Source organism: Furipterus horrens, unplaced genomic scaffold, assembly GCF_987537825.1.
Source record: "Furipterus horrens unplaced genomic scaffold, mFurHor1.1.pri manual_scaffold_1, whole genome shotgun sequence".
Classification (NCBI taxonomy): domain Eukaryota; kingdom Metazoa; phylum Chordata; class Mammalia; order Chiroptera; family Furipteridae; genus Furipterus; species Furipterus horrens.
Genome location: NW_028327171.1, coordinates 97,475,152 through 97,970,881, shown reverse-complemented (window position 1 = coordinate 97,970,881; position 495,730 = coordinate 97,475,152). Strand labels below are relative to the sequence as shown.

At 40.0% G+C, this 495,730-nt stretch overlaps 6 protein-coding genes, 2 non-coding genes and 3 pseudogenes across 11 annotated transcripts; 7 read left to right on the top strand and 4 right to left on the bottom strand.

Annotated features, from left to right (window-relative positions):
• Window positions 1–27,791: 27,791 nt before the first annotated feature.
• Window positions 27,792–40,058, bottom strand: TIGIT (T cell immunoreceptor with Ig and ITIM domains). The gene is made up of 4 exons (XM_090264378.1): window positions 39,957–40,058; window positions 38,672–39,001; window positions 35,757–35,857; window positions 27,792–28,341 (listed from the first exon to the last, which is right to left on the bottom strand). The coding sequence occupies exons 1-4, from the start codon at window positions 40,018–40,020 to the stop codon at window positions 28,105–28,107; spliced, it is 732 nt and encodes a 243-aa protein (XP_090120504.1). The 5' UTR covers window positions 40,021–40,058; the 3' UTR covers window positions 27,792–28,104.
• Window positions 40,059–117,627: 77,569 nt separating this feature from the next.
• Window positions 117,628–121,274, top strand: LOC150021569 (putative inactive 1-aminocyclopropane-1-carboxylate synthase-like protein 2 pseudogene; annotated as a pseudogene).
• A 35,535-nt stretch (window positions 121,275–156,809) lies between these two features.
• DRD3 (dopamine receptor D3) lies at window positions 156,810–195,256 on the top strand. Of its 3 annotated transcripts, none has more exons than XM_090264268.1 (7): window positions 156,810–157,101; window positions 168,314–168,426; window positions 176,742–176,884; window positions 184,233–184,429; window positions 192,441–192,576; window positions 192,676–192,723; window positions 193,869–195,256. In XM_090264268.1, the coding sequence occupies exons 1-7, from the start codon at window positions 156,832–156,834 to the stop codon at window positions 194,063–194,065; spliced, it is 1,104 nt and encodes a 367-aa protein (XP_090120394.1). In that variant the 5' UTR covers window positions 156,810–156,831; the 3' UTR covers window positions 194,066–195,256. The 3 variants fall into 3 exon arrangements, with proteins under 3 accessions (XP_090120394.1, XP_090120266.1, XP_090120315.1); XM_090264140.1 differs by adding an exon at window positions 185,526–185,603 and having other exon boundaries at window positions 192,378–192,723; XM_090264189.1 differs by having other exon boundaries at window positions 192,441–192,723.
• An 18,301-nt stretch (window positions 195,257–213,557) lies between these two features.
• QTRT2 (queuine tRNA-ribosyltransferase accessory subunit 2) lies at window positions 213,558–236,168 on the bottom strand. Its single transcript, XM_090264088.1, has 9 exons — window positions 236,073–236,168; window positions 231,849–232,069; window positions 231,057–231,112; window positions 229,382–229,458; window positions 227,466–227,678; window positions 221,044–221,243; window positions 218,834–218,985; window positions 216,659–216,776; window positions 213,558–214,445 (listed from the first exon to the last, which is right to left on the bottom strand). Exons 2-9 carry the CDS (start codon window positions 232,046–232,048, stop codon window positions 214,214–214,216), a joined length of 1,248 nt encoding a protein of 415 aa, XP_090120214.1. The 5' UTR covers window positions 232,049–232,069; window positions 236,073–236,168; the 3' UTR covers window positions 213,558–214,213.
• A 235-nt stretch (window positions 236,169–236,403) lies between these two features.
• On the top strand, window positions 236,404–328,192 carry CCDC191 (coiled-coil domain containing 191). Its single transcript, XM_090276825.1, has 17 exons — window positions 236,404–236,565; window positions 238,666–238,704; window positions 245,493–245,634; window positions 252,465–252,602; window positions 263,510–263,688; window positions 265,396–265,619; window positions 268,626–268,779; window positions 282,458–282,648; window positions 290,340–290,583; window positions 296,944–297,398; window positions 298,165–298,277; window positions 300,153–300,235; window positions 300,973–301,074; window positions 321,110–321,253; window positions 325,264–325,416; window positions 326,145–326,290; window positions 327,045–328,192. The coding sequence occupies exons 1-17, from the start codon at window positions 236,476–236,478 to the stop codon at window positions 327,187–327,189; spliced, it is 2,742 nt and encodes a 913-aa protein (XP_090132951.1). The 5' UTR covers window positions 236,404–236,475; the 3' UTR covers window positions 327,190–328,192.
• Window positions 328,193–333,195: 5,003 nt separating this feature from the next.
• ZDHHC23 (zDHHC palmitoyltransferase 23) lies at window positions 333,196–341,510 on the bottom strand. Of its 2 annotated transcripts, XM_090276802.1 has the most exons (4): window positions 340,953–341,509; window positions 337,551–338,258; window positions 335,728–335,895; window positions 333,196–333,676 (listed from the first exon to the last, which is right to left on the bottom strand). In XM_090276802.1, the coding sequence occupies exons 1-4, from the start codon at window positions 341,111–341,113 to the stop codon at window positions 333,409–333,411; spliced, it is 1,305 nt and encodes a 434-aa protein (XP_090132928.1). In that variant the 5' UTR covers window positions 341,114–341,509; the 3' UTR covers window positions 333,196–333,408. The 2 variants fall into 2 exon arrangements, with proteins under 2 accessions (XP_090132928.1, XP_090132936.1); XM_090276810.1 differs by lacking the exon at window positions 335,728–335,895 and having other exon boundaries at window positions 340,953–341,510.
• LOC150021565 (small nucleolar RNA SNORA27) lies at window positions 339,202–339,291 on the top strand. Its single transcript, XR_016513680.1, has one exon. It is a non-coding gene; the product is annotated as a small nucleolar RNA SNORA27 (small nucleolar RNA).
• Window positions 341,511–343,431: 1,921 nt separating the features above from the next.
• GRAMD1C (GRAM domain containing 1C) lies at window positions 343,432–450,539 on the bottom strand. Its single transcript, XM_090276789.1, has 17 exons — window positions 450,392–450,539; window positions 430,191–430,275; window positions 413,466–413,569; window positions 412,645–412,740; window positions 407,544–407,624; window positions 382,013–382,131; window positions 378,990–379,122; window positions 375,836–375,998; window positions 366,085–366,222; window positions 360,342–360,460; window positions 358,822–358,964; window positions 357,943–358,046; window positions 356,435–356,608; window positions 355,368–355,425; window positions 353,553–353,663; window positions 353,222–353,327; window positions 343,432–344,353 (listed from the first exon to the last, which is right to left on the bottom strand). The coding sequence occupies exons 4-17, from the start codon at window positions 412,708–412,710 to the stop codon at window positions 344,273–344,275; spliced, it is 1,596 nt and encodes a 531-aa protein (XP_090132915.1). The 5' UTR covers window positions 412,711–412,740; window positions 413,466–413,569; window positions 430,191–430,275; window positions 450,392–450,539; the 3' UTR covers window positions 343,432–344,272.
• On the top strand, window positions 374,424–374,855 carry LOC150021563 (PHD finger-like domain-containing protein 5A pseudogene; annotated as a pseudogene).
• On the top strand, window positions 422,485–423,931 carry LOC150021562 (DNA-directed RNA polymerase II subunit RPB3 pseudogene; annotated as a pseudogene).
• Window positions 450,540–452,648: 2,109 nt separating the features above from the next.
• LOC150021560 (U5 spliceosomal RNA) lies at window positions 452,649–452,764 on the top strand. The gene has a single exon (XR_016513552.1). It is a non-coding gene; the product is annotated as a U5 spliceosomal RNA (small nuclear RNA).
• The last annotated feature ends 42,966 nt before the right edge of the window (window positions 452,765–495,730 follow it).

Sequence of the window (495,730 nt, the reverse complement as noted above, 5' to 3'; positions counted from 1 at the left end):
TCTTTGACTTTTAGCAAGCTTAGGTTGCTCCACTGAATATTTTTTTTCAACTGATCCATTTAGAATTTTGTTCTTTTTCATGGGAGGGACTTCAACTTTCAGAAACAGATTTCTTGGTTCTCTAAAAGTTCATTGATTCTAGGATTTCTATTGACTTTACTTTTTTCTTTGATGAAACACTAGTGGTTTAAAGGTCTTGACAATTGGGTTCTTTCCCTTTGTGGTCAGCCTGGAGGAGGAGTTCACAGAGCTCTGCCATAGCTCCTCACCCTTCACAGCTACAGAGAGCAGAGATATCCGAAGCCTGTTACAGAGCAGGATGCCTTGATGCCAAAATTACTTTCTTCCTTTCAAATATTACCTTCCAGCTATTTCCACCACAGTTGAGAGGGCAAAGTAAGATGATCGTTCTTTAGCTGATATATTAACCTTTGCTTTTTGGAAAGGTTTTAAAGAAAGGAACAAAAATGTCCCAGATGCCAACATCCATCATTCAAAGACCACCGACCCACTGCATCATCCTAGGTGCCACTCTCTTTTCCTAGTTGGGATTCTCTCCTTGGTCCTGAGCAGGTAGTATCATAGAGACTTTTCCATTTATAAACAGTGTCCTGAAGGGATTCCCACTCAACTGTAGAGTTCTTAAACCTAACAAAAACGCCAAAGGTGATTCCATTGCTGGGCATATGTTTAACACACTTAAGGGGAAAATTTAAACTAAACAAAGCAGAAACACCAAACTAGAATTTTAAAGAGAAGAAAATAGAATATTTTAGTTTCAAAATTACTTTGCATTTAAACTAATTTTCCTTTCAGCAACTTGTTTTCAAAAACTATACAGCAAAGGAAAAGTCTTCCAAAGGAAGCAATTCTGTAATGACTGAATTGGTTTTACCCACATATTTTAGACTTCTAGTTAACTCAGATCTTTTCCAGAGGTTCTTGGTGATGTTTAGTGGAGTTAGTGCAGCTGGAGTATATGTGAGTTTGATTTGGTCCTGTGGTCCTTAATTCAGTAAAGATTTTGCTAGAAGTTTTAATGTAGACTTGGATGGTGAATTGACTGTTGAATATCACCCATCATGATTTCTAACGGGAGTCCTGCTAAGAACTGTGTGTCCAAAATTGGCCTCTTTTAAAAGTTAGTAAAAACAGCTTCAGAAATAAGAAGTCCATTTTTCTCTTGCTGATTTGGCTTTGTAAAATAGCCATGTTGTAAGACTCTCATATTTCCACTTAATACCAACAGAGGGAGCATTAGTTAATTAACCATGTCATGGAACTGTTTTGATATTTTGAAAGCAAGTCATTCAACCCACAAAATAAAACAGAAGAAAATTGACATTAAAAGAAAAAAATTGTTTTAATCTAGAGGAAAATGACATGATAGCACTCAGCATACATTATAAACAAAGGCAAAAAGGCACTTTAAAGTATTTTCAATTATTTGACAGTAGCTTTTAAAATAGTGTCCTTATTTAAACCTTCGCAAAGTAGACAGAATTCATAATACCTCCAGTAGACTTGATCCCAGATGCCCTTATGGACCACAGTTAGTTATCTGCTTCTCAAATTCAAAAGAGACCCATCTGCCTTAATGCTGATTTGCCATGTAAAAAGCTAAGGGTTAAAACCCTTTTGTTATGGAACATGTAAGGAGAAAAGTTACAGCTGGGCTTGAAAACCTAATATTCATTCCTTTCCTTCAAAGGATGTATCTCTTTTTAAAAAATGTCAGAGGATCCCTAAAGAATTTTTGGTGAGTGATGTTATTATGACAACATGGGCCATCCAGGTTTGCATATCTGTAGACTTTTCTGCATGTCTTCATGTGTGTGTGTTCATCCCAAACATCTCACAGCCTAACGTAGTTGGCAGATTGTTCTCTGGACAGAGGAAGAAGCTAGACTGGAGTAGAAGATTTAACGTGAAGGAGCAATGTACTTGCTACGGGGCCTTTGCCGTAAGTTCTGGCCCCTGAAAGGGCTGCTTTTAAAACTGACCTACACTTTTGAAAATAAACCAGTCATAACTATTTCAAAAGGATAGAGATGCTTTTATGTTGTCAGTATTTACTTTTGAATAATCACAGACATCTTGGAAATAGGGAAAAATTTGCTTCAAGAATGATTCCTTTTTATTTCTTGACTTCAAATCCAACAATCGCCTTGCATTTCATACTTCATACTAGGATGCTGGAAGTGCTAAGGAAATTTTTGTCAGTACCCAGGGGAAAATGAATAGGGAAAATGGAAGCAAATGTTCCAGATTTAACAGCTCTTAGGATGAATATGGGATGAGTACAAGAACTGGTATGGATAATAACATTTTTCAAGCAACTTATTATTTTAAACTGGGTCAGCTGAACAAAAGTATGGAAAAATGTCAGAGGAATATGTATCTCAAGGCATTTAGATGCAGTTTATGAAGAATAAAATTTCCTAGTACTAAAAACTTTGTAGCATCTCAGGATAGTGGACAATTCCCCCCTATTAAAGGCAAATATTTGTACCCCTCCCAACCCCAAATGTGTAAAATATAGCCCTAAAAAAGGAAGGAATTGGAACACATGGATCTGAATTTGAAATAACACCCCCCCCAAAAAAAAAATCTGAAATAATTGTGTTTCAAAATGTTTTTTACTATGTACTTTGAGTTGTAAACTTGAGCTCCTAATAAGAGTTTTATAGACTTTCTCCTCCCCGAATTTCTAGTACTCTAAAGCTATGTGCTCCATGAGAAACTGGTGGGTAATTCCCTGCTTGTGTTCCAGCTGCAGTCCATTTCTTTCCTTGGGCATCTGGGAGGTCAAAACAGCTCCTGGCCTTAGAAAAAACGAATTGGATTTGCTTTGTTTACATAGGGGTTTTGGTTTATATCATCCCAATATTCTACCAGGACCAAGAAAACCCTTTCCCAACCTGTAAACAGTTAGAATCTGTGCATTCTTATGTGAACAGAGAAAAGGTTTCCCCTGGGTGTGTTTGTTTCACTCAAGTCCTAATGGCTTGACCTATGTGTACTTCCATCAGTAAAGCAAACCAATAGCGTGTGCCCAGCCCATGCCCTACATCAGTGTTTTCCCTCAGCACAGAAGTTCAAAAGAAGGTGTGCCCCTTATAAATCCCTCACATCCCCAAGGGAACATAATAAAGGTTCATGTTGCTTCCTAGTTGTGGCTCCCATAATGCTCTCAACACCTGTTGCCCTTAGCAGAGTGGGCAATGAAGTGGTTCTAGCCAGCATTCACACTGGATGTGCCCATTCTGGAGCCTTCCTCTGTTGTTACAGATGTTATTTAATCAGTTGGGGCTGGGAGCGAAGGATATGTGATTCTACAGCAAAGGTATTAAATAACCCATCTGTCTCTGCGATAGCCAGTGTGCTACTGTAGCAAAAAGAAACAAAGCAAAGGTGCCATGTAAGAAGAGCAGACACAACCTTAGATGCCCTTGGGATTTAGGATGATGGGAGAGTGCACTTTGTGTTGTGACCTGAGTCTGAAAAGAAATCTTCTGAAAGAATTCTTTAATTTAGGGTTGAGTTGAAGTCCAGGGTAATGGAAGCCCTGGGGAAGAGAACAAAAGGATTGCAAAATGCATCCAGCACCCAATAATGCAAAACCAGAAAACATCCAATCACACTAGGAAGCTTGGCAAGAGGTATTTAGAGAAATCTCTAGGCTTTTCCATGGGTAGGGTTGACAGAGTTCCTTTTGAGTGGTTTCTGGCTGTGAGAAACCTCTTTACTCACTAGAAAAGAATGTTATTTAAATGGCTAATTTTGTCCCCTTGAAAAAAGAAATAAAAAGAAAAATAGGACACTAAAGACAGAACCATGTGTCTTCGTGACAAACAAAAGGAAGGGTGCACTAGAATTTCAATAGAGTCCCTAATTCCATAGAAAAAACAGGGCAGCCCAATGCTTCTCCATCCACAATGAAGAGTGTCTGAGCTGACCAGGCCACCGGGCTGTTGAGGCTAGACACAACTTCCCCACCAGGATGGTGACAGCTCTTTCTGCTTTCAAGAAAAAAAAGGCTTTTCTCTTAGGTGCCCAGGAAACAAGGTTGCATGGGGCAAACTTTCAGAAGCAATCTCTGCGCCAATGCTCAGGTTGCATATGGAGACAGAAAAAAGACACAGAAGTGCCCTTGCTCTGGACAAAGACTATTTTCATGTTCCCAAGGGTTCTCTGTGTAGAGTTGCCACTTCTGAACCGCCTTCAGCCTCCACGAGAGGAAAAGCTCTGGTGACTCCGTGTTCCTGCAAACACAGGCCATGGAAATCAGTAACCTAAAGGCTACTCTGAAACTAGGTGTTGAGATGATTAGCCTGACCAAAATACCCCAAAGATTTTCCTAAGTCTCTGAATATTTTTTTCCGCTTGGACGCTAAATCCACAGTGGTCAGTGGTGTACATGAACAGATCCCAGAAAATGTCAAGGAACGCTAGGGTTTGTTGATTGTCTTTAGGGTGAAGACGTAGAGGAAGAGGGCTGTGAGGCACTGGTTCTTTCTCAGAACTATGCATTTCACTGAAGGAGTGGTAATGATGTCCTGGGTTGAAATAAGAGACATCGTCTTTCCACACCACTGACTAAAACACCTGGATTCCAGTGTCTCTTCAGGCCCTACCTATTGCACCATATATTGAATACTTTCAGACTAAAATCTAATCTCAAGTGACCTCAGCTAAGGTATTTTTACAAGAAGCCACTTATAGTAAAGAATGATTGCCTTAAATCAGAAAGCCCAGAGAAGAGGACAGAAAATAGAGAAATCGGAAGAGTGTGGAGACATGGTCATTTCTTGCCTCCTAATGGTTGCATTTTCACAAAAAGGAACCCAATGACTATGGAAACAGTGAGTTTGGGGGAGAGGCGCCAAACTTGTCCAGAATTGGCTACTCTCAGGAAGTGGCTACTATTTCCTATCCTATTTCAGTGACATAGCTCTGAGCTAGATGTAAAATAGACATCAGGTTAGCTAAATAGTGAATTCCATGAAACAGGATCACAGATGCCTGGGATTCCATTTTTTAATCATTTCCTTAATGAAGAACAATCTCAACAAAACTTTCTTTCCTATTCAGTGTATGTCTCTAAACTTTTTTCTCAGCTTTAGCGAGCATCGGATTTATCTGGTGGTTCTTTGTGAAATGCAAACTCACAACTTTCAAGTCTTCAATGAAGGAGCCTACTCTGAGATCATAGGGAAAATCTAGCCACATTAATGGGCGTCCTGTGTTTTGAGATACCTAATTAGGGTGTAAAAAATCCCTAATAGCCCTCTTTCAAATTCAGAGGTTTCCTTGGTTCAAAATGCCTCAATGAGATTCTGATACACCCAAGACAGAAAAAAAACTAACCTCTTAGTAGACATTTGTTTCTACTACTGTTGCAACAGAAGTTTGTTATTGCCGAGCCAAGTCATTGAAATTTTTATGTAGATTCTAGTAATGAAAGGGACCTAACCCAGCTGCTGTCCAAAATGCCCATAAATAGCATACACTGTGCATGCACCCCACCCCCACCCCAGTACGGGTGCTCTCAGTGCAAAAGTGTTCCAAATTCATATATCCTGGCGACAAGACAGATTCTGGAACTTCCACTCTGTTGCCTTAGTTGGGTGTATCAGTGCCATCCACTCTCTACGGTGAGGCTTTAGGGCATTCTGCAGGAGCCTGCCTGTCAGTAATTTCTATGTACCCCTTTCATGAGAAACTTGAATACGCTTGTGTGGAGTCAAGTGCACTTAACTGACTCTGCACTTCTATTGGATTTATTGACTTGTGTATGAACATGTGTGTTTGTGTGTACACTTGTAGTCTGGGAGTGTGTATGTGTCTCAAAGGAAGCACACACAGGAGTAGGTCCTGGTGCATAGATACAGTTGCTTCTTCCCACCATAGTGCTCCAGACTTGTGGCTCTCTTCCCAGGAAGCAGTCACCTGCCCACTCTGTTGCTTTTTGTAGCATTTCTGAGTTGAGAGAAACAAAGGCAGCTTGTTGGAGCCACAGCAAACCCACAGTGACAGGCTGTTTTCCTCCAGAAGAAGGTAGAACAGAAGCATTCAACTGGTGAGTCAACAAGAGGGAGCAGCAGTCTGGGGCACCTCCCCAGGTCTCCTGGGAGGAAGGCCACGCAGGCGAGACCCATATAAACGGCCTAAGCCATTCCGTGGCTTAGAGGCCTCCATTTCTTTCTGCTATGCAACCCAGTGTGTGCACACAATCACCTACCCACTTGTATGTTTTACTCCTAAACTAAAGCTTCCTGATCCTGTCCGCATCTGCAGGACACCATAAACTGTGTCTCCTGAAACCAATGTGGCCTTTGCCGAAGTCTTTCCAGGAGTGGGTTGTTTACCATGCCTAGCAAACCAATAGACTCTCGGGGGGAATATTTTTTGGTAATCTCTTAAGAATTGATGGCTCTTTGCCTATCTCAAATGTTGAATTTTATACTATTCTGAATAAATGGGCCTGGCTCTCGTAGCTGACTTGGAAGGGTGGCCTGGAAACATTCATACTTCTCACTCCCATGTCCTTCTTTTACTAGGTGGTTTATTATTTTTTCACCTGTAGATTATTTCTGCTAATTTACAGAATTCAGAGAACGTTTTCTTTCCTCTTCTATTTTGGTGACTTTCCCCTCCCCTGTTAATTAAGTAAGGCTACTTCCAGTTGCAATCTTTCCCTTGTCATTATTTTTTTTAATGTATATTGTCTTTTTGTATCCAAAAGAAATCTGTGACTGTAACCATAGGTATTTCTTTTTACTGGAAAAAAAATGAGGGTTTTTGTTTTTTGTTTTGTTTTTTTTTTAATTAACAGTACTAGTGACTTTGTGGAAAAATATGAGTTACTATTAAGGTATGCTTACTTAAGTACAGTACACTACATTGCAGTATTTCTGAAAGCTAGAACATACACATTATATATAACAACTCTATATTGAAATATATATTACATTATATTCGTTTTAACTTTTGAATCTGCCTATGATCATGAGTTGATTGAAATATTATTTCTTTGCATTTATCACCCATCACCAACCTGCTGCAGTTAATCTGGTGCATTTAATAATAATCATTACTGCTCTAGTTTGCTTTTTATATTATCAGCTTCAGTATTGTCTTTACATGATTTTAGAACTTTTTTTAAGCTCAGACTTAGCAAATGTAGGAAAGTGAAAACTTTTTGTGAAAAAAACAAACACTTTTTTTTGGTGTGGCTAATACAAAGAGGTTCATACTCAAAGTGGTGTTGTTTAGTTGACCCTCTCAATATCTAAAGAACAAAAGAAGTGCACATGAATGTATCTGTGATTTTTCCCCTCTAGGACTGTCACTGTCTATTTGTTTTTAAAAATATGGCCAAAAACCTGCTTAATCTCCATATGACCTGACCGACAACTCTAGGCTGCATTTCAAAGGATTGCTCATCTGAAAAGCATCAAGCAGTGAAATGCCTTGTTAGTCCAACTCTATTTTCAAACATTGATTTTTAAGATTGGTTTTTTACTACTTTCTGTTTTCAGTATACTTAGACTTATTTTAACTAGTCTGTAATGCTTCCCTGGAGGCGCCTTGGCAATATAATATTCATTTCCCTAGGGGAGTTTAAAAAAAATAAAACCAGAATTTGGGGAACTTTTCATGACAGGAGCTAAGAGAAATAGAACTCAGGAAATATATATATATATATATATATATATATATATATATATATATATAATTTTTAGTCTGCAGAATAAATAAAATAAATAGTGGCTCATGGGAACCGCCCTCAGTATCTCCATTTGTCTGAGAAGGTGAGGATTTGGTCCCTTCTCCTTTAACCAGGCCATCATGGAAACTTCAGAAATCAGGCATCCTGTCTTCCTAGCAAGAAATATTGTCAAATACTATTTTCAGACAAAGAGCTCTTTCAGCTTCCTTCAGCTATTCAACCCAGTGTCTGGAAAACTCCACAGTTGGATCAACTTTACATCCATCCTGGGTGCCTGAAACCAATCTCATTCTCTCAGTTCTATTCAGGACAAAATGAAAACAGCTGTTCATACTACTCGGCATGGAAGCCCTTCCCACACTGGACATTAGGCTTCTCAGCGTGAATAACACCAGTTTATTCCTTTCATCTTTCCTGATGTATTCTTATTTTCAAATCCCAACCCATTTTGCTGTGCCCCTCCAACAAATTCTTCCCCACCCTTTTATCCAGGCTTTCTTCAATGCCCTCTGCTTATGACACCTGGTACTCAGGAAGGAACTACCTGCCCTAGAGTAACCTGAAAGAGCTAACATGGGGTCTAATAGAAAAATTATCTATTTTTCCAAATTTTTCAACTAAATCTTTTGCTACTAGACAAAAATATATGTAAATTGAGAGTTAAGGAAGATGTTCCTTTAACAATGATCACGTAATAACCAAATTGTATCAACTTCATTATTTTCCTCACGCTTTCTCTTTATTTCTTGTTTCTCTTTAAAACTACTTAAAATTACCTCTTCTTATCACCATGCCAAGAACTCTATTATGACTCCTGAGTGCCCATTCCCCTTCCTTTCCCCTACCCCACTATAATGTCCTTTAAGCTTTAGGTATTAAAGTGCATTGACATGGATTCATCAATTTGAGACTCGTAGGCAGAGTAAAGTGTGTCTTCAATGCCTCTTCAGATTCTGCAAGTTATCAATGTTCTTTTAAGAGTAGGAGAACCTGAGTCACAGTTCTAAATGTCAACTTTACTAGCTGAGGTCATTAATTCCTTTCACCTTCACATTTGGCCAAAGATAAAAGAGAAAAATAATTTCTGGGTTTTTTTTTTCTTTAAATACCACAGTGTTCAAGTTCCTGATATGAGTAGACATTTCTGAGGGAGGAAAAAAAAATTATGTTAACTATTTCAACACCTGCTTTTATTTAGCCAAATGACATATTACAAAGATACTAGATTTACAGAAATCTACCAAAAGGGGTAACATTTCTAAATAATTTGGACAACTGCTCAAGCCTCAGTGAGCTCTTCTAAGATAAGTAAAACATGTTGTAGGAGACAATTAGGAAGAACTTTTGTCATTTGTTATCTTTTGGAAAAAAATAATTATTAATTGGTTTAGAACTTTAAACAGTGATGTACTAAGAAATTAAAAGATTCAAAAATTTTCTAAAGCATCTACTTTGCCACCAGCTATTTTAAACATAAACTTAATATATGTTTAAATAAAATAATAGGGCTGACTAGATACTTGCAGGACTGTATAATATATTCCCCAATTCCTAAATACTCTCCATATAATTTGGTCATGTGCTAGATCTCATTTCATCAGAGCATTGCCCAAAAGATTGTTATTGTTCCGGATCTATTCCTTCACAGGGTGTTGATAATGTGATCTCACCAACAGCTCTGTAACTCACTCTTTCCTGACAGCCAGTCCAGCACTTCCTATGACACTATTTTGCCTCTCAGCTCTTAAGAAGACATTGAGGGTATTACCTGACTGAGTGCACAGGGATATGCTTTCATTCCTTGTTTTACCCATTGACGAAAAGAAGCAAAATTTAGTATCATAAATGTATTGTTAATTTGACTTGAGCCTTGACCCAACATTTTTCTTTATCAAACCAGTGTATAATGTCAATGCGCAACACAGCAATGCAACAAAGACAAGGTTCGGAGGCATTCCTGAGTCACGCACCTAGTAGGAAACCAACATTTCTTAAAGCCAGAATTGATGCAGCTTAGGCCTGTGGCATGTTCTCCCAATCAATCCTACCTCCCTCTCTTCTTTTGTCCATTCTGACCCCCTGTATCTTTTCTTAAAGTACTCTGCATCTGAAGTGCTCTTCTTCTCAGGCATCGGCCTCTGAACAAATGAAAGACTGTCTTTTAAATCCTAAATACTATCATTTAAAGTATAATGTGGAGTAGGAGAGGATCTGGTTCTGATACGTCCCATTCGGTCCAGTTAAACAGAAAGATTTCTCCAGGATGCCTCCTTGGCATTATTCCTTCTAGTCCCCCGAGAAGAATCCTAACACTGACACCAGGATCTCTCACCATGATCTACATTAGTTTAGATTAATGTCTAAATCCTGTTTAATGTTCTACACACTCCAGGGTGTGGATTTCTTACTGCTTATGAGCCTCCTGCTTTTCCAAGATGACACCTTTCAGGAACACCAATAGCCCTCATAGTAACTAAATGCAGCAAAAGAATGGCCAGAAGCATTATAATATAGATTTGGGAGGACAGGAAGGAATTTCTTTCTTTTTTTCCTTGTAAAAAGCTTGCTTCCTCCCCCAAACCTCACCACAATGCATTTCAGTCTGCCTCTCATTTTACAGATCTATAGTTTTAGTATTTACAAATATAGCTTAGGAAATGTTCTGAGATTGAAGCTGGTAGCACACCAGTTTATTTTCTGCACTGGACTTTAGGACAAGTGTGACAGATGCAATTCCCTCAAAGAAAGTGAAACTAATATAGTAAAGCCAAGGGATAATACTTGTACACATTAAAACAGGCATTTGCTATCTATAAACCTTGATTTAAGCATAATTATTACTTCTTAGAAACCTGAAACTGGAGGAATGTGTATTTTAGTAAAGTTTGTCTGTTAATTTATTTGTTTCCCTTTATCTCTTCAAGATAGTGAAGATTCTGATTCTTTAACTTGATGGCCATAGCAGCAGTCAAGTCACTGACGTTGCTCCCTATAACACTCCTTCCCCTCTTGCAATGAGAAAGCTTTCCATCCTACCACTGAGGGGTCTTTTCTCCATGAAAATCTTATCTTCCTTTTCTAGGAGCACATGAGAGCACTCTGAGGGTAGAATGCTTAAAATAGCAGCTATTCCTTGAGAAAGAAACCCCATTTACCTAAACTAATAGGTCTTGGGCCAAAGAACAGGAGTTTCTTGCCAAGAAGGTCATGTGTTTCACACTACAAATCTTATCATCTCAAATTTTAGAAATACAGCTGGGAATAAGTTAAGTTAATGAGAATTTTTTTTTAATATCTAGTGCAGAATACCCAGAAAAGGAAAAGAAAAAGAAAAACTGCTGCTCGAATCCATTGATCTCTACATTTCTGTGTTCATGAGGTCTTCAACAGAAAAACATCCACTCCTCCACTGCTTCTCACCTCCCCCACCTGGTGCTGGAGGTGCGCATGGTTGAGGGGGGCTGGCACTGCACAGACAGCACTTCGCCATCCACACACCACCATGCAAGAAGGAGAGGCCAAAGTAGAAAAAACAATTAGAGGAAAATCACAGTGTTTCATTTGAAAGCATACTGCTTTCAACTCAACTCAATTTACAGACAGCCTGGCAACCTTTGTATAACATGTATTTTGTGCTGTCGTTTGCTTCCTTAACTCAGTCTTAAAATGATTGCCATTTCAACTACATGAACAGAGGAAAAGCAAGAGGGAAATAGGACAATGTGGTGGGACTAAATCTGATACAGTTCTGGTGACCAGAGGTAAAGCTAACACCATCCCCTCTTCGCCATTCTTGCCCATCTCTCACTGTTACAGTCCCGAGAATTAGTAAGATTACCTCACTTTGTGAATGAAAACTTCTCTTAATACTATCAAAGCCCTGTAGAGAAATTGTGGCAACCTTGACTGCTCCTAGATCTAGCCTGCTGTGAGGACACATGCAGAGAGATAGCGGAAAATGAAATAATGCTTCAAATTTGATACAAGATTTTGACATAACCTGAAGTGCTTTGTGCATATTCACTGCCAGGGCATTCTTTGAAAAATAAGGCGTGACTCGCTCCTGCCCTCCTTGGGACAAACTCTGATTTGGAACCATCTGCATGTCCATCTGTAGGAGGAAATGGTCTAGGACATGGTCAGCAGTGAAACTCCTTCCTTAGTCCCACCAATTTGAATCTCAGTTTTCCTAAGGGGTCTATTAAGATATAAATTAAGGGTCACTTTCATATATCTTAAAATTAAATTTTTTTTTTGCACTATTGTTAAAAGAATTGTGGTTTTCAGAGTACATGAAAGCAGAGGCTCAGTCATCTTCATCATGGCAAACAAAGGCAAAACACTGATAGAATCGAGGAAATCTAACTTTATGTTTTAAAGTAATTGAGTGTACTGAACACACTATGCCAAACACCTCTGTTTGTATAATCTGTTCTGAACTATGTCATGATTCTCCTGAGACTTCCGGCATGTATGTGTGTGTATGAGTAGACGAGCAGATTTATATTTGGAGAGTGGAGACCCAGACAAACTTATTTTTGAGGATTACCAAATGCAAAGTCTTTCTCCAGAATCACTCTATACTGCCATATCCGGAACTAATTCCAGATTAATATTAAGTGAGAAGGAAGCTTCCTAAGATAGCCTCCTATGAATGTTTTTCCTAGCAGAATAATACGGTAAGAGGTACAATGCAGACTCTTAATAATTCACTTTTATATTAGGTAACTAAAGTTTTTGTGTGAGTGTGTCATTGAGCTATTTGTACAGTTTTCAGCTTATCATCCTGAGAGGGGCCTTGAGAATTTGTGTGTGTGTGTGTGTGTGTGTGTGTGTGTGTGTGTTTATTTAGATCTATATTTATGTGTATTCAAAAAAAAAAAGTGACTAGGAGAAGAATGAGGCAAGGGAGATGGTGGTCAGCACACAGGAGTGAGTGTTCCTAGCGCCCTGTTCTGTTAGGTAAGGTGGCTGGTGCCGTCCAAAGCCCTTGGGGAACAGCTGATTGCACTATTCAGAAATAAGCCCAGCACTGTTAAATTTAGGACCACATTTTGAAAAACAGGAAAGCTTTATCTTTTCCTGTATCCATTCCCTAGCACCAGAGCCATTTGACATGATGAAAACCACTACTGACCTTTGCATTAAATAGTTATTTTCCTCTTCTAACTACTACTCTTGGTTTCAAGTCGACTAGCTCCCTTTGTTTTCTGCCAGTTGGCTTAACAGTTCACAGAATAATACATCGGTGCATGCGACTTGTTTCTCTCCCTTGAGCTGAAACAAACAGAGGCTACAAAAGAGATGACTCACAGAAGTGTAAGGTAGAGACTGAATTTCCCACTTTTGTGGCACTGGTAACCTTTAGTAAGAGCTATTTAGGGTTGAGCTTGGGTCTGTAATAGGGCTTTTTTTAATAATTTTTTTATGTTTTTGCACTAAATATGACTGCACTGCATTGCACTACTGAAATGTATTTACTTGTGCTGGGAGAGAGTGCGTGAGGTATGACAAAGAAAGAAACAAGTTATGAAACTAGAAGTATCGCAAAAGCAGAAGGTTATTTCCATCTTGGTCTTAGCAGGGTTGGTGAAAATCTGTGGAATCTGCCACTTCTTGAGGAGGCCTAGAAACTGCCATGCTGATAGGATCTGTTTTCTTATTATAAGGAAGCTAGGTTACTGTAGTAAATGTAAGGTGTTTAAGGAGAAGTTTGGCCAATGTTGTCTCCAGCTGAGCTTTCAGTGAGAGTTGCAACGGTAAGGAAGCCAGCCGAGGCGACGTGCAAACCTTCGCTTTGGCCTGCACTACCAGATCCCTTGCTGATGTACATTCCAGTGTGGCAGAGGGCAGTGGTAACATCCCACTTTCAAAAAAACAGAACAAAAACATAACGGTGTCCATATTGGAGATACCCTTTCAGCCTGAGCGTGCTTTTCCATCTGCAGGTGAAACCTAGGCCAAGCTAACCAAAGAGGAAGGCTGTGCATGTGGCAAAAATCCTTTAAGATGGCAGTAAGGGAACAGTGCAATAACACGGACAACCAGTGAGGTGAAAAGTTTATTTTAAAACATGCTAGGCCAGCTTTGGAATTGGAGGAAGGGTTGGAGGATTGAACAGAACCTAGCTCTTCCTAGCTGCTCTGTTGTAGACTATCCTTTATTAAGTAGAAGACCTCCACGTGCCTAAAAGTTTAATTTTGAAGTTGTTGGGTTTTTTCAATTTTTTAATTGGATTTATTTTTATTGCCTATTTAATCTTAGAAGTAATTAGAGTTTATGGCTCTGTAGTGTCTGTTAATAAAAGAATCTTACATCACAAGGAAAGCAATAGATTGTATAGGGGATAATAACACAAGGGGGAAGATGCTGAAGACTCTTCCAGAATCCAAGGTGACAGCTTGAAGATTCTGGCTCAGTAAGAAAGGATCAGAAACTATTTAAATGGCTAATTTTGGATTTCTCTGAACACTATCACATGTAGGGGTATCAATCTGAAAACTCTGTGGAGGCCTCTTTACTAAGTTTGCAACATTGATACCTGTCTCTTTCTCCCTCCTCAAGATCCATTCAAGTCTTACTATTCCAAGGTAAAAAAAGTTTTAAGGAAGCTGTCAGTCTTGCTAGTCAGAAAAACTCCATTTAGAGCTTTCAGAACTAACATAGCCAATCCCTTAAACATTCAAAGCGTTAGCTCCATTTTAAATACAAAACTCTAAATTCAGAGCTCTTAACAGGTACTTAGAGATGTGCATTGGGTAGGCACCAAAAGGATATTGACTGCACCAAACCAAAGTTATAGAAAGAAATAATTGACCTTTTAAAACATATTCACATTAATTGCCCTAGGATACTTCTCTGGAGACTTTGGGAAAACAACTTCTTCCTTGAAACTTGCATACCCACTGCAGTTTTTTCACCAAAGATTTGAATCTCTAAATCCTGACCTCTTCTCTCCTAGACAAAAGTAATACAGCGAGCTCAAGAGATGCACCTTGGTGGTCATGGGATGACGCTTTGGTTTTCATTCTGTTCATAGTGATATTTACAGGAAAGCTGTTATTAGAGGAGCTACTGAACTGTCTTTAAGACTTAGGGTTTGGTCAGAGGTTTAAAGAAAAGGAAAATAATAAACAATAGCACTTGACACTGTAATCTAATCTTTAATAGAGTCATGACCTGGACACCGATGGAGAGAAAGGAACTTCCCTGGAAGAGAGTGAGCTAAATCATTCTCAAGCCAAACAAGGGTCCCTACTGAAACGCGGGGCCACGTGGACACGGAGCACATCAGTGCTCTTCATGGCCAAAGCCAAGGGCAGCGGCCAGTGGGGGAGTCAGATAACTGGCCAATGAATTCAAGTATTGAAAAAGCCGCAGTCTGGGTTTCATTGTGTTGCGAGAGTGGTTAAAATGTCCATGTCCATGACGAGGAAAATGCTGAGGCTGAGCTGTTGTGATAGTGCCTTTCTTGTTGTAGTGAGTACTCTTATTACTATAATAATTTGTTCAGTTATGCTTTTCTGGATCATTGCCCCCAATCTTCTGAGGAGGTCTGAAGGGAGAGTGTTCTCTTAGGATGAAGGGAGAGGATATTGCTCCTGGAATGCTGTGATTTGATGATATTTGCACTAGATTCTAAACTCTACTTTAAACTGGAGCAATTGAATGAGAGAAAAACCAAGGACGGTTTGAAGTTAAAAGAAACCAAAAGCAGTATTTTCTGACTGATGCCATTTTCTTTTCTTCTTCCATTTTTTTTTCCTGCAAGAAAAACTTCATACTTGTTGGTTATCAAGCTCAACTCTTACCCATTCTTTTCCTTCACATTCTTTTCCCCACATTAAAACATCAGCATGGGGGGAAGAGTTAATGTAAAGGGCCTTTGTTGTTACAACTTTGCATCTCTCTTCTACCCTATCAAGGGCCTAGGACATGGGGGTAGGGATCCTTCAGAGCCACTTAGCCCTGGAAGGTCAATAAGCATAAATGTAATATTGTGAGCTGAGCTGACAAATACTTGCTCAGAGGATATTGGGGCCTGTAGCTAATCCTAAAGAATGCTCAGAACAGGAAAACGGTTGTTGAAGAAAACAAAGGGAGGTGGAGGTGGTGCCCAAAGTTTGCCTATTACAACTTTCTCTTCTCTTTCCCACCTCACAGCCATGTCCTTTCTATCAGAATTATATTTCATCTCATATATTTTATATTAACAAAAGAACTATTTGGTTCCTTGGTTTCTCTCTTTATCAGTGGTCTGGGAACTCCTCCAAAATTAAAAACAGATATCATCAGCAGCTCCGCTGTGGTCAAACAGTTTCTCAGATGCTGTCCATCTGGTCTTGACCAGTCAACTAAGATAACTTGGAAGCTTTGGCTGGCTCAACCACCTATCCACTTTATTTCGGTTTTATTTCCATTTCCGTTTGAATTTTGAGTGATCCTATGGAAAGGTGGAAATCATGGGAAAGGCTTGGAGGCTGCAGTTTTAGGGCATAGCTTATCAGGAGTTTGTATGATCCAAAATATATCTTTCTACACCTATTTTCAGTTTAATCTGTTGCCCTGATTATAATTTCTATATATTTATGGTTATTTTTATTAGACTAGATTCCACTTGCTATGTCTATTTGAGTACTTTTTTTCTATTTTCCCCGTATGAATACAGTACCAATCTGTTCGTGAAATATCTTTTTATTATATTATTAATATGTAATTCTACTGTAGACCAAAAATATAAAAACAAATTTGTTCATTTTAAAGATGTAAAGAACTAGTGAGTTAAAGATTCAGAGTTGAAGGAAAAGACAGAAAAGCAGTGGTTAACTATGTTGAGTTAGAAATCTAAGAGTAGCCTTACCTATTTTTTAACCAGTGCTTGCTGATCATACCATAGTTGAGATGATATAGTCTTGGCTCCTTCATTCTTGTGTTCTGTAATTCTTGTTTGTTTGTTTTTCTTTTATGTGATTGAGGTTGCACATCATGCTATTTTTGGAAATGCCTGATTTTATTATATTGTACTTTGATCAGTCATTTTCTTTAGAAGGATGGGGGGAAAAGTTTTATTTCTTTTAACTTAAAATTTGTTTAATGCACTGGAAATAAAATTGGACACATTTCACTGTTAAAAAAATCAGGAACAAAACAAAAACTACAAAGAAAAAACCAGCAACCCAATAAACAACAGGAAAAAAAGCTATGAAAAAAATCAGTTTGTACTGAATGCACATACAACATACATCACACACAAAGGAGAAATACCATCACATAAGATAAATATATCCTTTAAGCTACAATCCTGAAAATATAAAAGAAACCTGGGTTCAATGGGGCTAGGGAAAATAGAGCATTCCTTTAAAATCTAAAATCTTGTCATTGTTCCACTTAATAATGCGCAATTAGGTTAAACGTGGGTGAGGCAACTATGGAGGAAGTCACCCCAACCTTCCTCATACCACAAGCAAGTACTCCATGCTTGAGCTGCATTTTCAGGAAAAAAAAAGACAAGCTATGGTTGAGAAAGTGGCTTGTAGAGAGGTACGTGTACTGTACACGTGGCCAGAGCTTGGTCCTCTGCCCATATTCACATGATTCTTTGCTCCAGTGACGATTTTCAGCGGATGGGCCGGCCACGTGGGAGACTGTACATGACTCATACAAACAACATCAGCTCTTGCTAAACAACCTCTTGACTCCAACCTGATCTGGCTCCTTCAGTAGTCCCACGTACCATCAGCACCAGTTCACCCATACACATGCACAGGAAATGGAAAGGCAGAAATAGTTTTCCTAGCCACCTGGCTGTATCATTTCTCAGTGTTTGCTGGGTTTTTCTGGTTTTGTTTTGTTTTAGAGTAGGGGTGGGAGTGGAAGTAACTTTACAATCTTAATACAGTAATTGTTTTGCATCTTCCAAGTTTTATGCAAAAACAAACATTTAAATCAATAAATAATTGTGCCCTAGACTGAAAGTTAATGTTTAGGAAAGGAAAAAAATTGTTGGAATTTTTTCTACATTTTTTTGTGAAGAATCTTTTTTGGAAAGGAAGGATACATATTTTTGTTGTGTAATATTTTCTATTTTTGAATGCATTTTATTGGTACAAGACTGTTTTTTTGGTGAAGACATTATTTAAAAAAGAAAAAAAAGAAAAAAACTAATCGATAAGTTTGCCCTTAAGGATATGCTGCAGTTTTGTGGTAAAAAAAAAAATAAATGACTGATTCAAGATGTGTGTTAAAAGTTGGGATTATATTGTTGTTTTTTGTAATTGTTACAAGAAGAAGTTTGTACCCACTGCTGTTTATTTTGTTTCAGATGAGTAAGTAAAGGGATTGTTCTTGTTTTATTCTTTTTTTAGAGAAAAAAATGCTATTTATGAAATGTCAAAAACACTGGACTGTGAGTTTAAGTGTGGAAGCATTTTACCACCCTGTGTCTTCGACCAATTATGGGAACCCCTTTTCTCTTCCCCCCACCTTAGCCTTGCCAAATGAGAAAAAATATAACAGCAGCCAGATGATCGAAGCCACTGAAGCCCTGCTTTAATTTTTATGGTTTGAGTAAGTCAGAAAACCAAAGTTAAATTTGTTTCTGAAATCCCAGTGTCTATAGCCCTTTTTGTATGACACAGCCAGTAGACTCTGCCTCTCCATCTTGGACCAGTGCCTTCTTAAGGACTGGGACCAACTCCAGTGCAAAGAGAGGCAAAAAAGTGGTGAGCCTGGGAGTTGATGTCTTAACGAAGTAAATGTGAGTGAGACTTCAACCTCTGCGTGGGCAACCGCTCTTCCGCATCCCCTCGCGCGGCTGCCAAGAGTACTCGGCTTATGGTGCCTCAGGAGAGAGTTCTCCTAGCTCCTAAGAGCTTCTGTTGCCATCGCCCTCCCGGACGGTTTTGCTTTCTCAGCAGTCCCCGTCTAAGCGGACGGGGCAGGGGTGGAGGGGTGCAGTTGAGAGAAAGGGCAGTGCCTGCAGTGAAGGCGCGCCCTGCCCGGAAAGCGGTGCCAGCGCCACCTGCCTCCTCTTTGATTTTGTCGATTGTCCATCGATCTGCTCACTGTGATGAGGGAGAGGCAGAGTGCCCTGAGGCTGTTCAATAGCTTTTCCATAGTTTTTCAACATTGAAAAAATAATTTCTAAAAACTGTGATTTAAAAAAGATCATTTGGCTGGAGGGAAGGGAAAAGGGAAACACCAAAAGCTGTAACATGATTAACTGGAGATATTTAACTGGGGGCGCTTTCCTAGACCAAGACAAACGAATTCCGTTCTGGACTCTAAAGCAGCCAAATCTTGAGACTGTCAATGATAGAAAGCTGAAGAGAGGCCTCCATTTCCTCCTTTCTTCTTTCTTCTCTTTGTCTCAAAATTCACTTGTTTTCCTTTTCCAACTTCCTTTGGCCCTTGGACTCCCATTTCACATGTGCGCGCATGCACACACACACACACCACACCAACTTGCAAAATGCCATTTTTCTGGGACCGAATAAAATCATGTGCCTTCGTTTTTTCCTTTTATAGTTAGATGAACCTCTTCCTTTTTACAGTGTGTAAAAAAATAGGGAGGTTGATTGGTGAAGGACTTGGGCATCATTTGGGAAGTAATTTTTGTTTAGCACATTCCCCCTTACCATTGAACACAAACATTTCAGCCCTTTCACAACGCTCTGGACATTTAGAACAGCAAGTAACTACATACATGACAGCCTAAACCCATTTGATCTTAGAGCAATTCCTGAAAATTCTATTTCATAGACTTCTTTGATTTTTATCAAAAATGAGGTGAGCAATGGCAAGCAGCTTTGTTCTCCTGATTTGGTGCTTTTGTGTGTGGTGTGGGGTGGGTGTGGGGGCAGGGTTGTATTTGACCAAGGGTGCATTCATATAGATCTTTGGTGCTGAAGGGCCTCAAGTTCCTTTCAGAGACCGCATTCAACACACTTTAAGAACGTACACACAAATGAGTGGTATCACATGCAATACTTTAATGGAGCAATGGGAGAGGCTCTTTGAAATGGGGTTCTGCATCTTTTTGTAACATTTTTATTTCTCTGGTGCCTTATTCCTAATCAATGCTGACACTCACATACCCACAGGGAACTGACAGGGAAGTCAGCCTCGGGAGAGGGGACACATGGGCGGTGCTTGAACATGCGGGCACGTGGGCAGGTTGGTGTCAGTTGGTGGGGAGGGGACTAGATGGCATCCCTAAGCTGGAGCCAAGCAGGAACTGCACAATTCCATACAAAGTTGACAATTCTGACCTGTAAACACACCGCAAACTCATTCTTCCTCATCCAAGCTTTCCTTCCTTCTTCCTCTTCTATCTCCACCTTCTCCTAAAGGTGCTGCTGCTGCTGCTGCTGCTGCTGCTGCTAAGGTGCCCGGAGTCCAGAATGCCCAGTAATCACTCAGGCACAAGCCTGGCACTGCCACATCAGCCCCTGGCACGACCAAACCCAGGTTTCTCTTGCTTGGGGCTGAGAACAGTCAGATTTTTCTCATCAAAAATGTTTTCCAAGGAATCAGTGGATTACAGCTATTCTGCATTGAAAATGCACTTTAAAAAATAAATAGAAGCTCCATACTGTTTAAAATGGGCAGAAGGAGCAGGGGAAAGATAAACACGTGCTAGTGTCTGAACCCAGTTCAGTTTATCTCCAGTTGAAACAATATACACTATATTATGTATAAGTGTATACACACTTCCTATATATATCCATATATAGTGTATATATTATACATGTATAGGTGTGTATATGTGCATATATACACACGTGCACACAGCAAAATCAGATGCTCATTACAAACCCAGATGCTCATACAAAACCAGATGCTACACAAACAGCAGCAGAGGAAACAAGGTTGGACTCTTGCAACAGATCACAAAAAATAAAAACAGCTACTTACAAGTGACTTCAGTCATTTCTGTATGTTCACAAGGAATGGATTGTAACAGATTAAAAAAGGAACAGTGTTGGTGAAAGAGGAAAAATGGGCGAAACCATCTTGATTCAAGGGGAATGCAGTAATGTTCTGTACCATTTCATCTGTTATTTCTTTTAGTCATATTGGTTTGATTTCAGTTTTTGGCTATTAAATAAATTATTCAACTCAAGTGACCCACAGCAAACTGAATAAAACAACTACAGTGAAAGCCCTTTTCAATGGAAGATGTCAGAAATCTCAAAACCCTTGGCCTGGCTCAGAACTACCATGTGCAAATCAATACTCTCTTAATGTTTGAAAACTGAAAAAAAAAAAAACAAAAAAACAAAAAAAAAAAAAAACTTTTTTGAAGCACCTTAATGTGGCCATCCATTCGAGGAGTGGGTGCCACTTTTTTTCTTTGAGCACCTTATTGACATGTTTTGCTATCTGCTGTCTTTCTGTTACCTGTTGGCTGAATGGCTAGCTGTTAACATCCACATGTGCACAGACCAAACATCTGGCATGTGTGTTTTCAATGAAGTTTACTGTGGTGACTGCTGAAAGGTGAACCCGTTTCCTGATTTTCCTTCCACAGTGTTGTGATAAGATTCGAAGAAACCCTATTTCCTGCACAGAAATGTTTCTTATCACAGTGTATCTTCGTATGAAAAGGAAAATGGTCCCTTTTTTGCAATTGCTACTGTACACACACACACACACACACACACACAAACATACCGTTCATCCAAGTGGTATTTTCACAGTCTGTGTGGGTGTTGCTGTTTATGCAGTTTCTATTTCCCAGGGAATTTTGAAGGGAGGGCAACTTTTGTAACCAGGTTGTTTTTATCAGACCGGAGACCTGGGAATTGGGGAAGAGTTTGGAAGAGGGAGAGGCAAGGAAATAGAGAGCTTTAAATTGAGAGTAATTTCCCAAGAGGAATCTGGGCTCAATGACTTCAGAGACTAGCCTCCGATCTTTGCAGGTGGGCATGGAACACTGCCTGTATCAATCTGTGTACCGTATAAACCCATGTAAACACAAACACGCATTCATCCATCAGTATACACGTGGTTGGGAATGAGCAGGTCAATAGTTTTGAGAGAGAGTTTGTTCCTTTTTTTTTCCCTCATTACACTCTCAAATTGTTGTCAGTTATCAAACAAACAAAAAATTGTTTTGAAAAACCTTGCATACGCCTTTTCTATCAAGTGCTTTAAAATATAGACTAAATACACACATCCTGCCAGTTTTTTCTTACAGTGACAGTATCCTTACCTGCCATTTAATATTAGCCTCGTATTTTTCTCACGTATATTTACCTGTGACTTGTATTTGTTATTTAAACAGGAAAAAAAACATTCAAAAAAAGAAAAATTAACTGTAGCGCTTCATTATACTATTATATTATTATTATTGTGACATTTTGGAATACTGTGAAGTTTTATCTCTTGCATATACTTTATACGGAAGTATTACGCCTTAAAAATACGAAAATAAATTTTACAAGGTTTCTGTTTTGTGTGGAAGAGTAATTGATGTTGCTAAGAATGATGTTTGTTTTTTGGGGTTTTTGTTGTTTTTTTTAAATGTTACCAGCACTTTTTTTGTAAGTTTCACTTTCCGAGGTATTGTACAAGTTCACACTGTTTGTGAAGTTTGAATATGAAGGAATAATTAAAAAAAAAACTCTTCTCTTGGTTTCTTACTGTGTCTTCTTTATATTGTGACAGTTTTTCCACATTCTTTTATATATTGTGATCTAGGTCTAATCAAAGATTACCCAAAATGAGAACTATCCCCATAAAAATTTTCAATATATTAGTCCTCTTAGTACAAGAGGTACGAATTCCAAGATTGCTAATATTGATGTCACTGGGGAAATATAATGCAGATTTGGGCATTTTTCTTCCCCTGTCCAAGTCTCACAATTGATCCCAGGGATGATTCACCTGTTTTTCCTTCCTCATGTGCAAATCAGTATCTCCCTGCCTCTTGTGGAAATAACAAATCCCATATAACACTATGCCCATCTACCCTGTATCCTTGTATCCAAGGAAAGTTCATGGCTCAAAATACTTTGGAGACCCCTAAGTGACTCTTCTTTGCTACAAAGTCCCTCTCTCATATGCCACTCTACCCATAGGACTCTAACCTCATCATTCTAGCAGAAATTGCTAGTGTGATGGAGAAGGCAACATCTCATTGGTCCCTGGTGAGGTAAACCCAACTGAATTAGCTTGGCCAAGTCTTCAGTAAAGCATCTGTATTCCACTCGCACTGCAGAGTGCGAAGGAAATGGAGCACATTATTTTAGCCCTGGTAAACCTGAGAACCTAAAAACTAGAAATGATTCATGTAAAATCAAAAGCTACATTATACCATTCAAGCTCTCAGTGTCATGGGAGTTTATAAACTAGCAAAGATATATGAGCAGAGTAAGTCAAAGAAGGATCCAAGAAATGAGCAGTCTGGTCTGAGGCCTCCCAAAGACATGCGGGCTTTCAGTTGGAGAGTCTTCAGGAGAATTCTGGGCTGAAAGGTGACCTCTGAATTTAAATGTTGACTTCTTGCAGCTCAATCACCGAACCCCTAAGTTCACCTGATATTCAATGAAATAGAAAACAAAGAGAAAGAAAGCATTTTCATGGTGCATAATTTGTCCTTATTGGATTTCTGTGAACCCTAGCAGCATCTTGATGATGCCAGCCAGCTTCACCCAGAGTCTTTGATCTATCTGTGCATAATCCCCAAACTCTGGAGGCCTCTTCTCTGCCTGCTGAAACATTGTGGTGTGGTTTATATAGGGGGTGTAGTAATCATAAAGGGCATGTAGGTTATTCATATGACACTTAACAGTTAAAGTTCTGTCATTTACTTGATCCATCCTCACAATTACCCTGTGTAACATTGTGAAGTCATCATCATTACAGTGGTTTATAGAAACAGTGACTCAAAAATATGCTTTTCCCAATATAAAACAATAAGCTATTGCTTGAAGTCAAGTTTTCTGAAACCCAGTGATACGCATACCACACCAGTTTCTCAAATTTGAATAATGTATATACCCTTATAAAAGAAAAAAAAAACTTCTCACAGACTGCACCCCCCCCAACATAGGAGTCTGATGGTTTTTATTACATTTAGAAACAAATTATGTAATAATTAATATAGAGTATAATTATTTTATTATAATATTCCTTTTTATATCATTTTTTATTGTTATTCTATTACGGTTGTTCCAATTTACCCTCCTTTGCCCTCCTCCACCAATCCCACTCCCCACTCCCACAGTCAATCCCCACCCTGTTGTCATGTCCATGGGTCATTCAAACACATTCTTTGACTAGCCCCTTCCCCTTCATGTTTTATTAACCTATTAATTTTATAGTTTTATTTTTATTTAAATTTATTTAAAATTCACTTTTATTTATTTTTACTTTAGTTTTACAATTCTATAAGAGCTGTGAGGTTTAGTTGGTTGTATGTTCGAGCATATGTAAGAAAGGTTATACAATATAATCTCATTATTTTAGTATAAAATACAAATAACTTGCATACCCTAAGGATATATCTGCAATTCTTAATATTCCTTAAATCCTAGTTTTTAAGAGTTTGATAATTCCAGATATCTTAGTTGATCATAACAAGATCAACTCAGGGACAGCATTGGCAGTGCCAGGCACACATGCATATGGGACATAACACAATATTAACATGAATTCAGCATTTTACAGTTTACAGAGTCAACCACATCATCTTCCTGTATCTTCCCAAGAACACTACATAGAATATTATTATTATTACCATTGTATAAATGAGGAAAGGGACGTTAAGGGGCTTATTCCAATGTTATGAAGCTACATAGCAGTGCTCAACACTTGGACCAAGTATCTTGATTCCCAGTCCATGACATACCGTAGCTACTTCTCTGTTTATCTCTATAAAATCATCTAGGCCTCCAGCCCCAGAGAGGGTATTCCTTACAACCTACATGAAGTCAGAATGACCAGCTGTGCTGCGAGTCTATTTCTACATAACACCCAGGAGTTGCAGACTTCTTGACAGCCCAGCCCTGACCCTATGTCCATGAACTGGACCACTTATCTACTTCAGATAGCTTTTGTAAAGAGTCTGAAATAAATAAATTCCCATCCTGCTTTTGTCCTCATGCTCTGTCTCAATCAAAGCAAGGGTACAGAACACTAGAAGAGAATCTCCATGTTTCTTCCTAGTAATAGTTCCTTCAAATGCATAACATCTATAGAGCAATCCCATAGCCTATAAACACACCTCTCTGTGTTTTCTCCATATGCAAGGCAATTACTAGAACTGCGATGTCTAATATACTAGCTACCAGTCACATGTCACTATTTGCTTTTGAATTTAAGATCATTTAAACTAAATGAAATTTAAAATTCAGTTTCTTAGTCACATTAGCCACCGTTCAAGTCCCCAATAGCTACGTGTAGCTCATGGCTGCCATATTGACAGCAAAAACAGAATTTTCATCACAGAAACTTCTGTTGGCTAGTACTGTCCTCAATTCTATCTTAGACAAATTCATTTTCTGAAACATCAAAGTATGTAGCTCTGACCTGCACAAAGGTCAGGCTCTTGCACACATAAGGCTTCCCTGGGCATCCTGACAGGTATGATATGAAGTGGAGGTGCAGACTTACTTTCCTAGTTACAGCGTTGAAGCAGGAAGGGAAAGAACCAAAAGACAGAACAAAATTCACACCCACAGCTGACAGCACAGCAGTGCTGCTGACTGCCTCCTCTGTGTGGCTGGCTACACAGGACACGCCCATTCCTGTGTAGCACACAGCCTCAGGCCTGTCCAGCTCAACAACCACGTAACCTGGAGGAACCTGACTGCGCCATGACATTGGAATTCCAGCAGCTCACAGGGTGAGAAGGGACAAGTCATGAAATGAAATTACATGATAAGGTCCTGTCCACTCAGGAAGATCATCTACCTCAAAGCGCCATGACCTAATTTTCTCATATTTGTTCAGTATGATTCTTTGGATTACAGATCAGACACTATATGCCCAGGCTTAGAGTGATAAGGGGTAGGACATCAATACATGTATTTATTTCTCCATGAACTCATCCCCTTTTATTCTCCTCTCCTCCTGTGAAGGAATTCAAGAGGGGATCCAAGAGAGCCTAGGGTCTCTTTCTGTTTGTACTTAGTGATCCCCTACCTCAGTCTCCCCTCTGATTCTTTCTTATGTATTTCTAGAAAGACATAATAAAAAGAAAAAGTCTAATCAAGACCTATTTGAATGAGAGAGTAACAGAAACTACCAGTCAAAGATATATACCCCCCCCCCAGGTAACCAGCTTGGCTCAGGTTTAGAATCTAGAGTTACATGGCCCAATAAAAATACAATGGGAAACACATATGCAGTTTTAGATTTTCCAGTAGTCACATTAAGAGAGTAAAATTAAATAGGGGAAATTAATTTTAATAATATATTTTATTTAGCCCAGCATATACGAAATATCATTTTGACTCATAATCAATATTTTAAGTTACTAATGTGATAGTTTGCATTCTTATTATTCATATTAAGTCTTCAAAATTTGGTGTGTATTTTACACTAAGAGCACAGCACATATCAATTCAGACCAACCACATCTCACGTGTTCGTGGCTACATGCAGAGAGGCCGTGGGACTGGGCTGTGCATGACCCCTCACTCTGGCTTTTCCAGCATTGTCTCCTCTGGTTCTCTGAGGAAATTTCGTTCATTGAATTCCACTTTAAAATGTATTTTCTCTTGAATTCAATCTCATTTTCGTAACCTGACCAACTTGCAATATCCATGAGTCCTTTTGTATTTTTATCAACTCCAAATGGTATTTGTAAATGTTTCCCAGTTACCACAATCATCTTAAATAGCACCCAGCTCTCAGCCTATCTCAGCCCAAAATATATCTCCATCAAATCAAAACACCACTCCCTTCTCATCATTACATCTTAGTTCATTTTCTGTCAGTGAATTGCGTTCTACTCGCAACCAACCTGCACAGGAAAACTGCTGTGCACTGCACGGCAAATAGCAGCAGTTCCCACACATCTCTCTTTCTGCCCAAAACCTTGCACCCTGGACAGATTTCAGCTAATTGCTCCAACTACAGACCTGTTTGATTGAAAAGTGAGAAATATAAAAATAAAAAGTCAAGGAGGATAGAAGTTGAACTGTCTTCTTGCCCAACCAGCCTAATTCTTGGGGAGCAGGGCGATGCTTTATTTTAACAGTTGGCAAAGGACAGCTTTCCTTCACATTCTCTCTGTTCCTGGGCCTGTGAAAGAATATTGCCCACCTGTAAACCAGCCTCCCTCCTTCTTTCTCTAAGAGAGACAGCAGGAGGGTAAAAGCCTAAAACACGGCCAAAACAGAAATGAGCAGCTCAGATGTCACCCCAGCCCAGCACAAAGACGTAAGGGCCAAAGTTAGGGTTTAGAGAAGACATTTTGGGAGTGTACATTTTTTTAAACTCTCTGTCAGCCTCCTTCTATGTTCTTTCCCTAGGAATAGTCCTTATTTTAAAAATCTAGGTTTTCTTTTTAGTGGAAAGAAGATTATTTCTTCCAAGCTCAGTGGTGGATTTTGATAGAGAAGAGCTATGATGCCGGCCGGCAGTGAGCATCCACCGTTCCGTGGCTTCCCCAGCACATGGCTGAAAGAGCCTCCAGTCCTCCCTATCAGTCCATCACTACACTCTGAGTATATACAACAAGAGGAGGTTCAAATTGCCTGCCCAGGGTCTTCCTTGTGGGGCTTTCAGCTCCTTGGACCAAACTCCTGCCCTCACCAGAACAGCCTCGCTGTTCCCTGTGTCCTCCTAGACCATTCGCTTCATCAAAGATAAGCCTATCCTGGCCACCGCACACGGGCCTGGCATGTCTTCCCCAAGGCCCATGCCTCCTATCCGTATCCCCTTACCGCCCACGCGTGTCAGTCTTATCTCCCTCTCTGCCTGTAAGTTCTTAAAAGGCTGGGATCCATGACCACAGTTTAGTCATCCTTGAATATTCCCCACAGAAGCTGGTCCCAGGCCTTAGTCACAAAATGCCTCGTATGTGTGAGTGTTGATGAAAATGACAATGACGCTGAAACCTGAACCCCTGTGCAGTGATATTAGGAAGAATGCACTCTTGAAGCCGCAGTATGGGCTCCGACTGCCAGCTTCAAAACCGGGTCTATGCTTTCTTTAACACGGCATTCATAATCAAGATTCAAGCTGCCCACCCTGGTCTGCCACAGCAGAGTGGAAGTGAAGGGGAGGGGAAATGCAGACAAAGAAGATGACATTCGTTCACCTGGCTGAACATACACACACATGCACACAGCAGTGAGGAGAGCGCAGACCCTCATGCATCCATGTGTAAGAACATAAAGGTGTGTCTCTAGGAGCTAACCAGTCTCTGCTGGGAAGCTGATGTCCCCGAGGCTTCTGTAACTCAGGACATTGAAGTAGTCGTGTGGCTCAACATAGTCATCTCCACTTTGCTCTCTGCAGAGGCCAGCAGGTGCAGCTTCTGCCTGCACACAGCATCCAGGGGCTGGCAGGATGGTGGGACCCCATTCCTCATGTTCAGGTGGCACTCTCCTGAGGCCACTTTCTGCAGAACGAATTTGAAGAGATTTCCTCTAAAAACAAACACAAACTACAAAGTGAGTATGTAGGGATGGTATTCAAGTTACTCCTCAGTATGATGCATAATTACAATGATCTGTCTTTTCCTTTCTCACACACACACACACACACACACACTCAGGCAAAGTTGTGTTCTTACCGACACTGAGTTTTGACCCTGAATATCTCACCTTTGTCACAGCTGGACTTCAGCACTAAACGTTCCACTGAGACAGCACTTGCTCCACACGTAGGGCGCCTGCACGCATTCCTTCCCAGCGCTGAGCCCGTGAAGCACTTGCACCCCACTTCTCTCTTTCTCTAGACCACCCGACACCACTGACCTCTTCCTGTAAAGTGTTTTCCTTACCAGGCTCCCACAGCATCACTCTCTCCTGTTTCTCCTCCTCCTCCTGGGAACCCCACCTTCTGTTCAGCCAGCCCCGCTCTTTGTTCCGCTTGCACATCAGCTCCTCAAATAAAGGGTTTTCCCATGGTTCTGCCCTCTGCTTTCCCACATTCAACACTCTCCCTGAGTCACTTCATCTAAATGAGCATCTACAACCACCCTCTTCCCTCTGATGATTCCCAAATCTCTACCCAAAGAAGCCCAGGCTTCTGCTCTGAGCTCCAGAGCCCGTCGTCCAGCTGCTAACTTGGCATGGCCACCTGGCGACCCCCCACTGCAAGCTCGGGCTCAGCCTGTCTCCGGGGAACCCAACAGACTCCCTCACCCACACACTGCTCCTACCCCTCTCTCTCTTCACACTGTTCATGGCACCATCTGACCAGAAACCTGGAGGCTAATGTTAAACTCCAAGTGGAGATAAAAATTCCATCCTGTTTTACTTCTCAGAAAATCTGAAATATACTCCCTTTCCTATCCCTACTTCGGTCTTATCGCTCACCTGTTTTTCCACACTCACCTGCCTCAAGAGCCTCTGTTATCTGCAGTCTACCCTCCACATGGCCCCAGCAGTGCGATCTTTCAGAAATGAAAGTTGGATCAAGCCATGCTTCTGCCTAAAACCTCCTGATGTCTCCCATTGTCCACAGGAGCCACAGGAGGATTTCAGGGGATTTATAAAACCACTTAAGTTGTGTGAAAAAAAAAAAAAAATAATGCATGAGATGCATCCTTCTAAGGAGGAAGTCCATCCTTTCCCAGCCCTCCCACAGGTGACTATGTGTGATGCCCCCCAAAAACACCATGTGTGACTTGGTCACACTCACTTCTCAGCTTCATGTCCTGTAGTGCTTCCCCAACCAACACCCCAACTTCCAATGTAGGGCCTGGTGCCAGAGAGCTGCCCTTTCTTGAGAGCCCGCCGTGAGCATGGACTGGGCTATCTTCCCCTGAACCTCACCAGCACCCCTACTGAAGGCGTTCAGTTAATTAATAGGCACAGACAGTTGGATCATCTGCCCAAGGACAAATCCAATTCTGACTTGTGTTTGTCTGACTCCAAGCTATGCTCTTTCTCCTCAACCACGTTGCCTCTCATCTTGCAGCTTCTACAATGCTAGGCACTGTTTCCTGACTCCCCAGGTTTGTGTATGTTGCACCCATTGTCCATTCTCTATTGTTGCCTGAAAAAGTTGTCTACTCAGTTCTCCAGCCTCAGCTCCATAGTACATTGTCCAAGAAGCCTTCTCTGGCACTTGCTGGGTGGCTCAGCTGGCTGAAACATCATCCCACACATCAAAAGTCTGCGGGTTCAATTCCCAGTCGGGGCACTTACAGGAGACAACCAATTGATGTTTCTCTCTCACATCAATGTTTCTCTCTCTCTCTCTCTCTCTCTCTCTCTCTCTCTCTCTCTCTCTCTCTCTCTCTCTCTCTCTCTCTCTTCCTTTCCTCACTCCCTTTCTAAAATCAGTAAAAAACATATCCTCAGGTGAGGTTTTAAGAAAAAAAAGAAGAAACCTTCCTTCTCTGATCTTGCAGGAGAGCTACATTCTCCTCCCCATGTACTAGCATGTGGTCCTAGATGTTCTCTGTTGTTAACACTGAATGCTGCCTGGAACTTTGTTTATGCTCCGTCTTCTCAGGGCCTCAAACTGTGAGCTCCCCAAGGAAGGGGGCTGTGCTGTGTTCCTCTATGTTAACCTCAGAGCCCATAACAGATGCTCAATATATGTCTCTGGACTGAACTGCACACACATATACACACATACACATTCTTCTACAGCCCCATACCTAAAAGAACTAGATTTTCCAAATCAAAGTAGAGACTCACAGTCAGACAACTACAACCACGCCTGTAAGACAACAGGCTGCAGCAGCGAAATCTGTTCGGGCAAGTCAGGGCTGTGAAGCCAGCCACCACATGCAGAGAAGGGCAGCACAGGTCAGGGTTGTGCCAGGGCAAGGAAATCAAAGTGACACCCAGTACAAAGATGACACCCTCTCAGTCCTCCTGGAGATGGCTCTAAAGCAAGTCATGCACCCGCACCAAAGACCTGAAGGACAGAATCACAAAGAGCCACACACAACCTTGGAAAATAACAAAAACCAAAGCTCATTCTGCCCCCATGCCCCCTACACTGCTTTCAGGATGGGCTACACCAGCACCATCACTGGCAGCTAACATCTAGCTCCGCAGGGCACAAATACACTCAGGGCCTGAGCAGGAGGGTGGATGGGACCACATGAATACTCACTGGAAACAAGTAAAAAAACTTTGAGTGACACACAGCTGTAGGCCCTGAGGAGCTGGGCTGTGGAGAAGCCATATTCTCAGAAGCACACACAAGAGTCAGGTAGGCTCTCCCCTCCTACTGATTCATTCATTCCTCTTCAGTAGGAGTGGCTGCACCTTATTTACAACAACTATGAAGAAAAAGGGTAGTTATCAGAGGTCATGCTGATGCTGTGCTTGAAAGAAGTGCTACATCCCTTGATGCAACCCTATCCATGGTTAAAGCGAGTATACACACCTAATTGTCAAAGCACTGATGTGACCCTTCAAGCATGTGTGTTCTTATTCCCATTCTTAGACCAGCCACAGCCACGCTTGCCTCTGAACCTAAGGACTCTTCTGAATTCCAAAAGTCCTCTGCGAATTGGAAATATGCCTGAGGTGGGTCTCTCAGCTGTTTCGTTTGCATTCCATCCTGCATGGGGCACTCAGCAATTGTAATCAGTATAAAGGACAAGTCTGGAATTGAAGCACCGATGACTTGAAGGAGCAAAGGCAGCTGCTGAGATTGCAGCTGGGCCCTGCAGGGACAAGCATGGCCCTCTCGGAGAATGAGAGGAGAAAGAACAGCAGGCCTGGCAGTCCCGGTCCTGCAGCTGGACATACCCACCTCTCCTTCACCTCACAGAAGGTCCCCTGGGGGCACTTTTGCCAAAGCTGCTCGGAAAAATAATATTCATTCATTTAGTCTAGTAGACCCATGCAATATAAATACTTACTGAGCACCAAGTATTATAAGGTGCTATAATAAATAAAATTTATGATAATTATAAAAATATAGGGTAATGGTTATTAATACATACCAGGAAAAATGCCAAGTAGCTTACTTGAGTTATTTGACTTAAGTTTTACCACACCTCCACGGGAACAGCACCATAATTACTTCCAATTTACAGATGCGGAAGCTGAGGGTTGGCAAGGTTCGGTGACACAGCTGGAGCCAGGATCCAAACCCAGGACTCTCTGATTCCCAAGGCCACATTCCCAAATACTGCTGCCTCTTAGGGTCTGTCCGGATTGCAGTTGGTACCCTGCTTAGATCCTACCTACCTGACCAGTGTCCCCATTCCCCAAACCTGAGTGGCTCACAGAGGCCCTTCTGCAGGACTTGCCCTTGGGTCCTCCCTGGTAAGCAGCCAGCAGTCATGACTGACTGGAGTGGACTTTTAAAAGGTCAGCTCCCTGCCTCAAGGTGCAACATACTCTGCATACAAGTCTTGCTTCAATCAAGTCTCCAGCTGAGACCACTTCATGCAGAGCTTTCTTCCCTTAGCCGGGTTCTGCTTCCTTCAATACCCTTCATCTGAGAGCTTGCTCAAATAAACTACGGTCACCAGAATCCACATGTCAGTTTCTATCTCCTGAACCTGATCTAAAACAGCTGCCCCTAGGACCTCCGGTCAAGATGGCAGTGTGGGCAGATGTGGTTCACATATTCGTACAACCAAGTTACAACTAAAATATAGAACAGTAATCACTCAGAACCATGAGAAATCAACTGTGGAATAAAGACACCACATCCATCCAGACTGTTAGAAGGGGCACTGACATGGAATGGGCTGGTCCCTCACCCACATGTGATGGATAAAAATTCGGGAGGGATATCTTGGGGGCGAGGGGTCCCAGCCCCACACCAGACCACCAAACCCAGGATTCCAGTGCCAGGAAGAGAAGTCCCACAACTTCTGGATGCAAAAACCAGCAGGGATTGAGTCAGTGGAAGAAATTGCTGGAGCCCCAAGCAGTTTCTCTTAAAGAACCCACACATGGACTCACCTACTCAGACTCACTCCCTCTGAGCCCCAACACTGGGATAGCAGCTTGAAAGGCACCAGTGGTATACAGGGAGAAACTGAAGTGTCTGGCATCAAGGTGAGCAGAGGTCACTGTCCCTTTTATAAACCCTCCCCCACAGAGCCAGCAAGCTGGTGCCATATCTGAGACTCCATCATCCTGGCTAACACTGTTTGACCCACCTTGGAGATCCCAAGAGACTCTGCCCCACCCAACTTACGGGACCACGAAAACTACTTTTCCATATGAATGGCTGGTCTTGACTCATGCTTTATAACTTCCTAAACCCTATCAAACAAGCAACAGCTGGTCTTAGTGAGCCCCGGGCCTGGCCATAGCAGTAGCCAACATAGTTGGCTTGGGTTTACCTGAGAATCTCCAAGCCCAGCACAACTAATAGCCTTCTCAGATGGCTTTATAGCTCAGGCAGGGTGGCCCCAAGGAAAATACAGGTGGATGCTGACCTTGGCCAGCACCACCAGGGAAACCTGAGAGCCTGCGCATCCAATGGACAGCTACAGACCATGTTGGAGAACCACCACCCTTCCCCTGCACAGCTGATCCTCCAAGGATGTTGGAGGTTGGTGGTCAGTGGTCACAGCCGATCCTTGCAGCTGACTGGCCTGGGTAAATCCCTCCCATTGATCTGACAACAGCAACCAAGGCTCAACTACAAGATGGGGTGGTATTCAGCCCACCTGAAGGGTTCACCTTGAGTATATAGCTTGGGTAATAGGGAAGGCTGTGCCACTGCACCCTATAGGGCACCTACTACATTAGGCCACACTACTGAGACATGGAGTCAAAGCACCTCTACCTTATACATAGAAACGAACACAGGGAGGTTAGCCAAAATAAGGAGACAAAGAAACAGGGCCCAAATGAAAGAACAGGTCAAAACTCCAGAAAAGGAGCTAAACAAAATGGAGATGAACGATCTATCAGATGCAGAGTTCAAAACACTGGTTATAAGGATGCTTAAGGAACTTAGTGAGGACTTCAACAGCATAAAAAAGATCCAGTCAGAAACAAAGTTTACACTAATTGAAATAAAGGGTAACAACCATAGAGTGGAGGAAGCTGAGAATCAAATCAATGATATAAAACACAAGGAGGCAAAAACAATCAATCAGGACAAGAAGAAGAAAAAAGAATCCAAAAGAGAGAGGATAGTATAAGCAACCTCTGGGACAACTTCAAGATGTCCAGCATTTGCATCATAGGGGTGCCTGAAGGAGAAGAAAAAGAGTAAGAAATTGAAAATCTATCTGAAAAAAATAATGAAAAAAACTTCGCTAATAAATAGACATGAAAGTCCAGGAAGCAGAGAAAGTCCCAAACAGGAGGGATGCAAAGAGGCCCACTCCAAGACACATCATAATCGAAATGCCAAAGGTTAAAGATAAAGAGAGAATCTTAAAAGCAGCAAGAGAAAAGGAGTTAGTTACCGAGAGAGGAGTTCCCATAAGACTATCAGCTGATTTATCAAAGGAAACTTTGCAGGCTAAAAGAGATTGGCAAGAAATATTCAAAGTCCTGAAAAGAAGGGTTCTACAGCCAATATTGCTCTGTTCAGCAGTTATCATTTAGAATGGAAGGAGAGATGAAGAGCTTCCCAGATAAGAAAAAACTAAAGGAGTTTATCATCACCAAACCATTACTATATGAAATGTTAAAAAGACTTATTTAAGAAAAGGAAGAAGATCAAAACTATGAACAATAAAATGGCAATAAATACAAATATATCAACAATGAAATCTAAAAAACAAACAAAGCAAACAAGAAGAACAGACACAGAATTATGAATACAGAGAGCATTTTGATGGTTGCTGGATGGGAGGAGGTTGTGGAGGAATGGGTGAAAAGGTGAGGGGATTAAAAAGTACAAATAGGTAGTTACAGAATAGCCATGGGGATGTAAAGTACAGTCTAAGAAATGGAGTAGCCAACAAAGTTATACACATGACCAGTGGACATGAACAATGGTGGGGGTATTGCCTGAGGGAGTGGGGGGTGCTCTATGAAGCGGGGGCAAGGGGTAAAAATTCAGAACAACTGTAATAGCATAATCAATAAAATATAAGTTAAAAAATAAAATAAAACATCCTTCACTGGGAATAGCCTTCGATGGAATGTGGAAGGAGGCTCCCCAGCTAGGAGGAAGTACAGACCTCACCACAGCTGGGGAATGGGATGGGACACAGATGAAGGGGATTGGGAGCTGGTGTCATGGCTCTGACCTTTGAGAAGTATGGGGGAAGCAGTGACTGTTAGAACAGTGGGATTGGTGGCTTTTGCTGAATTCTCCTGGTACACTATGCAGAAAAAAATCCATCGGCAACTGAAAGCAAAGCGTGAGAGACACAGGTCCTTTTCAGCAGCATTTAAAGAAGCATCCTCTCCATCACAGAACCTAACTGGAAGAGAGAACCTCCAAGAAGGCTGGACTTCAAGCCTGGGCAAGTCTCCTCTACCAGGGCCTTGATTGGCAATCAGGGTCTCTCGTGACCTTTTATTTCTCATCCTGCAGAATCGCTGGATGGCCCAGCGCTACTGAAGGGTTGTTAAAATTAAATGAGCTAATGTACAAAAAAGCCTAGCACAGAATAAAGTCCCAAGATGCATCAAAGTCAGAGTAGGTAAATCAGTCTCCCAGGGGACTGGCCTAAGGGAGAGGCAGGAACTGGGAAATGCAGGTGACAGCAAGATGGGGAGGAGACAGATCCAACCTTTCAGGAGCTCCCAGATAAGGGAAGGGACAGAAGAAGAACATGAACAACTTCACCAAAAGACAGAACGAGGACTATGATAAGGCACAAAGAGCAGAGGGGGAGGTCACCTCTAGGTCTCTCTCTGGACAAAAAGAGAACCTGAAGGGGCCAGGGCGGCAGCGTGGGGTGCCTGTGCCTGGGACATGGAGCCAGAATCATTACCTTTCTGGTCAGTGTGACCACCACTGTGACTGCTGTGCAGATGACCACCAGCAATATGACTCCAAGCAATAGGATCTGGAAGCCAGCACGGTGCTCAGCCCCTAGTGGGAGGACAGAATAAAGGAAATGGGCTGAGGCTGGAAGCAAAGTGCGACCACTCCCCAGGGAAGCCTGAGTGTCAGGGCCCAGAGCCGGTGATTGGCCCAGCCTTCCTCCAACCACAGGACTGTACCATTTGGCCCAGCTCTTGGGACTGTGGATCATCTGCCTGGCCCATCATGAGCGGCTAATGCTCAAGCAGCTGTCTGTCTACCTCACGCATTTGACACCAGCACAGACCATTTTTAACGCTCCCTCCCTTGATTCCACAAAAATCACTTTTAGGAATAATCATGAAATGAAGCAAATGATAACGTCCAGAAAAATGAAAAAGGAATATTTTTATTAAACTTCACATTTATAATCATACTAGTTGAGAAATAACTAAAAATTTTTAAATTGAATCAATATTAAAGTACAAAAAAGAAAAAAAGCACATAACCTTTCACCTTAAGCCTCTAACACTTATCCAGCTCAGCTGTGAGACCCGAAGGGAGGGATGTTCTAGAACTGTACCCTTTGTTGTTTTCCTTTCATTCGGATAACACATAGCACATGCTTAATAAATGTCTGTGATATGAATTGAAGCATGAATAAGTGAATTTCTATTGTTACAAAATGTCCCTGGAGGGAGGAAGAGGCAAGAGGGAGTTTTGAAGAGAGGACTGATTATTGATCCAAGGAGAGTGTGAGAGAAAGAAGACAATTGCCCCATGTGTGCTGGGCTTTAGGTGGATGGGTTTCCCAGCTTCTTCATCCCATCTCCACCTCCTTCCCAGAGGCTTGGGCAGAACCCAGGTGTCCAGGGAGAAAAGAGAAGGGTGTCACAGAGGCTGCGCTCTCTTCCCTCCAATGATGGGCTTAGATTGCCGGGAAGGTGGCTCAGCAATGCCATCCCTAGGACGAGGGCAGTGCCTGCAGTCCCCACACAGTACCAGGAGGGGTAGGAGAGGGAGCCCTAGTTCCCAGAATGCCTTTCCTCCACCCTGAAGATTCAGTTCCCTGCTTTGGCCTCAGGTGAGGAAAGAGGGCAGATGGGGAGTAAAGCGGTCATGGAGAGCACTTGCAGAGAGCTGTCCATGGAAAAAGATGCAGGCTCTTGTCTGCATGCTTCATGGGCTTATGTCGGAGCCAGCGGAGAAGGAGCATTTGAAAAGAAATTTTAAGGAAACGGTTTCACAGAATTCCCTAACTCATAAAAGTTATCTGCAACACAATAAGCAAATAGAAGTTCTGAGGGTGCAGGTTAGGGGAACCAGAACACCTGTGTTAAAAGCAGCTCTAATGCTCTGAGCAACTCCAAACCTCAGTTTCCATCTCCATCATCAAGAGAGGCATTGCACTCATAGCTAAGACTTACTTAGTGCTTACCATGCATGTTCCAGGTGCTGTTCTCCAGGCATTCTCTTGCAGTAAGTAATTCAATCTGATGTTAGCACCTCATAAGGTCTTACAACTAGTCTCATGTCAGAGATGAGAAAGCCAGTGCACAGAGGAGCTAAGTAATCTTGTCTGAGGTCAGCAGCAGCACCAGGATTTGGACGTGGGCTGTCTGGCATCAGTCTGAGCTCATAACCAACCTGCTATATTGTCTCTCAGATATGATAATAATCCTTTCCCACCTTCCAGACAACCGTTTCAAGTGTCCGGGCATATCATGAATGTGAGATTATTTTGGAAACTGTGAAGTACGCACAAATGTAAATTATCGTAAATTAAAGATAGAACTACCGTATGACATAGCAATTCCACTTCTGGATATTTAGCAAAAGAAATCCAAAAAGATACATACACCCCTGTGTTCACTGCAGCATATTTACAATAGCTGAGATATGGCAGCAGCCTAAGTGCCCATTGATAGACAGGTGCATGAAGAAGACATGATACATATGCACAGTGGAATACTGGTCAGACATAAAAAAGAAGGAAATCTTACCCTTTGTGACAGTGTGGATGGACCTGGAGGCCTTATGCTAAGTGAAATAAGTCAGACAGAAAAAGACAAATACCATATCATTTCACTTACATGTGGAATCTAAAAAACAAATAAATGAGCAAATAAAACAGAAATAAAAGTCATAGAAACAGAGAATAAACTGATGGTTGCCAGATGGGAGAAGAGTTAGGGGGATGGGTGAAAAGGTGAATTGCCAGATATAAAAACAATCACAGAGATGTAAAGTACAGTATAGGGAATAGAGTCAATAATACTGTAACATCATAACTATGTATGGTGGCTGACGGGCACTCGACATATCAGGGTGATCACTTTGTAAGGTATATAAATGTCTAATCACTGTGTTGTTCACCTGAAACTAACAATATTGCATGTCAACTGTAATTGAGAAAGATTTTTTAACTTTTAAAAAATGTAAACTATTATACATTTACGCCTACCACATAGGTTTGTTTTTAACCAGCTCAGTTCTAATTCTTTATAAATTTGGGGGTTAATTCTAATTTGTATGATCCATACTAAATAAATGAAAACATTTTCCAGATGACCTTATTAACTGATCTTTCTAGTAAATACACATAAAATATCCTTCCTATATCCAAAAGGGTGGCACTCAACCCTGGCTGCACATTCAAATCACTTGGGATACTCTGAGAACCTATCCCATCCTGGCTCTGCCCCTAGAGACTCTGAGGGAAATTGGGCTGGGACAGGGCACTGGCATCAGAATCATTCAAAAGCTCCCAGGTTAGTGAATGTGAGCCCAGGCTGGGAGGCTCTGCTCCACTGTGTTCAGCAGGAATGCCTTTTCTATCCTCAGGGATGAGGTTCATCAGACGCTCTGCTCCGGACAGCATACCTGAGCTTTGCAGGACCTCCAGAAAGAGTCTCCCTTTGTAAATGCCATCAGGGAAGGTGAAATAGATGCAGAAGTACTCCCCTGTGTCATTCGTGGTCAGCGACATGAGGGTGAGGTCCAGGTTGGGGCCAGGCGCCACTCGCTCCCTGAAGGCTGGGTAGATGTACCACCCCATCTTAGCATGGTGGATGGCCAGAACTCGGTCCTGCTGCTCCCAGCTCACCTGAGTCACCATGGCAGTAGTGGAGGAGAAGTGACACTGGAAAGTGACAGAGCCACCTTCTTCTGCAGAAATGTTCCCCATGGTTACTATTCCGCTTGCCACAGCTCCTAGGGTAGGGAAAAAAGCATGCATGAGTCCTGGGTCAACAGATGGCCTTGAACCTTCCCATGGAAATTCCAAGGGGCTTTGCATCCAGAATTGGTTTTTGGAATGTTAGTCTCTGCAGTCTCTGCTGTCACATACCCCCTCCCCTGTCCCCACCACCCCCTTGGCTATTTCAGGATACTCTGCTGTCATTTAGCTTCATGACCAAGCTCATTGGTTACTTTCATAGGCTTCCTTTGTCTCCCACCCAGAATGAAACGCTTCTGTTCTACTGTATCTCCCAGCAGCTCAGTTCTGTGCTGGACACATTCTCCTTTGAATAAAATCTGGGTGTTTGGCCAATTGCCATTTGAAGGACCTGGAAAGCTCTCCAGGAAAGCCATGAGATCCAAAGGGAAGGAATATTGGAGAGAAACTTTTTTTCCAAGGCAAGACCAACCTTTCAGCATTTAAACTCGTTAGATGGTTCAAAAAGCAACACAAAAATTAATGGGTTCTGCCGTTTTTAATTATGTGCGTCCCTTTTAATACAGAAAGAAGTAGATTGAACATAGAGTCAGTCCACAATGGGAGAATCTCCAGAATCTTTGAAGAAAACATTTTGTTCCACAGAAAACATACAGTATTTTTCTAGAAGTTTCCTCAAGGACAGAAGAAAGGAAGATGGAGCAGTAGCAAAATTCTATAAGTGAATTGATCATTCCTCCTCTTAGTCCCTTTCTCTCCCCCTGCCTCCTTTCTTGGGTTGGCCAGTCAGGCTCGCCCAACCTCAAGTCCCTCATCTGCCACCCAATACAGACCTGTGCCTTCTTCTCAGAGCAGGAAAGGGGGATGCAGGGCTCTGAAAACTGTAATTTTTCTTTCCGTAGGCAGATGTAGCATTCACTCCCAGCCTCCCCTTTCCTCCTCCCTACTCTTCCTCTTCCTTAGGTTCTAGACCACATTCCCAGCCCTTACCTGAAGCCAGGAGGGAAGCCTGCCTCAGCCCCTGGGCCCAGATCAGCAGGAGACACCACTGCATGCTTCTGCCCAAAGGGCCTCCAGGAAGCAGATGTGGCATCTTCTGCCACGGAAATGGGCCCCCTGCAGATGGCAAGGTGAAACTGAGCCTATGAGGAGAGAGGGTCTCGGAAAAAGTGAGTTCAGCAAAACCAAAGACCAATAAAGTTCACAACAAGTACACAAACTGCATAGGACAAGCCACAAGAAAGATCATGAAGGAAACACATTAAAAAATAAGCAAAGATGTGGTTAGAGGTACATTACACTGGTCTTCGGATTACTATTAGTCAATCTGCTGTTTTAAATTCTCTTACTGCACTTTTAAAAAAAATTCAGCCTTTATTTAAAAAGTTCAGGATATCTGTGTCATGCCCAAGAGTTATAGAACCTGTTACCAAAGGGGTTCACGGGCTTTCCCTGACTTCATCCTACTAAAAAAATGTGCAAAGATAAGAGAAACTTAAGTTTGTTCACTTTTAGGCTAGGAACTGCACTTGAAATCTAATAAGCCAGTAACCAAGAGGCATTTACTATGGAATACCAGACACCGGCAGGACAAAAGTCTTAAACAAACATAGCCCTTTCCCTTGAACGAGGACCTCTCCTTGAATCTGCTACCTTCTGTCTTGTTTATATGGATTGAGACTTTGTTGAATTCTGGCTTAATCTTTCTAACCCAATACTATCAGGGGCAACCAGAAGAATGAGATTTTCTGTTCATGGCAACCCCATGAAAACCAGGAATGCAGAGAAAGGTGAGCCCCAGTTGCCTGACCCTGGAAGGAGGTTGATTGACTCTGGCTGCCTTCATAATTTGCAAGTCCCTGGGTGCCTACCAAGCACCAGACTCAGCAGCTGGCTCTGGAAATAGTAGGGTAAATAATCACAGTCTTGCCCTCAGACAGTTCACAGTCAAAGCAGGCTTTCTGGGGAGGGAAGGCGGAGGGTCCACATTCACCTGCCTTCAGGACTCTCTGCCGCTCTTTCGTGCATGCTCCATGGTGTGTATCTGGAACCTACACAGCCCCACCAGCGGAAGCATCTGAAGCCAGGTGCTCTGTCTCCTCCCTTTCCACCAAGTACCCTGAGTACCCCACACCCTACAGGAGCCTGTCATCCTTCTCCATTGATGCTTCATCTCAGACCAGCTTCTTCCCCTCCCTGGGTTCTGCCTATCCCCAACCCTGCACCAAGGCCCATTCATGCCCCACATTCCACTGCCAGCCCCTCAGACAATACCTGCCCACCAGCTTTTCACTGCCTCTCTCAATTCAACCTGGCCATCAAGGCTCACATCAAAATACAACACCCTTTTCAACAACCACCATCACTTTAGCTAAAGGAGCAGTAATACCTAACATGTGCTGAACTTGTGTGGTGGTTCCAAAACTGGTTGCCAAGCCAAAGGAGCCAGATGTGGGAAAGCCAGGAGCAGTGACTGGGGATAGAATGCACAGAGAGGTGGATGCTGGGGTTTAGGCTCTAATCAATGTACAGCCTGTGCTTCTGTAGCAGGGGTGGTTGGAAAACATACAGGCAGGACCTGTCTTATACAACGAGAAATCCAAAGAAATTTAGACTCAGTAAAAAAAAAAAAAAAAAAAAAAAAAAAAAAAAGTCAAAGAATTGTTCTGTTTGTTTCTAAGTGATCAGTCCAAAGAGGAACACTGTCAAGTCCATCTTGGTGAATGGTGTTCTCCAGAGACATTTGAGGGTGGTGATTAACAGACTACTGAGTAAGAAATACCAGGGTTCAATTCACCCTGGTTTGGTGGCCTTAAGAAAGTTGCTCAACCTCCTGAAGACTCAGTTTCCTCATCTGCAATAAAAACAATAGCCTCGTCCCCCTTTCATATGGTCATTGCGAAGATTTAGTGAACTAAGATTTGGTAAAGTGTTTAGAACATAGAAAGAGTTCAATTCACCAATGGTAGTAGTATTGATAATAATATTAATTAGGGAAGTAAAAGGAAAATCAGAGGAGGCTATCTCTCTCTAGCTAGGTGAAATATTTTGCCAGGAGTGAAACCCTGGTCTCTGTACTCCAAGTCTAGGAACACAACCTCCTCATACTGCATATACATCTGATATAAGAAAATGAGGATAAACTGTTCCTGCAGAAGAGTGGCCACTGTACCAGCCAGACCCTGAAGAGGCCTCAGAGGAAGGTGAATGACAGAAGAGTCTCCCCAGGGAACCTTCTGGAAGGCCCTGTTTGGAGCCTCCTCCCAAATGGGACTCCATCTGGAAACCTTGCTGGTGTGACCAGCCGCTCAGCAACTGCTGCAGGCACAGCTGAGCAGCGCAGCCCGGAGGAGCAGGTCTGGACCGGGCTCCCAGGGCCACCTGGCCTTTGGGGCCAGTTGGCAGCCTCTGCAGCACAGAATGAACCTCTGTGGTCAGTCAGATACTGACTCACATTTCCATTTTAAAGTTTTACAAGGAGCCACCATAGCTTTTTCTGCCCTCACTTCTGTGGTTGTGGGCTGGACGGGTCTGGTTAGTCTTGTTGCAGCTAGATGGGTGTTAAGTACTAAGGTACTTTCTTTGCATGTAAAGGGGGAAGTAGTACTGGCCTAGGATGCAAAACCTCCCCAGATCCCTCAATTCCTTTCTCATTCCAGCCCTCCCCTCACCGTGCAAGCCCGCTGTGAGCCCACAGCCACTCTACCACCGCATATAGCTGGACACCCATGGCAGGGCAGGGATCACAGAGCTGAGAGTGGTCACACTTTCTACAAGCCCCACGCCATGTACACGGGAAACACCACCTAGAGTTCTCTCCTGGCACAAACTGATCTCTCAGCGGTGTCTTTGAGCTTCAACCTCTCCAAAGTCTTCCATCTGGCTCCAGTGGAGTGGGGCAGGGAGCTTCAGGGATATCACAACTTTCTTCTCCCTCTTTTCCAGACCTCCCATCAAGTGCAACATCCTGCAGTGGCAGTGGAGGCGGTGAGCCTCTCGGCCGAGTGCTCTCACTCTCAGTCCCACAGACCAGCGCCTCTTGGTAGCAGGCGGCCTTGGGGCCAATTGGGCTGAGGCCCTGATGCCTGCAGGTCCGCAGAGGGCTGTGGGAGTGGGAAAGAAAGGAGAACATAGAAAAGCCTGCCCTCTGTCCCTTCACCCCAACCTACTACTTGTCATAGCAAAGTCATCTTCCAGGGGAGCCATCTGAGCAACTGGGTGCTTGTTCGAAAGTCCATTGTGGAGAGAGCTGCCTCAGAAAATCAGACTCAGCCTGAAAGGGAAGTCTATCCCCTGAAGCATTTTAGTAAGTCTATGAGCCACGGGCTTTGCTGGCTGAAACTGGCTCATGGTAAATGTAAGTGGGTAGAATTTGGCAGTGGGGTTGCTGGCTGTTGCTAGTTCAAGCTCCCTCAGGTAAAGTGACTCTGAGGACATCCCTGACAAAGGCTGCCAGAGACTTTAGTGAATGCTGGGGAGTTTCCTTTGCCTTCCCAGCTGTGAAAATGGGAGAGAGACCCCCCACAAAAGACTGGAATGCAGAGTCATAAGAAAAATCTTTGGGAAGAAGCAGCTGATCTCTCCTCAACCTAGATCTCTGTTGCACCTCTTACCCACCAACATCACCCCCTCATGCTCCTCCACTATCCTAGACAGGATTACTCTGTCAGTCCACCCCTCACCCCACCTGCCTTGGGAAAGGTGTCCTCTATCCTGAAAACCTACTTCCTGCTTCCTACTCCCTGGAGCCCCCAGCATCCAGAACAGCTAGGACTGGGATGAACGTACAAATGAACACATCGAAGAACCACTCAACCATCAAGTGCTCTCCCTCCACCAATGGCAAGAATGCCAGGCTTAGGTGGCTTCACAGGAAGACTATAATGAATCTTTCAAGGCAGTTAATACCAATGTCAGTTAAAATATACACACAAAGGACATAAAGTAAAACTTCTAAATTAGTTTTATGAAGTGAATTTCAAAATGATATAGAATTATTAGGATTATACACAATCTTAATCTTACAAGTGTTGAGGGGGAAAAATTCTAAATAAAATATAGTCACACAGACCCCAATAGCATATTAAGCAAAATACATAATAAGGAGATAGAATGTATTCCAGGAGATTCAATACTAGGAAATCTATTAATATTAAATACTAGATCTACATAGAAAAATCATATGGTTATTTCGTTTAATGCTGAAAAGAAAATTCAATCCCCACAACTGATTAAATAAAAAAATACTCCGTGAAATAAAAATTGATAAATTCTTTCTTAACATAATTACATACACACACACACACGTGCACACACACACCAGCCCCAAAGCCAACATCTCTTTTGATGGGAAACACTAGCGGTGTCCCCATGAGAGTAAAAAATAAGACAGAGATACTCACTATTGCCACAACTAGTTAACTTTCAGAAATATTAGTCAATTTAATTAGGTAAGAGCAGCAGTTAGAGGCATGAGAATTAAAAGTAAGTATATTAAACTATTTCTAGTTATTGATGCTTATATGAATGGAAAACTCAAGAGAGTCAATGGGGGGGTACAAAAATTTTAAACTTTGCAGGATATAAAATTAATATAAGTAAACAAATAGTCTTCCTACGTACAATCATTAACCAGTTAGAAGATATTTTGGAAGAGAAACCCATTTACAATGGCAGCAAAGAAGATAAAATACTTAGGAATAAATTAGACAAAAATATGCAAAAGCCATATGAGAAAACTTTACTCAAATAAATTAGCTATCCAAATATACTTTTTTTTTTTTAGTATGAAATGGAAATTTCATTTTAATCAGTCTGTGTTTTGAGAAAATTTGATATGAGAAAACCTGAATTTGGCCTCATTATGTGAGTTGAGAAGACAAAATTCTTAAGTAACATTTTAAGCATTTACTACATGGCTGACACAATTCTAAATTATTTACACTAACTCCCTTAAACATCATAATAGCATCACAATTGCCATGATTATGCCCATTTTAGAGATGAGAGAACTGAGACGGGATGATGTGAAGCATCGTGGGCAGGGTCACACAGTGGCAGATCCACAATCCAAAATAAGTTTAGCTCTTTGTCACCCCACCAGGCTCCACCTTTGAGGCTTAAGGACGGTTGTCCCAGCTGGGAACTTAGTGAGGAAGGCTGCGGTCGCTGCTGTCCAGGTCGTTACTCGAGCCCTGCTTTCCCGGGCGCTACGCAGTCTGGTCAACATCTCTGAGCTCAGCGTGTCTCACTGTGCATCCTGAATGGGTCCTTTCTGTGCAAAGATTTAAAACTCAATCAGGCACCAAGGGAAGCAGCCCTTCTTTCAGAACTGAAGATGGTGGGCTTCTGGCTTTGAAGGTCTTTGCTAAACTGCACAGAAAGCACTGTTCGCGTTGAGTCACCAGAGAAATTTCTCAGTAGCCGCTGGACTGGGAATTGTGGGGTTTCTCTGGAGACACCTGTTTGCTTTCAAGGTGTGGACCTGAAATCCGAACAGTAGCGCCTGACTGCTGGCTCCCACTTCTTTCTCATACCCGCATTTCCCCGCTACCCTAATTTCCTCATCTATTCAGTGCCCATCTCCTTTGCCCTTTCGCACTGGCTCTATTTCTATGCATCACTTAAGTCAGTGGCTTTTCAACTTGGCTGCACTTCATAATTATTTATTTATTTATTTATTTATTATTTTAATATGCTTTACTGATTATGCTGTTACAGTTATTCCCATTTCTTTTCCCTTTGTTCCCCTCCACCCAGAGACATCCCTCCCTCCAGTTGTCCCCCTCCTTAGTTCATAACCATTGGTTGTGCATATAGTTCTTCTCAACATCTTCCTATCTACTCCACTCCCTCCTACTATGCTTCTTGATTCCTATACCATCTCTCTCCCTTCCCCCCTTATCCCTCACCGCTGACCTTCCCCCATTATGTTCCCCATACCTATAATTCTTTTCCCACTCTCGTTGCCTGCTTAGTTTGCCTTTGTTTTGGTTCCCTAGCTTCTGTTGTTGGTTGTTGTGATACAGTTTTCATTTTAATGTTCATAGTTTTGATCCTCTTTCTCCTAAACAAGTCCCTTTAACATTTAATATAACAGTGGTTTGGATCTGATGAATTCCTTAAGTTTTACTTTGTCCTGGAAGCACTTTCTCTGCCCTTCTATTCTGAATGATAGCTTCACTGGACAGAGTAATTGTGGTTGTAGGTTTTTGCTTTTCATTACTCTGAATATTTCTTGCCAGTCCCTTCTTGCCTGAAGACTTTCTTTTGAGATATCAGCTGACAGTTTTATTGGGACCCTTTTGTATGTAATTCTCTTCTCTCTTGCTGCTTTTAAGATTCTCTCTTTATCCTTAATTTTTGACATTTTGGTTATAATGTGTCTTGGTGTGGTTCTCCCTGGGTCCAGCTGTTTTGGAACTCTCTGTGCTTCCTGGACCTGTAAGTTCATTTCCTTCACCAAGTTAGGGAAGTTCTGCTTCATTATTTTTTCACATAGTTTTTCCATTTCTAGTTTTTGTCACCTTCTGACAACCATATGTTTCAGATGTTGGCTCGCTTATAGCTGTCTGATAAGTTTCTGAGCCTCTCCTCATTTTCCTCACTCTTTGTTTCCTCTTTCTGCACTGGTTGACTCTTTGTTCCTTCCCTATGTTCCGATTTGTTGATTTGATCCCTGGTTTTCTTGCCCTCACTACTAGTTTTGTATGTGTTTTTATTCATTTCAGGAGGACTAGCCTTCATTCCTTCCCTGTCTTGTTTAAGATCTGCTGTTAGGTCTGTAAGCACTTTTATAAGCAAAGCTCTGAACTGTGCCTCAGAAAGATTTTCTACCTGCTGCTTTGTTAGATTAGAAATTTGCTGTCTAGTCAGCTGTGTCACTGGGATCTCTATCATGATCTGTGCCATTCTGAACAGTTTTGTGTTTACCTTTGCTTCCTGGGCAGGACTGTCACATCTCCTACGCTATAGGGGGTGGAGCCCTGTGCACTCATCACAACCGGGCATTTTCTGCAGGGGCGGGGGTCCAAGATGGGTTCCTGCCATTCAATCTCCGCTGAGAGACCGGGAGCCTCATCCTCCGTCCCCACCCACACCGGGCCTCACAGTCCAAGGCAATGAGGGTTTGCCTTCCCCAGCTTTGGAATTGCAAGCTGACGGGTCTGGTCTGCAGCCGGGGGTGCTCCCAAGGCTCTTCTCGCCTCCCCTTAAATATGGGTGTCTATGCTTACCACTGTCCTGCCGCCGTCACTGCTGCTGCCTCAGACAGCACAGTTTGACCTCTCCTCCCCAGCTTCGCCCCTCCTACCTATCCAGATGAGCACCACTTCTTTATAACTTCATATGTTGGACTTCCGTTTATTTTCTGGAACTTCTGGTTATTGCTGGTTTTGCAGTAGTTGTATTCCTTCTTAGTTGTGGAAGGAGACAGGGCGTGTCAGTCTAGGCCTCCATCTTGGCCAGAAGTCTCCTGTGTTTGTTTGCTTCCATGTCCCAGGCAGAGCTGTCATTCCTACTATGTTTAAGGGGCGGAGCCTTAGGTATTCATCAGTAACGGGTGACCTGTTTCACCAGGTTGTGGCGCTGTATGCGAGGGAGGGGTCTGAGGAGGAACAGTACCACTTTCCCATCACTCGCCCCTTTTCCAGGCACTTCTCCCACTTCCACACTGGACTGGCACCCCTCTAACTGCTGCTCTGGCCGTCGTTCCCAGAGTGGGTGGGTCGGTGGATGTTCTAGGTCTGTGGGGGCCCCTTAAATAAGTGGACTCTGCTGAGAGACCAGAAGTTTCTGCCTCCGTCTCAACCCCCATTGGTTTGCACAGTCAAAAGCAATAAGACTTGATTTTCTCCAGAGCTGGGACAGTGAGCTGCTCTGGTGAGAAACTGGGAACGCTCCCCAGGTATCCCTCCTTACTTTTTAAAATGTGTAACTGCACTTTCCGCCAGCCTGCTGCTGTTGCCACTGCTGTCACCACCACACTATGTCCCCTCCGCCCGGTTCCACCCCTCCTACACGTCTGGATGAGTATTTTTTCTATGTTCTTGTTTGCTGGACTTCCATGCACTTTGATTTTCTGGAACTTCTGATTGTTTCTAGTTTTGAGGTAGTTGTATTCCTTCTTAGTTGTGGAGGGAGACGTAGCATGTCTGTCTACGCTTCCATCTTTGCTGGAAGTTCTATCCAAATATACTTCTAAATAAAACCATTCAAATACTAAAAAAAACCCTAGGTAACTTCCTTTAAAACCTGGAAATAGAGAAAACCTTTTTAACTATGACTCAAAATCTTGAATTGTAACTACAATTTTGTGAAGAGTTTGCATAAAAATTTTAAATATATTTTATTGATTATGCTATTACAGTTGTCCCAATTTTCCCCCTTTGCTTCCTTCTGCCCAGTACCCCATTTCCCTCCAGCAATACCTCCTTCCTTAGTTCATGTCCATGGGTTATGCAAATAAGTCCTCCATTTTCTATATTATTCTTAACATCCCTTATTCTGTACCTACTACTTATGCTTCTCAATCCCTGCACCTTTCCTCCCATTTTTCCCTTTCCCCCTCTCAACTGATAACCCTCCAAATGATCTCCATATTTATTATTCTGTTCCTGTTCTGCTTGTTTGCTTGGTTTGTTATTTGGATTCAATTATTGATAGCTGTGAATTTATTCCCACTTTAATGGTTATCGTTTTGATCTTCTTTTTCTTATATAATTCCCTTTAGCATTTTATATAATAATGGCTCAGTGGTGATGTACTCCTTTAGCTTTACCTTGACTGGGAAGCACTTTATCTGCCCTTCTATTCTAAATGATAGCTTTGCTGGAATCTTAGTTTTAGGTCCTGCTTTTCATGACTGTGAATACTCTTGCCAGTCCCTTCTTGCCTGCAAAGTTTTTTTTAAGAAATCAACTGACAGTCTTATGGGAACTCCTTTGGGCATAACTCTCTTCTTCTCTCTTGCTGCTTTTAAGATTCTCTCTTTACCTTTAACCTTTGGCATTTTACTTTAAAAACAAAAAAGCATTTGCATTTAAAACAATTATAAAGGTCAAAAGACAATGGCAAGCTAGAAAATAATATTTTGAACTTATTTCACAACCAAATGATTCATCTCCTTAAGATAAAGAGATTCTAAAAATCAAGAAGAAAAAGATCATGAGTCCTGAAGAGGTCAAAATACATAAACTAATAATTCATAGAAAAAGAAATACAAATGTTCCTTAAACACATGGAAAGCTCCTCAATCCCAGTCATAAAAGAAAGATATGCAATAAAGCTACACTGTGAAGACATTTCTCACCCACCAAATTAGCAAAAATCAAAAATTTTACACTATATTCTATGGGTGAGGCTATAGAGAAACAGGTACTATCATATATTGCTGTTAGGAACACAAAGTGATACAACTTTTTTATGGATGATAACTTGTCAATATCTATTCAGAGTTCAGCTGTGTTGATGCAGGAGTCCCACTTCCAGGAATCTATTCTAAGGACATAACTGCTTAAATGTGAAATCACGTGTGCACAAAGTTATTCATTAAAACATTATACATAGTAGCAAAAAAAAAAAAAAATGAGACAACTCAAATGTCCATCAGTAGGGGCCTGGTTGAATAAACTATGACACCCAGTCCCCTCCTGAATAAACTATGTTACCTCCACATCATAGAGAACTAGGCAACTGAAGGACAAGAGCATCTACATGTACTGACATGGAGTGATCTCCAGAGACTTTGTTAAATAAAAAAGCAAGGTGCAAAATCTATGCTATAGTATGCTGCCTTTGTGGAAAGGGATGAAAGGGAGTAAATATATGAGTACAGATTTGCTTATATTTATAAGAAACAGTGTAAGAATTATTCAGAAACTAATTTTTTTAATTGATTACCATTAGGTGGTGGGAAAGGGGTTGGGAGGAGGGGATTGAGATGGGAGAGAAATTTATTTGGGTATAGCTTTTAACTTCTGAAGCATATAACTGTTTTACAAATTCAAAGCATACGTATTGTATTTTTAAAAAAGCAACGCCAACCTTAAAATCAAAAGCAAAAAGAAACAAATTAATCCGATTGCTTGTAAAATGAATAACAATCTCACAGAGAAAAAAAATCATTTCAACTGATTTTAAAACTTAGCTTCTTTATTTTCTTGGTGGGATATATTTTAGGATAAAAAATATATTTTATTCATTCAATTGTATGGTTATTTTGAAATACCAATACAACAAATAAGTAATAGCATTAAAGTTGTTTAACACCAAGCTTTTCAGACTAAAAGAAAATAGAAGTATAAATTCAAATAATTAAGTAAAACCCTGTAATTTTAAATTTGAATTTGAACTATCATTACAAAGTCTTGATTTAATAGAATATGCATATTGTCTAGCTAAGCCCATTGAAAGAGCTGAAAAGCAACAATATTCCAGTAGCAAAGAGTATTTCAGGTGCCAGATTATGGTTTGTAAAACCATCTGCATTTCAGGAAGAGAGCTTCTGAGAGAAATGCCTGACTCCAGGTTTTGAGCAACAAATATACAAAGCAAGTGTGGGGCAGCTCATTCTTACAGGAAATAAAGAATCTTTCGAAGATTAATGGGATCATGTCAAAAAGACCAGACCAATTTGCAGGGACCACAGCTGGGCCAGAGTTAGGTCAATTAAAGTGTGAAAAAGAAAAATGGCTATAAGAATATATTAAAGGCTGTAAATCTATAAACAACATTCCCAAAACAGAAAACTCCCCACCCACCCCCAAAAATGAAGCCTCATTTGTTACTATTGGAGGTGGTTACTACACCAACTCCTTGTCCTGAAAATTGGTAATTAAAGTTCAAAGCATTTATTTTGTCTTTCCATTTGGAACTGTATTTAAGGGTAATTAAATAGCCCCAGTTGATGAGGGAAATTGCTTCTTTGCAGAACAATTCCAGCTAATAAATATAGAATAAATTTGGTAAACCCTAATGAAATAGTTGATTTAATTAAGAATCATCAATGGAAACTAAATCCATTATGTAAAACACGACAGCAAAGTTGCTGTCCCAAGGAATCAAGTGATCTCAACTTTATCCCAGGGACTAAATCCAGACATCCCTTAAATTTGAATAGCCACGCATACCATGCCATCTGATGGGACCCGATATGAGGTGTACAGTATTGGCCATGAAATATTCTTGCCTAAAGTGTTTACCCCAAATCTAATCAAGCCTTTAGGGCTAACTTTGAGCTTATAGGAAACCCAGCACATCACACAGTACATAAGTTAAGTTACTCCACTACAAAGCAGAGAAACAGGCAAAACGTGGGCAATGGCTTCAACAAGACAATGTGGGGGGAAAAGGAAGGGAGGAAGACTATTTCAGATTAACATAAATTTAGGAAATATAACAGCTAAATGCAATTCATGATCGTTGATTGGCCTTTGGTTTAAACAAAGACACTTGGGGACAATTATAAGAAATTAACTATGAGTTGAGCGTTAATTGTAGTAATAAAGCATTGTTAGTTTTGTTGCTTGTGTGTTACGACTTGAATTATGTTCCTCTCCTCCCCAAATTTGTATGTTGAAGTCCTAATTCTTAGTAGTACCCCAGAATCTTAACTGTAATTGGAAATAAGATCTTTGAAGGGGTCATTAAGTTAAAATAAGGTCTTTACAGTGGGCCCTAATCCAGAATGATTGTTGTCCTTATAAAAAGAGGGAATTTGGACCCAGAGATACTGACATATGAGCAGAGGGACAACCAAGTGAAGAGACAGTGAGGAGGTGGCCATCTGCAAGCTGAGGAGAGAGGCTTCAGGAGAAATCCACCTTGCTGGCACCTTGACCTTGGACTTCCAGGTCGTGAGAAAATTAATTCTGTGGTTTAAGCCACCAAGTCTGTGGTATTTTGTTATGGCAGCCCTAGCAAGCTAATACAGTGTGATAATGATAATTTATGTAGAAAATTTTTTTTAGAGATTTCTACTAAAGTTTTTAAGTGTAAAATGTCATAATGTCTAACTTTTAAATCCTTATAAAATAATAAAGAAAAGGTGGTAACATGATTGATAAATTAAAGTGATGGGAAAGTGGGTATTAATGATCTTCTACCTCTCTGTGAATTCAATAAAAAATCAAAGTTAAAAGAAAGGAGATGTTCAAATGCAGCTGGAAGAAGGAGGGCACCGAGCAGGATGCACAGGCAGGATAGGGGGCAGGAGGACCAAGAACTCAACGGGGAGACCCCTGCCTGTTGCAGGATTGATAGACGATGATTAGAATGAAAGTGCACGTTGCATCAGAGGGATTGCCACTAGCAAGACTGTGGGAAGGGAATGATTAAAAATGAATTTACCCTGGCAGGGTAGCTCAGTTGGTTGGAGTGGTACCTGGATGAGCAGGTTTTGATCCCCAATAGGGCACATGCGCAACGGATCGATGTTTCTCTCTCTCCCTCCCTCCCTCCGTGCCTTCCTCCCCCTCTATCAAATAAATAAGTAAATAAATATAAATAAAAATTAATTTGGTTTGGCTGTAAAACATTACTGATTTCAGTCACTTACATGAACCACTAAACATTTAAGTATAAATACTGTTTAGCATAATAATAATTATAAATACAACTGAAAAATACAGTTGGAAATATATAATTAATTTAAAATGTCATAATAATTAAAGCAGCTTTTCAGTATTTAGCCAGATTCCTCATATTGGAAAGGCAGTTCCTAGTCTGAGCTAAGGCTGCTTGATTTTCTGTCATAATAAATCTACTAGCTAACACATTTCTCCATGTCAATCAGTCAACAAATATTGAGCACTTACTTTGCAACATTGCTCTGCGAGGCATTATGGTTGATATGAAGAAGAAGAAGTTTACTTAAGGAGTTTACAATCTAATTAGGAAGTTTCATACCCAAACAAAAATATTGTAAAATATAAGATAAGCTATAATTGCAAATGACTGCTACAGATGAGCAAAGGTAGAGTTATAGGACAGTCATTTGTATCAGGTAAAAGGTGAAAGAGGTTGCTGTGTGGATGAAGCAAGGATGTCTAATCTCAGAGCAAGGAGACTATACCTGAATGATATAAGGTCTAACGTGGAAGCAGTAACAACCTTCAGCATGCAGCCAATGGGTTGTCAACAGCAATACTCCTTTTACCTTCAAACTCTTTTTTAAGTCACTGGTTTTCAAAGTGTGGACCTGGCCTAGCAGCGTCTCATTGCTTAAACACTTGGAAGAAATACATATTTCCAGGCCTAATCCTAGACCTACTGAATCTGACTCTGGAGACAGGGGCAGGGGCAGAAGTCTACATTGTAAGGAGCCCCCCCAGCTGATTGAACAGTCGCTGAAGTCCATCTGCAAGGACTCACCTCCCAGATCTTCGAGGAGGATCACTGCAGTGGCCCACCTCCCTTCTTGGGTGTTAATTAAAATATCCCAGCCTGAAACAGCAATGAAGCCCCCTCTCTACCTTTTACCTTCACCTCTAACCTCCAATTTCACCTCTGTCCCCAGCCATACACACACACTGCTCCTGAATCAGCCTGTCTAAATTTCTTTTTGTTAAATTGTTGTTCTATTACAGTTGTCCCAATTTTTCCCCCATTGCTCTCCCCTGCCCCTCTTACTGCCCACCTCTCCACTCCCACGGTCAATCCCCACCCTGTAGCCCACGTCCATGGGTGCATTATACCTGTTTCTTCCTCTTTTCTTTTACTCTAAAAAAATGGAATCCACACTTTTTCCCTTTTGTTTCATACACCATCACTTAAAAAGAATTTAAGCAGTGACCTCTGAAATGTGTATATTTACATAAAGTATGCACACATATGACTATAGTTATATTTTATACGTTATGAAGCAAAAACTGAGGATAGAAAAATTAGAGAGTAGGTAAAAATATTTAAATAACAAATGTGACTCCCATTGTGCAAATTACCTTGGAGACATCAGCTTTGAAGAAATCGAGACATTGCAGGGAGCACGCTTCCACTACACATTCCTAGACCCAGAGATATGTGGGCCTACTGACCAGGAAGGAGTACAGGTTAGATTTTTGCAGTTGTGTGATAGTAAATAGTTAATAACAGATCTCAGAGGGGGGGAAAAAGTGCCAGGTTTGTAGCCTTTGTCAATGCCAGTGGCATTTCAAGGCTACCAACATGACCTCTGGGGAGTGCACAATCATCTGAAGTAAGCCAGCCCAAGCTAGCTTCAGCACCAGGTGTTTGTACCCAAAGCTTCTTGGTTAGGTCTATTTTTTAGTTAATTTCCTTTCTTCTTGGGAACTGGTTTCCTAATTGAGCATTTTCTAATTAACTTGCTCCCTTTTAATTTCTCAAAGCCCCTGCTAGGATTGGCATAGTTCTTTAGTCCTTCTGGCTTCGTGGGTGCCTCCAGGTCGGATTCAGGAGCCAGATGGGCACCTGGAATTTGTCCACTTGGGAATGAGAGTAGAGGAGAGAGAGAAACAGGGAGAGCCATGCCCTGGAAATCCCTACCACCTGGCTCTATGTCAAAGGTATAGGTTCATGCAAAGGCACCAGCCTATACCAAGGGGCACTTGGATTTAGTTCTCTCCAAAAACCTGTGCTCCTTACCTCCAATAGCTTCCACCTCCCTGCTGCCCTCCCCACATGCAAGCTCCGAACCTGACAGGAGCGAGTAGGTAGGACCTCTTGAACTTTTACAGCCAGACGGAAGTAAAAAGTGTTTATTAAAGTATCACTAATGTGAATGGAGCATTTACTAGATGCCAGGCACAGTTCCAACTACTTTATATGGTAGATACTGTTAGAATTCCCATTTTGCAGATAAGGAAACAGGTTTGGAGAGGTTAGATAATCTGCTCAAGGTCACATAGCTAAGAAGTAAAATTTGACTTTGAACCCAACCTGGCTGACCCCAGAGCCCTTACTAAGAGTGACTCGCGGTCTCCTGCTAACCTCTACTCTCCGCAGCTTTCTGGGTGGTTGGCGCAGAAGCAGGCTTAGCATGGGTAGAAAACTTGGGGCAGTGTGCCCCTGTCCTCAAGATGCTTTCTGGAAGTTCCCAGGCTCCTTAGGAGAGCAAGACTAATTTAAGTGAAGTAATTAGAAAATCTTAGCAGACAGCCTGTAATTAGCTCTAGTGTAATATCCCCCATGGCTAAGAAAAGAGCTTCCTGGTGGAGGCCCTGAGACCTAACCCCTGCCTCCAGAGCTATAATCACTCTTCTCAAAAATCAGAATCTAGGTCAGATAGGGCTCTCAGCCTGCAATCTGTTACTGTAATTTTCTCTCCCAGTAATCCCGCCTGACTGAATGACAGATCCATGAAATAGGTATATAAAGCTGCATTGTATGCACAGTTTTTTCCAGTTTTCTCAGGCTAATGAGAAAATATTTGTAAACCTCTTTTTTAAAGTTCCCGGTGCTCAAGGGCCACAAAAGTCTGAGCTCTGGCTCTCCACCCCAGCCTCTCTCTCTGGTAGTATCAGTTCTTCAAAGCTGCCCACAGGAGTCCACCCTGGACAGACAAGGTGGATAGAAACTATCCCTAGAGAAAGAGGGACTTAAGAAGTCCAAGCTTGTTTCTTTTCCCATTGCTGTGGAACAAATTACCCCAAAACTCAGTGGCTTAAAACAGTAGCCACTTACTACTTTAACAATGTATGCAGGTGACAAATTCTTGGCCAGATATTAGTTTGCTAAGGCTGCCATAACAGAGGACCAGAGACTGAGTGATTTAAATACCAGAAATCTATTGTTTCACAGTTCTAGAAGCTAGGAGTCTAAGACCAAGGTGTTGGCAGGGAGGGTTGATTTCTTCTGAGGCCTGTTAAAGAAACCAGATTAGGCCCAAGATGAAGGTGCCCATGTTAAGACCCACACCTTAGCTTAACTAAATTTCTACACTCAGCTCTCCCAGAAAAGGAAGCCCTGGATCAACCAGTCAGGGCTTGCCTGCTTAGCACAAGCTACCTGACCTGGCTCCAAATCTTCCCTTTCCTCCAAATAAGCCAAGTAACTCTGCTTTACCCAATCAGGAAATGCCCGGTGTAACTTCCTTGTCCTCCTTATCTTGGTCTTTAAATTCCTTCTTGGGTTTTACAACTCTTTGGAGCCTCTTCAGGGGAAAGGCTAGGGGAGTAAACCCCGACAGAAAATCCAGAGCCGGAGTCCCTAAGGCGGTTTGACGTTGTAGTCAACACCGGCAACTCCTGCGGCGCACCTGAAGCCAAGCTGTATTGACTCCGTCTTTCCCTTGGATCCTTCAGCTGCGAAGAGAGGGGGGGTCTGCTGCATGGGCAACAGCAGACCCTCCATATCACCCTGCCCAGGCTCTGTAGCTTCAGCTTCACTGGAGAGGACACTCCAGCGTCATCACAAGATGTCGATTCAACACGGGAGGAGACAGATACCGTGTCACTCCTGAGTCGGACTGCACAGCCATTCTCGGAGATGCAGATAGACTCTTAAGAAGCTACACCATCGTCTCTCGAGACGGACGGCTGCCGACAGGAGCCTCTTTCTATCTGCTAGATTGGATGCTGTCTGATTCATGAATTGTTAGTTAAACAAAAACCTGTTAGATCAGTAAATTGCCAGTGGAAAACTTTCTTTTAACCAGCCTCCTCCCTTGGCTTATGTATATTCTCCCTGTGTCTTCACTGGGTCTTCCCTCCGTGTGTGTCTGAGTCCTAATCTCCTCTTTCTAGGACACCAGTCACATTGCACTATGGTCACCATACAACCTTGTTTTACTTTAATCACCTCTTGAAAGGCTTTGTCTCCAAATGCAGTCACATACTGTGGTTCTGGAGTATGGAAGAGTGAGCAGTGAGTTCTTTTTTTTTTTTTAACTTTTATTTTTATTTTATTTTATTTTTCAAGTATATTCTATTATGTTGTTACAGTAGTCTCAATTCTCTTCCCCTTTGCTCCCTTCCATCCAGTACCCCCCATCCTCCAGCAAGCCCATCCCCCTCAGTTTATGTCCATGGGTCATGCTTATAAGTTCTTTGGCTTCACCCTTCCCTATATTATTTTTAACTTCCCCCTGTCTATTTTGTACCAACCGATCATGCTTCTTAATCCCTGCACCATTTGCCCATTTCTCCCCCTTCCCTCTCCCAGCTGATAACCCTCCATATGATCCCTATACCTACGATTCTGTTCCTTTTCTGGTTTGCTTAGTTGGATTTTGTTTTTATTTTTTTAGATACAGTTGTTGATAGTTGTGTTTGTTGTCATTTTAGTGTTCATAGTCTTGATCTTCTTTTTCTTAAATAAGTCCCTTTAACATTTCATACAACAATGGCTTGGTGATAAAGAACTCTTTTAGCTTTACCTTGTCTGGGAAGCACTTTATCTGCCCTCCCATTCTAAATGATAGATTTGCTGGATAGAGTAATCTTGGTTGTAGGTCCTTGCTTTTCATCACCTTGAATACTTCTTGCCAGTCCCTTCTTGCCTGCAAAGTTTCTTTTGAGAAATCAGCTGATAGTCTTAAAGGCACCCCTTTGTAGGTAACTCTCTGCTTTCCTTTTGCTGCTTTTAAGAGTGTCTCTCATCTTTCACTTTTGGCATTTTAATTATGATGTGTCTTGGTGTGGTCCTCCTTGGGTCTAGCTTCTTTGGGACTCTCGGTGCTTCCTGGACTTGTATGTCTCTTTCCTTCACCAAATTTGGGAAGTTTTCCTTCATTATTTTTTCACATAAGTTTTCAATCCCTTGCTCTTTCTCCTCTCCTTCTGGCACCCCTGTGATTCAGATGTTGGCACATTTAAAGTTGTCCCAGAGATTCTCGAGCCTCTCCTCATTTTTTTCAATTCTTGTTTCCTCATTCTGTACTGGTTGACTGTTTTTTTCTTCTCTGTGTTCCAAATCATTGATTTGAACCTTGGTTTTCTTCCCTTCACCATTAGTTTTGTATGGATTTTCCTTCATTTCATTTAGCATAGCCTTCACTTCTTCCCTTATGCATTTGCCATCCTCAAACATATCTGTCAAGCCTGTGAGCATCTTTATCACCAGTGTTTTGAATTCTGCATCTGTTAGGTTGGCTATCTCCTCATCTCTTAGTTCTCCCACTGGAACCTTGATCCATTTACCCTTTTGGACCACACTTCTCTGTCTCCTCATCTTGACAGGCTTCTGTGTTTGTTTGCCTCTGTGTCTTAGGTAGAGCTGTCACTCCTATTACGTTATAAGGGCGGAGCCTTAGGCATTTGTCAGTACAGGGCAACCCATTTCACCACGTTGTGGCATTGTATATGGGGGAGGGGTCTGAGAGGGAACAATGCCACTTGCTCAGCACTTGCCCCTTTTCCAGGCATTTCTTCCACTTTCATATGGGACTGGCGCCTCTCTAGCTATTGCCCTGGTCGTTGTTCCCAGAGTGGGTAGGTCTGCGGACGTTCTAGGACCATGGGACAAGCAGACTCTGCTAAGAAAACGGCAGTTTCTTCCTCAGACCCAACCCCCACTGGTCTGCAAAGTCAGAAGCAATGAGGTTTGATTTTCCCTGGCTCTGGGATCACAAGCTGCGCGGTCTGGTCAGGAGCTGGGAACACTCCCCAGGTGTCCATCCCCATTTTTTAAAATGTGTGTGTCCCTCCCCAGCTTTCTGCTGGCCTGCCACTGCTGCTGCAGCCACCTCACTGCATCCTCTCTGCCTTGGTTTAGCTCCTTCTACCTGTCTGGATGAGTATTTCTTCTTTATATCTTCTTTTATTGGACTTCAATGCAGCTTGATTTTCTGGAACTTCTGGTTGTGTCTAGTTTTTAGGGAGTTGTATTTCCTCTTAGTTGTGGAGGGAGACCCGGCATGTCTGTCTAGGCCTCCATCTTGGCCGGAAATCTAGCAGTGAGTTCTTTATTCCCTGTGCATACCCTGTTGCACTCAGTGGCTCCAAGTTGGCAAATGGGCTGATCTGGAGGGTCCAACAGCTTCAGTCACGTGTACTCAGCTTGGGTAGGAATGGCTCTAAAGCCGAGCTCCTCAGTACCTATTCACAGGAAAGCCGTTCTGTGGTCTCTCCATCCTGGCTGTCCTGGGGTAATTAGGTATTTTACACGGTGGCTGGTACCCCAAGAGAACTGCACAAGACCCTTTAAGATCTAGCCTCAGAAGTCACCAAGCACCGGCTGTCTCATCCTCTATTTGTCAAAGCAGTCACAAATCTGCCCTAAGTTGAGATGAGGTCACTTGGAACCCCAACTGTCAATAGAAGAAGTCTCAAAGAAATTTTTTAAAAATTCCCACTGTTGTTTACGGTTTAGCCATATAATCCACAAAAGTTCATCTTGTCCCAAATGAAAAGAGCTTGGTAAGCACTGTAGTTAATCTCAGCCCTCTGCATTCCTCTCTTTCTTTTTCTTTTTTTTAAGTAATTTATTTATTTGCTTGTTTATATTTTTAGAGAGAGGGGAAAGGAGAAAGAGAGGGAGAGAAACATCACTGTGTGGTTGCCTCTCATTTGTGCCCCCAACTGGGGACCTGATGTGCAACCTAGTCATGTGCCCTGACTGGGAATCAAACCAGCGACACTTGGCTCACAGGCTGACACTCAATCCACTGAGCCACAGCAGCCAGGGCTTCCTCTCTGTTTCTTGAGGACTGATGGAAGTGGCTCAGGTTTATAGGAACCAAATGGGCCCTTGCAGGCCTTGTTCTGACCTCATTAATATTTCAAACCATTTTCTAGTGGGCTAAACACTAGGCTCCATGGACTCCTCTTCTCTAACTTGGCTGCTCTGTCCTGACTTCCCATAGTCTCCATCCCACCCCGTCTCTTCATTAGAACCCCCTCTGCCTTCCTTTTTGGGCTCAGATCTCTCACCTCTGCACCTCAGAGCTACTGTTTCTTGGCTTGCATTCCACTTGCTCTCCTTCCATCTCTTTATTGTAGAAAATGGAATTTAGGTATGTCTGACTGAGATGGGCCAGGCCTGCCAGAAACGTATTTGCTGGAGAGACTGGGAAGTCCAGGAGGGGAGCCTCCCTAAGAGAAGGAAGCACAAGGCACTGATAGACTGACTAAGCAACAAGCCTCAGTTCTCTGAATCTCTCCTCCTCTCAGACCCTGAACAACATGTATCACTTGGATATATCCTAGTTTCCATCCCTTAGACACAATCCAAAGCCTGGGTCCTGGTTAGAAACAGGCCTTTAAATAAAAACTGAAACTGGGTGTATCACTAAGAAAGAAGCTGTTCTTCCCCTTGTCCATGGAGGAGAGGTGCCAAAGTATCTTGTGAGATGCCTGTTTTCACTGGCATGGAGTCCACATGAACCAAAGGAGCGGGGGAAGTCCAAGAAATCACTAGTAGAGCGCTCCAGGGGCAGGAAGCCTACGCCAATAGTTAGGGACACCAGAGAGTGACATGAATTTGTTTCTGCAGAGGCCTGGGAAACTCGAGAAGAGAAAATTCATCACTTTGCTCCTCTTTGTTTTGCTCCCTTTTTCCATCCCAGGTAAGCAGTGCTTCTTCTGGCCCAGTGGTTTTCGTTGCCTGTTACCAGCAGGCTCCTTCCATGAAGCAAGCCAAGGAGCTAAGGCACAGTTCCTCCCAATTCTAGGCCTTGTAACCTCATGTATCAGGAGTTGTCTGAACTCTGTCTTCCTCTGCAAGTTTTGAGTTATACCACCTGCTCATTAACCTCAAAGGGCTGTTTTAAGAACCAATTTTGTAAATGACTTAAAACGGATAGCATCACTATGTAAATATAAGTATCCTCATTATCCTATGTCTTTGAATATCTCCTGTGTGACTTCAAAGGGCATGGAATGATTTATAACAGCAATTTCTAGACTTTACCTTTGCCTGTGTACATAGCTCTTTCCCCTCCACACTGTAGACCTTTTGAATGTAGGGGCAGTGTCTCATGTATCTTCTTATTCCCTGAGGCACCAACTGCAGAGCTTAGCAAACCACTGAGACTTAACAAATCATTAATAACCAACTTAATTTTAAAATCTGCTCACCCTGTTCTTCCTCGTCATGAAGCATCTCTTTAATTCATAACCAACCACCTTATTTCTTCTCTTGATTAAGGCATAACATTAATGATCGATTAATTAAATTATACCATCACCTCTGTGGGACTTAGGGGCTGCAATTGTGTCTTTTCCCAGTGACTGCCTTTTCTATCAGGGGTTATGAGTATGAATCACACCTTCCCTGCTTCCTGCACAAAGGCGTTTCTGCTAGGCCTGGGAGCTGAACTCCTGAGCTGTTTGTCTGATGTCTGCAGATCTGTAAATCTGAAGGCTGCTGGCCACCTCTACAGAGAGGCCTCACGATCCAAGCACATTAAGATTGTCTGGGTCTCCAGAGAAAGGCACACTGTCAAGACTATCTCTGGTCGTCCCAGGTGTTGATAGCAACAGGGTTTAGGAAGTGAGCACAGGCTGAGTGCTACCATTTTTTTTTCATAGGCAAAAGTTCTCTTCTTCCTTCAACTAGACTAAAACTAAAACTAATGTCCTTTCCAGCTCTCATCTTAGGTGTCTGCTGTGGCATCAGTGACTCACTCTTTCCCTCTCCGGGCACATATCAAAGGGGTGTTTGGGGAGGAGGTGTAGGGGTGCTCCCATATGAATGGTCTTTTAAAAAACCCTTACCTCTGTTCAAAGGGCTTGAGTTAAAACAGCAGCTCCCTGAGAGTTTAATGCCACTTAATTAAATGTACTACATAGATACTGGGTGCTCAGGTCTTTAAAAAAAATCCTGGACTCTTTCTTAGATGTGTAGTACCATGGAAAGAAAATGACGAAAAAGCCCTGCTTAAGCTTGAATGGAATAACCCTGCTCCAGTTATGACCATGCATCCCAGACTCATTTGCATAGGTGAGTCATTATGGGTGAGTCCCTGTATCCCAGACTCATTTGCATAGGACAAGGAGTCCCAGGTTGACCGTGACATGCTAATTAGGTACTAATCTACTTTCACCCTGACAGATCCCTTCTGGCTGTGCAACTGATGATGTGGGGGAAATTCTCTATTTGGGTGACCCACAAGCATTTCCAATTCACATGTTCAAAGCTGAACTCAACATTTCCACCACCAAACCTGCTCATTCCCTTGTGCTTTCTATTTCTGTTGGTCACACCCCATCTACACAGTCATTCCCCTTAGAAACCTAGAAGTCATTCTTTTTTTTTCCCCTTTACTCCCCTCCACCAAGTACCCCCACTCCCCCAGCAATCCCACCACCACCTCCAAGTTCATGTCCATGTGTCTGTCATGCATACAAGCTCTCCGGCTTCACCCTTTCCCATATTATTCTTTTCCTTTCTGAATGATTAATTAATTAATTTTTATAACAATAAAAAATAACAACCCCTCCCTCAGACTTAAAACCCTTTATAATCTTATAAAGGACAATGGGCGAAGGTCTCATGCTCCTCTAGCTGCTTCAGGCTGGGCATGGTCATTGTCCTACCTACCCTTGGGTCCAGAAATCCCTAGTAAGAGTGGGAGTGTGGAGGGGAGGGTTGCCTTCCCACATAGGGAAGGATCGTGCAGACTCCAGGTCAGTTGGCTGTCCCCAGACAACGGCATGCTTGGTTTAACAGGCTGGCATCCTTGTTGTATTCCAGCCATTTAGTTCAGCCACACGTTGAGTCTCAGGAGGCAGCAATGCAGACAGGAATAAGTGAGGCCTATACAGACAAACAATCACTCAAAAACAGAAAACACATGTTAATTTATGCAACATAACCCACAAACCAGTCTCTAAATCTGTAAGACTGTCTTATTAGAAACACATCCAGTTGCAAGGTATTTGACATTCTTCTTGCCTGTAAATTAAGCATCTTTGATGATGCCACAGACCTAGTTTAACTTTCAAATGAAAACAAACTTTACACAAAAAGAAACTTTAAAGACACTTAGCTGCACTACTTTATAGTCTACCACTGAGCATTGTGACTTTCCTTGAATCACAATTTTTCTCCTTAAGATTATCCTCCTTGTCATTAAAGGGACTGCATTAAGTCCATTTTTAATTTATCCTGTTCGTTTGCATAAACACTATAAGAGCAGCAAATGATCACTTATGATCTTTAAGTCTGCTTTGCTGGAACTTACACAAGGAACATTTAGGGTGACTTTCCGTCTGCCCTTTAGGGCACAGAAGTTGAGCCACATACCTGCCATTCAGCCTTGCCTGTAAACACCTGTCTTTTCCAAGTCCTTCGGGTTTTCAATTGTGCCTTAAAGTCCCTTCTAGCGATCTTTCAGGAAAGCAACCTTCATTCCTTCCCTGGAAAGATTTCTGTGGGCGGCACAACCACCCAAGGTACCAGGCCTTTTATCTCGTGGGCTTTTATTACCTTCAAAAGACAATCCCAGTTCCTCAGGGCTTTTTGGTAACAACGAGAGCCCAAGCATGTCTCCTTTAGGCATGATACCAGTCAAAGTCTTGGTCAACAAAACCTCTATTAACAACTGGTTTTATTAGTTTCATGCAAAGAACCTTATGTTGTTACTTACTTCTTCAGAATGCCGAATTCTGGAGGGATCACATAGGGAGAAAAATATACAGTGTGAAAAAAAAAAAATCCTTGTCCTTCTAATATTCACTAAAATTGCATTTCCATTCTTTATATTTTCTTTTTTCCCCCCACTAAAAATTTTTGTTTGTTTGTTTTTCCATTACAGTTGTCCCACTTTTTTCCCTATTGCTTCCCCATACCCTGCCCACCCCTTCTCCCACAGTCAGTCCCCACCCAGTTTTCCATGTTCATGGGTCAATTATACATATTCTTTGACTAGACCCTTCCTTTTCTTACCCACTTCTCTCCTGCCCCCCTCCCCCCTTGTCACTGTTAGTCTACTCTTTGTTTACATACCTCTGGTTCAATTTTGCTAGTTTGTTTCTGTTGTTCTTTAGTCTCCTGTAATAGGTGATAGCATAAGGTATCTTTCTTTCGTTGGCTGGCTTATTTCGCTAAGCATGATTCTCTCTAGTTCCATCCATGTTGTTGCAAATGGTAGAAGTTTCTTCTTTCTTTCTGCTACATAGTACTCCATTGTGTAAATGTACCACAGTTTTTTGATCCACTCATCTACAGATGGGCACTTAGGTTGTTTCCAGCACTTGGCTATTGTAAATCATGCTGCTATGAACATAGGGATGCATAGGTTCTTTTGAATTGGTGTTTCAGGATTCTTCAGGTATAATCCTAGCAGTGGAATTGCTGGTTCAAAAGGCAGTTCCATTTTTAATTTTTTGAGGTAATTCCACTGTTTTCCATAGTGACTGCACAGTCTGCATTCCCACAAACAGTGCACCAGGGGTCCCTTTTCTCTGCATCCTCGTTAGCACATGTTGTTTGTTGATTTGTTGATTATGGCCATTCTGACTGGTGTGAGGTGGTATGTCATTGTGGTTTTTGTTTGCATCTCCCTTATGGTTAATGAGGTTGAGCATTCTTTCATATGTCTATGGACCCTCTGTATGTCCTCTTTGGAGAAGTGTTTGTTCCGGTCCTTTGCCCATTTTTTAATTGGGTTGTCTATCTTTTGGTGTTGAGTCGTGTAAGTTCTTTATATATTTTGGAGATCAATCCGTTGTCTGAAGTTTCATTGGCAAATGTATTTTCCCATATGGTTGGTTCCCTTTTCATCTTGCTGATGTTTTCTTCTGCTGAGTAGAAACTCTTTAGTTTGATGTAGTCCCATTTGTTTATTCTTTTCTTTATTTCCCTTGCCTTGGGAGGTATATCAGTGAAAATGTTGCTATGTGGGATATCTGAAATTTTCCAGCCTATGTTTTCTTCTATGAGTTTTATGGTGCCACAGCTTACATTTAAGTCTTTGATCCATCTTGAGTTTATTCTGGTGTTTGGTGTTAAGTTGGTGGTCTAGTTTCATTTTTTTGAATATCTCTGTCCAGTTCTCCCAACACCATTTGTTGAAGAGGCTCTTTCCACTCCATTTTATGTTCCTTCCTCCTTTGTCAAATATTAGTTGACCATATAGACCTGGGTTTATTTCTGGGCTTTCTATTCTGTCCCATTGATATATATGGCTGTTCTTATGCCAGTACCAGACTGTCTTGATTACTGTGGCCTTGTAGTTTATTTTGATATCAAGTACTGTGATTCCTCCTACTGTGTTCTTCTTCCTCAAGATTGCCCTTCACTTTCAGTCTGTGTAGATCATTTGTTCTATGGTGGGTCTCTTGTAGACAGAATATATGTGGGTCATGCTTTCTAATCCATTCAGCTACCCTATGTCTTTCGATTGGTGCATTTAATCCATTTTACATTTAATGTTATCAATATGTCCTTATTGATTGTCATTTTCCTCCTTTGTACTTGTGTTCCCCTCTGTCTCTCTCTGTTTCTTCATCTTTTTAAAGCAGACCCTTCAGCATCTCTTGCAATGCTGGTTTGGTGGAGATGTATTCTTTTAGCCTTCTTTTGTCTTGGAAACTCCTTATTTCACCTTGCATTTTGAATGAGAACCTTGCTGGGTAGAGTATTCTTGGTTGTAGGCCTTTGTTTTTCATTGCTTGGAATATTTTTTGCCGTTTCCTTCTGGCTTGTAGTGTTTCTGCTGAGAAATCTGATGATAGCCTTATTGAAGCTCCCTTGTATGTTATTAGCTGTTTCTCTCTTGCTGCTTTTTGGATTCTCTCTTTGTCTTTCAATATTGCCATTTTAATTATGATGTGTCTTGAAGTGGGCCTGTTTGGGTTCATCTTCATTGGGATCATCTGTGCTTCCTAGAATTATGTGACTCTCTCTCATCAAGTTAGGGAAGTTTTCTGCCATTAGTTTTTCAAACAGGCTTTCTATCCCTTGCTCCTCTTTTTCTCCTTCTGGAATTCCAATGATATGGATATTATTACATTTCATGTTGTCCTGCAGCTCTCTTAAAATCTCTTCATTCTTTTTCAGGTTTTTTTTTCATGTTGTTGCACTGTCAGGGGATTTTTTTCTACATTGGACAATTCGATCTTCTGCTTCCTCTAGCCTGCTTTTAATTCCTTCTACTGTGTTCTTCAATTCAGAAATTGTATTCTTAATTTCCTCCTGGCTCTTATTGATAGCTTCTATGTCCTTTTCCATGCTGGTGTAATTCTCAGTAAGTTCCGTGTAATTTCCCTGGAGTTCCCTGTAGTTTCCCTGAAGTTCTTTGTAGTTTTCCTTGAGTTCAGTCATCTCATTAAGCTTCCCTATAATCCATCTTTTGAATTTCATGTCTGATAGTTTGCTTCCCTCTATTTCATTTAGCACTCTTTCTGGGGATTCTTTCTTTCCTTTCGATGGGGGGTTGTTTCTCTGTCTCCCCATTTTTGTGACTCTTATTGTTTGTTGCTGCTTCTTAGATTGATCTGCACTTCCTGGATCTGCCCCTGGTGGCATCAGATTGTGTACCAGTCTGGGCCTAGGCAGCCTGTTGGAGACTACCCAGAAGTCATTCTTGATACCTAATTTTTCTTCACCACCACACCCAACAGCCATTGACTAAATCTTTAAATTTTGGGAGTCTTTCCCCACCTCCACATCTCCAATGTCCCTGTCCAAATGGATCTTTCATCATTCCTTACCTGGAATACTGCAATTGCCCATGCCCACCCCTACCCCGGGATGAGCCCTTGGAATGATCCACCTAAAACTCAAATCTGACACTGTTGTTATTTCCTTAAGTCGTGTCTGTAGTTCCCCTAAACCTACAAAAGAGTCCAAATATTTTGACAATGGTGCTTCATCTGTCACTCAAGATCCTGCACCTGTTCAGGCCCTGCCCCCACCTTCAGTCTTGTCTCTCTTCATTCACTCTGTTCTTTACACCTCTGTCACCACAAACCGATGCTTGCTTTTTCTTTGGTATTTGGCTGGAGTATGCCAGGCATTATCAAAAAAGTTTTCTGTCCTATTTAGGCTACTCTTTTCCTGGTCTCTCACTAGAAAGAGAAGAATTGCAGGAGAGGGGGTTTTCTTGGTCTTTGCCTGTTGGGGTTTCCAGGTTTGAAGGCATCTTCATCACCCTGCAATTTGGGACATAAAGGGGGCAAAAGAAACACCCAGGTGTTGTTCCCCAAGTCCCGAGGCTTGAAGCAGTCTACCTTTTTCCTTCCACCTTTCAGAGTCTTCCTGTGTTTGTTGTGTTATGTCTGAACATTTTTAGTTGTAAGACTGAGGACTAGTGAGAAATGCAGCTATTCTGTCTTGGCCAGAACCAAAGTCCATTAAGCTATAATAAATAAATCAACCTGACTGGTGTGGCTCAGTGGATTGAGCATCGGCCTGCGAACCAAGTGTCACTGATTCAATTCCCAGTCAGGGCACATAACTAGGTTGCATGTCAGGTCCCCAGTTTGGGGCACAAGTGAGAGGTAACCACACAGTGATGTTTCTCTCCCTCTCTTTCTCCTTTCCCCTCTCTCTAAAAATAAAATAAATAAACAAACAAACAAATAAATACATTATTTAAAAAAATCAAAAGGGGCCGCTTGAGAAATAGATAGGGGCCAGTCTAGCTGGGTACTTTGAAGGATGTATATTCCCCTTTATGAAGAATATTGAAGAAAGGGTTCCCTGGGGAAGCCCTGTGCTGGAGTTTTGAGATATGCTCTGAATATCAGAATGATGAAGAGTTAGTCTCACCCTGGCCAGTGTAGCTCAGTGGGTTAGAGCGTCATGGGTTTCATTCCTGGTCAGGGCACATACTCAGGTTGCAGGATCTATCTCTGGTTGGGGGCGCATATGAGGTGACTGGTCGATGTTTCTCACATAGATGTTTCTCTCTCTCTCTCTCTCTCTCTCTCTCTCTCTCTCTCTCTCTCTCTCTCTCTCTCTCTCTCTCTCTCCCCCCCTCAATGGAAAAAAAAAGAAGAAAAGTGTTCTCAGGTGAGCATTTTAAAAAGAGAGTTTTTCTCTATCAAATCCTAAAGAGGAACTTATTAGGAAAAAAACCCATAAAATTGAGCAATGTTTTATGAAGAGTCTGAGGAGAGAGAGTGGGCTGGAATAAGTCTGACTGTCTTAATAAGGCTAACCAGAGACCAGCACCACAGTAATCAGTCCTACCTCTACCAAATGTCAAAAAACCTATAAGGCATCCCCATATGAACTTCATTAACTCTCCTCATGGAAGAGAGGCCAAAAAAAATCTATAAAAGGACAGTTTAAGTTCTCATATAGCAACAGCCAGACATGTCCCCGCACTAATAGAAGGGTCTTCAAGTTGGCAGCTTTGGGAAACATTATGAAGTTTCTTTTAATTGGGCAAGGAAACAAGAAGAAGTTATAGGGCAAGGACTGGGACAGGCTGGAATGGAAAGGCATGGTTTAGGAGACGCCCTACTTAGACTTTAGTATGGATTATATTCAGTATCCCTCCTTCTTTCTCTTAGCCCACGTCCTATGGCTAGGAATGGCTTGTTAAGAAGGATATAAATGGGACAAACTAATGAGTTCTTAAAGATAGGCATGATCACCCATATCCAGATACAGTATTCCCTCACTTATCGTGGGTATTATATTCTAGATACCCCCCACCACCACTGCGATAGGTGAAAATCTGCGAAGTAGGAACCTTACATTTATTTTAGTATTTATATATTTTTAAGGCTTTATAAACCCTTCCCACACACTTATAAATCATTCCCAGTCCCTTATTAACCTTTCCCACTCCCTTATTAACCTTTTCCACACTTCTATAAACACTGCTTATGTCTTAAACATATTCTACACTCTTAAACCTACATAACTTTAACAACATACATATACAGTACCGCAAAATCCCACGATATAGTGAAAAATCTGCAATAAATAATTAAATACAATATTTTCTAAAATCTCATGATACAGTGAGGCCATGATACAGAGAGGGACTGCTGTACTTAAAGACTGCCAAGACTGGTCCAGACTCATTGACAGATACTTTGACAGTTTAGAAGTGGAGAATCTTGAGATGTATTGAATTAGAATGGAAGACGGTAGTCCTTCTGATATTTTCCCTTTAAATCTCAAATTGGAGTTATAAATGTAATTATGGTCCTATGAATTAACAAATTCTGCTCTGACAGCATTTCCTCTTTCCTATTTCCTTCCTACCCTGATATTTATTAATTTTTCACTCTTAGACTTATATGACCCATATCTTATAGTCTCACTGTAGACTGAGATAGCCTAAAAGTGGTAAGGGAGAAATCTGCAGATCTGGATCATCTAATTTAGTTCCTTATTTTCCAGGCAAAGAAACTGAAGTGTGAAGTGGATTTCCCAAAGCAGTTTAAAAAGTCAGTCCTCTCTCAAGCCTAGGCCTCCTCATTTTGAGCTACCAAACCCTCCTTGACCAAGAAACAAGGAAACTTGCTGTTTTCTATTCGTGAATATTTTTAGTGGGATATTACAGTGAGGCTTTGACATATAACAACCTCTGAAGCATCTGCTGATGGCCCGGTAATGAAAAAACAAGCCAAGAAGTAAACATTTATTTATTTATATATGAATAATTGAGGAGTCAGGCAATCTGTCAGCAAATGGTAGACAAGTAGAACACACAAAAAGCACATAGGAAACCTCCAGTCAGAAAGAATCATTACTGACAAGAACAGAAACTCGTTCTCCCCACAGAAACCACCATGGGAGGGACTTTGGAGTCCACTGGGCATCCGAGAGACAGATGCTGAGCTCTCCGCAGCAGCTCCAGGGCCAGAAGGCAACTCCCACACATAGAAAAGGAGGAGAAACTGGTCCTAAAGCTGTGGCAGAAGAAATGATTTGCTGTTGTGTTCAAAGTGAACGGCTCTCAGGAGGCAGAAACAACTGTCCCACACAATGGGAAATGAGCTCCCAAAACAGATAACCAATGGGGCTGCTGTACTAGGGATTTTGTTTGCTGTTGGTTGGGCTTTCCATTTTTCAAAGCAGCGGGTGGTGGTGAAGGACCTCTACAAAGGCGGGTCACTCTCATCTCTGTGCCCCACTTCACTTAGTTGGTCAAAAGGGTGTAAAACACCTTTTGCGGAGTTATAAGAAGAATCAAATTAGACATTGCTCATGGACCACATGCAAGGCACAGTGTTCCTTACTCGGGGAAATATAAAGATGAATCCAACAGGAGCTTGTGATCTGGAGAGAGAGTCAGGCTGCGCACACCATTAGCCCTATCACCAGGCAGCGGGTGAAAAGTGTTGCTGTGAGATAAAGGATGCAGGACTAGAGAAATATAAAGGAGAGTTTCTTCCTGATATGGACAATGAAAGAGAATCGATGGTTTTAGAGGAAATGACATTCTAGTTGGGCCTTGGACATTTAGAGAAGGAATAGAACATCCCAGGCAGGGGCAAGACACTGGCAAAGATGTGAAATCCAGCAGGCACACTGAGTCTGGAAAGAGTAAAGACTTCAAGAGATTTGCTGCACAAGGGAAGGAAGGAAACTGAATTTAAATGTTTCTAGGATCTGGCTGATGACCAGAGTGCCTGGGGAGATTTAGCTATTTCTTGGTTTCCTTTTGCTTCAAATACACTCTTAAGCTCCCATTGGGTTCCTCTCCCCTAAGAACATGGGATGGGTGGGGGAAGAGGTGGAGGTAATCAAAAGACCACCAACACAAACCTGCTTAAACTCACTTCTAAAGACATTTCAGGACCTTTCCTTTCTATTGGACTTGTTGGGTTTTTTTTTTTTTTTTTTTTTTTTTTCTTTTCTTACTGAAGGTAGAAAATGTGCCAGCATTGAAATATATCACCCGTGTCAATCTCTTTAAAAGTCACAATTTTGATTTTCATTTTCTTGCCTGCATGTCATGGGACCCTGTTACTAAAAGCCTGGGACTCATCAGCTCTTTCTGCTTCTCTTCCACCACCTCCTTACCGAAGTACTTAAAGGGCCAACTTTGCAGGCTTGCTGTGATGGGAGGAATGGGACTCACTACACCCATGATACCTGTGGGATGTGACTGAGGGCAGGAGTAGCTGCCCCACTGGGCAGTTGGGTATAGGGGTTGGCAGTCGCAAGAGGGGACTATCTGAGCAGAGCCAGGTGCCACCGAGTTCTCTGCCATTTTCCAAACCTGCTTCCAACTCAACCCTCCCCTCCTGTCAGCATCCCAGGGAAAAGGACCACAATAGGACCCTGGATGGGCTCACACTGGAAATTCCTCTTACTCCTCCTCCTCTGTGTTTTACAGATTCCTGGTAGATGGATCATATGCTGTGAGGGAGATCTATCTTTGTGGTTGCATAGGATAAACTTGGAGAAGACTATAGGTCTATCAGCACAGATGAACCAATGAAGGACCTGCTGCTGAGTGGGAAAGAAGTCCAATCACACCCTGCCATGCGTGGGGACCTCCCCAGTGGAAATGATCTGTGCCAGGCCTTCTCAGTGACAGAATGGGATTCTTCACTGCTGTATAGCTGAACTCAGGGCCAGAATCTAAGGCATAGTGATGGAAATATTCTGTTTCTACTAATTGGCAACAGAACAGCTCTGGAGAATAAAATGTACACATTTAGAATAGTTGAAACACGGAGCTCACCAGTTAACCATATTGAAACAACTCCTAAAAAATGTGGAGACCATAGAGAAAAAGAGGTGATAGAAAAGCTGTAGTTCCAAGAAGCTAAATCTCCTGTGTGAGCCTGTGGCTTGTAGGCAGAATGATCTTCACCTCCCTCGGGGCTGCTGGAACAAGATCCCCGCAGAGCTGTGGAAACAGCCTGGATCACACTGTGGAGCTCTCATGTAAGGTGTTACTTGAAATTGAACATACTAGCTTTTGGGAAGTTAAACATAAAAAAAGTAATATGTGAATGTAAGTATTATATAATGTTTATGAATAACTATGTGTTTTCATATATAGACGTATGTAAATACAAATGTAGGAAATGTACAAAACATTCAAGAAATTATAAATACCTTTTATCACCTCTCGTAAACAACTTAGTTACTTCCAGAGGTGGCATAAGGTTAATTGAATCAAGAAGAAATACACAAGAAGTTTCCATTACATCTGTAGGCTCTTCTTTATTAAGCTGCATAGTAAGTATATATGGGTGGTCATATTATTATCTATTTGCTTGAACTGAAATGTTTTAGAACACTTAAATATAGTTCTTTTAAAATAATTCGAGATATAGTTCCCATACATGAAATTCAGCCATTTAAAGTGTACAATTAAATTGCTTTTAGTATATTCACAGAGTTGTACAACAATCACTATAACCTAATTTTATTGCAGATCCCTCACCCGCAAAACAAACCTCATACCTACTAGCAGCCAATCACCATCCTTTCCTCCCAACCCCCACCCTGCTTTTTATCTCTGTAAATTTACCTGTTCCAGACAATTCATGTAGATGGAGTCATGCAATATGTGTTCTTTTGTGTCTGGCTTCTTTCACAGAGCATAATGTTTTTAAGGTTCATCCATATCATAGCATGAATCAGTGTGTTACTCCTTGTGGCTGAATACCATTCCACTGTATGGATGTACCATAGTTTGCTTACCCTTTTATCAGTTGTTGGACATTTGGGTTGTTTCTACTTTTTTCTATTATGAAACACACTATTATAAACACTCATGTACAGATTTTTTGTGTGGACATAATGTCACATTTCTTTTGGGCATCTACTTAGGAGTAAAATTTCTGAGTCCCATGGTAACTCCATCTTTAAATTTTGGAGGAACTACCAGATTGCTTTCCACAGCGGCTGCGCCATTTTACAATCCCACCAGCGATGAGGTTTCTAATTTTTCCACATTCTCATCAATACTTGTTATTGTCTTTTCAATTTTAAGTCACCTCAGTGGGTGTGAAGTGGTATCTCATTGTGGATTTGATTTTCACTTCCCTAATGGCTAACAGCATTAAGCACCTCTTTGTGTGCCATTGGCCACTTGTGTATCCTTTATGTAGAAATATCTATTCAAATCCTTTGCCCATTTTAATTGGACTTTCTGTCTTTTGATTATTAAGGTGTAAGATTTATTTGTTTACATATTCTGGATACAAATCCTTTTCAAATATAATTTGCAAATATTTTCTCCTATTCTATGGGTTGTCTTTTCACTTTAACAGTGGTGCCCTTTGAAGCACAAAGTTTTTAATTTTAATGAAGCCAAATTTATCTATTTCTTCTTCTGTTGCTCATGCTTTACTGCCATGTCTAAGAATCAATTACCTAACCCAAGATCACAGAAATTTACTCCTGTATTTTCATCTAAGAGTTTTATAGATTTAGCTCTTACATTTGGGTCTATGATCCATTTTGAGTTAATTTTTGTGTCTAGTAGAAAGTACGAATCCACCTTTCTTTTGTATGAGGATTCAGTTGTCCCAGCACCATTTGTTGAAAATACCATTTTTGAAGATATTCTTTCCCAGCATAATCACCCTTTTTAATGAGGGAAGCTTTCTTTCTTTTCTGGAACTTTTTTTTTTTTTAAGGATGCAGTCATACTAGACTAGGGCCCATCTTAATGACCTCATTTTAACTTGATCATCTGCAAAGACAATATTTCCAAATACAGTCATATTATGGGTTAGGACTCCAACAGCTTCAACTCATAACAGTAAACATGTACATCTCGTAGAAATGTTGTTATGTTGTGTCCTGAAGTGATGTACTATTGGAGACATAAGGTAAGGTCAATACTGTGTGAATATGGCTCAAGTCTCCATTAAAAGAAGTAGATACTACACTAATCAATCATCCTTAAAGTTAAAAGATGAAAACAGAAAATGAGGAAGACAAGCCTGAAATGGGTTCCTTTCTCTGAACTTTGACTTGGGCCTAGACTCTGGGGAATTGATGCATGTTTAAGGTATTTCTGGGTGGTAGAGGAAACCTGGTCTCTTCCTTAAGGGGAAAGAATGATCTCTGAACAGAAAGCCAGTCCTGTGGAGTTCCCTGGAAGAAAGACTGGGAACTGAGGACTCTAAGAACACCCTTGGCTTATGGCCAGTTGTAAGTTATTCTCTGTGTGGAAGTCTCTCTGCAATCCCCAGCCAACAGCAAAGTCTGTTAAATTCACAGCCTGATCTTCTACTAGAGAAAAAGTCTATGTTCACCCTTGGACTACAGTGCTAAAAGAAGGCAGAATAATGGTGGTAGACACTCTGCCCATGAGTATGTCCAAAGACCAAAAATTACAGTTACAGTCTATACTCACAATGGATTAGTCATCTACAGTAACCCAGGGTGACACAGGATCCCTTATAAGAAGCCCCCTGACCTAACATGCCAACTTCCTATTAAGTTATTCAGGTTAATTTTTTAAAAGATTTTATTTATTTATTTTTAGAGAGAGGGGAAGAGAGGGAGAAAGACTGGTTGCCTCTCTCAAGTCCCCAACTGGGGACCTGGCCATGCAACCCAGGTATGCGCCCTGCCTGGGAATTTAACCAGCGACCCTTTGGTTTGAGGCCAGTGCTTAGTCCACTGAGCCATGCCAGCCAGAGCTATTCAGGTTACATAAAAGCAGTGCTACTGATGGTTCAAATGACTGAAAATGTTAACCATTTCAGAAACTTCTATATATCATTAAAGCCATATATTAAAAGATAAATCCATTAAAGAAAATATTAGACTTTTCCAAGAAGCACAGCTAATTTATTACATAATTGCCCATATTATTATGGTTATGATGCCATTTTACAGTGATCAGCCTTTCTTGAACTCTTGAAAGTGGATACAACTAAGACCAAGGACCACACCGAGAGAACCACTGCTAGAGACAACTTTGTCTAAAATGTGTAACATCCTGATACTGATGGGGCATCTGTCCAACAACTATTCAGACCAGCTTCTGCATAGCTGCCTAAGTCATGGCCAGCTACTACTGCTTCCCACCCTGGGGATGGTCCTACTGTCCTGAAAACATAACTGAGCTCTTTGCTTTGTATCCTGACTGCACTGACTGCCACTGAATCCTTTGGGTGAGGAAACTCTGTCAGATTTTCCCAGGTGTTTTGCATGCTTGGCCTTTCAATTCTCTGACACTGATGTTTATATATATTACAAAAGGGATCAAGCAGGTGAGAGCAACAGAGATCTTTTTGCATTTCCAATTATGAAAATATTAGGAGAATTATTTACATCAAGAAAGTGAAAAGAACATTTTTCTGCCACAACTCTTCATCAACCTTGTATATGGAAGTTCTGACCAGAACATAAGACAGAAAAATAAAGTTTTCACTGAAAGTCAACCCGCCAGCCATTTCGCTGGGAAACCAGCAATATCAGCATCATGGTGTCTCTCCTCTTGATCTGGTCAGATTCTCAGAAGAGAACATTCCAAACAGTTGCCAGGGACAGCAAAGGCAGGTGGAGGTCCCAGCACTCAAGAGTGTTAATGACCATCGATCCTCTTCTTTCCATTACTTTCCAGCATGTTCAAATTTGCTTCTCCTTCTCTATTCCCAAGATCCTCTTTACTTTAATAACCAGCTCCAGTTTGGGAAGGGGAGGGCTGTGGACCAGGGTCCTGCTCAAACTGCGATCACCATGGCCCACAAAATGGTCTGTCTCCCCTCCTCACCATCTCCAGAGGGACTTGGCACTGCCTGTCCCTTAGTTCTGGAAGATTCTTCAGCATAAATTGGGATACTTCCAATTCCCCCAAGATAGCAGTGGACCAGAGCACCCTCAGGCTGCTGAATAATGTTCCATTCTGTGGAGAAGCTATTCATCCATCCTCTCTCCTGGACTCCCTCCAGTGTTTGCTACTGTGAATATTCTCCTACATGTCTCCTGGGACAATTGTGGAAAAACTTCTTTTTGGGAAAGACATTTAGGAGGTGAGGCCAAGTCTTTTTAATATGGTTTTACTAATGACAGAATCATCAGCAGTGCACAAGAGATCCTGAATTTCAATGCCTTCTCCAATACTCAGTAGTTGGACTAGACTGGCTTTTGTACCTGTAAGAATGGAGTTGCTCAGAAGGTCATCAAGATGCAGTGAGCAGGAAAAAAGTTTATTGGGGGAATTAATGAGCTGGGAGGGAGCAGTGCCTCGGGTGGCTCTGACTCCTGACTCCTAGGGCGGGAGGGGGTTGCTTTACAGGGGAAAGAAAATAGGAACTATTGAATTGTGGTTATGTTGCAACTGCAAGCCTGACGGGCCAATCAAGGCCAAACATGGCTCAACTTGATGCACCATGCTATCGTGGGGAAATCCCAGCCCAAAATATTGATATCTTTCAAGCAGCTGCAGGCAGGTGGAGGGAGGGCATGGGAACTAAGCCTGTCATTCTAGCCTTTTTGTTTTAATAAAAGGAGGTGAGGGGTGGGGTGTGCTTTTGGAGGTGACAAGAGTGGTTTTGTGTGGCAGAGACTGGTTGGAAGAGGGATTGTCGAATCTCTCTTCTATAGCGACTTCCTGCTGAGTTAGGGCGATGGCAGGGGGTTGACTGCCAACTTGGGGGTCATCTCTTGCCACGGGTTGATATCTGAAAGATCTTAATATGAGTATATTATGGACAGTAGAGGCTGTCATGGATTGAACCATTTTTTGAATAAAGTTAATTAGCAGTTTGAGGAAGCAAGGGCCAAGGGAAAGGAATAATAAGAGGAGAAACAGTGGGGTTATGAGAGGTATTAGGATTACTTTGAAGGGAGAAGAGAAGTATGAGAGGAGGGTTCCGAGCCAGGATTTTCCGTATGCCTGTTCCCTAGCTTGGGTAATAATGTCAATATGTTTTTTAAGTACTTGTAAATTTTCTTTCATTATGCCTGTATTGTTAATGTAAAAACAGCAAGTTTCATTTAGTATGGCTCAGGTTTTCCTGCTTTGGCTGTGAGGATGTCTAGGGTCCTCCTGTTTTGGAGAACTACATCTGCTAGGCTGTTTAGGGATTCTTTCTGTCTTTTTAGAGCTTGGAGGGTGGCATTTCAAGTTTCTTGAAGGGATAAAGAGAGATTTAGTACTGATTTTTTTTTTTAATTGGGGTATTTTTATGAACTAGAGGAAGATTTTATATATGGAGTGTACTATTCCAGATTGTTTAAGGATAGGGTTGTTGTATATATGTCCACCAAATTGAGACTACTGTCAGTCTCCTTTGTGTCAGGGGCGGGGCAAGAGGGAGGTCTCAAGGAAAGAGCTAAGGTTGAGGATTGTCTTGGAAGTGGCTATTTGCTGGGGGCTTAATATAGAAGTATCTAGTATTAGAGTGACTATCATGCAGGTGCTAGTCCAGTAAGGAGGAATTATTAGGTATGCTTGCATACTACATAGGAAGTGATAGCCTGTCCCTTGAAGGGAAATAGCAGTGCTATGTTTTGCTTTGGTGATGGCAATATAACTGGGCTGAATTTTTTTTTTTTATTGATTGGCATTAAACATTATGGAAGATTTTGTGAAGAAGTGTTTGGCTGTATTGGCTAAATCAAAAATCTATGATCCATGTAGGGGTAGTAGGAAAATCTGAAGTGTTGGTATGATTATGAATTTGGGCTAATAAGTAAGGATGGGTAGGAGCTCTTGGTCAGTCTTAATAGTGTATGAAGGCTAGGTCTAGGGTGTGGTTGCAGGGAAAGGAAGGGTTGAATGCACCCAAGGAGTGAGACTGAATGTGGGTGCCATTGACATGTGTGAAGTGGATGCAGAGAGTGGCAGGACTTATAATATGAGTGATGGTGGCTATTGGCTGGGCCACTCCAGGGAGATCTGCCGAACCTATGTAGTAGGGGGATGGGAGAAAGTGGGCAGTAAAGTTGTGTAAGGTGGTGAGGTTGGGTGGCAAGGCGGTTACCTAAATGTCTGGGTGGTGGGAAGAGTGTGGGCAGATCCAGCAGTTGATTTTGTTGGTTAAGCACGCTCTTCACTGTATTGTGGGAGCTAGAGGATGTTGATAAAAGGTGGCAAAGGTTAGAAGGGCGATAACTATAATTGTGAGGGGATTCAGTATGGTTATGGTGATTCAAGTAGGTCAGCGAGGCATAGAACTAGGATGAGAGTTTAAAAGTAAATTTTGTCAGGGGTGTAGTGGCTGAGAGTGCCCTGCAACCGGGCATCCAAGATGCATTCTAAAAAATGAGAAACAGTGTGGGAGGGGGAGATTTTCATATAATAAAAGTTCTTGTGTGATGAGATGAGTAAAGAGTAGGGTCCGTGGAAGGCTCATTTAGAGGAGTGTTGGGCTTGGGTGATTTTTATCATCAGGTTTCTAGTGAGGGTGCAGGCATAAGTGGGAGGTGTTGCTTGTGTCTCTTCCTGGATGGGGATGAGCTGAGTGATGGTGGGTTTAAGATCCAAGATTAGAGGAGATTTAGGTACTGGAGGAGCAAGTTTTATACTGGAGAAATGTACCCAATAAGGGATATATTTTTAGCTGGGTTAGCATGTCAGTGTGATATATTGTTTAGGATAATAAAGCATGTAGTGGTCTTGTGCTTATGTGAAATTGGTTATGGAGTTTGGTGAGGATATGTTGAGCATGATTATTGGGGAGAATTATTTTGTTATGTAGATGAAATTATTTATTTTGTTGGATTGCTCCAAGCTTAATTAGGATGCATCTTTCTTTCTCTGCAATGCCTCGGTAGGCATTGTAAGAAGGATAGAAGAGGCATGGGCTTGTTTTTTTGCCTCAGTGTTTGCTTTGTGATTTTCCTGAGCTATGAGATCTGTCCTGACTTGATGTCCTTTGCAGTGGATAACCTCTACTTTTGTTGGGAGTTGAGCCACTTGAAAAAGTTTGAGAATGAGATGTTTGTTGATGATGAGATGTTTGTTGATGGGAGAGTGTTTAGAGGTGAGATATCTCCTTTTTTGGAAATTGGTATGTGTAAATGTATGATGTGATAGGTATATTTGGAGTCAGTGTATATATTGACCTGACGATTTTTTGCAAGGGCCAAGGCCCGTGTTAGGGCAATAAGTTATGCCTGTTGGGAAGAGGTACCGGAGGGCAAGTGTCCTGACTTAATAATGGAGGTGAGGGTAGTGATGGCATATTTTGCTACCTTTGGGCTGGTCTTGTAGGAGATTTTATCTATAAAACAGGATTCTGCCTGGGGTAGGGAGGTATCTTGTATGTTGGGGAAGGGGTGTAAAAAGGAGGAGAGATGTTGAGTGCAATTATGGATATGGGTGTGGGAGTAGGGGAGGGGAGGTAATGAGGCAGGGTTGAGGGGGAGAGCTGGTTTATGTGGGGAGGTTTAAGGATTTTGAAGTAGTTGGGCATGTAAGAACTGAATTCGGAATGGGGAGGCTGCAACGATGGCCTGGTGGGTTAGTAGGCCAGAAGTAGCATGAGAGGAGTGTACTGTTACCTGGGCAAAGATAATTAACTTAAGGGTTTCTTGACTGAGAATTGCTGCCACTGCTAAGGTGCAGAGGCAGGCTGGCCACCCTAGGAAGAGGGAATCGAGTGGTTTGGTAAAATAGGCTATAACCTGTTGGTGTGGTCTATATTGCTGTGCTAACAGCCCAAGAGCAAAGCTATCTTTTATGTCAGTGTATAGGAGGAAAGGTTTATTTGGGTTTGGAAGGGGATATGGGAGCCATTTTTTAGGGTTACAGAGACCGGAGTGTGGTGGGAGGTCGTGTCCCAGACATAAGGATTCACCACTGTTAGCCAGGATGGTAAGGGAGTGTCTGGGATAGTATAAAGGGACTGCCCTAACATTAGAAGAAGAATGAGAGGGGTGGGATTGTCTGGTGAGGCCATGGAGTCAAAACAACCAAGATATATAGATGCGTGCAGTTTGGTTAGAATATCGTCTCTGAGAAGTGGGGTTGGGCAGTGGGGCAGTACTAGAAAGAAGTGGGTGAATGCCTGATGCCCAGTGAGACAGGTTAGGGGAGGGGTACTTAGGGGTTGGGTTGCCTTGTTTTCTATTCTTACAACCAATATGGCAGAGGAAGTTAGGAGCCCCAAAAATTTGGGCAGGACAGAATACATAGCTTCTATATCAAGGATAAAGGAGACGAGCTTACCTGCCACCAATATGTTTACCTTGGTTCTGCAGCCGTGATGGTGAGAGGTGGGGCTCCTGAACCCAGGCCCTGTCAGGTGGTGGAAAGTCCAAGGAGGTCTGGGACTGAGAAGCCTATGTCCAGATCCACTGCCAGGGTAGGCAGTCTAGTCCCCCAGTTTGAGGCCGTTGGACAGTCAACCTTCCAGTGACCTGTCTTTTAACAGAGAGGGCAGGGACTGAGAGGAGGTAAGTGGGGGTGTGGACAGAGCTTTGCCCAATGTCTCTCCTGACCACACTGGAAACAAGGGACCCAGAGGCTGCTTAATGGTGGAGGCTTTGCCCTTAGGCTTATTTTGTACCTTGGAGGAGTTTCCCAGAGCATTAGCTGGCTTGTATTTCTGCTTCTGTCGCTCCTTTTAGCTCTCCTCTTGCCAGTTGTTGTATACTCAGAAGGTGACCTGAATAAGTTTGCTTTGGGGGGTCTTGGGGCTCGCCTCTAACTTTTGGAGCTTTTTTTTAAATGTCTGGGGCTGATTGACTAATGAAGTGGGTGTCCCTCAGGCAAAGTGGGGTCTAGATTGGTGTATTTTTGGACGGATTCTGTGAGCCTGTTAAGAAGGCAGCTGTATTTTTACTAGGACTTGGGGTAATTTTGAGAGTTTTGTCATAGTTGATAGCTTTAAAGCCCAATTTGCACATCCCAGCAAGAAGACACATAAGGAAGTGGGACATGTATTTGCATGGTACCATCTCTACTAGCAATCTCGTAGTGGGGATAGAGACTAGAGAGGCGAAGCTGATCAGAGGAGGAGGGGGCCAGGGAAGAGGAAGTAGGGATGGGCCTGCAGGATTGGGTATGGGGAGAAGGTCCCAGGTCTTGGAGGGCTGGGGACTCTGAGGGGTCAGGTGACTGGGGTTCTGAAGGGAGCAAGGGGGCATTCAGCACAGGGATGTAGGGAGGTGGGTGGTCAGTAGGGTCAAAGGTGTCCAAGTGCAAGAGGCAAGGAAACTGGAGGCTCCCAAACCAGTAGAAAATAATTAGCAGTAAAGGGCAAATGTAATTAGAGGCTTTTTTGAGTAAGAGTTAACAATATTAGCGTTAGAAAAGGGGCATTCTGTGGCTTAGCAGCACAAATGCCTCTGAGAACAAAGGACATCTGAAATCAGAGGGGAGGACATTCATTACCAAACCCTGGGAAATGGGGAAATGTAGCCAGATAGCCCAGCAAACAAAACAGGGAAACTCCAAAGAAGAGGTGGAGATAGGCCTATAACCAGATCGCCCTTAATTAATGTAGTTAATTGCATTATATTATAACTCTGGAGTATTCAGCATGGAAAAACGGAGAAGGAGCAAGAGGGAGGAAGGGTGGGAGTGGTTTTACTCGTATTAAGATAAGGCCAGCTTCATCCTTTCAGTAAGCATCTTTGACTTGGTTTTCGGCTGCTCCCAAAGCTGCAGATCTGTGAATAAACAACTGCTTTGGTTACTGCTAAAATCCTGTGTCCCAGTATTTTATTGTGAGTATTTTTTATACAAGGAAGAAGGAGAAGTGGTTAGAGGGGGTGCAGAAGGTCGAGAGGAAGGTGGCTTTTTCTGGACAAGAATTTGGTGGGTAGTGAGCTGTTTGCAGAGAAAGTGTTTGTTCCAAAGAGTCCAGAAAGCCTGAGCATAGGGAAGTTCTAACCTCTTGCCCAACTGCTGGAGAAAGTTATTGAGGTCTGTGAGAACTCCGAAGTCAAGTGTGCTGTTTTCCAGCCACCGACTCTGGGGCCACACGACAGCAGACAGAAAGATAAGTCAACGGGCCTTGACTTCTCCATTCAGATGGAGAGATTTGAGGTTATGGACTAAACACCCAAGAGGGGTATCTTTGGGTGGGAGGGACTGGCCAATTCCCATGGCGATAGTTAGGGTTAATGTGAGTCCAAGGAGGAGGAAGGCGAATCCAAGCCAACATTTCCGGCTCCACAATCTGTTGAGATGAGCATCCCCATTTCAACCAAAGAGTGGAGAAGCTATAGCCGAGAGGAGAGGCGCTGAGCTTTCCCAGGCGTTCCTAGGTGTCGTCAGGCCCCAGAGAGTGGGTCTGGATTGACACGAGGAGTCAGATGATCCTGAGAGTGGTTCTGAATGAGGGCTCAGGTTTAGGACTAGACTGCCAGGAATGGTCTCGGATAGACCAAGAAACAGAACCACCAGAGGAAACAAAGATGTGGACTCACTCATGAATCTGAGGGCCGGTGTTGATTGGGAGTAAATGGCAGTCAGGGAAGGGGTCAGAGGAAAAAGGAGGCGGATGGGGTCAGCAAGCCAGAGGGAAAGCTCCAGCCGCTGACTCATGGAGATCTGCGCCACTTCGGGTCCAAGGATTGGGGGCTGGCTCGGGGCCTGAGTCCGACTCAGGAGTCCTTGTCGAGCCGGTGTCCCAATCCTGGGTTTTGGCACCATAATGTGAGAACACAGTCACTTAAAAGGCCATCAAGATGCAGCGAGCAGGAAAAAAGAAGTTTATTGGGGGAATCAGCGAGCTGGGAGGGAGCCGTGCGGGGCGTGGCTCTGATTCCAGACTACTAGGGAGGGAGGGGATTGCTTTATAGGGTGAAAAAAAAGGAACTATTGAATTGTGGTTATCTTGCAGCCGCAAGCCTGACAGGCTGATCAAGGCCAAATGCAGCTCGGCTTGACGCACCCTGCTATCATGGGGAACTCCCGGCCCAAAGTATCGCTCGCTGTCTTCCAAGCAGCCGCAGGCGGGCAGGGGGAGGGCATGGGAACTGAGGCTGTCAGTACCCAGCCCTGGGGAAAGTTTGAAATAGGTCAGAGGGTAAAATAAAGCAGTAAAGAGGGCTCTTTTCCCACACCCTGCATGACCAAATTCTTTGCATGCATGTTCACAGGCACGTTCACGTGCATCTTTGGAGGCTTTCTCTGACACAACCAGAGTAAACGTCCAAACGCACATGTGAACTTCCTTCCAGAATAACTGAAAGTTCAATTTCCAGATATAAAAAAAGTAAAACTGAGGCTCCTGGGACTGGTGGCCCTGCTGGCTACGGCTGAGCGCCATGCTTTCTGGGATCTGCGCGCACTCTGTGCAGGCAGAAGCCGGCTCACATGGACGTTTGCAGTGCTGAATTTCTGCGGTTCCAGGCAGCAGTATGGGTGTGTCCATGACCTTCACCTGGAAGGTGTGGGAGCAGCTGGACCAGGCCCAGAGCACTCTATCCTGAGAAGTGACACTGGATACCTGCAGACTCCTGGTCTTACTGGGGCTGTGGTTCCCAATCAGAGTTGATCTAACAGCCAAAGAACAGGTAAGAGACTGTTACAGAACCCCTGGGCTATTCCAATTGAAAACAAACCCACGGGCTATTTAGTTAGGGGCCCGATTGCCCGCCGCCAGAATTATAACTCTCAATACCATAGTTTAGTGAAAAGAAAAAGAATTGTTTATTTAACAGTTATATAGATTTAGTTATTTGCGGATTTCTGTTGTTAAGTCTTATATTCTTTAAAACACCCATAAACACATATTCTTGCTTCCCCCCTACCAAACCAGGCTAGCTTTAGAAATGTTAGAGAAACTGTTTCCCTACTTTCCAAACATAGTTCAGCTTTACCAGCAGCTGCCAATCACTCTTCTGATTGGGGAGGTCCTTTCTGTGCTGTGGTGCCCTCCAGCTCTCAATGCAGAACCGCCTGGATTCTCAGCCTCCTTGGAAACTGCCTTCTTCCTGCAAACCGCATGGATCTCCTCTCCTCAAAACCTCATGGCGAGAGCCTCTTAAAGCAGCCTGGAGACCCTTTCTCCAAGCCACATGGAGGGAGTACATGAGAGTCAGAGCCTCTTAAAGCAGCCTGGAGACCCCTTCTGCAAGTCACATGGAGAACTTAGCTTCTTTATACCGCATGGAGAAGGCCCCTTCACCAAGCCACATGGAGGGGGCGAGAGAGCGAGAGAGCGAGAGATCGAGAGCTCGAGAGAGCGAGCTGCTTATATATCCCTGACTGCGTCCTCTGAGGCAGTGGGCGTTGCAAACAGTTCTGACCATTCACAGAACCTTATGTAGGCTCTGTGTGCTTTTTCCATACCCTCCCCTGGTTCAAGACTCCTCCCATCTACCTGAGGCTTTGGATGCATTAAAGCCATTTTGCATAAGAAAGACACTAGCCACCAGCCTCAGGCATGTGGAGGCATTCTAAAAGCTGCTTCCTTCTCCCCATCCCCCAGCCGCAAACTCTGGGGTTTTTTGGAACACCCCTGTTTCTGTAACAAGACCAGGAAGAGAGACCTTTGCTGAAGCCACCCTTTCCAGGTGACATGTAAAACCCAAGACCAGCCAACTTTTTTTTAGGGAGCCTTGCTCCAGGGCAGACTGCCTCAGAGAGCCAGAGGGTCCTCCTGTTTGGGGCAAGTGAGAGATCCGAAAGGGTTGTTGGATGTACAGGAAGGGAACCTGAGGCCAGCTGCAATTTTCCACAGGAGACCAGCCTTAGGAAGATGAGTCTTGAATATTGGCTTGGAGACAGATGATAGCTTGTGCTCAAAGGTTTTGCAGATACAAAATTCTGCAGGAGATACTCTTTATGAATGTGACTCACAGGAACCAAGTCAAGACACCTTGGTTTATGCAAGGAAGACCCTCTATAAATGCAAGACATACAGGAAAATGTTTAACAAGTGCCTCCTTGTTCAATGTCACACTGGAGTGAAGGCTCACAAATGCCCTTCATGAAAAGCTCTTGTTCAGCACATTTGGATTCACACTGGGGAGAAGCCCTATAAATGCATGGAGTGTGGGAAGGTCGTCAACCGTAAGTCACACCTCACGTGCCACCAGCGGATTCACACTGGTGAGAAGCCCTGTGAGTGTAGGGAGTGCACCTACCAGTCTCTTTTGCCCACATAGTATGACCTACACTGTATGAAAGCCCTCTGAGTGTAAAGAACGGGGGAAAGGTTTTTGCTACAGCTATTTCCTCTCTAGATATATAAGAAGGAGACACACTAGGGAGAAGCCCTGTGAGCGCAGTGAATGTGGAAAGGCTTTTGCCTACACCTGTGCTTTGGTCCAGCATAGTAAGATCCACACTAGAGAAAAAATCCTTTGAGAGCAAGCAATGTGGGCAAGCCTTTTGAGACAGATTTTCTTTTCCTTGACACTGGAGGAGTGGTATAGGAGAGAAGCACTGTGCATGCAGTGACTGCTGGAAAGACTCCGGCTGCTGCTCATCCCTTCACCAGGAGCGGGAGTTAATGCTGGGGAGAAAGAGAGGTGGGAAGGCCCTTTGCACATGGGCCTACCTCAGCCAACATCAGAGACTTATACTCGAATATAGTTACAAAGAAAAATATTTTGGTCACAGGAAATATCTTATTTGACTTTGGAGAATTCAGCCAGGTGTGAGACCTCTTGGTTATTGTACACTTAGAAGAAACTTCATCACCTAGATAGGAATATTGTAAAAAATAAACAAAACAAGCACAAGGAAGGAGTGTACTGTAAGAAAAGGGAAAAATGCAAGCACAGCTTCTTTCACACTTTTCTGAAAGCCAAGCCTATGGAAATTTGAATACATTTCTCTATTTGGAGACATCTGAAAGGTAAAAGGACCTTGTCCCTTTGTCATGTATAGCATAGTCACTTCTGTCTAGTGGCAGGAAAGTTGGGCAATTGAGGGCAAATGTGTTGCATAGATTTATTGAAAGCCCACTTTATTCCAAAACATTGTCTCTGATCTTGAGGAACATAAGTCTTTGTGAGAAATATGCAGTCTTAAGTAATCAAATACTTGAAACTTGTAAGAAATTACAATATTAAAAATACTGCTGTATGAAGTTACTTCAAGAGATAAGGATCCTCGTATAAATGGGACATTATACCTATATCATTTAAAAATAAGGCTTTAGTTGTTTTGTTTTTATTCTTTCCTTATGTGGTTTTGAACACCCAGCACTCTTTTCTTTTTTCTTTCTTGACTTGGCTACGCTTGTTTGTTTTTATTCATCTTCTCAGGGGAGCCTTAATTCATTTCTCTGTGGTTTCTCAGCTTCTTAAGCTCTATAGGGGAGCTTATCCAAACCATGTCCATAGCTTTCTAAAGGTTAAATTAGAGCTAAAACAAAATAAGTAAAATTCAGCTACCTTAAACTAATGAAAAAGTCAGAAAAAAATTTAAATTTTAAAAAATAAACACAATGTATTAAATGTAAAACATGTTTTACATTTGACATGTTAATTCAATTCCTAGAAATCTACCTTAGAGAAATGTTCTCACAAATGTGCTGAGATATGTGTACCAAAAATAACCACTTGGATTTTGTTTCCATATATGAACACTGAAAACAACCGAGATGTCCATCAATAATGAAATAAACTACAGTACCTCTGTTCTGTGAAACACTATGAAACAATAAGGTGTCTCTGTGTGTACTGGTGTTAAAGCATCTCCAAAATATAGTGTTAAGTAGAAGAGAAGCTGAATGTAATAAATCTAGATCTGGAACGATGAACATAACACTGCCAACAGTGGCTCTCTGTGGGGAATGAGATGGACCAGGATTGTAGGGAACTTTCAGTTTTTGCTTGATAAACCTCAGTATTGCTTGCAGTTTTAAAAAGTAAAGAGCATGTATTATTTTGGCAATAATAATTTTCAAACATTTTAATAAAAATAGCACCTTGGAATGAAAGTGACTCCTATTGTTTCTTGTAAAGCATGAGTTTTACAGGATTTTTAAAGTCCTGGTGTTAGTATGCGTTAAAAAAGTTAGATCAAGTGTTCAGAGCTATTTGGCCACACTTGGTAAATAATAAGGTAGTTTTTAAAATGAGTCAACATGCATATATGTGCAAAAAAATGAAACTAAAACACCTTCTAACACCATACACAAGAGTAAACTCAAAATGGATTCAAGACTCAAAACCATAAAAATCCTAGAAGAAAACATAGGTAGTAAAATCTCAGACATTTATCGTAGCAATAACTTTTCTGACATATCTCCTCAGGCAAGGGAAACAAAAGAAAAAATAAACAAATGGGACTACATCAAACTAAAAAGTTTTGCACAACAAGGGAAACCATCAACAAAATAAAAAGACAAGCCACTGAATGGGAGAACACACTTGCCAATGGTACATCTTGCAGGAAGTTAATAACCAAAATTTATGAAGAACTTTTAAAATTCAACACCAGAAAACAAACAATCCAATTAAGAAATGAGCAAAGGATCTGAATAGACACTTTTTCAAAAAGAACATACAGATGGTCAATAGACATATGAAAAGATGTTCAACATCACTAATCATCAGAGGAATGCAAATTAAAACCACAGTCAGATATTACTTCACACCTGTCAGAATGGCTTTCATCAAGAAATCAACAAACAACAAGTGCTGGTGAAAAGGGAATCCTAGTGCGCCACTGGTGGGAATGCAGACTGGTGCAGCCACTATGGAAAACAGTATGGAATTTCTTCAAAAAACTAAAAATGGAACTGCCTGATGACCCACTTCAGGGAATACATGTGAAGAAACTCGAAACACTGATTCAAAAGAATATATGCAGCCCTATGTTCATTGTGGCATTATCTACAATAGCCAAGATTTGGAAGCAGCCCAAGTGTCCATCCGCAGATGAGGGGATAAAACAACAATGGTACATTTACTACTACTCAGCCATAAAAGCAAAGGAAATCATTCATTTTGGAATAGCATGGATGGGCCTGGAGAACATTATGCTAAGTGAAATAAGCCAATCAGAGAAAGACAAATACCGTAAGATATCACTTGTATGTGGAATCTAATGAACAAAATTAACTAATGTACAAAATAGAAACAGACTCATAGATACAGAGAACAGACTTGACAGCTGTCAGAGGGGAGAGGGGTTGAGGTGCTGGGTGAAAAAGTGAAGGGATTAAGCTAAAAAAGAAAAAAGCTTATGAACACAGAAAACAGCATGGTGATTAGCAGAGAGAAGGGGTCAGAGAGGTAAAAGAGGGTAAATGAGGGATAAGTGGTGACTGAAGGAAACTTGACTTTGGATGGTGAACATATAATACAATATACAGATGATGTATTACAGAACTGTACACCAGAAACCTACATAATTTTAAGCAATGTCACTCCAATAAATTTAATAAAAATCTAAACACTAAAAGTAAAAATGAGTCAATATAAAGGTAGAATAATACATGTAAAAAATAAGAGTTTTGTATAGGCACTCATCAATGAACAATTTATTTTCTTTAAAATCCTAGTAACTTATAAATGCTCATTTGCAAATGGTTAGGTTTTGTTTCAGGTTTTTATCTTCTTGGAGTTGATCATAAGGAAAGTACTTTGATTGCTATTAAGGTCATTGTATTGAGTGTAAAAATACACACACATACACACATTTGCTGGCCCCAGCTGATTTCTGAATGTTTGCTGTTGAATGAATGTGATTTGCTTATATTGGATTTACTTTCAGACTTAATGTTATATGTTAACATTCTGAATGAAGAGACACATAGTTGCTCTTTTCCAACATAATGTTTATGCCAAGTGATCAGACATGTTTTCCAATTAAGGGAAAAGAAGTTTGATATCCACTGATTATACCTTAGGATTTGCCTGTGTTCTCCTTCACAAAAGTTGTTGACATAATTTCATTGAGAATCATATATCATCAGAGATATTTTCCCCATATTAAAATAAACAAGGAGTGGGATTTCACATGAACAAACCTTGAACCCCCAGGTAAAACCCTGTTTGGGTATTTCAGTTGTAAATTTTTCCCAGTAGAATTGCCCTAGAAGAGCTTGACTTTGTAAGTTTTATTCTTTTTTAGCAAGAGAAGTTGGCAGCTGTGTTGTGATATAAATAAATTCTTCTTATTTGGGGTCAGTTACTGAAAGTGGCTTGTGAGAGAGAACTAAGAAGACCGTAATGGCTTTGGAGAATGTCTTAGCTGGGGCTGCTATAACAAAATACTATCAACTGGTGGCTTACAAACAACATAAATTTATTTCTCCAAGTTCTGAAGGGTGGGAGGTTCAAAGTCAAGGCACTGGTGGATTCAGAGTCTGGTGAGAGCCCACTTCTGGGACAAGAGAGTTCTGTGGGGTCTCTTTTACAAATGAGGATATTAATCCCATTCATGAGGGTTCCATCCTAGGCCTACTCACACCCCAAATACCTCACCTCCAAATACCATCACATTTGGATAAAGGTTCAACATGTGAACTCTAGCAAGACACAGACAGTCTGTAGCAGAGAAGATACCACCTTAAGTTCTCTTTTCTGTGAGAGCCATTGAACAGTCTCCCTGGTCATGTAAGTGTAGACTAAGTGAGCTTTGGAGTAAGTGCCCAATGTTTTTGAATAATTTAAAGAGCATGAGAAACCTCAGAAGAAGATGTTGAGTTTCATGATAATTAGGCATTAAGACATGTGAGCAATCTAGTGGCTAATTGGAAAACAGAGGAAAATGTCCATATTTAAATGCCAAGTCTGTGGGGAAGTTCATTTCAGTTTCAGGTGAAAAGTGTTTTGTTTTGTTTTTTTAAATATGTTTTATTGCTTTTGCTGTTACAGTTGTCCCAATTTCCCTTCCCTCTGCTCCCCTCCACCCAGTGGCCCTCCTTCCTCCAGTTGTCCCTCCCTTTTAGTCCATGTCCATTGGTTGTGCATATAGTTCTTCTCAACCTCTTCCTGTCTATTCCACGCCCTCCTACTATGCTTCTTAATTCCTGTACCATCTCCCTCCCTCTCCCCCTTCCCCCTCCCTGCTGACCTCCCCCCAGTATGTTCCCCATACCTATAGTTCTTTTTCCAATCTCGTTGCCTATTTAGTTTGCCTTTGTTTCAATTCCCTAGCTTCTGCTGTTGGTTCTTGTGATTCAGTTTTCATTTTAATGTTCATAATTTTAACCCTCCTTCTTCTAAACCAGTCCCTTTAACATCTCATATAATAGTGGTTTGGATCTAATGAACTCTTTCAGTTTTATTTTGTCCTGGAAGCACTTTCTCTGCCCTTCTATTCCGAATGACAGTTTCACTGGATAGAGTATTCCTGGCTGTAGGTTTTTGATTCCATTACTTTGAATATTTCTTGCCAGTCCCTTCTTGCCTACAGGGTCTCCCTTGAGAAGTCAGCTGATAGTCTAATTGGAACCCCTTTGTACATAATTCTTTTCTTCTCTCTTGATGCTTTTAAGATTCTTTATCTTTAATTTCTGACAATTTGATTATAATGTGTCTTGGAGTGGTTCTCCCTGGGTCCAGTTTTTCTGGAACTCTCTGTGCTTCCTAGACCTGTAAGTCTATTTCCTTCCCCAAGTTCAGAAAGTTCTGCTTCATTATTTTTTCACATAATTTTTCTATTTCTAGTTCTTCTTCTTCGCCCTCTGGCAATCCTATAATCTGAATGTTCAGTCACTTATACCTGTCCCAGAGGTTTTTGATCCTCTCCTCATTTTCCTCATTTTTTGTTTCCTCTTTCTGCACTGGTTGACTGTTCCTTCCCTATGTTCCGGTTTGTTAATTTGATCTCTGGATTTTATTTCCCCACCACTTGTATGTGTTTTCATTTATTTCAGTATGAGTAGTTTTCATTCCTTCCCTGTCTTGTTCCAATATTTTGTTAATTCTGTAAGTCACCTTATAACTATAGCTCTGAACTGAGCCTCTGAAAGGTTTCCTATTTGTTCATCTGTCAGGTTCCTCATCTGCTGCCTGGTGAGCTGCATCACCGGGATTTCAATCGTTGTCTGCTTCATTTTGACAGATTTGTGTTTTGCTTTGCTTCCTGGGCAGGCTGTGGGGGGCGGAGCCCATGTAGGTGTCACTACCGGGAGACTGGCAGTGATCGGCAACCCTTTTTGCTGTGCTGTGGTGCTTTGTGTGGGGGCGGGGTCCGAGATGGAGTCCTGCCTATTCTCCACTGGGAGACTGGAATCCGTCCCCCTGCCCTCTGGGCCTCTCCGTCCAAGGCAATCAGGGGACTGCCTTGCCCAGTGTTGGGGTCGCGAGCTGGCGGGCCTTGACTGCAGCTGGTATTGCTCCCCCTGCTGCTATCCCCGCTGCTACCACAAACAGCACCGCCCGACATTTCCATTCTGGTTCTGATCTTGCCCCTCCTAACCCTCTGGACAAGCACCACTGGTTTATAACTTCATACATTGGGCTTCCATGTAGTTTTATTTTCTGGAATTTCTGGTTATCTTTTGTTTTGAGGTAGTTGTATTCCTTTCTAGTTGTAGAGGGAGACCAAGTGTGTCTATCTAAGCCTCCATCTTGGCCAGAAGTCAAGAAAAGTGTTTTCTCAAAGTTAATAAAATATAGGACATTTGGAGATGTAATCCTTTATATATTACTTTTGGTTTGTCAAATATTTTTCAGTGGAGGACTTTGAATGTATATCTCCCCTTTAATTTCCATTAATGCAATTAAGAAGTCAACTATGAGCTTATTATTCCTTTGTTAGTCATTTTTCTTTTCTCTGTAGCTTCTTTTAAGATCTGTTTATCTTCGGTATTCTATAATTTCTATATGGTGTATTAAGATGTGGCTCGCTAATTTATCGTGCTTGGTATTCATAAGGATTCCTGTCTTTCGTCAATTCAGGAAATTTTTCATTTACTATAGCTTTGGATATGCATCTGCCCCGTTATCTATCTCTATTATTACTTTCTGTAATTCCAATCAGATATATATTTTACCTTCTCACTTTATCTTCTCTTTCTCTTCACTTACCTCCACTATTTTCAGTCTCTTTATTCCTGCATGCTGTCAGAGTAATTTGTTCATATTTGTCTTCAAGTTTATTCATGCTCTTTACATTTGTGTAACTGAAATTTTTAAATGCCAATAGTTGTATTTTTCATTTTTACAAGTCCTAATTGGTTCTTTTATAAAACAGTTTTTGGTAATTTCTTATATTTTCAGCACTTCTTTTATTTTATATTTTGTAGCCAACATTTCTATTATCTTAAGTTTTTAAAGTTCTGATTCTGCTTCTTAATGTTTCTCTTGATTTCTTCCCATGACATCTTATTTCCTCATGTATTTTGTGATTTTTAATTATAAGCTAATGTTAATTGAAATTATATCTGTAGGAATTCTTTGAAGTCTGAAATCAAGGTGCATGCCTTCAGAGAAAATTTATGTGTGCTCCTTTTAGGCACTTGGAAGCACTTCCCAACTTAGACTATTTTGAATTCTCAACTTGGGATTTTTTAGTTCATATTACTAATGGGAATTCCAGCCTTAGATCCATTGAGAATGACTCATGGTTATAAACTTCTCAGGAGAAATTTATCCTTCCTAGCATCCCAAGGCTAAGGTAGGCTGTTATATTTACAGGGCTTTCCTTGAAGGGCACTTTTCCTCTTATTTTTCTCTTTCCACCAAGGACATCATCTTTTGGGAGCACTGCCTGTAAGCAAGAATCTTTGATCCCATTTTTCACCTTGCTCACACATTGAGATTTGTCTTCTTTCTCCCAAATGTAGTTTTCTCTGAGTTGTGCTTTCTTGTCATTTTTGGCCTCTAGGAATTTTCCTTTCTTGTCATTACGATTATGCATTTCTTAAATATATAATTTTTCCAATTTTACAATCTTTTTTAAGTGCATTGCACTAGGCTGATTTTTTAATATCTAGCATTCCATATTGCCAGAAACAGAAGTTCTGTTTTTCATTTATTTAGCTATATCAGGTTTCCACAGCCTTTAGAATTTACCAAACAGTAAATTTTACCAAAGGGAGAGAGAGACATAGGCTTGCCAACTTTATATTGTATAAAACAGTAAAAACAAAAAACCACCTAACTACCTCCTACTAACACTATCATTCCATAGTAGAATGTTAGAAGACAGATTATGACTTTAATTTACTTTATTTTTTATTTTGCTGAGATTGGTGGCAACTTTGTCATACACCATCAATGGTCCATGGACTGGCATTTGGAAATCACTAAGCTATGTCACATGTCATGAAGATTTGTCTATCTGAAAATATACTCACTGTAAAATCTACTAACCAGAAATTTCAACTATCACCATCAAGTCAACTGTCAACTGGGTGAATGCCATTAAATTACTTGTTTTCAATTGAGCAAAGACCTCCCAATTTATAGAAGAAAGAGAGCATGAACTGTCAAGTCAAAATCTTGAGTCCCACCTCCATTCGGAAAAGCCACTTCTTAGCCTCAGTTTCTTCATCTGTGATAGTATATTACTCATTGGATACTTTAAGAACTGATCAGAGAATTGTTCATTGGGGTTATTAACTTCTCTCCTATCCGCCTCCCTTACAAAACACAAACTGAATTCCCCCAAGGGGTGTAAGCGCCACACCACAAACAATAGGACTTTCTTTTCAATATGGATCTAGAACAGGCAATGTTCCATCGGTTCTTTTTATTGCTATTATGAAGGGAGAAGTTAGGGCTAAGTAAGACTTCTGGGAGAATAAAATGTGCTGGCAAGAGAGCTAAGCCTGCCAAGATTTAAGCCTCACAGAAACTAGGACTTTGTTCATGGCTGCATCCCCAGTACCTGCACAAGGAATAAGAACACAAATCAGAGCCCCAGAACAAAATAAGCCACAAAACCACTACCCAAATTAGCCAACAGGAGCAGAAATCTTGTGCTCCACTTCACAGCCTTCCCCCTGATCTGTCCTCACCCACCTCTGCCTCCCATCCTCCCACCACGCAGTGCTTCCCCAACAGGTTCTGCATAGTCCCAGAGGCAGATGGAGAGAAAACAGGCAAAATTAAAAAATCAATATGTTGAACCACCTTTTCAGAGTCCTTGCAATCTGTGCACAAGCCTGGCATATACAGTGACTGCACAGGGCTCCTGCTGGCTCTGAAGGCCCGCACAAGCATCAGTCAACTGTATACTGAGAGGATGGTCAGTGAAAGCTATGAATAATAATACCAGTTAACATTCATTGAGCGTTTTCATTATGCCAGGCTCTGTACTAATGGCCTTTTATGGAATACCTCATTTAATTCTCAGAACAACCCACCCAGAGAGGTATTATTTTTATCCTCATTTTATAGAAGGTTAGAAAGGTGAAATTGCTCATTGTGGGGTCATATCACTAATACTCTTGTCTGCAAAAGCCATGCTCTTACAGCACTAAGTATAGTACAGATTTTATACCACTTCAAAGTCTTTGGTATGGGTTATATGTAAGCATATCCATATTGTAGTGTGACTTTTCTTTTAAAAAAAAAGTTTAATAATTTCAGAGAAAGAGGGGAAAAGAGAGAGAAACATCAGTCAGTTGCCTCCCATACAAGCCCTGACCAGGAATCAAACCCACAACATAGGTATATGCCCTGACTCAGAATCGAACCCCAACCTCTTGGTGTATGGGATGATGCTCCAACCAACTGAACCATACCAGCCAGGGCATGATGTGACTTTTCTTAAATAAACCTATTCCCTTAGATTTTCTTATACTAGAATATCATGTTGAAAAAATAAATATGGAAAAGGAAAACCAAGTTTAAAAGTGAAATGGAGTTTGAAGTAATCTAGAGTAGAGAGAAAAGAACAGAATTGCTCTCCTTTATGATATTGTCGTTCATTTTCCTCTAAATATCTTTGTCCTGTCCATTTCTGTTCTTTACCACTACCCTCATCCTCTGTCTGACTTCTTATTTCTTACCTTCACTACTGCTGCAAAGGCCCCTTAACTGTCTCCCTGTATCTACTCTGCCCCTCCCCAACCTAGCGATCCTTCAGGAAAGAAAAAAGCATGGATTTTTTAAAAATTGTAGATCAACTTTTAAAAGCTGATCTGATCATGCTCATTCTCCACCTAAAACCCTTCTCAATGGCTTCCCTTTTCCCTTAGGGGAAGGCAAAAGTCCCTAATGGGGTGCTTATGGCCGGCTTGTCTGGCCCCTACCCATCCCCCAGCCAGGCTGCCTCTGGTTACTTCCACTTCAACCACAGGGCTGCTGTTCTCTCGCTTGATACACTCTTCTATTATGTCTCCATCTAAGGAGTCTGACTCATCGTTCAGATTGCTTGCCATTATATCACTACACAGGGCACACCCATGCATGCTGTACAGCAAGAGATGTGGTTGAGAGAGTGAGTAAAGGAGTGGTCCATTCACCAGGTCTGCTGGCATCTGGTTTTCATTCTGTATCCTCCTGAAGGATGAGGCTGGGGTTCTTTCACCCCCTGCCTCTGCCATGGTTGGCTCTGGGCTTGTATCAGATTGGACCTTCAGGTGTGTCTCATGTCTTAGGTTTGTACAACTTCAGGGGGTGGGAATATTCTTGGAGGTTCATCCTAGACCCAGCTCTTCCAGCCCTCAAATAATTTTATAGCCACTTAATATCTTGTAATATTTCTGCTTAAATTCATTAGAGTGATTTCTGTTGTAAGAAGTTGAATCCAAGAATACGAGGCTCAAAGAGTGAGCCATAAACCTCTGGGGCACTGGGGATAGGCTTGTTTAGTCTACCTGGAGGCCTTATTCCAAGCCTGGACCAATTCACATCTGTGAGAATTAGTTCCTGGGCAGCACCTTTAAGACACCATACCACACAGCAAACCCATGTTCAGGCTTTAGGGACACCAGACTAAAGGATCATTCCCAAGAATTAACACCCAGAGGCCAGTCCTTAAATTGCTGCCTCTAATTGCCCCCCCCCCTTTTTTTCCTATCCATGTTTCCTGACTGGCTGCCTCTTTGTCTGTCCCAGGGTCCCTGTATGGACTCTCTCAAAGAACTCCTCATAAGCCCTACTTCTTAGGCCATAAATAAAAATAAAAATAAAAATAAAAGACTGAAGCTACTTCTATCAATCGATTCAAATGTAGCTACCCCTCGTATATGTCCCATGCACTTTGTATAGCATACTTCAATGTAGAGTTTGTCATGTTGTATTAGACTTACCTGTTTACTTTTGCATATATCCCACTAGACTGTATCTACATCAGAGTGAGCCTATTTTGTGAGGTATTGACTCACAGTGTTTCACACTATACGTGGCATGTAGTAGATGCTTAACAAATAGTTCTAGACTTTGTTAATGAAGACATAAATGTCTGATGTAAGTGTGGCACTTCTTGCCGAATCCCACAGTCTTTCCCCAACTCCTCTGACTAAATTCTGAGCCAATCAATAAAACACTGCTACAGGGAGAGAGAGAATTGCCAGAAGTTCACTGCTTGGATAGACTCTTCTCAGTTTGATCAATCATATAAAAACTGCATAATCTCATACTTCCTCTCAGGAATGTCAAAATTCTGTAAAGGTAAGTTATTGTATAACCTCTGCAAAGAACTTTCCTCAAGTTATGATTTTCTTTGGCTTGGAATTGAATATATCTCAATATTATCTATTAAGGTATAATTGTGATGAGATTTCTGAAAGGCAAAATAAAATTCTTTGGCCATATCACAGCTCTCCTTGGCAGCTCCTTGTCTTAAAGATTCTCATTCACAGATCTTCTTTATACCCATGACATGATTCTGCTCATAGCAAGCAGCACACAAATGAATAGAAAAATGGTGTCAAAAAAAAAACAATCTTGAAACCTGTGTGTGTGTGTTTGCTTTTGGCATTTCATTCAAGTGCTAGCTATAAATTAATTATCCCAGTCAAAATTAATTTCTTCCTCTTCTGTTGTCTAATACTACTTCCTTTATTCTGCAATTATAGCATCTAGCATTTTTTCTCTTGTATTGCAGAATCAAGTTCCTCAGTATACTTGTTTAGGAACTGCTGCACCATTTATCTAAGGACTGGAAGAGTACAATCATTATGATGAGTGTCCGAGATGGTTGAGTAGCTTCACTTTCTAGCTACATGGTGGGTTCTCACATACCAGGCTCAAAGCACTTACATTCAATGTTATAAATGATATTCATTGCATTTATATAAGGTGTAAGTCTGCTACACTGCTACTCAATGAGTGTGTCTCTGAATACCTGAATCAGAATCACCCAGGGTGGTGATTAATTAATCCATTAAGAGCCCCAGGCTCCATGGCAGAGGTGCTGAATCAGAGATCCCCCCTGGAAGAGAGGACTCAATAACATAAAATACAATCTGGGACCCCATCTATTTTGTAGTCAATTATTTTTTCAATCTTAGGCCTGCACTTCACAGCTGTTCAATAAATTGTTGTTGCTCTTGCTGCTTTAAAATTATTTTGCCCACTGAATTTTGAGGGCTGCTGATTAGTTATATAACACACCACAATAGGAGATATAAGTATAGATAATAAGATCAAATAATTAAATATTAATAAGAGAGATAAGTCTGAACAAGATATTAGAAAGGGCCAAGGAAAAGATAATCAATTCTACACAGAAGACTCTAGAAAGACATAGAGCCAATTATTGTTGAAGTGGGTCCTTCAGAAAGCACTAAAAATAGCCAGTCAGAGAAGCAAAGCAAAAAACACAATGGATGGGCAAGCGTGAGCTGGTTCAGAGAGGCAAATAATTCTTGTGTGTCAGAGATGAGCAAGTCTGTCCTGATAGCTTAGAGGGCATGGGGCAGAGAGCAGAGATGGGGCATGGGAAACTAACTGGTAGAGGTAAGGCTGGCTGTCATGACAGGGGCCAGACTGTGAGGCCCGTCGGCCCTATGTGCTTGCCCTTGTATACTCAGAGCTGGAAGGAATCTTGAGAGGCAAACTGGCATAACTGCAGCCTAATCCAGTAACAGAATGTGTTGCTCTCAGACACGGAGCTTCCACACACTCACTTGTTTTAAAGTGTGCTGTTGTCCTTCTACAGCCCCAGGTGACCATTTTCAGTTACTTAGAGGCCTTTATGTTACATTAACTAGACAGATCAAAGAGCCAAACACTGGACTTATCTGATGTATGATTTATCTGAAAAAGAATCCTAAATGGGGCAATGGGTTATTTTCAGCAACCACAGCTTTAGACCCCAACAGTAAATTCTGGGAAACTGTGGGCAGAACCTAGCTCCTGGTATCTGATCATTTGTTCAAGCTTCAGAATGAAGAAAGTTGAGGAGACACTGGTGATAGGTTCAGCCTGACCAGATTTGCTAAGGGGATTTCAGAAAAGGCAGGCTCCCCCCACCCTGCCTCTCCGTGGAGTAGGGTGAGGGCAGGCTTGCCGCTGAAACATCAGACTATGTTCCCAGAAATTAAGGCAAGAGTGAGACCTGCAGTGGGAAGGAACAGCTTGCTGGACCACAAGAAAGGTGGGCAGGAACCCAAACCTAAGGGTTATCCTGGACCTTTCCCTATGGTTCCACTGAGAGAGGAAAAGCACCCTGGGCAAGGTCCCACTACCACTCTCACCTCATTGACCTGTTTCTGCCTCCAGTCAGGTCCTGTCCCTCCAGTCTCACATGAAAACAGCAAAGCATAGCCCTTTTCTCACCCTCAGCCTGTCTACCTGTGTCCTTGAGCTTAAGCTTTGCTGTAAGGAGGCCCGTGCTCAACAGTGATGGCCAGTGCTTCCTAAATCCTGACCTTTACACCAAAGGTCTCACTTAATCCTCGCAGTACCTGATGGAGTGCATTCTGTTATTATCTCCATGTTAAAAATGAGGAAATAGTGGCACAGAGAGGTGAAGTCACCCACCCACCAATGGCACCCACTGCAAAGCAGTAGGGCTGGGATGTGCACCCGGACATTCCAGCTCCAGACCTACGTGGTCAGCCTCTACATGGCCCTGCTTCTCAGGCAGAAATGAAGCTTGGTCATAAGAGCAACTCATGTTTATTATGAGAAATTTGAAAAAAATATAGAAAAGACACAAAAAGGAAAAGGAAAATCACCTACCACTCCACCACTTTCACCTTTTGGAGAAGTGTATAAAGGAAAAACAGAGAAGGAAAACTCTGACTCTAAAAAACCTCCGCTGCCTTGCGGCATACCTCTTCAGAGGAAAGGCTAGGGGAGTAAACCCCGACAGAAAATCCGGAGCCGGAGTCCCTAAGGCGGTTTGACGTTGTAGTCAACACTGGCAACTCCTGCGGCGCACCTGAAGCCAAGCTGTATTGACTCCGTCTTTCCCTTGAAACCCTTCAGCTGCGAAGAGAGGGGGGGTCTGCTGCATGGGCAACAGCAGACCCTCCATATCACCCTGCCCAGGCTCTGTAGCTTCATCGCAAGATGTCGATTCAACACAGGAGGAAACAGATACTGTGTCACTCCCGAGTCGGACTGCACAGCCATTCTCGGCGGTGCAGATAGACTCTTAAGCTACACCATTGTCTCTCGAGACGGACGGCTGCCGACGATAAAGGAAAAGCTGAAAATCCCTTCTTATTCCTAACTTTGGCTCTCCAAGGTATCCTTTTCCTTTAATGTTTACACAAATATGCATATATGCACATACTGTGTTATTTTAAGTAATAATGTCTGTTTCCACTTGTGCAATAAGATTACTTTTGTGCATTGCTTTATCACTTAATATGACATCTATTTTAGTGATTACATAGTTTATTTGTTGTCTGCTGGACCATATTTTATTCAAGCAGTGTTATAACATACATCTGTCTATATATCTTCATGTACCCATGCTAATAGTTCTGTAAGATACATTTCAACAACTCATAGAGCATCTGCATTTTTCATTTTGCCAACTGTCAGATTACCCAGTGGATTTTAATTCTTAATGATGGCAAAGGGGTGTTGTTGATAATGAATCTACATTATGCAATGAAAATCACACATAGCTTACTTAAGCATGATTGTATACAACACTAAATAAACGATATAAAAGGGGTTTCTCATATACATTTCAAATTCTTTCTCCCGGAGAAACTGGAAAAATACCTTTGCTTGTTGTGGGTAAGAAAATGTGTCTCTTTCTGGCCCCTCTAGAATTCTCCTCTTTGCTAAGCACTGAGGAGAATTGCATCCACATGAGTCCACATTGGGATCTATCTTTGTTGTACATGTGACTTTGTTTATGGTTTTCTGAAAATGTACATTCATGATACCTTTACTAATTTAAAATAGTTTTTTTCCATTCATAAATTTTATATTTTTATTCTTAAGAACAGTAAAAGAGTCTTAATACACTAGAAGCAAGCAACATTGAGGACAATTTTTTACTCTTTTGGAAACAGATTTTTATATTACATTTTATTGAACAACACTATTCAGAATGTACTTAAAATACCAAATCTTTACAAATAACTCCTCAAATGGCCTCTCCCGCTAACACGCTTGGCAAAATGCTGGCTGTTGACTTTTCTGCTTGGTCTGCCCCTCTGTTCCCAAACTGCTGAACCTGGCGTCTCCCTGTGCTCTGCTCAGCAGGAGGATGGCAACATCAGCAAAGTGGCTGATCTTTGTTCTTGGTTTGTTTTTTGTTTTTGTTTTTTATTTTTAAGAGTAACTTTCAGATTGCACTGGGCTTGGTCAAACCCTTCAGCTTCTCTCCTGAATACTGCCACCCGCTCCCATTCACTGACTTTCCAGCCAGATGCCCATCACCTTAGGGACCCTCTGCTTTTGGCCAAGCCCAAAACGCCTAGTTTTCAGTTCGACACAAACCCCTCTCCTTGACCTACACCTCCTCATATTAATTGCTCTCTTGCCTGAGAGCCCATGTAGCCAAATGCACAGCATGGGGGATTTGAAGTCAGAAACTTGGGGATTCAAATCTGACTCTTGACCCTGTTGTCTGTGTGAACCTAGGCAAGGCATTGAACCCTTCTAGATCTCAATTTCTTCAATTATAAAATGGGGGTAATGAAAAAAATAAACCCACAAGACTGTTGAAAAAACCTGGTATACAATGTCTGGCACACATGGACTAGACATAATAATTTGTAACTATTCCTGATACCATTCCACAGCCAAACTTCTCAAATAAGGCGTTACTGGTAATGTCATATAAAACGGTTTCAGATTTGGGAATTTTATCAAGTTTCTTTCATACACAAGCTTTGGAAGAGGCTCTGACTCCTCAGCTTCATTAGCCTTAGTGCCAGTCCCCCCTGCTGGTGGCATGTGTGGAAGCAGGACACCACACGTGGCTGGAGTAGTGTGACTAACACAGCCCTTTCAGAGAGGGTCCCATCTCCAAGGAGGGGACAGTCAGAATCTGCAATCTTTAAATACTTATTCAAGAATGAGAGCTCTCTCTACCAGCCTCCTCCATGCAAGAACTGGCATCAGGAAGTGACAGGGCTGAGGCCAGGCAGCCAGCCAGATAGCTGGTGGGCAAGCACAGGTTTAGGAAGGACATTCCAGACACATTGTCCCTCGCACTGTGGTTCCCAACCTGAGGCAGTCAGGACATGTGTGGGATCCATGCGGTCATTGCTGTGCCTGTGAGATGAGAGGCTCTGCTGGCATTGTGTGGGCAGGGGCCCCAGGTGCCATGGAGATCTGGCATTGCTCAGGACAGCCCCACCCAGTGAAGAATGGTCCCTCCAAAAATGCCAGTAACACTCCTTCGGAGAATCTTCTGTAGGGCTTAGACCTCAACAAGTCATTATTATTGTTTCCCATGCTGGTGAACTGGGCTGGAGCATGGGGTAAGCTGTCAGCCTCTCGCTGCCCCTTTGATTAGAGGCTGGGTTACAATGACAGATGTCCTGGTCCATGCTTCCTTCCCTGAGCACCAAGTCAGTGCTCACCTGGCTGCCAGCACAGAGGGGACAGAAGGCAAAGACACATTGTCTAGTCAATAAAGCTTTGACTTCAGCCCTGGCTGGTGTGGTTCAGTGGATTGAGCGCCAGCCTGTGAACTGAAAGGTTGCTGGTTCAATTCTCAGTCAGGGCACAGCCTCTCCAGTTAGGGGTGAATAAAAGGCAAGCAAAATGTATATCTCTCACACACTGATGTTTCTCTCCCTCTCTCTGCCTCACTTCCCCTCTCTGTAAAAGTAAATAAATAAAATCTTAAAAACAAAAGAAAACAAAATAAAGCTTTGACTTCAAATCCCTAGGAAGTACGCTTGCTGGTAAACTGCCATTTGGCATCTAGCCTACAGGCTTATGCCCAAAGAAAAACTAACTCAAGGTAAAAATCATTCCACTGAACCTTGGGCCTCCCAGGGGGAATATAACCCACTAGCTCCATGGCCCAATAATGGCACTGATTTTGCCCTAACTTCACACCCATCCCTGGGTCCTAGAGTATGCCAAATATGGACAGCCTCTAATTCTTATCAGAAGAACCAAAAATAATAATAAATGATCAACACTTTCTGAGTGATTGCCGTGCACCAGACTCTGTGCTAACACTTTATTTACACTACCTCACTTAATACCAAGTGGCATAAAATAAAGTTCACAAAAGAAAAAGGCAACTCCATTCATGCTAATCCAGTCCCTCAGCCTCTGTGGGTGAGTCACACTTGGACAGAAGCTGCGCTCTGAGTCTGCTGCACTCCCAGAATCCCTCAGGTATCACGGCTAAGTTCCTGAGTTAGGAGCCCACCCACACAGGGAGGATTTGTCTCTCACATACTTTCTGCCATTAACAGAGATAAATCCAGGTATTGTCATTACAGTAATGGCCTCTGAGACTAAGAGGAGTTAAGTAGAAAGTCAGTGAATGTCAAATATCTTGAAAAATCTATTCACTATGAAGTCACTTTCTAATGTGTTCAGAGGAAACAATAACATCCATTTTCACTCCAGACACTGCTCTCTATGGTAAATAGTATCATGAGGAGGCTCATATCCTCTGAGTCCCCAGAAACTGTTTCTAATTATTGTCAGAGGCACATCAATTACCAATAGAGCCTCCAGGCAACCCTCAACGTGGCTCTGATTAGAAACATGTTTTACTTCCATTTCTTCTGTCAAGCCCCTCAGCCCTCTGCATATTAATTGCTCTGCCTTGGCCCCGGGCCTGCTTTCCTCACCCCCCTCTCTGAACCGTGTGGCCTCTCATGGCTAAGTCAGCAGCTTTGTCTGGTCTCAGTCCTGCACCTCACCCTCTTTGACAAGCAACTCAGCACCTGCCAAAGGGCTCAGTCTCCATTCAGAAATACCAGGGCTCTGGTAACCCAGATAGCTAATAAAACTGCTTCAATTAAATAAATAAATAAATTTTAAAAAGCCCTAACCAGGTGGCTCAGTTAGTTGGAACATTGTCCCATACACCAAAATTTTGAGGGTTCCATCCCTGGTCAGGGCACATACCTAGGTTGTAGGTTTGATTCCAGGTCTGGGCACATAAGGGAGGCAACCAATTGATGTTTCTCTCTCTCTCTCTCTCTCCCTTCCTCTTTTTCTAAAAGCAATGAAAAAATGTCTTCAGAGGAGAATTTTAAAAAGTGCTGAGCCAGTACTATGATAAGCACGCTGCATGCACACCTCATGGAATCTTCCAGAAAGACACTGTGAGGGAGGTACAATTATTAGCTCCACTTTACATTTAGGAAAATTGAAGCACAAGGAGGTTAAATAATTCTCCCAGAATCACATAACTAACAGAGAACCTACAGCCATCCCAATGGAGCCTGTCTTCACTTCCAATTCTTCCCGAGCCCCTGGGCTGAGGGCTAAGTTGGGCTTCCTCCTTACTGTCCCTTCCTCCTTCTATCACTGACTTCTGCATCCCTCCCACTCATTCCTTTAAGATTTTGGTTTAATTGGGCTCTTTCCAAAGCTACTTCTGTTAAAATTCTAGTTCTTTCAACTAGGCTTCACAGAGTTGGGTTCTAGGGGGCACCCCCCTTGACAACTACAAGGGGAAGGGTTGCCCTGGAGGCATAGCTGCCATACAAAGACATGCTCCCCGATGATTTTCCCTCCTCTCTTTTGTTTTGCTCTACCTCAGCTAGCTGTCCCATGTGGGTGCCCCTGACTAGACATCACCAACAATCACGACTGCAACTATGCTATTTCAACACTTCCTTCTCCATGCACTGCCTCCTAACTTTCCAGCTCCAACAATGCATGAGCCACACCAGGACCTATAAACCATTGTCTTGGCATATTTTCATTGTCTCTCACTCCTTCCTTGCCTCCTGCCCGCCTTACCCAACTGAGATTTGTGGGCCATCAGTGTGTTATGCTGTGTGTACACCTTCAGCCGTCTAAGCCCACTCTCCCTTCATGATGCTCTGCTGGCAAAATGCTACATCTGCTTCACACCAGCACTCCCCTCACTACATGCCTGCAGCTGAGCAGTTAAGCAAGACTGAAGAAAACACCCACACAGCCTGGTCTCACTTCCTTGTTATTACAGACCTCACATGGGCCCCCAGTGCTGCCTGGCAGCCTACCATATTTCCTTAGTCCACACGCTCTCCCAGGACTATGTTTCCTGTTCCTTTCTTCAAACCTCCAACACCTTCTCTTCCCCCTCAGGAACCCTCAGCTGACAACTTCGCATCCCACTTGACTGAGAAAATTGGAGCAACTAGAAAAAGAATTTGAACAAGTTCCTACCATCACATCTACCCATCTCTCTGCATTTCTGTTCTTGTACTTTGCCTTCCCTTCTGTTGCTGTGGATGAACTGTCCGTCTTCTATCTGAGGCCAGCTTCTCCATTTTGCATGAGCTCTCATCCCCTCGTGCCTCACCAAGGACATTCATTGCTTTTGCATCAATTTTCCTTCTCTACTGAATCAGTGCACAAACATAATGTTATTTCTCCAATCAAAAAGCACAGATGACTTCTTCTGACTCCACATCTAAATTAAACTCCTGCTCCATTTCTGTTCCCCTTCTGACAAAACTCCGTGAAATGGTTGTCCTTGCTCACTCCAGTTTTTCTCATCTGTCTTTTCTTGAACACATCCCAAGTAGACTTTTTTTCCCTCTGTTCTATGGAAACAGCTCTTGTTAAAGTCACCAGTGACCACCCATCGTTAAATACAGTGGTGAATTCTCACTCTGACTTGAACTGCCAGTACTGCTTGATTCGGGTGCTCACACCTTCCCTGCTTAAAGTGCTTTCTTCCCTTCCCTCCTGGGACACCACTCTCACTAGGTGATCATCTCTGTCTCCTGTGCTATTCCTCCTGATCTCCCTCAAAATTTAGATGTTGAAATCCCATAGGGTTTTAGTCTTCAGATCTTTTCTCCTCTAGCTGCAATCATTCCTTGGCTGCCAGCTCCAGCCTAGCCATCTCCTTTGACAACCCAACTCATGCAGTACCCTGGCCTCCTCGCTGTTTCTGGGATATGCTCCTGCCCCCATGGCTCTGGGCTTGCTTGTCTCTCTTTTTTGATTCTTCCCTCAAAATAGTTTGTTCCTTTCAGTTGCCACTAAACAATCACCTCAGAAATGAACTCTTCACTGCCTACCTGACCTCACACTAAACCACCATCACCTTCACCACACCTCTTCCCTACCCCCAACCCAATTTTTTCCATAACACCTGTCCCTTTCTGGAATACTATAAATACAATTGTTAATTTCTTTATATTAGTCTCCCTTCAGTGGAACCTACATCACATGAGAGCTTGAACTGCTCCTTCCTCAACATCTAGAATAGGGTTGGGATCATAGTGGGCACTCCTTTTAAATGCACTTTGAATGAATGAATTTGTGCTTTGATCCCATGCAGTCTGACTCCAGTGGCCACGAGTCAGATGGTTGAAGAGGGACATCCTTGCTATGGAGGACTCTGAGAACTATTTGGGAGTTTGAAGAATTGGAGGCCCCACCTACCTAGGACAGAGTCAGAAAAACAAAAGTTGTTTATCATAACCTTATTTTTGCCTCCTCTCTAGTGGGCTGAGAAGCCCAAGTTATACGTCTATGTTACTATGAGATGCAAAACACCCATGTACCCTGAAAACCACAATTTGACCTGACATGTAACTGCATGCACAGATCACTATAGGTTTCAGATGAGTGTTTTTTTCTTTTTAATTCACTAATTTCCATTTCAACTGCCATGTTCTCACCCCACCTCCGACCTCTGCCCTGTGGTATTGTCCCCATCGGACCACACCTGTGCCCATTCAGGGGTAAATCTGAGCCCATGCAGATAGAGCCATCTTGCCCTGCTTAGTTGAGAAATTTGTCTGTTACACTATAATCACACCTGCCATCAGAGCAGAGCTGGACAGAATCAGAGCCCTCATTGGTCTATTGAAATAAAAATGAGCTTTTAGCCCTGCTCTCCCTCTCTCTTTTGCATTCACCTAGATATTCGTGCTAGAACTTCCATGAGAAAGAAAAACACTTCTTTCTGCTCCCTGTAGTGATCACCTGGTGCCTTGAAGCAGGAAATTTGATTGCCCTCATCTCGGGCTGACTTTCAGTTTTACCAATCACAAAATGACTCAACCCCTATTTAAAAGCCAGCTGTGACCATTGACTCTGTGACCTCCTGTGGCAGTGAATTCAGTTTAAAAAAAAAAAAAAAAGATAAAATAACTAAGGTTATTGAAGCTGGTACACTTCAGTTACCAACCTTTTCTAAGCTGAAGAAAATAAAGCAAGTTGGCCGGACTCGGGGAGTTGGGGATACACATTCCCTCCTCCGGAAGCATCTTTGCTGCATCCCACACCAGCAGTGACTTCCCAGGGCAGCTGTCTCTCTGCACATCCCCATCAGCAGAGCGTGCTGACACACAGGCTGATGAGTAGCACTGAAACTTATCGAGTGTGTCCTTCCTGCTTCCAGCCTCACGGCCTGTCACCCCTGCTGTCACAGGGCTCTTGCTCATTCACTCACCTTTCAGCTCACCCTAATCTACAAAATGATCAAAGAAAAACTCCACTGACTCACCCCTGCCTAGACTAGCATGGGGACTGGTCAAGGGTGTGCGGTAACTATTACTAGACCCTAATCTATTCTTTTCAACCAGCCCACTGACTCACTCGCTTGCACGCTCTCTCTCTTCTTTGCTCTCATTTTTCAAAGCATAAATAAATGAATTCTGGGTTGGCTGAAGATATCTGCACTGTGACTGCTGTGCAGATGGATCCCGCTGAAACTGGTGCTGGCTCTCTAGGGAGTAGCATGAAATGCTGGTTTTCAAAACCTGAGCAGTGTGTAAATGGCAGCTAAAAAGGAAATGCAGACTGGTGCTGAGTGTTAATTGTCTCTTCTTCTCTTCTTCACATACTTCAGAGACTGTGTGCTGGCAGAAGACAGGAAAGCAGGCCTGCCCCCCCGTGGGGTGGGCTTTCTTTCAAGCTGGACTGAGAGAATAACACCTAGGGTCTAAGTCAAAACATGGAACGGGATTTTGTTTTCTTTTTTCTTTTTCCTTTTTCAAGTTCTCATCTGATGGAAGTCAGAGAGGTGGCACCAAGCTTGTAATGAAAGTAAGATTCTGCTGAGAATGAGTCAATGAGATGTGACACAGAAAGGGGAAGCAGGATGTCTTTGTTTTGAAATGACAGGCGATAAACTATGAGGGTGCCTGGTGAGATTTTAGTCCATAACTAGGTAGCAACCTGTCAAATACAGGCCCCTTAAATGCATCACAAGAATTCTCACTTGAGATGATTTCAATTCCAGCTCTGCCTGTGGGAGTGTGGGAGAGCATGAATGCACGCATAGCAAACATAATTGAATGCCCCCAAAACACCGCCATGCCCTGTTAAGGGTCCAACAGTAATCATATGGGGGCAAGGACTCGAATTCCCTCTATTACCTTCCTTGCTTAGTCAGTGACAAGGTCTTACAACCCCATCCCAGGCTCGGAGCCATTTATTTTCATCCCTAAAGACTGGTGTTAGCTTTCTCCCAAGACAGCAATCAAGTAGAATCTTGACTGTCTTTTCTTTGTATACGTTTTGTCTGAATGAGGTGAGGTTATTTGAATTCATACAGTTTTGAATAAGATGGGGGCAATAGAAAAGCAACTGAGAAAACTGACTATCAGTTGGAAAGGAGAAAAGAAGAATCTGGAACTCTTTCTTTAATCATAAAATCCCTGGGCCCACCTGAGCCCTTGCACCCAGACCCGTGGCTGCCCTGTTTGTCCACACATTCAAGAAAAGGCTGCTCCTCCCTGCTGCTGTTGCCAAGGGCCCACCCCATTGTAGCTTGCCAGCTGGAGGCCAAGATGAGCAATCACAAATGAAAACAAGTCATTGTCAGGATCCATTCTCTCCTTCATGACCAGGAACATGCAGGTGAACTCGTCCCCACTCCTGCACTTCACATGACCAAGAAGAGTGTGTAGCAACACTTTCCAAAGAACTGGTCCCCTTCTGCTGCTGTCCCCAGCTCAGCTGGGTGAGGTGCGCTATACTCCAGCCTCTCCTAGCATCTTCCCTGACCATGGCAGAGAGCGAGCTCCACTAAGGATAAGAAAGCCACCAACTGATCTTGCTGCAAGTACAAAGTAGACTCACTCAAGCTGTGTGTGCGTGAAGGAAGCAAGCAGACAGACAAGAAATGCTCTTTCAAGGAACTGGCAGGAAGGCAGTTGTAGGGTTAGAAGGGGGTTCATCTTGGCTGACCTCACCCCTGAAAGAGCTTCCCAGGCTAGGAAAGGGTCTCAGGTATGAAAAAGCGTTCCAGGCAGCCAGGCCTCTCATTAGAAACACCTCTTGAGCCTGAGTCCAGTCACTTAGCTGACACCTTCTGGTTACAGTCTGATTTCGCAAATTTATTTTTCTCCCCAAAAGGGAGTGGCTGCCACATGCAGGTCATCTAGACAAAATGACCAGAGTCACCACTAGTACACAGGATCAGTGATGGTTGCCATTGGTCTCAAAGTTGCTTAAATGTCACTTGCTGCCTAGTGAATGCAGAAGGGAGCTGTTGTCAGAAACATCATCTCTCTTCAGCCTCATAAGCAGGCAGATATATCAAAATGGCTCACCAGTAGCCTGGTTTCAATATGACCCTGGACAGAGTCACTGCTGCTAGTCCAGTCTTTCGCACTGGTGACCAAAATGGAACCATCATAAACCAGTTCTCTAAATCTATGGGACAGAAATTCAAACTAAGATTATTTAGCAGAAGAATGTAATGGAGGGCAGGGACAGTGTTGATTGAGAAGGGACATAATGTGATGGAAATGTTCTGTATCCTGATCATACAAGGGTTACATGAGCACCTGCTTTTGTCAAAATGAGCAAGCTGTACATTTTGTGTCTATTCAGTTCAATGTATGTATATTATTCTCATGATGGAAAAGCTACTCTATTTCTTCTAGGTCACAAGAGGGCAATTCTGGTAGTCCTCACTTCCAACCTACCTTCTGGTACCAGATGAGAAATGACAGCCCAGAACTTCCATTCCTGGCTCTGTATGCCCCACTGTGCACAATGGTAGCTCACACCCAGGCCTTCGAACCTAAAGTTTGAATCTGAAACCCTGCCTGCCACTCACCAAGCCTGTGACTTTTAGAAAGGCCCTTGCTCTCTCTAGGGTTCTATTTCTGTATCTGTAAGGTAAGGATCCCTGCCTGCCTATAAGATCATTGGAGGAAACAAAAAATAATGTTTTACAAACTGATAAGAGCTATAGGAATACACGTTGAACAGTTTCAAAAAGATTAGCACTGTTCAGGCATATGGCAAAAATGGACAAGCTCCTTGGTATTGTGTTAAAACTCCAATTGGACAAGCTGCTTTGAAAGACTCCATAAATAAGATATAACTAAATAATCATAATAAGTGGTATAAGTTTTACTCCACAACATCAAAGTGTGAAATAATATTATATCTCCTTATTTCTTTAATCATAAAATCTATTCCAAGTTTCCATTGACCTGACAGCAGGAAGTTCACTTTCAATCAGTTTGGGGATGCACTGATCAATTCCAAGCATAGGCATTTCTATTGACACTTTCAGATTAATCATGTACTAATACATGGAAAATATTAAGTTTTTACTCTCTTGGCCACCACTTTCATGATAAGGATGGTAGAGTCAGACTTTATTGCAGTGCTGGCTTCTCTTTACAGGGTAGAAAAATTAAATGTTAACACTTGTTCATACACACACACACAGTATACCACCATAAATGTATATACATGGCATCTAGAGCCCCACCTATAAATCACAATGTAAACTGATGAAGGAAGATAGACTAATGGGTATAGTTCATTTCAAGAAGAATGTGAGGTGAGAAGAAAAACACTCTCCTTAACTCTGGACAATCAAATGCTCTTGGGTTGGATGACAGGAGGTAGATCAAAAGCTGACATAAACAACTCTTTTTTTTTTTAAGTATATCTTATTGATTATGTTGCTACAATAGTTCCAATTTTTTTCCCCTTGGCTCCTCTCCGCCTAGTAACCCCCTTCCCCCAGCAATCCCACCCCCCCTCTTAGTTCATGTCCATGGGTCGTGCATATAAGTTCCTTAGCTTCAGCCTTTCCAATATTAATAATAATTAATTAATTAATTAATTAATTTTTATAACAATAAAAATAACAATTCCCCCCTCTCAGACATAAGACCCTTTATAATCTTATAAAGAACAATGGATGAAGGTGTTGTGCTCCTCTGGCTGCTTCAAGCTGGACATGATCATTGTCCTACCTACCCTTGGGTCCAGAAATTCCTAATAAGAGCGGGGGTGTAGCGGGGAGGGTGGCCTTCCCACATGGGGAAGGATCGTGCAGACTCCAGGTTAGTTGGCTGTCCCGGACAATGGCATGCTTGGTTTAACAGGCTGATATCCTTGTTGTATTAGACGATCACCCAGGTAATAAGGTCATAGGCTTATATCCTCTGGTTCAGTTTTGCTCATTTGTTTGTGTTGTTGATTAATCTCCTGTATTAGGTGATATCATATGGTGTTTTTCTTCCATTGCCTGGCTTATTTCACTAAGCATAATTCTCTCTAGTTCCATCCATGTTGTTGCAAATGGTAGAAGTTCCTTCTTCCTTTCTGCTACATAGTATTCCATTGTGTAAATGTATCATAGTTTTTGATCCACTCATCTACAGATGGGCACTTAGGTTGTTTCCAGCATTTGGCTATTCTAAATAGCAATGCTACGAACATAAGGGTGTGTAGGTTCTCTTGAATTGGTATTTCAGGAATCTTTGGGTATACTCCTAGCAATGGAATTGCTGGTTCAAAAGGCAGTTTCATTTTTAGTTTTCTGAGGAAATTCAATACTGTTTTCCACAGTGGCTGCATCGGTCTGCATTCCCATGAACAGTGCACTAGGGTTCCCTTTTCTCCGCATCCTCGCCAGCACTTGTTGTTTGTTGATTTTTTGATGATGGCCATTCTGACTCATGTGAAGTGGTATCTCATTGTGGTTTTTATTTGTATTTTTCTGATGGCTAGTGATGTTGAGCATCCTTTCATATGCCTTTGGACCCTCTGTATGTCCTCTTTGGAGAAGTGTTTGTTCAGGCCCTTTGCCCATTTTTCATTGGATTGTCTTTCTTCTTGGTGCTGAGTCATGTAAGTTCTTTATATATTTTGGAGATCAATTTCTTGTCTGAGGTATCATTGGCAAACATGTTTTCCCATATGGTTGATTCCCTTTTCATCTTGCTGATATTTTCTTTTGGTGAGCAGAAACTCTTTAGTTTGATGTAGTCCAATTTGTTTATTCTTTCCTTTATTTCCGTTGCCTTAGGAGATGTGTTGGTGAAAATATTGCTACATGAGATATCTGAAATTTTCCTGCCTATGTTTTTCTCTAGGACTTTTATGGTGTCATGGCTTACATTTAAGTCTTTGACCCGTCTTGAGTTTATTCTTGTGTATAGTGTAAGTTTGTGGTCTAGTTTCATTTTTTTGTGTGTCCCTGTCCCATTCTCCCAACACATTTGTTGAAGAGGTTCTTTTCACTCCATTTGATATTCCTTACCCCTTTGTCAAATATTAGTTAACCGTATAGACCTGGGTTTATTTCTGGGCTCTCTATTCTGTTCCATTGATCTATATGTCTGTTCTTGTGCCAGTACCAGACTGTTTTGTTTACCATGACCTTGTAGTATAGTTTGATATCAGGTATTGTGATTCCTCCTACTGTGTACTTCATCCTCAAGATTGCTGTGGCTATTCAGAGACTTATTTGGTTCCATATAAATTTTTGAAGTATTTGTTCTAGGTCTGTGAAATATGTCGTTGGTATTTTAATAGGGATTGCATTGAATCTATAAATTGCTTTGGATAGTATGGACATTTTAATGATGTTGATTCTTTCCATCCATGAACATGGTATATGCTTCCATTTATCTGTAACTTCCTTAATTTCATTCTTCAGTCTTATGTAATTTTCTGAGTACAGGTCTTTTACTACTTTGGTTAAGTTTATTCCTAGATACATTATTTTTCTTGTTGCTATAGTAAATGGGATTTTTTTTCTAGTTTCTGTCTCTGATATTTTGTTGGCGTACAGAAATGCCTTCAATTTCTGAATATTGACTTTGTACCCTGCTATTTTGCCAAATTCAATTATTAGGTCGAATAGTTTTTTTATGGAGTCTATAAGGTTATCTATGTACACTATCATGTCATCTGCAAATCATGATAGTTTTACTACCTCTTTTTCAATTTGGATGCCTTTCATTTCTATTTCTTGTCTTATTGCTGTGGCTAGGACTTTCAAGACTATGTTCAATAAGAGTGAGGAGAGTGGACATCCTTGTCTTGTTCCTGACCTCAGGGGGAATGCTTTCAGTTTTTGCCCATTGAGTATGGTGTTGGCTTCAGGTTTCTCGTATATAGCCTTAATTATGTTGAGGTATGCTCCCTCTATTCCCATTTTGCTGAGAGTTTTCGTCATAAATGGGTGTTGTACTTTATCAAACACTTTTTCTGCATCTATTGATATAATCATGTGGTTATTGTCTTTCATTTTGTTTATGTGGTGTATTACGTTTACTGATTTGAAAATATTAAACCATCCTTGCATCCCTGGGATAAATCCCACTTGATCGTGTACTATGATCTTTCTAATGTGTTGCTGGACCAGTTTGCCAATATTTCCTTGAGGATTTTAGCATCTGTGTTCATCAGCAATATTGGCCTATAGTTTTCTTTCTTTACTGTGTCTTGACCTGGTTTTGGAATTAGAATAATATTGGCTTCATAGAAAGAGTTTGGGAGTCTTCCCTCTTCTTGGATTTTTTGGAATAGTCTGAGAAGGATAGGAGTTAGTTCTTTCCTAAATGTTTTGTAAAATTCACCTGCGAAGCCAGCTGGTCCAGGGCTTTTGTGTCCTGGGAGTTTTTCTATTACTGCTTCAATTTCACTAGCTGTTATTGGTCTGTTCAGGCTTCCTGCTTCTTCTTGATTCAGTTTTTGAAGATTATATGTTTCCAGAAATTTGTCCATTTCATCTAGGTTGTCAAATTTCTTGTGATACAGTTCTTCATAATAATTTCTTACAATTCTTTGTATTTCTGTAGTATTGATGTGACTTCTCCTTTTTCATTTCTGATTTTATTTATTTTGGTCCTCTCCCTTTTTTTCCTGATGAGCCTGATTAAAGGCTTGTCAATTTTGTTTATCTTTTCAAAGAACCAGCTCTTAGTTTTATTGATCTTTTGAATTGTTTGTTTAGTCTCTATGTCACTTAATTCACTCTGATTTTGATTATTTCCTTCCTTCTACTCTCTCTAGGCTTTGTTGTTGTTCCTCTAGTTCTTGTAGCTGTAGGGTTAGATTTTTTTATTAGAGATTCTTCTATCCTTTTTAGGTAGGCCTGTATTGCTATGAACTTTCCTCTCAGGACTGCTTTCGCTGTGTCCCATAGGTTTTGGGTTGTTGTGTGCTCATTATCATTTGTTTCCAGAAACTTTTTGATTTTTCCTTGATATCATTGTTAACCCATTCATTATTTAATAGCATGTTATTCATTCTCCATGAGTTTGAATGTTTTTGAGTTTTTTCCTTGAGGTTGATTTCCAGTTTCAAGCCATTGTGATCTTAGAAGATGCTTGATATAATTTCAATTTTCTTAAACTTGTTGAAGCTTGTTTTGTGTCCTACCATGCGGACTATCTTTGAAAATGTTCCATGTGCACTTGAAAAGAATGTATATTTTGCTTCTTTGGGGTGAAAACTTCTATATATATCAAATAAGCCCATTTGATCTAGAGTGTTGTTCAATGCCTCACTATCCTTGTTGTTTCTTTGCTTCAAAGATCTGTCCATTGTTGACAATAGGGTGTTAAGTTCCCCTACTATGAATGCGTTGCTGTCTATATCCTTTCTGAAGTCTTTCAAAATTTTCCTTACATATTTGGGTCCTCCTATGTTGGATGCATATATGTTTAAATGATTATATCTTCTTGATGGATTTTTCTCTTAAGTATTATGAAATGTCCTTCTTCGTCTCTTTTTATGGCCTTTGTTGTGAAATCTGTTTTGTCTGATATAAGTATTGGTACCCTAGCTTTTTTTTCATGTCCATTTTCTTGAAATATTTTTTTCCATCCCTTTACTTTCAGTCTGTGTAGATCTTTTGTTCTAAGGTGGGTCTCTTGTAGACAGCATATATGTGGGTCATGCTTTCTAATCCATTCAGCTACCCTATGTCTTTCGATTGGTGCATTTAATCCATTTTACATTTAATGTTATCAATATGTCTTTATTGATTGTCATTTTCCTCCTTTGTACTTGTGTTCCCCTCTGTCTCTCTCTGTTTCTTCATCTTTTTAAAGCAGACCCTTCAGCATCTCTTGCAATGCTGGTTTGGTGGAGATGTATTCTTTTAGCCTTCTTTTGTCTTGGAAACTCCTTATTTCACCTTGCATTTTGAATGAGAACCTTGCTGGGTAGAGTATTCTTGGTTGTAGGCCTTTGTTTTTCATTGCTTGGAATATTTTTTGCCGTTCCCTTCTGGCTTGTAGTGTTTCTGCTGAGAAATCTGATGATAGCCTTATTGAAGCTCCCTTGTATGTTGTTAGCTGTTTCTCTCTTGCTGCTTTTAGGATTCTCTCTTTGTCTTTCATTACTGCCATTTTAATTATGATGTGTCTTGAAGTGGGCCTGTTTGGGTTCATCTTCATTGGGACCATCTATGCTTCCTAGAATTATGTGACTCTTTCTCTCATTAAGTTAGGGAAGTTTCTGCCATTAGTTTTTTAAACAGCTTTTCTATCCCTTGCTCCTCTTCTTCTACTTCTGGTATTCCTATGGTATGGGTATTATTATATTTCATGCTGTCCTGCAGCTGTCTTAAAACGTCTTCATTCTTTTTCAGTCGTTTTTCATTTTGTTGCACTGTCTGGGAATTTTTTTCTATGTTGTCCTCCAGCTCACTGATCTAATCTTCTGCTTCCTCTAGCCTGCTTTTAATTCCTTCTACTGTGTTCTTCAATTCAGAAATTGTATTCTTCATTTCCTCCTGGCTCTTATTGATAGCTTCTATGTCCTTTTTCATTCTAGTGTAATTCTCAGTAAGTTCTTTGTAGTTTCCCTGGAATACTTTGTAGTTTTCTTTGAGCTCACTGATTTCATTGAGCTTCTCCATAATCCATGTTTTGAATTCCATGTCTGATAGTTTGCTTACCTCTATTTCGTTTAGCATTCTTTCTGGGGATCTTTCCTTTTTTGTTGATGGGGAGTTGTTTCCCCATCTCCCCATTTTTGTGACTCTTCTTGTTTTTTGCTGCTTCTTAGATTGATCTGCACTTCCTGGATCTCCCCCTGGTGGTGCCAGATTGTGTACCAGTCTGGGCCTAGGCGGCCTGTTGGAGTCTACCAGAGTTCTACTGCCTTTGTCTGTCTCCTTTAGTTACTAATCTATTCAATCTGTGATCAGCCATCAGGCTTAAGCACCAAGGGTGGGGCAGATTAATTCCTGCGGGCATGGCTTTTGCTTCCTCTCAGGCTGACACCACTTGGAGGGGAATGATCTGCCTGCAGTATGGGGAGTGAGTCAGCACTAGGACCCGGTCATCTGCTCCCTCAGTTCTCTCCTTAAAGCCACCGCCCCAAACTCTCCTCAAGCATCTCTAGTACTCCCTGCCCTCCCTCCACTTAGCCCAGGGTAAGTGAGTGCCAAAATATTTTTGTACATGATTCATTTAAGAGCTCTTTTTCTCCAGCTGTTTCTTTCAGGTCAGCAAGAAACCCTGTAGCTTTTCACTTTTCACAACTGGATACTATTTTACTTTCCGTTCTGTTGCTGTAGGCTGGGAAGCCCACCTGGGGGTTTAGTCCCTGCCCTTCCCAGGGGGAACCCCTGGCTGCTGAGCTGTTTCTCAGTGTCTTCAGCTGCCATCCGTGAGAGCCCAGCCAACCCTTTTACATCTTCACACTTTCTACTGGTCACGCTGTGATGAAGCGGCCTTTTCTGTCTCTCCATGGTTATGAGACTTCTCTCCAGCTAGTGTTCAGTTGGTTATTCCAGATGGTTTCCCCACAGTTATGTTAGAATGTATTATTCATGTACCCCTTTTTTATGAAAGTTACCTGGAGAATATACTTTTACCAAAAAGAAAGAAACCTAAGAGCAGAACAACTTACAACTCAGGAAAGAAACAACTCTTAAAGTAACTTTAGTTGAGAGCTGACTTCTATTGTTGAAATGGATGCCAATGTGGCAGAAGAAAGAAAACCCTTGGATTGTCCTAGGGAGAGAACAAAGACCTATGGGTGGAAGGAACAGAAAACACAGGAACCTAAAAGCAAAGAAAATATTTCCAACAAAAGTTGTCCAAAATGGAATAGGATTTTTCCATGGGTGATAGAAATTCCTCATCACTGGAGAGTTTCAAGGAGATTGTGATAAGATAAAATGGATACTGGGATGGAGGTCTTCTATATTCAATCTATTATCATTCTGACACTAGAGAAGTGATTAGAATTTGCCAGAATAACTTGGAATTATCAGGCATGTTTAAATTGCCCTGAGAGAGAGAAGCAACAACAGAAGAGATTCACAGTGGGACACCAGGGAGAGGGATTGGGACTCTGCTGGCTGGACCAGAGGTCCCATTAGGAGGGTGTCTGGCCATCCAAAACACTGTTTCTTGAGAGGCTGTGGCCTCCTTGGGTCCACAGTGACCTGCTCTCAGTATCCAAAGTGTCCAATCTGATGATCTGAGAAACAACAGGAGGCTCTAGACAGCATAAAAGGTCCATCCCTGATTTAAGATTTGAGACAGTGATATAAAGTTACAGCCAGAAGTAGGTATGCTGATAAAAACAAACAAACAAACAAAACCAAGCAATGGTTCTTAACTGTTTCAGGATTCCTTTGAGAACTTAAGAAAATTATAGTCCCTCTCTGCACAAAAAAATGTACATTTGCACAAACACACACCATCAGGCTTAAAATTTCAAGGGCTTCTTTAAATTCCTTATCATTTATTCAAGAACTAGAGGCTCATAATACTAGGCACCATCAACAGTTGTTGTTGTTGATGATGATGATGATGATGATGATGATGATGGTGATGATAAATTAACTTACTTGTATAAGTCAATTTCCCAAAGCCTGAAAAACTCTGGTAAATAAAAATTATGGTTTCAATCCAACAAGTTCTAAAGTAGGAAGAAATCATAACCCATTTATTCCTTTCCCTGATACACTTCCACCCAATGGTAGACCAAACAGAAGCCAGAGAAGTAGGTAAAGATATCTCTGAAGACAGCAGTATTGTGCTCCTAGTGGAGGCCAGAATATAGGCTGAACCTGAATCATCACAAAGTTGATACACAAGTATATTTTCAATGTATTATTTGCAGCCACAAAGAGGTTGACTATTCCCACTCCCCAGCTTAGCAATTCTTTTAGGCTGTCCCAGGCTGCTGTGCCCAAACAAGTCTAGAGAGAGTACTGGCTCCATTATCTTCTTTTGAAATACCTTTGATTGGCATCTAAACTAATTTGAGGTTCTTACCAAAAGAGCAGTAAATATGGCATGTTAGTTATAATTTGCCATATAACAAATTACCCAAAACTTAGCAGCTTAAAACAGTTAACATGTATTATCGCACAGTTCTTGTGGATCAAGAATCTGGGCACAGGAAAGCAAGCTTAGTGAGAGGAGAAGGACCATGGAGCGATATCTGAGCTCTAATAGCCAAGGGGGATTTCATCGGGCATAAGGATTTTTTTTTTAAGTATATTTTATTGATTATGTTGTTACAGTAGTTCCAATTTTCTTTCTTCTTTGCTCCCCTCTGCCCAGTACTCCACTTCCCTCCAGCAATCCCACCACCCTTAGTTCATGTCCATGGGTTGTGCATATAAGTTCCTTGCCTTCATCCTTTCCTATATTATTCTTAACTTCCCCCTGTTTATTTTGTACCAACCGATTACGCTTCTTAATCTCTGCATGATTTCCCCATTTCTCCCCCTTCCCCCTCCCAGCTGATAACCCTTCAAATGATCCCCATACCTATGATTCTGTTCCTATTCTGGTTTGCTTATTTGGATTTTGTTTTTATTTTTTAGATTCACTTGTTGATAGTTGTGAGTTCGTTGTCATTTTAGTGTTCATAGTTTTGATCTTCTTTTTCTTAAGTAATTCCCTTTGACAGTTCATATAATAATGGCTTGGTGATGATGAACTCCTTTAGTTTTACCTTGTCTGGGAAGCACTTCATCTGCCTTTCCATTCCAAATGATAGCCTTGCTGGACAGAGTAATCCTGGTTGCAGGTTGCCTTTCATCACATTGAATATTGCTTCCCAGTCCCTTCCTGCCTGCAAAATGTCCTCTGAGAAATCAGCTGATAGTCCTATAGGCACTCCCCTGTAGGCAACTCTCCACCTCTCTCTTGCTGCCCCCAGGACTCTCTCTTTACCTTTCACCTTTGGCATCTCAATCATGATGAGTCCTGGTGTGGTACCTTCTGGGTCCAGCTCACCCGAGGCCCTCTGTGGTTCCCGGACCTGTATGTTCATCTCCTTCGTAAAATTTGGGAAGTTTTCCTCCTTTTTTTCAATTCTTGCTTCCTCATTCTGCACTGGTTGACTGTTTTTTTCTTCCTTATGTTCCAAATCATTGATTTGAACCCTGGTTTCCTTCCCTTCACCATTGGTTTTGTGTGGATTTTCCTTCCTTTTACTTAGCATAGCCTTCACTTCTTGTTTGCTGTACTCAAGTATAACTGTCAAGCCTGTTAGCATCTTTATCACCAGTGTTTTGAATTCTGCATCTGTTAGGTTGGCTATCTCCTTGTCGCTTAGTTCTCCCACTAGTATCTTGATCCGTTCCCCCTTTTGGGCCATATTTCTCTGTCTCCTAGTTCTGACAGGCTCCTGTGTTTGTTTGCCTCCGCGTCCCAGGTAGAACTGTCGCTCCTGTTACATTATAAGGGGTGGAGCCTTAGGTATTTGTCAGTACAGGGTGACCTGTTTCACCACGTTATGGCACTGTATGTGGGGGAGGGGTCTGAGAGGGAACAATGTCACCTGCCCAGCACTCGCCCCTTTTCCAGGCACCTCTCTCAATTTGTGTAGGACTGGTACCTCTCTAGCTGTTGCCTTGGCCATCGTTCCCAGCGTGGGTGGGTCTGTGGATGTTCTAAGACCATGGGGGCCCTTTAAACAAGTGGACTCTGCCGAGGGACCGGCAGTTTCTGCCTCCATCCCGACCCCCACTGGTCTGCACAGTCAGAAGCAATGAGGCTTGACTTTCCCCGGTGCTGGGACCATGAGCTGTGAGGTCCGGTGAGGAGTTGGGAACACTTCCCAGATGCCCCTCTCAAGTTTTTAAAGCATGTGACTGCACTTTCTGCCGGCCTGCCACTGCTGCCGCTGGTGCCACCACCACACCTCATCCTCTCCACCCCAGCTCCACCCCTCCTACCTGTCTGGATGAGTATTTCTTCTTTATATCTTTGTTTGTTGGACTTCCATGCAGTTTGATTTTCTGGAACTTCTGGTTGTTTCTAGTTTTGAGGTAGTTGTATTCCTTCTTAGTTGTGGAGGGAGATGCAGCATGTCTGTCTACATCTCCCTCTTGGCTGGAAGTCTCAGGCATATGGATTTTAGACCAAAGAAGAGATAAGTAGAAACAGAGATATAGGTTCGGGCCAGTTTGTTGAGGGCAAAACAATGACCTAGACTGTGAGTCACCAGTCAGACACCCTCCACCAGTACTGTGGCCAAAAGAAGGGCCAGGGCCTCAGAACCCAGAGCCTCATCACCCAGGTGATAGAGCAGATATTGCACTTGCTGCAGACCATAGAGGACTACATCATGCAGCTGGAGACCAGGTACACACAGCAGGACCTGGTACAAGAACAGGAGAGGCACATTCAGGCCACCAGGGAGCAAGAAGTCAGCCTCATCCAGTTAATGTGCCAGGTGGTCAGCCTCTTATAGCATGGGCCACAGGTAGCCTGGAACTCCAAATGTCTCTCCTTTCCCTGGACTCTAGGGATGATGTTGGAGGTGGGCAGCAGGCCCAATCATCCAGGCAGCCTGACCAGCTAAGTTACCTCTTGGGTCATTTGGAAGCTGTATTTATCAGCCATCACCTGTCCAACCATGGCATTGACATCTCTGATTTATACCACTCCAGCTTCTGAGACTACATGATTTACCGAAAAGACAAATACTCTGAGGAAAAGAATACATTGGGATTAACTTCGGTCTCAGTGAGAACAAGCTCTGTATTGATCTGATGGCTAAAAGGTTGGGTCAGAGTGACATCGACTATTTTGAGGAAACCCTTCTGCAATATTTTGACTGGAGAGGACTAGTACTCCTGCAGGAAAAAGTGACCCAATTCCTGAGCTACTACTGCAAGGCACCTACCCAGATTGATCCTGAAAATGTGGTTGTTATAAATAGTTGCCTCTCTGTCTTCCCTGCATTGACCATGGTTCTGTGTGATCCAGGTGAGGTTTTTCAGACCCCATCCTCTTCTATGCTTTACTCCCCTCCTGTATGCAAAAGTTGAGCTGATTCATGACTACATGGACAATGAGATCATGGAGGCAAACTCCCATTCAGCTGACTGTGGAAAGTTGGAGAAGGACCTGCTTGAGGCTCAGCTTAAGAGGAGAAAGGTCAAAGGCCTTGTGCTCATCCAACTTCACAATCCTCTGGGAGACATCTACTCCTGGGACTCACTGAAGGAATACCTGGAATTTCCCAAGATATACAACCTACCTGTGATTATTGATGAGGTTTACATGCTGTCTATGTTTCATGAATCTATCACATTTCACAGTGTTCTGAGCATGGAAAGTTTGCCTGACCCCAACAGGACCCATGTGACCTGGGGCACCAGTAAGGTTTCTGGGGCCTCTGATTTCCGTTTTGGTGTTCTGTATACCTACAAGGAGGTGACATCTGCTGTGAGTGCTTTTGGCTTCCTCCACAGCGTCTCTGGCATCACCCAGCACAATCTGTGCCTGCTGCTCTGGGACAGAATGCATTGACAAAGTGTACCTGCCCACTAATTGCTCCCAGCTGCAGGTAGCTCACAGGTACATCACTAATGAGCTGAAGGCATTGAAGGTCCCTTATTTCAATCGTGGTTCTGGCCTTTATGTCTGGATCAATTTGAAAGTTTACTTGGAAGCATGCACATCTGAGGAAGAGCTGCTCCTGTATCCCTGCTTCCTGGACCACAAGCTGATATTGTCCCCTGGCAAATCCTACCCTGGTTGATTCTGCCTCACCTTCTGGGTTAGGCCCCTCATTCTAAGTCGCTTTGCATCGGTTCTCTCAGGCACTAAGTGGAGCAGAAGCAGTATTGAATAGAGAAGCAACTGGTGGATGAACTGAGGGAAGAATTGGAGTACCTCCCTAGCAGCTGCAGTGAATCACATTTCTGACCTTTTGATGTGACAGAGCAAACAGTGGGTTTCTCTGGAATTGGGCTCATCTGACCCAGTCATCACCCTCCTTAAACCGAGCATCTCCCATTTTTGAGGACGTGCTTCTTTTTATTCTTTGCTAGCCATACTGTGGGGCAAAATATTTTTATGGGGATGGGATTGGAAAGCCTAGAGAAACAAAGGGAGCTCTCTGCATCCCTATTTATATGGGTTTATTTTTGTATTAGATAACTAATAAGTTCCATGTTCTCTTAAAAATGAAAAAGAATCTGGGCACAGCTTACCCAGGATTCTGCCTTGCAAGGTCTCTCCCAAGGCTACAGGCAAGGTTCTGGCTAGGACTGTGGGTTCACCTAAAGCTTCACTGAGGGAGGACCCACTTCTAAGCTCTGTACATAGCTGCTGGCAGAAACAAATTCTTCACTGTCTTCTGGACAAGGCCTCACATCCTCACCAGCTGCTACCAGAGGCCTCTTTCAGTTCCTTGCCACATGAGTCTCTCCACCAGTAGCTCACAACTAGCTTCCCTCAAGGCAAACAAGCAAGAGAATCAAAGAGAACAAACAACACAGAAGTCACATTTTTTTGGAACCTAATCTCAGAAGTGGCATCCCATCTCTTTTGCTGTATTCTATTCATTATAAATGAGTTATTAACATCAGCCCACATGCAAGGGAGGGGCTTATATAAGGATGTGAATGCCAGGAGGGGGACCTCCTGGGTAGCCATCTTAGGGATTGCCCACCACACATGGGTTCAAATTCTGGTTCTCTCGCTCATTGTAGGACCTCAGGCAAGAAGCCCAATCTCTCTCAGTCTTGGTTTTCTCCTCTGTGAAGTTAAGAGTCATAATGCCTAATTTGCAGGGTTGTGATGAAGATGAAAGGTAATGAATATTATAATTCTTATACCCAAAACAAAAAGACCACAACTCAATTGAAAAATGGGCAAAGTACTTGAATAGGCATTCTTCCAAAGAAAATATACAATGGGCAATAAGCACATAAAAAGATGCTCAATATTATTAGTAATTAGGGAAATGTAAATTAAAACCAAAATGAGATACCATTTCATACCTACTAATATGGCTATCATTTGAGAAAAAAAAGGAAATAAGTGTTGGTATGGATGTGAAGAAAATGGAACCTTTGCACATTACTGGTAGAAATGTATATGGTGCAGTGGCTGCAGAGTTTTACTGCTCCTCAAAGGGTTAAACAGAATTATCACATGACCCAGCAATTCTACTCAAAAAAAATTAAAAATAGGGACTCAAACAAATATTGTATGCAGTGTTTATAACAGCATTATTCACAATAGCCGAAGGTAGGAATAACCCAAGTGTCAAATAGCAGATGAGCAGATAAATTGTGGTACACATACAGTGTTCTTTATATACATATCTACACACAATAGAACAAATGGAATATTTTTTAGTCATAAAAAGGAATAAGGTTCTGAAACATGCTACAACATGGATGAACCTTGAAAACCTTGTAAGTGAAATGATCCAGACACAAAATGACAAATATTACATGGTTCCATTTATACACAATATCTAGAATAGACAAATTCATAGAGACAAGAAGCACATTAGAGGTTATGAGGGGCTGTGGGAAGGGAGGAATGGGGAGTTATTACTCAAGACATACAGAGTTTCTGTGTGGGATGATGAAAGGGTTTTGGAAACAGAATAATAGTGATGTTTGCACAGATTTATAAATATAATTAATGCCGTTGAATTGTACACCTAAAAATAATTAAAATGGTATATTTTATGTTACACACATTTGACCACAATTTTTTTTTAAATAGTGAATATAGTGTAGTAGCTGCTCAATAAATTGCAGACTTAAGCACTTAGCTATCAGCAGAGATCATACAGGCAATAGCTTTGAATGCCTTGGGACTATGGCTCTGCCAAATCTGCGATGTGACAGTAATACAGAGAGATGTGATTAAGATCACTGGGGAGAAGTAGGAGGAGCCATAAGAGGAGTTTCTGAGGCAATGGAAAGCAGCCTAGGATGACATTGGCTGAGAAGCTGAATGCCTCCAGAGCCAATGGAAATAAAAAGAGGGCTGGTTCTTTGGCTCACAAGCTTTTCTAGCTACTGAGCTGGTTCTCTCTCTCTCAGGGTCTGGCTCTGGTTCGGGCTCAGGCTCTCAGGCTCCTCTTCCTCAAAGATGCTTGGATAATCATGCTGTGGCTGTCTGCATCTCCCAATAGATGGTATTTTATATGGGAAGGAACTCTGGGTACATCCTAGGATCGGGCTGGCCTGGCAGAGGGTGGCATGTTATTCTTTGAGTGTTTCTAGGGGAACAGGCTCTGAGGCAGAAGTCTGCCATTCTTCCAGAATTGTGTAGCTTTTGTATCTTATGTTGTTTTAGTCTGTTAACTAACCCTATAGAAACCAACAGGGGAAAAGATAGGAGAAAATGGGTATTAGAGTTTAGCCTTAATTAATAGTCTTAAGTAATTAAAGCCTTGACTTGATAGGCTTAACTGACTGCTTTTGAATAAAGACTCCTTTCCTTTATCACCAAAGCTTTGCCTCTGGAATTTTGCCTAGAGGGTGGCAGTGGGCAGCGGGACCCCAACTTGCTGTTTGGTAACAGAAGAGTTTATGGAGCAGGGGGCTGGGGGTCAAATATGCTTCCACCAACAGCTGCTTCCTTGCTTGTCTTTTTGGGGTCACTGCATTTTTCACAAATTAGCTCTAATAATCTGAAGAAGAATGAGGGGAGAGATTATTATAGTCCCTATGATAGTTTGGAAGACAGAAATGCACTCATGGTCTCAGGTAAAACTAATACAAAAGCAAAATTTGCCTTTGTTAGATCATCCTCTTTTCACCTTAGTTCCCCTAAGGATTTGAAGTGATTTCACAAAGTGTTCTAAGGTTGCCCAGCTGCCTTCTCTAATGGTTGCTTTCTCAGGGCAACCCAGACCCACGTTTAAGGGCTCAAGCTCAAGCCAAGTGCCCTGTTGCTTGAATCCCAGCCCTGCCATTCTTGAAAGAGTGATCTTGAGCTGGTTACCCAATCTTTCTAATGTTTCCATTTCTTTCTCTGCAAAATGATAATAACAATGCCTAACTAGTAAGGTATTGTATAGTATAAATAAAATAATGTCTGCAAATGACTTAGTAAGGAGTCTGGCACATATCAAAGTCATAGTAAGTGGCAGCTAATATTATTTTAGAGCACTATAACTTCCCTACCAAAGTTTATAAACATCTGTCTGTGCAACTTTAAGTGAGAAAAGGATTATTTACCTAGACTCCAGGTATCTGATGAATAAAGTAGATGATTCACTTCTCCATTCAAATATTTAATGGGCACGTTATGTGAATGGTATTCTATTGTACCTTATTATGCAGTCTTGATTCATTCCATTGAAGATGTGGGGATAGGGAAGCGTGGTGTAAATTAGATAATAGCCATGGCAGAAGTTACTGTAATAATTAGATGAAATTCCTAGATCAATTAATATCTTCCAGGTAGCTTCTAGTGCCCAGATACTTACGTTACAAATGTTTTTGAAAAGTTAATGTGACTGTGCCAACATCTTTAAACAGAGCAAGCACACTGCTTCCTGAGTATGACTGATTATGAAGACCAAATCTAACCCTCCTTAGAAGGAAATAAGACTCATTTTGATACTGTTTATGACGATTATTTGATAGGTAGGCCAGAAGGCAAAGGAACACCTGTTTGAGTTCAAATTCTGTAACACTCCAACAGACAGCTTCTTCTTTAAGAACATAAATAGTGAGAGAAAGATGCAGCATGCCTGTGAGCCCTTCTGGGTTACAGGTGCATGCCATGAACTATCCCATTCTGGTTCAAATTTCTCCTCCAGGACATCTTAAAATTATTTTAAAACAGGTATTGTAGTAGCCAGTTTCATATGCTGATTGTTTTATATAATTGATTGTAATCAAATAACTGCTTTCTTTTAAATATTCTAAAAGCCTATTTATGCCTCCTTACATCAAAATATTCTAAATTAAAGATATTAGACAATATTTACCCTAGTTTTCAATTCCCACTCCCCAGAATGCGAAATGTACTTTTACACACCACACAGAAAACTCTATTTATGCAATGAATTCAATAAATATTTGTTTAGGCAACCTTTAATTACTGAGTGCCTGCTATGTACAAAGAAGAAAATAATAGCATATTCTCCCACTACCCATCATAATAAGAGTGGGGGTGATAACAAAGTACAAATGATCATCAAGCTTCCATTTGAATGATTTTAGTGACAGTTAACTGACTATATATGAGTGATCGAACTCAGTATTGGTAAGCTCTAATTGTTAAAAAGTTATTCATATACTGAGGCCTAGTTCCAAAATAACATCTGGCATAGGTTGCCCTGACAGGCAAAAGTTAGGGACACTGCCAAGGCTATTCCATACCAAATACAGAAAAGATTCCCTTTGGAACAGAGATAAAATCCCCTATAGAGTTTTCTCCTGGCTCCAGCTACTTCTCCACTCCCTGAAGCCTTCAGCATCTCTATGCTAGTAACACAGATTTACAAAACAAACATTCACATTATACTTTTGTCTTCATTTTCAACCCAGAGGTTGAGAAACTAACTACCTCAATCTCTTTAAAAATCCATTCTAACTATTATTTTAGAGCAAGCTAATAATTGTGGAGCATAACTTGACTTCCTAAATGTGGGTAAGCAGAGGAAAACTACTGGATCTTTATAAAGGTTTTGTAATTCAAAAGAAAGAAATTTGGTTCTATTTCAGCATGGCAAAGTGAGATCCAACTAGACTGATTCTCCTACATATAACAGCTATAAACTTGCACAAAATACAAAAAGTAAACTATCAGAAAGTACTGGAAAGTGAACAAAAGCAACTAGATTCTAGATAACTGTTGGAAATTGTAAAAATGAATGAACACATGGTGAGTTTCCCTTTTTTATTATGGTGTTTACCTTGAAGGCAAGCTACAGGCAGTAACTGCTCAGAACAGCTAGAACTTTAATAGAAAACTAGAACCTGTGTGGTTGGAAGAACCAGAGGACAGATTGGAGGAACCACAGCCACCAGAAATTGAGAGGTGAATCCCAGAAAAGTAGCAGCCAGAGTGGCTGAGCCCCACTTTCTGTGTACAAATTCTGCCTAAATCTCTGGTTGACTCCTGCACCACACATCTATGGGGAAAATTCAACTAAAGATAAAAGAAATGAATTAAGATTTCAGTTGCCATCTAAAAGACAAAGTTTGCATTTGAGTGAAATCAGGTCAATTTTCTAATAAAACAACAAAAGCAAAATAAATCATTGCAAGAATATGGCAGAATCCACACCATTCACAAGGTCTAGGATAAAATCCAAAATCATTCACTATGCAAAAAACGAGGAAAAAGTAACATTCTCAGGAGAAAAAGAAATTAATGGAGAACAACTCCAAGATGGCCCAGCTACTAGAACTATAATTAATGAGTTTTAAAAAATGATGCTTTCAATGAATTAAATGATATGAAATCTCAGCAGCAAAAAAAAAAAAAATCCACTGTATTTAAAAAAACAAATGTAAACTCAAGAACTAAAAAATAATACATTTTTAAAAATTACTGTATGGACGTACAGTCAGTAGAAAGTATCCAATCTTCAGAAGTAAGAGAAAAATAATTAGAAGAAAAAATGAACAGTGCTTTCAAAGACCAATGGGAAAATGTCAAAACATCAAGCATGTATAAATAAAGTTGTTAAAGGTGAAAAGTATCGAAAAGGGGCATAAAAATATTGGACAAAACTTTTTCTCAGTTTTTTTTTCCCCTAGAAATTTCATAGTATTAGCTTTTACATTTAGATCTATGATACATTTTGACTTAATTTTTGTTTATGATACAGAAAATAGGTTGAAATTCAGATTTTTTACATGAGGTTATTCAGATTTTTATTCCACTTTGTTAAAACGTTTATTTTTTCCATTGAATTGCCTTTGCACCTTTGTCAAAAATGAGTGTGCATATGTGTAAGGTGTATTTCTGGACTCTCATTCCATTGATCTATTTGTTTATCTTGACACCAATACTACAGCTATATAAGTCTTGAAATCAAGTAGTGACAGACCTCTTTGACTCTGATCTTTATCAAAGTTGTTTTGGCTATTCTAGGTATTTTGCATTTCCATGTGAACTTTAAAATTAGTTTGTTACCTTCTACCCAAAAAGTGTGCAAGGATTTTTGTTGGGATTGCGTTTTTTCTATAGATCAAGTTAGGGTCTTCCTCATAAATCAATATTGAATCTTTTGTCACATGGACAAAGGTATATCTCTTCATTTATTTAGGTGTTCCTTAGTTTTTCTCAGCAATATTTTGTAGTTTTTAGTGTACAGGTCTTTCACTTCTCTTGTCAGATATATTACTAGGGATCTCAGATTCTTAATGCTATTGTAAATGATATTATTCTATAATTTCAATTTATGATGGTTTGTTGCTAGTATGTAGAAATTTAATTGCTTTTTTATATATTGATTTGGTATCCTGCAACCTTGTACTTATTAGTTCTAGAATTTATTTGCATTTATTAATTCTAGTAGATTTTTTTACATTCTTTTGGATTTTATACATAGATGATCATGTCACTTGAAAATCATGACAGTTTTATTTTTTTCCAATTTGGCTGACTTTTATTTTTCTCTCTTTCTGTCTCATATTTAAAAATTCTTACTGTTTCAGTTTTGATAGTTTCTGTTTCATGCCAGCTTCACTAATCTTTTCTTCTGTGATGTCTAACCTGACATTAATTCCATCCAACAAATATTTCATCTCCCATATTGTAGTTTTTATATCTAGAAATTTAATTTGTTCTTTTTTGCATGCCTCCACTTAACTTTTTGAATTTTAAGAATGCAGTTGTAATGATGGTTTTAATGTCTTTATCTGCCAAATTTAATATCTGTGTCAGTTCTGGGTTACTTTTGATTGATTTGTTCCCCTCATTATGAGGAATTAATAACTATTGAAACTAACCCCTGAAAGAAATTTTAGAATTTCTTAATTTAACAACTGATTACCAGGTCAAAAAAAAAAAATCCAAATTATAATATCAAATCACAAGATCCATGAAAAATATCTTCAAAGAGAGGCATATATATTATGAATTGATCATTAAGAACCTGGAGGTACAAAGTATGTTATTGATGAGAGAAAAGAAAAAAATAGCTCTATGAATGAAGAAAATTAACAGCAGCAGCAACAACAAAGAAATACAATTAGAAATTCAGAGAAAACTAAGTGCATATGAGAAAGTTATGTTATAAAAACCAAATTATACTGTATAATTTGAGCATTTGATGGAAATGAAAAAGCAACATGTAATGAAATAATGAAGCAAAATTTCAGATGTTTCAGGAAGATGAAGAGGACTAAGGGACTATTCCCCTCCTGATTTTGTAAACTTTTGTTTATACAGCCTAAATTTGCACAGTTTTAAAGTTTTGTGAGCATTTCCTTTACATTAATCAGACTGCTAAATCTTTTTAAAGTTTTGATTCAGTCACCCAATTCCCCTGAAAGTCTTTGTTCGTTAAGTAGTGTCGGGTCAGATCTCCCTATCCCGTAAGTAGGTAAGTTGGTAGTTTACGTGCCGCAAATGTATTTTATATTTTTAAACTCTTTTATAGTATTATGAATATCAATTCATTTTTTTAACCCTTTTGAATTGTAATTGCACTGACATTGCAGTATACTTGCTATTCCCGCCCCCCCCCATTTTGTATTAACTTCAAGTTGGAAAGTAAGACTCTCTAGATTTTTAACCACAAGGCCAAAACTTTGTCACTTCATGTCTTAATTGGCTCTCTTTGCCAGACTCTGTTACTACATGACTAATAAAGACTGCTGTGGAACTCAGTTAACTTGTGAATAATTGAAATGTGTGTGTATGTGTGTGTGTGTGTGTGTGTGTGTGTGTTTAATCCTCACCTAGGGATTTTTTTTTATTGATTTTAAAAAGAGAGTAAGGGAAAGAAAGAAACATCAATGTGAGAGAGAAGAGGGAGAAACATTGATCAATTGCCTCCATATGCACCAGGGATAAAACCTGCAACCTAGGTATGTGCCCTGACCAGGAATTGAACCAGCTACCTCTTGGTGTATGGGACAATGCTTCAAATAATTTAGCCACCTGGTGAGGGCTGAAATATATTTATAGTGTTACATTTTATTGACTATGTGATTGCAGACATTTAACATGGCCACATTTTGATGGTCACGCTTTTGCTAGAGTGCATCATCATTCTTAGACATGCCTGGTAGGCCAGCACAATGTCAGTTTGCATCTCTTAAGCAGATTAAGGCTGCACATACTTGGTTTACATTTTATGGAGCTTTCTGAAAGTATTTCCCAGTTACCGCAAATAAGACAAAAATGAAACAAAAGTAACTTACATAAAATAACATTCTCCCCTTAGAATTCTGGGTCTTCCTCTAGAAAAGGGTTTTACTGATATTTAGTAGCAGATTCACAAGCTCCCCCAGCTCTCTGGTTCTTCACCCACCCTTCTCATCTTCCCCGTGTTTCCCACAAGGCTGAAAGCACTTGACAAGCCTCTGGCTCAGCCTCAAGTGGTTCCTTTTCAAAGAAAATCACTGATGAGTAGATTAGAGCTGATTGGAGATATCTACCTGGGGGAATTTCCTAAGAATTGAGCACAGACAAGCTCCCCCTGTGTCTTAGGAACGTTGCTCCTCCTTCACTGTAAGTGACTAGAGAAGCAGATTTTGCTCTGAACATTAGTGACAAATGACTTGAAAGCCAGAGGAGACTTTGTTTTACTTGAATGATTTCAAAAGGAAAACATCTTTGCAATATGATCCAAGACTATGCCAGTCTTTTCTATGAACAAAGGCAAGGTAGGAAGCAACTTTTCTGAGTCAAGACAGCATATTTGCTTTCAAAGCAACCGAGAAAAACAAGTAGTTAAGTCCAAGTTCATCACATGGAAAACTGACAACAGGATGCACTGTGGTTTTGTAAGATCAGAAACACTAGCATTTCCGGCACATCTTTAGAGATGGTGGAGAACAGAAAGTACAGTGGATTCAGGATTCAGAGGGGGACTTACCAGGGTGTGCCTTCAAAAACACAACTAGACAGGAAAACCATCAGCTGGATGGAAGCAGAACAAGGAAACTGAGTCTAAAACACTGACTCGGGGGAGGACAAAAAAATCACATTGGCTGTGTCTTTGAGGGATGTCCTTTAGGACATGCTATCTAGATCACTAAGGTGAAGAAGTATAGAAACTGATTGCCACTTTGACCATATTTTATTAATCAAAAATCAGAATACATGATCTGACAGGTAAGAATTTACCATTAGGACAGAATATTTTTAATTATAATTGATCAGGAGACTCTCCAAATGTATGGTGGCAAAGGAATAGGGCAAAGGGACAACCTAACTTGTATCTATTCAGTGAACTCAACCAAAAAGCTAACTGAAACTGTAACAGTGAAAGATTGTAATGGTGGGAAATTCTAACCCAACCTACCATTCATTCTTTGACATTGTTTCTGTAAGTATTGACTCTGACTACTAAGGGACTGTAGATAAACAGCTTGCTTCTCTAAGAACTAACTTCAAAAGATACAGGCTCCGACCTTCAGGCACTTCAGCTCCTGGAGATTTGCTGACCTTTAACCATGGATCCAGGTGACATGAAGCCAGGATGACGTGAAGCCAGGATACCTAAACCACAATGACACACACCAGACCATCACTTGCCTTATTGGAATGGACTGTGCTAGTCTGCACGTAGAGAACTTTGCAACGCCCTCCCTTGTGATCTTTGTTCTGTTCCCCTCTCCCTCCTTACAAAACCTTTTGCCTCCAATGAGATGTGAAGATGGACTCTGAGATGTGAGTCCCCCATCTTCCAGGTGGCCAGCACCTGGAAATAAGCCAGTTTCCTTTACATCAGCATCTGCCTCTTGAATATTGACTTTCACAGCTTCAGGTGGCTGGACCTTCAGTTACAAAGAGTTTACACAAGCCAACTATGTGTACCTGTTCACTTAGACCCAGAAAAACTGAATAAATAAAGTTCAAGATGCTTGTTTTAAGATTTCCTTTCCTCAACTTTGATATTGTATCCCTCTGTGTCTTTAGTGGATAAAGGAAGTCAAGATTTAGATACACATATGCCCTAATAAGGTGAGATGAGAGTGTTTGAGGAAAATTCCAGTTAGGATACAAGGAAGGTGTATTCCTCAGCTCCCTCCTCCCCAGCCCACTAGGCACAAAATGCTCTCCTATACAGTAGGGATGGTCTGTGTCAGCAAAGCTTGTGATATAGAAGCCAAGTGTAGCCCCTACTGACTCAAGAAACCCTCTGAGAGGCAGGCAGAGGGAGTCTCTGGGTTGGAAAAGCAGCTCTTTTTCAGCCAGGTCAGACAGAGGTCTTGGACCCCACACGTAAGCATTAGTTATTTGCTGTCCTCTTAATTCCTCTTCTCATTCCAGTTATTCAAGTGCTGGCCACTGTGAGGAACCTACATGGTACTTCTCAAACTATCTGTTATTGAGGTAGGAGAGTTAGATGTTAGGAGAATTTTGGACAAGTGGGAAAAGGGAAACTGAGCAAATGGTTAGACAAATAGGGCTCAACAAATCCAGCAGGTAAATTGAGAAAGACCTTATCTTCCCTAACTAAGGATACTTGAGAGCAAATAGTTTATACCTGTCCTTGCTAACAAGAGAGTAAATAGCTTCAATGACCCTGGTCGGGGAGATAGATAACAGAGACCCAATGAATGCCATTTGTACCAGCCAAACCCAAGGATGCATGAAGTCAGGGGAACAAATAACAAACCCAATTAGAGCCAGACAAATCAGACAGAAGCAAAGTTCACCAGAAAATGACCCTGGTCCCTCTATGCACTCATTTTGGTACATCAACATATTAAAGAGCACACCTGAAAAGCTGATGAATATTCTGCTGAAACACTCCCCAGAGACCTCCCCAAGGATTCCAGACCCCAAAAGAGAAATTAAAAACCTCAAGACTAAGGATGTCAGCTCGGGCTCTTTCTAGAGCACAGAAGCCACATCTTATCTCAGGCATGAACTTTTTATTCTCTTTCTCCTAAACTCCCACTGTCCTCAGCTTTAATAAATACACTTTTAAAATCACCTGGACTCAATTTGTGAAATCTTTCCTATACAAAGTCAAGAGCCACATGCCACCAGCCAGCCTGAGGCAGACTCAGTCTGGTCCCCATCTGGTGACATTATAAAAGTCCGGGTATTTTTTCCCTTTTAATTTACAATTTACATAGAATTGACTGTCAACAGATAAAAAATTATTTAGTCAAATTACTATAAATGTTTCTGAATGTTCACTGTCAGTTTCTGTATTTATGTTCTCTTAGACAGTAACAAAGTATGCCTACCAGCACCACTTAGGAAACCACACTTGAACTCTATCTAGAGAATGTTCTTTTGACAATGGGACTAGGTGGACATAGAATGTCATTAGATAACCCTGGGTCTTAGGATTGAAAGCTCAACTAATAATGTCATAATAGTCACCTAGTGTCAGATGGGTACTAGACTTATTGGAGTGATCCCTTCAGAAGTTATGTAAATGTCTAATCACTATGTTGTACATCTGAAACTAATCTAATATTGTATGTCAATTGTAATTTTTCAAAAAAAAATTATTAAATAAATAAAATAGTCACCTAAGAGAGGTAAGAGTTGTATGAGCCATTGAAAGACAATCTACTCTCCAGTAGAAAACTGAAGTTGGAGCAGAGATAGACACAGGAAACAGTGAAGAGATAGGGAGATACAAACTTGCAGGAACTTGAAGAAATATACAGAAATTTATAACCTGCTTTGAAAATAAAAGCAAGTACATCAAGACATTGAGAGACTAAATATACAGTCATAAGATGGCCAGAGCAGATCATATATAAAAACAGAACTTTGCCCTACGATATGCAGCAACCTGCGCTGGAATCTAACCCGTTATCTACAAATAACCCAGAAAGTGAGGTAGCTATAAGTCAGACTTTCAGGAACAGAATTGCTGTCTCTAATGACAACCAGGAAGCTAACAAATAACCTATGTAACAATCAGCACCAAATGGCCAGGGTTTTATTAGTAACTGACAGCTTCCTTACTTTTTGGCCCCACTTCCACCTCAGGGCCAATAAAGAAAAAAAAAAAAAAAAAAAGCCAAACAAGTACCCCTAACCATCACATAAGATGCCTCATGTCTGGCTGGCACCCAGTCAGCACCCTGTGCCAACAGCCTCCAACTGGGGCGTTCCTGAAGCCTTCTCTTTTTCCCATCAGAAGGCTGCCTGCTTTTGCGTTCCTGCCTAACTTTGAGCTTTTGCCAAAACACGAGTGACCGTGGCTGACTCCTCTGCTGTTGCAAGCTCTGAATAAATAGCCATTGGTTTTCTCATTTAGTCATTCTTCGTTAATTCCTCAATATGCTTTATTTTTGTTAGGAGAGCTCAGTGCTGTGATAGAGGTTCCATAAGCATTTTGGAGAAACCAGGACATTCTTAATACCTGAGTCCAATTCTGCCACTATTTTAGCAACTCCATTTCCTTCATGCCCATATCAAATCTATTGGTAAGTCCTGTCAACTCTATTTCCAAAATGTAACCCAAATGTATTCCCTCCTCCTCCATCTCCAGTACCAAGGCTGGAGTCCAAAGAATCATTAGTGTGCTTCTGGATTGCCACAGTGGCCTCTTTACTGGCCGCTGCTTCCTCTTTTGCTCCTGCTGTAATCCATTCTCTACAGCAGCCAGAGAGAGCTGCATATCAGACATGGCATTTCTCTTCTTAAGCCTTCAAGTGGCTTCCATCCCACCTAGAATAAAATGCAAACTCCTACACCACCTGGCATATTGCTTCCCCAGCCTCACCCTGTTCTGTTCCTCCCGTCATCCACTACATTCTGATGACACTGGCCTTCTAAAATGTGCCAAACATGTCCCATCTCAGGGAACAGGCACCAGCTGTTCCCTCTGCAGGGAATGCTCTTCCCCTGACTTTTGCATGGCTGGCTGCTTTTTGTTGTTCAAATATGAGCTTAGCCATCACCTCTTTAGAAAAACAAAGAAAGCACCTACTCTACTGTTGACACCCAATCACTGTCACATCACCCAATCCTACCTCTCTGCATAAGGCCCACCACCACCTGAGACTTTCCTTTGTTAGTTGCTTTTATTCTCTATCTCTTTCTATCAGAGCAGAGATTTGTCTGCCATAATTATACACTGTATCCTCAGGCATAAAACAAGCCTGGCATAGAATCAATGCTCAATAAGTATTTGTTGAATGAATGAATGAGTGAATGAATGAATGAATGAACTCTCTGAGACTTCAGACTCTGGTAGGTGAAACTGTTCTCCCTTACCATACCCTAGCGCATACCTAACTCCTATGTACACTGTAAGGCCCAAATCAGTTCCCAGCTTCTCTGGAAAATCTTCCTGTTCCACTGCAATGCTGTGCCTTTACCTCCTTTTCACACACAGCTCTGTCTGAAGGGTGCATTTAGATTTGATCATATCCCACCTTGAAGCTATTCTCTTGAAGCCTGTTTTCTACTTCTGTTAAACTTTTCTCTTTCTTCTTAGCTTGGTACATGTGCATTTTCTACCCACCCAGACACACTTCTCTGTATCTTCCACAAAACAGTGCAGTAAACATAGTGGGAACTCAATAACTAGTTGTTGAATAAATTTTAAGATGTACATCAGGTAAAACTGGGGTAGCATAAGACTTCTACAGGATAGGGTCCACAATGGAATAAGGCCAAAACTGAGACCTCAGAGCACTAGCACAGGGATTCCATGCTGGTGTAAATTCATTGGTTTGCTCTGTACAAAGCTTATTTTAACTCTTCTTTCCTCTCCAGAATCCATTCTGTGCTGCAACAGCAACGCCATGCATGGACTAGGGTAACATTTACTGAGTCCAGGCTTATACACCCAGTGGGCAGCCAGCCAGGAATTACAGCTTGAATGACTTTTTTTCCTATTTGGCAGAGAGTTTCTTCACCACCCCAGAGTTTAAGCACCAATTCACCTGGTTGGGGAAGGCTTCTTGCTATTTTATTGAAATTACACTCTTGAAAGCTCAGTAGTCACTCCTCTAGAGTCTGGTTTGTGATACTGACTCTTTCTAAAGTATGTTTTCGTTTTTGTTTTTTTTTTTTAAGCTAAAATAATATTTTCAGGAATGAATTTTCAAAATAAGATCAGCAATTCCACAGGTTATTCCCAACGTTTTTCCCCATCTGCTGTGACAGCAGGTGTGATTTCACAAGCCCACTCCCATCAATCATCCTCTCCAACCTGTCTCTGGTGCCTGACAAGGTGTTTATGTGCATAACATGGAATCCATCACTGGCTCTTGTGAACAAATAAGACTGCCTTTCACACAAGTCCAAAAGAAAACTTCCATGGAAACCCGGGGGCTGGGTTCAGGTGAGTGATTTGTTTCATTGTCACAATCTCACCTCTTCCCAGAGAATGCAAGCTCAAAGCCTTTCAGGGCCGAAATAGATATGATGAAAGTGTGAAACAACAAAAAGTGGAGAAAACTGTGGCCAAAATGGGTAGTGCATGCTCTATTGAAAATGTACTGTATTTGCATTCATTTTACATTCAAATATGCTAGCTAGACCCAAGATTTCTACCACCAGCTTTCAATTTCTACTCCTCTACTAAGTATTCTAACCTGAGGCCCAAGCACTTATGCTGTTCAAAAGACCTAAGAATTCACAAAATTGTGGAAAATTGGAGCTGGAAATGATCTTAGAATTTTATTCCAACTTTATCTTTTCCAGGTAAGGCAACTAAGGCCCAAAAGATTGATAAACCACTTAAGGGCACAGAGCAAGCATGTAGCGAGGTTAACCAAACTCTAGTCTCCAACTCCAAGTCTAGTGATCTTTCAGCTACTTGCCATCATTTTTCCTGTGTTAGTTAATATAAATATCCCCTTTAAAGGTTTATTGCAGTGCTGTTAATAATAAGAGACCCCTCCAAATTGTCAATAGTTCTGAGATCTAGAAACCTTGGTTTAGAGGGTAACCAATCCTCCTTTACTAACTTTATTTCTCTTACCTAGATTAAGAGTAGTAATTGGCACACTGAAGAAAAAAAAGACTCAAATGATAAGAGAATGGATTAAAATGTTATGTCAACTCAATAAAAGAGAATTTAATTATTAAAGGTGATAACAGTAATGTAAAATATGTACAAGTATTATATATAGACTATAAAATTAAGATTTAAATTATGTAAAAGTGTATGTGCACAAAGACTAGAATGAAATTTGTAAAATAAAACTAATTCAAGTGGCATGATTATTGTTATTCTTTTTTAATCATTTCAATACTGTTAAAATTTTCTTTATAGGATTTTAGATGATTTTCTGTAACACAGGGGTTTGTTCTTTTTGCCACTTACTACCTTTTTCCTTACTAGCAAAACACTGTATTTTGTTCAGGTATCCAAGCTCTTCCTTTGAGACTTGGGAGATTGTCCTGATAAATTTGTCAATAGTGATGATCCCATTTCCTTTGCTAGTGGCTGATTCAGGCATGGACATATGATGTAAATTTGACAAATGAACTATAAAGAGAATTTGCTAAAGGACTACCTGGGAAAATTTCCTCAATTTTAGAAGCAAGTTTCTTTCTCCACCTTTTGTTGTTGCCATGAGAATATGAAGACCTGGAGCTGCTGCAGCCATCTTCTGACCCGGAGGCCAGCCAGCCTGAGGATAAGACCAATATACTGAGATTGGCAGAGCACAAGGATAGAAACGAACCCTAATGAGTTGGTATGAAGTCACTTACCTCTGGACTTCTTATGTGAGATCATCAACTCCTTATCATTTAATTTAGTTGAGAAAGGTATTTTCTGTTGTTTGCAAAAGCCCCAGCCAAAATAACAAACCCAGTTCTCCCCCTTGTATTTTGGAAGGCATACTTGGCTATCTTTATGAAGAGGAGAATACACCTTCATATAGTCTTCTTCTTTCCACTTCCTAAGGCATAGATAGCATGACTACATTGAAATTCTCAAGTGTCTCCTTTCAGGGGTGTGGTCAGGATGGATATAAGCATAATCCATCTGCCTGAGTGACCAATAACGGTTCTACTGAATACCCTGATATGACCACAGCCTGGTGACCATTAGCACTTTTAAATGGCATCTTTGAAACATGAGAGAGTTGGAATCAGTTTAAGAAAGAAATCACCTCTTATGAGAAAATAAGATCAGAAAGAGGGGGAAATGGGCACTGCTAGGAATAAAGATGTCGGCCAAAAAAAATCTGAGTTTTTTAATTCTTACAAGAGTTTTTGTGACACCAGATTCTCTTATTTGGATGCTTGTATTTGTACTTTTTCAAACAAGCTACCTTGTAACAGTCTGTCATTTGTCTATACTCTCTCAGTGACCATATTTCAATCATGGCAGTGCAGTAGTATATCTGGACAACAATGACAAGTTTATAATGAGACTGTAGAGGAAACAAAAGGTACCACTGAATGCAAGATTATTGTCATTAACATACAAAGTTCTACAAATCCTATCTGCTGGGAAGAACTGAACTTCTGAGGATAAAAAAAAAAAAAAAATGTAACCTGTGGAAAATGGACTACAGATACACATAATACATGCTGAGTATCTCAAAAATCAGATATGACTTCCGGCCAAGATGGAGGCTTAGACTGACATGCTCTGTCTCCTTCCACAACTAAGTAGGAATATAACTACCTCAAAAACAAAGATAACCAGAAATTCCAGAAAATAAAACTACATGGAAGCCTAACGTATGAAGTTATAAACCACCGGTGCTCTTCTGGATGGGCAGGAGGGGCGACCGAGCAGAAAAGTAGGGCGGTGCTGTCTGTGCTAGCAGCGGGGCTAGCGGCGGGACTGTGAGAAACACCAGGGGAGCAATCCTGGTTGCAGTCGAGACCTGTCAACTCGCAATTCCAACGCTGGGGAAGGCAGACCCTCGTTGTCCCTGACTATGAAGCCCAGAGGGCATGGGGACAGAGGAAGAGACTCCTGGTCTCTCAGTGGAGAGTAACAACAGGAATCCATCTTGGACCCCCGCCCCCACACAAAGCGCCACAGAGCAGTGAAAAAGGTCGCCAGTTGCCAGGTAGTGACGAGTGCATGGGGTCTACCCCTTACAGCCCTCCCAGGTAGCAAAGGTAAACAGAAAACTGTCAGGATGAAGCAGACCATGATTGAAATCCCGGTGACACAGCCCACCAGGCAGCAGATGAGGGACCTAACTGATGAGCAAATAGAAAATCTTTCTGAGGCTCAGTTCAGAGCTATAGTCATGAGGTGGCTTACAGAATTAAGAAAAAATTTGGAACAAGATGGGGAGGAAATGAAAGCTAGTCATAGTGAAATGAACAAAAACACATACAAGTGGTGAGGAAATGAAAACTAGAGATCAGGTCAACAAATCGGAACATAGGGAAGAAACAAACAGTCAACCAGTGCAGAAAGAGGAAACAAAAAGTAAGGAATATGAGGAGAGGCTCAGAAACCTCTGGGACAGCTCTAAGCGAACGAACATTTGAATTATAGGATTGCCAGAAGGTGAAGAAGAACTAGAAATAGAAAAATTATGTAAAAATATAATGAAGCAGAACTTCCCAAACTTGGGGGTGGAAATAGACTTACAGGTCCAGGAAGCACAGAGAGTTCCAGAAAAACTGGACCTAGGGAGAACCACTCCAAGATACATTATAATCAAATTGTCAAAAATTAAAGATAAAGAGAGAATCTTAAAAGCAGCAAGAGAGAAAAGAAGAAAACATACAAAGGGGTCCCAATTAGACTGTCAGCTGACTTCTCAAGGGAGACCCTGCAGGCAAGAAGGGACTGGCAAAAAATATTCAAAGTAATGGAAATCAAAAACCTACAGCCATGAATACTCTATCCAGCAAAACTGTCATTCAGCATAGGAGGACAGAGAAAGTGCTTCCAGGACAAAGTAAAACTGGAGGAGTTCATTAGATCCAAACCACTGTTATATGAGATGTTAAAGGGACTGGTTTAGAAGAAGGAGGATTAAAATTATGAACATTAAAATGAAAACTGCATCACAACAACTGACAACAGAAGCTAGGGAATTGAAGCAAAGGCAAACTAAATAGGCAACGAGAGTGGAAAAAGAATTATAGGTATGGGGAACATATTGGGGGGAGGTCAGCAGGGAAGGGGGAAAGGGAAGAAGATGGTACAGGAATTAAGAAGCATAGTAGGAGGGAATGGAGTAGACAGGAAGAGGTTGAGAAGAACTATATGCACAACCAATGGACATGGACTGAAAAGGTGGGGGACAACTGGAGGGAGGAGGGTCACTGGGTGGAGGGGAGCAGAGGGAAAAGAAATCGGGACAACTGTAACAGTATAATCAATAAAACATATTTTTAAAAAATCAGATATGAAGGTAAAGAGGCTCCTTTCTGCTCTAAGGTAAGGATCAAACCATTACACAGACACTTACCCAAGAGAGGGCATGACGTGTCATCACTCAAACCCCAACTTATGGCAACAATAATAGTAAACTATTTTTAATCTTAGAGAACGTTTCCTCCTATGAAATCCTAAAGGGCTTTAAAACTATATTTTACAAACATACATATTTTTATATATATTTAAGCATTTGCAAAAAAAAGTGCAGCCTATGCTATGATAGAATGTTGTCATCTATTAAAAAGTTCAAGTATCTCTACTGTCCCTCACCCTTATTCCCCGTAATGTCCTTAGCCCACTAGAGTAAAACAGTTGAAATATGCCTCACCCAGGCTCGAATCTCTAGACCCTTTTTGGGCTCCAAGATCCTTGTTCTCCCAGCCATTTCTACTTCTATTATAACACTTCTCCATCTCCCTCATCCTCCACTCCCACACATATAGTCTCTGGATTTCCAAGGGGGCAATAAAAGCAAATGGAAAACACAAAATGAGGAATCTGGTCAAGATGGCAGCATAAGCAGACATTGCTCACCTCTGCACAACCACATCAAAATTACAACTAAAATAAAGAACAACCATCACTCAGAACTCAAATTGAGTTGAATGAAAGTCTGATAACTCTGGAATTAAAGAAACCACATCCATCAAAGTGGGTAGAAGAGGTGCAGATATCGAGTGGGCGAGTCTCTCACCTGTGTGTGGTGGATAAAATTTGGGAGGGATATCTCAGGAGTGATAAGTCACAGCCTCACACTAGTTCCCTCAGCCCAGGGTTCCAGTGCCAGGGAAATAAGTTCCCACAACTTCTGGCTGCAAAAAACAGTGGGGATTGAGTCGGTGGAAGAAACTGCTGGAGCCCCAAGCAGCTCCTCTTAAAGAGCCCACAGACAGACTCACCTACTCAGACTCACTCCCTTTGAGCTCCAGCACCATGGTAGCAGCTTGCAAGGCACCAGTGGTATACAGGGAGAGAGGCCATTGTCTCTTTTCTGTACCAGTGACCTGATATCTGAGGTTCCATCAACCTGGCTAACACTGTTTGACCCACCTTGGAGATCCTAGAGACTCCGCTCCACCCAACTTATGGGCCCACCCAAGATGCTTTCCCATATGAGTGGCTGGTCTTGGCTCATGCTTCACAACTTCCTAAATCCTATCAAACAAGCAAAAGCAGGCATCAGTGAGCTCCAGGCCCAGCACTAGCAGCAGCCAGCTTAGATTCACAGCTTCACTTCGCTTGGGAATCTCCAAGCCCAGCACAAGTAACAGCCATCTCAGATTGCCTTATAACTCAGGCAGGGTGGCCTCAGGCAAAACACAGGTGGCGGCTGAACTTGGCCTGCACTACCCAAGAAAACCCAGGGCCAACACACCCAGTGGACAGTTATAGACCGTATCAGAGCACCACCACACTGCCCCTGTATAGCTTTCCCTTGCAGCTGACTGGCCTGGGTAAATCCCTCCCATTGATCTGTCAACAGTGACCAAGGCTCAACTACAAGAGGAGGGTGTACTCAGCCCACATAAAGGGTGCACCTTGAGTACCCAGCTTCAGTGATAGGGGACACTGTGCCACTGAACCCTACAGGACACCTACTACATTAGGTCATACTACCAAGATACAGAGTCAAAGCAGCTCTACCCAATATACAGAAACAAACACAGGGAGGCTGACAAATTGAGGAGGCAAAGAAATATGGCCCATATGAAAGAACAGAACAAAACCCCAGAAAAAGAACTAAAAGAAACTGAGATAACCAACCTGTCAGATTCAAAGTTCAAACACTGGTGATCAGGGGCTGGCAAGAAATATTCAAAGTGATGGAAAGTAAGGACCTACAACCAAGATTACTCTATCCAGTAAAGCTATCATTTAGAATGGAAGGGCAGATTAAGTGCTTTCCAGACAAGGTAAAGCTAAAGGAGTTCATCATCACCAAGCCATTATTACATGGAATGTTTAAGGGGCTTATTTAAAAAAAAAAAAAGAAGATCAAAACTATGAACATTAAAATGAAAACAAACTCAAAACAAACAACAACATCATCTAAAAAACAAAAGCAAGCTAAGCAAGCAACCAGAACAAGAACAGAATCATAGATATAGAGATCATCTAGAGAGGGTTATCAGCTGGGAGGAGGAAGGGAAAAGCTGCAGGGATCAAGAAGCATAACTGGTAGATACAAAATAGACAGAAGGATGTTAACAATAGCATGGGCAATGAAGAATCCAAAGAACTTATATGCATGACCTATGGACATAAAATAAGGAGGGGGATTGCTGGAGGGAAGGTGGGTACTGGGCAGAGGGGGGCAAAGGGAAAAAATTGGGACAACTGTAACAGCATAATCAATAAAATATACTTAAAAAACAAAAAAACAAACAATAAATTCTTTGTCTAGTGTCTATAGCTGCATCTGTTTTACAGATCTGTTCTTTATACCAGTGCTTCTCACACTCTAATAAAAAATCTGGGCATCTTGTTAAAATGCAGATTCTGAATTCAGTAAGTATGAGGTAGGGCTCTAGATTCTCCATTTTTAACAGCCAAAGTGAAGCTGATCTGCTAATCCTGGTCCATGGCTCAGAGTTTTAGTAACAAGATTTTATAAAATTTATAAGATAAACAGCACCTGAGAGTCAAACAAAACACACTAAACAATTATATGGCAACTGCTTTAAAATGTGATAGAATTTGAGACGTGCTCTTCTAAACATTAAGTATGAAAAGTTCTAGAAAAATTATATTTATTTTATCTATTATTTACTGCTACACAGTAAAGTTATTGGCTTAAAACAATATATTTATTTTGTTCACAAATCTGAAGTTGGGATAGAGCTTTTAAGAGATAGATAATAGCTTGAGCCCATTCTCTGTAGCATCAACTGGGACAGCTCAGTTGAAGACTGTGAAGCCACCTTCAAAATGACCCACTTTTTTTTATTATTGAATTTTTTATTGGGGTGACATTAGAAAATAAAATTATATAGGTTTCAAGTCTACAATTCTATAACACATCATCTGTACATTCTACTGTGTGTTCACCATCCTAAGTCAAGTTCCTTTCCATCACCATTTACCCTCCTTTACCCTTTCCTACCTCCCCCCACCCTCTTTTCCTCTTGTAATCACCATGTTGTTTATCTGTGGCTGTGGGGTTTTTTTTTGTTGTTGTTGTTTTCTTTTGTTTAATCTCTTCACCTTTTTCACCCAGTCACCAAACCCTCCTCCCCTTAAAATCTGTTCTCTGTAGCTAGGAGTTTGTTTCTGGCTTGTTTCACTTAATATAATACTTTTCAGGTCCACCCATGCTGATTTTCTTCTTTTTACAACCAAGTAGTATTCCACAGTGTAAACTGACCACAAGTTTTTAAACACTCTTCTACTGATGTGCACTTGGGATGCTTCTAAATTTTGACTATTGTAAATAACGCTGCAACAAACATAGGGGTGCATATGTTCTTTTGAAAGAGTATTTCAGGTTTCTTTGGATATATTCCCAGGAATGGAATCACTGAGTAATAAGGTAGTTTCATTTTTAATTTTTTGAGGTATCACCATATTGTTTCCTACAGTGGCTGCACCAGTCTGCATTTGCACCAACAGTACACAAGCGTTCCCTTTTCTCCACAGCCTCGCCAACACTTGTTTGTTGTTTACTAATGATAGACATTCTTTTTTATTTATTTATCTTTCTTCTCACATAAAGACATTTTCTCATTGCTCTTTTAGAGAGAGGAAGGAAGAGAAGGAGGGAGAGAGAGAAACATCAATGTGAGAAGCATCGATTGGTTGCTTCCATACACACCTGGGGGACCAAGGATTATATGCTCCCAACTGGGGAGGAAACCCACAACCCAGGTATGTGCCCTGACCAGGAGTCAAACCCAAAACGCTTTGGTTACAAAACAACACTCCAACCAACCAAGCCACATCAGCCAGGGCAATGATAGACATTCTGATAAGCATGAGGTGATATCTCATTGTGGTTTTAATTTTCATTTCCCTGATGATTAGTGACATCGAGCATCTTTTCATATATCTGTTGGCCATCTCCATGTTCTCTATGGAGAAGTATCTGTTCAGTTACTTTGCCCATTTTTAATCGGATCATTTGGGTTTTTTTTGTTTGTTTGTTTTTGTTTTTTGGTGTTGAGTTGTGTAAGTTCTCTATAAATTTTGGATATTAACTGCTTCTCAGATGTATAATTGGTGAATATATTCTCCCACTCAGTGTGTTGTCTTCATTTTGTTGATGATTTCCTTTGTTGTGAAAAAAAAAAATTAGTTTAATGTAGTCTCATTTGTTTTTGTTTTTGTTTTCTTTTGTTTCCCTTGCCTAAGCAGATATATAGAAAAAATATTGCCATAAAAAAGTCCAAGATTTTACTACCTATGTTTATTCTAGGATTTTTATGGTTTTGAGTCCTGCATTTAAGTCTTTAATACATTTTGAGGTTATTCTTGTGTATGGTGTAAAAAGGAGATCTAGTTTTATTTTTGTATTTATCTGTCCAATTTTTTCATTATTATGTCCTTGCCTCCCTTGTCAAATATTAAATGACCATAACAACATGGGTCTATTTCTGGGCCTCTCTATTCTGTTTCATTATCTACATGTCTATTTCTATGCTAGTACAAGTTGTTTTGATGACTACAGCCTTGTAGTATAGTTTGCTATCAGATAGCACAATTTCTCCAACTTTGTTCTTTCTCTGGGTTTCTTGTGGTTCTATATAAATTTTTGAAATATTCATTCATTTTTGAAATATACCTATGCAAAATACACCATTGGTGTTTTTTTTCTACATCTGACCACTAATCTATCTGGGAAATCTTTTTCAAATAACCAAAATGCGATTTTAGATAAAAACAAAGATATGTGAGAAAACACAAAAAGGCACTTATTGTAAAATTCCATTTATAGGAAACATACAGAATAGGTAAAGGAACAGAGACAGAAAGCTGGTCAGGGTTTCCAGGGGCAGGAAGAGTGGGGAGTGAGTACTTCTGGTGCAGGGTTTTCTCTTGGAGTGATATACTTGCAACTAAACAGTGGTGATGGTTTCACAGCATCATGAATGTACTTCATGCTTAGGAATGGCACAATTTAAAATATAAACAATATCTTTTATTTATAACTTAAATCACACCATAAAGAATTTTTTAAATATAAAACAACAAAAATGAAAGGTCAAACAAAGCAGGAGGTAAAACAAATTCTAATGGGAGTGGATGAGAATGTTGTACGAACAACTCCAGAGCTGGCCCTGAGATATTCATCAGAGCCAGCTCCTCATCTCTGGGAGGAGCCAGGGCAGGTTCTGGGGAGGGTTCTTCAGGCAGAGGCGGTAGGGTAAGGAGATGCCACACAGGCCAACCCCAGCTGCAACTGGAGTGGCTGCTGAGGTGTGACAACCTCTGGAGGTGGCATGACCACTTGGAGTGGACATTCCTCCAGGTTTAGAGCAGCCTCCTGGTCTGTCCCTACCTCTGGCTCCTCAAGATGTACAACAGATGTTGAAGCAGGGGCTGGCTCTGCCTCCTAGGCCGGTGCTGGAGTTGTAAGAGAAGAAAAGATCACCCACCTGCCTTCCTATCCATGTGTCCCCCCCAAAGATAGAACACAGCCAGAGAGTCCCAGAGAAGCCTCAGTCCAGGACCCAACCCAGGACATCCTTCTTGCTGGCAGTCCAGCAGATGGTTGGTTTGAGGCCAGTTTTTGCTCCTGCTAGGATGCCATCCTAGACCTTTTGCACCCCAATCAGGCCAAACCCGGTCTGCACAGACCTCCACCCAGGGGAAATGAGGTTCCCCTCCAGGGCTTGGGATAAACCTTAAGCATAGGATGCCATCTGAGTATTTCTCAACAAAAATACTTCAGATCAGAAGGGATTGTCACAAAATATTCAAAGTGATGAAAAGCAAGGACCTACAATCAAGACTACCCAGAAAGGCTATCCTTTAAAATGGAAAAAAAGAAAAAGAAATAAAGTGCTTCCCAGACAAAAAACAACAACAACAACAACTAAAGTTCACTATCACCCAACCAGTATTACAAGAAATGTTAAAAGAGTCTTCTTTAAGAAAAAGAAAAAACAGGCATATAATTATAAACATAAAATGGCAATAAATACCTATCAATAATCACTTTAAAGGTTAATGGTTTAAATGCTCCAATTAAAAGACATAGGGTAGCTGAATGGATAAGAACACAAAATACAATGTATATGTATGCTGTCTACAAGAGACCCATCTCAAAATAAACACAGAGATTGACAGTAAAGAGATGGAAAAGATGTTTCATGTAAAGAAATGAAAAAAAAACTGGGGTAGCATTACTTATATCAGACAAAAACACTGTAAAAATGACTATAATAAGAGACAAAGAAAGACATTATACAATGATAAAGATAGCAACCCCACAAGAGGACATAACCCTTGTAAACATTTATGCACCCAACATAGGAGCACCTTAATATATAAAACAAATCTTGATAGATATAGATGGAGAGATTGAGAGTAATGCAGTCACAGTAGGGGTTTCTAACACCCCATTGACATCACTGGATAGATCTTCCAGAAAGAAAATCAACAAGGATACAGCAGCCTTAAATGACAAAGTAGACCAGATGGATTTAATTGACACCTTCAGAGCAAAATGACTCACTCTTATGGCTACCAAGTTGATGCTGGCTTTCAGCTGAAAGGTCAGCCAGGTCTTGTACAACCATCTTGGTTCTTCTCCATTTAGGCTTAAGCCTTCTCATAGCATGGTGACTGAGTTCCAAGACTAAGTGTCTCAAGATAACATTGTCATACTCAATTAGCCAAGGTAGTTACAAAGTTTCACCATGTTCAAGAAGAAAAACATATGACTCTACCTCTTGGTGGTAGAGGGGCAAGGTTATAGAAGAGCATGAAGGATAGGAAATATAATTGTGGTCACTTTTGGAAAATACAATCTGCCATACTCATAAAACCAAAGTGTTTTTTTTTTAAATCCAGTGATAAATTAATTAAGATATAAACTTTTCTAATTCTAGCCCAGCCCCATTCCTATTTATATGTACTCATATTTTGGGAAGTAAGAAAATAAATATAGACTATCTTGGAAGAAATTGAGAAAATGGTAGAAGAATATAAGATGGTGAATAGGAAAAAAATGAAGAAAATAGGTGAAAAATAAAAAAGGAAGTATAAAAGGGAAGTAAGATTCAAGCACACAGAAAAGTAGGTATAAATATGAAGACCAATATTACTTATTCACTCCCTTCCCTACTCTCACTCTGCTACCTCACAAGAGTGGAGTGGATACCAATCTGATTGGTTGGGAAGCCTTCTCTGTTACTTGCTGCCATTTTCCAATGGAAAGGAAGCAAGATTGGAGCCCAGTACAGGAAGATAATAAATGAACTTATCTGTTCTTTTCTTACAATCCATTTTTTTTTATTACAGCAGAGTGAATTTAAACATAAAAACCTAGAGCTCTCTCAGACAGCTATCATCTATAGCAAAATCATAGTGTCATTGGAGAGGGATGAGGGTTGATGTTGGGAAGAAGCAACCATATTGCCTGGTCCACTTACTGCATTTTCCAACTTATATTTACACTCTACAATTTGAGGTCTCATTCCAGTGAAAAATACACCGAGGGGCTGTTCTTTAAAGTAGATATAGGTATCCATGCAATTTAAGATCATCCATCTCAATCTACCAACTTACAGTGAGAAATGCTACTTATGGTAAGACATGGAAATAAATGTCCCTCTGTTACACAGGGCCCTCCAAATTGGCTCCTCACACTGCCTCACTTGGTCTCCAAACTGTCCTGCTAAGTGTGAGCTCTGAGTATCATTAGAGAGGTGTGAGAAAATTATGTTGCAGTCCATGTTTGACACTGAAGGCAAGATTCTTGTGATAAAACCAAACTCTCACCAATTTGCTTTTAAAAAGACCACTGAGAATGCCTATGAATCAGCCACCCAATACTTCTTAACTCTACCTTTAAACCTTCCACTTCAGGTTTCAAAGATAAAGCCTTCCCTGGTGAAGCACTGTTGGCTAGTACCTGAGAATGTTTCTGCAATGCAATTGAAATGGGTTCCTGGAAGGAAGATAAGGAAAAGAATCTGTATTTTTCTTGATTTCTTCCCAAACATGTCTGTTCTGTAGGCGTCCTGGAGTTATTCCCAGAAGAAAAATCTCAAAATCTTCAATGCCAATCATAAATGAGAGTTCCATTTTCTTAAAAGAATAAAACTTGTTCAGTGTTGTATTAATAAAATGTGCCAGATTAAAAGAAACAATTGTGATCTTCACTTAAACTGATGTCATCAAAGAATGGACCATGTCACTCACCAACAACCTTTCTTTCCCTACACCAATCCCTATCTATCCATCATGGCAGTCAGAGAGTCTACTAGAGAGATGTCTGCGTCAAAACTGAGTTGACTGCCTAGATGTGCAACTTTGGGCATGTCAGTTAATTTCTCTACCTGTTGCTTCTATATAGAATTAGAAAAAAAGTCTTTATCTCCCTATGAACTTTGTCAAAGAAAGGCCTTACAAAAATACCAAGGAAAATTCTGCCAGCAACATTCATAGCTGCCCTGTGAGGATACACTATGCTATCTCAGTACATAAATTTTAGAAATATGACCTTTCCTGCTACATTCATGCATTATCAGGGCAGCATTATCATTAGATATGCTATCCTCAAGATCTTAAAATGTTAAAGAAATAAACATAAGATACTCAAAAGTGGAACCATGAAGCTGAAAATGAGTAATTAAGACTCTCAGCTCTTTTATATGCCTATGCCCTGTTCTATTCACACACTCTCTGTTTTTACATAATAGACATGCCAATCTTTGGCAGTATATACTCTCTTGGTCCCCTAACCCAAGGGGAGAAGAGCTTGAGGGTTCACATTCAAGCTAGGAATTCCAGTCTTAGGGCATGTTCAATATAGTTATGCCCTAGAAATCATGAGCAACCTTCAATATGGCACATAACCTCTCTAAGCCTCTGTATTAGTTTACTATGGATGACATAACAAAATACCACAGAATGGATGGCTTAAACAACATAAATTAATTTTCTCTCAGTTTTGGAGTCTAGGAAGTTCAAGAACAACATGTCAGCAGATTTGGTTTCTCCTGAGGTCTCTCTCCTTGGTTTGCAGATGGCTCCCTTCTTGCTATGCCCTCACATATGCCTATCTGGTGTCTTTTATTTCTTATAAGGACACCAGTCATATCAAATGAGGGCACACCATAATGGCTTGATTTTAACTTAATCACCTCTTTAAAGACCTTACGTCCAAATGCAGTTACATTCTGAGGTTAAGGCCTCAATATATGAATTGGTTGGGTGAGGTATAATTTAACCCATAATACCCTCACAAAGGCATCATGAGGGTTTATTTAAGGTGCAGACAAGACCATGAATTAGAAAATGCTTTATAAGTTATGTCACCATACAAATATTATACCTTTGATGTTATCATTTTTGCCATTATGATTATCATTCTCTTTGACATATTGTCAGTCTCTTAGGAAATACAAAATTTTCACTTTTAAAGAATTATTGCATAGTGGTTAAGAGAACATGCTCCAGAACTAAGATGTCTATATCCAAAGTTGTCTAGCTGTGTGACCTTTTAAAAAACTACTGTAACCTCTCTAAGCCTCAATTTTCCTATCTATAAATTAGACATCTAAAAAGAGTACCTACCTTTTGGGGGTTATTTAAACTATTAAAAGAGGGAATGCATTAAAATGACGGGCTAATAGTACGTGCACAGTAAGCGACGACTGTTAATAGCAGCAGCATTTAGACGTTGTTGCTGCTGCCGCCTCTTCTTCAGCCAGCAGAGGTCCCTATCACAGTCAAACTTAGACTGGCTTCCCCATGACAGTCTGCACTGCAGCTGCCAGGCACAGCCACTGTCGTCAGAGAAAGCATTGGAAGAATTAGCATGCTGTCCAAAGGAAGAGGAAGAAATCAAAACAAGGAAACAGGAAATAGTTAGGATTCCATGGTAAAATATTATGTGAATAGGTGACTGACCATGAATTGAGATCACCTAAGTTCTAGAGCTGCTTCAGAAAGACTTTCACCGACATTGTCCTTAGTTGCATCTCACTTTAGCCAATTCTAGAGCTGAGTTGATAAAAATTTCTCACATATACCGCAAAGGAGCAGGAAGAATGAATTTTCAAGTATTTTTTTAAAGTTCTCTGAAAGCAAAGAGTGCTGCTAAATGAACATTTAACATCTCTCACAACATTAAGTTTACTTCATCTCTATCATCGATTATATTCCACGCCTCGGTTTTTCTTCTCCTGTAATATATTTCTTAACCTTCTTTTTCTACACAGGCTTACACCTCCAAGTTAAATTATTCTGTCAATTGTGTTTTAAATTGCACTGCTTTCTATTAACCCCTTGTGGTATCAATTTGTTGATCCGTTCCTTCTACTGAACCAATCATCTTCACACCCACCGAAAGCTAGAACGGCAATTAAACGGAGGAAGATGAAGAACTTAAAGCATAGAAGTAAAGATGGTGGGAAAGTGCAATTAAAAAGAGCACTGAGGGGGAAACACACATTTGCTAAAAAGCCTAGCACGGAGCAGATAGACAGGGGCACAGAGGGAAGAGTAGAGAGAGCAGGTAGAAAACGGATCCTTCGTGTGTCTACTACACCTCTTTCAGCACCAAGGACAGAAGCTCCGAGGGGCTGCCTCCTGCCACATTCGATTTAGGGTCGCTCTCAAATCCTCTAGAGAAAACGGATGCATTCGAAAGCTGCTATGACACATGCATTAAGGTCTATTAGGGAAGCTGGGAAAGCAGCACACAAGTGATTTCACCTCAGAGGCAAAAATGGGTGATTTTCTTTCTGTTTATTTCCACAGTTTCTGTGTCGTGAGAAAGGCAAAGTTTGCTTTGCTTGGGCATGTCCGCGGTCAGTAAATGGCTACAGGAGCTGAGGTGCCTAAACTTTACAGTCTCCAGAAATCAAAAGAAATTTTCAGGGTAAGTAATTTTTCTTGTTTCTACTTTAATATGCTGTGTTTTCTTGGAAGATTATTTAATCATTTTGGGGTTCTGTAGTTCTCTAAGAATATGCACTAAAACTCTGTACCTTCTCTTACTTAAAAATCTGAAACCCTGAGTTAACTGTTTTATTTTTTCTCATTTTGGGGGCAATATAAATCTGTTCTCTTTTTTTCCCAAACAATTAGATTTTCGTGGGCCCTAGTAGTGACACCATTAAAAGAAGGAAAATAAGAAACTGTTAATATTCCTGTGGTTTGTATGAAAGCTGATTGTATTCTTTGAAACAGTTTTACTTAATTGTAAGGATCTGTTTTTCTAAATGCCCACAATTCAGCACCCTGGTAATCCAGGACTGAAGGTTTGGAGAGACACTGTTTCCAATGGTCTATTTAAAGCAAGGCTGTTTCTGAGTCAGAATTCAATTATTCCCAACAGAGATATGTAGTACTTGAGATGATGATTGTGTATGTTTTCTTTAATGATGGCATATAACCTTGGGACTATTGTTGTTGTTTAATTGTGGGACTTTCATTACTTACTGTAGCTTATTGGATCAATGGAAGTTGTTGCAATTAGGCATTTGTTCCAGTTCATGTATTTAGTTTAATCAAATACTATTAAAATGCATGCACAAATAATAATGCTGCAATAGCAAAGTGAAACTTGAATTACAAACTTATACTACCTATTTGTTTGTACTTTATAAGTGAAGCCTTTTGCTTACTAATACTGAAAGATCAGTAAGATGTCCATCCTTGGATAAAAGTAAAGAATTGTTGTTTGATGCTACATTGATTGGATCTCTTATAGCCAAAGAGAAGCAGATACAATATAAGAAAGAGTCTTACTCAGACACTTGTTTATTTATAACTGAACATTCTTAAGGGTCTGGATGATTAGCAGTGAGCAGGGCTGTTGAACAAAGAAAATTCTGACAGCACCCAAATGAATATCTGATATTAAAGTATCTATACAGAAGGCTTCTTATTATGAAATATGAATTCAAGCAAATACCAAATAGGCTGTACTCAATATTTAAATTCAGTTTCTAATGTATTAAAGTTTGTCATCAATTAATATTTATTCTTTGATTGACTGATACACTGAGTTCCCAGTTTTAACTCTGATTAGAATGATAGGATGTTCAGTCCTTAGAGGTTGTGATGAAAAGTGAGGATGCTCTGCTTAACTGAGCAGGTTTAATTAGGAAAAAAAGTGTATTACCTTAGCTATGAGATCTCAGTACCCAGCTATGGTTTTTCTCTGTACATTTGCCAATGATGTAAATGTGACCAAATATATAAATATGCTATGTATTTCAATGCACTGTGAATATTCATTAGGAAAATAAACTAGACTCTAATTTCCAAGAATAAAATGCCACACAAATGCTAAAGACTACCTCTAATAATAATGACAATGTAACTCCCACTCTTTCCACGTGCAGGGTGCACCTGCATCAACTTCACTGAGCTAGTTCAGGGGACTCGCACTAGATACTCTTAAAGTGGGAGGTTTTTAAATTAGTCCTCATTTCAGGTTTGTCTCCCTCACTGCAATAGTGAAATATGTAGTTAAGACCATAAACTCTGTCCAGAAACAAAGAGCTCTTGGTCTGAATCAGCTCCATTATTTAACGTCAACTTCACTCTCAGCATAGACACATTAAATAAGTCATGAGTTTGGGATTCAGGGAAACTGCAGATCAAAGCTGGGCTCAACATAGCCCCTTACACATTGTGTAATCTTGAAAAAGATACTGAACCCTCTATCTCTCAGCTTTTTCATCTATCAAAGAAAGATATCAACATCTATTCTCAGGACTGCTATAAATATTAAAATGAGATAATATGTATAAAGTACTAGTGTTTGGCACACAACAGCAGCCAGAAGTGGTAGTGACTACTGTTTTCAGAAGGAGGTCAAAAACTAAAAGTGTTTGAGTTTTTTTGTTTGCTTGTTTGTTTGTGTTTTGTTTTGTTTTTTTAACTCAATGACCTTAAGGAAAAATAAAAATTAATTACAACCTGTAAATCTTAATAAGTATCTTCCTAACAAACTCAGTGGGCCCTGGTATGGAACCAGCTGCTACAGAGGCACCACACAAGTGTTTCAGGCAGGCTGTATGGAGCTCAGAACTTAGATATTAAATATCAGCAAAGCAGGGCGTACAGCATAGCTGATGGGGGCCTGACCGCTGTCTGCCCCTCTGCTTTTTAAAACAGATTATGTTTGCTCTCTAAAAGATACTAAAATAAACTATAAAGATCAAGATTAGTTAACACTTTTTAAGAAATTGAAAGGGTAGTTAAAATTTGTAATTGGTGTTATATATAATGAATCCAAAAAAGTAAAACCAGCAGAAATCCTCTAGTCCTTGTCATCCTCACTTTTTCACCTTCCATCCACCCTTAACTGCTAACACTCTTTCTGAGGTCATCAGCGATCTCGTAATTTCCAAGACCCTTAGACGCTCTGCAGTTGTGCCTCATTTGATGACCCCTTTACCTACTCTCACTTTTCCTTTAACAATAAAGATGCAATATTTCAAGTGCTACATGCCAGACATTATGTTGTAGCCATGATTCTCAATGGGGAGAGAAATTTTGCCCCACAAAGGACAATTGAGAATGTCTGGAGACATTTTTGGTTGTCACAATTTAGGAGATGGGGAGCGCTACTGGCACCTAGCAAGTAAATGTCAGGGATGCTGCTAATCATCCAGTGGATGCACAAAAAAAAGCCCCACAACCAATTGTCAATAGTTACAAGCCTTTGCATATATAATTTTATTTGATTATTATAATAACCCTGTGGAGTGGATATGATTATTCTCATTTTGCTGATGAGGAAACCAGGCTATCATTATAAATTAGTTAGAGAATGATTATCAAGTTAATGAATTCTCTAGGCTCTCTGTTTCTCCTACTTTAGACCAGATGACAATCTGTTAGCATATCCATCAGAGGGAGAAAGAAAGGAGAAAGGCAAGGTGAGCTTTGTGTTATATAAGCAATGCTGGTTTAAAAGAAAAATCTAAGGAGAGAGGAAGTTGAAACAGTTAGCAGAGAGATGGGGAGTAATCTAGCGTCTTACTCATTTTCCACTTTCATCTCCCACACCCGCAGCTCATCAGGAACTGCCGCACAACCAAGGCTCAGCCCCACCTGCTGCTACACAGAATCAAAGACTGGAGACAGTACAATGCAAAATAAACAAAAAATCAGAAATCTATGTAACCGTGGTTCCAGCATCAGGCTCAGAATTGATTTTCAGACTTGAAGGTCTTCGTTCATATAATTAGTCATTGACATTCAGCTGTACTATTTCTAATTAGCTGTCAAACCTTGGAAGAGTAAAATGTCCAGCAAGATAGTAACAAATATCCCAAGGGTTCCTCTTCTTTCTTACCTGACAAATGAGAAGAGGCTAAGACAGTAGCCAACTGTAGACCCCCAAGAAAGAGTGATTTCTGGCCACTGCTTCCCAAGTCACAGAAGGAAAGGCTTTCTGGACCTGAGCCTGCCTCAAAGGTGAAAATATCCTCGAACAGTTGAAAGCATGTAGTTTTCCAAAAGCTCTTGGCAGCAGTACTGCTATCTCCAGGATAGTGGCTGTCCTTCCCCAAATAATGAGGAAATTATAATTATTATCAAAAATTATTATTATGCTTTCAAATATATTGATTGCAAACAGTGTGCCAAAATAAAGAACAATTTTTTAAATTGTCTGAATTCAATCCAAGTCAGTCTCCCCTTACAATCATTTGTTCATTTTAACACTTACACATTGCAGGCTGAAATATTTCAAAATGAGGTACAAAATGACAGCCATGATTAGGCCAATCTCTTAATCAAAGAAGAGCTGTGGATATCAAAAGTGAGAGTAAATTCTGGCCACCAAGCCAGCCTCTACCTCTGCCAGGGCCTGGAACCAGAGTTCCCATGGAGACCCACACACTCCATGTCCAAATATTTTAGTCGTAACCAACAAACCACCAAATAAAATGTTTAATCCTCTGCCTTGATAATCTGAAATACCAGGTTTGAATTTGAATTTAGCATTCCTGGGCCCTTAATAGTTCCATATAAAATGTGAGAGTGCAGGAGAAGTTGCCCCCCATGCCCATCCTGTCCCAGGACACAGATTATAGCAACCAGTCTCTCTCTCTCTCTCTGTCTCTCTCTCTGTCTCTCTCTCTGTCTCTCTCTGTCTCTCTCTCTGTCTCTCTCTCTCTCTCTGTCTCTCTCTCTCTGTCTCTCTCTGTGTCTCTCTCTCTCTCTCTCTCTCTCTCTCTCTCTCTCTCTGTCTCTCTCTCTCTCTCTCCCTCCCCCCTCTCCTTCTCTTTCTCTCTCTCCCTCCCTTCCTCCCACCCTCCCTTCCTCTCTTTCTCTCTCATCAATAAAAACATATCCTTGGATGAGGATTTTTAAAATTTTTAGGTAATAAATTAGAAATAAACTGTGTGACTTACAACATGTCATTCATCTCTCTGGGTCTCAATTTCCCTGTTCGAAAAGTGAGGCTTTAGACTAGGCTGAGGGTGAAAACAGAGGGTGCGTGGGTCATTGGCTCCTAAATGAGGAATTTGGGCAGGGTGCAGGGAGGACTTCATAGAGCTTAAGCATTTCTCTAATTGGTAACCAATCTTTAAAACTTAGGTTTCAAATGAAATTCCACACATGGATTTTCTCTAAATGTAAAAACCACTATATTGCCTCTAGACTCCAACACTCTTGAGATTTTCTCTCCCAACGCTACCATGCCCTATGTAGATACAAGAGAGAGAAAGGGAGATTGAGGAAGTTAATAGAGACAGAGGGAGGCAGAGGAAAAGGCAAATAGGGGAAACAGAGGATGGAAGGGAGGAACTAAAGTCAGGAGTGGGAAACTAAGAGAAACAGACCAATAAAACAAAAAGAGCTAATGCTTATATAGCTTTCTAGGTGTCAGGTGTGGCTTTCAATGTCTTACATATAAAATAGCTCATTTAATCTTCACAAAACCCTATGGGGTGGGTTCCAACATGTCCCTCATTTTACAAAAGAGGAAAATAAAGCTCAGAGAGGTGCAGTGACATGCGCAAGGCCCTAGAGTCAGGAGGTGGTAGAGCTAGGATTCTAATTCTGCAACAGCTCTCCATCTTGCTCCAAGTCCAAGCCTGGTTCTTTCACAGCCCTGTACAACCTCTTGACCTCACACCCTTCCACACTGCCCCAGTCTCACTTAGTTCCAGCCACACTGGCCTCCCTGCTATCCCTTCTATATGTCAGCCCTTTTGTCTTTGTACCTGCTGTTCCTGTGCTTGGATAACACTTCCCCCAGAAATCTGCACAGTTGGCTCCCTCTGATGCTCGGCATTGACTCAGTTGTCATGTCCTCTTCGAGGGCTTGATGGCCCTAATTAAAAAGGGCACTCAGACACCCTACTCACACAATCCTCTCCCTTTCCTCACCCTCATCTCTGATTTACCATTCTCTAAAATATATATCATAATGAACATACTACATCTTTTATTTACCTTGTTCATTTGTCTTCTCCTCCTGAATGGAAGCTTCAAGACAGCAGGAATTTTTTTATCATCCTTTTGTTAATTGCTGTATTTCCAGTGCTTAGACCAGTGCCTGTCATATAGAAAGTACTCAGTAAATATTTGTTGAAGTCAAATATTTGCATTGAAGCAGCCCAGCTCCAAAGACACTGATTTCACCAACATTGTTTTCTGTCTTCTCCTAGAACACCTATTGAGGTCATTCCTCTCCCTCTGGGCTATGGTGCCACTAAGTCAGATGAGTGGCCACATCAACTCAACCTGTGTGGCAGACAACTCCACAGGGGCCAGCCAGACCCGCCCGCATGCCTACTATGCCCTGTCCTACTGTGCACTCATCCTTGCCATTGTCTTTGGCAATGGTCTGGTGTGTGTGGCTGTGCTGAGGGAACGGGCCCTGAAGACCACCACCAACTACCTGGTGGTGAGCCTGGCTGTGGCGGACTTGCTGGTGGCCACCTTAGTGATGCCCTGGGTGGTGTATCTGGAGGTAAGTGAACCCAGGTTTGGGCTGTCCATGTGACTGTGCTGTCTTCATCATCCCTGAGCTCCTGGGCTTCTGGGCGCAAATGCTTTTCGCTGTGATCTGGGGACTGGGGAAGGTAGGAGAGCTCCTGTCCTTCTATATTTCATGAGGAAACTGCAGGTCTTGAGAGCAGTCATTACCCAGCATCACTTGCCCACATCAGAACCAGGGAGCTGGGAATGAGTCTGTTCCCAGGTCTCCAGTATCCAGGTAACCAGACTTGAGTGATGGGACTCATCCTAAAAATGCAGCAAGTTTACTCTCTGTACCCGGCATGTCTCAAAGATGTGAGGGGTTCAGGGAGGCAGACCAATAAGCACCTTCATCAGTGTTTCTGTATGTAGGAGATGAGAATGTGCAGAAGGGATTCAGGACAAGGGTAGGGAGGGCAAAAGAAATTATAGGGAAAAAATTTAATGAATGAGGGGAAAAAAAACAGAGAAAGAATAGTCTGGAAATAGATCAGACTCCTTTCAATGGGTCAGTTACCCTCAGACTTGGTTCTTCCCACCTAGACATCAGCCCTCCACTGACTACCACTGAAGGAACAGACCAACCCTTCCGATTTATTTTTTTGATGCCTCCATTAATAGACCAGAGCCCTCACCAATCAGATAATGCAGCAGATCCTGGAGAATTCTTTTGCAGAGAAACATTTCTTAAATTTGACAGTATTTTCCTTCAAAAGTGAAAAGCATAGTTAGGAGGTAATAAAGAGAAAACATTCATTTGCTAACAGAGATATCAGGGTGCCTACCTATATCTGTTCAAGAAGTAGATATTCTTACTGGGAAAACATGCAATTTACTAAAGAGTATTCTTAAAGATACCTTAACATACTATTAATATTTCTTCTCTGCATGGTGTATCATTCTAAAAAGGTATCCAATGAAGGACAAAATGATGCTATGATTAAGAGAAATTAAAATTCATCAAATTAATATCTTAGTTAATATTAATAGTGAAGATGACAGTTAATTAAGTATGACATGTCACAGGAGTGCAAAAAGCTCGAACATAGACTGCCTAGGCTCGTTCTCACATTAAAGAATGACTGGGAACTAAAATTAGACTTATGATCTCAACAGGGAGACATAAAAGAAAGGAAATTAAAAAGATGAGGAAAATAAGAAAAACAACTAGAATGATTAGGAATGTATTTAACAGCTAAGACAGTGATTTTCAACCTTTTTAACCCCAGGGAACACATAAATTAATTACTAAAATTCTGAGGCACAACAAAAATACATTTTTTGCCAATCTCACAAAAAATAGGTATAATTTCAATTGATTTACCAAAATAATTATAATAGTAATTACGTGCCCTTTCTGCTCCAAAGAGACTTTTAAAAAAGTAAGGTGCCTGTGCCCGTATATAAGGATTTCTGGTACCAAGAATTTAACCAATCAGAGGCAACCTTATTATGTGAAGAGACCAGTAAGATACAACTCTATTACATGACCCATGTATTTATGGATCAAGACAGGGCATTCACACCAGATGACTACTGTTGTGTTGGCTGTTGTCAATTTTTTAAAATTTGACAATCTAAGAGAAAAGAGGTCAGAGCTTCTGACTAAATAATCATTGAATATTATAAAAATCCTTGCAGCACAACGGTTGTAAATCACGGGACTAAGGGACTGCTCAGAGAAAAAAATATGCACTTATTGTTCTGATTTATGATAATCCTGATGGCAAAGGGTCTTGTAGTTATCTGGATTTTCTGTCAACCCAATTAGTCTGAGACAGCCTCTAAGTCAGAGACTATGTCTCTGTTCTTTTTGTCCTGTAGTCCAAACACACTACCTGGCACATAATATGTGTTAAATAAATACTTGATATATATGCTTGATTAAATGAATCTGTTCAGCAATATCAGCATCAGATGGCCAATTCCTGCTTATATCAGTTGCTGCTGTATCTATTGTAAGAATGAACTATTTATTTTTACATTCAATAATAATGAGACTGAAAGAAATTAAAAGCATGTGATTTTCTTTTCAAAAGTAAGGCAAATTTTAGGTGCTATAACCTAGTGTGGATTAGTCAATAATTCATAACACCACCATCCCTCCACCAAAGTGTTTCTGTCCATCCCTATACCTTACAAGGATTCTTAAGTCTTCTGGAAAAATGAACCTCAGAAACAAATGCAGGAAAAGAACTTTCAGTCTAATAAACATTTTAATTGCCTCTGAAATAAAAGCAAGCTTTTCATGTCTGTCACAAAGTCATTCAGGCCCACTCGCCGGCTGTCCATTTGTGATAGCTTCCAGGACTCTGGATGGACCATATTGGAAAATCTCTGTAGATATTGGTATAAATGAACATTGGGACTTTCCATACTAGGTACCGTGCCAACCCTTTCTAGCCACACCTGCCAATAAAGATAATGCCCCCTTCTACCGCTAAGCTTGAAGAACAACTGAGTCTACAGTGGGCAGGCATGAATCTTGCCAAAGGCTTGATGAACCCTCTGCAGTTTGGATCTATGTGTTTTCCCCTATAAAAAGAATTCAGATGGAGCTCTTGCCTCTGTCCAAATATGCCCTCTGTCCAAAAGGTTATTTGATGTATGTGTTCAGTACTCAAGAGCATGGTCAAATAAGTCTACAATCATATCAAGATTTGAGGCAGCAGAGACACCTCTCCACTAAAGAATGGGCTTTAGCACCTTGATTTGGCCCTTCCCGCTTGCTTCAAGGCTATAATCAATGCAACTTAATATCTCTGCATCACTTTTTACAACAGTCCACTCAGGGTCTATCTCAATAAAAGATAGAATATGACTTAAATTAGCCATCATTAACAGAGGACCAGTTAGAGTATTTGAAGTTTCAAGTCCAAAGAACCGCATCTCCTCATTCCACCCCAATATATTTTTTTCTTAGTCTTAAATGCTTGCCTGATTTCTGTGGATCTCAGGAGCAGATGGGGTACCTTAACAAGAGAAGAGGACTTTGAGCCTTTATGGGTCTTTAAAGGGACTGTGAATATATAAATCCATGTGTCTCAGAGAAGGTCAAAACATTACTCTCACTGCCCTGTCCTAATGATGGCACAGTTTGAGTAGCTGGTCTAGTAAGGGCATGATTATACACAAGAGCTCCCTTGGAAATGGAGAAGGATGCAGTGTTGACCACAAAGACTGCTGTAAGCTTGAGGACCCTGGAGATGACAGGACAGAAATAAGAAGAACATCATATGGGGGCCAAATTAGCTGCCCAATTTACAGCTTCCTGTGTTTGATTTGAATACATCCAACTTCTTTGAAAGGAATATTTGCTCCTATTGGCCAGATACCTTCCTTCAAAGGAAAATTGACACCAGTATGTATGAGTTAGAAATGTTTGGGCTATAAATTTGGAAAATCTGACTCACTGGCTTCAACAAACAAGTTACTTTTCTCACATAACTAGAATTCTGGATGAAGACACTAGTTGATGGTTCAACTGCCCCAAGGTGACATCAAGAACCAGACTGTTCCATCCTTTCTGTTCCCCATCTTTGGCAAACTGGCTTACTTCCTCATGCTACTCACAGGGTGGCTACCATAGCCCCAACATCACAACTGTGTTCAAAATAGGATAGGTGGGGCAGCAGGAAAAAAAAAAAAAAAGCCATTTCCATGAAGTGGCTCAAAACTTCTCCCTAAGGGACTTCACTTAAGTCTCATTAGCCGAAGTGAATCATAAAGTCACTTTTCGATGCAAGGGAGGATAGAAAGAAAGAGTGAAAATGGTGGATTTTATCCAAAAAAGATGTGGAGATGAGGAATTTCTCTGAAGTAGACAATAAAATGTCACAGATCACATAACATCATGCTTCTGATGGAATCAGTGGGATGACTCTTATTCTAACGCAGAGTTATTCTATGAGAAAGACTCAGAAATTGGAGTCAAAAGATGTGGGAATTAAGTGACTAAAATGGAGGTGACAGCTGTACTTTTCTTATATGCATTAGGCTCAACTGTCATCAGCTGAGGAAGTGTTTTGATAACTAAAAAGTGTAATCTATAAATATCTCAGTTAAGACACTTTTAGTTGTAGTAAAAGAAAATTGAACTCCAAAATTTGACTTAAACAGTAAACAGAATGAATTGGCTCTCACATCAGGAACTTTAAAAGTCTTGGTAACATGGATGCAGGCACAGCCAGAACAGGGGTCCATCTCATTTCTCTACAACTCTCTCATCTCTGTCTCTTTCCATACATTGGCTTTATCCATAGGCATAGGGTAAGCAATGAGCCTCACATGCACAACATGAGCAACAGAGAAAATCTGTGTCCCCAAACTTATAGTAGATGCATCAGTACGTACTTTGACTGGACTGGCTTATGGCACATGATTTTCTCTGAGCTAATCACTGAATAGAAAAGTTAGTTTAGCAAAAATAGGTTTCTTCCATGGAACACATCAACTGCTCAGGAATCTCATGGGTTCCCAGTAGAATCCAAAGGCTATTGGAAGGAGGGATGAGTCCAGTCAGCAAGTAAGCACCATGGTGGCTTTCATTGTTATCATTATCACCATTAAGGCATGCAGGAACCTGGGCTTGGACAATATATAAAGGTGAACAAGTAGCAACCACTCACTGACCCTCTTCAGTTTTCTCTGTCCTGAGGCCTGGCAGAGAAATGTATGATAAAAACCATGCAGGTGACCTCAGCATAGTTATATACCATAGAACCCTGGCCTGGTTGTCTTTTTAATTCTGTTTGCAGCAGTTTCTCAAAAACTCTTTTCTGTGCTATACCAAATAGCTCTAGTTCATATTCCTTCTCAAGTTTTTAATTTCCTACTTTAGAAGCTACAGTCTGTTTACAACTTTCCTCTCCAGGCACAACCATCCCATTTTGTTCCACTCAGTTCACCTTTTGTGATATTTAATGCACTTATATCAGGACAGAAAGGCAACATAAACAGCTAGGGGAACATTTGAAATACTAAACTCAGAGTACTTGGGTCCCTATGTGGGCAGGAGAAGACTCAAGGGTTAAGCAATGTAGACAAGCAGAGAAGAGCAGGGTGGATTCAAGCAGGAAAACTCACCACAGAGAGAGTGAAAGAGCAGCACCGTTTGGGGAGAGAGGAGTTTTGGGCCTTGTAATGTTGAAAATTAGAAATAAAGGAGAGTCCACATTTTGAATGTGTTTCTCCATGACTTTTTATGCACTCAAAATATGGTCTGTTGGATTTATCCCAGATCTACCAAACCGGAATTTCCAGGAGTGGCCTTGGAAATGTATACTAATTATAACCAGTCGCCCACCCAGCCCCAGCCCTATCTCTACCCTAAGTGATTTGCAGCCAGCCAGCCAGCTATCTGCTACAAACTGACATTTAGGAACCACTAATCTGTAGAAACCCCATTTCACAGATGAAGAAATTGGAATTCAGAAAAGTAAACCCCCTGTCTTACCCCACAGCAAGCCCCTTCTGTGCAAACAAATAAATAAATAAATCTCAAATGTGGCAAACAAAAATGAAATGAAGAGGCTAATTTGAAAAGTAATTCCATCTTTGCTCCTTGGCTATCCCCCCAAAGAAACTAAAAATCCATTCTTTAGAGTAAGAATTCTTAATCTGGGGAGTCCATCAACTTGGATGTAAATAAAATTACTTCCTTATTTTCACAAAGCTGAAATGTAGCACTTCCATCAATTTCAAATGTAATCATCAACCCGCAGCAGAAGAAATCCTAATGTTACCAGTAGATATCCATATATTAATATTTTCCAATTGCCTTACAGTTGTTGCATACACCTTGAAATACCACTTACATTCATCAGTACTTTGAAATTATAGGAATTTTGGACCTGCCACTAAGTCTTGTCATTTACTGTACTGCATTATTAAAGAAGCACATATATTTAAAATACTTTGGTAACTATACTTCAATATAATTGGCACCTTTTGTGATTCATGCACTTCTGAGAAGGGAACTAAGGAGAAAGGCTCCCATGGAACAAAGAATGCTCAAGGAGTCCTGCTTTAGGACAACCATTTCTGAAGATAATGCCCCCTGCCCCGCACCCCTCCACACACACCCCCTCCCCACAGATACGCTGTTTCCCACACTTCCCAGGCATAGGAATCATTGGAGTGACTTATTATTCTGAGTGGGGTCTGAGAATCATTTTGTTTAGCAAAAGCCTCAAGTGATTTGGGAAATGCTGCCTTATAATCAGTAAATTTGGGAAATGCTGCCATAGACTATCTGTTGAAAATTCAATAGCCAATTTCTGTACCTGAAGACACTTTCTTGCTTACTCCCACCTTCTGTATTGCCAAAGGGAGTTAGTAACATTCATTAGCAAGTGCAAGTGACACCACCTGGCTGCTGTATAATTCTAAAGTGAGTTATTCATTAGACTTTAGGGGAAAGGTAGAATCATGTCTCTGAAGAGCCTTAAATCAATCAGATTCTTCTTGTTTCTTTTTTCTGCTTTAATTTCAAAAATCACTTTACCTTTCAAGTTCTCTCAACACTTCCTACTTACCTCGCTGTCAGCACCTATCGCATTGTATTATAGTTATTTTCTTAGCATCTATCTCTTGGGCCCTCAGTTCACCCTCACTCATTCATACACATCTCCTAACATGGACACACTAGGTTCTGAGGCCCTGGGGACAAATTCATTTCAGTACACCTACCCAAGCAAAGTATCAGGCATATAATGGACACTCAATAAATATGGGCTATATGGGTAGATGGATGAACAAAAACAACTCTTTTGTGTTATTAGAATGAAGTTAAATTGTACACTTCCCAGAAGCAGAGTGTTAAGGTCCTGACTTTTGAGAGTCATGGTGAATATCAGGGGTTTGATATGCCAGCTCCTATTACCAGCTATGTATTCTTAGCTAAATTACTCAACCCTTTTCAGTCACCATTTTGTTATAGAAATATTGGAAATAATATGTACCTCATTGGGTTGCTCTGAGTGTTACATGTTCTTGGCCCTTTATCCACCCCTTCCTGTTATTTACTCTGTGTGTTGGACTCCAGCAACAAGAAGTATTTCCATTGCACATCCCGCCAACCAGAGACTCATTTCCATGAGTAAGCTCTGGGAAAGGCTTGCTGATGGCAGCTTAGTGGGAATTACTATAATCAGCCAATCAGATTGTTTTCTTCTTGTCAATTAGTGGAAATCAAGGAGAGAATGGAAATTTTGATGGCAGAATTGGAGAATAAAGGAAAAGATAGCCAGAATAGGGAGGCAGAATTGAGAGCTGAAAGCCAGGGGACAGTTTGAGGGCTTTGGCCCACAGGAGCTGAAGAAACAGGTTACCAAGGAAACCTGCCCAGCATGTACTTTCTCTAGGCCCCAAAGTCAGCAGCCTCCACTGCTTTCTGCAACCCTAAGACAGAGGCAATCAGGAGGGTATCTCTTTTTCTAGAAAGGAGATGATGCATTCTGTCACACAAAAAGTCCTTGATGTGCGCAAGGTGATCTCCTTTCCCCTCATGTTCACGCATTTCCATCCCTTTTCAATAACTGCCCCCTCCTCACCTGACACTTTTTTATAGCAGGGCATGAAGCAACCTTCCCTCCAATGCCTTGCCTGCCCCTCGGAGCTGTGCCACCCCGGGCAAGGTGCTGAACCCCTCAGAAACTTAGTCTCTCTCTGTGATGAAAGCGACAGTGTTACTGGACAGGGGCCTGGCCTTGAGTGGGTCTGCCTAGGGCCAGCTGTAGTGTGTAGGTTACTCTTGACTTCATGTAGGGAAGATTTCACAACCCAAGTCCAGGTGACCATGAGAGTATGTTTATTCAAACTGGGGACAGTGAAACAAGGAAGGGTTTAGCATAGAAGCAGCAACAGGAGAGCCTGGGCTGGGCCACCTTAGCTCACTAGGAAGTCAGAGAAGAGGGGGCTTTGGGGACAGGTTCAGGGGATTAGCCTGGGACAAGGGGCCAGCTGCCCATTGCCTTAGAGTTTAGGAGACATGAACTTGTGGGGAAAGAAGGATTGGGGGAGGCGGGAGAGGGGGAGGGGGGAGGAAGGAGAGAGGGGGAGAAGGAAATGATGCCAGCTGCTCCCCAGAGAGAGATCGTGGTTGCTGGGTCCTTTGTCTTGAGGCTCTTATCTCTGTCTTGCAGGTAGGAACCTTAGGGGAGGTCTCAGGGGAGGGTTTTAGTAGAATATTCATCAGTTTTCCAGCTGTGCCCCTTCAGGGTCATGGTCTCCACTGATTGGTCACTGGCAGGGCAGGGGGTCTTTAGCCGTTGCAATTGGTCCTGGTGTTTTTCTGGGCCTTGGAGCTAAAATACACCTGAGGCCTTGATGTTATCTCCAGGGAGGAAAAGCCAGGGAAGGAAATGTTATCCTGGAGGTGAGATCCTTGTTCACCCAGTTTTGCCCCCTGCCAGGCACCTAGGTGACAACTTGCACCTGGCTGTAAATTGCTGGGCCATTGTGTTAGGCTCTCTGTCTCAGTTTCCCTAATCCACTTGCCAAGAATTTTTCCTAGTTTCTCCCTATCCTGTCTCAACAGTATTCTCTCATAGGAATATAATCATCAATGGAGGCCAGGTATATAAAGTGCTTTGCAGAACAGCAAGACTCGGTAAGCCAGAGAAATACAAGTACCATATGATTTCCCTTATATGTGGAATCTAACGAATAAAATAAACCAACAAACAAAATAGAAACAGACTCATAGATAGAGAACAGACTGTCACAGGGAAGTGGGGTTGTGGGGCTGGGTGAAAAAGGTGAAGGGATTAAGCAAACACACACACACACAAACAACAACAACAACTCATGAACACAGACAACAGCATGGTATTATCAGAGGAAAAGGGGTTTGGGGGTAGAAGAAGGTAAAGGGGGGGATAAATGGTGATAGAAGGAGATATGACTTTGGGTGGTGAACACACAATATAAAATACAGATGATGTATTGTAGAATTGTACACTGAAATATATAATTTCATTAACCAATACCACCCCAATAAATTCAATAAAAAAATAAAAAGAAGAAAAAAGACTCAATAGGCATGCAGTAAATGCTAGGCTAGCTGTGAGTATTAACATCGATTGTCAGAGATCGTTCATTCTTTCAGAAAGACTTGCATGCCAGGCGCTGCTCTAGGAACTGAGGACATAGCAGCAAATAAGCACAAGTCCTTGCTCCTACGGACTGCATTAAGTAACAGTCATTTAATTTCCTATCAGATAAGTGTATATTTTGTCCTGAAAACCTGTAAGAATACATTCAGTAGAAAACAAATTCAGTTATCTGAATCTGAAGTTTTAAAACTCCAGAAATCCTGGAATGGGTCATGTGGGTCAGTGACCCATAACAGAGTAAGTTCTTCAATAAATGTTAGATTGTATTATTAATCATATTAGAATCTCATGATGATCACTAGTTACTTTATTTAAGAATGCCTTGCTTCTTCAATAATCTTATAAGTTTTTCAAGGACAGGGACTGAAGCACATTTTATAAAACCTCTTAAGACACATAGCATATACCCTCTTTCTATGAGCTCGGTATTAGGAGCTTCATGATTACTTGCTTCATGGATGGATGAACGAGTGAGTGAGTGAGTTTCTGTTGTTCTAAATAAACTCTCTGATCTACTTTGCATCTTCAATACACAGACACTCACAATTTGGAGGGAAACATGTTTTTTCCTCAATTTAAGATATAAATTACATAATAGATGTATGTGAAAATGAGAGTAGTATATAAAACTCAACTTTTTGCAAGAAGCTTTCACAACAAACAACCATCTTATGTAATGAGCAAAACCATTTTTTATTCTTCTTGCTCCTTTAAATCATTGTGTTACTATGACTATACAGATCCCTTTTTAGAAGTTTTTCATTCTATGAATTCCTAAAAATTCATATTAGATCTTTATGTTTGAACTTCTCATTGTTGCTTTTAAACAAAATATCTTTGCTCAGAATTTCTCAAATATAGTGATAAAATCAAATGCCACAGCACCATCTTTAAGCACCGTCATTTCAACAATGTCTTTTTTCTTTGAGAAGCTACTTCAGAGGCAACTGTACCTATTTTTCACTCTCCCTTCCTCTTAATTAACCACTGAGGCTGCCCAGCAAGGACACGCAGCTACAGCCAGGGACACCGAGCTTCACAGGGTCTCCTTGAGAGCCATGATCCCAAGAAAGGCGGCCCCACAGGCAGGAAGCTGGCAAGTGAACAAGAACCTTGGGCCCAAGACTGGCATTTGTGGACATTCTGAGGTGGCAGTCCCCCTGACAGATCTCTCTGGTGCCATAGGTTATATAAAAAAAAAAATTTTAATAAAATAGAAATGTGCCAGAATATAAATTAAATTGCCTTATTCCTGACTTTTTTCAAGTGTTACTGGAAGTTCTGGAGCTTGAGACACACACGTAAATGAGTGAGACCAGGACCATCCTCACAGATTCTGTGAGTGATAGGGAGGATCTGGGACCGGTCTTTCCCCTCAACTCTTGGTGACTGGGCCCTGGATGTTGAAGGAAGGCACATTGGCCCAGAGTTACCTTACATAGGTTTTTAGAGATGTTGTTCCAGGATGCCTCCAAGCTTTAAAACCAGAAGCCAGACAGAATTCCATTCTAGACGTAAATTTTATGAAAAATGTGCTCTCTGCTTATTTCCTGGGTACAGGGTGAGCTCGCCACCAGATGGAGGGCTTCAGAGAGGCAGTTTGGGCACAGCACACACATCTGGCAGTCACCCCAGCTCATTTATTACCAGCTGTGCATATCATTTTACCGCTAGGAGCTTCGGTTGCCTCCAGAGTTCGAACTATGTCAGTGATTCTCAAAGTTGGGTGTGATTGGGGGTGGAGGGGGTATTTAATTTAAAATGAAGATTAATTGGCCCCACGTCCAGAAAGTCTAACTCAATAAGTCTAGGGAAGGGTTCCAAAATCTTCATCTTTAATGAGTACCCCTGCGGACCACACTTTGAGAAACACTGAACTCATTGATTTGGAAGATCCCTTCTAGCTCCCATGTTCTAACATTCTGTGACTTTGTCCTTCTCCGTGTGACCAGTCTTGGGCAGCCTGTCACTCCCTTGATGTCCGCCTGCTCTTGGTAATGATGATGTACCAACAGGGAAGGCATAGAGTTGTTTGGGTTGCTGTTCTTTTGCTGGGCGAACATTAATATCTTTGTCTCTGATGTTCAGGTGACGGGTGGAGTCTGGAATTTCAGCCGCCTTTGCTGTGATGTTTTCGTCACCCTGGATGTCATGATGTGCACAGCCAGCATCCTGAACCTCTGTGCTATCAGCATTGATAGGTAGGGCTGGGGTTCCCCTTCTCACCCTGGGAGAAACGCAGCCTAGACCAGGCAGGGAACTGCTCTTGCTGTATCTGAGACACAAGCTTTGCATCTGAGGGTGCTGGGGTCACTGCAAAGTAGAACTCACCCCTGGGACATTTTCTTTCTTCTTTTTCTTTTAAACTATGGCTTGTGGGTAGGAAGAAACTCCTGTGGCAGGAAAGAAATGATTATTCTATAGGCTTTTCTACCTTTCCTTACCCCTGGGTCACAGAAGAGGATTCTGTTTGGGGTTTTTTGATCCCTAATTGGGAGAAGGGGGTTGGGGTACAAGGATGAAAGGTGAGCTGATTTGGGTCAGGAAGAAAATTTCCTGTTACTATTTTGTTTGTTTTTGGTAAAAGGAGGGTGGAAGGGAGCCTTTTGTGTGACTTCTGGACATTTGTTACATAAATACGTTTTTTACAGAAGTAATAGAGAGCGTCTGGTTTGCTATATCATCTCTTCCACCACCTAAACTCTTCACTAGTCCCAGCTCCTTATCACGTGTGCATCTCCCTGCTGTGTCTATTACAGAGCCTTGAACAAAGAATTGTAAATGAATTCAGTGGTCCCTGCCTGAGGGTAGCCAATGCTTATATCACAAATATTGCACCTTCAGAAAGTGTGTGAGAGAGTGGGAGATGATCAGCCTTGGATGAGGGAGGGAAGAGCTGTGTAAAGAGAGCTTCTGGAAGAGACTCCGGGACAGTGCCCTTCCAGCCTCCTGCCTGACCATTTCCTGACCCTGCTCTCTACCCACTCGAGAATGTGCCTGTACACTCCATCCCCATGCATTCAGACCAGTGGCTGGTGGGTGCGGCTGTGCAGGTTGCACCTTACTCAAGGATGAGAAGACCAAATTCAGCTAGGGTTTTCTTTGCTGAGCCTTGAGTCCTCCAGGAGAGGGCGCCTTTTCTAATTTGCACAAGAGCACCATTTTGCTGGCAGCAGTCACGCTTGACACGCCCTTCTACTTTCCCCACTGAAGACAATACCAACAAGAATAAGCCTTGAACTGGCTTCTGTCCCATATAGAATGCATAGCACTCACCTACCTGAAACCTGAAGGGAGGAGCGGCTTATGCCTTAGACCCCAGTGGAGAAGGATGCTCCTTTCTTGGCTTCAACTTCGGTACAAACAAATCCTCACCAAACCTCAAACTGGAGCCTTTTTCTATTCTAGGAATGAGAATCGGCCTTGGAAAAAATGGTCTCCATTATCCTGCACAGCAGTTAGTGGTACATAGCGTTAAATTCTGGTCTTGCGATGCCAAATAATTGGTCAATTCATTTAAAAAGGCAGTCATTCATGCAGACCTTTGGTCTTTACACAATGCTGACAAACCAGTCACACCGGTCTGACAAACCTGACCACATGGATCCAGCATTTTTTGGTTATGAAGCCCTGATCTGTAATAACAGGGGAGTAAGAGATAGGAAAGAAAAGGGAACGATGAAAGGGTTTTTGAAAGTAAGTAATACTATTGTCATTATTAGGTTCTTAGGCATAGCTCTGGATGCCTAAGAGTTGGATTAAAGCTGCCTTTTCTCTTTCACAAAGCGGAGTGGGTGAGCACAAGTGCTCCCCCCCGCCCCCCACTTCCTTGGCGCCCTGCCTCCCCTGTGGGCCAGCCCCTCCCACCACACATGTGGGTCAGAACAAATTTGGGGAGAGGGTTGGGAAAGTGTCAGAGGAGGAGGACACTGAGCGCGGTGAGAATTCAAGTCCCCCTCAAGAAGCCCGTGAATAATGCAACCAAATTCATTCACTGGGGAGTTCTTTAAGTGGCTCTCAAATGGCGCCCATCACACAGGCAAGCCTCTGCATCTTTGCGGGAGCACAATAGGTGCCAGATGAGTCACAGGCACCTTGGAGTTTTAGTTTGCATCTAAATAAGCACTTTATATCTGCAAAGGGCTTTCTAAGCATTTGCAAGAAGCTTTTTTCTTCAACAATTCCAGGAGGGGAGTCCATAGAACTAAAGATTTATTGAGCCCCCTGTCTGAGGAAATAAGAGGTGGTGAAAAGCAGCCCTCACAGAGCTCTGGGTCTCATTAAACATATGAGGGATTTAGACTCAGGTCCTCTCTCCCAGCCCAGCCTCTCACCTCCCCTCAAGAGAATTCATCATCAGTTTCCCCCACACACACCTCCCACTCTGAGACAAGGCTTTATTTTAGGTGGAGGTAGAATTCTGTGAGAATCTTGAGACCTTCAGTAGAGTGACAAACCCGCAAATCCCAGTCACAGAATTGGGCGTCAAAAAAAGTATATAGTTGAACTCATTTGTGCAGAACAGTTACTTGCTTGCACGAGGTCCTGCAGCCTCTTACACAGGTCTGGGACTAGAACCTGAGTTAGTGCCCCAATTGCCCTGCCAGTACCCTGTCCTTTCATTGATGGAGGTGGGGAAGTGGCATCCTGGAAAGGGCCTCTGGCCACGCCAGCAGCCCAGCTCTACAGGCGCTGTTTCCCTGGAGTAAACAAGGCACAGTTCCTATGCCTTTAATGACCCAGCTACCTCTGTGCTCATCCTAACTTGCCTGATGATAAAAGCAACAATAATCAAAACAGATACCATTTATTTAGTGTGTACTATATGCCAGGCACTAAGAGCTTTTCATTATTGCTAACCCTCACAACACCCCAGCCAGGTGGGTGAATTATCCCTATTTTCCAAGTAAAGATGCTGAGGCTAGACTGCGTAGGTAAGCTTGCCCAGATCACACAGCTGGCAGGTGCAGAACTAGGAATTCAGCCAGCCTCTTTCTCCTCTGCTGACTGCCTTGAACAGAGACATTTAGCCACACTGCCTGCCTGCAAATCCTGGCTCTCCTGCTTAACGACAATTCCACCTTGGTCAAGTCTGGCCTTTTTTTTTTTTTCCTTTTTAAAAATCTGTTTAGTGTAATAGCAAAAGGGTTGTTATGAGGATTAAATGAGTTAACATCCTTAAAGCACTTCATACAGTTGCCTGGCACATAGAGAGTGCTATTATTCTATACTTGCTTGATAAATAAATTAAATGTCCTCTAATAATCAGGAATAAGGGTCAGACACCCATAAATTCACTGATATGAACAATCACAGATACCTTGGGCTAGCACAATAATAATGACAATTAATAATACTTTTTAAATATATATTTAATATGTACCAGGCATTGTGTTAAAAAACCAAACAAAAACTTTCACGGGGATACTTGAATCCACTATTCATAAAAGCCCTACGGAGCTGAATCATCATCCCTATTGTACAGATGGGGAAGGTGAGTCTCAGAGATGCCAAATCTCTGGCCCATGGCCACACAGTTAACGGAAGAACTGGGACTTAGACTATAGGTCGTCTGTTTCCGACGCCCGCAGACTTAACCACCTTGCACACTGTCCATGTTTGGGCCACGCCAGAAAGAGTCCAGAGAGTTAGGAGCTCAATTACAAGGGCAGCAGGCCAGGGAACTACAGGGGCTACTCTACTCTACTCGCTGTGTAGGCAGGCAGGCCAGGCCTTGGAACCCCCGCGGTGAGCGCAGCAGAGCACGTGTCCAGACCAGAGGCAGGCGGCCCTGGGCTAGCCTCCGACTGTCATCCAAGCCCAGCCCTGCCCTTGCCTGCGGTCGGTCCTCTGTGATCGATTTGGGAGAAGATCAGAGGCTGAGCAGCCCGCCTGGGTGGGCATTCAGGGTCCTTGCGGTGCTCTAGGAACCACGGGATGAGCTTTGCCTCCCGGCCTCCAACTGAGCCTGGAGAGCCCCCAGGTGAGCAATGAACTTCTCACCCCGGCGGAGCTGGCGAAATTCTTGCTGCATGATGGTGCCCTCCCATGGCTAATTCCGGAACAGCTGCCATGTCTCAGTCCCTGTGGAAAACCCTGAAGGCAAGTTTGAGGGCCTCATTCATTCTAAATGTTTAATCATGTTTAAAAAACAATTAGAAAAAAAAAAATGTAACAATGGTAAACGTAGTCTCATCTCTCACTTCTTACCCAAGTTAACAAGAAGTTTTGACACAGAAATTTTCCCTGATGCAGACTTCTCAAACTTGTCTCATCATAAGATGCACTTGCTTGTTAAAAATACACATGCCTGGGTTTCACTCCAGAAACCTCAATCAAAATATCCAGGGGTGTGGCCTGAGAATATGTACTTTAACAGATTTCCCCCAGGCAAGTAACAGAATCCAGTTAATTGGGGAAGCTCAGCTCTGGACATCCGCAGTGCTCTCAAGGTACAGTCACCCTTCAAGCCACCTTTCCTAAGGAAGCTCGAGTCTCCACAAGGCCTCAGAGACTTGCCAATGCCCTAGAGAGGGAGTGGGGCACCCAGGAGAGATACCAGCCTTGAAGGTAGGAGACCTGGCTCTGCCACGAGTGGCTGTGGGACTGTAGGTTCATCCTGTAACTTCTCTGTGTCTCTGATTCCAGCTTTATAAAATGAAGCCATTGTCCCCTACACTTGCTGGCTTATTAAATTAACAGGAGCCTGCATGGTGTTGCTAAACACTAAAGCATATTTAGGGAAGTACGCAACTCTCAGTGGTGTGCTTGGAGCCAGCTGATGATGGCTAGTAGAAGCTAACCGGCAAAATTTTAAGAATTGTTTGGTCAAGTTATTAAAACTTTGGTGTATTTTGAAATGGGCAAGGGTGGGAGTATTTCGTCGGCAGCCGTCCGTCTCGAGAGACGATGGTGTAGCTTCTTAAGAGTCTATCTGCACCGCCGAGAATGGCTGTGCAGTCCGACTCGGGAGTGACACGGTATCTGTCTCCTCCCGTGTTGAATCGACATCTTGCAATGACGCTGGAGTGTCCTCTCCAGTGAAGCTGAAGCTACAGAGCCTGGGCAGGGTGATATGGAGGGTCTGCTGTTGCCGATGCAGCAGACCCCCCCTCTCTTCGCAGCTGAAGGGTCCAAGGGAAAGACGAAGTCGATACAGCTTGGCTTCAGGTGCGCCGCAGGAGTTGCCGGTGTTGACTACAACGTCAAACCGCCTTAGGGACTCCGGCTCCGGATTTTCTGTCGGGGTTTACTCCCTTAGCCTTTCCCCTGAAGAGGTATGCCGCAAGGCAGCGGAGGTTTTTTGGAGTCAGAGTTTTCCTTCTCTGTGGGAGTATTTATAGCATGGAAATTGACAAATGGTACAAACTAGGGCTTTCTTTGCTTAGAGAGCCAGTTGTTAGTCATTTCAGAGCACACCACTGAATGTATGGAATGGTGAGGCTTTTCCACCAATGTAAATGAAAGGCCTGGCCCAACTGCAAGTGTGGGCAGAAGGAAGTGGGTCCTATCTTCCCTTCCCAGCCCTGACAACTGTTTGGCTATGTCAGCTGCAGGACCCAAGGCGCAGTCTCTTCTCCATGGTGCCTCGGTGATTGGTGCTAAGAGCCAAACCCAGGTAGACATATTTGACTTGAAGCCTCAGCTCAGTGCTCCAACGGAGTCTAAAGTCCTGAACAGAATAAAAGGCCTGGAAGAACACCAGTTGCTACTTGGTCTGCTCCCTTATCACCAAGTTAGGAATTCAAGGGAAGCTTTGCAATGTATGTTCATCAGGAGAAGGGAACTGGGTTGCCGTGGGCCTCCCTTAGGGTTAGTGGTGGGATCTTAATTTAACCTTATTAAATAAGGGCCTCTATGACTCCCTCTTGAGAAAGAAGCCACCTCTGTCACACATCATGGTGCCAAGGTCAGGTCCTGCAGGATCGGCCTCTGTCTCAGCCCTCAGAGGTGACTCTCAAGCTGCTTTCGGGGGAATATGAATGTTAACACATGAACTCTAAGGCTGGATGCACAAGAAGCAGATGATTCAGGCGGGGCTGGTACATAGAGGAGGAGCATCAGGGAGTACGGTCCCAGCCCCTCCAGCCTGGGGTCTGCCCTCCCTTCCTCAGACCTATGCCTTGAGGTGCACAAAGGTGTTAAGGAGGCTCCTGCTTAACCCTTCTGTGTACCTCCTGCCAGAATCTGGCCTCCAGGTTCCCTGTATGCTGAGAAAACAAAGAAAAAATGAACACATGTAGACCCAGTGATACGCATTAGATCCCTTGGGCCTGGCTAAGATTAGACTTGTTCCCTTATAACAGCGGTTCTCAATGACCCTTTTACAGGAGTCGCCTAAGACCATCGGAAAACACATATATAATTACATATTGTTTTTGTGATTAATCACTATGCTTTAGTTATGGATGGGGATTGTCGGGGGTCACCACAACATGAGGAACTGTATTAAAGGGTCACGGCATTAGGAAGGTTGAGAACCACTGCCTTATAGGGAAGGAGGCCTTCAGGATCCATGAAGCAATCAGTCAATTAATATCTTTTTACTACTTGCTTTGTGCAAGGACCTATGGGGGATACCACGGCTATAAGATGATTTGAGCTATCAAGTAACCTAAATCATATGGGGACTAGCTCCAGCCATGAGGCAAGCTCAATAATAAGGCAAGACAACTGCAGGCAGAAGAGCAACATGATTGATTGGCTTAGAAGGTTTATGTGTTTAGAGTTAGAGGTCTCTGTAAGATGAAGAGAACTCAGAAAGTTGCTCAAGAGCTGATCTGGGATTAGGGAAGGGAAGAAGGAGCTCCTTCACAGTCAGCAGGGAAAATTCTCATGCTTTTTGAATCTCTCTGAATTAAGGAAGGGCCCAGTCCTTTTTAAGGACTTACCTGATCAGATCAGGCCCACTGATGATAATCTCCCTTCAGTTTCTTGATTAGTGGTATAATAAGAGGAACAACATTATACCAGATTCACATGTTCAGTCTACATTCAATGGGAGGGGATTCTACAGGGACATCAAAATGGGCAAATTTACAACATATGTTGTCCTTCTATATAAAATGTTCTTCTCCTATCTTTTCTCATGGATGGATCCCTCTTACCCCTTTCATCTCCCTGCCCAGTCTGTGTTGGTTTACCCCTTCTTGACAGCCTCCTTTAGCCTCAAACATGTCACACAGCTTATTTCTTTCATGATATTCTTCATTTTATATTAATATTTTTTTGGTCTATCTACTCCACTCAATTCCAAGTTCCGTAAGGACAGGGACAATATCCCATTTGCACATCTCTATATTTCCAGAATAGATTCTAGCATATAGTAAGGACTCAATAAACATTGAATGAAAGGTTAAGTGAATGAGTGAGAAAATTATATGGAAAGGCCAAGGAAGAGTCAAAAGGCCTGAGTAGTGGGTGTAGATGTCTTGAAGAACGGCAAGAAGTGTAACCAGGTTAAGGAATGTGAGGAGAAAGGCAAATATATTTCAGACAGCTTGAGTTTGAGATGACTATGGAACAAATGTTCAGGAAGTAAGTCCAACAAGCAGTTGGAAATGTGTGTGAGGAGTTGCCATAGAAAACACAACAATGTCCAACAAGAATAAGGAGTTGACCATGTAAAAGCATGTGCTGTAGACTGAAGGTTTGTGTCCCCCCCACCACCAGATTCATACTCTGAAATCTTCACCCCCAAAGTAATAGCAAAGTGATAGCATTAGGAGCTGGGATCTTTGAGAGATAATTAGATCATGAGAGTAGAGACCTCATGAATGACATTACTTTTCTTACAAAAGAGACCTGTTTGAGCTCCCTTGCCCCTTCCACCACACAAGCACATGGTGAGAAGGCAACCATCTATGAACCAGGAAGCAGGTCTTCACCAGACACTTAATCTGCCAGTGCCTTAATCTTGGACTTCCCAGCCTTCTGAACTATGAAATATAAATATTTGTTGTTTAAGCTACCCAGACTATGGTATTTATAATATAGCAGCCCGAACAGACTAAGTCAGCATGAAAACTGAATTTTACTTCATTGGATATTGCTCATCTCTATTTTCAATATCTCTGCCATTTGGAAGAGTTGTCACTGTGAGAGTTAGAATTTATATTAGAATAAAAGCAGGTGTAAACATCTACTTTGGGCATAGTTTTATCATTATCTAAAGAACTATGGGAGAAAGTAAAGGCACACAGAAGCACCCAGAGTCTTCAGGGTTCAGGATGGTGAATACAGTGCTTGTACATGCTGGGCCCTCAGTCAGGCCTGGTAAAGAAGCTCGTATGCTAACTTTTTAATTCTCTCTCCCTTTTTCTGATCACCCCTCCCAGTGAGTTTTTCATCTATCTTATCTTAACCTTTCTACTATTTTCACCTCTTCTCTCTTTTCAATCAAAATTATTTTTCTCTTGCTACATTTATCAACCTGATTATTTCTCTAGAACGTCCTTTAACTTGTCTCCCCTATCTTTTCTTACCATGTCTATTCTCTCTCCCCTTCCTTTTACAGGTATACTGCAGTGGTCATGCCAGTTCACTACCAACATGGCACAGGACAGAGCTCCTGCCGGCGTGTGGCCCTCATGATTACAGCCGTCTGGGTACTGGCCTTTGCTGTGTCTTGCCCTCTCCTCTTTGGCTTTAACACCACAGGTAACAATGATGGCCCCACTTCCAAAACCCATGTGACTAACAGCTCACGTGAGTGGCTACAAGTGGTGCTCAGCCCTGAAATTTCGGACCCCTTGTCAATGCACTTTGTAATCAGATAAAGAATCTATAGGCTGCAAAGCCTTGACCTTAGTTGATTATAAAAAATATAAAGCAAACATCATCAATTATTGGCACAGGGTTAAAGTTCTACCCAAATGAATGAAAAATCTGGCTTATTTCTATTTTGAAAGAAATGTCATTGTATTCATTTGAAGAAATGTACTAGTTAAAAAATTAAATCATATTAATAATTCAGGTGAGGTTTGCTAATGAAAAGATGACAATTCATAATTGACTTACAATGCAAGATAACAAAATAACAAAAGTCTTTGAGTAGAATATACATTTTGAACTTTTGCTCATTAAGAATCATTTCTAGCGTTTGGAAACTAGTATAGATTACTAAATTATTGATGGGTGTATTTCTTATATTTTAATACACAGAAATTCTGGCTGTGCTGGTTGGCACATGGTACATCTTCTATTGGATGGGTGGCTGGATGGATAGATGGATGAACAATGTGTATATTATGAAGTTTGTGATTTTAGACATAAAATGTTAATCCAAATTTATACCTCATATGGATCGATGCCCTCTGTGTCTGTTCTATATTCATCTTTCAGCCTAGAAATTTCATGTGTTGCATGAAAACTATTATCACATACAGAAAAGTTACAGGTATTGGCAATAAATACTGAGTCTTTGCTAACAGAGAACTGATCAACTCTTGTTCTAGTATTAACTTGGATTTCTTATTTTGTCCACTTGAATTGGTTCATTCAATTCCTACTATGTTCCAGGTTCGTTAATTTCTAGTATATATGTACAAGTCACATAGCTAGCTGTGTGTTTAAGTGTATACAGATATTATCTGTAACACATTCCATATAAATACAGGCAAATTCTAACTTAAAAGTGGTCTTCAAAGAGTCAACAACTTAGAAGTCAAAACACATTTAGGAAGACAGGCAGAGGCTCTGGAGTCAGAACAACCTAGATTCAAGCTCCAATTGTACTATTTACCAGCTGTGTCTCCTTGAACAAGTTATTTAACTCTTCTGAGTTAAGTTTCCTTATTGATCAATTTAGGATAACAATACGGTGGAGCATAAATTTGAGCAAATTCAAATATGTAGACTCAGTCTTTATATTCAGTTAAGAAGTTTTCATATTTGTTTTTATATATGACTTACTGCAAATAAGCCCTGCAACTTCATCTCTATACATGTTGCATTTTGAACTCTTTATAATGTATGGCATATTACTGTATGTATCATTCATCTTTGCTTGTTACTGTCCAGGGCTGTAATCAAATCATGTATATCTTTATATGTGACTCAGGGGATTTTTCAAAGCAAATTTCAACTCTATAATTTTTACTTGGCTCATTCATTGACTTTAGAATATAACCCTGTATATGCTATAATTCCACTCTAACTCCTTCATAGACTTTTACAATTAAATGATTAAATTGGGATAACATACACAGACATGTCACTACATATCACCTGTTCAAGGTCAGGCTTGTTTATCTGCCACATTAAAGGTTAAGCAGCCAAGTTATCCAACAAATACTTGCCTGGTGTTCCTAAAATATGATGTTATTATCATCTTTGCATTACTCTTTACCATGAGTTACTTTGTTATTTTCACTGAATGACATTTATATACACAAGTGTGTATGTACACACACACCCCAAAGTAACATTCCCGAACATGACTAGAGAGGCTGACTGGCACTAAAATACCAGTTTTAATGAGTATTAAGAATGCTTTTTGGGTAAGTCTGATAACTAAGCCACTTCTATATTCTTGTTTCTGTACAAAATGCGCTCTAAGTTGGTATTTGTAGTATGGGGCCCTCACTACCACTGCTAGACTGAGGCATTGCTTAACCCGAGGGCAGCAGCAAAAACCACCAACATGTGCAGGACTGGCTGGTTCCTCTTTCTTATTCTTGGAGGCTGGCAGAGGGATCTTACTCACTCTCACACACACACAGAGAAACACACACCCTGGTAAGAGTTAAAAGAGTCTCAAAATCTGACATTAGAGTTCCCAGTTAATGTCAATGTCTAAAATGAAGAAGAATGATGAGCTAATTGCAGTGTTGTTGCCACCGGTGAGATCATTATTGTTCCAGAAACAAAACTCAGAAAAATCTTTCCAAAAGGATTTTCAAATATAGAATTGAGGAGGCAAAGAAAGCCCTGGTTTAGCTTGTACACTCTCACTTCTCTCACAATCTCTCTCTCTCTCACCTTGAAGTGTGTCAAATTGTCAGGTGCATCAGAAAAGCCCAGTACACATGAGCTAATGTCGTTGTTGTTGTTGTTATGTATCAGGAAAGGTTTCTGTGCCTCAAAATTTAACTATGGGCCCACTCCAAGGACAATTTAAACAGTGTAGTTCTGCTGGTGGTCATAGAGGAGACCAGCTGCCTCATCCGAGAAGTCGGTTCAGGGTTTAGTGAGCAGAATTCAAGGCAGGGCGACCCAGAGTCCTTCCCCGCCTCAGTCTGCCCTTCACGGTACAGCGTCATCTTCTTGATAGATGTGGATTCCTCCAGCACCTCTTCCTTCTATAAGGAAATTCCCAAGTTCATTCAAAAGCTCAATATAAATGACTTCTCTCAGACAGTTTTTCTCTCGTTTCTGTGAAAAGCAGAGGAGAAAGGGGCAGGATTCTGCCAATAACACCTGATATTGGAAATAAAGTTTTACTAAGACATGCAACACAATACAAAAGAACCTTCCGACAGAGTTCTTTTTTTAAGAAATGGGCCACCACATGGTATTGTGAATTGTCAGAGAATAGAAGGTAGTACAAAATTGAACTTCAGTTTCTTTCAACTTGGAGTTGCTCTTATTGACTGAGGAGAAGTGAACATGTATTTCTGGGTGCACACCTAAGCCAAGGTCTCAGGTCACAGAGAGTTCAAGGCTGTGGGGCCTGACTGACCAGTGCTGCCCCAGCTCCCAGCAGAGTCCCGGAAGTCTTGCCAAATATCACACCATCCACACAGCCCCTAACAGCCATGGAAGAGCATGGAGTGCTGGTGCTAGAGAAAACCCTAAAGATCCCTGAATGAGCAACTCACTCCTTTCACTTGACAGATAAGAAAAATAACTAATATCTAAGTTTTTGCTAAATCAGATAGCTATTGTGTTATTTAAAAAATAGAGAGAGAGAGAGAATAAGCAATAGCTGGTGACAAGGGTATAAGAAATCTTCAAGGGAGGAAAAACTAAAGCTAAGAAAATCCTATCAGCTGGCTTAATTTTCCTCTGAAACAAAGAAATAGAGGAGTGCTATTTATTTGATTTTAGCAATGGAACACCTCACCTGGCTTTCAGAACACTGGAGCTGGGATGGGGGGTGGCGGTAGGATTTGTTTAGAAGTATAAAGTTAAAAGAATAGTAGGATCATCCTAAAATCAGATTCCTCAGGATCTCCCATCTTTGCAAACAAGCTGAGGACAAAACCTGCAATGAGCTTGAGGTTCATTTCCTCTCAAGTCAGCCTGCTTCTGGCCTTGCTGTTCGCTTCACTGTGGGACTCAAGTTGCCAGACTAGCCCACGAAAGCCTCTTAGACTCCTTAGCAGAGCTATGAAGAGTATTTATCACCCCACACAGTGCATTAAACATAGTAGGTGCTCCACAGAATTATGCTGAACGAGTAAGTGGATGAGTCCTCCTCCTCATCGTTTCCTCCTGAAGCGTTGAGATTAGTTGGGATAAACATCTGTCTCAGAGAATGAAGAGTAACCCCCTGGCCTTCTGCATTATCGTCCAGTCAGTGACTGTTTATGTGTTAAGTAAAATGCTCATTTGTTTGCTTTGCTCATTTATTCGTCATTTCGTGTATTCATTCAATAACTAGTGCGCTGACAGCACAGTGCTGTTTCAATTACATTATTAGACAAGGTGCCTCATCTGCTGCGAGAGCCTCAGCTCCTGTGGGGGCCTCACTGCCCTTGCCTCCTAGGACTCAGCAGAAAGAAGTTTCCAGAATTGCTGGCATGTAGGGCTTCACTGCCCTGCAAACAGGACATACACCCATGTCAGACCTGAGGGGACTAGAGCAGAGCCCCATTGACTGGCCACTTGCCTCCTATGTCACTCTGCCTGCTGACAGCTCTCCCAAGCTTCTGGGAGAGGCTGTGAAACATGGTCTAAGGATAGACAGCAGTTTCCTAAATAGGGGAAGAAGGACAGGATGACAATGCAGGTTCAGTGATTGCATATGAGGGCCTTCACTGATCAGCGATTTCAAAATCACTATGTGCTCTCTCTTCACTCTCTGCTTCTCACACGTATGCTTTCAATATTTTTACTACAAAGATAAATATTTGCACATGATAAAACATAAGATGTAATGGGATACATATACATACTTAAATGTAGCTCTCCCTTCTTTCCTGGACTGCTAATTCCTCCATTCCCATCCCTAGAAGCGAACACTAATATTCCTCAAAGATAATGCTTGAAACAAGTACATACACTTGGGCGTACATGCATGCACACATATGAATGTGTGTGTATCCATTTTAAGTAGTAGTTAATATATAGATTTTAGAGGTCAGCCTCCCAGAACCCAGAGGAGGGTAGAGAAGGGTAGCAGGTGTATCTGGAGGGGCAGATCTGGCACACTAAGGATGGCAACAAGATGAAGAGCAGAGAAGTATTCACGCCACCCCTGTGGCCCACTTCTCACTAGCAAAACGTGCTGAGCTGTCTCTCATTATAGGAGACATTTAAATCATGGTCAGACACTGATGACAGGGGTGCTGACTTCCGGGGAGGAGCTTACCACTGTCAACATGGTTTCTTAAAGGTTCACAAAGACCACCCCCTTGTCTCTCTATTCCTACCTCTAACCCCATTTCCCTCAAGGACCAGAAGATGCCAATTTGGAGGCCAGTGCTCAAAGCTTTTTGAGGCAATTCCTAAAGGATGCTGACACCGGCTTTGGTAGGATATTAATTTGACCTGGATTTTGGGGGCAGCACATAAAGATTCCGGTGGCCGTGCTGCTGTTAAAATGCCTCCCTGAGCACTGAGACACTCTTCTGTTTTAACTCTTAGCTGTGACTCTCTTCCTTCTCCTACAAATATCCTTCCCTGTAATTCTCTCTCCAAATTTCAATTCTAAATGATACCACCCCTTTTAAGTTAAAAAAAAAACTCAAGGGAGGTAAAAGTTAAATAATAAGAGTAAAGAATAAATAATAATAATAGCTGCCATTTATTCTCATTCCCACTCGTCGTCAGCAGCCGTCCGTCTCGAGAGACGATGGTGTAGCTTCTTAAGAGTCTATCTGCACCGCCGAGAATGTTTGTGCAGTCCGACTCGGGAGTGACACGGTATCTGTCTCCTCCCGTGTTGAATCGACATCTTGCGATGACGCTGGAGTGTCCTCTCCAGTGGAGCTGAAGCTACAGAGCCTGGGCAGGGTGATATGGAGGGCCAGCTGTTGCCCATGCAGCAGACCCCCCCTCTCTTCGCAGCTGAAGGATCCAAGGGAAAGACGGAGTCAATACAGCTTGGCTTCAGGTGCGCCGCAGGAGTTGCCGGTGTTGACTACAACGTCAAACCGCCTTAGGGACTCCGGCTCCGGATTTTCTGTCAGGGTTTACTCCCTTAGCCTTTCCCCTGAAGAGGTATGCCACAAGGCAGCGGAGGTTTTTTTGGAATCAGAGTTTTCCTTCTCTGATGTGCCTTGACTGGAAGATCGAACCAGCGACACTTAGCTCGCAGGCCGATGCTCAATCCACTGAGCCAAACCAGCCAGGGTTTCATTCCCACTATATGACACAATATTTATTTTTATCCTCTTTCTATAGATAATGAAGCTGAGGCTTGGCATAGTTAAGTGATTTTCCCAAGACCACAGAATTAATAAATGGCATCCCTGGGTCTCATACCTCGGGCTGCCTGGCCTCTACTACCTCAGAGGACCAAGAAGCAGAATGAGGGGCCCATGTGGCCACTGACTTCTCCCCAGCAGCTCACACCAGATTTTGGGTTGTAGAATACCTGACTCTTTATAAAGGTTGGCCAGGTGCACCAATAGCTGTTGCTGACAGCACTGAACCAAGTACAGGTAGAGGGAGGTAGAAAGTCAAAGTCACAGAAAGAAATTCTGGTTTGAGGCTGCATGGTGTTGGGCCACTTATTAAACCTCTCAGAGCCTCACTCTGCTTATCAAAGAATAGAGTCAGTACTGGAACCTGAGTCACGTAAGTTTGCCGTAATGTTTAGGTAAGATAATGAGTATAAACCCTTTGGCATATCACCTAGAAGTTATTAGTTTGCTTCCCACTTCTCTTACAAGAGGGGCAAGTTCCAGGCCCTCTCCTGGGCCTTGGAGGAATCTCAGCATCTGCTAGTGACACAGACAAAGTTACAAGGTCCTCCCTAGAAGGGTTGATATATAACAGGAACAAGGACCCTCCTCAATTCACATGGACCACAGTGACAATATCCTTACTCACTGTCTTCCTATTACACCCCTGATCATTGCTGGAATTCCTTGAAAAATCAAATGCCTGTCTCATATTCAGCCACCATCTGCCCCATATCCTGGATTCAAAATGGACACCTGGCATTCTCAGCAAAGAAGACTTCTTCCATTCAGTGGACTCAACAATCCTTACAGGCCTCCACTCAGCAGGCCCCTTCCTGGGGGCTGCATCCCTGCTGCGAGTCTCTGACCCGATACTCAGTAACACTGGCCCAAGCCTCCCAGGCTACATTCCCCTGTGGCACTTAGCATAGCATATGGAAGAGATCATCTGTCTGTCTAGACTGTGAGCTCCTTCTAGAGCAGACGTGGTGCCACACGTCTTCACAGCCCCAGTGTAGGGCAGTGTCTGGCATGTAATCACTGGTAGATTTTCTTTCAAGTGAACTGTGAGCAACACAAAGGTGAGTGAGAGCTCTGCCCCTCAGTGAGCTGACAACGCAGGTGTCTGAGGCTGCTTGCCCCGATGCTCACAACTTAAAAGAGTCTGGATGTGGGTGCTGATTACATGAAGGAGGCAAACGTAACGGGCTGAGAGGCACAAAGGAAGAAAGAGTTGCTTCTGGATGACAAACTCAAGTAAGCCTCCATGGATGAGGCAGCCTGTGAACTGGGACATGAGGGTGTACATGGGACCGGGAATCCCTGCTTCTCAAAGCTCCATGTGGATTAGACGACTTAAGGGCCATGTTTTGTGCTCCCCATGGAGGGCTTCTATTGGTAAACTGCTTTGCTTTCTCCTTTTCTCTCACTCACAGGAGACCCCAGTGTCTGCTCCATCTCCAACCCTGATTTTGTCATCTACTCTTCAGTGGTGTCCTTCTATCTGCCCTTTGGAGTGACTGTCCTCGTCTATGCTAGGATCTATGTGGTACTGAGACAGAGGAGACGGAAACGAATTCTCACACGACAGAACAGTCAGTGCATCAGTGTCAGGCCCAGCTTTCCTCAACAAGTAAGCACAAGGGAGGGGCAGAGGCAAGATAGCACCCCAGTCCATGGCTTCCCAGCTTTGTGCCCAGCAGAGCATGTTTTCGCCTAAACTGCCTCATTGGAGACACACATCTGACCCCCATCTTCTAATGTGCTGGTATTGGCTCTGCTTTAGAGGTAGGAAATCCAACCAAGAAGTTCATGGATAGTCTTTTCCTAGAGCACATCTTACTTGCCAACATGATAGGATAGTTTCTATGCTTGTTCTGATTCCCTTCAAGGTCTTTCATTGTCCCAAACAGCCAGAAGTTCAGATGTCATACACAGGGTTTAAAGTTTTAGGGTGACAGTTGTACCATGCACTGCTGGTATGTTCCCAAGACTGACTTTTTGGCCAGATCATTCATTCCAAGAGTCGCTGGAGTCCACCAAAATCTCTTTTCCATACTAGATCTGTCCCTATAACAAGGCATTGATGAGCTGGTAGAATGGGTTGCTGGTGATGCATTTTGGTTTTTTTTTTTCAGGCTCTGAAAAGGAGTATTATTGCCTCAGTACTGATCTCCAGTTTCTTCGGTTTTAAATTCTGCTTATCCCAAGGTCCAGTGTCATAGTAGTTTACCTATGATGTACTTGAAGCATGAATGGATGAATACTAATCACTTGCAGTCTTCTAGGGAAGACTAGCAGGAGTCTTACATGGCCTCTGCCTTCATGGAGCTTGGACTCCAAGCAAGCAGATAAAGCACACCTCTACCCAAAGTTACTGAACAACCCAAAACTGAATGGGATGTTTGCCAAATGTGATGTCAAGAGAATTGAGCACCCAAATATTAACTGTCTTTGAGGTTATGATTAGAGAGAGATCAATATGCTCAGGAAAGGGGGTCAAAGACAATATAAGAACTGAATTTGATCTTGAAGGCATTTGGAGTCTAGATCAATCTGAATGAGGGTCATACTCTCAAAACTGAAGTCCCAAGGCTTGGGTAGAACAAGACAGGAGGTCAGCACTAGAGGATGAAGATACAAACATATTGTATTTAAAGCATTGTCATCTATATGGCTCATCTGTGTAGAGCTTAATCCATAATTATTTCTCCTTCAACCCACCTTAGTCTTCCTGCCTTCGGCTACACCCCATTCGACAATTTTCCCTACGGGCCAGATTTCCATCAGATGCCACAGGGAAAATGGTAAGTAAACCATGCTTTTAATTGTGGGAAGAGAATAAGATACCTTTTCTCAAAGATGCTGCTTTGACTTGATGCCATTTCCATCCCCAAATGGAATCTAGCCCTAATTCCACACTTGTATCTATAATACAGAACAGATCCAAGATCTTGTTTGATTTGAGCTTCAGAATAGGAATCATCAAATGATATTCAGAAAGCATATGATTATTGCATGAGATCCCAATGACTGAAGCCAAAGACTCTTGTATTTGGTGTGAGGATGCCATCCAGAGTCACTTGCATTAGCGGGAACGGGGCATCGATGAAGCATACATGAGCAGAGCCAAGAAAATCAGAGAAGGATGCTGGCCTGTGAACCAAAGGGTCGCAGGTTTGATTCCCAATCAGAGCACATTCCTAGGTTGCAGGCTAGATTCCCCAGTTGGGGGCACTTGAGAGGCAACCACTCATTGATGTTTCTTCTCCCTCTCTTCCTCCTTCCCTTTCCCACTCTCTAAAAATAAATAAGTAAATAAATAATTTTTTAAAAAATAAAAGAAGATCAGAGAGGGGGAGGCTAATGTGAGACTTTCACGTGCCTTATTTGCCATTTAATATGGGGACGAACAAGACAATTTCATGGTCACCCTGACTTGTCCTTCCAGTTCAAGCCAGCCCTGCCTCCCTAAGCAAGCTGAGTGCAAAATGGAGCCTGAAAGTGTTAAATATAAGGCCAGTATTCCTCTCCCTGAACACCATAGCCAATTAAATACTAGGATTAAAGCTTCAAAAACCCAAGAGGAAGGTCTGAGCCTTGTCCAATCTTTGTGTAGTTAATTAATCACTTCTTACACAAGCCAGGTGTAGTAGAGACTCTAGTAAATTATTAATATATTATATATATAATAAATATATAAACCATATATATATATATGTGTGTGTGTGTGTGTGTGTGTGTGTGTGTGTGTGTAGTTTAAATTTCCTATAACAGATTCGAGGCTGGAGGAGTCTCCAAGTCCAAAAGGAGAAAAAGTGGATATTACAGTACCCACTTGGATAGTTAGTTGTGAAATGTGAGATGAAGACATTGAGCACCCAAATATTAAATGCCTTTGAGGTTATTACAAGAGAGAGATCAATATGCTTGGGAAACTTGTTTGCTGACACTGCTAAGGACATATTACAGAACCAAGAGTTTGGCCTTGCCAGGAATGTGGAGAAATGTCTCCTGTCCTGCCACCTGGGAGCAGTGGGCTCTGCCAGCCAGACCCAGAGGAATCCAGAGTTTCCTCATGTCAGCCTTGGAGGTAGTACGGTTCAGAGCTGAAAAATACACTCACCAATATATAATCTTAAAATAATCACTTCCCTTCTATAAGACTGAGTTTCCACATCTGTAAAATAGAGACAGGGTATACTAGGTCAGTGTTCTCAAATCTGAGATTTTACAAGCATTCTTAAGAATTTGTCCCCGGTCCCATAGACTCAGAACTAATGCATTAGAAGTTAAATACTCTCACTTTTAGAAGATCATGAGATATCAGCACAATCATAAACACAATCACACTCATTCAGATAAAACAGAATATGCTTATATTAAGTAGTAGAAAACTCCATCAAATTGAAATCCAAAAATTTTAAAAATGTGTTCTACTAGAATCCCTATGGATACCTCTGTGGAGCACAATTTTTAAATAGTATAAAATCTTAAAAGTCCCTTGCATTGATTCATTCAGCGATGTTTCTGAGTGTGTACAGTGTTCTAGCACTGCGTAGCTGGAAGATTGTGATTCTTTGAACTAAGGAGAGATAGTGGGGGTTCTTGGTTTTTGACACTGACTAACTTATGTAGTAAAAGGAATTTACTGGAAAGATATTAAATAACTCAGACTCACGAGAAAGCTGAAGAACAGTTTTAGAGCCTGGTTAGAAGACTGGACATTTACTGCCATTACTGCTGGATGAATTCTGAAGTCTCCCTGCTTTATGAGCTCCAATTCAAGGTCCTAGTTAGGAATCTCCAATTAGCTGGGCTTGGTTCATGTTCCAGAGTTCTAGCTGCCAGGTGGGGAGTCGGGGGATGACTCTCTGGCTGATGTCTTAAGTTATGGAGTTGAGGGGTTCTGCCTGCTATTCACGATTAACAGTGTCTGACTCTTCAAACAGGGAAAGAAGTTAAGATGTTGATCACACACACATCCCCCCGCCCCCAAATACCAGAAATTTCCACATAACTTCAGTTTTCTACTTATCCCAAAGCCATTTTTCCCAATTTCTTTTGTGTTACAAATGAGACTTAGAGACATTTAATTAACTTGCCCAGGGATTCAACTATTTAGTAGAAAAGCTGAGATTAAAAACCCTGGGTTTTCCTTTATTTCTTAAATTTTTATTATGGAAAATTTCAAAACTAAAAGAAGAGAAAGACAAATATAACAAATCCTTCATTAGCCCTCACCCAGCTTCAATAATTATCAACTCATGGCCAATATTATTTCATCTACACTTCCATCTACTTTCACATATACCCGCTGGATTGTTATGAAGAAATTCCCAAACTTCATAACATTTCAACCAAAAATATTTCTGTAAGACTCCATAAAGAATATGAACCCTTAGACTTCCGGCCAAGATAGAGACCTAGACAGACACACTGCCTCTCCCTCCACAACTAAGAAGGAATACAACTACCTCAAAACTAGAGATCACCAGAAGTTCCAGAAAATCAAGCTGCATGGAAGTCCAACAAACAAAGGTATAAAGAAGAAATACTCATCCAGACAGAAAAAATGCAGTGTCATAGCAGTAGCAGCAGCAGCGGTGACAGCGGCAGGCCCATGGAAAGCACAGTCACACATTTTAAAAAGTAGGGAGGGGCACCTGGGAAATGTTCCCAGCACCAGACAAGACCAAACCAGACCACACAGCTCATGGTTCCAGCACCGGGAAAAACAAAGCCTCATAGCTTCTGACTATGAAAACCAGTGGAGGTTGGGGAGGAGGAAGAAACTGCTGGTCTTTCAGCAGAGTTCACTTGTTTAAAGGGCCCCCACGGCCCTAGAACATCTGCAGACCCACCCATTCTGGGAATGACAGCCAGGGCAACAGGTGGAGAGGTGTTCAACATAAGGTAAGAGGGAGAATTGCCTGGAAAAGGGGCGAGTGCTGAGCAAGTGGCATTGTTCCCTCTCAGATCCCTCTCCCACAAACAGCGCCACAGCATAATGAAACAGGTCATCCTGTATTGACAAACACCTAAGGCTCCACCCCTTAAAACATAACAGGTACGACAGCTCTACCTAAGACACAGAGGCAAACAAACACAGTAGCCTATCAAATTAAGGAGACAGAGAGGTATGGCCCAAAAGAAGGAATGGGTCAATGTTCCAAGTGACAAGGAGATAGCCAACCTAACAGACATAAAGTTCAAAACACTAGTGTTAAATATGCTCACAGACTTGACAGAAATACTTAAGTATGACAAACACAGAAAGGAAGAAGTGAAAACTATGCTAAATGAAATGAAGGAAAACCCACACAAAACCAATGGTGAAGGGAAGGACATCAGGTTTCAAATAAATGATTTGTAACACAAAGAAGAAAAAACAGTCAACCAGTATAAAAGGAAAAAACAAGACTTGAAAAAAATGAGGAGAGGCTTAGGAACATCTTGTGCAATTTTAAACATGCCAACATCCGAATCATAAAGGTGCCAGAAGGAGAAGAGGAAGAGCAAAAAATTGAAGGCTTATGTGAAAACATAATGAAGGAAAACTCCCCAAATTTGGCAAAAGGAATAGACATACAAGTCCAGGAAGCACGGAGAGTTCTGGGCAAACTGGACCTAGAGGGGACCACACCAAGACACAACATGATTAAAAAGCCAAAGGTTAAAGATAAAGGAGAATCCTAAAAGTAGCAAGAGAGAAGCAGAGTTGCCTACAAAGGGGTGCCTATAAGACTATTAGCTGATCTCTCAAAAGACACTTTGCAGGCAAGGTGGGACTGGCAAAAAGTATTCAATGTGATGAAAAGCAAGGACCTACAACCAAAATTGCTCTATTCAGCAAAGCTATCGTTTAGAATGGAAGGGCAAATGAATTGCTACCCAGACAAGGTAAAGCTAAAAAAGTTCATCATCACCAAGCCATTATTATATGAAATGTTAAAGGGACTTATTTAAGAAAAAGAAGATCAAAACTGTGAACACTAAAATGACAACAAACTCACAACTATCAACAATTGAATCTAAAAAATAAAAACAAAATCCAACTAAGCGAACCAGAATAGGAACAGAATCATAGGTATGGGAAACATTTGGGAGGGTTTCAGCTGAAAGGGGGGAGGGGGAGAAATGGGGAAATGGTGCAGGGACTAAGAAACATAATCAGTTGATACAAAATAGACAGTGGTAAGTTAAGAATAATATAGGAAAGGGTGAAGCCAAAAAAACTTATATGCATGATCCATGGCCACGAACTAAGGAGGGTGGGACTGCTGGAGGGAAGGAGGGTACTAGGAAGAGGGGAGCAAAAGGAATAGAAGTTGGGACAACTGTAACAACATAATCAATAAAATTTTTAAAAAGAATAACTCTTATAAAACATAATCACAATACCACATCAAACTAAATAAATTAGTAATATCCCTAATTCCCTCTTATTATTAAATATCCAATGCCCAGCCTTGGAAAGGTGGCTCAGTTGCTTGAGCATCATCCTATACACCAAAGAGTTGAGGGTTCAATTACTTCAATATCTGGGTTGTGGGTTTGATCCCTGGTCAGAGTACATACAAGAGGCAACCAATTGATGTTTCTCTCTCAGATCAATGTTTCTCTTTCTCTCTCTCTTTCTCTTTCACTGTGTGTGTGTGTGTGTGTGTGTGTGTGTGTGTGTGTGTGTGTGTCTCCTTCCCTTCCCCCTCTCTAAAATCAATAAACATATCCTTGGTTGAGGATAAGTATATACATATGGGGAAGGACCAAAGAAACAGAATTTATTTATAAAAAATTGTATTTATTCTTACATGTTTAAACTTGAGTCATCTTCAAAGTAACCTCCATTTGATGTAATACACCTATCAAGGTGTTTTTTTTTTTTTTTCACTGCTCAAAACAGTTTTTGAACTCATCAATTTTGATGCCTTTTAAGTGCTTCTGCTGTTTTTCTGTTTCACCTCTCCCACATCGGCCAAACATTTCCCTTTGAGGACCTTTTTTTATCCAGGGAAACAAACAAACAAAAAGTCACTCAAGGTGAGACTGGGTGAATAGGGAAGGTGAGGCACAGCAGTCATACTGGTTTTTTTTTTTTTTTTTGTCAAAAACTGCTGAACACTCAGCACGGTATGGGCAGGTGCGCTTGTAAATCACCCATCATGAAATGGACAAACACTCTGAAAGAGTCTTCAATGTTTAAATAAACCAATGCCTTTAAAAATTTCCCAACTTTTTAATACAATTTGAACCCACAGTAAAGGAGAAATAGGACACATATACTTTTTATCTATGTTCACTAATTGCTAAAATAGTCTAGCATTTGTGTTTTCTGTCTCTCTCTACACACACAGATGCACACAGCATGTTTCGGGGGTCTGTACTACTTGAATGTAAGTTGCAGACATCAAGGAATTTCACCTCATAGTATTTCAGCTGTTTTTCCTAAGAACAAAGACACTTTCCTATTTAGCTACAAAATAATAGCAGAAAAAATATTTGCCACTGACAGTATTATGTAATGTACAGTCTAAATTTAAAAGGTCCTCACTTGTTCTCAAATATTATTCATATTAGTCAAGGATCACACAGAATTTTCTTGCCATGTTTCTAATCCCTTAGATCTAAAATATAGCTCATCCCCTGCCTTTTTTCCCCCCTTTTTCTTCCAAACATTAACAGTTTTGTAGTCCAGACCAATTGTCTTACAGAACATTTCTCAAACCAGACTTGTCTAATTGTTTTCTCTGGATTATATTATAGTTAAAATGTCTTGGCAGAATATCATGTATTTCCCATTGCATCATCAGGAAGTTCATAATGCCATTTTGTCCCCGTATTGATGAAGCTGTATGTGGTCTCTTAATTTTAAACATAGCTTTTTATCTTTTTAATTAATAAACTATGATGAGTAAAAAAAAAAAAAAAAGAAAAATTGTTTTCTTTTTTCTTTGTTTTTTTACTGAAGCTGAACACAACCTCTCACAACAATGCCAGCTGGTACACGGATACGATGGGTTCCTAGAATGCTTACATAGTGGGAGAAGCCTGTACTAAAAGGGGCCTGCCCTCCAGTAGATAATTCCAGGTTTTTTTGTACCCTCTCTCCCCATATATATTTCCAGTGTGCAAATTTACTCAATTGTCTCATAAATTTTTTAAAGTTTTTTTTTAAATCAAAAAACTTCAAATAAGACCCATATTTTGCAACTGGTGTTATTGTTGTTGGCATCATTGCAATTTAGTTGGTGAAGAAACTGAGCAGTTTGCCTTAAGGGGTTTACCACAGTCCAGATATTTTGTTGCTTACAACCCAGTGGTGTCACTTACCATGCTCCTTTATCTGTCTAAGCCATTCTAACTTGAAAAGGCCAAGCTATAATCCTATGCTGTTTTCCTCAAGGGTTCATTGTGATTCTGGAATGTATCCTCATGTGTGGTAGGTACTTTTTAGTGTAGTCAGAAGCAGATTTCACTTACCCTAACTTCCAAGTTTCTACCACTCTCAGGTACGCCCTCTGCAGGTTTTACACAATGATGGATTCCCCTTCCTTGGTTTCTTTCTTTTTTCCTTTCAGGAACATTCAGAAGATAAACAATATCCCCGGAAATGTCAGGACCCTCTGTTGTCACGCCTGCAGCCCCTCTCCCCTGGCCGGGCACATATGGAACTGAGGCGTTACTATAGCATCTGCCAAGATACTGCTTTCGGACCACCAGGCTTCCAGGAAGGGGAAGGAGAGTTGAAAAGGGAGGGGAGCACTCAGAACTCCCTCAGCCCCACCATGGCCCCCAAACTCAGCTTAGAGGTTCGAAAACTCAGTAACGGCAGGTTGTCGACATCCCTGAAGCTGGGGCCCTTGCAACCTCGGGGAGTGCCACTTCGGGAGAAGAAAGCAACTCAGATGCTGGTCATTGTGCTTGGTGAGTTTGGATAAGGGTAAACTGAGCTGGGTTAGATTGAGTTGGGTTAGACTGAGTTTGGTGCAGCTCGCAGGAGATTAAGGTAACCACATTTGACAGAAATCTCCAATAACTACAATATTTATAAATGTTTATAATACAATTGGAAAATGTTTGTGTATGAATATTAACTGGTGGAAGTCACAAGACCTACACTGAAATTTATGAAATAGGAAACTCAACATGTCACCTAAATGAATTGTGTTTATCCCTTGTATTTGCTGTCTATCACATGGACTTATATAATAGATAAATGATAAGTAAGATAATGCTTAGGCAAAAGTGTCTAACATGTACTAGATAGTTCACAAATGCTTACTTATTCTAAAATATTAAGTAAAAAAACAGCGATGCAAGAAACAAGTCACGTGGTGTGATAACACCTAGATTATTTTATATACAGAGGAGAAACAAAAACCTTGAGAATGAATTCACCAACATGTCAAAAGTGATAGACTTGGAGTGGTGGGTGGTTATTTTTTTTCTTTCCACTTTTCTGTAATTATCAAGTTTTCCATAATGTATAAAACCAGAGCTAGTTTTTGATAGTAGAAAAATATAACATTAAATATTAATTTATTTAAATTAAAAATAGACAAGTCACAGGTACCATATAGAGTTAGTGAAGGCAATTCACCCTCCTCATTATCACTGACAAACCTCACCTTCTTGTATGTTAGGGACTCTATGAGCACCCCTAGAAGTACTCTCCTCAACAGCAGGAACTGTGTCAATTGCACCTTCAGGTCTTCTTTCATATCAGTGCCTAGAATTATGTCTTGATGGCTAGATGTTAAATAAATATTTATTTTAAATTGAGAAGTAAAAAGCACTGGGAAAGAACTACCTAAAGATCAAACTAGAAAATCGATTTAGGAACAAAGACCTAAGATGAATCAAAGACATTTTGATGTTTTCTCATTAAAAAGAAAAAAAAAAGTGGCTAAACACACATACTTCACAAGGTTGGTTTAAAAATTAAATTGGTTTGTAAAACCTCTAACATAGTAGCTGGCATAAAGGAAACAAGCATGAGTCATTTTCATGTTACAACAAAACGAGGAAACAAACCTGTTACCCAGTTTTTCTTTTCCTTTGCCACCTAGGGACCTTCATCGTCTGCTGGCTGCCTTTCTTTTTGACCCACGTTCTCAATACCCACTGCTCAGCATGCCACGTGTCTCCAGTGCTTTACAGAGCCACGACGTGGCTGGGCTACGTGAACAGCGCCCTCAACCCTGTGATCTATACCACCTTCAATGTTGAGTTCCGCAAAGCCTTCCTCAAGATCCTGTCTTGTTGAAGAAGAGGAGAAACACTTCCTGTGTCCACCTTTAGCTGTCATGCCATTGAGCCACTGGCCAGGGCCTGCTCATAAAGAGTGTGCCACGTCCTCTGGTATGTGACAGGCAGAAGGTTGCTGGAGTCAGGATGTCTCTGAGTGGCGGGTGTAACCAACTGCTCCCTCCAAAAAAGAATGTTCTACCTCCCAAGCTCAAGTCTGACTTCATCCTGGCAATCTTTAAATGGTTGGAGGGCCCCTGAGGGATAAGCAGAAAGAAGCTGATGAAATATACACAAAAGCATTGTCAAAGGCATGAATCATTACAGTGAAAGAAAAATGAACAGATCTCATCATTCTCAACTTGCCAGGAGTCCTTGAGCTCTCAGCCAGGAAGCCATCTTGCAGAACAGACAGTCTCTCATCCTTCAAACCTCTAATTAATTGTCAGGCTAACCTTGTACTTTTGTGGGCCTACTCATTTTCCATCATTCTTTTCATTCATTGTATCCTGAAATATAATGGCAAGGCTAATGCTGCTACCTCTTGATAGAATCTGATTGGCTACATTTGGTGAGGGGCATCACTCACCCTGAAGGAGACATTGTCCCACATTGGGACCTAGGCTTCATTTCAAACCTTGCTACTGCTATATTTTAGCTCTAGCTTAGAAGGCCCTTTGATTCCATCCCCTTACTCTCAAAGTCTCAACTCCAGAGGAATTCAAGATGGGATGTTAGGTGGAAACAAAAGGATAATTCCCATTGAAGTATCACTCTTGAACATTGTGGTTCGGAACAGGCCTCAGATATGCTTTTCATAATATTATAAGGTTTTCCTACCCAGTCATCTCCATCTCCTGCTTAATAGAGACCCAGTGCTTTCAGACCCTAAAGTTCATTAAGCATTAAGTGTCTGTAAAGTGCCTATCACCTTCTGTATTATAAATATATGACAATAAGTAAGACATATCCTGCCCTCAAGGAGCCCACCACCTGCTCCTATGTTTGCCCATTTACTTGTTGAAGGATGGTAAGGACTTAACTAGATTGACAAAGGACCTCAGAACTGAGAGCACCAGACAGGGTAGTTGTCCCGGGCCATCACCTGGACAGTCTTTGTAAAGTCTTAGCACAGATTCTAGATGTCACCATCCCAACAACTGAGATTAAAGGTATATAGAAATAATGTATAAATGTCATTCAAAGTTGCATTTAGAAGGAACTTGAATATTCTCATTATTTACCTTTTTACCTCAGGAGCTATTTCTTATAGGTTACAAAATCAGCATACAATTTGTGGATAATTTATGAAATGTCATCATCCCGAACCTCCATGAATTTACTGTTAGCTGTTGGTGCACAGGCATGGCATGCCTGCTGCAATGCTGTTCAACTTTCAAGTGCACAAGGAATTCACAAGGAATCCAAAGCTTCCCTTTCCCCGTTCCTCTAGCCCTGAAGTGTGTATGAAGGAAATAGTTACCCCTGCTGAGTCAGTTACCTGAATGCTTTTAATGCCAGCATTTTAAAAAATGTTATTGTCTATCACAATGTTCATATTGTAACTCAGCAGAAAATTCTGACTGTCCACTAGCTCTTGAACCTTGTGCCATTTAGCTCAATAGGTTTGGGGTGCAAGCACAACTGAGTACTGAGACAATTAAATATCTGAAGAAGTAAAATACATGATTCCTAGGTTTTTCCATGTAAAATCAACAGTAAACAGCTTGCACAGTGGGGTAAAAGATCACAGAATTCCATGTCAAAATCAGAGTTTTAGGATAGAAACATAAAGAGCATTAGTATTAATATGTTTGTGAAGAATGATAGCAAATATTGTGTATCTTCTCTTCACATCAAGTCATTCAACCCTAATGGTAGCTTCAGGAAGATAAACTACATTTGTAGGTGAGGAAACTGAGGTAGAGGGAAGTTCAGAAATTTGCCCCAAATCACACACAGTAAGTGATGGAGCTGGGATTCAAATATATTTCTATCTGATTCCCAAGCCCTTGCAATTAATCACTTCCTCCCACCAAAGAGGTAAAAGAGTGGAAAGAGAAAGATGCAGCAAGATTGCTGGGAGACTCACTTTACTCCACCTACCTCCATCCCTAGGCTTTCCTAAGAACCCAGCCCAAGGTATTCCTTTCCCTCCCCTGACTAGTTCAATTTCTGAAACACTCACATGAGAAATCCATAATCTACTTTTATAGAATCATGGGACAGTACTTAGAGAGTATTTGGTTTTACCCTCCCCTTCCTTTACAGACCAGGAAACTGAGACCTAAGACTGTTGTCCCATGCTGGTTAATGACAGAAAAACACTCAGGTCTGTTGAATCCTAGTTCAGCACTCTTTCCCAAGAGCCCTATAAAAACTATAAGCTTCTAATCATACAGATAGAAGGAGAAAGTCATATTGTCACTTCAACCATAAACTGAGAGGTAATTTTTCCCTAGACAGTGTCTATTAGAAGACAACATCCCCTTCCCAGAATTTCCTTCTCATCCAGGAAGAGCCTCCTGGAGGAAAACATGGTTAAAGAATACATAGTCCTTGCCGCCAGAAGTTAATATTGCCAGGGAAGCAGGCAGAATTCATGTGCATAGTGATGGCCCACTTGTTGTCTATAGTAAAGGAAATTCATGGTGTTTAGAAGTCCCATATTCAACCTTGAGAAGATTTCTCAGACAAACATTGTCAAGGTTAAGACATCATTAAGCATTATCTACTAATGGACACTTGGGCTGCTTCCAGATCTTCGCTATTATACATAATGCTGCTATGAACATAGGGATGTATATATTCTTTTGAATCGGCAGTACATTTACACAATGGAATACTATGCAGCCATAAAAAAGAAGGAAATCTTACCTTTGTGACAGCTTCGATGAACCTGGAGATTATTATGCTAGTGAAATAAGCCAGTCAGTGAAAGACAAATACCATATGATCTCACTTATATGTAGAATCCAGTGAACAAAATAAATGGATGAACAAAATAGAAATAGAGGCATGGATACATGAAAAAGACTGACAGCTATCAGAGGGGAGGGGAGGGGAAAGAGAGGGACTGAATGAAGAAAAGGGAAGTGATTAGCCAAAGACATATATACATAGCCCACAGACACAGTGTGGTGATGGCCAGAGGGAAGAGGAGATGAGGGCAGAGGGGGAGGGGGGAAAGGGGTAAAAATGAGGACATTTGTAATAGTGTAAACAATTAAAGTGAAAAATAGGAAAAAAAGTAGGAGGGGCATTCCAGGCACAAAAAACCTCTGAAGAGCTAAAGCTAAAACAAGCAAGGAACATGCAAGGAATCCCGAATAAATCCATCTGTCTATAGGGAAGGGATCCAAGGGGTAGGACAGGAGAGGAGAGGGCCGCATCTCTGGAGACCTCCTCCAGCTTTGCTCAGGCGCCAGTGGAGCTGATGGTGACCCCCTCACAGAGGACTTCCGGGCCTCGCCTCCGCTCCCCTCCATGTGGGCAACACACAGCATGGAGCAGCCATCACCGACTTGCTCAACTGCTTCTTTCTGAGCTACAGTGAATTTCAGCAAATGTAGAATTCAATTTCAATTCTTTTTCCTTTCTTTCCAGAAGGGGAATGGCTAGTTGAATGAATGGAGAATCACAGATGGTTAAAATTAGGGCAGTTTAGAGAGTTTGGGTCAGAAATCACGGAAGGTCAGGCAAAGAGATTTGTGTCCCTGAATGTGTGCATCAGAACTAAGCAAAAAGGCAAAAAGGGTAAGTAAGGGATTCACCCAGAATTGGCTGTTTCCTGGGGGTGCCAATGCCCAGGCCTACGCTTTGGTCATTTAGTCTCTGATGACATAAGAAAACTGGAAAAGCTTAATTTGAATCAACACACAGAGAGCAGAGAGGGGATGACAGGCAATTAACTTGATTCCTCCTTTCTACCTAATTCCCTCCCCATCAGGAAAGGAGTTTCCATGACTACCTCCTGACACACAGACTCTGTTGAGACTGAGGCTGGTGTCAGCTCAGCTCTATAGCACACACTGGCAGTGGCGGAACCTGGGAGTCTATGCCAAGCACAAGACCTGGAACCTCTTGCTCCACCCACCCTCACCTCAGTTCATGCCCAGACTCCATCATTGTGCAGAGTCTGCTGGGCACTGGGAGGAGAGGAGAGCTGAGCTGGCTGTGGGCTTCTTAGGAAGGATGTGCCCCCGGGAGGAAGCTGAGCTGAAGCACCTTATGGGAAAGACAATGGACAGAAATAAGTCAAGGGCCGGAGGTCTAGTGCATGCACAGACAAGTGACCTTGAACAAGTGTTTTAACCTCTATGAACTTCAACTTCCTCATTAGTAAAGAGAGACCTGAAGGCCTAGCTTTCCTCACTAAAGCATTTAAAATGTAGATTACATCATGTACAAGAAGTGTTGTCAACCATAAAGCCCTAATACATGTAAGAGATTATAATCGATATTATTATTATTATTATTATTATTATTATTATTATTATTATTATTATTTTCCCGCTAAGAAGCTGTTTCTATCATAGCTATCTGGTTCGCAGCCCACCTTTGCTTCTCTTTGCTGATTCTCTAATTGTCTCAAGTTATTCGGCACAGTCTGTTCAGCCTCCCACATGAAATCTGATTATTCTCTTATCTTTTATTCCCTAAATGATATTTGGTTGAATTTGTGGTCAGATTGTTAGGCAACTGGATAGTCCCAACAGGGCACCCTTTCCCTGTTCACAAAGCCAAGTGCCCAAATCAGCCTGATCCCACACCAGACTGATGGCTCATACTTGATTGCTAAAGGCAACTTTGGAGCTTCCGTTCCTCTCCTGCCAGGGAACGAGAAGCAGAACACATTTATTCCTCAACATTTTCCATGTTGGTTTTGCATGATGTCTATGAAGTGAAATAAGTCAGTCAGAAAAAGGCAAATAGCACATGATTTCACTTATATGTGGAATCTAAAGAACAAAATAAACGAATAAATATAATAGAAACAGACTTATAGATACAGAGAACAAACTGATGGTTGCCAGGGGGAGGGGGTTTGGGGGACTGGGTGAAAGAGGTGAAGGAATTAAAAAGTGTAAACTGGTAACAGAATAGTCATGGGGATGTAAAGTACAGCACAGGAAATATAGTCAATAATATTGTAGTAACTGTTATGGTGCCAGGTGGGTACTGGAAATATCAGGGGAACCCTATGTAAAGTATATGATTGTCTAACCACTATAGTGTATACCTGAAACTAATACAAAATAATATTGAACATAAACTGTAATTGAAAAATAAAATTTACCTCTGGCTGGCGTGGCTCAGTGGATTGAGTGCTGGCCTGTGAAGCAAAAGATCGCCAGTTTGATACCCAGTCAGGGCACATGCCTGGGTTGCTGGCCAGGTCCCCAGCTGGGGAGTGTGAGAGGCAACCACACTTTGATGTTTCTCTCCCTCTCTTTCTCCCTCTTTTCCCCTCTCTCTAAAAATAAATAAGTAAAATCTTACAAAAAAGAGAAAGAAAAAAAGAAAATTTAAATTAAAAAATAAAGCTAACACTCAATATAAAAAAGAGAGTTGGAGACATACCAGGAGCTCAACGGTGTCTATTGCTGGCAGGCTGGCTATTCAGCAGTGGCAGTAATCAGATCAGACTTAGCAAGTGGGAGCCTATGTTTTGGGGCCATGCGTAGCCTCCATCCTTGCCACCGTTTCTCAGGCCATGGCAGCTATATTTGTCCATTACCATCAAACTTGTGGAAGGGATTTGATCCTCTGCTTCGTCTAACCGGTGTATTACTTCCAGTGTATTATTTATTTCAGATATTACATTCTTTATTCCTGACTTGTCCTTTTTTTATGGTTTCCAATAAATCAACAAACAACAACTTCTGGAGAGGATGTAGATAAAGAGGAGCCTTTTTGCACTATTGATGGGAATGCAGATTGATACAGTCACTGTGGAAAGCAATATGGAGATACCTCAAAAAAATTAAAATGGAACTGCCTTATTGTAACTGAAAGCAGGTCCAGCTGCCTGACACCATAAAAGCCAATATTCGAGGAGAGGCAGGTGCTGATGTAAAGGAAAGTGGTTTATTTGCAGAAGCTGGCCATCTAGAAGATGCGGGACTCATGTCTCAAAGCCTATCTTCACCTCTCATTGGAGGCAGAGGTATTTTTAAGGAAGGCAAGGGGAACAGAACAGAGGGATCCAAGGAGGGGTTTGCGAAGTTCTCTACATACAGACTAGCATAGTCGATTCTGATAAGGCAAGTGATGGTCCAGTGTGCCTCATCCTGGTTTAGTCATCCTAGATACACATCATCCTGGTATCATGGATGAAGGTCAGCAAATCTCCTGGAGCTGGGATGCCTGAAGGTTGGTGTCTGTATCTTCTGAAGTTAGTTTCTAGAATTCTTATACAAGCATGCCGTTCATCTACAAGCTACATATTAGAGTCAGCACTACAGAAACAATGTCAAAGGAATGGGGGGGGTGGGTTACAATTTCCCACTGTTACATTATGACCCAGTGATTCCACTTTTGGGAACTTATGCGAAAAAAACCCAAAACACTAATTCTAAAGAATACACATATAAGCACCCCTTATGTTCATTGCAGTGTTATTTACAATAAACAAGATTTGGAAGCAGCCGAAATGTCCTTTAGTAGATGAGTGGATAAAACAATGATGATACATGTACACAATGAAATACTACTCAGCCATAAAAAAAAAAAAAAGAAAATTTTACCCTTTGTGACAGTATGGATGGACCTGGAAAACATTATGCTAAGTAAAATAAGCCAGTTAGAGAGACAAATACCATATGTAGAATCCGGTGAACAAACTGAACTAACAAGCAAAATAGAGATAGACTCATAGAGAAGAGAGCAAGCTGACAACCGTTGCGGGGTGGTGTTGGGAGTGGAGGGATGGAGCAAAAAGGAAAAATCACTCATGGACAGAGACAATAGTGTGGTGATTTACGGGGGTGGGGAGGATGGGCTAGGTGGAGGTAGAAGAGGGTATAAGGGGAATAATGGTAATGCAAAAACTACAATAAAAAATAAACTATTTTTTAAAATGTGCAAGGATATTATTCTTTTCTGTCTCCATTATTGTAAGAGCAGAGCTACCTTCTCCTGATGATCAAGGTCAGTTAGCTCCGCTAGGAGGGTGACTCCATTTCTCACCTGATAACTAATCCCTTAATGTGCCTATCATGCCAGCACTGATAGAAGTTGGCTGACATCAACTAGCTAAGACATTTTGTTGCTTAGTTTCTGTAGAGTTTCCCACCCCCCCCCATTCCTTTGACATTGTTTCTGTAAGTGCTGACTCTAATATGTAGCTTGTAGAGTTTACCTCAAAGTATTTCTTTTGACAGGCATACTGCCTGAGACTTCATCCATTAGCAAGAATTCCCCTCATCCTAACTTTCAGAGACACTCCTGAGTGGGGCTGCACCCGTGAAGTACAGTAATAGTCTATTTTTGGCTTGCAACCACATACAGACCTTACCTCAGCAAACTTACCTCATACTCCAAACTCAGCTTCTCCCCTCACCCCATGTGCCTATAATAAGTGTGAGTGTCAGTTCAAGAATGGCGATGACATGGAAGTCTGGGCCACTGACTGTGCAGCTTATCTGTGCTCTCAGGTTCTGCTCATGCCTGATCTCAGATGGACAGCTTTATCCCTTATGATTGTTATTGTGGATCTGACAAAACTGATGATGGGTAATTCTGGCTGCATGGATATTTGGTATCCCATGATCAGGTGCTCCATTTCTACCAAGAACCAGTAGCACACCAAGGACTATTTTTCACAAGGTATATAGTTCTGTGCTGCAGATTGGACACAAATACACAGACCTCCTCCAGCTGGGGATATTATTGCATTAGTTCTGAAGGGAGAATCTAAAAAGCAGACGATAGCATTTACTACACGTGCTCAACTAAAGGTCCCAGGTGTTTTTCCTATGAAAGTTCTACTAAACCAAGTCTCACTGAACTTGAACTTCAAGGGTTGAGTTTTGGAGCCTGTGCTGGATCCCATATTTGTCAGCTATCAGACTTGTTGGTTTTATCCTAGCATTCCAGCCTGGGAAGTCACCTTGAATTTTAATTCTATCTTCTTAATTAGACTTTGTCTGAGATTTAAATTATCTTTAAATGGAAGGAGACATCAAAGAGAACGTTGTCATGTTTCTGATAAAACATGAAGGCTTGAGTCCTATGTCAGACAGTATGTATGTGTAGGATTTGCACAGGTTATCACAGACATCCACTAATATTCTCACAGTTACTATTTTCTGGCCCACAAGTTACTTTCATATCAAGGACACTATGAAAATATCTGTGAACTGTGTTTTGTTTTGTTTTTTAATTCAGTATATACCATTGTACCCAGCCCTGGCTGGTTTGACTCAGTGGATTGAGCATCGGCCTGCAAGCTAAGTGTCGCTGGTTCGATCTTCCAGTCAGGGCACATCAGAGAAGGAAAACTCTGACTCCAAAAAACCTCCGCTGCCTTGCGGCATACCTCTTCAGGGGAAAGGCTAAGGGAGTAAACCCCGACAGAAAATCCGGAGCCGGAGTCCCTAAGGCGGTTTGACGTTGTAGTCAACACCGGCAACTCCTGCGGCGCACCTGAAGCCAAGCTGTATCGACTTCGTCTTTCCCTTGGACCCTTCAGCTGCGAAGAGGGGGGGGGGGGGGTCTGCTGCATGGGCAACAGCAGACCCTCCATATCACCCTGCCCAGGCTCTGTAGCTTCAGCTTCACTGGAGAGGACACTCCAGCATCATCGCAAGATGTCGATTCAACACGGGAGGAGACAGATACTGTGTCACTCCCGAGTCGGACTGCACAGCCATTCTCGGCGGTGCAGATAGACTCTTAAGAAGCTACACCATCGTCTCTCGAGACGGACGGCTGCCGCCGCCGCCGATGACCATTGTACCAGTTAGGATTTCTTTGCCCCAAATAGCAGAAAACCCTGCCTCAAATTGCCTTAAAATTATGAGAAAGTATATTATTATTACTTATAAATAAGTCTTTGGTAGTAGGAGCTTCAGGCTGGCAGATTCAGTGGTTTAGCAATGCCATAATGGATTCAGACTCTTTCCAGCTCACCTCTCTGCTAACCTCAAAATATTCACTTTGCTCTCAAGCTGGCTCCCCACCACTACCTCCATGAGTACTTGGCAATATAGAGCAGTTCCAGAGGTCCTATATGATACAAAAATGCCCAACAGCAGCCAAAAAAACCAGTCTTCTCCTCCTGTTATTTCTCTGCCTGTTACCCCAGCAGACTTTCCCTGTGTTTTCTTAACCAGGATGAAGACACTGTAGCACCCCCAAAGCCATCCTGGCAAGGAGAATGGAACATCAGGATTGGCTTAACCCTAGACTGATCATTTGCGGTGGAATGGAGGCCAGGGCTGACTGATCCCTAGCTGGTATAATCTAACCAGTTTCCCTTTATAAAAAGCCTTCGGCCTTCAGGCACTTCTTCCATTGGCTATAATACCCAATGGATCACTGATAGAGGCTCTGAGAACGCCTCTGCATTGCACATTATTTCAATTTCCTGACATTTAATTCCTCTAGCTCTAGAAACCTGAATCCACTTAGAGAGGTTCCATGTTTTCTTACTTTCTCACCTATGTGGGATTTTAATTCTCACTTCACCTTCCTCTCAAAATTAAAGGTGGTACATATATCCTGATGTCCCTTTCCTCTGGCTCCTGCATCTGACGGCTGCTTTTCATTTTCCTCACGTCCCATACAAAGCCAAGCTGAGTCCATCTTTTATTTCCTTAAGAAATCCATTCACACTAAACAATAAGTCTTAGTGGAATTTACCCAAGATCTGAGCAGAGTGGGAGAGGGAGGAGGGGCAGACCACATATTCGTGGCTGACTCTCTCCTGCATCTTCTCCTCACCGTCTCTCTCTGATTTTGGCCGAAGGCTCCCAAATCTTCTGTCTTTGGTGCCTGACCCTGGGAATTTCCATTCCTTGCCCAAGTGGGTTAATATTAATATACTCCTTCCACTGTCTAAGAGAAATAGTCTTCTCTATCTTATTGCGTGATGGAGAAGACAGAAGCAAAATAAACAACAGGAAAAAGTAAGAACTATTTAATTTAAGGTTGCACCACCTTACTTATTCAAAGAGCAAGTGGTCCCATGTTAGTGCTTCTCTTCACCCCAAGGAAAGCTTTTAGGGTTCTTAAAACAGCCTTTAGCACTTTTGGAAAGCTAGATTTATTGCTGACTTTTAGCTTCCTTTATTCTGTCCTTGAAGGTTCGACAGTCTTTTGTGTTCAAGCTTATCTATAATCCCTTTGCTCTGTCTTTTGTTCATGTCCTTTTAAAACCTGAGCTCTGCAGAAAGCTCCCTGTACAACCCCCTCCTTCTTCAGATGTCTCCTTCTTTATGATGGGATTATTTCCTATTACATTATAATCAGGATTTTATTGTGTAAATCTCCCACCTACCCCAAGTCATATTCCTTCCTAAAGTCTCACATCACAGAATTGCACCTGTGGTAAATACTCTTTTGAAGTGGAGGGTTAATTTGTAATGCAAATAATTACTTCATTATTTATCTCATTTTCAAGTAGAAATTTTCATACATCAAATTTTCATAAAGACAAATTAGAGGTGAATTATTTCACACCTTTTTTTCTTCTCTTTTGCTCATTCTCCTCCCCCGCCCCCACACTTTCCTCCTGTTCTTTTCCCCCGTGGTCATTTTCCTCCTGCAAGAATCAATGTAAAGCCCTTGGGTTTCTCTCCCACAGACTCTGCCTTCATTGAACTGAAATAGTACTTACTTTAAAAAAAAAGATTTTTTAAATTTATTTTTAGAGAAAGGAGAAGGGAGGAAGAAATAAAGAGAGAAACATTGAGGTGGGAGAGAAATATCCATCAGTTGCCCCTTGTAGGGGCCCCGACTGGGGACTGAACCTACAACCCAAGCATGTGCTCCGAACCAGTGACCCTTCACTTTACAGAATAATACTCGAACAACTTAGCCACACTGGTCAGGACTGAAATAGTACTTTCTATTCTTGTATTGGAGCAAGCCTTTGTTGTACCAGGCAAACTCATCTATCGCCTGTGTCCAAAGAAGTCCAGGAGTAGAGCCCAGTGGAGAAAGCACTTCTGTAATCCCCCAAAGCTGGGGATTTCCATTTCCCAACTGTCCTGCTCCTATCAATGTCAGTTGAAGTCCACCTCTTCAACTGACAAACTCTGAGGAGTAAATCTTTATGCCTCCACTTCCTCAGGAGTAAAAGGAGGGCAATGATCTCGTCCTGTCTACTTTACAGAGTTTTTGAAAAAAATTATGTGTAAGAAAATATAAATTAGAAAGCATGGTCTATCTATTAAAAAAAAATCTGGATCTACTACTTGTGCTTAATCAAAGATATGTTACCTGAAATATCAAGGGTGGAATTTTTTAGTGTAAAACGGAGTAGAAATATTGTTAGAGAGGGTTTTGAGCCAGGAACATGGAGCACTGAGTTTTTTAAATCAAGAATCATCCTGTCCCTACACACACGGGATGAAAGGAAAGGCTGAGAAGGTAGGAATGTTTTATGAGATCAAAATGTTATTGTCCCCTTAGATGACTTATTTCAGTTTTGAAAATATTATAAAGACAAAGATGTCTAGAAGACTGAGATAGAAGGAGGATAGTAGAGATATGGGCAGGAATTGCTCAGAATTTGCTAAGGGAGGTAAAGTGAAGGAGATAAAACTGGAATTACAGATTTGTTGGAAACCTTAAAATAAAGACCACTCAAACTGAATTAGTGTGAGCTGATCCGGGCAGCCAGCTAAGAGGCAAACTCAGCTCACTATTTGAGACTATAGTCCTAGTTCTTCAATTATAAATAATAATTTTTTAAAACTCTAACATTTTAATTTTCTTCACGTATAGATATTGACATCTAGTAATTTTCCACATTCTCTCATCTCTTAGGACAGTTTAATTGTCTACTTTTGTAGTTGGGATGTGATTTGATAGATTATATGAGCAAACAAACTTTCTAACTCCATAGAATAGATGTAATTTTGGAGTTTGTTCCAAGAAGGCAGGTGGTCTCCATGGGGTGTTTGTCATTGAATCCCAGGTTTTGAGAGTGCCTGACACTTAGTTAGAAGTGAGTAAATTTTTCTTGACTGGATGAACGAATGAATGAATACTAGGTATTGGAGGGAATTAGGATGGTGAGAATGTGTAAGACTGACCAATATCCCTGGTGCCAAGATGAGGGAAGTCCCTGATTCAGATGTGGTTTTTATGTACTGCTTGGCTGGATGGAATTCCAGAGGTTATCATGGACCCAGGAGGAAAAGAGAGGATCACCTGCTGGGGACCTGGGAGAGGAACACCATTGTGCACTCCTTCCACTCTCCTGATATCCTGATACAAACCAGCAACGCATAAAAAGCAGTGGGGCCCACTATAATTGTGGGAGGGCATAGACCAGAGAGGGGATTATAAATGGCATAATGCTTTGGGAAGAGCTTGGTTTCTAAACTGGGCTTGGGACATCTTTGCCAACCTCCATGACGCCCACAGTCATAATGAGGTCAATGATGGCTCCTAAAACTGTATCTCAAACAGAATGACTTTATGTGCAAGAATCATTATTATCCCAGCAGTTTAGAAGGCTATATATAGCCACTGCCACAATGGTCAAATAATGTCTATTAGAGTTCTCCAGAGAAACAGAGCTCAGAGAAGGGAGAGAGGGAGAAAGATGGGATGGGGTGGGGAGGAGTAAGAGAGAGAGAAAAAAAAGGAGATGTATTATAGGAATTGGTGGAATTGGCTCACAATTATGGAGGCCAAGAAGTACTACAATCTGATCTGCCATCTGCAATTGGAGGCTCAGAGAAGCTGGTCATGTAACTCCGGTTTAAACCCAAAGTCCTGAGAAAACTAAGGAAGATAGTGGTGTAAGTTTCAATTCAAGTCTAAAGCTCAAGAACCAGAAGCAACATGTCAGGGGTGGCGGGGTGGAAGGACACTAAGGAAGAGAGCAGCAAAATTACCCTTCCTCTGCTTTCTTGTTCTACTCAGGCCCTTAACAGATCGTATGAGGCCTTTTGCTTTTCATTTATATGTAAATGTATGAGCCTTTGATCAAAACAAAATTACCATCTCTGGATCACTCCTCCGTCTTCTCATCATTAAAATGCAACTACAGATTTCTGGGACCAAAAGAGGAAAAATACCGATAAAGTCATCCTGACTCACCAGCCCTAGGTATCAAGGTGTAATTATGGGAGTGGCCAGAGGACAGCCAGGAGAGGTGATCATACAACGTGGTTTTGTTTGGCATAAGCCTCCACCTACCTCTGGCCTTTGTTCTTAGAGGAGAGCAGATGCTCTGTAAAAGAAACACACACTTTAGGGAGGTCAGAGAAGGAAATGGGAAAATCCTGGGCTTCCAAGTCACAGTACCCAGTTCAAATCCTGGATCTCCTGTTTCGTATCCTTGAACAAGTCATATAACCTCTCTGAGCCTCAGTTCCTTCTCCTGTAAATGGTAGACTATCAGCTCCAGAATATTGCCATGAGCATTAAAGAAGGTAACATGCTAAAGCACAGAATGTACTGAACAACTTATAATGAAAAGAGGAATGGGACAAGCCATGTGTTAAAGGCACAGGGACAGAGGTGATACTGTAGAAAACAAGACCCACATTCCCCCTTTAATTATTTCAGTGGACACATGTGTTGCAAGCTGGAGCAAGAGTTGGGGCGCAGAGCTGATAGTTTGGTTGGAAGAGGCTTACAGAATGGAAGGCCTGAGCAAGCCAAATGCCCAGAGCACTGGTTGCTGGTGTCTTTATGAACAAGGGAAGCCAGAATAAAAGCCCCTCCTCTTCTAATCCTGAGAGCCTGTGTTACTAGAAAAACCAAACTTTTGTGGAAGATTTGGTTCTTGGACTGGACCTTCGAGAATGGTAGGATTAATACATAACCTTTGGGAAAGTGGGGAAGCCCATAGCAACTGGATAGGGTAAGATTATGACAGGTCTAGAAATTCATCAGCCAGTTGAGCCTTGCTCTGGATGACATTGGAGAGCCACTGAAGATTTTCATCAGGGAGTATCTCAGTGAAGATAATATTTATGACAGCTTAGACTAGTAATAGTAAAACTAAAGGTGGAAGAAAGGAATGGGTGAGGGGACTAGAGGGAATAAGGGCAGGAGAGGCGGTAATCTTCCTTGAATCATGCCTTAACGTCATCCTCTGAGCCAGTCATCGAGTCTGCTGATCTCTTCCTTGAAATATCTTATCCTCATCACTACTATAAATTATTTCATGTATCCAAGGAATAAATTTTCCAGTTGGATTGGCTGGGAGACTGGTGCCATGGACAGAGGCAAGGAAGTTGGAGCACCAGCTTGATAGAAGATAGAAAATAAATTTTTTTCTGACATGTTGAATTTGTGGTAGTAGCTGAACATTCAAATAGAAAAGTTGATCTGACTTTCCCAACATAACTAGAAGCAACTTTGGTACTCAAACAACATGAAATTCGAGTTTAATCAAAATCAGAAAAAAATTGAACATACTCTGTTATTCTTTCCTTTTATCTTTTGATGTGAAATTACTATGTGGAGAACTGAGTATATTTGTATAATTTGTTTTCTTCAGCTGGCATTATGGGGAACAACAAATGGACTTGTGATAAAAATGTTATATAAGATTGTTAAACAAAAATAAGAGTCGGGAATGGAAAATGTGGGTAAATATTTTAGGTTTTTGGATGTGTGGTTGGAAAAACTCATATCTATTATATAATTGGATTTTATGAAAGGACTTATGACCAACATAAATGATACTGGGATGGTTCTAAGCACTATTTTAACAATTTGGAAGATGGTCTCCCCTCAGAGGGATTGCAATCATAATAATTGAAGGAGCCCTGGCCAATGTAGCTCAGTTGTTTGGAGCATCATGCCATGCACCCAAAGGTCATGGGTTCAATTCCCATTAGGGCACACACGCAGGTTGTGGGTTTGATCCCTGGTTTGGGCACATATGACAAGGCAGCCGATCAATGTTTCTCTCTCTCTCCCCCTTCCTTTCTCTCTAAAAAGCAATGAGAAATGTCCTCAGTGAAGATAAAAGAAAATTGGAGGAAAACTTCACTAAACCACGGGGCTTGTAATGTTCAGTCTTGAGGGTTAATTTTGCCTAATTTCTTCTTCAAAGAAGAGTCCTAAAGATGCTTGCCATTTCTCAGTTATTGGAGTACCCCTCACCCCCTCACCTGTTCATTTCTCTCCCCTTTTATCTCCTCCTTCTTGTGCCTTATTGATAGCAACTATAAAGAAGTAGTTATAAAATGTTAATGAAACTTTTATTTGAAACAGAGATGATTACATGGTTCGGGAGGTAAGGGGAAAAGGACTAAATAAAAGAAGGTGACTCTAAGCTGTTAACGAAAGAGATGAACATTAACAGCAACATCTTGATTTTGTTAAGAGGCGAGTTGAAGCCATCTGAAACAGGCAGGGAACAAGGCGATAATAAGAGAAAATGTGTTTCTCAGACAAAGGAGCAGACAGCAGGGGACAGCAGTTCAGGGAAAGAGGCGAACACGAGGGAAAGTGCGGGGAGGACAGGGAGGACTTGCTAATCCCTCAGCATCACACTGGCCTGTTTGAACTCCTTGGCAACTTCAGCTGGGTCTCAAAGTGGATCAGGAAGAATGAGAACAAAAGAGAAGTTCACTCTGAGTTCTGCTTGTCAGATCGGGGGAAACTGCTTTGAGGCCAGCACTAGAAGATGCTAATGGTAGAAAGCAGAACCCAGTAAAAGAAGAAAAAGAAAAAGGGTCAGGTCATTGGGAGCTTGCCTAGCATATAAGGAGATAAAACCACCACTGACAAGACATTCAGCCAAGGTCCTACCACACACTGCTGTGCGAGTCACTTCTAACTAGTGCTCCGCAGGCTGAAATCTGCAGATAATGCCTCAACTGCTCTGAGAATTTTCATTCACTTGACAAACAGTAATTGAGCTCTCACTGTGTCAGCAAGGACTATTGCTATTAATGCTGGAAGGCGCAATGGGAGCCCTTATGCTTTTGTACCAACTGGTTTTGTGAGTCAGAAAGGATCGCTGGAAAGTGAGTACTGGGAAATCACTGCTGACCCTGGAAGGGCAGAGCCTAGCGGAAAACAGGGTAAGATGTAGGACACTCAAAGGGGTAACTGGAAAGACATACGTGTTTAGACACCTTAAGAGGAAAGACACAGCAACAGCTAGCCTTTCTTCCCCACGCCTAATAGTCTCATCCATAAGAGGTGATGCTTACCTTCCCCTTGGGCATTTTAGAATGGTTCTGGGAGTTGTGTGGGGATCTTGCCATGAAGTTGGGAGAACATGAGAATCTCTTAATGTGGGAATCTGTAATTAGCTGCAGGAGCTAGAAACTATAGTGCTTTTTCTGTACATTTTATAAGTCGCTGAGAGTTTTAAAATGCTGAAAATGCTTTCCCTCCGGATTCTAACCCAAAGGCTGCAAACTAGGGACATCTGCATTTTGTTTGGCTAGCAGAACATTTTTTAAAAATTGAGCCAGCCCTTAAAAATTGTGATATTTCATCTTAAAACCCAGAATTTTGGCCTTTTGGAGACTGAGAGCATTGGACCCACAGCAGCAATTAGAGTGGGTAGCAGGTGTCTGATTTAGATGGATACCTGTGCTCTCTCCAGTTTGGCCATCTCTCTACCACTCACATTAAAGTGACCATGTGACTTGTGGTCCCAACTAGGGCACTTTTGAGAGTAAACAGGGTCCTGTTAGTACTTAGCCTGGACCACAGACATAAACCAGGATTGTGGTGGACAGTGAGGATGGATGGTGAAACTAATTCACACTGCTTACACTGGGCTTGCTGTTCTTCTTTGCTTACTGTTACTTGGGTTATGTAGTCATTAAGTCAGAGAATCTAGAGGAATAAGGGAGAGAATTGAAAGTTAAAAAAAAGAAAAAAAAAAAAGAATGCCAATTACACCAAACCTGCAGGTAAGGGCAGAGGTTTGCTGGTAGCTGGCTCAGCATGTACGTTTGACCTTCCTGGCTCCCTGCCCTACACAGCACTGTCAGTTTTAATAAGCTGTAATCCTGTAGCTACGAGCAAGACTAATCAAACTGCAAAGAGCAGCCCGTTCCTAATCAGAAGGCACAGGATAATCATTTAATTCTGTGGTTACTCAGTGAGCTCCAAGCTGCCTCAAGAGAAAAAAACATCCTGGATAAGACAGTTGCTTACACACTCCACCCTTGATCTTTTGATGGTCTTTGTTTGAAGTTTTTATTAAAATTCTTTAATTACACTCGTATTTGGTTTAAAAATGTTTTAGAAGAATCTTTCCCCTATATTCCCAGTGAATAAAATATCCCTCCCCTGTGGCATGGAGGAAACCTCAGACTCCTGTTGATTACCCAAGAGTGTACCTGAACCTATCACAGACCCAAACCTCTTTAACACCTACAGGATGTGAGTAGTCCCCAAACTGAGGGTGAGCAGGATTTGGGGACGTGGAATGGCAACTCATGTTGAGCACTCACAGACCCACAGGTGATGGCGCGGTACTGTGGGCTACACGTGGCAGTGCCAGCTACTCTCCATTAGAGGAGTGGGAGCAAGGACCGAGCCACGGCAAAGCTGCAGCAGCACACTGTACTTCAAGGCCAGAAGGCGCCTCTGTTCAGTCCTTGCTTCTCTTAGTCCCGTCAATCCACGAGCCAGTCACAGTAAGAAGCTATTTAGTGCAATGGTTAACTGTTGAGTTTTAGTCACATGGAGCCAAAGTCTAACCTGGGAGCTAACCAATCCTAGGTAGGTCCTTAGGCAAACTACTCAACCTTCTAAAAATTCTTGGTAAGCCCTCAGGCAGGGTACTCACCGTTCCCGAAACTCAGTAACAGGAATACTACTTCTAACACCTCATAGCCTTGCTCTAAGGGTCAATGAGATATATATGCAAAGCATTTATTTACTGAGGTGCCTGTGACATTCAAAATGCCCCCAAAGCTTGTGGTTATTATTATTTTTATTATGTGCTAAGCACGGCCTTAAGGTCCCTAATTACAAAGTTTAAAGTGACAAGTGCATCTCTGAATCTCCCTGGATTCTGCATTTAGTGTGAGTGCACTTAAGACAATGACAACAGATGGAATAAATGTAGAAAACTAGTTTTCCAATGAAGAACATTTCTGATACTATGGAAATTTAATATTCTGTTTAATAGATTCACTACTATTTACAGGAAACATTATAATATATATTTTTAATTGATATATTTATTGGCTATAGATTTACATTAAGGAAACATTTTTTCAAATATACAAATATGGAAAACACCCAGAAAAATGGATGATAATGGGCATAATTTTCAGTGTATTGAACATAAATAAAACTCACACACTTTATACAAGTTCTGGGATATTTATTAATACTCTTCCAACACTGGACTTGGCATTGAATAGGAATATAAACATATAAACAAGTCCCATACAATATATTTCAAAACAATCAGATCTGTGAGAACAGAGACTCTGTCTTTCATAAGTACCCTTGTCACTCATGGAGAGGAGATGGCATGGGCATGTCCATGAATTCCAAAACATAACTCATGGACATGCCTATACCACTAATAAAAAAACCCATATAGATGGGCATCCAACACATAAAATATAGAAACCACATAATAATTTTTAAAAATGTTCAGTAATGCCCACTAAAATGAACAAACAGCAAAATACAGCACAATAATGTAAAACAAATATAATTCCACACTCCTAAAAACAAAACAACGGCATCTTTTGGGTTCTCTTGTTTTTACAAAAACTATGTGTATACATGTCTATGTACCTATGTTCTTATAGAAAATTTCATGAATATAGAAAAGCACACAAAAAAGTAAAAATCACCTGTCACACCATCAACACAAATGTCATGCCTTTGACGAGAGCAGAAGAAAACTCACTGATTCAGAGATGATCTGGAAGGTCTTTCCAGCCTCAGGATCTGCTAATGTCAATTTACCAACCATTTCAAAATCCACAGGCCAAACCTCTTTTTAGGCTCTCAAATATCTCTACTGTTGCCTCTCTTCTGGCACTGCTGCATTTTTCATCAGGTTAACAGTGATCAATAAACAAGAACAACAAGTAAGGCTATGACTCTAATCTATAATTTTTTTGTTCCCCAAATATTAGAGCTAGATGGAATCTTAGAAGTTCATTTAGTTCTATCCACTATGTCTGTACCCATTCATTCAGAAGGAAACAGGCATGAAAAGGCGAGCAGCACGGAAACCCTATCCTCCAACTGCCAGTCTAAAGCTCTGCCCAAGTGAACACATGGTAAAGGAATCTCCGAAAGTGATGAGGCTACAGTTACTATGTGGTCAGACTATCAATGAACCTGAACAGTGGGTACAGTGGACCTGTACAGATGCAGTTAGGTTTAGGGAGACAAGTCACAAATAGACCATGAGGCCAAATGAAGGAGTGTGAGCTGGGGTGACTGGTCATAGGAGCAATGTGTGAGCCCCACCTTCCAGGGAGATGTGAGTCTGGTTAAGACATGAGGGCCATTTCTGATCGACTGTGCTGCTGGGGCAGCTGGGAAGACAGAACTGTCCGAAAGGCCCCTGAGACTATAAGAATTAAAGAAAACGCTTGAATGAACCCGATTCATTCCCCAGTCAATAGGCATGTGTGCAACAGGTCATGCTACTCATGACCAGTCATCCCCCTTGAAGCACCAACCCAACTCAGGGAACCCTCAGAATCTCATCACTGTCCCTTCAAGACTGTCTCTTCACATCTGAAGCTTTTGTCTTTGACTAAACAAATCTCTATTGACTTTTAGCACAGAAATATTAAAGGTCATGGTTCAATTCTTTCTGATCAGTCCAGGTCATTTAAGACTTTAGAAAAAATCTCTGGCCTCATGAGAATAGAGTTTGGTACAGATGTTCCTTATCTGAGCAAACCTTAGTCTTAAATATAAAAGATGAAAGCGAAGATCATTTCCTGTTCTCTCCTCCCCACCTTATAACAGTGGTACTGGCTCAATGTAAAGTCAGACTTCTGTATGCCAGGTCTCAAGACACTTGCCTGCGGATGAGCTCTTTCAGCTGCTCCAGTCTGTCATTTTTTAGTGCTTCCCGAATAGAGTTGAAAAATCCAAAGTAGTGTTCAAAGTTGTGTATCATAAGCAGAACCCTGGCCAACAGTTCGCTGGTCACCAGCAGATGGTGGATGTATGCACGAGAGTGATTCTTACAGCAGTAACAGGAACACCCTCTCACCAGTGGGCCAAAGTCCTCCTGGTACCTGAGAAAAGAAGTTAGAATGACATCCCAGAAAGTGAGGAACACAAGAACTCCACAACCTAGGCTATCTATTCTGCCAGTGCATAAGCGATACAGTTAATAACATCACTGGCAAATGTACTGCCGGGCACCTGCTCAACATGGCAACGTGGTCCAAGTTAACAGAGCACAATGACGCAGGAGACTCAAGAGTCCTGCTCTGCTGGATGTAACCTTCTAGCCTGAGGCTTACAAAGGAGCAGCAAAGAGAGCCCTGTGGTCCCTCCTTCACGCACCATGGGTCACACCACAAAGGCACAGAATGTTAGGAAATGCTGTCTGACGGATACACATGTCTCCTATTTGTCACCAGAACTAGTCTGACCTTTGGCTTGCAAAGCTTTCTGCAGTTTACAAAGCATTTTTGCATACAGTCTCATTTAATCTTTTCAGCAACCCTTGGAAACAGGCGTTTTCATTGTCATTTAACCGAGGAAGACCACTAAAGGGTTAAAAGGGCTCTGCTGCTACAATGCCTGGTTTTGATTCCTGGCTCAGAACTCAGCTGGGCAAGTCACTCATCTCCCTTTGTCTTTGTTTTCTCACCTATAACACCTGCCTTACAGAATTGTTCTGAGGATTAAATGAGTTAATACAGTAAAAGGCTTGGACACTGCTGAGCACATACTGAGCACTATATATATGATACCTTTTTATCAGCTATTAAAAAGAAGTCAACTGACTTCATCAATGTCACTTAGGCATGAGAGGTACTAGGATCCAATCTCCAAGTCTCTATAACTTTGAGTCTAGTGCTGATAAGAAAACTACAAAAACTACAATTTCCAGCTAAGTCTGTAACACATAGAGAATTTTAGTACTGACCCTAACATTTTAAAAATAGAAATGAGTCTCTTTGGCTATTTTTCAACAAGTTAGACATCATTATTTCAGACCTACAAACAAGAAACCCCTATAGAATATATAAGAACTAGAATTTTCATATTCTTTCATGAATTTTCAAGTCTCTACTATTAGTAGATAGACATTAGTAAGTCTGAATCCCTAGAATGCCCCTTCACATAAGACCAAAAACACCCAAGCTTGCAAATAAACCACTCACTAGTTCACTGATTATTACAGCTTTCAACCAAATATGACCAAAGTTACAAGATATCCTGATTCATTCTTTATAGAGGAAAATATTTAAGATTAATAATCTGTACATAACCAAGATGACTTGGTTAAGAAAACTTTATTGTGTTTTATCTTGAAATCCCTACTTTGCTCTGTCATTATTAAAAGTAATGGCAAGGAGTAAAAAACACCAAACATAGATTTAGTCTAATCTCTATGACAGCTCTTCTAAAAAAATAGTTATCCAGCCTCAGTTTTATGATAAGATAAAGTACACAAACTCATCTGCAGGGAAAAAAAAAAAAGGACACTTCTAGAACTGGATTTGAGAAGGCCTAAATACCCAACTCTAGTATCCCTCTTCTGCTACATTCTGGAACACACTGCCTCCCACTTCACATGATTGCCACTTCATTAGGTCATACTACCTCTCTAAAGCCCTGGCTGGTTTAGCTCAGTGGATTGAGCGTCGGCCTGCGAGCTAAGTGTCGCTGGTTCGATCTTCCAGTCAGGGCACATCAGAGAAGGAAAACTCTGACTCCAAAAACCTCCGCTGCCTTGCGGCATACCTCTTCAGGGGAAAGGCTAAGGGAGTAAACCCCGACAGAAAATCCGGAGCCGGAGTCCCTAAGGCGGTTTGACGTTGTAGTCAACACCGGCAACTCCTGCGGCGCACCTGAAGCCAAGCTGTATTGACTCCGTCTTTCCCTTGGACCCTTCAGCTGCGAAGAGAGGGGGGGTCTGCTGCATGGGCAACAGCAGACCCTCCATATCACCCTGCCCAGGCTCTGTAGCTTCAGCTCCACTGGAGAGGACACTCCAGCGTCATCGCAAGATGTCGATTCAACACGGGAGGAGACAGATACCGTGTCACTCCCGAGTCGGACTGCACAGCCATTCTCGGCGGTGCAGATAGACTCTTAAGAAGCTACACCATCGTCTCTCGAGACGGACGGCTGCCGACGACGACGACGAAATACCCAACTATAAATATTCTATAAAGTCATAAACTGAAAAGGGAAGTTACACAAACTATTAAAACAGACAGAAATGTTAAGTCAGAAATCAAAATCCAAACTTAAAAAAAAAAATCCTTACTTTTTTTCCTTCAGATTCATTTCAAATGATGTCATTTCTTCGGTACAACTAGTAGTTTTAATTTTCTTTGCTTGATCCACATCTTTTATTTCTTCCTGTGTCCCATTTTGTTGTAATACTGAAGGAAAAACCAACAAAAAGTCTTGAATGAAGATCAGATAAAAAGTGGCCATTGGGAGAATTTTTAGTTACTATTTTATGCCCTTTGACCACTCCCCTAATGCCACTCCTGGAATTTATGGAAATGACACAAGAAAATTAGCAAGATGATCATTGACCTATTATCTATGAATCTGTAATACCAAAATTTGGAGGTTCAACAATATCTAAACATGCAATCTTACTGTCAAGAAATGATTTTTAAAAACCAGTTAGTGTGAATACATGTATGTTGAAGTTATGTCTCATCATAATGTACATGCAAATTAACTGGGTTTTATCATAATGTACATGCAAATAAATTGGGCTTCATAACTGCCTATGTTCCAAATATATTAGAAGTGGAATATGGTTTAAATTTATGTACTCTGTACAGACTCCAGTCCTCCAGGGAACTCAGATAATCCAGAATTAAATGGGGACTTGAATTGTTCCCTTGAACTCTTTAAGAAAGAAAGAATATTCCTGGAAATAAAAGAGAAACAGCAGTTCCTATGCAAAGAGCTAGATGCCTCAAACAGGGGCAAGCAGGGAAGTAACAATCTCAGGGTTTGCCAAGGAGAATAGGCAAATGGTCCAAGGAAGGTAATTTTGTCCAAGTCAAAGGAAAAGGAGAGGTGTGACCTGAGCATAGAGCACAGGGCTATAATTTTGCTGTCGTAAGTTTGCATGATGACATGGGAACCCCTAAAGGCCTGGCTTTTGGGAAATCCTTGTCACTAGGGGGAATTGCTGCCTACAATAGGCAACTTATTCCTTTGTAATTTTCACATTGTATTTGGCAAGGGCTATAATTTACTATACAAACGTACACAAATGTGATTAATAATAATACTTTAATAAAAATGTTCAAACTACTTCAATTTTCCTAATTATAAAGAAACAGCTTTCTCTGGCCAAAAAGATAACTCAATATCAGGTTCTTTTTCAGTTTTGCATATTCATGGTAAGAAATGACTAATAATTACATATGTCTTGGTAGAAATAATTAAGCTTATAAATAAAGTCATAAACATTTATGAAATGTTTATATATGGCACATCTATTCACATATATGATATCCTGGTTTGTCTAAAGGACAGTAAAATTGATTTCTTATATGTGAGAATTGACCAACCTGATTTATTTCATTTCCAGAAGTAATTCCATTTAGATTAATGCTTAAGTTGCTTTATAAAAGTGTAACATCTTCTGAATGAAATTTTGATAACTTGTGGGGAATAAAATGAACCTTTAAAGGCAGTCTCTAGCCCTAGCCACATTTGAGGTTGGCGGTGACAGAGGAAGAATTCAAAGGCCAGCAGGAAGGGAGAGGACCACGTACCGCAGAAGGCCGGAGGAAACACTGGGCATGCAACATTCTCCTGAAAAGTTGGGGAGATGCTTCAGGGGACTCCAGCCCAAAGTCTGTATCCCAATTCCTTTACTACTGCCAGTTAAATGACAGAATCTGAAACTGATCTTTCCTGACTTCTGAATAACTAAACAATAAAAGAAAAATGGCAGTGCTTCAAAGGAATACTAGCAGAGGAAAACAGCTTTCACATCTCAGTGTGCAGACATAGACAAAAAAGCAAAAGTAACACTAGAATCAGAGGGGGTGAGACTCCTTGTATTTTAATAGCACAAGGTTTGCAAAAAGCAGACAAGAACTCTTTGTGAAAAAACAAATTAACTTTACCAAGCAGTTCAAAGGTTTTATTTTCTTAGATTCTCATCACTATTCACTCTGAATGGTCTTTTTCAGGTTGTTAATAGAAGAGGTTTTGTTTTGTTTTTTTGCTTCTGCTCACTTCAAAATTACTTCTTAATATTGATGTGCTATGTGTACAGTATTAAGTACCTGGGTTTTGTGGACCAACATGCCAGAGTGTACAGATAAGAAACAAAGATGGAGTTTTATAAAAGGCTGGCTTCAGAATATGTACATATTTCTGGCTTGAATCACAAGCCAAAAATTGATAGGAAATAGAAGAAACTTAAGAATAACACTGAGATTAACTTCAAAAGACCTACGTGTCTCCTCGGGATTGGGCTGGTAATCAAAGCTGAAAGTCAGGGCACATCCCCGCTCTGTCACTTGATAAGGGAAAAAACTCTCAAATAAGTCCACTCCTCTTTCAATGCACTCGAGCACCTCCTCTGGCCGGCTAACACCACAGATGAGCCTGTGAAAATAAAGAACAGTGACAGGAGAATGATGCCAGGAATCAGTCTTTCTAGAGGGCATTAAAATAATAATGAAAACCATCAGTCACAGTTAGCATCGCAGGCAGCAAATAGTCGGACGGGGTGGGAAGAACCTTTGCTTTGGAGGCTAGAATCCCAGCTCTGCTATTAATTACTTGCTGTGTTCTTTGGGAAAATTTCTTAACCTCACTAAATTTTAGTTTTCTCATTTTAAAACTAAGAACATTAACACAAACCCCAGAATTAATGAGATATTTGAAAAAGTACACGGTGTATTTTCTTGACCCAAAGAGAAACTCAATAAAGGTCAGGTTTCTTTCCGTTCTCATCCCTTCTGAACAATCTTCTTAGTCTCAGATTGAACTGAATAGCCTACCTATCCGCCACATAGATTTTTTAAGAGTGCAAAGGTGTGTGCTTTATTTCCCTCTCAAATACTTCTATGTTTTAACTGTAATTTGCCTATAATTTTTTAAATAATTGGCTCCAGAAAGACATTTTTATCCACTGTGTTCTTCATAGGTTCACTTACAAAGCAACTGTAGCTCTCAGAATTTCAACTCTGTCCACAGAATCTAGGAATCTAGTTGGCTTTATTTATGCTTTCTTACATTTTCTCCATTAAGAAACCGTCTGCATGGTGGAATGAGATGGTAATGTTAGAGGTATCAGGCAAGACATTGAGAATATTAATACTCAACCAGGTTTTGCCACTAAAACAAGACTGGAACATGCACTAGATCAGAGATAGTTGGCTACTATTTTTTGTTTGTTTTTCTACCCATAGTTCCTTTTATGAACAGGCAAAGAAAAGCTTATAGACTCTGATTTCTGTAAGAAGTCCAAAAAAGACTATTATAATATTAAACAAACAGGAGCCTTAAATATATGCTGGTTTTTCTGACTACAGTTTCCTTCAAGTAATGTAATGTTTTAGAACTCCACTCCAACTGAAGCTGGCATTCCTACACATTTACAGAAGGAAAAACAATTTCAGCTTTCAAATCCAGCAACAGACATCTGTGAGCACTTAACTCAAAGAAGTCCAGAAAAATGACTAGAAACACTAGCACTAAATTATCTGTACCAGAATAAAATAGGAGGAGCAATGAACACAGAGAACTAGGCTAAAACTGGGGCAAATGCTGCCGTGATGAAAAGGTCTCATTCTGGCTGGTGCTTACACAAGCAAATACGAAGTCATCAAGCTCTACATAAGATTCATACACTTTACTGCAAGTCATACCTGGATTTTTTTAAAAAGTGGTAAAATTACATATATTATGTACCATCCAACAGCTCGAGGGGTATAAAGCAGCACACCACGATCAAACCTCTTACTATATCTGCAGGAAAAGACCATGAATATTCACCCAAGTAGGATAAAAGACTAGTCTTTACAAAAAAAAAAAAAAAATAGGGTAGCCTAATAAGACATCAGCTTCACTCAGAAATGTGGGACTTTTAGCTCTGAATCTTGCAGATCATCTCCTCACCGGCACATAGTAAAACCTGTGATTTATGGAAAAAAACAACCCCACTAATGTTGCTGGTCCCTTAATTTCAAAAATGATACCACTGTCTCAAATCCAAGAACTGCTTAAAGGTCCTTATTAGCAGTGCCCATCTTCATTATGCTAGGCTTCCCAGATCTGTCCTCAACTTTCTTTGAGTAAGGCCAGAGTTCCACATGACTTTATACCTGTCCCCAGGAACCATGTTATTGTATAATGAATACAGAATAGTATTTGTCTTTGGCACAAGAATGAGGGGAAACAGTATGACACTTGCCCTCACTTAGAATGAGCATCAGATAAATTCATATGGCAACTGTCCTCTGGTCTACGTTCTGAAATCAAGCACAGGAGAGCCTTGATGGAAACTCTATCTACGGTTGGCCTCAGCAGACTCAGCCCGGAAAGGACATAATCAAACACCAAAAGACATGCCCATGTAAAGACTGCATAATACCCAACCCCCAGCACTCCTATTCTGCAGCCTATGAGGGTTGGCCAGCATCCTAACTCAACACTAGCCTCGGTTTGTCTTCCGGCAGCTCTGCAGTAACTGATGACAGCAAGTTCAGTCTAGTCTCCAGAGTCGTTGGATTCCCTTGAAAGCCATCCAGAAGGAAGCCGCCTACAGGCCGCTTGGCTGTCTCTCGTGCTGACCTCAGCCTCTCCTCCATCACGTCTCCACCTTCAATCACGCCAATAATGGTACTTTTCTGAAGGACCTAAGGTAAGAAAAGATTAAATGTTTTTAACTGTTTCCAGTAGTGGAGACCTTTGTTTAAATGAACCTTACACATGGCCCTGGATAGGTAGCTCAGTTGTTTAGAGCATCATCCAGATATACCAAAGTTGTGGGTTTGATCCCTGGTCAGGGGCACATACAAGAATCAACAAATGAATACATAAATAAGTGGAACAATATATCGATGCTTCTATTTCTCTCTCTCTCCCTCTCCATGTATATATGGAGAGGAATACACACACACACACACACACACACACATTTCTCTAAAAAAAAAATTACTAAATAAATTTTATTTATTTATTTTAAAGATTTTATTTATTTTTTTTAGAGAGGGTAAGGAAAGGCGAAAGAGAGGGAGAAAAACACCAATGTGCAAGAGAAACATCTATCGGTTGCCTCTGTGCACCCCCAAACAGGGTTTTGGACCACAATCCAGGCATGTGTCCTGTGTCCTGACTGGGAATCAAATCAGCAACCTCTCAGTCTGCACAGGCTGGGGCTCAACCTACTGAGCCACACCAGACAGGGCAATAAATAAATTTTTAAAAAATAAACCTTACACAGAAGCCCAGTGGACAGGTAGGACCTCAGTGGAGCTGCTGTAGTTGAAGCACGCAGGGAAATCATGCTCCCTCTACCCTGGGAACTCTCAGGGCTCCAAAGAACACAATTTGAAAGCCACTTAAATAGGTAAGAAAAGACTGAAGAGAAACTGAGGCAATCAACATATGCAGCCATGCTTTAGCTCAGATTAAATTAAATGCACATTGAGCAGGTACAAGAGAAAAATACAAAAGAAGAGTTTCAATTTATTTAAATGACTATCCAGGCCTGCTTGAGGTCACGGACAAGTCTCTCAGGGACAACTTTAAGAACTCCAAAACTATTTGATTGGAACTGACTATCCATCTGGAAAAAATAAACAAAAACAAAATATTACCTCACACCATCCTCAAAAGAAAACTTAAACATAAAAAATATACAGTTATTCAAGTATTAAAAGAATATATTGAATATTTTTATAATCTTGGCATAAAAAAAGGCCTTCCTAGGCAACCTAAAGCTTTCGGGAAAAGGCCAACATGTTTGAGTACAAAAACATTAAAACTTCTCTAGTGAAATATACTATCAACAAGGGCAAAAGAGAACTTAACTCTTTGAAGGAATAGGTAAATACCTACACCACAGAAAAAGCTCCAAAAATCTTCTAAAGAAATGACAACCCTAGGCAGATATGTGAATATGAACTTCAGAAAAGTAAATGTGAATTCCCTGTATATATATGGAGAGCTTACTGAAACTTCACCAGTAAGGAAATGCAGACTGGAAACAATTAGATACCGAGCGACTTCCGGCCAAGATGGAGGCTTAGATGGACACGCTAGGTCTCCCTCTACAACTACAGTGGAATACAACTACTTTAAAACAAAGGATAACTAGAAATTCCAGAAAATAAAGCTACACGGAAGCCCAACATATGAAGTTATAAACCAGCGGTGCCATTTGGGCAGGTAAGAGTTAAAGAAGGCAAAGCTGTTTGCGGAGCGGCGGGGCGGGGCGGCGAAAAATCCTGGAGACAATCAAGCCCCTGGCGTGCGCGACTCCGGGCGCTGGGGAGCAGCCGCAGCATCGCCTTGAACAGTGAGGCCCAGGGGGGCGGGAGGACGGATCCCGGTCTCCTAGCTGAATAACTGTGTGAATCCATCTTGGACCCCCGCCCCCACAGAAAGCACCACAGAGCTGCGAAATAGGTCGCAGACAGGCGGGCGCCGGCGGTCGCTGATTTGTGACGCGTACGCAGGCACTGCCCCCTGCCCCCGACAGCCGGCCCAGGAAAACAAAACGCATCTGTCAAAATGAGGCAGGCAACTATAGAGATCCCGGTAACACAACTCACCAGGCAGCAGATAGAGAACCTGACAGATGAACAGATAAGAAACCTGTCAGAGGCTCAGTTCTGGGCCATTGTTATCAGGTGGCTTACAGAATTCACAAAAGAGCAGGAAAAAGATATGAAAGAAGCGAAAAACTTTCATAACGAAAGGAACAAAACCACATACAAGACAGATGGTGAGGAATCCAGAGTCCATTTCAACAAACTGGAATATGGAGAAGGAACAAGCAGTCAGCCAATGCAGCGAGAGGAAATGGCAAGCAACAATGAGAGGATCAGAAACCTCTGGGACAGCTATAAAAGGCCCAACATAAGAATCATTGGTTTGCCAGAGAATGAGGAAGATGAACTAGAACTTGAAAAATTGAGTGAAAATATAATAAAGGAGAACTTCCCAGACTTGGGGAAGGGAATAGACTTGCAGATCCAGGAAGCAAGGAGAGTTCCCAAGAGACTAGACCCAGGGAGAACCACTCCAAGACACATTATAATCAAAATGTCAAAAATTAAAGATAAAGAGAGAATCTTAAAAGCAGCAAGAGAGAAGAAAAGAATTATGTACAAAGGGGTCCCAATTAGACTATCAGCTGACTTCTCAAGGGAAACCCTACAGACAAGAAGGGACTGGCAAGAAATATTCAAAGTAATGAAAATCCAAAACCTACAACCACGAATACTCTATCCAGCGAAATTGTCATTCAGAATAGAAGGACAGAGAAAGTGTTTCCAGGACAAAATAAAACTGAAAGAGTTCATTAGATCCAAACCACTGTTATATGAGAAGTTAAAGGGACTGGTTTAAAAAACAGAAGCTAGGGAGATGAAACAAAGGCAAACGAAACAGGCAACGAGAATGGAAAAGGAACTGTGGGTAAGGGAAACATAGTGGGGGGAGGCCAACAGGGAGGGGGAGTGGGGAGAGGGAGGGAGATGATATAGGAATTGGGGATCATGGTAGGAGGGAATGGAATAGACGGAGAGAGGTTGGGAGGAACCGTAAGCACAACTAATGGACATAATCTAAAAGGGGGGGACAACTGGAGGGAGGGGGCCACCGGGTGGAGGGGAGCAGAGGGAAGGGAAAGGGGCACAAATGTAATATTTTAATCAATAAAACACATTAAATCTGAAAAAAAAAAAAAAAAGAAACAATTAGATACCATTTTTGCTCATCGCGCTGACAAAAAAGCTTGAAGACAACATAGTAGAAGTGAAAGTGATAAATGCACTGACATACCCTGATAGCTAGAGATTAAAAATTACTTCGGCCTCATAGGAGGGTGTGTCCCCAACACTTATCACAGTGTCAGTGTTTTTCTTTTTATCCTAAAATTCCATTTCTATATATTTCTCTTATAAATATATTCACAGGGAGTTTCAAGATACTGTTAAACAAAAACAAGCAAATTTCTGAACATATGATCATATTCATGTTCTAAAACTGCATATAGGTATGCATATATAGATAAAATTATGTATATGCGACTGTAAAAATTAGCTTTGCAAGAAAATACACATATCAACAGTGGCTCTGGTAGAACAAAGGAATTGGGAGGGAGCCTGGCAGGCTCTGAAGACGGAATTTGGCTTCCTAGTTTGAGCAGGAGGGACACAATCAGACTATTTCTCCAGAAAGAACACTTTGGGTACTGTGTCGAGAATGAATTAAGGGGGAGTATGGCTAAAGGATGGGGCAGGAAGTAACTGTAATAAACGAGGTAAAAGACAAGGAGGACCTGGACTAAGGCAGTGCCAATGGGATAAAGAGGACAGATGGGATTTGAAACCTTATCAGGAGGTACAATCTATACAACTGATTAGCTGTCCAAGGCAAGGATGAAGACAGCCTAGGATGACTCCTGGCTCCCATTCTGGAAGTCCAGGGAAATGGTGAGAAGAGCAGAAAGGGAATCCTAAAAAACATAATAAGCCACTCACTTCCTGCTGCTCCCAGGCACAGATCCAAGCATCTGGGAATGCAACCCATTTGCCATCTCCGGCCTAGGGAATGCACGAAGAAGAAAAGCAAGCTGGCAACAGGACCTTGGGGAGTTTCACTATCCAAGGGCATTTAGAATAAGATGATCCAGGTGACTAAGAGGGTAGGACTCACAGGAAAAGGAAAAGATGTATGCAGACACACAGAGCAGCCAGCTACACAGCCCTATCTGGGAAAATCCTCCTCATGGGTGTAAGAGGTTGATCATATAGTTTACTGTCTAAAATGAAACACATTAAAGAGTAAAAGGAGCACTATTAATAATTATATCAAAACAACAGCATAAGCATAAGGGGTACAGGGAGCAACCCCAGCATTTCACCAACTCACAGAAATAGTGTGAAATGGTGAGGCTGACAGTAACACGGAAGAGGGACTCGAGGCTCAGCGGGCCTTCCTAATGTTCATGTTCTAGCACATGCTGTCCTCCTTCCTGCTTATCAAACATTACTTATCCTACAAGGATAATTACTGGCTCAAAACAATGGCCAGTGACCAATACTATAAATTCAGACCCACAGCGGTGTCCCCAGGCTGAACTCCTATTGTAGATACTGAGAGTTCTATTCAGAATGACAACTAAGTTTCCTCTAATTATTTCATGCTTATTAACTTCATTAGTCAAATTACATTTTTATTGGTAAACTCAGAATAACAATGTTCCTCATACTGAACGCGTTTGCCTGGTGGGGCGGGGTGACTCCACATATGTCATCACAGACAGCGACTTTCCCCTCTGACCACCACCTCTTGTTCCCCACCTCCTCTGCTTTCTCCTAGTGAATGCATCCGTTTCCGACTTCATTAGCCCTGCTATCAGGAACCCTTGTTTATTGCTACAGCTTCTTCCCCAGCCCATCAGAACCATTCACCAACAGCAATCATTTACTGACGGCTTACTATGTGTCAGGAATTTTGCTACATGATGAAGATAAAAAAATGACACAGAAATTGTGCTTAAGGAGGTCAAAGTATAATAAAGACAAACACATAAATGATTCCAGTATAATATAATTGGGGCTACCATATAGCTACATACAAATGAAAGGGGTGGCAAAGGATGAAAAGAACTTCCTGGAAGGGTCAGGGCAATTTCCTAGAATGAACAATGGAATTAAAAGAGCCAAGCAGGAAGCAAGAGGGGAAATATGACTGAAGACTTAAACAAACAAACAAACAAAATTCCAGAAACAAGTCTGCATACAGACGCAGCAACATTAAATAGGATAGCACCTCAGGCAGCACAAGTAACTTAGAAGGGCCAGAGTGCCAGCCACAGGATAAAGTAGGTCACACTGGGCTGGAGGAATAGGGGGAGGCCAGGCCTCTGCTGGCCATCCATGCCATGTAAAAGCTGAAGTAGAGAACCACTAGAATCCTTTAAGAAAGTGGGCAACAAGTTCATATTTGTGCTTTACAGATAGCAGGGCTGAAGACAGATTGGGTAGAAAGGAGAACAGAGGCAGAAAGAAACATAAAAAGACATGCTGAGGCTATGATGTCTTAAGGTGGTGACAAGGGTGATGAGGGGGAAGACCCCAGATATATTTAGGGAGATGGAATAAAAAAGGAGTCAATATTGGAGATTAAATCAAATATTGAAAGAAGTATTGAAAGACTGAAAATTCTGGGCTGAGGAACTTGGCAGCTGTCAAAAACTGAGACAGAGTATTGAGGGAGAACAAAAGGGAGAAGAGGACTGAAGAGGTAGGAGACAGAGTTTAAGGCGCACGTGAGGGATATTTTAGTGACAGAACCTAGAGAAAGCCCTGTAGTTATATAATTCTGAAGCTCAGCAGAGTGATCTTATTTTTTTAAGTTTCTTTTTTTAGATTTATTTATTTTTAGAGAGAGGGGTTAGGAAGGGAGAAAGAGAGAAACATCAATCGCTTGGCTGCCTCTCGCACACCTCCAACTGGGAACCTGGCCCACTACCCAGGCATGTGCCCAGAGCGGGAATCGAACCAGTGACCTTTTGGTTTGCAGGCCAGCACTCAATCCATTGAACCAGACCAGCCAGAGCAAAATAAGAGTGATCTTGATTTTACCTACAATTTTAGAACTATTCAACAATAAAAAGTAAGGAGCAGCTGCCTAGTGAGAACATATACAATTGGATGTAAAGAGATCCTTAGAATCCTTGAGAGCAATAATACTTAATGGTTCAGGAAAAAAGATAAGAGAGCATAATCGAGACAAAGAAGTGAAGAGCAGAGAAGTGGGAGAAACAGAAAAAGCAGTATCATGGAATGTCAATTAGCAAGACTTTCAAAGAAAAAGGAGTAGTGAGATGTGTACAGCTTTACCTCTGACTCTTCCCGTAGCCTCAGACAATGATCCAGGAATAGAAGCGATCGGTCAACAGACTTTCTGGCTCTTTTAATGGAAGTTGCTTCTGCACAAGATGCTTCTCCATCTGAGAGGCACTGGAACCAGTCTGGCTGAAGGGCCTGCTGAATTGCCATGAACTTGGAAGCAGTCATTTCCACCCGTCCTCCAACACCCCACACAGACACAGACTGCCAGGGATAAGATGATAGGGAGTTAGCAAGAGTAAAATGCAAATTAAAAGAAAATAATTAAATGCTAAAGCAATTCTGAATTTAATTCTTCTTTACAACTAGAGAGATGGTAGCAATTCAATATCATAGACATGGTGAGTAAAAGAGGTTTCCTAGATTATATTCTAAATTTTCTAACAACCTTATAGGTCATAGAGAATCCTTCAATGGCCATACAAGTCAACTTCTGAGCTTGCCCCCAAGAATTCTTTGTTATATTTCTCTAGAACCCCAGTCTTCTAGTCTCCCCTACCCCACAGCCCACTCTACCCATGCTGTTCCTGAATATACTGCAGATTTGATTTTTCTGTCTTTGATCACATTGTTCCTTTTGACTGAAATACCCTTCCCCTATTTCTCTGCCTGATAAAATACTATGCACATTTCAAGACATGAGTTCAAGTAACACTGCTCTAATGTGTTCCCCAAACTTCCCCTGGTGTGATCAATTGCTCACCCTTCTAAGTTCTTTCAGAAATTTGTGCTTATTTCTTTTATAGAAATGATAGCCCTTAGCACACCACTGAATATTTGTCTGACCAGAGTATCCCAATTCATGTTTGTGCCCCAAAAGCACAGTCTAGGGCCTCACACACCATTAATAGTATTTACCAAGTTGACTTAGATGCAGAATTATATGCTAAGACATAAATCCCACAGTACTCAAGAATCTCTGTATGTTCCTTTGGTTACTGCCTCTCCTACAGCATCTCTCTTCTTAGAAGAGATTGACAAGGACATACAGTCTTTATTTTTGGCACAAAAACACTATTTTAATGAATCCTCTCTCTCTTATAAATGAGGTAGGATAACTTAGGTCAAAATATTTTCTTTTGAATATATATTACAAAATAAAAAGAAGTTTAAAGCAGAAGAGTAACTTAAAATAGTGATCTTAGGTGAGATGAATAGATACTGTTGACATCAATAAAGTGGTGCAGGAAAAGGAACTGCATTTGTAAAGCAGTAGCACATACAGAGGCAGGCAAAAGCAGGTTTACAGTCGTTCGCACAGAAACTACATAACACGAGAACAAAGTGTGTTTCATGTACTCACAACTATCAACTTACTTTTGCCCACCCCTGTATGGAAGCCTTGCCAGAATGCTATCCTCAAGGACAATGCAATGGCGCCATGTCTCAGGTGAAAACTTTTAATGAAGTCTTTTTGTTACTGTTTTTCACTAGCTAAAAAACTCTGGCTGTACACCCAGCTTTTTCAAATTCTGTTCTAAAAACAAGCACTATTACACTGAGGTCCTACTATATATAGTTATACACGTGAAAACCCTCATCAGCAACTTTCCCTACTCTTCCTGAGGTTAAAACTGCAAATAAAGCATGGCATCAAAAGACTACTGTTTTCTACCATCACAGCAATTTCTTTTTTTGGAACGTACTTAACCCTTTTACAACGCCAAATTTTTGCAATGACGAAAAAGCTAAAAATACGTTCCTTACCTTAACCCCGTCCTCAGGCAGACTGCCTTTAACTCCTATGAACCACCCCATCCCATTATGCTCACAGAAATAAAGAGAAGGCAAAAAGGCGTCAGGAACACGCCAACATCCCAGGTGGTAGGATCCTAGTATTTGAAGAACACAATAAATTGATTTCCTGGGACAAAGTTGCAGCCTTGGAGGAACTTCTGAGAACACACCTTGTTTGTTACATAACCAACTGGGCAGGGGCTGACTGGATCGTGCAGAGAGCAGTACAAGAGAGATTCTGGCATGCCTGTATAAACATAAAAAAGAAATCCTGAAAGCACTTCCCTCAACAATTACAATAATTACTGCTAGTTAAAGCAACACTAAGCACAGTGAATCGCTCATATCCGATCTTAGAACTATAGGAGGCCTATCAACATGAGTGAAAAGATTACTTTGAAGCTTACTAATCTAAAAGATGAATTAACTGTAAAGGTTCATCTCTAATGACACAGTAAGTGGTTACAAAGGGAAGGTATATCTTAAAAGTATGAGATACATGAAAGTGTTTAATGACATGTTAACCTGACTCAATTTGCTTTGAAGAAGAATTTGGTATAAAGTATGTTCATTCTAGGTACTGTGCAAGGGGAACTAGCTCCTGGAAAGATGAAATGATATAATCAAAAGGTAATCTCATTAATAATAAAGCCATCCCACATCATGAGTCCCTAGCGGCAGAATTAAAGGGAAGCAGTAGGATAGTACACTTCATTGACTCAGGATGACAGTTTCTTAGGTTCTTTAGTCAAAAGATAGTTGTTTAAAAAAGAAATCCAAAAATATGTTTAGCAAACCATATGTACATATATTTCATATGCTACCCTGCATTTTCATCAGGAAAAAAATTAGAATTTCACTGAAAAAAAGACCAAAAATAAAAGATTTTTAAAAAAATCTCTGCAATTCTCTACCTTATTTTCCACAATTTCAATTACTACAATTACCTATAGAAAGCTTATATTAGCTATTTTCACTTAATTATATGCTGGCATACTTTAAAGCTGGTTATTAAAATTGGACTCAGATCAAGAAAAATATTACATAAATTCCTCTACTGAAATAGTCCTGTGACCAAGTCATTATGCAGTTTCTCTCAGAAGCAGACTGAAGAACCAATGGAAACAGGATTTTCATTCACTTAAGTGAGTCTCAGACATTGGAGAAAGTGGTCTACAGAAGAATTTGTTCTCTAGCTGTCACTGCTAAGCTTTTCCTACAAATAAATGGACATGTACATCTGATATTAAAATCATATTTCTGGAACAAAAGATAACATTAACGTAACAGAATATAGCAGTATATAAATTCTTTGTCCTCTGCCTTACATTTTAGGCTTAAACATGACAAGACTACTTAGGATCTTAGGGACATCCCAAGCAGTGTCTCACCTCTGGGCCTTTGCTCTATGCCTAGAGTATCTGCCCACACCTCCTGACCTGGCTAACTCCCACTCTACCTTGACCCAGCTAAGTACTCCTTCATCTTCTCTCCAGAATTCTTTCTTTATTCTGACCTTCTTCCACACGCACCCTACAGCAGGTTATGTGTTTCTTCCTCTGGCTCTCATGATACATGTACATATCCCTAATCCTGTAAATGTAGTGACCACTCTACTAGAATTACATGTTTATCTTTATCTCAGCTAGGCTCTGGGTTCCATGAGGGCAGCAATTGTTTCCTATTCATCTTTGAATTCCCAGTGCCTGGTTCTTAGATGCTCAATAAAGGCTTACTAAACTAACGAATAAGTAAATGTATGAATGAAAGATCAAAGAATAAACAAACATCACATCTGAACTCCAAATTAATACATCACAAGGCACACACAAATAATTAATTTACCTATAAACTTTCCAACTCCTTCCTTATATTCTGTCAAGACTTCATAATGTTCTGCCCTGTAAGTAAAACAGAAAAATACGTAACATATTAATGGATCATCCTATACAACTCTATACAACAATTGAAGCCCTCTGCTCACCCAAACAAGCTACATGACAGTCAATGTAGTTTTGAACAACAAATATACCATTACACAAAAGTCCCAACTCATCAGGCGAGGTTCATTAGCCAGAGTAAATGTTTCTAATTTGCAAGTGGTTCTGTGAGAAGAGAAACGGGCAAAGTTCAACTGCTCCAGAATATCCGGATTTTCCTCTTCCTCTTGCCACTTCAAAATCAGTTTATTTTAACACAACACTCAAGAGTCATTTCAATTAAGAATAATATCAATATGCACATTACACAAAATCATCTAACTCCATTAGTTCTGTTTCCATAAGTAGTATATGTAAGTACATGTGCAAAGACAGAGAAATCTCTGAGGTTGGTGCATAAGGGCAACCTCTAGGCTCCAAGTTTAGCTCTGTCACCCCTGGGAGCAGAGGCAATGAGGGCAGGCTGGGACCTTGGGTTCAAAGGAAAAGTGAAGCAGCTTTAACATGTAGCCCTGGCCCATGGCTTCCAGATTAGGGCCAGATGATGTATAATATTTGATATATTTCTTACGATTTCATTCTAAAAATCTGCAAGTTTTAGATATCTAAGCAAAAAGGTCTTTTGCTTTATTGTACCGTATTAAGGTAATTAAGTGATGCCAAAGCTGAAACTTGAATGGTTGAGTCTAATACTTACAGAGATGACAGTGTAAGCTGAGCCATGGCAGGAACCCCATGGATATTGTGTAGTGTGTGATGGGTCAGGTGCGGGGCAGACCCAGTCTTGGTGTACAGAAGGCAGCCTGGAATGTCCACAGTGTGGTCCTCTGCTTTGCCTAGGTTCTTGATTTTTCCTAGGCGACAGCCATTAACTACCTTGGTAAGACTTAGCTTCATCTTGAGGGATTCTTTCAGGTCCTGATAAGAAAAGAGCAGTAAATTCATAAGTTTTATGACTTTTAAAGGCTAAACATTTTGTAAAGATAGTAACTTATGAAAAAATAAATAATAGCTTATTTATTATTACTTCCAGTCTAGGACTTTTTTTAGCTATCAGGAATAGGAGAATGGGAAAATACTATACACAGAGAGAATAAGGTACCTTCCCCGAAGTCCCAGAGCAATATGATGACATCAGTCACATTTAAATTCAGTCATGGAATTTCTGTCTGACTCAATGAAATCCAAACAAATAGAAGAGTGGAAGAAGACTAATCATGGAAAGAGTGCTATGAAGCCAAGGCTCGCTCTCAGCCTTGCAAACATGTAAAGAAAAGTCATACTGCTTAGGAAATAGTGATTATAATTTGATCCATTTTTTTTCTCTAACTTGAGTATACTAGGCAACATAGCAATTTTGTCTAATATGTAGTTAGAAGAAATGGGTTCCAAAACAGCACTCTGGTGTTTATTAAAATATGTGAAAGAATATACATCAAAAGATAAACGTAGATGTTATATCTGAGAGGTGAGTTTATTTTCCAATTTGTTCTTACCTGGTGTCCAAGCAGAGGTGAAAAACTGTGTTGAGCATACATGTAATTCATAAGCAATTTAGCATTACTTTTATAAATGGTAAAAAAAAATACTTCATAAAAGAAAAAATTAACATATGCTTTGTAATTTCCAGAGATACACAGAGGAAAAAAATCAGAAAACATTATTAATTACTTTGTTGGATGCTGTTAATTAATTATTATTTAGTGAAGCAAATCCTAAGCTCGACTTCTTAAAATACACTACAAAATTTGGTAACCAGGCATGGCAGATAATGTACAAAATGTCACTGGATACACCAGAATTTTATAAATACCAGTATATCTACAGCAGGTAACATATCCTCTGGAATTCTTCCTAATTCAGTTAGGCCCAGTTTTATTGGTAATAAATTATTACAGCTATCTAGAGGCTCCAACCTTAGATCCTGTCCTCTTATGCATTATACTATAACATACTCTGAAGGTCAGCCATCGTTTAAGACGTTACTGAACAAATAAACATTATATACCATTAGTTAAAAAATATTCAGGAATGTTACTATTACTTTTAGGGGAGTTATAAATTCTTATATTGAAGTAAAATAGCCAATACAGTCTTTAGAATTTTAGAAATAAGAATAACCACTTTCTGCATGGGTCAGTAAGAAATTTCATGCTAAAAAATGAATTATTAAAAAATAATATAAGTGTTTGAGGAAAGCCTGGTCAATTTTCTATGACTCTAACCTAATTATTTCAAATTATCACAAAGATAGACATAAAAATAAATATCAGTGAAACTTACAGAATTGGAGACTCTTAAGGGAAAATAGTTGTGTTTTAACAAAGGGTAACATAAAAGCTATTTTTGAAAAGCTGTTATTACACATTAAAATTGTTAAAAGAATAGTTTATACCCCTAAAAATATACAAATATAAATTATTTTTAAAAGATTTTACTTATATATTTTTAGAGAGAGGAAGGGAGGGAGAAAAAGAGGAAGAGAAACAACAATGTGAAAGAGAAACATGGATCAGTTGCCTCTCACATGCATCCCGACCAGGGACCAAACCCACAACCCAGGCGTGTGCCCTGACTGGGAATTGAACTGGCTACCTTTCACTCTGCAGGACAACACCCAACAGACCCACACAGTTCAGGGCAAATATAAATTATTTTTGTGTAATTTACAAATATTATAATAAAAACATACTCTAGAAAATATAAGTCATTAGTTTACACAATCATAATCCTTACTGATTTATCAGGTAATACACATAACCTTCTGTTTCAAGTGATAAAAATATATTTTAAACTAACAGAACTCTGGAGCCATTTGTAGCCAAGTTAAAAACTGCATTTTGCAATCTAAGTAAGTTCCAGGGAATTGAAGTGGTGAAGCAAAAAGATGAGAAATGCACTTTGAAGTTAATGAATAAAAGCCTGTTATTGTGACTGAATACTGGAACCAGCCATACATAGGACAGGTTTTGAAAGATAAATAAGAACTAACAGAAGAAACTATATAAATACCTAGAATTTTTCAGAAAAGGCTGGAGACAAGAACTTGCTGGTTCCTCTCCCTACTCCAAAAATTCTGTCTCATCTGACATATTTAAGTTTTGTAAAGAATTTAAATGTATGTATATGAGTTGTATTTTTAAAATTAGATTCATACACACTCTACAATGTTGTTACATGCACAGAAAAAAGTCAGGACTTCTAAACAATATGGTGCTCCAAGCTGACTCAGAAAGACAAAGAGAAATAATAGATTCTAAAATTCTAGAATACAGTAACTGAAGATAAAACTACATTAAGTATTTTAAAATCCTCACATTTGAGAGAAGACAAGGAATACTGTTAAACTTTAAGTGTGCGCTTTAAAACATTTTAAGTAACCATCAAAAGACTAATGACAGTAAGCCTAATTTCCAAACCCATTGCAGAGGGGCAGGAGAGGAAAAGAAAAGTGCGTTAATACAATAAAGGGCAAAAAGAGGAAGAGACCAAAAACAGAAAATACAATATAAGACTGTATTAGTCCAAATATGTTACTAATCACAATAACATTTAACAAATTAATTTAGCCTATTTAAAGACAATGACAATAGTAGTGAATAGCATTAATTGGACATTTACTATGTATCAAGTACTGTCCTTTACATATTAACTCTACTAATATGCATCATCATATATACCTCATAAGACAGATGCTATTACTATGTGCATTTTACAGATGAGAAAACGGAAACCAAAAAAGTCACCATATGGAAAGAGGCAGTACCAGGACTTAAATCATAGAAATCTGACTTTAGAGGCTGTACTCTCATAGGCTGATAGCCTATTGTAAGTCCCAAATATTGTCCATAAGCATATGCAATATTTACTTAATAACTCTAATGTTAAGATAGTATTTTATAATCATACATTCGATTTTGTTATTATTGTTCTTCTTTTCCTTTATCTCACTTTTCAGCCTCTATCCATCTTCCTAACCTCTACAAACTTTGTTCTCTCATACATAAACATATTTGTATATGGAAACGGTGGGTGTTTAATTCTTTTTAAAAGGAAACATACTGTAAACACTTATTTGTAATTTGCTTTTCTCCTCAGGAACACACAATAGTTATCTTTCCTGAAGAAGAGACACTGAGCTAGTTTACCCTTTTAAAATAACTACTTCATGACATTGCATTGTTTGGATATAACACAATTTAATCAACTATCACCCTACCCATGGATAATGAAAAAATAGAGCAGGTCCTAAGATCGCTGCAAAAAAATCTGAGGGCACGGCTTCCCTGATCTCATCTTTACCCATCTCAAGTCTACTTCAGTTTACGTTTCCCAGCAAAGTTCTAAACATACCACGCTCCAAAGACTTAGGTACTATCTCCCCCATTTCGCGATGGATCCGAGAGTATTAAACAAGTTGCCTGATGTCATACAGCTACAATGTAGCTGGGTCCTGAGCTCCCGCTCTAAATATCGTATCTACCTTGCCGTATGTAACATTGTGTTCCAGAAAAGACTGCCCGCGGAAATATCTATGCTTGGTCAATAAGGATGGATTTATTGTCCTCCATAAGCCATCTCCCGGGGCCCCAGACCTTGTGAAGCGCTTAGCTCAGGGATTTGAGATCATCCCAAACCTCTCTAGTAATCTAGGCAGTCCAGGGGAAAAAACTTCCGGCTGACAACTGGACCCTTAAGCAGAGGCCAGTCGAAAGGAGACCCCCTTCACTCAGAGATGCAGTGACGCTCACACGATCTGGGAGAATCTGGCCTTACGGTGGCCACCAGGAGACCCAGGAGAGAGAAGACATGGTGGCAGTACAATTACAGCTAGTATAACACAACCAAGAAGCGTCTGGGCACGACGCGACTCATCCACCCGTAGTAACCCCCATACCATCAGGGAGAGGGGGGCACTTACCTACAAACCTCCCAACTTTTTTTGGCCTTTCGACCCTTCAAATTCCCTACAGTTGGCTCCCACGTGTCCCGCCCGCAGAACTCTGGGCCTCCTAAACCACCGCCTCCGATGCAGAACCAATCAGGAAGCACTTCGTCATCACCGGGCGCCAGTAAAAGGCAAAAGTAATCTCAAAGCGAACTTTGGTGAAAGCGAGGACTAGGGACCGTTGCCGTTGCCATAAGTAACTGAGCTAACGCATTCCGCCTGCGCAAAGCCTCCTGGGAGTGGTGGTTCATAGGCGCCCTCACAGCTGCGTTCCTCGGGGGCGGAGGAACTACAATTCCCAAGGAGGGCCAGGAGCAGCCTGGGCAGCGGAGCGGCTGTTTCAGCTTCGCCCAAGGTCCGGGCCTGAACCTGCAAAATGCAGCTGGCGCCCCAGGAAGGGTCCTCCTCAAGGAAGAGGGTCGGGCGGAACCGCTGGAAACAATTTTCAAGGAAGCTGAGTCCCAAGGTGATGCGTCCCAATCGGGAGTTCTGGGGGGCGGGGACTGGCTCCGCCTGTGCTTCCTCCCTCTTCCACCAAGAGCATCCTTACCTGGGCCTGCCTTTGCCTTTACCGACCTGGAGCCAGCATTGCCCTGGTGAAGCGGGCCTAGGAACTTTGGGGTGTGGGTACCTTAGGGTTTTGGTGGGCATTATGGAAGAACCGTTTCCATCTAACGCTTTTTACAAACCGGAGAGATCTGGTAGTTCCCATCTGGTTGGAGAGAATTCACAAACTCTTTCGCCTCCTACTTACTGCCACCCCCACAATTTTAGCGAAGTTCCTGCACATTATTTTTATGTTTTATGTTTTGCAAATCATAAGGAACTGAACTGTTGGAAGGAGATGATCTTCTTCTGCCTCATATCCCTATCCCTCTAGTTTTACCCAAAATATTTAAAATGAGTTCAGAAATGCAAGTGGATATTGAATACTTAATTCACTTGAAAATTTCTAAATTCAGCCAACATTAAAAAAAAAATAGACCCTCTTTATATTTGTTCCCTCCTTTGATGCATTAGCATCCAAAGACGTGGAAAACTGATAACCCCATTTTTAAACTTGAGCTATATGTAAATGACATGTGCAAAGTCAGTCACATGGTGTGAGCTTTCCACAGACTACCTTTTTAACAGTCACAAAAATAAATGCTTTAAATATAGGTGAGAGTACCAAAATGGAGCTGGCTTCTCAGCTCTCAGCTCCAGAGAAGTTTCACCAGCTGTTTTCACCCTTAAGTTACACTTTCTTAAAAATATAATCTATAGACATCTGATCTTTCTGAGGGCCCTAGGAATATAGCAGCTAAATAATTAACTGGATATATTCCACTTGGTGAATATATTGTCCCACATACTGGAGGGTGCAGACTGGGATGTTAGAGAGTTGGAAACAGTCTGCTCCTATTGTAATGTACCAGTTCCATAATGGCTTGGATCCAAAATAGGATATGGATATAGACTTGACAATGAAAGATAAAAATTTGGGACAATTTTTTTAGGACTCCAAAGGAAGGATTTTTGCTGCTAGTGCCCATTGTTACTTCCTAGAGGATGAAAGAGTGAAAACACAAGACCTCCTCGAAGTTCAGTTGTGTTTTAATAGAATGAGCTCGTTCTTTGTTGCAGTAACAGAATTTACAGCTGCATTAATTAGTTGTCTGTAAGGTGCTTTGAAAGTGAAGTGTTATGTAAGTGAAGGAGTATTATACCTTTTCTTCCTCCATATTTAGATATTTCCTTGTATATTTAAAAACCCACCTGAATTATTAGCAAAGCAATTATCTATTCATTAAGTGACTATTAGAGGGAATTCTGCAAGCTTTTGAATGTTACAGAGTGAACAAAGGTATACTACTTGTTTGATTAATATGTGACTGACCTGGGTAGAAATTTATGTGATTTCCATAATGGATTGGATCCAAAATAGGTTATGAATATAGACTTGATGATGAAAGGTAAAAAATTGGGACAATTTTTTTAGGACTCCAAAGAAAGGATTTTTGCTTCATTTTCTGCTTTGTAAACCATAGAAGATTGATTATCCCTCACTTCACCCAACCCCCCCCCCCCAATTCTTACTGGACCAAATGATATCCCTGCTCTAGTTAAGATAGGAAAGCCTCTTGCTACAGGCTACTCCTGAAAAGGAGGCTTGAGGAGAAGCACACACCCTTCTCTAAGCAGATTTGCTTCTGTGACACTTGAATAATCTGACTAATTAATCAGTGTTTTTTGGGGTTTTTACAAGGAATATTATACCTAGCATTCCTCCATCTTTGCTCTTAATCCTGGGGATCTTGAGAAAATACTTATGCCAGACCAATTAAATCAGAATACGGTGGGCCTAGGCAGGAGATGAAAACATTCAGAAGATGTCCCAGAGAAGGCTCCACGTTTCTTCCACCTACCATCATTCTGTGTTCTTTTGTTGCTGAACTTTCTAATGAAATGATTTGGGGAAAGAATAAAGGACGCTTTCATGTACTTTAGTCAGAAGGATAGATTAAAATGGCAAAGGTGATAATGATATTGCTGTGTATTAATGTTCTGTATATATTTTTGACAGCCTGCTTTTGACCCTGACAATGTGGAACAGTGGATTAAGGTAAGGATATAGTCGTCGTCGGCAGCCGTCCGTCTCGAGAGACGATGGTGTAGCTTCTCAAGAGTCTATCTGCACCGCCGAGAATGGCTATGCAGTCCGACTCGGGAGTGACACGGTATCTGTAAGGATATAGTACTGCACAATTAAGATACAAAGAGAGTTAAGAGTCAGACATAATCAGATGGAAAAGACATACTAATAGGTCTCCATACTGCACATATTTTGCTGTTTTTGTTCCCATGTGACTGCCTATGTTGCCTTAGTTTTATACTCTTTAGTTGAGAAGAGAAGCCTTAGGAGAGGCCTTCCTCAGTTCATTGGAAAGACTATACTGTAGTTACATTAACCTGTGGTGTGGAACCAATACAACACGTAAAAGCTATGCATGCGTAACAAGTAATAATCTGAATGACTAGAGCTATCCAAAAATGGAGTGGGCATCCTTGTGTTTTCTATCATTGAAATATTCAAGTGGATTCTAAATGATCACTTAATGTTAGGACTAATGAAAAATATGTCTGAACATTCAGTGCAGGGGTGGGGGATTGAGTTAGATAACCTCTAAGATCTCTTCCAGGCCTGAAATGTGTGTTTTTGAGTGCAACGACGATTTAAGTTGAAATACCATTAAACCACTTGAGGTGCATGCTTCTGAGTATCATTTTGGCAACTTGCCATACTCAATTCATTTGTACACCACATGGTTTAAAATCATACAGCATTTTCCTGGGAAAATAGTCCTTTGTCTAGTAGTATTTTGAAGAGTTGTTACTGATTTAAATTAATAGGTATTATGAGCATCAGGCCATATGGAACCCAGGTCAGATATAATTATTAACTATTATTTACCCACCCAGTATTTATTAAGTGCTAAGTGCTAGCCCACTATTTTGGGCACTGGAGATAATACAGTGCACAGGGCAGGTACAGTCCCTACCTTCCCAGAGCTTATAGTTCAGTGGGGGATAAACAACTTAAAGCTGTTGGGGGAATTAAGGATATAGTAGAAGCACATGGCAGGGGCTGCCAATATAGGTGGAGTCATTTTTCTCTTTCACAGAGTTGTTAGCTAGCTTGATTCAGTTATACTTTCATCATTCCTTTTATCATTCTTTGAAAGCTTCTACAATAGCTCTTTTAAATTATACCCTCAACTTTCCGGTCTTGGAAAAAATATAAGTACTCATTTAATCCCTCCATCCATTCTGCTTGCTATGCAATTTTTATCTTTTTTTTTTTAAGTATATTTTATTGATTATGTTGTTAGAGTATCACAATTTTTCCCCTTTGCTCCCCTCCGCCCAGTACGCCACTTCCCTCCAACAATCCCACGCCCCTTAGTTCATGTCCATGGGTTGTGCATATAAGTTCTTTAATGTCATCCTTTCCTATATTATTCATAACTTCCCTATGTCTATTTTGTACCAACCGATTATGCTTCTTAGTCCCTGCACCATTTCCACATTTCTCACCCTTCCCCCTCCCAGCTGATAACCCTCCAAATGATCCCCATACCTATGATTCTGTTCTTTTTCTGGTTTGCTTAGTTGGATTTTGTTTTTATTTTTTAGATTCAGTTGTTGATAGTTGTGAGTTTGATGTCATTTTAACAATCATAATTTTGATCTTTTTCTTAAGTAAGTCCCTTTGACATTTCATATAATCATAGTTTGGTGATGATGAATTCCTTAAGCTTTACCTTGTCTGGGAAGCAATTTATCTTCCCTTCCATTCTAAATGATACCATTGTTGGATAAAGTAATTTTGTTTTAAGTCCTTGCTTTTCATCATCTTGAATATTTGTTGCCAGTCTCTTCTTGCCTGCAAAGTTTCTTTTGAGAAATCAGCTGAGAGTCTTATAGGCACCTCTTTCTTGCTTTTCTCTTGCTGCTTTTAAGATTCTCACTTTATCTTGAACCTTTGGCATTTTAATTATGATGTGTCTTGGTGTGGTCCTTTTTGGGTCTAGCTTGTTTGGGACTCTCTGTGCTTCCTAGATTTGTATGTCTATTTTCTTTGCCAAATTTGGGGAGTTTTCCTTCATTATTTTTTCACATAAGCTTTCAATTTCTTGCTTTCTCTTGTCCTTCTGCCACCCCTATGGTTCAGATGTTTGCACATTTAAAGTTGTCCCAGTTGTTCCTAAGCCTCTTCTCATTTTTTTCAATTCTTGTTTCCTCATTCTGTAATGGTTGACTGTTTTTTTCTTCCTTAATGTTCCAAATCATTGATTTGAACCCTAGTTTCCTTCCCTTCACCACTAGTTTTGTGTGAATTTTCCTTTGTTTCACTTAGCAAAGCTTTCACTTCTTTGCTTATGCGTTTGCTGTACTCAAGCACATCTGTCAAGCCTGTGAGCATCTTTATCACCAGTGTTTTAAACTCTGCATCTGTTAGGTTGGCTATCTCCTTGTTGCTTAGTTCTCCCACTGGAACCTTGATCCATTCCCCCTTTTGGTCCATACTTTTCTGTCTCCTCAATTTGACAGGCTCCTGTGTTTGTTTGCCTCTGTGTCTTAGGCAGAGCTGTCGCACCTGTTATATTGTAAAGGTCAGAGCCTTAAATATTCATCAGTACAGGTTGACAAGTTTCACCCCGTTTTGGCGCTGTATGTGAGGGGGGGGTCTGAGAGGGAACAATGCCACTTGCTCAGCACTCGCCCCTTTTCCAGGCACTTCTCCCACTTTCATATGGGACTGGCACCTCTCTAGCTGTTGCCCTGGCTGCCATTCGACAGTGGGTGAGTCTGCAGATATTCTAGGACCTTGGGGGTTTTTTAAACAAGCAGACTCTGCTGAGAGACTGGCAATTTCTTCCTCTTCCCCAACCCCCACTGGTTTGCAGTTAGAAGCAATGAGGCTTGATTTTCCCCAGCTCTGTAGTCTGGTCAGGAGCTGGGAACACTCCCCAGGTGTCCCTCCCTTCTTTTTAAAACATGTGTCTGTGTTTTCTGCTGACCTGCCACTGCCACCGCTCCTGCCACCACCCCACCACGTCCTCTCTGCCCCGGCTTCGCCCCCTCCTACCTGTCTGGATGAGTGTTTCTTCTTTATGTCTTTGTTTGTTGGACTTCCATGCAGCTCGATTTTCTGGAACTTCTGGTTGTCTCTAGTTTTGAGGTAGTTGTACTCCTTCTTAGTTGTGGAGGGAAATGCAGCGTGTCTGTCTAGGCCTCCATCTTGGCCAGAAGTCTCTTTGTCTTATCTAATGCCTTTGGATATATAGTGTGGACTCCTTGCCATTGTAGTTTTATTATCCTCTTATGTCCACAATTACTATTTTACTCCAGTTTCTATTTCTTACAGAAACTTGTCATAAATGACTTACTGACCAAATCTAATGGTCTCTTATTTCTCATTTGCTATAGCTAGAGGGGCGCCAGTCCCATAAGGAAGTGGGAGAAGTAACTGGAAAAGGGGTGAATGCTGAGCAAGTGACATTGTTCCCTCTCAGACCCCTCCCCCACATACAGTGCCACAACGTGGTGAAATAGGTCGCCCATACCGATGAATACCTAAGGCTCTGTCCTTTACAACGTAACAGTAGTGACAGCTCTACCTAAGACACAGAGGCAAACAAACACAGGAGCCTGTCAAGATGAGACAGAGAAATATGGACCAAAAGAGGGAACAGATCAAGGTTCCAGTGGGAGAACTAAGCAACAAGGAGATAGCCAACCTAACAGCTGCAGAGTTTAAAACACTGGTGATAAAGATGCTCACAGACTTGACAGATGTGCTTGAGTACGGCAAACACATAAGCAAAGAAGTGAAAGCTTTGCTAAGTGAAACAAAGGAAAATTCACACAGAACCAATGGTAAAGGGAAGGAAACCAGGGTTCAAATCAAAGATTTGGAACATACGGAAGAAAAAAACAGTCAACCATTACAGAATGAGGAAACAAGAGTTGAAAAAAATGAGGAGAGACTTAGGAACATCTGGGACAACTTTAAACGTGCCAACATCCGAATCATAGGAGTGCCAGAAGGAGAAGTGGAAGAGCAAGAAATTGAAAGCTTATCTGAAGAAATAATGGAGGAAAACTCCCCAAATTTGGCAAAGGAAATAGACATACAAGCCCAGGATTCAAGAGTCCTAGACAAGCTAGACCCAAAGAGGACCACACCAAGACACATCATAATTAAAATGCCGAAGATTCAAGATAAAGTGAGAATCTTAAAAGCAGCAAGAGAAAAGCAGAGAGTTACCTACAAAGGGGTGCCTATAAGACTGTCAGCTGCTTTCTCAAAAGAAACTTTGCAGGCAAGAGGGTCTGGCAAGAAGTATTCAAAGTGATGAAAAGCAAGGACCTACAACCAAGATTACTCTATCCGGCAAAGCTATCATTTAGAATGGAAGGGAAGATGAAGTGCTTCCCAGACAAGGTAAAGCTAAAAGAATTCATCATCACCAAGCCATTATTATATGAAATGTTAAAGGGACTTACTTAAGAAAAAGGTCAAAACTATGAACACTAAAATGACAACAAACTCACAACTATCAACAACTTAATCTGAAAAAATAAAAACAAAATTCAACAAAGTGAACCAGAATAGAAATAGAATCATAGGCATGGAAGTCATTTGCAGGGTTATCAGCTGGGAGGAGGAAGGGGAAGAAATGTGGAAATGGTGCAGGGATTAAGAAGCGTAATTGCTTGGTACAAAGTAGACAGGGGAAATTAAGAATAATATAGGAAAGGGTGAAGCCAAAGAATTGATATGCACGACCCGTGAACATGAACTAAGGGGGGTAGGATTGCTGGAGGGAAGGGGGGGTGTACTAGGCAGAGGGGAGCAAAGAGGAAAAAAAATTGTGATACTGTAACAATATAATCAATAAAATATACGTAAAAAAAAGAAAGTTGGTTGATTTATATGTACATCATTTACATTTATATGTATATTCATATAACCACATACAATATATGAAATTCATCTTGCTGTCTTAGAATTTAAGAACCTTAAAGGGAAGGACTATGTACCAAGCATTTTGTAACCATCCAATAAATGACATATGCCAACCACTATCATATCCTTTCCTATGTGTTCTACTTTTTACATCTTTTTCAAATCACCATTGACTTTTAACTTGATTCCTCTGCTTCCAATTTAAACTTAATGTATGAAAACCTTGATACTTAAAATGGAAAGCCCATGTTAAGTTTTGCAAGAGTAAAAATAATTTTCAAAATAGGGCAAATGACAGTATAAACTATGGGAAAATGCAGTTTTTTTAAATAAATTTTTTATTTATTCATATTCATTTTCTTAACAAATATTTGGGGGCACTTGTTATATGACTGTTCTAGGTGCTAGGAGTTTCATGCATGTAAAAGGCAAAAATTCCTGTTTACATTCTACTTAGGAGGAGCAACAAATGTCAAATATGTTATAAGGTCATAAGTGCTATAACGTCAAAGCAGAAGGGGAATAAGGAGAGCCATGAGGAGAATGGTTACAATTTCATATAGGGTGGTCAGAGAAGGCCTTACTACAAAGTGAATGTCTGAGTAAGGATTTGGGGTTGGGGGTGAGGGAAAGTTATACAGATATCTGGGGGAGAACAGTCATCAGAGGGGAAGTTCAGTGCAAAGGTCCTGAGGTGGGACTGTGCTTGGCATACTTGATTTGAGGTGGATGGAATAAGGAGGTTAGTGTGCCTGAAGTCGAGGGAGCAATGGGAAGAGTAGCAGAGGAGGAGGTAGGAGAACTCATAAAGGGCCTGGTTGTGCAGGATTTTGAAGCACATTTTAAGGACTTAGACTTACTGAGTTGAATGGCATGGGAAATCATGGAAGGGTTTTGAGTGGAGTTTTGACATGTTATGCCTTTCATTTGAAGGCATCTCTCTGGCTGCTGTGGTGGGAGGCTATTACAGAAAACCTGTCAGGAAATTGTGGTGCCTTGAACTAGTATAATAGCAGTAGAGGTAACGAGAAAGGGCCAGATCCTGGATATGTTTTGAATGTAGAGTCAACAGTTTTGCTGATATATTGTATGTGAGGTAAGAAAGAGGAAGAGAAAAACAGCATATTCAAGAAGGTTTTCGAGGAACTGAAAGATGGAGTTGTCATTACCCAAGTTAGAAAACTGGGAACACAGCAGACAACGAGGAAAGCAGGTTTGTAGAGAAGAGAAGAGAAGAGGGGAAAAGTGGGGGTTTAATTGTAAAATAAGTGCTTTTATACTCTGTAGGTAAGCTAAAATGCTGAGAAAATTTGTCCACCTCTGCCAACCCCTCCCCCAGTCCCCTGAATTTGACCATGTTTTTAGTATTCTTACTGGGAGTTAAAATACTCTGAATACTACAGTCCAAAGATTGTTTATGCAAATTTTATTGAACCTATAGTTTATCGATATGGTGGACTGTTTCTTTTGGAGTAGTAATTTGAGGAAGTATAGCTACTCTGCCTCCGGCTCACATTCATATGCAAATTTTAGTAACATAGAAACTAATATTGTATTTTTTATTTAAAATAAAATATGCAGGTGTCAGAATTCCATATCTAATGCTCAACAAAAGTTATCTAAAGTTTAAATAACATTTTGTTTGAATATAAACATTGTGAATGTCTGTTAAAACTTGGTAAAATACTGTAATTAATTTCATGTTTAATGAATGAAATTATTTGGGATGAATGTTTAAGCCTCAGTTCCTGCAGAAATGGAAAAGTGAAAGTATTTTGGTAGCTAGTAAAATATCAGATTCTTGAGGGTTGGAGAGAAATTTTCTAACTGTGCACAAGGTTGTCATCTTAATGGATTTTTTTTCTGTTATATTAAAGAAAGTGGAGAAAGCTTCAGAATTTGGAGTTTCAAAAGCATTTTCTGCTGGAAATTCAGATTTATCCAGAAGGCTTTGGGGCCAAATTATAGATTTGGAAGCATCTGAGCAAGTAGAGGATCATGATGAAGTCTATGCAGAAGGTGAGAGAATACATTCTTCTCCTGCGAGGTTAACAGTTCTTTGGACTATAACTTTTTAAAGCATAACCTATAATGAATTTTAAATTATAGAAAGAAAGCCTTTCTTTTTCTTGTTCTTAATTTTTGTTTATTTTACTGCCCTAAAGCTAATTTACTCTGGAATTAACTAAGCATTACAAGAAAAGCTGTATTTAAGGCCCATTTTGTCTTCTGAAATAGAACCACAGCCAGAGGCAATTTGGCATAACATAGTTAACTAATGGGTGTTGGAAGGTATTAGTCATGTGGCACAGAGGGCAGCTTGCGAATTTGACCACTAGTTTATAATTCAACTTTGGTCCTTTTGAAGGGAGTCTAAAACTAATCTAACCTCCCTACCTCCCCAAAGCATTTACTCCTCTGGAATTTAGTATTTGAATTACTGATGCCCTGACTAACTCCACTGTTTAGGGTTGAAGAGATTAGAAGGAACTATCAAAAAAGAGTGGGAAGAAGAGGCCATAGAGATAGGAAAAAAGTCAGTACCATGTCCTGGAAGCCAGCTTCCATCTTGATTATTTATGTCTGTAGTTATTCAGTCTATTTCTTCTTTTATTCAACACCCATATATTTAAATACTATTCAGTGTCAGGAACTATTTTAGGTACTAGAGGAACATAATATGAACAAGACAGGCAAAGCCTTTGCTTTTATGGAGTATACATTGTAGTGTAGGAATAAAGAAAAGTCATTCGAGTTTGGACCTGAATAACAAGAAGGAGCCATCTGAGCATGGTGAAGGAAGAGCATCCCAGACTGAGGGAAAGGTGGCATCAGGAGCTAAAGTACACTTCCAGTCAAGATGGAGGCATAGGTAGACACACTTCACCTCGAGCAACCACAAGAAGAATCACAACTAAGCTTGAAACAAAAAACACCAAGAACTTCCAGAAAATCGAACTGTATATAAATCAACAACCAAGGATTTAAAGAAGCCAAATTCAGCCAGATGAGTAGGAGGGATGGAGACAGGGAGTTGGGGCAGAGACGATGCTGTGTGGCAAAGATGACGGTGGCAGAAGTGGAATGGGCAGATCCATAGTCATGTGTGGTGGATAAAAATCAGGAGGGAAACCTTGGGAGCAAGCGATCCCAGCCCCAGGCCAGACATACAACCCAGTGTTGCAGTGCCAGAAAGATAAAGCCTCACAACTTCTGGCTGGAAAAACCAGTGGAAGTTAGTGCAGCAGAAGAAACTGCTGGTTTCTCAGGAGAGTCTATTTAAAGCACCCGCATGGGCTTAAAATGTACACAAAGCTACCCACTCTGGGAATCACCATAAGGGCAACAGCTGGAAGTGTGCCAGTGGGTGAAGTGACTGGAAATGGGGCGAGTGCCCAGCAAGACTCCAGAAGCCAGGCAGCAGCATTGTCCCCTCTCCAACCCCAAAGCGGTGAAGTAGGTTGCCCCACCTTGGCAGATGCCTAAGCTCTATCCCAAACAACTTAACAGGTCCACTAAGACAAGAAGTCAAAGTAGCTCTACCTAAAACACAGAAACAAACACAGGGAGCAGCCAAATTGAGGAGACAAAGAAATATGGCCCAAATGAAAGAGTAGAACAAAACAACAGAAAAAGAACTAAATGAAACAGATAACCAACATATCAGATGCAGAGTTCAAAACACTGGTGATCAGGATGCTCAGAAACTCATTGAGTACAGAAAAAATATAAGGGAAGAAATGAAAGCTACACTAAGTGAAATAAAGAAAATCCACAGGGAACCAACAATGAAGAGAAGAAAGCCAGGATTCAAATCAGTGATTTGGAACATAAGGAAGAAATAAACATTCAACCAGAATAGATTGAAGAAAGAAGAATTCAAAAAACAAGGACAGGTAAAGAAGACTCTGGGACATCTCCAGAAGTGACAACATCCTAATTATAGGGATGCCAGAAGGAGAAGAGGAAGAGCAAGAAATTGAAATTTATTTGAAAAAATAATGAAAGAAAACTTCCCTAATATGGCAAAGGAAATAGACATGCAAGTCCAGGAAGCACAGAGAGTTCTGAATAAGTTGGACCCAAAGAGGACCACACTGAGACCTCATAAGTAAAATGCCAAAAGTTAAAGAGAGAATCTTAAAAGCAGAAAGAAAAAGCAGAGTTAGCAACAAAGGAGTTCCCATAAGACTCAGCTGATTTCTCAAAAGAAACTTTGCAGGCAAGAAGGGACTGGCAAGAAGTATTCAAAGTGATGAGAAGCAAGGACCTACAAATGAAATTACTCTATCCAGCAAAGCTATCATTTAGAATGGAAGGGCAGATAAAGTGCTTCCCAGACAAGGTAAAGCTAAAGAAGTGTACTGTTACCAAGCCATTATTATATGAAATGTTAAAGGGACTTATTTAAGGAAAAGAAGGTCAAAACTATGAACATTAAAATGACGAGAGAACCTGGCTGGTGTGGCTCAGTGGATTGAGTGTTGGCCTGCCAACCAAATGTCGCTGGTTCGATTCCCAGTCAGGGCACATAACTAGGTTGCATGACAGGTCCCCAGTTGAGGGCTCAAGTGAGAGGCAACCACACAGTGATGCTTCTTTCCCCCTCTTTCTCCTTTCCCCTCTCTCTAAAAATAAATAAATAAACAGACAAATAAATAACTAAATTATTATTTTTTAAATGACAAGAAACTCACAGTTATCAACAATTGAATCTAAAAAAGAAATGAAGCGAAAACCCAGAACAGGAACAGAATCATAGGTATGGGGATCATTTGGAGGGTTATCAGCTGGGAGGGGGAAGGGGGAGAATGGGGGAAAGGTACAGGGATCAAGAAGCATAATTGATAGGTGCAACATAGATGGGGATGTTAAACACAGTATGGAAATGGAAAAGCCAAAGAACTTACTTGTATGAGCCATGGACATGAACTAATGGGGGGGGGGGGGAAGCTACTGGAGGGAAGAGGGGTACTGGGTGGAGGGGGACAAAGGGGGAAACTGTAATAGTATAATCAATAAAATATACTTATTTAAAATTTAAAAAAAGAGCTAAACTACAGAGAAGCTTCAAGAGCTGAAGGATAACCAGTGTGGCTGGAGCTTCCCAGTGGAAATGAGCTTGCAGAAATGCACAGAAGACATGTCACACAGGGCCTTATATACCTGGAAGAAGAATTTAGACTTTATTCTGAGTATGATGAGGCATCATTGAAAGGTTCTAAGCAGAGAGGTATAATAGGGTAATTTTTTAATGAGTGAAAAATGGATTATAGGGGAGTAAAAGAGGAAAAACATAGAACAGTGGGAAGTTATTGCAGTGGTTTGGGCAGCAGTAATGGTCCTTGGTCTTGGGTTGTTGGAAGTACTGGAGACGGAGAAAGGAGTTTGATTCAGAAATTGGCATGGTATGTCTTACCCATCCTACTTTCCATTCCACCAATAGAAATACTCAACATACTTTAGCCTTTTAAGGTTTCTGAGAAGTCCTGCGGTTAAAATTTTTTTTACTTCCTACTCCACAAAACTCTTTATCCAGAAATACCTCTTACTATCCTGGGAAACTAGTGACCACATTAGGAAGTAGTGGTATATGGACAGAATGTGGTTTTTGAAGGTTTTTATCGTTTTTTCTTCTCTCATCATCTATCTGTTAATATTCTACAAGAACTAGTGTTCTGAGGAGCATTCTTGAGAAATTCCCCTTTAAGCTAGCCTTCCATACCCTTCCTCTGACCCAACGTGAGGAGTTCCTACGTTTGAACACTCTAAGGGAAGTTCCCAGTTTTGTTCTTTGGTAACACTTCATAGTATAGTAGTCCCCCTTATCCGTGCTTTTGCTTTCCACAATTCCAGTTACCTGCAGTCAACCTCAGTCCAAAAATATTAAATGGTAAATCCCATAAATAAACAATTCATAAATTTTAACTTGCCTGCTTTGTCTTAATGTGAATCATCCCTTTGTCTAGCTTATCCACACAGAACATAACTGCTACCCTCCTGTCAGTCATTTAGAAGCTGTCTGCCATAGTATCACAGTGTTTGTGTTCAAGTAACCTTTATTTCACTTAATAACGGCCCCAAAGTACAAGAGTAGTGATGCTGGCAATTCAGATGCACCAAAGAAGCTCTAAGTGCTTCCTTTAAGTAAAAAGGTGAGTAGAACAATTTTGAAAGAGACTACATTCACAAAACTTTTATCACAGTACAGAGTTATAACTTCTATTTTTACCATTATTTTTAATCTTTTATTGTGCCTAATTATAAACTAAACTTTATTGTAGGTATGTATGTATAGGAAAAAACAGTACTTATAGCATTTGGTACTATCCAATATTCCAGGCATTCACTGGGGCTCTTGGAACATTTCTCCCATAGATAAGGGGGCGGGGGGGCTACTGTCAAGCTCTTGTTTAACAATAAATTGTGTTTAGTATATCTGAATTATTCTATACATAAATTATATACATAAATACCTGAAGTATCATATACAGGGTTACTTAATAAATATCTGTTCCCTTTCTCTGCTTTCCTCTGAAAGCAAATACTGTTTGTTGCTAGTATACTTTTTACATGTACCTTCTACTACCTTGATTCATTTTTCCTGTTTTACATGTCATACTTACCTATCTATATTATGTGCCTTTTAGCATAATTTAATATATAGAAACATTCCATTCTCTCAGAGCTATGTGATAATTACAATAATTATGAAGATAACGCTGACATGAGGGGGGAACCCTCCCCAAAAAACAATTATTTTCTGGAGGGCAGGCTGCTTGTAGTACAGGATTCCCCTGCTAGGTGAGTGTTCTAGGAACGCATCTGTATCGGTGGACCAGCTGGTGTTGCGAGGGGCTGCATTATGCTTCTGTGGATTTTTTTGAAAACTCTTCAATGTATTCACCCATTTCATGATGGGTGATTTATGAGTGCACCTGCCAACACTGAGCTGAGTGTTCAGCAGTTTCTGACCAAAAATGGCATGACTTCCATGCCCCACCCTCCCTGTTCACCTGATCTTGCCCCAAGCTACTTTGTTTGTTTCCCCGGATGAAAGAAGCCCTCAAAGGGAAATGTTTTGCTGATGTGGAAGAAGTGAAACAAAAAGTGGCGAAAGCACTAAAAGACATCAAAATCAACGAGTTAAAAAATTGTTTTGAGCAGTGGAAAAACATCTCAATAGATGTATTGCATCAAATGGAGATTACTTTGAAGGTGACTGAACTTTAAACATGTAAAAATAAATTCACAATTTTTTATAACTAAATTCTGTTTTTTTGGAGGGTATTTCCCCCCTTGTAGACATTTTTCTTCTTTGAAACCCCTATGTCCTACCCGTAAGAACTGTTTGATAATGATGATAATGATGATGAAGGTAATACTAAAGTAAACATTGTCTCACCTATACATTTAAGAAGATTTTTCTGGATATCTCTAGGAAAGAAATCCAAATGGAATTGGCTTCCAGAATATCACACTCAAGTTTTTTCTCCTATTTCAATGACTGCTCCCTCCTAGTTTGCTTTCCTGTTTCTGCCTTATCTCTGCAGCCTCTAAATACTGGAGTTCCTCAGGGTTAGTCCTTGAACCAGTCTCTATCTACCTTCCTCTGGCAACTCCATCCATATCTACAGCTTTAAGTACCATCTGTATGCTGACAACACCCATATTTATTTCTTCAGCTTGGACTTCTCCCCTGAAATATGTATTTGACATCCCTATTTGGGTGTCTCATAAGCATCTCAAACCTAGCAAGTCTAAAACTGAACTCCTGACCTTCCCCCCAACCTGCTGTTCCCTTGGTCTTCCCTGGCTCAGTAAGTGGTATCTCCATTCTTGCAATTGCTAAGGCCGGAAACTTGTAGATTTCTTTCTGTCATGTCCCATATCCAGTCCATCAGCAAATCATGTCAACTTTACCTCAAAACATCATTCTTTAGAATATGAGCATTTGTAATACCTCTACTCCAGGTCCGGGCCATCATCACCCCTCTCCTAGATAATTGCGCTTGTCTCTGAAGTGGTGTGCCCTGCCTCCATGTGTATCCCCCTACAGTCTACTATAACACAGTAGGCAGAGGATCTCTGCTCACAACCCTCCTGTGGCTTCCCATTGCATTCAGAGTAAAAGCCAAAGTACCTAGAATGGTGTCAAGACTAAAGAAAGGGTTTTCAACCTCAGCATTATTGACATTTCGTGCCAGATAATTTTTGTTGGTGCTGCCGTGTGCATTGTAGGATATTTAGCAGCATCCATAGTCGCTACCTGCTAAGTATCACCTTCTCTGGCTGTGACAACCAAAAATGGCTTCAGGAGCACAGATCTGCCCCAATCTAGAACCACTGCTCTAAACCTAACCCCCATATTACCACTGCCACCTCATTTTCTACTCTTTCTCCCAATCCCCTTCACTCACTCCTCTCCAGCCACACTGCCTCCTTACTGTCTCTCCAGCACACTAGGCACTCTCCTGCCTTAGGCATGAGTAATATCCCTTCCATAGCCATATGGCTCACACCCTCACTCCCTTCCCTTTGCTCAAATATCTCTTCAGTGAAGCCTCCTTTAACCACCCTATCTTCCATTTCTTGTATACAATTTCTTTTTCTCCTGCTCTGTTTTTCTGACTTGTTTATGATCTCTATTCCCCAATTAGAATGTAAGCTTCATGATGGTAGGTTTTATTTTTCCTGTTTTGTTCACTGCTTTATTCCTAGCATCAATAACAGTATATCTAGACATGATTGATGCTCATTAATATTTATTGAATGAATGAAAATAGTGAATGAAGAAAGGTCTATGAAGTAATTGAAATATTATAACAATGTTCTTGTTTTATTGATAGCTCAGGAGCTGGTCAATGACTGGTTAAATACCAAACTTAAGCAAGAATTAGCAAGTGATGGGGAAGCTGAAGACACTGTGTCAAGTATCCCTCCTGTGCTAGAAGCCAATGGTCATTTAAAATATGACAAGTTTGATGGTAAGAACTGATCTGATCCTTCTAAGCTTTAACATCCAATGAATATGTCTAAGATGTCTTTTTTAAAATTTTTTATATTTTTTTAGAGAGAGGGGAAAGGAGGGAGAAAGAGAGGAAGAGAAACATCAATGTGAATGAGAGAGAAACATTAATCGGATGCTCTTCATACGCATCCGACCAGGGGCTGAACCCACAACCCAGCTGTGTGCTCTAAGTGGCAATCAAACTGGCAACCTTTTGCTTTACGGGATGACGCCCAACTAACAGAGCCACACTGTCAGGGCTAAGATGTATTTTCAATAGTTTTGAATAATAAACATGTTATTGGCTTTTCTGTGTTTTGCTTAGTTTTATAATTGACTTTAATTTTTCTTGATTCAATTTAACTTACTTATCTATATCCCCAAGAAATTCATGGTGTTCTTTAAATTAAAATATTCTCTGATTCATAATTCTTATGATTACAATAGTAAATAATGCTGTTTAAGAGTTCTTCCTATATATTGTTGGATGACTACTTTGGACATTACATTTATTTATTTTTTTTTTTAATATATTTTATTGATTATGCTGTTACAGTAGTTCCAATTTTTTCCCCTTTACTCCCCTCCACCCAGTATCTCCCTCCCCCAGCATCCCCCCCCAAGTCCATACCCATGGTTCGTAAAAAATAACTATCCCTCCCTCTCAGATATTAAGACCCTTTGTAATCTTGTAAAGGACAATGGGCGAAGGTCTCAAGCTCCTCTAGCTGCTTCAAGCTGGACATGGTCGTCGTCCTACCTACCCTTGGGTCCAGAAATCCCTAATAAGAGTGGGGGTGTGGAGGGGAGGGTGGCCTTCCCACATGGGGAAGGATCATGCAGACTCCAGGTCAGTTGGCTGTCTCCGGACAACGGCGTGCTTGGTTTAGCAGGCTGGCATCCTTGTTGTGTTCTGGGGGCAACAGATTTGGTAAAAAGGGTTAAAAAGCATCATTCAATCCATAACTACTAGGTGGCAAAAGGCAGGGATTAATTTTTCAATGTTCCACATTAGGAGAAAAAAAAAAAAAAAGAAAAGGGCTTCTTTGGAGGAAGGTGTGCTAGGCACATCTCTCCTGTCCAAAACCCTTTTGCCCATTTTATTTAGTTTGGGCTGAGGGAAATAGTTTATGTTTCCCCCCTCTCAGACCTCTGGGCCCTTTCTGTCCAAGCCATTAGGATAGAAAAGAGAATTCAGTTTTAAAGTGAAGCCCACAGACCACCCCATTCTTCACCAACTCAGCCATTTAGTTCAGCCAAACTGTTGAGTCTCCGGAGGCAGCGCTGCAGAGAGGATTAAGTGAGGCTTATGCGTACAGACAATCACTCAGGTAATGCGGTCATAGGCTTATGCCCTTTGAAAACAGAAAACACGTTAATTTATGTAACATAACCAACAAAAAAGTCTCTAAATCTGTAAGACTGTCTTATTGGGAAGACATACAGTTGCAAGGCACTTGACATTCTACTTGCCTGCAACTTGAATCTCTTTGGTGATATCACAGATATGGTTTAATTTTCAAGTGAAACCATTTTTTAAATGAGAAGAAACTTTTAAGACGGTTAGCTGCCCTACTTTACAGTCTGCCACTGATCATTGTGATTTTCCTTGAATACTGATTTTTCTCCCTAAGATTACTCTCCTTGTCTTTAAAGGGACTACATTAAGTCCATTTTTAATTTATCCTGTTCATTTGCATAAGCATAACAAGAGCAGCAAATGATCACTTATGATCTTTAGTTCTGTTTTGCTGGAACTTACCCAAGGAACATTTAGGGTGGCCCTCAGTCTGCTCTTCAGTGCACAGAAGCTGGGCCACATACCTGGCATTCATCCTTGCCTGTACACACCTGTCCTTTCCAAGTCTTTCTGGTTTTCCATTGTGCCTTAAGGTCCCTTCTAGCCATCTTTCAGGAAAACAATCTTCGTTCCTTCCCTGGAGAGATTGCTGTGGACCGCACAACCAACCATGGCAGCAGGCCTTTTATTTCGCGGGCTTTTATTACCTTTGAAAGTCATTCCCAGTTCCTTAGGGCTTTTTGGTAACAACATGAGGCCAAGCATGTCTCCTTTAGGCTTGACATTCCAGTCAAAGGCTCTGGTTCAATTTTGCTCATTTGTTTGTGTTGTTCATTAGTTTCCTGTAATAGGTGACAGCATAACGTATTTTTCTTTCGTTGCCTGGCTTATTTCGCTAAGCATAATTCTCTCTAGTTCCATCCATGTTGTTGCAAATGGTAGAAGTTCCTTCTTTCTTTCTGCTACATAGAACTCCATTGTGTAAATGTACCACAGTTTTTTGATCCACTCATCTACAGATGGGCATTTAGGTTGTTTCCAGCACTTGGCTATTGTAAATAGTGCTGCTATGAACATTGGAGTGCATAGGTTCTTTTGAATTGGTGTTTCAGGATTTTTCGGATATAATCCCAGTAATGGAATTGCTGGTTCAAAAGGCAGTTCCATTTTTAGTTTTTTGAGGAAATTCCAAACTGTTTTCCATAGTGGCTGCACCAGTCTGCATTCCCACCAGCAATGCACCAGGGTTCCCGTTTCTCCGCATCCTCTCCAGCACAAGTTGTTTGTTGATTTGTTGATTATGGCCATTCTGACTGGTGTGAGGTGGTATCTCATTGTGGTTTTTATTTGCATCTCTCTGATGGCTAGTGATGTTGAGCATATTTTCATATGTCTATGGGCCCTCTGTATGTCTTCTTTGGAGAAGTGTTTGTTCAGGTCCTTTGCCCATTTTTTAATTGGGTTGTCTGTCTTCTTGGTGTTGAGTCGTATGAGTTCTTTATACATTTTGGAGATCAATCCCTTGTCTGAGATGTCATTGGCGAATATATTTTCCCATATGGTTGGTTTCCTTTTCATCTTGCTGATGTTTTCTTTAGCTGAGCAGAAACTTTTTAGTTTGATGTAGTCCCATTTGTTTATTCTTTCCTTTATTTCCCTTGCCTTAGGAGATATATCAGTGAAAATGTTGCTACGTGGGATATCTGAAATTTTCCTGCCTATTTTTTCCTCTAGGACTTTTATGGTATCACGGCTTACATTTAAGTCTTTGATCCATTTTGAGTTTATTCTGGTGTATGGTGTAAGTTGGTGGTCTAGTTTCATTTTTTTGCATGTCCCTGTCCAGTTCTCCCAACACCATTTGTTGAAGAGGCTCTTTTCACTCCATTTGATGTTCTTTCCCCCTTTGTCAAATATTAGTTGACCATATGAACCTGGGTTTATTTCTGGGCTCTCTATTCTGTTCCATTGATCTATATGTCTGTTTTTATGCCAGTACCAGACTGTTTTGATTACCGTGGCCTTGTAGTATAGTTTGATATCAGGTATTGTGATTCCTCCTACTGTGTTCTTCTTCCTCAAAATTGCTGTGGCTATTCGGGCTCTTTTTTGGTTCCATATAAATTTTTGAAGTATTTGTTCTAGGTCTGTGAAATATGTTGCTGGTATTTTAATAGGGATTGCATTGAATCTATAAATTGCTTTGGGTAGTATGGACATTTTAATGATGTTGATTCTTCCCATCCATGAGCATGGTATATGCTTCCATTTATTTGTATCTTCTTTAATTTCTTTCTTCAATGTTATGTAGTTTTCTGAGTACAGGTCTTTTACCTCCTTGGTTAAGTTTATTCCTAGGTATTTTATTTTTCTTGTTGCTATGGTAAATTGAATTTTTCTTTCAGTTTCTATCTCTGAGTTTTTATTGTTGGTGTATAAAAATGCCTTTGATTTCTTAATATTGACTTTGTATCCTGCTATTTTGCCGAATTCACTTATTAGGTCGAGTAGTTTTTTTGTGGAGTCTATAGGGTTTTCTATGTACACTATCATGTCATCTGCAAATAATGACAGTTTTACTTCCTCTTTTCCAATTTGGATGCCTTTTATTTCTCTTTCTTGTCTGATTGCGGTGGCTAGAACTTCCAAGACTATGTTGAATAGGAGTGGGGAGAGCGGACATCCTTGTCTTGTTCCTGATCTCAGGGGGAATGCTCTCAGTTTTTGCCCATTGAGTATGATGTTGGCTTCAGGTTTCTCATATATGGCCTTTATTATGTTGAGGTATGCTCCCTCTATTCCCATTTTGCTGAGAGTTTTTATCATAAATGGGTGTTGTACTTTATCAAATGCTTTTTCTGCATCTATTGATATTATCATGTGGTTTTTGTCTTTCATTTTGTTTATGTGGTGTATTACGTTTATTGATTTGCGAATGTTAAACCATCCTTGCATCCCTGGGATGAATCCTACTTGATCGTGGTGTATGATCTTTCTAATGTGTTGCTGGATCCGGTTTGCCAATATTTTGTTGAGGATTTTAGCATCTATGTTCATCAGCGATATTGGCCTGTAGTTTTCTTTCTTTGTTGTGTCTTGACCTGGTTTTGGAATTAGGGTTATACTGGCTTCATAGAATGAGTTTGGCAGTCTTCCCTCTTCTTGTATCTTTTGGAATAGTCTGAGAAGGATAGGAGTTAGTTCTTTCCTAAATGTTTTGTAGAATTCACTTGTGAAGCCATCCGGTCCAGGGCTTTTGTGTGCTGGGAGTTTTTTGATTACTGCTTCAATTTCACTAGCTGTTATTGGTCTATTCAGACTTTCTGCTTCTTCTTGATTCAGTTTGGGAAGACTATAGGTTTCCAGGAATCTGTCCATTTCCTCTAGGTTGTCAAATTTCTTGCCATACAGTTGTTCATAATAATTTCTTATAATCCTTTGTATTTCTGTGGTATCAGTTGTGATTTCTCCTCTTTCATTTCTGATTTTATTTATTTGGGTCCTCTCTCTTTTTTTCTTGATGAGCCTGCTTAAAGGCTTGTCAATTTTGTTTATTTTTTCAAAGAACCAGCTCCTACTTTTGTTGATCTTTTGAATTGTTAGTTTAGACTCTATGTCATTTAATTCTGCTCTGATCTTGATGATTTCCTTCCTTCTACTTGATCTGGGCTTTGCTTGTTGTTCTTCCTCTAGATCTTGTAGCTGTAGGGTTAAATTTTTTATTAGATATTCCTCTAGCTTTTTTAGGTAGGCCTGTATTGCTATGAACTTTCCTCTTAGGACTGCTTTCGCTGTATCCCATAGGTTTTGGGTTGTTGTGTGTTCATTATCATTAGTTTCCAGAAACTTTTTGATTTCTTCCTTGATGTCATTGTTAACCCATTCATTATTTAATAGCATGTTATTCATTCTCCATGAGTTTGAATGTTTTTGAGTTTTTTCCTTGAGGTTGATTTCCAATTTTAAGCCATTGTGATCTGAGAAGATGCTTGATATAATTTCAATTTTCTTGAATTTGTTAAGGCTTGTTTTGTGTCCTACCATGTGGTCTATCTTTGAAAATGTTCCATGTGCACTTGAGAAGTATGTATATTTTGCTTCTTTGGGGTGAAAACTTCTATATATATCGACTAAGTCCATTTGATCTAGAGTGTTGTTCAGTGCCTCCATATCTTTGGTGTTTCTTTGCTTCGAAGATCTGTCCATTGTTGACAATGGGGTGTTAAAGTCCCCTACTATGAGTGTGTTGTTGTCTATATCTTTCTTGGAGTCTTTCAAAAGTTTCCTTACATATTTGGGTGCTCCTAAGTTTGGTGCATATATATTTATAAGGGTTATATCTTCTTGATGGATTTTTCCCTTAAGTATTATGAAATGCCCTTCTTTGTCTCTTTTTATGGACTTTGCTGTGAAATCTGTTTTGTCTGATATAAGTATTGCTACCCCGGCTTTTTTTTCATGTCCATTTGCTTGGAATACATTTTTCCATCCCTTTACTTTCAGTCTGTGTAGATCTTTTGTTTTAAGGTGGGTCTCTTGTAGACAGCATATATGTGGGTCATTCTTTCTAATCCATTCAGCTACCCTATGTCTTTTAATTGGAGCATTTAATCCATTTACATTTAAGGTTATTACTGATAAGTACTTATTCATTGTCATTTTTCCCCTTTGTACTCGTGTTCTTCTCTGTCTCTCTCTGTTTCTTTATCTTCTTAGAGCAGACCTTTTAGCATCTCTTGCATTGCTGGTTTGGTGGAGATGTATTCTTTTAGCCTTCTTTTGTCTTGGAAGCTCCTTATTTCACCCTCCATTTTGAATGAGAGCTTTGCTGGGTATAGTATTCTAGGTTGTAGGCCTTTGTTTTTCATTGCTTGGAATACTTTTTGCCATTCCCTTCTGGCTTGTAGTGTTTCTGCTGAGAAATCTGATGATAGCCTTATTGGAGTACCCTTGTATGTTATTAGTTGTTTTTCTCTTGCTGCTTTTAGGATCCTCTCTTTGTCTTTGAATGTTGCCATTTTAATTATGATGTGTCTTGAGGTGGGCCTGTTGGGGTTCATCTTCATTGGGACCCTCTGTGCTTCCTGGACTTGCGTGACTCTTTCTCTCGTCATGTTAGGAAAGTTTTCTGTCATTAGTTTTTCAAAGAGGTTTTCTATCCCTTGCTCTTCTTCTTCTCCTTCTGGAATTCCTATGATACGGATATTATTACGTTTCATGTTGTCCTGCAGCTGTCTTAGAACCTCTTCAGTCTTGTTCAGTCTTTTTTCATTTTGTTGCATTGTCTGGGAGTTTTTGTGTAGGTTGTCCTCCAGCTCGCTGATCCGATCTTCTGCTTCCTCTAGCCTGCTTTTAATTCCTTCTACTGTGTTCTTCAATTCAGAGATCGTATTTTTCATTTCCTCCTGGCTCTTATTGATAGCTTCTATGTCCTTTTTCATGCTCACGTAATTTTCTGTGAGTTCCTTGTAGTTTTTCTGGAGTTCTTTGAAGTTTCCGCTGAGCTCATTCAGCTTCTCCATAATCCATGTTTTGAATTCCATATCTGATAGTTCGCTCCCCTCTATTTCATTTAGCACTCTTTCTGGGGATTCTACCTTTCCTTTTGATGGGAGGTTGTTTCTCTGTCTCCCCATTTTTTTGACTCCTATTGTTTGTTGGTGCTTCTTGGAATGATCTGCACTTCCTGGATCTGCCTCTGGTGGCGTCAGATCATGTACCAGTCTGGCCCTAGGCAGCCTGTTGGAGACTTCCAGGGATCTACTGCTGTTGTCTGTCTTCTTTGATTGTTAATCTATTCAATCTGTGATTAGCTGTCAGGCTTAAGAACTGTGGGTGTGGCAGCTTAATTCCTGTAGGCAGGGCTTTTGCTTCCCCTCAGGCTGACGCCACTTGGAGGGGAATGGTCTACCCGCAGTACTGGGGATGAGTCAGCACTGGGACCCAGTCAGCTGCTCCTCCAGTTCTCCCCTCAAAGCCACCGTGCCAAATTCTCCCCAAGTGTCTCCAGTCCTCTCTGCCTTCCCTCTGCTTGAGCCCAGGGTAAGTGGTGGCCAAAATATTTTCGTATGTGATCCACTTAAGAGCTCTTTTCCTCCTGCTGTTTCTCTCCGGCTAGCAAGAAAGCCTGTGGCTTTTCGCTTTTCACAGCTGATACTATTTTACTTTCCACTCTGTCGCTGTAGGCTGGGAAGCCCAGCTGGGGGTTTAGACCCTGCCCTTCTCAGGGGGAATCCCCGGCTGCTGAGCTGTTTCTCAGTCCCTTCAGCAGCCACCCGTGTGAGCCCAGCCAGCCCTTCCGCGTCTCCGCACTCCCTACCGGTCACGTTGTGATGTAGCGGCCTTTTCTGTCTCTCCGTGGTTATAAGACTTCTTTCCAGCTAGTGTTCCGTTGGTTATTCCAGATGATTTCTCCAAAATTAAGTTGTAAATCCAGACTGGTCCTGGGAGGAGGTTAGTGTAGCTTCCACTTACTCCTCCGCCATCTTGGATCTCTCTGGACATTACATTTAAACACTCATGTATCATTTTATTTACCAAATGCTTCATAGATCTTTATAAAATAATTATTCCTTGTACACAGAGCTAGGGTCAGACAAGTTAAATAGCTAACTTGTGATGATTCCTCAAATGTAGCCAAAGAGTCTGAGATTTTTTTCCCCTGAGCATAGTGTTAGGCATGATGACAGTGGTGACAGCTCCTCTTGCATTACTCGGACACACTTGGTGAACTCATCTGGCAGCATTCCCCTTGTTAGGACTCTACAAAACCCCCAGCTCAGGAATCACAAGATCACCTAATCTGATCTATTCTTTTCAACCCCTCAGACAGAGATCCTTCTGCAGGATACCTAATGTGGGGTGATATAATCTCTGCCTGAACACCTCCCAGGATAGAGAGCCTGCACTATGGAGGAACCCCTTCTACTGTTGTGAGGCTCTAATCTTCATAGCATTCTCTCTTAGTTAGGAGAATTAGAATTTTGTCCTCAGTAACTTTTACCCTTTAATGCCACAGAAAATAATACTGTGTTCCCTCTCTCAATAACAGTCTATGTTTTTGTGGTAGCTGTAATAATACATGATCCCTCATACACTTCACTGTTCCTAGATTAAATAACACCAGTACTCTCAACAGTTCTTTATTATCTTGTTGAGTCTAGATCTTATCCTGGTTGTTACCGTCTGGATGTTTTCTAGTTTATTTATGTCATTATTAAAGGGAGGCATTTTAGTACTTCATATTTATTCTGAAACATATATGAACTAATGGAACTATTATTTCTTTTCATATGGTGCTAATAGATCTAGTCATGTCTCTTTACATAGGCTGGCTATTACCGCCTAGTATCATACCGGGCCTCACTCATTTTATGCTTCTAGAGTTTTGTTTTGGGGTTTTTTAGTTTAGTTTATTCTTTGTTTGCTTTTTTTAGCAAAACATTGAAAAAAATTATTATGTAGTCATTAAAAAGATGCTTACCAAAAATTTTAATTAACATGTGATTATCTCCTTGGACATAGAAAACATACTTTGTCCTAATTAAAAACTCTTAGCAAACTAGTAATAGAAGGTAAATTCCTCAACTTAACAAAGGGCATTTATATAAGGCATATAGAAAACAAATACCAGGATGATAAATATATTTCATACCTTATCAGGAATTACATTAAATGTAAATGGATTAAACACTCCAATCAAAAGATAAAGATTGGCAGACTGAATTTGAAAACATGACCACCTATATGATGTCTACAAGAGACACAATTTAGTTTCAAAGATATAAAATAGTTGAAAGTAAAAGAATGGAAAAATATATACTATGCAAACAGAAATCAAAAAAGAGCAAGAACAGCTTACTAATATCAGAAGAAGAAAAAATAGGCTAAGATAAAAAAATGCTACTGAAGACAAAAAGGGCATTTATAATGATCAAAGGGTCAGTCCATCAAGAAAACATAAGTACAAACAGGTATACTTAACAAAAGAGCCCCAAAATATGTGAAGCAAAAGCTGACAAAATTGAAAGGAGAAATAGATAGTTCAAAAATAACAACTAGAGACTTCAGTACCCCATATTTATTTAATTAGTTTAAAGATTTTATTTATTTTTAGAGAGAGGGGAAGAGAGGGAGAAAGAAAAGGAGAGAGAAACATCAATTGGTTGCCTTTTGTATGCCCCCAACCAAGGACCTGGCCCGCAATCCAGGCATGTGCCCCGAACTGGTGAACTGGGTTTGCGGGATGATGCCCAACCCACTGACCCTCACCAGTCAGGGCAATATCCCATTTTTAATAATGGATGTAACTACATGGTATACTAAACAGAACATCAACAAGGAAGATGTTCAATATTGTGAGTTGTTAGGAAAATACAAGTTAAAACTACCACTTACACACCTATTAAAATGGTTTAAATTAAAAGACTGACCATACCAAGTATTGGTAAGGATGTGGAGGAACTGGAATATTTCTATATGCTAGTGATAATATAAAATCATATAGCCACTTCGGAAAACAGTTTGGCAGTTTCTTAAAAATTTTCTCTTCCCAAGAGAAGAGAAAGCACATGTTCATACAAAGACTTGTACATAAATGTTCATAACAACTGTATTTGCAATAGCCTAAATCTGGAAATAACCCAAATGTTATTTACACAGAGGAATGAATGAATAAATTGTGGTATACATGTATAGTGGAATACTACTCAGCAGTAAAAAGAGATAAACTATTAATACAACATGGATGAATCTCAAAATAATTATGCTGAGTAAAAGAAGCTAACCCTCCCCCCCCAAAAAAATGTACATAGCACATGATTTAAATGATACAAAATTCTAGAAAATGTAACCTAATCTATAGTGACAGAAGACATGTCTGTGGGTGCTTGGACTAGGGCAGAGAGCTTAGGAAATAGTGGGAAGAAGAAATTACAAATAAGCATGAGGACCTTTTTGAAGCTGACAGACATGTTCATTATCTTGAATGTAGTGATGGTTTACTGATATTTGTATATGTCAAAATTTATTGTAAACTTTTAAATATTTACAGTTTGTTAATTATAATTGCAATTGTCATTTAAAAAAAACAAAACAAAACAGTAGAGCCCTGGCTGGTGTAGCTCAGTTGGTTGGAGCATCATCCCATAGCCCAAAAGGTCACGGGTTTGATCCCCAGTAGGGGCATGTATGAGAAGGCAACCAATTAATGTTTCTCTTTCTCTCTCTCTCTCCCCCCCTTCCTCTCTCTCTAAAAACAATGAAATAAATGCCCTCAGATGAGGATAAAAACAACGCAACAGAGTCCTCAAGGATGTTTAGATTAAATAAATTTGACTGTGAGGAAGTCTTTAGTGATGGGAGTGAGGGCAGTTCTTCAGGAGCAGAGGTTTTTCCCTCTTAGTTGCAGTTAATTGCTGAGGACTATACTCATCCAATTGGCATTATCAGTTACTATTTATTGAACACTCACAGTATTGTATTTTTATTGTACCAGGATTGTTTATATAAATATGGAAATTCTATTAACATTTTTAAATTAAAAAAAATTTTTTCTTTTTCTGTCATTGTTCTGTTTCCCCCAGATTTCTGTGGCTATTTGGAGGAAGAAGAGGAAAGTACCACCGTTCAAAAATTTATAGACCATCTGCTCCATAAAGATGTGGTGGATTCTGGGATGTTGGAAGATCTTGGAATGAATGGAAACCAAGACAAGAAGCAGCAGAAGGATCCTTGTCTTACCATGGAGATAAGACATAAGCAGGTGGGAGGATAAAACAAAATTAAAATGGATAACAGGAAGCAATCTTTGAATAACACATTTAATAAGCTTAAATAAAGACTGAGGCTTTATTATGAAAAGGGTTGCCATCTGTGGTTTCGTTAGAAAGAATAAAATAAAAGACCTTCAGAAGAAAAGTAATGCTCATAAACTGAGGATAGGAAAATATTTAAGAAACCTCTAAAAAAGGAATAATTGAATGTGACCAAGAGTGGTCGGCTGAACTTTATTAGTTTGCGTGTGGTACTTCCTGTTATAAATATGTAGACTGGGTTTTGCTTGAATTTGGTTTTTGAATTGAGACATCAATATATTAATATCATGAATATTCTGGTGAATGTTTTAATGATAATTCTTTTCTAGACAACTGAAAAAATTCACTCATTTTGTGATTATAATTATAATTTGAAAGGGAGGACAAATCTGAATTAAATCTAGTTCAGCTGTTTTGAATTAGAAAGTCATATGGAAACTTCCTTTTCCCCAAAGGGAATAGGTTATAGGAAAAAGATGCATCTCCACACTTTGCAGAGAAACTTCAGGGAATCAGAAGGACCACGTCTTTGCCACACATCAATAGCTAAGACTGAACCAGAATTAATGTCTACTCATGTGTGCTGTCTTTTATAACACTGAACTTACGATTGCTTGAAACCATAAGATGTGCCTAATCAGCACTGGGGATGTTAGAAAAACTGCGTGGAAGTACATCCTGGTTTGGATTTATGACGAGAAGGAGGAAAGACATTTCAATAAGAGAGCCATTGTCTAGAAGTCTTATATCTGGAGAGTAAGTTAGGAGTAAAGTTAATGAAGCAGGAGGGAAAGGATCATACCTTAATTCATAGCTAGTCAAGCCTCTAAAGAATTAATAGATTTTTTAAATGACTGTGCTTATTCAGAAATATCTGTGAAGTTCATTGTTTTGATTTTCAAATATGACCCAGAATCCTCAATTCCTCATGATGTTTCTTGACTTATGATGGGGTTACACCTCAGTATACCCACTGTAAGTTGACAATATCATGAGTCAAAACTGCATTTAATACACTTACTGCCTAGCCTACCTTAAACAAGCTCAGGGCACTTTATTAGCTTACAGGTGGGCAAAATCATCTCACTGCCACTGCCCAGCATCACGAGAGAATGTTATACCACATATCACTAGCCCAGAGAAAGATCAAAATTCAGAACTTGAAGTATGGTTTCTACTGAACACATAGTAAAGTAAAAAAAATTGTAAGTCAAACAATCATAATTTGGGGACCATCTGTACATCACTGTTCTCTCCTTCACAATGTAGCCTCCAAAAAATATTATTTAAAAAAAATTATAACTAGTATGCAGACATGGTATAAATAAATAGCCGTACTATATATTTTGAAAAATTTTATGGGTGGGAAATCATTACTAAATAAGAATCCAGAATTTGGCAGCTGACCCATTAGATTTTCAGCTTTTCCATGGTGCAGATCATTCCCCAACTGTTTGAGAGTCATCTCACCTAACTTCATTTAAAATTTTGTATTGGCCCTGCACAGTAAACAAATGAATTCCCTCCATTCTTCTGATAAACAGTGGGGTTCTGGAGCAGAATGGGTATGTTCTGAACTTCAAAATGTGTTATATGACTTTGCAAATCCCTTTTCTTCTTGAAAGGTTGCATGTTACCCTTGTATTCTCCTTAAGGTAAAAGAAAATCGCTTAAGGCGGGAGAAAGAACTGGAGCGCCAGAGAATTGAAAAGACCCTGAAAAAATCGGCCTTCTTAGAGGCTCAGTATCTGGTGCAAGAAGAGAAGAAAAGGAAGGTTCTGGAGGCCAAGAAAGAGGAGGAGGAGATCCAAAGGGAGATGGTAAAGCTGCGGAGGGAGATAATTGAGAGGAGGCGCACTGTCGAAGAAGCGTGGAAAATGTAAGCCAGCTGTCATGAGCGGTGTAGCATTTTCTTTGTTTAAGCACGGAGTACTCTAAAGTTTTTAAAAATAAACAAACATTAAAATTACAAGACACAACAGAGAAATCACCCACTATTCCACCATCTTAAGAAATTAACTATTTCACTCTTTTATATGTCTTCCTGGTCTTGGTCCCTTTACATACTAAATTGCAACTATAGTCCACTTAATTTGTTATCTGGTTGTTGTAGTTATCACATTAACTGTAGTCCTGAGGTCGGTATATTACTCTGTTGAGTTCCTACACCATAATGTAACGATCTCCCCTCATTATACTGGTAAGTATTACAGCTATTTGATTTTTGCACCAATAGTGCACCGAACATCCTTATGCAAAGAACTTTTTTATTCTTTTGAATTATATTCTTAGGAGTATAATTACCGAGTTAAATGGTATAGGGCTTTTATGACTGTTGAAACATTGCCAAATTGCTTTCCAAATGGATTGGACCTATATTACTATTGCTGGCAGTGGGCTCTTTTACCACAGTTTTCTTGGCATTGAGGAGTATCATCATTTTCAATATATTTTGCACTTTTAATAGGTATTATATTGGTTAGTTTGCATCTCTTAGGTTACCTGAACATTTTTAAGGTTTAACATGTTTCCTTATGCATGTTCATTAATTGTGCCTCGTTCTATTGTGAATGGCATCAGTGTGGTGTCTTCTGATAATCACATGGAGACTCACCATTGCCCAGCTGCCACTGATAAAGAAAAGGAATATATGACATAAGAGGAAAATCAAAATAGTTCTCACAGAATGTAGTACTATTATATATCTTCATGAAGAAAATGAGCTTCCTAAAGGAAATAACTGATGTATTTATTCAAAGAAACAGCATTGAGGCATGAACTGCAAAGGCCTGGGGACAATGTGCCTGAAGTGACTGAAAACTCAAACGGGGAGGCCAGAAAGACCGATTAGATAATCGCTTCCACGCCCATCAGCCCACACAGCTTTTCCCTCTGTGTTCTTGATTGCTCTCATTCTACCCAATTTAAAACAGCTCTGCAGTGGGCTTGCACCTCACTTTCAAGTGCTAGGGTCAGGTCTCCTCCAGCCGCTATTCCACTTAGACAGCAATCACCAGAGTTTCAGTGAGTTCTTGCTAAGGTCAACCATGTTTTTCAGATTGCTCTTAAACCCTGAAAAATCTAGGCTGACCTGAAGTAAATTGTGAAACGAGTAGCATTTGATGATAGCAGGAAGCTCTGTAACATTTGATGGTAGCAGGAAGCTCTCCGTGGGCTCTCAGCAAATGATCACTGACCAGTCATTTCTTTTAAAAGTTAAAATTTTATCCATGGTTATAGTGAGACAGATTATTGTGCTATTCTTCTAGGTAGATGAACTGATTTAAATGTTCCAGAAAGCAATTTGGCAATAAACACAAGAGCCATAAAAATGTTGATATCACTTGACCTGGGAATTTCCAATTCCAGGGAAACTGCCTTAAAAAGTGATCAGAAATCCAGACAAAAATTTCTTCACAAATATAATTAAAGTAATATTTATGATAACAGGCATTAATAAATAGTGGAGAAGTGAATAAACAGTGATTCTACAGTGAAACAGCACTGGTATGTTATCCGTGTTTTTTGTTTATTTTATTTTATTTTATTTATGAGTGTTTTTTGGGGGGGAGGGAATATGGATGGCTTTTATAGCCCTCAGTTTTTTACAATGAGCAGATAATACTTTTCACAGCAGATGCTTTAAAAATATATAAGATCCATGGTATTAGAACTGTATTTCTTTAAATGCCTGCTATCATCATGCCTATAACCATCTAACATAACGTCATTATGGCATTGGTAAGTTTGGAAAAATACAGTAAAATTGTACTGTTGGCAGGGCTTTTTAACTTATTTGTAAGCTATCCTAAATCTACTTTATTGCGTAGTTTCAAACTATCTTTCTCCAAAAGATTAATTAATTACAAAGGGAAAAATAGCAACTTTGTACTGGACATTCCAACTTACCAAGTGATGGTTAACATCACTGGTAATAACACTCTGTTATACGTGTCTCAATTCTCACATCGAGATATGAGAATTAATGGGAGAATGTCTGCAGAGTATTCTGACAGCGCTGTCTCAATTTGAGTTTCCACAAATGTAAAGTGAACTTGAAAAAAGACCGGGTGACTTGCCTGAGTTTTCACAGCTGGTTTGTGCCCAGCACCCATGAATCCTGATTCCTGACTAGGTGTTATGTTTTCTACATCATTAGTAGTATACATACTTTATATACATAGCTATGTAGTTTAATATACTTCAATAAGAAGGCAATCGCTGTGAGCTTCCATGAATGTAAGAAGGATGACCTGGATAAGGAAGAACAGATAGATGAGTGAGAAAGAGGATGACCAGAAAGATGGGCAGTGAAGTTACTAACAGTCTTGTTACTTGCCAAAAGACCTTTTCCTTAATGTTCTGTTCTATTTTTTTTCTCGTTTTAGATCTTTCAGAATTAATATAAATTCCGTTCTTTCCTTGTTAGATAAATCAAATTCTTTTATCTTTCTCCCTAGAAACCTTGTAAAAGGCTTAATATAAAATCTCATCCCTTTCTTACCTGAGGGCCCTTTTCTGTGCCTTCCTTATAAGAAGAGAGAGAATTTATGTCTGTGTTAGAGAATACCTAGTAGTTGTTAACTCTCAAATTTTGATCAAAGTGTTGCTCAATATTAACTCAATAAAAATACTTTACTAAAATATCTATAGAGTTTTCTACTTTTCAGAGTACATCATAACAGTTTTATTTCATTTAATTCAGATTTTATTTTTTCAAAAAGAATAAATTTAAGGCTTAAAAAACATCACCCTACCATGTAGTTTTAAAGCCAGATCTAAATCTGTGTCTTATGGAAAATTCAGTATTCATTCCACTATGTTCTATAATTACTCATTGTTAAGTCTTTTGTTTATGTATGTATTTTTAAATTGTTGTAAATAGAGAAAAGAAAAAGAATGAAGAAAGTTCTTCAAAACATCCAGAAAAAGGCATGTTTCAACGTGTTCGTATTCTTCAGGAGGAAGAAAAATTGGCAAAAGAAAAAAAGAAGAAACTGAAAGAGTTACTAATTCAAACTTTCAAGGAAAATCACCAGGTGGGACTTGTAATGTTTCTTTATTCAGCATTCTGTCACATAAATAACAAAGGGCTCCATCAGAGATGGGAGAAAGTAACACTAAGCCCAACTGAGCAATTTTTTCAAAAAGCTATACGTATTTGATGGAGGCATTTGAGACTGATGGTCACGAAGTCATAGTTATTCAGATATAAAATAGCAAGAATTTGGTCAGAGTTTTGGCTTTAGGAATAAAGAGGGAAGTGTGGTAGAGGAAATGTTAAGAATTTAGAATTAACATTTTGAGAAAGATTGACAAATACTCTTAGATGCTGCGTTCTTCATGGACTGGCAAAGTTAGTCCGCCCTCCTGCAGTAACAGTTCAGATTTCTGAAAGAGTAGGAAGGGAAATTAGTACACAGGTGGCCATCTTGAGAAGGCATAAGAAAAAATGCTGTAATATATTGTCCAACCAGTGAGAGATGAATAAGACATGTGTTCCCAATAAGATTAACTTGTAAATTTTATTTAAGTCCACTGTACAAGAAGAAATAATGTATGTTTTAGATAGAGGTGCTAGGTATGAAGTTTAGACACAAGAGTTTTATGTGGGTGCCCTACTAAAGCAAATTACTCGACTTTAAAAGGACCAGCCAGTGTATTTTAAAATGAGAGATTATCAAAATTAATTACTTCCATTTTGCCATGGATTCTGCTTGATTTGAACCTACAATTTGTTTTTAACTTTTTATTTTGCAATAATTTTAGACATACAGAATGTTGCAAAAATAGTCGTCGGCAGCCGTCCGTCTCGAGAGACGATGGTGTAGCTTCTTAAGAGTCTATCTGCACCGCCAAGAATGGCTGTGCAGTCCGACTCGGGAGTGACACGGTATCTGTCTCCTCCCGTGTTGAATCAACATCTTGCGATGACGCTGGAGTGTCCTCTCCAGTGAAGCTGAAGCTACAGAGCCTGGGCAGGGTGATATGGAGGGTCTGCTGTTGCCCAAGCAGCAGACCCCCCTCTCTTCGCAGCTGAAGGGTCCAAGGGAAAGACGGAGTCAATACAGCTTGGCTTCAGGTGCGCCGCAGGAGTTGCCGGTGTTGACTACAACGTCAAACCGCCTTAGGGACTCCGGCTCCGGATTTTCTGTCGGGGTTTACTCCCTTAGCCTTTCCCCTGAAGAGGTATGCCGCAAGGCAGCGGAGGTTTTTTGGAGTCAGAGTTTTCCTTCTCTGTGCAAAAATAGTACACAGTTCTTAAATACCCTTCACCCAACTTTCCACAATGTTAATATCTTACAGAAGCATAATATAATTATCAAAACTAGGAAATTAACATTGGTATAATGCCATTAAATACTATTAACTAAACTGTAGCTTTTATTGGAATGTTATCAGTTTTTCCATTAAGGTCCTTTTTCTGTTCCAGGACTCGCTCCGTAATTTCACGTTGCATTTAGTTGTTATGTCCCCTTGGTCTCCTCCCAGTAGCTGTCCTTCCTTGTCTTTTATGATCTTGCATTTTTGAACAGTGCTAGTCAGATGTTTTGTAGAGTATCTCTCAGTTTTGGTTTTCTGATGTTTTCTTCTGTTTAGATTGAAATTATGCATTTTTGATAATAATACTACAAGAAGTGAGGCTCTGCCTCCCTCAGCATATCATATTGGGGGTACATAATGTTAATATGTCTTATTACTGTTAATGTTAACCTCATCTGATGGGTTTTCCCACTGTAAAGTTACTATTTTCCCTTTGTAACTCATGTCTTAGAGGAAATATTGTGAAACTATGCAACTATCTGCTTATCCTTAAACTTTAACCTATTAATTTTAGCATCCATTGGTGGATCTTGCTTGTAACAATTATACAGTGTGGTGCTTGATAATAATCTTATATTTTCCTCATTTATTCTCTATTTATTAAATGAAATTCATTTGTAAGGAAAACCTGTCCCTTCTCCCCCATTTATTTATTCATTTATTCAATTATTTATTTGTATCAGTATAGGCTCATGGATATTTATTTTATTCTGTGGATTATAATCTAATATTATCGTTGCTTACTTTGTTACTCAAATTGTTCTAACTTTGGCCGTTAGGAAATGTTTTAGGTTGACTTTTTGTTCTTTCTGAACGCTTTTCTGGGCACTCCCTTTCTTTGGGTCACCGCAAGCTGTTTCAAGCTCACCTTGTATTTCCCCGGCCCTAACCTGGAATCAACCACTTTTACATGGAACCCCGGTTCCTTTTATTGGAGAATAATATTGAGAAACCAAGATCTTGGAACTACATGTGTTCACTGCTACTGGAATGTCATTGTTTCTGGGCCCTCTCAGCAGACAGAACTGGGAAATATATATACTCACCCATACACACACACATTATATTTATTTCTGTGTCTGTCAGTATGCATATTAAAATCCATGAGTTTACACTAATATATCCAATTCCAGTGCAACAACACTGAGGTCATGCTATCCCTCCTCCTTCTTTGTAAGTTATTTCTCTATATGTATATATATTAATCATGAGTTTGTAATGATAACTTCTACCCTAACCCAGCACCACAGGTTTCAGCATAGCCGTCCCTTTGTGCTTGACTATAACTTCTTTCTCAGACATTGAGAAACCTGAAGCTTATTACTTAAAATATAGTTACCTATTTGTTTAATTTTAGTACATTATAGTTTCAGAATTCCTAATCCATATAGCTATGGAAACAAATTTACTAACTAGAGTATAATATTTGTACAGTCATTTTTGTTTTTAGCCTTATTAGCCAAACTATTGTTTTTCAAAGTTACTTAGGTTAGTTCTTTTCTTCTCTTTCCCCTTCAGTGTGATTATTGTCATTGAGCCTCTAATTTACATGTCCCCAATGCAGACAGTGTAACTGAGACACGGGAAAAGCCTACCTACCATACATGTCAGGCTTTTACAGAGACTTGGCAGGGCACAGGATGGCCCTCCAGTAAACAGCATGGGAGTAGCAGGTCCTCTGGGCTCATTCTCTTGGGCCCAGTCTACATTCCTAGCCTGGTTCTAACACAGCCTGAAGCTGCCCTTGGGTAATGAAACTTGGATACTCAGCAGCTTATATATGAGCACAGGATAAAAAGGGGGAAGGTGCCTGGCTGGCTTTGCAGTGAGCGGCTAAATAACAGGAAGCTCTTGTCAGCACCTTCAGAGTGTTCACTGGCACCAACCCAACAGCTGGCTCTACAGAGTATTTGCAAGAAGACTTTAAAGAATGTTGCTAGGAGTTGCTCGAGTTCTGGCTCCTTTCATTTCTGTACTTTTTGTGCTTTGACTCTGAATTGTGTTTGCTCCCCCAAACCATCTCTTAACATCACATTTGGACCACATTATTTAATAGAAGACTTTCTGAGAGAAACAGAGCAGGCTCTCATTAAAGCACAAGTCCAGGGCAGCGCTACTCACGCATCTTTCCCATATATTCATTTCTGGGTCTCTTTGTTTTATCAAAAAAACTTTATTTTTTATAGAAATTTTCTACTTGTAGCCTATCTTATTTTTTCTTTGGTCTTGCAGTGAAATCTCTTGGGGAGATTCAGCAATCTACATGTCATTGCTAATTAACAGAAATGAGGGATTAACTCTTAAATTCTTATACCATTTGGAAAATGGCCTTTGTAATTTTGCACACTGTTCTGAAATACATTTTATATTTCTTAATGAGATAAAAAAAGTTCATGATCTTTCCTGCTTGTGAAAGTTTTAGAGAACAATGAAAGATGGATTGCCATTAACCTAAATCTTTAGCCTGTGGGGGAACCAAAATTGCTTATTTGGTGATTGTTGTTTTTTTTCTGTTAGAGAGTAAAATAATAATGACCCAAAGGAGTCATTGTTACTGTTATGTTTCTGGCATTGTGCCTTCCAAAAGGCCATCCCAAACTAAGCCAAGGGATCATGGGTATATATAGAAAAGAATCCTGGATTTTTTTCTGACAAGATGATGAAAACTGTGTTTAAGTACCTCATTTATATACCATGATTCCTTCCCAAAGATCTTAGTTTTATCAGGACTGCCTACACGATACTGAAGCAAAACCATTTCTGAACTGAAACATAGCAACCACCCTCTCAGCAATGTTGTCTGTTTGGGGAAGTAAATGAAGGAAAAGCCTCTTTGCACATATATTGCAGGAAAGAGAAATGTCAGGCACATAGGTGGAGAATATTGGGATTCATGTAACTCCCTCTAAATTTATTGCCAAGGACCATGTGTGGTGTACAATTTAGGATTTAAAGCATTATTATATGTTACTTAATATAGCCAAATCTCTGGCAAATTTCCAAGTAAAACTTTAAGATTAGTAAGGAGGTTGTTTATTTTCTTATGATATTCTTCTTCCTTGCCCTCAGCCTACAAGTAACCCAGGTCTCTTGTTCTCACAGAAGGAACAGTGAGGACCAAGCTGGTGTTTTGTTTTTCAAACATGAAGCCTTTTTTTGATCCCACAGGTTCCATTTATGTATATATGATTCTTTTTTTCTTTTGAAAAAAATAATTAAATTCTGCTTTTAAAAAACTAAATAAAGGACCTTTGGCCTAAACAAAGTCTATCCTCTAAACTTGTACAGAGTAGAATATCTCTTTCCCCTAAACGCTAGACGTTTCAGGTGAATATTCATAAAGATCTTGAGAACCATGCGGGAGAAGAACAAAATGACATTCCATCATTGTCTATTGTCAGACTCCCAGAGAGGTGAATTGAGCATTTGTCTAATATATTTGAGAGAAGATGTAGTTGTGGCATAGTTTGTGTGTGTGTGTGCAGCTGGGGGTAGGGAGAGTGGGCAGGGAGTGGGGATTTGTAGAGTGGAGAAGAAGATCTAGAAGGGGAAGAAAGGAAAGGAAAGAGAAGGTGATGGGGAGCTGTAGGTCTGCCTTTCCTCTTAAAAAATGAGGTCATGAAAACTGGTCCAGCGTATGATGGGAAAGGAGCCCTGTCTTAATGATTAGTCAGGTTATAGCTGTGTTATGGTCATTCTTCCTTAGAAGATCCCAGAGAGTTTTACTGGTTAAGAATTGACTAAGCAATTGCTCTCTGAAATTCTACTTCTAGAGTGAAGCAGAATTAGCTAATTACAGCAGTATTATTGATTGAAACTTCTTAACAGAATTAAGAAGAATTTTTAAAATGCCCTTATGTTAGCAATATATATTGATGTTTTTGTGGGTGAAATGATGTAATGTCTGATGTCTGGGATTTATTTTTAATACTTAAGAAAAAAAAGTAAGTGGCAGAGAGGTGAAACAAGATTAGCAACTTGTTGATAATTTTTGAAGCTGAGTGAGGGGTTTATTCTTCTGTTCTGCTTTTGGATGTATTTGTTATATTTCTGGAATATTTTTTAAGTTTAAAAGAGAGGAGATAATTTAAATACGGGGTAAAATGAGCATCACATCTTCCAGAATATAACAAAAGTAGCTTTTTGTTTGTAGCCAATAGACATAGGTAGCATTTCACACAGCAGTGGTTGTCAAAGTTTCGGCCTCTAGGCTTTTCTGGAACACAAAGGCATCAAGTCTTGGCACTGAGTCCTGAGAAATGAATGTGTTTTCCCTAATGCGATTAGTTATAGGAACATATATGGTTGGGGCTATGGGACACAATGATTTTTTTGTTTTCTTTTGAAAATTACATAAATCAGGAGTAGGATGGTTCACAAGGTACCACTTTTCAGTGCTGCTCCTTCCCAGGGTATTTATTTTGCCAATATAAATATCCTCTTCTCTCCAACCCCCATACACTTCTCATGGACTGTAGGGGCTTTGGCCCAGCTCTAGTAGTCTCCAAAAGGAAAAAAGAAGGTAGGGGTTGCTTCCTTATGTAGCAATAAGGTGTCTGTTCCTTTTGGCGTGGGAGCAACAAGGAGGCAGTTAGTGCCCTGGAGAGAGTGTGGCTTGATTCCTAACATTCCCGCCATGGCCAAGTCCCCTAGACCACTTGCTGCTCCACAGTTAGTTCCGTTAGACAGAGAGATACATTGTGAACTTGTTGACACTTTTGTCCTCTTTACAATTCATTGTTTATTTTTTCATGGCAGAGAATTTTGAAGCAATTACCACTGAGCTTTCTGACAAAAGGGAGATAGCTGAGGAATTTTGATGAGTTACCCACTTCATTAATCAGAACAAGCATCTCTAGTGACATGGTTAGAATTACAATGAAGATTAGATAGCAAATTGCTGCTCCCCCTACTGCTCCCCCTAAAGTCAATCATTCCCAGTGACAGCAGTGTGATTACACTTCAGGGAAGAGCTTTCTTGCTAATAACAATGAGGGCAACTCTAGTGCAGGTAATAAATGTGGCAGAGCAAGCTGTCATTTCTTCTCTTGAGTGGAATCCTTAATGCCCTGATGATGTCTTATAGAAGACTTTGAGAGGAGAAAAGCTTTTCACTTAAAAAGTTTCTAAATTTCATTTCGTAGTATTTTATTTTCAAAATTATTGTAGATATGTACTTAGGAACAGTCCTTCCCACAGTGATTTTCAGTATTTTATTGACCTGTATCAATCCTTAATTATCACTACAACTATGTAAAAAGATGTGGAAGTTAGTCAAAGAATGGATGCCTATCTGTAGTTTTATAGTTCCGAGTATGTGAAGCACAGAGTTTATTCTTGTATTATTATTTATTAATTATTGTATTATTATTATTAACCTACTTTTGCCCACCCCTGTATTTGAAAATCTATCAGAAATAAAAACATGGTGCAGAAATAACTGAACTAGGTAAAAAATGGAGAGAGGTCAGACTGCTTGTTTCACTAGTTAAAATACTAAGTTCTGGCTTAAACAGAATGTATTCCTCTTCCAACATTCCCTGGCTGGTTTGGCTCAGTGGATTGAGCGTCGGCCTGCGAGCTAAGTGTCGCTGGTTCGATCTTCCAGTCAGGGCACATCAGAGAAGGAAAACTCTGATTCCAAAAAACCTCCGCTGCCTTGCGGCATACCTCTTCAGGGGAAAGGCTAGGGGAGTAAACCCCAACAGAAAATCCGGAGCCGGAGTCCCTAAGGCAGTTTGACGTTGTAGTCAACACCGGCAACTCCTGCGGCGCACCTGAAGCCAAGCTGTATTGACTCCGTCTTTCCCTTGGACCCTTCAGCTGCGAAGAGAGGGGGGGTCTGCTGCATGGGCAACAGCAGACCCTCCATATCACCCTGCCCAGGCTCTGTAGCTTCAGCTTCACTGGAGAGGACACTCCAGCGTCATCGCAAGATGTTGATTCAACACGGGAGGAGACAGATACCGTGTCACTCCCGAGTCGGACTGCACAGCCATTCTTGGCGGTGCAGATAGACTCTTAAGAAGCTACACCATCATCTCTCGAGACAGACGGCTGCCGATGACGATGATTCCTCTTCCAACCCACCTGTGGTTTTAAGTAATAGTTCTGTTTCAAAGAACTAAGAAATTAAGCACTATTGTGGTTCCAGAGTGTAGAACTGAAGAGGAGAAGCAGGCCTGGGGGCGGCAGGAACTCAGTTGGGTAACAGAAAGGATAAATAGATGATGACTATGAAAGTGTGCCACTTCTCGTCCCTTGTACGTAAATCAGAGTGCTTGTATCTCCCAGAGAAGACAGAGTATTTTCTTTTCCCAAATATTTTCCTTAGCACAGTTGTGGGACTCCTGTGTGCCTGAATAATGTTTCCCTTGAATCAAGAGTAACTAAGGAGCTATCTAATTTTTTTAATGTTTTATTGACTATGCTGTTAGAGTTGTCCCAATTTCCCTTCCTTCTGCTCCCTTCCACCTGGTGGCCCCCCTCCCTCCAGTTGTCCCCTCCCCCTTTTAGTCCATGTCCATTGGTTGTGCATATAGTTCTTCTTAACCTCTTCCTGTCTACTCCATTCTCTCCTACTATGCTTCTTAATTCCTGTACCGTCTCCTTCCCTTACCCCCATCCCCCTCCCTGCTGACCTTCCTCCAGTATGTTCCCCATATCTATAGTTCTTTTTCCACTCTCATTGCCAATTTAATTTGCCTTTGTTTTGATTCCCTAGCTTCTGTTGTTGGTTCTTGTGATGCAGTTTTCATTTTAATGTTCATAGTTTTGATCCTTCTTCTTCTAAACCAGTCCCTTTAACATCTCATATAATAGTGGTTTGGATCTAATGAACTGCTTCAGTTTTATTTTATCCTGGAAGCACTTTCTCTGCCCTTCTATTCTGAATGACAGTTTCGCTGGATAGAGTATTCGTGGCTGTAGGTTTTTGATTTTCATTACTTTGAATATTTCTTGCCAGTCTCTTCTTGCCTGCAGGGTCTCCCTTGAGAAGTCAGCTGATAGTCTAATTGGGACCCCTTTGTACATGATTCTTTTCTTCTCTCTTGCTGCTTTTAAGATTCTCTCTTTATCTTTAATTTTTGACAATTTGATTATAATGTGTCTTGGAGTGGTTCTCCCTGGGTCCAGCCTATTCAGAACGCTCTGTGCTTCCTGGACCTGTAAGTCTATTTCCTTCCCCAAGTTAGGGAAGTTCTGCTTCATTTTTTTTTCACATAATTTTTCAATTTCTAGTTCTTCTTCGCCCTCTGGCAATCCTATAATCCGAATGTTTGGTCACTTATAGCTGACCCGGAGGTTTCCGATCCTCTCCTCACTTTCCTTACTTTTCGTTTCCTCTTTCTGCACTGGTTGACTGTTTGTTCCTTCCCTGTGTTCCGGTTTGTTGATTTGATCTCTGGATTTTATTTCCTCACCACTCGTCTCATATGTGTTTTTGTTCTTTTCAGTATGAGTGGCTTTCTTTCCTTTCCTGTCCTGTTCCAAATCTTTTGTTAATTCTGTAAGCCATCTTATAACAATAGCTTTGAACTGAGCCTCTGACAGGCTTTTTATTTGTCAGATTTTTCATCTGCTGCCTGGTGAGCTGCGTCACTAGGATTTCAATCGTTGTCTCCTTCATTTTGACAGATTTGTGTTTTGCTTTGCTTCCTGGGCAGGTTGTGGGGGGCGGAGCCCCGTGTACTCATCACTACCCTGTGATGGTGGCTATTGGCAACCTTTTTCTCCGCACTGCGGCGCTTTGTGTGGGGCAAGGGTCCAAGATGGATTCCTGCGTTATTCTCCGCTGGGAAACCAGGATCCATCCTTGCGCCCTCTGGGCCTCACCGTCCGAGGCAGTGGGGGGGCTGCCTTTCCCCGCGTTGGGGTCGCGAGCTGCCAGGGCTGGACTGCAGCCGGGATGGGATTGCTCCCCCTGCCGCTCTCCCCACTGCTACTGCAAACAGCACTGCATTCTGGTTCCGATTTCGCCCCTCCTACCCATCCAGGCAAATACTGCTGGTTTATAACTTCATACATTGGGCTTCCATGTAGTTTTATTTTCTGGAATTTCTAGTTATCTTTTGTTTTGAGGTAGTTGTATTCCTTTCTAGTTGTAGGGGAGACCGAGCATGTCCGTCTAAGCCTCCATCTTGGCCAGAAGAAGAGCTATCTATTTTTTAATTAAAATCTTAATGAGATTGGTTTTTTGAGTAGGCAGGAAAAAACCAATAGCAAGCCAATTTTCAGAAAGCTGCCATTTACAACAACATAGATGGATCTTGAGCATATCATGCTAAGTGAAATAAGTCAGACAGAAAAAGTTAAGAACCATATGTAGGATATAAAACTGAAAGCAACAAATGAGCGGACAAGAAAAACAAACCAACAAAAATGCATTGACACAGACAACAGCACAGTGGTTACCAGAGGGATAGCGGGTGGGGAAATAGTAAAAGGTTAAGGGGATCAAATGTATAGTGATAGAAGATTTGGGTTTGGGTGGTGGGCACACAATGCCATGTACAGATGATGTATCACAGAATTGTACACTTGAAACCCATTTAATCTTTTTTTAAAATTTTATTTTTATTGTTTTTCTATTATAATTGCCCTACCTTTTCCCTCATTGCTACACCCCACCCAGCCCGCCCCTTCTCCCACAGTCAATCCCCACCCCGTTGTCCATGTCCATGGGTCATTTATATTAGTTCCTTTACGAAACCCTTCCCCTACTTACCCCCCTCCCTCATTTCCTCCCTCCCCTCTGATAACTGTTACTCTGTTCCTTTTTCAATTTTGTTCATTTATTTGTGTTGTTCATTTATTTGTGTTGTTCATTTGGTCTCCTGTATCAGGTGATATCATATGACATTTGTCTCTCATTGCCTGGCTTATTTCGCTGAGCATAATTCTCTCTAGTTCCATCCATGTTGTCGCAAATGGCAGGAGTTCCTTCTTTCTCTCTACTGCATAGTATTCCATTGTGTAAATGTACCACAGTTTTTTAATCCACTCATCTACTGATGGGCATTTAGGCTGTTTCCAGCACTCGGCTATTGTAAACAGCGCTGCTATAAACATAGGGGTGCATAAGTTCTTTTGAATTGGTGTTTTAGGATTCTTCAGGTATAATCCTAGCAGTGGAATCGCTGGTTCAAAAGGCAGTTCCATTTTTAGTTTTTTGAGGAAATTCCATACTGTTTCCATAGTGGCTGCACCAGTCTGCATTCCCACCAACACTGCACTGAAACCTATTTAATCTTATGAACCAATGTCAGCCCTATAAAATTAGTTTTAAAGGGGGTGGGGGGAGCAACATTAGCCCTAGGAGGGTGGAAGGAAAGCAATTGCTGTATGAGTCTGTCACTTTGCTGCTATTAACTTTTGCATAGTGAAACTGAATTATAGACCTTTAAAACTGATCATTTTGCTCTTGAAGTCTAAGCTTAAGTATTTTTCAAGAAATGCATTGACAGTAAAATTTATAAACTCAAATTTTCCTCTTATATGTTCTAGCAGTGTTTTTCTGCCCATAGTAAGTTCTTTCTCTTTCAATATTAAAAAACCAAAGAATTTGCCTTCCTTTTGAGGAGAGACTTTTTGCCTAAGAGATCAGGGTCATCGGGATGCCAGTTTTAGCCGTAGGTGTACCACTCACTCTTTACTTTGTAAATTTAGTCATTAAACCTTCTCTACTTGAAGTTTAACTTTGTAAGGTAAATTATAATGATATCTTCAGTATCCATTTTGTAATGATGGTCACTGAATTCATAAAATAGTGCATGGGAGGTGCTTTGAACCACAGAGAAAAGGAATGTAGAAATCCAAGAAGGACACTATTAATAGTGTTATTGTCAAAGTGGATTATGTTTGTGCTATTTCTTCATTAGAAATTTTCCAGGAGTTTAAAATTAAGTCATTCAAGAGGAATCCCTTAGATACATCTGGTAAATAGAAGATATTTTCTGTTGACTGTGGCACACAAATGAACACTTTTTTTCGGGGGGGGGGCCTGTATTTTGTGGAATAGATAAAAGATGATAAGGTAAAAAGTATATCCCCTTAACCTGGCAATGTGTGTTTTCCCTTGTTATGACTGAAGGATATCCTATATTCAGCAAATCTCCCTTCTTCCATTCCTCTCTTCCTCCCTCCTGCCATCTCTCCCTCCTTCCATGAAATCTGAGGTAAAGGTCCAGAAAATGTGCCCTCGTTTGATACAACAGAAAGGGAATAACAGCTTTTAAAAATTTTCTATGGTTTCTTCTGATGGGAAATAAAGATTTTATAGTTTGTCTAAATGGAAATATGACTGGTTTCCTATGTAGAAAATATTTCTGGCCAAATAGCCTATTTCTAAAATTCTAGCATATGCTCACTTATGTTATTGCTCTTTTAATTTATGTATTCTCTCTCACTATGATACTTCAAAATCCATACCTTAAACAACTTTGTTCAGAGTTCCCAAATTCAAACACAGTGGTGAATACTTACTAAATGTTGAAATAATGAAAGATGAGTCTTTTTATAGAGAAAGAAGCAGTACATCGGGCTGACCCTGGCAAAACTACCAGGCTCTTGATGCTGGACATCAGCCATCCCTCATGTCTCCCACAAAGGCACTTCCTATGTGGTTACTTTCTGTTGCCTGAATATTTGCGGAAAGAGATGCAGAGATAATTCCAGCAAGCAGGATAAGTGGCCAGTAATGAACGGAGGGCTGTGACTCGCTCAGGCCATCAGTGATTATTCATGGCCCTCTGTTCCTTTTATTGGGTTGCAGAAAAAAAATTTTTTTAAAGTAAAACTAAATAGAAACTAAAAAGGCTTACATGGTAACAAACATTCTTCCTACTAAAAGGGATAAACATTAACCTATAGAGCTACAGAACTAAAAGGCTTACGTGATTCCACTAAGAGGGATAAACATTAACCTACAGGGCTACAGAGTAAAGCGGTAAATCACAAAGGTCCAAGGGTCTGTTCCACATCCAATATAGTTGCTATGGGAGAGGAGACACTAATTTTCAAGCTTCTTTGTTCTTAGAGACTTGTAAACCGGCCCCCAAGAATCGTGTGTGAGTAAGGGTCCAAGGGTCTGCACCACATCCGATGTTATCACTATGGGAAAGGAGGCTTAGGTCTTCAGCCCTCTTTGTTCCCTGGATTCTGTGACTCAGCCACCAGGAGCCGCGTGTAGCCTCTGGCGTCGGCAAGACTCGCTTGCAAGTTCTTGCAAGCAGGGGTCACAGGACACCTGGGCAGGGGGGCCCACTTGCAGGCCCCCCGGCAGAGGGCTTGTGACTTTCACCTACAACTTTCTGTTGTTCAGTGCTTTCCACACTTGGTAACACTCCCAGATTTGCCATTCCCATCTATGGGGTCCAGTCTCTTCCTTCCAGAGGCTCACAGTCAAGTGGAAACCAGTACACATGATTGTAATACAGTGTATTGAGTGTCTTGACTGAAAAAAAAGGAAAGATTGCTCTGGAACACAGTAGAAGAGCACTGACATTGGGGAGCATGGTTGGTAACAGGAGGGCTCCCTAAGAGCTGACTCCTGAAGCAGTCAGGCAGGGGGAGGGCAGAAGGTGGAGAAATTAGGATGAGCAAAAATAGAAAAGTGTGAAACAGTACATTTGGGGCAAGGCCAAGAGATGAAAGTAATTTAATGTACTAGGAACATAAAGTTTGCTGTGAAGATAGAAGGTATACTCGAAGACAAGGACTGGATCTCAGAGGTAGATTCTAAGACAAGGGCCAGAGTACTTCTCTGGGACATCTTGGGGTCAGTAGACCTTGCCTGATTTGTTGTCACATGCATATAGTGGAAGATTGCAAGCAGCCTGAGTATCTAGTCTTTCTCAGCCTGTTCAACCAACCCTAAAATAGTGCTAGCCCAGCAAAAGCTATTATTTTTACCTGCCTTGTTCCCAGAGACCAGACCCATTCCATCCTGATGGGACCTCCCTTGTTTGTTTGTGCAGTACATTGGCAGAGTTAGTAACAGGAATGAATTAAATGACTGGTATTTTAAACTCCAAGACAGCCTGGCAGGAGAGATCCTGTTGGAAGCAGGTCTTTCAAGCCTCTCAAACAAGCTCTTTAACTTAGATCTTAGATGTGACTGTTGCTCCAGCTCCCCATAGGACTGGTGCCTTACAGTGAGGATTAAGTATTTTAACTTAAGTCACAACTGAGAGTGCCTCGGTTTCATGACTTGAATATTTTTGTCATTATTAGCATAATGCAGTTGTTCCTGGTGTCTTCCCCTTCCATCTAGACAACAGTTCCTAGTTTTATTAGAAAAAGTGGGAGGGAGAAATTTGAAGAGAGGGCTCTATTTCATATCAGAAGCACTAGCACTACACCGTGGTGATTCTCCAAATGTTCCCATTGTAGTGTGAAAAACGCTATTTCTCTGCCTGGCACAAGCTGATTCTTGATCACAGGATTAAGCTGGGGAAGGCTGGGACCCTGTCTGACTGGAAGTTGCAGCTGAAGGTCCTGGGGGCCTGGAGAGACTACACAAGATCTCAGAAGTTGGAGCGGGAGACACAAGCCATGGAAAATGACCTTAGGGAAGAAAACAGGTACCACCATTTATACCATGAAAACCCCTTTAGCATGTTTATCTAGGACAACTTTCCTCCTGAAGAATCCAGAAATGAACTCTAAAAAATGCTGTTCACTGGAATTATCTCGTCTGCTTATAACATGTGGTAATCACTGTTTTGCTATGTTTCATCCCAAACTAGGCAAATTTAACTAAAAACTATAAGAAAAAATTTATTAAAATATACTAACGTGCATGCTTTCCTTTTTTAAAGGAAGCAAGTATTATGCTTCTTCCCTTAATGTAGTAGCACTGTACTTGGACCCTCTTACAATTCAAAAGGCAGAGTTTGGTTTATATGTCAGTAATTCACATTCCTAGAAATCACTGTCTGCACACAGAATATTAATTAGGGACACAGGGAAAATCAGTCTGAGAGGGTAGACCTGCCAAGAGTGATTCCTCCCTTTCCCCCATCTTTTGTTCCTCATCTTATATAGAGGTTTTGACACCTTTGTATCAACTCCCTCATATTCTTGTGAATGACAGAATTTGTCTTCAAATAAAACTTTCTTTGCTACATCATCTTAAGATTAAATACACTTTGTTCTTTTCATTTTGAAGTTTAACTTTGCATTCTTGAACCAAAATCATAAATTTAGAAGGAACCATTTATTTATTTGGGAGAGGGAAGTTCATATTCTTGTTTTCTCACTTCTCTACCAACAGCTCTGTTACATTCAGGGTGAAAAATTAAACGAACGGTATGTGAAAGCATTGTTATGTAGCAGAGAGTGGCACCCCTGGAGTCGTATGACCTTGCAACAGCACTAGACTCTGTGGAGGGCACAGAGGAAACTGATGCATTGATGCATGGCCCCTTGTCCTGCAGGAACTCACTATTTTGTGGGGAAAACAAGATCTAGAAACAGTAAAGATATTGAGTATCACTATAAACTATGTAATGCATCCCCTTCTGATGATGAGACCTTAGCAGAGAGAAGGGCTGCTGTGACCGAGGAGGCTCCTGCAGAGTGCCAGGAAGGGTTTTAGCAAGATAAGATGGGTCTTGAGCTGGGCTCTGCTCAATAAGTAGGAGGTTCCTAGGTGGAAATGGGGAGGTGAGGTGATGGTATGGAGTGTAGCCATCATCAGGCACGTGGCTGTAAAGTTCAACAGCTTGCAAAAGGCCTTTAATGCCAGGACAAGGGGTTTAGATATTCTTTTGTAAATAAAGATAAATTCTTGAAGGTTTTTAAGCAGAAGGGTGACCCAGTCAATTTTACTATATACAGTATGCTAGGAGTAATCTTCATTTAAAAAAAAAAAAAAGGTCAATATAGAGAACTCTTCGATAATTCATTTCTAAATTCTCAAGACCTAGTGATTGATAGAAGGAGTTGGGATGATAGTCTAACTGAAAAAGGAATGGCTGAAAAAGAATTGGTGGATAAAGAAGGGAAACTGGAGGTATTGTAAAAGGGAAGCATCATGAATGAGGGCATAAAGCAAGGAGAAACTGAGATGTTAAAGTTAAAAGTGGCCTGTGAAATTTTCATGCCAGAAGAAACTTGTAGAAGAAAAATCTAAAGAACTAGACATGCCATTCCAATTAAACTTTTATATAAAAACACTAAATGAGGATTTCATAATAGCATCATGTGCCAATTTTTTTTTAAGATCTCAGAACTTTCTGTCTCATATCTGTGAATTATTTTCATGTGACTATTTTTAAATGTTCAGAATGGGTACAACATTTTTTAAAACTGCAAGAGACAGAAAACATTTAACATAATAATTTTTTACTACAGTACTTTAGAGCAAAACTACCTTAGAGCAGGAATGCTCTAATCCAGCCCTTCATGTATAGATGATAAAAGAAAGGCCCCAGAGGGAGAACAGTCATTTCAAGGTGAAAAGCTAAAAGCAGGTAGTCCGGAACTAGATCCTGGTTTTCGTGATTCTGAGTCCAGTGTTTTTTCTTATACCACACACCTCCTATGTTAAGTAGAATCCGGGGGATGGTTCCCTGAGACAACCAGGTTTTTCATTTATATTGTAATTACTTTAGATGTTTTCAGAAAAGAGCAGTAATTAACAAATGAGAAGTCATGCTAAAAACATGAGAAGAAAGGATCTATTAGACATAAACTATGCATTGTCCTGCTTTCCTATAAATCCCTGGCTCTCTGCATCTTGTTCTTTGTTCTAGAAATTGGTTTAGGATATTAATTTGGGAGATTTTGTTCAAAGAAGGTTGGGATACTAAAGGTAGAGGAAAAAGCTCAAAGGTAGTTGCTGCAAGCAGAAACCAATACATGTCAGCGGGATTGAAGGTGTCAGGTAGTCCCCATTTCCAGCATTCTTTTGGGCAATCATATCTGTAGCACTTTTGTTAATTATGTTAGATTGCTTTTCCTCCATGCTTACATGGGTATCCAGGTGAGAGGCCAGAAACTGAATGGCATCTGAAGCTGATAAAATTCCTGATGTGTCTTTCAGAGAGGCAGGAAGGCAAGACTTGCATTGTCTGGCTCACTTTAAAGCTCTAAAACAGAATTGTATTATCTTCCACTTTTTCCCCCGAGGGACACCTGCTACATTATTGAATACATTAACTTTTTTCATTCCTGTTCCTGCATTTGCATCATTGCTGTTTTTATGTTCTGCATCAGATCTCAGCACTCAATCAGATCACTAGTATGTGGTTACATATTTGTCATTTCTCACTTTCTTTAAAAAATTAAAGACACTCTTTAGATATCTAGAATTCTTCTAAGGTAGTATTATTAACTTATATGAGAATTTGTTTTATATTTTCAGGTTCTTTCATTAACGATGTCTGAAGGATAGGTAGTATAGAGTTTTTGTTTTTTGATTTTTTTTTTAGGGTGACATCATTTTGAGGAGGAACCTGAAGCTTAGAAACTTTAGGTCACTGCTCAGTGTCCCATATATAGTGACTGTTTGACTTCTTGGTTCTATAACACAGGGGAACAGTTTTTAACATAATTCCTATTGAGTTCAGTTTTTCAGTTGTTTTAGACTTAAATAGGCATGCTGATTTCAAAACTGCAGTTAGTTTTCTTTTATCATGTCAAGTTTTTCTCTACAGCTTATATTAATGTTATTACTCTAGGCTGGATCAAGCGTGGATTGAGGGAAGCACTAGTGCTCTCCTGTTGGCTGAGGGCAAACCTCCCTCGAGTGGGGAAGGGTGGGGGATGACCTTGGAGACAGAGACGGGTTCATACTTGTCTAGACTATTCAGTTACACATGAGACAGTGTGGTGAGAGGTTGTGCACTGCTCTATATAGTGAATCACATTCCGAAGTGTAGTCCGAGTTCTTCTCTGCATACAAGGAGTTATCAAAATGTATTTTTTTATTTACGTACACACTTATTTCCTTTCCTTCAGATCATGTCTGCCTCTGCTATTTCTCATCATAAGTGCCTAAACAACCCTGATTCGTTTTGTTATACCTGTGGCAATTTTATCATTCCCAGTCAAAGGACAAATATCAGCATATTTGTCAGAAAAGCCTATTTTGCATATTTTAAAGTAAAACTTGGTGATCGAGCTAAGTCTTGGGGCCCTCACAAGGTGTGCAAGCAGTGTGTCGAGAGTTTATGGATGTGGACGAAGGGAACACATGATAAATTGCCATTCAGTATACCTATGATTTGGAGAGAGCCCAGATATCATTCAAGTGACTGTTCCTTTTGTATAGTGAAAACATCAGGATATAACAAGAAAAATAAATGTAAAATAGAGTATCCTAGTCTACCATCAGTTATACACCCAGTGCCTCAGTCAGCTGAAATCCCAGTGTCAGTTTTCACTGAACTGTCCTCTTTTGAAAAACAAGAATATGGTGAAGAACTAAGTGACAGCAACAATGAAGATTTTGAAATTGAAGGTGACTCAGTTCATAAGAGACTTGATCAGCATGAGTTGAATGATTTTACACGAGATTTGGGACTATCCAAAAAGGTTTCAAAACTCCTAGCATCAAGACTGCACGAGAAAAACTTGCTTGAAGAAGGAGTGAATGTATCCTACTTTCGATCAAGAGAAAGTGCATTTCTGCAGTACTTTCGAAGAGACGGTAGCTTTGTGTATTGCCATAACATACATGGTTTAATTGACGAATTGGGAATTCCAACCTATAATGCAAATGAATGGTGACTGTTCATCAATAGCTCAAAGTGGAGCTTGAAGTGTGTCCTCCTCCACAATGGCAATTTATTTGGTGCAGTCCCAATTGGCCATTCAGTTTGTTTTCGTGAAGAATATGAAATCATAAAGAGAGTCATTGATCTGTTGCAATATCACAAGCACAGTTGGATCATCTGTGTTGACCTTAAATGGTCTGCTTCCTTCTTGGTCAGCAATGCGGATACACCAGGTATCCCTGTTTTCTGTGTATGTGGGCCAGCAGAGCTCCTGAGAAGCATTGGGTGGAGTCGAATTGGTCTCCAAGATCTGACCTCAAACCTGGTGATCCAAACATTCTACATGAGCCATTTCTTGACAGAACATTATATTCCCGCCTCCGCACATAAAACTGGGTCTCATGAAGCAATTTGTTAAAGCTTTGCCAACTGAAGGAGACTGTTTCAAGTATCTCATTTTGGCATTTCCTAGCCTGTCATTTGAAAAGATAAAATACCTTAATATGAATGTTTGGAAACAGAACTTTAGTATTTGTACACAATTTGACTTATAGTAACAATATATAGCCTTTATATGAATAAAATAACTCTAAATAAACAGTATATTCAGGTAATTTTTTCTTTATTTTCCTTTGTACATTTTGCAAGATTTTTGGGACAAAGAGAGAGTATCCTATACGTTAAAGTGTTGACATGACAGAGAAAAACTGAGGTCATTTTTGGAATCAGATGCCAATAGTTAGTCAAAAACAAGTGTCAGATCTAACTCAACGAAAATCGTGTTCCCCAGTGAATATCCACCAACTACTAAGTATCAATTGAGGTGTTGGTTCTAAGCATCATGGTCCATATCTACATTCCTACTTTTTATATTTTATATTCTTCAGTCTTTAGAGACGGCCTTTCTCTGCATGCAGTTATATAATTGTGATGATCAACTTACATACTCTTGCCAGAAATACCCTGTTTTCAGTTTGGAAGAGTATTGGGACAGGATGTTTTCCATGTGGGAACTCTGTCCTTTAGTTTATGATTATCTGGGAACTGTGTCTGGAAGCATTTCATTAGTTTAGTATACCTAAGCAAATCATATCCAGTTGAACTTTTAAGAAATTTAAGTGATTTTTCACTTTCAGAAATATTTATGGTTTTGGTGTCATCTTTTTAAAAGTATAGAAATTGGCTTATCTGGAATATTGCCACTCTGCTGAGGTGAACAGCAAGAATGCAGGAGTGGAGGCAGTGTTGTCTCTGGATCCCTAGCTTTGGTTTCTACCCATTCACCTCAGTGCAAAAACATAGATTATTAAATAGATATTCAAGACGCCTACATAACCATTACAGAGTGGACTCTCAGCACTATAGTAAACATGCTTTTTTTTTTCTTTTTACCTATTTTCTTACTGTCTAGTGTTTTTGTTATAGTTACAAACGTATTTTTCTCTTTGTCCTTTTTAAGTTTTTATTTACTTATTTTTGGAGAGAAGGGAAGGGAGGGAGAAAGAGAGCATGAGAAACATCAATGTGTAAGAGATACATAGATTGGCTGCCGCTAGCATGCCCCCATCGGGGGATCTGGCCCACAAGCCAGGCTTGCACCCTGACTGGGAATCAAACCTGTGACCTTTCGGTTTGCAGGCCAGCACCCACTTCACTGAGCCACACCAGTGAGGGCTCTTTGCCTTTTTATAGTGTGCAAATAATCTCTTCCCTGACAGTTAAAACCTCAGTGTTGTTTTCACTGTTTATGCTGTAAAAACATAAAAGAAACACATCAGGTAATACATATACCTCCTTTCTGAGCACATTGATATAAATCGAATTTCACATTATATAGACCAATGTACCTCCTCCCTTCTATGGAAATTTATCATTTTCACTTAATTAAGTAAAGTACTATAGAGTTTTTGGAGCTTTGTTCTTCCGTGTGTTGCTACGTAATTTATTATTCTTATTACCTCTAAGATTTTTATTTCAAAATTATTCAGTCTCATGTTAGATACTTAATTTATTTTCATCAAAATAAAATAATATACAAATGTCTATTAACACCTATATTGTACTTTTCATTAACAAAAACCATCAGTCACCAAGTATTTATTGAATACCTATTATTAATTTATTTAGAAAGAAGCAATTAAATATAATAAAAAATGCTGTTAGCAGAGTTGCTATTAGTGTTTCTCCTGAAATTCTTTTTCAAACTAAAGTTTTAACCCATTATGGGTCCTGAAATCAGACTAGAACATATTAGAGCAGAAATAACCAAGTGCACGTCCGGTAATAGGTAAATATTGTTTGGCGAAACTTTCATTTCAATTACATGTAGTTTTGTTTCATACATGCACACATGCACATATTACTTACATAATGAGTCACAGTGTAACTTTTTTTCTTACTGTAGGTGGCAATTATAAAAGCTTAGAAGTCACTTAAGTATTTAAGAACTGTAGAAATGTGCTTCTGACTCATCGACTTAAGAACTTTATGATTTTTTTTTTTGTTATGACCCCGAAAGTCCACGAGCAGAGTTAAGCATTATGTTTATTTAACAGAAACTGATATGCAAATAGTGTTATAGATAACTTGTTTGATTCTCCTTTACAAGATAAAATCAAGTAGGCATCTGAACAATACTGGGTTTTAAACTTAAACTGACCCGTTTATGATGTGACATAAGTTCCAAGCTCTATACGTCACTTCTGCAGGGACAGTAGTCATCCACGCAGAAACAGAGCTCAGAGAACTCGACGCCTGAATTCTCAGCTGGCTGCTCCTGATGGAGATTCCCTTTGGGAAGGGGATGTGGCTGGCAGTTCCTAACCCCACTCAGTCATGTCCCCTAATGCTCATGAAGTTTCCAGAAATGAAAAGGAGCTCTTCCTTAGGAAGAGAATGAACAAGAACACCTGCTAGACTGTGAATGAGTTCCATGAGAGCAAGTGCCTGTCTCTGCCTTTCACATATGTCTAGTGTGTAGCGATTATCTTCACAAGGCTGTAAATGAGTCCTTCTTTTTAGGGAACCTTTCCCTGACCAAGTCCTCCTTTCCTAACATCTACCTTCAGAGTTTCATGTTGACTTTTATAAGTCTTATAAATAATTATTGACAGTTCACTTGTTTTGTTCCTTTGCCTTTCTCCCAGGATTCTATCTTTTTTAGATTTCCAAGCATAGCGGGATGGCTTCCTCATGCAGTCATCTTCTAAAAAGTAGCTGTTTATATACCTATTCTTTTTACTCCTTCCCCTCCAAAAGCTCTCATAAACTATTTTATAGTAATCAAAAAATGTAATATATCTTTGTGACACGATAGCACAGAACAGTCACTCTTTCTTCTGAGGTAATGTCTTGAGATGCCAACGCCTTCTATGAACACACCCTTTCCAGGAGGGAATTTCATAAAGTAATTTCATTTAACTTAAATGAAAGGATAAGCTGGAGTTAAGTACAGTATTTCCAGGACTCCTTTGCACTTGGATTCCATTTATATTGCCAAGTAATAAGCTGTCAATGGCTTCTTTTTTTAATGGAAGTGCTTTGTTGCTTAGAAAACAACAACTGGCCACTGAGTACAACCGGAAACAAGTTCTCCAGCACCACTTTACAGAATGGCAGCATTGGCATCGTGCAGAGATCCTAAAGAGAAAGCTGGCTCTGACAAAAGAGGAAACAAAGAAGAAAATGAATGAACTGTTGAGAGCAGTATCACTAGCGAAAGTCAGTGCAAACGGGTCATCAGGCGTCAGTGTACCTGAGGAGGGAATAGCCACGGTGGAGCCACATGTAGGAGAGGTACCTTGTGTTTCTTTTGCTTGGTCTTCCTGCTTATTAATCACTTGCATTTGAGCTTTGCACTTGGGTAACTTGGGCTATGCTAGCCATTGTCAGATTGCCCTGCGTAGGCTGTCTAAAAGGTGAGAACTGCTGTAATGCACAAAGCTTACCTGTCAGGCAATGTTCATTTTCTTGAACTGAATCTTTTTATAATCACATATGAACTTTGGTGTAGCTGAAACTTAGTAGGGACATAATAGAGGGAATTTAAAACTGCTAAGAGAAAGATTCCTTCAGGAACAGATAATACGAAGCATCATTTACAACACCTGAATTACTCTTATTTGATCATCAGACATTTCCTTCCTACATGAGTCTTGTGACTTATAGAGGGGAATGTTTAAGTGTTTAATTTTCTAGTGAGAAAAATAATATATATTAATTGTAGCAATTTGGTAGGAGAAAATGACAGAGAAAAAAAGGAAAATAGCTTATAATTTCATCATTTGAGAATAACCACCAGTAACATTTTGAAGTATAGCCATCAAGTCTTTATTCAGGCATATGCAAATTTTTCTCTGCAATATTTTATTTGGCTTTACATTTTTCTTCAGTCAAGTCCTTGAGGGCATTAGTCTGCCATAATACCGGAAAAGGAAGGCCATGTATTTTTCTTCTTAATAATAATGTAATTTTTTAATGCAAGATTTTTTTTAGTATATTTTATTGATTGTTGTTACAGTAGTCCCAATTATTTTCCCTTTGCTCCCCTCTGCCCAGTACCCCACATCCCTCCAGCAATCCCACCCCCCTTAGTTCATGTCTATGCGTCATTCATATAAGTTCTTTGGCTTCACTCTTTCCTATATCATTCTTAACTTCCCCCTATCTATTTTGTACGAACAAATTATGCTTCTTAGTCCCTGCACCATTTCCCTATTTCTCCCCCTTCCCTCCTCCCAGCTCATAACCCTCCAAATGATCCCCATACCTATGATCCTGTTCCTATTCTGGTTTGCTTAGTTGGATTTTGTTTTTATTTTTTAGATTCAGTTGTTGGTAGCTGTGACTTTGTTGTCATTTTAATGTTCATAACTTTGATCTTCTTTTTCTTAAGTAAGTCCCTTTGACATTTCCTATAATAGTGGCTTGGTGATGATAAACTCCTTTAGCTTTACCTTGTCTGGGAAGCACTTTATCTGCCCTTCCATCCTAAATGATAGCTTTGCTGGATAGAGTAATCCTGGTTATAGGTCCTTGCTTTTCATCATCTTGAATACTTCTTGCCAATCCCTTCTTGCCTGAAAAGTTTCTTTTCTGAAATCAGCTGATAGTCTCATAAGCACCCCTTTGTAGGTAACTCTCTGCTTTTCTTTTGCTGCTTTTAAGATTCTCTCTTTATCTTGAATCTTTGGCATTTTAATTATGATGTGTCTTGGTGTGGTCCTCCTTGGGTAGCTTGTTTGGGACTCTGTGCTTCCTGGATTTGTATGTCTATTTCCTTCACCAAATTTGGGAAGTTTCCTTTCATTATTTCTTCAGATAAGCTTTCAATTTCTTGCTCTTCCTCTTCTCCTTCTGGCATCCCTGTGTTTGGATTTGGTCTGTTTAAAGTTGTCCCAGAGGTTCCTAAGTCTCTTCTCATCATTTTCAATTCTTGTTTCCTCATTCTGTACTGATCGACTGTTTTTTTTTTACTTATGTTCCAAATAATTGATTTGAACCCTGGTTTTCTTCCCTTCACCATTGGTTTTGAGTGGATTTTCCTTCATTTCATTTAGCATAGCCTTCAATTCTTTCCTTATGCATTTGTCATACTTAAGCATATCTGTCAAGCCTGTGAGCATCTTAATCACCAGTGTTTTGAATTCTGCATCTGTTAGGTTGGCTATCTCCTTGTCACTTAGTTCTCCCACTGGAACCTTGACCCATTCCCTCTTTTGGGCCATACTTCTCTGTCTCCTCATCTTGACAGGCTCCTGTGTTTGTTTGCCTCTGTGTCTTAGGTAGAGCTGTCATACCCGTTATGTTTAAGGGGTGGAGCCTTAGGTGTTCATCAGTACAGGGTGACCTGTTTCAGCACGTTGTGGCGCTGTATGTGGGGGAGGGATCAGAGAGGGAACAATGCTGCTTGCTCAGCACTCGCTCCTTTTCCAGGCACTTCTGCTTTCTGTATGGGACTGGCACCTCTCTACCTGTTGCCCTGGTCGTCATTCCCAGAGTGGGTGGATCTGTGAATGTTCTAGGACTGTGGGAGCCCTTTAAACAAGCAGACTCCCCTGAGAGACTGGCAGTTTCTTCCTCTGCCCTAACCTCCACTGGTTTGCACAGTCAAAAGCAATGAGGCCTTATTTTCCCTGGCGCTGTGACCATGATCTCTGTGGTCTTGTCTGGTATTGGGAGCAGTCCCCAGATGTCTCTTCCTAGTTTTTAAAACATGTGACTGCGCTTTCTGCCAGCCCGCCGCTGCCGCTGCTTCCACCACACCATGACCTCTCCGCCCTGGCTCTGCCCCTCCTGCCTTTCTGGATGAGTATTTCTTCCTTATATCTTTGTTTGTTGGACTTCCACGCAGCTTGATTTTCTGGAACTTCTGGTTGTCTCTAGTTTTAAGGGAGTTGTATTTCTTCTTAGTTGTGGAGGGAGACGCAGTGTGTCTGTCTAGGCCTCCATCTTGGCCAGAAGTCTCAAGAATGTTTTATGTCAGTGAACCTTCTACAACAGTAGTTCTCAACTGAGCATACATTGCAGAATCAGAGCACTAAATCAGAATTTCTGGGAGTGGAGTACCTGTATTTTTTTAAAGTTCCACAAGTGATCCTGATGAATACCCACTGGTTAAGGACTACGATTCTGTGCTGCACATTGTAATGGCTGCATGATACTCTGTCATGAAGTGTAAGCTAGAATCAGTTTACTTCTGTATTGCAGGACATTTAAGTTGTTCCCAGTTTGCCACTATTGCAAACAAAGCTTCATTGATCATTCTTGTAGCTAAATCTTTGTACACATCCATAGTGCTTTACTTTGGATAAATACCTAAAAATAGAACACACATTTTAAAAACTATTACCAAATTGCCATTCCAGAAAGGCTGTACCAAAGAAGCACCTATTTTCCTGCTTGATAACTTATTTTTCATTTTTTACCAAGTTAACAGGTGAAATATTTTCATCTTCTTAAACATTTGCAGGTCATTTTTTAAATTACTACTGAGGTCAAACATTTTCATGCTGGAGATATATATGTATGTTGTATATGAAAATGGAAATAGTAAAATAGATGTATAGTGACTTCTCTCTTCATGTCCTTTGTCCATTTTTCTACTTGATTATGTATCTTTTACTTATTTACCGGAATTCTTCATATTTTAAAAGTATTATTTCCTTTATTATATATTTTGCAATTTTTTTTTCATCCTGTCATTTGTCTTTTTGGTTTATTTATGGTATTTGGTACTATACACAGTTAAGTTTTTAATAAAGGCCATCCTATCAGTTGTTTTCTTTCATAATTGCACTTGTGTTTGAAAAGCCTTTCAGAGGAGGACCTTTACACTCATCTCCACCCAGACTGTCCCACCCCTCCAACCCCTCCACATAATGCTGTTACGTATTTAACTCTGATGTGTGAAATTAAATTGGATACTAAAGGGTTCCCCAGCCTTGTTTATCACCCTGACTACTGCTAGCAAGTAGCTGGTTTTCTTTTTATTTCTTTTTATTATTGTTCTATTACAGTTGTCGCAATTTTCCACCATTGCTCTCTTCTGCCCTGCCTACACCCCCGCTCCCACAGTCAATCCCCACATCGTTGGGGCATGTCCGTGGGGGCATTTATATCTGTTCCTAGACTAGACCCTTCCTCTTCTTTCCCCCATTTTCCCTTCCCTCCTCCCCTCTGGTCACTGTCAGTCTGTTCCTTGTTTCCATGCCTCTGGTTCTGTTTTGTTTTGTTCATTAGGTTCCTGTTATAGGTGAGATCATATGGTATTTGTCTTTCGCCACCTGGCTTGTTTCACTGAGCATAATAGTCTCCAGTTCCATCTATGCTGTTGTGAAAGGCAGGAGTTCCCTCTTTCTTTCTGCTGCATAGCCTTCCATTGTGTAAATGTACCTCAGTTTTTTGATCCACTCATTTACTGATGGGCACTTAGGTTGTTTCCAGCACTTGGCTAATGTAAATATCACTGCTATGAACATTGGGGTGCACAGGTTCTTTTGAATTGGTGTTTTAGGATGCTTAGGGTATAATTCCAGCAGTGGAATCGCTCGTTCAAAAGGCAGTTCCATTTTTAGTTTTCTAAGGAAATTCCATTGTTTTCCACAGTGGCTGCACCAGTCTGCATTCTCACCAACAGTGCACTAGGGTTCCCTTTTCTCCACATACTCTCCAGCAAGTAGCTGGTTTTAAGTTAAGCCTTAGTCTCTCAGAAAAGGGGGGTCATGAGGATGCTTATTGGGACTTATGTAACATTTTGGTTCCTTCCCCTGGGCAATTTACCTACTTCATCTCAGTCAGATAATTTTGTTCCCACTGAGACCTAGGAGAGTCTTCTATCTTAGGAAATAGCTATGTGAAATCTTTTACCTTACAAAGGTCTACTGTTATTATCATTAAATTAAAAAAAAAAATGTCAGCAGGAAGTATTTTTTCCTGTGTAAAATGGAAAAGTTACAAATATACACACATAATTTAGACTCACAAAAAAAGACCTCCAAATCTCTGAAATAAAAAACAAAAGAATTTATCAAGAAAGGATAATATTGTAAAAAAAAAAAAATTGGGCAAATGAAAATTAAGGGTTGTAATAGACTATAGGTTACTAGATAAACTAATATTTTCTAGCATGTAGAGTCTAACATGAGCAAATGAAAATATAAATATAAAATCTTTAGTTATATGTTCATTGATTACACAATCATAGGAATTCATGTGCCACAAACACATATATTATACCTTGAAATTTTTCAGAATTATCAGTTAGCTAATAGGTGATTTTCTCTAATTAAACCAGACTGCTCAGTTCTCTTCTATCAAACACAATCTGTACCAGTAAACTTTTCTTTCTTCCTTCTCTTATTTCCACCTCAAAAAGTTACCATGATCCAAAAGAAATCTTGTTGCTATACTCAAGCCTTTTACAGCCTTGCTGGGTCAATAATGTATCATTACCACAAAGTTTAAAAGGGCCTAAAACATGTACCCAGCTTGATGCTAAATTACTAAAGCAGGTGTTGTCATGAATAAATATCCACTGACATTTCTGTAATAGAAGGTTATTTTTAAATGTATTTAACATGTCAGTTTCCACATATGACATGTTTCAGTTCAGCTGAATCTACAGAAATATTCCCATCATGATGAAAAATACCTTTGAGTACCCAAGTATGGCACCCTGTTAGAGCTAGAAGTTTCTAAGATATATAGGATAGGTCACAGTATTTTTCTTCTTATACCACTGCAGATGGGAGAATCAAAAACTGATTAGACCTTAGACCATGGCGTCATACCATTCTAAAAGAGTTATTTTAACTATGACATTATTTTGGCCAGGATAAATTTTTCTGATTGAAAATTTTGTTCCTTTCCTTCTTTATAGAACTTGTAACACCTCAGTCTGTTAAATGAGATTTAAATGAGAAAGCTTTGAAAACTATTAAGCCATATGCTAATACAAAATATTATTAGGTAACATTATTCTTATGTAATGCAGATATTAGTCCATTGATCCTGGGTTTGCCAATATTTTTCACATATAAATTGTTTGGGAATACCTGAAGACTATAAACTTTAATCCAGGCTTTAATCCTGAAATAAATACTATGTGATTAACTTAATGGTGACAAGAGAGGCATTGAAAGAACTATTATTAAAGAGCTATTATTATTGAACAGTTATTATAAAGAGCTATTATTGATTAGTAAAGGTATTCCTTAGTTTTCAAACTCTTTTGAGAAAGAATATACCCACTGCTACAAGATTTTCAGTTTTCTGAAAAATACAGTTAATTCATGCAGATTGAAATTCCTGTGATATGAATCTAGAGTATCTTGCCTAATTCATAAATGAACTATCCAAATTAGAAAATTATAAGAGCACATTTTTCATTGTCCTGGCCCACATCAGGGCTTTGTACAGCTGTGGCCACTCTCCCACCCAGTTTTCCTGGGCAGCAGCAGTACACGTTCTAAGAGTGGCTCCCAGAGCTAAGGCTGGTGGCCTCTGAAATAGCCAGGCCAGGAGCACAGGGCAGCTCTGGCTGGGGTGCAGGGCAATTGTGCCCTTGAACAGAACAATGCTGACTAGATGAACTTGGATCTCATCAGCACAGTCCTTGAAATACCTGAGCTATATAACCTTTTCCCTCTCTCTCAGGTGGCTGCTGTGCCCCTGCGGTGGGAAAAGCCTCCCTCGGGGACCAGTGGTTCTATGCCTAGACCCCACCTAGGAAGACCAACAAAAAGCATCTTGCAAGTTCCCCTCCAGAATGCCCCTCTCAACCCACCTGACAACAAGCCGCACAAAACCCTGGGTGTTGAGCCGTCCCTACAGCTTAACAGCAACGAGACACTCCGAACCACCAACCAGAAAGCAAAACTTATTTGTATGAGTCATTTCCACAAACGCCATGCCTTCCAGCAGCAGCTGATTGAGAAGCAAAAGAAGAAACTTCAGGAACAGCATAAAACAATTCTGGAGCTAAAGGAAAGCCAGAGGCTGGCGAAGGCTCGGTCGGCAGCAGAGCATGTTGCAGCAGTCATTGACACACAGAGCCGCCCGCTGTCAAACCCCGAAGGAGAACCAAAAACAACCCGCCAGGTGCTTTCAAAGTATGTCCATTGTATCAGAACACTCTCCGGGCTCATTATTTGGAGTTTTCCACTCTGTGGTAGATGGGCTCCTGAACTTTGCCTAGCTTCCAGGCTCTGCGGTCTCTCCTTTTCTCTCACTGTGCACTCTCAGACCAAAGAAACCCATGCGTTGTCACTGGTACATGACAGATGCAAATAGGTATTTAAGGAAAGTGGCTGCCTGTAAGGATTCACTTACACAGTCAGCATTTGTATTGCAGCTGCCTTTGTCTAAGGAGCTCTGGTAAAAGAGAAAAATACCTACCTGCTCTAATTTGATGCATGGGTTTCTGATTTTGTTTAGTGCTGACGAGCCAGGTCAGACAATATCAGGTCCAAGTGGAGCAGTCCCAGGAGCTCGCCAGTTATCTAGCTTACATTTATAGTTGTTTTGGATAAAAGTAAACACCTTTGAGCCTGGAATAAGAGTCCAAATTTCTCATAAACCATTTAAGATGGTTTCAGACGTGCCGAGACATACTCAACACATGTGATAAGTGGCAGGATAAGAAGCGGGTGACATCTGTTGATTTGAACCAGGATGAGGGTTGGAGTGCCTGACTCACACTGTCAACTCAGGCCCCTCTGCCTTCCCATGCCAGTTTACCTGGGGGGCATAACGATGCGCAGTTATCTCAGAGAGGAAGGATTAATGCAAGTTTGCTAAATTCTCTGAGTTCCTCAGATGCAAGGGCTTTGAAGGAAGCTGGTCACTGGTCTGAATTCTTTTTTTTTCTCCCTCCAGTTCTCCTGTTGCTCCCCCTGGGACTGAAGATGATAGAAGTAACTCCCAAAATTATCTTTCTGAACCCAGAAGGAGCCCAAAGAAGCTGATGGCACCCCATCCTATACTTAAAGGCAGGGCCATCTTGGTTTGGCCTCGGTGGTGGTGATCTTTCCTTGCAGAGGAGAATGGGCTGGGACTGAGATCTGACAACTCTTGGGTTTCGAGGCTTGACAGAACCTGGTCTGTCTACAACGGGTAGACACATGAGATGTGGGATACACCAGAGAGCTCCACAACTCTTTCCCTGCCTCTTCTGCCAAATGTTTTGGCCTTTCCAGCCAATACAAAAAATAATTGCTAAGAGGTGTATCATTTTCCTATAGCTTAATATTTGTATTGTGATAAAGAAATAATGGGACAAATACACACATGAGAAAACTCTGAGTCGCTGCTAAGAATAAACCTTGATAAAGGTCACCTATCATTGTACCCTGTTAACATTAAAGTATTGATTCATTTACAGCAATTTACATCAAGTTAGTACATCATTTTATAATGAGTTGTGCCTTGATGATAAGATTTTAGTAATGAAGTCTATAAACCACTTATTTTAATTTAATAAGATTTTTGATAACATAGAAATTGTCTTTAAACCAAACAATACTATGAGAATAGAAGCATTCTTCAGAACCCACCTTATGAATCTGCTCATTGTTTTTCACTGTGTACTTAATCACACACTGTACATATGTTTGTATGTGGTGGTAGACACTTTAACAATTATATTGTGTTTGGTAAATCTGATATTTCACCAATGACAAGATCGCTGCTCTAACAAGAACTGATGTCATCCGAATGACACTATACCTAAAGTTCATTTCTATTAATGAAGAAATTAGCAGTCTTTGCATTGACTCTGCCAAATGGCAGTTTATGCCATCTTTGTCCACCACTGAGGATAATCAAAAAATGCCCAGCCTACTTTTCAAGTCATCTTTGATGACCAGCTCCAGAAAAGATGAGGAAAGGGCATATTACCAGAGACTCTGCTTCTCAGCTCTCACTTCAATCCATTTCTGCCTCCTTAAAGGTGGCCTCACTCCCACTATCTGTGGCACCCCCACTGTCCTTTTTCTAGCAAAGCAGACATTTCATTTCTATAAGACATAGCCTGGTTAATTTTTAAATTAATCTTTAAAACTTGGACTTAAATTTTCTTCCCCTGTAACATGGCACAAGGAACTGAAAGTAGCCATCGGCTGACTTAGGTGAGCAGAACTTGGCACTTCTCCTACCCATGCTTCTCTTCCTGTGGAAATCTGACTGATGACAGTCAGATCATCAGACCGTCTTGCACATTTGCTTCTTTTTGGATCGATATTTAATAGACTGTCAAGAACAGGAGTCTGACACTCAAATTCATTCAGATGCCAGTTCTCCAAATGCTTAGTACAGTTCCATTTCCTGCCCATCTGGATATCCAGGCCTTAAAACTGAATTAAAATGTATCCATCATGACCTTAAACTTTAGTTTGTGCTTGTTGTTATTACATATATAGACATGTGTATAGTGATTTAGGGAAAATTCATAGACTCGGTGGGATTTGAGGAGTAATTCTATTCTCAAAGTACTTGTTAGATATAGCTAAAGTTTTATACATTCATTAAAGGAATTATCATTAAAATTCTGTTTCTGGGTTTCATATACTGAAAGTATCATCAAAGCATATTATCTTACTTAAACCAGTAAACTGTTATTCTAATAGAAATATAAATAAAAACAATATGCAAATTGTTCATCATTTTCTTCAACCTTTAGGGAATATATATACACACTTAAAATTTATATATTTATATTTTATATAAATTTTTATATATATTCCTGAGATTGTGAACACTCAACTTAATAGAAAACCTTAATAACACCAAATTTTACTTTAAAATAGAGACATTTGTTTTACAGTGTTCCTTATATTTTTGGTATTGGAACTCTTATTATTTTCTAGCCATGGAAGAGAGAGCAGCTCAGCGAGCTGAACGTAGGCGGATCTTGGCAATGAAGAAGAAAAAAGAAGAAGAGGAAAAATTGGTAATAAATCAAGAATGCAAACTGAGGCAAGAAAAAGGATTTTATATAGGTCTTTATTAAAATATTAAACCTAGCTCGTTTAAACTTAATGAGACAATAGAGTTAACCCAACTTTGGAAATGGCTTTTTGCCTACTAGCCTGTACTCTGTGACAATTTTAGGAAAATAAAGGGGAAAAGCGTGATGTTGATCATTAGTATAGAGGAAATATTACAAAAGTTGATGGGAACTAGCAAATTGGAAGATTTATACATAACCGAGACTAATGTATTACAGGTAGATGTTCTACCTGACAAGTTTGCATAGATGGATAGTTCTTATCTTTTGAAGTTTTGACTTGGACTGTCAGAAGTAAATTTTGTGCCTACTAAGAAGAAATAGATAATACTAACAGGTTTGAGGGATCTTGGGTGAGATGAAAGAAAATATTTTCCCACACTTTATATAATTTGGACTTAGAAAGTAACCCTTTTATGATAATTTTTAAAAAGTTACTGGTCTTATTCATGCTTAATCTCATCTTCTCAAGGAGAAGAGGATTCTTTGGAGAAACTTTTAAGTTATACAACAGACCACCCATTGATTAGTTTTTCTAATTTTATCACAAAGTGCAAACTTTTTCCAGGGATATGGTGGACACTTTGGTAGCTACTTAACTTTTCTCAGCCTCAACTTAAAAGATCCTATTTTCATATGAATTGAGGGTTCTGATTTTTACAAACTCTGATCTTGATCAGGCCCAGTTAAAGGCCCAAGAGGAGGAGCGTCAGAAGAGGGAGGCAGAAGAAAAGGAGGCTCAGCTTGAGAAGAAACGAGAAGAGAAAAGACTGAAGAAAATGGTTAGTAGCATCTGTCTGGTCAGTTTCCTGTTCTCTTGAAGCCCGCTGTGTGCAGCGCTATGGTCCTGTGCACTTTGCCCACCCCAGAACTTCTGTCTAAAACACTCTTTTCTCACCACCATCCTTTTTCTCTACTTTGTGAAAACTTTCTTATTCTTCACGTCTTAGCTCACTGTGTCTTCTTCCAGATTAGCCTCTCCTGCCTTGCCCCACTTCTCTCCACCCAAGGCTAGGTTAGGTCACCCTCTTGGGCCTCTGAGTATATTTCCTTCAAAGCATCCAGAGCTTTAATTATGCATAAATTTTGTTGTTTTATTTATTTCTGCATCTCCAACTAAGCTGTAATCTCCAGAAGAGTAGAGGGAGCAGTCTGATGTTGCTTACTATTATATTGGCTAACAATGCATTGAGCATCTAGTAGGAACTCAGCAAATGTGTTGAATGAGTGAATAAATAAATAAATGGAAGGAAATACACACAAAAGAAATAAGATGTAAAACTCTTTTTTTCAAGGTTATAAAATTCTAGTTAGAAAGATAAGGCCCTAAAATACATACCTGTCAGAGATTGGCCTCACAGGCCAAAAGAGATCAATAGAGTCATGCAAGGCAAGATCCATGAAGATTTTGGAGATATTAGAGGCATTTTCATAGAAAAGAGATTTGAATTGAAAATTGTATTCAGGTTCTCCAGAGAAACAGAACCAATAAGATATATATATATATACTATAGGAAGAGATTTATTATAAGGAATTGGCTCATATGATTATGGAAACTAAGAAGTCCCACAATCTGCCACCCAGAAGCTGGAGACCCAGGAAAGCCAAGATATAATTCCAGTTCATGGGCAGAAGACCAATGTCCCAGCTCAAGCAGGCAGGCAGGAAGCAAAAGGGGGCAAATTCCTCCTTCTTCTGCCCTATTGTCCTTTTCAAGCTCTTAAAGGATTGGATGATGCCCACACACATTTGGGAGGTCAGTCTACTTCACTGAGTCCATGGATTCAAATGTTAATATCATCTAGAAACACCTTCACAGACACACCCAGAAATAATGTCTAATCTGGGCACTCTGTGGCATAGGCAAGTTGACACGTAAAATTAACCATCACAAGTCCACTCCATTGTTAACTTGGTATCCATACACATCTTAAACCAAACTAACCAAATAAAAGTGACAATATCATAACTCTGTATAACATGATACAGCTATCCTGGATATAACCAGAAATGCACTAACCTCTGCCCCAGAAGAAGAGGTAAAGTCTTTGAGTAATGTTTACTTTCTCCTTGATATCACGTAACTTAAATACTATGATGTAAAATGAATAATACTTAAACACCATAATATAAAGCTAATACATTTGCTGTTATATAGTAAGAGAATAAGAGAGGAAAGAAAACAAAGGTGTGTATACACACACACACACACACACACACACAAATATATTCATAGCAAAATAGGAAAAGAATACTCATGACAATTACAGTCTTCATTTATGTAACCAGCCAGGTGGGCGTGTAGCTAGTATTTATAACTACCTTGTACTTCCACAACCCACTCTACCCTTATCCTTCAGCAAGCACTCTGCTAGATGCAATTTTTTACCTGGTCAAGTGACACCAAATCTTCAGTCCTAAAGGGACTGAGCTATTAGTAGTCTAGTGTGGATTGGGTTTTGTAATTTTCCATTGACCTTAATCACAGAGCATGGTAATACTGAGATATACTTTAAGGGGTCTCCTGTATTCTAGAAGTACTCTTCCTTACCTTACTTGGAGCAGTAATCCAGTTTATTAGTCAGGACCATTCACCACAGCCAGCACTTCCTTCTTTGCCTGTTGATTGAGAGTCATAAGGAGCCCAAAAATGACTGGGTGGCATTTTTAACTTCTAGTTCAATGGTATCGTTGTTGTGTCTTCTGGTAGATGCATTCCCCCATTTGGAACCAAGACCTCTAGACTAACAGGACTTAAAGTTGTGGGAAAAGGAAGCAAAAATGTTGCTAGTGGGTCAGTGGAAGTTATCATGAGTAGTGCCATTCACACTTCCATCTCTTGATTCCTGAACCCCATGAATCCTAACTGTGGGAGAACAGTACCATATATTGGATGTGGATGTAGAGCATATACAGCCTTCTGGAGAACTGTACCCCAAACCTACAAGGTATTGCCACCTAACTGGCACTGCCACTGAGTCTTCAAAAGACTATGCCAATGTTCTGTCAAGCCAGCTGCTTCTGGATAGTAGGAGACATGATAAGACCAGTAAGTTCCATGTGTATAGGCCCATTGCCATACTTCTTTTGCTGTAAAGTGAGTTCTATGATCAGAAGTCATGCTGTGTGGAATACCTTGATGGTGGATAAGCGTTTCATAAGTCCATAGATAAGACCATGTAAGTTCATGAATAGTAATTTGGGCAGAAGCATCATGTAGAGGAAAAGCAAATCCATATCTAGAGCAAATATCTATTCCTGGAAGAACAGACACTGCCCCTTCTATGGTGGAAAGAGTTTAATATAATCAACCTGCCATTTGAGAGCTGGCTGGTCAACCCAGAAAATGGTGCCATATTGGAGACTTGGTGTTAGTCTCTGCTGCTGGCTGTTTGGGCACTCAGCAGGGGCCAGAGCCAGTCAGCCTTGGTGAGTGGGAGTCTGTGTTGCTGAACGCTTGTACAACCTCCATCCCTGCCACCATGGCCACTTTGTTTATGAGCCTATTGGGCAATGGTAGGAGTGGCTGGGGAAAGAGGCTAACTGGGTATCCCCAAATAGGTCAGTTTGTCCAAGGAGCAAAAGGCATATACAATGTACTATAATTCATCCTTTGCTAAGTCAGCCTAAGAAATCTCTAGATATAGCTCAGTTACCTCCCTTAAAAATGACATAAGCAGTTCTAAACTAGCATTTCCCAATATGTGTTCCATGTTATTTTAGTGGTTCCTAAGATCAAGTTGTTTTGAATTACCTTTATATCTTTGTCAGAAGTCAGTTGTCTGTATTTGTGGTCTATTTCTAGGCTCTCTATTCTGTTCTATTGATCTTTATGTATATTCCTTTAACAATACCACACTGTTTTTGATTGCTGTAGCTTTATAGTAAATCTTGACTATAGTATGAATTCTCCCACTTTATTCTTTTTCAGTGTTTTGGCTATTCTAGTTCTTTTGTCGTTCTATATAAATTTTAGACTAATCTTGTTGATAAGTACAAAAATCTTGCTAAAATTTTGTTTGTGATCATATTGAATTATAGATCAAATTGGAAGAATAGACATCTTAACAACATTGAGTCTTTAGAAACATGCTCTATCTCCATTTATTTAGGTTTTGATTTGTTTCATGATTGTCTTACAACTTTCCACTGATTTTATATATATGTTGTTAAACTTATACCTAAGTACTTCTTTTTGTGGTACTATTGTAAATGGTATCTTTTTCAAATTTCAGATTTTATTTATTCATTGCTAGTATGTAGGAACACAATTTATTTTTATATGTTGACCTTGTATCCTGCAACCTTGCTAAACTCAATTATTAGTTCTAGGAGGTTTTTGTGGATTCTTTTGAGTTTTCTACATAAGCAACCATGTCTGCTAATGAAGGCAGCTTTATTTTTTTTTTTCCAATCTGTATGAATTTCATTTATTTTTCTTGCCTTACTGCATTAGCGAGGTATTGCAGTGCAAGGTTGAGTACAAGTAATGGGAAAAGACACCCTTGCCTTGCAGTCTCTCACCATTATTGTCACATATTTCATGTATTTTTACTATATGTGCATATATATAAATACCCAATACCTTGTAACTTTTATTGCTTTAAATAGTTATATATTAGAGTAGTTAAAAATGAGCTTAAGATTATATTTTACTTTTATTTCTTCCATTTCTGATGCTCTTTATTTCTTTGTGTGGATCTAAGTTTTTAACCTTTCTCTTATTACTTCTGCCTGAAGAATTTGAACAATCCTTCTAGGGTAAGTCTTTTGGTAGTGAATTCCCTTTTAAAAAAACATTTTTTTCTTCACCCGAGAATATGTTTATTAATTTTAAAGAGAGAGGAAGGGGGAGAGAGAGAGAGAAACACTTATGTTAGAGAAACATCGACTGGTTGCCTATTGTACATTTCAAGACCAGCGATCAAACCCGCAACCTAGGTTTGTTCCCTGACTGGGAATCAAATCCCAACATTTTGGTGTATGGGGTGACACACCAACCTACTGAGCAACCCAGCCAGGGCCCCTTTTGTTTTGCTCATCTGAGAAAGTCTTTATTTCTTCTTCATTTTTGAATGGTATTTTTGCTCAATATAGAATTCTGGCTTGACAGTTTTTTCTTTCAATACTTTAAAGATCTTAGTGCATTGTCTTCTTACTTGCCAGGTTTCTGACAAGATATCCAAGAAGTTTCCTTTAATTCTTAGCTTTGTTCCTTTGTCAATGTCCATCTGCTTAGGCTGCCATAACAGAATACCATGGAGTGGGTGGCTTAAATAACAAAAATTAATTTTCTCACAGCTCTGTAGGCTGCACATCTCAGATTAAGAGTTCCAGCATGGTTGGTTTATAGTGAGGCATCTCTTTCTGGCTTGTGGTTGGCCACCTTCTCACTGTGTCCTCCAATGGCATTTCCTCAGTGCATGCACACACAGGAAGAGAGAGAGCATGTGAGCTCTCTGGTTGCTCTTCTTATAAGGACACTAATCTTACCCTTAGTACTTCATTTTACCTTAATTACTTCCTTAGAGGCCCCATGTTCAAATACAGCCACACTGGGGGGTTAGGCTTCAACATACCAATCTGGGTGGGACATAAACATTTACTCAGTCTAGAACAGTGGAAACGGTGGGTTTTTCCCACCAGTTATCTTTAAGGTTTTTTCTGTATTTGGCTTTCAGCAGTTCGAATATTATGTCTAGGTGCAGCTTGTTTGTCTGCTTTTCCCTGTTTGATGGTCTCTTAAATTTCTTAAGTATGCAGTCAGTTATTTTAAAATATATTTACTCAGATATTTTACCTGCCCTATTTTTTTCTTCTCCTTCTGGGATTACAGTTATGTTTGTGTTCCATTGTTTGGTATTGTTGCTCAGCTCTTGGATGCTCTGTTGTGTTTTTCACTCTTTTTTCTCTTTGTCTTTCAGTTTGTATAATTTGTATTGCCCTAAGTTCAGGTTTTCTGATTCTTTCCTTAACTGTGTAATGTCTAGTGATGAGCCCATTGAAGGCGGCGCTCTTCATTTCTGTTAACATGTTTTTGATTTCTGATGTTTTCATTTGTCTCTGCTAAAATTACTGCTCTGGTCTTGAATGATGACTACCTTTTTCATTACAGCCTTTACTATTATCATGTTATTTAAAACTTCCTCTCTCTGATGTTTCCAACATCTCTATCATATCTGAGTCTTGTTCTGATGATTACTTTATCTTTTCAGGCTTTGTTCTCTTTTGGTATATATATATATATATATATATATATATATATTTGGAAGCCAGACATGTTGTACAGAACAGTAGAAACTGAGATAAGCAGGCCTTTACTGTGGAGAGGTATGTTAATTTAGCCAGGAGTTGGGCTGCCTTTGAGCTGTGTTAATTACATGATTACCATTGTTGAAGGCTGTTGTTGCTATGGGCACCAGAGACTTCAGTTTTCTCTAGTGACTTTGTTTGTCTCCTCTTTTGGCCTTAGGTCTTTCCTTTGTACTGTTCCCCAGAGATAATCCGTCTCTTGCAGCTCTCTCAACTGTACCCTATTTTGTTACTGGAGGTTTGTTAGCCTGCTAGGAGGGTGTAAATGAGGGGGAGTGTTCTCTAATGTTCTGATTAGGTCTCTCTCTTTGCAGTGCACAATATTGATCATTTAGGAGAATTTCTCCTCCTACTGTAGGAGCAGAGCTTTACCTTAGCCTTCTGTTCCATTTCTTTCAGTATACACTATATACTCTATGATCTGAAAGTCCATCTCTTTGTGAGGTTCCCCTCCACTTAGGTGAGGTAGGCCTTCCTTCCCTCAGCTACAGTGGCATTCCACTAGTGCCTCAGGTGGTGCCACTTGCAGATGAAGACTTTTGTTTCCTAAGGGAGAATGGCCTGGGCAGATTTTATAGTAGTCACTGTTTCTCTCTGCCAGCCAGAACCATGGTGGGAATTTAACTGGAGTCTCCCTGATTATCTCTTTGAAAACTTGGTGGAGTTCCTAGAACAAAGGCCTACTAAAAGGGTGGGAATGTCCCTATAACTGTGATTCCCAGAAGCTTCACCTTTCTCATGCTGGCCCACTCTTGGCCTTCAGCAATTCACCAAAATTTCTAGTTTAATCGTCTTACTGGCTCATATGGTATATAGTGACTTCTGCCTCGGTTAAGCAAATTCTCTGGTCCTGTATCTCCCAAAAGGTACCTATTTCTCCAGATGTGCAATGGCTTCAATTCTCTGATTGGTTTATAAAAAGTCATTAATTTACTGTCTGTCCAGTTTTTTTTTCTGGAAAATTACAGTTTGTGCAGAGCAAGAAGGATGAGATCTACCTTATGGACCAATAGGTTATTTTATTTCTCTCACTATACCAAACTGAAATCTTTCCTTTTTAGAAAGATAAAATGTAACTTCGGTCTCCAAGAAGAGACAAAAAGATTTTGTCACAGACTAGTTTCTATTTAGTAAGTCAACTGTTTGGAGCTATGTCAATTGAAATAGATGCATTTAGTGACTGGTTGTGTTTGAGCTTTCTTTGCAAGCAGCTTTAGATCTAAAATGCACTTGGCAGTTGTGTCCTTTTGCTTCTGGCACAGATGCTTTACATAATGTGTTTCTCCACCCAGTTTATCTTACGTAGTTTTATTCCTTTTATTCATCATATTCTGCACAGGTGATTCTTGATCTTCTTGTACACTTTATAGAGCCGTTCACAGTAAGCAACTTCCAAGGCCATAGCAGTGTTAATCCTCTGGACATCAAAAAGAGAATGATGTTTCTAAACAAGTGCCTTCTGTGACTTCTCAAAGTCAGTCACATCTAGGATGAGTTTGATGGCAGCCTGCTTCATGAACTCTTTTAGTTGGACACTTTTTCGCTTAAGTTAATCAGCAAAGTGTTCAGTGGTACCATATTTTCTAACTACATCATAAGCAACCCAACTGCCACTACGGTAAAGAAAGCCTCTAGGGCACTCACATATATTTCTTTGGATAGAAAATACAAGGTAAGTTCTATGATTCCAGCTTTAGGATAAAGGAACTGGAAGAACTTCTCAGGAAAAAGCTAATGACCTATTTGTCTTCCATATTCAGGAAAAAGTGGTTCAGGAGTAAGACTTAGCTGTCCTGCAGGGAAGCTCCATGCTACCTGCAGTTCCCCTGGATGTGCTTCATTCTTCAGAGAGGGAGCCACAGTAGCAACGGCAGGAAGAACCACTTGGGACAGCACAGTCGCTGACGGTCCAGGTGTGGCTTAGTGTCCTTTAGTGTCAGATGCAACAGTAACATGGCCACTCACAGGTCTCACATAATGACCTTTTAAAAATAAAAATCTAAACTTTTCTTAACATCTCATTGCTCACTTTTGATAAAAGCTTACTTTCCACACAATGACTTTAGTGACTGTATAAACTGCTTTTCATTGATAGACAGTTGAATAAATTTGTGGCTGAAAAGATGATTTTGTCAGAGAAGACTAGGTAATATTTGAAGTCTTCTATAATTGCCTAACAAGCATATTTGTTCATTTAACAAATACCACTAGAGCATCTACTATGTGCTAGGTGTTGTTTTAGGTGTTAGAATAGAACAGTGGAGAAGACAGACAACAGCCGTGCCCTCAAAAATATATATGCCATCTGGGGAAAACAGGTAATACGTAAGATAACAGCTAAAGAGGTAGGGAGGTAAAGGTGGGAAGCAAGATGGGAAAGGCCTCTCTGAAGAGGTGATATTTGAGCTGCTGGATGCTGAGACGGCCTCTGCAAGGTCCACTAAGGGCATGTTAAATGTGAGATGCCTATTAGACATCCAAATGCATAAGTCAGATTGGCAGGTGAATATATAAGCCTGGACGTCAAGATTGTAGTAAAGAATCTTGGAGTCAAAAGCATGTCAGTTGTGTGTGTTTTTTTTTAATACATATATTTTTATTGTTGTTCTATTACAGTTGTCCCATTTTTGCCCCATTGCTCTCCCCTGCCCTACCCACCTCCCCCCTCTCCCACAGTCAATCCCCACCTTATTGTCCATGTCCATGGGTCATTTATATTAGTTCCTTGACTAGACCCGTCTCCTTCTTTCCCCGCTTCTTCCTTTCCCCCCTCCCCTCTGGTCACTGTCGGTCTGTTTCTTGTTTGCATGCCTCTGGTTCTATTTTGCTCATTTGCTTGTTCATCACTTTCCTGTATTAGGTGAGATCACATGGCATTTTTCTTTCTCTGCCTGGCTTATTTCACGTAGCATAATACTCTCCAGTTCCATCCATGCTGTCGCAAAAGGTAGGAGTTCCTTCTTTCTTTCTGCTGTGTAGTGTTCCATTGTGTAAATGTACCACAGATTTTTGATCCACTCATCTACAGATGGGCGCTTAGGCTGTTTGCAGCACTTGGCTATTATAAATGGTGCTGCTATGAACATAGGGGTGCATAGGTTCTTCTGAATTGGTGTTTCAGGATTCTTCAGGTATAATCCTAGCAATAGAATTGCTGGATCAAAAGGCAGTTCCCTTTTTAATTTTTTGAAGAAATTCCCTACTGTTTTCCACAGTGGCTGCACCAGTCTGCATTTCCACCAACAGTGCACTAGGGTTCCCTTTTCTCCACATCCTCACCAGCACTTGTTGTTTGTTGATTTGTTGATGATAGCAGTTCTGACTAGTGTGAGGTGGTATCTCATTGTGGTTTAAATTTGCATTTCTGATGGCTAGTGATGTTAAGCATCCTTTCATATGTCTGTGGGCCATCTGTATGTCCTCCTTGGAGAAGTGTCTGTTCAGGTCCTTTCCCCATTTTGTAATTGGATTGTCTGTCTTCTTGGTGTTGAGTTATATAAGTTCTTTATATATTTTGGAGATCAAACCCTTGTTTGAGGTGTCATTGGCAAATATATGTTTCCATATGGTTGGTTCCCTTTTCATCTTGCTGATGTTTTCTTTCACTGAGCAGAAACTCTTTAGTTTGATGTAGTCCCATTTGTTTATTCCTCCCTTTATTTCCCTTGCCCTAGGAGATATATCAGTGAAAATATTACTATGTGGTATATCTGAAATTTTACTATGTTTTACTCTATGACTTTTATGGTATCACAGCTTACATTTAAGTCTTTTATCCATCATGAGTTTATTCTGGTGTGTGGTGTAAGTTAGTGTTCTAGTTTCATGTTTTTGCATGTATCTGTCCAGTTCTCTCAACACCATTTGTTGAAGAGGCTATTTTCACTCCATTTTATGTTCCTTCCCCCTTTGTCAAATATTAGTTGACCGTAGAGACCTGGATTTATTTCTGGGCTCTCTATTCTGTTCCATTGATCTATATGTCTGTTCTTATGCCAGTACCAGAGTGTTTTGATTATTGTGGCCTTGTAATATAGTTTGATATCAGGTGTTGTGATTCTTCATACTTTGTTGTTCTTTCTCAAGTTGCTGAGGCTGTTCAGGGTCATTTTTGGTTTCATATAAATTTTTGAAGTATTTGTTCTAGATCTGTGAAATATGTCATTGGTATTTTAATAGGGATTGCATTGAATCTATAAATTACTCTGGGTAGTATGGACATTTTAATGATGTTAATTCTTCCCATCCATGAACATGGTATATGCTTCCATTTATTTGTATCTTCCTTAATTTCTTTATTCAGTGTTCTTTAGTTTTCCAAGTATAGGTCTTTTACCTCCTTGGTTAAGTTTATTCCTAAGTAGTTTATTTTTCTTGTTTCTATAGTAAATGGGAATTTTTTTTTTCTAGTTTCTATCTCTGATATTTCATTGTTGGTGTACAGAAATGCCTTTGATTTCTGAATATTGACTTTATACCCTGCTATTTTGCCATATTCACTTATAGGTCGAGTAGTTTTTTGGTGAAGTCTGTAGGGTTTTCTATGTACACTATCACATCATCTACAAATAATGACAGTTTAACTTCCTCCTTTCCAGTTTGGATGCCTTTTATTTCTTTTCTTGTCTGATCACCATGGCTAGAACTTCCAAAACTATGTTGAATAGAAGTGGAGAGAGTGGATATCCTTGTCTTCTTCCTGATTGTAGGGGGAAAGTTTTCAATTTTTGCCCATTGAGTATGATATTGGCTGCAGGTTTCTTGTATATGGCCTTTATTACGTTGAGCTATGCTCCCTCTATTCCAAGTTTGCTGAGCATTCTTATGATAAGTGGGTGCTATAGTTTATCAAAAGCTTTTTCAGCATCTATTAATATGATCATGTGATTTTTGTCTTTCATTTTGTTTATGTGGTATATTACGTTTATTGATTTGCAAATATTATACCATCCTTTCATCCCTGGGATGAATCCTACTTGATCGTGTACTATGATCTTTCTAACGTGTTGCTGGATCCGGTTCACCAATATTTTGTTGAGGATTTTAGCATCTATATTCATCAGCGATATTGGCCTGTAGTTTTCTTTCTTTGTTGTGTTTTGACCTGGTTTGGGGATTAGAGTAATATTGGCTTCATAGAAAGAGTTTGGGAGTCTTCCCTCTACTTGGATCTTTTGGAATAGTTTGAGAAGGATAAGAGTTAGTTTTACCCTAAATGTTTGATAAAATTTGCCTGGGAAGCCATCCAGTCCAAGACTTTTGTGTTTTTGGAGTTTTTTTGAATACTGCTTCAGTTTTACTAGTTGTTATAGGTCTATTCAGGTTTTCTGTTTTTCTTGATTCAGTTTTGGATGATCATGTTTTTTTCTAGAAATTTGTCCATTTTCCCAGGTTGTCAAATTCCTTGTCATACAGTTGTTCATAGTAATTTCTTACAATCCTTTGTATTTCTGTGGTATCGGTTATGAATTCTCTTTCATTTCTGATTTTATTTATTTGGGTCCTGTCTCTTTTTCTTGATGAGTCTGGTTAAAGGCTTGTCAATTTTGTTTATCTTTTCAAAGAACCAGCTCCTGGTTTTATTTATCCTTTGAATTGTTCTTTTAGTCTCTATGTCATTTAATTCAGCTCTGATTTTGATTATTTCTTTCCTTGTACTCACTCTGGGCTTTCTTTGTTGTTGTTCCTCTAGTTCTTGTAAGCTGTAGATTTAGCTTGTTTATTTGAGATTCTTCTATCCTTTTTAGGTAGGCCTGTATTGCTATGAACTTTCCTCTCAGGACTGCCTTCACTGTGTCCATAGGTTTTTGGCTATTGTGTATTCATTTTCATTTGTTTCCAGAAACCTTTTGATTTCTTCCTTGATGTCATTGTTAACCCACTCATTATTTAATAGCATGTTATTCAGTCTCCATAAATTTGAATGTTTTCAAACCACTGTTATATGAAATGCTAAAGATGCTAAAGGGACTTGTTTAGGAGAAAGAGAATCAAAACTATGAATATTAAAATGAAACTGTATCACAACAACCAACAACAGAAGCTAGGGAACTGAAACAAAGGCAAACTAAATAGGCAACGAGAGTGGGAAAAGAATTATAGGTATGGGGAACATTATGGGGGGAGGTCAGCAGGGAGGGTAAAGGGGGGAAAGGAAGGGAGATGGTACAGGAATTAAGAAGCATAGTAGGAGGAAGCGGAATAGACAGGAAGATGTTGAGAAGAACTGTATGCACAACCAATGGGCAGGGACCAAGAGTGGGGAGAACTGGAGGAGGGGGTTCACTGGGTGGAGGGGAACAAAGGGAAAAGAAATTGGGACAACTGTAACAGCATAATCAACAAAGCATATTAAAAAAAAAAAAACTAGGATAATAAAGGCAGCCTTTCAAACTTAAAAAAAAAGAAAATCAAACTAAACAAACCAGACTAGGAACAGAATCATAGGTATAGGAATCATTTGGAGGGTTATGAGCTGGGAGTGGGGAGGGGAGAAGTAGGGAAGTGGTGCAGGGATTAAGAAGCATAATTGGTACAAAATAGACAGGGGAAGTTAAGAATAATATAAAAAAGGGTGAGGTGAAAGGACTTATATGCATGACCCATGGATATGAACTAAGGGGGGTGGGATTGCTGGGAGAAGGTGGGTACTGGGCAGAGAGGAGCAAAGGGGAAAAATTGCAACTACTGTAACAACATAATCAATAAAATATACTTTAAAAAATAATTTGAATGTTTTTGAGTTTTTTCCTTGAGGTTGGTTTCTAGTTTCAAGCCATTGTGGTCTGAGAAGATGCTTGATATAATTTAAATTTTCTTGAATTTGCTGAAGTTTTTTTATGTGTCCTATCATGTGGTCTTTGAAAATGTTCCATGTATATTTGAAAAGAATGTATATTTTACTTCTTTAGGGTGAAAGGTTCTGTATATATCAGTTAAATCCATTTGATCTAGAGTGTTGTTCAGTGCCACAATATCTTTGGTGTTTCTTTGCTTGGAAGTGTGTCAGCATTTTTGATGCTCTGGAAGTGAATGAAATCAATTTGGGAAATGGTCTGGGTAGAGAATAAGTATGCTATTTATTTTTAATTTAACATAATCATAAAAAAAAGATGCTTGGTATGATTTTAATCTTTGTATATTTATTAAGACTTGTTCTGTGGCCTAATGTATGACCTATCCTGGAGAATGTTCCATGTGCACTTGAGGAAATGTGTATTCTGTTGCAGTTAGATGTAATGTTCTGTGTATGTCTGTTAGGTTTATCTGGTTTAACATGTGCTTTAAGCCCAAAGTTTCTTTATTGCTTTTTCTGTCTGGATGATCTATTCATTGTTTAAAGTGTGTTATTGAAGTCCCCTACTGTTTTTGTATTGTTGTCTATTTCTCCCTTCATTATGTTGGTATTTGCTTTTTGTATTTAGGTTCTCTGATGTTGGATGTTTAAATATTTACAATTATAGCCCTTCATGAGTTGACCTGTTTGTTCTGATATAATGATCTTCTTTATCTCTTGTCATAGTTTTTGGCTTAATCTCTATTTTGCCTGATATAGATAAAGCTACCCTTCTCTCTTTTGGTTTCTATTTGCATGGAATATCTTTTTCCATCTCTTCACTTTTGCATCTATGTGTGTGTGTGTTCTTAAAGATGGAGTGAGCCTCTCATAGCATATAGTTGGGTCTTACTTTTTCTAATATATTCAGCCACTTTGTTTTTTGATTGGAGAATTTAGTCTCTCTACATTTTAAAGTAATAATTGATAGGTATGGACTTACTGTTGTCAATTTGTTTACTGTTTTCTGGCTCTTTTTAGTTCCTTTATTCTTCTCTTTATTCCTTATATTTGATGATTCTTTTAGTGTTATGCTTTGATTCCTTTCTCTTTTTTATTTTTATTTTTTGTGTATCTACTATAGGTTTATATTTTGTGATTAACATTAGGCTTACATAAAATATCTTGTAGCTGATAACTTTCAATGTATACAAAACTTTATTTTTACACTCCTGCCTTCCCACTTTATGTATTTGGTGTCATAATATACCTCTTTTTAAATTGTTTATCTATAACAAATTATTGTAGTTGTAGTTATTTTGAATACTTTGTCTTTTAACCTTTATATATAGTTATAAGTGATTCACCCACACCATTACAATATTAGTGTTTTCAATTTATATATTTGCCTTTATCAGAGAGTTTTATACTTTCACATGTTTTCATATTACTAATTAGCATGCTTTTGTTTCAACTTGAAGTCCCTTTAATATTTCTTGTAAAGACGGTCTAATGGTGATGAACTCTTTCAACTTTTGTCTGGGAAACTCTATCCATCCTTCAATTTTGGAGGACACCTTTGCTAGGTAGAGCATTCTTGGTTGGCAGTCTTTTCTTTCCAAACTTGGACTATATCATTCCACTCCCTCTGGCCTTCAAGGTTTCTGCTGAAAAATCCATTTATAGTCTATGGGAGTGTCCTTATACATAACAAGTTGCTTTTCTCTTGCTGCTTTTAAGATGTTTTCCCTTGTCTTTAACTTTTTAAGAGTTCAATTATAATGTGCTTTGGTGTATATCTCTTTAGTACATCTTTTTTGGTATTCTTTGAGCTTGCTGGATCTGGATATCTGTTTCTTTCCCCAGGTTAGGAAAGTTTTCAGCCAGTATTTCTTTGAATAGCACTCACTCCTTTCTCTTCTTCTTCTGGGACCTCTATAATGCATATATTTGTCTCCTTGATGATGGTGTCACATGTCCACTCTTTTGCATTCTATTTACTTCTTGTTCCTCTGACTGGATGTTTCATTGCACTGTCCACAAGTTAGCTGATCCTTTCTTCTGCTTGATCTAGTCTGTTGTTGAACCCCTATTAAATTTTCAGTGGAATTATTGTATTCTTCAGCTGTGTGCTTATGTTTGATGCTTTTTTTATATTTCCTGTCCCTTTGTTGAAATTCTCTTTGTTCATGCTTTGCTCTCCTGACCTCAGTGAGCATCTTTATAACCATTTTTTGAACTCCTTATGGGTCAATCACTTACCTCCATTTCATTAAGACTGACTTCTGGGGACTTATCTTGTGCTTTGTTTGGAACATATTCCACATTTCTATGTTTTTTCTTGACGCTCAGTGTTGGTTTCTGTTCGTTATGTATAACAGCCATCTCTCCTAGTTCTGACAAAGTGGTCTTGTGTAGATCAGTCAACTTGGCCCAGGTACTCAGTTGTCTCTTGAACGTTTGTGATCACCCAAGCTGCTGTCTTTGTTCTTAGTTACTCCCAAGAGTTGAACATATGCTAAGATGTGTCATTGTCCCAAAGGGGAGGGCAGGATCTCATTCAGTACTTGGATACAAACTGATTTGAAGCTCTACTCTCAGGCACTAGCTGGAAATGTATATAGGTAAGCCCCTTCCAGGAAGAAACCAGGAGATGCATCTTTTTGCCTGCTCCCTCTGCACTGAACCCAGGTGCATAGCCAATGGTGGGGGGAGGGAATGGGAGGGAGAGTGTTGCTCCTGCACACATTTTTTAAAATTATATTTTATTGATTATGCTATTACAGTTGTCCTGATTTTGACCCCTTTGCCACCATCTACCCAGCACCCCCACTCCCTCATGCAATCCCTCCACCATGGTTCATGTCCATGGGTCATGTATAGGTTCTTTGGCTACTCCATTTCCCATGCTGTACTTTACATCCCCATGGCTGTTCTGTAAGTACCTATTTGTAATTCTTAATCCCCTCACCCCTTCACCCATTCCCCCACACCCCCTCCCATCTGGCAACAATCAAAACGCTGTCTGTATCCATGATTCTGTCTCCGTACTTCTTGTTTTCTTAGTTTGTTTTTTAGATTCAATTGTTGATAGATATGTATTTATTGCATTTAATTGTTCATAGTTTTGATCTTCTTTTTCTTAAATAAGTCCCTTTAACATTTCATATAATAATGGTTTGATGATGATGAACTCCTTTAGTTTTTTCTTGTCTGGAAATCTCTTTATCTGCCTTTTGATTCTAAATGATAGCTCTGCTGGGTAGAGCACTCTTGACTGTAGGTCCCTGCTTTTCATGACTTTGAATATTTCTTGAAAATCCCTTCTAGCCTGCAGAGTTTCTTTTGAGAAATAGCTGACAGTCTTATGGGAACTCCCATATGGGTGACTAACTTCCACTCTCTTGCTGCTTTTAAGATTCTCTCTTTATCTTTAATCATTGGCATTTTAATTATGATGTGTCTTGGAGTGGGCCTCTTTGCATCCATCTTGTTTGGGACTCTCTGTGCTTCCCGGATTTGCATGTCTATTTCCTTCACCAAATTAGGGAAGTGTTCTTTCATTATTTTTTCAAACAGATTTCCTATTTCTTGCTCTTTCTCTTCTCCTCCTGGCACCCCTATAATATGAATGTGGAACCTCTTGAAGTTGTCCCAGAGGCTAGTTATACTATCCTCTTTCTTTTGGATTCTTTTTTCTTCTTGTTGTTTGTTTGGTTGTTTTTTGCTTCCTTATGGTCCAGATCATTGATTTGATTTTCAGCTTCATCCACTGTACTCTTGTTTCCCTATAAATTGTTCTTTATTTCAATTAGAGTATCCTTCGTTTCTGACTGGATCTTTTTTATGCTGTTGAGGTCCTCACTAAGTTCACTGAGCAGACTTATAACCAATGTTTTGAACTCTGCATCTGATAGATTGCTTGTCTCCATTTTGCTTAGCTCTTTTTCTGTAATTTTGATGTGTTCTTTCATTTAGGCCATATTTCTTTGCCTCCTCATATGGCAGCCTTCCTGTGTTTGTTTCTATGTATTAGGTAGAGTTTCTTTGACTCCATGTCTTTTTTTTTTTTTGATTATGCTGTTACAGTTGTCCCAATTTCTTCCCCCCCTGCTCCCCTCCTCCCTCCAGTTGTCCCCCCACTTAGTCCATGCCCATTGGTTGTGCATATAGTTCTTCTCAACATCTTCCTGTCTCCTCCACTCCCTCCTACTATGCTTCTTAATTCCTGAATCCTCCCTTTTCCCCTTCCCCCTCCCTTCTGACCTCCCCCCAATATGTTCCTTGTACCTATAATTCTTTTTCCCTTCTCATTGCCTACTTAGTTTGCCTTTGTTTCAATTCCCAAGCTTCTGCTGTTGGTTATTGTGATAGTTTTCATTTTAATATTCATAGTTTTGATCCTCCTTCTTCTACATCAGTCCCTTTAACGTCTCGTATAACAGCGGTTTGGATCTAACAAACTCCTTCAGTTTTACTTGGTCCTGGAAACACTTTCTCTGCCTTTCTATCCTGAATGACAGCTTCGCTGGATAGAGTAATCATGGTTGTAGGTTTTTGATTTTCATTACTTTGAATATTTCTTGCAAGACCCTTCTTGCCTGTAAAGTCTCCTTTGAGAAATCCGCTTATAGTCTAATTGGGACCCTTTGTACATAATACTTCCCTTCTCTCTTGCTGCTTTTAAGATTCTCTTTTTATCTTTAATTTTTGACATTTTGATGATAATGTGTCTTGGTGCGGTCCTCCCTGGGTCCAGCCTATCTGGAACGCTCTGTGCTTCCTGGACCTGTAAGTTCATTTCCTTCCCCACATTAGGGAAGTTCTGCTTCATTATTTTTCACATAATTTTTCAATTTCTAGTTCTTCTTCTCCACCCTCTGGCAATCCAATAATTCGAATGTTTGATCGCTTATAGCTGTCCCAGAGGTTTCTGAGCCTCTCATCATATTTCTCACTTTTTGTTTCTTCTTTCTGCACTGGTTGACTGTTTGTTCCCTCTCTATGTTCTGATTTGTTAATTTGATCCATGACTTTCCCTTCCTCACCACTTGTCTTGTATGTATTTTTATTCATTTCAGCAGGACTAGCCTTCATTCCTTCCCTGTCTTGATTCAGCCCCGCTGTTAGGTCTGTAAGTTGTCGTATAACTATAGCTCTGAACTGAGCCTCAGAAAGATTCGCTATTTGTTCATCAGTCAAAGCTTTTATTCGTTTTTTCGTTAGCTGTGTAATTGGTATTTCAATCATTAATTCTGCCATTCTGACCATTTTGTTTATTTTTCCTTCTTGTGCCGGGCGCTGTCACATCTCCTACACTATATTGGGCGGAGCCCCGTGTGCTCGTGACTCCATGTCTTGGTAGTATCACCTAATGTAGTAAGTGTCCTGTAGGGTCCTGTGGCACAGCCTCCCCTATCACCCATGCTGGATACTCGAGAGGCACCCTTCGTGTGGGCTGAGTACACACTCCTCTTGTAGTTGAGCCTTGGTTGCTATTGACAGATCAATGACAGGGATTGGCTGTAAGGATTGGCTGTGACCACTGACCACCAACCTCCACCCTCTGTGGAGGATCAGCTGTGCAGGGGCAGGGTGGTGGTGCTCCAACATGATCTGTAGCTGTCTACTGGGTGCACTGGCCCTGGGGTTTCCCAGGTGGTGTAGGCCAAGGTCAGCCCCCACCTGTATTTTTCCTGGGGCCACCTTGCCTGAGCTATAAAGCAATCTGAGATGGCTGCTGCTTGTGCTGGGCTTGGAGATTCCCAGGCAATCCCAAGCTGTTAATCTAGGCTGACTGCTGCTAGTGGCAGGCATGGAGCTCACTGAGGCCAGCTGTTGCTTGTTTGACAGGATTTAGGGAGTTGTGAAGCATGAGCCAAGACCAGCCATTCCTACTGAAGAGCCGCTTGGGTGAGCTCGTAACTTGAGTGGGGTGGAGTCTCTGGGGATCTCCATGGTGGGTCAAACAGTGTTAGCCAGTTTGATGGAATCTTATATATGGCACCAGCTTGCCAGCTCTGTGAAGGGAAGGTTTAGAAAAAGGACAATGGCCTCTGTTTGCCTTGATGCCAGACACAGGCACTTCAGTTCCTCCCTGTATACCACTGGTGACTTCAAGCTGTTACCCCAGTGCTAGAGCTCAGAGGGAGTGAGTCTGAGTACTTTCATGTGTGGTTTCTTTAAGGGGAACTGCCTGGAGCTACAGCAGTTTCTTCCACCGACTCAATCCCCTCAAATTTTTGCAGCCAGAAGTTGTGGATACTATCTTCCTGGCATTGGAACCCTGGGCCAGGGAGCCTGGTGTAGGGCTGGAACTCCTTGCTCCTGAGATATCCTTCCCGAATTTGTATCCACTATATGTGGGTGAGGGACCAGCTTCCGTCTGCATCTCTCCTACCAGTATAGATGGAGGTGGTTTCTTTAATTCTGTAGTTGTCAGACTTCCATTCAACTCAATTTCTAAGAGTTCTGAGTGATGGGTGTTCTATATTTTAGTTGTAATTTTGATGTGGTTGTGTGAAGAGGAGAGCCATGTCTGCCTATGCCACCATCTTGACTGGAAGTCCAAATGCCCCTGCACTCATTTCAAAATTGCTTCTTTGTTTGCTATAGTCTTGTGGGAATGTGTATGTAAGTAAGCTCCATTGGCTATGAGAGCTGAACAATCCAGGAGCCCATCCCTCAGATGGCAGTCACAAAAATTGGGGTGCCAGATTTGTACACAAGACTTTTCCAGAGATGCTGGCAATCTAGTTTCATTACTAGAGTGAGCTGAAGGAGGAAGATGGGGGAAGGGCCCACCAGCTCCTCCAGCTTCTTGGGAGCTTTGCCACCAGCCCCTAGATGCATTCGAAATTAGAAGCCATGCCCTCAGGCAGAAGCTTGTAAAGTATGCAGTCAAACTCCTTTTAGGAAAGGACTAGGAGGTGGGCGTTTTACCTGTTCTCCCTTAGGGCTGAACCCTAGGGGGATAGTCAGTGAAATCTCGCCCATTCATGAAGAACTGTTTCTTTGCTGTAGTTTTGTGTGTCTTGTGGACATAATCCCCATTGTTTCTCAGAGCTAGGTGCTTTGGGCCCCATCCCTGGGTTGTTGTTTTAAAAATTGGGGTTCTAGTTGCATATGATATCCATATTCCACATCCATATGACATATTATGCAGCCATTAAAGGGAAGGGTGGCAAGATGAACTAAGTTCTGGTGATAATCAGAGATTCTGTTCTGTAAAAAAAAGAAAAAATTTTTCTAAAAGATACATAAGAACTTGCTAATAGTAAGAAGGGGATCCAGTTGGCTGGGGACAAGAATGGGAAAGGTAACTTTGTTGTGTACCATTTTCATCAAAAATATGTACATGGATGTTCAACTTAAACTTATTTTTAAGAATTTTTTTACAAAATGGAGTTCTAGATGTGCAGTCCAAACCCTTTGCTCCTCAGGGAGAAGCTGCACTTTGGGAGTTCTCTCCCTATCGTATGGTGCTATGCGAGGGATGAGTTTATGGCAAAAATGTGTCTCAGCCTTTTCAACCCATTTTAACGTGTATTTTCTCATCTGCCCAATATGGAAAAGTTACTCAGCTAGTTTCTGGACTTGTTCCAGAGGGAATTGCTCCATGTGTAGCTCTCTATTGAGTGCATCCAAAGGAGAAGGGAAGTTCAGGAGCTTCCTATGTTGCCATTCTGGTCCTTTCTCAACATTTTTACGTTTTTTTTTTTTTTCCCAGAGAGAACTAGAGAAGCACAAAAGAATTAAGAGGAACCAGCAACTGGAAGCAATAGCCAAAGAGCATTATGAAAGGGTGTTGCTAAGGGAAAAAGGTCTGGAGACTTGGAAGAGATTGAGAATTCAAAGCAAGCAAAACATGCAGGTATAATATCATACTCTTACCCTCCAAAATGAGAAAATGGACTTTTCAAATAGGATAAACCCTAATTAGGCTTTGGGTGTTTTTTAGTGATTTAAAAGCCAGAAAGATAAATGAATTGAGTGTTTGTATTTATTTGTTTTGGATAAGAGTTTAGATTTGGTCTTCCAAGGTAGAGAAAAATTTCTGTGATTGAATAGGTTTAAAAAGCTAGAGTAAATATTTTATTGTAGACCTTCATGGTAAGACAAATGGAAGCCTCTCTCATTATTAGCAGTGTTTAATAAAGAGAAAACTAATTACCATAATGTGTGTTAGTCAGGTTTATGCTGCAATAAAGCTACATAACAAACAGCCCCCCAAATATCAGTGGCATGTAACTCACGCATTTATTTCTCACTCACATGTCTGTGGAACAGTTGTGGATTGGGTTCAGGTCTCTTCATAGCCTCTCCTGGCTGCAGCAGGTATTCAGGGCATGTTTTTCACCTGGCAAATGTCTGAGGTACAAAGACCCAAACCCTGTTATGTAAATCCACATGAAACCTCGGCTTGTATCATGTTTACTAACATTCTGTTGGCCAAAGCAAGCCATAGGGCTAAACTAATAGTCATTGAGGGGTGAAGGAGGCTTATCTACTCCATTGGGAGGCACTAAGGAAACATCAATGTTAGAAACATCGATCAGTTGCCTCCCATCCGCACCCTGACCAGGATCTAACACACAACCGGGTATATGTCCTGACCAGGGATCGAACCCACAGCCATCTGATGTATAGGATGACACTCCAAACAACTGAACCACCCAGCCAGGGCTGGTCCTTGTTTTTGATTGAGTAAAATCAAGAAAAGTATGTAATTTAGAAACAATATAGAATCTATGGGTCAATAACCAAATTAATTTTTTTTAATTTAATGTAAAAATAGAACAGGAGTTTGAGCTCAAAATAACAGTTATAAGCTTTCTATATAAAAAATCCAATTAAAATAAAAAGAGGAAATCACAGATCTGAAACCAGCATTTTCAAAATTTCTTGTTCATAAAACTGCCTGGAGAACTTATAAAAGTGCACATTCCTGGTTCCACCTCCTGGGGCGGGGAATGGGAGAGGGGGAGCAGATCTCAGGGAATCTTCATTTCAAAAAAGTAGCCCAGGGGATTTTGATACAAGTGGGCTGAGCACCATATTTTGAAAATCACCTCTAGTTCATACAAGTGTTATTTGTTTCCTATTGCTGTTATAACAAATTAGTACAACCTTAGTCAGAGAAGGAAAACTCTGACTCCAAAAAAACCTCCGCTGCCTTGCGGCATACCTCTTCAGGGGAAAGGTTAAGGGAGTAAACCCCGACAGAAAATCCGGAGCCGGAGTCCCTAAGGCGGTTTGACGTTGTAGTCAACACCGGCAACTCCTGCGGCGCACCTGAAGCCAAGCTGTATTGACTCCGTCTTTCCCTTGGATCCTTCAGCTGCGAAGAGAGGGGGGGTCTGCTGCATGGGCAACAGCAGACCCTCCATATCACCCTGCCCAGGCTCTGTAGCTTCATCGCAAGATGTCGATTCAACACGGGAGGAGACAGATACCATGTCACTCCCGAGTCGGACTGCACAGCCATTCTCGGCGGTGCAGATAGACTCTTAAGAAGCTACACCATCGTCTCTCGAGACGGACGGCTGCCGACGACGACAACCTTAGTGGTTTAAAACAAAACACATTTACTATCTTAAAATTCTGGAAGTCAGAAGTCCAAAATCAGACTTGCTAGGCTAAGGTCCATCTGCGAGCAGGACAAGTTCCTTCTGGAAGTTCCAAGGGGAGAATCTGTTTCCTCGCCTTTTTAAGCTTCTAACAGTTACTTGCATTCCATTGCTCAGAGTCTCTTCTTCTAGTGCTGGAATTGCTTCCTGTCTCCCTCTGATAAGGACCCTTGTGATTACATTTAGGACTCTTCCATATAATCCAAGACAAATCTCTCCTTTTAAAAATCCTTCACTTAAGTCACATCTGCAAAATGCCTTTTACTGAAGAGGATTACCTATTTACAGGTTCCAGAGATCAAGATAAGGCCATCCCTGAGGGACCACTATTCAGCCTATCACAAGATAGTAAAACTTAGAACATTTATAATCCTCTCCATCTCTTTCAATTCATAAACAAGGGAACTGAGCCCTAGTGAAGAGAACCAGCTTGCTGCAAGTCACACAACACATTGGTTACAAAGCTAGAGTGGAGCTCAGCACCATCTTCCTCCAAGCATCCTGCCCAGTTCTGGCATGCCTTTGTGCTGTGTGGGAATCAGAGGTGGATGTGCGTGCCAAGCACCAGTTGAAAGTAAAAAAAAGAAAAATGAAGAGTTCTGGAGAACAGTAAGAGGAAGGAATAGCTACTCACCCATCAGACTTGGCTTCAGGAAGGGACAGAAAAAAATTAAGAAAGGAGAAGGGTCCAGTTAAACGATTCCTGGTTTGTTTATAGCACTTTCTTTAGAAGGGTTATTTAACATTTTCTCTGAAACTCATATGTGCTTGTTAAACAAACAAACAAAATTAACTTCCATGACTGAACTCTTTTCTAAGTAAGGTTTTATTGGTCCAAGAGCTAACACAAAGAAGAAGGGCCTTGGGAACAGCGTCTAAAGCACCATGAGCATGACTAGCTGGAAAAGACAGAAAGACAGCATGTCCGCGGTCCTGGAGCTCCGCAAGCATATGTACATCAAATATGGGGGAGGTGGAAGAAAGAGGTAGTCTGAAAGAATTTTCACAAACTATAGGCAAAGGAGTCAGAGAAGGAGAAGCGGGACTTGCATAAAGAAATGTTCACCCCTGTAGATTGGCTGTGGACAGTAGTCTGGACAGCACACGTGTGAACAAGCTGAGGCTCCTGGCGTTGGATGGTGCCTGGCTAAAATAATCTGGAAATAGCCACCTGGAAATTAATCTGAAGTTCTGACAGGCAGTTGAAGGAATGTCAGCAGTCATTGACAGTCACAGTTCTGTCGTTCTCTCACTGTAATTTAATTCAGAACACCTCAGTATTTTCTCCTTCACACACTGTATGCCATTTAATGCAACAACCATTTTCAGAACTTTTAAGGAACCTTCTGAGAATCTTTTTTTTCTTTCTGGTTCTGTTTTCCCGGAGGGTGAGGAGAAGGGAGGGGAGGAGGCTGTGTGTTTCTGGCGGCCCTCACCGTTTGGCGCCCTGACTGGGAGGAGCCAGGACGCGCTGCAGTCTCAGGTGCCACAGAGACCTCCTGTGACGGTCGTTTTGACCAGGGAGCATGACTGCCAGGACATTCGCTCGGATGAGTCACATTTACAGTGCTGGTTGGCTAGACTAGGCTTAGAAAAACGTATTAATTGGAGAGGACAAAGAGGGAAGGATTTTTTTCCTCCTATCTCTTGAAAGAATATAGCAGTTACTTTTAAAATCTATAAACTCTGAGTTGTATGTTTACTTTGATAGAATGATGCTCTGAGCCTTTTAAGTTGGTAAGATATTAAATTATTCATCATGTTATTTTTCTATCAAATGGTTTTGTGGTTTATTGATAATGTCTGAATTTCAGTACTGGTGACAGCTCATTCTACAAAACTAATTGAAAGTATCAGTGTTTCCTCAATTAGACAGTGGTTAAGTACATAAAAAAGAGGTTTGTTATGGGGCTGCTGTCTAAGTTCCAACAGAACACACTGAGAATGTTGCCAGCCACCCACTTCAAAACTCCATGCAAGTGAAATAATGGCTTTGGAGGTTGTTCATTCCATTTTCCTCACGACCAGCCAGTCACCATGGTCTTCAGGGAGTCAGCATTGAAAAGCTATGCACGAGATGAATCGAAAACCCCCATTGAATAGGGCCAACAGTTAAAGCTTTGGGGACCTAAGATTATTCTCTCTGGTAAGTGCCTAATGTGGTTTGCAGCATCATTTGGCAAAGGAATGTGTTTCCTCAAGTGAGTTAAGATAAAAGGAATAATTTACTTTTCTTATTTAAAAAATTGTCCAGGTGGCCAAAGAACATCACTCTTTGGCCCTACAGAAGAAATGCCTGCTCACCTGGTTCCAGTATAGTCAGGAAAGCCTGGCTAGGAAGACAGCCCAGGCCAGTCAGTTTTATTCACAAACATTGCTTAGGAGGGTCATGCGGAGCTGGCTACAGGTAAGGCTGCGGGGAAGGGAGCTTTACATACATGTCTCTACTCAATCCTGTGTGAGAAAATCAGATGCAATCTAGAATGTACAGTCATGTTTTTTCAAGAACAATATCGTCAATCCAATTTACTGCCCTAAAATGAATGTGAAATTTTCAATTTTTTGTTAGTATAAAATCTTAAGCGTGTTTCTTTTTATACAGTGTTTATCTCTATAAATTATGTGTACTTATATTAGCTTTTGCTTTTATACTCATTTCTTATCCCATAATTGCTCAAGTGATTTTACTAGAAACTTATCCCCTCAATCTTATGACTGTTTCTACCCCTCTGGCTCCATTATTTCCTTAATACATTACAGAGGATACTTTTTTTTGCTATGTTCTCTCTTTATGCCTCCAGTGTCCTTTGTTTTGTGTTTGTTCAATTCTCTTTTGTACCGTTTACTTGTCCTAATTCTTTGGGTTTGTTTCTTTTTTTAAAGATTTTATTTATTTATATTTTAGAGAGGGAAAGGGAGGAAGAGAGGGAAACATCAATGTGTGGTTGCCTCTTACACACCCCCAATTGGGGATCCAGCCCACGACCCAGGCAGGTGCCCAGACTGGGAATTGAACCAATGACCCTTTGCTTCGCAGGCTGGCACTCAATCCACTTAGCCACACCAGCCAGGGCAATTTGCCCTAATCCTTTGTGACACTGTTTGACTCATTTCTGTTCCTTTCCCAATCCCCAGTACCTGACTGATCTGGAGGAAGAAGTACAAATACTGTGCATGCATTTTCTTCAAAAGAAGACTTTCAGGGCTTGGTTTAACATGGTTACGGAGGCCAAGGTCGATTCTCAGAGAAAGCACAAGGTTGCAGTAGAGCATAGTGACAGGTGAGGTTTTGATCTCTGAGGAGATCCACCCATTGACTCCACAATCGCCCTGCAACATATTCTATGCCTGGAACATGTCCGAAAAGATGAGGTGGAGGCTGGGAGAGCTGGGCGTTCAGAGACGCCAAGCAGAGGTGGGAGTGCCAGCTCAGACAGCCCCGCGCTATGTGGCACCCCAGCGTCCCCATCTTTAAAATGAGGATGCCTGCCTCCTCACAGACTGGCACAAGAAAAAAATTATGTGAAATACATGAAACAAACTTAAGCAAATGTAAATATTCTTTATTCCTTGGGGAATAAGGTATTTGATGTATTTTCCTTTGTTTTATAATTTTAAGTGTTTTGGGTAGAAATGCTCTAAATTTTATTATGCCCTTCCTTTGACGATACAGTTGATCTGTTCTTTTCTGGTGACTGGGGGTCATTCCCTGTGAGCGACATGGAGGGCAAATGCCTCCGCAGTCTGCAGTGTGAAGAGGGTCCTGTCGGTTTAGAGGTGTCACCTTCTCCCAGAGGGTTTCCCTGACCACCTAGAACCTGTCACCCCCACCCACTTGTGTTGCTTATTTTTTTATTGTCTTTTTCCCGTTACCATTTAGTCCCTTCACTTTTTCTTTACAGCATTTCTCAATCTGAATTCCAATTGTGATTTCCATAACTCTTTTGTCTTATTTGCATAAGGATTATAAAGTTTTTAATGTGGAAAGTCAACTTTCCCTTAGTATTTCACATTTTTTCCTTTTTATTCTTAAAGGAGGATTCTCGGGATCACATTTCAGACATGGAAGAAGTTTGTAAAATTTATGAAAGAAGAAAGAGTAAGAGAAGAAAGGCGACAGCAGCTCCGCAAGAAGGTAGCTGAAATTCTGCCAGACTTCCAGGTGCCGGCGCCACGGTGACCCTGGGCTGCCAGCGCGCACCGGGCCAGTGAAAGAGGAGCCTTCGGTGCGCGGTGAGCACGGCCAGCGCCGCGCTTAGCAAGGGGCTGTCCGTCGGTCCACAACACGGCTGTGTCGCGGCCACCCACGCACGTACACGTGCATCTAGCTGGTTATGTTCTATCAGATATTTCTTGGATCACAGGGGTTGTTTTTGAATTTGTACTTCTTTTATTTCTCTTGGGTTGCTGCTAATCAGTTCACTAAAGCATTTATCACAGCAGGATCATCCGAAGGAACTGTTCCTGTTTCACTGTTCAAATGCATCATATATATTTTTAGCATCATAAACTTTACAAAGGAGGAGTGTTTGCTTGCCTGAGCTTGTGGGGGAAAATGTCCTTATAGGTTAACATGACTTGTTGAAAAATGTAACTTTTAATTAAATAGAAATTAAAAGCAGTGAGTACATACATGGTCAGGCATCTAGTCCCTTCATACCAGCAGCAAGCGTTCTGCCAGACTCCCCATTTTGCCCCCCCTGGATGGAAAACCGCATGTCAAAAGTTACTCTCTGCAGCTGCTGCAAGGGTCACAGCGTCTCCTACTTTCAGAAAAATTGGGGCACCAAAGAGGCTGCTCTTTTCCCTTGCACCTAATAAGCAGGAAGGGAAGTCCAGCAATTTGTTTAAATGCCTGTTCACGCTCCCAATTGCAACTTCTAAATAATACTTGATCTGGCTTCTAGACAGATCAGCTTGATCTATGTGTCAAGATATTTATCTTGAATTCAAAGAATGTTTTAATCTTTAAGGTGCTAAAGACTATAAGGACAATCTCTTCTATGAACTGAATTATCTGCTAGAAAAAAATTTTTTCATTGCAAAACACATTTATTACAACAATTTCAAGTAGTAGATAAGCGCACACAGTAAAATGAGCAAGTCCCTTGCAGCTCTGAGGTAACTTATTTAGCAAGATGAAAATATGAGTTGATAAAGTAAAATTCTGTGTGTTCAATAAATTCTGTTATCATCTCTTACTTCCTAGAAGGGATATCTAGCTATACACCTGCAAAATGACTTCTGCCCTTTCTCCTGTGGAAGATGTGTGATTTACTGACATATGACAAAACACCCTAAGTTAAACTTTACTCCTCCTGCCCTACCTCTGTCCCTGCACCTTTTCCTTTAATATGATTATGCAGTTATCATCTGAAAACTTTTTAAGACTAATGGCCACTGAAGAAAATGGGACTAAAAGTAACTCATATTTAATGTTTCCATCTAAACTACTGTTTATACTTAACTGTATGTAGTAGTTACAGCATATTGGTTGATATTAGCACCCAGAACTCAAATACCAGTTTTATTTTAGTACCAAGCCTTCACATAAGGGTGAATCCCTTAAGTAAACATGCCAGGGGCCTAAATAAACTCATTGAGCTTAAGTTTTCTCTCTTAACCTTTCTTTTATTTTTATTTCACCTCAAGCATCATTTAGAAATTGAGTCTTTATCAGCCCATATTCTGATTGAGTCAGTAAGAACTTTTTACCTACTTAGAGAATTGTCTAAAGAGAAATAGGAAAAAAACTTAGTAAATGACCTACGTTTCTTGCTGGGCTAGCTTAAAGATATGACTTGAAATTTTACTGCTAACAAAATGCCCAATAAGTAGTATTTGTGGTCTGCAAAACTGGAAAAGTAGCCACCAGGAAAATGACAGTTTTAGGTCCACAGGCTGGGGACATCCAGGAAGCCAGAGAGGCAACCCAGCTCCAATGCAGGCTTTTCTTCCAGCAAATGAGCTCAGGAGGCACACCGGGAAACACCAACTAGTGTTGTTAAAAAAGACACTTTATCACTTTATTTTCCATTTAAATAACTTGGTCACAGTACATTATTTTACATAAATGGCAGTACTATTTTTAAATCTCCATTTGAAAGGCCTTGTTTCTGAGTCTGAGGTGACAAGACGATATGAATACAAGTATAAAAACAGTGCAAAATGTTTAGCCTACAGCTTCTAGAGCTGGCGTCAGAAATCGCCTTTAATGTTGTTGGGCCAGTTACATTAAATATTAAATTTGATATTAAATAAACATTCCTGGGTTTCTATTAGTTGATAACATCAGACCCAGAAACCTAATCAAATGAAAAGGCTTAAAAGCCCTAACAACTCAAACCATATCACCCAGACCATAAGATCACAACAACTTGAGCTTTTTGCAGGTTCCTAACCACAGCATCTTGTCAGTGACGCCATCTGAAAAACAATACAGGATTTTAGCTGTATTGATAACTAGAATAGATCTGGTTTTAAAGTTCTGCCTTTAAAGTATGACTTTTCTAGAAGTGAAAGGTGCCATCAGGAAAGCTACAGCAGTAATAAGTCCCAAGCCCAACTTGGAAACAGCTACAACCTCCAGGAAATCTGTCTTCATTAAGCATTCAGTCTTTGGCCTGCTGCTAATACTACAGTGAAACACTCAGTGCCAACTGAAGTAGGGATAATTGTCCATTAGCAATAGGATCAGATATAGCTGATTTGACAAAACGTTTATATTAGTCACAGCAAACATTTACAATGGCACACTGCATTTTATTCAGCCTTAAGTTAAGCCCAGTTCTCATTCTTCCCCTGCATCTCCTTTGCAATGTTTAATTACAAAATGGCACCCTTGTCATGTTGCTGACAAGAAAACCAGATTCCAAACAGGTCCCTCAAGTTAAAGTTTCTCTCATCTGCTTAGGTGAGGAAATTCTCTTTGAAAATGCAGGAGACCAAAATATGGCTAACATAAAGTTAAGTCATATAAACCATCTTACCTAAAGATACCCTTAAACCTGACAAAACATTAATTTTTAAATGTCCTGGTTAAAGCTGCTTCTATGTCATATTTTTTGCTTGCATTAGTTGTGTTTTATAATAAAAATCTAATGTCCTACCCAATGGAAATATAGTCTATTAAGCAGATAGTATTACAGAGAACCTTCTGTTTTCTAGCAGTGGAATATTCTAGTATGGAAAATTTTCTCTTGCTAAAAATATCAAAGTACCAAGGACTACTGCATAAGAGAAGGTTTGTAGCAGTCTTGCTGCCAGGCAGACGGTACAGTGGAAGACAACGATCACTTCATTCACCCAAGGAAAACACTGCTTGGAGAGCACAGACTTACACTGTCCTCACAGACACACAGGTGGCTGAGGTGACACAAGCAGCACAGTGTCCCTGAAACACACTAAAGGCTCGACTTGAGCAGCATCAGAGAAACCCAGCCAAGAGCCACTATTATGATCAGTTCATGTCAGGGGGCCCAGCTATAACCACAGACTACTCTTGGGTGTCACAAGAAACATTTTAAATATTGAAGGATTTTCTCCTTTACTGCAATTCTGATCCTTAAATATTTCTCCACTGAATCTTTCAAAGAGTCCCATTTCTCTTCTCCCGGGAATAGTACACTTGGGATGATAGTGATGCTGATTAGAATACAGTCTATCATTTACTATGCTCCACATCCAGTTTGTTTAGTAAGAGGTTGAGGCTGTGGGGGGTGGGGGTGGGGGAGGAGACCCACTTGTCTGGAATTATATGGGTGGCTTGCTCCTATGGCCGAGAGATGCTGGTGAGGAGGCCTGCAGGGCGGTACCCCATGGCCCCTACCACCAGATGTTTCTCTGGCCTCACTCATTCACAGAGGCATTGTCCTTTAGAAGACAAAATCCCTCCAACAGTTCCAGAGCATACAAGCTTTAAAAGTCAGGAGTGTAGGCCAAGGATGTCCCAAAGCTACAGAACACTTCTCATGCAGAACCAGCCACTTGTTTGCTCTCCTTTCAGTGCAAATTCTTCAGTAGACTTTTACCCCCCACAAAACCACTGAGACTTTCAAAGGTCTGAGCTTTATTCTGTAAACTGCCAATCATAAAGTTCTCAAGGAACTTAAAATAAGCCTCTGAATTCCAATAAGCCAGAATAATACACAAGACATCCTTACCCAAGAGTGGCACCAAGTTGCCCCATCCAGGTAGTGCCGTTAGGGGTATGTGGCTTTAAAGATGGTGATCATTCCCATTTTTGCAAATGACTGGTCTTTTTGGTGGGACTCATCTTTATCATGTCTTATTTTGATTGTTTTTAAAGATTTGACAAGTGGCTAAAATTACTGACTATAATAATGCTTCTATGAATGTTATTATCAATTGCCAATCTGTTGGCTCTACATCTGGCATTCAAGAGGCCACAACGAGAGATTTCTGACCACATGCTGTCCTTGACATTATTACTGTCTCTCTTATCTCAAACCTATGCAGAAAGGAATTATTTATATCAGATCCAATGTTAATTCCAAATGAATGCTTGACTCTAGGCCAGGGAGAATGCATCACTGTAGAAACCACAGCCTCTGCTAACACCTCCAGACTTGCTGTTTGGCTCATCCCAGGGGGATACGGAGCCTATCATTTTTTAAACCATCTCTGGGGAGAACAACGACAAGCTGTCTTAAGGACAGCTTTGATTAATGGTAGGACTTGGTGCTAGCTGCAGAGGGCAGAGTTGCAGGAAGTAGCACTATTTCCTCTCAACATTTATAAACCTCGTTACAACAGCATGCACAGAAAGGCTGAAAAACGGGGCAGTATTTACCCTATATTAAGCTACAAGCCAAGGCAAATTTAAGGACTCGTGAATTGCTTTTGGGATTGAATTTGGTGTGGTGAACACACAGTACAATCTACAGATTGTTAAAAAACTATACACCTGAAACCTATATAATCTTATTAACCAGTGTCACCCCAATAAGTTCAATTAAAAAGATACAGGTACAAAACCAAATATTTCAAGAGGGTGTTTTTCCCCATCTGATATTGCCTCATTTTAATTCTGTGGCAAAATAGTTCCATTATACAGAAATATTTAATTCTTTATACATTTTCAGTTTTGAGAGATTACAGAAACAACTTGGTATTTAAGGAAGAACAGTAATCCATTAATTAGTGGAAACCACATATACTACCCTGTTTTTTCTCTCCTAGGGAGATACTTTTATCTAAGGAAAGGTGAATGAAAAGTAATGTGCAAGGTAAGAGGGAAGATGTCAATCAACCCCTCAGAGAATCCATGCCAGAATAATGTGAATACCAGAAGACAGATTATTGCAATTTAGTGCTATACCTGACAGTGTTTGAATGACTTATGTGAACAAAAAAATCAAGCCCTTGATATTAACCAGCCACCCTACCCAGGAAAGATAGTCAAGTGTTCCCCGAAGGTAGGGGTGTCTGTTTTCCTCCTCCTGCCATCGTCACAAGTGTGACTAAACCTTACCAGGTGAGACGTGGAGAGAGGCAAACACATTAATGCCTACTGGAATTATTCAGAGTAAACAATAATGCCTAAGGAGATAAATATAAGAACTCATGACCTAAACTCATGACCACTGTACATTATACCAGTGATAATTATAACTGGTATCAAATCTCCTTTCAAGACAGATGACAGTGTAAATCCATCTGGTCATCTTCTACCCTGTTGCAGTAGTTAATGTCTAATACTTCCAAAAGAGAAATTCCCATAACTGTACAACATGGTATTTGGGGATTTTTTTTTCACTCTAAAATGCTGAAAAGAGATTAATAACATTGGCTTCAATATTCTGACCTACAAACTTTTTTTTTCAGTCTTGGGATTTTCCTAATAATGCTTCATACCTCCACGGTGCTTTCATTATTTTTCAGTGTTTTTCATATACCTCATCACTCCCGTGACCCTCATGACCGCTCTGTGAGGTCGCCAGGGCAGGCATCGACACCCCACCTTACAGATGAACCTGAAACTCCAGGAAGTGACTCGACTAAAGGTCACACGGCCATTAGGAATTAAAAGAAGAACTAGAAACTATCCTAATCCAAAACTCTTTCTCCCATACTAAGGGATGGGAATTGCTTCGATCAGTTTGTGCATTAGCAATCCACATCCATTTCAATTTGTGGTGACCGAGCTAGTTAATAAGGTGAAAGGAATGGCTCTACTTTTACTGCTTCAATATAAAAATCTCTTAAATTGTGAAGTCAGAAAAAATTCATTTCTCCAGTCCAGTCTCTAAACCTGAGCATGGCCCTCTAATGCCTTTAAGAGACTAGGGATAAAAACGAACATCCTGCGTGGACAGTGACATGTATGACGGAAGGACGCAGAGGGAGGCACCCCTCCCAGAGCCGCCCCGAAGGCACTTCAGACGATGTCCTCAGCAGGGTGGTGGAATGGGCGCGAGCCCAGGCTGGAGAACTGGTGCCAGTTCCGCAGGAAGCCCCGATTGTACTGGCCTGTGTCTACGATGAGCCCGCAGAGGAGCCGGCGCCCTGTCTTCTGTCGAAGTGCCTGCTGTACTTCCCTCTCAGTGACGTTGTAACTGATGTTTATCAGCTGGATCAGGAAGATGTAGGCCATGCCCACTGTGACGATCACAGAGTACCACACGCAAGTGAAGGACAGCGCTGAGCTGGGAGGAGGGATAGCGGGTCAGGACTACCGTTGTGTTCACATTCAGAAACCTGTCACTGTCCTAATATCTTACACTTGTAGTACTTACTCCGGAGGACTGGTACCTTCCCCAATGATCCCAATGGGAGATGCTTTTCTATCCTCAAAATACCAACAACCTGTTTAAACTGTGACTATTAACATGTCCTATTTTAATTATTGGTGCCTCTTTTTCTAGTATGTTTTACTAGAATAGCAAGTACTGTTTTCTGTATTTTGTATGCCCCATACAACCAATACAGTGCCTGACCTAATAGGATTTAAAATCTGTTTGCTGAATGAACATTTCCTCATTTGTTCTAACTTAGGAGCAAATGGAGGCTCCACAAGCTGGCTGTAAACATCCTCAAGGAAGCTGTGGGTGGGAAGTTCTTAACCCTTTGACTGCCATGTGTAATTCAATATTTGGATCAATAGAAAAAATTATATCAATATATAACCTGAGGTACAAAAAAGAACAAAATATAAAATATGAATTATTCCATTGTTATTTACATTAACAGCCATCGGAAAAAGTCACTGGGAGCGATGCTGGCACTTTTGGGAAAATTTGTCAGTGTTACTCACAGCAACGTTGGCACTCAAAGGGTTAATTTCCATTCTTTTTCAGTCCAGCACTGATGAGCACAAATACAGAGGTAACTCTCAACACCAGAGGCCCTCCAAAAGTGAGAGGTGTAGGAGCCCATCCCATTTCCAGTTCTGCTTCCTAAGGCCAAACAACTACAGGGGACAAGAAAGCTCCTTTCAGCTCATTGATAAGATTGGGAGGAGAGGCTACCAATCAGTGTCTGCCAACTGATTTTTTTTTTCCAAACATTTGCAAATGAGTTAAGTGGAAATAAATTCATTTGAAACCTTCATTTCTTAAGCGGAAAGGCTTCAGAGATGGTTAAATCACCACAAAGATGAGGTGATATGAATCACTCATACAGAGCAGTGAGAACCAACTGCAGGACTATTTTGTTTAAGTGGCCCAGAGCAAGTCTACAAAACTCATGCTTTGTTAACATACAGACACATTCTGTTTTAGGACATTTGTCACAACCTACTAAAAATAGTTATCGAAGAATTTCAGTGTTACTGAAGGAAACCTACTAAAACTCTCAACATGGAAAAAAAAAAAGGAACTTAGCTCCAAGGAGAAGGACCAATCTGGTCTAATCTAGACTAGATCTATAAATGTCTAGATCTATACTGGCACTTGGGGAGATCTGTCCAGACTAATACAAACAAATACTGCACTGGGGATAAAACAGGGATTGTTCTGAAAACCAACATAAGAAAAGGACCATGCCGCAGAGCTGCCCCAGCTCAGAGCACAGACAGCCTGGAGCACCCACATCAGGAAAACAGTGGGGGCAACAAAGAACATAGGCAGGGGGAGCCCATGGCCTGCAGGGAAGGACTGGCTCTGGCCCAGGCTGAAAACTCCCAGCTTTGTCCAAAGCATGCAAATCTTTACAATATGAAAATGTGCCCAAAAGAACAATGCCGAAGGAAATTTTGACCTAGATAACTACAGTAATCATGAGTGGTAATTAAAAAAAAAAAAAAAGTAGAACAGGGAAACCAATAGAGGTCAAGTAGAAAAGAAAGGTTATAGAGATTGTAAGCACTTCACAAGTCTCAGAAGCAGTAAATTAACTGGGCTAAAAAGCACCAGAAAGCAGCGATAAAATGAGGAGTTCGCTGATATTTATGGCAAAATGGACTGCTAATTTGTTTTAGTTTCATTGTCACTTGCTTGAGCATTGAGTGGTCAACTGACCCCGGAAGCCCCTGATGAAGCCTGGTGGTCCTACTTATACAGTACTACTTCCTCATTTTTAAGGGTCAATGATCCTTTGGCATCACCCTAGAAAAAGGCACCTATCTATCCACTGCACATTTTGTTGGAAATTTCAGGAATACCTCAAAGCCGCATAACCTGTCCTATGTTTTGGTTGAGAGTTCCTAACCGAGTAGCAAATCACTGCCCCTTCCAATAATGACAACACTGTATCTCACCTGTAATTTGCATAAACCCCAGGACAATAGAAGAGAGCTGTGAAGACACTTCTATCTCTACAAATGGTGTCCAGTGTCAGCGTTATTCCGTACGTGGAGGTGAGCAAGAAGATCAAAAGGGCAAGTATAAATGCTTGATGATTGGATTCTCCAACACAGCTGTTTATCCTTAAAACAGCATGGGGGGAAGAAAAGCAAACACATTTTAGAAAGTTCTCTATATGCTCAGATAAAAAAAACTTTTAAAACAGGAATACTGTAAACTTCATTTATTAAAAAGTTCTCTTATTTTTCAATTTGAGGGCATTAAAAACTTGTCCACTGAGAAATGCCATGTTACAGTCTCTGCTCTTTACAAAGTGAAATCATATCAGTTTAAGGACAAGACCAAGTGAAAAACAGGACCTGGCTAACAACTTTCTAAATATTAATAAATGTCTATTACTCAACTATGAAGAGAGTTAATACTGTAATCACCATTTATGGAAAGGGTGATAGCAGAGTTATGAAAACTTAAAAATGCTATATCAGAAGTTTACACAGCACCGGAAAATACATTAATAAAAAGATCCCCAGAGATCAGAAACATGGTGTGGGATGGCGGACAACGCAGACATCTAGTCAGGTAAAGAGCGCGTGTCACAGCCATTTGTAGAACAGCAGGGCAGGGTGTACAGGACACCAGGGTGCACAGTAGGCAGAGATCTTTTGGGGGAGCCTGTCAGGCCTTCTGCAAACCAGCACTTGTAAATGGGCCACACACTCACTCACAGAGAGAGAAAAATAAATGGCAAAGAGAAGTGAAAAATCTTAAAGTGAAAATACCTGTTTACTCCTAAAGACAAAGCCCCCAAAAAGAGCTGTCCCCGTACTTGAGCCCTTGAGGTCCACTCCAGTGCCCTCCTGGTCTTTCTGCACCTCACCCTCTCTGACGATCCCTACTGAGAAGGGGGTATGCTCAAAACCAGAATCCTAGTCATAAAAAGCATAATTCACTGACCTTAACTGCCTTAAGAGCAATCAAATTGCAAACGTGAATTAATTTCACCCCCTTTAAGATTTACTCAGTAACCCTGGCTTGGTCCTGATGCACCAAGGTTGCCCTGGTCAGGGCACATACAAGAATCAACCAATGAAGGCATAAATAAGTGGAACAATGAATCAATGCTTCTCTCCCTTCCTCCCTCTCCCTCTAAAATCAATCAATAAAAAATTTTTTTTAAGATTTATTCAGTAAAGATGCAACATTAACAGTTGCACTTTGTACCTTATAGGCCCTACTGTGTCATTTGTCAGTGGCCAGCAGGTAAGTATCCAAAAAGCCCATCTCTCTACCAATAACCAAATAGGGAGATATCTGGCAGGACTACACCTCAATGATGTAAACTAAAAATCATCAGCTGCATCAAACTCTGAAGGATGTATGGTGAGGACAAAAGAGTCACCTACAAATATGGGAACACTTGCTTGAACTCTGTGTTGAAAAGGAAATATGCCTACACTGATTTTGATAAATTATTGTTTTTTAAATTATTCAACTCTGGATGCTTCTCTTTTAGAAAGAAGATAAATGAGGGGCAGCTCCAAAGAGAACAGCAAAAAAGGAAAAAGAAAAATCACCTTCAGGAAGTGACTGAAAAAACTAAATTTGTGAAACTTGGAAAAAACTGGTGACTAAGTGGGAACATCCTAACAGCCCACAGATATCTACAAGATGTAAGGCTGGGAAGGAGAGATTTTAGGATGATACAAAGGAAGATCAAACATGGCTAGAGTCTCATGGGAATTTACACTTTGCAAGCCTCCAAATTTTTCCCACATACCAGACGCAATGATGATCCATTCTCCTCACACAGATGCCACATATCCGGCAATGCCACGCCCGGGCTGGTCGCACCAGTTGGCACCTGGTACACCAGTCTTCGTTCACCTTGGTGGGGCTTCCAGCCAATAGCCTGGAAGAGCCCTTCTGCTCATCCTTCAGGGTGCGATTGTTGAGAATGCCCGTCATATCTGTGCCGAGGAACCCTTTGGTCTTCTGCCCTTTTCCGTTCAGGCACTCAATTTGGCTGCTGCCTAGAGATCTGTCCTTGTTTGTTGGATTTCTGAGGTAGCCTGGATTCTTCTTGGCTCTGTACAAAGCTAAGAGGATCAGAAATAACCCACAGGTAAGAAGGGCCAGCTGAGTGGGCCCCACACGCCCTTTGGGGACTACTTCCTGCAGGAACACATAGTACATGTAGCCCAGAGAGAACAGCCCAAGGCTCAGGAAAAAGAGAGTCTGTTCTTTCCTTCTGTGAGTGAGGTAGTAGTACCACAGAGCCAGCACAGGAAGAGAGGTCAAAACCACCACCCCCAAGAGGAAATGCCAGGAAGCCACTTGGAGGAAGACCGGCAGGAGGATGAGAGGGGGAATGATGCTAATGTTAACTTTCTTGGCTCCTCTAAGCCAAGGAATTCGGAGGCGATCAGAGATTGTATCCATGATTCTTTCACAAGTCTCCGGCTGCACGGATTTACACGTAATCCACCTATTCAGAAAGAGCACAAAGAGAAGGCACCTCATATGGGTTTGCTGAATTGAAAACCACTGAACACTGAAGGCCAAACAGCAGGATAAATGATAAAAGAGGCCAAAGGCCAAGTAATCTACTTCCTGACTACTAAGCATGCTATTTTCAAATTCATGTATCATTTCTGAATATAAACCAGAAGATAATGTTTAGATATTTAACAGTTAAAACTATTGCTCCATGAAACAAATATGTATGAGGGAGAGACCAAAAATACCCCAGAATTTATTTACATAAAATTGTGTATTTATTCTTAGATGTTTAAACTTCAATCACTTTCAAAGTACTCTCCATTTGATGCAATACACCTATCAAAATGGTTTTTCCATTGCTCAAAAACAGTCTTGGAACTCATCGATTTTGATGCCTTTTAGTGCTTCTGCCATTTTTTTGTTCCACCTCTTCTACATCAGCAAAATGTTTCCCTTTGAGGACTTTTTTCATACAGGGAAACAAAAACAAAGTCGCTTAGGGAAAAATTGGGTGAATAAGGAGGGTGGGGCATGTGGGTCATGTCATTTTTGGTCAAAACTGCTGAACACTCAGCGTGATGTGGGCAAGTACACTCGTAAATCACCCATTATGAAATGGGACAAATGCGTTGAAAGAGTCTTCAAAAAACTCAAGAAACTGAATGCAGCCTCTCACAACAATGCCAGCTGGTACACTTATACAGATGGATTCTTAGAATGCTCACCTAGTAGGGGAATCCTGTACTACAAGGGTCCTGCCCTCCAGAAGATAAATTTGTGTTTTTTTGGGGGGGGGTCCCCCTTATATAAATATACACATTCCCCATAAGTACTGTTTACACTTAGGTGGGTATAGAGACACAAAAATCTTTTTAAAAATTCACAATCTAGTTGTAATGACAAGACAACATGGGATCAAGAATTATTAGGATCCCCTTTTCACTTTGCTAGTGGGACTTATCCTTTTAAAACTCAAGCAAATTGGGTGTTTGTCTTGTATCCTGTCAGAGAACACATTGAACAAAGGAAAAAAGAATTAGGTAGGTGACAAAGCAACAAAGTTACCCAATGAACTATTACAGTCAAACACCATAAGGAGCGCTCAGAGGAGAATGAACACTTCTGGGTGGGGCCATCAGAGGGGTCTTTGTGGAAAAGGTGGGATCAATACTCAGCCGTGATGGCTAGCTAGCATTTGTACAAGGGGAGAAGAAAGGAAGGAGGCGTTCCAGTGGACAGACGTGTATTGTCCAGAGTGAACCAGTTCGGTAGGGGCAGGGGTCTGTATGGGGAAGAATGGAAATCAAACTACTATGAGTCAATGATTGAGCTTGACGGACACATGGTACTGTTGACTTTTTTGGCATACTTATGTGCTAGTAAGGAAAGGATCGGTTTAAGGAATGATCACACTAATTTTAGACACCCCCCCCCAAAAAAAAAGTAGGGCTAGAACTTGGAAGTGGGAGATAACTATATTAGAGTCATCAGAGCAGCAGGAGAATGGAAATGCAGGGAGCCTATCTCCAGAGAAGTGTATGGAGAGAACAGAGGCAAGAACTCAAAGACAGGTCAGGTCTCAAGGGCTGCGAGGTAGGACGAGTTAGAAGGTTAATGGAAGAGCTGCGGTCTTGAGTGATGGAAGCAGCATCATTTCTCCATTTGCTAGCACAAAGTGCTCCATTTTCTCATGGATTTAAGACTAAGTCGAAAGAACCCATATTTAATAATATCTATGAAAGACTATAGATCCTGTCAAGAATTACAAAGGGTAGTTATGAGGTATTCAGGTGTCAAGCTTGGTAGTAGACCACAGTGATCCCCGCGAATGCTTTTCATGCTAGATTAATGCACCAAGCTCTAAGTCAGCAATCTGCCATTAGAATGTCCTTTTAAGCAGAAGTAGTTATTAATGGAAAAAGTAAGTTTCCAACATCCTATTCTCCCACATTATGTCTTCCATACGGTAACAATTTTTAAATATATTACTAAGGAAATGGGTAAAAGCCAGGTCATTATTGTTTGATACAAAATTTTTTCAGCAATGTTAAAAATTATCTTTCTGGATAGTAATTCCCATCACTTGGATTAATAATGAAAATAAAAGCCAAATACAATAGCATAAGACGAAACAGTGTTGCCACTCCTGTTGAAAATAACCAGTCCAGGAGAGGGACCTATCTTCTAGCTGGATTTCCTCCCCAGAAACAAGGGGTGAGACCAGTTCCAACAGCAGAAAAAATGGTCTTTCAACCCTCAAGGCCCTTTGTGGCCAAGTACAGTCCAGTCCCACATAGTCTCTAAATGCTGAGATCACGGAGAACGTAGGAACTTTCTGGTACCATGTTCCTTTTAAAATTACAGCTTCTGCTGAGCTGCATTTTATTTTTTTATACATTTAATTTGCCTACTATCCCTTTATCTCCTTCTCTTCTCCATCTTCTCCCTTTAAATGAAAAATAAGGTCCTAGTAAACTGAGCTGAACAGACAGTTGTGCATGACTGAGTAACCCGTCTTTATAAAATCCTTACCCTTGACATAGAAGACAAAACTCTCAATTTTAGATCCTTGGAAACAGAATCAAGAGCAAATTCTAGTGTCCTGGATGGCTAAGCTGAAGGTATACATGGAGTTCTCAAAAGGACCAATGGGGTCGGCATCAAGAAACACCGCTCTTACCTATCACACCCTTCATCCAGATCTTGGCAATCACACAAACAAGCAGCCACGTGGTTCTTCTCCCCATTTCGATCTATGTACTCGCAGCAGCACAGGGGCTCCAATTCAGGTTCTTCTGCTTTGTTTTTCTTCACTGGCTTCAAACTGCCCTTCTGTGTCATGATTCTCACCTATCACCATGAGGCATAAGAAGCCCTCAGAAGGTAAGGGAGGAAAGAACACAACTCACATCTTGTGAACACATTCACGCCTCTCTCTGATCAACTGCCAACGTCTGAGAAATCAAAAATGAGAAGAGGGGGAGGGGTCCCATTTCCATCAGGCTTTTCTGACTCGAGGGCCAGAGAAGGAGCACGAGGACTCTAGGGGCTTCAAGCCGCCTTCACCTCCCCATCCCATCCAGAGCAGGCTACTGGGCACCAGCCGTTCCCATGGCAACAGCCAACCACGCTGCCTGGGACAGAGGGACGCGGGTGCCTACGCGACCCTGCCGGTGTGGGCTGAGGAAGGCTGGGTGGTCTCAGCTCGAACTGGGCACCGACGGATAGTCACCCTCGAGGCTGCGGGCAGAGATGTAGCATGTGTCCGCTGGGGCGGGTGAATGCGCCCGGCTGCAGAGGCAGGCTGTGAGGAAGTCACCAGGTGCCCGGGTAGCGCTCGGGGTCCCGGGCCAGCCCTGCTTCTCCAGCCCAGTGTAGGGCTCGCCTCTCATGCTCCCACCAACCGCAAAGACGTGGGCCGGCCCAGAGCGCCGCCCCGCCCGAAGAATGACCTTGGAAGGAAGTTACCTGCTCTCCGGGCTGAGGTGCTGCTGCAACCAAAGCAGAGGGAAAAGGGTCAGCTCCTTCAGAGACGTGGACGCGTTCCCAGGTCTCTGCTTTGCAAGGCTCCCGGCGTGATAGCCGGAGTCTGGGAGACTCCGGCTCCTCTCCGCTGCGCTGTCGCCGCCGCCGCCCACCTGTGACCGCAGCCCGCCTCGGCCCGACCGGTGAGTCCACGCCGTCCCCGCCGCCCCCGCCGCCCCCGCCGGCAGCCACCCGGGCTCAGGCGGGCTCAGGCGGCAGTCCGCGCGCTTCCGGGTGCCCCGCCCCCGGCGCCGGGGACCCCCGCCAGCCTGCACGTGCACCGCCCACCACCCACCGCCCGCGGGGGAGGCCCCTCCTTTGTCCCGGGGCTTAAAGGGCGGAAGACTAGCTCCCGGGAGCCGGTTGCGACTGCGGGAGGCAGGGCTAGTCCGCACCTCCGCCCCGCCCCAGAGGCGGCCACCAGGACCCTGCCCCGCCCCGCCCCGCAGTTGCCTGCGGACGGCACGTGGGCGGGGCAGCCTCCAAAGCCCTGGCCGGGGGAGGGGCCGAGACTGAAATGTTTGGGAAACCCGAGAACCTTAAGGTTTTCCAAAGCACATGGAAGCCTTGGGTCCGCCATCGCACATTCAGACGCGCGCCCGCAACAGGCGTTGGGCGAGCTCTCCTCCACCAAAGGTTACTGAGGTGCCGCCCCAATTCGTTAACCTCCCCTCAGAGGCCCAAAACTGCCCCTGATCTGGTATTACCCAACTTGAACAGTCACTACATTAAAACCGCAGGCGTATCTTGAGTGTTTGTTCCAATAGGGCGCATATTTGAAATGAAATTGCTCAGAGATGACAGTCCTCTTGGTTTTATTTTTACCCAAAATTTTAAAGAGCGTACGCCCAAGTACACGTTTCCACTGCAGCAGACTTGATACTTTCGAGGGGGGGTTGTTTGTTTGTGTTGTTTTTCGCAACCAGAAAAGAAAGAAAAACGACAAATCAGATTTGGGGTTTTATTGGTATTCAATCTATGTAACACTCAAATAGAATTGACTGAATTCTGCATACATATTTAGTCGTAATTTATACAGTAACTTTGGTCATTTTCTTTGAGGTATGTTATGAAGTACAAGTTTTAAAGAAACATCTCAAACACACTCAGCTTTTCATTGATAATTTTTTGTGAATTTAAGAGAACAAAGTTTCAAGTTTATAACTCAGTCACCTGCTCACAGCCAGGCACTTCATAAAACCACCTAGGTAAGTACACTAGTTCCCCAAGGTTGGTGAGCTGGGATTCACCCAGAGAAACCCATTTTCCCTCTAATCGAGTCAATACTTCCATTCTCTACAGGCATCTCAAAAATGACTTTAGCAATCCCATGTGGCTATGGTGACTCTGGGGAGAAAAAAGAAATTTAAAGGCAATAGTTGTTCAAACAGTAAGAATACAGACATATTATCCTGCACTGTCTTTCTCATTCCAGAGACATCACTTGTATTAAGACATATGCCTAAAACCTTTTTATGAAAGAGCCAGAGCTTGTGTCTGACTTACAACTTTCGGTCAGTGAACTTTTATTGGGAGATAATGTATACAGAGATTTTTATTAAAGAGCTAGAGTTTGTGTCTTACAACTTTATAAGTAAAACAAGACACACACAGGAATGAATAAATGAAGTGGTATGTGGCTACTGAAAACTAATCCACGAATTGGACTGTAAAACTAAAGCCAAGCTTAGTTCAAGTATTTATTTGATCACTAAATGCCCAGATTTTAACCTAATTTTCTGGTGTTTTAAACTCAGAGCATGGGTCTTCGTTTTGAGTGTTGCTATCCTACAGATTTCCTTTTATGAAACTGACTTTTCAATTCATTTGATATATGAAGAGGCAAGATAATCTCACCTCCAATAGTTAACTGAAGAAACAACTATTTTCATGAAAATACAACATGGCTGAAGAACCTTTCAGATAATTATCATCAACGTGCAGAGTCAAAAGGTCTACTGAATTTGCATGCTAAATACATGAAGACATTGTAATATTTACACTATGGAAACCTAGAAATGTAATATGCCTGAAAACTGATCCTTCAAAATTCATAATGGTTTAGAGGTTTCTTCTTATATTGTCTTTAGCCTCTTGAATGTATCTCAACTGTGAAAGGAGCCAATTGGACACATACTGATTCTGTGCTAACAGATAAAGCATCAAACTTCAAACCTCACTGTAAAAATGAGACCAAGTGTCTCATTTTCTTTTCATATCACATAAATTCAAATCCATGCTTCATTGGGGAAACTCACAGCGTAGAATTATGTTTAAGAATCAAAAGGATGGATTCTTAAGGCCTTCAGAGACTAATTATGAAATAAATTTTACTAAAAAGAATGTTCATAAAGTACCAATAATGAGAAAACATGGAAATGTTCTATGACAATTAAAATCCTTCATCCTTTGGTTTTTCTCCTAGATGTTTTCTTTTAGTTTCAAGTATCTCTCCAATCTCAGTCCTTAAGATCACTAGCTCTCCACAGCCATGCCGGTCTTGTTTTTATTTAGTAGATCAAAGGTTCTCTGAAGCATAATGAGTGAGCTCTTCAACTGCAAACAAAATAATTTTCAAAATGGATTGTTTAAATTTTTCTGATTATTTTCATGCCAAAGTTCACATTTACATTTAACATAATTTTGTTTATACTGATGTCCAGATAAAAGACTGAATGTAAAACACCTGATTCTTTAGCATATCTGTCAGTATGTTGGCTACAGAGTTGTTCCCATTTGCTCTAGGACTGCACTTCATACAATGTACTGCTGTGTATTCTACCTCCCATTAGCTCCATAATCAAATTATCCAAAGTGAAAGGCTGGCTTGGTTTCAGAAATGGTTTCTGAAGTTGCAGTGGTCTTACTACCTCCCGAACAACTCAAGTTTCACTTCCAGGCCCGTGCTTGCTATTATGCTCATGTTTGTCTTTATCTATCTCAAACTGACCCATTCCCACTTCTCCATGTAGTTTTCCCTAATCATCCAGCCTCTAAACTCCCAAAGCATTACTACTTACTTTGACATTTAATTTTGTACTTTTCTAATAGACTTTAACAATACACATGGACATTGGATTTCTCCAATAAAATTGTAGCTACCTGAGAACAAGAATTATGTCTTATTCCTTTTTTAAAATCATTCATTCATTCTGTGCTAAGACTGGGTAAGCAATGGTGAACCAAGCAAGCACTGTCTCTGCCTTCATGGAGCTTACAGAATAGTAAGCAATACAGAACTAAAATGCATGATCACACACATAAATATATACTTATACACTGTATTAAGTTTTTTACTTAAGCAACTGGAGGAGGGTAGTATCATTTTCTAAAATTAGGACAACTAGAGGAGACTTGGGTTTGGCTCAGGATGAAAATGGAATTCTGTTTTGGACGTGATCAGTTTGGGATGCCTGTTATTATCCAGGTGAAGATGACGGAGCCTGGAGCTCAGGGAAAAGGTCAGGTAAGGAAAGTGGATTCGGGAGTCACTGGCACATGTAGTATCCAGGTTAGGGGAGTGCAAGTGATAACCTAGCGGGGAGGAGGAGGAGAAGGGGAGAGAATCTAACACAGAACCTGGAGCATTGGACCAGGAAAAGGTCAGGGACAGGAGATGGTTTCGAAACAAGAAGCAGTTTGCTGTTATGCTAAGTGAAAGAAGCCAGTCACAAAAGATTTCATTTTTAGGAAATGTCCAAAACAGGCAAATTCATAGAAAGTAGATTAGCAATTGCCAGGAGTGGGGAGAGAGTGAGGTAGGAGTGACTGCTAATGGGTACGGGGTTTCTTTTGGGGGTCACGAAAAGGTTCTGGAATTAGTGGTAATGACTGCATAACCTTGTGGATACAGTAATAATCCTTCAGAAGGGTGATATGTGAATTATTTCAGAGTAAACCTGGGTTTTCTTTCATGGTTTTAAAGAAAGCAAGATTAGATACATTTCAAGAAAAGGGTAGTCAGCTCTGTCAAAATGTTGACACTATAAGATGAAAACTAGAAAAAGGTACATTAATGTTATAAGCCAGAGGCCACTGGGGATCTTAGCTCAAGCAGTATCAGGGGAAGATGGGGGAGAAGAAGACAAAGCAGGAGTGAATGGAACAGCGAGGGAGTGGATTAAATACATGGATCAAGTTTTGCTCCCCACTGAAACCCCATTAGAGGATTTCTTTTTAAAGACATAAAACACAAGGGTGGATAGAACAGACAAAGTGACAAACAGCAATACAACTTTGGAAACTGCAAAGCAGATGGGTGACTTTGCAGGCCTAGAAAAGCTGAATACTAAGATAACAGTAGAGGAAACTGAGAACCAACCAAATTTACCCTGAAGAATCCTTGAAAGCCTCAGGGATTGATGGCTAACAATCTCTGGAAGTAGGAATTAAGAGAAAGATGCTAAAATAAGGATTAAATGAACTTTTGGGCATCGGGCCTCTCTCCTACTACTGGGGCAGATGTCTAAAATTTTATTTTCTGGAGAGGATATAAAACACAGGTCTCAAAAATGAGGTACCTAGGAATAAACTTAACCGAGGAGGTAAAGACTTGTACTTAGAAAACTTTAGGACACTGGAGAAAGAAATTGAGCAAGATAGAAATAAGTGGGACTTCTGGACAATATGGAGGCCTAGACTGACACGCTCCATCTCCCTCCACAACTAAGAAGGAATACAACTACCGCAAAACCAGAAATAACCAGAAGTTCCAGAAAATAAAGCTACATGGAAGTCCAACGTATGAAGTAATAAAGAAGTGGTGCTCGTCCAGATGGGAAGGAGGGGCGAAGCCGGGATGGAGGGTTCAAACTGTGCTGGCAGCAGCAACTGCAGAGACGGCAGCGCGATGGCGGTAAGCAAAGACACCCATATTTAAGGGGAGGCAAGAAGCACCTGGGGAGCACCCCTGGCTGCAGAACCAACCCGTCAGCTCACGATTCCAATGCGGGGGAAGGCAGACTGTGAGGGCCAGAGGGGGTGGGGACAGAGAAAGAAGCTCCCGGTCTCTCAGCAGAGAGTAAATGGCAAGAATCCATCTTGGACCCCCACCTCCACACACAAAACATCATAGCATCATGAGAAGGGTCCCCCAGTTGTGATGAGTGCACAGGGCTCCCCCCACTATAGTATAGGAGCTGTGACAACCCTGCCCAGGAAGTAAAGGTAAACACAAAACGGTCAGGATGGCAGAGGTCATGATAGAGATCCCAGTGACACAGCTGAACAGCCAGCAAATATCTGATCTAACAGACCAGCAGATAGGAAATCTTTCTGAGGCACAGTTCAGAGCTTTGGTTATAAGAATGCTTACAGACCTGACAGCAGATCTTAAACAAGACAGGGAAGGATGAAGGCTAGTCCTGCTGAAATGAACAAAAACACATACGAAACAGTGGTGAGGGAAAGAAAACCAACGATCAAATCAACAAATTGGAACATAGGGAAGGAACAAACAGTCAACCAGTGCAGAAAGAGGAAACAAAAAGTGAGGAAAATGCAGAGAGGCTCAGAAACCTCTGGGACAGCTATAAGTGGGCCTACATCCGCATCACAGTGTTGCCAGAAGGTGAAAAAGAAGAACTATAAATTGAAAAACTATGTGAAAAAATAATGAAGCAGAACTTCCCTAACTTGGAGAAGGAAATACACTTACAGGTCCAGGAAGCACAGAGAGTTCCAAAAAACTAGACCCAGGGAGAACCACACCAAGACACATCATAATCAAAATGTAAAAATTAAGGATAAAGAGAGAATCTTAAAAACAGCAAGAGAGAAGAGAATTATGTACAAAGGGGTCCCAATAAGACTATCAGCTGATTTCTCATAAGAAACTCTGCAGGCAAGAGGAGACTGGCAAGAAATATTCAAAGTAATGAAAAGCAAAAACCTCCAACCACAATCACTCTATCCAGCGAAGCTGTCATTCAGAATAGAAAGGCAGAGAAAGTGCTTCCAGGACAGTAAAACTGAAGGAGTTCATCAGATCCAAACCACTGTTATATGAAATGTTAAAGGGACTTGTCTAGGAGAAAGAGAATCAAAACTATGAACATTAAAATGAAAACTGTAGCCCTGGCTGCTATGGCTCAGTGGATTGAGCGTCGGCCTGCGAGCTGTGTCACTAAGTTCGATTCCCAGTCAGGGCACATGACTAGGTTGCACGTCAGGTCCCCAGTTGGGGGCGCAAGTGAGAGGCAACCACACAGTGATGTTTCTCTTCCTCTCTTTCTCCTTTCCCCTCTCTTTAAAAATAAATAAATAAAGAAATAAAATTTTTTTAAATAAATAAATAAAATGAAAACTGTATCACAACAACCAACAACAGAAGCTAGGGAACTGAAACAAAGGCAAACTAAGTAGGCAACAAAAGTGGAAAAAGAATTATAGGTATGGGGAACATTTTGAGGGGAGGTCAGTGGGGAGGTGGAAGGGGGGAAAGGGAGGGAGATGGTACAGGAATTAAGAAGCATAGTAGGAGGAAGTGGAGTAGATAGGAAGATGTTGAGAAGAACTATATGCACAACCAATGGGCATGGACTAAGGGGGGGGACAACTGGAGAGAGGGAGATCACTGAGTGGAGGGGAACAAAGGAAAAAGAAATTGGGATAACTGTAACAGCATAATCAATAAAGCATATTAAAAAGAAAAGCCAACACACACACACAAAGTGGAAGCAAATACTGTGTTCATGGATTGGAAAAATTAACATCATTAAAATTTCCATACTACCCAAACCAATCTATAGATTCAGTGCAATTCCTATTAAAATACCAAACGCATATTTCACAGATCTAGAACAAATATTCCCAAAATTTACATGGAATCAAAAAAGACCCCAAATAGCCTCAGCAATCTTGAGAAAGAAGAACGAAGTTGGAAGGATCACAATACCTGATACAGAACTACACTACAAGGCCACTGTAATCAAAACAGCTTGGTACTGGCACAAGAACACAAGAACAGACACATAGAATAAACCCACACCTTTATGGTCACTGAATATCTGACAAAGGAGGCAAGTGCATAAAATGGAGTAAAGGCAGTCTCTTCAATAAATGGGGTGGGGGAACTGAACTACTACTTGCAAAAAAAAGAGAAAGAAAGAAAGAAACTAGACCACCAACTTAACACCATACACCAGAAATAAACTCAAAATGGATAACTTAAATATAAGTCATGATACCATAAAAAGCCTACAGGAAAACATAGGCAGTAAAATTTCAGATATTCCACACAGCAATATTTTTGCCAATGCATCTCCTAGTGTAAGGGAAAGAAAGGAAAAATTAAACAAATGGGACTATGTCAAATTAAAAAGCTTCTGCATAGCTAAAGAAACCATCAGCGAAATAAAGAGGGAACACACTGTATGGGAGACCATATTTGACAATTATACATTGGGCAAGGGTTTAATCTCCACAATATATAAAGAGCTCATACAACTCAATACCAGGAAGACACACAATCCAATTAAAATGTAGCCAAAGGACCTTAATAGACACTTCTCCAAGGGAAAATACATATGGCTCATAGACATATGAAAAAATGCTCAGCATCACTAGTCATCAGAGAGATGCAAATTAAAACCACAACGAGATACCACCTCACACTAGTCAGAATGGCCATCATTAACAAATCAACAAATAATAAGTGCTGGTGAGGATATGGAGAAAAGGGAACCCTAGTGCACTGTTGGTGGGAATGCAGACTGGTGCAGCCACTGAGGAAAAGTGTGGAATTTCCTCAAAAAACTAAAAATGGAACTGCGTTTTGATCCAGCAATTCCACTTCTGGGAATATATCCTAAGAATCGTGAAATACCAATTCAAAAGAACCTATACACCCCTATGTTCATAGGAGCACTATTTACAATAGCCAAGTGCTGGAAACAGCCTAAGTGCCCATCAGTAGAGGAATGGATAAAAAAGTTATGATACATTTACACAATGGAATACTAAAGCAGCTAAGCAGCAGTAAAAAAGAAGGAATTCTTACCTTTCACAACAACATGGATGGAACTGGAGACTGTTATGCTAAGTGAAATAAAGCAGTCAATAAAAGACAAATACCATATGATCTCACTTATAAGTGGAATCTAATGAGCAAAACAAACTAATGACCAAAATAGAACAACAGGCTTAGAAACATGGAACAGACTGACAGCTGTAAAAGGGGAGGTAGAAGATAGGGACTGATTGAAAGAAGGGAAAGGATTAGTCAACATACATGCATGACCCATGGACATGGACAATGGTGAGGGGATTGACTGTGGGAATGGGGGACAGGGTGGGTGGAGGGGGGCGAAGGGGGAAAAAAGTGGGATAATTGTAATAACATAAACAATAAAATATTTAAAAGAAAATATAAAACAGAGGGTCTCTGGCTATGTGGCTCAGGGGACACAAGACATCATGAAGGGCAATGGCACCATACCCAAAGCAGGGGGATTATGCAAAAAAAATGTATACTGAATGTTGAGACCATCCCCTCTGCCCTGACCTCCCCATCCCACTTTCCTTCAGCTCCTAAAATGCTGGCAGCCAGCCCTTAAATCCTTCAAATATGAGACTGGAAGGGTCTTCTCTATGGAAACTGACAGATCCAAGAGGAAATACCTAAACATATTGAGATCAGGATTTCTCAACCAACAGCCTAGCCAAATCTACAGAGAAATTCAGGGTAGGCCAGACTGACCAACATGTTAAAGAGATTCTGAGCCACACAAGCAGACAACCAAGGACTACAGGCTCTAAAGAAATTCTCTAACACTAAGGATAGAAATCAGAACAGAAGGGAAAGGATTTTGATGAAAAGTGAGTATACGAGAAGAAAAAAAAATTAACTGTAATAGGTCAGAGAAATAAAGATTTGGCTATTTTAAGAGATCACAATGCCATAACAAATGAAAATTCAGAGGAATAATAGCTCCTTGAAATTAAAAATTTATTATCAAAAATTTAAAACTCAAGAGAAGAATTTAAAGATCAAGTTGAGAAAATTGGCCGAGGAAGCAGAACAAAAAGGCAAAGAGACGGAAGCTGGAAAAAGAAGGCTAAGATTAGATAATCTGTCCAATTAATTGAATTTTAGGAGCTGTAGAAAGTGGAAGGAAGAAAACCGTCAACTATATAAAATAATACCTCCTAGAACTAAAGGGCATGAGTTTCCATATGAAAGGATTAAGAATGACACCATCCTCCAGAATTCTCAATGGTAACACTGGAAGCCAAAAGACAATGGAGCAATGCCTTAACCATTCTGAAGAAACGTTATTTCCAAGTTAGAATTCTATCCCCAGACTAACATTCATCAAACGGAAGGACAGAATAAAAAATTTTCTGACAGGTGAAATCTTACAATATTTACCTCCATACTCTTTCTTAGGAGGCTACCAAAGGATATGCTCCATTAAAAAGAGGAAGTAAAACAAGCAGAAAACATGGGCCATGAGAAACAGAGAAGGTGAATGACTTCTGTGCACCCACACGGAATGCCAAAGACCTGCCTGGAGGAAGGCAGAGGCTCCACTGACAGAATGTCTGAGGCAAATAAAGATTATAAGAGATTTATACAACAGACAGGGGATGAAATACTTAGAAATAATATTGGTAAAACTAATCAACCATAATGAAATTCAGGGATAAGAAAAAGAACAGAAAAGAAAAAAATAGTCATAGTTTATTCTGTGGCATCTCGGAATAGCAAAATTGGTCAAAACAAAGCAAATACTAAATACTGGTCTAACCAAAAGTATAGCTTCATTTGGGAGAACAAGGAAATTAGAAATGGGGGCAAGATGATGTGAAAGGAAAGAAAACAAAATCCCTGTTTTCTTTTTTACTTCCCTAATAGGAAGTCGAATGATAATGTCTAAAACTGAAAAATCAAAACATATCAATACATGCTTATTTATAAATGTAGAGGTAAACCCTAAAAGAATAAACTAAAAGTTAAAGACTGCTGTCTTAGGAAAGAAATGGAGAAGAGAGTGCTGGGATTGCAATTTTCTCGGCAAACCTTGGGGAACAAGTTAACTCTTAAACTATACAAAAGAGTGATTTTGGAGAAAATAAAAACTTTAAAAAGTGAATGAGTTATGAAGAATATAAGTAGTGACAGCCAGAGCAGGCAACTCTGAAAGAGCTCAACTGTGAAAGGGAGTAGAGAGGTGATGAGCACATAGAGAAGGAAGTGGATATGGTGTAGGGTTTGTAACGCAGGAGATAACAGAGCATGGTCATGCGCTGGTGGTAAAGATCCAACTGAATGAGGGAGAGAGAAAATGGGAAAGCTAGAAGGCAGATGTACAGAGTCTCCTGCTAATATGTGCTGAGACTTGCCTATCATGGGCTGAGGAATGCTTCTAACAGGAGTGAAGACAGGATGCAGCAATAGGAGGGTCTGTAGACTTGGTTATAAAGGGAGAGGGAAAGTCTCTTTTTTTTCCTTGATGCGTAGTTATCAGTTGAGAGTGACGGGGCTATGGAAAGAGATGATTAGGAGAAAAGTGAGAATTATGATATACTTCTTGCTGAAGAGTAGGAGAAAGCTACTAAGGAACAGTAGCTGCTATGCATTTGAAGAGTGCCTAGCTGAAGTTGTAACCTTCAGTGCCCCACATGATATCCTATGAAATGCTCAATAGTTGAATCTTCTAAAAAAACCTACACATAGAAGAAAAGGATGAAAAGAAATAAAATATTAACAGTGATTATATCTGAATGCTAGAACTATAGGTTTTCTTCTGTTCTCTATTTTTTCAATTTTGAAAAGCATATATATTATAATAGAAATATTAATCTTACTTTTCAACAGGAATCCTAACTTTTGGTTCATGGGACTAAGTAGCACATATTGATGATACTATGTTCAAAGGATAATGTTTATAGCAAAACACTGAAATAACCTAAATGTTCATTATTCAGTGGAGATATGGTAAAAATAATTAGGGCAAGTTTATGTAGTTGAATTCTATGCAGCTGCTAAAAGAAGAGGAAGCATTTTACATACTCATATGGAAGTATCTCTAAGATATATGGTTAACTGATAAAAACAAAAGCATGAACAGTGTATACAGTATTTATCATTTCTATGAAAAGCATTATTAAGCATAAAATTTCATATAGAAGAATCAATTAAAAAACGAGGTAGATTATATATGATGATATGGAAACATCTTCAAAATATAATGTATTACTAATTGAAAAAAAAGATACACAATGGTGTGTGTAGTATGCTCCCATTTTGAAAAAAATTAAGTACAAGGGACTATACACGTAATATGCGTAATACAGAAACTGGCAAGGCAAAGGCAGTGGCTCTAGGAGGGGATTTCTTCAAATAATGGTATATGATATATTCTCTTACAACCAGAGCAGCAACTGATTCAGACCGGTATGCGAGTGTACAGACTTGCCTACCTCTTCAAGCATCACAATGGAGTCTCGGAGCACTCCTTTTAAACGATGGGCCTGATCTTTATGCTTTTGACTGTTTTCTGCTCTTGACACCATATCAGAGGCTAAACTGAAATAAAAATACCATATTAAAAAATCCAGAAAAAAATGAATCTTTCATTTCCAACAATTACCAGTGCTCCATAAATTTACAAACAAAACAAAAAATGAAGAAACAAAGTAAATATGACTACAGAATAGTTAACAGATCAAAATCTCTATGACAGGAATTAAGTTTTCTTCAACTAGGGAATTATTAAAATAATAACAGGTTGGAGGGGAAAAAAGGACTCACTTTAAAGATTTCTCTTCTTGGAGATGGAGACGGTAAAAGGACTGAGCAGCATATTCTATCTTCGACAGCTTCAGAAACAGTGTCACATTCAACAAAACTAGCAGCAGCAAACTAGGCAGAGCAAATGATACCTGGTTAATCCACTCTTACCCAAACTCAAAACACTCTAATGCAGAATATACATGCAAAACCTTCAAAAATGTATATTATCCAGACCAGTTTTCAATTATTGTTAATACTTAAATCAATTATCCCTATTATATAAAATAATTACTTTTAAGTACTAATCAGACTTTGAGGGAAGTAGAATAACAATAAAGTCCTCAAAGCAGGTTGGGATGGTCCCTGACATCCCTCCTCTCCACTAGGAATCCCAGCTAGTGTTGATGTGTGGCCCCCAGCTTAGAAATCGACCAGGTAAGCTTTCAAAATCTGTTTTTGGGTGCTTTTGGCTTAAGCAGTTATAAACCCATAATGCTGTACTTCAAACAGAAAATGAAGATCAATATGGACTAATCTTAGGTAGATCATGATGTACCTGCTATTCCCAGTGGAAGCCAAAAGAAATATTTAAAAATTACCATTCAGCAAAAATTTTTCTAGTTCAACTTGGACAAAGGAAGTATCAGATCCCAAATATACATTAATGGTGTCACATATAAAATGTTACATGATAAATGAACTTTATTGATTCTCCACAGCAGCCTTTCCAGTGAGTAGATATATTTATCACACATATATGCAAATATATAGGTGTCATCATACCTCATACTTTACTGTTAAAATACTGACTTGCCCTTAAAAATATACAGTATTCCCTTTATCTATCCAGAAGAGGGTGTCTTTTTTTGTTGTTTTTTTGTTTTTTTTTAATGAAAACTAATTTAGTAGCAAGAAAGTCAAATCTATGAACTTATTACAGTGCTGAAATAGTTCACAGATAAATATTTCAACATTCTGAAAAGTAAAAGACCACTGATGATATTTACTATTCAAAATTGCCATTGCAAACCAAATTAACTAGATTAAAACTTTTTTATAAAACTCAAAGGCACAATAATCATTTCCTATGTTCTGAAATCTGTAATTAGAAAGAACAGCTGATATAAGAACTTCATTCCAAAAAATCCAGAGTATATCACCCATTCAGAACCAATTCAATGGAATCTAACAGACTACTCCAAGATTCACATACAGCCATGAAGATAACAGTAGTCTAAATATGACTGGCTAACTGCATCACTATAAAATATGAGATTCAGACTAACTGCCTAGTATCTCTCTTAATGATATCTTCAGATCACTTTCATCAGAATAACCTGCACAGTGCTTTAAAATACTGATTCCTGATCCCTACTCAAGACCTACCGCCTTACTCTCTGGAATAGAGGCAGGGAAATCTGTATTTTTAACAAGTGATTCTCATGGACAGGGAAGGGTAAGGACTACTGGTCTAATCAAAAAGAGTAAAACAGCATTAGTGGGATTTCACCAGCCTGCATATAAATACTCCCTTCAAATTTATGGAACATCCCATAAAGACCTATGATAGAATAAATAAATAGAATTAGTTTAAAAATAAAAATATTTATTGAATGTATACTTGGTAGTCCCTCAAATTTAATAATTCTTCTGAAAATCATACATCAAAACTATCAGACTGAAGAATATATTGTAAACTTGCTGTTATTGTAAGTCCAAACTGGTCAAATAGTGGTAAGTTCTACACAATAATATACAAATGCATTCAAATCCTTTTATAAACTGTTAAAAGTAAAAACACAAGCTAAATAAGTATTCAAAACCAATACTTACAAAATGCTCATCACCACAATAAGGGCGGTGTTATAGCTTTCTGTGTTTTTTTTCTTTCCTACAGATCACACACACACAAAAAGGCTGCATTAGAATAGGACTGTGATTACAACTGGCAAAATTTTAATTTCATTTGAAAGAACTAGAAATTTCAAAAACGACTTATAAGGAAAAAAGTGAGTTAGGGTGAATTCCTGCACTTTTTTTTTTTTTTTTTTGGTTGCTAATATCCTGAGTAATATGAATCAAATCTACAGAAAGAAAGCTTACATCGGTCCTTTATATTTGGCCTATATTACATGTTAATTTTTGCTAAACTTAAATATGCAATTCAATACATCATGCATGATTTCTATCTAAGTTCCATTTCTTCAAACAATATTTAAGCTAGATTTATGTATAATACTTCCCTCCTTAAAAAGTTTTTTTAAGTCATCTTCACCTGTTCTCTATTGCCTGTACTTTAAAAAATTCCAAAATTAGAGCTATTAAGCTGAAACATGTTCACACTAAGAAATATGCCTTAGAAAAGAATTTTTTAATGTAGAAGGATGTGAAGGTATTACAGCCTTACAATTCTAAGAGGAAGAGAATATCAGTTAGTAGAGGCAGGATGTCTTCAAAATTGAGAGTGAGGATAATAAAAGTCAAATTCCATTTCTGTAATTTTGCTGGGCTGGCCCTGACAATGCATCAGGATAAAAAACATACAATCATTTTAGTACATTCTGGGGTAGATATGAAATGTCTGAAAATGTTGGGCAGCAAGTTAATGAGCAAATTGTCCAGCAGTCAGGGACAACGATGGGGACTGGTGACTGGAGGACTTGGTCTCATGAGGCAGCTACTATTAAGCTCCAACTGACTGTTGCTATGAAAGTATTTGGGTCCAGGGCTGTCAGATACGAGTTTTTATACAAAAATGTCCAATATTTTAAATAGAATGTGGCCCAATAAATTATTTCTATTGACTACATGCCTGCTGTTTTACAACTGCCAAAGAAAGATATTCTGCTTTATATAAGTAAACTAAAATCTTTCATCTCTGTTTACCAGATAACAGCTACCTGCAACATCCCCTTTGGCATCTAAACCCCCATCTCCAGAACGCTGAGAAGAAAGTTTAGGAACTGTTTCTGATGTTCGGTTGAATGTTCGCCTTCTCCTTCGCAGGCCACTAAGTTTTCCAGGGTCTTCAATAGACTGATTTAACATAGATTCTTCCAATAACAAATTTGATTCTAAGAAGGAAAAAAAAAAATTAAGTAGTGGAGAAACCGTAACTCTAAGATATAGGGGGTTTGGTGGTTGTTTTATGTTCTGTTTGATTTTTTTAAGCTTTGGAAAATTTCTTTAACAATTACTTAGGTTTCATGGTCTAGATTCATACCTTACTCTTAATGAAAAGTTTTAGAGAGTACAGTGATCCCATAATAAGGCTTCATTATTCTAGGAAGAATGAACTGTATTAATAAATGATGGGATCATCAGAGCAAATTTGCCATGTGCTATATTAAATATTAATGGAACAATTTAAGTTTTAGAAACAATAGGCTTATTTTGGATCATTAGAAAGATTTCCAAGACAGGTATGTTACTTGATGGTCAATTTCAAAGGAAAGAGTAGCATATAATAGTTCTAATTTACAATAAGGGTTTGCAAAAAAGGAAGCCCTAATAAAATTTGCAAACAACCTCAAAGGCCTCATTTTTGTCAATTGTTTCCATCTTTTCCTTTACCAGATTTTTTATTAGAAGCTCATTATTCAGTGGCCAAACTAATTTTTGAGTTTCATTTTCTTTGCTCCTGATTAGGAATTTAATGATAAAATACCCAAAAAGAGAAAAGCAAAAAAGTAAAATAAATAATCAACAAACTAGAGGATGATAGAGAAATTACAATACTTGACTGACAACCAGCTTTTCTTTAGCTAAAATTTATTATGGTCATGTAGGTATATTTTCTTCTTGTGTATATTTTAAGGAATATCCAAACAGAACTACTATATTACTTCCCCAGTCTAGTACCCACTTCCACAAAATTCATACATGTACATGGTACCATTACTTAGTGGGCCTGCACCCAACCAGGAAAGCTGTGTTGGTAAGGAAAGTGCGGGCCCAAGGACTCTCCAGAGGTCAGCAAGCACAGTTCATCTTTAATGACCCCCGCGGATGGGCCCTCACTGCAGTCAGCTTGCATGGCTCCTTGCAGTCAGGAAGTGTGGCATCTCCTAACTGTGACCTTGGACAAGTCATTTAACCTCTTCCTCTGTTTTAATATTTCTTGTTCAGGAAAATGGAAAAAAAATAATAGTACCTACCCCACAATGTTGTAATGAGCTGATATTTATAAAGCACATACAACAATGTCTGGCTTATAGTAAAAATTATGTGTTTGTTAGACCAATGAAAATTAAGTTTGAAATTCCAAGAGGGTTAGTTACAACTACTTCAATGGAAGTCATTCCAACATCATCTACTAGTCTCTGCTATGAATCCAAATGAATAATTAGTCCATTTTGTTAATAAATGCTATCTTTACAAAAATAGAAAAATCAAGAAATTTACAAACCAAGCTGTTTGAAATAGTCTTCCAGTGAACCCCAGGAATTCTTCTCAATTAAAGATTTGACAATTGCCCATGGTTGTTTTCTGTATTTCAAATCTGTGGAAATTCTAATAGGATAAAGAGAATATTTACTTAAAGGATAGAATTTAATTATATTAACATTGCAATTAAATATGATTGTATTCAACTGAGAGTTGAAAGGATTCAAAGTCATTTAGATTATAAAAGAAAATTTTTTCACTGATAATGACTTCAAAAGTTACTCTGTGCTGCTAATAATTTCATCAAATTTTCCTTCCAAGTACATGGCATTTTATTTCTTTCCTTTCTCTAGCCCTAAATTTTCTTTACTTAAATAGCAGGAAAGACTCAAAATAAATTCTAAATTTTCTATATGCCTTGTAAAAAAATCTCCAGTGGTCATAAATTAGTTGAAAATAATTACACTAGCTACAGGTAGACCAAGCACATGACGGCCCATCACTAACTTTAATGCACCAACATTTCTTACTCCCCATTGCAACAGAATCCTTACTCCTCACCATGTGCTCCTCAAGAACTCCTGGCCCCCTTGCCAATAAACAGGGACCATGACTAGTTCTGGCCACTGAACTGTGAGCACAATCCTACAGCTTTCTCTTCCTGTAGCAACTGAAAGGACACATATTCTGGAATGTGTAGCTCCAGGATGTCAAAGCCTTCATTGGCTTAGGCCTTGAGGGAGGAGCCCCATCCCTCTGCTGACGAATGGTGGGCATGTAATTTGAACAAAAAATAAAGCTTTGCTGTGTAAAGCTACCACTAAAATTTTAGGATTACTACAATGTTACCAGAGTATAATCCAGCCTATCCTGACGAAAACACTCATCTACAGTAGCTCACCTCAGCCGGCATTTCTGTTTTGAAGATGGGATGATATAGTATCTGTTCACGGTATAGAAGTAGTCATGGTAGGGGACATCATGCGTCAGCACTTCTGCGTCTACCAAATAAAATTGTGCTTCCCGACTATTTTTATATAGCATCTGCCAAAATAAAATAAAATTGTGTTGCATGTACGTGTTTAATATATCAAATTCATTGCCAATTGAGAACATATATATATTAGAATTCCTTGTCACATATTATACAAAAGACATGAGAAGCCTATGTAGAAGCCAGAGGGCCTCCATGTTGGCCGTGCCATCTGTGAATGAGAAGGGACCTGCAGAAACAGCATTTGCTGCCTCTCTGTCATTTCATAGTATAATTATTCTTCTTTCGCTTAGGCACATGGAGGAGAAAGGAACCATATAACCTCTTGTGTGTATTATTAGTTTATAAAGAATTTTAAATGCTCCTGCTAGGAAACAATTCAAAAATCACTTGAACAAATTAAGGTCCCACCCCAAAATTCAACAAGGTTTAATAAAGCCACCTTTCATCCAATAAGTGAAGGAAGTAAACAACCAAAAAAAACCACTACTTTTCCTAAACAGGATTTGAAGTGGTTGCTGGGCAAACTTTTCTCATTGTAATCATGCCTTTTATAAGTATGGTCTAAAGTTACCAAAGAAGCTCTCCAAATACCAAAACACCAAACTTTTCTTAATTGTCTGAAAATCTTTTGAAAAAGAAAAGTTTAAGTCCTTTTTAACACTTATGGGCAAAATTACAATAGCATAATTAGTTCAGATGTTAAGAGATATTTTCAAACTATTTGCACAACAGATACACTTCCTCAACACAAACTAGCGAAACACAAACTCCACTATAAAATAATGCCATGCTGGCACAGAGCAGAGCACTAAATATCTTATCATCTCTTACCCATATGTCAGAGCAGCCATCTAGTTATTTGACTCAAACCCTTGACATGATTCTGCAAATCAAATTCCCATTGTGTTCTTTTTAAAACCATGCATTTTTTTAAAAAGGTTCAAACATGCACACAAATAAAAATGAAGTAGAGTGAACCCTCATAAGCTTATCGACCAGCTTCAACATTAACTCCTGCCTAGTCCTGTTTCACCTGTACCCCATTCCCCAACTCCCTCCCTTTCCCACGTCCACCCCCCAGCATCCTCTGCCTGGCTAGATCACTTCTAAAGGATATCCCAGACATCAATGGGATTTCATTTATAAACAGGTATATCTCTCTATAAATTCTCCAGTATGTCTCTTTAAAAGATATTCTTTTCTTTAAAATATAGCTATAATACTATTACACACAAAAAATAACAATTCCTTAAAACTCATATATTGTTGATATGCCTTTTAAGTTTCTTTTAACCTGTAACAGTTTCTTCTCACATTTTTTTCTTGCCATTTATTCAATGAAATTGTTTTGTAAATTGGTGACTCAGACAGGCATCTTCTCCCACGTGCATAATTCTTCTGAGGTACTGGCAGGGTAGACATACCTGCTTTTCAGTGACAGCGGTCGATTTCCCAGTAAGTGGATTGTTAAGAATTATAGTGTAGGTCATGGTTCTCAGTTGATCACCTCCAGGATCCACATTCCAAGGGGTAGATACTACATCTAATCACAGCAAGCATAAAGTGAGTTAGTTCTAGAAATTTGAAGGGTATGACTTGAAATGGAATCAAAGAGGTAGTTTCTGAATATTTAAATTTCTTATTTATGACCATTTCAAAAATAAAATTAAATGTTAAGCACTCTTCTTATATGTGACATATCCCACATCTCTGATCTATTTACTTCTAAACTGCTGTCTATTAATACACTTTTTACTTTCTTTAGAAGATACAACAAGTAGGTTCATCTGTAGGCTTCTTTTTAAAGTCCCCAGTACCTATGAAGAGAAGTAATAGCCCCAGCCTTGCCAAACAAAGACAGAACAACACTTCAGCATTCCCATCATGGAGGACAAGTCCTTGAAAGACATTTGTCATTATGCAACAATGTGGTCTTGATCCCAACTTGTAGAGAAATCATATCAATGAGAAATTGTGTAATGTTAATGGCTTATCTGCTGAAATCTTTAATTAAGGAGGGGGTGATGGGATATAAATAACTACAACCTATATAGCACAAGCTATAGGAGAATCTCTCTATGACAAGACCTTGGTCAAATTTCTTTTTTATTTGCTTAGCAACAACACAGTGAGTAAAGACACACTTTGAACAGAAATATATCTTTAGGACATTGCACTATATAGCAAAGGTCATTTTACAAGTCAAAGACTAGGCAAGTGTAGGTAAGAGCGTCGTGAACTCTATTCAAAGATCTGACTAAATCATCTAATGCTGTTAGCACAAATGGACTGTGACAATTAGTATGTTCGGCTGCTACTCATCAACATATTAAACTACAGGAGCCTTTATCTAACCCATTACCTAACATCAAAGGAATGAAGCCAGGCATCATAATCTATCCAATTTTACTCAATTTCTTTCACACAGCTAGGTCTAAGGATTTAATGAGGGATCCTGAAGCTACCTTATGAGTATCTGGAAAAATCTTACAACTAAATCTAAAAAGCAACATCACAAATCATGGAATGTATCATCAGAATTTGCTATAAAAATTATCTATTTACATGAAAGATATAAAATTCTAAAACACTTTTCAAAGGTTACTTTGATCATATGTCATCCTGTTTCAGAAAAATTGTACAAATAATCCGCCGTGAATCAGCAATAGAATTTAAAGATATCGTTGCATTCTGCTGTTAAAATTGCACACTATACAACAAAGCAATAATCAACAAAAATGAAAGAAAAGTGTCCTCCATTTGTATTTTCAACAATGTTACCAACAAGCCTACTGAATATCATGTACCATGACATCATCTAATATACAACATCCTGGAATAGTCAAGTCCCCCAATATCTGAGTAAAGCTCATCATAGTATTAAAAATTGGAGGTGAAATTTTAAGAAAAATGGCAACAGCATACAAAAGAAGACAGGAGAAGACTTCCGGCCAAGATGGAGGCTTAGACGGACACGCTAGGTCTCCCTCTACAACTAGAGAGGAATACAACTACTTCAAAACAAAGGATAACTAGAAATTCCAGAAAATAAAACTACACGGAAGCCCAACATATGAAGTTATAAACCAGCGGTGCCATTTGGGCAGGTAAGAGTTAAAGAGGGCAAAGCTGTTTGCGGAGCGGCGGGGCGGCGAAAAATCCCGGCGGCAGTCAAGCCCCTGGCAGTGCGCGACCCCAGCGCTAGGGAAAGCAGCCACCGCATCGCCTTGAACAGTGAGGCCCAGGGGGGCGGGAGGACGGATCCCGGTCTCCTAGCTGAATAACTGTGTGAATCCATCTTGGAGCCCCGCCCCCAAAGAAAGCACCACAGGGCTGCGAAATAGGTCGCGGACAGGCGCCGGTCGCTGAATTGTGACAAGTACACAGGCACTGCCCCTTACAGCCGGACCAAGAAAACAAAAAGCATCTGTCAAAATGAGGCAGACAACTATAGAAATCCCGGTGGCACAGCTCACCAGGCAACAGATAGAGAACCTGACAGATGAACAGATAAGAAACCTGTCAGAGGCTCAGTTCTGGGCCATTGTTATCAGGTGGCTTACAGAATTCACAAAAGAGCAGGAAAAAGATAAGAAAGAAGCGAAAAACATTCATAACGAAAGGAACAAAACCACATACGAGACAGATGGTGAGGAAAAAAAATCCAGAGTTCATTTCAACAAACTGGAATATGGAGAAGGAACAAGCAGTCAACCAATGCAGAGAGAGGAAATGGGAAGCAACGATGAGAGGATCAGAAACCTCTGGGACAGCTATAAAAGGCCCAACATAAGAATCATTGGTTTGCCAGAGAGTGAGGAAGATGAACTAGAACTTGAAAAACTGAGTGAAAATATAATAAAGGAGAACTTCCCAGACTTGGGGAAGGGAATAGACTTGCAGGTCCAGGAAGCAAGGAGAGTTCCCAAGAGACTGGACCCAGGGAGAACCACTCCAAGACACATTATAATCAAAATGTCAAAAATTAAAGATAAAGAGAGAATCTTAAAAGCAGCAAGAGAGAAGAAAAGAATTATGTACAAAGGGGTCCCAATTAGACTATCAGCTGACTTCTCAAGGGAGACCCTACAGGCAAGAAGGGACTGGCAAGAAATATTCAAAGTAATGAAAATCCAAAACCTACAACCACGAATACTCTATCCAGCGAAACTGTCATTCAGAATAGAAGGACAGAGAAAGTGTTTCCAGGACAAAATAAAACTGAAAGAGTTCATTAGATCCAAACCACTGTTATATGAGATGTTAAAGGGACTGGTTTAAAAAACAGAAGCTAGGGAGATGAAACAAAGGCAAACTAAACAGGCAATGAGAGTGGAAAAGGAACTGTGGGTACGGGAAGCATATTGGGGGGAGGTCAACAGGGAGGGGGAGTGGGGAGAGGGAGGGAGATGATATAGGAATTGGGGATCATGGTAGGAGGGAATGGAATAGACGGAGAGAGGTTGGGAGGAACTGTATGCACAACTAATGGACATAATCTAAAAGGGGGGGACAACTGGAGGGAGGGGGGCCACCGGGTGGAGGGGAGCAGAGGGAAGGGAAATTGGCACAAATGTAATATTTTAATCAATAAAACACATTAAATCTGGAAAAAAAAAAAAAAGACACGAGAGCCATTTTGACATATTGAGTTGAAGTAATAAAAATCAGCAATTTCAGAACCACTTCAAGAATCCTGTGATGTAATAAAGTTTTAAAACTGGTGAATCTTCACACCTATTAGGATAGTTATTATCACAAAAATACGAATATAACAAGTTGGTGAGGATGTGGAGAAATTGGGACCTTTATACATTGCTGGTGGAAATGTAAAATAATGTTGCCACTATGGAAAACAGTGTGGCAGTTCCTAAAAAAATTAAACATAGAATTAACTTATTATTCAGCAATTCCACATTCAGGTACATGGCCAAAGGAATTGCGAACAGGGACTCAAACAGATATTTGTACATCAGTGTTCACAGCAGCAATACTGACAATAATCAAAATGTGGAAACAACTCAAAATTCCATCAATATATGAATGAATAAACAAAATGTGGTATATACATAAAACAGAATGTTATTCAGCCTTAAAAAGGAATAAACTTCTGACATGGGTAAACCCTGAAGACATTATAGTAAGTCAAATAAGCCAATCACAAAGGGTCAAATATAAGTATGGTCCCACTTATAGGAGGTACTTAGAGTGGTCAAATTAAAAGAGAGAGAAAAAGTAGAATGCCCATCATCAGGAGTTGGGAGAAATGGGTAATGATTGTTTGATAGGTACGGAGCTGCAGTTCCAAGAATATGAAAAAGTTCTGTAGCTGGATGGTGGTGATGGCTGCACCAATGTGAACGTACTTAATGCCACTGTATTGTATACTTTAAAATGGTTAAAATGGTAGGTCTTATGTTATAAACATTTTACCACAATAAAAAAAAATTGGTAAATCTAGGTGATAGGCATATGCATTTTCTTATACTATTCATGCAACTTTTCTGAAGATTTACATTTTTTCAGTTAAAAAGTTGAATAAAAAGACAAAACTGAGCTTTGAAATACAAAAGTAATCATTCAACTGTAAACAAAGACTTAAAAGAACACATACTTTAAAGCTCTCTAATTAAAAAAAAAAATCTAGTTGTTGCCATTTTAGTGCTGAATTAGATTAACTCTACAAATAATTGACTATGAAAATTTTTTCATTAAATTCATAATATTTTTTAAAGGAAGCCTTTGAAACCCATTATCTAGAAATATAACTTTGCCCTGGCCAGATAGCCCAGTTGGTTAGTGCATCGTCCTTATACACCAAGGTTGCAGGTTCAATTCCCAGTCAGAGCACATATAAGAATCAACAAATAAAGGCATAAATTAGTGGGACAACAAATTGATGTCTCTCTCTCTCTCTCTCTCTCTCTCTCTCTCTCTCTCTCTCTCTCTCTCTGTCTCTCTCTGTCTGTCTCTCTCTCCCTTCCTCTTTCTCTCTAAAAATCAAAACAGAAATATAACTTTGATTACCAGGTAACATGTACAGAAGATAGCATAATGGTGTATAATCATAAGCAGATTATCTCTTGGAGAAAAACCTCTGAGTGATTCTAGGTCTAATAACAATATGCCTATAACAGTTTAGGTTTAGAATTAGCCAGAAGCCTTTGCTTCCCAAAGCCATTTACAACATCAGATAATACAATATATTCTTCCATACAGAAGCCAGATGTAAAATCAAGACACTAAATGCTGTTATGATTCAAGAAACAAACTTCTTTTAGGGATAAAATGCTAGTTCCTGGTAGACCTTTTCAGTCATAAAAATAGTGGTGCATCATCTTAGAAAATTAAGAGAAATAATGTATCCAGCTCCTCTGAAATATCAAGTTCTCCATATAGACATGAATAGTAAGAAAATACAAAATAGATTCAGAACATATATAATAAGTTAAATATAAGCTACTAACTGAAAAACTTATATACCTCATATTTCACTTTTTGAAAACTGAAAGAACAGAAAAAAAATGATTTTTTAAAACTATGAAAGTCTTAATATAATCACAAAACTCAGTTAATAGCTATCAGTTAGAAACTGCTTTGCTACTCTACTTTAAATAATAAACAATTATTTTTTTTGTACCTAGAATTAGTGGATATTTGGGCTATTTTTGAGTTTTGTGACATTATAAATAATGCTGCTATGAATAACAGTATATGTCATTCAGAGTACATATGTACCCCTTTCTGAAGGATATATGCCTATTAGTAGAATCATTGAGTCAGAGAGAATGCATATGATCAGTTTTAGTAGATTCTGCCAAACCATATTGCTGAGTGATTGTGCCTATTTACACTCTACTAGCATCCAGCTGTTCCACAATGCATCCCTTTAAAACAGGGTTCAACCCAACTGAACTGCTACGTTAATTAATAAATGGAGTTTTAGTTATCAAAGGATCTTAACTGTAGGTAGGATCTAATTGCACAACTATATTGTTTACATATGAATTTAATCAAAACATTTAAATACTGGTTTATATATCACCAAAATGAAATCAGAACCTAATTTTTCTCCCTGACAACATAAATCAATTTACATCAGCTCAACCCTCTAAAGATAATAAAATCCTCTCAAATTGATCATTAGATAAGAACACAAGCACCAACCTATTATGTTTCTAGAATTGGTAAATCTCTGCATAAAGCGTGAACTGGTGAAGAGCAATTCAAACATTTTCTCAGCACTGATGTGAAAAACACGGTTGATATAAAGTCTTCCATGAAGGTCTTTCTCAGAAATATTTTCTGGGGAAAAAAACAGAAGCAAAAGGGAAAAAACCAAGGAAAGATAATTTCAAGGTTTTGTTTTGTTTTGTTTGCATATTTTTGGTACAATACAAAGTTGTTTTTAAATGTGATTACAGTGATCAGAACACTCAGGACACAGTTAAAACTCTAAATTGGTGTTATATACATATGTATGATGTATAACTATACATAAGAGTATACAGTTAATTAAACTATAATGATCAGTATTTCAGTTGTCAATACTCAAAAAATAAATATTTAACTTGAATGATATCAGATTCCCATAATATATCACTCAAAAGAATATTTCAAAGGTGACAAAGACAAGACTGAGATGCACAGAGTGGTATCTACCACAGCACTTAGCAGGTCCTATTTCGGAATGCTCATACACTCAGCAAACAAGAAGTTACAAATGGCTCTAATACCTGCTGTACTCACTCACTAACTTGCTAGCTGCTGACTCAGAGTCAAGTATCATTGTATTCATCATCTATTCTCAATACCACACATTAAAAGAAGAAATCCTTCTGAAAAGTATGCTTCAAATCTGAATAATGTCCAATGGAATATTACATTTTTCTGGTAACCTGATCATGATAATGAGGTTGAAAGCTACTGGAAGCAAATGAAGAAACAGAATCACCTCACCTCTCCTCCTATTCCTAGGAAACATTATGCAAAATAGCCCATGTTTGTATGGTGCTTACTATACATCATGCATTGTGCAAGGCAGCTTACAAGTATTCACTCATCCTCACAGCAATCCTGTGAGACAAGTGGTGTCCTCATCATTACCATTATATAGACAAACAAACTGAGGCACAGACTCGACAAAGCTCCCTGGCTAATGAGTGACAATTTGGAATTTAATTCACTCCAGCTCCAAATGACACAAACTTAACCTCTATTTTATACTTCCAGGATTTTAACTTAGAAGAATCAAAAAGAAAAGAGAAGAAAAGACAGCTAGGAATAGGAGCCTAGTAAAGTATAGGAAATAGAGGAAAGCAGTATGAAATTTTAATGATTTCAGGACTGGGGATATTTATTATTTCAAGGATTATGCCCTATCACTGCAGAATGGAAAACCATGACCAAGCTCCCCATATTTCAGAAATCAAGCTCTAAGAATTATCTGTTTAGAATATCTGTCAATATTACACCACAGTAAGCAGCCTGAGAAATAAAAGAACAGGTCTAAGAATCAGAAAAACTCTTCCAGCTCTGCCTTCATCCCAACTGTTTTTATTTTTTCCTCGTTAAATGATTTGTGTTTCTCTACTTTGATACAGGTGCACAGAACTTAGGGATATGAAGTATTGATATACCTTCTTACCACTAGACTATTTTACGGCCTTTTCCCTGGCTTGCCCCAAAGGTCTACTTGTCCTCACATTTATTAATTAATAAGCATCAACTGATATTCTGATTCCTGTTTCTCTCTGCATGGCTTTGCCTCTAATTCATCTTGTTCTGTCAGCTGTAGATCATGGATTCCAATTTTGCTATTTTTATGCACTCCTACCCCCACTTAATCTTTGCCTTACTTAGTTAGCTTCCATTCCTGGCATAAGTCACTTTGTTTGGGAAACCCTGTCACATGAAGTTCTTACCCCACCTATACAAAACTAAATTTAATTTTTATCATGTGACACAGGCCAGATGTCTCATGCTATGAGCTAGTTTGTCAGCTTCCACTCACAGCTCCACCTCCTGGGGCAGATGCTTCACAGACTATCCATGGCATGACAAAGCGGGGGGGGGGGGGGGGGGGGTGTGTGTGTGTGTGTGTGTGTGTGTGTGTGTGTGTGTGTGTGTGTGTGTGTGTGTGTGTGTGTGTGTGTGTGTGTGTGTGTGTAAATCCTGATAGCAACAGAAATATTAGATCATTGAAAACACAACCATAATTTCCTTGTACTTGTGGATGTGGGAACATTCTGTCAACTCATCTCCATTTGCAAGGGAATTTCCAGCATCTTCTGAACTCCTCCCCAAAAGTGGGCAAAGAGTAAGCTGATGAAGTCTATCAGCCACAACCCTCTAGAGCAGCAATTTTCAATGTTTTTCACCTCACGGCACACATAAACTAATTACTAGTTTTGTGGCACACCAAAAAATATATTTTTTCCTAATCTGACAAAAAAATAGGTATAATTTTTATTCATTCACACCAGACGGCTATTGTTGTGTTGGCTGTTGTCTTATTTTTTTTTTTTTTTTTAACTTGACAGCCTAAGGGAAAAGAGGTCAGTTATTGCATGTTTTAAAAATTCTTGCCCTGGCTGCTGTGGCTCAGTGGATTGAGTGCTGGCCTGCAAACTGAAGGGCTGCAGGTTTGATTTTCTGTCAGGGCACATGCCTCAGTTGCAGGCCAGGTCTCTTGTTGGGGGCATGTGAGAAGCAACCAATTGATGTTTCTCTCACACATAGATGTTTCTCTCCTACTCTTTTTCCCTCTCTTCTCCTCTCTCTGAAAATAAATAAATAAAATAATTTAAAAAAAAATTCTTGTGGCACACCAGTTGAAATCTCTGCTCTGGAGAAACAAAGTTCTGTCGCTTTTTCTGTGAATTATTATATATCAACATTTTAAGTTAGTAATATGGTTTAACAGATTAAAACACAATACTTAGCATTTTGTTCAGCAGTCAGAAGCCCAGAACCCATTTCCGGAAGTATAGAAATATCCCTAAAAAGGGCACCCATCGCTCTTGATGGATTCTAAACTCCCTGGTGTAGAATAAGAGCATTAAAAAAGGAGCAGGTCAAAGGAGATTCTACACTTTCCATATCTGGGTTCCAGTTAAACACCACATCAAAGGGATTGTGCTAGAAGTTATTTCAGGGGTCCATCCACGAGCTATTTCATGATACTCTGCTCTGCTGATTCCTCTCAAGTTTACATGGATCTAAAAGGAGTCTATATAACAAAATAGTCCAGTGCCTCCTTCCCAAAGGTTACAGGATATATGTGGTATAAAAGAAATCCTCTCATTTTCTAACTCAACCTACTCACAAGAGTAGATCAAAATACTATCATTTTAAATACAGCAAGGCTTGGTTTAAAGTAACCTGCCACCTACCTAACTGCCTTTACACACACATTTCCAAATTTCTTAGGATGGTTTGCTCCTTTTGACCTTTCCCATCATTTCCCCAGTTCATGGACTTCAAGCATTTTCATAAACTCACAAGTTTCAGAAACAAAAAAATAGGTTCCTTATAAAGCCGACTTAATACGTTTGATAAGCCTAAGATTTTGTAACTTGCTTAGGGCAAGTAATAGTACTTGATTTGTTATTGAATGATAATCTAGTAAGAAAAAAAGTCATCCCATATACCTTAAAGAAAACCTGCACAAACAGAAGGCTGAATGTTACATGGAAGGTCTTACTGCTGTAAAGCCCAACAGTATCTTTAAAGGGGCACCAGCAAGGAGCAAAATGTGCAATACAGCAACTACACCACTGTGGTTTTTTCGTTATTTCTAGATATGAACACAGCTTCTATGAGTTTTAATGTTATCCTTTATATAACTTATCATTAATGTTAATTTTATAGGAACTCAATAAGGAAACTAAATACTTTTGAAGCACTATTCTTTTAAAAGAGGGGAGTAAAACAATCCATGCTTGGCGTCACTTACCTATCTGGCCACTGGGTGCCAGAGTAGTTCTTCCTAAAGTCAGAAGTTCAGCCAGGCAGGGGATAACTAATTCATACCCGCTGTCTACCAAAGCATGAAAGGTAAGAACACTAGGAGTCTAGTCATTTATAGGACTCAATCCATTAAAAAAACTTCTCAACTATCTTTCCAGAAGAACTCAACACCTGTTTTCTTAAAGCAGTCTGTGATTTCTAGGAAACAGTGAACTTTTTATTTGTTTTTAAAAGCATGAATTTAGTTTTATTAAAGATATTTCAGTGTTCCTAAACCAAGGTCTAACCTGATTTGGATAGGGTTTTCATGGACTTGATTGATTGAATTTGGATTTGATTTTAGATTTGGACTTGATTTAGATTGGATTTAGATTTGACTAGGATTTAGTTTTTTTTATTTTTTAATATTTGTTATTGATTATGCTGTAATAGTTGTCCCAATTTCTTTCCCTTTCTTCCCCTGCACCCAGTGACACCCCTCCCTCCAGTTGCCCACCCCACTTAGTCCATGCCCATTGGTTGTGCATATAGTTCTTCTCAACATCTTCCTATCTACTCCACTCCCTCCTACTATGCTTCTTAACTCCTGTACCATCTCCCTTCTTTCCCCCTTCCCCTTCCCTGCTGACCTCCCCCCATAACTATGTTCCTCATACCTGTAATGCTTTCCCCACTCTTGTTGCCTACTTAAGTTTACCTTTGTTTTGATTCCCTAGCTTCTGTTGTTGGTTGATGTGATATAGTTTTCATTTTAATGTTCATAGTTTTGATTCTCTTTCTGCTAAATTCCCTTTAACATTTCATATAACAGTGGTTTGGATCTGATGAACTTCTTCAGTTTTATTTTGTCCTGGAAGCACTTTCTCTGCCCTTCTATTCTGAATGACAGCTTCGTTGGATAGAGTAATCGTGGTTGTAGGTTTTGCTTTTTGTTACTTTGAATATTTCTTGCCAGTCCCTTCTTGCCTGCAGAGTTTCTTTTGAGAAATCAGCTGATAGTCTTATTGGGACCTCTTTGTATGTAACTCTCTTCTCCTCTCTTGCTGCTTTTAAGATTTTCTCTTTATCCTTAACTTTTGACATTTTGATTATGATGTGTCTTGGTGTGGTTCTCCCTGGGTCCAGTTTTTTTGGAACTCTCTGTGCTTCCTGGACCTGTAAGTGTATCTCCTTCTCCAAGTTAGGAAAGTTCTGCTTTGTTATTTTTTCACATAATTTTTCAATTTCTAGTTCTCCTTCTTCACCTTCTGGCAACCCTATGATTTACTTAGAGCTGTTCAATAAGTTTCTGAGCCTCTCTTCATTTTCCTCACTTTTCATTTCCTCTTTCTGCACTGGTTGACTGTTTGTTCCTTCCCTATGCTCCAATTTGTTGATTTGATCTCTGGTTTTCTTCCCCTCGCCACTAGTATTGTATGTGTTTTTGTTCATTTCAGCAGGACTAGCCTTCATTCCTTCCCCATCTTAAGATCTGTTGTCAGGTCTGTAAGCATTTTTGTAATCAAAGCTCTAAACTAAGCCTCAGAAAAGTTATCTATCTGCTGCTCTGTTAGATTAGATATTTGCTGTCTAGTCAGCTGTGTCACCAGGATCTCTGTCATGATCTGTGCCATCCTGACAGTTTTGTGTTTACCTTTGCTTCCTGGGCGGGGCTGTCACACCTCCTATGCTATAGGGGGGCAGAGCCCCATGGACTCGTCATAACCAGGTGACCCTTCTCACCATGCTGTGGCATTTTCTGCGGGGGTGGGGATCCAAGATGGATTCCTGCCATTTACTCTCTGCTGAGAGACTGGGAGCCTCCTCCTTCATCCCCAACCCCTCCAGGCCTCACAGTCCAAGCTAATGGAGGTTTGCCTTCCCTGGCTTTGGAATCGAAAGCTGACGGGTCTTGTCTGCAGCTGGGGATGCTCCCCAGGTGCTTCTCGCTTCCCCTTAAATACAGGTGTCTGTGCTTACTGCTGTCCTGCCGCCACTGCCACTGCTGCTGCTGCTGCCTGCACAACTTGACCTCTCCTCCCCCGCTTCGCCCCTCCTACCCATCTGGACGAGCACCACTTCTTTATAACTTCATATGTTGGACTTCCATTTATTTCCAGGAACTTCTGGTTATTTCTGGTTTTATAGTAGTTGTAGTCCTTCTTAGTTGTGAAGGGAGACGGAGAGTGTCAGTCTAGGCCTCCATCTTGGTCGGAAGTCTCCTGTCTAGTTTGTATTTTCACGGATGTGGTTTTCATGCTAGTAAAGACTTCAGGGGTTCTCAAACCACGTCTAACATGAACAGCAACTAGACTAGCACATACATCAGGTCCTACTGATCCAAATCACTGTGATGTCCCCAGTACTATTCTGAGCTGGTAGGAAAGCAGGAATAGAAAAAATCCATTGTTCTAGTTCCTGAAATTTGAAAATAGTCACTACCTTGAATCCTTCCTAATGTCTCTCTAATCCACTGGCCTACAGTTTTAAAAAGTCCTTAAAATGCCCACTTAGTAAGTATGACAAGCTCCAGGTTACTGGCACTAACTTAGAGAAAGGAGAGAGAACATGATTTACTAGAATTTGTTTAAGCAAGTGCTTTACATTTTTATTCTCTACTTTTGCATCTCTTTCTCTCACTTTTTGGTGGTTAAAAGAAAGTATAATTAGGGATTTCTGGTGAGATGGAGGATAGACAGACACGCTGCATCTCCCTCCACAACTAAGAAGAAATACAACTACCTCAAAACTAGAGACAACCAGAAGTTCCAGAAAATCGAGCTGCATGGAAGTCCAACAAAGATATAAAGAAGAAAGACTCATCCAGACAAGTAGGAGGGGCGGAGCCTGGGCGGAGAAGCCATGGTGTGGTGGTGGAGGCAGCAGCGGCAGTGGCGGCAGCAGCAGGCAGGCCAGCCAGTGGAAAGTGCAGTCACGTTTTCAAAAGTAGAGAGAGACACCTGGGAAGCACTCCCAGAACCAGGCCAGACCTCACATCTCATGGTCCCAGTGCCGGGGAAAATAAAGCCTCATTGCTTCTGACTATGCAAACCATTGGGGGTTGGGGGTGAAGGAAGAAACTGCCAGTCTCTCAGCAGAATCTGCTTGTTTAAAGGGCCCCCACAGTCCTAGAATGTCCACAGACCCACCCACTGTGGGAACAATGGCCAGGGCAACAGTTAGAGAGACGCCAGTTCCATACAGAAGTGGGAGAACTGCTTCGAAAAGGGGCAAGTGCTGAGCAACTGGCATTGTTCCCTCTGAAACTCCTCCCCGACACACAGAGCTACAACATGGTGAAACGGCTCGCCCGTACTGACAAATACCTAAGGCTGCGCCCCTTACAATGTAACATGTGCAACAGCTCTACCTAAGATACAGAGGCAAACAAACACAGGAGCCTGTCAAGTTGAGGAGACCGAGAAATATGGCTCAAAAGGGGAAATGGATCAAGATTCTGGTGGGAGAACTAAGCGACAAGGAGGTAGCCAGCCTAACAGATGAGGAGACAGCCAACCTAACAGATGTAGAGTTCAAAACACTGGTGATAAAGATACTCACAGACTTGACAGATATGCCTGAGTACAGCAAACAAATAAGGGAAGAAGTGAAGGTTATGCTAAATGAAACAAAGGAAAATCCAAAACCAACTGTGAAGTGATGAAAACAAGGGTTCAAATCAATTATTTGGAACATAAGGGAAAAAAAAGTCAACCAGCATAGAATGAGGAAATAAGAATTGAAAAAAATGAGGAGAGGCTTAGGAACTTCTGGGACAACTTTAAACATACCAACACCCAAATCATAGGGGCGCCAAAAGGAGAAGAGGAAGAGCAAGAAATTGAAAGCTTATGTGAAGAAATAATGAAGGAAAAGTTCCCAAGTTTGGTGAAGGAAATAGACATACAAGTCCAGCGAACACAGAGTCCCAAACAAGCTAGACCCAAGGAGGACCACACCAAGACACATCATAATTAAAATGCCAAAGATTCAAGATAAAGAGAGAATCTTAAAAGCAGCAAGAGAAAAGAAGAGTTACCTACAAAGGGGTGCCTATAAGACTCTCAGCTGATTTCTCAAAAGAAACTTTGCAGGCAAGAAGGGACTGGCAAGAGGTATTCAATGTTATAAAAAGCAAGGACCTACAACCAAGATTACTCTATCCAGCAAAGCTATCATTTAGAATGAAAAGAATCAAAGGATAGATGAAGTGCTTCCCAGACAAGGTAAAGCTAAAGGAGCTCATCATCACCAAGCCATTATTATTTAAAATGTCAAAGGGACTTAAGAAAAAGAAGATCAAAATGATGAACATTAAAATGACAACAAACTCACAACTATCAACAACTGAATATAAAAAATAAAAACAAAATCCAACTAAGCAAACCAGAATTGGAACAGAATCATAGGTATGGGGATCATTTGGAGAGTTATGAGCTGGGAGGGGGAAGGGGGAGAAATAGGGAAATGGTGCAGGTATTAAGAAGCATAATTGCTTGGTACAAAACAGACAGGGGAAAGTCAAGAATAATATAGGAGGAGCTTGAGCGTGAGATATGGCTAAACATCACCGGGACTTGATCTTTTGCCGCAAACAGGCTGGTGTTGCCATCAGAAGACTGTGTGAAAAATGTGAGGGCAAGTGTGTGATCTGTGACTCCTATGTGAATCCCTGCACCCTGGTGCACATATGTGGTAAGTGTAACCACGGGTCCTATCAGGGATGCTGTGTGATCTGTGGAAACCCTGAAGTCTCTGATGTCCATTACTGTAATGATTGCACCATCCAGGAGAAGAACAGAGATGGTTGCTCAAAGATTGTCAATTTGGGGAGCTCTAAGAAAGACCTCCTCTATGAACACAAAAAGTATGGCTTCAGGAGGAGGTGGTTGGTAGGTGACCTCTTCCTCCCCTCATCCAGCTGCTGCATCTGTCAGAGGAGACGCCTACTACTGCCAACAGAAAGGAAGTGGAGCACAGAACATTGACTGAATTGCCTCTCAGTACACTGGCACCTCCATGCCCTTTCCTCTCACCCCAAAACAGTGGTAAGAATGGAAAAGGATTCTTCACAGAGTATTCTGGCCGACTGTATCAGAGAAGAAATAATAGATTAGCTCATGTTTTTTCTTGAATTTAGGAAACAAGACTCTGTTTTCCACACCAATAAGTTCTCTCTACACCAAGAGCTTCTAAAACACAAATAGTATCATTTCAGTGTCCCGTTGGAGGAGTTGACTATGAAGCTACCTGTGTTCTTACAGCAGCTCTGATGGTCTTTGATGAAACAGCAGTAGTATGGTAGGGAGCTCTAAAATGAATGGGTATTTCATCTTGATAACACTTACCAGGTGGTGCTGGTTCATGTTATTATTGCTGGTTCATGTTATTATTGTTCTAAGAAATTGGACACCCCTTCTGTTGCTATTGTATTAATAAAGTAGGTGTTTATTTTCTGGCAAAAAAAATTAATAATAATAATAATAATATAGGAAAGGGTGAAGCCAAAGAACTTATATGCACGACCCATGGACATGAACTAAGGGGGGTGAAATTGCTGGAGGAAAGAGGGGTACTGAGCAGAGGGAAGCAAACACAAAGAAAATTGGGACAACTGTAACAACATAATCACTAAAATATACTTAAAAAAGGAAGTATAATTATAATGTAAAAAATTTTATTAGGATTTGCTTTTCCATTGCTGCTCTATCTCCATTGACTTAAGGCTTGGAATTTTAAAAGTAAATGTGATGAAGATTTTCAAAATCAAGGCTTCTGGGAAGTGGAGATGAGCTATATTAAGCAGCCTCTTCCCCCTATATTCTATTAACTTTCATCCTGTTTTGGTTCTTTATAGTGTGAGACTGCATCTAATACAACTAAATTCCAATCTGTACACACCTAATACAAAGATTAACATTAAAAGACATATTTGAAATTTTATTAAAATTTATAAGAAATTCTTTACCTTCATCAACAGAATCTGAAGTGCTGCTTTTGTCCAGAGAAAGATACTCGTTTTTATTCAAGTCCAGTGATTTTGATGGCACTCTACTTAACCTCCTTTCTGAGGTTAGAAAAGGGCTCTTTTTGATCTGTTTCTCACTTTGGGATTCCTCTTTCCCTGATTCCTAAAAGGCAAACAATCCAGTTTAAAAAAAAAAAAAAAAGATTATAGGCTTAGATTTTACGGTGACATCTTTAATAATAAAGACACTGAAATACTGCTCTTTGAAAAGTGTTTGTTATGTTTGTATCACATTTTCAATTCAATCCATAAAAAACTGGTAAATAATATATATCATTCTAAAGTCAACTTATTAAACAGAAATTAATGATAAACTTATAAAGAACATGATATAAAAAGAACCCACAGAGAATTAACATCATGTGAATCACTTTAAGCAGAAGGGAGAGGAGCAGAGAGCAAAATAATGGAACATTTGGTTCTTTGGGTTGGGCAAAGGAGAGGAATAAAAAACCCAGTTAGTTTCCCCAGACAATACCTGCCCCATCATCTCAAAGAAGAAAACTCACCCATCTCTCAAGACTAGTAACAAAAGGGAAAAGTGAAAGAAAATAGAGATAAAAGTCACACAAGAGTACAGTGGGGGAGAGAGGATTAAAAGGGAAAATTAATTTCACTTCAAACTCATAACACAGTTGTCCTTGATTCTAATGGACAAAGTGATTTGGGCATTAAATATTCACTATATGAAGCTATCTGTACTTTCTGGGAATGGTTTAATAAAAATATGTCATTTCTGTAAAAAATTTTAATATTAGCCATTAATGTATGAATACTATTGCTGTTAGTATTCAAGTAGAATAGTACTATAATTAGGCTTAATAGAACAATGTAAAAAATATAAACTATACAGCAAAGTACTTTCTTGCATTGTCTGTGTGTGAGCAGGTGAAGGAGCCAAAAGCACATAGTCCTTATATTTCCTGCCCATGAGAGACATGAGACCTGGGAAGCAGCACTGCACAGCAGAAGCACCAGGGAAGACACAGGTTTCCAATGGGCACTCAGAAAGCAAAATAACAGCTGGGACTCAGGATACAATTGATTAAAGGATTAGACTAACCCAGTCAAGAGGATTGATCCTTCCAGCTTAGGTCATTGCTAAAATCAAGACTCATTTATTTGGGAGTTCCACACTACAAAGCAACATACTTATTTAGTTGACCCAGTATGTCTTTAACAGATGCTAAGTAGAGTAAGTTTCCACACATATTTCTTCTGTTGTTCTAATAGGATATAGTTTCTATTATAAAAAATATAGATAGATACTTAGAGGAAAAGTAACAGTCACTATCCTTAAGTGGTTAACATCGGGACAATTTTTATTTCTTTGTATACTTTTCTGTATTTCCTGAATTTCTACAGAGTATTAATTTTATAACTTAAGAAAAATCTATTTTTCTCTTGGAAAAATGTTATTCCTGACATTTTGTTACTTCTAATTTTGTTGGAAGTAAAAATGAAATAAAGTGACATACTCGCTGAAATCTGAGAATTTCACCATACTGCTCTTGAATGCAAATGATAAAAAAGGACCAAACTTATATATTGTATTCCATAACCTGCAAACTTCTATACTATATATCAATGAATGTATAATCAATCTTAAAACATTAAACTATTCCTCTATATTCCATTCCCTTTCCTTAGAGAAAAAAAAAAAATGACTTCCTATAGGGACAAACTAGAAGCAAGAACCACTGGGTTAACTATTCCAAGAGGAGGTACAGGAACCACTGTTAAGGAGGCTGTAGGAAAGACTCAAATAAAGATTAGTAGTTCTGAGAACCCAGTCCTCAAAGTCAGACTTTTGTAGAAGGATGAAGAGACTACAAGAGATTCCCCTGTCCTACTGCCTCCAAAAAGTTGAGTAGTGTGGTTTTCTCAGTGAACACACACAAAGAAAAGAACATCTAGAATCACCTCCCTGGTACCAGTAGTAAGTTCCTCGCAGTCTCTAGATAGATCAGTTTTGCAAGAAACCCACAACACCAAAGCAGACAAAGAGAGATGCGTGATAGATGCCTGAAACATGTTAATAACTTGGTGGCCTTTCATATAAATACAGTCTGTTTCAATGTTTTCCAAATGTTTAATCATAGATGCTCAGTGTTCCATGGGAGAAGGTAGAAAAGGTCCATGGCTGAGCACACACAGATTCACCGTCAATTATAACACCTTATAGTTACTGAATACTTAATGTGTGTTAGAGACTGTTCAAAGCACTTCCACATATATTAATTCATGCAATCTTTATAAATACTCCTATAGGATATTATCGTCCTCATCTTCTAGATGTTGAGAAAACAAAAGCATAGAAAGGTTAAGTAAGTTAACTTATTTAAAATCATAAATAAAATCATTTATAAAAATATAAAATCTGCTCAAAACCAAGAGTTCAGGTTTAGTCTCAACCTTGCATCCCCAATTATAACAGAGGCTCTATAGTAGATGCAACCTTAGCACTCAGAATGTGGTCTCTAAACACCGTTCTTCACTAAGAACTATGGCTCACTAGGACAGAAAGAAAAGAAAATGTGCCTGGGACATGTTCTTGTATCAGAAAGAAAGGAAGCCATCAGAAATTACTGATTACTTCAAAAAGACAAAGAAGCCAATCTGAAGGGACTCAGAAGGGACAAACTGAGTATTTAAAAAAAAAAAAAAAAAAGACTCCAAGTGATAAACACCATTGAAATTTTTTAAGAAATCAATGGGCTTCTAATAATACTTGAAAAAAAATAAAGGAACTAATTAACTAACTATGAAACCCAGTAATTAGCTGGGTGTGCCCGCTTTAGTAGTCAGCTTAAGAAGCATCTATTGTTACTCAAGCATGCTGCTCAGGGTTCTCATCTCCCCTTTCAAAACAGATCCTACCACACGCACTATCTACTATGGGAAAAATTCTGCTATGAATTTCTCCATCTTAATTAACTTCTGCTACTTAGAGACTTGAAACTCTTCTCCCAAAATAAAGGAGCAGCCTGTCCTAAGTTTTAAATATTCTGTATACTGTATTTTTATTTGATTTTATATTCTGATTAACACAGGCAGCATCAGTTATATTTTAAAAGGAATATCACACACTAACCACTTTTGCTAGATTTCCATCCATTGGCTCTGCTTCTGAAACCCGATTAACTGATTCACAGGTAAAACTGATAGACTTGGATAATTTTTCATCTCTCTCCCCACAGTCATCCAAGCTGCTTCTTTCTGGACTTCTGTAAGAAACATGCCATTATGGAAATAAAAACAAGGTCACTGTCACACAAATAAGTGATTTATTCTCTTCCCGGAGGTCCTTTCTATGGTTTTTTGTGACAAATAAGCCTGTACTTATAACACAGCTATTTTCTTAAATCACATGCAAATTGGCTTTATTTCTAAAATTAAGATAATGCTAATATGCCATTTTATAAATTTCAGAAACCATTATAAAATTAACCAAGTACAAGGGGCCAGAACTAATAAAATGAACATTGCTTGTTTAAATTTCAGTTATGGACACCACAAAACTCGGAAGGGTGCAGGGCAGATGTTTGAGTTGGACGCCAGTCAGCACCAGAAGGCAGTTTAAGACCTCCTTCTGACTGAGTGCGAGCTGAGATGGCAAATCCTCCCCAGAGGGGAAGCCCCTGATGTCTGAGCACAGAGCCTAGCAATCAGCCAAGCCCCACTCCTTGCTCTTCTTATTCCCAAGAACAAGGTTTAAGGAACAGCTTTCAAATGGTCATGAGAACAAGAGTACAATAAATGTCCTGGGACCTGCTTTTCCTCTCTCAGGGAGCAAAGAGAAAGGAAAATCGATTAAATATAAAAGGAGCACAACTGATCTAATTTCCAGTGCTTGGCCTTATTGAGAAATTGTTATTCCCATGTAATCACTGCCACATATAGACTTAATGCTCTTCTAAAATAAAGTAGCAGCCTGACCTCTTAAGCCATATTATCCTGAGGAAGGAACAGAAATGCCAGAGGGCCTTTCAATGCTATTCTCTTCCATCCAAATAATACCTGTGTCTGCTACCAAGTCACTTTTGGCCAATGCTGAATGGCAGGACTCTGAGGGATCCAAAGGAAAATAAACAATGGCCCACCACCTGAGTGTCTGAACTTGATGATTTTAAGGATGGAGTTGAGCTGTGGAGAAATAAAGAAAAAAGGAGGAGGGAGAGTGAAGCAGAAATTGAAAATGAAGAGCAGGAAGATGGAAAAATGAGGAAATAAAGGTTTGAGACAGATATACTTCTTTCAGAGACTGGAAGAATGGGAAAAGGAGTAGAAAGGGGAATGAGGATCCTGCCACATCTTTTCTTGGAAAGCACTCAATCACCAAGAAAACAGTAGCTTTTCTGGTGACGTCAAGCTGCTTTATACACTATATCAGGGTTCACTTATCGCGGCCTCACTGTTATCGCAGGATTTTTAAAAATATTACATTTAATTATTTATCATGGATTTTTCGCTATATCACGGGATTTTGTGGTACTGTATACGTATGTTGTTAAAGTTACATAGGTTTAAAAGTGTAGAATAAATGTAAGGTTCCTACTTCGCGGGGGGGTCTAGAACATAATACCCGCGATAAGTGAGGGAATACTGTACCTTCCAGTGTAGTGTATAAAGCAGCTGGTTAAAAAATATCTATTCTTTCTTGCTTGCTTCAAAGGCTAGAAACTTTCTGAGTTAGCAGGGACCTTGGAGATCATCTAGTTTAACTGCCTCATTTCAGAGATGAGTAAATTGAGGGACAGAAAGGCTAAGTGATTTGCTTGAAGTTGCTCAGCTACTTGGTGGCAGAGTCCAGGCTAGAATCCAGATCTTCTTTACCACCATCCAAGGCTCTTTGCATTTTATCAGCTGCTTTTCTACCCAACTCCAGTACCTGAAAGAAGCTAATAAACTTGACAAAAAGAGCAGTACAATGGAAATTTTTAACTTTACAGAAAACTAATAAACTATGTATGTATAAGTATGTAAAAAAGACAAATATTGATGGTTAACTGAAACACTATACATAGGATCAGCATAACTAGAAGACTAGACAGTGTAAAAATTCAGTAGATACATCAAGACTTTTGAAAGATTTCAATGTTAAGATTTGCTATAGAATTTTTAGTAACAGTTTTATTAAGTTACAATTCACATACCATAAAATTCGCTCCATTTAAAGTACACAATAGTGGTTTACAGAGTTGTGCAACCATCACTACTATTTAAGTTTAGAACATTTCATCACCCCAAAAAGAAACCCTGTACCCATTAGCAGTCACTCTCCTTCTCCCTTTCTTCTAGCCCCCAGCGACTACTAATCTACTTTCTGTCTCTGTGAATTTACTGATTTACTGATTCTGGACTCCATTTTATATAAATGGAATCATACAATACATGGTCATTTGTGACTGGCTTCTTTCACTTATCATAATGTTTGCTTTAGAATTTTAATGTATTATCTTCAGTTGTTTTTACTGCTATGTCTTCAATTACTGTTATACAAAATACACTTTTACTTGTACAGGTTAATAAAAATGTCCACCCCTCCAAATGAATTCCCATCAGTCAAAAATAATATCTCTCTACTCTGAATTTCTTTATCACGTTATCTATTGCTCCTTTGGCCCTTCACCTTCAACCTTGTATCATAATTATTTGCATTCCCTATAGTACTATAAGCTCCTTCCATTAATGCACTCAGTATTTGTTGAGTGCCAACTACATCTCAAGCACTAAGCTAGGGCATCCTTGAGGAAAAGTTACAGTATCTTTGTATCCCTCAAAATATCTAACAGCTAATTTACTTTATTGTTACCTATAAGCAGAGATTTCACTAAGTACTTCTCCAAATCCTTAATAAAAAAAGTTTATTAAAACCACGCTTTAAGCAAATCCTACGTGACACAGTTTCAAAGACATATTTCCTTATGTGTCTTGTATTTGCTTACCGATTTAGTAAACTATTCACTGTCTACACCTTTCAGTCCATTCCACCAGAGAGAATGGAGGCAAATTTCACCCGAGTTAATTAATAGAAACTTTGAATTAGTAAAGGTTAAAATAATTCTGTTTTGATTAATGATTAAGAAATCCTGGCATTTCAAAACACTGCTATACCTTGGCTGCACATTCTCCTCAATCGACAGGGACAAGCTTTCCATCTCTTCAGCATTTAAGCCTAGCTCAGTGCCATAGTTCTGTTGGAGCAGCTGCCAGAATTCCTGTCTGGTCAAGCGCTAAAATGACACAAAAATGTAAGACAGTATACTACACTGATTCAAACATGAATTTTGAAGTATTGAATAAAAATGACCTGTTTATGCACCTACCAGATGTATAACTTTGGTAATTATTTGACCTTAATAGACATCAATTTTCTGTAGCTATAAAAATATGGGTTAACAAAATTTATCACTTATCTGGCAGAGTTCATACTGGGAATAAAGTACATAATATAATAGCTACTGTAAATGGAAGGAAAGATGTTTAAAATTTTCTTTTTATCAAATAATCTACTCATGGTTTCCAGCAATTACTAATCTGCAATCCAACCAGTGTACTACGTCCACCAGATCACTATTCAGAGTTCTAGTCATCAAACAGAACCCATCCTCTGAATCCATAATATATCTGAATATTTTAACCATTTTAAAAACCTTACACAGAAGTAAACTTTAAATTATATTTTCCTAAAATATAAAATGCAAGAGGTTGGAATTCAGAGTATTTTTTAATTTATTTTTAGAAGATTTTATTTATTTATTTTTAGAGAGAGGGGAAGGAAGGGAGAAAGTGGGAGAAAAACATCAATTGGTTGCTTCCCAGATGCCAACAACCAGGGACTTGGCCCGCAACCCACGCATGTGCCCTGATGGGGTATAGAACTGGTGACCTCTTGGCTTGCAGGACAATGCCCAACACACTGAGCCACACCAGCCAGGGCTTGATTTGTTTTTAATAGAGCCCACCTTGTTCTGTCTTTGTAAGTATCAGAGCAGTGTTAGCATAATTTAATATGAAAAACTCATTTTAGGGGAGAAACAAGATGGCGGAGGAGTAAGTGGAAGCTACACTAACTTCCTCCTAGAACTAGTCTGGATTTACAATGTAATTTTGGAGAAATCATCTGGAATAACGAACCGAACACCAGCTGGAGAGAAGTCTTATAACCACGGAGAGACAGAAAAGGCCGCTACATCACAACGTGACTGGTAGGGAGTGCGGAGACGTGGAAGGGCTGGCTGGGCTCCCACGGGTGGCAGCTGAAGGGGCTGAGAAACAGCTCAGCAGCCGGGGATTCCCCCTGAGAAGGGCAGGGTCTAAACCCCCAGCTGGGCTTCCCAGCCTACAGCGACAGAGTGGAAAGTAAAATAGTATCAGCTGTGAAAAGCGAAAAGCCACAGGCTTTCTTGCTAGCCGGAGAGAAACAGCAGGAGAAAAAGAGCTCTTAAGTGGATCACATACGAAAATATTTTGGCCACCACTTACCCTGGGCTCAAGCAGAGGGAAGGCAGAGAGGACTGGAGACACTTGGGGAGAATTTGGCACGGTGGCTTTGAGGGGAGAACTGGAGGAGCAGCTGACTGGGTCCCAGTGCTGACTCATCCCCAGTACTGCGGGTAGACCATTCCCCTCCAAGTGGCGTCAGCCTGAGGGGAAGCAAAAGCCCTGCCTACAGGAATTAAGCTGCCACACCCACAGTCCTTAAGCCTGACAGCTAATCACAGATTGAATAGATTAACAATCAAAGAAGACAGACAACAGCAGTAGATCCCTGGAAGTCTCCAACAGGCTGCCTAGGGCCAGACTGGTACATGATCTGACGCCACCAGAGGCAGATCCAGGAAGTGCAGATCATTCCAAGAAGCACCAACAAACAATAGGAGTCAAAAAAATGGGGAGACAGAGAAACAACCTCCCATCAAAAGGAAAGGTAGAATCCCCAGAAAGAGTGCTAAATGAAATAGAGGGGAGCGAACTATCAGATATGGAATTCAAAACATGGATTATGGAGAAGCTGAATGAGCTCAGCGGAAACTTCAAAGAACTCCAGAAAAACTACAAGGAACTCACAGAAAATTACGTGAGCATGAAAAAGGACATAGAAGCTATCAATAAGAGCCAGGAGGAAATGAAAAATACGATCTCTGAATTGAAGAACACAGTAGAAGGAATTAAAAGCAGGCTAGAGGAAGCAGAAGATCGGATCAGCGAGCTGGAGGACAACCTACACAAAAACTCCCAGACAATGCAACAAAATGAAAAAAGACTGAACAAGACTGAAGAGGTTCTAAGACAGCTGCAGGACAACATGAAACGTAATAATATCCGTATCATAGGAATTCCAGAAGGAGAAGAAGAAGAGCAAGGGATAGAAAACCTCTTTGAAAAACTAATGACAGAAAACTTTCCTAACATGACGAGAGAAAGAGTCACGCAAGTCCAGGAAGCACAGAGGGTCCCAATGAAGATGAACCCCAACAGGCCCACTTCAAGACACATCATAATTAAAATGCCAACATTCAAAGACAAAGAGAGAATCCTAAAAGCAGCAAGAGAGAAACAACTAATAACATACAAGGGAGCTCCAATAAGGCTATCATCAGATTTCTCAGCAGAAACACTACAAGCCAGAAGGGAATGGCAAAAAATATTCCAAGCAATGAAAAACAAAGGCCTACAACCAAGAATACTCTACCCAGCAAGGCTTTCATTCAAAATGGAAGGTGAAATAAGGAGTTTCCAAGACAAAAGAAGGCTAAAAGAATACATCTCCACCAAACCAGCATTGCAAGAGATGCTAAAGGGTCTGCTTTAAGAAGATGAAGAAACAGAGAGACAGAGAGGAACACGAGTACAAAGGGGGAAAATGACAATGAATAAGTACTGAAAGAAAGAAGGAACTTCTACCATTTGCAACAACATGATTGGAACTAGAGAGAATTATGCTTAGCGAAATAAGCCAGGCAACAAAAGAAAATTACCTTATGCTGTCACCTGTTACAGGAAACTAATGAACAACACAAACAAATGAGCAAAATTGAACCAGAGGTATGTAAACAAGGAATAAACTAACAGTAACAAAGGGGGAGATGGGAGGGAGAGAAGGGGTAAGAAGGGGAAGGGTCTAGTCAAAGAACATGTATGAATGACCCATGGACATGGACAACTGGGTGGGGACTGACTGTGGGGGGGGGCAGGGTGCAGGGAAGCAAGAGGGGGAAAAAAAGTAAGACAACTGTAGTGGAAAAACAAACAAACAGAAAATTTTTTAGTGGGGGGGGGAATAAAAATATAAAGAATAGAAATGCAAGTTCAGTGAATATTAGAAGGACAAGGATTTTCCTTCCGATAAGACAGTCCTACAGATTTAGAGACTTGTATGTGGGTTATGTTACATAAATTAACATGTGTTTTCTGTTTTCAAAGGGCATAAGCCTACAATCTCATTACCTGAGTGATTATCTGTATGCATAGGCCTCACTTAATCCTGTCTGCATTGCTGCCTCCTGAGACTCAATGGTTTGGCTGAACTAAGTGGCTGGGTTGGTGAAGAACGGGGTGGTCTGTGGGCTTCACTTTAAAACTGGTTTCTCTTTTCTATCCTAATGGCTTGGACAGAAAAAGCCCAGAGGCCTGAGATGGGGGAAACCCAAAATATTTCCCTCAGTCCAAAATAAGTATAATGGGCAAAAGGGTTTTGGACAGGTGAGATGTACCTGGCACACCTTCCTCCAAAGAAGCCCTTCTTTTCCCTAATGTGGGACATTGAAAAATTAATACCTGTCTTTTGTCATCTAGTGGTTACGGATTAAATGATGTCCTTTAACCCTGTTGCCCCCAGAATACAACAAGGATGCCAGCCTGTCAAACCAAGCATGCCGTTGTCCAGAGACAGCCAACCAACCTGGAGTCTGCACGATCCTTCCCCTTGTGGGAAGGCCACCCTCCCCTCCACATCCCCACTCTTATTAGGGATTTCTTGACCCACGGGTAGGTAGGACGACGACCATGTCCAGCTTGAAGCAGCTAGAGGAGCTCGAGACCTTCATCCATTGTCCTTTATAAGATTGTAAAGGGTCTTAAGTCTGAGAGGGAGGAATTGTTATTTTTTATTGTTAAAATATTTAACTAATTAATTAATTAATTTTAAAAAAAGAAGAAGAAGAATATATGAAAGGGTGAGGCGGGAGAGCTTGTATGTACGACCCATGGGCATGGACTTGGAGAGGGGATTGTTGGGGAAGGGGGGTGCTGGGCGGAGGGGAGCAAAGGGGAAAAAAAAATTGGAACTATTGTAACAATATAATCAATAAAATATACTTAAAAAAAAAAAAAAAAGCCATGATTGACATTCTCAAAAGGAAAAAAAAAAAGAAAAACTCATTTTACATAGCAAAACAAAAATAGTGTGATAACCAATGGTCTCATTTCTAGAAACATTACAGATGGTTAATTACAGGATTAAGCAAGGTAGAGCAAGGCAGCATAACACTTGAAGCAACTGTTGGCAAGATTCTTTATCTCTCTCATTTATCCAATAGATATTTACTTATAACCTACCAAATGTATTTCAGTGCATTAGATGCTAAGGAGGATAAAATGCTCTCAAACAATTTACAATATGGTTGAAAACACACAGAAGACTTTATGTAAATTAAATGACAATTAAATTATGTACTTAAGTTCCAATGGAATCAACACTATAATAATGCTACTGTGGGTTAGGGCAATTAGAGAAGACTTCACATTGGAGAAAGGTCTTCTTCAGCTGAGCTGCAAGAACATGAATGGAGGAAATGGAGAAATCAGAAAATTTTGGATAAAGAAAAACAACTTACAAATATGGAATAAATACATAAAGAACCTAAGTAATACCTGCTTTGAAGTCAGTTAATAGTTTATCAGCCTAACTGGAATAAAAATTCTAAGTTGGGAAATAATAAGAAGAAATATACAGATTTAATGCAGCCAAAACATACAGATGCCTTGAACTCCTCTCTGATATTCCGTATGACAAATACCAGTTCCTTTTTTCTTTCTCCTTGTTTCTTCTGTAGATATGGCATCTTTGTTTGTTACATTACACTTGATGACCTTCACTATATTTCATGAAACTTCAAAAAACGTAAGAACAAATTTTCTCCACTTTAGACCACGAGTTCCCAATTTGCCATACCCAGACTACAAGGATTCCACAAGAGCAGTTGATGAAAATTCAGATAATATTATCAATATTTCAAAAGTCAAAATTATCCAAAGAGTTACCTACAATAAAGTTATTAGGCTGATGGGGGGGCCTCAAATGTTGGAAAATTTTAGTTTCAGGTAACAGCTAATAAGCTTAATAACCAATATAGTATAAAGCTATTGTTTCAGGAACTGGAGGTATGACCCACCTTGATTCCTGGAAACCATAAGCAGTTCTACCTTCCTGCCTCAGGAGGACTGCAAGCAATCAAGATGGTATCTGGGCCATTGTACTCCAGGGTGAGAGGACCACTGCCCAGGGCACAAGAACCACCGCCCAGGTCACAGATGAAAGAATGCTGAAGCTTTTATCTGATTAACCTTTTCCCTGAATTTCATACCCCTTAATCTACACTTTTCTTCTTATAAAAAGGGCCCATTTATAATGGAATTTAAGACAGTCTGTTAGGGTACAAACCCACTGTCTTCTCAGATTGCCGACCATCTGAATAAAGCGCGCATAAAGATTCAATCCCTGTCTCTGCTTATTGGGTCTGGTAGGTGACAGGCAGCACAAACGCTGGCTTTCCAGTTTCATCAGGAAATTAATAGCAGGATAATTTCAATATTTTTAAATGTATTAGTTCTTTAATGTATACATAAAACATTAATGGAAAAGAAAACAGAACTCACAACTCACCAGCTTATAGATTTTCTACTTTGTTAAAATGACATTTTTTTTTCAAAGGTGACCCAAAGTCACAAAAATGTGGTTATTTAATATTCAAACATTCAAACACATATCCACAGTGTTATTCATTTTTCTTTCAATAATCAACAGCAGAATCAGAGTTAAGTAACCTTAAAAAAAAAAAAACACCTAAATTTTAAACAAAGGCTGACCACCTACCTGCAAACAATGGAGAGTCTCCTCGTTTTGCAAGTGTACTTTAACAAAATAAAGATGAACCAAGCAGTAATCAGATAAGGCTCAAAAGTCAGAAGATCAATTTCTGGCCCGGAAAGCCTTTATCCCACAGCAGAGTTCCAAATATTTAATGACAACTATGTAAAATCACTGCTTCAATCTTCTAGTTTTGTTATAAGAAGGTTCGCCTTATAAAAGACAAGTTGTATTGTAGTTTAAACCACATTATTTGTCACTTCCTGGTTTGTCGTATCAGCATTCTTTCCAAGGTGGCAGGTCAGAATGCAGAATTGGAAGTTATACCTCACCCTACAGGTTCCTAAGCCACACCTACTAGAAGAGATAGGCAAACAGGGTTTCATTAAAGGGACAGTTCCCAATTTCTTCTGATTAGAAACAATAAAATGCAAATGGAACTACCTTGTTTATGTTCAATTATGTGAAATGCTTGTTGCAACATTATTTTAATCTTTCTAAATATTAAATATAGTAAAGGTTAAACTTTCTTCTCCATAATAATACTTTATTCAATTCTGGCAACATCATTATTATTTCTTCAGTACTGACTTGGCAGCTCCATCAGACTCCTATATTAACCCTTTACAACTATCAAAAGTTGAATCTCTTGAGTATCATATATGGAATATCAGGAAATAGCAGGAAGAGTGAGCCAATCAAATGGCACAATTCTAATAAGCACATCTTACATCACTGAAAAGTTTACATCTTAATAACCCAATAATTCTGTTCTGTAAAAATATTTTTTACTTTATTCAGAATAATTTCCTGCCAGAGATCTGGACTATAATTAACATTATAGAGAGTCTTAACTAATAGTTCCAATTTATTTCTCAGAAGAAAATTTTCTTCTAAATGAAAAATCAAAGCTTGCCCTAATTTCTACCTAGGTAGACATGATAAATGCTACTTGATGAACTGAAAAGATCAACATCTGACAAGGGGGTGGAGTGTTAAAATCTAATCATTTTCTGCAATAGCAGAATGAGGGACCAGAGAGACAGTGGAGATCAGCACTCATTCAAACAAAAGGAAGTACACTGGGGGAGGGGTCAAGGGAGTTAGCTTCCGCTATCTAAAAAATTAGTGCTTTTGACACATTATGGTAGTTCTCATTAACTGCAACTGTAGATAGATATCCTTATTCTTTTATAGTAACCAAACAGCTATGAAAAAAAGGTACATTAATACTGTAAATAATTTTTATATACTTTTGCTAAATATAAAAATTCTTCTAGTAAACCATTGGCATTAGAGCAGAGCTAAATACAAAGTAGGCTTAAGAGGGACAAGAGAACCTAAGACTGAGCCTTAAGAAAGCCTGGCATGTCAAGGCTGAGTAGAAGAGGAGTGGCCAGCAAAAAAGAAGGAAGGAAATACCAGAAAGGTAAGAGGATATTCCAGAAGGGATGTCATGAAAATTCAAGGAAAGAAGGTGTTGCAAAACAGAGGGAGTGTGCAATGGTGTGAAATGCTACTGAAAGATTAAGATAAACACAAGTATGGCAAATGCAAGCGTGCAAGGGAGTGGAGCAGCCTGCCAAGTCAGTTCACCATAACTAACACTGGTAATGGGGAAAGAAGGGGAAGGGGGAAGCAGCCACATCATGAAGGGCCTCATAAGCCATGCTAAAGAATATGGGGTTACACTGTCAAAATATAAAAAGCCACCTAGTTTCACATAAAAAAGTAACAAGTTCAGAACTGTGTTTTCTTTTAAGATTTTATTTACTTATTTTTAGAGAGAGGGGATGGGAGGGAGATGGGAGGGAGATGGGAGGGAGATGGGAGGGAGACGAAAAGGGAGAGAAACATTGTGGTGTGAGAGATTGGTTGCCTCTCGCACACCCCCAACCAGGGACCTGGCCCGCAACCCAGGCACGTGCCCTGACTGGGAATCGAACCAGCAACCGTTTGGTTCAGAGTCCGGTGCTCAATCTACTAAGCCACACCAGGTGGGGAAGAATTGTGTTTTTAAAAGATAAACTTTTTATGGGTATTTATCCAAAGAATATAAAAACACTAATTCATAAAGATATATGCACCCCTGTACTTATTGCAGCAAGCATTATTTACAATAGCCAGGAGATGGAAGTAACCTAAGTGTCCATTGATAGATGAACAAATAAAGATGTAGTGTTTGTGTGTATACACACACACACACACACACACACACACAATGGAACACTACTCAGCCATAAAAAGATGAACTATATTTCAAAGTCAGGGTATGTGATATAGCTAGCTTTGTTCTTTTTTCTCAGGATTGCTTTAATTACTCGGGTCTTTTGTGGTTCCATACAAAGCTGATGATTTTTTGTTCTGTTCTTTAAAAAATGCCCTTGGGATTTTAAAGGCAACTGCATTAAGTCTCTGTATGCTTTGGGCAATATGGCCATTATAATAACTATGTTGATTTTTCCAACCCATGAACATAGAATACCTTTCCATTTCTTTGTATCTTGTTCAATTTCTGTTAATAATGTCTTGTTTTCAGTGTATAGGTCCTTCACATTCTCTGTTAAGTTTATTCCTAGGTATTTTATTCTCAGATGCAATTGCAAATAAAATTTTTTCATTTCTTTTTCTGAAATTTTGTCATTAATATATAGGAACACAGTGGATTTTTATATGTTAATTTTGTATCTTGACTCTTAATTGTATTTGTTTATTGTCTCTAATAGTTTTTTGGTGGCATCTTTAGGATTTCCTATATAGAATCATTTGCAACAGTATGGATAAATCTTGATGGTATCATACTAAGTGAAAGAAGTCAGATGGAAAAGGACAACAACCACATGATTTCACTCATATGTGAAAGTTAAAACTAAAAATGTAACAAACAAACAAAATGGAACAAACTCATAGACACAAACAACAGAATGGTGGTTACCAGAGGAAAAGGGGAGTGGAAGGAAGGCAAAACCGGTAAAGGGGGCCAAATACATGGTAACAGAAGGATACTAGACTTCTGGTGGTGAGCACACAATAGAGTGTACAGATATAAAATTATAATGTACATTATATAATGTTATTGACCAATGTTACCTCACAAATAAATAAACATATACACTTTTAAAGCTACTACTACTTTGGTAACAACATAAAAGACAGATTAGAGTGTTAAAAAAGAAGTAGGGCCTTGATAGATGTGGCTCAGTGGGCTGGGCGTCTTCCTGCAAAGCGAAGGGTTAGATTCCTGTTCAGGGCACACGTCTGGGTTGCAGGCCAGGTCCACAGGTTGGGGCATGCGAGAATCAGCTGACGGATGACTCTCTCACACATTGATGTTTCTTTCCCTCTCTTTCTCCCTCCTTTCCCCTCTCTCTAAAACTAAATAAATAAAATCTTTAAAATAAATAAGAAAGAGGTAGGGAACTGTTGTAATCGTTCAAGCTAAAAATGATAAGGGCTTTGGTGACCAATATGACATGGTTGGCAAAGAAGAGGTAAGAAACACGGACACATCCTGGTTTCTGGCTTGGGTGACTAGGTATGAGGCATAGTTCACTGACAAAGGGAAAATAGGTGAAGTTCTTACAGCCAAAAATGTAAAAATGAGGGAATAATACAACACCACAAACACTTCTACGTTATCATCTTATTTTACAAAAAAATGTGACTATTATATCAAGTTAATATTTATTTTTCCCAGGTAGATTTGAATGTGTTGCACTTATTAGATTTATAGTACCACTGGAAAACTTCTAGATTTCTAAGTAACTCCCCAAGAAGTGATCATTGGAGAGGGGCATGAGGAAAAATAAAGGGATTTGATAAGGCTGAAAAGTCTGCAGGAAAAGGCTGGATGAATGACACTCTTCTAAAAGGTCTCAGAAGGTAACATTAACTTTGTAAACTGACCAGTGTTTGGAGAGTGGCCTCAGCATTGTCAGTATCCTAGAAGTGCACTCAGAGTAGCTGACTTAACACAAGCAACACTCAAAAACTGCATATACTTGCTCAGTAGTAAATATACTTACACATAGTAAAGGAACAGGCCTTTCTAGTCATGAAAACTCTTTCATTCCACATCATTCATCCAGGGTCATCAGAGCTTTGCATGATAAGCAGGGAATCAGAGTAAAGGTACTCAGTTTTAAGAGACAATTACTTTGACATTTGTGGGGCTCAAAGATTCACCTCTGTACATTTCTCCAGTGATCTAAGTCTGCCTCTCAGACTCTACTTTTCTGTCCTAAATCCTAAATTCTTAGCCTATATCTGGCTAAACCCCCTAAGACACATTCTTTCTTTGTATACACTAATAAAAATGATCAACTGATAAATTCCTTTTCCCCCCAAAACACCTGAGAAATGGTATACCCTTCCATCATCTGTCTATTAGCAATTGCCAAAATAGAAACTGGAGTGACAGGTATTAGAATTTGAAGAGGGTGAGTCTATATACATTGAAAAAGCTCCTCTCCTCACCTCATCCCTAATTCTGACATTTGTCCCCTCCTTTTGCCCTTAGGGAGTGACTCTGAAAGCCATTCTGTCCCTTTAAGCCTCAGAATTAAAAATGAGTGCAGGACTTCCGGCCAAGATAGAAGCTTAGACTGACACGCACGGTCTCCCTCTACAACTGGAAAGGAATACAACTACCTCAAAACAAAAGATAACTAGAAATTCCAGAAAATAAAACTACATGGAAGCCCAACGTACGAAGTTATAAACCATCGGCGCTCATCGGGCAGGTAGGGAGAGCGAAAGTAGGCGGTGCTGTTTGCGGTAGCACCAGGGACAGCGGCAGGGAGAGCAATCCTGGCTGCAGTCGAGCCCCAGCAGCTCCCGACCCCAATGCTGGGAAAAGCAGCCACTGCATTGCCTCTGATGGTGAGGCCCAGAGGGCAGGAGGACAGATCCGGGTCTCCTAGCGGAGAATAACGGCAGGAATCCATCTTGGACCCCCGCCCCCACAGCGCCTCGAAAAAGGTTGGGGATCACCGCCAGTCTCAGGGTTGTGACGAGTACATGGGCTCTGCCCCCTATAGCCGGCCCAAGAAAGCAAAACTCAGATCTGTCAAAATGAGGCAGACAACTATAGAAATCCCAGTGACACAGCTCACCAGGCAACAGATGAAGAATCTGACAGATGAACAAATAAGAAACCTGTCAGAGGCTCAGTTTAGAGCCATTGTTATAAGGTGGCTTAGACAATTAACAAAAGATTTGGAAAAAGACGAGAAAGGATTGAAAACCACTTATACTGAAAAGAACAAACACACATATGAGACAAATGGTGAGGAAATAAAATACAGAGTTCAAATCAACAAACCGGAACATAGAGAAGGAACAAACAGTCAACCAGTGCGGAGAGAGGAAACAGGAAGCAAGGAAAATGAGGAGAGAATCAGAAACCTCTGTGACAGCTATAAGAGACCAAACATAAAAATTATAGGATTGTCAGAGGGCGAAGAAGAAGAACTAGAAATAGAAAAATTAAGTGAAAATATAATAAAGCAGAACTTCCCAAACTTGGGGAAGGAAATAGACTTACAGGTCCAGAAACTGGACCCAGGGAGAACCACTCCAAGACACATTATAATCAAAATGTCAAAAATTAAAGATAAAGAGAGAATCTTAAAAGGAGCAAGAGAGAAGAATCATGTACAAAGGGGTCCCAATTAGACTATCAACTGATTTCTCAAAGGAGACCCTACAGGCAAGAAATATTCAAAGTAATGAAAATCCAAAACCTACAACCACAAATACTCTATCCAGCAAAATTGTCATTCAGAATAGAAGGGCAGAGAAAGTGCTTCCAGGACAAAATAAAACTAAAAGAGTTCATTAGATCCAAACCACTGTTATATGAGATGTTAAAGGGACTGGTTTAGAAAAAGGAGGATCAAAACTATGAACACTAAAATGAAAACTGCAACACAAGAACCAACAACAAAAGCTAGGGAATGGAAACAAAGGCAAACTAAATAGGCAACGAGAGTGGAAAAAGAACTATAGGCGTGGGGAACACACTGGGGGCAGATCAGCAGGGAGGGGGAAGGGGGAAAGGGAGGGAGATGGTACAGGAATTAAGAAGCATAGTAGGAGGGAACGGAGTAGATAGGAAGAGGCTGAGAAGAACTATATGCACAACCAATGGGCATGGACTAAAAGGGGGGGACAACTGGAGAGAGGGGAGCCACCGGGTGGAGGGGAGCAGAGGTAAGGGAAATTGGGACAACTGTAACAGTATAATCAATAAGACATATTAAAAAATAAAATAAAATAAAATATTGTCTATCATTAAAAAAAAAAAAATGAGTGCAGATTTCTGCTCAATTAGGCCCTAGATTTAAATATTCACTCTCAAAATGTACTCTTAAGTTTCCAGGGAGGGCTAGCTTCCCAGCAGTCACCATGTACTGGCAAAAGAGATCACTACTACCTGAGGAAATATAGTGCAAAAAAAAAAAAAGTTTTGATTCTGTACACATCCTGCCTATGTTATCAGTATCTGGTAATCCTAAATCCAATAATAATATCACTAGAAACATGAAAGGAGTAATATTAAGGATAGAGCTTTAACCAAAAAGCTTTTAAGTTTTAAGCCTTGTTAAAACTATAAGCTTCTGAGGGGAGACACCAAGAAAAACTGGAATTATCTTCTGGAGGGCGGGCCCCTTGTAGTACAGGCTTCCCCTGCTAGGTGAGTATTCTAGGAATTAAGCTGTATCAGTGTACCAGCTGGTTGTGAGAGGCTGCACTGGCTTCACTGAATTTTTTCTGAAGACTCTTTCAACGCATTTGCACATTTCAGAATGGATGATCTACGAGTGTACCTGCTCAAACCGCGCTGAATGTTCAACAATTTTTGACCAAAAACCAAAACTGCAGGGCCCCTGTGTCCCACCCTCCCTATTCACCCAAACTTGCCCCAGGCAACGTTTTTTGTTTCCCCAAATGAAAAAAGCCCTCAAAGGGAAATGGTTTGCCAACATGAAAGAAGTGAAACAAAAAATGGCAGAAACACTAAAAGGCATCAAAATCAAGGAGATCAAAATCTGTTTTTAGCAGTGGAAAAAATGTCTTGATAGGTGTAATGTATCAAATGGAGAGTACTTTGAAGGTGAGTGAAGTTTAAACATGTAAAAATACTTTTCAAAGTGTATGTCTTTTACCTCCTTGGTTAAATTTATTCCTAGGTACCTCATTTTTTTTTGTTGCAATAGTAAATGTAATTGTTTTTTTAGTTTCTTTGATAGTTCATTATTGGTATATAAAAATGCCATTGATTTCTGGGTATTAATTCTGTGTACTGCTACTTTGCCAAATTCATTTATAAGATCTAGTAGCTTTCTGGTGAAGTCTTTAGGGTTTTCTATGAACAATATCATATCACCTAAGAATAATGACAGATTTACTTCTTCCTTTCCTATTTGGATGCCTTTTATTTCTTCTTGTCTGATTGCTGTGGCCAGGACTTCCAGAACTATGCTAAGAGTGGTGAAAGCGAACATCCCTGTCTTGTTCCTGATCTTAAGGGGAACACTTGTAGTTTTCGCCCATTGAGAATAATGTTATCTGTAGGTTTTTCATATATGGCCTTTATTATATTGAGGTATCATCCCTCTATTCCCATTCTGTTAAGAGTTTTTATCATGAATGGGTGCTAGATTTTATCAATGTTTTTTCTGCATCTATTGATATGATCATATGATTTTTGTCTCTCGTTTTGTTTATGTGATGAATCACATTTCTTGATTTAGAAATTGAGGAAGATACAAATATGTGGAAGCATATAGTGTGGTCATGGATTGGAAGAATTAACATCATTAAAATGGCTATTCTACCCAAAGCAATTTATACATTCAACGCAATTCCTATTAAAATACCAATGGCATACACTTCACAGAACTAGAACAAATACTCCAAAAATTTACATGGAACCAAAAAAAGACTCCGAATAGCCTCAGCAATCTTATGAAAAAAGAATCAAGCTGGAGGCATCACAACTCACAGAAAACTATACTATAAGGCTTCTGTAATAAAAACAGCCTGAGACAGGCACAAGAACAGACATGTAGACCAATGGAACAGAACAAAGGGCACAGAAATAAACCCACGGCTGTACAAGCAACTGATATTTGACAAAGGAGGCAAGAGCATACAATGGAGCAAAGAAAGTCTCTTCAATAAATGGTGTTGGGAAAACTGGACTGGTATATGCAAAAAGTAGACCATGAACTTACACCGTACACAAAAATAAACTCAAAATGAATAAAAGACTGAAATGTAAATTATAAAACCATAAAAATCCTAGAAGAAAACACAGGGAGTAAAATCTCAGGTATTCAATGTAAAAACATTTTTGCCAATATATTTCCTAAAGCACTGGAAACAAAACAGAACATAAACAAATGAGACGACATCAAATTTAAAATCTTCCATAAAGCTAAAGAAACCATCAGCAAGACAAACAGGAAACCCACTGTAGGAGAGAGCATTTTTACCAATGATACATCTCATGAGGGTTTATTCTTCAAAATATACAAAGAACTAATATAACTCAATACTAGGAAGACAAATAACTCGATTAAGAAATGGGCAAAGGACCCAAATAGACAATCCTCCAAGAGGACATACAGATGGCCTGTAGATATATGAAAAGATGTCCAACATCACTAATCATCACAGAAGTGCAATTTAAAACCTCAGTGAGATGTCATCTTAACCTGTTAGAATAGCTACCAACAATAAATCAACAAACAACAAACATTGGTGAGGTTGTGGAGGAAAGGGGACCCTAGTGCACTGCTGGTGGGAATGCAGTCTGGTGTAGCCACTGTGGAAAACAATATGGAGTATCCTTTAAAAATTAAAAACAGAACTCCCTTTCAACTCAGTGATTCCACTTCTGGGAATATATCCTGAGGATCCCTAAACACCAATTCAAAATAACTTATGCACCCCTATAGTTTATAGCAGCACTATTTACAATAGCCAAGATTTGGAAACAGCCTAAGTGCACATCAGTAGATGAGTGGATAAAACAGCTGTGGTACATTTACACAATGGAATACTACGCAGCAGTAAAAAAAACTCATATTTTGCAACAGCATGGATGGACCTGGAGAAAATTATGGTAAGTGAATTAAGCCAGTCAGTGAAAGAAAAATACCATATGATCTCACTTATATGTGGAATCTAATGAACACAATAAACCAACTGAACAAAATAGTAACTGAAACTTAGATACACAAAACAGACTGACAGCAGCCAGAAGGGGTTGGGGGAGACAGGATGAAATATGGTGAAGGGATTAACCAAAGAACATTTATGCACAACCCATGCACACGGACAATGATATGGGGATTGGCTTGGGGTGGGGAGAGGGTGGGGCAGGGTGGAGGTTGGGAAAGGGAAGAAAAAGTGGGAACTATAGCAGCATAAACAATAAAAATAAAAATAAAAAGTAAGAATAAATAGACAATTTTTTAGAAATAAATTCCAGGTTTTTGGGGGTCTTTCCTCGTAGTATTTAGCATACTTAAATATTGATTTTTGTCTGAGTATAGAGCAGAAATGGTCATTACTGTTTATGAAAATGAAAGTACAGTGTTCCCTTAAAATAGTTGCATGTTTAATGTTAAAAACAATGAAATTACCCAAATATTTTAAAGGTATAACTACAGTAAAGATAGTAATATTCCTCATGTACACATCAAGAACACAAGTGAGGCCAGAATCTTTTCAAAGAGGGACAGATTTCACCCCCAGTGAGAGCTTGATGCAGAGTTGCTCAGCTATGATGGCCTCAGCAGTATCCTGGAATTCCCTTTCTCCCACTTCAAAACACTTTTTGCTTTTTTACATTTAAGTTCAGATCACAGTTTCTCCCATGGCTCATCTGTAAATCTCAACTTTATGACTTCTCTTGGAGGTATTTGTTTTAATAAGGCTATATCCCAACTTACTCATACATGATGAGCGAAAATCAGGTTTTGGGAGGACACAGAACCAGTGCACAACCAAAAGCAGGATGCAATAGCAGTCTTTGGTTCCTTATTAAATAGAATGAGGGAATGCACCTGAGGGGTTCCCAAAGCGCTGGGAAAAACTTGGCATTAGCCAGGACCCTAGGGCAACACTGTTGTGACAGAGCAGCCACTGTAATTATGACAATGATCTGAACCAGGCGGGCCTATCGCGGAGGAAGACGATTTCCGGCACCACCTGGAAGAGCAGCGTGGAGTTGTGGGGGCGGCACAACCTCTATGCCGAGGCTCCAGATTCTTGGCTGCTTTGCACCGCTGGTGCCGGCACCCGCGAGCCCGCAGCCCAGGGAGGCAGGGCACCCAAAAGCCAAGACTCATAGGGGTGGGGAGTTTGGTTTGGGGGCTTCCCTGCCAGCCTTGTCTATTCCCTCATAAAGGGAAAATGGTCAGGGGTCGGCAAGCTTCCCCCACCCCTATCCGCTTCTCTCCGCTCTCCCCTCCATCTCTGGATCTCCAGGCCAATTCTCTGCGTCCCCCCTACTCTGGGAAGCAAAAACATCTGAGTAGGAAAGACCCTGTCCCCAGCCGCTGCCAGGAAATTCAAAAGCCATCCAACGCCAGGAGCTCTGGCAGCCAAAGTTGGTTCACTGCAGTGAAGGGCTTAGCTGGGGAGTGGGGAAGGGAGGTCGGAAAGTTCCGGCCTGTCCTGTTAAGGTCCCGCTGCAAGAAGGAACATTTCTCATCAGCTGGAAATGTCTACTCTTGCCCCACCCGCCGCCCCCGCCCCCGCCCCACGATGCCATTTTTTAAAATAACAGTTCTATTGAGCTATAATTCACATACCATAAAATTTACTATTTAAAGTGTACAATCCAGAAGTTTTTAAGCATACCCTAAGTTATTGAGCTATCACCAGTAATTTTAGAACATTTTTATCAACCCAAAGATACCCAAATCCATTAGTAGTCACTCCCTATTCCTCCAGGGAACAAATTTTTTCAATTTCTATGAATTTTCCTATTCTGGACATTTCATAAAAGTAGAATCATACAATGTTTTCTCTGGGACTGCCTTTTTTCACATAGCACAATGTTTCAAGGTTCACCTCTGTTGTTAAAATGTATCAGTACTTTACTCCTTTTTATAGCTAAATTGTAGTTCATTGTATGGCTGTTAATTTTGTTTATTCATTCATCAGTTAACGGACATTTCAGAGGTTTCCACTTTTTTGGGCTATTAGGAATAATGCTATGAACATTCAAATGCAAGTTTCTGGTGAACATACATGTTCAATTCCCTTGCATGTAAACCTAGATGTGGAATTGTGGAGTCATGTAGTAGCTCTATGTTCAACATTTTGAGAAACTGCTAAACTGTTTTTCATAGATTTCAAAGTTTTACAATCCCACAAGCAATGCTGAGGGCACCAGTTTCTCCACATCCTCAGCAATATTTCTTCTTCTTCTTTTAAAAAAATTGTATTTATTTTTAGAGAGAAAGGAAGGGAGGGAGAAAGAGAAGGAAAGAAACATCACTGTGTGGCTGCCTCTCGCATGCCCCCAACTAGGGACTTGGCCTGCAACCCAGGCATGTGCCCTGACAGGGAATTGAACTGGCAACCCTTTGGTTCACAAGCAGGTGCTCAATCCCAGCCAGGGCTCAGCAACATTCCTTGATGGCTGTCTTTTTATTTTAGCCATCCTAGTGAGTATAAAGTGGTATCTCATGGTGGTTTTGACTTGTGTTTCTCTAATGGCTAATGACATTGAGCATCTTTGCACGAGCTTATTGGCCATTTCTTCTTTGGAGAAATGGCTATTCAAATCCTTTGCCCATTTTTTTAATGGGTTATTTGTCTTTTTCTTATTGAGTTATAAGAATTCTTTACGTATTCCAAATACAAATACCTTATCAGAGGCAAAACTTGTAAATATTTTCTCCCAATCATGAGTTGTCTTTTCATTTTCTTGATGGATGCCTTCAAACATAAAAGATTTTTTTAATTTTGATGAAGTCCAATTTATTTTTTGTCACTTGAACTTTTGGTGTCATATCCAAGAAACTACTGTCTAATCCAAACATTATGAGGATTTACACCTACAGTTTGTTCTGAGGGTTTCTTTTTTTTTTTTTTCTTTTTTTTCAGATTTAATGTGTTTTATTGATTAAAATATTTGTGCCAATTTCCCTTCCCTCTGCTCCCCTCCACCCGGTGGCCCCCCTCCCTCCAGTTGTCCCCCCCTTTTAGATTATGTCCATTAGTTGTGCATACAGTTCCTCCCAACCTCTCTCCGTCTATTCCATTCCCTCCTACCATGATCCCCAATTCCTATATCATCTCCCTCCCTCTCCCCACTCCCCCTCCCTGTTGACCTCCCCCCAATATGCTTCCCGTACCCACAGTTCCTTTTCCACTCTCATTGCCTGTTTAGTTTGCCTTTGTTTCATCTCCCTAGCTTCTGTTTTTTAAACCAGTCCCTTTAACATCTCATATAACAGTGGTTTGGATCTAATGAACTCTTTCAGTTTTATTTTGTCCTGGAAACACTTTCTCTGTCCTTCTATTCTGAATGACAATTTCGCTGGATAGAGTACTCGTGGTTGTAGGTTTTGGATTTTCATTACTTTGAATATTTCTTGCCAGTCCCTTCTTGCCTGTAGGGTCTCCCTTGAGAAGTCAGCTGATAGTCTAATTGGGACCCCTTTGTACATAATTCTTTTCTTCTCTCTTGCTGCTTTTAAGATTCTCTCTTTATCTTTAATTTTTGACATTTTGATTATAATGTGTCTTGGAGTGGTTCTCCCTGGGTCCAGTCTCTTGGGAACTCTCCTTGCTTCCTGGACCTGCAAGTCTATTCCCTTCCCCAAGTCTGGGAAGTTCTCCTTTATTATATTTTCACTCAATTTTTCAAGTTCTAGTTCATCTTCCTCACTCTCTGGCAAACCAATGATTCTTATGTTGGGCCTTTTATAGCTGTCCCAGAGGTTTCTGATCCTCTCATTGTTGCTTCCCATTTCCTCTCTCTGCATTGGTTGACTGCTTGTTCCTTCTCCATATTCCAGTTTGTTGAAATGAACTCTGGATTTTTTTTCCTCACCATCTGTCTCGTATGTGGTTTTGTTCCTTTCGTTATGAATGTTTTTCGCTTCTTTCTTATCTTTTTCCTGCTCTTTTGTGAATTCTGTAAGCCACCTGATAACAATGGCCCAGAACTGAGCCTCTGACAGGTTTCTTATCTGTTCATCTGTCAGGTTCTCTATCTGTTGCCTGGTGAGCCTGTGCCACCGGGATTTCTATAGTTGTCTGCCTCATTTTGACAGATGCGTTTTGTTTTCTTGGGCCGGCTGTAGGGGGCAGTGCCTGTGTACGCGTCACAATTCAGCGACCGGCGCCTGTCTTCGACCTATTTCGCAGCCCTGTGGTGCTTTCTTTGTGGGCGGGGCTCCAAGATGGATTCACACAGTTATTCAGCTAGGAGACCGGGATCTGTCCTCCCGCCCCCCTGGGCCTCACTGTTCAAGGCGATGCGGCGGCCGCTCTCCCCAGCGCCGGGGTCGCGCACCGCCAGGGGCTTGACCGCAGCCGGGATTCCTCGCCGCCCCGCCGCTCCAGGTGCGACCGCAAACAGCACTGCCCTCTTTAACTCTTACCTGCCCAAATGGCACCGCTGGTTTATAACTTCATGTGTTGGGCTTCCGTGTAGTTTTATTTTCTGGAGTTTTATTTATGGTTACAATATTTGTAACATGGTACAAAGTAGGGGTTAAAATTCATTCTTTTAAATCTGGGTATCTAATTGCTCCAGCACCAATTGGTGACAAGATTATTCTTCCCCCTTTGAATTGTTTTGACACCCTTGTCAAAAACCAATTTATGGTCAAAAAGTGTACAAGATTTTATTTCTAGACTCTCAGTTCTATTTCATTAATCTATGTGTCTAGACTTACACCGTAAATCTACACCTTGATTACTGCAGCTTTGTAGCAAACACTGGAATCAAGAAATACAAATCCTCCAATGTAATGGACTGTAGCCCCCCCAAATTCATATGCTGAAGCCCATAATGTGACTATATTTAAAGATAGGGACTTTAAGGAGGAAACTGCAGTTGAATGAGTTTGCCATGAACTGATTTCATATGTTGAAGCCCTAACTGTCAATCTGATGGTACTTGAAGATGGGGCCTTTGGGAGATAATTAGGTTTAGATGAGGTGATGAGGGCAGGGGGCTTCATGATGGGATTAGTGCCCTCTATTAAAAAAAACACCAGAGTTTTTTTCTCTTTCTTTCTTTCCGCATGTCAGGTGACAGCGAGAAGGCAGCCATCTAAGTCAGAAAGCGTTCTCACCAGAACCTAATCATGCTGGCTTCCTGATCTCAGACCTCTAGACTCCAGAAATTGAGGAAATAAATTTCTGATCTGTAAGCCACCCAGTCTATGGCATTTTATTATGGGAGCCTGAGCTGACTAAGACAGAGGTCTTAAGGGTGAGGCTCTAATGTTGTAGGAATGGTGTTCATATCAGAGGAAGAGACAGCGGGATTGTGCATAAACAGAGGAAAAGCCATGTGAGGACACAGTGAGAAGCCAATGAGTGGTCACATCATAAGCTCAACTTGCTGGCACTGTAATCTTGGACTTCCAGCCACCAGAACTATGAGAAAATAAATTTCTTAAAAATTTATTGCTTAAACCACCCAGTCAAGTCTGTGGTAATGTTACGGCAGCCCTAACATACTAATTCATCCAACTTTATTCTTCTTTTGCAAGATGGTTTTGGTTATTCTGGATACCTTGCATTTCCATATGAATTTTATGATCCACTTGTCAATTTCTACCAAAATGCTAATTGGGATTTTGATAGGGATTGCACTGAATCTGCAAACAATGGGGAAGGGGGAATTGCAATTTAACAATATTGTCTTATGATATTCTTTTCATTTATTTGTCTTTAATTTCCTTCAACAATGTTTATTAGATTTCAGTATGCATATCTTACAGTTCTTTTCTTAGTTATTCCCAAGTATTTTATTCTTTTTGATATTATTGTAAATAAACTGGGCTTTATTTTGTTTTGTATTTTTGGATTGTTGTCAACATATAGAAATATAATTGCTTTTTGTGTTTTGATAATGTATTTTGCAACTTTGCTTAGAAACATATATACGTCATCTGCCAATGGGGATAGTTTTATTTCTTCATTTTTAATCTGGATGTGTTTTACCTTATTTTTCTTGCCTAATTTCTCTGGCTAGAACCTTCAATACAATGTTGAATAGAAGTGGCAATAAAGGACATCCTTATCTTATTCCTGACTTTAGGGAAAAAGCATTAGCTTTTCACCATTAAATATGTTAGCTGTTAGTTTTAGCAAGTCAAAGAAATTCCCTGCTAGTCCTAGTTTGTTTTGTTTTGTTTATCAGGAAGGACTGTTGGACTTCGTCAAATACTTTTTCTTTATTGATTGAGGTGATCATGTCGTTTTTGTCCTCTACTAATACAGTTTATTACACTGACTTATTTTCAAATGCTGAATAAACCTTGTATAAATCCTACTTAATTCTAGCACATAACCTTTTCTAATGTTGCTAGATTTGGTTTGCTAACATTTTGTTGAGGATTTTTGTTTCTATATTCATAGACATAATGAACATAAACATTGTAGTTTTCTTGTGATGTTTTTTCTGGTTTTGATATCAAGGTAATGCTGGCCTATTACAGTGGGTTGAGAAGTGTTCCCTCTTCTTCTATTTTTGCAATACTTTGTGAACAATTACTGCCAATTATATTGTAAACATTTAGCAGAATTCACCAATAATTTCTGGGTCTGGGCTTTTCTTTCTGGGTAGATCTTCTATTATTAATTCAGTCTCTTTCCTGTTACTGGTCTATTCAGATTTTCTATTTCTACTTGAGTCAGTTTCAATAGTTTGTGATTTTCTAAGTTTTTGTCCATTTCACTTAGGTTAAGTAATTTGTTGTCAATTTAGCTAAAGGTTTGTCCATTTTGTAGATTTTTTTTTCAAAGAAAGAACTTTTGGCTCCGTTATTTCTATTTTTCTATTCTCTATTTCATTTTTTTTTAATCACTTTTTATTGTTATTCTATTACAGTTGTCTCAACTTTTTCCCCTGGGCCTTCCTCTCCCCATCCCACTCCCGACTCCCACAGTTAATTCCTACACTGTTGTCCATGTCCGTGGGTCATTCATACATATTCTTTGGTCCCTTCCTTTTCTTTCCACCATTATACCCCACCCACACCTCTGGTCACTTTCAGTCTGATCCATGTTTCCTTGCTTGTGGTTCTATTTTGTCCATTAGTTTATTTTGTTCATTAGATTCCTGTTACAGGTGAGATCATATGGTACCTTGCGTTTCACCGACTAGCTGTATTCACTTAGAATAATATTCTCTAGTTCTATCCATGCTGTCACAAAAGGTAGGAGTTCCTTCTTTCTTTCTGTTGCATAGTATTCCATCGTGTAAATGTACCACAGTTTTTTGATTCCCTAATTTACTGATAGGTACTTAGGCTGTTTCCAGCACTTAGCTATTGTAAATAGCGCTGCTATGAACACTGGAGCACATGAGTTCTTTTCAATGGTTGACTCGAGATTCACAGAATATATTCTCAGCAGCACAATCACTGGGTCAAAAGGCAGTTTCATTTTTAGTTTTTTAAGGAAATTTCATACTGTTTTCCATGGTCTACACCGATCTGCATTCCCACCAATAGTGCACTAGGGTTCCCTTTTCTCTGCATCCTCACCAGCACTTGTTGTTTGCTGATTTGTTGACGATAGCAGTTCTGACTGGTGTGAGGTGATAACTCAATGTGGTTTTAATTTGCATTTCTCTGATGGCTAGTGATGTTGAGCATCTTTTCATATGTCTATTGGCCATCTGTATATTCTCTTTGGAGAAGTGTCTATTCAGATACTTAGCTCATTTTTTAATTGGATTGTGTGTTTTTTTGGTGTTGAGTTTTAAAAGTTTTTCATAAATTTTGGACATTAACTCCCTATCAGATGTATCACTGGCAAATATATTCTCCCATAGAGTCAGTTCCTTTTTCATTTAGATGATGGTTTCTTTAGTTGTGCAGAATATTCTTACCTAGGAGATATATTGGCAAAAATATTGCTACATGGGATATCTGAAATTTTCCTGCCTGTGTTTTCCTCTAGGACTTTTATGGTGTCACAATTTATTCACAGACGACATAATAGCATACATAGGAAACCCTATGGTCTCCACCAAAAAACTACTCTGCCTAATAAGTGAATTTGGTAAAAAAAGCGGGATACAAAGTAAATATTCAGAAATAGATGGTATTTTTGTACACCAAAAATGAAATATCAGAAAGAGATTCCAGGAAAAAATCCTACTTACTATAGCAACAAGAAAAAATAAAGTACCTAGGAATAAAATTAACCAAGGAGATAAAAGGCATGTACTCGGAAAACTACAGAACACTGAAGAAAGACATTAAGGAAGATACAAATAATGGGAGCATATACTATGTTCATGGATGGGAAGAATTAACATCATTGAAGTGTCCATACTACACAAAGCAATCTATAGATTCAATGCAATTCCTGTTAAAATACCAATGGCACACTTCACAAATCTAGAACAAATAATTCAAAAATGTATATGGAACCAAAAAAGACCCCTAATAGCCTCAGCAATTTTAAGAAAGAAGAACGAAGTATGAGGGATCACAATTCCCGATGTCAAACTATACTACAAGGCCACTGTAATCAAAACAGTCTGGTACTGGCATAAGAACAGACAAACAGATTAATGGAACAGAATAGAGAACTGAGAAGTAAACCCAAGTCTCTGCAGTCAATTAATATTTTACCAAGGAGGCAGGAGCATACAATGGAGTAAAGATAGCCTCTTCAATAAATGGTGTTGGGAGAACTGGACTGGTTCATGAAAAAAAAATGAAACTAGACCACCAACTTATACCATACACCAGAATAAACTCAAAATGGATAAAAGACTTAAATATTTCATTCATTTCTGTTCTAATCTTTATTATTTCCTTGCCTCTATTTATTTTGAGTTTAGTTTGCACTCATTTTTTTTTAATGTTCCAAATTATTTTTAAAATATTTTATTTATTTATTTTTAGAGAGGGGAACGGAGGCAGAAAGAGAGGGAAAGAAACATCAATGTGTATTTGCCTCTTGCATGCCCCCAACTGGGGACCTGGCAGGCAACCCAGGCATGTGCCCTGACAGGGAATTGAACTGGCAGCCCTTCTTTCTTAAAAGTGGAATTTTAGGCTATTGATTTGAGATCATTCTTCTTTTTTCATATAAGTGTTTATAGTTATAAATCCCCCTCTAAGCACTGCTTTAGCTGTATCTTGTAATTTTTGGTATATATTTTTGTTTTCATTTAACTCAAAGTATTTTCTAGTTTCCTTTATGATTTTTTTCTTTTATCAATGGTTATTTAGGCGTGTTCTGTTTAACACCTACTTTTGGTGAATTTCCCAGATTTCCTTCTGTTACTGATTTTGAATTTCATTCTTTTGTGGTCAAAGAATGTATTTTGTATTATGTCAATCCTATTGACTATATTAAAGCTTGTTTTATGACCTAGTATATTGTTTGTTCTGGAGAATACTCCAGGTATACTTGAGAAGGATGTGTATTCTGTTTTGAGTGGAGTGTCCCATAGATGTCTTTTAGTTTTAGTTAACTTACAGTTTTGTTCAAGTCTTGTATTACCTTGTTGATCTATCTGATTATTCTATGACTGAGACTGAAAGTGAGGTTTTGAAAACGCCCACTATTATTGTTGAATTATCTATTTCTCCCTTCAATTCTGCCATTTTTTGTTTCATGTATTTTAGGGCTCTGTTATTAGGTGCATATAAGTCTATAATTGTTATAAATTCCAGATAGAGTTATCCTTTTATAATAAAACATGCTCCTTTATCTCTTATCTCTATTACTTTTTGTCTTAAAGTCTATTTTGTCTGATGTTACTATAGCCTAGCTCTCTTTTGGTTATTGTCTGTACAGTATATATTTTTCCATCCTTCTACATTTCATCTGTTTTGGCCTTTAAATCTGATGTGTCTCTTATAAAGAGCATATAGTTAGATCATGTTTTTTTAATTCACTCTGCCTATCTATGTATTCTGGTTGAAGTATTTAATCCATTTAACAATTTAACATAATGTCTGCAATTTTGCTATTTCTTTCGATGTGTCATGTTTTTTTTTGCTCCCCTATTCTTCCACTACTGCCTTCTAATGTGTTAAATAGATCATTCTAGTGTACAACTTAAATTCCTTTAATGTTTCTTTTACTATATTTTTAAAGTTATTTTCTTGGTGGTTACCCTGGGGATTATAATTAAAATCTTAACTCGTAATGATAGATTTTGTTTTACTTCAAATTTTTTCTTGGAATTTAAATAGTTAGTCAAATTTAACTCCAGAAAAATGAAAGGGAGGTTTCTAACTCACAAACACTGTTTAGGTACACACTGGGAGGTTGCTCTTATACCAAATACCTGCCTCTGGTATGAACACTTACCTTGTCTAACAGGGCATTCTGCCACAATCTAAAGATACTGAGGTAACTTCTATCCCTGGCACCAAAAGATGTAAAGAAAAACTGAAAAGAAAAATAACAGAATAATTTTAGTGTCATTTTTTAAAAAGGGGACGATATCTGCCATGAAGGTCTGCTGGTACTTGCTATGGTCAAAGCAAACTAGTAAATCATCACTACCTACTTTATATACTATTTTTGTTTAACTTTCTCCTACATTTGACAAAAAATAGGTAATTGGTGCATGAACAAGGTCTATTTCAAATTGTTTCTTACAGCAAATACAATTTTATCAATATTTATGAGGGAAAGGAGCTTGAAATAAATAGGTAATATATTTGTTCATCACAGTTTAACTATGAAAATCAATCTAAACGAATTTATGAAAATAATTAAAATTTTATTTAGTCTAAACTTTTCTAAGAGATGTGATTTGGTAGGCACTTGAGACAATTAAGTAAAGAATAAGAAAAATACAGTGGATTTCAGAGATCAATTTATCTTAAGGATCTTAATTTAAAATTATATCATCTTTCACAGTCTTCTCAGAAATCTAGAAATAATTAGTCTCTACTAATTATAGATATAAAACACCCATATTAACAATAAACTTTGCTTTGAATGTTGTAGAAGAAAAATAGCATGTTTCAAATCTATAATTCTATGTTTGCCTTTAGTCCCATTTCTTCCTATACTAATTTAAGTGGATCTTTGCAAAGTCACATTTTAAAATAGGCATCTATGAGAAAAATCTGACAAGCAGCAGCACTATATAGTTTCTCAGTGTATCATCTGTTCCATTCCCCTGGTGATATTTTATAATTAAATGCTTATTTTAAGGAATGAGAATTCAGTTCTATGTTTCACTTATTAATAAAATGTCAAACTAATAATATTTGGGGTGTTAACATTTTTCATACAATGATGTTAAAGTGCAATTTTCCAATTAATAAATTAAAACCTTGCTATATAATAATCTTCATAAAGCAAAACTTTTCATAATAAAGATATAGCTGGGAGCTCTTTCAAAAAGGATTACATACATAGTATGTGACCTAATGATCACTACTTACTCTCCCCTATTCCATACTCTTCTTAAACCAAATTGTTTTGCTTTTTAGATTATAACAAACTTACAACCCTGTGTTCAGATATATAGATAAGAAAAATCTCCTGTTTCGTCTCCGTTTCACCACTGTGTTATGCTTTCTAATTCCCACTTCTTAAACTAAATACCCCCTTATCAACATTATCCACTCTTTTATACAGCCACCACATTCTCAACTCTTTAACAGTCCCATCTTCCTGGATATCTATATAAATTACCATTTTACTTTATTCCTTGCTATATATCCAACTTCAAAAATTTATTAATAAATCTTGGTTCAATAATAACCAAGATAATGATATCTCCAAGCTGCTGGGGCAAAGAATATATGCTAAAACCTAAAACAACTGAAAGTACCATGATTAACCCTGCTTTAATCATACAATATACGGAAGGGATGAATATTTAGTAAGTGTAGATATTTTCCCATGGGATGGAAAAAGAGTTCACTGATTCAATATGGTTAGTCCGAGGGTCTCTGCAGTTCAACTGCCTGGGATCATGTCCTGGTTCTACCACTTAGTTCTATGACTTAGGGTCACTTTTCTTTTCTTTGGTTTCCTTATCTGCAAAATGAGAATAATTACAGTAGCAAATTTTTGTAAGAATTAAGTGAGGAAATATATGTAAAGAACTTAAAACAGTATCTAGAACTAGTCATGTTCAGCAAATGCTAGGTGTTATCATTAAATACTAGTTGGTATCAGGTATTAAAATTAAAATACCCAAAATTTCATTACATAAATGGGAAAGAGTCACACATGAGCTTAAGAAGGCATGATCAGGCCGTTCACTGCAGCATCATTTGTCATAATAAAACATTGGAAATGAACTAATGGTCGAGGAAAACGTGGTAAATCCATTCTTTGAAATACTATACAGCATTTTAATAAACAAAGATAGATCTGTCTATAAGTGCTAATCTGTGACTCCAAGAGATAATGTTAAGTTCTTTTTTAAGAAAGGAGAACTAAAGAAAAGCATGTATAAAATAGCATTTACTTTAAAAACAAAGCAAAACTATATGTTTATATATATACACACATATATAAACATAGAAACAAAAGAAGGTCTGAAAGGTCTGAAAAGATACATACCAAACTGATAACAGCATTCTCTTCTTTAAAAAAAAAAACACCAATGGGATTGGGAGTTATAGGCATGAAAAGAAGATGCTTAAGAATTGTCATGGTTTTTTAAGCATGGTGGAGGAGTGGCACAGGAAATGATGCATTACTTGTAAAATAAAGAGTTAATTTATTTTAGCTCTTCTTCCCTTCCTAAACAGTTGGTGGCACAAAGTAGGCATCCACACTAGAGATGAGCATAGAGGCAGAGGAGCTTCAGCAGCCCAAAGCAGGGTGTTTGACCAGAAGAGAGCCTGAAGGTTGTCCACACTGAAGGGTTGCCCTGTGCAGAGTATCAGAGTCAAGTGGATAAGAAGGGTCTCCACATATAGGAGGGATCTGGGGCATGTGTTAAAACAAGAACAAGAGGAGAGGGACCATGTAAATGGGTAGCCTGGCGTGAGTGTCTGAGCCCAAGCATGGTGAAAAATGTGGCCATGCACAGGGCAGCCTGAAAGGCATGTCAGAGCCTGACTGGGTGAGGGCAGCATGGTGTGATGGAGTCCCTGAGGGTGGTTTTGAGCTGGGGAGTCGGAGCCTGAGCAGGGTGAGAAGGGTGACCAAACGAAGTGACAGACGGGCACAGAATGTCACAGCACACACAGGGAACGGAGAGCACCCCTGTGGAGGGGTGACCTGGCACAGGGTCAAGTGGACACAGGGAAGGTGCTTAGCATGGGGTGTCAGCCCAAAAAGGGCAAGGAGAGGTTTCATGTAGTAAGAGCATCTGTATTGTGGTGGGATGGGCAGCAGCCTGACTTGAAGTATCAGAAACCAAGTCAGATAAAAGGGCATCCATGTGGTGGAGGAATGCCAGAGGAGATGAAGATTGGTTACATATAGGCCAAATGATAAAATAAGTAACTATATTAAGGGTAATGGTGGCCTGGTTGATTTTTCATGGTCAGGGAAGGGAGTTACAAATATGAGGGAAAAAACAAAAAAGAACTTTGGTGTTGGGTAGAAATTAGTGGTACTGGTGTAAATTGTGGTTTATTGAACAGGTAGATAGATAGGTAGGTAGATAAGATAGATAGATTGATTAACATGATGTTTACGTGGGTATAGTGTGTGTAATATATATTATTACATATACCTTGTTCTGCCCAGTTAGAGGTCTCAGGAACAATGACACCCGAATCACAATGAACACACTGGCTTCTAAATATCCATCTCCCCTAAACGAAACCAGGACTCTTCGGAGAAATGACTAATTCTAGGGCTGAAGCAGGAAAAGCCTGTAACATCTTGTGCTAAAAAGTAAGGAATTGCTCATACAATGCTGAGAATAGTCAAAAGAGCAACAGAGCTAGCTTGAGGGGGCTCCCATTGGCCAAATTTATGACAATTTGAGCATCAAAAATAATGGTAGTAATGGATCACAACTCAATGAATAAAACAAGAAATTATGAGGTCATACTGATATAAGTAAATACATGAAAAAATGTAAAGTTTGATGAGGAACAGTATATTTACATAGTTTCAAAGTAGCTTGCCACAAATTATTGTTACAAAGGAAAATAATACTAACTTTATAGTAAAGTCTGGCAGACACCACCTTAATCAGGTGATCAAAGTGAGTGTCACCAGTAATGGCAGAAAGTGAATCCTGTGTCATCTGACAGAATGCAACAGAAAGAACAGAGCATCACTTCCATGTTATTTCTGCCAAATTGCATAAGCTAAATTAAATCACAAAGAAATATCAGACAAATACAACTGAGGGACATACTATAAAATAACTGAACTATAATTTCCTAAACTGTTTAGAGCACAAAAGTCAAGGAAAGACTCAGGGACTATTCCAGAATAAGGAAATTAAAGCATATGGCAACTAAATGTAATGCGTATTTCTGGACTGGGTCTGTTTGTTACAAAGAATACTATTGGGAATTGAAGGTTTGAGGATTGAACAGTGGTAACGAGCAATGTTAATTTCTTGATTTTGATAATAATGTGGTCATGCAGAGAATGCCTTTGTTGAACATATGTGCTAGAATATGTGGGCTGATGTCTGGGGTGATGAGGCTGTAGAATGACAACTTACTTTCAAATAGTTGGGAAGGGAAAAATTCTTTGTACTATACTTGTAAGTGTTGAGTAAGGAAAGGAGTATTTAAAAATAAAAGTAAAACAAGGTGCATTTGAAAAAACACTACAAGATTGAAAGTATGACAATGATTCAATGTCACGATGGCATTTTGTCCCCCCTTCTCACTTTTTCTCTTTCCTTCTTCCTTCATTTCCTTCCTTCCTTGCTTCTCCTTCCTCTTCTTCCCTTCTATAGTTTCCTTCTTTATTTCTTTTTCTTTCTCAACATTATTCTTCTAATGTCACACACAAAGCCCTAATTAATTTTTCAAGTGGGAAGATTCTTCAGATGTCCCCACTAAGAAATGGCAGGTATTACAGGTGGAAAACAAAAATGATGGCAGTTAAAGATAACTGCCACCCTAAAAAAATATTATAATGATATGTGTTACTTGCATGCTACCCAAACCTCTGTTCACCAGAACCATTTGTTTTCATTAGTTGCTATTGTGCAACTAATTATGGAATTGTTAAGGATTTAGAAATAATAAGCATGTTTTGCTAATGCTCACCCTATATACTTCTCATAATTAAGAAATGATAAACATAAGAGAAAGTTCTCTCAAATACTAGGGCATTTAAAGTTAATCATCATTTAAGTATTAAATCATCATTTAAGTATTCAGAAATCTAGTAGGAAATTCAATGTATCTCGATTAGATATTCATAACTCCAGGAAGAACTGCTTATATTCCCAACACTGAGGCAGATTTTTCTCCACATTATATAATGAGGCAAAGGTAGAAAAGTCTTTCACCTTTTCACCCTCTGTAACGATCTGGATAGCATTTGGGATGAGTCGAGCAGTTTTCTCCTTGGTCATGAAGGTTATATTCTTTAAAGCGATAGAAATCTAAACACACAAAAGAATGAAAAATTGCAAAGCGGGTTTTTTTATAATACATGTAACACCAAATACCAAGTATTACACTAATCTAATCCAGACTAGAAAAACCTAAAGGAGTTGATAAAATTAATTACATACTTGCTTTCTCTGAGAAAAATGGGATAAGCAGTAAGATATTCTTCCCTTCAATAACTTCCCACATCAATTCCTATCTCCAACATTAGGATAAAGTGTGAAAAGACATCTGGGAGTTCATGATCTACATTAACACACACACATAAAGTTCAGACAGTCTGTCACATAAGACATGACTTTGGCAGTCAAAAAGATGTATATTCAAGCTTTTTTCAATTTGAAATCTTTCTCCAACTGTATTACATATGTACAAATGGAGCTCAATGTATTAAGAAAAATATATTACACACTTCTATAACACATATACTGTGTAAATATATATAGAAGTATAGATGTATCAATATATGTAAATTTACTTTAGGAAGGATAAATGGTGATGGAAGGAGACAACTTAGGGTGGTAACCACATAATACTCTATACAGATGATGTATTTGTAGTTCCATATACCTGAAACATATAATTTTATTAACCACTGTCATCCCAATAACTTCAATAAAAAATAAAAAAGTAATAAAGTATATTGCTTTTAGGAGGCCTGCATACATTTCTTTCTCTTCAATTACTTGTGTCAAAAAATCAAATCAAAATGTCTTACTGTAGTTTCCCATCTGAAGATGTTGCTATGGAAACATAGCCAGTTTTCTGAAAGGTATAGTCGTCCCTGAAGTAAAATGTCCCTCTGAAGAGCACAAGCATAATCTACATACACAAAAATAAGAAACGGCTTAGTCACAAAAATATGGCAACTTAATAAATCTTATACTACATTAATACATAGAAAGTTGTCACTTGTTCATTCATTCATTCATTCATTCACTGATTCATTCTTCATGCACCACACACTAGGGTTATCAGAAAAGGACCTTACTCTCATGGAACATAGTCTAGCAAGGAAGGCATATAATAAACAAATAAAGTTATAACTATCATGACCAAAGTGTAGAGAAAGTTGAAAGAGAATATAACAAGGCATCCGCAGTTATGGGAGATTGGGCAGGGAGAAAGTTTATCAGGAAAAGTTTTCCAGAAAACATAATCTTTAAACTGAGATCTAAAGATCAATCAATAAAGGGTCAGCTAGACCATGAGGGAACAGTATGTGCCAAGGCTCCATGGTAGAAAGAAACACAGCACATTAAGCAAGTATTCAAAGATAGATCTCTAGCCTGGAGAAGCTGGAGAAGCTAGATCATGTAAGGTGTCTGAGGCCATTGTGAACTGTGGCTTTGATGAGAACTACTGATGAGTTTTACCTGAAAGGGAGATGATCAGTTGTATCTTATTAAAAACCACTTGATTCACATAGTGAGAATGGATTCAGATAAATCAGCTGGAAATCCAGGGGAAAACTGATGGTAGCTCAGACCAGGAGATGACAGTATTAAGAGAAATAAGTAGTTAGATTCAAAGATCTTAAGAAGTAGTATTAATGGGGAATTGGTGATTAATTAGAATCTGGACAAGGGTGAGAAAGGGAACAAGGATAATTCCAAAAATTTTAGTTTGTTTTAAAGTTGATTCTTTCCACCTCAGCACTAAAATCCAGCACAATCAAGAGTGTACCGGTAAATGCAACTGCCTATCAACAAGTTAATACTGTGCTTCTAAGATTAAGATGTCTCTTTCGTATTGCTAAATTATCAATAATATAAGATATAAAGGGCTGCTGTGAAGAGATTTATTTAAACTGGTAAATTTTAAAACTATACCTGTGATTAGCAATTTTAGAAAAAAGTTATGGAGGTTGTGAACCTAAAAATATTTAAATTTAGTCATGTTAAAATTCCAAGCCAATACTGAAAACTGGACAAAGTAATGCGCTCTTTCAAAATCCTTCCTCAGCAAAACAAAACTGAGATATCACCAAACAAAAAAACTCTAGTAAATAATTAAGCAGATTAAGTTACTCATTTACTAGCATGTCTCTCTAAAACAGGGTTTGGGCTAAAGGTTGCCTTGAGGTGTCCTGAAGTTTTTATTTAACCACTGAAACATTTTATTAATTTAATGCTTCTAAAATTTCACATCAGAAAATTTTCTGGTAGATTTATTAAAACACAGATTGGTAGGCCCCTCCCCCAGAGTTTCTAATTAAATGTCTGGGGTGGGGTGAAGAGTTTATTATATCAAACAAGCTCCTAGGTGATACCAACATTGCTGGTCTGTGGACCACACTATGAGAACTACTGCATTAGTTTACATTAAATGTGTTCAAAGATACAGCAACTAACTGGATTATTTTAATTGAAGACTAATATAGGTTGACAGACCATTTTTCGTGATTTTAAAAATGGTTTCCCCAAAACAGGTGTATTTATTTTAATAAACTTATACCTCAATAAAATTCAATTTTTATAAAATAGCTTTCTAGCAATATATCTTACGCAAGAAATGACCAAAATTTTTAAAAGCAAAGAGATTTTACTTTTTTCCTCCCAATTTCCTTAAAATAAATAAGCATGAAATTATCAGCATTTTAGAAAGCAATATTCTACATGATTTGAGCCATGTCAACAATCTGATTCACATAAAATGGAATAAGAAAGTAATATTTATCAAAAATCATTTCATGGATTTTATAATTTTATAATTGGTTACTAGGAAGTTAGAAAATTAAGTAAATTCAATGAGCATCGAAGGCCAATTTGATATATGTGTTACATCAACTTAATATTACATGATCAATTTTGGCACAATTGAATGGCTCCAGATCAAATATTATTTTAATAATTATAATATAACAATGGATATAGTGGAAATATGTACAAAGTGTTATAAGAATACAGATGAGATGAACCATCTGTATATATTTCTAGAGTAAGCTTTCACAATAAGTAGTATGTACATATTTAAATAAACTAGATGTATTATTTAGTTTTACCAAAGAATTTAGGCATATCTATTCCATAAGGGAGATGACAATGAATTAAAACAATGTGTTTTTAAAATAATCATTCAGGAAATACACATTTAAAAATATTCTTTGCTACCAGCAATCATTTTTGGGGGCCCAATAATGCAAACATTGTTTGTTTGTTTTTTAAAGTATATTTTATTGATTATGTTGTTACAGTAGTTCCAATTTTTTCCCCTTTACTCTCCTCCACCCAGTATCTCCCTCCCCCAGCATCCCCTCCCAAGTCCATACCCATGGTTCGTAAAAAATAACTATCCCTCCCTCTCAGATATTAAGACCCTTTGTAATCTTGTAAAGGACAATGGGCGAAGGTCTCAAGCTCCTCTAGCTGCTTCAAGCTGGACATGGTCGTCGTCCTACCTATCCTTGGGTCCAGAAATCCCTAATAAGAGTGGGGGTATGGAGGGGAGGGTGGCCTTCCCACATGGGGAAGGATTGTGCAGACTCCAGGTCAGTTGGCTGTCTCCGGACAACGGCGTGCTTGGTTTAGCAGGCTGGCATCCTTGTGTTCTGGGGGCAACAGATTTGGCAAAAAGGGTTAAAAAGCATCATTCAATCCATAACTACTAGGTGACAAAAGGCAGGGATTAATTTTTCAATGTTCCACATTAGGAGAAAAAAAAAAAGGGCTTCTTTGGAGGAAGGTGTGCCAGGCACATCTCGCCTGTCCAAAACCCTTTTGCCCATTATATTTAGTTTGGGCTGAGGGAAATAGTTTATGTTTCCCCCCTCTCAGACCTCTGGACCCTTTCTGTCCAAGCCATTAGGATAGAAAAGAGAATTCAGTTTTAAAGTGAAGTCCACAGATCACCCCATTCTTCACCAACCCAGCCATTTAGTTCAGCCAAACAGTTGAGTCTCAGGAGGCAGCGCTGCAGAGAGGATTAAGTGAGGCTTATGCGTACAGACAATCACTCAGATAATGCGGTCATAGGCTTATGCCCTCTGGTTCAATTTTGCTCATTTGTTTGTGTTGTTCATTAGTTTCCTGTAATAGGTGACAGCATAACGTATTTTTCTTTTGTTGCCTGGCTTATTTCGCTAAGCATAATTCTCTCTAGTTCCATCCATGTTGTTGCAAATGGTAGAAGTTCCTTCTTTCTTTCTGCTACATAGAACTCCATTGTGTAAATGTACCACAGTTTTTTGATCCACTCATCTACAGATGGGCATTTAGGTTGTTTCCAGCACTTGGCTATTGTAAATAGTGCTGCTATGAACATTGGAGTGCATAGGTTCTTTTGAATTGGTGTTTCAGGATTTTTCGGATATAATCCCAGTAATGGAATTGCTGGTTCAAAAGGCAGTTCCATTTTTAGTTTTTTGAGGAAATTCCAAACTGTTTTCCATAGTGGCTGCACCAGTCTGCATTCCCACCAGCAATGCACCAGGGTTCCCGTTTCTCCGCATCCTCTCCAGCACAAGTTGTTTGTTGATTTGTTGATTATGGCCATTCTGACTGGTGTGAGGTGGTATCTCATTGTGGTTTTTATTTGCATCTCTCTGATGGCTAGTGGTGTTGAGCATATTTTCATATGTCTATGGGCCCTCTGTATGTCTTCTTTGGAGAAGTTTTTGTTCAGGTCCTTTGCCCATTTTTTAATTGGGTTGTCTGTCTTCTTGGTGTTGAGTCGTATGAGTTCTTTATACATTTTGGAGATCAATCCCTTGTCTGAGATGTCATTGGCTAATATATTTTCCCATATGGTTGGTTTCCTTTTCATCTTGCTGATGTTTTCTTTAGCTGAGCAGAAACTTTTTAGTTTGATGTAGTCCTATTTGTTTATTCTTTCCTTTATTTCCCTTGCCTTAGGAGATATATCAGTGAAAATGTTGCTATGTGGGATATCTGAAATTTTCCTGCCTATTTTTTCCTCTAGGACTTTTATGGTATCACGGCTTACATTTAAGTCTTTGATCCATTTTGAGTTTATTGTGGTGTATGGTGTAAGTTGGTGGTCTAGTTTCATTTTTTTGCATGTCCCTGTCCAGTTCTCCCAACACCATTTGTTGAAGAGGCTCTTTTCACTCCATTTGATGTTTTTTCCCCCTTTGTCAAATATTAGTTGACCATATGAACCTGGGTTTATTTCTGGGCTCTCTATTCTGTTCCATTGATCTATATGTCTGTTTTTATGCCAGTACCAGACTGTTTTGATTACCGTGGCCTTGTAGTATAGTTTGATATCAGGTATTGTGATTCCTCCTACTGTGTTCTTCCTCAAAATTGCTGTGGCTATTCGGGCTCTTTTTTGGTTCCATATAAATTTTTGAAGTATTTGTTCTAGGTCTGTGAAATATGTTGCTGGTATTTTAATAGGGATTGCATTGAATCTATAAATTGCTTTGGGTAGTATGGACATTTTAATGATGTTGATTCTTCCCATCCATGAGCATGGTATATGCTTCCATTTATTTGTATCTTCTTTAATTTCTTTCTTCAGTGTTATGTAGTTTTCTGAGTACAGGTCTTTTACCTCCTTGGTTAAGTTTATTCCTAGGTATTTTATTTTTCTTGTTGCTATGGTAAATTGAATTTTTCTTTCAGTTTCTATCTCTGAGTTTTTATTGTTGGTGTATAAAAATGCCTTTGATTTCTTAATATTGACTTTGTATCCTGCTATTTTGCCGAATTCACTTATTAGGTCGAGTAGTTTTTTTGTGGAGTCTATAGGGTTTTCTATGTACACTATCATGTCATCTGCAAATAATGACAGCTTTACTTCCTCTTTTCCAATTTGGATGCCTTTTATTTCTCTTTCTTGTCTGATTGCGGTGGCTAGAACTTCCAAGACTATGTTGAATAGGAGTGGGGAGAGCGGACATCCTTGTCTTGTTCCTGATCTCAGGGGGAATGCTCTCAGTTTTTGCCCATTGAGTATGATGTTGGCTTCAGGTTTCTCATATATGGCCTTTATTATGTTGAGGTATGCTCCCTCTATTCCCATTTTGCTGAGAGTTTTCATCATAAATGGGTGTTGTACTTTATCAAATGCTTTTTCTGCATCTATTGATATTATCATGTGGTTTTTGTCTTTCCTTTTGTTTATGTGGTGTATTACGTTTATTGATTTGCGAATGTTAAACCATCCTTGCATCCCTGGGATGAATCCTACTTGATCGTGGTGTATGATCTTTCTAATGTGTTGCTGGATCCGGTTTGCCAATATTTTGTTGAGGATTTTAGCATCTATGTTCATCAGCGATATTGGCCTGTAGTTTTCTTTCTTTGTTGTGTCTTGACCTGGTTTTGGAATTAGGGTTATACTGGATTCATAGAATGAGTTTGGCAGTCTTCCCTCTTCTTGTATCTTTTGGAATAGTCTGAGAAGGATAGGAGTTAGTTCTTTCCTAAATGTTTTGTAGAATTCACTTGTGAAGCCATCCAGTCCAGGGCTTTTGTGTGCTGGGAGTTTTTTGATTACTGCTTCAATTTCACTAGCTGTTATTGGTCTATTCAGACTTTCTGCTTCTTCTTGATTCAGTTTGGGAAGACTATAGGTTTCCAGAAATTTGTTCATTTCCTCTAGGTTGTCAAATTTCTTGCCATACAGTTGTTCATAATAATTTCTTATAATCCTTTGTATTTCTGTGGTATCAGTTGTGATTTCTCCTCTTTCGTTTCTGATTTTATTTATTTGGGTCCTCTCTCTTTTTTTCTTGATGAGCCTGGTTAAAGGCTTGTCAATTTTGTTTATTTTTTTCAAAGAACCAGCTCCTACTTTTGTTGATCTTTTGAATTGTTAGTTTAGACTCTATGTCATTTAATTCTGCTCTGATCTTGATGATTTCCTTCCTTCTACTTGATCCGGGCTTTGCTTGTTGTTCTTCCTCTAGATCTTGTAGCTGTAGGGTTAAATTTTTTATTAGATATTCCTCTAGCTTTTTTAGGTAGGCCTGTATTGCTATGAACTTTCCTCTTAGGACTGCTTTCGCTGTATCCCATAGGTTTTGGGTTGTTGTGTGTTCATTATCATTAGTTTCCAGAAACTTTTTGATTTCTTCCTTGATGTCATTGTTAACCCATTCATTATTTAATAGCATGTTATTCATTCTCCATGAGTTTGAATGTTTTTGAGTTTTTTCCTTGAGGTTGATTTCCAATTTTAAGCCATTGTGATCTGAGAAGATGCTTGATATAATTTCAATTTTCTTGAATTTGTTAAGGCTTGTTTTGTGTCCTACCATGTGGTCTATCTTTGAAAATGTTCCATGTGCACTTGAGAAGTATGTATATTTTGCTTCTTTGGGGTGAAAACTTCTATATATATCGACTAAGTCCATTTGATCTAGAGTGTTGTTCAGTGCCTCAATATCTTTGGTGTTTCTTTGCTTTGAAGATCTGTCCATTGTTGACAATGGGGTGTTAAAGTCCCCTACTATGAGTGTGTTGTTGTCTATATCTTTCTTGGAGTCTTTCAAAAGTTTCCTTATATATTTGGGTGCTCCTAAGTTGGGTGCATATATATTTATAAGGGTTATATCTTCTTGATGGATTTTTCCCGTAAGTATTATGAAATGCCCTTCTTTGTCTCTTTTTATGGACTTTGCTGTGAAATCTGTTTTGTCTGATATAAGTATTGCTACCCCGGCTTTTTTTTCATGCCCATTTGCTTGAAATACTTTTTTCCATCCCTTTACTTTCAGTCTGTGTAGATCTTTTGTTCTAAGGTGGGTCTCTTGTAGACAGCATATATGTGGGTCATTCTTTCTAATCCATTCAGCTACCCTATGTCTTTTAATTGGAGCGTTTAATCCATTTACGTTTAAGGTTATTACCGATAAGTACTTATTCACTGTCATTTTTCCCCTTTGTACTCGTGTTCTTCTCTGTCTCTCTCTGTTTCTTTATCTTCTTAGAGCAGACCCTTTAGCATCTCTTGCATTGCTGGTTTGGTGGAGATGTATTCTTTTAGCCTTCTTTTGTCTTGGAAGCTCCTTATTTCACCCTCCATTTTGAATGAGAGCTTTGCTGGGTATAGTATTCTAGGTTGTAGGCCTTTGTTTTTCATTGCTTGGAATATTTTTTGCCATTCCCTTCTGGCTTGTAGTGTTTCTGCTGAGAAATCTGATGATAGCCTTATTGGAGTACCCTTGTATGTTATTAGTTGTTTTTCTCTTGCTGCTTTTAGGATCCTCTCTTTGTCTTTGAATGTTGCCATTTTAATTATGATGTGTCTTGAGGTGGGCCTGTTGGGGTTCATCTTCATTGGGACCCTCTGTGCTTCCTGGACTTGCATGACTCTTTCTCTCGTCATGTTAGGAAAGTTTTCTGTCATTAGTTTTTCAAAGAGGTTTTCTATTCCTTGCTCTTCTTCTTCTCCTTCTGGAATTCCTATGATACGGATATTATTACGTTTCATGTTGTCTTGCAGCTGTCTTAGAACCTCTTCAGTCTTGTTCAGTCTTTTTTCATTTTGTTGCATTGTCTGGGAGTTTTTGTGTAGGTTGTCCTCCAGCTCACTGATCCGATCTTCTGCTTCCTCTAGCCTGCTTTTAATTCCTTCTACTGTGTTCTTCAATTCAGAGATCGTATTCTTCATTTCCTCCTGGCTCTTATTGATAGCTTCTATGTCCTTTTTCATGCTCACGTAATTTTCTGTGAGTTCCTTGTAGTTTTTCTGGAGTTCTTTGTAGTTTCCGCTGAGCTCATTCAGCTTCTCCATAATCCATGTTTTGAATTCCATATCTGATAGTTCGCTCCCCTCTATTTCATTTAGCACTCTTTCTGGGGATTCTACCTTTCCTTTTGATGGGAGGTTGTTTCTCTGTCTCCCCATTTTTTTGACTCCTATTGTTTGTTGGTGCTTCTTGGAATGATCTGCACTTCCTGGATCTGCCTCTGGTGGCGTCAGATCATGTACCAGTCTGGCCCTAGGCAGCCTGTTGGAGACTTCCAGGGATCTACTGCTGTTGTCTGTCTTCTTTGTTAATCTATTCAATCTGTGATTAGCTGTCAGGCTTAAGGACTGTGGGTGTGGCAGCTTAATTCCTGTAGGCAGGGCTTTTGCTTCCCCTCAGGCTGATGCCACTTGGAGGGGAATGGTCTACCCGCAGTACTGGGGATGAGTCAGCACTGGGACCCAGTCAGCTGCTCCTCCAGTTCTCCCCTCAAAGCCACCGTGCCAAATTCTCCCCAAGTGTCTCCAGTCTTCTCTGCCTTCCCTCTGCTTGAGCCCAGGGTAAGTGGTGGCCAAAATATTTTCGTATGTGATCCACTTAAGTGCTCTTTTTCTCCTGCTGTTTCTCTCCGGCTAGCAAGAAACCCTGTGGCTTTTCGCTTTTCACAGCTGATACTATTTTACTTTCCACTCTGTTGCTGTAGGCTGGGAAGCCCAGCTTGGGGTTTAGACCCTGCCCTTCTCAGGGGGAATCCCCAGCTGCTGAGCTGTTTCTCAGTCCCTTCAGCTGCCACCCATGTGAGCCCAGCCAGCCCTTCCGCGTCTCCGCACTCCCTACCGGTCAAGTTGTGATGTAGCGGCCTTTTCTGTCTCTCTGTGGTTATAAGACTTCTTTCCAGCTAGTGTTCCGTTGGTTATTCCAGATGATTTCTCCAAAATTAAGTTGTAAATCCAGACTGGTCCTGGGAGGAGGTTAGTGTAGCTTCCACTTACTCCTCCGCCATCTTGGATCTCCTCGCAAACATTGTTTTAAAAAGACATTGGGGGCGGCACAGGCCGGAGGCGGGCCCGGTGAGGGAGAGCAATGCCGTACGCCAACCAGCCTACTGTCCGCATCACCGAGCTTACGGATGAGAATGTCAAGTTCATCATCGAGAACACGGACCTAGCGGTGGCCAATTCTATTCGGAGGGTCTTCATCGCCGAGGTGCCCATAATAGCCATCGACTGGGTTCAGATCGATGCCAATTCCTCAGTCCTTCACGACGAGTTCATCGCTCACAGGCTTGGATTAATCCCCCTCACCAGTGATGACATCGTGGACAGGCTGCAGTACTCCCGGGACTGCACGTGTGAAAAGTTCTGCCCCGAGTGCTCGGTGGAGTTCACTCTCGACGTGCGGTGCAACGAAGACCAGACTCGTCACGTCACGTCTCGAGACCTCATCTCCAACAGCCCCCGGGTCATTCCAGTGACATCCCGGAACCGAGATAATGACCCCAACGACTATGTGGAGCAAGACGACATCCTCATCGTCAAGCTGCGGAAGGGCCAGGAGCTCAGGCTTCGCGCCTGTGCCAAAAAGGGCTTTGGCAAGGAACACGCCAAGTGGAACCCGACGGCAGGGGTGGCTTTCGAATATGATCCTGACAATGCCCTGAGGCACACAATGTACCCCAAGCCAGAGGAATGGCCAAAGAGCGAGTACTCGGAGCTGGATGAGGATGAGTCGCAGGCTCCCTACAACCCCAACGGCAAGCCGGAGAGGTTTTACTACAACGTGGAGTCCTGTGGCTCTCTGCGCCCTGAGACCATCGTCCTCTCAGCCCTCTCTGGACTGAAGAAGAAGCTGAGTGACTTACAGACCCAGTTAAGCCATGAGATCCAGAGTGACGTCCTAACCATAAACTAGCTGCAGCTCACCTGCTTCAGGGCAGAGATCCGAGCTTTCAGGTCCCTTCTGAGACTTCTGGCTTCTGGGGTCTGGACAGCGGTTACTTACACTTCTTGGGAAGCCATCAGGACCAGTTAGAGGTAGCAGTGGGGAAGGGTGGGCCCATCCCAGCCTTGCTTGATCACAGACAGATTACAGGGGTGAGACTGGTATTTGAGGCAGGACAGTCTTTTATTGGACGTTCAGCACCCCTGGCTCTGCCTGCTCATTGCCAGTCGTCTCCCCAGAACCCAGACCTCCCTCCCCCACTTCTTAACCTACCTATAGGGGTCACGCCGCTTCCCTGTTGAAAACCACTGAGCTGGACCCTCCTCTTTTGGTCATTTCAGCTCTTTTCTTTCTGTCCAAAAGTTGGCGTTCTCACAGTTGTACCTTAGGTTTCTGGTGTTAGGATTGAGTGTAAGAACTCTCGTTCCGGCTGCCTACAACCCCAGTCCGGCCCAGGGCCAGCCTACTGACCCTTCACCTAAATTCCGAAGTGTCCCTAATTTGAGAGCCCTTTAATACAGTCTTAGACCCTGGCTGCACCCCCCACCCCCAACAATAAACCTTGTATTTCATTCTCTAAAAAAAAATAATAATAATAAAAAAATAAAAAGACATTGGAACAACATTTTGGCGATTGTTTTCAAATTTATTAAATTACAAAAGGTAACCATTCTCATTTTTTATACTTTACATGTTTCTTTTTTTAAATATTGTATTTATTTTTAGAGAGAGAGGAAGGAAGGGAGAGAAATATCGATGTGTGGTTGCCTCTTGCGTGCCCCCAACTAGGGACCTGGCCCACAACCCAGGCATGTTCCCTGACTGGGAATCAAACTGGCGACCCTTTGGTTTGCAGGCCAGCACTCAATCCATTGAGCCATACCAGCCAAGGCTACTTTACATGTTTGATGTTATTTTGTTTTCTTGAGACAACTGTAAGCATAAATACAAGTTGAAAAAGAAAAAAATTAATTTTCCCTGGTGCATAAAGGGAAAAAGTACCCTTGTTCCCTTTTCTTCAAGCATTTTCTTTAGAAAACTTGTAAATACTTTCTCAGCTCCTTTGAGATGTGTGTGAAGCTTTTTAAAAGCAAAATAATCCTCTTGCACCATTTGTTGAAAATACTAACTTTTCCCCATTGAATGTGCACCTTTGTCAAAAATCAGTTCACAATATTTGTACGAATTTTTATATAGGCTTTCTTTCTGTTCCATTAATATCAGTATTTTCCTTTAGCAAATCTCATACTGTCTAGCTTCATAATAAGTCTTGAAATCAAGTAGTGTGTATCCTCCAGTCTTGTTCTTTTTCAATTTTTTTTTTTGTTTGTTTTGCTTTTCCACATAAATCTCAGAATCAGCTTGTTAATAGCTATGAAAAAGCTTGCTGGACAAACCAGCAACTAATAAGAAATGTCATAAAACTTCATTCTTTGAGTATTGGGAAAGTTAATTCAGATCTAACTCTAAGAGCATACAGTATTCACATACTAAAAAATTCAGACAAGATCTTTGTAGAGGAATAATCTGCAGTTATTTAACATAAAACTGATTTGCAGTGATCTTTAAGTACCTCTGCAAAATCTGGTACTGCTACATAAAGTCACTGCTCTTGGTAAATTGTCTGATCCAATTATTAATAAAATATAAATTTAAAATTTTTAAACTGAATAATTTGTGCTGTTACATAAACAGTTTTACTGCTATTGTTTACTGGGTATAATTTTCCGATGCAATGATGTGAAGAGATAGAAAATCTAAACTAATTTAGTTATCTTATGTGGGGGGTGTTTACTGTGATGAAGATGAGACAGATGTCATCACAGCTTTGTGAATGAGCTGGTGTGTTTTCACTGATAACACATAGCGGGTGTGCATTCATTACAAATATATTTGTCTGCCAAGGTGGAGCCACTTTAAAAGAGTGAGTTTTGTCTTGTATCTAAAGTGGATACAAACATATGTTTAAACTGCAAGAATTTTACTTGCTAGAAAGAGTTTTAATGTAGTGGTTTGGCCTCTGATTATTTATAGGTTTTATAAATTTTAGAATCAATTTCTCTTTTAGGTGGCTCAGAATTTTCAACTCTTGTGCACATAAAATTGAGCTGAAATTCATTGTGCCTTTTTTCTTTATCCAAATTTTGAGGTAAAGCTTCATATGGTAACTGCATCCTGTTCAGACACTGTAGTCTATATTTTTGAAACTGGTGTTCACTAAAAGTAGGAAATAACAGAGTCAAAGCTAATTAAGGTCACAAACTTCGATGAAACCCTTTAATCCAAATCTTCTTGATATTGTGGATCATACCCCTTCCAGTTTAGTTTCATCTGGACTCTCCATACTTATGGACAGTTACCTTTTAAATTTTGCACACACTGAGATTAAATTTGGCCTCTAACGTGCCAATTTCCATTTCCTCTTGTGTTTTAAGTGCCAACTAACATAAGTGAACATTAGCACCAAGTAGCACAGACATGTATGCACTTGCTTGATTCAATTTGTTGTGACCTTATCAGTATGGAACTGGAATTGAGCCATTTCACAGTAAAGGAACCTAAGTATTATATATTGTTGCATTTTTAAGTTTTCAGAACAGTATTAGAAATTTGCATTGTTTTTATTTTTTTTAAACTCATTTTGAAAAGATTAAAACATTCTTTCAAAAGAGGCGTCTAAATGTGTTCCTGATTTTGTAAATGAGCTTAGGTTTTGCAACCGATTAAAAAAGCTATCAAATACGATTTTAAAAAAAAGGACAAAGAAAAAGCTTGCTGGGATTTTCACTTGAGGGAACTGAAATGCTAACAATACTGAGTCTTCTGATCCATGAACATTTATTGAATCTTCTTTTATCAATGTTCCAGTTATCAGCATAGAGAGCCTGCACATTTGTTAGATTTATACCTAAGTACTTCATTACTGAGAGGTTCTCATGTAAGTGGTATTTGTGAAATTCAAATTCCAATTGTTCACTGCCAGTATATAATAATATAATTCTCTCTTACTTTCAATTAACTTTCAATCCTATGACCTTAACTAAACTCACTCATTAAATATATTATCTGAGATTTTTCTACATGAAAAGCAAAGATACAAACTGAAAAAATATCTAGAAAGCTATCCACAAAACATTAACCAAAGTTATCTATAGGTGGTGGGATCCCCAATGAATTAATATTTTCTTTATACTTTTCTGTGTGTCACTTTAATGTTTTATACACTACTGTGTCATTAATTTTTTTCCCATTTTTTTATTGTTGTTCTATTACAGTTGTCCCATCTTTCCCCCATTTCTCTTCCCTGCCCCACCCACCTACTCCCTCTACCACAGTCAATCCTCACCCTGTTGTCCATGTCAATGGGTCATTTACATTAGTTGCTTGACTAGACCCTTCCACTTCTTTCCCTCCTCCACCCCTGCCCAACTTCCCTATGGTCACAGTCAGTTTGTTCCTTGTTTCCATGCCTCTGGTTCTATTTTGCTTGTTTGTTTTGCTCATTAGGTTCCTGTATTAGGTGAGATCATATGGTATTTTTCTTTGGCCACCAGGCTTATTTAACTACGCATAATACTCTCCAGTTCCATCCATGTTGTGGCAAAAGGCAGGAGTTCCTTCTTTCTTTCTGCTGCATAAATTCCATCATGTAAATATAACACTTTTTTGATCCACTCATCCACTGATGGACACTTAGGCTGTTTCCAGTATTTGACTATTGTAAATAGCGCTGCTATGAACATAGGGGTGCACAGGTTCTTCTAAATTGGTTGTCCAGGATTCTTTGGGTATAATTCTAGCAGTGGAATCGCAGGATCAAAAGGCAGTTCCATTTCTAGTTTTTTGAGGAAATTCTATACTGTTTTCCACAGTGGCCGCACCAGTCTGCATTCCCACCAACAGTGCACCAGGGTTCCCTTTTCTCCACATCCTCGCCAGCACTTGTTTGTTGATTTGTTAATGGTGGCCATTCTGTCTGGTGTGAGGAGGTATCTCATTGTGGTTTTTATTTGCATCTCTCTGATGGCTAGTGATGTTGAGCATCCTTTCATATGCCTATGGGCCCTCTGCATATCCTCCTTGGAGAAGTGTCTGTTCAGATACTTTGCCCATTTTTAATTGGATTGTCTGTCTTCTTGGTGTTGAGTTGTATAAGTTCTTTATATATTTTGGAAATCAAACCAGTGTCTGAGGTATCACTGGCAAATGTTTTCCCATACATTTGGTTCCCTCTTCATCTTGCTGTTTTCTTTAGCAGAGCAGAAACTTTTTAGTTTGATGTAGTCCCATTTGTTTATTCTTTCCTTTATTTCCCTTGCCCTAGAGGACATATTGTCGAAAATACTGCTTCTTGGGATATCTGAGATTTTACTGCCTATGTTTTCCTCTGTGACTTTTATGGTGTTATGGCTTATATTTAAGTCTTTTCTCCATCTTGAGTTTATTCTGGTATATGGTTTAAGTTGGTGTTCTAGTTTCATTTTTTTGCAACAAAGCACTGATTAATATGATACATTTATGAAAGTTTCCACAAAAAGTATTTGATTTCAAGTGACAAAATGGCAAGAAACATTTGTAACACACATGGAAAATAGTTAATTTTTTAACACCTTAAAAGCTACTTCAAAATAAGAAAAAGACAAATAATCACTAGAAAAATGAGCAAAGTTTATGAAGAGAAAGCTTCACAGAAAAAGAAATACAAATATTTTGTACACATATAGATCATCAACCTTCTTCACAGTTAAGGAAATGCATATTTAAACAGTGATTATGTACCATTTATATTTACCAAATTTTGCTAAAGCAAAGTTCCTGAGGTGTGGCCAAAACAGGTACTTACAAACACTGTTGATGACAATAAAACTTGTGCAATCCTTTTGGAGGATAACCTGGCAACAGTAAACTTTTTAAATCCTCATTAGCTTTTTGCCACAATTCCACTTCATAAAATTTATCCTACAATGTGTGCACATGTGTAATAAAGCAAATGTACAAGAACATTCACTGTAACATTAGTGATAATAATAAAAGACAGGAAGCAATAAAAATGTCCATTAATAGGGGATTTGTTGAATAAATTATGTTTCAAATTCATTCAAATGAATATTAAGCAACCATTAAAAGAATGAAGTGGGTCCATATGTAGTATTAATAGAAAGAGCTCTAAATAAGATTCAAACAGTAAGCATAGTTCTCTTAGAAATATACAGGGTTGGCAAAAGTAGGTTGACAGTTCTGAGTACGCAAAACTTATTCTTATAATCTTGTTTATTAATTATTGCATTATTTTCCATACAAACAACTGTCAACCTACTTTTGCTCCACCATGTATACAGAAAACTTCTGGAAATATATGTAAGAAATTACTAAAAGTGACTATCACCCAGGAAGGATGTTGGAGTGATCTTCATTTGTTAGGGAGCAGCTAGGATTTAGTGGCCAGAGGCAAAGTAAAGGAAGGGCCCTCGCCATTACAATCTAAAAAAGAACTTAATACAGGAGGCTAGAAGCAAAAGAAAGACTTGTCTCACCAATTAACTTAGTAGTCCTGAAGTCAGTTTGATAAGATTGCTGTCCAGGCATTGCAAGCAAAATAGCGTAGGAGGAGGGGAGAGTCCTTGAGACTGTGCTGAGAAAAGGGACTTCTGTAACAATCTGCCGGGTGTTCTGAACAGCACAAGCAGTAATAATAGCACAGGAGGAAGGGAGGGGAGTCCTTGAGATTCTATGATAGGAAAGGGAGCCTCTGTAACAGTTTCACTAAGACAAAGAACCTTTACTATCTGAGAAAGAAAACCTATGTAGCTGTACATTATTCCCAAAATTTAGAAGGGGTGGAGAAGGGGGGAACCTAGAAGTTATATGAACCCCCAAACCCAATAGTCAGGGCACTCAGATTAGCTGAGCACCCACTTGTAGCTTTTTGCTCAAGTGTATAAATAAACTTGCTATCTCATTTCCACTGTATGTGTTTCTCTCACTTGAATTATTCTCTTGTGAGCAAGACAAGAACCAAGGCAGGGAAGGGAGCCTCTTGACTCAAGTGTCTTTCCCTCCATCCGTAACAAATTGAAAGGGCCACACACTTTTCACTATATACTCTCTTGGAGTATTTGAACATTTTATCATGAGGGCATATTACTTTTAAATGTTCTTAAAAGTTGCTTTAATTCATTACAATGATTAAGATAATTGAGCTCTAAAGTACTTAGCTATCTAAGAAATTCAGTTATGTTGTATTGAGTACTGCCCAACAGTATCAGAAATCTGAGAAATTTATCTGAATAAATTATTTAAATAAAATATATACTAAAACTTAAACACAGTTCCATATTTTGATTGTAAATTATCTCTATTAAGCTTAGTTTAAAAATAAAGCACTTTTGTAAGAAAAATGACTAAATTTTTCCTCTTAGTATGTTTCTAAAAAATCTATCTGAAAGATTACATGAATAATGATATAGCCCTAGAAAATTTTATAAAATAGCTCTACAATATGTTAAGAAGTATCTTTTATCTGGGAAAAGATTATATTAAACATCAAATTTAAATTTTTCTTAAAAAGCCATCTGAACTAAGCACCAGTAGAAATAGTGACAAATCATGTCCCTTTAGTTTTCTTAGCCAGTACTTAATATTTTTATAAGTCAGAAATCACCCCTCTCCAAATTACAACAATTCAACATTGTGTAATTACAAATGAAAACATGCTGCTTATATTGAAAAATATTTTTGTCTAACACAAAGGCTGAAATGTTCTACAATATTGTCACTCATCAGTTCTATTTTTATAATGAGGTGGTAAAATGGTTTTTTGCAACTTCCTATCTTTTTTACCTGCTATCAGCTTCTCCGTATCAGGTAGAAGTGTGAACTGTCTTTTGTATTCCTCATTCCTGTCTTTATAGGTTGAACTTGAAATCTGTAACAATGAAAAGATTAAATTTTTGTTTAATAATAATCTTCAGTAAATGAACTGAAATGTAGCATCTTAGAAAATAAATTTAAAATGGACTTTAAAATAATATGCTTTTTATGCAATACTTTGTATGTCTATGTATGAAAAACATAAATAAACATTTCAAAAAACACCAAAAGGAAGCTCCCAGCATGATGGAGTAGGAGCTTGGCAAATCCTCTCTGCAAAAGCAAATTTATAGCTAGAAAAAAAGCTGTCAAAAACAATTACCTCAAACAAACAAAAAAATTTTTAGTGGGGAAAAATGAAAATATGAAGAATGGAAATGCCAGTTTAGTGAATATTAGAAGGCAAGGATTTTTCTTCACACTGTATATTTTTCTCCACATCTGAGCCCTCCAGAGTTTGGCATTCTAAAGAAGTAAGTAATGACCTAAGTTTCTTTGCATAAAACTAATAAGACCAGTCGTTAATAGAGGTTTTTTTTTGACTAAGACGTGGACTGGAATGTCATGCCTAAAGGAGACATACTTGGGCTCTGGTTGTTACCAAAAAGCCCTGAGGAACTGGGATTGACTTTAGAAGGTAATAAAAGCCCACAAGATAAAAGGCCTGGTACTTTGGTTGGTTGTGCAGTCTGCAGCAATCTTTCCAGGGAAGGAACGAAGGTTGTTTTCCTGAAAGATGGCTACAAGGGACCTTAAGGCACAATGGAAAACCAGAAGGACTTGGAAAAGACATGTATGTACAGTCAAGACTGAGTGCCAGGTATGTGGCTCAGCTTCTGTGCCCTGAAGGGCAGACTGAAGGTCACCCTAAATGTTTCTTGCATAAGTTCCAGCAAAGCAGAACTAAAGATCATAAGTGATCATTTGCTGCTCTTGTTGTGTTTATGCAAATGAACAGGATCAATTAAAAATGGACTTAACGCAGTCCCTTTAATGACAAGAAGGGTAATCTTAGGGAGAAAAATCGTTATTCAAGGAAAATCACAATGATCAGTGGCAGACTATAAAGTAGTGCAGCTAACTGTCTATTTAGAGTTTCTTTTCATTTAAAATATGTTTTCATTTGAAAGTTAAACTATGTCTGGGGCATCATCAAAGACGCTTAATTTACAGGCAAGAAGAATGTCAAATGCCTTGCAACTGGATGTCTTTCCAATAAGACAGTCTTACAGATTTAGAGACTTGTTTGTGGGTTATGTTACAGAAACTAACATATGTTTTCTGTTTTCAAAGGGCATAAGCCTATGATCTCGTTACCTGAGTGATTGTCTGTACATATAGGCCTCACTTAATCCTGTCTGCATCTCTGCCTCCTGAGACTCAACAGTTTGGCTGAACTGGGTGGCTGGGTTGGTGAAGTGTGGGGTAGTCTGTGGGTTTCACTTTACAAAACTGGTTTCTCTTTTCTATCCTAATGGCTTGGACAGAAAGGGCCCAGAGGTCTGAGCTGGGGGGGACCTAGAATATTTCCCTCAGCCCAAACTAAGTATAATGGGCAAAAGAGTTTTGGACAGGTGAGATGTGCCTTGCACGCCTTCCTCCAAGAAGCCCCTTTTTTTCCCTAATGTGGGACATTGAAAAATTAATCCCTGCCTTCTGTTATCTAGTGGTTACGGATTGAATGATGTCTTTTGACCCTGTTGCCAAATCTGTTGCCCCCAGAACACAACAAGGATGCCAGCCTGTTAAACCAAGCACGCCGTTGTCTGGGGACAGCCAACTGACCTGGAGTCTGCATGATCCTTCCCCATGTGGGAAGGCCACCCTCCCCTCCACACCCCCACTCTTATTAGGGATTTCTGGACCCAAGGGTAGGTAGGACGACGACCACGTCCAGCTCGAAGCAGCTAGCAGAGCTCAAGACCTTCGCCCCTTGTCCTTTATAAGATTATAAAGGGTCTTAAGTCTAAGAGGGAGGGATTGTTATTTTTTATTGTTAAAATAATTAATCATTTATTTATTTAAAAAAAGAAGAAGAATATATGAAAGGGTGAAGCGAGAGAGCTTGTATGTATGACCCATGGGCATGGACTTGGGGGGATTGCTGGGGGAGGGGAGGTGCTGGATTGAGGGGAGCAAGGGGGAGAGGATTGGAACTATTGTTAACAATATAGTCAATAAAATATACTTAAAAAATTTTTTAAAAAATGAAGCATAATCAATTGGGGCAAAATAGACGGGGAAGTTAAGAATAATATAGGAAATAGTGAAGCCAAAGAATTTATATGCATGACCCATGGACATAAACTAAGGGGGTGGAATTGCTGGAGGGAAGGGGGTACTGGGCAGAGGGAAGCAAAAGGGGAAAAAAATTGGAACTACTGTAACAACATAATAAAATATACTAAAAAAAAAAAAAAATCACCTCAAATTATTGAGAGTTGACCAAAAGCATACAAACTCAAAAAAAATTTGTTCATCAAATTCTACTGAACTTGGAAATAGCAGAAGTCTGTGGCACTGTTTCCTTAGCCAGCTTCCATTACTCTTCCTCCCCTGAGAGTTAAATCAGTGTGGTAGGTCTACTAGGGTGGAACAGACCATGAAAACTAGCAGCTTTGCTGAGAGAGTGGGCTGAGTTTACTCAGAGTGAAGAGCAGAAATCCTATGCCTAGAAGTGGAATGGAAAATTGTGAAGCTATCCACGTGTCAGATTGTAGTCCCAATGGGGGCAAGAAACAAGCTGACTGGAAGATTAGCAGGGGACTTAACAAAGAGATCTTGAAAAGAGAGACAGCCATAGATGGGCTTGATAAACATTTTCAGTGTATTTCTGGCAGAACAGAAGCTGTGTGTATATGTAGCAGAGACTAGAGAGATCCCACACTATCCATACATTCCTGGCTAGAGACACAGTAAGTCGCAGGGTAATATAAAAACTGAGAAACTTAAAAATGGCCTGAACTTTGAATGCACTGCCCAATCCACACAGATCTGTCAGCAGAAAGGAAAGTCTTGCTGGCTGGCTGTAGTTGTGCACAAACTTTGACCATTCATGGTCTGGCATAAAAGGTGACCACTAAGAAGCCATCCTTAAAATAAAAACAATAACAGAGCAGAGCAGAGCAGAGCAGAGATATTTGTTTCCATGTACCACAGGACAAACTGATTTCACAGATTTACTTTAGGCATGCTATTAAACAAAGTCTGCAATGACAAGCTTTAGGGGCAGAGAAGATGCAATCAGAATCTACAGTTGCTACAATCTATTATCAACATTGTACAATTATCAAAAAATTACAAAACATACAAAAAAAAAACAAAAAAAAATGTGACTCAAAATAAGGAAAGAAAAAAGCAGGCAATAGACTGTTTCAGGGACTCCAGATATTAGATTTAGCAGACAAAGACATCAAAGCAGCTATTATAAATATGTTCAAAAAGCTAAAAAGAGCCATGCTTAAAGAATTAAAGTATGATAACAATGATTCAACAAGTAGAGAATTTCAACATATAGATTTTTTTTTTAATATAAAGGAAAATTCTGAAGTTGAAAACTACAATCACTGAAATAAAAATATTCACTACAGGGGTTCAACAAAAGATTTAAATGGTAAAAAAAAAAATTAGTGAACTTAAATATAGATTAGTAAATATTATCCAATTTGAAGAACGAACAAACAAAAAAATAAAATAAATAAACTGTAGAAAATGAAAAGACAAGAGACCTGTGGGGCAACATTATGTGATTCAAAATACATGTAATGGGAGCATCCGAAGGAAAAAGAGGCAGAAAAACATTTGAAGAAATGGTCAAAACTTTCAAAATGTGATGAAAAATATTAACCTATAGATCAGCGGTCCTCAACCTGTGGGTTGCAACCCTTTTGGGGGTCGAACGACCCTTTCACAGGGGTCGCCTAAGACCATCGGAAAACACATATGTAATTACATATTGTTTTTGTGATTAATCACTATGCTTTAGTTATGGTTGGGGATCACCACAACATGAGAAACTGTATTAAAGAGTCGCAGCATTAGGAAGGTTGAGAACCACTGCTATAGATCAAAGAAGCTCAATGAACCCCAATTAGGATAAAGAAAAGAGATTCACACTTAGACATATTGTTTAAAGATAAAAGAGAACTTGAAAGCAGCAAGAAAAACAATTATTCATACATACAGATATAAAACAGTGTGATTAGTTGGCTGACTTTTTATTATAAAACAATAGAGAGAGCAGAACTGCCTAAAAGAAATAATAAAGGAAATCCTGTAGGCTTCAAAGAAATAACACAATATGGTAACTCAAAATATGCAAGAAGAAATGAAGAGCACAAATAGTGAATACATGTTGGTAAACATAAAAGTATATCAATATATTTTCCAGTTTCTCTCTTAACATCTTTAAGAGACCTATGAATATAAAAGACAATAATTATAATGCTATATTATTGATGGGTTTATGAGACAATAGGTGCAATATACATGACAACAAGAGCACAAAAGGAAGGGATAATGGAGCTATGTTGGGGCAGAGGTTCAATATTTTAAGCAGAATTAAGTTAGTAATCTGAAATATACTGTGAAAAGTTAAGATGTATACTATAATACTTCAGCAATCAACACAAAACCCTCAAATACATTTTTATTTTATCTTTTATTGTATTATTTTCCACTACCATTTATACACCCCTTCCACCCCAAACCCGTATAATCACCACACTGTTGTCTATGTCCACGAGTCCTTTTTCCTTTTGGCTCCATCCCTCCAGCCCTTCCCAACCCACCCTCCCAGAGCTGTCAGCTTGCTCACTATCTATGAGTCTGTCACTATTTTGCTAGTTGGTTCAATTTGTGCATTAGATTCCACATATGAGTGAATTCATATTATTTGTCTTCCTCTGACTGGCTTATTTCACTCATCATAATGTTCTCCAGGTCCATCTATGCTGTCACAAAGGCTAAATTTTCTTTTTTACAGCCAAGTAGTATTCCATTGTAAAATGTACCATAGCTGCTTTATCCACTCATCTACTGATGGACAATTGGGCTGCTCCCATAGCTTGGCGACTATAAATAACACTGAAATGAATATAGGGGTGCTTACATTCTTTCAAATTAATGTTTTGGGCTTCTTCAGATCTAGTCCCAGAAGTGGAATCGCTGGGTCAAAAGGCAGTTCCATTTTAAATTTTTTGAGGTGCCTCCATACCGCTTTCCACAGTGGCTACACTAATATGCCTTCCCACCAACAGTGCAAAAGGGCTTCCCTTTCTCCACATCCTCACCAGCTTGTTGTTTGTTGATTTATAGATGATAGCCATTCTAACTGGTGTGAAGTGATATCTCATTGTGGTTTTAATTTGCATTTCTATGATGATTAGTGACACTGAACATTTTTTCATATGTCTATTGGCCATGTGTATGTCCTCTTTGAAAATGTGTTTATTCAGGTCCTTTGCTCATTTCTAACTGGATTCTTTTTTTGGTGTTGAGTTTTGGAAGTTCTTTATAAATTCTGGATATTAAACCCTTACCAGATGTATCAACAAATGTGTTTTCCCATTCTGTGGGCTGTCTCTTTATTTTGTTGATGGTTTCCTTTGCTGTGAAAAAAGTTTTTAGTTTGATATAGTTCCATTTGTTTATATATATATTTGTTTTCCTTGCCTGAGAAGATATATCAGATAAAATACTGCTATGACCAATGTCCAAGATTTTACTGCCTATATTTTCTTCTAGGATTTTTATGGTTTGGGGCCTAACATTTAAGTCTTTAATCATTTTCAATTTATTCTTGTATGTGGCATAAGAAAGTGGTCTAGTTTCATTTTTCTGCACATATCTGTTCAATTTTCCCAACACCATTTATTGAACAAACCATCTTTAGCCCAATGTTATGTACTTGCTTCCTCTGTCAAATATTAATTGATTATAAAGGTGTGGGTTTATTTCTGGGCTCTCTAATTTGTTCCATTGATCTGTGTGTCTCTTTTTATGCCAGTACCATGCTGTTTTGATTATTCTGGCCTTTTAGTATACTTTGATATTAGGTAATGTGATTCCTCCAACTTTGTTCTTTCTCAGGACCACTGTTGCTATGCAGGGCCTTTTGTGGTTCCATATATATTTTTGAAATATTTGTTCTAATTCTATGAAATACATCATTGGTATCTTGATGGGAATTGCATTAGGTAGCATGAACATTTTAATGTTAATCCTTCCTATCCATGAACATGGTATGTGCTTCCACTTTTTTGTATCTTCTTCAGCATCTTATAATTTTCTGAGTAGAGATTTCTTACATCCTTGATTAGATTTATTCCTAGGTATTTTATTCTTTTTGAAGCAATAATGAATGGGACTGTTTTATTAATTTCCCTAATAGTTTATTATTGGTATATTAAAATGCAACTGATTTCTGGATATTAACTTCGTATCCTGCTACTCTGCTAAATTCACTTATCAGTTCTAGTAGTTCCTTGGTGGAATCTTTGGGCTTCTCTATCTACACGATCATGTCATATGCAAATATGACAGTTTTACTTGTTTCTTTCCAATCTGGATTCTTGTCTGATTGCTATGGCGAGGACTTCCAGTACTATGTTGAATAAGAGAGCTGAAAGCAGACACCCTGTCTTATTCAAGATCTTAAGAGGAATGTTTGTAGTTTTTGTCCATTGAGTATGACGCTGCAGTGGGTTTGTCATATATGGTCTTTATTATGTTTAGATATGTTCCCTCTATTCCCACTTTGCTGTAAGTTTTTATCATAAATGGGTGCCGGATTTTATCAAATGTTTTTCTTCATCCATTGATAGGATAATGTGGTTTTTATACTTCATTTTGTTTATGTGGTGGATTACATTTATTGATTTGTAGTGTTGTACCAACCTTGCATTCCCAGAATAAATCCCACTTGATCATGGTGTTTGGTCTTTTTGATGTATGGTTATATTCAATTTGCTAATATTATGTTGAGGGTTTTAGCATCTATGTTCATCAGGGATATTGGCCTATTTTTTTCTTCACAGTGTCTTTATCAGGTTTTGGAAGAAGGATAATGTTGGCCTCGTAAAAAGTGCTTAAGAGTCTTGAATTTTTTTACTTAGTTTGAGAAGAATATGTATTAGTTCTCTGGATTGTTTGGTAAAATTCACCTGTAAAGCCATCTGGTCCAGGGCTTTTGTTTGTTGTGTTTTTTTATTTTTTTATTTTTTTATTACAGCTTCAATTTCACTAGCTATATCCAATCAGTCTATTAAGATTCTCTGATTCCTCCTTAGTTTTGGAAGATTGTATGTTTCTAGGAATTTATCCCTTTCATCCAGTTTGTTCAATTTATTGGCAAATAGTTGTTCATAATTTTCTTACAATCCTTTGTATTTCTTTGGTGTCAGTTGTTATTTCTCCTCTTTCATTTCTGACTTTATTTATTTGTGTCCTTTCTCTTTCTTTTCTTGATGACTCTGGTGAAAGATTTGTCAATCTTGTTTATCTCTTCAAAGAATGAGCTCTTGGATTCATTGATCTTTTGTATCATTGTTTTAGACCCTATTTTGTTTTTCAAGTTCCTTTACATGTAAAGTTTGATAGTTTATTTGGGCTGTTTTTGTTTGTTTGTTTCTTGAGATAGGCCTGTAATGCTATGAATTTCCCTCTTAGGATTTCTTTCCCTATGTTCCTTGGATTTTGAGTTGCTGTGTATTCATTTTCATTTGTTTCAAGGTTATCTTTTGATTTCTTCCTTGATCTTGCTGTGGACCCATTCATTGTTTAATAACATGTTAGTTAGCTTCCATGTCTGTGTGTATTTTTTAGTTTTTTTTCTCGTGATTTATTTCAAGTGTCATAGCATTGTGGTCAAACAAGATGCTTGCTATGATTTCAGTCTTCTTAAATTTACTGACACTTATTTTGTGTCCTTACATATGGTCTATCCTAGAAAACATTCTACAAGCACCTGAAAAGTATGTATATTCTGCTGCTTTGGAGTGAAATGCTCTGAAGATATCAGTTAAATCTATTTGATCTAGTGAGTCATTTAAGGCTGTCGTCTCCTTGCTGATTTTCTGTCTGGAAGAGCTATCCATTGAAGTCAATGGGGTGTTAAAATTCCCTACAATGCCTGTATTTCTGTTGATCCCTCACTTTATGTCCATCAAGATTTGCTTTAGATATTTAGGTGCTCCTATGTTGGGTGCATAAATGATTACTAGGGTTATAGCTCTTGGAGTGTTCCCTTTATCATTATGAAGTGTCCTTTGTCTCTTTTGTCAGATATTAAGTATTGCTAACCCAGCTTTTTTTTCCCCTTTCCATGTGCATGAAATATCTTTTTCCATCCCTTTACTTTGAGTCTATAACAGCATAATCAAGAAAATACACTTTAAAAAAAAGAAAACTGAAGTCATACCAAGCATTTTCTCAGATCACAATGGCTTGAAACTAGAAATCAACCTCAAGAAAAAAACTCAAAAACATTCAAATACATGGAGGCTAAATGATATGAATGGGTTAACAATGAGATCAAGGAAGAAATCAAAAAGTACCTGGAAACAAATGAAAATGGACACACAGCAACCAAAAACCTATGGGACACAGTAAAAGCAGTTCTGGCAGGGAAGCTGACAGCATTACAGACCTACCTAAAGAAAATAGAAAAATCTCAAATAAACAATCTAATCTTATACCTAAAAGAACTAGAAAAAGAACAACAAACACAGCCCAGAGTGAACAGAAGGAAGGATATAATCAAGATCAGAGCAGAAATAAATGACATAGAGACAAAACAAACAAACAAAAACCCTCAAAAGATCAATAAATCCAGGAGCTTCTTCTTTGAAAAGATAAACAAAATTGATGAACCTTTAACCAGACTCATCAAGAAAAAAAGAGAGGACCCAAGTAAATAAAATCAGAAATGAAAGAGACATAACAACAGGTACCACAAAAATAGAAAGGATTGTAAGAAATTACTATAAACAACTACATGCCAGGAAATTGGGCAACCTGGGCAAAATGGATAAATTTCTAGAAACATACAATCTTACAAAACTAAATTAGGAAGATACAAAAAACCTGAATAGACCAATAACAACTATGAAATCAAAACAGTAATAAAAAAAAACTCCCAGCACACAAAAGCCCTGAACCAGATGGCTTCACAGCCAAAGTTTACCAATCATTCAAAAAAGAGCTAATGACTTCCGGCCAAGATGGAGGCTTAGACAGACACGCTCGGTCTCCTACAACAAGAGAGGAATACAACTACTTCAAAACAAAAGATAACTAGAAATTCCAGAAAATAAAGCTACAAGGAAGCCCAACGTATAAAGTTATAAACCAGTGGCGCCCTTTGGGCAGGTAAGAAGAGCGAAAGGGGGCGGAGCTGTTTGCGGTAGCACCAGGGACAGCGGCAGGGAGAGCAGTCTCAGCTGCAGTCTAACCCCGGCAGCTTGTGACCCCAACACTGGGAAAAGCAACCACCGCATCACCTCGAACGGTGAGACCCAGAGGGCAGGAGGACGGATCCCAGCCTCCTAGCAGAATAACTGCAGGAATCCATCTTGGACCCCCGCCCCCACACAAAGCGCCACAGCGCTGCGAAATAGGTTGCAGATAGATCTCCACTGGTCGCTGGGCAGTGACGACAAAGTGCCACAGCGCGGCGAGAAAGGTTGCGGATCGCCGCAGGTCGCTGGGTTGTAACGAGTACACAGGCACTGCCCCCTATCGCCGGCCCAAGAAAACAAAAAGCATCTGTCAAAATGAGGCAGACAACTATAGAAATCCTGGTGGCGCAGCTCACCAGGCAACAGATGAAGAACCTGAGAGATGAACAAATAAGAAACCTGTCAGAGGCTCAGTCCAGGGCCATTGTTATCAGGTGGCTTACAGAATTAACAAAAGATCTGGGAAAAGATGAGAAAGAATTGAAAAACACTCATACTGAAAGGAACAAAACCACATACGAGACAGATGGTGAGGAAATAAAATCCAGAGTTCAAATCAACAAACCAGAACATAGAGAAGGAATAAACAGTCAACCAGTGCAGAGAGAGGAAACGGGAAGCAAGGAAAATGATGAGAGGATCAGAAACCTCTGGGACAGCTATAAGAGATCCAACATATGGGTGATTGGATTGCCAGAGGGCGAAGAAGAAGAACTAGAAATTGAAAAATTATGTGAAAATATAATAAAGCAGAACTTCCCAAACTTGGTGAAGGAAATAGACTTACAGGTCCAGGAAGCAGAGAGAGTTCCAAAACAACGGGACCCAGGGAGAAACACTCCAAGACACATTATAATCAAAATGTCAAAAGTTAAAGATAAAGAGAGAATCTTAAAGGCAGCAAGAGAGAAGAAAAGAATCATGTACAAAGGGGTCCCAATTAGACTATCAGCTGACTTCTCAAGGGAGACCCTGCAGGCAAGAAGGGACTGGCAAGAAATATTCAAAGTAATGAAAATCCAAAACCTGCAACCACGAATACTTTATCCAGCGAAGCTGTCATTCAGAATAGAAGGGCAGAGAAAGTGTTTCCAGGACAAAATAAAACTGAAAGAGTTCATTAGATCCAAACCATTGTTATATGAAATGTTAAAGGGACTTGTTTAGGAGAAAGAGGATCAAAACTACGAACATTAAAATGAAAACTGTATCACAACAACCAGTAACAGAAACTAGGAAATCAAAACAAAGGCAAACTAAGTAGGCAATGAGAGTGGAAAAAGAACTATAGGTATGGGGAGCATATTGGGGGGAAGTCAGCAGGGAAGGGGAAGGGGGAGAGGGAGGGAGATGGTATAGGAATTAAGAAACATCGTAGGAGGGAATGGAATAGACAGAGAGGTTGAGAAGAACTATATGCACAACCAATGGACAAGGACTAAAAGGGGGGGACAAGGGGAGGGAGGGGTCCACCGGGTGGAGGGGAGCAGAGGGAAGGGAAATTGGAACAAATGTAACACTGTAATCAATAAAACACATTTAAAAAAGTAAATAAATAATCAAATTATTTTTTAAAAAAAGAAATGAAAAAAAAAACTAACACTTATCCTTCTTAAACTATTCCAAAAAATTGAAAAGGACAGAAGACTTCCAAACTCTTTATATAAGGCCAGTACTATCCTAATTCCAAAATCAGTAAGATATAAATAAGTGGAAGCATATACCTTGTTCATGTACTGGAAGAATTAACATAATTAAAATGTCCATACTACCCAAAGCAATCTAGAGAGTCAACACAATTCCTATTAAAATACTAATGGCACCCTGGCTGCTGTGGCTCAGTGGATTGAGCGTCGGCCTTTGAGCTAAGTGTCACTGGTTTGATTCCCAGTCAGAGCACATGACTAGGCTGCACGTCAGGTCCCCAGTTGGGGGCGCAAGTAAGAGGCAACCACACAGTGATGTTTCTCTCCCTCTCTTTCTCCTTTCCCCTCTCTCTAAAAATAAATAAACAAACAAATACATAAATTATTTTTTAAAAAATACTAATGGCATTATTTCTCAGATCTAAAACAAATAATCCAAAAATTTACGTGGAACCAAAAAGAACCCAAATAGCCTTGGCATTCTTAAGAAGAACAAAGTTGGAACAATCACAATACCTGATATCAAACTATACTGCAAGGCCACTGTAATCAAAACACTCTGATACTGGCATAAGAATGGACACATAGATCAATGGAACAGAAGAGAGCCCAGAAATAAACCCATGTCTTAATGGTCAATTACTATTTTCTACAGGAGGCAAGAGCATTAAATGGAGTAAAGATAGTCTCATCAGTAACGGTGTTGGGAGAACTGGACTGGTACATGCAAAAAAAGATGAAACTAGACCATCATCTTACACCTAACACCAAAATAAACTCAAAATGAGTAAAAGACTTAAATATAAGTCATGATACCATTAAAAGCCTAGAGGAAAACATGTGCATATCAGGTTATAGGCAACAAACTATCAATCTTCTTCACTATTAAGAATTAATTCTATTTTATAAATCAACCTATTCTGTGAGAAGCACTTATGTGCAACAAATGAATAATAAAATCTAAAATTAATGTTCATAAAGAAGACATTTCATCAAGGATAATCTAATTTTAGAAAGAGATCTTTTAACTATAATAAACATTTCAATTTTTAACTAAATTTACATAATAAGGATAAAGTATAATATTAGTACATACTCTCATATACTACAGCTTAGAGTATAAACTGATACATATTTTCTTAAAAACAAGTTTGCAATACATATCAAAAGATAAACAATCGCCCCGATTGGTGTGGCTCGGTGGGTTGGGCGTCGTCCTGCAAACTGAAAGGTCACCAGTTCAATTCCAGGTCAGGGCACATGCCTGGGTTTTAGGTCAGGTCCCCTAGTCGGGGCATGGGAGAGGCAACCAATTGATGTTTCTCTCCCTCTTTTTCTCCCTCTTTTCTCCTCTCTCTAAAAGATTAATAAATAAAATCTTTTGAAAAGAAGAAAAATAATACACAGATTTTAATTAACTAATTTCATTTATGGTAATCTAATTCTAAAGAAATAAACATTTGGACAGATTTTATTCAAAAATGCGCACTGCACTGTTTACAATGATAAAAATTTGGAAACTGTCTAGAAAAAAAGAGACATTAAATAAATTTGAAAACACTAATATAGTGGTATACAACACAAACTGAAGATTGTGAAGAATTTTTAATGGCCTTAGAAAAAGTTCAATAAGTTAAACTTTAAAAAAAGGAAATATAAATGTATATAGACACTAATTCCAATTATGCCAAAGAAAAAAATTCCCACACATACATGGAAAAAATAAGAAGAAAATTCTCAAAATAGTTTTCTCTGTTTGGTGGGAGCATAAGTAACTTTATTTTTCTTCTTTATATATTTTACCAATTTCCAAATTTTAAAAAATTCCTGAAACTTGTAAAAATTGAAATCATCCAAAAAATTAAATTACAATTTTAAGTTTCAGTTTCATATCTTACAATTTATTCAACTTTGTTTCATTGTATTTTTACATCAAAGACAATTTTTTTCTGATCTTTGAAGGAATCATTTAGTCTTTCCCCTAAATGGTGCTTCCATGTACCCAGTTGTGCTGATAAGAAACCTAGGAATCATTCTTCTTTTTTTTTTTAATCCTCACCCAAGGATATGTTTATAGATTCTAGAGAGAGAAGTAAAGAGAAAGAGAGAAAATCGTGTGAGAGAAAAATCGATCAGCTGCCTCTGGTAACTGCCTGACCTGACACCAGGGATCAAAGCCAAAACCTAGGTATGTGCCCTGGTGGGGGATTGAACCTGAAACTTTTTTGTGCATGAACACAAGGCTCCAAACAACTGAGCCACCTGGCCAGGGAGGAATGATTATTCTTGACCTTTCTCTTTCCCTTGCTGACTACATCTGATCCCATCAGCAAGCTGTTCATTAAGCAAGCCAATCTCGTTTCCACCTCAGGACTTTCTCTAGAACACCACTCCCCTTTCCCCTTTTTCACATAATGTGTTTGTCTCCCACTCCCAACCCCCATATGGGGCTCTCACAAATGGCACCTCCTCAGAGAACCCTTTCCTGACCATCCTAACTAAAAATGCTGCTTCTTCCCATGTGATTCTCTACACCTTTATATTCTCTTACTGACTTCAGAGGTTCTCTCACTACCCGACATAATATTTCACATTTGCTTATTTCTATACTATCCATCTCCCATTCTGGCCATCAGCTCCAGAATGGTTGACAACTGCCCTGTTCACTTAAACAGTCTGGTGCATAGAAGACATGCAAATGAATTAATACGACTATTCTTACCTTTAAAGTTATATTTACCTTTTCCACTTCTATAACAATGCCTCTGCTCTCATACTCTTATTCTGTGATTCACTGTACTTCCTGATTCTAAAGTCTTTCATCAAAAGTGAAAAGTTTTCATGCATATTCTCTTTGAATATTGCCTCTTCCTCATCTCTATGTTCACCTTCTGAAACTCCTATTAGACTCACAATGAACGTCTCTACTTCTCTCCTTGTATCTTAAACCACTCTGTTTCAAATATTCTGTATTTATCTCTCAGTGATACCACCTCAATAATTTCCTCATATATATATTTCAGTTTATTAATTTTCTCCTTGGCTGCTATTTCCCATGTCCACTGAATTTTTAATTATTTCAAAAACCGTATTATTCACTTCTAAAAGTTGTATTGTGTTATTTTCCAAATCTGCCTAGTATTTTTGAGAATGTCTTATCTATTTATTATATTTTTAATTCCTTCTATTAAGTCTTTAATAATGTCAAGCAATTGTTTTATAGTCTTTATCTGGTAATTTTATCTGGTTTTAGAGGGTTTAATATGCTATTGATTCAAGTCCACAAATTTCATGAGAGATGAACTACAAATTATGTACTCTCAGGAAGACTTTCCTCCCCCTACCACCCAAAGCCCAAGTTTAGACAGATAAGCTTCCTTGTCTTCAACCTGCATATGGAAGGAAATTTTTTTCCTAGTCTACCTTTCACAAAGAGTGTAACTTTTCAAGAGTCGTGACTTTATAAACAGTTCTCAGGTCCAATTCACACATGTCCAAGGCACCATTTCCTATCCCAATGTGATCATTAAAGCTTTAGTTACTAAGGCTAATAAACTCCTAAGGGTGGCCTCAGCATGAAGCTTATGTGCTTACAACTCTGGTAATCAGTTCCCTCTTCTTTTTTAGCCCTTAGGTAGTTCCCTTGCTATTTTGTGATCCCAGACATGCATCTCAAGATGATGTTTATAACATTTCATCCAGCAGTTCTAAGGACTTTGTAACAGAAGAGCTTTTAAGTTAAATAGTCCTGTCTCCATATTTCTAAAAATGTTAGTTCCCATTCCTTTCTAATTAAATCCCAAAGTATTAAAAGATATCTAGGCTTTCAAAAGATATCTAGTATCTATCTACTATTGAAGTTTTTAACTGGATAAAATTTTTTTTTAATTCAACAGACACTGGAATATGAGTTTATTCTTTTTCATCAGTTACCAAAGTGAAAATCTGAAATATCCTTTTTAGGTTGAACAAATCTAAGATAAGTTGTGGAGGACAAGATATGATTACAGAAAGCCTCTTCTCCAACGTTGCCAAAGCATGTTACAAACATACTAATTAACCCTCTTGGGCTTTTTTAAAATTTAACAGCATCAATTAATTCTCATGATGTACCTCTACATCGGGTTTGTGGCAAGTATTATCCCCCACTTATAAGTATGAAAGCTTACCTGTGAATCATATGATTATGATCATGTTAAGTGAATGATAAAGTATAGAAGCAAAGCTTTTGATTTCCTGTACAATTAGAAAAAAACTTGACCATGATCTAGAAAAATTCAGATCTAAATATTTTCTATTAAAACACAAATATAACATCGCTAGCCATCAGAGATGCAAATTAAAACCACAATGAGATACCACCTCACACCAATCAGAATGACCATCATTAACAAATCAACAAACAAGTGCTGGCGAGGATGTGGAGAAAAGGCAACCCTAGTGCAGTGTTGGTGGAAATGCAGACTGGTGCAGCCACTGTGGAAAACGGTATAGAATTTCCTCAAAAAACTAAAAATGGAAATGCCTTTTCACCCAGCGATTCCACTGCTGGGAATACACTCTAAGAATCCCAAAACACCAACTCAAAAGAACTTATGCATTCCAATGTTCATAGCAGCACAATTTACAATAGCTAAGTGCTGGAAACAGCCTAAGTGCCCAACAGTGGACGAGTGGATCAAAAAACTGTGGCATATTTACCCAATGGAATACTATGTAGCAGAAAGAAAGAACTCCAAACTTTTGCAACAGCATGGATGAACCTGGAAGCTATTATGCTTAGTGAAATAAGTTAGTCGGTGAAAGACAAATACCGTATTATCTCACCTGTAGGAGGAAACTAATGAACAAACCAAACAAATGAGCAAAATAGAAACAGAGACATAGAAACATGGAACAGACCGACAATGACCAGAGAGGAGCAGGGAGGGGGATAAAGGTGGAAAGAAGGAGAAGGGACTAGTCAAAGAACATGTATGAATGACCCATGGACATGGACAACGCTGTGGGAATTGACTGTGGGAGTAGGGAGTGGAATGGGCAGAGGATGGCAAAGGAGGGAAAACTGGAACAACTGTACTAAAAAACAATAAATAAAAAAGTTTAAAAAACCGTACATATGGTAGTTATTATATGTATGTATATATACAGGTAATGTTTCAAAACCTAGACTTGTTTTATTTTTAAAATATTTTAAAACAAATATATAAAGAAATAACAAATAAAATAAAATAAACAAATAATTTTTTAAAAAAAGAAATAACAAATTTGAACTCTAACCTCTTTTAAAATTCTCCTACTCCATCTTTCTTTTTTCCTATTTCTCTTCCTAAATCAAAGATCTGAGGCAGCTGAGATTTCCTATCTTCTTCACTCTATGTATATTTGTGAAATTTTCAAATATACAATTATTCAAAGAAAAACATACCCTAAACAATTTAATTTGTTACGCAATCAGAAAACCTTATTAATCCTTCAATTTTAAAATGGGATTATCAACTACATCAGCTAGTAAGAAGAAAAGTATAAATAAATGACACATATTTCTAAGGGAAACCTATTATTAATGAAATACCAAGGTATAAGTGAATACTTATTAAGTACCTGGCCCAGAGCACTTTACTTTTATGAAATATCCAGGTAAGTATGTCATCTTCTAAACAAACACAACAGAAAATCTCAAAGGCTTTTTCTCCTCCCAATAATTGCTAGCTCTACATCACTAAGAGAATTACATTAAAGGAATATAACTGCTGCAGACCTCTGGATGCTTTTCCTCTGGGACTTTAATCCACCTGGAATATACCATTATTTTAATCGGGAAAACAAAAGATTTTTGTTTAGAGGTTTTTTTTTGCTTTTGCTATGTACTTCTACTAACTGTTAAAAGGCAAAAGCATAAACATTTGCATGCCATTAACTTTATTTTAAACTTCATTTCACTTAATTTTTGTGACATTAGGCTTTAAAAATTAATAATGAAACTCTCTTCCATGCATTAGGATTAAATATTTTCATATTTAAATAAAAAGTAAAACAAATGTAACACTTAATATCCCTATCTTAATATTATAGGATTGAAATAGAAAATCTGCAGCTGTTGATCTCAATATCAATTGCTATGGAGATTTAATCATATTCCTTTAAATTAAAGTCCTACTATCAGAAAGACACTAGTCGGTCTATTAAGCAGTACAAGATTAAATGGATAGGGTCTAAAAGAAATCAACCTCAGCAACAACAAAAAAAACTAATTAACTTTGGTTCACTTTCTTGTATCCTTTTAAGTTTTCACAATTATGGGGAATTCATCAAAACATATTTTCCAGTATTACAAATCATAGGTCCTCTTATCCAGCACTTTTCAACTTTTTTTATCACTGGGACAGTCTTAAGGAAAGGTGTTCCCCATGTAACATATTCCTGTTTAGCATGCCCAGGTTTTTATGACTGATACATAGCTACTGAGACTATAAATTAGGAGTACTTGCTAGCCATAACTCCTCCTTTTTCTTCTATTGATTCAAGACATACCAACTTTGCAATATCGTGGCCCAATCTCTAATTTTGTAAGTGAGTCACCTAAGGCCAGACAGGTTAAACAACATATTCAGGAGCACCACAAGGTCAAATCACTAGAGACAGAGCATGTACTCTATCCCAGGTGTTTTCTTCCCAATCTCCAATTTCTTCAATTATATTACACTGCCCTCTAAATTCACTACTGTGGAACAACTGAGTTAGCCAGGCCAGAATCTGAGTTACTCTATATTAGTGAATTTTCCAGGTCCCAAGAGCTTAACTCTATAAATACAAAAACTTTAAAAAGTCATTAATCCTTTTTGGTAGAAACCATCCAAAAGTGAAAAGGCACAAATCCAGATTTCTTTGAATGCTCCAGTGAAATGGCTCTCACATTCTAAAGACCAGGTCATGTGCCTCATGAATATTTTCTCTTTAATGCTACTGGTCTTCCTTGTGATAATTTTGGATCCCTCCGTGAACTCCACCATTTTGCTGTACTCATTCAATGCCTACTTTATTGCCAGGAAAACATGAAAATAGTGACATTGTAGAGACAATGGTAGAAGTAGGTGGAATTTAAAATGGCAGAAAAGAGAGAAATTAAAAAATACAATGGCAGAGAAAAGGGGCATTATTTTCCAGGCTTCTTAACCATCATTTCTACCAGTTATAGTACCACGACATTAAAGCCAACTCATCTACACAGACCTTTGGCCTCCACATTAAGAGACAAAGGCCTCTGCATTTTTAGAGCTTCTGCTGTCATTTGTTGCTACTGTCTGTGTGTTACCACCAAGTAATTCCCTTATCCTCAACATTCTATTCAACTAAATAATGGGAACCAAGTTATTAGGCTTATAAAAATATATCAAAATATATTAAAGAAATTCCAAATGAAGACTTGAGGAATTCTCCTCTTACAATATACACATGCACTCTGATTTGGTTATTCAGGCTCTTTCTTATTTTTGTTTGCTTCTGAGCTCTAATAGTTCTGATTTCTGGGTAAGTGACCTCTGGAAAAGTCAGTAGAAGTTCTGAGATTTGTATTTGTCTTTAAGTCTGTTTCATGTGAATCCCTATAAAAGTTCCTCAAAATAAAGTGTTTACAATCAGCACAGAAACCTAAAACTGAACCTTCAACACTCTAAACCAGTGCTTCTCAAACTTTAATGTACATACAAATCCCTTGGAAATCTTGTGAGAATGAAGATTCTGACTCAGTAGGTTTGAGGTTGGGCCCAGGATTCTGCATTTTTAATCAACTGACATGTAATGCTAAATATTCTGGCTCCACATTCTACACTTCGAGTTGCAGAGCTAGAGAACACATACCGTTTTTTTCCTCCCTCCTTCTGTCTCTAAATCCTCATTCCTCTGCTTTTTCCTTTTCTTGCTTTACCTTTTTACTTAACATCAAGTCTGCCAAGAGTAACCACAGTAACTTTTTAGCCCCGTGCACAGCCTTTGGAACTACAAAAGTTCCCAATCTGTAACATAAGCTATAAAAATCAGAATGTAGAAGGGTGACATTTAGAAAAGTCATAAACATTCTCTAAATGTGACCAAAAATAATATAATCAATATAGATGATATAATTTTAGGGTGTATAGTTATTTTGATATATTCCTTAGCAATAAAATATTTTCCTTCTTGATAGGAAGTAAAAACCTGTTAGTCATCTGAAGATTCAGTAACATTCAATAACTGAGCTAATTATAAACAGAGTAAAGGTACTTGTACTAATCTTTATAACCTTTTAATGTCTTTTTTGGTCTGCTCTAAAATTATTAGAAATTCTGTTACCAAGTGTACCTAATCCTCAAGAGATCAGCTTTCTAATGAATTAATATTGGAACATATATGCCTTATAATCTTATATAAATTTCACTTATAGTTGCATTATTCTATCAAATGGCTCATAAATCTCACAGGAATGAGCCCTTAAATATACCAAATGCTAGCGTTCGTATGATAAAAGAAATGTTCTTACCAAAAGACTCTATGCACCTAATCAACAAGCAGTAGTCTCATTTTACAGTGGGGAAACCTGAAATATATCTAGGTTACACAACCAAGTGAGCACAGTGCGAATAGAATATGAAACACCTAACTTTTAAACCTATCTCACAATCATTATACATTACAGGTCAAACATAAATTTCCTTTTAGGTACAGGAACTAATTCTTTAAATCAAAATTATGTAAAATAGCTGGCTGGCTTCTCAGTAACATTTAGAAAGTTTCTGTATAATGTTCGTCTCCTGCCAATACAATGAACAGCAGTGTAAGCAGAATCCAATTGTGTGGTGTAGTTTTCTCCTGGGGAAATTGAAGCAGATAATTCCACTCCATTAAATCAGACAACAGTGCATTCTAGTGGCCGAAGGAGGGCATAATCAGAAGTGTCTTAGGCACTCATGAGTAAAATAATTAAAATCTAGAAGCTAATAAAAAATATTATAAATAATATACAAATTGCTGTAGACTTACAAAAATTTGCGTTTAAGATTAAAGTGAAGATACAAGAAAAAAATATTACCCAAAAGCTCCAGTCACCACTCCAGTTATGTAAATGTGGTCCCTGTTTTTTAGCTGACACTATATTATTCTCATCTGCAACTGGACTAGAATTTTCCTCTAATTCTTCCTGTAACTTGGCGGCAACGCTTGAATCCTCTTCATTTATAACCTGGAAACAAGTATCAATCAATTTAAATTACTTATTGAGAAATGCCCATTTTAAAAAGAAAAGGGTTAATGTTCAAAATACATGAATTAATTTGAAAAGGACAATATTTAAGCTTTTAGAAAACAGTAATTAATATATTTTTGCTCCCATAGTTCATATAGTTACATGTGCAACAAGTATTTTCCAACTACTCCTATTTGTTGGGTAGTTTATTTGGCACTAGGGATTCAAAGTGAATAAAACAAAGTCCTTAATCTCCAATAATTCAGTCAGCTACAGGAACAATTCAACAGTAAAATAAACAAAATGAGAACAAAAACAAAAAGGAGGGAGTGACGATTGGTTCAGCCTCATTGAAAAATAATGTTCAGTGCTTAGTAGAGCCTTAGATGGGTATGTGTACTACAACCCAGCAATTTAATGGGCACATGGAGTCAGCAATGTTTGTAATACTAAAAAAGTGCAAAAAACCTTACTGTCCATTGGTAAGGAAATTGGTAAATTAATTCTGGTTTATTAAAACAATGGAGTTAAAATAAATGAATCAGATGTCTCAACCAGGCACTGGCCCCCAATCTATAGAGTGCTCAGGGAAACAGTTATACCCTGTGGAAGATATGGGACCATCAGGTGGTCGGTCACTCATGAAAGAGCAGTCATTATGGAGTCCAAAAAAAAGGAGAGGAAGGGGAGGTGTAGAGGCGAAGGGGGAGCAGCCAAGATAAGGGCACATAGCTCTTAAATATCTTTGCTGCTCCTGTTTAACAAAAATTCTGATCCTCAGGGTTACAGGGAAAAGCTCCCATGGCACCCATGTGGCACAGCAAAGGCTTAATTCAAACTCAATTTAATCTTAAGGTTCTTAAACTCTATAAACTAACCATTGGCATGAGGAAGCAACTAACCCATAATGTCCATAAGTTGTCCACAGGATTCTGATACAAGAAACTTCTCCTTAGCTCTATACTATATGCCATTAGAGGAGCAAGTACTGCCAGTATATTGGACTCTGTGGGAAATAGGGCCTGCAACACTCCATCCCCAGGGGCTAGTTATGCCTTGGGTCCTGAAAGCAACACCCTGCCAGCTTAGCACAGCCACTAAGGCCTCCTTTCTATAAAACCAGAACCAAATCTGGGCCCTATGGCACATCCCACCTGCAGGAGGACACGGCCTTCCTGTCTTCATTTCCTTATTAGGTGTCATGGTGTTGGAAGAAGTCACCTCTCTTCTATACCCCTTGATTGCCTGGGGAGCAACTTGGGTTTAACTGAATAAACAGCAATAGCAGTTTGTACTCTTCAAACTCCTGGTTGAAGGTTAATAGACAAACTTGCTATTCGGTGGACAGCATCATCACCAAGGCCCATGATGAAACTCACTGGAATCCTACTGCTTTTTATCCCTTAACCAGGATGTTCCCGATAAAGGAAAGAACTCAGGGTCAGCACAACTGGCTGAACTTCTCACTTCTCACGGCCATATTAACAGTGAATGCTCTGGTCAACAGTTGGAGCCATCTGAACATTTTTACAGACTCTTGAGCCACTGCCTAAGAGTTGCACCCTCTGGGGTAAAGAACTCCCATGATTCCCAAGTACTCATGATATAAATCAAGGCCACACATGTCTCTATATATATTAAAGCCATAATAAAAGCTGTTACCAAGACACTCCTTATCCCCATCAGAGTTCCAAACATTACTCATAGTGACCAAGGCACTAATTTCCTCAAAATACAAAACACTAGGATTTTGAACAAGGCATTTGATGGAACTTTAATCTTCCTTACTAGCTTCAGGCTGCTGGCCTCAGAGAGCCATGATGTTTTACTTAAATAAGTTCAAATTCAACTAAATGAAAAATGGTACACTTCTGTCATCAAACATCAGGGGTGAATTATAAAGGGTCTTATTCAATTTTTGTTTATGTTTGCCTGCTCACAGCTTTTAAGCCTCACCCCTCCTTCTTCCTCTTCGGTCCCTCAAATGGGCATGTTGGTAAGGAAGCCTGGGTGCTCTTCCCTTTGGTGTGTGCAGGAGAGTCAAACCACACACAGGAACTCTCACATTGACTCCACCTCCTATCCACAATAAAAACCTGGAGCCATACTCTGGTTTCTCTTCAAGTCGTATAAATCTTTTGCCTTTTACTAAAGATTTCCGTGGAGAGGAACAATTCTGAGTTTTCAGCCAATTTTTTGAAGCCTTTGTCTACAAGGCCTAAAAAAAAACCTTGAGCCAGCCTCCTTTCCTTGTCAAGTCGTTTTGGATATGCTTCAGAAGACTGTCCTGTTCTTACCTTTTCATTATGTGAGTATATAAGTAATAAGCCGTTATATATAAGTAATGAACCTCTTCATACCTTTGTAGTGTGTGGAGGGGGGGCATTATCACTTTCTACATCCAAATCAAATTTTAAATGGGGTCCATTCTGGCTTTGAAGAGTGACCGCAACAGAATCCTCTCTCTCTTATTTAGCTGTGTGGTCACTGGCTATCACTCAACCTCTCTAAATCTTTTTTCTCCACTCTACAGTAGGGGTAATAATTCTCTCTAGTCTAGACAATAAGCTCATAGACAGCATGTCATGTCTGTGTTGCTTACCATCTTGTCCCAAATCCCAAACACCCCGGGGCCAGACACATACTGGGATGGGCAAAAGTGGGTTTACAATTGTGAGTACACGAAGCATTTATTCTAGCATATTTATTTATTATTGCATTATTTATTTGTATTCTTTGTCTTATTATTATTATTTCATATCCTTACTTACGATTTATCTTTTAGGTGATGATAGCAGGTAATTTAACTTACTTTGCCCACCCCTGTAATTGAATGAGTAACTGATTAGGTTGATGAATATCTATCTTGCCTATTTCACAGTAATGAAATTCAGCTGAAATAGTACATTCCTCATCGGTTCATTCAACAATATTTGAGTGCCTCTACCGTTTTTGCAAATTGTAAAATGCTACTCAAAAGATATTGCACTGACTGCAATTCTATAAGAATAAAATATATACAAAACACCAATGTAAAAGTAATGAAGGTAGTGTTCAGAAATACTGGTACTCCTGCAACAAAAGTAGGCTTTCACTCTGAAGAGTAATCAACAAGTTCTTCTGTTTACCAAAGAAGGTATTAAACAAACCTAGTTGAAACCAAAAGCATGGTTGACAGCACAGTGATTTAAACTCCAGTCTGAGCCCTTTAATCGAGAGCTGATAGTTAAGGGAAGCCGGTGAGAATGGACCAACGTGACCTCGGTCGTCAGAATAATTACAACTGCACCTGAGTCAATTGGACCCGAGGCCGGGACGTCTGGAATAGGTCAGTTCAGGACCAAATTCCTGCACTCCACGCCCACAGAGAAGCAGACCTTCCCACCGAGGCCCAGAGGGGACAGGCTCGCAGGAAGCACGGGAAACCGTTTCCTCGGTAACAACTTTCCACATTTCGCCAAAAAGCACCAAGAAAAGGGAAGGGGTAAATTAATTACCATAATGTGAGAGGGTTCAAACAACCATCGCGAAGAAAATTGGTAAAACACCGTTTGGGAACCCGACCCAGCAAGGCGCCACTTACCTGGCGGACAGTCAGAGGACCCTCCATCCCGGCTCCCTCCGCCGCCCGCCGTGGTACCGCGCACGCGCGCCTCCTGAGGGGAGGGGGCAGCCAACCGCGCGCCCCGCGCCCACCCCGCGGCGTGCCCGCCCACCTCCGAGGCTATCTTGGGTCTTGCCGGCGCGCCTTGCGCCCTCTGGCGGCAGTTGAGACCCCTACCTTTGGCCAGCTCCTGACGTGCAGATTTGTTAGCCTGGAAATCAGTCTTAACTAGGGATCCGGGTGAGCCTGCTGGTCTTTACCTACCTACCAACCTCAAATTCCTCTGTCTACCGTGAAATGGCTCCCAGGCACAAGACACTCCTCACAAAGCCCCTCCTCTGCTCTAATGCATACCCTACTCCAACTGGCGCAAAAGTGAGTTGCAAGACAAAGTTTCGTTCCTTTAATCCTTTCTTTGAAGTTACTGACAAAAATTATTGCAAATCCTGATTCCCTGAAATACAATTATAAAAGACATTCTAGAACAATCGGGAAAGATTGAATGTGAAATGTACATTACAGATGGTTGTGGAATAATTAATGATTCATGGACAAATTTATATTCATTTATGGATAATTAATACTTTGTGTTTATGTTGGGGAATATATTTATTATTAGAAAATTTGTACTCAAGTATTTAGGAGTGAAGTGTTATGATGTCTGCATCTTAATTGCACATGGTTCAACAAAGATAGATGCCACAGACTGCACCATGCCCCCCCATTCGTATGTTGACACATAATCCCTTTTCTAGCTGCTCTCTGGTTTGGCTCAGTGGATTGAGCGTCGGCCTGCAAGCTAAGTGTCGCTGGTTCGATCTTCCAGTCAGGGCACATCAGAGAAGGAAAACTCTGACTCCAAAAAACCTCCGCTGCCTTGCGGCATACCTCTTCAGGGGAAAGGCTAAGGGAGTAAACCCCGACAGAAAATCCGGAGCCGGAGTCCCTAAGGCGGTTTGACGTTGTAGTCAACACCGGCAACTCCTGCGGCGCACCTGAAGCCAAGCTGTATTGACTCCGTCTTTCCCTTGGACCCTTCAGCTGCGAAGAGAGGGAGGGTCTGCTGCATGGGCAACAGCAGACCCTCCATATCACCCTGCCCAGGCTCTGTAGCTTCAGCTTCACTGGAGAGGACACTCCAGCGTCATCACAAGATGTCGATTCAACACGGGAGGAGACAGATACCGTGTCACTCCTGAGTTGGACGGCACAGCCATTCTCGGCGGTGTAGATAGACTCTTAAGAAGCTACACCATCGTCTCTGGAGACGGACGGCTGCCGACGACAATCCCTTTTCTCCATGTGAGGAAATAATGAGAAGACTGCATTCTATGAATAGCACGTGGCTCTCACCAGACAACAAATCTGCTGGTGTCTTGATCACAGACTTCCAGACTCCAGAATCTTGAGAAATAAACCTTTGTTGTTTAAGATATCCAGTCTATAGTATTTTTTATATACCAGTCTGAACACAATAAGATTAGATAGATAGATAGATAGATAGATAATAAAATGTTAACAATTATTGCACCTATGTGGAAGGTGTACCATTGTTCAATTATTCTTTTTCTATTTTTGGATGTTTGAAAATAATCACAACACTGGGGAACACAATTTTCGTTGAGTTAGATCTGACACTTGTTTTAACTAACTTTTGGCATCTGAATCCAAAAATTACCCCAGTTTTTCTCTAACACGTCTACTTTTTAAGGTACAGGATCCCTTTGTCCCCAAAATGATACAAAATGTACATACAAAGGAAAATAAAGAAAAAAATTACCTGAATATACTTTTTATTTAGAGTTATTTTATTCATATAAAGGCTATATATTGTTACTGTAAGTCAAACTGTGTACAAGTAGTAAAGTTCTGCTACCAAACATATATATTAAGATATTTTATCTTTTCAAATGACAGACTAGGAAATGCCAAAATGAGATACTTGAAACAGTCTCCTTCAGTTGGCAAAACTTTAACAAATTGCTTCATGAGACCCAGTTTTATGTGCAGAGGCGGGAATATTATGTTCTTTCTGTCAACAAGTGGCTCATGTAGAATGTTTGGGTCGCCAGGTTTGAGGTCATATCTTGGAGGCCAATTCGACTTCACCCAGTGCTTCTCACGAGCTGTGCTGTTCCACATACACAGAAAACAGAGATACTTGGTGTATCCACGTTGCTGACCAAGAAGGAAGCAGACCATTTCAAGGTCAACACAGATGATTCCATTGTGCTTGTGATATTGCAACAGATCAATGACTCTCTTTACATACTCTTCACGAAAACAAACTGAATGGCCAATTGGGACTGCACCAAATAAATTGCCATTGTGGAGGAGGACACACTTCAAGCTCCACTTTGAGCTATTGATGAACAGTCACCATTCAGTTGCATTATAGATTGGAATTCCCAATTCCTCCATTAAACCATGTATGTTATGGCAATACACAAAGCCACCGTCACTTCGAAAGTACTGCAGAAATGCACTTTGTCTTGATCAAAAATAGGATACCTTTGCTCCTTTTTCAAGCAAGTTTTTCTCATGCAGTCTTGATGGTAGGAGTTCTGAAGCCTTTTTCAATAGTCCCAAATCTCGTGCCAAATCATTCAACCCATGCTGATCAAATCCCTTATGAACTCAGTCATCTTCAATTTCAAAACCTTCATTGTTGCTGTCACTTAGTTCTTCACCATATTCCTGTTTTCTGAAAGAGGGTAGTTCAATGAAAACAGGCACTGCGATTTCAGCTGAATGAGGCACTGGGTGTATAGCTGATGGTAGACTAGGATACTCTATTTTACATTTATTTTTCTTGTTATATCCTGATGTTTTCACTATACAAAAGGAACAGTCATCTCTGGGTTTTCACCAAACCATAGGTATACTAAATGGCAATTTATCATGTGTTCCCTTTATCCACATCCATAAACTCTTGACACACTGCTTGCACACCTTGTGAGGGGCTCAAGACTTATCTTGATCACCAAATTTTACTTTTTTAAAGTATATTTTATTGATTATATTGTTATGGTAGTTCCAATTTTTTTCCCTTTGCTCCCCTCTGCCCAGTACCCCCCTTCCCTCCAGCAATCCTACCCACCTTAGTTCATGTCCATGGGTCGTGCATATAAGTTCTTTGGCTTCATTCTTTCCTATATTATTCTTAACTTCCCCCTGTCTATTTTGTATCAACTGATTATGTTTCTTAGTCCCTACACCATTTCCCCATTTCTCCGCCTCCCACCTCCCAGCTGAAACCCTCCAAATGATCCCCATACCTATGATTCTGTTCCTATTCTGGTTTGCTTAGTTGGATTTTGTTTTTATTTTTTAGATTCAGTTGTTGGTAGTTGTGAGTTTGTTGTCACTTTAATGTTCATAGTTTTGATCTTCTTTTTCTTAAGTAAGTCCCTTTGACAGTTCATATAATAATGGCTTGGTGATGATGAACTCCTTTAGCTTCACCTTGTCTGGGAAGCACTTCATCTGCCCTTCCATTCCAAATGATAGCTTTGCTGGATAGCGTAGTCCTGGTTGCAGGTTGCCTTTCATCACATTGAATACTGCTTGCCAGTCCCTTTCTGCCTGCAAAGTGTCCTCAGAAATCAGCTGATAGTCCTAAAGGCACCTTCCTGTAGGCAACTCTCCGCCTCTCTCTTGCTGCCCCCAGGACTCTCTCTTTATCTTTCACCTTTGGTATCACAGTCATGATGCATCCTGGTGTGGTCCCCTCTGGGTCCAGCTCACCTGGGACCCTCCATGCTTCTCGGACCCGTATGTCCATCTCCTTTGCAAAATTTTGGAAGTTTTCCTCATTGTTTTTCAATTCTTGCTTCCCCATTCTGTACTGCTTGGCTTTTTCTTCCTTATGTTTCAAATCATTGATTTGAACCCCGGTTTCCTTCCTTTCACCATTGGTTTTGTGTGGGTTTTCCTTCGTTTCACTTAGCATAACCTTCACTTCTTCTCTTATGCATTTGCCATACTCAAGCCTATCTGTCAAGCCTGTGAGTATTTTTATTACCAGTATTTTAAATTCTGCATCTGTTAGGTTGTCTATCTCCTCATATGTTAGGTTGGCTATCTCCTTATCGCTTAGTTCTCCCACTGGAACCTTGATCTGTTCCCCTTTTTGGGCCATACTTCTCTGTCTCCTCATTCTGACAGGCTGCTGTGTTTGCCTCCGTGTCCCAGGTAGAGCTGTCGCTCCTGTTACGTTGTAAGAGGCGAAGTCTTAGGGATTCATCAGTACAGGGCGACCTGTTTCACCACATTGTGGCACTGTATGTGGGGGAGGGGTCCAAGAGGGAACAATGCTGCCTACCCAGCACTCACCCCTTTTCCATGCACCTCTCCCACTTCCATACTGAACTGGCACCACTCTAGCTGCTGCCCTGGCCATCGTTCCCAGAGTGAGTGGGTCTGCAGATGTTCTAGGACCGTCGGGGTGCTTTAAACAAGTGGACTCTCCTGAGAGACTGGCAGTTTCTGCCTTCACCCCAACATCCACTGGTCTGCACAGTCAGAAGCAATGAGGCTTGACTTTCCCCGGTGCTGGAACAGTGAGGTGCTAGGTCCAGTGAGGAGCTGGGAAAGCTCCCCAGGTGTCCCTCCTGACTTTAAAACGTGTAACTGTGCTTTCTGCTGGCCTGCTGCTGCCACCACTGCTGCCACCACCACACCACGTCCTCTCTGCCCCAGCTCTGCCCCTCCTACCTGTCTGGATGAGCATTTCTTCTTTATACCTTTGTTTGATGGACTTCCATGCAGTTTGATTTTCTGGAACTTCTGGTTGTTTCTAGTTGTGAGGTAGTTGTATTCCTTCTTAGTTGTGGATAGAGACGCAGCATGTCTGTCTATGCCTCCATCTTGGCCGGAAGTCTCCAGTATCCTTTTAATGATTCAAAATGAATGTGGTCATTATGTAAAGTATTTTTAAAGTATTTAAATTTTTGTTTTAATTTGAAACAAATTGAAGCTTACAGAAAAGTTGCAAATATGTTACAATAATCTTTTCCTTGAACCATTTGAGAGCAAACTATCAATATTGTCCCCTATCAACTCTGAATATCTTAATGAATATTTCCTACATACAAGGACAATCTCCTAATATATAAATAAATTAAAAATATAAAAAATTATAATATGACCAAAAATGGGGAATTAATATTATGTCACTACCTTCTAACTTTCACATCTCATTATAGTTCCACCAACTGTCCCAATAATCTCCTTTATAGAAAAAGAATCTAGCCCCAAATAACGTTACAGTTAGTTGCCGTATCTTCTTCAGTGTGCAATATTAAATGCTACCCCCTGCGCAGACCTGCTCCTCATCCATTCCACCTTAACACACCTTGCCCAGCCAACACAGTCCCTGCATTCTACCCCCTCTCACTCTGCTCAGGTCCTAAAACACCTTTGAATGCCACCCCTACTAATCTAAATTATTTGTAAAGGCTGAAAATATTAAAATAATCCGATAAAGGAATATCCTGAGGTAGAACTGAGCAAATCACTATTCTGGTTTTAGACTCAATTTACAATGAATAACAAAGTCTTTAATAATATAATTTTTAAGAAAAAGAAGTGGGAAATAGAATTGAATATCAAATCTGAAAAAGTAAAGTTGGTTTATGTTAAAAGCAACAGAAGATACCATAAAAGAAAAATTAATGATTTCTACTAAAATGACAAATTCCAAAGGTAAAAAAAATAACACATTTTAAAAAGACAAAGACTTGGTATCTTTAAGTATGTAGAAATTTATTAAACAATTTAAGACACACAATAACATGGACGGACCTCAAGAACATAATGTTGAATAAAAGAAGCAAGTCACACCCACACACACACACACAAAAAAAAAAACTGTAAAATTCAGTTTATAAAATTTCAAAACATTTAAAACCAAACACTATTCTGAAACTGCAGTTAAAAATACAGATATAATAAAATTCTAAGAAGGAGCAAAAAGTGAGAAACAAATTTCCCTTTGAGAGAGAAAGGGGTTAAAAATAGGGATGTGCATAGGGAACTTCAGACCGGACTGTGGCTATAAAGTTGTTTGTTATATAGTCATTGTGGAAACCTTATATATGGTTTATATTTATTGTATAATGTAATTATTCTATCTACTCAATATTCAGTAAAAATAACTTCATGAGACCCTTCGTAGATAAAATGAACAAAGGACATAAGCAGACAATTTTGTTGGTTAGACAGAACAAACAGAGTAAAAATTGTCTGGGTTCAAGTTTTGGCTCCGCTACATATTAGCACCTCACCTAATGTCTTATTGCCTGTGTCCTCATTTATTATATGAAAATAGCAACAGTACAATATTAGACTGCTAGGGCTGCCATAACAAAATGTCACAGACTGGGTGCCTTTTTTTTTATATATATAATTTTTTTTATTTGTTTGTTTATTTTTAGAGAGAGGAGAAAAGGGAAAGAGAGGGAGAGAAACGTCACTGTGTGGTTGCCTCTCACTTGCACCCCCCAACTGAGGACCTGACATGCAACCTAGTCATGTGCCCTGACTGGAAATCGAACCAGCAACACTAGGTGTGCAAGCCTACGCTCAATCCACTGAGCCACAGCAGCCAGGGCGACTGGATATCTTAACAGAGATTTATTTTCTCACAGTTATAGAGGCTAGATGTCCAAGGCCAATTCGATTTCCAGTAAGGACTCTTCCTGGAGGGCAGGTGGTGCTTTCTTGCCATGTCCTCACATAGTATATGCTCTTTGATGCCTCTTCTTATAAAGACACTAATCCTATTTGATGAGAATCCAACCTTATGATCTCATTTAAACCTAAGTACTTCCTGACTTTAAATAGGCCCACACAGGGGTGAGGGCTTTAACATATTAATTGAGACAGGACACAAACAATCAGTCCATTAGCACTAAGTAATAATGGGCTCAAATATAATGTTCTATATAAAATAGCACAGCCTCTAGTACAGAGCAAATTTTCAGGTACCATTTTGCTCTTTTTAGTAAATAGTAATTTAAAAAATGCATAGCTCTGGCTGGTGTGGATTGAGTGCTGGCCTGCAAACCAAAAGGTCACTGGTTCAATTCCTGGTCAGGTTGCAGGCTAACCTCACCCCCACCACACCCCCGTTGAAACATGCATAAAATTAAAAAAAAAAACTTCAAAAAAAATGCATATTTAGGCCCTGGCTGGGTAGCTCAGTTGGTTAAAGCATCATCCCAGTACACCAAAGTTGCAGGTTCAGTCACCAGTCAGGACACATACAAGAAGCAACCAATGAATGCACAAATAACAAGTCAATGTTTCTCCCTCCCTTCTTCTCTCTCTCTAAAATCAATAAAATAAAAAATTTAAATGAATATTAAAAATGAGAAACCATTTATTTTATTTTATTTTATTTATTTTTAGAGAGAGGGAAAGGCAGGGAGAAAGAGGGGAAGAAAAATATCTATCAGTTGCCTCTCACATGCCCCCCTTCTGGGCACCTGGCCCACAACCCAGGTATGTGCTCTGACCGGTAATCGAACATGTGACCTTCCAGTTCACAGGCAGGTGCTCAAGCCACTAAGCCAAACCAGCCATGGTAAGAAACCCTTTTTATATCGCAGTTGTGTGATAGTTTAAATTGGTACCTAATAAGTCCTTTTTCTGAAATCTATACTACTAAAGAAATAATCCTTTATTCACCAAAACATTCTCTGCAGCTGTTCTTATGTTTGTGAAATATTAGACAGTAAATATCCAAAAAATAAAAAAATATGGAAATGGCATTAGGAAATTACAGTATATTTACTCAGTGGAAACTTATGAAGCCATTATATGTTTCAGACTTACTACCTGTAAGTCACTATTTTGATTTTGGTAGAATTAAAAACTTAAATTTCCTAAACTTAAAATATAAAAATGAAGGTAGGCATCTATATAAAATATGAGACTGAGATTCTTATAGGGCTAAGCTTGACTGCATGCTAATTTATTTCTGTTTACTCAGGTACAAAATTGGTACTATATTAATGAGCTGTTTACTGTTGGTCTCTATGCACCACTGTATTGAAGTAAAAAGATTGAAAATGGTTGGTAATCATTAATTCAAAGTTATACATTGAGCCCCTTGTACAGGCTATGCACTGTTCTGAGAACTGGAGAGGCATAAGTAAATAAATAGATAAAAATCCCAATCCATTTAGAGCTTATATTCTAAAGTAGGGAAACAGGTGATAGGTAAAATTATACCTATGTGAGATGGTGATGATAGCTGTGGAAACAAATAAAATAGGGAAGGGAGGAAAAGATTGTGAATAAGGTCATGGCCCTGACTGGTGTGGCTCAGCTGGTTGGGCAATGTCCCACAAAGAAAAGGATCACTGGTTCGATTCCCAGTCGGGGCCCATGCCTGGGTTACAGGTTCAATCCCGAGGCAAGACGTGTCCAAAAAGCAACCAATCAATGTTTCTCTCTCACATCGGTGTTTATCTCCCTCTCTTTCTTCCACCCTCCCCCTCTCTCTAGAAATAAATAAAAATTTAAAAATTTAAAAAAAAGAAAGCACAAAAATGATAACCATTTTTTTAAAATGAGGTCATGGAGAACTTCACTGGGAAGGCAATGTTTGAATAAAGGCATGAGGAAAGAAGGGAATATACTACATAGATATCTGGGATAAGGGGGTTGTAGACAGAGGGATGAGTGAGTTCAAAGGTCTCTGGGGTGGAGGGTGCCTGGTCTGTTTGAAGAGCAACAAGGGAGGCCAGGGTGCACAGAGACAAGTAAGCAAGGGGAAGAGTAGAGTAAATTAGATCAGTCAGGCAAGGTGGATGTGGACAAGCCAGGTCTCAGAGAGCCTTTAAAGGATTGTAAAGACTGGTTTTTCTTCTGCATGAGATGGAAGCCAGTGGAAGTTTTTGAGAGTAAGAATGACATGATTTACATTGTCAAAGAACCACTCTGGCTACTGTATCCTCCTGATTGGTCTCCTTGCTTCTGTCCTATCCCCTTACAGACAGTAAAGGGGAGTCTGACCTGACATCCAAATAAGAAAGGCCCCTGCCTTGAACTATTTTTGAGGGCTCTACTCTGGGCCTCCTCTGCCCAGACTGTCCCTTTCTGGATCACACTTCAAATAGCCAAACCCTGAAATTCCTTATGGGAACTGCCCCAAGTCCGCTTAAGGTTTCCCCTATTGGCTTGTTCTTCCTAGAGTGGATAAAATCACTGGTGTGCATACCCTCAGGCTGTGGAGTTAACAACAGGTGGCTGTTTGTAATGGGTATTGATGGAGCATGGACATGTAGACTGTGGTGTCCATATGCACGAAAACAGTGCTTCTTGCAGTGGGGAACAGAGCCAGAGCTGGGAATAGAAGAGCAGGTTGCAGGCTGGTGGACAGCAAAGTTATCTCCATATAGCTTACTTCCTGGCATAGAACTCTGAGGAGCCCAAGAATTCGAAATTTGTACTGGTCTCTCAGGTCTTAGTAGATGTATATTTGTCAAGACAGGAAAGTAGAAGATATTGAAGTTTTTTATTTATAATTTAAAAAAATGTTTGCAATATGGGCATCCATTTGTATTCTTTGTCCAAGCTCCACAAATGCTAGGAACAGGGCTTATAAGGAGTGATAATAGAATCAGAGAGACCAATATGAAAGTTACTGCAATAACTCAGATGAGATGATGATTTAGACCAATGTGGTAATGATAGCAGTGGTGAGAAATGGTCAGATTCTGCATATATAGTATTTTGAAGGAAGAATTAAAATAATTTTCTGGTGAATTGGTTGTGTAGTATGAGAGAATAAAGTTAAAGTTAACTCTAAAGTTATTTGCCTGAACAACTACAAGGATGGAGCAGCTATTTACTGAGATAAGAAAGCCTGAGAAGAACAATTTGGAAAGCTATGAGTTTTAAATATGTTAAGTTTGAGATTCCAATTAGACATCCAAGTGGAAATGTGGAGTGGGAAGTTGTATATATAAGCCTGAAGTTCAGAGGATATAAATTTGGGAGTTATTCAAATACTAGTGGTTTTTTAAGCTATGAAAATGTGTGAGATAACCAAGTGAGTAAAAGTAGATAGTAAAAACATCTAATGACTTGTTCCTGGAACATTCCCATAAATAGAAGTTGAGGAGATTAAAAGGAAACCACAAAGACACTGAGGAGGATTCATCAATGAGACGGAGGACTTTGCCCTGAAGCCAAAGAAAGTATTTCAAGGATAATGGAAAATCAAAGATGTCAAATAGTACTAATATATCAGGTAAGATGAGAGCTGAGAATAGGTCTGTGTTATTCTGCATTTAGCAATCTGGATGTTATTGGTGGCCCTGACATAACAATTTCAGTAGAGAGCAGATGCAAGAGAAAGAAAAAGGAGTTTAAGGCAGCACGTAGAGACATCTAGCTGTAAGTTTTGTGGTGAAACAGATGAGTAGCTAGAGGGGGAAGCAGAGTCAAAAGAGGGTTTGCTGTTTTGCTTTGTTTTAAAAATGTTGTGTGTTTTTTAAGATGGGAATAATAATAGCATGTTTGAATATTCATGGAATGTTCATGAGAGGTAAAATTACTGATGTAGGAGAGATAGGAAGTAAAGATTTTGAGTAGGAAAAGAGGTAGGCTCTACTATGCAAGTGGATGAGCTGGCCTTGGAAAGGAACATGAATCACCCTTCGTATCAAGAAACAAAATAGGGGCACAAGTGCAAGTAATTGAATAGATGTTGTAAGGCAAGTCTGTGCAAGTTCCCTTCTGATTGCTTTAAAGCAGCCCCTGACAGCCAGGAGATTACCTGGCACTCAGCCAGATCATGGTGTTCTGTTGAACATAAAAAATTTCACACACACACACACACACACACACACACATTTCACACAACACCAATGTCCAAAGAAAGCCAGTCTGTGACCATGATAGAGTAAGACAAAAACCAAGGTCACTCCATAATCATGTCTAAACAGACACAAAAATGTGAACATAGTTCAAACCATAAAAATGACCACATATCCCCCTAGGCTGGCTAACATGAATGACTTCTGCTTCTTTCCCAGTCACTGCTTGATCATCATTTTGTTCCTCTCACCTTCTAAATAAAATTAGTTTATTAACACACCCAATCATAGAATTACTGCAACTTTTGACGACATACAATAATCCTATCACATTTTGGACTCCCCATTCAACCATTTGTTGACTCTTTCCCCTAAAGATTAACTAACACAAGCCCAAATTCTATAATGAAACCTTTCTAACCCTTTTTAATTGAGATACCCACATGGTTGTCAATGGTGTGCTTTCACCCTCTTTGCAATTAGTCAATAAACCCAGTGTTGTTCAACTACAGGTGTGTTCCTGGTGGTCTTGGAAAAAGGCATCGGTATTTCTTAGCAAAATAGAATACAGCCTGAAAGTGAATATGGAGGATATGTTGTTGGAAGTTTGAGGAGAAAGGAGAAATTATGAAATACTTTCTTGGGACCATAGGAAAATGAATGGATGAATGTATTAGGGAAACAGTAGGATTGTTGGGCAACACCAATTCCTAACTAAAATTCATGGACATGTATTTAGAGTAAGATCACAGTAACATATATAAAGAGTTCCTAGAAACTGATATGGAAAAATCACAGTCAAATAAAAAATTGGTAAATTACATGTCAGAAAGTTAACAGAAAATTAAATACAAATGTCTCTTTAAAAAATAGAAAAAGAGGGGGATAAACTGTAATGGAAAAAATACAATAAAAACACATACAGGAAAAAAAAAAAACAGAAAAGAGAAAAAGATGCTCAATTTTACTCAGAATAAAAGGAACAGAAATTAAAACTACAGGTAATTTCTAGTCAAGATGACAGGCAGTGTAGGTAAATGAATACTCACACCCTCCCACAAATCAACCACATCAAAATGACAACTAAACTGCAGAACAACCATTATTCAGAACCACTGAAATCTAGCTGAATGTAAGTCCTACAACTAGGAATTTAAAGAAGCCACACTGAGACTGGTAGGTAGAAGGGGCGGAGAAACAGAACAAGCTGGTCCCACACCCACTTGTGGCAGGTAAAAATCAGAAAGGACACCTCGACTGCAGAGGTCCCCCCTGAGGAGCAAGGGGACCCAGCCCCACACTAGGCCCCCCAGCCCAGGGTTCCAGTATAGGAAAGACAAGGCCCCGTAACTTCTGGCTGTAAAATCCAGCAGATATTGTGCCTGAGTGAGATGCAGGCCTCTGAAGTCCCCGACAGTTCCTCTTAAAGGGCCTGCCCACAGACTTACTCAGGCTCGCTGGTTCTGAGCTCCAGCACTGGGGCAACAGATCAAAGGGCACCAAGTACATATGGGGAGGAGCTGAATTATCTGGCACCAGTGTGAGGGCTGGAGGGTCAGCTTTCTGCCAGACAAAAGTTCTGGCAGAGGCCATTGTTTCTTTTCTGAGCCCATTCCCCACCCAACACAGCTGCCAGGTGAGCAGCATATTTGAGTTGTCATCAACCTTACTCACACTGTTTGTCCAAACCTGGTGATTTCCTGAGACCCTGCTCCACCCAACTTGCAGGCCCAACAAAACTGTTTCCAGTGACTTTTCCACAAGAATTGCCTGGCTTGGCTTCTGCTTCAGACTTTCCTAAAATCTAAAACCAGCATCTTGCCTCAGAATGCCCCATACCTCTTGCTAAGTAGCCCCAGGACTGGCACTAGTAGAAGCCAACCTTGGATCATAGGTTGGTCTCACTGGGCACCTCCAAACCCAGCACAAGTAGCAGCCATCTTCAGATCACTTTGTAGCTCATGCCAGGTGGCCCTAGGCAGAACACGGGTTGTGGCTGAACTTGGTCTGAACCTCCTGGGAGGCCCCAGAGCCAGAACACACAGTGGACAGCTTCAGACCATGTCAAAGCACCACCCAAACACCTCCACAAGTGACACACTCAAGGGGTGGACTCAACAGGCATTAGAGCCCTCCTGAAGAAAGTCATGCTCTATGGAGTGGGTCCCTGTAGAGTTGATCCTCCATGGTGGTCATAGCCAGTCCTTAGAGCTGGTTGGCCTGGGGGCAAATCTCTCCCATTAATGTGGCAACAGCAATAAGGCTCAACTACAACAAGAGGGTATATGCTGCCCACAGGGGAGGTACACTTGGAGTGCCCACCTTGGGTGGTAGGGAGGCTGTGCCACTGGACGCTACAGAATGCCTATGACATAAAGCCACTCTACCAAGCCCGGGAGACATAGCAAGTCTATCTAATATATAGGAACAAACACAGGAAGGCTGCCAAAATGAGGATACAAGGAAACATGTCCCAGTTGAAACAACAAAACAAAACTCCAGAAAAATAACTAAACAAAATGAAGATGAGCAATCTACTAGATGCAGAGTTCAAAACCCTGGTTATAAGGATGCTCAAGGAACTTAGTGAGAACTTCAACAATATAAAAAAGGACATAGAAAACATAAAAAGAAAAAAAGAAAAAAAACTGTACTGAAATCCTAACCACAGCAATCAGACAAGAAGAAAAAATAAAAGGCATCCAAATTGAAAGGAAGAACTCAAAATGTCATTATCTGCAGATGACATCATACTGTATATAGAGAACCCTAAAGATTCTACCAAAAAATTACTAGAATTAATAAATGAATACAGTAAAGTCGTCGGCAGCCGTCCGTCTCGAGAGACGATGGTGTAGCTTCTTAAGAGTCTATCTGCACCGCCAAGAATGGCTGTGCAGTCCAACTTGGGAGTGACACGGTATCTGTCTCCTCCCGTGTTGAATCGACATCTTGTGATGACGCTGGAGTGTCCTCTCCAGTGAAGCTGAAGCTACAGAGCCTGGGCAGGGTGATATGGAGGGTCTGCTGTTGCCCATGCAGCAGACCCCCCCTCTCTTCGCAGCTGAAGGGTCCAAGGGAAAGACGGAGTCAATACAGCTTGGCTTCAGGTGCGCTGCAGGAGTTGCCAGTGTTGACTACAACGTCAAACCGCCTTAGGGACTCCGGCTCCGGATTTTCTGTCGGGGTTTACTCCCTTAGCCTTTCCCCTGAAGAGGTATGCCGCAAGGCAGCGGAGGTTTTTTGGAGTCAGAGTTTTCCTTCTCTGATGTGCCCTGACTGGAAGATCGAACCAGCGACACTTAGCTCGCAGGCCGATGCTCAATCCACTGAGCCAAACCAGCCAGGGTTATACAGTAAAGTAGCAGGATGCAAAATAAATACCCAGAAGTCAATTGCATTCTTACAAACCAATAATGAACTACCAGAGAAGGAAACTAAGAAAACTATCCCATTCAAAATTGCTTCAAAAAAATAAAATACCAAGGAGTAAATTTAATCAAGGATGTAAAAGGCCTGTACTTGGAAAACTACAGACTGCTGAAGAAAGAAATTGAAGAAGATACAAATAAATGGAAGTATATACTGTGTTCACGAGTAGGAAGCGTTAACATTATTGAAGTATCCATACCAACCAAAGCAATCTACAGTTTCAATGCAATACCTGTCAAAATACCAATGACTTATTTCATAGAACTAGAACAAATAATCCAAAAATGTATATGGAACCTCAAAAGACCATAAATAGCGACACCGATTGTGAGAATAAAGAACAAAGTTGGAGGAATCATGCTATCAGATATCAAATTATACTACAAAGCCATAGTAATCAAAACAGCGTGGTACTAGCATAAAAACAGACATATAAATCAATGGAACTGAATAAAAAGCCCAGAAATAAACCCACACTTTATAGTTCAATTAATATTTTACAAAGAAGGCAAAAACATACAATGGAGTAATGATAGTTTATTCACTGAATAGTGTTGGAAATATTGAACAGATATGTGCAAAAAATATGAAACTAGACCACCTTCTTACACCATACACAAGAATAAACTCAAAATGTATTAAAGACCTAAATGTTAGACTTGAAAACATAAAAATCCTAGAAGAAAACAAAGGCAGTAAATTCTCAGATATTTCTCGTAACCATATTATTTCTAATATAGCTCCTTGGGCAAGGGAAACAAAAGAAAAATAAACAAATGGGGTTATATTAAACTAAAATGTTTTTGCATAACAGAAAATCATCAACAAAATGAAAAGGCAATCCACTGAATGGGAGAACATATTCATCAATGACACATCTAATGAGTTAATATCCAAAATTTATAAACTTATATAACTCAACCCCCCCTCCCAAAACCAAACAATTCAGTTGAAAATGGGCAAAGAACACTTCTCCAAAGATGACATACAGATGGCCAATAGACATATGATGAGATGCTCAACATCATTTATCATCAGATAAATGCTTAAAGTCACAATGAAATATCAGCTTAAACCTCTGAGAATGGCTATCATCAGTAAATCAACAAATAAAAAATGTTGCTGAGAATATGGAGAAAAGAGAACCTAGTGCACTGTAGGTGGTAATACAGATTGGTGCAGCCACCGTGGAAAGCAGTATGGAGGTTCCTCAAAAAATTAAAAAATGGAGCCCTGACTGGCATGGCTCAGTAGGTCGGGTGTCGTCCTTTAGAGCAAAAGATCATTGGTTCAATTCCTGGTCAGGGCACATGTCTGGGTTGCAGGTTCAGTTCCTAGTCAAGGCATGTGTGAGAGGCAACATATCAACATTTCTTTCACACATTGATATTTCTCTCCCTCCCTTTCCCCTCTCTAAAAGAAAAGAAATAAAATCTTTAAATAAAATTCAAAATGGAATGGTTTTATGACCCAGTAATTCCACTTCTGGGAATATATCTGAAGAAATGTGAAATACTGATTTGAAAGAATATACACACCCCTATGTTCATTGCAGCATTATTTACAACTGCCAAGATTTAGAAGCAGCCCAAGTGCCCATTAGTAGATGAGTGGATAAAGAGCTGTAGTACATTTACACAATGGAATACTACTCAGCTGTAAAATAAATAATTAAATAAATAAATAAAAGGAGAAGAAGGAGAAAGGAGGAGAAGGGGGAGAAGAAGGAGGAGAGGGAGGAGGAGGAAGAGGAGGAGAAGATCTTACCTTCTGTGACAGCATGGATGGATCTGCAGCTATTATGCTAAGTGAAATTAGCCAGTCAGAGGCAAATGAGTACCATATGATTTCACTCATATGTGGAATCTACTGAACAAAGCAAACTACCAAGCGAAATAGAGACAGTCTATAAACAGAAAACCAGGCAGACTGTTATTATGGAGAGGTATGGATGGGAAGGATTTATCAAAAAAGAAAATACTCATGGACAGAGACAGCAGTGTGGTGATTGCTGGGGGAGGATGAGTGGGGGGTGATAGTGAAGATAAATGGTGATGGATGGAGATTTGACTTGGGGTGGTGAACACACAATACAGTGTACAGATGATGTGTTGTACAACTGTGCACCTGAAACCAGTATAATTTTAACCAGTGTCATCTAATAAATTTAATAAAAAGGAAAAACAAATAAACAGATAGATAGATAAATAGATAAAAAGCAGTCAGGAATGTATGATATACTAACTGAAATTTAGAATAATTTATAGAGAATCAACAGTAGAGTAGATAAAGCTTAGAATCAAATCAGCAATTTGGAATATAGGGAAGTAAAAACCACCCAATCAGAAAAGCAAAGAAAAAAGAGTTCTAAATCATGAGGACAGTGTAATGAGCCTCTGGGACAACTTCAAGCATACCAACATTCACATCATTGGGGGCACTAGAAGGAGAAGATGGAGAGCAAGACATTGAAAACCTATTTTAAAAAATAATGACAGAAAACTTTGCTAATCTGATGAAGGAAATAGACATATGAATCCAGAAAGCACAGAGACTTGAACAAGTTGAACCCAAAGAGGCCCACACCAAGACACGTCATAATTAAAATGCCAAATGTTAAGGACAAAGAGAGAATCTTAAAAGCAACAACAGCAGAGCAGTTAGTTTCCTACAGGGGAACTCCCATAAGACTGTCAGCTGATTTCTCAACAGAAACTTTGTAGTCCAGAGGAACTGGCAAAAAATATTCTCAGTGATGAAAAGCAAGGATGTACAGCCAAGATTGCTCTATCTAGCAAAGCTATCATTTAGAATCAAAAGACAGCAATAACTTCCCAGGCAGAAGAAAGCTGAAAGAGTTAATTACCACTAAATCAGTATTACATGAAATGTAAAAGGATCTTATATAAGAAGAAGAAAAGGGGGTGGGGGGTAGGACAACTGTAATGGCAAACACAAAAAAATTTTAAATTAAAAAATGAAAACTGCTAAGATGTGTTTACATAAGGAAAAAACGAATTAAAAAATTGAACAATAAAATGGCAATAAATCATCGGTAGCCGTCCGTCTCGAGAGATGATGGCGTAGCTTCTTGAGAGTCTATCTGCACCGCCGAGAATGGCTGTGCAGTCCGACTCGGGAGTGACAATCCCTGCCGCACTTGTTACAGGTGAAGGCAGATGGCTGTTGTTGCTGCTGTTGATGCTGCTTCCGCCTCGATCTTTTCTGGACCGCCTCCTCGTTGCGCACAGCCTCTGTGCGTGACGTACCTTGTCTGACTGTGAGCCTCCAGGCTAGGCGGTCGTCTGCTTGAACTTCCCATGTGTTGAGATTGATGGAGCATTGTGTCATATCCTTTTTGCAGATGTCTTTGAACCGCAGTTTTGGGCGCCCTGTCATCCTCTGGCCTTCTGCTAGCTTGCCGTAGAGGAGGTCTTTGGGAATACGGCCTGCATCCATTCTTTTGACATGGCCGAGCCACCTGAGGCATCTCTCACTAAGAACTGCATGCAAACTGCTCATGTTGGCTCGCTTCAGCACCTCGGTGTTGGGAACCTTATCCTGCCAGGCGACATGCAGGACGCGTCGCAGGCACCTCATGTGGAAGCTGTTGAGTTTCCTTTCGTGCCTTGCGTAGGTGGTCCACGTCTCGCTGCCATAGAGGAGAGTGCTGAGTACGCAGGCTTGGTAGATGCGCAGTCTGGTTTTCTCAGTGAGGCTGGAATTGTTCCACACTGGCCGGTTCAGTTTGGCCATAACTGTGGCTGCCCTGGCGATTCTCCGGTTGACCTCCAAGTCAACTGACAGAGAGCTCGAGATGGTGGACCCAAGGTAGGTGAAGTCGTTGACAACCTCCAGGGTGTATCCGTCGATGGTGATGCATGGGGGAGTCCCCGTGCCTTGAGCCATAACGTTCGTCTTCGTCAGGCTGATGGCTAGTCCGAACTCCTTGCATGCGTGGGAAAGGCAAGTGACTAGCTGCTGGAGTCCCTCTTCGGAGTGTGATGTCAAGGCTGCGTCGTCGGCGAAGAGCATCTCACGGATGAGCACCTCTTTGACTTTGGTCTTGGCTCGTAGACGGGCCAGGTTGTAGAGCTTGCCATCGGATCTGGTGTGAATGAAGACACCCTCGCTGCAGTCCTTAAAGGCGTATTGGAGGAGCATGAAGAAGAAGATTCCGAACAGCGTAGGCGCGAGGACGCAGCCCTGCTTTACTCCGCTGCTGACTGGGAAGGCCTCAGAGGTTGCGCCGTTGTAGGACACCGTGCTGTGCATGTTGTCGTGAAAGGACATGACCACAGCAAGCAGCCAATCTTCCGTAGCAAGCTGAAGAGTCCGCTTCGACTGACCAGATCAAACGCCTTCGTGAGGTCGATAAAGGCGAGGTAGAGTGGTTTATGCTGCTCGTGACACTTCTCCTGCAGCTGGCGTAGGGAGAAGATCATGTCCACTGTTGATCGGCCAGCTCTGAAGCCACACTGGGACTCTGGGTAGACGCGGGAAGCAAGGGTCTGCAGGCGGGCAAGAGCGACCCGGGCGAATACTTTGCCGACGATGCTGAGGAGAGAGATGCCCCGGTAGTTGTTGCAGTCGCTGCGGTCTCCTTTGTTCCTGTACATGGTGATAATGTTGGCGTCTCTCATATCCTGGGGGATGTAACCCTCCTTCCAGCAGAGACAGAGTAGATGGTGGAGCCGCTGTAGCAGGACTGGTTTCCCGCTCTTTAGGATTTGGGAGGGATTCCGTCGCTTCCTGGTGCTTTCCTGCAAGCGAGGCGGTCGATGGCTTTGCCGAGCTCTGCCGCGGTAGGTGGGGTGTCTAGCTCCTCCATGACTGGTAGGTCTGGGATGGCGTTAAGAGCAGTGTCTGTTACGGTGTTCCTCGTCGCGTACAGCTCGAGGTAGTGCTCGGTCCACCGCCGCATTTGCTGTTCCTGGTCAGTGATGACCTCACCTGTCTTGGACTTAAGGGGGGCGATCTTGGAGGGGATTGGGCCTGTTGCCTTTTTTTTTTTTTTTTTTTTTTTTTTAAGTATATTTTATTGATTATATTGTTACAATAGTTCCAATTTTTTTTCCCCTTTGCTCCCCTCCGCCCAGCACCCCCCTTCCCCAACAATCCCCTCTCCAAGTCCATGCCCATGGGTCGTACATACAAGCTCTCCCGCCTCACCCTTTCATATATTCTTCTTCTTCTTTTTTTAAAATTAATTAATTAATTAGTTAAATATTTTAACAATAAAAAATAACAATTCCTCCCTCTCAGACTTAAGACCCTTTACAATCTTATAAAGGACAATGGATGAAGGTCTCGAGCTCCTCTAGCTGCTTCAAGCTGGACATGGTCGTCGTCCTACCTACCCGTGGGTCAAGAAATCCCTAATAAGAGTGGGGATGTGGAGGGGAAGGTGGCCTTCCCACAAGGGGAAGGATCGTGCAGACTCCAGGTTGGTTGGCTGTCTCTGGACAACGGCATGCTTGGTTTGACAGGCTGGCATCCTTGTTGTATTCTGGGGGCAACAGGGTTAAAGGACATCATTTAATCCGTAACCACTAGATGACAAAAGACAGGTATTAATTTTTCAATGTCCCACATTAGGGAAAAGAAGGGCTTCTTTGGAGGAAGGTGTGCCAGGTACATCTCACCTGTCCAAAACCCTTTTGCCCATTATACTTATTTTGGACTGAGGGAAATATTTTAGGTTTCCCCCATCTCAGGCCTCTGGGCTTTTTCTGTCCAAGCCATTAGGATAGAAAAGAGAAACCAGTTTTAAAGTGAAGCCCACAGACCACCCCGTTCTTCACCAACCCAGCCACTTAGTTCAGCCAAACCATTGAGTCTCAGGAGGCAGCAATGCAGACAGGATTAAGTGAGGCCTATGCATACAGATAATCACTCAGGTAATGAGATTGTAGGCTTATGCCCTTTGAAAACAGAAAACACATGTTAATTTATGTAACATAACCCACATACAAGTCTCTAAATCTGTAGGACTGTCTTATCGGAAGGAAAATCCTTGTCCTTCTAATATTCACTGAACTTGCATTTCTATTCTTTATATTTTTATTCCCCCCCCACTAAAAAATTTTCTGTTTGTTTGTTTTTCCACTACAGTTGTCTCACTTTTTTTCCCCCTCTTGCTTCCCTGCACCCTGCCCCCCCCCACAGTCAGTCCCCACCCAGTTGTCCATGTCCATGGGTCATTCATACATGTTCTTTGACTAGACCCTTCCCCTTCTTACCCCTTCTCTCCCTCCCATCTCCCCCTTTGTTACTGTTAGTTTATTCCTTGTTTACATACCTCTGGTTCAATTTTGCTCATTTGTTTGTGTTGTTCATTAGTTTCCTGTAACAGGTGACAGCATAAGGTAATTTTCTTTTGTTGCCTGGCTTATTTCGCTAAGCATAATTCTCTCTAGTTCCAATCATGTTGTTGCAAATGGTAGAAGTTCCTTCTTTCTTTCAGTACTTATTCATTGTCATTTCCCCCTTTGTACTCGTGTTCCTCTCTGTCTCTCTGTTTCTTCATCTTCTTAAAGCAGACCCTTTAGCATCTCTTGCAATGCTGGTTTGGTGGAGATGTATTCTTTTAGCCTTCTTTTGTCTTGGAAACTCCTTATTTCACCTTCCATTTTGAATGAAAGCCTTGCTGGGTAGAGTATTCTTGGTTGTAGGCCTTTGTTTTTCATTGCTTGGAATATTTTTTGCCATTCCCTTCTGGCTTGTAGTGTTTCTGCTGAGAAATCTGATGATAGCCTTATTGGAGCTCCCTTGTATGTTATTAGTTGTTTCTCTCTTGCTGCTTTTAGGATTCTCTCTTTGTCTTTGAATGTTGGCATTTTAATTATGATGTGTCTTGAAGTGGGCCTGTTGGGGTTCATCTTCATTGGGACCCTCTGTGCTTCCTGGACTTGCGTGACTCTTTCTCTCATCATGTTAGGAAAGTTTTCTGTCATTAGTTTTTCAAAGAGGTTTTCTATCCCTTGCTCTTCTTCTTCTCCTTCTGGAATTCCTATGATACGGATATTATTACGTTTCATGTTGTCCTGCAGCTGTCTTAGAACCTCTTCAGTCTTGTTCAGTCTTTTTTCATTTTGTTGCATTGTCTGGGAGTTTTTGTGTAGGTTGTCCTCCAGCTCGCTGATCCGATCTTCTGCTTCCTCTAGCCTGCTTTTAATTCCTTCTACTGTGTTCTTCAATTCAGAGATCGTATTTTTCATTTCCTCCTGGCTCTTATTGATAGCTTCTATGTCCTTTTTCATGCTCACGTAATTTTCTGTGAGTTCCTTGTAGTTTTTCTGGAGTTCTTTGAAGTTTCCGCTGAGCTCATTCAGCTTCTCCATAATCCATGTTTTGAATTCCATATCTGATAGTTCGCTCCCCTCTATTTCATTTAGCACTCTTTCTGGGGATTCTACCTTTCCTTTTGATGGGAGGTTGTTTCTCTGTCTCCCCATTTTTTTGACTCCTATTGTTTGTTGGTGCTTCTTGGAATGATCTGCACTTCCTGGATCTGCCTCTGGTGGCGTCAGATCATGTACCAGTCTGGCCCTAGGCAGCCTGTTGGAGACTTCCAGGGATCTACTGCTGTTGTCTGTCTTCTTTGATTGTTAATCTATTCAATCTGTGATTAGCTGTCAGGCTTAAGGACTGTGGGTGTGGCAGCTTAATTCCTGTAGGCAGGGCTTTTGCTTCCCCTCAGGCTGACGCCACTTGGAGGGGAATGGTCTACCCGCAGTACTGGGGATGAGTCAGCACTGGGACCCAGTCAGCTGCTCCTCCAGTTCTCCCCTCAAAGCCACCGTGCCAAATTCTCCCCAAGTGTCTCCAGTCCTCTCTGCCTTCCCTCTGCTTGAGCCCAGGGTAAGTGGTGGCCAAAATATTTTCGTATGTGATCCACTTAAGAGCTCTTTTTCTCCTGCTGTTTCTCTCCGGCTAGCAAGAAAGCCTGTGGCTTTTCGCTTTTCACAGCTGATACTATTTTACTTTCCACTCTGTCGCTGTAGGCTGGGAAGCCCAGCTGGGGGTTTAGACCCTGCCCTTCTCAGGGGGAATCCCCGGCTGCTGAGCTGTTTCTCAGCCCCTTCAGCTGCCACCTGTGGGAGCCCAGCCAGCCCTTCCACGTCTCCGCACTCCCTACCGGTCACGTTGTGATGTAGCGGCCTTTTCTGTCTCTCCGTGGTTATAAGACTTCTCTCCAGCTGATGTTCGGTTCGTTATTCCAGATGATTTCTCCAAAATTACATTGTAAATCCAGACTAGTTCTAGGAGGAAGTTAGTGTAGCTTCCACTTACTCCTCCGCCATCTTGTTTCTCCCTGTTGCCTTCTTGATACCCTCATACATTCCTCGTGCGTTGCCTATATCGGCGGCTTCCTGGATGGTTCTGCACAGGTTTAGCCAATAGGTGTTGGCACAGTGGCAGGCGGTCTTCTGGACTTTGTTCCTGGCAGCCCGTAGAGCTTGAAGTGTACTGGGAGTGGGCGTGGCCTTGTAAGCCAGTAGGGCCTTCCTCTTAGCCTCGATCACGGGTTCCATTTCTTCCCAGTGAGCCTCGTACCAGTCAGCGTTCTTCCGCTCTTTCTTCCCGTAAGCAATAATGGCGGAGTTGTATATGGCGTCGCGGAGACGTGGCCAATTGGATTCGATAATGTCATCTGCCGCCATTCCCTCGCCGAGTGCATCTTCCATCCTGTTGATGAATTGCTGGGTCTTAACTGGGTTGCTGGCACAACTGGTGTTGATGCGTGGGCGACCCTTCATCTTGGAGTGGTGCAACCTCTTCGGCATTATGCGCACCTTGCTTACCACGAGGGCATGGTCCGTGTCGCAGTCTGCACTGTGGTAGCTGCGGGTGAATGGCAATAAATACATATCAAGAATTAAATCTAAAAAAAGAAAAAGAAAAAGAAAAGAACAAACAAATCTGAAACAAACTCATAGTTACAGAAAACATTTCGATGGTTGCCATATGGGAGGGCCCTTGGGAGGACTGGTAGAAATGGTGAAGTGATTAAGAAGTACAAATTGGGCCCTGGCTGGGTAACACAGTTGGTTAGAGCATCATCCCAATACACCATGGTTTTGGGTTTGATCTCTGGTCAGGACACATACAAGAATCAACAATGAAATGCATAAATAAGTAGAACAATAAATTGATCTCTCTCTCTCTCTCTCTCTCTGTCTCTGTCTCTTTCATGGGGATATAAATTATAGCTAGGGGATATAGTAAATAATATTCTATTAACTATGTATGGTGTCAAATGGGTACAAGATTTATCGGAGTGATCACTTAGTAAGTTATATAGTGTCTAATCACTGGGGTATACACTTGAAACTAATATAATATTGTATGTCAACTGTAATTTAAAAATACAAATGATTTAAATTTTAAAGACACTTTTAAATCCCATTTTTCACCTACTAGATTACAAAAGCATAGAAATTTGATAACATTTTATTGACGAGACTATTGGGGATACAGGAGCTCTCAGTGGGAGTTTTAAGTGGCATATACTTTAACAATAGCTATAAAATTACAAAAATGCATATAGTCTTACAGCAATTCCACTTCTGGAGTTTTCCCTATAGATGTAATTGCATACATGCAAAACAAGGTGCAATGTTACTCGTTGGAGAATCATTTGCATTAGCAAAATTGAAAATAAACGTTCATCACTAAAGGCCTGGCTAAATAAACTATGTACATCCATTTTAATCAGAATTCTATGCTGTACTTTAAAAGAAAAACAAAACTGATGCCCTGGCTGGTGTGGCTCAGTGGATTGAGCGCTGGCCTGTGTGAACCAAAGGGTCGTCAGTTCAATTACCAGTCAGAGCACATGCCTGGGCTGCGGGCCATGTCCCAAGTTGGAGGCACGCAAGAGGCAACCACACATTGATGTTTCTCTCTCTCTTTCTCTCTGCCTTCCCCTCTCTCTAAAAATAAAACCTTTTAAAAAAGAAATAAATAAGTAAATAAATAAATAATGAGAGGGAGATCAACAAAAATGGCAGAAGTGGGGAACATCAAAAGTCTGTACCTTTGCAAAAAAAGCGACGAATAAGCTGGCAAAAGCTGTCAGAGCCAACTTATTCAGCATTCTGGAATCCAGTCAAAAACTTACAACAATCAAGAGAAAGTTTAATTAAGAAAAAACATCTGTGTGGGAGACCAGTATGTATGGTACAGAGGGCTGTAGTCTCTGTATAGAGCCAGAACCAAAATATGGACCTATAAGCCTTAACTGGCTGGCAAATGTGCCCCACATACCATACTGCTGGTCCCACACTCCAGGGGGTTTAGAAGTAGAATAGGAATGCAATGTGCTCCTTGAAGCTGATGAAGCCTGCATGCTCTGTGTAGCCACAAATTCTTATCAGTAGAATGTGAAAACAAAATGTTTAAGTAAAAAGAGACATCTAGAATTTTATGATATGCCTTGGCACCTCACAGTCTTGCTACCTATCTCCCTATGCTGATTTATGCTTCCCCAACCATTTGGTGGAGGTCTGCATACTCACCCTATGCATTTCTGCATGTAGAAAACTCAATAAAAACCCTGACTGAGAAAAGAGTGATCAGTGATTTCCTATGAGAGGCACTCACCGTTCTCTCTCCTCAGACATTATGTTTCTGGGTCAGTTCTTTAATCTGTGCTGAGGGAGCTGCGAGACAGGTACCCTCGCACAGCTGACTCTCAGTAAAAGAGCTGGAGACACTTCAATTTACCCTGTTACTATTCTCTACTCCACAATAGTCTCCATCCCTGGTACTGGTTCCTAATACAATTGGAGGAAGAAATATAGAACTTACCCTGAAAGAATTGTGGTTGTTTGCTCTGATCTACCTGGTGGCTCCCAGGAAGATCAGCTCAAGGATTTGCCTTTATTTTACCTAAATCAGAACTCTCCCAAGATTGGGACAGCCCACCTAATGGTAGAAGTGGGTGGAGGATGGGGAGGTGTAAGGGGCATTGATTGAAAACATTTGAAGGCATATTATTAGACACTAACTTGGGGCAAGGGAATACAGTTAAGGCAAACGAGAGACAACATGAAAAGCTTGGGAAGAAAGGCTGGGGAATGTTTGGGGGAATAAAGGCTTTGAAAAGCACCCACAAATTCCTGGAAATCTAGAAAGACACACACATGCCCGGATTTGGGTGCAAGCACAGAAAAGAGGTAAGAAGGCCCTACGCCCTCACCTCTGGCTGATCTTCAGGCTCTGCACAAGCAGGAAGGGAAAGCTAAGATGGAGTTGTAAATTGCCTTCCTGGATGTTGAAGGAATGACAAAACACGGGCACACACAGCCCATCTGCAAAGACTGGAAAATCTCCCACCCCCCTTTCCCTTCCTTCTTTCCTTTCTCTGGTTCCAGGAATTTAAGGAAATCTGTCAAATCATTAGCTGATCACCAAACTAACAGAGGTTGCTTAGCAGAGTACAAACTTTACAAAATTAGTTCAATTTACAAGGTATCTAAGGTAGTCAAATTCATTGAGAACAGAGTAGAATGATGGTTTCAAGTGGCTGGGGGAGGGGGAGCACAGAATGAGGAGCTGTGTTCAATGAGTACAGAATTTCAGTCTGGAAAGGTGAACATGTGCTGAAGGTGGATGTTGTTGATGGTTGCAAAGAATATGAATGCACTTAATGCTGCTTAACTGTACACTCAAAACGGATAAAGTGGTAAATTTTGTTATGCATATTTTGTCACGATCAAAAATAATAGCTCATAAAAGTCACTAAGCAAACAAACAACAAATGCCAGAACAAGCAGCAACAACAAACTCTGGGAAAGGGAACAATCTGATTTCCAGAGTTGCTACATTATAATATTCAAAATGTCTAGTTTTCAACAAAAATATTATAAGGTTTGAAGGAAATAAGGAAGCATGGCTCACATACAGGGGAAAAATTAATGGAAACTATCCCAAATATTGAACAGATAAAATTTTAAATCAACGATTTGTATATGCTCAAAGAGCAAACGGAAGCCATGAGAACAATGTCTCACCAAATAGAAAGTGTCAATAAAGAAATGATCAGAGAGCCACACGGGAATTCTGGAGTTGAAAAGTACAATAACAAATTAAAAATTCACTACAGTGGGTCAATAGCAGATCTGAGCAGGCAAACTTAAAGATAGTTTAATTGAGATTATCAAATCTAAAAAGTAGAAATTAAAAAAAAAAAAAAAAAGGAATTAAAAAATGAAGAGAACCCAGGCCAGCATGGCTCAGTAGGTTGGGTGATGTCCTGCAAAGTGAAAGGTAGCCAGTTTGATTCCCAATCATGGCACATGCCTGGGTTGCAAGCTAGGTACCAGGTTGGGGATGCGTAAGAAGCAACCACACGTTGATGCTTCCCTCCCTCTCTCCCTCCCTCCTTTTCCCTTTCTCTAAAAATAAATAAATAAAATTTAAAAAAATGAGATCTGTGGAACAATATCAAGTGCACTAATATATACATAATAAAAATCCCAGAAATAGAGGAGAGAAAGGGACAGAAAGAATATTTGATGAAATAATAACCAAAAAAAAAAAAAAGAGAAAAGAAAAGAAACTCTTTGTACTGAGATGGAAGGATGTACAAAACATGTTGTTAAATAACAAAAGCAAAGTGAAAACTGCACAGCACCCAAAAGGCATACTATGAACCTAATCATGAGGAAACATCAGACAAATTCAAATTGATTCTACAAAATAATTGACTTGAATTCTTCAGAAAAATCAAGCTCATGAAAGCCATAAAAAGACTAGTGCTATATATTAAAGAAGACAAAAGACATATGGCAACTGAAAGTAATGTGTGATCTTGAATTGAATCTGAACCAGAAAAAAATATTTGCTATAAACAATATTATTGGGACAACTGGAAAAAATTGAATAAAGTCAGCAAATTAGATTGTATAAATTATTCAATGCTGGTTATATTGATCTTTTAGTACTTTATTAATTATGCTACTACAGTTGTCCCAATTTCTCCCTCTTCGCCCCCCTCCACTTGGTATCCCCCTTCCCTCCAGCAGTCCCCCTCTTAGTTCATTTCCAAGGGTCGTGCATATAACTTCGTTGACTTCACCCTTTCCTATACTATTCTTAACATTCCCCTGTCTATTTTGTATTCCACAAATTATGCTTTTAATCCCTGCACCATTTCCCCATTTCTCCCCGTTCCTCCTCCAAGCTTATAACCACCCCCCCCATACTATCTTCATATCTATGATTCTGTTTTTATTCTGGTTTGCTTAGTTGAATTTTGTTTTTATTTTTTAGATTCAGTTGTTGATAGTTGTGAGTTTGTTGTCATTTTAGTGTTCATATTTTTGATCTTCTTTTTCTTAAATTCTGTTCCTATTCTGGTTTGCTTAGTTGGATTTTGTTTTTATTTTTTAGATTCAGTTGTTGATAGTTGTGAATTTGTTGTATTTTAATGTTCATAGTTTTGATCTTCTTTTTCTTAAATAAGTCCCTTTAACATTTAATGTAATAATGGCTTGGTGATGATGAACTCCTTTAGCCTTACCTTGTCTGTAAAGCACTTTATCTGCCATTCCAATCTAAATGATAGCTTTGCTGAATAGAGAAATCTTGGTTGTAGGTCCTTGCTTTTCAACACTTTGAATACTTCTTGCCAGTCTCTTCTTGCCTGCAGTTTCTTTTGAGAAATCAGCCGATAGCCTTATGGGAACTCCCTTGTAGATAACTCTCTGCTTTTCTCTTGCTGCTTTTAAGATTCTCTCTTTATCTTGAACCTTTGAAATTTTAATTATGATGTGTCTTGGTGTGGTCCTCTTTGTGTCCAACATGTTTGGAACTCTCTGTGCTTCCTGGATTTCTATGTCTATTTCTTTTGCCAAATTAGGGAAGTTTTCTTTCATTATTTTTTCAAATAGGTCTTCAATTTCTTGCTCTTCCTCATCTCCCTATGATTGGAATGTTGATATTTAAAGTTATTCCAGAGTTTCCTAAGCCATTCCTTGTTTTTTTTTTTTTTTTTTTTTTTTTTTGAATTCTTGTTTCTTCTCTCTGTTCTGGTTGAATGTTTATTTTTCCTTTTGTCCAAAATTGTTGATTTGAGTCCAAGCTTCCTTCCCCCCACTGTTGGATCCCTGTATGTTTTTATTTCACTTAGTGTATCCTTCATTTCTTCATTTATTTTGTGGCCATATTCAATGAGTTCTCTGAGCATCCTGATTACCAGTGTTTTTAACTCTGCATCTGTTAATTTGACTATCTCCATTTCATTTAGTTCTTTGTCAGGTGTTTTGTTCTGTTCTTTCATTTGGGCCATATTTCTTTGCCTCTTCAATTTGGTTGCCTCCCTGTGTTTGTTTCTGTGTATTAGGCAGAGCTGCTTTTACCCCTCTGTCTTAGTAGCATGGCCTGTGTAGAAAAGGCACCTGTAAATAGTGTGGGGAGGAGCCTTAAGTAGTTGCTAGGGCGGGGCAACCCATCACACCTCTTAGTGGCTCTGTATGTGTGTGTGTTGGGGGTGGGACACTCAGAGAGGGGACAATGCAGCTGCCTGGCTTCTGGAGGCCAGCTTGGCACTTGCCCCATGTTCAGTCACCTCAACTACCTTCCTTATGTGATTGGTGCCCTTCTAGTTGCTGCTGTGGCATTTGTGTAGAAGAACATACACAAATGCTACAGCATGCCCTTTAAGTGGCGAAAATTCAGCAGTTTCTTCTACCACCTCAACTCCCACTGGTTTTTACAGCTAGAGGTAATGGGGGTTTATCTTCCTGGTGCTGGAAACCTGGGCTGTGCAGTCTGTCCTGGGGCTAGGAGAGCTCGCTCCCAAGGTATCCCCTCCAATTTTTATCCACCACATGTGAATGTGGGACTCTCCATTCCACTGCCACCTCCTCCTGTTGCAGAGTGGGTTCCCCCAGAAACCCCCAGAGCCTGTGGTTTGGAGGATGGGGGAAGAGAAACAGCTTTCAAGATGCCTTTGCATATCTATGGCTGGTAGCTAGGGTCTTAATTATGTAAATTCCTTTGGTTCTTCCACAGCTCCAAGGAATAATAAGCAGTGAATGAGCAAGGCCTGTAAAAGGTTTTGTGTATGGTTAGAACCAGTTACCATGCCTATTGCATCACAGGCCACAGTCAGGGATTTAAGGAGAGGGCGGCAGACATTTGGGGAGAGAGAAAAAAGGAGAGGAAGAAAAGAAGAGAGTTCCACGCAGCTGGCAGAGGAGAATTAGGCAGTTTACAAAGAGAAAAGGAGAGAAAGAGAATCACACGGTATTGCAGAGAGGTAGAGGAGAGAGTCATGCTTTCTTTGCAAGAAAGCTGGGAACTCCACAGATCTATATCCACATAATCTTTAAATAAACAATCCTTTTTCTTTTCACCAAACTCTGGTGTTGAGAGTTATGCTTCTGGCGGCAGGCAATCGGGCCCCTCATAACTGAACAGCCCGTGGGGTTCTGTAACACTCCTGTCCATGCCACACCACCTCTCCACCCCATCTCTGCTACTCTGCCTCTCCTACCTGTCTGGATGAATGTGGCTTCTTTAAATCCTTGGTTGTCAGACTTCCACATAACTCGATTTTCTGATGATTTTTGGTGCTGTTTGTTTTTGATATCTGGTTGTAATTCTTTCTATGCGTGCACAAAAAGGTGAAGTATGTCTACCTACACCTCCATCTCAACCGGAAGTCCAATGTTGATTATATTGTTTTTGATAATTATGCCATGGTTAGGTATGAGAATGTCCTTGTTTTAGAAAATATACATATGGGTGTATATTTACTTAAGTTTAACTGAGGTAGTTAGGCTTAATTGACTCTCAAATGAATCAGAAAATATACGTAGAGAGAATAATAAAACAAATGTGGAAATGCTAATAATTGGGGAATCTGAGTAAAGGTTATATAGGAAGCCTTTATACTATTTTTACAGCTTACTTCAAATAACTACAAACTATTATAACCTGTCAAAAAACAAGCAAACAAACAAATAAAAAATGAAGTTAAACTAGCCTGCACAGGTTTGTGGTTCTTCTGTAGTTGCACAAGTGCAAGCACAGAGCAGGCAGAGTTGGAAAGAGATAAAACAGGTCTAAGATAAAGGGGTAATAACACTTCCTGGAAAAGTAGAATGAAATCCCGTGGACAGAACAACTTTAGAGACTCATAAAAGCTAAGGAGGCTTGTGAAGTAGAAGCTGGCAATGGGGTAAAAAGAGAGAGGTGCAAGCTGAGAGAGTTCCTACGTCATTTGCTAAAGGTATTGAGTTTCTAGGTTTTATTTCACTAAACTGTGAATTATTTAAATCCACCTTGAACCAATTTCTAAAATGGAATGCTTTATACTATATTATCTAATGTAGCACAATAACCTGTGCTGTTAAATTAATAAACATACCTAAATTTGATTCTTCCCCATCCCTTCCCCTTATTAATATCTATTAACCTCACAATTTTAGCATTGCTATTTGAAGTATAAATGCTTTGCTTTTACAAAGATACAAGCCAATATTTTCTAATAGACCATAGATAGTGTGATTGAATTTAGAGATCATTAAACATGTTGAGACAATATTTTCCATTATATAATACTCTTCCTGGAAATTTGACTTATTTAGAAACTACTTATCTATTTTATTGAATCTAATAGGCCACAGGAGTATTATTTTTAAAAAAATTTCTAGTGAGGTCATGTACAATTTAGCAGTTATAATTCATGGATAAGTGCTCTAATTCTGCCTTCTAAAGAAAAGAATAGAAATTGTGCTCATTGTGAGTAGAACCCAATACTAAATATATATAAACTGTAAAATATGTAATATTTTTTTTATGTAGCTATGTTTGTTGGAAGCAGAGAAGGGAATACTAGTGTCAGTGAGTATCTTGTGTTGGACCACACAGCAGTGCATTTAAAACAGAGTACAATCCCTAGAAAACAGCATCTGCATGTGATTCAGATCCTAGGACAGAAGAAAGGCATAGGAAAAAGATGTAGGATTGAATTCTCAATTTCTCAAAATGAAGGCTACCATTTGAAGGCCACCTGTTAATTTTTATTTATTTTTAATTAGCACCTTTTATTGAATTTATTGGAGTGACTTTGGTAAGTAAAATTATACAGGTCTCAGTTATATAATTCTATAATACATCTTCTGAGTATTATATTGTATGTTCACTACCCTAAGTCAAGTCTTCTTCCATCACCATTTATCTCCCCTTGACCCTCTCCTTGAAGACATTATTTTAGCGAGAACTTCTCAAAAGAACATGCTTGTCTGACCATATTCAATATGGCTGGAAAAGTCATGGTAGTTATTTCTATTCAATGAGAGCTTTTGTGGAAGAGAAAATAGTACAGAGGGAGGAAGTGGACAGTAACGTGTTTAGTTCAGTTCCCTAGAAGGTGAAAGAGATTCCAGTGCAAGTGGCTTATTGAGGAAGAGATGCTCAGGTGAAACTTACAAGAGAGTGAGGGAAGAAGGAGAGAAGTACTGTGGACAATGTTGTGGATGCAGCTGAAGTCTGTCCTCAGCCTGAATGTCATTACAGACTCCTCCATCCTTGAGATGAGAGGATTGGTCATTGATACCCTCATATTGTCTTGTGATCACTGACAGGTGTAGGGGCAGACACAGAGTGCTTAACCTCTCAGGAGTTGCCAGATGTGTCACCTCCTGTTGGTTTAGCGCTAGTTTCAGTGTGAATGTACTGCTGTGAGTTCTTAGTAGCTAACACTCAACTGGAGGATGGATGAACTGGACTGGTAAAGACTCAACAGCCAGTTCACCAACAGGGTCAACTATAGGTAATATTTTTATTTGTGATCCTTTTAATTTTATCCTAACACCTCACTATTTACTTTAATTGCATATTTTAACTCTAGAACATTTTTGATAGTAATCATTAAAAAATAAAACTGCACTCTATTATTTATTTATTTACTTATTTAATTTTTTTGTTGACACTATTACAGATGTCTCCATTTCCCCCGCTTTGTCCACCTCCATGCAGCCTCCACCCTTTCTTTCCTCTGGCCATCACCACACTTTTGTCTTTGTCTATGGGTCATGCATGTATGTTCTTTGGCTAATCCCTTCACCTTCTTTCATCCAGTCCCCCCTCCTGCTTGGCTCTAACAGCTGTCAGTTTGTTCCCTGTATCCATGCTTCAGGAATTTTTTGTTCATCAGGTTATTTTGTTCATTAGATTCCACATGTAAGTGAGAGCATATAGCATTTGTCTTTCTAATATTTAAACACCTTTTATTTAGCATGTGGGTCAATTGTTGACTTAATGATTTTAAAAAGCAAAATAAAAAGTTTAAGTTAATTTTCATAAAAGTCACTAAAAGTCTTCAATCTAATTAAGTCACATCATTGAGTGGTTAAGGGAAAAGACTTTTAGTAAAAGGAAAGTGGATTTAAACTCTTGCACTAATGTACACCAGCTATATGATTGTCAGCAAGTTTCTTCTCTGCTTCTCATCTGCTTTTTTATCTTGAAAAAAAGGGGAATGTAACAATAGTAGCACTTTCTTAGAGATGCTGTAAGGTTTAAAGAATATAGGATGGGCTTCCATTTCTAGTTCTGGTCATAGGGTGGACCACATAACTGGACAAACCTTCCTGCTGAGAATAAGTAAAAAAGCATTGTTATAGTTTTCAAAAATTTTCTGCAAATCCTAAGAAGAATTATCAGGCCAACATCTAAGGAACCCAGAAAAATGAATGAAGTGATGAAGCTGCTTTTGCCCTGCATCTGACCAAATCCTAAGTTTTCATTTTCAAGGCCTGATGAGGAGGCTAACAGAAGACAAAGTCCCAGTGCAGAGAGTTAATGAGAAACCACCTTCCCATTAAGCTGGTCGTGAACTTGAAGAAAGCCGGTCTCATGTTCTCACCTACAAGAGGTTCAAAGGTGGGTTGAGGAGCACATACCTGAAAAGTTTTAAAGATAATCCAACCAATATACTGCTTTGCAGACCATATTCACACTACCTGGGTGTTCCAAAGATACTTCAAATCGTGAATTTAGTTTAAAGTCACCTCGGAAGCCCTTTTATTATAGGAGAATCCTAGCTAATAAATATAGAATGAATGATAAAATTGGTTATTTGTGAAATCATGGATCTAGACCTGTGCCCTTCAGTATAATAACCACAATTTACTATTTAAATTTAAAGTAATTAAAATTAGAAGTTAGTTCCTCAGTCACACTGCCTCTTTGCAAGTGCTCTTACTGACCACGATATTTTGTCCCAGACTTAGACAAAGGGGAAACAGACTACCAGAACAGAGCAGCAATTGATGATATTTTAAGTACAAGGTAATTGTTGGAGCAAAGTTCTCAGGATATAAGAATGGTAATAGAACAGCTTTATTTTAAAGCTCGAGAAAGAAATACACATATACATACATTTAGTTAAACATATTATGAGGCTGTAATTCAGGAATTTTCAAAAAGAGCAAGCTCATCTTTTTTTGCTTGTTTCTGTCATGTTTATGGGTAAGTTATTTTAATGAAGTGTAATTTAAAATCTCCAGTTCATAATATTTAAGTTGATACTGCTTTATACTTCAATTTGTTGTAAAATCAAGGTGCATGTTTCTCCTATTCAACATATGGATTTAATAGCCTGTGATTCTGTTTGCAAAGTTTCCAGGGATTAGTTTAATGCTCTTATATGAAAATACATTTTGAGGATATGGTATAGCTAACTCTTGTTATGCATAGGCCATTTTTTTAATGGGGAAAGAATTGCAATGAAAATTATAATCTAATGAATGAAGGGCTCAAATAAATTGGTCACTGAATTTGGGATAAAATACAGGCAATGTGGCATATGCAAAATTCTTGGGAAGCCCAAAAGACACACCAAAGAAACAAAGCAACTGCAGAGGTACAATGTGTTATTTTTAACTTGAGCAACTCTGTAAATACCAGGGGGTTATTTAATTATGGTTATCACAAAAGAGCACAGTATGAGTGAACTCTCAAAGTTACCTGGCAGTAGTTCAATCAAGGTAATACTGATAGGTGATGCTAGAGGAAAGACATATACTTGAAATGGTGTCTTGTCAGTTCATTCTATTTAATTTTTAATTTTTTGACTAGGTAACAGTCACATGATTCAAATGCCAAGAAATATGTTTTATTTTTGAATTAGTTATTTCCTGAAGAGTTTTGTATTTGATGATGAGTTTCTATGTGAAATGGAGCCAACACTTATTTGGTGTCTTTTTAAAAGTATTCAGGCCCTGGCTGGGTAGCTCAGTTGGTTGAGAGTGTCGTCCTCGATACACCAAGGTTGTGGGTTTGATCCCCAGTCAGGGCACATGCAAGAATAAACTAATGAATGCATAAATGATTGGAACAACAAATCTCTCTCTCTCTCTCTCTCTCTCTCTCTCTCTCTCTCTCTCTCTCTCTCTCCGCTTCCTCTCCCCCTTGCTCTCTCTAAATAAATCAATAAAAAATATCCAGTAAGCACTTATATTTTAACAGGCACTAACACAATCAGTCCAGCTTTTAACTTACAAGCAGTGCTAAAATTTCTGGTTTGAAGACTACCTTCATGATTATTGCCATATCTTCTTACTGCTTGTAATTTTTTTGTACTTTATATTTTTCTTTAAAAATGATTCAGTTGAAAATATTTACTAGTTTGGCTTCCTCCCTAAGCAAGTCTATGAAATCCATGAAATCTTGGATATGAGGTACTAAGTGTTTGCCTCTATACATTAAGATGTATACCCTTCATCTTTCTCTCTCTGAAAACCATCTCATGGGCTCAGAGCTGTGCTGCGCAGATCCTCTTTTCAAGGAAAGACTTGGTGCCCAGCCTCCAGTGTCAGCTCCCTCTAGGTCAGCTCTGGAGATGCCAGCTCATCCTCACAGGACAGCCTGAATCTGGATTCTGGGAGAGGCAGGGGTAATAAGGTCTGGCCATTTCAACTTGATGTATGTCAACCCTGATCAATAATATTTGCTCTAGCCTCCCCACAGGAAAGGCCCAGGCTTTGTCAGGCCAGCTTTATATTTGCCCCTTCCCTTTCTCAAATGTTGATTTCAAATGAATAACTTGTACTTCCATCCTCACCTAAGCATCTGTTTCTGAAGAACCCAACCTGCAGCACCACGCTTGAGGAAATACTGTCCTAAATCATTTTTCGGGATAAGTTTCAAAAGGTCTTTATAGACTTTAAAGTGCAATTTAAAAAGGAAGTCCATAAATATAATTTTATGTGATTAAAGGCAACTTGGCTTTTATAAAATGTGCCATTTTAAGTCATTTGGAAATGCTAGCTGTACTAGCTATTTGGGAGTTATGACAATTAAAGAGCTATTCAGATGGTGGTTGAAAATCAAAATATTATCTTAAAGGATTAAATAAAAGTTAATTTTGAATTCCAGGACAAATGCTGTTTTTGAAAAATGGAACTAAATATATTGTTTTTAAAAAAATCCTTACCTGAGGACATGCTTATTGATATTACAGAGAGGGGAAGGGAGGGAGGGAGACAGGGGGAGAAACATTGATCAGTTGCTCGTGCCCCAACCAGGGACCTAACCTGCAACCCAGGTATATGCCCTGACTGGAATCAAACCAGCGACCTTTCGGTTTATGGGATAATGTTCCAACCAGCTGAGCCACACAGGCCAGGGCCTAAATTATATTCTTTTATACTTATATTCACAAACTAAGCCTGTGTGTGACAAAATTCAAATATGTCACAGAATTTTTATTCCTTTTTGAAATCACCTGCATACAAAGAAATAGGCAGAAGACAAACCGCTGGTCCATTCAGTAAATACCTGAAACTACTGTAACAGAATCCTGTTTGAAATCCATAGGTATAACAATTATTACTGCTCACATTTTATGATTTAGGATTTGTCTTACTGCCAGACTTCTTAATTGTAGTCAGTCATAATCCATGTGAATCAGCAGAGTACTGTTTAAGTAAAGTCAGTAACACGGGACATTTCTTAAATAATAAATGATTCAGGAAAATCTTACATAATACTGAGATTGTGGTAAAAGTAGTTAACATTCAGAGAATGTTTATTTAAATTTAAGTCTCATGTGTTACCTTTCATATCTAAGCATTGCATAAAGATACTTTTTTCCTCCAAACTTCCCCCATAGTAAGAATCACCTGGGATCTTTGTTAAAGTGACTCATACCCTTCCTCCAGAATAGGTTCCAAATCTGTTTGGTTTGGTGCAGGTCTGGGAACCTGTATCATTAATACAGTCCCATATGTTTCTCACACTCAGTCAAATTTGGGGAACAGCTAATTAAGATGTATAATTTTTAAAACATCAAACCTCTTTTTCTAAAGATTGTATTTATTTATTTTTAGAGAGAGGGAAAGGAAGGGAGAAAGAGTGGGAAAGAAACATCAATGTGTGATAGAAACAGATTGGTTGCCTCTCGCAGGCCCCCAACTGGGGACCTGGGGGGAACCAAACTAGGGACCCTTTGGTTCCCAGTTTGGCACTCAATCCACTGAGCCACAACAGCCAGGGCTCAAACCTTCTTTTAACATTTATTGCTGCTTTGAGGACTGTAATATAACAGAAAGGTCTGACCAGATGCTGGTGAGTGGGGGAACCCCGGTGGGAGAGGCTGTACTCCCTGGGGAGGAGAGGGGCGGGAGGAAACCCCCAGAGTGCAGACTGAAGCAGCAGCCAGCCCGCGATTTCATAGCCCCTCCCTCCCTCCAGGCAACAGGAAACAAACTAGTGCCAGTGTGCATTGCCTGGGCAACCGAGCAGCACAGCAGCGTGACACGGCAGAAGTTAGTTTGCACAGAGTTTGCGCAGGCTGTCCCGCCCCTGGCAGAGATGCTGTGCCCATGCACCCAGCTAGTGAACTGTTTGGACAGGGAAAAACACCCTCCTGTACGCTTCCTGAGCATGTGAGATTTTGGGCCGGGACTTTTAACAATGGAGCATACTTGGAAACTTGCTCTCTTTCTTCCTTTTCGCTAGCCTGGTTGGGTGTTGGGGGCCAGAGCATTCTTGGGCTGGTGGGCCCTGGAGACTGCATGGCCAGGCTACGAGCCCCTCCTCCTTCCTTGAGCCAGAAGTGCTGGTGGCTGGCACTGCGCCCTGTGGCCCTGCTTGGGCAGATGCATGGATGCACCTGCGAGCCTAGGACTGGAGAGACAGATGCAAGGGTTGGGACAGCGTGCAGTGACCAGAGGAAAGAGCAGCACACTGCAAGTAGGACACAGGCGTGCGCAGACTCCAAAAGATGCCTGGAGCCGAGCTGTGACCCAGAACCATGTCAGCCACCTGTATTTCCCAAAGGATGGTATTTTTTAATGGGAGAAGGAATTCCAGGAGCATTCTTAACTGAGCTGGCAAAGGGTACAGGTTATTTACCTTTGGTTGTCTTAAAGGAAATGGGTTTTGAGGCAGAAGCCCGTTACTCTTCCAAGAGTGCATAGCCTTTAACTTAAAAACAAACAAACAAACAAACAAACAAAACCTCCTTTCCTTTTTCACCAACCTCTGCCTCGGGAGTTTATGGGCGGCAGGTAGCAGAATTCCCCGTGCTGTACAGCAACAATATGTACTCACAGACACCTGACTACGTATTTTTATGTGACCAGCTATAGCACAGTTAATGAGCCAATGGCATTATGATTCTGTGGTCTGGTTAGTTTCACTCTGTTCCGAGAACAGACTATTCCCCAAATCCTGGTCAGCTATCTGAGAGGTAAATTATCAGTTGCAAAGAAAAGTGAGTTCCTGAATTGAAAATTCAAATACATGATGATCCAAGATGGTTGGAAGAGTAGGTGTAAATTACACTAACCTCCTCCCAGGACCAAACTGGAATTACAAAATATAGAACAATCAACCTGAATAAGCAGCTAAAGACTAGCTGAACATAAGTCTTATAACCACATTGACTAGTAGGAAGGGTGGAGATGTGAAAGGGACTGGCCTTGCACACACATGTAGTGGCTGAGAATCCAGACAGGAGTTCCAGCTCTACAGGTCCCGTTAGGAGTGTGGGGTCCCAACCCCACACCACGCTTTCCAGCCCAGAGCACAAGAGCTGGGGAGAGGAGCCCACATAACATCTGGCTGTGAAAATCAGTGTTTATGCCCGCTAGAAGGTGGGAATCTGCTAGAAACCCAGGTGCCCTCTCAAAGGGCCAACACAGAAAATCTCATTTATAGCCACTTACCCTGGGCTCTGGTGGAAAGTGGGCCGCTCAGAGCAAACTAGTCATGTGAAGAGACTGCGTTGTGTGGCTCTGGAAAGAGCTGAAGGGACAAGCACCAGGATTCCTGTACTGACTCCCTCTCCCACATTGCCCACAAATGCCATCTTTCTTGGGTTGAGTGGTCCCCTCCATAGAGAATCAGCCTGGGAGAATGCAAAAGGCCCGCCCTCCTGACGCCTTATTGCCCTGCTCTGCTGAGCTCGGGCTCTCAAGGTCAGGGAAGAATCAGAACAGACTGAGTTATGTGGCTCTAGGGCAGGGCCATTTTCCCCTCGAACATCCAACCAGAGCAGTGCCCTCACTTCACATGGCGAAATCTTGGTTTGGACTTGATAAGTCTGCTGGCTTCATCCTGACAACTCCCTGAAACGCTGCCCTACCACAAAGGTATGTGGGCACCTGGTGGGTGGCAACTGGCTTTGGTATACCCTGGCATTTATAATGAGCGGCCTCAGAGCCAGCACTGGCACTGAGTTTGAATCTGAATCAGTCTGGCAAATACCACTTGCCCCTACCTGGTGACTCACTGAGAACCTACCTCACATAACTTGTGTACTGCCAGAGGCTCTTTCAGTGACTGGGCCTAACAAACAGCTGGCAGATGGAGGCAGGTGAAGATCTCAGGGTGCCTTGTGCCTTTTTCTGACCTGCCCCTGGGCTCAGAGCTGGTGGAAGCTGGTCTTGGTGCACAGCTTGGCTCTTCTCATGCACATCCAGGCCCAGCAGTGGCATCCACAAGCTATGGATCACTTTGTAGCTTCAAATGGGTGGCCTAAGACCAATCACAGGCATCATCTGCCATGGACCTGCAATGAAGTCCCTCCCAAGAGGCTCTAGAACCAACGCACCCAGTGGCAGCCTTCAGACAACATCAGAGAAGGACACAATAAGCCCCACAAGTGCAACATCCAAGCAATGGAAACAAACCAAGTGTCCATCAATAGGTGAATGGATAAAAAAGCTGTGGCACATATATATAATTAAATATTGGCCATAAAAAATAATGAAATCTTACCATTTGTGACAGCATGGATGCACTTAGAAGGTATTATGCTAAGTGAACTAAGTCAGTCAAAGACAAATACCATATGACTTCACTTATTTGTGGAATTTAAATATAAAGGAAGAGCAAAGCAAAAACAGACTCAGATACAGAGAACAGACTTGATAGTTGCCAGAGGTGAAGGGGTTTAGGGGACTGTGTGAAAAAGGTGAAGGGACTGAGTACAGATTGGTAATTAAAAAACAGTCATGGGGATGCAAAGTACAGCATAGGAAATATAGTTGATAATATTGTAATAACTATGTGTGATGCCAGGTGGGTACTGGAAATACTGGGGGGAACACTTTATAAAGTATATGATTATTTAACTACTATGCTTATGCCTGAAACTAATATAAAATAATATTGAATTAAACTGTAATCGAAAAAATTTTTAAAAAGATTTACTTTTAGAAAGAGGGGAAGGGAAGGAGAGAGGGAGAGAAACATCCATGTGCAAGATACATGGATCAATTGCCTGTTGTATGACCCCCAACTGGGGACGTGGCCTGCAACCCAGGCGTGTGCCATGACTGGGAACTGAACTGGCGGTCTTTCAGTTCGCAGGCCAACATTCAATCCAGAGTCACACCAGCCACGGCAAAAAAAAATTTATATCTTAAATTTAAAAATAGAAATAGAAAGTAACTTTTAAACTAGTGTAAAAAAAGAAAAATTATTAAAATCTATCACCCCTGCTAGAAAAGCACAGTCAATAATCAAACAAAAACTTGATTTTATTTGGTAAAATTTAAAAGCATTTTAAAATCACTATATATATAATTCTTAGTGCAAAACTATTTTAAATAAACAAAATTTCCTTAGGTGTAATTTTTTTTTGTAAAATTATTTTATGACATACATACATAAAATGCTTGAATCATGTGTTTCCAAAATGAACATACTCATGTAAGCAGGACCTGCACTAAGGATCAGAACATCAATACCCCAGAAGTCCCCCATAGCCACCATCCTGTTGTTAACATCCCCTTCCCCACCATGTGTAACTACCGTTCTGACTTCAAACACCATATATTAGTTTTATGTTTTTGAATCCTATGTAAATGGAATCATACATATCTTTTGTTTGGCTTCTCTTACTAAACATTAAGTTTGTGACATTTATATATGTTGTTACATTAACTCTCATTTCTATATAATATTTCATGTAATTTACTCATCCATTCTTCCAAACTACCATTAGGTAGTTCCCAGTCTGAGATATTACAAATAGTGCTGCTATGAACATTCTGGTAGGTATATGTGTGTGTGTATATACATATATATATATATATATATATTTCTATTGTTTCTAGATAGAGGAATGGGATTCCTACATCCCTAGGTATTCCTAATTCAGCTTTGTAGATACTACCAGTATAGTTCTCCAGAGTGGGTATGCACACTAACACTTCGATCAAAAATGTATGACAGTTCTGGTTGCTCCACATCCTCATACACACTTCTCTGTCCTTTCCATTTTAGTCCTTCTAATGTATATGAAATGGTATCATATTGTAAGTTTAATTTGCATTTTCCTGATAACTAGAAGTTCAGCACCTTTTTCATATACTAATTGGTCATTTTGATAGGTGCCTGTTCAAGTCTTTACCCATTCATCTATTAAGAGCTGTCATTTTTTTTTGACTTGTATATATTCTGGATATGTCCTTTTAAAGATATTTATTACTGCTTATATTCCTGTTCCTACCCACTTCTATACAATTTTAATTAAAAAAATGGCTGTTTATTCTAGACTCAGGTTCCTTTTAAACTCTGGCTCAGACTGTTTCTCAGTCACACTTTTTATCTTAAAGTGAGTCATTATTACACTGCCCATGACTATCTTGTCTAGACAGTCTTTTCTCCCCACTTTTCTTCTGGTTACTTTACCTATCTCACATTTATTCAACCCAACTTCCTGGTTCTGAAAAGTACACACATAAGGAAAAGATGTACACAAGATTTAGTGCCAACACTAGAAACCAGAAGGCCTGCATTCTGATATCAGGTTGCTGTGTGATGTTGGGCAAATCTCTCTAG

Excerpts from the sequence above, each read along its gene's own strand:
- TIGIT (XM_090264378.1), bottom strand. The coding sequence starts at position 40,020 with ATGCAGTGGTGTCTCCTGCTGATCTGGGCCCAGGGGCTGAGGCAGGCT. Across the intron at positions 39,002-39,956 it reads GGCTTCCCTCCTGGCTTCAG|GAGCTGTGGCAAGCGGAATA; the intron begins GTAAGGGCTGGG and ends TCCCTACCCTAG. Across the intron at positions 35,858-38,671 it reads GGAGGTCCTGCAAAGCTCAG|GGGCTGAGCACCGTGCTGGC; the intron begins GTATGCTGTCCG and ends TCCTCCCACTAG.
- DRD3 (XM_090264140.1), top strand. The coding sequence starts at position 156,832 with ATGGTGCCACTAAGTCAGATGAGTGGCCACATCAACTCAACCTGTGTG. Across the intron at positions 168,427-176,741 it reads TGTGCTATCAGCATTGATAG|GTATACTGCAGTGGTCATGC; the intron begins GTAGGGCTGGGG and ends TTCCTTTTACAG. Across the intron at positions 176,885-184,232 it reads CTTTGGCTTTAACACCACAG|GAGACCCCAGTGTCTGCTCC; the intron begins GTAACAATGATG and ends TCTCACTCACAG.
- QTRT2 (XM_090264088.1), bottom strand. The coding sequence starts at position 232,048 with ATGAAGCTAAGTCTTACCAAGGTAGTTAATGGCTGTCGCCTAGGAAAA. Across the intron at positions 231,113-231,848 it reads CAGCTTACACTGTCATCTCT|GGCAGAACATTATGAAGTCT; the intron begins GTAAGTATTAGA and ends TTTTACTTACAG. Across the intron at positions 221,244-227,465 it reads GGCTACGGGAAGAGTCAGAG|GTCCTTCAGAAAAGTACCAT; the intron begins GTAAAGCTGTAC and ends TTCTTACCTTAG.
- CCDC191 (XM_090276825.1), top strand. The coding sequence starts at position 236,476 with ATGCAGCTGGCGCCCCAGGAAGGGTCCTCCTCAAGGAAGAGGGTCGGG. Across the intron at positions 245,635-252,464 it reads TGATGAAGTCTATGCAGAAG|CTCAGGAGCTGGTCAATGAC; the intron begins GTGAGAGAATAC and ends TTTTATTGATAG. Across the intron at positions 263,689-265,395 it reads TGGAGATAAGACATAAGCAG|GTAAAAGAAAATCGCTTAAG; the intron begins GTGGGAGGATAA and ends ATTCTCCTTAAG.
- ZDHHC23 (XM_090276802.1), bottom strand. The coding sequence starts at position 341,113 with ATGACACAGAAGGGCAGTTTGAAGCCAGTGAAGAAAAACAAAGCAGAA. Across the intron at positions 335,896-337,550 it reads ATGGATCATCATTGCGTCTG|GATAAACAGCTGTGTTGGAG; the intron begins GTATGTGGGAAA and ends TGCTGTTTTAAG. Across the intron at positions 333,677-335,727 it reads GGGGTTTATGCAAATTACAG|CTCAGCGCTGTCCTTCACTT; the intron begins GTGAGATACAGT and ends CCCTCCTCCCAG.
- GRAMD1C (XM_090276789.1), bottom strand. The coding sequence starts at position 412,710 with ATGACCAAGGAGAAAACTGCTCGACTCATCCCAAATGCTATCCAGATC. Across the intron at positions 353,328-353,552 it reads CAAGAAGAGAAATCTTTAAA|TTTAGCCTCTGATATGGTGT; the intron begins GTGAGTCCTTTT and ends TTTTTATTTCAG. Across the intron at positions 344,354-353,221 it reads CCATTGTGATGCTTGAAGAG|TTGAAGAGCTCACTCATTAT; the intron begins GTAGGCAAGTCT and ends TTTTGTTTGCAG.